Source organism: Astatotilapia calliptera, chromosome 17 (genome assembly GCF_964374335.1).
Source record: "Astatotilapia calliptera chromosome 17, fAstCal68.1, whole genome shotgun sequence".
Taxonomy (NCBI): Eukaryota; Metazoa; Chordata; class Actinopteri; order Cichliformes; family Cichlidae; genus Astatotilapia; species Astatotilapia calliptera.
In genome coordinates this window covers 29,838,505-30,415,220 of record NC_137438.1, presented here as the reverse complement: position 1 = coordinate 30,415,220, position 576,716 = coordinate 29,838,505, and the positions used below count along the sequence as shown (strand labels likewise).

The 576,716-nt window shown below is 40.2% G+C and overlaps 10 protein-coding genes and 5 long non-coding RNA genes across 26 annotated transcripts; 9 read left to right on the top strand and 6 right to left on the bottom strand.

Moving 5' to 3' along the window:
- Positions 1-46,346: 46,346 nt before the first annotated feature.
- cacna1c (calcium channel, voltage-dependent, L type, alpha 1C subunit) lies at positions 46,347-119,688 on the top strand. Its single transcript, XM_080291615.1, has 43 exons — positions 46,347-46,768; positions 52,805-52,892; positions 53,248-53,332; positions 62,225-62,315; positions 65,684-65,710; positions 68,904-69,064; positions 69,209-69,282; positions 69,371-69,522; positions 71,321-71,522; positions 71,722-71,842; positions 72,842-72,956; positions 73,498-73,615; positions 73,710-73,779; positions 73,941-74,073; positions 74,214-74,343; positions 76,401-76,460; positions 76,742-76,848; positions 80,814-80,901; positions 81,008-81,115; positions 81,210-81,262; positions 81,352-81,498; positions 82,032-82,233; positions 82,823-82,981; positions 83,067-83,177; positions 85,548-85,631; positions 95,064-95,192; positions 96,477-96,542; positions 96,922-97,013; positions 99,415-99,577; positions 99,812-99,939; positions 100,234-100,330; positions 100,692-100,794; positions 101,028-101,129; positions 101,330-101,457; positions 101,579-101,713; positions 102,483-102,847; positions 107,254-107,382; positions 107,504-107,631; positions 107,738-107,835; positions 107,962-108,058; positions 108,144-108,252; positions 108,335-108,503; positions 108,659-119,688. The coding sequence occupies exons 3-43, from the start codon at positions 53,308-53,310 to the stop codon at positions 109,160-109,162; spliced, it is 5,280 nt and encodes a 1,759-aa protein (XP_080147741.1). The 5' UTR covers positions 46,347-46,768; positions 52,805-52,892; positions 53,248-53,307; the 3' UTR covers positions 109,163-119,688.
- Positions 107,449-109,852, bottom strand: LOC145421376 (uncharacterized). Its single transcript, XR_013902718.1, has 2 exons — positions 109,713-109,852; positions 107,449-107,850 (listed from the first exon to the last, which is right to left on the bottom strand). It is a non-coding gene; the product is annotated as an uncharacterized LOC145421376 (long non-coding RNA).
- Positions 119,689-120,626: 938 nt separating the features above from the next.
- On the bottom strand, positions 120,627-124,689 carry LOC113009765 (uncharacterized). Of its 4 annotated transcripts, none has more exons than XM_026148281.2 (8): positions 124,351-124,689; positions 123,976-124,190; positions 123,025-123,135; positions 122,766-122,861; positions 122,427-122,537; positions 122,195-122,312; positions 121,909-122,109; positions 120,627-121,822 (listed from the first exon to the last, which is right to left on the bottom strand). In XM_026148281.2, exons 1-8 carry the CDS (start codon positions 124,397-124,399, stop codon positions 120,810-120,812), a joined length of 1,914 nt encoding a protein of 637 aa, XP_026004066.1. In that variant the 5' UTR covers positions 124,400-124,689; the 3' UTR covers positions 120,627-120,809. The 4 variants fall into 4 exon arrangements, with proteins under 4 accessions (XP_026004066.1, XP_026004067.1, XP_026004068.1 ...); XM_026148282.2 differs by having other exon boundaries at positions 122,427-122,534; XM_026148283.2 differs by having other exon boundaries at positions 124,381-124,689.
- A 213-nt stretch (positions 124,690-124,902) lies between these two features.
- On the top strand, positions 124,903-131,411 carry tspan33a (tetraspanin 33a). The gene is made up of 8 exons (XM_026148288.2): positions 124,903-125,171; positions 126,940-126,997; positions 127,230-127,357; positions 127,653-127,727; positions 130,405-130,500; positions 130,590-130,718; positions 130,813-130,971; positions 131,056-131,411. The coding sequence occupies exons 1-8, from the start codon at positions 125,070-125,072 to the stop codon at positions 131,155-131,157; spliced, it is 849 nt and encodes a 282-aa protein (XP_026004073.1). The 5' UTR covers positions 124,903-125,069; the 3' UTR covers positions 131,158-131,411.
- A 4,292-nt stretch (positions 131,412-135,703) lies between these two features.
- smo (smoothened, frizzled class receptor) lies at positions 135,704-146,126 on the top strand. 2 transcript variants are annotated; one of them, XM_026148279.2, is made up of 13 exons: positions 135,704-136,368; positions 136,511-136,794; positions 138,637-138,836; positions 138,973-139,182; positions 139,283-139,455; positions 139,598-139,817; positions 139,930-140,053; positions 140,178-140,270; positions 140,710-140,818; positions 142,438-142,623; positions 143,169-143,317; positions 143,435-143,569; positions 143,699-146,126. In XM_026148279.2, the coding sequence occupies exons 2-13, from the start codon at positions 136,533-136,535 to the stop codon at positions 144,313-144,315; spliced, it is 2,478 nt and encodes an 825-aa protein (XP_026004064.1). In that variant the 5' UTR covers positions 135,704-136,368; positions 136,511-136,532; the 3' UTR covers positions 144,316-146,126. The 2 variants fall into 2 exon arrangements, with proteins under 2 accessions (XP_026004064.1, XP_080147737.1); XM_080291611.1 differs by having other exon boundaries at positions 135,704-136,794.
- Positions 146,127-147,137: 1,011 nt separating this feature from the next.
- cax1 (cation/H+ exchanger protein 1) lies at positions 147,138-158,462 on the top strand. The gene is made up of 20 exons (XM_026148280.2): positions 147,138-147,573; positions 148,336-148,509; positions 148,733-148,863; positions 149,979-150,093; positions 150,211-150,327; positions 150,407-150,468; positions 150,633-150,809; positions 151,006-151,197; positions 151,600-151,699; positions 152,183-152,324; positions 152,859-153,042; positions 153,138-153,237; positions 153,332-153,450; positions 153,631-153,668; positions 153,759-153,886; positions 155,207-155,340; positions 155,514-155,608; positions 155,731-155,809; positions 155,902-156,010; positions 156,159-158,462. Exons 1-20 carry the CDS (start codon positions 147,495-147,497, stop codon positions 156,230-156,232), a joined length of 2,349 nt encoding a protein of 782 aa, XP_026004065.1. The 5' UTR covers positions 147,138-147,494; the 3' UTR covers positions 156,233-158,462.
- On the bottom strand, positions 156,822-165,516 carry klhdc10 (kelch domain containing 10). The gene is made up of 9 exons (XM_026147813.2): positions 165,281-165,516; positions 162,300-162,521; positions 161,990-162,144; positions 161,725-161,873; positions 161,172-161,256; positions 160,688-160,754; positions 160,552-160,599; positions 160,295-160,434; positions 156,822-159,034 (listed from the first exon to the last, which is right to left on the bottom strand). The coding sequence occupies exons 1-9, from the start codon at positions 165,369-165,371 to the stop codon at positions 158,825-158,827; spliced, it is 1,167 nt and encodes a 388-aa protein (XP_026003598.1). The 5' UTR covers positions 165,372-165,516; the 3' UTR covers positions 156,822-158,824.
- Positions 165,517-167,298: 1,782 nt separating this feature from the next.
- Positions 167,299-171,273, top strand: zc3hc1 (zinc finger, C3HC-type containing 1). Of its 2 annotated transcripts, none has more exons than XM_026146327.2 (10): positions 167,299-167,462; positions 167,967-168,069; positions 168,190-168,340; positions 168,487-168,570; positions 168,689-168,816; positions 168,993-169,132; positions 169,247-169,517; positions 169,691-169,888; positions 170,150-170,362; positions 170,468-171,273. In XM_026146327.2, the coding sequence occupies exons 1-10, from the start codon at positions 167,329-167,331 to the stop codon at positions 170,540-170,542; spliced, it is 1,497 nt and encodes a 498-aa protein (XP_026002112.1). In that variant the 5' UTR covers positions 167,299-167,328; the 3' UTR covers positions 170,543-171,273. The 2 variants fall into 2 exon arrangements, with proteins under 2 accessions (XP_026002112.1, XP_026002113.1); XM_026146328.2 differs by lacking the exon at positions 167,299-167,462 and adding an exon at positions 167,493-167,615.
- Positions 171,274-171,972: 699 nt separating this feature from the next.
- ube2h (ubiquitin-conjugating enzyme E2H (UBC8 homolog, yeast)) lies at positions 171,973-196,199 on the top strand. The gene is made up of 7 exons (XM_026146329.2): positions 171,973-172,273; positions 186,974-187,050; positions 188,027-188,101; positions 188,192-188,231; positions 189,470-189,522; positions 191,246-191,374; positions 191,536-196,199. The coding sequence occupies exons 1-7, from the start codon at positions 172,221-172,223 to the stop codon at positions 191,658-191,660; spliced, it is 552 nt and encodes a 183-aa protein (XP_026002114.1). The 5' UTR covers positions 171,973-172,220; the 3' UTR covers positions 191,661-196,199.
- LOC113008601 (uncharacterized) lies at positions 195,810-206,728 on the bottom strand. 2 transcript variants are annotated; one of them, XR_013902988.1, is made up of 4 exons: positions 206,511-206,728; positions 202,314-202,765; positions 199,297-201,248; positions 195,810-197,225 (listed from the first exon to the last, which is right to left on the bottom strand). It is a non-coding gene; the product is annotated as an uncharacterized LOC113008601 (long non-coding RNA). The 2 variants fall into 2 exon arrangements; XR_013902987.1 differs by lacking the exon at positions 195,810-197,225 and having other exon boundaries at positions 197,811-201,248.
- A 3,624-nt stretch (positions 206,729-210,352) lies between these two features.
- Positions 210,353-210,971, top strand: LOC113009570 (uncharacterized). Its single transcript, XR_003270206.2, has 3 exons — positions 210,353-210,479; positions 210,594-210,687; positions 210,804-210,971. It is a non-coding gene; the product is annotated as an uncharacterized LOC113009570 (long non-coding RNA).
- Positions 210,972-214,296: 3,325 nt separating this feature from the next.
- Positions 214,297-231,775, bottom strand: nrf1 (nuclear respiratory factor 1). Of its 5 annotated transcripts, none has more exons than XM_026147338.2 (12): positions 231,642-231,775; positions 229,978-230,089; positions 229,681-229,825; positions 229,024-229,138; positions 228,763-228,889; positions 228,198-228,338; positions 225,294-225,452; positions 224,112-224,327; positions 223,905-224,003; positions 222,499-222,656; positions 220,660-220,781; positions 214,297-215,447 (listed from the first exon to the last, which is right to left on the bottom strand). In XM_026147338.2, exons 2-12 carry the CDS (start codon positions 230,044-230,046, stop codon positions 215,287-215,289), a joined length of 1,512 nt encoding a protein of 503 aa, XP_026003123.1. In that variant the 5' UTR covers positions 230,047-230,089; positions 231,642-231,775; the 3' UTR covers positions 214,297-215,286. The 5 variants fall into 5 exon arrangements, with proteins under 5 accessions (XP_026003123.1, XP_026003126.1, XP_026003125.1 ...); XM_026147341.2 differs by having other exon boundaries at positions 223,920-224,003; XM_026147340.2 differs by having other exon boundaries at positions 229,990-230,089.
- Positions 231,776-232,493: 718 nt separating this feature from the next.
- LOC113008679 (uncharacterized) lies at positions 232,494-245,616 on the top strand. Its single transcript, XR_003270060.2, has 4 exons — positions 232,494-232,617; positions 241,125-241,203; positions 241,389-241,440; positions 245,230-245,616. It is a non-coding gene; the product is annotated as an uncharacterized LOC113008679 (long non-coding RNA).
- An 85,756-nt stretch (positions 245,617-331,372) lies between these two features.
- plxna4 (plexin A4) lies at positions 331,373-569,879 on the bottom strand. Of its 2 annotated transcripts, none has more exons than XM_080291962.1 (32): positions 569,758-569,879; positions 541,225-542,573; positions 527,049-527,231; positions 433,934-434,062; positions 420,193-420,293; positions 402,524-402,647; positions 399,104-399,257; positions 396,764-396,863; positions 396,098-396,212; positions 385,973-386,173; positions 385,029-385,125; positions 382,855-383,042; positions 379,559-379,710; positions 377,330-377,447; positions 376,221-376,357; positions 375,264-375,431; positions 374,859-374,952; positions 372,676-372,909; positions 372,100-372,246; positions 371,337-371,571; positions 370,494-370,636; positions 365,798-366,066; positions 359,738-359,804; positions 357,847-357,993; positions 356,588-356,747; positions 352,122-352,225; positions 348,947-349,046; positions 345,386-345,576; positions 339,497-339,666; positions 334,848-335,060; positions 332,361-332,511; positions 331,373-331,978 (listed from the first exon to the last, which is right to left on the bottom strand). In XM_080291962.1, exons 2-32 carry the CDS (start codon positions 542,467-542,469, stop codon positions 331,883-331,885), a joined length of 5,733 nt encoding a protein of 1,910 aa, XP_080148088.1. In that variant the 5' UTR covers positions 542,470-542,573; positions 569,758-569,879; the 3' UTR covers positions 331,373-331,882. The 2 variants fall into 2 exon arrangements, with proteins under 2 accessions (XP_080148088.1, XP_026002077.1); XM_026146292.2 differs by lacking the exon at positions 569,758-569,879 and adding an exon at positions 567,505-568,152.
- Positions 569,880-569,900: 21 nt separating this feature from the next.
- Positions 569,901-574,927, top strand: LOC145421535 (uncharacterized). Its single transcript, XR_013902922.1, has 2 exons — positions 569,901-570,036; positions 574,888-574,927. It is a non-coding gene; the product is annotated as an uncharacterized LOC145421535 (long non-coding RNA).
- Positions 574,928-576,716: the final 1,789 nt, after the last annotated feature.

The window sequence follows — 576,716 nt, the reverse complement described above, 5'->3', positions numbered from 1 at the left end:
TTTTCCTTTCCTTAAAATGCAACCTTATCCCCTGGCAATAGGATAACTGGAACTCTGTTCAAACTGTTGGTATCCTTTCTCAGAGATCATACGCACATGGACACACACCCACAGGCACACACACACACACACACACACACACACACACACACACACACACACACACACACACACACACACACACACACACACACACACACACACACGCAGAGAGAGAAACTTAAAATAAAGCTGGAGTGGGGCAGCTTAGAAGAGGAAAGAATGAAGCCAGATGTTGAGACAGAAACAGGAAAAGAAAAGGAAAGAGATGGAGCTATAAAGAAAGAGAAAAAGAGAAAGAGAGAGGTATGCATGGTTTTCTATGAAGCTGACCTAGATAGAGAACTAAGAGAACTGGACACACTACGTCTCTGGAGGAAAACCGTCTCAGCTGCAGAGGACTGTGTGTGCGTGTGTGCATGTTTATATATGTTTACAGCAAACTGTGACGTGCCGTTTTGGGCTTTTTATGGTTTTAAAATGTCCCTAAAACCTAACAAAAGTAGTACCTGTGCGAGAGTGTGTATGGGAGGATGGAAGGAAAGACAGAAAGATGAAGTCAATGAGCCAAACAGCCCATGTGGAGAGACAGAAATCCAGTAAGCCTTTTCATCAGTTTAATAGGATGAATGAACATTTACGTTATTATTAAAGGTGGAGGGGTCTTATTATATATGCTGAATTTGCTAATTTTTTGATTTCTGTATCAGCATGTGTATGTGTTACTACTTGTGAAAGCTACCATACTGTCGCTTTGTCTTTTGGATATGAGTGCATATAAGTATGGCAGTTTTTTTTCTACCCATTAAAAGACAGTGGTACGCCACAAGTATTTATACACATCATCTGATTGGTGAATAAAGCCTAACCAGAACCTTAAAAAATGTGTTGCTGTATTAAGTGGGATGGTATAAAATGAAAAAGAAAGGGCAGTGATGGCAAGGTTTCAGCTAGTTAATAAATCCTATCACTCTGAGATTTTAGCAGCTCTGTCTTGAATTGCATCATATTGCCATAGTATATCAGTCATAGCTGAAGATAAATGCTGCATCTGGGGGAAAAATAGCTGTTTAAATTGCAATTGCAGTTCACTGCTTGCTGACGTTTCGCCTTGTTTCAAGCTAAAAAATCTCACAGTTAGGTAGCAGTGTGTCTTGGTGGAACTGAGGTGTAACAAGTGACAACTGTCAGAAAGTATTAGAGTCAAAGAGTCTGACCTTGAATAAACAAAAATACCTCAACATATTTTGCCTGACTGAAATAGTATCAGTCAAAGCTCTTTAAGTGTTCCAGAGACAAATTAGTACAAAAATGATTATTTTCAGTTGTCTTTGGGCTTCAATGGTGTGACCTTTTTTTTAACCACATGTTTATTCATATTTAACATTAGCACACTGACCTCTGACGAGTACACACGTACACCACACTGAGTGTGTGTATAGGATCTGACTGATTCTTTCTCCTCTACCTTCCACTTCCTGCCGTTGTTCTTTCTGGACTGTATTCCTGAGCGGACTAGGGGTTTTTAATGTTTAATATGCTGTGTCCTAGGTGGGAAGGATGGAGGGAAGAAAGGAAAGCAAAAGATACCCAGTGTTTGGCAAATGGTAAATGGCCTGTATTTATATAGCGCTTTACTAGTCCCTAAGGACCCCAAAGCGCTTTACACATCCAGTCATCCACCCATTCACACACTGGTGATGGCAAGCTACATTGTAACCACAGCCACAGCACTGACAGAGGCGAGGGTGCCGGACACTGACACCACCGGGCCCTCTGACCACCACCAGTAGGCAACGGGTGAAGTGTCTTGCCCAAAGACACAACAACCGAGACTGTCCGGGGCTCGAACCGGCAACCTTCCAAACTCCCGACTCTTGAGCCACGATTGCCCTCCATTTGGTTACATCTTTTCATAGCTTACACACATTCCAGTATCCTGAATTTTGTCTGCTCCTTTTTTTCTATTTAATGTGACTTTTATCTAACTCTACGTGGGCCTCTGTTAACTATGCGGGAACTAAGAAAATCCTGGTCCTCCAATCTGCATGAAAAAAGTTTGGTTAAGAGGTGATTCACTTTTAACTTTTTGGCATTTTTTTCTCTACAAAACAGGCAGCTGCGACATGTAATCTTTGTGCTCTACTCGCTGAATTTCCCTTCCTGTTCCCGTTCCTAAATAATTAACCAATCATGAGTCAGTAGAGCGAGTGAACAGGAAGTTTAGCATGGTCAAATATGGCCGCCGGCTCTTGCACGCTCCTCCGTGGGGGACTCTGGATAGAGGGGCTAGAAATGGCTCTCGGCTCCGTGTGTACATGTGAGAGTGTGTAAGTGTACGTGTATGTGTGGGACACGGTGACGCATCATGCAGCAGTAGTCTGAATATTTTAGCAGGAAACATTAGTGACGCTTTCTCCTCTTTCTTTCATCATTCTCTCCGTTTCCTTTTCCATCATTTTTTGTCAGTGTCTTCTTTTCCCATTCGGTGTGATGAAAAAAAAATGAAAACTAAATTATAAATTCATCTAGTCGAAGACTGTTAATAGATTTTCTGTAGCGTACAAACCCAAGGTTTTCTAGTAGCAGGCTTATGCAAATTAAATCAGAAGGTAGACAGCGTGGCAGGACTAGGTGTGCACACACTGAGTTTTATTTTTATTTATTTATTTTTTTGTGGCTTTCTGGTGGGGCTCTAGCTTCCTGCACTGAGGTTTCTTCAGGTGAAGATGTTCTGCAGCACACTTACTATGCAATTGATTGATATCACATGAATCTCTGATGTTGTGTATTTATTTTTTTGTACAATTGCACATGTGAATGTGTGTCTTTTGTGGAATAATACTATCCATGTTGTACATACAGTATGCACATTGTAAACATTTGCTATTTATCTGCAGTATTCAGTATAATAGCCAGCAGCATCTTTACTCACTTTAGCCTCTCATAGACCCCATAAATCATGTTTTATTCTGGCCTCCCGTGTGTGTGTGTGTGTGTGTGTGTGTGTGTGTGTGTGTGTGTGTGTGTGTGAGAGTGTGTGTGAGAGAGAGAGAGAGAGAGGAAGATGTTTAAAAATTCGTTTTGAACCTGATTCATTTGAGTATGTGTGTAAAAATTGCCAGTAGAGACTCTTTAATTCCATTACTTGCCTCTTGAAGAAAAGAAGACAGCTCGAGGCGTAAACCACTCTCACACACTTAATACACACACTGACGTTGGGCTACAGTCTGGACTCACCCTATCTTGGCTGACCATGCTGTATGTTTGGTTTCAGCCATTGTTTCTGATGCAAAGAATGTATGTATAATGCATATAGTATGTATGTGCACTGTGTACTTCATGTCTTATACTTTTCCTTATTTCACTGTAATTCTTAGTTCTTCAGTCAAAAAAAAATCTTGTCCAATCTCAGCACACAATTGACTGGAGAGATAAAGTAAAAAACAGTGCAGCCTTTTTATCCTAAATAAATTATAAATATAGAGGGAAAAAAGCATTATTTGTCCAGTTTTTATTATTATTAGTCCACAGCCCATTCACAGTTTTAATTTCTGAAAAATATAAGACCTGGCAATCCCAACACAGTAAATATAGAGGAATAACACTAACTGACCCCATATAGTGAGGATTATATTTCACAGTTCCCATATGTGATATCTTCTTTTTCCTTTAAAAAGAGACAAGTCTGAGTATAGCTGCTGTTACTGAAAGACCTTGAACTTCCTTGTCTCCCATCACTTTGTAGTGTTTACCCAAGCTAAGGTCTAGTTGTTAGGTAACCCTGTACTTTATATTCCACACTGTCACATTTCAGTCAAGGGTTTGTTTGATTGGTTTTGTGTTTTGTTTTTTTGCTTCCATTTGTAGAGTCTAAAGTAATTTGCTTCCTTGGAAGTAGTGCTACTCAGTCAGTACACTTTGGATTTCTAGTGCTTGGTTCATCTGTCATTGCTGCAATTGATGGAAATTCACTGCCTTTCAGCAATCTCCCCACATTGCCACTAGTCCCTTCCTGTTTGTATATTTAAAGAATTAAGCAGGTGACATTGCTTTATTTTTCTCACTGGAGGAGAAAAATCATAATAAGTCCATCTTAGGTTACAGCTCTGCAGCATCAAATATTCGTCTAGAGGCGCATCACTGGGATTGTGGTTGACACTAGTTTTGATCTTTTCGCAGGATTGGTTGGATAACAATAAAAATCCAGAAAAACCAACAACCTTATCCTCCAGCGTAAACATTACTGACAATCAATCAAAAGTCTCAAAGCATTCATTCAGGAGCAGAGATTGAGTTTGAAGTCATCTGCAAAAGATGCAGCAAGCAAAAATATCAGTGTAGAAGACTGCGACTTTATATCATCATTCATGTGCCAATCTGTTCATCTCTGTGTAAATGACAGTTGTCTTTGAAAAACTCCGGAGATGTCAGACCAGAAAGAGGGAGGAGAACAATTAAATCACATTTGGCATTTTCATATGTTTTCATTATTGTTTTCAGAAAATATCGGCTCACACGCATGTACACACGCTATGTACAACAACATCCCTAAAAATTACAAACTTGTTGCCTTGGAAACACTGAGGTAGGCTTTCTGCCAGCTAGTTAACACAATGGAATTATCAACACGCGTGCGCGTCAGTGTATGTGTGTGTTTGTTGGACACAGCAGTGGAATTGTGGGTATGTTCTCTCCACGTGCAGTGTTGCCTCTCTGTTGTCTCGCTTCCAAGACACTGATAGATTCAAGATGTAATAGAGAAAGAGAGAGACTAAAACGAGAGTACAGCAAGAGAGGAAAAAATTACACAAAGTGGACAAAATGCGATATAAAACGAGGCAGAGGCGTCTCGCTACTGCTTGCCTCACTGAAACCAAGCCCTGACAATTCACGGGAGACTCACAAATCACAAGCGCTGGTTTTTAAAAGGCAAAGTCAACCTTCTCCAAGGAGACTTCTTAAAATGAGCCAGAATGAGCTCAGTGCCATTACATGACTTTATTACACAAGCAACATGTTCTTGTGGTGTGTATTTCTCTGCAAGAGGGTGGTTTAGGAAATACAGCTTTAGATGATTTGAAAATTACATCGTTTGAACAGAAGTAAAAGTTACTGGAATCGTTCTCAGAAGAACTATATTATGTGACATAATTTTAGGTTAGGTTCACTCAGTCACATAGGCCTACGACCTCCTGGTAACCTCCTGTTGCTATGGACAACTGTGTACTGCATGATCAGTTTGCGAGCAGCTGCTGGAGGTTGTTAGCAATAGCTGAGCGAAATCAGCTGCAGAGAGTGTTGAACCAAGAACCTCATTGTGATTGTTTTGGTCGGTAGAAAATTGTCACGGTTGCCCATAGTCTGCATGGAAGATGGCAGCTTCTCTATAAACACCATTTACTCTCTGAGCTGCAGTTAAACCTGAAAAAGTGCTTTAGCGTTGCAAAGAGCATATATGTCAAAAGGCACAGATTTTAATTTGAATACTTATTGTCTCAGATTCTGGTCTGCATCACACGGTTTCATCAATGCTTGTAAGTGTTTGCTGACAAATTCCATGCAAACTACTGGCAACCGTGACAACCTGTCCTGATAGCAATCAAAACAATCATGAGGAGGTTTTCAGTGCAGCATTTTATGCCTCTTTGCGTTTCCCTCATGACAGGTGGTTGCTACATGGTCCCTGACTGGTCTCTAGGCCTGCATGATTGGGACACTCACATCAAATGTCACATTCCAGAATTATTTGGTTTGATGTTCTTCTTTAACCTACAGCTTTCACACATTGATGTCTACAAAATTTTGCAACCTGGACCTGCTGGAAGTAGCTTTTACTCAGGCTTTGGTGAGGTCAGGCTATGATGGTGGTTGGCATGGGCTGCTGTGTTGTCAGGCGTCCAGTTCAGCTGAAAGATGTTGGATTGCTATGTGCAGTCCAATCACATTTTTATGGATCTGTCCTAAGTGGAAGTAAGTTACTGACCATATCAGGAAACACAGCCATAGACCAAGTATGTAGAGTCTTGTCTATTTACTTTCTGCCTGTGTTACTGACACCTTCACCGCTCCCCAGGATGTAACATGTTTGCTAAACAGAGATGAAATCTGACAGTTTATTCTCAAGTACTTCTCTCTAAAGCTGATCTCCAAAACCTGCTAGAAATATGAAAATATATTTTTCAAAAAAAGTGGCGAGATCATGCAGCTAATCCTGCTAAGCTTTGAACAACAGCCCAGAATCTACTTTGTGTCTTTACCCACAGGGGGAAAGAGAAAGTGAGAGAGGGAGCGCATTTGTGTGCGTGTGTGCCACTGGGTGTCCCGCAAGGCTTCGCTATCCATTGTTAGCCCAGGCCGCTTGCCTGAAACAGACCTCGGGACCACTGCTCACGTGTATGTTTGCAATTGTGTGAATCCATGTGTGTAGGCAGGTACCTCACGTAAGGGTCTGTGTACACAGCTTATTGTGTGCCTTTTTTGACAGAGGAGTCTTCAGTTACACTAATCCCAAGTCACTCACACATTTACATGAGCAACAGAAGACTTAATAATCTTTAGTGTGTGTGTGTGTGTGTCATCAATGACTCATCAATGCAGTGGCACAAAGCTCTGTCTTATAAAATAGTAAGACAAAGAGGGAAGGATTGTGTGTAGTGTAGTAATTATATGAACAGTGAGGGGAGTATAGTATGTTGCTCATTTGTTTCTATGTACATTATAAGTGATATGGAAGTAATATGGAATGTATCTGGTGAAGAAATGCTTTCTCTGTTAATCCTCATAAACCAAAACATTTGGGGTTTTTCAACTGAAAATATTGATGTTTCCTTAGGCTTTCAGAAACTGTGATTGGCATTTTTTATTTCTTTTGTACATTCGTACAATTAAGTCAGATTTCCTCAGGAAACACAAGGGTTTTCTGTTTTATGGAGGTAAGCCAAAAGGGTGGCTGCCAGATCTTTTAAGAAGCCAACTAGATTGAGTGCCCAGACCAACAGGGGGAAACCCAGGCTGGGCAACGAATGAACCACACTTCCTGCTGGATCTATAAATGTGGTCGAGTGGCCCTTGAGCAAGACACTTAACCTCTGCTGCTTCAATGAAGCTGCTTTGAGGCCAGTCAGACTGGTGGTTAAAGCGAGCATCCGCCCTAGGGTGACTGTGTTTTGTCACATCATGACTGAGGCAAAGAGATTGCTGTAGAGGGGATTTCCTGGTGCTAACAGCCTGATTTTTTTGGATTTAATGTCAGAGTCACTGTTTTTGGTTTTAAGCAAATCTGCGTGCAGTGAGTTAGCTTCAGGCGAGGGAATCTGTAAAGGTAGTTTGCACAGATAAGTTCATTTTATTGCACATGTCTTGTCACTAATACCCTTTAATAGCCTCTTCATTATTTATTTTACTCGTATTCTTAAGCCCGTATTCATAGATACTCATTCTTAGCCCTCTTCTGTTTTCTCACTTGTTTTATACTATGAGTGATGTTTAAACTGTGTGCATTTGATTGGTAACTTATTCCAAAGGAGTCTTGCACATTTGAGTCGGGTGTGTGCAAGTGCGCATTATGTTGGGTGCTCGTAGGTATGTAGGGGGATTACACAAGGCCCTGTAAAATCCATTTATTGAATGCTTATTAACCTTCTTGCCCTCTACTGTGCTTTTAGTGTATCAGCTTAGACCGTGAAATCTTGTTGCTCATGCTGACACACACACACACACAGACATGATAGAGAGATGGCCACATGATATACAACAGAGCACTGCTGAAGGGCTTGTGTTTGGAACGAGGCAGGGACAAAACAGTTGCTCTCCGTTATTGCATCAGAGGTTTAGCACCACACCCACAACAATCGCCATTCCTGCAATTTACCAAGTATACTCTCCATTCTCCATCTCTCTGCATAACACTTTGGTTTTTTTCCCTTTTTTTGTTTTAAATCTGTGTGTCCCCTGCCTCTGTCCTCTCCTTTACCCTCACGTCTTGTCAGCCATCTTGGCTCCAGGTGGCCAGCAGGGACTGTGCCCCTTGAGTTTCCTGCCAGCTGCAGGGAGATTGATGAATCAGAGGTTCCATGGCGGCTCCAGCGGGGTCTCTGAGGGGGCCGGCATGGCGGACAGGCTCCATCGAACACCAAGCAAGCAGAACTAATGGGCATGCTCTTGAGGAAAAAGAGGGAAGAAAGGAGGGAGAGGTGTGCTCATATTTAGGTGAACAAAGCTGACAGACACACAGATATCAGAAATGGTTTGATTTTGAGAGGCATCCTATTTAAGCATAGATTAACGAATGAACTCCAAAGACAGGAAATGTGGCAAGGTTGTCAGTGTGCTGAGTACAAAGCTGTAGCATGGGATAAAGTACAAGGACAGGTAACAGAACGACAGATGGATGGAAAAAATACTACAGGGAGGAAGGATGAAAACAAGATTTATGAGGAGGTTGTTTGATTAAAGGACAGTTAAAGGAGCACTACTTAAAGAGGAAGAAGAATTCATTATTAAATTCCCTACTTTGAATGCTAATAGCTCAGAGATTACTAAGCAGGATTTTTTCATACTAATGCTAAATTCATATGCAAACATTTAAACTTGCAATCAAATGTTTTTAAAAGAAGTAGTCGTATATCATCCCATCCATCTGGGCTATCATGTTGCTTCCTCTTCTCTTTTGTCTTCAAACATGCATACTGGGTTCTGTAAGAGCATCCCATTTATTTTTATTCCTTTTTCTCTTCCCATACTGTCATTGGCTCGTCCTCATACAATGACAAAGTCTGAAGGACGAATCTCTTTGTGAATCTTTATGATCCGGCCACAAGTTTACACGCTGGGGAGTGTCTGCATGTGTCTGTGGCACACTAATACACAGCAGCCGGGCTGCTCTGTATATCTGTATGTCATTGTGTCCAGATCGGTACAGTGCGTCCTCTCTGGGGAGGCGTTCCTCTGTGTCTGGTCAACCTTATGACATCACCCTCTAGCAGACCATTAGGACACTTTGTCCTACAGATATGCTTCCAATGGAGATGAAGAGGCTCAGGTTTAATGGTGACGCCACAGTGTTAATGCTGTCCCTCAAATCACATCTGCTCTTCCACTTGCTATTTTGAGTGCATTATTCATTCAAAATGACAGGTATGGCTAGTTGGGGTGCACTGAGGTTACCTGAAGGATGCTCTCGTAAGTGTAATAGTTGTGTGGAACACTTTATTCATCTCTCTGTGTTTGCCGTGTCATTCACATTGCATGCGTTGTGATGCATGCTTTTAAATTGTCGTCTTTAGAAAAAGTAATTACGTGTAGTCATTTTGAATATTTTCAAAATGTGAAAGCTAGCAAGACAGTCATGGTCAAATACTGTGTTTGCTATATCCAGTAACTGAACACACTTAAGAGGCATCAACACAGGAATGATTTGCAGTAATGAGGTGACCATAGAAAATCAATGATTGTCAGCAAGGTCCACCAGTAGTAAGTGTAACTGCAGGCGACGTGAAGTGATTGGTGGATGGTGCCTAGATAAACTCATCTCAACTTCAAGATAAGCAACGGAAGCGACTACATATAAGACAAGAAGATAAAAATGATTCAAAGATGACACAATGGTAGATACATTAGAGGGTTACCAAGGCAACCTGAGCTTGTAATGTCCTCTAGTGACAAAGCGGTGCACCACGAGCAAATCGCTTCATGCTCGGATGCCCCTCTACTGTGTTCCATTTAAGAAAATTTAGATTTCACATGCTTTAAGAGACATTTACTCCTTGGATGCTTGGACACTATTTGCGGTTACCTCTTAAGTTACTGCATTTATACAGGAAACGGTTCATTCATTCAGGTGCACCACTGGGGGAGCACAGCAGTTTTTAACTGTGTTCTCTGAGCAGGTATGTCAGCACTGGTTGTGTTAAGTTAGACTGCATTATAAATGTTGAACTGGAAGAACTAACTTGTGTCTGTTTAAATAATAATAAAAGATGCAGCAACAACGATGTTTGAACTGCTTACATAAGGTGGCATGTAGTTGTGGTTTATTGGAAAGCTGTTACACTCCGCAAGTGGGTACATGGTGTGTACCGTGTACAACACGGAAGCTTAGTTATGGAAGGATCCAAAATAAAACATGGAATTAGTTGGGAAGTAGGTTAACTTGGTTATTAGCTAGGTCTACTGGTACACAACAGCATAATGATAATGTGATTAAAGAAGTCATTCGGGTAAGCTAGAACTTGTGTACTTCTAAAGTCTGATCATGATCATGTGATTATGTCCAGCATAGATGTTTTGAAGCCTTTACTTATTTTTAATATGACCAGAATTTTAAAAGGAGGCGATCATCAGGACAATATTAGACATTTGGCTCATTTGCGTACAGACTTAAAAAAAAACTTTCAAATAGACACCATTTTATATATTAGTCCATGCTGTTTGTAGTCATTGCAGTTGTGTCTCCATTTAGTCTTGTGTGCCCCATGTGTTCAGTGTTTAGGCCATAAAGCTTAGTTAGTGAATTCCTGGTTTCTGCCTGAGTTATTTTTGTTATTTTGTTATTTTAGTTTAAACAATAAAACTATTGGATGTGTTCCCCAAAAGTTGATTCTGTTCATCTAGACGTAGCGTTTACAGTCACTCATCCAGGTGACTTCTTCAGTCTCAGCGTACTGCAGGTTTCCCCAATCTTACAATGCTGTGATTGCAGCCATTCCCCAACTCTCTGTGGTACTCATGGCCATTGATCAGAGGTCTTTGATTAATTAGCTTTGATCAGTGGTTGTTGATCAATGGTCATGAGAATTTGCATATTAATGATCAAGGAACTGACCTCCCAACCCATTGTTCCTTCAGTGGTGCTAGTCTCAGTCATTATGCAAATGTACTGTTTATAAGATTGGAGAAACCTGCAGTCAGCTGAGACTGAAGAAGTCACTTGGATGAGTAACGAAACGTCCAGATGAACAGAATCAACTTTTGGGGATTTACTTACCTGGATGATTGAGCATGCGTCAAGATATTGGTTGTATTCATCCCTGATTTCGAGTCCTCCATTTGAGTCCTACTCTGCCTGCCGTACAGCGAACCCTGAAAACTTTAAATTGAGATCACGTACAATCACGTTGCCCCGCCTACCCCCATTACACACTGTACTTGTCAGTGCAAGAGAAAAATCTGGCAGCATTCTTTAGGAATTCTTTGCAAAGACAAAGAATTGTTCATTTGATTCCAAACCAGAATCCCGATCTGACTTGTCTATGGCCGATCTAAACTATAGTGCTGTCATTGATGCTCTTGCTAAATATAATGCTGGCCGAAAAACACTGACATTTTGTACACGACCTGCTTTATCCCCAAGCCAAGTTTTTGTTTTTGCCCATGGAAATGGGAATTTTAACAATGGCAACAGACGCTGGAATAAAGACCGAGCAGCATTCAAGAGTCGGTTGATGAGAGGCTTATGCTAGAAGTCCAGAACAATGACTCATCATCTCTTTGACAAAGTCAGGATCAGTGGCTATGCGAATGCCAACAACACGAAACCTTCTCAAAACTTGTCAAAACATAAGTGCTGGCATGTTCACACATTCAGTATAATATAATGGTCTAGCCATACAATATATACAGCAAAGGAGCAATATTTTTCCCACCATGTTATTTAGTACAATCTACAACAAGCTTAAAAGTTGCTCTTTGGGCCACTCACAGTTTGTGAAGATAAGCATTGAATAGCTCAGCAAATTGCATGAATATGAGAATTGTTTATTTTGGGAAAAGGAGCTGATCCATTCTCAGTTTTTATCATTAAATCATTAGCATTCATGATTCACAGGCAGCAGAGGAATGGCAGAGAAAAGTCGAGCATCAGAAACAAAAGCCTCTTAATGATACAGGGACGGTTTCCTAGAGCTGGTCAACATGCCAGACTCAGCGGGAGTTTACATCACAATGCTGGGGTGGATGGTTAATGAGAGGCCAGCTTTCTCTCACATTCAGTGATAGACACCCGCACACATGGGGTCCAAAACTGAGCCAATATAAATGATTCAATCAAAAACTAATGTTGGTGTGCAAACAGCTTTTAACAGTGAAACACGCATACACAGTAAAAGGCGGGTCTGAATGCATTGCAAAAAGTTGCCACAGAAGTTATAATGAAGACTGCTATACTAAAGAAAGATTAAATAAGGTTTGTGAATTCAAGAGGCAGAAGTTGCATGGCGGTGAAGCGATATGGATAATAGAGAAACACATACTGAATAAAGAGAGGGAGCATGTCCTTGTATCTATCCTATCTGTGTGATATACTGCTGTGGGGCAGAACTCTGTGTTAGTGTGTGTGTGCGTTTGTGTGTGCCTCTGTACCTGTGTGGTTGTACACGTCTGACAGGCTGATATCCAGCATCATTCATGGCTCATCACACACACCCTGTGACTCATACGCTCATGCATACACACACATACATACAGCAGGGAGACAATGTGTTGCTAGTGACAGCAAGGGTAAAATGACAGCATGCAGACTGTAAGAACACAAGATACTAGATTCATTTTATAACCCCATTTTCCCTCCATCTCTCTTTTTTCTCTGCCTCATCCCTCTTTACGTTTCTCTGTACCTCTTCACCCCTAAGCAGTGCATCTGTAAATGGGAGAAATGTACTATGCAGTTTGTTATGGTTATGTTAATTTACAAACTATTCTCCAAGATTGTGCAACATATATTATATGTTAGGCAAATTGCTTTGGTATCTGATAGGGTACAGTTTCATTACCTTGCGCATATGTAATCAAATTAGGAACACTGGGGATAAAATAAGCAATACCAGATCACTAAAGTGATCACTAAAATACTATTGCATCAGTTTAAATTCCAGAAAGAGTAATGGGGTTAAAAAAAGAAAGAAAGAGCGACTGTAATTATCTGTAATTATTATTACAGTTGTTGTTCCTTTCATTTTCACATCACCCCTTTTTAGTGCTTTTGCTCCTTAAACCTGTCTTTTCCCTGTTTTGTAAATTATGCCACCCCAAAATCCAATTAATGCTATTTTCCCCCTCTGGTCTGCAATGTTGTTTATCCATCATTTGTTTTGGTTTGAGTCTGCCTTATCTTGAATACACTGGAGCCTAACTTCGCTTTTTCTACTCTCTACATCGGCCCAGCAAAAAAAGACCATGCTGTCAAACTCTTTAATAAATTGTCAGTATATTATTATTTATTATAAGAATATAAATAATAGATCTTTGTTAGGTTACTATCCATGTTTGAAAATTGCATGTTACATTTCCTTAGTGTTTCGAGCCGTTGCTTTTTAGCTCTGTGTCCAATTTGTTTTAGAGTTTATTGGTCTCTTAAGGGTTTCCTCTTTCTAATCCTCCTTTGACTTTCCCCTTTGTTAAATACAAGTTCATTCTTGTGCCTGTGTTTTTCTGATTAATAGTTGTTTCTCACTTCCTGTTTTATTTTGGTAGTCATTTGTCTTCTTTGTCTTGATTATCTACACATGTGGCTCATTACCCACCTCTTTTCCACTGATAACCCTTATGAGCATCTATCCAGGTCTTTTTCTTCACTCCTTGTTGTGGCTTTTATTCTTCCCTGAGTAGTTCCCCTCACATTTCTACCAGAGAGTGTTACCTAGCACACAGGGCTTTGAGATTTTGTTACCAATTGGACTTTTCTTCAAGCATAATAAACAGCTTGACTTTTGCTGAATCAGTCTGCCTCCATAGCCTGCATTTGGGTCCCTCTTCCTGCACTTTATGACACACGCAGCTAGCTAACATTAAAGTTACATAACCCAATATACAACGATTTACTCCAGCATCGGCATTTATTTTGCTCGTACCAGCTGGTGGTTGCTTAGTAACTTTTACCTTAGAAGTCTATTTTCCAAGGTTGAGAAAGCTGCACTGTGCTGGGTCTGAAAACTGAAGAAAATCAGCACAATATTAAATAAAGTCTTATTTTTTCATGTGATTGCAGTTGTAGCCCTGCAAAAGATACATAATGCTACATATCTGCTCAAACACTCTGAGAATTAAGTGCAGTAATGTTTGTATCTTGTCACTGTCATTCCTGCTTTTTTCTTCTATGAGAGAGGTTAGCAAGTGTAGTTTGGTATTATGAAAGTAGTCAGTACAAGATTTATGGATTGTTTGTTTCTAAAGCAACCAGGTTATGATTTATGGGAGAAAAAAAAGCCATACTGTTGCTGAGTTTTTCAAATGTCTTTTTCTTTTGGCATGTGTTTCCATCATATTTAAGAGAAAGCTGACGTCCCTGAAGCTGATATCTTTAAAACACTGGAAAAAATCATCTAGTTAGAAAAATAGCTCATGCCACAAGACAAAGTTAATTTTTGGGATGAGCTGTGCCTTTAATTATCCCATCATTAATCACAATGTTTCTGTCTGTTTTCACACTCGCAGCTTTGATGATGTGTTTGATTTTGAGTGAGTCTGCACAGTCCACACTGGTTATAACAGAAACGTCGTTTTTCTTACCCCCAGTGAGAAACCCGAGAGTGAAGGACAGATTATGCAAAAACCAGCAGTCCAAGCGCATTTTAAGAAGAGTGTTACTTCTGAGTTACCTTCCTAAGTACTTTGAAGTGAGGGCAAAGTGATGAATATGGTAAAAGAAAGTGAAAGCACAGACACACATGTATACACAGGCATGCAATATCAGCATTAGTGCTGCAGTATTATGCCTTGATGTGCAAACACATGCATACAGAAAGGTTGGACTTCTTCCAAACATCTATTGACATGCACATATATTACAAAATAACTGCACAGGACCGTAGATATGTACACATACAAGCTCACATGCACTCACTCTCTTTCTTTCTTACCCTAGCTGAATCAGTAAAAGCACAGAAAGGATGAATGTTTTATCAAAAACACCCTAGTCAGCACCAAACTCTGCACTTGACCACTACACAGTCAAAAAAAATCATGTCTTTGCTGCATCAAACTGATCACTTCAGGAAGACAGTGTGCTGATTTTTTTTGTTGTTTCAACAAATTTTGATATGGAGGTAAATATGAGGGCTGTGGGTACACAAAATAACCAAAAGTCACAGTCCAGCCTTCTTTTTACTTTCCTGTTATATTCCCATATGTTTATCCTGTATGATTTTGACACTTTACCTCGCTCTAGTTTTTGTTATTCCATTTTACATCTATCAGCTTTCCACAATCTTTCTTGTTTTCACTGTCTCCCATAAGACGCTGAACTAACCAAAGCCAGTTTAACTGTTTTCAGGTAGGCTGAGGCAATTAATTGATGCTCAGTTGGTACTACGTCCATACCATTACACCACCAGCAGAAGGATGAACTGTTGATACAAGGCAGAATGGATTTTCATGTTGTTTATGGCACATTCTAACCCTACCATCCAGATATCACGTGTTCTTTTGTCCAGTTTTGGTCAGCCTATTTCCTGTTTTTAGCTCACAGGAGTAGCACCTGGTGTGGCAGCAGTAGCACTGTAGCAATTTATAAAGCAAAGCAACCTTTATTTGTCACATACACAATCATATAACATGTAGTGAAATGCTTGTGTCCGATGTAGCCGTGCCATTCCAGGGCTTGGTTTTAGCATGGGGGGGTCTAGCCAGGCCTCTTACTGGATACCGGGTGGGAATCAAACTTGCGACTCCCACTTCAAAGGTGTGTAGTCTTACCACAACACCTTCCAGCTGCTATTTAAGTGACTATTGCCTTCATATGAGCTTTAATCAGTCTGACCGTTCTCCTATGACCCTCGCATACGGTACTTTCACCCAAAGAATTGCAACACCCTCTTCTCTGGACCATTCTCTGTAAACCCCAGACATGGTTCTGTGTGGGAAAATCCCAGCATAGACATCCTAACCACACATCAAAATCTTGCTTCTCATTCAAATGCTAAGCTTTCTGGTGTCTAAGGGTTTTTGGACCCTGCAACTATCCTGAGACAGTGAGTTATGTGTGAGATGTGTTTGTCTCTGTCTACGTGTCTCTTTCATGTGGTTAATTATGGCCATGTCTGAAAAGGGCCACAAGCAACATCTACTGCGCTCCCCGCTGAGCTGAAAGGGAAAGTGTAGGTGGACCGTGTGTGCTTTGTTTTCTCTTTGATCTGAGAAATGCATACAATTCAGACAGATGTCTCAAAACACAGCATATTGTTCACCTCCTGATTTGTAAATGCTTTTCGGTAATTTGATTGGTTTCAGGCGGAAAAAGGAAAAGAAATGTGGCACGCTGTTTGCTATAGGCCTGTCGAAATGTAGCCGTAATTCAGGATTTGTCTTTGTAACTGTAACACAGTCTGTACACTCATACAATATCACAGAGAGGTGGAGTATATATTTTTAACAAGGTATGAGATGCTATCACAAACTGTGTTTAGTATGAAGGTAGAACAGGATGATGCTGGGGTGCAGGAAAAAATAAATCAGCATAACCGGTCACAGCAGCATGAATGATCAGAGGAGAGTGAGAGCGCAAGCTTGTCAGATTATATAAACTGAGTCAGCTGATACTGATCAGCTGAGGGTGTGTGCAACTTCAGTGCTCTGCCTAAACCGCTGTGATGCCCTGCAGGTTCACTCATCTCACTTTTTTCGCCATCTCTCCACATTTAGTGATCACATCACTGAACTCTTAAGAAGTGTCTGTCACATCGCATATGAAAAAAAGCCCAAGTTTGATTAAATGTTTGTGTTTATATATTGTAAAGATTTATATGATTTATATTTATATTACTCATGAAAGTGACCTGATACATTTTAAATTTAAGAATGAAATATGAATCATAGTAGCAACATTATGGTGTCTGAGAAAAACGATAAAGAGGCCGCATTTATGAGTAAATCATAGTATGAGTCATCGAACTCTTATGGGATACAACGCTGCTGCTGCCTTGTTTGATTTTGTATGTGCTTCCTATACTGAATTTCTTACTTATGGTGACAAAATACCTTATTTTGAGAAAAACTAAAAAATAGTTAGGGAAATATATTTGAAGTCTCAGGTTTGAAGAAATGAAAAAGTCCAGAAGAAAGTCCTTGTAACTTTTGCCACATAAATAACAGAGTGCAAGCAGCTGATTTAATGATTAGATATCAGAGGGAAAAAAATCTGACTAACCTTTTAGGGTAAATTAAAGGTAAAGATGAATATCAGTGGTCCTAGTTCCACAAATGTAAGCATTAGTTTCTGCTTAAGATCATTGCAACCAAATACATCTGGGTTATGTCTTTTTAAATTGTAAAACAAGTATATTGTTGGAGAAACTGCTTTTTGGGCTCTGGAGACAGGGATGGACAAGGAATTGTGCCTAAATAGTTGTACAATTATTTTAAAAGGAGAGTTTTCACAGGACTCTGTACACCCTTACTGCTTCGATTAGAATTAAAAGGTTAAGTAGCAGCCAGGTGTTGCTAATCAAATGTATTTCAGTAACTGATCACCAGCAATTATGTGCATGTCTATAATGGCAGTTTGGTAGTTTGCTGCTCTGGAGCATTCAGGTATCTGTTAACACAAAGCCACAATCTTCCCTGAAGTGGACGTCCCAGCAAATTCACCACAAAGTCAGACTGCAATGTTCAAAGACACTGCAAAAAACCCCTAGAGCTACATGCCAGACTCTGCAGGTCTGTTAGCATGCTAAATGTTGAAGTTGATATCACGGTAAACAAGTATGGCTTGTGTGGAAAAGTGAAAACCAAATGCAGCATATTAACACAAAACACCTCACACTAACTCACAAGTACAATGGTGGAGGGGTGATGTATGAGGTTTGTCCTACAGCAATGGAACCTAGCTACCTTGCAGTCATTGAGGCAACAAAGATATTCTCTTGATACCAACGTATTCTAGAGTCAAATCTGTCCAAGAGCTAAAGCATATAAGAGGAAAATAATCCCAAACATATCAGAAAACTTGCAACAAAATGACTGAAAAAAAGTGTGGTGGTACTGCAAAGACCCAGTCAAACTGTAAAGAGAGCGGTCAGTGGACTAAAACAACACTGTTAAGAAGAGAGGGCCAATATTCCTCCATAATCAAAATCGTTGGTTCAAGTTACTGTTGGTAAAGGTGGTTCTACGAGCTACTGAATCAAGGCAAACTTGTATATATACCTAGTGTCTCTTTTAATCTCTCACACTCTTACCTGTCCATGCTTGTCTGTCTGTGTTTTGGTCACATTTCCACTCTTCTTCAACTCCAGCTGACTCTCAGACCTGCTGGCTATACCTTCAGCCTTCATTCCCTTTCCTGCCATGATTATAAGTGAATGCCCATATCAGTGGAAATTTCAGAAAAGAGACTATACTCTCTCTTTAAAAAAAAGAAAAAAAAAAGAAAGAAAAAAAGTTGTGTTTCCACGCTCTTTTGTAAAGCCTTACTTTTGCTTCATGGCCTTACACTAACAAATTTTGATAAGTTATGAAATAGATCTGCGGTTATGCGGTCGTATCACTAACTCTACCAGAATTGTCAGTGCTCGTAATCTATTTGAAAAAGAACCAGAAATTATTCATATTTAAATATATATGTATTAATAATTGTTGGTTATTGCGTCTCTAACAATGACAACGAGAACGCAGAGAGAGGCAGTCAGTGTCCAAATTCAGGTGTTTCCCTTGGTTTGGCAAAAAAAAGTGAAGGTTGAATTTCACAGTCAGAAAGGAGAGGTGATAGGAAGACGGGGAGAGGCTGAAAGGAGACAAGGTGAGGACAGGTCCTCTGACGTTTCAACAGTGAAGGAGGAAAGAGAAAAATGGATTTTGTTCTGGTTCATCCTCATAATAACCCCATTAGCCATTTTAATAGTCCTCCACAGCTTTTCCCTCCATCTTTCATGTCCTGCTCTTTCTCTTTTTGACCTGTCGGCTAAAATGTGCTTCGGTCAAATCAAACAAGTTAAATACCCACAAAAGATAAGTTGTTACCCCTTTAATTGCTTTCTTTTTCTGTTTGATTCTTTGCTTTTTGAAGTTTCATTTGGCTTTTTATAGCTTGTGGGTCGCAGTTTCTGCAGTGCTACTATGGTAACAGCAGGGGAGTGGGTGTTAGCAGCTAATCCTGTTTGGGTGTCATGGTGACATTGCTATGGCACCAAGTAAGAGAGCTAAACAAGCTTTCTTCTTTTTAATAATATTTTAATATTTCATCAACACAGATTAGGTTGATCACTTAAAGTCATTGTAGTTCCATTGATTTCGTTTAAAGGACACTGTGTGCGTTTTTAAAAATAAAATGTAATAAATGTAAATTTTGTCCAGATTACATACACAATATATACTTTGAAAATGAAGTGTTAAAAAGCTTTTCTCTTCCATGTTATATTATAATACATCACTTACAAGTATGTGAAAATGAAATAGCAAAAGGTATTTTTTCACTTTCATTGGATTTTTTGTTTTTTTGACCGAACATTTATATATATATAAAAACATATTTTAATTTTCACGTTTAAATTATGATTTTAATATAATCCCCTTACAGTCTCCATTAGAAATTCTTCAGCTTCAGATGAATTGTGGCCTCATAAGTCCCAGAAAAGATTTAAAAAGTTTTCTTTTTTTTCCTGGTGTTTTTTAATCTGTTTATCTATCTTTAGGTAGATATCGTGCTAAACCACAACACTGTCTGTCTTTGCACTGTCTTTGCACTGTACTGTGAAGACTCTACAATATTAGAATGAAAGCACCAGGCAACAGTAGGAAGGAAAAACTCCCTTTTAAAAGGAAGTGTCAAATGGTTAGAAAAAGTTATGGGAAGCAGTTGTATACAAAACACTTGGAGAGTGAAAAAGGTGAGAGGAGAAGAAGTATTCAGTGAATCACAGAAAGTCCCACCGCAGGACCTGGCTCTAACTGTAAGCTTTGAAAAAAGGAAGGTTAAGTCTAATCTTAAAAAGCATCTAGTGTCTGGGGTCCTTTCTATTGTGAGGCGACAAGGAGAGGGACCTCCAATTTTACCTTTAAGCTGCATACACAATGTAAGCGGTTTGTAGTGATGTGGTGATCCAATACCACAGAAAGCGAATGATATTTCACAATTTCAGGTGACTACGAGCGAAATGACTGCTGGCGATGCATTGTGGGCAGGACTAGCGCAAAACTTTCAGGCGAGCGACTGAAGAGACAACAAATGAGAACGATAATGCTAAACAAAACGTTCGAGGGTCACCTAGGCAACTGGAATCTGGAATGTCCGCAAGCAATCAGCTGGCACGCAGCTTTAGAAACTTTAGGAACCACAAGCTAGCCTGTAGCGTGAGTAGCTAATTTACTATTAGGATACAAAGATATTATGAAAGTTTAAAGATATTGCATGAGGGGGACTAATTATTCCAAGTTTTTTTTCTGTGAGAAAAGGATTTTATGAAAATGATTTTTTTGTGTGTGGAAACAATCAGAATTATATTATTTATCCATACTTCCAACTATATTTTTAGAGCATCTTATCTTGCTTGGTTCACCGTGATGACTTAGGCCTATCCCTGTGACCCAGAGACAGACAAAGGCTCGTGCTTACATTCACATCAGTGGCTAAATCTGAATCCCTGAATAGCCTAGTAAGTTTAAAAAGAAGAGCGTCCGCATGTAATCAGTGGAAGGAGTTCACCAAGACAACGCAGAACTTCTTTGGCATTAGCCATGAGACAGTGATGCTAACCGCTGTGCAGCTGAGTTTATTAGTTTACTTCAGTAAAATACAAGTGAAACAGATACCGTTTATGTGAAAGGAAATCCAAATTTGCAATATGAAGATAATTAGAAAAAAAAGCAGGAAGGTGATTAAAAAAATAAAACTTGCAGTGTGTCTGTTCATTCTTTCTATAATCTTTTACCCCTGGATTTAAGTTTTGCTTCTGTAAATTCTCTTCTCTAGTTCAGTCTCACCTTGCTTATCAGCTTTAGCTCCTGAAATATAGTACACATCTCTTTGCACAGCAATCAAGTGTTGCAAACATGGTGATAACTTCCCAGCACCAAATGGCACATGAAAGCATGACCCCATATGACTTGCTTTAAATGGCATGTTTAAGTGCACTTAATGACCCTGTAATGACACCATGTGTAGTTTACTGAGAGGAATTGTTATTGATTCCAGGTGCCATTCGAAATAATTGACATATCTGTTGCAGTGCTTTTATAGCTGTATGAGATTGGTACACCTCAGTGTTATTTATTCTTTTTCACACACACACACACGCACACACACACACACACACACACACACACACACACACACACACACACAGCCAAGCCACACAAGTCAGTGTTTTCCCATTGTATCTCTGTTTCTCTATTTTCACCGTGTTGTGCTCTGGTCTCGCTCCACTGAACATTAACCAGCGGAGGAATGATGGAGCAATTCTAACAAAAATGCAAACAAGCGCACATACATTCCCAGGCAGGGCTGCTCGAGCCCTCTGCGGGGAGATAGAGTGGTGTGCTTGCTTCTGATAGGAGCAAATCAACATGGACAGAACAGTGTTTCCTCTAGGATTTTTTTCTTTTATTCAGCAAGAGGGGAAACAGTTTTGTTGTGGCACAGTGTAGTGCGCTGGCACTCAGTGTGAATATCAATAGGAAATGAAAAAGCAGGAAATAAAGTGGCGTTTAGTGACTATAAAGCAAAATATAAAATGTGTGACTGAATAAACATATAATCTGGAATGCTTCAGACCTGAAACATTTAGAGGGGAGTTATCAATACCTACTTTTTATCTTAAATATTTCCTAAATTTCTGAAGCGATGACAGCAGTCATTTGGCTGTAGCTGGTCATTGCTGCAAAAATCCTTCCTGCTCTGTTTTTGTTTTTTGGTTTTTTTTGGTTTTTTGCCTGTCCCGTTTGGCTCTTTTGCCATCAGAATTGTTGTCTAAAGGCAAAGAAAGATGCCCAACGGATTTACTTTACCAAATTGACCATCCCAGCCTTGCCATAATGGTCCATTTGATTCACCTTTTATTGTTTATTTTATTTTCACTTACTGAACATGGGACAGACTTGACTGGGGGAAAGAAGGGGAGAAAGAAAGAGGGAAAGAGAAACAGCTGAGAAGAGGGATGGGGGAGAAGGGCAAAAACCAAAAACCAACAGAATGAGCAGAAAAAGAAAAAAAAAGAAGAAAAAAAGAAAAAAAAAAGCATATATCAATCACCTGGATCACCTGCTGAGAAAGAAAAAAGAAAACAAGCAGAAGAGAACAAGAGTAATAGAATAAACAACATCACAATGATATATGGGAATATGACAGTAAATACTAAATATTAAACATTATTGTGCAGCACATAAGATCAACAGAACACAGTGTGCTTTGAGGTAGGAGCCAAAAAGGGTGTAGTTTGTGGGTGTGATCACCCGTGTGTACACCTGTGAGCATGGACGCGCTTGTTTTTTGTTTTTTAAAAGGTTCCTTCATGTAATGATCTGCTAGAGGGTGTGGGGGGGGCCACAGCCCCGTCCTCCAGGGCATGAAGCAGGTATGGAGGAGATCAAAACTCCAGACATCCAGAGGCCCCCAGAACACAGGAGACCAAGGAAGACCAACAGAGGGGCAGCCGCGCCACTGTCCCAGAAAGAGCTGAGGAGAGTCCCAGATGAGGGCTCACTCAGCAGCCGCGGAGCAGAAGCCAGGGGGAGTTGCAGTGACGCGCCCGTGAGCTCCGCCGGCAGCCAGCCATGCCTGAGTGACCGAGCCCCAGGCCGAGAGGCCGGGGGCACCCCACCTCCGAAGTGGCCCGAGCAAGCCCCAGGCTCCAGGCCCCGATAAGCGGCCGCCAAGGAGTGAGCCGGTGTGTACCTGGACGCCCATCCCCGGACACAAAGAACCACCAACGCACCGACATCTGAGGGAGTCCGCCACTGGCAGGGGAAGTGGTGGTAGGGGGAGATAGGCCTCCATACCTTGGAGGGCCTAAGATGTCCCCAGAGAGGTGGCGCCTGACACCCAACCTGACATATAGACACAGAAATACAGGCACACACAGATACAAACATCCATTCCCACCCTCATGCTCTCATATACACTTACTCCACACTCAACCAACGTGGAGACAGACATAAAGAGACGCTGTACACACGATCACACTCCCCAAGCGTACTCTAAGCCCCGGGTCTAGGTACCCTTGCCGTTGGAGGGGGGGGAATTGCACCCAGACCCAGGTGGTGTTACCCTTTTCCCCAAGTGTGAGCAACAGATGAATTTGAATCATAGTGACCTTGACCTCAAGGTCAGAGGTAAAGCTTTCTGAAAATCTTGAGCATGCAATAACTTGAGAACAAGTTAATGTAGGGGGCTGGGGGTTATTGCTGGCAGCCACCAATATTTCTTCTTTTATGGTCACTCGTTCATACAGTGAGCTAGAACCCAAAAGGTATTAAAGGCACAGTACTGACTACTACCAATACTGAAAGTAATATATAAAATATGTTAAAATATTCATTATTCGCCTTGCAAATGCATAAGCATCACACTCTGTGTAAACCTGAGGAGTTGGATTTATTTCTGTTTTTAAAAATTCTGTCCGTCATTGAAAGATTAAAAAGTATCACAGCTTCACTGAACAGCATTTTCACGGTTGCCGGCCCATCCTGGATCATATCTGAGGAAAACTTATGTCAGCACATCAGCGGGCACATACTCATGTTATGTTTGATCTCAGTTGGCAAAGAACTAGAAGGCAAAACTCAGTCCTCCATCACATATAGTGCATATCCCACATCATCGCCGTATGTGCGTGTGGTTAATGCCGTCCTATGCTGGCGTCATTGTGAATAATAGTTACAATTGGGTTTGTCATCGCAAATCTTGTGTTATAGTTTTGGATAGTTTGAGTAGTTTTGATATTCTTTTTAAGAATTCTAATCGTTGGTTTTTCAGGGTAGTCTTTTTTTCTGATTACTCGGTTCAGTTGATGCCAGGAGGAGAACGACACCAGCGACGTCCTCTTTCTTTCTTTAAGTGATTTGTCTGTTGCTTCAGCCATTTTCATTCTACATCGTCTTATTGTGAAGACAGGACAACTGATTGAGAATTGAGAAGAATCTAAAAAAAAAGGACAAAACGATGTAAAGGTGGATATGAACAGAAAGCTTTGGGGTGACAAACCAAGCCCATACTGCACATACTGGCGTATTTAAATCCCCCATTTATTCCAGTTGGCAGTCCGAGATGTTTAAGAGTTACTTTGATTTCCTGTGTTCTCAGTTTATTCGTTTTTACTGTAGACTTGACTTTATTGTAGTACTCGTATTCCTGTAGACGTGTGCACAAAACTGGCATGTTCACATAAGACAGAAGTGAAGTGCAACTATAATCGGGCGACATTTGTAAGAGATTGACGAATAATGATGCTATTTTTAATATTCTATATTAAAAATAGCATCATTGCTATGCTGTGGTGAGGTCTTGTCATTCTATACCACCTTTCAGTCTCTCCGCGCTCCTTAGAAGTCACAGCAGCATGATCAGCCCAAGAGGCATATTAGATGACTCACATGCACGCACGCACACACACACACTCATTCTGTATCATGAGTCATAAAGTATAGTAATCTATCTCTTCCTGCCAGTTTAGCAAGCAGCTACTCTGATCTTGATGCACTACAGTGATCCTGCGTCTCACTTCACTTTGTCTTCATTTGTACCTTTGCATGTGTGTCCCCTTGCACGCACAAATCTGTGTGTATTGTGAGCGTATACGTGCGTGGGAGGGTGTGAACGTGAACTCCAAACTCAGGACTGTGACTTTTATGTGTGTGTGTGTCTGTGTGCAGCATCTGTCTCCCTGCGTGGTGAGGCAGGACGCAGGCGAAGTCGTGATAAGTCAGGCACAACACACTCAACGGAATGCAGAAGTGGAGGGGTAGCATGTTTCAATTGATCGGGAGAAAGGAAAGGGAGTGTGTAAGCTGGAAAGGAGGTAGTGGAAAAAACCAGGAAGACTCGCTTCTCCAACCTTTCATCTGGTGTTTTTTTAATTTTCTTCCTATTATGTACAGTATCTTTCTTTTTCTTTCTGCAATCTCCAGCTTTCTTTCTCTCCTTCTCATCTCTCAAGGGTACCAGTTACCTCCTCCCAGACATCAACTAGTGTACACACATTTATCAACACTTTCTAAGTCACACACACACACTGGCTGTCTATATTACATGATTTATGCCCCTGTGTTCTTTTATTTTTAGACCAGTTACTCTGGTTCTTTTTCAGTTCTCTGCTTACGTTGATAGCCTTCTAAACATTTTCTCGTCTCTGGTTTTCTGCTCTTTGGTCTATATTTGAAGATGACTTTAAATGTTTTGTCTCTGTCAAAGGTCAGTTTGACTTTTGCTTGGCTTTATGGCTTTATGGATGTAAGACTACTTGTGTGTTAAGTTATTTCTCAAACTTCTTCCAGATGCATTCTGGGATAGGCTGCCAACATTTTAACTCAAAGGAAGAGAGACAGCTTAAGAGCATAAAGGAATGAATCAATTATTTATTTAGAGGAATAAGAACTTGATGCTACTTGCTGTCTGGTTTCCAAAAGAAATTTCAGCTGGGATGTGGTTTATTGACATATTTAATCTCTCTGTGTGTAGTGTGTAAAAGTGAGATCAGTTTATAAATTAAGAAAGAACTACCTCAGAAAAACAGAAGATATTGTTATACGTTGTGTACGTTCATATTGAGTTTGGTCACAGTTTTAAATTAAGAGGCTTGTATACATGTAATCCCAGTGAGCAAGAAGCTCTAAAAACTCGTAGTTTTTTCTTCTCTTCGATGTCAAAGATCATATTCTTAGCACAGTACAGTTGTCTCCAGAGGTATAACGCATTTAAGGGGAAGTAATTATTACACATAAACTAGTTATGTGAAGAACGTCTATACTTTTGAACAGAAAGAGCAACTGATAAGAAGAAAGGTGGTTTAGAGGGCCAGGAGCCAAAAATAGCTTGTTTCATACCGTTAATAGATTGATGTATAAAGTGGTATGAAGTAAATAAAGATTATTTCAAACTATCAGTACAATTTAGTTCCCCAGTTAATGTAACATGCATGTCTTTGACAGTGAGAGGAATCCAGAGTAAACGCCACATAGAAATGCCTCAGCCAGCTGGTATTCAAACTCTGAAATGACTGCATATACTGACATACCAACAGTATGAAATAAATCTCAGCCCTTCACAATACTCATCACTCTGCATTCTTTCTTCGTATTATGTCATTTCTTCCCCTAAAAGTTGCCTTTAAAAAAAAAGCTACAGCTGAAATGTGCAAACTCCCTGGACCAGCATGAGAGAACACAGCATGTCATCTGTGTTTGTAAAAATTGTTATGGAAAGACAAATGTGAATCATTTTTATCACATTAGACACACAAGTCTCATGATAATCAACCTCCACAGACAGATTGCGTGTCAAGACGTTTGTTGCATGGATACAAATGTCTCAATTTCCTTTCTTTCTTCCCTTCTTGTTTTCATGCTTTTTCTTTTTTTCGTGCTTGCTTTTTTTCTTTCATACTTTCCTCCTGTCTTCTTTTCTCTCTTGCTTTTCTTATTTGGTAGTTACAGTGCTAGTTGCCTAGAAACTGGAGTTTTTTGTCTTTATGTAAACTTTGATATTCTGTATACTGCAGGAAATAAACAATGACAGTCTAGTATTTTTCCAGTCATAGACAAAAGTTCATCAGCCATATTACTGTAAGCTTGGGCCTACCTGCTTGTGTGAGTGACTGTATGTATGTGATCTATCATTGATCTATAACTGTAGATCAGGGGTCATGACCCTTGATAAGTATAGATCCCTTTTCTTGTCATCTCTCTCCAGCTGGATGCATGAAGACAAGATGTAATTCCTGCCAGAGTCCCACAGACTGGAACTGAATTTTATAATTTAGTCTTGATTTAAACATGTTATGCAGCATGTTACCACTGTGTTCAGATCTGTGGCCTCTCAACAACTAAGAGACTGTAGTTATGCAATAATAGACTATTTATAAAGTTGTTACCAGGAAAATCTCTAAAAATAATTGCAATCACCTGTAAGTGGCAGAGATGCCACCGCTTACAGCTTGAATATATCAAAGCAGTGTTGGTTGGTCTTTTTTTCAAATGAAATCATAATATTTGCTAAGCTATGTTTGCTGAACACACGCTGTAGCTGAAGGCTTCTGGATATCATAATTACATATTATGTAGACCTCCTTACATCTTGTTTTGTCCCCTTCCCATGTGTCAACCTTTAATTATGTAGAACATAAGCACTCGTGCTCTTACTGTCATATATATTCAGTAAACCAAACCTAGTGTCTCACTAAAAGCTCAGAATTAGTCAGTTACATTAAAGAGAATGGATTCAAAGCCATATTGAACTTGTAGTATAACCTAGCATAATTTAGACTAAGTTAAAGGTTGAAGGTTGACCTTTATATTACAGAAAACTGCAGAATATGCTGAAATTTTCTTTCTTTTCTTCTGGTGTTTATTTCTGCTTGGAGATCTGTTTTATCAGGCAGTGAGCACAGGAAAAAGTGCCTCACTGTCTACACAATTAAGTTCCAAAAACCCAAGTAGAAATTGGTGTTTTTGATTTCATTAAATTCATATTGTTATAAAGTTAATGATTAATTATGTTAAATAATTGGCATCTAAATGTAACTTAGATTAGGATTTATTTTTTTCATTTTCAAGCAGCCCTTTACAACTGTGACAGATGATGTGATGTGAATAAAGACATGATGGAAAAAGAAAACTTTGCTTACAAAGAATCCGACTTTATTCATATTTTTTAAATTGATATTGAGCAATAGTTTTTTGAAGGTTTTGAAGGTCAGTCATCGACTGTTTTCTCACTTATTTTTAGTCCAGGCCTTGTACCTGACCAATTTCAAAGTAATGTTTTGGTTGAATGTTGGAATGTTGAGGAAACTGAACAATAGGAGGCAAAAAGAAGAAGTTGCAGCCCTGAAAAGCAGATAAACAATATCATGTCCTTAAGAAATGCGAAAAGCATCCCCCCCAAAAAATAAAAATAAAATAAAAAGAATAAAAAATTTAAAAAAAAAAAAAAAAAAAAAAAAAGGAGTCTTGGATTTGTCTACCCAGATGCTGGACCTCAACATTATTGAAGCAGTGTAAATGGTAAATGGCCTGCATTTGTATAGCGCTTTTCTAGTCCCTAAGGACCCCAAAGCGCTTCACACTACATTCAGTCATTCACCCATTCACACACACATTCACACACTGGCGATGGCAAGCTACATTGTAGGATCGTTGTAGGATCATCTTGGCATTCAACATCCAATGATTTTGTGTTACATTATTCTGTAGATCACAAGTGTCAAACTTATGGCTCGTGAGCCCACTTAAGGATCTGTTCTGGCCCACTCATGGTCAACTTTGGACCTTAACTGTACCTTGCACTAACAGTGCATTAAGTCATTAAGAACAGGTCATGGGATGAGAGTGACAGCCTGAATTGTTTATTTCACCTGAGACAGAGGTCTGAAATATAGTCACTTTTTGCCTTTCTACTGGCAAAGACGTGCTCATGGTCATCCATACCGAACTGGCTAAGTTTAATGTTATAGATGAAAGGGCTGTGTAAAGTGACGCTAAAGTTTTATATGAGACTAAGTCCAATCTGCTGGTGGTAAGTAAAAGGTAAAATGTGGCAAGTATAACACATGATGACTGCATCAGAGATGAGCACATGATTTCATACAGGAGCTGTTGCTGGTATACATAAGTGCACAAAGACTTACAATAGGAAGTTTGAATGCTGATAGAAGAGTAGTAATTAGAACTATGTGCTGTGGATATTCTTAGTACTGTACTGATCAGTGTCGTGTGTGTGTGTGTGTGTGTGTGTGTGTGTGTGTGTGTGTGTGTGTGTGTGTGTGTGTGTGTGTGTGTGTGTGTGTGTGTGTGTGTGTGTGTGTGTGTGTGTGTGTGTGTGAGAGAGAGAGAGGAAGAGAAAGTCTGCTGCCGCTGCTGTTGCAGCCCACAGTTTCCATGGTAACGTAGAAACCCATCTTGGTCTCTATGGTAACTTCTTGTTGGCACCCACAGAGATAGAGAGAAAGAAAGAGATGAAGATGTAGAAGAGAGGAATGAGAAACTGAGAGAGGGATAGAGAAAAATAATTGGGAGAGGAGGAGTTGACACTTAGAGAAGAAGACAGAGCCTCAGGTGTGGCCCTAACTTTACTTGGGGTTAAAAGAGCTCGAATTCAAAGCATCATCCTCTTACTTTTTTGTCTGAGCTTCTAATATTGTTATCTGCAGCCTCACATGGGCTTTTGGTTGGCTTCATATAGGAAAGAGGTGGTTGCTAGTTCAGTCTGATGTAGGTGTTGAGCATATGACTTACATATAGAACCCACGTCGTTTAAAGAATTTCCATCTGTTTAGGGTGTTGGGTATTGATATTACTTTACCAAAGTCTTTCAAGAAGCAAGTCTTGCCACTCAGCCGTGCATCTTAACAACTCCTCTGGGCAGTTATTTCAGCAGTTATTTTTAAGAGTATCAACAATAATTCCAAAGGTAGATTGTGGAATCAAATCAGATTAGAAAACATAGGTTTAAACAACTCCCACCCCCTTCACCCCTGCAAACTATATTAATAATTCTAATGTGCAAACTTTTACAACATCGTAACCTAAATCTAAAGCGCTGTAAAAAATAAATGAAATGATTAACTGGTTTTTCCCACCAACTTATTGGGCTAAATTTAACCCCTTACTGTATGTAAAAGTTTTTAAAAGGAAAAAACAAATTAGAGAAAAGTTATAAAGTCATACTGCTTCACCTGATAACATTAATTAACTGGAACTACTGCTCCTGCTAAACTGTAACTTGATTAAGCGCAGCAGCAGTACAACTGCTCAACTTCATTCACACCTGGTTTATAATAATATATACGAGAGGTTTCAATCTGGCTTTCGCTCATGTCACAGTACATCTGCTTTACTTAAAGTTACTAATGATCTTTCAGCCTTTGACACTTTCTCTCACTCCATCCTTCTAAACAGACTTTCCTCTCTTGGCATCTCCGACACACCCCTAACCGGGTTCCAATCATATCTCCTTGACCGTTCCCAGTTTATTCAATTTAAATCATTCTGCTCTCGTCTATTCCCAGTCACTTTTGGTTTACCCCAAGGTTCAGTCTCAGGCCCTCTTCTCTTCATAATATACATCCTCCCTTTTGGTACCATTGTCAATAAATTTGATCTTCACTTTTATTATTTTGCTAATGACACCCAGTTATATCTCTCCTGCAGGCCTGATTCCTCCAGAATGTTTATCTGAATTAAAATCCCGGTTCAGCTCAAATTTTCTTAAGCTCAATCAGCATAAAACTGAAATCCGTATCAGCTCCAAATCCAACCTACTAAAGGCAAATCATTTCACTTTCACTATTGAACCTTTGTGGTTTTCGTTTCACCTCGGGTTAAGAGCCTTGGTGTCATCCTAGACAGCTCACTATCCTATAAATCTCACATCAGTGATCTCACTCATTCTGCCTATTTCCGTCTACACACCATTAACCGATTACATCCTTCTCTTTCCACTCAGTCGGCGTCCGTTCTTGTTCATAGTGTCGTTACCTCCTGCGTTGACTATTGTAATTGACTCTTAGATGGTCTCCTCCAAAAATCCCTCCATACGCTTCAATTGGTTCAAAACTGCCCGCATTATTACCAGAACCCCGTCCTACCAGCACATCATCCCTATCCTTCAGAAACTTCCAAATAGTATACAAGCTTCTTCTCCTCACCTTCAAGGGCCTTAATAACCTTGGTCCACCTTTCCTTTCTTTCCTTTCTTACCTTTTGTCCAGTTATATAACTGCATTTGTGGATGTCAAGTAGACATGCTGAAGATCAAACCAAACACCAGCATGTGGAAGAAAGATGATTTAAGTGGCACCAAATCATTTCACATTCACTAATGACAACTTCGCAGTTTTCGTTTCACCTCAGGTTAAGAGCCTTGGTGTCATCCTAGACAGCTCACTATCCTATGCCAAAAAGGCTAGTCCGAGTGTTTCAAAAACTGCTAATCAACTGGGAGCTTCTTGCACAACCATCTCTAGGGTTTACAAAAATTTGTCTAAATAAGAGGAAATCTCCAGTGAGCATCAGTTCTCTGAGAGAAAATGGGCTGTTGATGCCAGAGGTCAGAGGAGAATGTGAAGATTGCTGCAGACTTATAGAAAGGCAATTAAACCATCTACTGATTGCAACCAAGTCATGCAGAAGAGCATCTCTGAATGCACAACACTTCAAACCTTGAGGCAGATGGGCTACAGCAGCAGAAGACCACACCGGATGCCACACCTGAGGCTTCAGTTCACATAAGTACACAAAAGCTGAAGATTAGAACATTACTGGCTGGTCTAATGTGTCTTGATTTGTGCTGCAACATTCAGATGATCGGGTCAGAATTTGGCAGGGACAAGTGAAGAATAGGATATTTCTTCTGTGGTACTGATTTGTGCTGTTGTAATACTTTCGATATGATACTTTTTTTGTCTTCTTCTTGCACACACATGCCTTAACACACACACACACAGTGCGATATATCTGTGGGTTCCTTCAAAAGCAGCTTAATAGCTAATCCTGTCTTGCAGCATACACACAAACACAGAAGGTCATTGCAAATGGAAACAATGTCTGCGCTATGGTAGAATGTCGATACTATAATCTGATTGGCCTAGTTGATGGATAGGTGGTTTGGTTGACCTATCACAGTTAACTGAATTATTGCCCCCACATGCTTACCTTTCGGTCATTCTGTCTGCTTTCTTTTCTCGCTCTCTCTGTCTCTATAGTCTGCCGCTCTTCCTCGTGTACTCTCATCTTCTCTCGTCTTTTTCCAGTCACTAACCAAATTAGTCTTGCCCCTTTGGATTTTGCCCTTTACAGGACTGGATGAATTGAAGGAAAGGAGGAAGTGTGTGTTTTCTGTGTGTGTGTGTGTGCGTGTGTGTGTGTGTGTGTGTGTATGTGTGTCAGGCTAAGCTGTTCCTACCAGATGTTTTTCTTTGTTTTATGTTTCTGAGCGCCGCACTGTCTGCCTGTCACCAGCAGATACACAGCTCGGGTGTGTGTATCTTTGAGAGAGCGCGAGCGTGATAGAGAGCTTTTGTATATTCGAGAGGGAGGATGTGTGTGTTTGTGAGATTAATTACTTCCGCATACACTGCTAACACTCCACTGTGCGGTGAAGGGTCGACGGTACAAACGGTGAATATTAAACCAAATCAGTTCTGCCGGCTTTGAAATCGAAACGCGCACGCAGAAAAAAAAAAACAGGTGTCGACTGTGAAAATCTCAGTTTTTATCATTAAGCTGGACACTTTTGGGCTGAAAAAGACGCTGAACAGACTTGAATTGAAAGGAGCGAAGGTTAGAAATGTAGAGAGCAGGAGCACAACAAGTTTAAGACAGCTTTCTGAGCAGGTGACTGAGGCGCAGAATCCCTGGGCTAAAAATCGACTCGCCTTTCACGTATTCTGTGTTTCAACCTGTTTAAATCCACAGAATTATAATTCATGTCACTTCTTTGACTGTCAAGTTACTTGAGCATTTCTAAGTGCGGGAAAAATCATGGTTTACAAGTTTAATCGCTTCATTATGAACAAAAAAGAAAGCAAAGGACAAGTTTTTTTGTTTTTTATCAGCCTCTTGCAGTTGTAATGTGTTGGCAGCTGTGATTCATGAGACATTTTTGAGATGGCTCTTATATAGAGCTCTTAAAAAAAAAACAAGTTTAAACACTTGAAAAAAACTACTTGAGAAAAAGTGAGATCAGTGGTTAGAAAAATGCCTGATTCCCATGGTACTGGAAATTGCTGTGTTAAGTGTCACTGCAACTGGCCTAATGGGAGTCTGATGTAGTCTTTTCTTGTTTGTTTAGCTGGATGGCCTTCGGATTTCCATCAGCCTGAACATCTAATCTTAATGCGGCTACTGTATACACAAGTTTTTCCAACATAAACATTAACTTTAGAAACACTTTAGCGATTATAGACTGATCGGACTGATTTGGATTAAACACCATTACAAACATTTAACCTTCATTCAGCAATGATTTGAGAATGTTCACTCTTTGTACTGTCCTTAAAATCACCAACAATCAAATAAATACATTAAAGAATAAGAAATTTTATTCTCAATGAGAAGGTTGGCATTCAGTTTTAAAATGCCATCCCTGTATAAACACCGGTGTTGAACTCCAGGCCTCGAGGGCTGGTGTCCTGCAGGTTTTAGATGTGTCCTTGATCCAACACAGCTGATTTAAATTGCTAAATGACCTCCTCAACATGTCCTGAAGTTCTCCAGAGGCCTGGTAATGAACTAATCATTTGGTTCAGGTGTTTTGACCCAGGGTGAGATCTAAAACCTGCAGGACATCGGCTCTCGAGACCTGGAGTTCGACACCCCTGCTGTATAATCTACAGAAGAATACATTTTTATTTTTTCCAAAACCAATGTCATGTCCATTTTATGACAGAGGTAAACAGATCTTTCTTATCCTTGCTAATCACTTATTCCTTATCAGTTTTAAGTTTTAAAAGATGTTTCCCCTCAGTGCAAATGATTTAGTATTTGAGAGCCTCAAAACAAGCCAGAAACAAAAAGAAATTTAAAAACACAAAGGCCAGCATGTGACTCAGGTGTTGCACAGTCAGTGACGTCAGTGTTGTAGCTGTCAGGAGAAAAATGTCAGCATTGATCAGAGGAAATAACAGGCTTGAAGGAATATAATTCCAGTGGATTGGACAATTTAGAAGCTGTATTGTATTGTATTGTATGTGGTTATGTAAGTCAATGATGGAATCCAACCTAAACTCTTTTGTCAGTCAGCCTGTGAAGATATTTTGGTAAATTTAAACACAGCTTCTTCAGGTTTAGCTGATTCTTCCCAGGGATGAGACTGGAGCCTAGAGAGACCTGCCTGGCCTTCTGTCCCAAACCTCTGGCCCGCTGTGTGTATGTATCCATGGGAAAATAGAGGGAAAAAGAGGAGGAGCAGGGAATAAAATGAATGGATGGATTGATAGATGTTTTTATTACCCACCCCCAAAAGAAAGAAAGAAAGAAACTGGGCAGAAAGCAAGAGGATGTTGAATAATTCTATATATAGGATGTTGTATTTGCACAGCAAGAAATAAATAGATTTCTGCATTGCTTTGATCTCATTTTCCTTAAAAACTTGACAAAACATTTAAAATCAGATATGAAAAGGGATTAGGTGGATGATGAATTGTTTACGACTTTGCAACAGTCAGAAAGTTATATGATCCTGCTCTCTTTCAAGGACATTTCAGGACATTTCCCAGGACCCCGTCAGGCTGGGGTCGGCAATATGACAACAATCCCTGAGGAGCTCTGTAGTAAAAATCCCGTTGTGTGTTTGCGTGTGCATACATGTGCAAATGAAATCATTCCTTCCATCAGACAGTAACGTCGTAGGACAGGAAGAGAGCCAGTTTGATTAAATAATCAAAATGCTTTGATTGTGTACACGATTACAAGTTAGACAAATACATGTTAACATATAAATAATCAAACATGCGCACGCACACACGCATGCATACGCACAAAGCAGAAGCCACATAAACAGCGGCAGAACATCTTGTTCTGGCTGATAAATTTGAAAGAGTAGGCAGCCAGCACTGCGAGTGCTCACAAGTCATATACAATGTCCTTAGAGTTGATGTGGGAAAAATAAAAAAGTTTTATGATTGTGAATGAACGTGTGTATATAATAGTGCTACAGCATGTCAATTTTTTCCAATAAGCCACCTCTCACGATGAAAAGATTTACTGCACATAGTTCAATCCTTTGCGACATGAACTTAGCATTTAATCTGATTTCAGATTTTCATTTATAATTACCTCTGATTTTATCTGTGTCTGTTGCTCGTTTTATGTCATGCTGCAATGATGCCCCTCAGATGAGTAAATGGACTTTTTTATGTTTGTGTCTGCACAGGAGCGTGTGGAGTATCTGTTCCTCATCATTTTCACGGTGGAGGCGTTCCTGAAGGTAATAGCCTACGGCCTGCTCTTCCACCCCAACGCCTACCTGAGGAACGGCTGGAATCTGCTAGACTTCATCATTGTAGTTGTAGGGTAAGCGATCAGAATCACACAGAAAAGAGACAAACTGCGAGGTGTTATTTGATGGTTCTCTGTTACTCCAAGTGAGTCTATGAAGTTTGACAGATGAAGCAGATTTCATAGATTCAGTTGTGTAATTGTGACGCATAGTCTCTTTTCAACAGCTACCTGACACACACAACCTCAGCACATCATTAGCAAATTAATCATAGTACCTTAGTATAATTACTGTCAACCAATGGAAGTACAGCCAAGTCAATTGGCAGCCTCTGTCTAATGTAAGAGGTAGTCATAGTGTTAGCATCTATCAAAATTACAGTAAGATAGCGTTTCACGTGGCCTTCTTTACTTTCAGTTGCAAAGGCAAAGAAGCAGCTATATTTTCTCTTGTAGCTCATCTTTTACTCTAATTCCTGTTTGTAAAACCAGAAGGGCGCTCAGACAGACTCTACAAGGCCAATCCCATATTTTGCGATTTTAATGAAAGTGATCCAGGTCTGCACTAACATTTTATAGATTCTTCTACTGCTCCTCCTTGCTCAACATCTTCACTAGGTTTCGTAAAATTCAGCTCGACTCGTCTCATCGACAGAGAGACAAATATACGGCCTTGGTGAGAAGCTGAAGTCTGTTAATTTATTTACTAATTTAACACGACAGTCATGTGTTTTTTTTTAACATCCAACCATTGAAATAAAAAGTTCAGTTTGTGCCAAAATTATGTTCATTTTTCACAGTCGAATTGTCTGTGTTGATAGCCTGGATCAGTGCAACTGCTGTGATCTTGTCAGCGTTATTGAACACTTTCTCTATTTGTGACAGTAAAATTATTTGATTTGCAATGTCCAACCTGCTGGCACACAAAGTAATTCTGAATTAGGAAGCTGATTGAGGATATGCATGCTCTTTTTTCACAATACCTCGAGTATATTTAGTATTTTGTTGTATTTTAGAAAGATTACTGTAGTAGCCATTTGAGAGGAGTATTGTCCGCTGACAAGGCTTTCTTTAGTTCACAGAAAATCTGTGCTAAAGCTGCAGCAAACTTTGGCCATCAGTGTATTGGTGAAGCTTAAACTGATTAGCTTGTGAGATGCTGATAGCAAAGCTCTGCTCTGTTTTTCTTTATCTGCAACTCAGCAACATAGTCCATCTGCTAAATCCATTTTGCCTAAGTTTGTGTGTGTGTGTGCATGCGTGCCTGCGTGTTTGTGTGTGTGTGTGTGTGCGTGTGTGTGACCCCCTTGCCAGCTGTGCTGTGTGTACATAATTTTGGACTTGACCACTGGACTTGACAGTTACATTTATGCCATAAAGATGGTCTAATTGAGCGTGTGTGCCTGTGTGTGTGTGTGTGTGTGTGTGTGTGTGTGTGTGTGTGTGTGTGTGTGTGTGTGTGTGTGCACGAAAGCACCCTCAGCCTGGAGGAAGCCTTTGTAAATACACCAACACACAGACATGCACATTCAGTGAGTCTTGTTCATTGCAAGTCAAGTGTTCACTCATATTAGCCATCACTAACTGAACACGCTTGGCTTGAGCCTATAACCACACACACACACACACCAACCACACACACACACATACATCCCATCGGCTGAAAACATGGTGCCAGTGCCCATGGCATAAACACAACCTTTGCCACTCTTAAGCTGTTATCTACCCTCACTGTCTGTCTCCCTCTGTTCATGTCTCTTTCTCGATGTGAATTGTGCCTTTTATTGTAATGTAACATGATTTAATTTACAACTATAATGCACTGATGCCTGCAAATATTTTTGTTTCTCTTACAACCTTGCCAAAGGAAGTTCAGAAGGCGAAATACACGTCTGTTTGACTGCATGACTCTATTTGGAGTCATGCAGAATGACACATCAGTCTATTTAATGATTAATGTTATAGGGGACTGGATATGGATGCCTCAAAAGGCTCAGAAAATATGTATACTAGAGGGTTAGGCCCACTGAACATATATATATAAACTTGGCACAAAATGTAAGGAAATTTGTGTTTATTTCTTTGTCGTAACTTTGCTTCTTCTTTGACACATTTGTAAACATATTTAAGAGTTGAGCAGCAGAGATGAGCAGTAGAGTTGAGAATGAGGGTTGCACCCAGAGGGAACACCAAATCTCCTATGCCAATGCCAAACAGCTTATTGACTTTTGATTAGTGTATTTTATTAGCTTGGATGATTAAAGTCTGAATTCTTTCTTCAGTCTCCAAATTCAGATATCCCCCCCCCCCCAAATTCAGATTTAGATCTGAGAATACTGAATAACTTCAAAATTTTTAGTTTTTAACTTGAGGTAGTCAGAATTCAGTGCAAAGGTCATGTATGCTCCTTTTTTGCTGCTATGTAAATCAGTCGTGAAGGTGAACATGATCATAATTCTTTCCTAATATCCCCCAAACAGCTTATGTTGCCTAATCCTAACCACTTCTTTGCTAAAGAGCTAACACATTAGAAAGCACTCCACTAATATGCAAACTCAGTTTTAACTTGACATTTAACTGAATTGGAAACCAAATAAAATCCACTAGAATAGATGTGAAAAGCTAACAAACACAAAATTCTTCTGTTTCACAAGCTGCAGGGAGTGTGTGTGGCTGGGTGTTTGTGTGGCTATGTGCATAAGTGGCTGTTTGTCTCTGTGCCCTTGCGAATCTAACTGCCAGTCTGTCTGTGTGTCTGTGTATAGATGAGAAGTGACAAGAGTTCACTCCCTCTGGATTATTCACCATATGGGTGAAGGAGCTTGTACCTGGTGCTGAGCAACCTCAGAGACACACACACACACACACACACACACACACACACACACACACACACACATAGATACTACGGTCCACACTTGGCTGGCACTTACCTGAGAGGTCATTAGTTAAGGCTCAGTAATTCAACAGGCTGTGTTCATGTGTGCATGCGCAATATGAATATGAATGAGACTCAAGTTCAGCAGTTTTCAAACTTTTTCTGTCACACAGAAAAAAATATGTACCCCATACCCCATCCACATTTTTAATAATCATTAACAATTTAAAAAAAAAGACCCACGTTCAATTTTAGTAACTTAAAGATCAGATTGGAAAATAAATGTTAAGAACCTTGGTCTCTGCATTCATACATACCTTGCTTCTTCATTTTTGACTTCTCTCTTTCACTCTTTGTCATCACTTTTTCCACTTTTGTTTTTCCTCAGATATATTAGGTCCATCTCCTTCCCCATGCAATTTTATGTTTCTTTCATTTTACTTTCCCTCCTTGTATTCAGGGTGTAATCAATACAAAATACAGAGTGAAGGATTCAGGCAAAAAAAAATTATCTATTTCATTTGTTCAGCATTTACAGGGTCAGAAAACTACCACGTGACACTTACTGTACTCCAGGATGTAAAATTTGGGCAGAATTAATACAAGCTGAATGAATATTTTGCTTTACACTGTAACAAAAAGAGGGGAAAAAAACAGGGGAAAAAAGCCTGTGGAAAAACTCACTATACTTCACTCAGATTCGGCACTACAGGCAATACTTTCCATGCTGTCGAGTTAAAGACGACAGTGAATGTGATGTGAATAAACTTTCATGGCCTGACCCGCAAAAAAGAATTTGTTTCCTCTATTGAACTTTTCTTGTTTGGAGAATGTTAGAAATTATTGTGAAGCAAACTTGTGTGTATTTACACAGATATATGTTCAGATTACACAGGAGTACCATACACCTTTGGATACTGAAGATGAATGACAAAACGTGCTGGGAAAGAACTTTTCCTTTCACGCATACAAAACAATTTATAAAACAATTCATTTATATTATAAGCGCAGAGTTTGTGACAGTTTGTTCGAAGAGTTTTATAGACTATGTTTGCTTTTATAAGAGATAATATAATGTATTGTGGTTTGGTATAATATTTCATGAGTCAGTCGTAGCTTTTTGTAAAAAAAAAAAAAGAAAAAGAAAAAAAGTAAATAATTTATACACTAAGAATAAACTGTGGTATCTTAGGCTGGCCAAACTCGAGGAAACCTTCAATATAAAAGCATTAAATTTAGATCAGGGTAATGATCAATATCATTACCATCTCTTATTACCCGATTTGATCCACTTTTTATCTAAATACATACCTTTATATAAATATAAATACTTCTGTTATTACTGAAGCTCACCTGCAGTACCATTACAGCCCACAAGGGGTTTCCTTCCTGCACAATGACTGTGTAAAAGATTTTATACAGTCATTGATCTGCACTGTGGGAATCACTGTTCTAGAGACTTGACTATTAATCAGAGCCTTTGAAGGATAGTAATACTAGATAGCAACTCCACATACCTCGTACACCAAAATGAGCTAAATTAGGCTTATCAGTGGGCTGATATTATCAGTAGATATTAACTGTCGATATCAGCATTTATGACAATTTATGCCAATAAATAAAAAATGTAAAAGGAGATATAGTAGAAACATCCTTCAATATATCACGTGTTTAGAACACCACAAACGCAACAACCAGCTGATCCAAGCAAAGTTGGCCAATCACACAGATAACTACACAAAAATAAAATTAATTCAATTCACTTAGAAAGGAAAGAACAAATAAATACCTGTAGATATATACAGACTATTTAAATCAGCAAATATGTGTCAGTCAATTTTTCTCTGTTCGCAGGATAGCAAACAAACAAACAAAGGTATCTAAAGGTATCTAAAGGTGTAAAGTATGTGTATTTGCAGCATAACACATGATCAGTTCAAAGTTGTGAGTCAGTGCATCAAGGACTGTAGTGCCATCTAAATGTGAAGCAGAGACTCTGCTTTTACTTTATCACACTTTGCTACAAGTGTTATTTACATGCTTCAAGAATCACTATTTAAACATGCTCAAGCTTTTAAAACTATAATAATTAAGTGTAAATATTTTTTTCTCAAGCGACACAAACACCCAAATGTTGACATTTTGACTTCTGTGAGACCTCTCAGCCTTTTTTCTCTTTCTGAATGCGTGCGGTTGGTACTATCTTTAGCTGTGGATCTATACAGCTCACAATGTGGTGCTACACTCCAAGGCTCTAATTACCTTTAAACACCCTACAACAAAAGAACATGCTGGTGGTGCAAAATTGTGAATCTCTGACGTACTGTTCGTGCTCAGTTTCAAAGGAGTGCTTCCCACCAAGAGAGAGGGGGAGAGAGAGGAAAAGAGAGTTAATCAAATTGAGAGGGAGGTAGTGCGAAATAGAGAGGCAGAGAGAGTGTGAGAGGGAGAGAGGGAGATATGTTTTGAGAGGCCTTTTCAAGTGGCCATTTCATCTGTGCTAATTGATAATTCTCCATGACTAACGTGCCACTGACTGGCCTTTGAGCCACGCTAGCTGGAAAATGGTATTGTATGGTGATTTCTAAAGGATCTCGGAGAGCCAGAGACAGGAAGGGGAGAGCGATAAGCTCAGCTGGACGTACATAAATTCAAGCTTGTGAGTCACTTACATCAAAGGGATGTATGTCAATAATTTCATTGGGATATCAGTTAACAAAAGGGGGGAGCGTTAAAAAGAGCATATTTAGCTCTTCATTGAAGATTATACTTCTGCTTTACACTGATAAATATGTATGGAAGCCTGAAGAGTACAGTGTGATTGCTGATCATGTCGTTCAAGACATTTCTGGGCACTGGCCTCTGCTTTCCACCACACCCTGCCTGATGGGATCGGTGTTGTATTTCATCCCAAGTTCTTGCAGACCAATGTGAGAAATTATGACTTCACCGACCTCGGTTTGCACTCATGGGCACTGTTATACGACATTTCGCTTTACATTTACCACAAACTTTTACTGCTCTACAGTAAAACAGTGCTGCCCAACCTTATTGGCTTGTGACCCTTCAAATCCAAAATCAAGGCCATCCTCAGAGTGCACCTGTTTAGCTGTTTTGGCCCTTTTCTGTAATGATGTCCTTTCAGTCCCAAGGTTGGTAATTACTGGTCACTCTGACTAAAAGTCAGTAACCCAAACTATAATAAATCAGTCCCAGGCCTGAATTTCACCAAAGTAAAATGTTCACACATTTTGGTCAAAGTCCATTAATTTAAACTCATGAGCAGTTCTTGCTTAAATCTTTCTTGGCTGGATGTTTCTGTTTTCATGGAGGGTAATAACTAAAAAGGGCAACAGTGTAAAAATACATTTGACATTTTAAAAGAGAGTTTTTCTGCATAGTACCACATAACCTGACTGTGCAGCTCTCTTCACTACAGTCATGCACAGGCATCTGTGGAGCTGACTGTCAAATCATTAAAGCCACATGCCTCACATTTCCTTATCTGCGAAAGACAGAAGGAACAGATGAAACATTTTCGATTGTTTTCTTGGAAGGATAACTTGCTAAGCTGTTTTATTTTTTGCTTTCGAGTTTCTTCAAGAGTCAAATTGTGAAACGACACTGTTGACTTCACCAGGCCTTTACCTTCTAAAAATATGTTCCCAAATTTGGCTGCTGTAAGCACATTTCACTTATATTGCAATGTTTCCACTGGTGATTCATTTAGTATAGAATTAATGAAAAAAGTGTTTAAAAAGTTTTATTTCAACTGAAACCTGATATTGTGCAACACTACTGACAATGTCTAAAGTGGCAAACAAAGATGTAAAACACATGGCCATAATGACACCAACTGTGGTGGGGCCTTTACAGCTGTATCTCTTTTATTGTTTTCTTTCTCTCATAGATTCTCTAGTATGTGGAAATGGGATGTCAATGTGAAACTGATGGTTATTGAAGTCATTACCTTCTGTCTTACAGGTTATTCAGTGCAATCTTGGAGCAGGCCACAAAAGGGGATGGGGCTACTCCTATTGGAGGGAAAGCGGCGGGCTTTGATGTCAAGGCTCTGAGGGCATTCAGAGTACTCAGACCCCTCAGACTGGTCTCTGGAGTACCGAGTAAGTACTGAGAGCTATGGAAGTAAAAAAGAAGAATGAAAGAGAGAAAAGCAGGAGCACAAATGGTGCTCTGGGGATCAGGTGTGAATGGTGATTGGGTGTTGTGGGGGGTGGAATGGACCAGAGATTGAAGCTTGCATTGGTGCTTGACGCCACACATGATGACACACATATACTCACACCCAGTCTTCTTCTTGTCAGAAATGCAGAGGCTTTCAGAACTGGACGATTTATGTGCGTACTTGTCTGTGAAGACACTCTTAATGAAAATAGTGTGTTTCCACCTTTATGTGCATTACACTTGCAGACAAATGCAGAGGATGCAAGTGCACAGCTATCACTTTGTCATTTGGTGTAAAAGTGCTGAGTGCCGTTGTGCGCTGTCCAACATCACTGGGCTGTCATGGCAGTCGTGGCAACTGATCAACAGCGTGTTTGCCAGCTGACTTGCGCACAGATGGTGTTCAGTTGCTTATGTGCTGTGGAATTTATTATCTTTTTATTAAAGGCTGATCATTAAAGGAAGAAAAACATGAGGTTGTACAATCAAGACGTCTTAGCCATGCCAGTTACTCACGACTGAAAAGTGGAAAAACTGCTGTTCCAGCAACTATCTAAGTGTTCCTCACTCCATGACACCACACTAATTTTGCAGTTGCGTTTTAAAAAGTTCAAAAGAGTAACTGATTAAATTAATACGAGTGTAATCTGATAAACTGGTCTCGCCTATATGCGCAAGCCTGTGAGCTTTTTTGTTTTTAATTTAGTTTGTTTTAACAAATTAGTCAGTTAAATAAACCCACAATTTCTCCTACTGCCTTTTGTATTGTTACGTCTCTTCAGCAGCAACATATTTTTGCTCCTCTTGTTTTAAGTTATTAATATGCAGAGCACTGAGCTTTTGTTCATTAAAGCATGTATTAAATTTAACTGGAAAGGTGTTCTGCTCATAGACAAATTTGCATTTAAAAATACCATGTTTTTTTCTTTGCCTACAATTAATAGAAGTCATACTTTTCAGTAGAATATCTGTACAAAAGCAATATTAAAGCTTCAGATGAAATATAACAGCCAGCTTAAGTGCTTGCATGGTGATTCATTATGACAATGCTGGTATATGAGGTGGCAGTAATGATTTTTAATGACAGTAAGTCTCCAATCCTCAGATTTTATAAGAACTGTATGCTTTTTTAAAATGTTCTGTACACTCTCATATGCCTTTTTGGATTCTTAGCAAATGTGTGCCTCCTGCAGGTTTACAGGTAGTGTTGAACTCCATAATCAAAGCCATGGTTCCTCTGCTCCATATCGCCCTGCTGGTCCTCTTCGTCATCATCATCTATGCCATCATCGGTCTGGAGCTCTTCATGGGCAAGATGCACAAGACCTGCGTTCATAACCTAACAGGTACACACAAACACTCACTCGTAGAATACCTATTTATAAGCACTGATGCACAGATATAAATAAAAACATGCACGATCAAACACAGCCAATGGCACACAACACTTCAGTTGCTTAGATACATGATCAAAGCATGTATTGAAGTGTATGTGCAGCCATGCTTCAGTTAGCATTTATTCACATACATACAAAGTGCAAACTTTGGTGTTCAAGGTCTTTGGTTTGACTGAGCTTTGCATAAATTCGAACTCTACAGTAAAACTTTATCAGCAAACAAACCTTAAACAGTTAAATGATCACATCAATTAATTATTCAAACCATCATTTATGTTTCTGAGCAGGAACAATTTCAGCAATAATTGAAACAACAGCTGCCATAAATGATTGAAACAATTTTCAGCAAAGGGCCTCAGGTATAATGGACTGGAGTGTTATTATGATGGTGTTATACATCCCCTGAGAGGCATTAGCTTTCCACAGGGTAAGTGCCAGTGGAATACTCTGCTATCCTATACATCACCCTGAAGAGCTTGTTTTGTATAATTAGTAAAACACTTTTTCCACATTGATTTTTTTTCATGGTGCCTTTGTTTGGTGTTATTTCATGGTGTCCTTTTAGCCTTTCAACCTCTTTTTTTATGTGAATGGATTGAATCTGTAACAGAGCTTCCCGTAGCAAAAAATCAAAATGTTCAGTGAGCACTGCTTGGATGGGCGTAAATCTCTCCTGCTGGGATCTGCAGTTCAAAAGACAAGCAGCTGAGTTCGAAAAGTATGCTCGATAAAAAAAGTGCAAGTCTGTGTAAACAAAAGCATAAGGAGTCATGGTCTCAAGGAGAATTTTGATAACAAGGATCCAGTCGCCACTATATATCATAAATAGTACAGTACATGGATATTCCATTGAAATGAAACATTGACTAGAGTTTTGAAGCTTGGAGCTTCTGCTATTGCTAGTGCTGGCAAATAGGGTGAACTCTGTTGCAAACAGGTGCCATACCAAAAGCTTCTTTGCAATTGCTTTGGTTGCTAGCAGATTGATGCTGTCACCCATAGTTTGCATGGAAGGCTCCAATTTGTCAGCAAACATGCTAACTAACTGGAAAAAGTATGACACAAACTGGAAGCAGAGACAGTTCACCTTCAAAGTAAGTGGTGCTTTGCCACAGAAATCAACATATTTCAGTATATTTCATGTCTTCACAGTTAGTGGCATTCACAAGGCAGTTTGTTTGCAACCTCTTTGCAATTAGCTATTGTAAGCAACTTTTCCCTGGCAATCGCTGATTACAGGGGGTAGCTGACAGGTCTCTAGACATGTATGACTGGAGCTTAGCAACTGATTTCACAGCATAAGCCAGCAACCTCTTGCAACCAGTAAGGAATAATCCTAGCAGCCAGTGGTTAGCAGACAATTGCCAACTGCTTTCTAGGCCTGTGTAAAGTCACTGCATTGCTACATGAGATGCTAACTTTGACGAGTGAAAAACAGGCTTAAAACAAAACACAATCGAAAAAAAGTGAGCAACTTATAGTTTGCAGTATGTTTTAATATGACAAAATCTTAAAAAGTTACAGAGTTATTGGAAGTGAAACTTGCACGTGCTACCAATGCAAAATACACTTAAAACAGTGGGTTATGTGAAAATTTACAGTTGGCATCAAAGCAGACTTAAGCTACAGAGCACAAAATGTTTTTATACCAGCTTCTAAACATGTTTATTTCTGTTATAAATTTGGTTATCGTAACATGTGAATCCTTGACAAGTGACCTCCTTTTGGAGCATGCCTCAAGCAGGCTTTCGAGGATCTGTGGTTTTTGCTACTTTTAAGTTGGCTTCCTGCTGCTTGATTTCTACATTAAAAATCATGATGGGTAAAAGCTAAAAATGGCTTTTTCTATGAAGTTTAACTCACTACATCTGTGGTTTCTAAATAAATTATAGCTGTCTTGTTGAGCTGTTTTTTCCCTCGTACAACAGAAAATGATCTTTGTGTGTAATTCAGTCTAATTTTCCACCTCTGACCCTCCTCAACAGTGCATCATTAAAGCAACAAAAAAGACATTATTTGTAAGATATCTGAAAAATTTAAAAAAATGGCCATTGCCACTTTTTTCTCTTTTGTCACAGGCACTATTGCAGAGGAAAAGCCAGCACCATGTGCACCTGATGGAGCTTATGGTCGACATTGCAAGCAGAATGGAACACAGTGCAGAGTTGGGTGGGAGGGCCCAAACGACGGCATCACAAACTTCGACAACTTTGCCTTTGCCATGTTAACGGTGTTCCAGTGTATAACCATGGAAGGCTGGACGGATGTGCTGTACTGGGTGAGTCGGACACCAAAGCAGTGTTTTTGTGTTTGTGTGGCTTACTGAGTACCAGAGGGATTGGTGCGTGGAGCCTCTTTACTGTATCTGTAACATCAGTGCCAGATGAGTGCTTTTGAGAAAGGAGTATAACACAATAACAAAAACACTTGTTTTAGAAAGGTGGGTACATATACAAAGACTGAACAAATACACACACAGAGTTAGCTTCTATCTCAGGTTAATGCAGACAATACACTGTGTAATTGAAGCTGCAGATTCATTTAGAACGTGTGTAGAATCCCTACGCTTGATTTCAGTGTCAAGTGAGCAAACATGGGGCCACAGACAACTAAATATTTCCGCAGGGACAAGTTTCCCTGCTAATCAAATCAAATAGAGCTTGGTAAATTAGAACAAAAGGGCTTTCAAGATGCTGGACAAACCTTTAGAACAGCTTTAAGTGCTTTGTTGCAATTGCATTTTTGAAAGTTTTATCTTGTAGGGAAGTAAATGCATTAGCTTTCTGGCTTGACATTTTATAAAATGGTTATAAATTAGTTACAAAAAGTAGCAAAATAAATTTCTCTTGTGTTTGAGATCTACATGGCACTGAGAGGTCAAATGGACTGTTGCTTAAGAAAATAACAGCAACTAGAAGAACACTGCAAAAAAACAGAAGCTGAACAACACACCGTGGAAATAAAAAAAAAACACAGCTGAAATTGATTAAAACAAAAAAGAAGTTGACTAAAACACAGTAGAAGCAGAAAAAAACAAGAAAATTCTACAAAACACAACAGAAGTGTTTCTGGGGACACAATACCGTGACGAACCAGCTGCAGAAATGACGGAAACCAACGCATGCCAAGCATTAAGACACGCTTAAAATAACCAGAGGGTTCATCGGTGTTGTGAGGCTTAAAAAGATGGAAGGTAATTTTTGTTTTAATCACATGATTCATATAATAACGTAAATACATTCTTGCTATTAGCTATTTACTGTTAGCTTGGCACTTCCGCAGCTGTTCCGTCACCTTATAGTGTCCCCAAAAGTATTCTGTTTTTTGTTTTCACTTTTGCTTAATTTTTTCTATTTCCATTGTGTTTTATTAAACTTTCACTGTGGTTTATGTGTTTTTTCTGTTTCCTGATGTTTTCTTAAGAGCCACTGTAGGGATATCACGTAAAAATGTGCATCCAGTATGTGCTTGTTGGTTGAGTTACTAGCTCTACATCCGTTCTGCTATTTCTGCTTATCTACTGCAGTTTCCTGTTTATATTTACCCACAGCACGCCTATAACAAATTTGACGTGCTGTAAAATGTTAAATAGTCGAATGATTGAAGCACCAGCCCTTTGACAATATTTTGTTTGTGTTGTAATTTTACATAATTGTCAGCGTCACTTTCACTACAAAATATCAACATGCAACATTTGCTGCTGTCACAGCACATAAACCTGCTGTCAGCCTTCTCCTTTATCATCTCCCCTTTTTATCTCTGTCCCCCAGTCTTTGTGTTAAATTCTTTAATTAAGAGCCTTATCATATTATTATCTGCTAACCTAACCTTTGCATTTACAACCTCAATCTAATCAGTAATCTAATAGTCTAATAATGGGACTTTTGTTTTGAAGTAAAATCCTGGATGCTAAACTGCTTACTTTGTCAGCATCGATTGCTACATATATCCACCCCATTTATTCATCACAACAATTTCCACATTAATCTCTCTTGATACTGTTATATCTTTGTTTCTAGATCCATTCACCAATCTAAGATGAAATTACTTAAGTTACTGTGGAACTGTTTAAAGAGATTTTTTAAATTGCAGCCAGGGTTTGCCATTAAATTACAAAAGTGTTCTTAATTGTGGATCGTGGCCTGCCTGCTCTCCAAGCAAAGGATAAAAGGCTTATAGTCAGTTTTAATCATACAATTATGCCATTCTGCTATCTGCTGCTCTTTTAACATGCACCGCTCCTTTTCTTTTTTCCTGCTTTTATCTCCTTTTAACCTCTCTCTCTCTAACACACTTTCCTGTCCTTGACCTCTACCGCCCTGACTCATCCGTGACTTCATCTTCTCTCTGTCAACCTTCACAAAACCTTTTCTGTCATGTTTCCTGTTCTTTCCCTACTTTTCTCACCCACCTGTTGATTCCACATCTGTGCTACTCCCCCTTTTTCTCCTTCCTCTTCTTTCTCCTTTTCTTTCTTCTTCGCTCCTCTTTGCCTTTTCTCTCTCTCAGATGCAGGATGCCATGGGCTATGAGCTGCCATGGGTCTATTTTGTCTCTCTTGTCATCTTCGGCTCTTTTTTCGTTCTCAATCTCGTTCTGGGAGTGTTGAGCGGGTAAGAGGTTATGCTGTTGTCACTTGTGTATGTGCAGTAGGTGTGCTGTGTGGCTTTATTTACTATTTTAAATGTGATAAATGACGATGTTACAAGACTCCCGTAATGCAATCTAAAGTGCAAGTTTTTTCTTATTATTTCTCTTTTTGTTGTCATTAATGTTTTAACACATACATACACACAGACCCAGTAAAATAATAAATTAGATGCAAATAAGAGCCGTGTGCTGACAGCAGTCTCACCTCATCATTCCACCAGAAAAAGCAGAGCTAGACAACCGTAGTCCTCTGTTGTTGAGGAAAGATAAAATGATGATCACTGAACTGAGTAAAATCATTCGCTCTCTTCCCTTTCTCTTTCACTCAATCAATCCTTTGGCACAGGCCTGAAAGAAATACACAAAAGCACTCAGAAAAAGCTGCGAGTGACCCCACGTCTAGCTGTCGTGTTCATGTCAGTTTGCCCACCTGTCTGTGCTGGACAGGTAGACACATACACACAAATATTTACACATTTCCAAAACGTAACACATTTCAACTTAAAATGAACACTGCTGTGTTCCTACATGTTTTTTAGCTTACATGCACGTTTGTCTCTTGCAAGTTAGCATTTATCTTTCTTTTTTTTTTTTTACATTTGTGCGCGCACACACAGAGTGTTTATATTTGTTTAAAGGCATGTGCTGCGCTGTGTGTTTTGTTTCAACAAATACTGCTCGAGCAGGCTCGCTGGGTGCTGTTTTACCCCACTCTGCCAAGTCACACTGTTTCAGTACAAGCGCCTCCCGGTCTGCAGGGACACACTAGGGTATAAATAATTCACCCCTCAAGTCAGCCATGGAGGTGGAATGCTAAAAAAACTTGCACAACAGGTAAAACACAATAAGGACAGAGTGGAGTCTGGAGGAAATGTGGCATTAAATATGGAAATTATGGAACAGCAGGCTGCACTGAGTAGTGAAAAGCATTTTTTTAAGCATCCGTAAAAAACATTGTTTGCAGATCACACATGATGGTAATAATAATGATGATAATGTTAAAAAATAATTGTCAATAAATCAGCAGAGAATGGTTTTGACTTGATGTCTATTTCCAGTCCATGGGAGTCTTGGTGCACAGTCTCTTCATTTGTCTAACTACACTCTTATTTCTCCAGTGATGAAGGATGAAAAAGAAGAATTACAGTGGAAGTAGAATCACCTATGTGATTATTAAACTTCTGACTTTTTTCTTGCAGGAATACATTAATTCATTTATTTTGTTTGTCCCATGAGACTCGCAGCCTGCTGTAGGTTTCACTGTTTTAAAAGACCCGCTGAATCCACCAAGGCATCTCTTTATCATTTCTCACATTCATATTGCCCAAATACTTTGCCATGTGGCATGCTAAGTGACTAACAAATAATATCAATGCACCATAATCCCAGCAAGGAACAAGCAGAGGTAAACGGTTCCATCTGTTGGGAACTTTCACCAAGGATCTAATTCATTCCCTTATCCCCCCTTCTCCTTTCTCCCATCCCCATCATCCTACCACTCCCTGCCTTTTCCTTCAATCCCCTGTCTTCTTGTCTTACTTTTTCCTCTTTTACCATCCATCTACTTCCCATCTTCCATCCTTCTATCTCCTCCCTTTGCCCCCTATCCTGATGCCTCCTAGGTGAATGATGCTGTAGGTTACACGTGGCCCTGGGTCTATTTTGTCACCTTAATCATCATCGGATCCTTCTTTGTGCTAAACTTGGTTCTGGGGGTATTAAGCGGGTAAGGGCAGGGTCAAAGGTCGTTTGAAACTAATTTTCTTGTCTTTTTGCTGCTCTTGGAGAATTTTGCTTCTGGTCTTTTGCTCAAGGGATCTCTTTACTTCCTTCTCCTTCCTGCCTCTTGCTGCTGCTGGCGTTTATATTTAATGAGTACAAAGCATGTACAAGATTGTGTTTCTATATAGTCCCATTTGGTTGCTTTACAAGACCATGTATCTGAGGCTTTGTGACTCTTCCAACTGAGCATTGCTGACTGCACATAGATTTTTTTTTTTTTTTTATCACTGTAGCTGACTGTAGTGAAATCATACTCGAGCATCTGGCTCGAAGACCACTGAAACCTTCTGGGTATTGTTTCTCTTACTACAAGGCTCCACTGCTGTTTCTGTAAAATAGCACTAGTGCTATTGTGAAGTGAAGTGCTCTGTTTTCAGCACTGATGCAGGGTGGAAAAACTACCATTTCATTTTGGGGTTTTTTTAAGGAATTAATATGTAAACTAAGAACTGTTGTGATTAAAGCTGTTTATAGACCAGCAGTTAATACACAAAAACATGCAAGAAAATGTATCTAAATTCAGCAGTAACAGAAGTATATCAATTGCCACCTAAAAACATCTTAAACTTCTCAGTTCCAAAATCAGCTCTGCCAGGGAACAGGTTTTAGAGTCAGATGTCTCACCCCTGACTGACTGACTGACCTGAATCTGACTTGATACCCTCAGGAGAGGTGGCAGCAGCATTGTAGGGAAAATAATAGAGGTCTATCTGTACCAAACAGCTTGGGGGGTTTGGTAGTCCGACTCTTTGTCTGACTTGTGACTAATGATGCTGTCAGCTCACTACACAGCCTGACCTTTTACCAACTGGTTACTCCATGGTGTGTGTAGGTCTCAGATTGGCATAATAACTAATGGCTAAACAGGAAGAAGGAGAGTGACGGATGTAGAGACATAGGCATAGGGTGTGACTGTGTTTGTCTGGATTTGATGTAATACGTAAACAGAGAGGATGGAGAAAGTGGCTCGACCGAAAGAGAATGAGTAGGTAGAGAAAGGAGAATTAAAAGATGACTGAGGACAGAAAGGTGAGACAGTGGAGAATTGGAAAATGAGCGTGGAGCCTAAGGTTTTAGCACTCAAGGCCACACTCGCACACACACATACAGGATATGCGCACTGAACTGCACAAGCCCAGATCAATAGGATTGGATCTCCTGCTAATGTTCTGACAAGTGGGACAATAGATGTTTGTCCTAATGCTCATTGATCTGCTGTTGTGGGTTTGAGTTCAATCTGAGGTTCCATCATTCCCCTAAATTTCACACAGATATCCTCAAACACTTGAATTCTGCCCAGCCAATAGACATGACCAAAAAAAAGTCAATAACAATACCAAGAGTTTCATCAGTTCTTGATCTCTGGAGAGCAGTGAAACACTAACAGCCTACACAACCTCTCTTAAAACCTTTGTGCTAATTGCTTGAAATCTGATTAGGAGTATTGAGATAACGCTTAAACCTGAGCTTCAAAAAGAGTCCCACTTGTATGTTCAAAACGAACGTAGGGAAGTTTACTTCTATGTAAAATATTCATGACAAGGAGGCATTTGCTGTGTTTATTTTCCAGCAGGCCTTTAAATATGAATTTGTTCACGTTTTAACTGCAAAAATTCCCAAGTCTCCCAAGTCCTGTCAGCCCTCATCTGAATAAATTTCCTTTGTTCAGACTGGATCTTTGGTTCTAACCTGTCTTTGACCTTCCCCGAGTGCACCGTTTAATCAAGTGTTCCTCAGTTCTTTCTTCCCTCCTGTCACCTGGAAGCAATTTCACTGAATTTCATCATAATGATATGATATTTCACACTCGCTGGTCACGTTGGTTTTAATTGTCTTAAATTGTTTTTTCTGCACGTGTTCTTTGTGCACAAAAACTCCAAAATCCAGGTGAGGTGCAAACCTATAACTTTTTTCTGTAATCAATGTCTCTGAGTAGTAACTGAAAGAATGAGTTGGCGGGCAAAAGGTTCGGAGCTCAGTGATGCAGGATGACTTTAGTGCAGAGCCACCTCTCCAACTATTTGACAACAGCTGAGGCTGTGCAGCTGGTGAGGGCGCCCTCTTTGTGCCTCCCTCCGGGGTTGTACCAAGCACATTGCAACCTGGGGTAGACCCAGAAAACACCACAGGAATCCCATTTCCCAGCTGGCCTGGATCCACCTGGGAGTCCAGTACAGATAAATGAAGTCTTGAACTTTAATATTTAGTAAGTTTTTACAATCGGCAGACTTTTCACTGTAGCTTTTTATCATATTAGCTGAGCATGCATCAGCCAGAAATCATCACCTGTTCCCTGCTGAGAAAAGGTGGTACAATTCATCAACAGTGCAACAGCCTAAATGAATAGGGTTCCTGCTGCATCACTTCCTTTCACTCTTTTGTTTGGTTCTTCCTTTTGTCTATGTGAATCACATGGAATCAGTCCTCATCATCTTTCATGGAACCCCAGCTGGCTTGAATGGTATTTCATTATTTGAGTGGTTGATATGTAAATAATTATTAATAAGGTATAAAGATCTATATTCTAGGAAACCAAAAGCTGCATTTGCATACTAACACCGTTTCTCCGTGGCAAAACTTTTCTTTCGTTACTTAACTTTTCTTCTCTCTGGCAGGGTTTTCCCTCTTCTTCTTTCCGAAGTATCCTTTTCTTTTAACTTGATCACTTTTGTCACATGATTTTGCCAAAACCTTAGCCAAGATTTTCAGATTCTCTTTCCTGTCTCTCTCTCTGTTTGCTCTCTCTTTCCCATCAACTCTCTGCCCCGCTCCTTCTCTTCTGCTCCCCTCCTCCCAGAGAGTTTTCCAAGGAGAGAGAGAAGGCCAAGGCGCGCGGTGACTTCCAGAAACTCAGAGAAAAACAGCAACTGGAGGAAGACCTCAAGGTAGTTTGGTGTGTGTGTGCATGTGTGCATGCGGTTGTCCCCATGCCAGAAAAGCTGTTACAGTCTTTACCAAAGACTTAGGTTCATTGTACTGTCAGTGTTCAGTAACCTGTAACCCTTCAGTAACAGTGAGCAGGGAAAGCAGAGCAAACTTTACTTAGAAGTTACCTAAGTTACAAAACAACACAAGCACTCCTCTTACCTCATGGAAAAGTGTAAAAAAAAATAGGGCACACGAAGATTGAGACACATGATACATATTCTAAAACATTTCATTCTTATGATTCCAAACAGATGTGAAGCTTGATCTTTCTGTTTACCCATCAGTATTTCCCTTGTTTGTGTGTGAATACAGGGCTATTTAGACTGGATCACTCAAGCCGAAGACATTGACCCAGAGAATGAAGAGGAGGGCATGGACGATGAGAAACCCAGAAATCGTGAGTGTGCGTTTTTTTGACAGAAGGAAGAATGGTTCTCCGTGAAGATGATGCTGTATGCATGTGTGACTGAATTATTGATTGGTGGTTAGGATTAGCTGTGTCAGGATATGGTAAGACTTTGGCAAAGGCTAGCTGGAATGATTTCCTCCCAGATGCATCACAAGTTTGTCAGGATAGATGTGGATGTGTCTGCACTACATTTATTGCTCTGTCTATAAGTAGTGAGCTTTTCGTAGTTTCCTTCACACTGTTATGGCACAGTCATTAAATGAACAACTGACGTATGGGCAGAGTGACTGACAGACCGAGAAGATATTAATATTATCTGCTTGCTTTGGCTGAGAATCATCCTGAGGATTAAAACCTGTTTAGATATTAGTGGAATGTGTCAGACTGCAGCTAATAGCCTCTGGGCCCACACTGTGACACACAACAAACACACACTACTGCAGCTGTGCAAAATTAACATAGGAACACACACACGCACTGTAGGTACACCCTAAGGAATTTGTTTACTTGTGTTTTGACAGAAATTTACACACACAAATTAACACCTTGTCTCTCTATACAAACACCTCCGGAGAGATGCAGCCACACATGGCTCATGTCTCCTCAGGAATGCACTATATTTCCTTGGGAGGGAAAGTAGACACTGGCCTCTTTAACCTGGAGGTTGGAGCTCAGAAGTTAGACCTTGAAAGAGGGACAATAAGAAAGAGAGGCAGTGATTTGACAAAATGCATGTCTGTTGTATTCCTGGACATGTACCCTTAGTATAAACAGTATGGACTGTGAAGTATTTTATAAAGGCTTGGAGCTAAGCTTGCTCACACTGGTAGTGGATGAATGAATAATGAGGACTAACCACGAAGAGACAGAGCGTGCATTCTGCTTACATTCTGCGCACAGCCACGCTCATCTCTTGAAAATCACTGTGGTTCATTCTGAGAAAACACTGATGACTGCCAAGGGAAAAAAGAAAGAAAGAGAAAATCTAATGATGATCTAATCTTTCAGGGAATATCAAGAAATTAACATGGTCAAATGAGCAATGACCCAATTTACATGAAAATAAGGCACAACACCCCCGTGGCTAATCCGTAACAAATCTGCTTGTTTTCACCTGTTACCACTGTGCTCCCCTGGGCCAATCAGTCTGGCAAACACACATCAGCAGTCTCTTAGATAGTGTTTTGGCCCATTAACAAACAAACAAATACAGTATGTGGCCAATTTTAAAAATGTCACATCAAAATATTATGATATTTTTTTTTGCTCTAAGTTTTGCAAATTCTGCATCAGTGATATATTTTGCAGTGTCTTAACAAGCCAAATATGGCTGTAAACCAGAACCTGTAAGTGTTTGCTATACAGTAAACATACACACATATACATATTTTCCTCAAATAAATCTACCATGCGATCTCTGTGGATCACTTAGTTGCAAGATTAAGCCTGTGACATCTTCTAAACAGTATAAATTAGGCCATTAGATGTAGATGATTCAACAAAATGATTAATATATATGATACAAAGTTCTCTATAAGAAGGATCAATCATCGCTCTCTGTTTGTGAAGGTGAAAAATCAAGTCACTTGCTCTGTCTATTACTCTGCCTCCCCTCTCCCCGATGGATGGATCCTCTTGTGGGAAGATGAACGAGGGCAGTTTGTCCCTGCTGCCCAGGACATTTTGCATCAGCTCATGCATGCACAGCTCACATAAATGTGTGTCCTAAGAAGCGATAGGAGACTCAGAGAGTAGAATAGATGAAAAGGGAAAAGTAGATGTTCAGACAGTGTAAGGACTGCAGAGTGTACACGGACTCCAGACAATATCTAGAAAATCAGGTTAGGGGATTGTCCGAAGTTGCCTTTTATCACATGTGGCACACAGCAGCAGCAGAGGTTTGCTTCACGTGCATTACTGCTGTAGATAGTCCTGAGCAGGGTGTGCAGAAGTCACATGACACCCCATGGACTGCCTATGAATTCCCTCGATATTCACTAGTCTTGCTGTTCTTATTCAGGTTAAATCAGCATCATCGCTGGACAACCCTGCTGTCTCATGATGTTCTAACATGAGGCTCCCAAAGAAGATTAGGCTTGCAGTGCAACAGGGCTGCACTAACATCATATTCAATATTATGAATATGAGAAGTTGATGATGTCAAGTATAATATATGTAAAATATGTGTGTTTTCTGTCATCTCAAGGGCATAGTCTGTATGCATGTCTTCCGTGCTGTTGCTGTCTACCATCTTGTTCTTGCATGCTGTCATCGTGTTTTGTTGTCCTTGCTGTTTGTGTTAGGAGTGTCTCCAGCCCACCTGAGAAGCAAGACCAGTATGCATGTCTGATCCAGTCATTCTCCTGACTGTCAGGATGGTGTTTGTGTATCCTCTGTGGTGTTGACATGTGCTTCCATGTAATTCCGGTTGTGATTAGGCCTGTGTACACCAAAAGTGGTTGTAATTACATTTGGTCTACATGGCTTCTGTTTGGGATGCCTTCTTGATGGTGCAGTGATACAGTATATTGCATCTATCCTGGAAATGCACCGATCCCCTAAAGATTTGTAGAGGATGTGACTGCTCTGTGGCTTCCCGCTGTGTGGAGTAATAAAACAGAAATTTTCAATTTATCTTGCAATGCAGTCTCATCCAGGGATGTCAAATACTGCCGTTTTGTCCGATTCTCCTTGTCTGAGATTGATACGCAAAGATGTGTCCTACAATAAACACAGAGCGATGAAAGTTGTCCACATTAGGACGTTTGAGTTGTTGTGGTGAAATAAATCACAGGTTTGTTAACCAGGAGATCACAGCCTCCTGGTTTTCAGTCTTGTTTTTTCTCCTTTAAACCTGCTTTTGACGTTAGTTTTCACTCGCTGCCTGTTTAGGTTTAACAAAAGATTGGAATTTGCGATTTAATGCTACACCTTGAAAAATGTTGTATTTGCCCAGCGTGTTTAAATGCAGTGATATGAGGTCCTTTGCAAACATTATGTGACAGACCCAGTGCTCCATAGCACAGATACCAAAGGACAGCTGATTATCTGTGAGGTGTGCTGGCACTGGAAAAAAAACCCAGCAGCATTTGATGCTGTGGGAATGATGCTCTAATGTCCATTTTACAGCGGCGCCAGTGTTATAAATGTTGCTTGCTTTTAGCTGCTACTGCAAAAATGGTGTGATAGATCTTACACTGTGACATGGTAAATATGCATTTCACTTGAGGAAGGATTTTTGCTGTAAACCACAACTTAAGAAATCAACTTAAAAACAAACAAAATAGATTAAATCATTATTAATATAATTCATTTGAGCATCCGCAGTAATCTAAATGCTGTGCCACTCTTTTGTGGTAAAGAAAGAGCTGTTGATTTAGATCTGCATTCCTATGAGCTCAGTTTAGTGACTGAAAGAATGAGCTCGCATATACAAGTGGCAGAAATGACCTCTCTGAAAGGTGTCTGGTCTCAGCCTTTGAGACAGGAAGAGGTCCTTTGCCACACTGGCTGCTATACATTGGGCACTTCATATTGAAAGAAGCCATTTGATATGGTGTGATATAGTTCTACTAGGATGATTTCTAGATGAGCAGTTTCAGTTATGTTCAAATGGGAGTAGGCCCAGAGGTAGACCCAGGGCACGCTAGGCATGCTGAGATTATGTCTCTCAGTTGGCTTGGAAACACTTTTGGTGTGTCCCCGGAAGAGGACCTAACTTCTTGGAAGTGGATTTTAAGAGGTCTCTAGAAGACAACCAAACTCTCTGGCTTTCAGTATATTGTGGGGCAGGGGGCCCTCTGATAGTCATCAAGGTGTTGATTTTGCTCTGAAGTTCATGCTGCTTTTGTCTGCTTCCAATATAGACAGTGGTAAAGGTGCTAATACACAGAAGGTATGGTTATCTCTCCAGCTATCCCCTTTGCAACCTGGCCCTTTGGGCAGGAAACAGTTGATTTGGTAACAGGCTTTGTTTAGTTCCAGAGTCAACTATAGCTCAGCGAGACAGTGTATCCTGATTAAAACAAAGACTGGCTGACAAAAACATGCAGGGAATGGCTTTTAGTTAAATACTGCTCACTAGTATCTCTACATTTACTGGTAGGCTTTCCCTTTTGGCCTCACTGGACAGTATAAGAAGAAATTCCCGGGTTTACCACAATAGAGTCTTTGTCTTAAGAGTCTCAACTGCCAAAACTCAAAACTTCCAAACCCTGTAACACTTGTTGGATGAAGGAATCATACCCTTCCCAATCAACCAGAAACTGGAGAATCCGATCCACCACAGCACACCCAAAATGCTACAGACAGCATTGGCCGAATGGTCACCCACCACCCTGCCAGGTCAACGGAGGGCTAGCCAAGAGGTACAGAGAGCTGGAAGATATGGGATTGATTTGGAACACATGGAATGGAGGATAGATTTTTATGGAAGCAGGTAGTCTAAGGCACACAGCAGAAGTGCCAGTCTTGCATGCTTTCATTGCTATCTTGTTCTTACATTCTGTCTTCTTCTTTTGTTGTCCTTCCTGTGTGTGTTAAAATAATTTCTAGCCTACTTGAGAAACAAGACCAGTATGCATGCCTGGTCCAGTCATTCCACTGACTGTTAGGATCATGTATGTGTCTGTTCTTTGACTTGTGCTCCGATGTCTATCCAGTTTAGGATTAGGCATGTATACATTAAAATGTTTTCAGTTGGAATTATTTTTGATCTGCAGGGCTTCTGGTTAGGATGCCTCCTTAATAGTAGAGTGATACAATCCCATCTGTCCTGGAAACACACCAGACTCCTAAAGAGTTTGTGGAGGATGTGACGAAAAAGAAAGATGTTCAGGCTACTACTCTGTGGCATCTCACTATGCGGAGCGAAACAACAGAAATTTTTCAATACACTTAGTTCTCAGTCACCATCTCTTTTTAACCTGCCTTTTTACGTTTGTTTTCATTCGCTACCTGGCTAGATTTGAGAAAAGATTGTGATTTGGGTTCAAATATGTACCTTTACCCAGCATGTGGAGATTAAAAGATTAAGCGGTACAGGAGAGAAACAGACATGAGTGATTTTGTGCCAGTAATGCCAGTAATGTTAGTACTCTGTACCTGCAGTAATGAAATGAGGTGTGACTGCAAAGAGGGAATGCCATTTTTCCAGAAGAATTCATAGTTCTTTGTGCGTATTTTGGTATATATGAGCATACTTGTGTGAACGCTTCATGTTAGTGTTTGTGTGTGTGTGCGTGTATATTGGTCTGTCTTGCTGAGCCGTGCTCTCTATCCCCAGGTAAGAGCCATCATTTTCTGTCCCTGCGTGGAGCCGTGAAGAAAAATGCGGCTTTCCTTCGTAAGGCGTGTGCGTCTGTCTGCATGGTCCAGCACTAGTTAAAGCTTTACTGGATTCTAGACATGCAAGCAGATTGCAACCTCTCTGCTCACCTATACTCCCCACTTTCCGATGCCTCTCTTCCTCCCCCTTTTATCCACTCCCCCTCCAGTGGAGTAAGCATCTTTCTCTGCAGCCTCCAGAGTGGGGATCAGCTGCCTCTCAACACTGTAAAGTAGTTTATTCTCTTCCTTACCCTTTTTCATGCACCAACCACTGAATGATGATTAAATATGAGGGCCATATATATGAATATCCTCCGACAGTGGAGACATGGAATTTCCCCCCTGATAACTACCCCTGCTGCTGGCAAAATTGCATGTCTTTATTACATTAAAATCTTTACAGTGTTTCATGGCCCTTTAAATTACTTGAGTACATCCAAAATGTAAAAAAAAAACAAAACAAAAAAAACCTCAAAGTCCAGGGAATAGGGATACAAGGAGAGAAATAACATTACTGTGCTGAGATGAAACAACTTTTGTAGGAAAGGATCTGCATCTGCCTGACTTGTCTGAAAAAATAACAAGAGGATGTCATCACAGAAAACAACTGGAGTGATGGTTTCGTACCACACGACTCATAAAAAACACTGTTCTTACTATTGTTAGTGATGTCAGAGTCCTCTCCTTGGTTTTTCAGATTCCTTTCCCTAAAGTCCCCCCGCCCCCCTCCTGCATCACTATTAGCCTTGCTAGCTGCAATAATGAAACACAGTGGAGAAACAGCTTTGAAATGAGAAATTTAACATTTTTATAAAATCAAATTACCAAAAGCCTGCATGAAAAGATTTGTGTTGTCATTATTAAGACAATGATACAAAGTAGAATTCAGTGTCTTTTGGGGGGTTTGTGTGACATTTTAAATTAAATATATTTTTCATTTTTGTGACTGGAAATAAAATCTGTTTTGGTTTGCTGACAAAAACACCAAAACAAACACGAGACGCTGTCATAAAAACAAATTGTTGTGGAGGATGCTTTTTTTCAGAAATAGCGCCGTGAGTTCATGTTCAAGCTCACCAACACATGCCAACACTTTCTGTTCTATCACTTTTCTGTCTTCCTGTCTTCCCTCCTCTGCCCCTCCTTTCAATACTATATGTTCCTTTTCCTTCTTCATCTCCTTCCCTGTCTCTGTGTCTCAGGTCTTTGGGGTTTTACTCTAACAATAGGCATTAAACTAGTTCAGCGCTCCATTGAGGGGAAGGCACCAGGCTGCTTTTATATTTGAAAGGCTTTTAGCCTCAGGAGAGACCAGAGGGCCCTGAGTGCTTTTAACTAAGTAGCATAGCAGCAGGTGGCACGTGTCGAGGTGAAGAAACACACAGCGTGTTCATGGCAGAGGTATTCAAGTTGAGACAGACCATCGTGATCTCTACAGCACTAAACTCGTTCATCCCTAACCATGTGTCAAAGTACAGTAACCTAATGCACTGTTCACTCACTGTAGCTTACTTTGACACATCATTGGGCTTACAAGCCATCTCTTAGGATAACCACATAATGCAAACAGATTCCTTTGGCTCAGAAAGATACACTCACTGGCCATTCTGATAGGTACACACATATCTAATCAGCCAATGACAAGACAGCAACTCAATGCTTTTAAGCATGCGGGCATGATCAAGACAACCTGCTAAAGTTCAAACTGAGCATCAGAATGGAAAAAAAATGGGGATTTATGTGACTTTCAACATGCAGTGGTTGTTCTGTGCTGGACAGGTTAGTCTGAGTATTTCAGAAACCTGCTGATTTACTGGTATCTTCCTGCACAACCATCACTAGAGTTTACAGAAAATGGCTAGAAAAAGAGGAGATATCCAGCAGCAGTTCTCTGGGCTGAAATGCATACTTACATACATACTTTGGAGTAATTTTCTAAACATGACTTCATGACCTCGCCTGGTGGATTTCTCAAGTTTCAGTAGCAAATCTGCACAAAAGCCCAACAAAATGCAGGAATACATGTAACTGGACTTTTTGGCCCAGAACCAATGAGTAAATGAAAAAGATAATCCCAGTCAGAATAACATTATTAATATCTTTTTTTTTAAAATTGGTGTTTGTTTGCAGGTTTTTTGAGAGGGTCGTGGTTAAGTGCTGATCATATTATTTGGTTTCATGCTGTAAGATCATTTGCACCAGTAGGTTTTACTGAAGATATCTTATTTTAACAAAAGAGGCATTGATATTCATATGCAGTACCTGGCTCTAGTGCCCAGAGGGTGTTACAATAAGTGTTTGAGGTGACAGTAAGGGGAACGCAGCTCATTCCCGCCAGCAGGCAAAGACTGACAGAAGCAATAAAAACCAATGTATCACTTCATATCAATCTCTCCAGCAGCCATCCCCACATTCTTTTCTCCCCTCTCTCCCGCTAACCATACCTCCCTCAGTGCCTCCATTACTTTCGCCCTCCAATCCTGCCTTTCTATTTTCCTTCATTTTTTCTTCTATTCCATCCTTACCTGCCAATTTATATTACTCCTGCCTAAGGACAAAGTGCCACATTTGCAGTGTACTTGTGATTTATATAAACAAAGAAAAAGCTTTCCACCTGTTTGCAAATCTGCAAAATTATCACTGCGGCGAGGAGTAAAACTGTACTTTTTCTTTTTAATAGTTTGATTGTTTTTAAAGACCAATCCCCTCCCCACACACCATCTGTAGACTACAGATAGACATCTTTTTTCCCCAACTCTTTGGGTCTTGAAATCACAAATAGATTTTTATCAAGTTTTAATCCCCTCAAAGTAAAGCAATCCCCCAGCTTGAAAATGGAAATCCTTCTAAATACCCCCAATGTTGAATACCCAAAAGTTAAAATCGAGCACAGAAATGGTTGACTAATTTCAAAAATTGTGGCGATGTCAATAAGCATGCTAATGCTTCAGCTTAGTTTCATTCACCACAGCAGCAATTGGCAAAATTAGAATTAGTCAACCTTTTCCTCAAGTGTTGTGTCTGTGCTACCTTTTTAGCTTTAGGCATTAAGCTGTGGAATTATATTACTTTGGTTTAGCACCACAAACTAACAAGGTTGCAAGGTTTGTGTCCCAGGATTCCTAACTGGCAACTTAGTGTGTAATTAGTGTGGGCAATCAGTGCAAAATTTGGGAATGGTTTTATTGACTCTAGGGTATGTGTATAGCCGTGTGCCTTAATTAGCAGGATTGAATAATGCTGACTTTTTCATTCCTATACTTCAACAGTGGTTTTAATTAGCTTGTATGCTGGTGCAAGATAACTCCGATAAAAATCAAATGTTTAACACCAACCAAGTGTCCAGTGCTCCTCGCTACCTGAACACTGGTTGCACTTTGTAGCTCTCAAGTGTGTTGTCTTGCACCTGTAAAATTCTACAGTGTTTTCCGTTGCATAATTATGATGTCCGACCCATTTCTCCTTCTGGTTAATTCATCTCTCTTTCTGTTTCTCTCCACATCTGTCAATTTTTTTCCCCTTTCTCTGCTGCTGCTCATCTCTGTCTCTCAGTGAGCATGCCAGCCAGCGAGAATGAATCCGTCAACACAGACAACGCCCCCGGGGGAGACGTAGAGGGTGAGACCTGCTGTACCCGGCTGGCGTAAGTATCTCACCGTCTTTCACAGACACACCTTTTCTCCTCCTTCTTTTCCTCAGCTTTCTCACCCATCTTTTGTCAGGTTTAAGGACAGATTGCATCCTGCAGTATTGTGCATGGAAGAATTGCCTCAGATTGCTTATATACTTTACTGATCTCACAAGTCTGTTAGACTACAGTAGCACAAAGCTGTCAATATATTCCACATGGATAAAGTTCTGTTAGAGTAAAATTGGATCGATCTGAAGGGGAACTAATCAGAGCTGCTCCTGGAAGTGTTTTTTTTTTTTTTTTTTTAACTTGCTAGTTTATTAGTAGTGCTGTGCCAACTGCCCTTTTTTCCACTTTCTTTTGGCAAACTGTTGCTAAGCAAGCAAATTGAGGGAGCAAAAACTAGTTGCTAGATCGCAGTTCCAGTTAAAAAATGATTTTAATCTCGTTTTATGGTTGTTTTCCTCATATCACAATTATAAATGTGCTATTGCTATCAGTTTGCGAACTAGAGGTTTATCATTTGAACACAGTTTTTAAGTTTATCTAGTTGGGTAGTGAGTGCACACAACTGCTACACATGGTACAAGGAAAAAGCCAATCATTGCTTGGGAGCTAATGAATTTTGAAAAGCAAGACATCCTAACTACATCTAATAGTATTCCGTCTTTATTTTTTCTTTCATCTCTCTCTGAGTTTCCGTTCTCTCCCTCTCTACCCACTTTTCTGTGTTAGCTGTTGAAGTGCTTTCTTCCGCCCCTGTGGGAGCTCACAAACAGCTGACTCATTCATTCCCGCTTCGCGCTCTGCTTTCATTTTTTACATTATTCAAACAAATGTGTTGCTTTCTTTCTTAGACACAAGACAGCACAGGGGCCGCGACCCCAGCGGACTTATTTCAGTACACACATGCAAACACACCTGCATAAAAAACTTGCTCACGAGCAGAAATGCATTACACAGAAACTTTAATCTTAAATTTAAACTGATTCACTCTCAACCGCAGGAGCGATAAGGCTAGTTGGCACACGTGGATGGCACACTGTTGTTTATCTGTAGTCTCACTGTCCATCTGTTATTTCATCTTTGTTATGTTGTATGTGTTTATTTGTGATCTGTCAGGCTAAAATAAAAAAAAATAAAAGGGTATGTTATATGTGAGGCTTAAGCTGGAACCAGAAATGAAACATGGAATAATGAAATGCCAAATAAATAAGAAACCAGCAATTTGATACTTACAAATTAATTTTGTAAGTAAACTAATTTTCTATTACATTTCACGACATTACTTTTTTTCTTTTTCACAGTTTCTTTTTCTTTGTTGTCATAAAGTAGTAAAAAGGTTCTGCTCTTTTGTTCAAGAACACAGATGTCTCTTTCCTTTACTAAAATTAGTAATTAGACAATTATTTGATTGGCTATGTTGCCTCACTTTAGTCACCACTAACCTTTGAGGACATGCAGTTCTGGATTACGTTTTTTTTTTTAATTAAATATTATTATTGGCTACGTAACGGTTTTTCCAACTACTCACGTTGCCAGTCAGTGTAATAAAGATGATGTATTGCAATACATCCTCATCCCAGGCATTACAGGCTATGGACATCCATGCCATGAAGCTCCAAGTGTACAGTATCTGTACTGATTTTAATGCCAGAGGAGGTTTGGAATTCTGCAAGTGTTGAGTCAGCAGGGTGTTGGTGACTTTTGCACACTACACACCTCCACACTCGTTCATGGTCTGCCGCTTTATGGCTGCAGTTTCTAAATTCTCCCAGTTTGCAATAACACCACTTTTAGTTCAATGTGAAATATCTAGAAAGAAAGAAATTTTACAAGCTCACTTGTTGCAACAGTGGCTTTCTATTATGGTACCATGGTTGAATTCAGTGATCTCTTTAGAATAACCATTCTTTCACAAATGTTTTAAAGGCAACCTGCATGGCTAGGTGCTTTTAATTCAGAGATTAAGATGTGTGGCCAAATACTTTTGACCACATAGTGTAAGTGGCCGTAGCTAAAGTCATTTATATCTTGCTTGAACTTTCATTTGCTGATTTGGTTTCTTTTTTTAATCTTGGACTATGTTTATATATTTTAAACTATATTTATAGGCTCAGGAGTTCTGCTACTCCAGCAGTTTTAACCAAACCGCATTAGCTGACATGCTGAGGATTAGACGGGTCAGAATATTTAGGAAATAAATGACATAATATTTGCTTTATTATGTTGTTTTCTTGGCGATCAGTAATGCCCTTGGTGTTACCATTCATAACGTTTAATTTAAATTTACATATCCAGAGAATGATATGTAGTGTACCCGTGTCAGGACTAGAAATATAGCCCCTTATTCTTTCTCTGTGAGATTTCAACAAATTTGACATGGAGCATTCCTCCCAGTATTCCGGAGGAAAGACTTCAGAGTATGTCAGTTCTTCTTCACATCGGCATGGAGCTGTTCCTCACAGTACAAGCTACTTTAGCACCCACTGGTCTCGTAATCAAGACGGACACATGAAGACAAGAGATGTGTGTCCTGTCAGCTCCCATATCCAGTCAGTCAGTTTAGTCTTTTGTTCAGTCAGTCAGTGAAAACATTTCATTGCTTCGGTCAGTGAGCTCGTCGGTTTATTTATCTGCTTTTACCAACATCAGAGTAGTCAGTGAAAACAATCCAAGAGAAGTTTTAAAAAATGTGGATATAGTTAAACTAATCGTGGTCATTCAGCATCCCCACAGATTTGTGATCAAATTAAATATTTAAAGTCATAAATTGAGTGATTCTTTTTTTTTTTTTTAGTTTTATTTTTTAGATTAAAATTTTTCCACCATGGGGACTCTTCTCTCAAAATGTCTTCCATAATCTCTTGTCCTCAGTTATCCATGTTGTACTTTTTCCCATTACAGTGGTGAACAATCAACAGACATTTTGTTACAATAATAAATGACGTTTCTTTTTCACACCAGGATTGATTGAAGGAAATTCAAACTCGCAGTTTGCTTTCTTTTGACTGGATGCCACTGTATGTGTGTTTGGGGGTGATTTGTTCAAGAGAAAAGCAGGAAATATAACGGCAAAGTGCATTTTGTTATATTGTACCCAAAATCTGTTCCCAGTGGGTGCATAAAAATGGACAGGCCGTTTTTTTTTTTTGTTAAAAGCAGATATGTTCTTTGATCATCCTGTGGAGAGAATCAGCAGTTTTTGTGCTTGCGTATCGGGGAATGTTTGAGGTTGATCAAGAAACATATGCCAAGACATTTGTGATAATAAGGGAAGCTATTCCCCTTTATCCCTCTCAAATCACCCCTTTCATGTGCACCTGTCTATATGTGTGTTATGTGTGTATGTATAATCCATTCTGTTTTCTGTGTTCCAGAATTAGGATCTCCAAATCCAAGTTCAGGTTAGTACATGTTGTTTACCATAGTCTCTTAATTCACCTGCTCTAATGTCTCTAATGCTGTGCTATTTAATTGGTCGTTGGTGTTTTTGTGTGTGTGTGTGTGTGTGTGTGTGTGTGTGTGTGTGTGTGTGTGTGTGTGTGTGTGTGTGTGTGTGTGTGTGTACAGATGTGCAAAAGGAACACAGGCAAACATAGCCTTGCTCTTTGGAGAAACTGTTGCGAATATGTCGGTTCTTCTCTTGCAGAGTTTGATGAGAAGATCGTTGCCACGGTTATGTTTGTGCAGTAAAATAAATTTATGGTAACAATTATTTAAGCTTAGCATTGTAGTTATCAGACTGCAGAGTAGCAGACAGGGGAAAAATATAGAGTGAATGAGATGAATGAAAATGGAAGATAAACAGACAAAAGTTTTGGTGGTAATGTTTAATCAGAAAAATAGATTATTTCTTGCTTGGTAGTGATGTGAACTGTTGCTTAAATGGGGTATGTCAAATAAAGTTTAAAATAAATATTGTAAACAGCCTCGTTCTGTCCTACCACCACATTTAAAGCAAAAAAGTTGCCAGTAAATATGTTAGATTCGCCACTTATAAGCATTTGTGGAGAATATTTATGGAACATGCTCAAATGATTTTTTTATGTCTCATTACAGAAACAAAACACACATCACAGCTTCCACAAAATCTGCATACTGACTGTTTACTATTTGTTTACTCTTTGACTTCTATGGAAACCTAATATGTCCTTTTATTGTCCCTCTCATGTCTCAGTATCTAGATTAAATGCATACATAATACATTAAGACCACACTGGCTTCATTAAAGGTCAATACAGTGGTCCCTTGTTTATCGCGGGAGTTATGTTCCAAAAATAACCCGCGATAGGTGAAATCCACGAAGTAGCCAACTTTATTTTTTACAATTATATAATTACAATTATATATAGAGATGTTTTGAGGCTGTAAAACCCCTCACTACACACTTTACACACTGTTCTCAGACAGGCATGAACTTTTTCACACTTTTCACTCTTATTTATAGACCCTCAAAGTTCAAACCTTTGTAGAAAAAATATGTCCAGTATTACAAAATGAAACCAAAGGCACCCGCGGTTGCCTTTGACGGTGCAAAGCATTTCGTTGACATTGTTGTGTTTGTTGGGGAGAAAACGTACAAACAATTTGACAAGCTGAACGCATTCTGTACTGTACAGAAGACCCACACAAGATTGATTGACAGTGGTCTACAGCCCATCAGGACGCAGAACACAATGCGCTGTCAAAAAAACAAAAAACAAACAAACCAAAAAAAATAACCCCAAAAACCATGAAAAATTGCACACACAAAAAATCCGTGAATCAGCGATGTCGCGAAAGGTGAACTGCGTTATAGCGAGGGACCACTTTACTCCTCAAATAATACACTTAGACTATTTAATTTAATTGCGAGAACAATAAGTTGTTGTTACAGTGATGGAGAAAAAGCTTTTGATAAGGTAAACTTTGGATTTATTGAATCATTCTATAACTTCTGTATACCACATCATTAGCCACTGGCACTACGAATGGAATAATCTCACAAAATGACACACGAAACAGGGGTACTAGGCAAAGATGCCCATCACCATCAGTCTTTTTTTCTTTTTTAATTGAGCCACTCATAGCGCCTAAAGTATCTGTCAAAATAAAAATATCATCTGAATCCCAACATCTAATAATAACCTCAAGATTAATCTTTATGCAGACGACATTTGACTTTTCATGCAAAATCCATATTCATCACTACTTGAAACAATGAGCATTATCAAGGAATTCTCAAAAATTTCCAACCATTCCATAAAATGGTCCAAATTCTTCCACTGATATCTCCATAGCGGGGATGAGACAACGAACTAACTATCCCTCTGTACACAAAGTATTTGAAAAACACTAATGTTTCTTGAATTGGAGTCACGGACACGATAAAAAACTGTAGCGTAACGATGCATGCCTGCTTGTGTTGTGAGTGTGTCTCATGTAAAATTCAGTGTGAGCATCATGGCAGAAGCCAGTGTGTGCCATAAGTGACTATAAAAAGCACTCACGCACATTTAAACAGAAGACTGATGCAACATATATAGGCAGAGGGAGAAGATTCTCTGGTGGGCTGTGTTGATCTGTTTTAATTAGAGGAGTCACAATTGGATGAAAAATCCTCTTGCATGTTTGCTGCGGTTGACAAATGGGTCAAGTACGCATAATGCAAAGACACCCACATGTGTACAAAATCATGACAAAGTGACTTACAGTGTTTATTTGGAGAAAAAACAATTAATTGCTCGTTCTTTTTTAAAGCAATTCATTCCATAAATATATAATCAGTGTCTAGGCTATTGAAATTATGTGAAAATCTTAAGTGAAATTCATGCGTCACTACTTTTCCACCTGTAGGCCAACAAGACCACAAGCTGCTCTTCGTTAGTGTTTTTGATGTCACTTGACCAGAATAGGACAATTATGAAATTACACTCGACACCTTATCAGTATATGAGCGTCGAAACACCCTTTGAGTGGAGTTTTTCACACAGATGTGACTGTGAAGTTTAACGCTAGCAATTATCAGAAACAATGACTTTAATTTCCAACATGAGAGAGCATTCAAGGTGCAAAAGACCTGACCACAGCATAGAGGAAGATATTAAAATCACTAAATTTAAAAAAAAAAAGGGGGTTGGCATCCTAAAATGAGCTACTTCTCTTTTTAAAGCATTGTTTTCCTTTGTGTTGTGAGACACAATACAACATATTTCACTTTAAATTTGCCCCTTCGATCATTTTTAGAGCGCAAATGTTCTTTTTTTTTTTTCAAACAGTGCATATCTCATGCTCCAGCACAGCTCTTTGTACTGGTTTCTCCTTTCTGTGAAACGCCTTTGAGGATGACTAACCCTCGACCACAGACCGAGGCGTGATGTCATCACTGTTTTGTAGAAAACCTAATTGACTCTTTCTTGTCCTTCTTCCACTTCCTCTATTTGTTTTTCACCATTCGTTTCTTTCTTTTGATTATTTTTCTTGGTTTATCCTATTGCTCGTGGGTCCTTTTCTCTTCCTTCATCTTTCCCTTTTCCCACCATTCTCTGTCCCATCCTCCTACCTCTCTTTTCTCTCCCACCTTTTCCCAACTTATTATCTCTGCTTCTTCCTTCTCAGCCGCTACTCTCGGAGGTGGAACAGGCTGTGTCGAAGGAAATGCCGGGCAGCAGTCAAATCACAAGTTTTCTATTGGCTGGTCATTTTCCTGGTTTTCCTCAACACTCTGACCATTGCCTCTGAACATCACCAGCAGCCTCAGTGGCTAACTGATGTACAAGGTACATTGCTCAACCCACACACATGCACACAAAACAGTAATATGTCTGATCTGGGCTTAATTATTGACCTCTGTGCAATTACTTTCTTTGGCATTATATTTTCATCCCACACTAATTTTACTCCCCCTTTATTTCCCTCCCCAGACATAGCCAATAAGGTTTTGCTAGCACTCTTTACTGGTGAGATGCTGTTGAAGATGTACAGTCTGGGCCTGCAGGTAGGACACTGTATCACTGTTTTGTGTTAACATTGACCACATTCTACCCTTTTTTCTACCTTTAACGTCTGCGTTTTGCTCCTCACAGGCCTACTTTGTTTCACTCTTCAATCGGTTCGACAGCTTCGTAGTATGTGGAGGGATCCTTGAAACCATTCTGGTGGAAACAAAAATCATGTCTCCTCTTGGCATCTCTGTGTTACGTTGTGTACGCTTACTCCGAATCTTCAAAATAACCAGGTTAGTGTAGACCTTAAAGCATATGCATTTGATAAGCAGAAGTTATTCCTTCAGTCCTCCAACAGGCAAGATACTCACCCAGATACCTAATGCTATACTGAACATAAAGTAACATCTTTTTAATAATAATAATATATACTTTATTGATCCCCGTGGGCAAATTCCTCTCTGCATTTAACCCATTCACTCAGTGAAGTAGTGGGCAGCCATGGGCACCCAGGGAGCAGTGTGTAGGTACGGTACCTTGCTCAGGGGTACCTCAGGGTAGCCGTTCAGTGGATTCGAACCCCCAACCTTCCAATCATGGGGCCACCACTCTACCTACTGAGCTAACACTGCCCCGTTTTACAGTGTTTCTATACCAGTGGAGCCTTAATTTTGCATTCAGCAAAGCGGAAACAGAGGATGAAGAACTAACAGGTTACAATAGGTCTGTGATGCAATTACCAAAAACAACAAACAAACTTGGATTTTATTTTGCCACAGTAATCATTTAGTGAGAATTTCCTATTGTGACTAGTTTACATACACTCATTGACCGCTTCATTAGGTACACCTCGTTATAACGGGTTGGATGCAGTTTTCCCTTGAGAACTGCTGTAATTCTTCAAAGCATAGATTCAGCGCTGTGCTGGAAACGTTCCTCAGAGATTTTGGTCCATGTTGACACGATAGCATTTGTCAGCTACACATCCCGTCCACCACATCCCAAACGAGCGCTATTGGATTGAGCTTTAGTGACTTTTGAGGCTAATAGAGTCCAGTTAACGTATTGTCAAGATTAGGAAAGCAGTGGGAAATGATTTGAGCTTTGTGACGTGGCGCCTTATCCTACTAGAAGCAGTCGTCAGAAGACACTGTGGTCATAAAGAGATGGACAGCAACAACAGCCAGGTATTGGACTGGATTCAAGGAAGGATGGAGCTATGCTTTCATGTTGTTTATGCCAAATGCTGACTCGACCATCTGAATGTCGCACCATAAATCAAAGCTCATCAGACCAGGCTGACACCAACAACTATGCCACATTCAAAGTCACTTAAGTCACTGCATTAATCAGTTTAACAGGTGTACCAAATACAGTCCAGTGATTGTATATTGGCTTTTTAGACTTGTCAAGGTTTGGGAAGCATAGGGGTGAGGATCCAAATACAGGATTTCAGAAAGAAACCTTAATAACAAAGCAAAGTTTTCAATAGTAGCTTTCAATATATGTAAACAGGAGTAAAAATTAACAAGGTCTAAGAACAAAAAATCAGCACAACAAAACATGCAAAGGCTACACACAGAGAACACACTGTGACAAAGACTGGACTATTTATACACAAAGGGCTAATTAGGAAATGAATAACAGGAGGGTAAAACACCCACACACAGGTAAAGACAATGGCAGAAAGGCAGATTGGAAGAAAAACATACACAGGACGCACAAAAACACCCACTTGAAAACAGGGAGTAACCAAAACACTCACAGAGATACGACGGTCACATTAACATGAAGACAGAGACAAAGGAACTCTGGAGGGCAAACACATAAAACAGAAACACAGAACAGAGGGAAAAAAACAATAAAGGAAACACTGAAAAGTTCAATCCTACAACTGAAACACTAAATCATGAATCCAGGATGGCAAAACATAAACTTCTTAGCAGGAAACTCCAGCAGCACTGTTAAACTGAAACAGAAACTATCAGACTCCCTTCTAGTCACTTCTAAACTATAAAGAAATCAAAACAGTCAACCTACCAAATATATTATAACAAGACTACCATTTCAACTAAATTTCTCTTCCTTTAGATATTGGAACTCTTTGTCCAACCTGGTGGCATCCCTGCTGAACTCTGTCCGCTCCATCGCTTCCCTGCTGCTCCTGCTGTTCCTCTTCATCATCATCTTCTCCCTGCTGGGCATGCAGCTGTTTGGGGGAAAATTCAACTTTGACGAGACCAGACGAAGCACGTTTGACAACTTCCCCCAGTCTCTGCTCACTGTGTTTCAGGTAATCATGCTCCACTTTTTCTCGTGAAGTGTGTCCGGCCTCCATTGTCACCTTACCTTTGTCCTTGAATGATACAAAAAGTGTAAATTTTATAATGTTGCTTAATTAAATGTAATCTGTCACTATCACGAGGCTGAGGCTTCTTTTAAATGAAAATAAATTTTTATAAGATTTTGTTTACTGTCTTCTGTCTCTACAGATCCTGACCGGAGAGGACTGGAACTCTGTGATGTATGATGGTATCATGGCGTACGGTGGTCCAGCTTTTCCTGGCATGCTAGTTTGCATCTACTTCATCATCCTCTTCATCTGCGGAAACTGTATCCTACCACAACAGGAGGTCCCCATTGTCACAAAGCACTTGCTCATAGGGAATCTTTTGGTTGTTCTAGATTGTTGCAGAGTCTTTCTATTATAATGTCAGGTCCTTTTAGATGTTGGTGCTATGTAAATACAAATACATGGAATAGCTACACCAGTAACCCAGGACATGCGGGCGTGATGCTTATACATGTAGAATTTCAAAATAAAAACATGGTGAATCAGATCCAGTAACTGACAGTCAAATTTGTTTTCTGACAATCTTTAATCCTGTCATCAAATGGATACTGGTGTTGCTGATTGTGATTTGAATCACTGAGTCACATCTGATATCTAACCCCTTGTTAAGATGCAGTTGCAGGGGAAAAGAACACATTTTGCATGCAGATGCTTTCCCTAAAGCTAAAAGATTTTAGTGCGGGCCACTGAGCGTCTGTACTTAAAAGTACAGAGTAGTTAAAAATGTGTTTTTCAGATTAAATTGTTACTATTCATCAGCTTAGCCTGCTGAATCCAAAGCCAGTGCAGGATTAGTCATTTCGCTTTGGAGTCTGCATTCATTGGTTTTGAATGCTGTTTATCTGATCACTTCAACATAACAGTCTATGAACATTAACTGATATTTTTTTTGATTTATTGATTAGCATTCAAATAAAGTGAATAAAGAAAAAAGATTACCACAAAGCAAGAAAGCACAAGACAAGGCTAATCAAAAGGTACTGGCTGAAGCATATGCTTATTACGCCAACCCTTTTAACAAAAGATGTTTTAGCATGCAGCTCCTGTACACAGGGCTCAAAGCAAAGAATAAAACAAAGCAAAAAACAAAACAAAAAACAAAACAAAACTCACTTTTTAACCCAAGCTTCAAGTGGTCATTACAGTAACTGTAGGTTTTGGCTTCCTTTTTTAGCCCCAGGGGTTGCCACCTGTTTATAGCCAGCTTTGTTTGTGATCTGATGGGTCAGCAACATCCTTAACATCACCCCTCTGAACAGATATCCTGCTGAATGTCTTCTTGGCCATTGCTGTAGACAATCTGGCAGACGCCGAGAGCCTGACATCAGCCCAGAAAGAGGAAGAGGAGGAGAAGGAGAGGAAAAAACTGGCCAGGTAAAGCAGAAAACTGAATGGAGGCAGTCAGACAAAAAATTGTAAAGGGATAGAGGGAGATGTTGAGACCCGGCCAATCCAAACAGCACCCAGGGAAAACATTAGCTTGCAGCATCTTGGATAGCCTATTATTTCTCAAGGTGAATAAGGATGCTGACACTAGAAGCTTGAATTAAACCACTAAAATTGCTTTTTCATACATAGAATACAAATATATTATTTGGCTTTTCTCTACAACAGTTTATTATTATTTTTTCAGTATCATTGCAAAGATTAATTCCCAGCAAAGATCAAAGTTGAGTTTAAAGTGCAGCTGAGAAAGAAAGTGTTCTTTAGCACAAATCATAAAAATGTATTCTGCTTAGTTGCAATCTGTATTAATCTATGGAAAAGGTGCAACAGAAAATTGTAATTTTCCTCACAGCTGAGAAAATACCCCCTATAATTACACGTCTTTATGTTGTCCCTCTGATGTTAATTTATGTATGGAGCAGGGAAGATGCTAGAGTTGAGGATCTTCTTGTTCTCTCTCCTTCTCCAGGCTTGGCAGTCCAGAGAAGCGTCATGAAAATGAGAAGCCGCCTCTGGAGGAAGAGAAGAAGGAGAAAATAGAGCTGAAGTCCATTACTTCTGATGGGGAGACCAACACTGCTACAAAGGTACATGGAGACACACAAAGACTCAGTGAGAATATGTGTGTGTGTTCAAAGGAGTGAGAAAAAATGAATGAAATCTCATACTTCTCCTTGTCAGATTAACATGGATGACTGCTGTGGGGATGAGAGCGAAGAGAAGAATCCATATCCCGCCAATGATTATATAGGTAACACACACCACAGCCATAAATATTATGTGTTCCTATAGGTATAAGGTAAGAGGTGGTTTCATTGAGAATTTTGTCTTTGTTATTATAAAAAACTTTGTTATTATAACATTATATTCCTTCTTTATCTTACTCTCCTCTTTCCCGTTCCTCCTAATCAGGAGATGAAGACGATGATGAGCCAGAGATGCCTGTGGGCCCGAGGCCACGGCCCCTCTCTGACATTCAGCTGAAGGAGAAGGCTGTCCCCATGCCTGAGGCCCGAGCTTTCTTTATCTTCAGCCACACCAACAAGTAATCTTCCTCTCCAACTTCATTTTCTCCGCCCAATATTTCAGTCAGCTTCTGCTGCATTCGTTTTGGCATCCTTTTCCTTTAAAGAGACTAGATGAAAACATTTTGCTTTCTTTCTCGCTTGAACTTTGTTTTTTTAGGTTCAGGGTTCTCTGCCATAAGGTCGTCAACCACAACATCTTCACCAACCTCATCCTCTTCTTCATCCTGCTCAGCAGCATCAGTCTAGCGGCAGAAGACCCTGTCAAAAATGACTCCTTCAGAAATAAGGTAGCATATAAGTGATATAACGCCCGTCTACTCGATTCGAGCGCATTCATAGACTGCTTTTATACTTAAGCACTTTTATCTAACATTCACACACACTCTCACACTTCAATTAATGAATCTGGGGCAAATCAGGGTTCAGTATCCACAGCAGTATTTCGGCAGTATATCTAACAACCTTATGATTACTGGACGACCAGCTCTACTGCCTGAGCCACAGCCACCTGTAAGCATAAAAAAACCCATATATAACAGTATAAATAAAGTATATAAAGACATACAATGCCGGATGTACAGTAAGGCACAGTAGCCATAATTAGATGCCCACACGCACACTCATTCTGACCTAAATGGATTATAGCTATAGAGGAACCAAAGTTTATTGTGAGTGGCCCGTTACACTTAATGAGATTTCGTCTCGAGCACTGTAACTGTTACTAACTTCATGTTAAGAAGATATGAAACGCCTCCTAAGCTTTGCGCTCTTTTAAACTGTTTTATTAGCCAAAAAGAAAAATGAGTAGTTATTGTATCATTTTGTACACATACAGTGTGAAAATATATTTATGAGGGTGTTTTTTGTGTTTGTTTTGCTAAATGTCAACATTTAATCAAGAAATGAATGTATTTACTGTTTTAGTGTTTGCACAGTCTGTTTTGACAATGTGTAAGAAGTTGTGTCTTTTAATTCGTATGCAGCAGCGGAGACTTCGTGTTTAGCCTCAAGGCGAGCTGTGAAACCGCAACATTTTCAGTTACTTTGCAGTATACGAAGGATATATCTGCAATTGTACTCGCTGTGTGACATCAGCCCGTTGTTCGTAAATTAATGTGGTGTTTATGACTGTAATGGAGCTGTAGTCTAATGTAAACACCATGTGTGCTGCTGTATCTGTTTTTGTGCACAGTTTCCTGTCTCAGTCAGTGAGACGTATTCCTCAGAGGCCAATAAAGATCTGTTTTATTATATTTTCCCTTGCTTTGGTGTAGGATCCTATTATATATTCTATTAGTCTAAACCAATTAACCTTAGTCTGAAACAGTAATGAAATCAAAAAACCTGTTTTTCAGCTTTTCCAGCATTTCTATTTTAGTTCATTTGGACCTGAACATTATCATTATTTCAGTAAGTTGTGGAGTCATTTATGTTATGCTGCAGCTGACCGTAAGTCCTGCTTTTTCCCAAAAAGAAGCACACATTCATTGCCAAGTTTTACCACACATTTTACCAAGTTTAGGGCTTCAAGAGTGCTTCTGCTAATGGGGCACAAATAGATTGTATATAGGCAGTGGACATCACCAACTGGTTTGTAGACTGATGTTCTGAAGCCTCTAGATGAGCATTTTGACTGTTTCTATCTTGTTTTTTTTAATCTTCTGTATAAAAATTTACTTCTATACAATGGATGAGCACAAGAGTTCGCCATCTTTTCAGGCCCAGTAGCTACTGCCATCGTTTATGTACAGACTATGAACCTAAAAAAAGTGCCTTCTAATGCTGTGTTTGGGTCGTGAGTGGCGCATCGGCTAGTCGTACATCTCTGGATTTTTGTAAATCGGATTGCGCCACAGCCACCGCAGCTGAGTTGAGCGGCCGTGTCGTTTTTTTAGAGGCATTTTAATAATATTCCAGCACAGGAGCTCAGACACATACAGATATACAGTTTGAAAACATCCGGTTTTGATTTCTTCTCCTCCTACATTAGTGCTTGTGTGGTGATACTGTCTGAGTGGCGACACCTATCCTTCAGAAGAATACCGCAGCACCTTCCTGCACTGTAACGGCAGGTGTAAATACGGGTTTCTGTTAAAATCACTTGCAGTGGTCAGCGAAGCGACCATTACAGCGGGTATACTGTGGCCTTAAGAGAGTCATGAGCATTTCTGAATTCATTCAGCTTTGCTTTGTGAAATGTTAAACAATCTTGGTTCATTAAGAACTTTGTCATGGCAAATGAAACAGTGTAACAACTTTGATCTCTGTTCATTCAGAAAGCCTTTGCGTGTCGGGCAGGGGTAGTCCAAGTCCAGTTAAAATACAGTGTTGTATTTATTTTCAGATCCTGGGCTATGCAGATCATGTGTTTACTGGACTCTTCACCATCGAGATCATTCTTAAGGTAGTATTTAATGTTTGTGATGCACACTAAAGCATTCATTCACTGTTCATTCAGTTTCTTTTTTTTTCTTTGCTAAAATTAACATTTGGCTGTCAAATAATATTTAATCATTACAAGCTGGTTCATGTGCTTACCAAAAATTATTTACTGGATTTAGATGTATAGATAGGCAAACTGTAGATGTGGTAATATAGTGTTGTTTCTGGTAAGCTAGCATTAAACCCTTTTAAAATATTGCTGCTCGTGGTAAAAGGTAATAATCAGAACTTTGACCCCTGCAGATGACAGCCTATGGCGCCTTCCTCCACAAAGGTTCTTTCTGTAGAAACTATTTTAACATCCTGGACTTGGTGGTGGTCAGCGTGTCCCTCATCTCCTCTGGAATACAGTGAGTACAGTACGATGTTTTATGGTGCATGTGTTATACCTGATCCAGTCACGTTGTAAGCTTTTGTTCACCGATATTACTAACATTTTCCAAATATCATTAAACACGCATTTGTGTTATTGTCTCGTATATAATCACACAAATTGTGACTACTGCGTGAGACACAAATCAAGTGCCTAAGTCGGAAAAAAAAAACGTTTTTATTAGCAAATTGCTCCGTGCTTTACACTTCTCTGTCTTCTCATAACAAGTTCACACTTCATTACTCCTAATCCGCTGTCTCTTTGTGATGTTTATTAAAATGTTCTCTTCTTCTTGCAGCAAATAACTCATTGAAATGCTGTGATGTTTAATATTCTATACTGCACTTTCTGTCTCTGATGCTTAATAGACTAGACTTCTCGACGTAAGTCCATATTAGTCCGTGTTATAACCCCTTTAACAGACCGTCACCTGAACCGTGTAAAGCTGTCACTTTTTTTGATTTGATATTCCTATAGTCTTGGAGAGTTTAGTCGAAGACTCACCCAAAGCAAGAACAAATAAAACCAAATCTGTCACTGAATGGTTTTGTCGAGTAGGATAACACTGAACTTGTAACGAATGAACACATGCGGTTCTTTTTGAGCCAGATCCACTGCAGAATGCATCTTTTGCAAGCAGCAACATAATTGGTTTCTACCCAGAAAAAGTGTTACATTGAGTAAATTATCCTGGGTCTTCCAATACTCTCGTCGCATTTCATATCCAATTGATGTTAATGAGTTTGTTCTTCTTTTTTTCACTTTTTGTCATGGATTTTGGGGGCAGGTCAAATTCAGTTCTCATATTTCTAGATAAATGCAACTCTCCTGGGTTATAGAAATGACGCCCTAATGCTAGAATCTAGTGGTTTTTGCCTGTTAAAGGTAGCGAGTGAGTGGGATTTTTCTTTATTTATCACAGTTAAAAGAACTGCAATGATGTTATGATCAACTAAACCACTTCTGTGATGTAGTTTTTTTTATTTTTACTCCTACAAAATAAGAACCCATTTTAAGTATAGGCTAAGTTGTAGAGAAGCTGTGAAAAAACGCTCATAAAAAAGCATGTAAAAAAAACTACTGTATACACTACATATGACAGATTGCTTGTTTGTGTTGTCACCCCGAGTAAGCCTCATAATGTGACAGCATGAAATATGGCTTACATCAGCTAAGAAGACAGAACTATAGCAAAACAATACCTGATGACCTCATCTATTTTTGCTCTCTTATCGCTAGTCAGAGTCCTTTTCATCAGGTGGATGGCGTGCTTCATCCTTGTCATCAGACTCCGACAGTTAAAATATTGCCTTTTAACATAATTTGATGTTTCCACGAATAACCTAGCAGTTGGTTTGACTGTGATATGCGATCGATAACATCCTACTCCACACGAGCTACCTTTAAGTGCCTTTAACTTCCACATTTCTCTGTAAAAAGTTGCACAGCGGGTAATTTTTTTCTTTTGTTTCTCACTCTTTGTTTCAAAGTTAGCACAGAGTATTGTTTCCCTCCAAATCACAACTTTACCCATCAAGAAAGTCACTCCTTGAAATCTATTTATGTTGACATTTTGAAAACACCTTCTTTTCCTTGTACTTGTGTCACACAGTGGAAAGCGTTTTTGTATTTTTCCTTCATTTATCTGAAAAACTGGCTTTTTAAATAAAGGGAAGCGACTTTGACCAACTCAGCTCAAGTATAAATAATCACGCTGAGAGAGGCCCGGTTCAGATCAGAGAAGGACTAATGCTAAAGCTCTTTCCAGACAGTTACTGTACAACTCAAAATGTCATGGTATTAATTTTATTCTTTTTTTTCCTTTGTATGTAAATCACTTTCTTTTAAAGCTCTACCTGAAAAAGGTCACACCATTTGACCTTTGGCTTGTAGTGACACTCTTTTACAGCACAGTAGTTTGCTTGTAAATGTCTGCCTGTGTCTTTATGTTGGCCCATCCGTGTTGTTTCATTATGTGTGTTTGTCCATATATTATATGTGTTTCATGTGCATTACTATGTAACGGATACACTGTTACTAATATCTGTTTTTGAGGAGCTACAGTTAGGTCCATAATTTGTCAGACAGTGACATAATTTTGGCACTTTTGCCTCTGTGAACCATTACAATGGATTTTAAATCAAACAATCAAGATGCAATTAAAGTGCAGACTTTCAGCTTTAATTTAAGGGTTTTTACAAAAATTTTGCATGAACGGTTCAGGAATTACAACAATTTTCATATACGCTCTCCTATTTTCAGATGCTCAAAAGCAATTGGACAATTGGTGGACTAACATTGATGGCCTGTTCCTTTCTTATTTCATGACACACCCAAACATAATATCTGAAGTGCAAAAAATGTTGCATTTTTAAATATGAGGCTCAAAGAGATGTCAGTGCAATTGAAGGAGGCCCTCATTAAAAACAAAATAAACTAAGGTAATAAACTTTTTCAAAAATCAGAGAGATAGAAGAAACACTGCGAAGGGCTGAAATACCACAAAAACAACTAAGGAACAGGATGTATGATGATATTTCTTTAAGATTGATCTTTAAAAATATATTTAAAAATGTGCTTTGTCATTTAATTGTCCAATTACTTTTGATTCTCTGAAAATGGTATCAAAAAATGGCTTTAATTACTGAAATGTTATTGCAAACTTTTGTAAAATCACCTTGAATTAAAGCTGAAAGGGGGAAATTTATTCACATCTTAATAGCTTGATTTAAATCCACTATGGTAGTTTAGAAAAAGTTTTAAAAAAAAGTTGTGTCTTTGTCAGACAAATTATGGACGTGACTGTATGCTTTCTGCTTTTGAAAGTGACCCCTTGATAACTGATGCTAGAACTACTCGTAACATTAACAAAGTCTATTTGCTTTAAACTGTCTAAAAAAGTAAGTATGCTAAATAGTTTCTGTTTATAAAATAAATAACATTAACAACATTACAGCAACTAGCTAGGCATAGAGATTTATTTATTTAGTAACATAATACACGTTGGTCTTCTTGGGAAGAATGCTTTCACAGCTATGGGACGTTAGTTAAAATAATAATAACAGTAGTTTGGTGTAGATGATGAAATGCATGATGTTGAGTTCTGGGTTCTTGGGTTTTTGTTCCTGTTTTTCATGCTCACAGTACCCCCATTGTTTCTTTGAGTTCCTTTTTCGTGTCTGTGTTGGTGTCTTTGTTTTGTGTTCCCACTGTTTCTGTCACCTTGTTTAGTGTTTGTCTTCATATCTCGGCGTTTTTTTCGTTTTACTCTTCTACTTGGAAGGTTAGTCTTCTGTATCCAGTTTTACTTTCTATTTTTTTCCCTCATTGTTTTTACCTGTTGCTGACTGGTGCACCTCTCCCCTCTTCCTAGCTGTGTGCCATCATGTAATCAGTTCCCAGTGTATGTATACTCCGACCTTTCTGTTTGTCATGGCGTCTGTTTTCTTACCTTCTTGTGTTCCCATGGTGTTACATGTTTTTTCATCCTCCTTGTGTTCCTGTTTGGTCTGTTTTGTATTTTGTACAATTTTTCAGCAGCCAAATAAACTGCTCACTTTCAGTTACTTCTCCTGCCTTCGACTTCTGCCTCTCGGTGCTCTCCACTCTAAGCCGTGACAAAATTTCAGTTTTACATTTTATGTAAAAACAAATCAAGGCTGTGTTAAATTCCTTTTTGTTTTTTTGTATCTGTTTTTTGTCATCTTTCTTAATTTCTTGTGAACTTTTATTTCAGTTGTCCATTGTATTTTGTCCATTTTTTGTCATTTCATTAGCTTTTCGTTGCATCAGCCTCCACAGTTTGTGTTTAAAAGTAAAGACTCTACTGAAAGCAGTTTATGGTGTGTGTTGTTCCAACATTACAAATATATTTTTTTAAGATGGTAAGATGTGGTCAATCAAATTGGCAGGTCAGTAGTTTAATCAAATGTGTGTCTACAGGTCCAGCGCAATTAATGTTGTAAAAATCCTGAGAGTTCTGCGCGTGCTTAGACCACTGAGGGCCATCAACAGAGCCAAAGGACTAAAGGTTGACATAGTCACGCATAAAAAATACACACAATGAACACTTGTCTGTCCTCTAAAAAAAGGCATAGACTTATCACTCACTCTTATATTTGGTGGGTTTTTTGCAGCATGTAGTGCAGTGCGTGTTTGTGGCCATCAGGACTATTGGCAACATCGTCATCGTCACCACGTTACTCCAGTTCATGTTCGCCTGTATTGGAGTGCAACTCTTTAAGGTAAAAAAAAAAGGGAATATGTTCAGTTAGTTAATGTACTTTTTGAACCCTTTTTTAAAATTCTGACTAAGAAATTGTCTCGTGTTTCAATCAGGGCAAGTTCTTCTACTGTACCGACAACTCTAAGCAGACTCAGGCAGAGTGCAGGTAAGAGATCCCCCCTGCAGACGGCATCTTAATCTTTTTTCTTACAGTCTAACTACATTATGTGTGTGTATGTCTGTTTGCGTCCACAGAGGTTCTTTCATCACATATAAAGACGGGGATGTGGGGAAGCCTGACAAAGCCCCAAGAGTGTGGGAGAACAGTGACTTTAACTTTGATGATGTTCTACAAGGCATGATGGCACTGTTTGCCGTGTCTACCTTCGAGGGATGGCCAGGGTGTGTGTCTATATAACAACACAGTGCAGATGTTTTTTTATGTATATATATTACGATCCCTTTTTTTATGACCTCTGCCAATTTTGTGGTTTAAGTGAGTGTGTGCATGTCATTGTGTCTGAATTCAGATAAAACTTTGTAAGAGTGTAGAGTGGGGTCATTCTTACAATCCACATCCAAGGTCAACTCAGTAATTTATTGGTCCAAAATTGACAATAAGCCTTATAGCTGTGGTAAGTGTGGTTTCTATTGTCAACATAGAGATAGTACCGTATAAAGATTTAAAATATTATGTCACATTTGACCCCTGACCTCTTTTTCAAAATTCTGATTGATCTGAAGTGATAATAATGACATGTAGAGGGTTTTCAGACTGACTAAACTGACTGTTTAAATACATAACAATTTGAATACATGCACAGTGTTCAAATATAATAGTTTTCTTTTGAACTTTGTGAAACTTCTTACTAAACAATGGAATAAATGCAATTTGTTTTTTAAATTCCAGATTTCATTTTCCGTCTCTTTGTCAGGTTACTGTACCGAGCCATTGACTCTCATGCTGAGGATGTGGGGCCCATTTACAACTACCGCGTGGTCATTTCCATCTTCTTTATCATCTACATCATCATCATTGCCTTCTTCATGATGAACATTTTCGTCGGTTTCGTCATCGTCACATTCCAGGAACAAGGGGAGCAAGAATATAAGAACTGCGAGCTGGACAAAAACCAGGTAGTGTTCGTGTATATTTTGTGTAAAGTTACTACTCGATAAAATTATTAGTACTTTTGGAGCTTTTTTGTTTTTGTTTGTATAGTGATAACTTTCTGACTTTAAATCTCGTAGTACAGCAGAGAGATTTTTTTAAAGGTACAGAGGAGTGATTCTACTGTTCTGACAGGAGCGGGAAAGTCATTGTGTCATTTAGGAGCCACAAGGGAGAAGGAATAAGAGCCAGGCAATGGGGGTTTGACACGGATGAATCTGAAGAGGCTGAACATGAGTTTTAGGGGCAGAACCACTTCAGGAGCCCAGCCAGGAGGAGCTGCAGCAGTTCAAAAAAGATGAGACTAAACCTTACAAAAGGAACGAGGCCAAGGGCCTGCGGCTGTGTTCTCTGACATGATCCATGTTTCAGAAAAAGCATGTAAATGCAGACAGAGGATAGAAGAGTAGTCTAGCTTTTTTAGCGTGCCAAAAGACTTTTCTACAGCTTTTCCTCCATGACTGTCTGGGAACAGGGCGACACACAGCTGAATACATCAGCAGACACATGTAAATGGCAAATGCTCACCTTTGTGTTTGTGTGTGTATGCCACAGCGTCAGTGCGTGGAGTACGCTCTAAAGGCTCGTCCGCTGCGTCGCTACATCCCCAAGAACCCTTACCAGTACAAGGTGTGGTATGTGGTCAACTCCACCTACTTTGAGTATTTGATGTTCACACTCATCCTTCTCAACACCATCTGTCTGGCCATGCAGGTGAGTAATGTGTGTGTACATTTAGAAAAAAAACTCCCATAGAACTAAAATTGTGTAATGAGTTTGTGTTTTTTTTTCCCTGCAGCATCATGGACAGACCAAAAATTTCAATGATGCCATGAACATCCTCAACATGCTCTTCACGGGACTTTTCACTGTTGAGATGATCCTTAAACTGATCGCCTTCAAACCCAGGGTATGTTCACTACTCAAACAGCAGGCTAGAATAACAGTGATACCTGTGTAGGACTACAGACTAGAGAAATGTGAAAAAGCACAGACAAAGAGACATTTTATAATGTAATGTTAGATGAAATTAGATAAACTCACAGCTCTATCTATCAGTGCTCATTGCAGCCCGGAAGAAAAAGAGTTTAATAGTTTTTTTTAAAGGCTTTTGAGTCACAGCGTTGCAGAAGACGGATTGTTGTGCTCTAAATTCATAATTCTTTTTCATTTCCTTCCTTACGATACGATGGATTTAAACCTTGATTAGAGGAAAGCGTTTATGTGCTTAATCCCATTGTTCCCTTGTTATCCTGCTGTTGTTGCCGTGCCCAATCTAAGAACTTCCTGGTGCTTCAGCTATTTAAACAGTAACAGATGGGCATGCTCCCTCTTATTACCGCAGGGTTAGTGGAGAATCTTGAACGCAATCAACAGCAATAACATAGTTTCATATTATACTTTACTCCTTTGACTACTGTTGCATTGTACTAATCAAAAGAACAAAGGTTTTCCAGTTATTACAAAAGTTAATTGAGCTCATTAATGAAGACCATCTACTATTTTGCACACAATGTTTTCCAACCACTAATTAAATTACAAGTCTTCTGTTGTTTTGTTTTGTTGTTTCTTCCAATAATCCTCTGCAAAGTTTGTGCTTTTTATTTAAATAGTTGCAAGATGGTTATCTTGTAATGACTTTTGAAATGCTACGGTTAGAACATTTTGTCTGAGTAACATAATGCATGCTCTGCAGTATTTTAGCCAACAGTGGATTTTGGAACAATGAATTTTAGGACTTGGGAATTTACATCGTGCTGTGCTGTGTTATGTATGTGAGGAAGATGAACTGCCAGATCATGAAGGCAGCGTTTCTCTTTTTAAAAAACATCAAAGTATCACCAGTTAAGTTGTGACTCTTTACGTATAAAATACTGACGAACTGATACTTGTTTTGCATCTTTCTTTCTTGTGTTTATTGTGGTGCAGCATGACAGCAGATTCCCAAGCCACAATGAACAGTGCTTAGGACATATGGTGTTGTGTATGCTTTTCCTTGCCTTGATAAACTTTTGCCTTAAACAGCCATCGCACAGGACGGAGGAGCTCACTAATGCTTTTGCTTCTCAGGTCTCACAGACGCAAGGAATTCGCTCCAGTAATGTTTGCCTCATTCTATTTAACCTCAATACTTTTTGATAGGTTGATCAATGGATGGGCAACAGTAACACTAACAAAGACTTTTACATGTTTTTACAGTTTTTCCCACTCTTTTATATTTTTAAGTCTTTAATGAATCACATAATCTAATTATTTATTTAGACAATGCTTATTTTGTCTAATCTCTCTATTTAATCAATTCATAAATGAGTATTTGGGTACTAATGCCAAACCCCCGTTTGACTAATATTTAACTCTCAGTTCTCATTATTATTCCTAAAACTGAAAGCAACTTCATTAAAACCACTGTTGCCAAGGATACCTTCTAATATCTGCACTGTGCAGACGAATTATGGCAGGAGGAGTTTTTTCCCCCCTTTTTTTCATGTTATCTCAGCTGCTGATGACAGATGAAGAAGCTTAAAATAGATCAGCAAGATTGATCTCCATTCCCCGTCAGTGTGTGTAGCCACCAATTTAGCAATTGGTGCAAACAGTTGCGTGATATTTGTCATGCATACCTTACGACTTAATGTTTTTGTTGAAAATATTGTAGCTAGTCGCTAGTTCCATTCCTGTAAAATATGCAAAACTATGACCGAGAACGATAAAAGTCAAAGTGGTCCAGATGTGTTTAAAAAAAAAGAATAATCACAGTGACGTATTAGACGACAGTGTATGCAGACGAAACTCCAAGGTTCATTAGTGTTCAAAGACACAGCTCTTTGTAATTACACTATAAAAATAAATGTGAATAATACCATTCTGGCCTGAAGATATATGGATGTATTTTTGCATAAATACTGCCTTTGTACCAATGCTGATAAAGAATTGCCCACAATAAGTTAAGTAAACAAAGTCGGCTTTCAGTGTAATCACTGCCACAGCTTTGCTGAATAGCCCCGAGATGCATGTGGAAGATGTAAATAACCATTTAACCCACCATCCTTCGCAGAGCAGGAAATTCAGCTGCACTCGATGAACAGATAGCTCAGTGGAAACTTCTTATCCTTTCATGTGTTGGTTCATCAAGTGTAGCTGATTTTCTTTCTGTTTCCTCAATGTACTGTACAACCTCATACCACCTTGATAGGGGCTGCGAAGTGGCAGCAGATGTTGTTTTCCTTCTAACCTACCTTTCTTACCCTCCTCCTCCTCTTGCTCACCTCATCCTGTGTAGGGGTACTTTAGTGATCCCTGGAATGTGTTTGATTTCCTCATCGTAATTGGCAGCATAATAGACGTCATTCTCAGTGAAATCAACGTAAGTACGACGTCCCCCCCCTTCCCACTTCACTCTCCTTGTCTCTCCCTCTCTGTCTCATGTCCTCTCACTCTGTCTTACCTTCTGCTCTCCTTTCCTTTGTGGTTACTCTCTGTCATGCTGTCATTTCTCTTCATCTATCTTCTTTGTCAGCCTCCTCCTTCTCTTCTTCCTCCTCCTTCTCTTCCTTTCATTCTTAAAACCAAGATGGCCGCTGCCACGCACGGGACCCCCACTCCCCCCACCCACAGCCACAGAGGTTCCTGAGCGAGAACAAGCTTCTTCCTGGGTTTCACAAAAAGTCAAGGAAACAGAGGCAGGGTTTAGCTTTGAGCACAAAGGTTTCTGTCTTGCGTCCTCTTTCCTAACTCTTCACAGTATCTAAAATGTTGTTGGGTTTTTTGGTTTCTTTTCTTTTGTTTTTTTTGGCCACACTGTGACACTCAGGTTTGATCCCCCTGACTAACTGAACTAACTCACTGACCAATCACAAACAGCCTTACGCAGCTTTTTCTCATTTTTTTTAGTTGTGATTTTGTTGCATATTGTTCCTTACTGTTCCTGTTCCTGTTGACATTTCCTCTCATAGACAAGCATGACCGATCGCTGCTGCTCTACCTGTGCTGTCTATCTTCTTCAGACTGCCCCCTCTTTTCTTTTTTAGCCTTTTTTAAATTTTGTTGTTTCTTTCCCTTTCTACTCCTACTAAAAACTCCAGTGCTCATGTATGTAATGGTTTTTATCTTATTTTTTCTCCTCTCTCCTTTAATTTCCGTTCTTTCCATTTTTTTAAATGTCTTATGTTTTGTCCTTTTCTTTTGTTGTTTTCCTTTTCTGTCCATCACTACACAGCATTATTTTGTTGATGCATGGAACACATTTGATGCCTTGATAGTTGTGGGTAGCATTGTTGACATAGCGATCACTGAGGTTAACGTAAGTAGTCCAAACTCCCTCCCTCCCTTCCTGCCTGCCTGCTCTGCCATTCCCACACACACAAACAGACCGAGCGCTGATACCCATCTCGCATGCTTTCAAATGATTAGGAAAACTGCAGCTGCACAATATTTTAACCTAAGAGATGGCTGAGTAAGTCTGGCAGATAAAACAGCCATATGGGGCCCAATCAAACTGGAAACTACTGGCTTCTGAAGGGTTTTTGTAGTTTTTGAGCTTTGTTTTGTTCCCATATCTGATTATCTTTGGACGTGGTAAGGTATCGCGTCCTTTAATTTTGTTTTGGTTTTTTTTCTTTTTGTGTAAGAAAATGCCTCCTTCCCAAGCAATCCTAATCACTTTTGTACTATTAGAAGCAGTGTGAAAATGCCAAATTTTCAGTGCGGCTTTTAACATTTGAAGCTGCTTGAGATATGTTTTCACGCCTCGGTCTGCTTAGTATCAGTAGCATCAGAGACTATTGCATTTGTCAATAGAACCGATTGCATTTCCTCAGCACTTGGTTTGATTACACATTGGTTTTATTTGGTCTTTCATCACTGCCTTAGGGGATACATTCCCCTGGCATGATGGACACTGTATAGCATGACAGATACAACAGTGGTATATCCAGGCCTGTTACTGTATCCAATTTATCTTATGCAGAAATTATATTCTGAATAAAGGAACAAATGCAGATTCTCATATTATAACAACAGCGTTTTGAGGGTAAGAAGAAAAGCGCTCTGAGTTTATATATAGCGAGAAAAACTTAAGGTAGCTATGAGAAACATACACGAGTTGCATTTTCTTTTGTCCAACAGTAGCAATGTGGAGACATGGGGAACAATTTGATCCATAAATGGATTTACTCGGGACCCATGAAATTTATGTAAATGTATGTATGAATTCATTTATCATCGACGTGGAGGCCCTATGGTCAGTGGTGGGGCTGAATAAGAATGAATATCCCAAGCACAAGTCAAATGTTGAGTGTCTATTGTATTTACACTTCAGGGACAGTTAGTGTTTAATTCATGTGGTACTGAAAGTGCTCTTTGGCAGGAGTAGAGTTTAAGAACTGCACAGTCCTTTTCATTTATCCTTAGAGGAAAGTGCATTTGTACTAATGATCGGCCTCACCGAAGACCTTAATGTTACTTCGACATTTCTTCTACCTGCCCATCATTAAAGTTGCTTTTATGGTTTCCCTTCGATCTGAAAAGCTTTGCATCTTTTGTAAAACAAAAAACAAAACACGAGAACAAGTGTAATTCTCTATACACTTATGGTTAAAAAAAAATTGAGCCAAAATCCAGAAGCAGTGTGTCAAACATTGAGGACTTTGACTGGGCCATTGCAACACCTTGATTCTTTTCTTTTTTTAGCCTTTATGTTGTAGATTTGCTGCTGTGCCTCGGATCATTAACCTGTTACATGACCCAATTCAGCCAAACCTTAGCTGTCAGACCGATCGCCTCACGTTTGACCCTTGTATGCTTTGGTATTCAAAGGAGTTGATGGTCTATCAAAACAAGCTCAAATCACTGTTGGAGTGGTTGGTATGAGGTGTTTGTGCTGTGATTGGTTTTCTCCAAATGTTGTGCTGTGCATTATGGCCAAACATCTCCACTTTGATTTCCACTCTTGGTCCAAAGGACATTATTCCAGAAGTCTTGTGGTTTGTTCAGATGCAATTTTGCAAACCTAAGCTGTAGTGGCATAGTTACACATTCTTTTTCTACTTGTACTGTCATGAACTTTATCACTTAATAACTAACTGAGGCCTGTAGAGCATGAGATGTAGCTTTTTCCAGGATTTTTTTTTGCAGTGTCCCTTAGCATTGTATGGTTTGACTTAGAGATAAATTTCCTGCACATGGCTTCTGGATTTTGACTTATTTTTTGTTAAATTAATAACACAGTATAATATGTTTAGTTTTGTTGTTTATCTGAGGCTGTATTGAGAGCATTTTAAGACCTCCTAAGGACTAAATCAAGGACATAGCACCTTCAAGAATCAGTACTTTTACCCTAACTTAGAGAAGTAAGTGTTTAATATTAGTATAATGTTGATGGAGTTCTGACTACATGTTTGAGTCAAAGTTGAGGGTTAGCATAACTTGAAAAGGAAAATAAAGACACCAGGAGAGAAGAGCTGGCCCAGTTGTGGTGAAGGGTTAAAAAGAAAGTAGCCACCCATCTCTTTTTTTGATTTCAGTCACAAAACATAGTGGTGCTGGTGTTCTCTACAGTGATCTTGGAAAGAGCTAGGTGTAGCCAGTCTTTTTGGTAAGCATAGATTGGCTGTCCCTCAGCTAGAAAGAACAAGGTCCTTCAAAGTCAGTCATTAGTCTTCTAATCTAACATAATAAAGAGCACTAAAAGACTTTTATTTAGGAGGTCACAATAAATACAGCCTTTTTCTGTTTAAGATTGGGGATCCACATATTACCAGCTTAAAAATTCCAACTGATTTGAAAACATGAAGCAGGAAGAGAGCATGCATAGATGTAGATCAGTACTTTATTTCATATGCAGCTTTTCCTCCTCAGATAGCACCGGTGAGGCATACAAATACAGTACAGTTACTGTATTCCAGGCATGTATGAGCTAAGCGCTTGTATTCATGCCATGAGGAAGGCATTTGTCCCCATGAGAGGCTGACAAAGCTGCTTATCGTTGCTTGGGTATGCTTAGATATGTTCTTTATTTCGTTTTTCTATTTAGTTATTAGAACAATTTGCTGTCAAGGGACTCAATAAAGGATCATAAAGTATCTTCAATAATGTATCTGATCTTGAAGCTCCTGTTTAGAAAGGCACAAATGTCAATTTAAATAAACAGGTTGAATAACCACCTTAAGACTGAGGTGTGTTGGGCCAGAGATATCCACTTTTGTCATCTATACAAGCCGCTGATGTTGCACTTAGCACTTTGGTTTGGAGATTGCCTTTGATTTGAGTGAGTTGGTTAATTGAGAGATTGATTGATTTGGTTAATTGGTTTGCAGTTCCTTCTGAATGATTCATCATATTGTTTTCTAACCTCTAACCTAAAGGCATGCCCCAAGTTTGTTTGTTTTTTTCCTCCTCTTCATTTTCTCCTCTGGTAGTTTTTAATAATTTGGGCGATGCGCTGCCCAAGCTACCTTTTCTGTCTTTATCTCCTGTAGTTTTTTTCTTTTCCGGTGTCTTTTTTTTAAGAAACCCTCCGCACTCTGAGAACTCTTGACCGTTTTTGAACTGGGGCCCTGTCACATAGACATTTAAAATCTTAGCCTGCGACTGCATCAGCCACGAAAGCACAAGTGAATGTATTTAACAGCCGCCATCTCCTTAGTCGCATCTCTCAAATGTACACGAGTGTACAGTGGAGTGCAGTAACAGGCTGGCGTTTAAAACCTTATCACTTTGCCTGTAGTAAATATTTAAAACATCCAATCTAAATGCACCCACTTCGCCGCTCCTTTGGGTGCCTGGTTGACTTAGATTAGCCGCATATCTTCCGGTCATTAAAACCGAATATCCCCTTAATCCTGGATCTCTAATTCTCCCCAGAAACCTGCGGGTGCTTCTTAAACCTTGTATGGTTTCTTTTACGTTTTGGTTTTGGTTTGAGTAGCAGTAGTTTGAACAGATCAGTAGTGGTTTGCTCTGAGCGGTGTCTTGCGGACAATGCCAGTATGGACTGCATCTCTTTCTCTATCTTCGGAATGCCTCTTCTTCTCCTCTCCATCCTCCTCCTCCTTCTCTTTTTCTGAGCCTTTTCAATGCACTGAACTCTTCTTTTATGGATGTTTATCTCTCTCTTTTTCTCTGTCTTTTCTTTGACGTTTGATTGTGGTGCAGCTTGCTCACATAAAATGAAAGCTGGGTAACATGGGTCTCTCGTGTGTTTCATATGCCCTACGAGGTCCACAATTATCCGCTCTATATGTAAACATGTGTTTTAAAATATACATAAATATGACAAATGAAACAAAAATATGTTCGAGCTTCTGTAACGTAAATTAACGGGTAAGAATAATCCCATGACACACATGTTACCCATTAAACTGACTGAACTGATGAAATTTTTTGCTTGAAAAAATTGCCGTGCAATGTGAGTGAACAACTCGGATCCATTTTAAATGTGCTCACATCTGCACTGTAGTTCAGCCTATATATTGTGTATATATTATAATTTGACTGTTTGATTATTTTTTTAGGACTAAATTTGTGTTTTGCTAAAAGTATATTTTATTTGAGGATCTTCCAGGGCCAAAAATTCAGTGTAGTATCAATATTTTACTTTTGATCTGTTTTAAAAGAAGATAAATGAAGGATATTTTAAGTTTAATTGGATTCTGTGTCAAAGCTTTGATTTCAATTTGAAATGAAAGCACATTGCAAACAATGGCCCTTAATCATAATCCTCAGAAAAACACTCAAACATGCCTTTAGTTTGTTACTTAGTCCACACTTAATATAAATCAGGTTATCTTCCTCCCCTATACCCTTCCGTCCTTCCTTCCTGCAGATCCTTCCTTTATCCCTCCCTCCTTCCTACAGACATATAGTCATATTCTCTCTTCAGGCTTGCTATGCCTGATCTCCTTTTTTATGTGAAGAGATTATTACTTTTGTTTTTCTATTATTTACGTTTTCTATTTAGAGAAGTGGTGCATCGTAAAGACTTTTTACTCTGTGTACATCGTTAGTATGTGTGTGTGTTATCATAAAGGCGTGTAGATGGCCCTGTTGAAATCCCATAAAATCCCTCATCCTTCCTTCCTTGTTTTCTTCCTCTTTTAATTTGTTTTCCAACTCTCTAAAATAATTTCCCTGCATGTCTTCCGTCCCTTCTTCTACTCTTCCTTTTCTTTCCCAATTTTCTCCTTAATTTCCTTCCTATTGTGTCTCTTAAACACCCTCTTTCTCTCTTCCTTTAAACTCACCCGCTCAGACCTTTTTGATTTTGAAAACAAGGACAGGAAGTAATGATGCGTTTATTTTGTGAGGGGTATTTCAACACGGCCATTTCTAACGCAGAGTGACGCGCTTCCGAGTCATAGATTGAACTGTTAGTTAATCTATCACTCCCAGCAGTCTGAAATGTTGCAGTGCCGGGGAAAACCAGTGGGTGGCTCCCTACAGCACAAGGTTTGTGTGCTCGTTAGTACATGCAGACACACACAAGCTCTAATTTCCACAGTCTAGCATCGTCTTTGCAGTTAGTGGAACTTACAGAGTTTTATATGTTATCTTACCAGCATCTTAACTGTGGATGCTTCCTTCAAAGTAAAACTTCCAAAAAAAGCTTAATTTCACATGAATTGTGACTATTCTCTGGTGAAAGATGCACCTGATTAATGTAGGTAAATTTGGTTAAATGTAGATTCACTTAAATTATCCCCGATCATATACACATATAAGCTTTCGCACATAGACACACACTCTACGACAACTCTCACCCCCTGTGTTGCAGCTCCTGAGCGTTATTCATTTTTTTTGTCCCTCAAGGACAGAAATTTCCCACCATCTCTCATCACTACATGTTTCAGTCTTCTAGTATCTGATAAGAAGTGATTCAGCCTGATCTGGCCCTCGCAGAGGATAGGTCACTCTCTAGATGCAGTAATATCACACAAATATCTCCCTCTAATATCTGGCTCTGATGAGATTATATTTATTCACCACCATATGAGTCTCGATCAGAGATTGAACTCTGTCGGTTTGTGATTTATTTATTTTTTTCGTTTTCAAAAAAACAAACAAACAAAACACACAGACACACACATAAACACACTTGCACCGTGACACAAACACACACACCAAGGCGCTACTCTGGTGCTGATGTTTGTTGCCTTTCCTTAAAGCCGGCTGACTCCTCCTCGTCCTCGTCCTCTTCGTCCTCCTCTTCCTCCTCTTCCTCCTCTCACCCCCCTGTGGTAAGGCCAATGGTACGCTCCGACGGTAACCTCGCCCGCCGCCCTACCTCCTCCACCATCCCTTCATCCCTCCATCATTCCATCCCTCCCTCTGCTATGCCATCCACGGTATGATCTTCTCGTCCACCCTGTCATCTCCCCCTCTGTCGCTCATGCTGTTAACTTCTGCAGCATGCCGAGATATATATCGCTGTTGTTTGTGCTTTGTTAAATGTATATATATGTGTAGTCCTATATGGTGAAGGACACTGTACGTTATGCAGGCCTAGTATCACTGGAGTCTTGTGACTTTCCTTGGTGGCTGTCATTCTTGCCATGGCGCAAGCTGCCCCCACTTCCTCCCCATGGCTTGCAAGTTGCCCTCCGTATGGAAGTGGTATCTTTCGCGCTTCGTCATCAGTACGAGCCATCATGGTCACGCTGTCTCTCTTTTTCTCACTCTTCTCCACTGATCTATCTGTCTGTATCTGTCTCTTTGTCTGTATCTGTCTGTCTGTTTACGAATCAGTCTTGTGATTTGTCTCTGAATATTTCCAACAATTCCTTATCTTTAGTGTCTGTCTTTGGCTCTCTTTCTCTCTCTGTTACACTTACTGTCACTGTACTTCTTCTGCTCACTCCCCACCCCCACCCCCACTCTTTCAATGGTGCAATGGTGCCCACTGTGGTCCAATTGTGGTATTTACATGCAGTACAGAATTGTGATTTTCCACTCCTCAGAAGGATGTGCCACTTTTAGCATATCTGGCAGTGGAGTTTGGGATAATGCATGTTATCGGTTACTTGTCAACAAGCTTTTATCCCAGAATTACATAAAAATAGAAGTGACTAGTCGTTTTTCCAAACTTTGATTTATTTGCAACACAAAGCAAGTGACTAGTGCAAATAATGAATGCAAATCAGATCAGTAATATGTTGAAAAGTAACGCACCGTGCAACATCTGTTATCCCAAACTGCAGCAGGATGTGTGGAGAATGGCAAGTTCTTTGTGGGAGCACACTGTGTGTTCTTTGTGGGATTAACATAAAGAATTAATGGCTTCTTGGAAAAATACAAGTGGCAAAGCAGATTCAGAGGTCAGAGAGGCTGATGCCGTGTTTCTTTGGGTCACATTTCATTGTTACAGTGACGAAAGATGTAGCACAGCTCTCCTCTGGTTACACGTTGCGTGTAGTCAGGTTTGTTTTGTGCATACTGGCCAGTCAGATAATGGTGAACTGGAGATTTTCTCCTTAATTTTGCATAACTAGTTTTGTCATTAGGATTGCTAATGAGCCGATATCCTTGCTTTCACCCGATTCAGCTGTCATTTGTGGTGTAAATTGTGGATATTTATTCCTTAGCTTGGCCGTTAGCTGCTGTGTTGTGTGCATCGTGCTGTACAAAAACTCTGATGTTGCCTTTGTTTTTCTGCCTTTTTGTCCTGGAGAACGAGCAGGAACAGCATAAATAAATAAATCTGTATTAGAATAGCACTCTGCTAGATGGCTGAATATTTTATCGCAGACTTATTTCCTGTGGATGACAGAAACCTTAGCGAACCTTACCTAATAAAGCAGCAAAAATTCAAATAATTGAATGTGTAAATGTCTGGAGATGCAAAATACTAGAGGCTCTGTAAATAAAAAGAGACCTAGAAGATCACAGTACACAGATGGTGTAGATATGGAGATTTACCACACAGGTAAATAGTGTTTCTACATGGCTGTCACTGCACTGGGCAGTAATAACTTTATCCTCTGGAATATCATCCTTGGATTTTCTTTCTCCAGGTGGCCAGTTTATCTGTGACAAACAATTAGCCTGTCTGCATGATTTATTGAAACAGGAATCAGCCCACAGGCTCGGATTTTTGTATTGTATCTACCGTGAGTTGTTAACAGTGATTTATGAGAGTGCTTACCTCCATCGATGGAAGACTCTCCGTCCCAGTCTCAGATATTAGATTTTTAGTCTATAGCAGTGCAGAATAAATGCAGAAGATTTACTTCAGAGGTCCCAAAAGTGTTTAAAAGCCTGTTTGTCAAATGTCAGCGCATGGCTAGATTTACCTGTAATTGGACGCTTTCTTTGTTGTGATTATGGTGGCGGTGTGGTGAGGTCAAAGAAACAGCGTTAAGGTGTATCAGATGCTTGTAAACATGAATGAAGCGGATTCAATCAGAAATGTCAAGGGATTTTTCCATGAAGTCATACACGTAAGCATGACTGCCCGATTCTCTCCCAGATCTCTTGTGTCAGTTGATTTTGATGGGATTTTGTAGGACGCAAGTTTCCATTTATTAACTCTGTATGTGTGTGTGTGTGTGTGTGTGTGCGTATGTGTGTGCCTTTTATTCATATTAACACTCATATGTGTGGGTGGAAATATGGATACAAATGTTACTTGTATGTCTGTGTGCATATGCATGTTTTCATGATCATTTATGCGCGTGCGTGTGTATATGTGTGTGTGCGTGTGCGTTTGCTTCATTTCCCTATCTATCTGCATGTGTTCCCATGCGTCCTGTGTTTTTTTTTCTAACAAAAAAAAAACACCAAACCCCACCAAAAGGGACTGCAGAACTCTGAAGAGAACGCCAGGATCTCCATCACCTTCTTCCGGCTGTTCCGCGTGATGAGGCTGGTGAAGCTGCTGTCTCGCGGGGAAGGGATTCGGACCCTGCTGTGGACCTTCATCAAATCCTTCCAAGTGAGGGGAGAACCGGACACAACATGCTAGAATAGGGGGGTTGGGTTTACACAGGGAGAAGTGGCTCTCTTTGTCCTTCCTTTCAGAGCTCTATTTGCTTTCACTTAAGTTCTGTTTTTTAAGAGATTTTACAAGACATTTTAATTTTAACCACACATTTAAAGTCTGTAAATTAAATTTAAAAATTATTTTCAGTTCTGAGATGCATGCAGCTATAAATGCCCTTGTTCTTGTGTAAATCCAGCCTGGTAGAGTCTCACAAGCTACCTTTCCTTGCCTCGCCTTGTCCCTCCTCATCCCCACCTCTTACTTGCGTAGAAGGTCAGGTAGATGCTATTTTTAAAAAAAAAAGAGGGATGGTGTGAGGTAATGGAGAGGATGTTTGGGAGTCTAACTACAGAAGCAGATTATGAAGTTTGAAAACAGGAAAAAAAATCCATACCTTAACGAGAAATCTTTTCTTCGTCTTTCCACTTCTCCTCTTTTCTTTCTTCTTCTTCTTCTTCTTCTTCTTCTTCTATTTATTACCGTCAAACACCCTGCGCCCTACTACTAACCCCTGAGAGCTCACCATTCCCCGTAGGCGAGTTAAGCCGTAGACAAGTTTTGTTTAACGAAGCACTCCACCAAAAAAGTGAAATCATTTGATAGAGAGTTGTGGGGACATTAAAATCATCTGTTCTCTCTCTTGCGTTAGCTGAGACGGGCCACTTCATGTTGTACTACTGCTGCCTGTTTGAACCACAGGCTTAAAAATCAGCAGTGGTTGTGAATATCATTTTGAGCTATGCATTAATATTTTGTGCGCTTATAGAATTTATTTAATTTATGAGCAGGCTTTAACTTTTTCATTTATTCATCATGACTTGGCCCTGCCCTTCTATACACAGGAGTAATATTAGCCAGGAGCACAGTCCTGCACTTTTGCTAATGCGTCTTAATATAGAAAAACAATGTTCTGCCCTTGTTTGGTGCATGTGCTGTATGTTGGGACTGATCTCCTGGCTAAGTCCAGAGAACAGATTGTATTTTGCTGAGGTTTTTCACTCTGAAGTCAGATGATTTGTCCTGGATTGTTTTTGGTGTTGTGCCACACAAGACTGCAGATCCATTCACTTTCACAAGTTTGAAAAAAGAAAAAAGAAAAAAGAAAAGAAAAAAATAGATTGTGACTTTGAAGATTAATTGGACGAGTGAGATTTGAATGAAAATGAATGGACTCCAGCTCTGGTGTAGGATAAGCCTGCAGAAAACTTGCCACTGATGCATCTCTCCTCTCTTCAGGCTCTGCCCTACGTAGCTCTGCTTATAGTGATGCTGTTCTTCATATACGCCGTCATTGGCATGCAGGTAAGCTGTCAGGTTGTTATCCCCTTGTTTCCCTCCCACTGTTATCTTCTCTCACCTTCTCTCCTTTAGCAAGCCTCCGTCCTGTGTCTGTCCCCCTGGAGTCTTGTCACTCAGAGTTCCTGTTTGGTCAAGTTGTTATTTTGCTCTCCCATTATCTTCCTCTCTCTGTTGCTCTTTAGTTACTGTTTGTCTTTGTCTCTCTGCTTCCTCTCTGTTTCACCTGGAAGCTGTTGTATTGTTTGTTTCACTGACGATGAGTAGGAGACACTTTGGTTTGATTTGCTGGGGGATGTCTGGCCACTAAATGTGACCGACTTTCACTTGTCAATGCTGACATCATATGCTGTGTGCTGTGACTACACCCTCCCCTCCTATACAGATGTTTGGTAAGATAGCTCTGCGGGACCACATGCAAATCAACAGGAACAACAATTTCCAGACATTCCCTCAGGCGGTGCTGCTGCTCTTCAGGTAAGGGTGATTAATTTGGGCATTTGCTCTTTTTTACTCCCTCATCGTCTTTGTTATTCCACTTTTCTCCTAATCTGTATACTTTGTTTGTGTAACTGCTCTGGCATTAAAAACTGCCAAATCAAACATGCTAGTCTATATGGGAGCAGCCAAAAACAGCTTGATGTTGATTTACGACAAACGCCCTGAAGGTTTTCTTCCTCTTTTCTGCTTGGTTGTGATGATGGTAAGATTCCATGAAGGGGGACAAAAACCACAGAACCTGAAAGGATGGAATCACACATAATTTACTAGCATTACACCAAGTTTATTCTCCTCAAGTTCAAAAAATGTCTATCCTTTCTTATTCTGGATACACCCCTACATGGAATATATAATAGCACTGAGTCTCCATTAAGAATGACAGTATACTTGGACACTTGATAAGCAGAGGAACTCAAAACTGAATGGATAAAAATCATATATATATATACAGTGGGGCAAAAAAGTATTTAGTCAGCCACCGATTGTGCAAGTTCCCCCACTTAAAATGATGACAGAGGTCAGTAATTTGCACCAGAGGTACACGTCAACTGTGAGAGACAGAATGTGAAAAAAAAATCCATGAATTCACATGGTAGGATTTGTAAAGAATTTATTCGTAAATCAGGGTGGAAAATAAGTATTTGGTCACCTCAAACAAGGAAAATCTCTGGCTCTCACAGACCTGTAACGTCTTCTGTAAGAAGCTTTTCTGTCCCCCACTCGTTACCTGTATGAATGGCACCTGTTTGAACTCATCATCTGTATAAAAGACACCTGTCCACAGCCTCAAACAGTCAGACTCCAAACTCCGCCATGGCCAAGACCAAAGAGCTTTCGAAGGACACCAGGAAAAGTATTGTAGACCTGCACCAGACTGGGAAGAGTGAATCTACAATAAGCAAGCAGCTTGGTGTGAAAAAATCAACCGTGGGAGCAATCATCAGAAAATGGAAGACATACAAGACCACTGATAATCTCCCTCGATCTGGGGCTCCACGCAAGATCTCATCCCGTGGGGTCAAAATGATCATGAGAACGGTGGGCAAAGATCCCAGAACCACACGGGGGGACCTGGTGAATGACCTGCAGAGAGCTGGGACCAAAGTAACAAAGGTCACCATCAGTAACACACTACAACGGCAGGGAATCAAATCCCGCAGTGCCAGACGTGTTCCGCTGCTGAAGCCAGTGCATGTCCAGGCCCGTCTGAAGTTTGCCAGAGAGCACATGGATGATACAGCAGAGGATTGGGAGAATGTCATGTGGTCAGATGAAACCAAAGTAGAACTTTTTGGTATAAACTCAACTCGTCGTGTTCGGAGGAAGAAGAATACTGAGTTGCATCCCAAGAACACCATACCTACTGTGAAGCATGGGGGTGGAAACATCATGCTATGGGGCTGTTTTTCTGCCAAGGGGACAGGACGACTGATCCGTGTTAAGGACAGAATGAATGGGGCCATGTATCGTGAGATTTTGAGCCAAAACCTCCTTCAATCAGTGAGAACTTTGAAGATGAAACGAGACTGGGTCTTCCAACATGACAATGATCCAAAACACACCACCCGGGCAACAAAGGAGTGGCTCCGTAAGAAGCATTTGAAAGTCCTGGAGTGGCCTAGCCAGTCTCCAGACCTCAACCCCATAGAAAATCTGTGGCGGGAGTTGAAAGTCCGTGTTGCTCGGCGACAGCCCCAAAACATCACTGCTCTTGAGAAGATCTGCATGGAGGAATGGGCCAAAATACCAGCTACTGTGTGTGCAAACCTGGTAAAGACCTATAGTAAACGTTTGACCTCTGTTATTGCCAACAAAGGTTATGTTACAAAGTATTGAGTTGTATTTTTGTTATTGACCAAATACTTATTTTCCACCCTGATTTACCAATAAATTCTTTACAAATCCTACCATGTGGATTCATGGATTTCTTTTTCACATTCTGTCTCTCACAGTTGAAGTGTACCTCTGGTGCAAATTACTGACCTCTGTCATCATTTTAAGTGGGGGAACTTGCACAATCGGTGGCTGACTAAATACTTTTTTGCCCCACTGTATATATATCTATCTATATATATATATATATATATATATATATATATATTATACATAGTCATATTTTATATGCTCAGATGTAATAAGAACAAAGTCTAACATCTGCGTCTCTCTCTTTTTGTCTTTGTAATAATGTGCATGTGTGTGCTTCACTCCATGCTTTTATGCGCGAATGCATACATGCGCACATGCATGCATTTCAATATGTGTGTATGTGTGCCTCTTTGTTTCTGTTGTGTGTCTTTCTCACAACCGCATGCACGCCGGCATTTGCGTCGGCGTCCATGCATATTTGGTTGGTTGTGTGCATGCGTCTGTCTATCAGATGTGCAACAGGTGAGGCGTGGCAGGAGATCATGCTGGCGTGTTCACCCAAACAGCCGTGTGAGAAAGGATCAACCAATGAAAGCAGCTCGTCCAACGAGGACTGTGGCAGCCAGTTTGCCATCATTTATTTTGTCAGCTTCTACATGCTCTGTGCCTTCCTGGTGAGTACAGGCACACATCTAATTTTAATTAGTAAAAGGAGAGTATTTCATGTGACCGTCATAACCACAAATAGCAAATTAACATATTTCAAAATGTGCCAGAAAGATGACTTTGAAATTGTGTGTTACATTTAATAGAATGTAGAGAAATGTAGTACATGTTGATTGAACTGGCAGGTCTATAATTGTTTAGAGTGGTACGATAGAAACTTATGGATTTCTGATTTTCCCCAGATCATCAATTTGTTTGTGGCCGTCATCATGGACAACTTTGACTACCTGACGCGTGACTGGTCGATCCTGGGGCCACATCATCTTGACGAGTTCAAGAGGATCTGGGCTGAATATGACCCAGAAGCTAAGTAAGTTTACAAAGCTATATTTGCCACTTTTCATCTGTTTCAAACATATATTCATGCATTTATTTTGGCTGTGTATTTTTACTGCTTATAGTTTAGTAGACAGGGAAGCTTTCTGCTCAAAACTGCTCAATTTATTTCTTTAATTAAATCCTTAGTTATGTTCAAGTAGTTGAAATAATCTGTCCGTGCATCCTGTTTCTACTGCAAAAACACTCCCTGGAGTACTCTCTATCCGTGGTTGAGAATCACTAGTGTAGAGCGTCTCTAAAATTCAACATCTATGCTGGTTTTTAGGGGGAGAATAAAACATCTTGATGTGGTGACTCTGCTCAGAAGAATCCAGCCTCCCCTCGGGTTTGGAAAGCTCTGTCCACACAGGGTGGCTTGCAAGGTAAACACACTTGCATGGCCACACAAATTCCTAAACAAGGCTGCAGAGTTATCAAAAATATACATAACAGCTCAAGTACCATCACTGCATGAGTTAAAAAAAATCCTCATGTTGTGTTGTATTAGAGTGGTGACATATGCACAGCTAATAACGCCTTGCACAATGACTCAAAACACATACTGACAACAAATCGTACCTGGGAAAATATCTCAAAAAAATCTCTCTAACGAAAGATTAGCGTCCTTAGAGTTGAACTGCTGTCTGCGTATTTTTAACAAACTGTCAGCTGCCAGTATCTGTTGGCAGCTGTTAGGGCAATTCACTGTGTTAAAAAGGTGCGTGTGTTTTTCATCTCACGTAGCGTCTGGTGTCGATGAACATGCCTCTGAACAGCGACGGAACAGTGATGTTCAACGCCACACTGTTTGCCCTGGTCAGAACCGCACTCAGGATAAAGACAGAAGGTAAAAAACACGTATGGGGGCAATCACTAGCACACAACTGTAAAGGTCACACATGTACGCACCAGTGGGCACATCATCATACTTGATAGCACAATGTGAAATTGCGTGTTTTCTTATTTTGCCCCACTTTTTTTAAAACCTATTTTATAGAGGGGTTGTAATGTAATTTCCAACTATGGAAATTCTAGTTTGAATCTACAATGTGTACTTCATACTGTGCTTTGTGTGTGCAGGGAACTTGGAGCAGGCCAATGAGGAACTGAGGGCAATAGTGAAGAAGATATGGAAGAGAACCAGTATGAAGCTCTTGGATCAAGTAGTGCCCCCTGCTGGTGGTATGTACACCCTGCAGCACAGTTTCTTATGCACAAATATTTAAGAAGTGAATGTTTCCAATAGACATTACTGTCACCTTACTGTGGTCAAAACCTTGGTTGCATCACTTGCAGTGGAGTTTCTGAAAAATCTTGCAGCATGTTAATTTTAAGCATTAATCTTTTTTAATAATGATGTTGTTGTTTTTTTGTTTCTGCAGATGACGAGGTAACAGTCGGGAAATTCTACGCCACCTTCCTCATCCAGGAATATTTCCGCAAGTTTAAGAAAAGGAAAGAACAAGGGCTGGTGGCCAAGGTGCCCCCCAAAACCGCACTCTCTCTGCAGGTATACAGACAAGTTTTGTCCACAGTAGAGCTAAACATTACAGAGGTAGATTTCTGACATTCGAAATTTGCTCCTGGGTTACAACATGATATGTAAGCAACACTGCTGTGTCTGTGTGTAGGCGGGCCTGCGGACATTGCACGACATCGGTCCGGAGATTAGGAGAGCCATCTCCGGAGACCTAAATGTGGAGGAGGAGCTGGATAAAGGTGTAAAGGAGCCTGTGTCAGCGGCGTCTGAGGACGATATCTTCAGGGTAAAGGTTGGATACACACACCTTCACTCACTCTCCAGAGAGAGAGAAAAAGAAAGAGAGAGAGAGATGATCAACGCCAGCTTGAAGCCGTATTGCATCATGCACATAAACATGCATTCTTGCATGTGCTTAGTCAAGAAGACATAATAAAAAAAGCCTCATGTTCCACCACATAGCTTGGCTACAAAATGCTACACTCACTGAACTATATTTATGGATTTTGGGGGGATGTGTGGGGTCCAATGAAAATAAGTTTTTAATAAACACAGCAGTATTTTACACACTATAATCACTAAACAAATATTCAGCGCTGCAACTGTAAGGATTACATACTTACACATACACACAGCTCCTTCTACAGTAAGAGGGTGAGTTATGCTATCGACCTTTCATTTTCGCCACCATTATAACATTCATATGCTGTTTTGTTTAGTTTTTTTTGCTGCTGTATTTGCATTGTGTACCAAAAATAGACAGCCAAATGTCTGTGCCTAGCTAAAATGAAGGTTAATAGAAAATAAAACTCCAGTGTCCAGTTTATTTAATTTTATCAGTCTGCTTTCATTTACTAAAAATGTTCTGAAGTTTTTTGCCTTTTGATAAAAGCTTTTTGCTTTGCATTCCCATCATTGCTGCAAGCAGTGTTTTGAATTATGGATGTTGGGGTGTGGTGCTGTACATTATTAAGATATTCTTTAACTTGACCTTTCCATTTCTCTTCTCAACTTTTTGTGTTCCTCCATCTCAACCGTCTCCGCCCACACCACAGCGCACAGGAGGGTTGTTTGGCAACCATGTCAACTACTACAACCAGAGCGATGGCCGTGGGTCCTTCCCGCAGTCTTTCACTACCCAGCGTCCCTTGCACATCAGCCAAAAAGGGTCACCTTGTGAAGGCGAGAGCCCGTCTCATGAGAAGCTCATGGATTCAACTACTTTCACCCCTTCCTCTTACTCCTCATCAGACTCTAACGCCAACATCAACAATGCCAACAACACTGGCATGGCCGGGGTGGCAACCCAGGGCATCAGTCGATTCCCGAGCCCATCTATAAGCACTGTGGATGGGCACACGGGGCAGCCACTCACCCCCATTCTGCTGCCAAGATCTGCATGGTGCTTTCCTCCAAAGAGGTGAGTGCAGGCTCAACAGCAGCTTCCATTTACACCTTGTTTTGAACTTTTCTGCTTCTTTCCTACTTTATGTGCTCCTTGATTGTGTTGTGAATAATTTGCTTTCCTCTTCCATAGCCCAGGCATTAGTACAAATATTTAACTGCCTTGTTTTAACATAATTAACAAAAAAGATGTCCATATAGACATAAATAATTCAGCTGTTTATTTCTTTTTACTACTTGCTTTCTTTCCCTGTCTTTTGTTTCTGGTGGCGAGCAGGACGTGTTTTTATGACAGCCTCATGCGGTATGTTGCCAGGGGACAGAGAGAGAGAGAAAGAGAGAGAGTGTGTGTGTGTGTCTGTAATCTCATAATGGCATATAAAATAACATAGCTGTCAGGGTGCTATAGTAACACTTGTTGCTATGCACACAGTGCTTTATTTTGCAATAGCAAAAAGCAGGCTACATGCTGTTACTATAAAAAATCAGCTACCAAAGCTGTAGATAGACTGTTTGGTTCAATGGGGCCAAACGTTTCCTATCAAGGCTTCTCTGAATGCTGGTTTTTTTTTGGGGGGGGGGGGGGTGTAATATGACAGATCTGGGTTAGACACTGTATAGAAACATACAAACATCTGAAAGCTTATACTTATTTGCTAATTTTAATGCAAATGTGGAAATGTGTGCTCTACGCTCACTGCCACTTTAATAGGTACACTTTGCTAGTACCAGGTTGGACCCAGTTTTGTTTTCAAACTGCCTTTTGACACGATGGCGTCACGCAGCTGTTGTAGATTTCTTGGCTGCACATCCATGATGTGAATCTTGCCTTTCATCACATCCTAAAGGTGCTCTACTGGACTGAGACCCTTTCTTGGATGTCTGCTGCTGTGATGGTTGGACTGAGATCTGGTGGCTTTGGAGGCCATTTGTGTGCATAGAACTCACTGTCAAGAAATTAGTTTGGGATTATATGAGTTTCATGACATGATGGACTGATTCTTATATAGCTGTATTTGAGTACTCAGTGTTTCATGCAACATTCTTCATTTACCAGTTCAGGCTCATTCATTAAAGACTTTTTTCTACACCAAAGTGCTTTTTGTTTAAGATTTACAGACATTATTACTCCAATGGATGCATCAGGAGCACATTGGGGTTCATTATCTTGCCCTTAGAATACTTGTATGAGATCTAGACTAGAGCAGCCAGTGATCAAACAACCAAACCTTCCTATTAGTAGATGACCTGCTCAACTGAGGTACAGCCACCCCAAATAATGTGCAGCCATCAGAAGGTGGGCACACTGTGGACATAAAGGGATGGACATAGTTAGCAGCAATACTCAGGCTGGCCGTAGTGTTAAAACGATGATCAGTTGGTGCAAAGCATCACTATCCACCTGTACTATTGATGCAGGTTGAATCCATCCTGTCATTTTTTTTAGGACAAATTCCGAGTCCACTATCTGATTGTCACAGCAGTATTTTTCAAAGATCATTTTTCATCATGAGCTTGAGCTTGTGTAAAATGTCGCCTTATTTTCCTGTTTTTAGCTAACAGGAATGGCACTTTCTTTAGTCTTTTGCTGCTGTAGCACAAGGTTCAGTGTTGTTGCATTTAGAGATGCTGTACTGCTGCCTTCCTATCAGCTCAAAGCAGTCTGGCAATAACACTCTGATAGATATCTGCATTAATGAGCTCATAAACAGGTTTACCTGTCAAAGTGGCCGGTGACTGTATATTCATGAAATTTGGTTTATATGTTTTGAAAGTTGTGCTTTAATTGCTCCATGTCAAGTTAAAATATATTACCAAACTTTGCATTTATTTTGATTTTAGTGGCTTAATTTCTTTCGACTAGCATCCCTCTCTGAACGACTTCACATATTAAGTCACTGTATTTGTAAGGCTTTAAAAACAGCAGTCAGTTAATATGTATATCATTGCCTTGATTTATTTTGCCCACTTGTTGGGATGTTGAGCCAGCTTTACACTTTAGTTACGATAACTGATTGTGTGTGCTGGCATGTATGTCCGCAGTTTTTCCCATTCATTAGGCCTACTTGGACAGTAATGAATCTAAAATAATACACTTGAGTACAAGCAAAGCAAAGTATAAGCTTTCTGATGGACTGGATTTAATCAGTTCAGTAACAGGTTAAGATCCACCAAGGCTTAGCCAAAATCATCAAGTTAGGTCGTTGTTCTAACCCAGAGTTTGCCGTGGAACCGTTAGCTGATTAAAGGGACATCTGGCATTTTTAGTTTTTTTTTGTTTGATTGTTTTTTTCCCACATGATTTGTTTTTCTTCACCACACTGTTGTTTGGGGAGGTTTATGTGCTGCTTAACAAAAATTAAATTAAAAATTCTGGGACTTGAAACTGAAACTTGGCATCATATTACGCCTCTTAATTCGAAACTCTGGGAAACTGAAGTGCTGTTGCTTGGAAGTAAAAACACATCTGGTGAAGAAGAAGAGAATAAAAATTAAATGCCAGAATGTCTCCTTAAAGCTTGAGTATTGGGTATGAAATACAGTTGTGGTTAAAAGTTTACATACACTCATTGTAGGCATGAATGTTGTGGTCATTTGGAGCATTTAGTGATTTCTTTGAACTGTGTTTTTTTTTCCCATGAGGAATGGTTTTACTGCATACATTTTTATTAATTTAAAAAAAACTGAATTGCATGCACAAGTTTAAATTTATTTTGAATTGTCTCTAATCCACACAGGGTCAAAACTACACATACATGCTCAAGCATATAGATGCACCCCCTCTAATATTTGGTTAAATATCCTGTGGAAAGTTCCACCTGAACCAGATGATTTGGTAGCCCTCAACAAGCTTCCAGGATCATTCTGGCTGGATATTTGACTACTCTTAGCAGAATTGACAGAGTTCGTTTAAATTGGTTGGTTGAAGTTGAGTCTTTGGGAAGGCAGAAGCTTAATGGCAGCCTGCTTTATCCATTCTAAAACCTGCTGTCATCTGTTTTTGGGGTCATTTTTTGGATCATAGCTTCATCTTTACTTCACTTCACTGATGTCAAATGTCTCAGTCTTTGTTCCGTCTGAACATAAAACATTTCTCCAGAAGTCATTTGGCTTGTCCATGTGGGACTCAATATATACATGCGTTAACTTAAATATTTTAATAGGTGGTTCTGAAGGTTCTACGATCTCTTTTAACTTTGATGTTTCACTACTTTGCCAAAGAAACTACTGGAAGACGAGTGTTAGTATCCACAATGAAGCATTTTAAATCCCAGTGGGCTGAGAAAATGCCAACCAAGAAATGAGCCTCTGCTCCAGAACCGACACCTTTAAGCTCGACTGATATTTGCAGCTGCCCACATGGGTGAGCCAAATGGCTGGTCTAGGTGGAACTTGCCAAGGGAATTTTAATGGAAAATTGGTGGGGTGTATCTATATATTTGAGCCCATGGGTATACTTTTGAACCTGTGTGGATTAGAAAAAATCCAGAATAAATATAGATCTTGTTTTTAAACTTATTAAAGATGTATGCTGTACAATTATTCCACCCTGGAAAAAGAACATCCCCAAATTACCATGGCATTCATGCCCATGATGAATGTAAATAAACTTCTCACCGCAACTGTGGATGTGACTGGGAAGAAGACATCTTTGAGACGCAAAGAGAATTATAACCTCCTCGCACCAGACAAGCACAAGTATATTATAAATTGGATTTGAATCTTAGTCTCCTGAGGGAAAGTCTCGTACCTAACCCATCGTACCACAGATTCTGACTCGCTACATGGTCTTGCTAGCTCTTTACGCTACTTTTACAATTCACTCGGTCTGGTCTGAACATATTTGTGATTAGCCTGTCAGAGCCCAGAGAAGGTGCATGAGTCTAGTTTCCTATCAGACAACTATATGAAAGGTTTCCTTCTGTCCAGTGACGCTAAAAACGCCAGCTCCAGCTTTTTTCTCTGATAAGCAGTGATTCGCAGAAAGCAATAGCCTCAGATTCTGGGACTTTACTGACCTTCAAATGATGATAGCAGCATAAAAAGTACTGTATTAAAATAGAGCTCCCTGAGAGCAACATTCCTTCAGAATATAGTCTCTTCTGTGTTTTTTAAAGATGTCTGAACTTCAGTCTTGCTATCAATTGCTATAATCCAGGTGTTGCCTTTTATTGCTATTCACCATTTTGCTTCAAGAAAATAGCTGCAATATCCACCCGCTTCTTTTCAGACTCTCCTCCTCCTTTGCCTTCCTACATGCAGTAGCTAAGCATCCATGGGTTTCTCCTTTCAGTTTTATTGCAAATAATTTTTAGTGTATTTACATGTACTTGTCTGTCTTCCTGTTTTTCCGTGTGTCGTGCGTCTTTATGTTCATTCTGTGTTTTTTGTTTGTTCGGCCGTTTGCTTGTTTGTCTGTAGCTCAGACTCGTGTGACAGTCATCTGCCAATCATCCGAAGAGGGGAGGGGTCAACAGAGGAGACATACGACGAGAGCTATGTTGAAGACAGGGTGTACCATGAGGATGACCACTCGCTCTCGTCTGACATGTAGCGTTTAAACACATATGCACTCAAAAACAGCAACGAAAAAAAAGCACATTTATTCCCCAAGCCTTTAATATTTCACAACTTTTTTTCTTTATTTTATGCACTTGTGTGCTCTTGTTAGGCTGGTGTATCACGATGAGACTTGTAAGCAGTTGACTCCCATGGAGGAAGCGGAGGAAGTCGACGACAGAAGAGGAGGAGGAGGGTGGCAGTCTCCCAGGAGGGTCTTCCTCTGTCCCACTTCTCTGGGTGAGAAGACCCACTTTTTAAAAAAATCTTGCGTATAAATTGCGCCTGCTGTCATTTACGCATCTTTACGTGCTGTGTTTTTGCATATTTGTGGCATTGATGTCAGGGCGGAGATCGTCCTTCCATCTGGAGTGTCTCCGGAGACAGTCGAGGCCAGACGTCTCTCAGAAGACGGCTGTACCTTTACATCTTGTACATCATCAGGTAGCCTCAGGACGCCTACATAATAGAGGCAAACACACAGAGTTACAGATGCACATAACAAGATGTGCAAAGAAATCATAATCCTCCCGGCAGCTCCTCTCTAACTCTCTCCCTCTCCTCCTCCAGGCTCTGGCTGTAGCAGGGTTGAGTCCTCTGTTAAGACGGAGCCACTCACCGACCCTCTTCAGTCGGCTGTGCTCCACACCTCCAGCAAGTCCCACAGGTTAACCAAGAATTTTGAAGCACTTTCTGTCCTTGTCATATTAAATCAGTGAGAGAGTTCTAACTAATGTTTATACTTTCCTTAGCTCAATGCAGTGATGCCTCCTACCAGCGAGTTCCCTCTCTGAGGCTAGAGGGCTCCAACTCCCATGAAAAGCTCAATACCAGCTTGCCCTCTGTCAATTGTGGCCCATGGTAAGAAAATAAAGCTGCTCCAAAAACAGTTTAAGCACAAGTAACGTTTTTAAGGTTTAAAACAAATCACTTCCCCTCCTAGGTACAATGACAGTAATGGGAATAGCCCGGTGCCCAGTCCTAGCCCCACCCCTAGCATGCCAGCGTCCAGTCAAAGGGCACCGAGGCCGGTGTCGCTCACTGTGCCGTCGCTGTTGGGGAAAGACTCCAGCTCGCTGTGTCACGGCAGCGCAGGCAGTCTAGTGGAGGCAGTGAGTATGAGTTATATGTAGCTGTATCTGTGTATAGGATCATGAAGGATATTCTCTACCTGTTATTTAGCATATATTCAACACCACACTGTAACACGTGACACATTAAACCTTTCTCCTCTCTGTCCATCCCTCTTAATCTTTTCCCTGTCAAGGTCCTAATATCAGAGGGCTTGGGTCATTTTGCTCAGGACCCCTCGTTCATTGAGGCGACCAAAGCGGAGCTGGCTGATGCCTGCGACATGACCATCGAGGAGATGGAGCACGCCGCCAACAACATTCTCAACGGCACCTCGCCCACAAACGCCACATCCAGCACCTCCTCCACCTCTCAGCACAGCCCTAACGGCAACGTCCTCCCCTTCCACACAACAGCAGCAGCAGCATCAACGCACAGGGACCGAGTGGTCGGCTTGAGTCCTAGTGAAGGTGGGGGAGAAGCTACAGGAAGCAGAGGCTCCATACACGGTCCCTCCTCTATAGAGGAGCGGCAGGAGCTGCTAGCCAGAGAGAGAGAACCAGAAGAGGAGGAGGAAGAAGAGGAGGCAGGAGGGAGGGAAGAGGGGCACTACAGAGGCTCGCTTGTGATCGGAGGAGCACGACAGAGGAACAGCGGGCTGTTGGAGGACGAGGATATGGAGTGTGTGACAAGCTTATAGGAGTCAAGTTAATGGGTTCGATCGACGAACTGGCCCCTCTGACATCATCAGAGACTGATGCTTGTCAGGTGCTGCTTACAGCACCGCGGCTGGCTCTGTCTGTCCCCACCCTTCACATACACACACACACATACAAACACACTCTGTCGCTCTGGAGAGTGGCGGCCAGTGATGCAACCTTAAACACTTGGTTATGACTCTGTTAGTCTATGAGTTAGTATATGGATGGATGTTTGCTGTAAAAGCGATATACTCTACGAGCGTGTGCTTACGCACGTTTGTCAGTGTGATCTAGGATTTTTTTTCTATCTGTGCGCGCATGTGCGTGTGTTCTCCACACGTGTCTGAGTGTGTCTCTAAAGTGCCTCACAGTTTTATCATGTCCTCAGAGTGTTAAGCGCAGAAAAGTAGACACAAGCAAAAAAGAAAAGAGACAAAGGGAAGTATGACTGAATGAAGGTAGACAAGAAACAACACAGCCAGGAAGTCCTTTCTATGGTTCTCCTGCAGACAACATAGTGTGTTTAATGTTTTCATTTCCTACGCCTACTTTGTGTTGTTGTTGTTTGTCTGGCCGCCATGACACCAGGTAGGGGACAGCAGACCAGCTTTTGAAAGGGGTCAGTTTGGATTACAGTCTGACCACACCCACTTGAGGTCAAAGGTCAACTCCTCCTCTTTGGTTCACTGATGATGAAGCGCTGTATTGAGTAAAACAGGGATGAAAAAAAGCCCTGTTTGAAATCTCATTTCTCCTCCTCTTCCAAAGCTAAGGAACCATGGAGCACAGCCCTGCCAGCCTGGAGGTGGGATTGAGGTGACACACCACCTCCAGCCAATGGGGGGGAAGGATTTGAGGGATGGTCCAACAGCCCCAATAAGGCTGCAATAGGGATGGGGGGCCCAGGCAGAGGAAGACACTCTCTGGCCAACAGGAAGCTAGCCAGCTCTTTTTATTTTTATTCCACCGCTGGTCAGGAAAACTCCAGCGAGAGACAAACTTGAATCGTCTGTCAACGTGATCTGGCTCCGCCTCCTCCACCGGGTTTCCTCGTTTGGCCACACCCACTCGCTGCCCCGAACAGGAGCACTGGGTGGCTAAGCAGAGACAGCGAGCCCCCCCTTTCTGCCTCATACCTCGCCGTTCCTCACTCCTTCCTCCCTCCTCTTTGGTTACTTCACCATCCCTCTCCCTCCATCGCTGAGTCTTTTTGCTTTGTCAGCCCTCGGGGAGGCGTGCGTTTGTCGAACGGGGCAACAAAGATGGCGGGGTGCGCGGGAGAACGGGAGTGAGCGATTGAAATGAAAAACAGACTCTGACGTCAATCAAAGACACTTCCTTCTCCAGGACCCTCCTCTTCCTCTCAGCGTGGAATCCTACTGGATTTGCTGCCACACACGATTTCTACAGACCACGCCCACTATGTATTTAACAGTTCAATATTGTGCAAAACTGGCTAGCCATGACTATTTTTGTTTTATATTCATGATGTTATTGGTTTAATTTATCCTTGATTTGTTTGCACAATCGGGGTGCTGGTCTTATAAATGTATTTTTGCTCGGTTTATTTTAGGAGAATTTTAAGAGGTTTTAAGTAACGAAGCAGGGCGTAGTGTTTGTGTGCGAGTGCATAACTATATTTGTGCGTGCGGATGTGTGTCTGCGTTTTAGTACAGGATGTATGAATGCGTGAGATAGAGTGTGTATCTTTAAAAAAAATTGGGGAGGGGGGGGTCTTTCTCTCTATCAGTATGCACCTTTTACAGATTGTATCTATTTATTTATTTATTTTTTTCCCAGAAGAGAAAAAATGTGTGCGTGTGTGTGTGTTTGAGTGATTTACTTGTGTATTCTAAAAGCTGATTTTAAGCCTAGACAGTAAATTAAGGTAGCATTACAAGTATGGTCTTGTTTGTTTGTATGTACGTGAGGGTGTGTGTGGGTATGTGCGTGTATGTGTGATAATGGGCCTCTTTAACACAGGGTTACCATGGACAGGCATGCTTCCAAAGCTTTGTGATTTCATTAGCAAGATTTTTACTTTTTAGCCAAGCTGCAGACTCAGAAGCTGCTCTGTCTTCAACAACTAGTTTTTGCATAACTTTTCTTTATTTCCCCACTCAGAGGTACTTAACTGTAAGGTCTCCAGCAAGGTCAGAGTGAATTATAGATCTTTCAGGCATTGCAGTTTTTCCAGACGGTAAGAAGCCTTTTGGCAAGTTGCTGTTTTTCTTAATCATGGCGGTTGTTGCTCTGAATTTTAGAAGTCCCCTTATTCATAGCGGCACAGTGACAACTCGTAAAGGAACTCAGAGTGGGGGTGGTACCCCGCGTATCACACATTACACGACCATTTGAGTTTAAACTCCAAATTAACTTTTAGGGCTGGTGTACAGATGCTGCAAGACTTCTGAATCACACATCTTTATATGAGGCTCGTATCATAAAATGTATTTTTTTATCAGGGATGGTTTCAGAGATAAAACCGACTTCCTGTTTGTGATATTTATGATTTACTGGTAAAGACAGTTTTGCTGAAAAAATTAGCATACAAGCAGGAAATTTTACTGATAATTATAAGACGATGATAATTGTTTGGTTAATGTGATAAATTATTAGATAGAAATCACAAAGCTTACATTTTGGATGGAAATTGTATCCTAAGCTACTTTTTTTCTTTATAAGTAGCCTGAAATTTTTTGATGGATCGTTCTCTTTTTTAACTCAACCCTTGGGTATAGTTTGAATACACTGAAAGTACGACCACTGCAAGGTATTTCATTCAAGCCTCAGCATTTTACACAGGGCACAGGTCTCACTTCGGTACTGTACCGTCTCCAAAAGCATTCCTGACATCAAAATCACCTCATTGGTACCAACTGCCACATGTATTATTATTATCATTATTATTATTTCTACAATTTAATAGTATTTAAAAGTGAAATCGATAAATATGCAGAATGTGTGCAGGTAAGAAATAAAAGGGGAACAGATTCATGAAATTCAGTCTTAAAAATTTCAGAATCAGAGAAACTTTATTAATCCAAGAGGGAAATTGAGTCCCAGAAGGACGAAGATGAAGCTTATTATCAGTTTTATTTTCCAAAAACTAAGCATCTTCCACCTACACTGTAAGACCTTTAAATACAGGTTGTCAATGGCCTAGCAGATGGATTCTCAAATAGGGAGAAATCTAATTGGTGTTAACAGCACTTTCAAAATGCAAAGTACACCAGGAGAATACCAAAAGTCACCAAACAGTGCATCTTCATGTTTTAGTTATGACATTAATGAGTCATTTTAAACCTAAATCACAAGTTTCTCTAGTTAATCCCAAGAAAAATTCGAATACACTGCAAAAGCTTTTGCCATTTCAAGTCATCAGCGATGTTGAACGACCACCTAGAGACACTCGTATGTCTTAACTTATGGCCATTCGTTTCTCTTTAATTTACCATTAAGGACTTACTGTCGAGCTCTAATTCCTTCATGTTAAGCAGAGCAGCTTTGTGGCAGGGAAGGGAGGTATGCATGGACACACTGCCATACACTGCGTCCTGTGCCAGTACCAGACTTCTGACATTATTATGCAAACTAAATGTGAATGTTGAGTATGTTCTAGTGGCAGTGATGATGTTGTTTTGTGGTTATGACACTGCAAACTCTGAAAAAGTCTGTTTTGTCAAAAGGAATTAACCCTCCTAACTTATGCCCCCCAAAAAATCATTTGCCTTCATAAAAATACTGTCAACATTTCTTTGAATTATTGTAAAAGCACCTCTTAAAAAATAATAATTTGCTGGCATAAGCTGACAGGACCGTTTGGTGGCTAGTTTTGCTATAAGCTGCAGATCTGGGTAAAGTCAAGAATGTTAATACCTGAAAAGTAGCACCAATCTTTGTTCAGTTGATCAAGCTGAAGTTTAGTTAGCCCTGAGTTTAAAAGTCAATGGTTCTAGCTGTTCTGCTGCAGTGGAGCCATCAGCTTTTTACTATGACTATTTTATCAGCTAGTATATCAACAGCCATGAATGTGGAAACCAGTAATGAGTGACAGTATTGGATAGGAACATTTCCACAAGATTGCATAACATATTATAAACAGTCCAGGACCATCTCCAGCTGATAAATAATGAATTAATGTACATTCACTTTACTTTTGTGTTCCTTATAAATTTTAGCCTATACATAAATACACAAAGCAACCCTGCAAATCAGAAGTACCACCCAGGCTTGGTGAGTGTGATTTCAGAATTAAGAGAGCTGTGGTGCCCCCGTGTGGAGTGGAGCAGCATTGCCATTTTTATGTCCCACATAGAATAGCACGAGATGTTGTGTTGCAGCGTAACGGTATGAGTGGGTGTAATCCTGCAACCCACAAGATATGCAAAAACAATGCAATAACTATGACTGTATACAAGGATCCTGAAGTAAATATGTTTGTGAAAGTGAAGAAAAAAAACAACAACACAGTATCATGAAGCTGTATTATTTTCTGTTTGTTATGTTTTTAAGTCACCTTGGTGGTTTCCATGCCAGAAAACCTAACATACTTGAAATCAGGTACATTGCAGTGAGGTATAGTGCAGATGTATTTATTTTTCATTCTCGTCGCAGGGTGTAGGTCGAGCATGTTCTTTTTTGTTGTTGTTTTTTTTTGACGCAGTGACCTGAAGGTCAGTGTTTTCCTCGTGAATTAACAAGCAGTCAGTGGAGACGCAACAAAAGCGACTGACCACATTTCCCCAGGTTCCCACTTTCTGACTGTATCTTTTTATGTTGCTTATTTCCCCTTTTTGTTTTTTTTAAGAATTAAGCTTGTTGGGTGTAAACATTGCATGAGGTTCACGTGTTGACATTTGAGCGTTCCGGGTTTTGCAGTTGTTTTGTTTGATTCAGGTTAAATATGACTATTTAGTGTACATAAAATGATTAAAAGCAGTATTTCTTCTTCAGAACTGACTGGACAGCAGTTGAAGAGTCCACGGAAGGGGATTTTGCATATCTTGTGTCTTATGTGCTTTTAGTTTATTTTCCTGATGCATAACCCTGAGGAGGACAGTGAGATGAAATTTAAGAACAGATAAATGATCAAGTTTAATATTTTTCCTCTTGCATTCAGTAAATAAGGCTTTGTGTTGCCATATTACTTTTAAATTGATTACTGGGACAGACTTTGATTTAAATCCAGGTTGAGGACAGATAGGCAGGAGTTACACAGCATATATTCAAATGTTTCTACTCTATAGGATGATATTCTAACATTTTTACTATTCAGTGCCAGTCACAAATAATTTACTAGGCTTTTATCATGCTGCAGGTCATATAAACACTCATCATTATGAGTAAAATTGCATTCTATATTGGTCAAATGTTTGTGTTTCAGCTCAAATGGAAAATAATCTTATACAAAACCTGCAAACAAATCTACTATAAAGACTGGTGTGTAGCTGTGCTGTAAACAGTCAGTGTGTAATATGATATTGGTACCAACCTGCAGTGAGGGCCCCTTTGAACAGAGCTGACTGATTATCAGGAAAAGCTCAGGTATAATCATTTGCTTTGATAGGGACCTAATATGCTTTTTCATATTTCTGTCAGCTATATACTGTTACGATATCCTCATATTTAAAGCTTCAAATAGCGTATGTACGAGTATTCCGTGTGAGCCAAAAGCTCAAACTTCTGACTGATCTAAATATTTTTTTTCAGATGTTGGCTCTACATAAATATACATATGCATAAATTATCCCAAAATGGTCATTTCGGGCACATATCTTTGACTATGAGCACAAAAGCTCTGCCCGCCTGTGCTTCGAACCTTAGAAATTTGCCTTAAAGGAAGTTGAAACATCTAAAGTTGCTTGTTTCAACTCATTTCACTTGTATTTATATAGTGCTTAATCACAGCAGCAGCCACATCAAAGAGTTGTATCTTCTAAAATGAAAGGTAAATGACCCCTGAGCAAGCACTTGGCGATAGTAGGAAGGAAAAACTCCCTTTTAACACGAAGAAACCTCAGATAATAAATGAACAGAGAGGCTGCACTAAAGCGCAGTGTAAAGTAAATAAGATTATTTTAAAACGTAAATCATGCTAAACTACTCTGGTAACATCTGAGAATAAGAAAAACAATATTAAGCAAGCATAATGGATCCCCTTTAGTCACGGCTCATTTCAGTTTGTGGTAAACGTGCACCAAACGTGCGTCTGTGAAGCTCTTATCATTTATTAGCCACATCTTCCACCTTGAATCCACTACGTGTGAGGGGGTCTTTCTGTATACTTGTGCTCTCTTTTCCCACATAGACAGATGACAGCGGGTTTAACAGGCTGATAAGCTGTAGCCGTCCTGGATCTCCACCTGCAGCCAGTTAAACTGTAAACAAAGCCCCTCTGCCACAAAAGGGTGCAGTTCAAATGGAAGTAATTTCCTCAAGTGAAAGCAGAGCTGGAGTGGGGAACGGCTTAGTCCCTGACAGATGGGTGACAATCTATTCAGCGGTCGACGACAATGGGAAGACGTGGGCGTTTGGCCTGAGAATGTTGAACGCAGAGATTATTTCATCATGTTTGGATTTCTGGAGGGTGATCTGACATGGTGGATTATACAATACATTTAAGTAATGTTTTATGTGCATAGGGATATAAAATATTGGTCCTATATAAATGACGATATCTTTTGTCTCACCACTAGCCAATGATTGTATATTTTTATATACCATATATAGCAAAATATTTATGAACGTATGATATTTAATCGCCAGAATGTTAGATTAAGGAACAGGAAGGACACTTCTATGTAGGCTTGCTGACTAGAAGTCAGTATGAATTCCCACTTTAATGTATTTTTTAAGCAAAAGGAAGCAGCAGGAAATAAGGAAGCACCGAAGAAGAAAACTGAATGTTTAAGCTATGGACGTTTATGGATGTTTCATAGTAAATCGTGGGGCTTTTCAACTTATTGCCCACATTCTGAGCTGTTGAGGAAGATTCGGAAAGGTTGCTTCACAATCAGCTACACCACAGGAAAGCAATCCATCGCCCCTGCTTGTGACTCCAAAATTAAAAGGCTCAAGACCCCAACTTTAAGCAGCAGACAGATCCAAATCCTGACATGCTTTTGCTCGTGTTTGTTTTTGTGTTTTGGCCAGAGGTCTGAAACGTCCTACCAGCAACCTGTACGTGCAGGTCAGAGTCTGGTTATTACTCCTACTGTAGCACTGAGAGACGTGTCTCTCTTCAAGTAGTCCTACATCAGCAAAACATATACACACTGTACATTTTTAACAGACCTAACCAAAAATGGCACCTACCAAGGACTAGATATCTTTATGGGGGGGAGGGTTTGAGCCGTTTAAATCGTGTAGCCTCTTTTCTTTTTCTTCTTTTACTTCCAAAAAAAGATATTGGAGGACTTGATCTACATGTGTGTGTAGAGTCATTTATTCATCTGCGTTGTGTGCAGAGTAGGAAGTCAAGTATTTTTGCACCTGATGAACTAATTCGATAAGATCTTTTGTCTGCATTTACAGTAAAAGCTCCAGACTCCAGTGCAGCAATTTGACCGTTTATTTCAAAGAAAGCAAAATGAATTCAGGTTGGTTTTGCCATATTTATTCACCAACAATGTTATCTGCTGGATTTAGCCTGGAAATGCAAACATGGTCACTGCTTCATAAAATCTTGACACTGGGAAGCCACAAAAGGATGACAAGACTGATTTTTATCGTTACGGAGAAAAGCTGCTGTACATTGAGAAATTTTTAATCTGTTCAGTATTTTAAAAAAAATGAAAATAAACTAACAAAAAAATAGCATTTTACACACTTTTTAGAAGTATTAGAGTTGTGTGTTTATCCTTAACTTTGCCAGTTCGGAGAGTGTGAGGCTGGAGCGCAGAAGTCTTGTAATCTTTCCCCGTGTCGGTCACTCAGATCTCCTCACGTGGATCTACCATTGTTGCAGCAGATGCATATTATATTTTCTTGTAAATCAAAGCGTTTGTTGATCACTGTTTGATGCCGACAAAGATATTTTAAGATGACTATTTTGAATATAAATTGTATTTTATTTTCCAGGTACAATTAGAATAGCCAGCTGTCGTAGGAGTAGAATTAAAATCATCAAGAGAATCACCTCAGATGTTATTTTGACTTCGATGCTAATGAACGCTTTGGGAAAGAGGGCAGAAACGGAAAGCGGGAACATATTGTTACATGCAACTTTGTACTGCATGTCTTCTATTTTAGATATTAAATAATAGGAATATTATAGCTATATTATATGATATTAAATGACTGTTAGGGGCAGGTTGTTGCAGCTTGTGGGACGGATGAAAGAATCTGGTTTTATTTAAAGAAACATCCTTATCAAGTTTCAGGTGCAATGCTGTGAGTTTATTTATTTAAAAAAGAGAGAGAGAGAGACTGATTTTGTGTGAAGATTTACGTTCATCTGTTTGTTGCTCGTGCAAAGACGCGATCTTATGAAGAAACATCACAGGTCGGTAAGGAAATGCAGTGGGGCACAGGTGCATTTCATTCAGTCCTTGATGGACTAAATGCGATCAAGGACACGCAGCCTGTTTAAAACTACAAATTTGGGTTACATGATCATTACACGTATTTAATCTGTTGGGATCAATGAAATCAAAACATCTTCAAAGTAGAAGTGATTGATTTAGCTTTAAATAAGTGATCACTGCTGAATTTCATAGCCAGCTCTTTGCATGTTAAGCAGCACTCGCACATAGCAGCACCCAAACAGCTGATTTTAATCATTTTTTCCCCTCATAGCACGACGTTAAGTCATCAGATATTGGTGGCGACGTTTTTCCAGGGCTGCTAAGCTCTTAGCTGAACCTGATAGATGAAATTTGCTTGCCCAGTGGGTTTAGGAATAATGTATAGACTAGAATTCACTCATTGTATAGCGGCACCTACAACAGCACCTTTTATGTGAATATTTAGTATGACTGTTTTGTCAGGACCTCAAAGACCTTGTGTGTTATCCCGCATTCATTCCAAATCACAGAGAGCCCTGCCTGGCACTCAGTTTTGACACTAAGATTGAGTCTTTCCGTAGCAGCAAACGCGACTCTCTTTGGGATATTACTTCAGAGGTGTGGCAGCAGCTTTACAATGCAGACTTGACTGTCAGCGGTTCTGGTTTTGGAACAGCTTTCACCTCATTAAAACCACGAATGTCTCCGCCTGTATCTGCTTCTCCACTCTTCATTTTACAAACAAGAGCTATTTAACATTGCATCGCAGATGAGAATTATTTCTCCAATCACCCCGTGAATGTAGGATACAGTTATATGCTCTTACTCACACCTGAGGAGTCACTTTATATTTGTAGATTTTCCTTCTACGTAGCCATTAATGGAAGAGAGATGTTCTGACCAGCACAGACATAAAAGGCCTCAGTTGAGTTAGAAACATAGAGGTCTTGTATCTGTTTGTGCGTGTGCAGATGCAGCTTTAAATAGATGAGTGGGCCCATTTGAGAGCATCATGAGTGTTTTCTTCCATTACTGATGATGCAGGAGCATCTCTTTAAGCAAAGAAGGCACTTCCCTGCTTTTGGCCAGCTTGATTTAGTGGCAAGAGAATCGCAGCTCTACGTACAGCACAGTCTTTATCTTCTTTCTGTTCCTCATTTATATATCAGGGCTATGCTGCTCTGTATGATCTTACGTGTACGTCACTACTCATGCAAAGTGTTAAAGGGCCATTAACAGGACTGAGCTGTTTTTCTTCTTCTTCTCTGTCAGAGAGATGTCTGTTGTCAATCCTTGAGTTTATTTTTTTGGAGAGAGGTGATCACACAAAGACCAATTCCTTGTAATATTAGTAGTGACGCTACTGTTAAATGTAGTATTTAATAACAGCACTATTTACGATCAGAAAAATGAACTAGAGTGTGTTATTGTGCTTGGTAGCTTTGGAGACAGATGGCCATTTTTTTTCTTTTCTTTTCTTTTTTTTGTAACTGAATTCTTTAACGTAAGCCACTCCCCCTCGACTGTGCGAGGAATTTCATTTGTTCTGAGGTTGCTAAGTGACATGATCTCACGATTGACACAACCTTTTTATTTTTTCTTCCTCTCGTTCTGCTTTTTTTTCTAAAAGAGAGATCTTGATTTTTTTTCTCCTTCATTTCATTTTAGATTTTAGAAAGGGAAAGAATACAAATGAAATAAATCAGAATATTAATTCAATCACTTTTTCTACTCCTATTTTCAATAAAAAGTGAAAGAAAAAACCAAACAAAAAGTTGATTTGTAAATAAGTAATGTACAGTTTGTATCTGTAACTTGTCAGTCTGTCATTGGTGACAGAGTCTGTCTTGCTTATAACGCACGCTACAAGTAAATAAAAAAGGAAAAAGTATATTTAGACTGTATGGTCCCTTGAAAGCAAGTTTTAAATTAATATCTGATGTATATTCCTGTAACATTGCATTTTTATCTGAGGAATGATGTTATTAAAAAATTGCAAATAAATTGCATTTCCTACAGTGGTGTGTGTTTTTCACAGGTCTCTATCCTCACATGTTCCTCAATAGACTAACTCTGACATGACCTAAGTGCCGTGAATGCAATACGGTAAAACTATCAAAGGTCCTGAAAAGCTATTGTATGGACCAGCTATTTCACAAAGAACAAGAGGGTCTCATACAAAACAAAACACTACTGAGTTCCTTCTAAGAACTGTGTGGGCTTTTGCTCTCTAAACATGTCCAACTTTGGAAGAAAATGTGTTCACTCTAAGTTTCCAGATGCCTATGTTTGTAAAGGACTCTGTGGATCAGTCCTGGCTCCTTCCAAAGTTTGAATGCAGAAGGTGTCATTGAGGGAGAGGTGGTGTGCCTGATTTGCAGAAACTTTAAGGTGAATGCTGGGAGGACATTTCCTGGCTTCTTCATTGTAACAAATAAATGTTAATCACTTCACCTGGCAGCAGTGAGGTGATCCCGCACAGTAAGACAATGCCAAAGAAACAACTGAAACTTGAAATGACACTCAGGCGCTAACGGATGTGTAGATTGCACTGGTTTTCTCTGACGTTTCGGGTTGTGTCCTACAGAGTTTTTGTTCCCCTGCTGAAAAAAAACACCTTCCACAAGTCAGAATTTAAAGTTGTTGAAACTTTGTTCAAGTGAATACATCTAAATTTTGAGAAAACCCCCAAATTTTAAGATAATTACATTTTTGACAAGAATGCCAAAAAAAATTCAGTGGCACAAGAACATTCATAGGATTCAGCTCAAAGGGAAGGCTGCAGGTTTCTTAAACAGGGATGAAGTTAGAATAGTTTTACAGAGAGCTGAAAAGTGAAAGTGTTGCATATTTAACCAGCACTCCACCCAGAAAGCTTCATCATCAGATTTTCTACACTACAATGTGAGCGAGTGTAATGGTGTGTGAAACTAAAATGAAATTGACATCGCTGATGGTAAGTATATGCTCAAGTGCACTTTAATGCCTGCCGAATACACTGAAGAAAACAAAGCTTATACTTCCAGCGATTGCATGGTTAATGCTTCCCACACTTATTTCTTCGTACAGAAGGTAGTTCATTCTGGAATTCCAGTTTGAAATATACTTGTTTGACTGACAATAAAATAAGAACTGCAAACTACATGTGGGGTTTATGAGTGGCAAGGTGTCTTTTCAGATTCCCCTGCTGCGAGAATTCTCTCTCGCAGTTTGGACACTTGAATGGTTTCACCCCATTGTGGCTGAGTGTGTGTCTCTTTAGGCAGTTTAACGTAAGGAAACGCTTGGGGCATTCAGAGCACAGGTATGGGCGCTCCCCTGTATGAGAGCGCATGTGGACATTTAGGTGACTTTTGCTGGAGAAACCCTTCCCGCACTGGACGCAGGTGTAGGGCGTCTCCCCCGTGTGAGACCGAGTGTGCAGCAGCAGCTCGCCCGAAGACAAGAAGGATTTCCCGCAAGTGGTGCAGAGGTAGTTTTTCTCCCCTCTGTGCATCTGCATGTGTCTCGTGATGCCAGCTTTGCTGAACCATTTCCCGCAGATGTTGCACAAGTTGGTGGGACCGTTGTGCAGGCGTTCATGCTGCTTGAGTGCATACCTGCACAGGAATCCCTTGTTGCACTGGTTACAGATGAATATTCGTCCTCTCTTATGAAGCCTCTGGTGCTGATAAAAGCCTGATGGGCTGGTGAATCCTTTCTCGCACTGGCTGCAGCGGTAGGGGAAGCTGTGGAGCTTCATGTGAGCCTTCAATTGATTTGGATGTTCAAAGAACTTTTCACACATCGGACATTTGGTTTCTTTCTCTGTGAAGTTTTTGTTCACAGGTCGCGTGCTCAGAAATCTTCTGTCTTCCTGCTTGGGCTCTTTCCATCTACGCTTTTCCTTATTTTCTACATTGTCATTTTTCTGCTTGCATTCCCAGTTTTTAGCCACACTTTTTGGTTCGGTTTTCCTCCGTTTGTCTGAGTCACCTTTTACTTGATTTTTCACAGCATTCTGACGTATCTTCTTCCTGACTTTTTTCCCAGAAAAGTTTGTGTGAATAGAAGCGGTTATCTGGTGCTCACTCTGGATGTGCTCCTGGACTTTTCTCTTTATGCGATGTGTGAATGAGCACTGAGGGCAGATGAATAAACAAGAGAAAGGACCTGAAAACAGTACAAAGCACAGCAAGTCAGAGAGATAAGACTAACTGATTCAAGAGTAATATTGGTCTCCTACTTTTTTTTCTGACCTGGTTTCTTTTTTGGCAGCCAATCATTTGCCGTGACATCAAAGCTTTGACTTGATTCTTCTTCTAAGCCCTCCAGTGATGGTGTTTGTTCTTCACTGTCATGATCTTCCTGACTATAAGCCTCAGTGAACCCCTCTGCGACAATTTGAGAAGGGAGGGCTAGTGTGGACAAAATGACATCGTCCTCACTGCTTGACCGTGCTGTCAGAGAAGAAAGCCCGATAATATTACACATTACTCACTCATTTATAATACTTCATTAAAAAAAAAGAAAAAAGGTTCCCACCTGAACTTAGAGTCCCCGTCTGTCTGTGATGATGCAGCAGGGTCTTCAAACTGAAGGGTTCAGACAGATGGAGTCCAATTTCTTCTGATACAGGTGTTTCATTGAGCCAAGCTGCTGTCTGAGATGGAAAGAAAAGACCACAGAAATGCAGGTTGTAAGAGAACAAAAAATCTTAGAGGTTACAAATTTTGATCTCGTGCTGCAAATTACTTTTGTAGTACTGCTGGAGTACCTGCTGCAGGTCTGGTACTGGCAGCAGCTCTTCAAGTCTGGACAGAAAGATGGACACAAGCTGCTGGATCCTTTGGTTATAGATGGAGCCGTAGTTGGCAGGAAAAACCTCCTAAAGAAATCATATCTGAACTATAGGTTCATCTACTTGATGAGAAGCATAGATTATAGGTTATACATTTAATACAACATGTAAATTATGGTACTGTGTGCAGAAAACGAAAAAAACAGATTGTGGCTACCTTGTGACTGATAAGTTAGAACCATATGAGCCACTGATTGTAGCTAAATCAGAGGCTTCAAAACTTATGACTTGTGAATTTTTCAGAAACCAACTTACCTGAAAAAAGAACTCCTTCTCAAAAGGAACATTCAAAATGTTCTGAACCAGGCTAGCAAAGTTGCTGTATGATGTCTTCAATATATCAGAACTGGCCTGTCAAAAAGAAGACACACAATACAGGAAAAAGGTTTTTTTCTGTATTTTTAATCTATTTTTTCCTAAAGCTCATTGTTTGTCTAATTTTTTGTTTGCTTGCTTTTTTGTCTTTTTAAATTTGGTGATGAAACAGCTCTGAATTGTCTTTAAAAACACCCACCATCTCCTGATTAGAGCTCAGCTCAACACTGCAGGTGTGGACTTTATCTAGTTGACTCTGGATCATCTGCAGGTTGGATACACCATCACCTCGACACAGCTCAAGAACCAGCTGCAAAAAAAAAAGATCACGACATACTGTGGAAAAAAAACGACTGCCACTATGAGCAGAAGCACAATATTTAGGCATGTAATAACAAGCAACACAAAACACTTCAACTTCGAAAGCAACAAAAATGTAATGAATGAAATGATGAATAACAGAACTCGTGCCTTACATTAAGTGCTATGAAAAAGTATTTGCCACCCTCCTGAGATCAGATTTTTGTCTGGTTCTCACACTTACATCAAACAAGTTGCAATATTAGACGAAAATAAGCTGAATAAATAACCTAAAAAAAAAAAAACTTTCAGGGCATGACCCGATAGCTGGACATTCTCCTTTAGGATTTTCTAGAATAGAGCAGAATTCGTGGTTCCACCAATTATAGCAAGTCATCCTGTCCTGAAACAACAAAGTAGCTTCAGACTGTCACACTACCACTTCCATGTTTTACTGTTGGTATGATGTTTTTTTAAAGAAATGCTGTGTTACTTTTATCCCAGATGTAACAAGACTGTTTTGCAACCACCTGGATGAGTTGTCGATGTACTCTTGGAGCACTTTTGGTAGGTTGGCCACACCTGGGAACGTTCACTAATGTTCCAAGTAGTTCAATTAACTACCAAAGCCTTTTAAATGTGGTGAAAATGTAAATTGTGGTTAACAACAATATTCAAAACCTACCATATATATTATTACTTAGACATGCACTAGCACATTAAGGTGAAGGCAGGAAAAAGACCCTCTGAGGGGCCACATAGATAAGTACTACATTAGTATAGGTTATTAATTCCTCATCTCAGCTTCACTGACATTAAAATGTATTTACAGTTGGGACTAATCCCTTACCCTTGCTCTCAGGCCCAGGATGAGCTGAGCCTTCTGGGTGGGACTGAGCAGCTCTGGGACCATCTCTGTTGCCAAACTGATGAAGTCCGCCAGCTTGTCATACTGCATCACTTTGAGCTGCTGCGCTACCTGCCACACGAAGGCAGACATGAGTCTCACTGGAGGGACAAGGAGACGCAGAGAGGCTGGAGGAAGAACACGGTCTGCCGAAGACACTGGAAACAAAGGTTTTGGAGTGAAAGCACCACATAATTTAACTAGAAACTGCAATTAACAGGTTACAGCTATACGAATAGAGAGAATTAGCAACGTTAGCTTAACAGCCTAATTGTTTTAAGAAGGCTTCTCTGAGCTAAAGAAAATAAATAAACCTACTAGCAAACAAACGCGCAACATCGCACAAACCTTCGCTTTTCCACGCCATTTTCGTATTTTATATATTTCTATAAAATTGACTGATTATTACTTCTGCAGACATCCTAATAAACACGGAAATAACCTCTAGGTAAAGCGGATGTTATGACGATATCGTGCCTTCAAAATAAAAGCAGACAGCGAGAGGACAGTTTGAGCTCAAATGTGGTTCACGTTTACTTTTTTCTAATAGACTAGAAAAGAAAAGAAAAATCATATTTTTTTCCATGTGCTATTTTTTGCCCTTTTTTGTCTCTAGTGTTGCATTCATACATGTTTACTTACAATTGGGCTTTTATTTTTGTACTTATTGATAATGTAACCGTTGTTTCCAATTAATAAAATCCCAACTCAGTCTTTTAAATCAGTGCTTGGACCCTGTTAATATCAGGGAACATTTAGTGCAAAAACAAAAACAAAACAAAACAAAAACACACACAACAAAAAAAAAACACAGTGGAGAAAAAATGGGAACACCCAGTTTTTACACACCCTGCTACTATCAACCAGGGTCGGCGGGCAGCTGGGAACTCGTTACCTTACTGTTATGTGTCAGCATGTCAGCAAATCAGTCGTCGTCATCATGCTGAGAGGTGTTCGGTTTAACTTTAGGAAACACCTTTTCCCAGCTTTTGGCTCTTTTTGCGCGCAAACTTGAATAAAGACGCTCACCTGTCGCCATGGCACGAACAAGCAGAGGCGCACCTAGATCTGACGAGGAGTTTACGTTTGTCAGCCCAGCTGTGAAGTACCTGCTGTTCATATTTAATTTTATATTTTGGGTAAGTAATCGCGCGCTATTATAAAAGCATTGACTGACTGATCTCTGCGTGTGGTGACCTTCATTTTAGGAACTCTGTGTGCTGGTTAATCATTTGTCTTTGGAGCTTCCAGGGGACGTTTGACTAACAAATAGTTCAAAGACGTTTATGCTGTGATTTCAGTTATGCCAACCATGTAAGGCATCACTTCCTTGTCAGCGGAACACTTTGCTGCTTTGTTTCACTTAGTTGTTCTTTAACTTTGGTGTTCAGAGTGAAACTGAGGGAAAGAGTAGAAGGGAGAAGGAAGTATGGGTCTCACTCACAAAGGCATACACACAAACAAATACACCAGGTGTTCTCAGCTCAGTGTTTAAACATTGACTAAGTTTTATTCTCACTTTGAAAATCAGGATTGGATTTGGTCACCTCAGTCAGTGCTGTGGTTTGTTTCAGCCACCAGAAAATGTGAACACAAAGGAGTTTTCCCAGTTTCACTGATTTCCTTTTTTGTTACATACTCAATGCCAAGCAAACTTTCAGGGTCAATGTGCTCATGGGGCCACACATTTGTTTAATGTCCCCACCTCACATCTGTTTCCTGACAGAGGTTGTCCCCTGTGCCAGGTTGTGCAGGTGGTGATACATCTCTATTTCAACAAATGACTGAATAACATCATTCAAATTAAAATTCCGCAAATTATGTAAAACTGCGAAGCTCAGAAGGTTGGTTGTAAACAAAACGTTCCCATCAGTGGGTTGCGGTGTCAGGTGACCGTGGGCCAGAACTTAAGGAGATTTCTTACAGCATTTTTAGAGTTGATCTCTTGTTGCAGATTTAACCAGCTGAGGTTTAGATCCATGTGAGGAGACTAACCCTTTTTCAGGAAAATTAGAATGCTTAAACCAAGATCTGACATGAAGTTTTAGTGTTTTTCTTATGTCCTTGCTCAGTGTTTGTAGTGTTTCCTTTGCACATTCTATTATATTTGTAATTGTTTCATTTTTTGCATGGTTTTTTGTTTTTTTTTGTGTATAAGTGTGTCAGCAGTATTGAGGCAGTGCTCGTGTACAAACAGGATAAGTCTGTAAAAACTTGTATGGAATGTGTTGTCATTTCTGCTCCCTCCAGCTACAGTGAGTCTCGTAGTGCGCGCCACTTCTTTTCATGGCAATTACTGACTCGTATGCAGACATGAATTACCTTCCTAATATCACCCCTGTGGGTTTTTTTCCCTTTTTTTCCCTTTGACTGTGAAACTAAACCCTTCCAAAAAGACAAACCTGACCTCTCTCTCCCACCACATTAAGGCGCAGTGTCTGCAGTAACTCGATCTATGTCATTCAGGCTGGGAAGAGTATTTACTATTATTCTATTGAGACTGAGAAAGCAGTGCAGAGTGAAAGAGCCTTTATTTTTTTTAATGAAGTCTGCAGGTTGCTGTAGGTTAATATAGTCAGATTAAAGCAGAGAGACTGGAAGAATCTCCTAGTTTTAACAACCAATTGTTGGTGATGCAGTTTAACACTGATTCAGAGTGAATGTTTCTGGAAAATCATCAGTGCAGCCTTATCGGTGACTCATGTGTAGCCACTGCACATTTTTCTTATTATTGTAATTGAGTGTTCTGGAAAGATGATGATGCACCCTGTACAAGCAGAAACATAAGAGAAATATTTCTTCATATTCCCCTCGAGTGCATATTACACTTCACTTCTAATTTTTTTTTAATTGCCCCAAGGATAAAGAAATCTTGGGTAATCTTTTTTTCTATGTGTTTGTTCTCAGATAATTTCTCTGGTGTTGGTGTTAATCGGAGTGTATGCCCGCATTGTGAAGCACGCAGGTAAAACAATTCTCTATTTATGAAGCATACAGTCTTTTTTAATAACACAGTGGGAGTCCCATCACATATAGGTAGAGTGCTTTTGTTTCTGTAAGGCTTTGTTAGTCCACTTTTTCACTAAAAACATACTTGAAAATGCAGTTTTTGAATTATATTTCCAGAAATGTTTCCCAGCCTGCCCTCTCTGTCTGTGTTATCCTTTGAGTGTCTTCTCTCTCCCCTTCTGCTTTAGAAACAGCGCTCGCATGTCTCGCTGTGGACCCCGCTGTAATGCTGTTGATTGTGGGGGTCCTCATGTTCATCATCACCTTCTGCGGTTGTGTGGGGTCCCTCCGAGAAAACCTCTGCCTCTTGCAAACTGTGAGGAAGAAGAATTTAATGGATTTTAAAGTTTTTATTATATCTTTAAGGGTCCAAATGCACAATCTTTTAAGATCATTGGTTATATTTGTGCTATCTATGCCAAGCAAACAGGTTACACTAGGAAACCATTAAAATATTTTGCTTCTAGAGTTCACTAGTTGTTCTCTGCTTTCTTGCTTAATCTGCACATTTTTTTTACAAGTGAGGCGCTCATAAGCAACAGCTTCATGGAGACACAGGAGGAGGTTTAAATTACAATGTGGTAACGACTGCTCTTTTTCCCTCCTCCCAGTTCTGTATCTGTCTGATCGTGATCTTCATCCTGCAGCTGACTGCTGGTGTCCTGGGCTTCATCTTTTCAGATAAGGTAATCGAACAATATGGACTGTTCTATCAATCAGAATAATGTAAACACAAATGTATTTCAGTTCTCTGTATTCTCAACTCTTTCAAAACTTAAATAGGTTTCTTTTGTTGCTCATTCTATAATAAATAACTTTGGGTGTAATAGTCTTTTGGGGGGCTCTTTATCATTTGATGATTTTTATACAGTTTTGTTTTATGTTTATACAGAATATCAGCACTAGTCATATGAGAGGTTATACAGTAGCTTCACATTAATATAAAACCTTGAAAAGCACGCTCCAAACTGGTGCTTAAGACTACTTCTTTTGCCTATTAATGATGTTGCACATGATATTAATTTTCTTTTAATTAAAAAAAAACCCAACAAACAAACAACGACAACAAATAAAAGTCATTTTAGCTCATCACTAGTTGGTTGCTGTGCAACATGATTATATAATATATTGTATCGTGTATAACTAAGCTTTTGTGGATATAAATTTGACGTGATTGTCGTGAAATAAAAATAGATTGCTTTAAAAACAGGCCATTATTTCCCATTGCTAGGAAGATGCTTAGTTACCTAAATGAAGTTTTTGGATAGAAAGGAGATGTTATTGTTGTAAGATTTAAATGTTGTTTTCAATTTTATCTCACAACTTAGACATTCACATTATTCACACTCTCATAACACGTACATATAGGATCTTGGGGGTGGGCACGCTACACGGACTCCAAATTGCCATCAGGGTGTACACCTCACCCCTGGCATCGTTGCTCACCTCTCAATTTTAAATACACGTAGACATTGAGGGCTATCAGGAGGGGCTGTGCGCTTACCTGCTGCTCTCTGGCAGGTAGCTCCATGTCCTCCTGGGTTTTAAATGCACCTTAGAACACACATGCATCAACACTACATATGAGCGGGCAGAGGGAGGTTTGGAGTCTTCTCACACCCCCGTTCTCTGTGGCCTGCTGGAGCGGGGGGGCTGGGAGGAGGAGTTGGCCGTCCGACTGGGGTCTGGAATGTGGGGCCTCCCTGCTGCTGCGGAGTCGGGGTGGTCTGCATCTCCCCACCGCAGGGAAAAGGGTAACACCACCTGGGTCTGGGTGCAGTTTCCAGCTCAAGGGGTACCTAGACCTGGGGCTTAGAGTACGCTTGGGGAGTGTGATTGTGTGTACAGTGTCTCTTTGTGTTTGTCTCCACGTTGGGTGAGTGTTGAGTAATTGCATATGAGAGCATGAGGGTGGGAATGGATGTTTGTATCTGTGTGTGCCTGTTTGTCTGTGTCCATATGTCAGGTTGGGTATCAGACGCCACCTCTCTGGGGACATCCCAGGTCCTCCAAGGTATGGAGGCCTATCTCCCCCCACCACCACTTCCCCTGCCAGTGGCAGACACCCTCAGACATCGGTGCGTTGGTGGGTCTTTGTGTCCGGGGATGGGAGTCCAGGTACACACCGGCTCACTCCTTGGTGGCTGCTTATCGGGCCCTGGAGCGTGGGGCTCGCTCGGGCCACTTCGGGGGTGGGGTGCCCTCGGCCTCTCGGCCTGGGGCTCGGTCACTCAGGCACGGCTGGCTGCCGGCGGAGCTCCCGGGCACGTCACTGCAACCCCCCCTGGCTTATGCTCTACGGCTGCTGAGTGACCCCTCATCTGGGACTCTCCTCAGCTCTTTCTGGGACAGTGGCGCTGCTGCCCCTCTGTTGGTCTTCCTTGGTCTCTTGTGTTCTGGGGGCCTCTGGATGTCTGGAGTTTTGATCTCCTCCATACCTGCTTCATGCCCTGGAGGACGGGGCTGTGGCTCCCCACACCCTCTAAGAGATCATTACATGTAGGAACCTTTTAAAAACAAACGCGTTCATGCTCACAGGTGTACACACGGGTGCTCACACACACAAACTACACTCTTTTTGGCTCCTACCTTAAAGCACACTGTGCGCTGTCGATCTTACGTGCTGCACAATAATGTTTAATATTTAGTATTTACTGTTATATTCCCATATATCATCATGATGTTGTTTATCCCTTGTTAAATGCTTGTTTTCTTTTTTCTTTCTCAACGAGTGATCCAGGTGATTGATTTATGTATTTTTGTCTGCTTATTTTGTTGGGTTTTGTTTTTTGCCCTTTATCCCCGTCCCTCTTCTCCGCTGTTTTTTTTCCCCTCTTTCTTTCTCCCTTTTCTTTTCCTCATTCAAGTCTGTCCCGTATCTAGAAAGTGAAAATAAAAAATAAAATAAACAATAAAAGGTGAATCAAATAGACCATTACGGCAAGGCTGGGACAGTCCATTCGGTAAAGTAAATCCATTGGGCATCTTTCTTCGCCTTTAGACAATAATTCTGATGGCAAAAGAGCCAAACGGGACAGGCAAAAAAAAAAAAAAAAGATTTAAATATAGGATGATTTTAAAAAGGTTTAGGTTGCTAGGCAACATGATGACGTTACAAAATCTGACGGAGATGAAACTCTTCAAGGCCCTAACATGTACATGTGTGCCACGTTTGGTTGCTCCAAACTCCTGATCTTGTCAGAGTTGGCAGCCAACGAAGCAAACAACACACACAGGGAGAGAGGTTGTGTATTATAAGATGAGAGCGCCCTCTGCTGCACTTTGTCCATATTATTCTAGATTTATTTGATTGTTTTATTTACTTTTTTTATCCATAAAATACTTTTTCATTTTTCTTTCAAGGCAAGAGGTAAAGTGACCGAGGTGATCAACAATGCCATTGTCCACTACAGAGATGATATTGATCTGCAAAACCTTATTGATTTTGGTCAGGAAGAGGTAAGGATTTAGCCTGAAGGTGGAATTGTTGGGGTGATGGCAGCCTTTTAGGTGGCTACTCCATCTTCTGATCTCTTCTGTCTCATCAGTTTGACTGCTGTGGTGCTTTGAGGTACTTGGACTGGTCACAGAACATGTATTTCAACTGCAGCAAGGACAACCCCAGCCGAGAACGCTGCTCTGTCCCCTTTTCCTGCTGTATATTAAGAAATGACACGGTGAACTTGCTTTTAAGAATATGCTGATACTGATCTTTGTGGTTCATTTTTGTTGTTTTTCATGTGTTTTAACTGTGTGCTCGTTTGCGGGCAGGTAATCAACACCATGTGCGGTCACAACATTCAGGAATTGGATTACATCGAGGCTGGAAACCGCATTCACACCAATGGCTGCATAGACAAAATAGTTGATTGGATCCACAGCAACCTGTTCTTACTAGGAGGCATTGCGCTGGGACTGGCTATACCACAGGTAGAGGATTACATACCAACACTCACACAGCTTCTAATAGAAGAGACACATGTTCAACCTTCTGTCATGTTTTCTGGTTTGCAGCTGGCTGGAATGCTTTTGTCTCAGATTCTGATGAACCAGATCAAAGACCAGATCGAGCTGCAGAACTACAACCAGAAACACAGCTCTGACCCGTGGAGCTGATCCAGGAGACACCAAAGTCTGATGAGGAGAACAGGAAGCATGTAGACACCAGCATAATCGGGGTTGATTGGTAGAACTAAACCAATAGAGTCCTTTGAGCCTGTTATGATTCTTGGACAAAGGACACACGGACAGACCAAATGCTGACTTTTGAAAGGGTTACTTTAAAAGCAAACTTTATACCCAAGCAAGGGCAGAAGGTATATTTGGTGCTCAGGATGTTACGTTTTAGTGAGGAGATGCAGTCGAAAATAATCAGAATCAGAATCAGAATCAGAATACTTTATTGATCCCTGGGGGAAATTATTTTTTGTTACAGTGCTCCATTTTAAACCAACATTAAGACAAGACAGACAATACGCTAACTAAGAATAGTACAATATATACATATATATACATACATACATACATACATACATACATACATACATACATACATACATAAGTCACTTATAAATAAATATTTGGAAAAGAAACATGTGTATCTACAAGAATTAAAAAAAATTTATTTTGTGTTATTTTATTACAAAAGTTTTTTTTTAAAAACTTTTTTAAAAAGCAAAAAGCATAATTTTATCATCAGTGAGGTGGCTCTGATTTTTTCAATGTGCTGAAAATTACTGTAAATCACATATTGTTTAATGTCATCCTTTAGAACTGTGTCTGTCACTCAAGTTCAGCATACTTAAAATATGTCTTGAGACAAGGCCAAGCCAATGCATACAGACCATTTTGTGAATAGTTTCTTCCTCTTTCGCAAGCTTGTATTACCTCAATGCTCCAGAACCTCCCCCACCCCATGAACATGTTACAAAGTTAAAGCAATAACATACAGTATGATAAACAGGTTTCGTTCGACAACAACCGCAAGCAAATGTTTACACTGCTGCTCTGACCTTTCACAATCATGCTGCCATGTTGGCCTGCTCAATTGTTCTGCCAAGACCTCACACTGCACATGATGTCATCGCCTCCTTTCATTTTGGCCAGCTGACTGCCTGCATGGCTGTGGAGACGCGGGATTTTCTTGTAGGGTGTATATTGAAATACGTTGCCATTGCAAATAAATGTTTGCCAAACCACACAGTTCATATTCTTGTGTTTGGACTGAACTAGTTTAAATTCTGAATCCTTCTTGCTCTCACTTTATTTTAAAACTAAAATATAGAAGAATTCTTTTAAAAAGAGGAAAACAAATGTCTGGAGTGCTGTTGAATCACCCTCTTGAAGTAGTTATTCGTACAAGCCAGTTTGTACTTTGTGACCCGTCACTGTGCAGACTGACCTCCCCTGACTGAGGGGGGAAAATATTTATTCACTCTGAAAGCAAAGCAAAGTCTGGTTCTATTGAAATGTTTTGTCAGGATTAGCTTCAGCCTAGTCATAAATGTTTACTGCTTCTTGAAGCTGTAAATTTACAGTACTGTGCAAAAATCTTGAGCTACCCTTTTTTTTTTCTTTTTGGTATATTGCTTGGAAAATTGGAAAGGTGTAGCAGTGACTTATCGACACACATGGAAATACAGTATATAAGGCAATTCTAATGAGCTTGCGAGTCAGTATTTGGTATCACTGACTTCATTCTTCAACACAACCTCTATTAAACAAGCTTTCCTATAATTTCTCGAAGTATTCTTCAGGAATAATTCTCCAGGCTTCTTGAAGGGCATTCAAGTCAAGGCAATGGTTGTCTGTCCCTGTGTGTTGGCCTTGCGACAGACTGGCGACATGTCCAGGGTGTACCCCGCCTCTCACCCTATGACAGCTGGGATAGGCTCCTGTGAACCTGAAAAAGGATAAGCGGAAGCGAATGGATGGATGGAATTTTGAGGTGCAGATTCTGGGGGTAGGCAACTCCAGGCCTCGAGTGCCGGTATCCTGCAGGTTTTAGATCTCACCCTGGGTCAACACACCTGAATCAAATGATAAGTTCATTACCAGGCCTCTGGAGAACTTCAAGACATGTTGAGGAGGTAATTTAGCCATTTAAATCAGCTGTGTTGGATCAAGGACATCTAAAACCTGCAGGACACCGGCACTCGAGGCCTGGAGTTGCCTACCCCTGGTCTAGTCCATGAGTCAAAGTGTTCTAGTTGATATTGCATGCACAACTGGAATCTGAGGTTACATTTCCAGGTACATAATTCCATCAATGTTGACACAATCTCCAACACCACTGGCTGAAATGCAGTCCAAACCATGACACAGCCTCCACTGTGTTTTACAGATCCCAGTAGACTACTGGACCTCTCTCCTGACCTCCATACATATTGATAATGATTTGAACCAAAAATTTCAAATTTTGATTTAACCCTCCCAAGGACCTGTTTCCTCTGATTTTTCAGTCTGATGTTTAATTTGGCAGACCTCAGCCTTTCTTTACTTCTTTTTTTCTATTTCCTCTGTTCCTTAAGGACATGGCTTTCAGGTACTGTTCATCTGTTCTAGATATTTTTTAGCCCACCTGTTCAGTTTTCTCAAAATGTTTCAGTTTTCAGCTAATTGCTCTTTGGGAATCACCTTGTTGGGGCAGAAATACTATTTTATCCCTGTAAACTGTGTTATTGTTGCCATTTTTATAGATATAGATTCTGACAGGCTACTATGAATAAAGTGTCTAAAGATCCTATTTGAATTTTGGTCTTTACCAAGTTGTCTGTTAAATGTAAACACATTTTGAGTTAGGGGAGTTTAGGGGGTTAAATCAGTGGTAAGTGGTTTAACAAACAACAAGTCCTCTGAAAATGGTAAGGTACAAGGAGCGAACTCCTTGGAAGCAAAGAAAATGAAAATGGGGAGTGGCTCGAGACTTTTACACAGTACTGTACATATTCATTAAAAAGAAATGACACAAATCCTGTTCCCTAACTGGAAGAGTTAACTGGCACAATTTTTACTTCTTACCCAGGGAGCTTTGCGTGGCCAGAAGTCTAATGTAACTGTGAAGAAGCAAACACCAACATGACCTCTTATCTCCACCCCATTTCTCTCCCTGGCAAATGAAAACCTCTGAGGAGATCTCAACTTCAAACCTGATGCCTGTGATGTTTAGGAGCGCACACAGTCCTATGTTTGTAGCAGCCTTTTTTTTTTCTCCCAATTTAAACATGACATGTCTTTGTGAGTTTAACTCCCCTCTTAGATTCTCACTTCATTAGCACTTTTCAGAGACCTGAAATTATGTAATTATGCAGAATAAACTGATGACAAAGTGACAGTTCAAACCGCAGTATATCGCTCCGTAGGTGTCCCTTATTCTAGTCAGTGAATCAGTGTGTACATGAGAGTTGGAGTGAGTGTGTGTTGGCCTGGGCTCCAGTGCTCTGTGTGTGGTCCCCGCTCCTCTGACTCAATGAGGCAGCCGTGTTACTGTAGGTTTTAAAGAGGCCCAGACGTGCATTACACACACACACACACACACACACACACACACACACACACACACACACACACACACACACACACACACACACACACATATTCAGGACAGAGCAGAGCTAACCCAGATTCACTGCGAACACAAAGCATCAGCAGTCATCCAAATACCACAAGTGCACTCTCCAATTAGAGCAATATCAACAACATGGTGGAGTTTTGACATTTTAGGTATGTGCTTTTTCTGGTATCCCGCCATAGTCAAAAGAAAAGAACGATAAGTGGATGAGCCTAAAATAATTTGACTGTGTGAGTTCTGTCCGTGTGTTTGTGTTTTTATTAACAGTATAGCCACCTTAACCAGAAAAGAGGAAATTCAGACCATTATGAGTGTCCCAAAGGAAACTAATTTTGAGTTGTGCCCCTCCCTCTCTCTCCCATACACAGATATTCCGATGTCATAATCGCTAAGCCTTCATGTAAACAAATAATAATCCCACACGATTAATAATAAAGGTTGTGGCTGGTGAGCACCGTAAGACATTTTATTTTCACTTGAAAGTCTTATGTAATGCCTGCACATGTACATTCCAGTGCAAGGAGTGTTTACTCTGCATAACTGTGACCAAAAAACAAATGTCATCAGCACAGATCAGCCTGCACGTACACTTTCTGTACATCCAACGTTCTCCATGTGTGACCTGCAGGTAAGTGGCTGCTCTAGAAAGCATTTTAAGCACCCACTGTTCTTCATTTCATCCACAGTTCATGTTATAATATAAAAACAAACGGTTGTATTACCAATATACATACTTTGAAGAGATGCATTACAAATGCTGGACATGCTGATGTTCTACACTTACACTCTGTGATCAGAACTTTGAGAAACCCTGATTTCTATTCCACTGTTAACACTGTTGTTGCAAAATGCATAGAAATACCATACCCATACATATTTCTTATTATTTCTATTTGTGTATCCTATTAGCTTGTGATTTCGTACCTATTCAAAGATAATGAAAAAGCTCATAACAGAATTATGCAGGGGCTGTTGTATATGCAATGTAATTAAAATTGCTCTGAAAATGTCTGAGGGTCACCTGGGATCCTACATGGGGATGAAAGAATGCAAATATTTCATCTTTACTCCCTTCACATTGTCAATAAGAATAAATTACAAAACCCTTCTCACATGAGAGTTAACCTGTCAGACCGGAGAGTCGGTGCTGTTTTGGGGTGGTGGTCCTCGAGATGAGAAACTCTGAGAAGGTCTGCCATAAGGCACATTCTTCTACTTGCAGAGGGGGATGGGAAGGGAGGTTTTGTTGCCCTGGCTTTCCCCCACCATGTGCATACCAGAGATACAAAAAAAAAACCCCCAACAACCAGCAGACAGTGAGTGCAGCTCACAGGGACTTAACAAAAACCTCTCATCAGACACTTCACCCGGAGAGAAACACTTCTTCAAACTCATACAGAGATATAGGATAATTTATCACCTTATTTTTCTGCCACTATAAAAAAAGAGGGGGGTTTTGGAGAAGGGGTGGCGCATGTGAGCTGGAGATCCTATTACAGAGATCCAGACTTTTTCATGGCAAGTTTTTTTGGAAGTTGGGGGAGGGAAGAAGAATCTGCAACTTTCCTATCCAGCTTAAACGACACAAATGGATACTTTATTACCGCTCTAAGATCACCATCCGCGTTTTCAACACATGAGGACATTTTGCGCGGCGGTTAGATTTTGGATAATGAAGGAATTCGGGAAAAGCCAAAAGGGATCGGATGAGAAGTGCAGAATGAAACAGTTTGGAAGGACTTCGGGAAAACTTTAAAGTTAGTTTTTTTAATTTACCATGCCGCTTTTGGAAACCTATCCTAAATCTAAAGAACAGAGCAACCCATCTTGGTCTTTCTGCACATTAGTTTGCTGAAGCACAAGAAAACAAAGTGATTTTTTTCTCCCTTTTTTGCGCAGTTGAATCCCCCCCCCTTCCAAGATGTCTTCCAAGAGTTGGAGCTCCATTGTTGGATTTTACGGGATGCTTTGCATCTGGGCTGCCTGGCTTTCTGGCTGCGGGGCAGTGCTCTCTCCAAACGGGACGATATTTGAGGATACCTGCAAGAAAACCACAACTTGCGAGGTGCTTAAATATAACACGTGTTTGGGATCGCCTTTACCATACAGTCACACTTCTCTGATCCTGGCGGAGGACTCCAGCACCCAAGAAGAGGCTTTTGAGAAGTTGACCATGTGGTCCGGTATGATTTGAAAATCATAATTCATATTTGCTACTTTAGTACGTTTGTCTTTTATGTCAGAGAAGTCAGTTTCTTGATACCGCATGTAAATAATTAAGAAAATGCTTTTTTCTTTTTCTTTTTTTTGTAGTAACAATTAACTCATTTAGCTTTTTAATAAGCCGAAACTCTGAAAATTGGCCGTTTTTCAGTCAATATACCGTATTTATCAGTATTTACTTTGTATTGTTCTATTGAGATAAGATGTTAAATGCATGATAACGGCCTGCTGTGACAATTCACAAGTACTCAGGAGGTTTAAGTAATGGAAAAGATCCTCGAGAGGAAAAGAGGGGTTAAAATCCATTAAAGGTAACAAAGGACAATCATTCAAAGATGTTAAGAGCGGAAACAAATGAAGACCGGCTGATAAAAGGGTTTTTAGATATTCCGCAAGAAGACTTTGACCTTCATAAACTCTCACTAATGACCTGTCAGTACCAGGCCAGCCTCACAGATCTTAAAGAGTATCATTTGTCTCGATTTTTACTAATTTAGAAAATCATTCTTGTAAACAATAATAAAAAAAATTGCAAGTATTATAAGGTGAAGTCTGTAACCATGCCCGTACATAAGTGTTACACGGATGGAAAAATAAACTTTTTTAATTTGTAAATTTTTAATCCCAAGTTTTTATCATCTAGACTATAAACTGACCTATAATTGACGTCACGAAATCTCACTTTGTCAGACTGCCAAACCTCAAATCTACAATAATCAGAAACAATTTTAGCCATAAGACCTGTAAGACCTCTATGACTTGATGCAACATAATTATAACAATTATGTATACTGTATACAGTATACACAGGGTGTTCAGTTACTGTTAATATGTTCCATTAATAATTCTATTTTGAAAACTGTGAAAGGGGCTATTTTGATATGAAGCATATATCTCTTATAAAACACATTTAAAACATATACATTTTATATGGGAGGGAATGTGGTAGTTTTCATTTTCAGTCACACAAAATGATTTTTATGTCATTTTTTTGTCCATATGTGTTTTATTTATTTTATATATTCATTTATTTATGTCTGAGCAACAGTCAAGAAAAGTATGCAGTTAACTACCTGCTGGAATTTGAACTGAATTGAATTGAGCCGTTATTTGTCACTTGCAGTTGCCTGCCAGCGAAACTGGCACTGCATCATTTGTGCAACTTAAGGAACTTGTGAATTGGCCATAAACACACAGTAAAAGACTGTCTGAAACGCAATAAATACAAAAAAAATCTTATGTTTAATGTTCTGTTCAATGAAAAATGAAAAGAGCTCAACAGTAGCAACAATCTTACTACAAAATGAGAAAACACCACCAACTTAATGCTGCTTCCTTAGCACCTTATCCCTTCACATATCTGGAGAATAAATGTAATATGGACGCCTCAATATTTGTTTATTCATCATATGTTGTCATTGCAATATTGAACAAAACATTGAACATTGTAGATTTTTCTCATATTGTACAGGCCCACCTTCTCTGTTTTCCACTGACTGAGTTGTGGATTACTCGATTAATTGCTATTGTACAAATAGAACATGCAAATTAAAAGAATCAGATTCAGTCAGTCATATTCAAAGTGAATAATTTCTTTTTCCCTTTTTGCATAACTTCTCTTAATATGTACATCTCCACCTCCGGCTCTTGGAAATTGATAGGAAGTGTATAACGATCATCACTGTCATCATCACTGGTCTCATAAATCTAACTACTCATGGGATCATTGTCATTCTTGTGGTGAATCTATCATCTCTAAGTTAAATGCCACAGGAAGTTTCAGTTTTGTTTTTGTGTCCTAGGTTTGCGGAATGCCCCTCGCTGTTGGTCGGTCATCCAGCCTCTGCTCTGCGCCGTCTACATGCCCAAATGCGAAAACGGCCGAGTTGAACTGCCCAGCCAGAGCCTCTGTCTGACTACACGTAGTCCATGTAGCATCGTGGATCGGGAGCGAGGCTGGCCCAGCTTTCTCAAATGTGACAAATTCCCTGTGGGCTGTTCGGTATGTTCAATTGTCATGTAATGTCATGTGAGACTTTTTTTAAAAGTCCGGGCTCAGAGGTCAGGGTCCAGTAAACAGCAATGATTTCAAACTGTTAGGCAGCTGTAAGACTACCCATTATATCCTCTGTTTGCAGAATGAGGTGCAAAAGCTGAAGTTCAACACATCGGGCCAGTGTGAAGCTCCTCTGGTGAAGACGGACATTCAGTCGAGCTGGTACAAGGACGTGGAGGGCTGTGGTATCCAGTGTGACAATCCTCTGTTCACTGAAGAGGAGCACAATGACATGCACGCCTACATCGCTTACTTTGGAACCATCACCCTCCTCTGCACTTTCTTTACCCTGGTGAGACAAACTATAACGGTATTCATTTTTGGGGGGGATTGGGTCACATTTAACTTAAGCCACATTCTCGCTTTGTTAATTATTTCTCTTTATTTTTCAGGCCACATTTCTTGCAGACTGGAAAAACTCCAACCGCTACCCAGCTGTCATTCTCTTCTACATCAACGCCTGTTTCTTTGTGGGCAGCATCGGCTGGCTGGCCCAATTTCTGGATGGCGCACGTGAAGAGATTGTATGCAAGAGCGACAACACGATGCGACTCGGGGAGCCCTCGTGAGTGCAAAACCTCGATCTCAGCGTTAAATATGATACGATTTCATGTGATTTTTTCCCCCTCCGCATGCCCCCCCCCCAAAAAAAGAAAAGAAAAAGAAAAAAAAAAATCACAGAAATTCTCTAATCTTGCTCTTTTCAGGTCTTCGGAAACGCTGTCATGTGTCACCATCTTCATCATCGTCTACTACTCCCTGATGTCAGGTGTGATTTGGTTTGTCATGCTGACATATGCCTGGCACACATCCTTCAAAGCTCTGGGCACTACTCACCAGCCACTGTCTGGTAGAACCTCTTACTTCCACATGGTCACCTGGTCCATCCCCTTTGTCCTCACTGTGGCCATCCTAGCAATCGCTGAGGTGTGTATGAGGCTTTTCACTAAAATTCCTCATTCTTTGAGATTTTAAAATGTTTTACAACTGAGGTTGGTCAGTTTTATGATTCCTTTTGTCTATGCCTGGTTGTCTAAAGGTTGACGGAGACTCTGTGAGCGGGATCTGTTTTGTGGGCTACAAGAACTACAGGTATCGCGCTGGCTTTGTGCTTGCACCCATTGGAGTGGTGCTTGTTGTTGGTGGCTACTTCCTCATTCGCGGTGAGTTCCGAAGAACTGGTTTGTCATGTTTTGAGCTCAAAGAGCTAAAAAGAGACACAAACTGTCATAAAAGTTACTCTTTAATCTTTGCAAAGACTTAATTAAAACATTTCTCTGTTTCTAGGTGTTATGACATTATTTTCCATCAAAAGTAATCACCCCGGTCTCTTGAGTGAGAAAGCAGCGAGCAAAATCAATGAGACTATGCTGCGACTTGGTAAGTTCTCTACTCTCGCCTGATCAATATCAGAGAGAAACCATCCTGAGAGTTGAAACCTGGGCTTAACTGCTTGTTCATCATAGAAATCAGGCATTTTAATAATGCAGGGGCGTAATTTCCTGGGGGGTTATGACCCGCCCCCCAAGTAATCAGACCCAACCAATATACCCCCCCCAATAAAATTATGAATTATCTTGCACAAATAGGCTGTTGATTTTCTTTACTTCTTTACTTTTCTGTACTATTTCAGTTATTACCAGAAAAATAGTTGCATGTTTAATCATCTGCCATTTGACCCCCCCTCCTCATGTTCAGCACAAAGTTACGCCGATGTAATAATGCATTAAGGTTTCTTATTCTGTATGATGTATACAAGGAGCAAAGCGACTAATACCTTACATATAATTTGTTGTCCTTGTGTTTCTTTACGATACAGGAATATTTGGATTCCTTGCCTTTGGTTTTGTCTTTATAACCTTTGGCTGCCACTTTTATGACTTCTTCAACCAAGCTGAGTGGGAAAGAAGCTTCAGGGATTATGTGCTGTAAGTTGTGTTTTCTTTTAGACGGAAAACATATAATTTTATGTGTTTTTACTCCTCACACTAACAAAGTCACCACTGCTATTGCACAGCATATTACCCTTTCCACCTTAAAGGGACCACAATGCCAGGCCCAGGATGCATATCTCCTAAAAAATAAATAAATAAATACCTGAATTTTTCCAAATATGTCACATTAATTTAAAGTAAACCTATTATGCTAATTTCTATCTCCATATATTTATAATTGGAATCTATTAGAGTACCTTTGGATAAATTGTCACTATAGCCTGACCGATTTTTAAGACCAATATTTGGTGATTTAAACATTCCATATATTGGCTGATTTTTTTTTTCTTTCAAACACAAAACACATAAATAGTTTCCCCCAATATTTGTTATTTGTTGTTATTTATGAGTCCTAACATAATATGATAATGCAGTTTAAAAGTACTCTTCCTTTATCGTTACCAGTCGTTGATTACTTGTTTACACCCTGCCTGAGTCTACTTGGATCAGCTGGTTATTGTGCTGTGTTCTTCCCGAAAATGTGTTGTCAATAGGGAGGTTGCAGAGTTCCCTCTGGTGGACAAACTAAGCAACACTTGTTACATGCTTAAAGGCGGTTTCTTCCATATGTTTTATACCACAAAAAATGTATCGGCCATTAAAAATCCCAGTCCCAATATATTGGCAAATAGCTAATATTGGTCCACTAATATTGGCTCCACTCACAGTATTTAACGTTTGCAGACCCTCATGGAGACCTGCTCCTCTCCCTTTAAGGCAACTTTCTTTTCATTGGCTACCCCTTGTAAACAGATGGTTGAATGGAAGGTGATCGGGGTGACCATATTAAGGATACCCCTTCTCAGTGACATCATACACTGAGCAGTCTGAGGCCTGAGATTTTGGCTCTCCTTTTAGGATTTAACCAGCTGATCTCTTGCTGATTAGGCCAATGTGCAGCTACCTGTGAGAACTAATTAACCAAAGCATGTTAATATCATGCATTAGTTCATTTCTGTTGCATTGACATTTAGTTGTTGTTTAAAAATTTTAGAAAAGGTAAAATAACATTAGTTTTTATGCTATTAATCTTTTATTTATACACTCATTATGCACCAAAGTTTTGATTAGGTGGAACTAAAATGGTCAGTGGTAGCGATCAGTATGGAGTCATTCGAATCCTTGTCTGGACTGAAGGAAGTTTTACCTTACAGTTTTGCAGCAGTTCAAGTCCTAAGGTGTTAAAGTTTACACCTGCTTGCTTCAAAAGCTGCTTTATACCTCAGCACTTCTCAGTTTCACCCTCCGCATCCAGTCACACACAGATATCCACAACCTGATGCACACTCCAAACCGCCATCTAACCACTCAGCATGAAGCAGTGAATGCAGCCCTCTTTCCCCACCGTGTTGACACTGGCTGGACTGGAATGAATTTTGCCTCAAAAATGTAAACCACTCTCTCCCCACCCTAACATGTAAAAGACCTTCTTATTAACCAGATCCAGCATTTGAATGCACCTCAGTCATATGACTAGCTAGAAGGTGTGGGAGGCACACACTGTGGGCACTGTTGGAGACACAGACTAATCGTCTCTGTCGTATTTTCAACAGGTGTGAGGCCAACGTGACAATCGCCTCTCAGACAAACAAGCCCATCCCAGAATGCACCATTAAGAACCGCCCCAGTCTGATGGTGGAGAAAATTAACCTGTTTTCCATGTTTGGGACGGGTATCGCCATGAGCACCTGGGTCTGGACCAAAGCCACCATCCTCATCTGGAAACGCACCTGGTGCAAGTGAGCAAGTTAACACAAACTTCTGCAAACACGTATCTGGTGTTATGGCTATAGCAGTGAAGAGATACTGTAGGTTAGGATGATTATTTGCCCTTTTTTAATGTTCTTTTAAAAAAAATTAGCAACAGTCTGTTTTTAAAATCATTGTTACACGCCTGTCCATATTAATATGTACAGTGATAGCGGTGTGTTAAATGCCTGCTCTTTGTCCAAAATAACTGAAAAGTTTGGATTGTATCCCCATCACTTCAAAGTATGAAGACACGCACATGCATTTAGTCCTGTTGTGTACCCCCAGTGCATGCATTTCAGTTTGCACTGTTGACTTTTTGGGGGGTTTGCATTTTCAGTCGAGGCCAAGGCTTTCTTACTCTGTATTTTTCCATGACAGAGCTTGATTGATGATTTTAGCATTTTATCTAAGGTCAAATGGCAGCTGTTGGATTGCAAAACATTAGGTCTCAATCTCTTGCTATCAGTGGATCAGGACTGAATTTTTGTTGTCAGAAAAATTAATGTAGCCATCCGTCATTCTACTTTGCCAGGATCATCGGCCGTAGCGATAATGAACCGAAGAGGATAAAGAAAAGCAAGATGATCGCCAAGGCATTCGCGATGAGGAAGGAGCTCCACAAAGATCCAGAGAAAGAGCTGTCCTTCAGCATGCACACCGTGTCCCACGAAGGACCAGTGGGTGAGTATATCATTGAGCTAATTCAGATAAATACATCTGAGTGCAGAGATGTCATTGTATTGACCAGTAAATGGGGTTAGGGTTAGTTAGGGTTAATTTTTTTCTTCTTTTTCATAGCCGGAATCAATTTTGACCTAAACGAGCCATCAAATGACATGTCATCAGCTTGGGCACAGCATGTGACAAAGATGGTGGCCAGGCGAGGTGCCATCCTCCCACAGGACATTTCTGTTACTCCCACTGGTACACCAGGTGAGCTCCGGAGACCATGATTCTGGCTTTACACCAACTCCCTTGAATATAAATTTCAGATCAGATGTTCTAGACCTTGGGTTTAAAAAAAAAAAATCGTAATCTTTACTTTCTATTATTTTGTCACAGTGCCCCCTCCAGAGGAGAGGAACCGCCTGTGGATGGTGGAGGCCGAAATTTCACCAGAAATGATAAAGAGGAAAAAGAAGAAGAAGAAGAGGAAGAAGGAGGTGCGTCCGGTTGAGGAGATGGTGGACCACCAGGTTTATCGCCAGCGTGAGTTTGGTCGCAGCTCAGTGCCCCGTCTGCCCAAACTGCCTCCTCATCCAAGCCTGGTTGCCAATCTGCAGGAACAGCAGAGACAACAACAGAAGATTGAGGAGGAAGTTCTGCCTGGGTCTTACCCAGACTTCCAACCTTCGCGCCGTCTGTCATGCGAGGAGAAGTGTCCCTACCTGCAGTACCAGACCAGCCAGAATGGCTATGGCCACAGCATGCTGTCTGACCCCCTGACCTTCAGAGATCGTCCAGAGGATCTGGGTCTTGGTCCGCGTTACCCTCCCTCCAATTGGCAGCCTAGTGCGTCTTCACGCTACCCTGGAAATATGGATATCACTGATGGAATATCAGAAAGAATGGCCCACGTGGCTCGGGTACCAGCAGGCCGGAGGGCTGGTTACGGACCCATCCACTCCAGGACCAATTTAATGGAGGCGGAGCTTATGGACGCTGACTCTGACTTCTAAAATCATAGCTGAAATAGACTGTTTTAAGGTGTACGTACATAGCAAGGTAAAAAAAAAAAGTGCTGGATACTTTCGCAAATTCTTACTAAAGTGCAGCAAAATCCCAATGCCTGGACGTTAAGATGGAACAAAGCTGGTCATTTTTTTTTTCTTAAAAAAACGCAAAGGGATAAAATAGAATAAAAAGTGTTGTGTATAAGAAATTATTTTTATATTTTATTTGTGTCCAGTAACATTTTAAAAGCAACTCCAGGATGATAAGTCAAATAAGGCAGCTAAAACCGTACATGGCTTGAAACAATACAGAAACCCAGATGTCTTTATCCTGAAGCACCGACTCATTCGTCCGCCTGCATCAGCTCCAACCTGCTGGTTACAACTTCAAGCTCTGTGTGTTACGGTGGGACCCGACGCTCCGATCGGTGCCAGTCAAGGATGAATTAACCAGGTTTACTTTTCCTGGGATTATCAATGAATGACTTCTTTAAAAAGATTTCACCAATTCTAGAAGACTATTTTAAAATGCCTTTTTATTGTTGTTGCTATATTTAATATTTTTTATTGACGTCTTATGTCACGAGTATTTCATCACTCCTAGGGCAGCAGAAGCTGCATAATGCTGTTTATCGCAAGTCTTCTCTTGTATTATATTTTAATGTTTTGCTCTATCTTCAAGCTACTATATATCTATTAATTGTTTGTTCTTATGTACAGTTGGGGTACTAACCATTACCCACACGCCCCCTTACCCTATAAATACTAATAATTGCTAAATGCTAAATGTTCGCACTTCCTGAAGAATTTCTAATACACACTGGGACTAAAATGAAATTAGATCCACATACGATAACTCATAGCTTCTTTTACACTTCATTTTTGATGCCTTAAATAGTAAAGCCTTTTTTTTCTTTTATTAAATAAGCTACTGTAACTGTGTAGTTATATGTACACACTCTGTTGCCTGGTGCAATAATTCTACACTTTCTGCTTTGATTGGAGGAAAACTTACTTTACAGTTTTGCTGCATTGGACTGAAATGAATGGCTCTCTTTTACTTGTACATTTCAACTTTTCTTCTACATTTTTTTGCAGCTGTATTTCTACTTTTTCTTATTCTGTTGTAAATATTAAGTCAAAACTGCATCCTCCTCAGTTCAGTTAAAAAAATTTGATAATGCTCCACAAGGAGCTTATTCAGATCTGAAAATAAAAAGTGCAGAATTTTCCATCTCTCTCTCTCTTTCTGTGTGTACTGTATTAGCTGCTCATAGATTTCTCAATCTGTTATATTTCCAATGTACAAATCACTCGATTCTTCTGCTTGCATGATGTTGAACAAAAGGGAAGAGTCAACTGCTCTATAAAAGAAAAAAAAATCTGCCGCTGTACTCGTGCTGTAACCAAATGATCACCTACTATCGTCACGTGTGTTTACACTTACTGTGGATAAATGATGCTGAAGTAAACTGTGTTAAATCGCTACTTAGTCAACACAGATAAATTTTGTTACATAGAAGTGTATGAGAATTATTTATGTTATTAGTAGTTGCCACACTGCCACACTATGAATTCAATAACAAAAAAAAAGCTGATGTCCACCTAAAAAGTTTGTGTTAAAAAAAAAATAGAAATGAGGATTACTTTTGAAAAGTAATAATTTCTGTTTTTTGTAAGCTGTCTGAAGATTAACTGTGGCGCTTTGTGTGTTTAGTCTCCAAACTGAGTATAAGAATACTGTCACTTTTACTGTGCAGCTGTATTTTCTTTTGTTTTGTTTTTATATGTAAATAAAATTTTAGTGAAAAGTGAAACAGATATGTGCATTTTTTTTCTTCGTGTTTTGCCTTTTGTAACAGTTGTAATCTCCGCTACGACTCGAGGACAGGAACTTTTATGACATCCCATTCCAAATCGTTCCACGTTTGCAGCTACAATAATTTTTACTCTTCCAGGTTTTCTACAAATTTTTGGGCAGTGTGTAGGTGTAAAATTTTAGCCCATTCTCTGTTCTACTTCATTCCAAAGTGGTTGCAAGGAAGGAGGTCAAGTTCTTCTACAACAAACTCATCCAACCATGCCTTTATGGACTGAGGAACAGTCATGCTGGGACAGAAGAGGACCCAAATGTCCCCACAATGTATGAAGTACAGAACTGTCTAAAATGTCCTGTTAAGAAAAGAATTAGGATTTAACTTTAGTCATATTAAAGTCGCCAGGCCAACCCCTGGAAAAACTGCGCCACAGTGTGGCCCAGTACTTTTGACCGCAGCGTGTACTTGCAGCATGCAGCTTGCACTAATGATGTGCAATACTGCAAATTTTGGTATCAGTCTGAAACCAAATAAATACAGGGCCTGCATTCCCTATACCAATACCGATCCTGATACTTTTAACCCCTAAAGGCAGCTTATGGAGGGTAGGACAGTCTTTCATGATTTATGAGATGAAATGATGAAGACTCTTAAATCACTGTGATATTTTCTTTCCACAATAATTAGCTAAGACAACAAAACCAAAACACACCTTTCAGGTTTAAATATATTTTGAAACTGTGTTTTTTTTTGAAGAGCTGGAATGGAAATGTGCCTTTTGGGTCAGCTTCTGTTCTTGAAATTTACCGCAGGCTATGAATAAAATGGACATAACAATCAACGTAAACACTAGTAGGAATCAAAGTAACTTACAAAAATGGCATAAGAAATAACTTAAATTTTATACATAAAATTAAAAAGCGAGGTAAGTGATAAAAAAGTAATTAAATATATAACTTATATTATATATTATTATTATATGACCATATATGATATATTATATAGATCCAATGGGGGCACTAACATAAGTACAGTTTTGGTTTTATGAGATTTGGAGAAGAAAAAAACCCATAATAATATCCGTATAAAAATAATATTAAGAAAAGTGAAGTTGAAAAAATAAAATAAAGTTAGGCGCTCTGTCTGTATTTATATATCAGAAAATATAATACTCTTGCTGTTTCCCGTCCGCTTCCCCCACCGCCCACTTCACCTCGTCCTAATGGTTGACTGCTAATGCCAATAGCAGCTCGGACTGCACAGAATAAAGAGGGAGGGAAGTCAAGTCCAGAGGATTACAGGATAGGAGCAACGCTCGGAGAATAAAGTGTCATACCAAAAAACCCCAAAAAACAACAACAACCCAAAATGTCCCACAAAAACTGTTTACTTTTACCGGGTGATGTGGAAAACTTACCAAGAATATCCGAGGCTGATTCATCGTCAGGTGAGACCAAACTATTCAGCGTGTGCTCCTCCACACCTGCGCAGATCCTTTCATGTAGACTTTTAAAAAATGACGTTTTGAGTATTTTGTCAAGTTTGCGTTCCACGTGCTCTTTAAAGTCGCTTTCGGTTAAAAACAAAAGTTAAAACTAATTTCAATTTGTATTTTTGTGGTCATAATTCTATTGAAAACGACGTTGTTGCTGTTGTTAAACCTTAATGTTTAAACAGATAGCGTTGTGGAGGATAGCCTGATGGTCACAGTTGTATTGTATGTATGTATGTAGGTCATATGGTGCTTCCTTGGGATGGTGTTTAGTAACGTTCCTAGAGGCAACAACTGCTCACTTTAACTCCGTTTAACCTATTTTTTTCTGTTTTGATTTAATGAAAAAATCACATACTTGCTGCTGTTTTCTTCTTGCAGTAATTTCTTTTCATTTTAATCTTTGCCTTCCACTGGCTGCCAACCATTAAATCAACTGCTTTTCATGAACCATAACCAGTATGCATTCCTTTTTTAATTTGAAAGCCCAGCAGGATTCTTAGCGCTGCATTGCAATGCACTGATAATCAGTCTTGACTGATTGCTGTTGAGAGCATGGGTTTTGTATGGACTCTGTATGACTCTCAGGAGGTTTGTGTTTGTCACACACATTTTCATGGAAGCATGTCGGTCAGCTAACACACTATGAATGGAACTGATACGCTGTTCTCTTCTGAAAACCATACTTCACGCTCTTTATAATGTTTCCATATTTAGAGACCTGTGTCCATCAAGAACAGCATCGATATCCACGGCAACTCTCCCTAACTGATAGGCTCTGTGTTGGGGCCCATCATCTCGAGACAGGCCCTGCAGATACACCCTCCCCAGATGCTTCTGGACACCACTTCTGCCACTACACCCCAAAATGTTTTTTTGGTGTCCATAGAGGTGAATATGACATTAGCTGAAACTAGAATAAAGTAGCAGATACCTGACTGGATTTAATAACTCTAGTTGGCTGGTTCTGGATGATCAAGACTACCTTTCCCAACATGGCTAAAGCATTATAAGATTCTGTGTATATGGACATGTGAAATGTTAAAATATAGAGAGGTTTAAATTAGAACAGGGTAGAAAAGTTGTTTTGGTTTTGTTTTTTTAATCTGCACAGGGGGGCATGTCACCTCAGCCCGGTCTTCTCCACCACGCAATGGAGAAGATGGATGGCATGAATGCACCACAAGGACTACAATCAGAGTTGACAATGAAGTGGAGGCACACAGGGAGGCCAACAACTACAAGGTAGGAAACCACTCAATCAGGGCAGTGGTTACGTGCTAAACAATTACTACATACTACGGCATCTAATTTCTCACTTTTTATTCATAAAGGAAAGAAAAGGGACTTGAAGCATTTTAAAATACACATGTGAAAAGGATGCAGCTTTCGCAGTAAATTTAATATGAGTCTAGGGCAAGAATTTAGAAATGTAATCACACAGAATCTTTCATTTCTAGTAACCATAAACTTTAGTGGTTCTGTGATAGCCGTTTGAGGTATCAGAAGTGACGCAGAAAAACATGGGGTTGTGTTTTGGGGCTTTTTCTTCTCCTGTAGTCTGTTATCCATGCAGGCTTAAGGGGGTTTTACTCACTCGGATGGAAAACGCTGCTAAACCGCCTGAAACAGCTCTTCTGTTGTCCTGGCATTTCTTCTGTTACTGTGTTGCACAAAAAAACGTACTCCACTTAATACAGATGTTAACAGCAATTTACGGTCTGCTAGTTTTTCCTTACAGAAGATGCTTTTACTTTATGATTGAGGATTAGTGGGCTAATATATGTTCAGTGTTAGCATGATGTGCCTGACATTAGTGGTTGCTTATTACGATAAAGCTGTAAACATTTATGTACTTTTTTCAGTTTCACTTCTTTGTCTTTTCTTTCTTCTTCTGCTTCTTGCTTCTTGTAGCCACCTCTGTCACACCAACCCTCTACATGTCTTTCACCAAATTCATGAGCTTTGTATGTGGTCATCCTCTTTTTTATTTATTTTTTATTTTTTATTTTTTCTCCCCCCTGCATGGCAGCTCCATATTTAATATACTTTGTCCACTTCCCGGCACATGTGCAGATTGCCTCTAACGTTGTCACCAAACCAATCAACCTGAGCTGTCCCTCTGATATGCTCATTTCTAGTCCCGTCGAAACTGGTCCCTCACATTATTTCTAAACTGTGGTAAAGCTGTGTTTAAAAATGGCTACATGTAAAACAAAAACTCGGAATATCTCCAGAATGACACTAAAGCTTTTTCTTTTTGAGTCCACACCCCTGATTATGAACCTGTGAGTGTAATACACGCACTCAAAGCTGCAGGTGTTTTTCTTTTTAACAATAATACCCCTTTATTTCTTCAGTTTGGTTTCAGAAAATGGAAGGCCAGTGTAACGGAGAAGCCCATTGAAGACCAATCGGAGATCATGAAAGAGCTGCACTCTGACCTTAGCATTGTTAAGGCTCAAGAACGCCTGGGTTCCTTTTGCCTTTTTTTCATATTAGAACTCTGTTTAACTCCAGCACGCTCATACATGCAAATTCGTGTTTCTTACGCTAAAGAACTAACCTGCGTTTGTGATTTCTGTCTCTCAGGTTCAGTGGTAACCTTTGGGAATGTGTGCTATGTATTTTTATTTGGTTGGTGGATAGCGTTAATCTACATCCTCATTTCTGCTGTCATGTTTCTGACAGTGGCAGCTTCTGCTTATGGTATGTAGTCTTTAAAAAACTGCAGCACTCTTGTTTTCTGTAAATCTGGAAAATAATGCTAATGAGTTTCTTCTTTTAGGAAAAGTTTGTGTCACATTGGCATGGTACTTTATTTGGCCATTTGGGAAGTGTATTGAGAAGGTAATGAAGCCTTTTAATGTAATTTGTGTACTAAATTTGATACTGTGTAGACGCTAGAGTTGCTATTTTAAGTTTAAAAATCAGGATTTTTAATAGGATAAATAGGTTTTAATGACAGCATTCAGTTAAAATCCTCTAATAAGAATTTATTAATTTTTTTTCAGGTTGATAATGTACTTGATAGATTCTCTGTGAACCCTCCAAACTGTGAGGTTATTCCTCATGAGATGGACAGTGAGGACCTTGTCGTGAACAAAGACTCTGCATCCTTAGTGTCTTCACCCCCACCTATCCAGATCCCTGTCCCAGAACTGCCACCAAAGAATACTTCAAAGCACTGGGTAAGAAAATCATACTGACCTCAGTTATGTGGTGCTGTGCACAGTTCTGAAATATTTATATAGAAGTTTACATTTAATTCAACCTCAGGGAAAAAGAACAAAGAAATAATTAGAATTTTAAAAAGTTGCCACGGCTTTCACGTGCATGACGAGTGTATGTAAGCTTCTGACCATGAGTCCTAATCTGCCTCCACAGTGTCGTGTCAGCACTTGCATTTGGTTGTTACTTGGTTACCCTGTCCTGGCTGTCATGCACTGCCTCGCCTGTGTGCTGTCCTGGTTGCTGGTCTTCACCATCCCAGTAGCAAAAATCAACGCTCGTATACTAACCGGCGTCCTTCTCATGGCACCAGAGGACCTTCACATCCACACACTGGAAAAGGACAAGGTTATTTACTGAAACAGATTGATGTTGTAGATATCAAGGCAGAGGATGCGTGAAGGATTTCCCCCTCCATTACCGCAATGGTTATGCTTTTCAAAATACCAACCGCAGTGTTGTTACTTTTTACAGCCGCCTTATTAGCCATGATCCTTTGTACTTCCCACAAGCTTTAAATGTGGTAGCGTGTGTTTAATGCTGTCTGTGACACTTTGTTCCTTTTTTAAAAGAGCAATTGAACCATATCACAAAAAAAAGTTTTCAGTTTTCACATGGCCTCAAAGTGAAAGTATGATCAAAACAGTTCAGCAAAACTGAACTGTGTATAACTTGTTAATGTTGGAGCTAATCAATTTTAATGCATGTTTACTGAATCTTTTTTTTTAAATTCTACGATCTCCCTTGCAGACACAGGCATGTGGAACCAGAGTCCTCTTATGCTGTTATCAAGCTTTCAATATGCATTACTACAAATACACAGTCCACGGTATCAACATTTTCGCCCTCAGTATCCTTTTTAAGTTGTTAGACATAAAGTAAGGGGCTCAGTTACAGTTTTTAATCCTCAGCCTGAAAGGCCTGGGGGATGATCGCTGAGCGGTCTGGTGACACTCAACTTTGTGAACACGATAACCCAAGGATTGTAGAATTGATACCACAGATGTATCGGCTAAAAATGTAGGAAACGTTTTGGTGACCGTGACCACAAGGTCAAGGCCAGAGGTCAACTTTACTAAAAGTCTTGTGAAGGAAAAATAATTTTTTAAACTATGTTGTAATTGTATTTACTCAGAAAGATATGATATAGGCCTTTCGTCTTCATAGCTTAGCTATAATGATAATAACCCTTCTGCTGTCTGATTTCTGTAACTGTATAAATTTTCAGGCCAGGGCAGACGTGCAGAAAAGATGTTCTACTATAGCCACTAGTATTTTTACTGCTGGTCTGTCCACTGTCTGTCTGTTGTCCTTAAACCTATGCCCACTGCAGACCTGCTTCCGTTGGTATTTATCACTTTGATCATTGGTTACGCTGACAAAGAAAACAATTACTTCAGAGCCGAGACAAAGTTTGCTACAGCCATGATTTCCATTATTCCCCTGTCTTATTATATTGGCATGGGAATAGCCAGGTAAAATTCTTTCATTTTATTTTTGAAGTGATGAAAAATTATAGTGGGTGAAATTCAAACTTCACTCCTTTTTTATTTAATTGTTTTTAGCCTTTGGTAACTATCTAGCCCCAGCTCCTTTCATCTGTTTTCCCTACCAACAAGTAGGCAGCGAAGCAAGTCTTGGACTGCAGCTCTTCATGATAGTCCTGCTCACAACCAGAACCTGCAACAGGTGGAGGATTTTTAAACTCAGAGGCTGCACAGCAGTCCAAGATTATCGCAATTGAGGTCTGTCCACAGGACAAGAAACACTCTGATTGACAACTGAGTGACACTGACAACTACAACAATAGCAAATTTGCCTGCTTGCATGGGTAAAACACCAGATGGCACTAGCTGGGGCTCGCTGGTTAGCGGCCTCTGAATTTATGAATTAATGTGTTAGTATGTAGCAAGTTAATCCCACTGAACGTTTTCAGAAACTCTTAACTACATATAACATTTCAGTTCTTTTTGTTTATTTTGCTTTGTATCTGTGTATACTTCCTGCAGCATTTCTGCACAGTGTAACTTCGCAGTGGGAGCGGTGGTGAACGCAACTTTTGGCTCCATCACAGAGTTGACATTCTACATCACGGCATTGCTTCAGGGACATCATGCTGCCACCAAATGTTATGAAGAGGTTGTCAAAGCTGCGTTAACTGGCACCCTTCTTGGATGTATACTGTTCATACCAGTAAGAGCAGATGAATTGTGCCCATTGGTTATATTCGCAATTAGATGTCTTAAGCAGATGGCTGTACTCATTGCATAAAAATTCTAACTGCACAGGGTATATGTATGATCATTGGGGGTATTAAACACCAGGAGCAACGATTTAACAGCCGTTCAGCTGGAGTGAGCTCAGCTTTGCTCTTCATATCCATTGGAGGTAAGGATGGCAGATGTGCATAAAACAAACTGAGAAACAAAATTCTTCCAAAACCTGAGTCCAAACCCCTTCCATGCTGCAATATTGTCCCTAGGTGTGTTTGCACCTACCCTGTTTTCAAAGACCTTTGGTAATCTGATGTGTGAAAGTTGCAGCGATGTTCCCGGCAATGCCACTGTGTCCTTCGTCTGTAAAAACTGTCACTATGACACGGTGGGTGGCTGCTTCTTCTTTTTGTATAGAGTTATAGGGTATTTTGTTATAGATCAGCTCAGTAAGTACACTTAAAAATGTCCAAAGGAAAGACTCAACTTTTAGGTTTTTCCAGGGCGACATGTTGCATCTTATTTTATTGTTGATTTTTCATTCTTATCTTGTTTGTGTTCACAACAGAGTCAAAGTGAGCCCCATTTAATTCTGTCCGATATTGAGTAAGTCTTGATGCTTGATTGCACAGCACTTCTCCAACACGATCAGCTTGATATTGTTTTGAGTGATAATTTTTTTTTCTTTTTTTGCAGGCCTCTTATGTACACAATTTCTGTCCTTCTGCCTGCTGCATACCTAATTGGCCTCATCTTCACACTGAAGACCCATTCCCACATCTATGATATCCATATCAGCGATGGTCACGGGGGCCATGCACACGGTCAGTACACACAAGAGGGTACCAGCACCTCCAACCCCACTGGTGAAATCACCACCGGCCATCTACTTGTCACCAAACCATGTATTAATGCCAGTATTATTGCCCATGGGCCACGTTGCAACAGGTGTGTTGTGCATGCAGTTTAATCTTTTGGGGAATAGGAAAGTGAAATGATTGCAAAATGCTTATTGCTCATTGCATTCCTTATTACCAAGCATGTGCAGTGTTGCAATAAGGCAGTTTTGCATGTAAAAACCTGTGAAGATTAAGGGAATTGCATTAAATTGTTTTCTAGGGGAAAAAGAAATGCAAACCAGCTGTGTTATGGAAAATCTTAAATAAAACTGCAACCAGTTCTGCAACCAGCAAGACTGGTGAGCATTTTGGAGAAGGAGTTAATAAACACATTGCAGACAAAGAACTCTTACATGTTGGCCCATCTCACTATACCTTCAGCCCCATCCTTAAAATCTTCTCCCTCACAGAGAGAATTATGATCTTGTTTTCTGCTTGGCCGTCACCTAAGGATTTACATCCCTGATAAGGAGTCGTCGTCTCACTATCTGTTTAACATCTCCCATGAACTAACAATGGCCTCACTGTGTCAAGTGTGTGTGTCGAGCATAAGGCCCATTTGTAGTGCACATGCATACTACTAAGTGACAGTGAGAAAGTGATATTACTATTACTAATGTGGTATGATTCAAATATATAATTAATACATCAGAAAAGAAATCTGTCATGACAGCTGCAATTTAAAAAAAGCCTTTCTTTGAACGTTTATGCATTAAAATAAAAAATCATGAAATATAACTGTCATTGTGTGTGTGCCCAACAAGATCTTGGCACCTCAAGCCATTAAACATTAACTCATTATTCTTTATTTGACTCTCATGGCAGACCAGTAATCAGAATTAGCAAATTAGAAGTTTGTATTTTTGTTTGTTTTAGCAAAGTCTGGATGCTAATTTAAAATGTAGCACAAGCTAAAGGTGATAAGCAAGCTGGCTTTTAGAGGGGAACAAGATTGCAGATCATACCTCATAAAATGCATATTTGGATGTCCTTATGGACTGACTGTGTGGAATGATCTGTGGGTAGATCTGGAAATGTTATTTGGTTGAAAGAGCCTTTCCTCTAGAGAGCAGATTACAATCTAATATTTGCAATGATAATGATTTTGGGTTTTCTTTGTTTTGTTTTTTTTGGGGTTTTTTTTTTTTTTTAAAGTTAATGAAATAAAGGGCACTAACGGTTTAAGGTCATAAGTACTTATTGTTAAACCTGTCAATGAGCTCATGGTATGGATGTTACAAGCAGGTCACCATGTTGTCCACTGGTCCCGGTGGAGGGCTCTTGGAGTGCTGATTGTTGCCACAGTGCTGATGGCTTGCTGTGCTGACCTCTGCACTGAAAACATTAAGCCCTTTCTGACCCATTCCTCCATCTCCCAGGTATTTCAATACATTATTATGCTTTTTTTTTTTAATAAGGAAAATGTAAAGGAAAAACTCTAAACTTTATTGAACAAGACACCTGTAGCATGTAGAATGAAGTGGAAACCTTGTATTAAAGCTGACCAAATATTATAATACTGAAGTTAACTGCTTATCTGCTTATGCTGCAGTACTTCATTGGGGTCACGGTGTTGGCCATGGTGCCAGAGCTTCCTGAGATTGTCAATGGGATTCTTTTTGCACTGCAAAACAATATCAGTCTCAGGTTTGATAACATCGTCCCGTTATATTATCACGTGTGTTATAACCCACCTGGATGGGCTCAATTTTAATCTGGAGTACTGGAAATGCACAAAATATTAAACCTTCCTTGTCCCCTCTTTGCAGCCTTGAAGTGGGAAGTTGCATTGCTGTGCAGGTCTGCATGATCCAGATTCCACTGCTCATCCTCTTCAATGCATTCTATGTAAGTTAAATTGATTATTATTTTGTTTGTGATAATTCCAGTTATGACATTTCAAGCTATATATATATTATTTTTTTCCTCTTTCCTCCCAGGATGTTGGCTTTATGCTTGTGTTCAGCGATATTCATCTTTGGGCTAGCATCTTTAGTGTAATTGTGGTCAATTACATCTTCATGGATGGGAAATGTGACTACTTTCAAGGTAAGCAATATCAGGATATAATACCAGAAATGTAAGTATTAATTTTGCACAAATCAGATGTTATCAAGGACTTTCTCATATGTGCATTTGTCAAAGTTTTTCCTATGTCAAATATCTTGCTTATATCCACTCGTTGTCTTGTCTGCAGGCACGGCTCTAGTGGTGGTCTACCTCATCCTTTTGGCCCTTTACTTCTTTGCTCCTTCTCCACACTCGTGTTAATGTGCCAAATAGTAATTTTGAAAATTAAACACATTAAAAGATTTCTTAATCTTTGGTGGTTTGGGGTCAGACGCACAAAATGTGGGATCAGAAATGTCATGTTGAAGATTAAAGTGAATATTTGGATTTTTTTTATATTTATATATATGTATACACATAAAATAGTGTCTTCCAATTCTGTCTGTAATTTAAAAATGTTTTTGCTGTTGAATAGAAATGTCAATTTGTGGTATTTTTCTTGTTAATCGTTGTAATATCTTGTTGATATTTGATATAATAAACATGTTCATTAAAAAAAAAAAAACTCTCTGTATTTTTGCATTTTGACTATTAATCTCTCAGCTTTTTCATTTTGATATTTTGCCTTTGAGGTTATGTTATTCACTAGCATTTGGGCAAATTCAGCTTCACAAACACAACAAATACAGGGATGTATGACTTTGATCTATTGTGGACTTTGAATAAAAGCACTTTGAATAAAAGAATAAAAGTGGCAGCAACGATCCATGCAAGAGTCTTACACTGGACAATTCTAGTGTGCGTCATGCTAAGCATTAGTACAGGAAAGAAAACTGGGGGGGGACAGAGAGCTCTTTACAGAACGCCTTTATTTAGAGACCTCTTAACACGACACTCATACAAGCCCAGTGTACAACATTTTCGGGGTCACCTGTAAAACTGTGTCCCAAAGTAACGATTTGATGTTATTAAAAAAAAGGGGGGGGGGGAAGCAGGTAATGACATCATGCATCAGTAATTTGGAACAGCAAAGGGGGAAAAGCAGAAGAAAAAGGAACAAGGTAAAAATAATGCAGGCAGACTCATGCATATGTGACCAAACCATCTGGCAACATCCCATCATATGTATATTAAAAAATACATATGGGATCTTGTCATAATCACATTTTGAAGGTGAATATTATTTGGCATCTGTAAACATGAACATATTTTATTTAAACACTTGGTTTTTAAGATTACAGGATATAAAATTACAATCTTGGCCAGCAACATGTCACAATATGCAATTATGGGACTTTTAATTTACTTGTAAGTCTAAGAATTTTGTCTAAACATGCAAATATCTGCCTCTATTTGTCAAACCTCAATATCAGTTTGGGAGAAAGGCACTGCAGTATAAACAGATGTTCGTGTAAGCCTGCTACTGAAGCAACTCCCTGTGCATCATGTGTCTTAAACAAAGAGGGAGTAAAATTTTAAACAGAATCAAGTCTTTATTCAAATATAATCATCTTAAATATATCTATATATAGATATATATATATTTTTTTTTTTTTTAAGCACCAAATTCACAGTGATGTGTAGCATGGTTTGGTTTACAAATGAAACCTGCAAGCAAACACAATGAAAAGGGAAAGAAAATAATAAATTATCTTGAACATACCCACCTCGCTTCAATTTCATCTCCAGACTAGGCTGCAATATGATGTATAATGAACAATACAGGAACTACAGAGGTCCAGACACAGGCAAAACCAGCATTTAAAACTTCCTTACATGCCAATGAACAGCACAGTGTTTCTGCATGTTTTAGGCAATTCACCACAAATAACATAAGACTCTTTTCACGGCATGCACTAATTTCATTTTTTAGGATTTGAATGCTTTTATATCCCAGGCAGATGGCATGTCTTTTTGTTTTTTAAGATATAAAAATAATTTGGAGAAACTGGAAATTTAAGATTACTTACAGTCAAAGTTATGCAATGATCCACTTTGACATTAAAAGCTCAGAGAAAGGTTATTGTAATTGGCTGATCAATGAACCTTAGAGAGTAAAGTGAAATAAAAAGGCCAGTGAGGAAGTCACAAAAACATTCACAATAATCTAAAACTCTACAACAGGTCAGTAGAAATGAAAATTATATATTAGATAGGGAATTGTATTAAATTGGCTAAAATGTGCAAAAAACACCGCCATGGTTCAAACCACCATCTGCCACTGTTTCAGACTGATGTCAATACTATCGTCGCCTCTGCATGAAGAATTTTTTTTTTTTTTTAAAGATGACAAAAACAAAAAACCAAATGTCCACAAATGTGTAAGACAAAAATGTGCAAACTGCAACATCAGTTCACGAAGCTACCCCACCCTCCCCCATAAAAAGTGATTTCATTTTAATATACATGCATTCGTCATTCACACTGAACTTTTAAAATTACCAGATAATGCCGATTTGGACAAAAAACAAACAAACAAACAAACAAACAATGGGAGAAAACAGTGTTTGACTTCATGCCGGGGCAAAATAAACCATTTCCAGCTGTTTGATGAAAACCATGACTGTATTAGTTTGACACAAGTGCAGGGACCAGTGGGGGGGGACAGGGTCTTGAGTAAAATCCATAAAACATTCCACATATACTCTGTTCTTCATCACTTTAACTATAAAAAAAAGGAAGAAAAACAAAAGAAAAAGGCATCCCATTGTTTTTGGTTTTAAGGCGAGGCTACGTCAGGCGGGAGGGCAGGGCGGGGCTTGGGTCACCCTAAGACTTCCTGTGAATTCAATTTTGTACTGAGCCGCTCTCCTCGCTGTCCCTTCCATTTTACGTGTTCTTGCTCCGCTAAGTCTATTTCAAACGTTCAGTGAGTTCCTGTGTGAGGCCCAGGTTGAGCAGCTGCATGGTGGGGAGTGAAGAAAGGTGGGGAAAGGCCTTGAGGAGCTTCTCCCAGCATAGCTCCAACAGGCTGGGCACAGTCAGCCAGATCTTGAACAGAGAGCCAGTTCTCTTGTTCTCATGGATGTTCACCACACCACCATGGATGTACATGCAGCCAGCCTGGGTACAAAACAAAAGAGATGGGGAAAAGGTACATTTTACAGTGTATACAGCTTAACAAGGTTCAGGCTTCTAAACTTCTTCAATGTCATCATTGATTATCCAACTGGTAACAAACAAAATCTTTTCATTAGGTTCTCCTTGCACCTTCTGGATCACCAACAGTTTTTTATTTTTATTTTAAGAGGACGGTTCCATATAATAACTATAACATCAAAAACAAAATTAGATGTCCACAAATATAGACAAAAAACAGCCATCATCAGGGGCTTAGAGCCAATCACTGGTCTCATCCACACATTGAAACTATCTATCACACCTCACCACATGTCTTGCAGCACCCTCTCATATTTCTGCCACTCCTGGGTTCATGCAGTAATACTGATCCTCTCTTGGCACCATAACTTAATGTTTTATCTAGATCCATAAAGTGCAAGTCCTCCTCCTTAATACTTCTGCATCAACACTCTCAAAGCAAACATTGCATCTGTAGAGCTCTTTATTGGTGTGAAGCCATTCTGCAGCTCACTGATCGTTACCTATTTTCTTAACCTAGCCTCCACAACTCGTTCTCATAGCTTCACGGCATCACTCGTAAACTCCTTCCCTCTGTAGTTACTACAGCTCCACAATTGATCAATAATGTGCATCAATGTCAAAATTGTCAAGGAGCCTCAAGTTCTGAAATGTGAAGCCTAAAACCTCATATTTACTAACAGTCAGGATAGGGATGATTGTATAAGACTCATATTTTCCCCTCTTTTTTTTAAAGAAGAAAATGACCCTGCTTTTTATTGGATTTACAACATTTTCAACATTTCTGTAAATATTTTCCTCATAGTATAAATATTTACATAATGAAATAACCAGTTTCATTATTTATTTATACCAGAATGATATTCACTTTGTAAATTATATATATTTTGTAAAACGGTTTGATAAACCATGCTGCACTTTAGGGCATCACTCCTCTGTGAGGGACAGATTGCTGTAAGCACTGTCCTCACAGTTTGTCATATTTGGATTTACAAACAGATGCATCAGCTAGAGGCTTTACAGAGAGAATCTGCAAACCAGAAGGTGACGTCACCATGGCTTTGTCCATCTTTTTATATAGTATATGCTAGGAACCCACGACAGCTTATCTAACATGTAATTTCACCTTCTGTGTATACATTTATATTCTGAGTTTGGTGAGTACTAAGGTAATTTTGCTACTTTGAAATTTAGACTGATCCAAAGAAATGGTATTGTACTAACTGGGGTAACAGCAGCACAGTGAAAGTAGGCTGGCTCGGGCATCACTGCTGGTAGTTTGCTCCACTGGAAAGTCTGAAGGTTGATTTTCCACAGATCAGCTAATATCAATTCCCCATTGTAGCCTCCACAGATAAATACATCTACAATAGAAAAAGCAGATAAAAACATTAGAATGAGAGGATGTAGTATGAAATTACAGTGCTTAATAAGTGATACTGGCTATACAGAAATATGTTCTTTGGTATAGCAGGCCTCACCGTTGCGTATCTGCACGCAGCTATGGCACCTTCGAGGAGCAGGATAGCCTGTCAAAAGCACAGATATTTTAGCAAAGTGCACTACTGTTAAGGATAGCACAGGCTTACAGTTAATCATGATGTGAAGTATACAAACCTATCTTTTCATGAGGTTTAGTTGTAATCTCCTCCCAGGAATTGGTTTCCAGATTATAAGCATGTATCTTAAATAAATTAAAAAAATTAAAAAAAACATTTTAAAAAGTGACATGTGTGAAAAATGACAGACTTGGACAATTATCAAGATGGAAGACACTTCTACTGATAAATTCAAAATATTTCCAAATCATCTGATCAGCTTTTGCGTAGAAGTACAGATATATAAACAATGACTAATGCTAGCATTTTTATATGCTTTTTTAGTAGTAGTGTACAGATTTTTTTATTTTTTTTGTAAAACCAGAGTTTTGTTTCTTCTCTTTTTACCATTGGCACACTAAACAAATCCTAGGGAGTTCAAAAAAAGACTAGACTTTAGACTAAGACTATGAATACACCAGGGACATGGATTTTCCTTAGCTGGAACCTTAGCTGGTGACAAGTTACTTGAGGGTATATAAAATCTTTCAGTGGTACAGTACCTTATCTAAAGGATATGATGTCCAGGAAGTTCCTCCTCCCAGAATATAGATCCTCTGTCCATCATGTGCTATTTCATGCCTATATCTGTGAAACACACCATGACAAGGAATTTTAACATTTTAATACTAGTAGAGATGGAAAGAGATATGTTATCAGAAAACTTCACTCGCGATACAATATTATTGTAATTTTTAAGATTCTGCAATAATAATTCCGGCGACCTTCCAGTTACAGATGCACTTCCCAACCCCCTGAGCCACGGTCGCCCAATTATTATTAATAATTCTTTTTTGCTTGCAAAATGATTTTCAAGCATACCAACAATGTCACTATAACCTGCCATAAATGTTAACATAAGACGGAATCAGTCGGCAATTGAATGGGGTCAAAGTGGCAATTATATCCAATCTGTTTCTGATAATACAGCAGTGAACTGCAGAGAAATTTATTGTATTCTATAAAATATTGATATTTGGTTTCCCTGTATTGATACAATATTGCCAAACAAAATATCCCCCCCACCCCTAATGCTAAACTCCTCTATCATCATACCGCTCCTCGGGCAGGTCATCGGGAGGGTTGTTGGGCTTAAGGTGGATCCACTCTCTTGTGGTCAGGTCCAGCCTGTGTAGGTCTGTGCTGTAGATATAACCTGTTGTCCCTCCAAACACGTACAGGAAGCCGTTTATAATAACCATTGCCTGGAGGCAGAAAGTATGAAATGGCAGATAAAACACTGAAACAAAAATTTTACGTACAAATTTTTCTAATTTGAATGTGGTCGTCAGAAAGGAGGACGACTGATTTCTGTGGCTACCTGTCCATAGATTCTGTTGGGCTTCTTCCCTCGACAGTTGAGCAGCGACCATCGTTTGTACTTCACGTTACAAACGTGAACGTCGTTGCCATTATTTTCACCAAAGGGGATTCCGGTGCCCCCAAACACCAGGAGGTTGTTACCGTGCAAAACAGCTGCAGAAAAACAGCAACACCAAATTTGATTTTCATATGTGTTTTGTTTTTTTTTTGTTTGTTTGTTTGGTTTTTTTGGGGGTGGGGGTATGAAATACCAACAATGTGTAAACACTAGTAAAATGTTCAGAAGTACTAAATACACAATGCTTCACCTGACATTGATGCCAGCTCTGTGGGCATGTAGCCCTCTGTTCGGATCTGCTGCCAGCAGCCTGTTGCAAAATGATACCTCCATAGCTCCCTGAAAAGTGGATAGTCTTCATTTTCTGAGCCTCCTGACTCATCGTAGTCAGGGTTGTACCCACCAAACACATACAGGTTAGTGTTGTCAGCGACGCAGCGGTGCCCACTGCGGGCAGGTGGTGTGCGATGCCCTGGAAACAGAAAAAAACAAAAACAATCAAAGCCTAAAAATGACAATGAGGAGTACCATCCATCATACCAAAAAGCTACTACTTGAGCTAAATGCTGCTCTTAATTTTATGCATGATTTGGACTTTGACACTGCTTTACCAGATAAAACAAACTTTTTTTTTTAAAACTGACAGGAAAAAAAAGGTATATAAAAAACATTATCCAAAAGTAATACAAGTACTTGTAATAACAGTGAAATGCCGTGGTCATATCACCCAGCAATCAAATCAATTAAAGCGTTAGAGTATAATCTGCATATGCATCTAAAAAGTCAAACGTTTTTTAGAACTTAAGACTAGTTATAGCTCCAACCTGACTAATGCTCCACCGGTTATATACATAACATGTCAACTTTCATATTCATAACTATGAGAAATTCTGCATTACAAGAGTCGTTGTATGACATTTACTGGAACTTGGGAAGAAACGTAAAGGCGTTAGACCAAGAACGCTATATAAGCTCAAGATTATGATCTATGTTAACTGATAAGAATGTGCTTAAGGTTCAGTATAATCAGCATTCATTACTAATTTCCTTGGCTGTATTGCAGTCTTTAGGATTACCATGAATAATTTTTACAACAGGTCAGCTGGGATACATGATGGATGGAGCGAATTTTAATGCAGTTGCATAAATCCTTAACAGAGAGGAGGAAAGGAGTTACACAGAAGATTTAAAAAAAATCCTATTTTCTTATATTTAATTTTTTAAATGCTATTGGATAGATATACTAATTGAGGCAAATTACTGTGAAGCCGCAGTTACAGGGTAATTTACTAACAATGTGCTGTAATTTATATATAAAGATGCAGCCAGTTCACCTCAGTAAAAAGAAAAAACAACTTTTTGTAGAAATAATGCAAATTAGTGGCTTAAAAATCCAGAGGAAGGCAAAGCGCTGCATGCCTGCTAACTAAAATAATCCAGTTTAAGCTCAGGTTTCATATAATTTTTTTTCCTCTGAAAACAGCAAGGCAATCATGATAAATGAGACGAGGCTGAATAAAAGTGAATATGCTTTTTATATAAGAAATAACTCTTCTATCAGAAGAGTTATTTCTCAGCACTGTGCAAAGGGGTCTAATGATTAGGACTCAGGTGCAGCGCAAGATTGATCCAGAGGAGAACTGCATTATTAAAAACTGTCCCGCCCTATAAACCTGAAATCTGTGTGGAACAGCTGACCTGTACCATGCGCAAAAGACCACAAAACATCATTTACAGTCAGATGATGAGCCATCTCAGTTGCTATGTTACTATCCCATGTGCGTGAATGCGCACTTCGCCTTTTAGTTTTAATAGCACATTGCAACATTTAAGCATTAATTTAACTCCCCAAACCTTTTATTAGTTACAGATTCAACAAATGGGGTTTGCCTCTAAACACGCATGCAATTTTTTTTCCAAACACAACTTTTTTTTTTCCAGCACTAAAGTTTGTGCAATTTGCAGTAAATTGTGTTCCGAAGACTTTGTAATTTACACTGGTGTGACTCATTTAAATATTCTCCTCCTGAAAGTGAAAATACAAATACATTTGGCATAATACCAGCCTCAAAAAACCCCTCCTGTTCACATACTGACACTTAGTCTCTTTCGTAATTCCAGCAGCTTTTTAATGTCAAAAGAAGGCTTTGTGCTGCTGTAGACGTTAGTACACCTGGCCCTAGATTTTTCTTCTTTTTAAGCCTACAGTGAGTTTTTCCACAGACTGTTCTCTTTTATAAGACCTCCATAAAACAAAAGGGTCAGAACATGTTGTGGTGAAGGAGGATGTGCGTTTTGTAGTCCATCTTCTACCCATTGTAGTTTCATCAATACTCAGGCACACTATGGCACCTATTTGCTCCTACTTTCTTGTAAAACTTCATATGAGCAATAAAACTACAATATAAGTATTTTATCAGTCATCAAGATAATATTTCTCTGTAGATCTATGTCAGCATCCGTTAGAGTGACCAGTTTTGGTCTTTGCACTGCAGAATTTCCCTTTCCTGACCAGCTTGTATCTGTAAAACACAAAAGTATACAGGATCTCAACTTAGGATCTACCACAGGCATAAGAGGAAATAACTAGCAACCAAAGAGCAGTCTATTCTTTGAAAATTTTATACACACAATAGATCAGCTCAGATATGTTTGGGTTTTAGTTTTTTGACCAGTAGAGGTTATACTGAAGTTATCCTCGCTATACGTTGCTGGAAAATATAGATGTAACACATCTCTCCATGACTGAGAACATACCTAATAAGAGCTTGAAACTTGTTAGTGGACATGGCTCTGTGATCCGCTTAAACCATCAAATATTTTATCAACCCTCAGCATAAACCACAGATACAGACAAAGCTTAAACCTTCAAATTGTTATAAATAAAACCTTAAATCCATGAAATCCACTCCAGCCGATATTAGAACATTTACTGTAGCACACTGCAGCCGATAAAGCTCTATGCAAAAGTATTATGTGCCATTTTCTCCTGTTAGCTTAGATAGGATCGCACCCAACACATCAAAAGATAATCAAACAGAATTGCGGGATGTTGCTAGCCTGAATGTAATGCTTTAAAATATCACGAGTAAAGTCAAAGTTTAAAATTCCTGACTCAAAGTAACAAGCAGCTGATGTAAATGACACAGACTCAATTTGACTGTACAAACATGATAACGTCCAGGTAAAGCGTAACGTCGTTAGCATATCTTGCTAATGTTTTTGACCGACCTGCTAACGTCACACCGTGCGGCGGCCGGCCTGTCAATTTCTGGAATTTATTCAGCTGGTCTGGACTGTGAGCACATTCGGCGTCCGACATCGTCTCCCCCTTTACAATCCAGTCACGGAGAATGGCACGTCAAATAAAAACAACATCTCATAAGAGCCGTAGAATCATTTTACGTTTCAGTCAGTTTGGAAGACATCCACAAACGTTACCTCCCCCCGCTGTGGATTGGACTTGGCCAATCACTGGACTCGTTATTAGGACGTTGCGTCATTAGATGTGGGCGGGGCGGCGCTTGCCGGTATGTATCCACAACACAACAGTTTTACTTCGAGTGTGGATGGCCCAAAATGCGTTCCCAGGCTATATATATATATATATATATATATATATATATATATATATGCACATATTAAAAATACAAATAATGAAAAAAAAATGTTGTTATTGCTTGCACTGTACAGACCTAGTCAAGGTTACCAATTACCTTCTTTTAACAACTGAGAGTGGAGACAGATTATCATTTAGAACATGAAGTGGCATTCTTATGTTTGGGGGGAGAAACAAACAAACCATTAAAAAAAACTGTCACCATGGGCAGCTATTCATTATCTAGAGATCACATCACCTGTGGTGCACCATAAGGTTCAGTTTTAGGTCTTACTTTGTTTTCTATTCATGTGCTTTCAGTTGGAGAAAATACAGTTAGTGAATCAGGAAGTGCAGAGGATGAGTAGTAAGAATTGGGGGCAGCTATTAAAGACATACCTGGAGATGTTTAAGACAGAGGGCTTTTGACCAGATTGTTTAACACAGTCTTGGAGAACATGCCTAAGGAATGGAGAATAAGTCGAGTGGTAATGATTTTCAAGAACAAAGGTGATGTGCAGAGCTGTAGTAAAAACAGAGTTTAGAAAGTTGATGACCCAGACCATAAAGACAGAGTGAGAGATGTGGAAACTAGATTAGGAGGAGAGTTGAAAATCAGTGAGCAGGTGATGTAGGCGATGGCATGTATGTAAAATTTAATTTAATACTTTTAGTCAATAATTTCAATCACTAATATCTTTAGTATTTTCTTCCCTAATGTTAAAAATATGGTCAGATAAGCAAGATGGGACAAAAATGTTTCTGCTTTTATCCAAAAGTCCTCGATGAAAATATATTGGGACAATGCTGGGCCCTCAGAACGCATCATTCTTACTCAAATGCCTCCAGATCATAAAGTAGAACTGTGCTGGCTTGAACAGAGACACATTTTCCTACTATCTGGTGATGCAATATTCTAAAAATTGAGCTAATAACAGTATCTAGTGGGATGTGTTGCAAAACAAATCTCCACCAAATAAGAATTTCTTCAAAGCGACTTTGTTTTTGTCTATATAGCATACCTTATAGTTGAAAATATTCATGTTTTCATTACATTTGTGTTAGAGCTATTACTTATTTGAAATTTAATTTATGTAGCTCTTTATTCTACAACAAACTACACAGCATCATATGGTGTCTTAAGAAGCCTCCACTTCAAACTACAGCAGAAGATATTAATGGATTACTAATCTTACAGTGTAATATTGCCCAAAAAAATAAATTCAGAAGGGGGAATTTTGTATGCATATTTATTGCAGTTTATTGCATCTGTATAACAACATTTAACAAAAGATCCATAATAAAATACAAATTTAAAAAGTAAAATTTTAACCCTAACCCTAAACAAATTTTAAAAAATTTAAGAAATTAAATTAAATTTAAAAAGTAAAATTAAATTTAAATTAAATTTAAAAAGTAAAAATAATAATGTTAAAAACACACAAAAAAGTACATTTTAAATCCCAAATTTTTTTATATTAAATACCAAATAAATAATTCTTTACATTTAAACATTAATAACAGTCAATCTATGAATTTAGCCTTACGGAATTACGCTTCTGAAATTTAAGCTATGTTCACGGTGAAGAAGTGATGTTGTTGCAGCGCTGTGGTCTTGCAGCATCACGAAGCGGAACTGTCGGTTTCAGGGTGTATTTTCCGTGGGACCGCAGAGCCGATCATGGCGACTCTCGGCGGCAGTCGTGGGGATCGTCTCGGCAATTCTAATCACAACAAGTCTGCTATTGTTTCCCCGGAAAAAGTTCGTGAAATTCTCAATGAGGGGGTGTCGTCAACAAGCGTGGGTTCCAACAGGTGCGATTCTTTTTTTTAATCAGAGAGCGCTCATGGTTCAATTTAAAAAGACGGAGAACAAGTTGGCGCTAGCTAGTTTGCCTAGCCACTTAGCTAGCTGTACTTTTAGCTTCATTCAGTCAGCATAACGAGAAGACGGATGAGATTCCGCAGGTTTGGATGCATCTAAGCTAGGAACTGGCACGCCTTTGTGCTTTCATTGTTGTATTCATCGGGCAAGTTTGTTATGGTAGCATCTGAATTGTCGCCACTGTGTACAGTTAGAGATAAGAGGGGGTGGGGACCTTAAGTTTGGTAGTAACTCCTTACTTTGCAAGTTTGCGGTTTTGCTTCCATCATTAGGTTAAACGAATCGATTCTATTCAGTAGTGTGCGATTATAAAATGAAAATAGGAAACATATAACGTGAAGTACGCATAGCTTTAACCAGTTATATTTGTTTTATCAATCATGTAAATAAAACTGCATACTGAAGATGTGTTTTCCCCTTTTTGATGATTTCAGTGTACAAGGGGATTTGAATGTGCTGGAAGTGAAAAGCAACTCTCAAGCACCTTGCGAAGCAACGAACAAAGAAGCCTTTTTCTCAAGAGTGGAATCCTATTCAATATCCTTTTTTCCCTCATTTTGAATCAGTATGAGCCATCTTAGTTCTTGTTTTTATGTTATGTTGTTATTATTATATGTCCTTGCTGTATGTAAGTTGAAGTTTCCCTTAGCGCCGCACTGTTTGAAATGGGCAGGCAAACCACGCATACTTTCCCCTTTGATGTGTGCCAGATATGGCTGGATCAGTGTTGGCTGTGATATGCTCAAGTGCTGCAGCTGCCAGGCTTTCCTATGTGCATCCTTGCAGCCAACTTTAGACTTTGAAAAATGTGAGTGAAACTTAAAGCAACTGCACAATAACAACACTAGAGGACAAACAGGTTGTTTTGGGGTTTTTTGGCAAGGTTAGGTTGATATTGTTGGGCTGCCAAAATTTTTTTTTTTTAAATTGAAGCACATCTCCTCTTTTAAACAGATGAAAGCCGCATTGCAGAGATATCAAGGCAGCTTCAGACACAGCATGAAAAGTTTTGTCCTTGGCCTGACTTTCCATGTCCAGGTGGGAGCAAGCATTTTGCATAAAACGTATATATCAGCAAAAGTAATTTGCCTTGAATAAACTTTGATTTTCTCTTTTGTCCATGTAATGATCATGGTAAATGTTGCTTTTATTTCAGAGCGTTTCTGGCTTGTTCCAGCCTGTGAACCATCGACACTTCTTGCTGCCTTTTTGGAGCGCTTCCAGAGCGCCTGTCTCCTTGCACAGCAGCTGCCAGCAATGAAACCGGAGCAGCTGAAGTCTATGGTGAAGCTGCAGAAGGGCTTCAGCCTTTTTAGGATACTGACTTCAGTGCTGTTTAAAGCATTATACATATTATTTACATTAGAGAATACACTTAAAAGAATGCATTATCGAGATTATAGAAACAGTTGTCTGAGTCACTCCTTCACCTATACTTATTGGCCACTCTTTCCTTGCAGTCTTTGACAGAGGACGTTATCAGCAGTATGCTGCAGGTGATTGAGGAAGAACAAAAAAGAATGGGAGAGACTCCTTGCTCTGAGCCTTTAGCTATCCAGATGGCAGCATGTATTGTTTCTCTCTGCGGTTGGGCAGCAAGGTGAGATGTAACTCGAAACTCCTTTCATAGAAATCAGTGTTGTCATATGCTGACATTAAAAGTTGCGTGAAAATTTAGAAACATGGGACAAAAAAGTGTTTTTCTCCATCTTAGTCCTGCTCTGCACGCCATGAGCCTGCCGATCCTCACCTGCTCCTACTGTATGCGCAAGGTGGGCTTGTGGAATTTCCATCAGATGGAGGGAATGGGAGGTGAAGCAGACAATTCAACAAATACACTGGGCACCCCTGTTCGGGCAACCAGTCCTGCTTCAGCAACCCCAAATGATGGTCAGGGAGAGCATTCGACTTCCACCTCACCGAGCCCTGCTACAACTCCTTGTCGCATGAAGCTGCGGAGCCAGGACTCCACCCGCTCTGACCAGGTAAGGAGGAGGACCAGGCGTATTTCCCGAGCTGTGCCATTAGCTGGAAAAACACTGAACCACGCTGTGCACAAGCTATGATGCACGCTTATTAATCCGTTCAATTAGAACAAGTGAATGTAAACTTCAGAATATACTAAGCTGCTTCTATGCTGTCTTGGTGTATGTTACAGGGAGAGGGTACCTCCTCCCCAGTGGCCTTGCGTGCCCGGAGCAGAGACTCACCTAGCCCCAGCGAAGAACTGCCAAGCCCTTTGACGAGGGGCAAGAGGCCCGCAACTCGCAGTAGAGGACAGGGAGATGGCTCAGGGACTGACGGCACTACTAGCCTGCCTCCAAAGCGCCTGTGCCTCTCATCAGCTGGTGGTCTAGTAAGAACTAACATTACTGAGGTTTTTTGTTTGTTTTTGTTGTGGTTTTTTTTTTTTAAATGATGGCATCAGACTTTATCTGAGGGAATCCGTACAGTCCTGCCTGGTTATTCAGCCAGTGTTTCAAGAGTAATTTGAGTATTTTGTTTGGTTTACATTTCAGTTAGAAATTTTGTTAAATTAAAACATGAAAGACAAACATTCCCTTTTTTAAGGCAGAGGTGTATAATACAAATGTTGACTTACTATCTCTTATTTCAGGATGGGCCCTTGCCCAAGAATGTATTTGACCCCTTAGCTCAGCACAGGGAATGGTGTCCCTGGATCTCCGTAGGAAAGGAGAATGTGGATCCTGGGGCTATCCCTTTTTCAGAAAAAGGTTCAGGACTTTATCAGCAGGGCTGGAAAGCTGCTCTGGACCTCCTCATGCCCATGAAGAAGAACTCCAGTATAGACGAAGGCAGTCCAGCACAGGCAAGACAAAAAGTTCAAATATTTATATTTCATAAAAAAGAGTCATCGGACATGAATATGATAGATTTACAGATTTTTGCTTTGTTTGTTTGTTTTTTCTTCCAGGGCCCCCGTGACAAATCTAAAAGGGTGTTTGCTATATTCCGACAGTGGCAGGTTTCCTCTTCGCCATCTCAGTAGACTCTTTGCAAACAAAAACAGCATTGCAACACTGAAGTGATGAACTGACCTCCACTCTTGTTTGTGGTACAGAATCCATATTATGAATGACAGGAGTGTCAAGTGTTATTAAATGTAAGCCATCAATTGAGGTCTTGTTTCTGTTCAGTGTTTGTCAAGGACAAATAAGGTTCATTGTGTCATTAGACAAATGAATGTGTTCCCAGTAAACAGTAAAAAATGTGAATGAATGAATGCTGTGGCTTTTTAAAAAACATTTCAGTTCGGCTACAAAAGATTTGGGATGTGTACCGCCATCCACATGACCACAAAGTCTGCTTTGGTAGTCCTTGATGACAACGTGATGGTCTGGATTTTTGTGGAATATAGAAGATCATGAGAAAGGGCCACATGGCTCTACACTGGAAAGATGATGTTTACCTTTATCGTATTTTGAGTTCTTTGCAAGAGCAGTAAACATTAACCTCAGATTAGCAAAAAAAAAAAAGACTGTGAGGAAGTACTTATGTGTGTATTGTTTTGCTTAAACACCAGATGGATACAATAGCTGTCCTCGAAGAGAGCAGAATCTTTTTGGAGTAGTGATGTTTTGTTTTTTCTCATCCGTGCTACCCGGTTTGAAATTCTTGATTTTCTGTGATATTTCGTTACCGATGCAGTTCTCACTATCTTGCATGTACCTTTGTCTTTGTAGACGCTCCTAAAAGGGTTTAATAAATTGCTCTTCTGAATGTTTGTTTTACTTTGCATGTCGTTCTTCTGAGATTTGTAAGATAAGGCCAGTCAAAAAATTTATGAAATTATATTGTAAATCCAAGAAAAATGCACACAGTACAAATGTGTCAGATGGCTCTGCTTCACAAAGATTTTTTTTGGAATGTGTTTTTTTAAGTTTATTTTAATTTTATTTGCTGAAGTGTGTTTATGTGCATGAGTGTATTTATGTATAGCTAGATGGATAGGTATTGTGGTCTTGTAGAAGTGGTATTTTTAGCCATGACCATTTTATTTATTCTTTCCCTAGATTAAGTCTTGTTTGTATTCTATAAATAAGATATGAGGTATATTTCAGCTTCGCATAACTCTGGGGGAACTTAGTCAGTTAACAGAAATGAATCACAAGACTGATGCCCCCCTCCCCCCCAAAAACATTCACTGTTCTTGAAATGGACTGTCGGTCTTGCCAGACATTTTGGGGTGCAAGTCCTGACAGCCAACATGTGGGGGTGACAATCTGGAGGAGCTGAGCCACTGCTCGCAATTATGATATCCTGAACATCTTGAAATATTTTTTCCAATATATCAGTTTTTAACTGTAAAAACAGGCATGTACGTGTTTCCAAATGAAACTTAAATATTAAAAACATATTTTGGATAAAACTACAAACATGGCCATTTATGGTGACGTTTGGGTCGCACATGATATGACGTCATTCGCGGAGGGATCCCTGTGTCGGAACCATGGTCATATCGTTGAGAGGCAGTGAACGGCAGAGGTCTAGAGACAGCTCAGCTACTCATTAGGGCAGAGATACGTTGAAGTGGGAAGACGTCTCGCTGCGAGCATTTCTGGAGGCAAATGTTAACTTTCGGATAGTACCGTTTGCTAGACTATCTAGCGTTCCGGGTGGCTAGCTTTCAGCTTTCTCACGGGTGTTCTGCGGTGGAAGAAGCAAAAATGTCGTCTCCAAGTCCGGGTAAAAGGCGAATGGATACCGATGTGGTGAAACTGTATCCTTTCTGAACATAAACAACAGTCTCTCAATCGCTATCTGGTCAGCTATGTGCTGAACAGTTTGTCAACGTTATATGAGTGAACTCTATTGGTGCTGCTTGTTTTTCTTGAAACCCCCCTCAAGCAGAAAATGCTTTCACAGTGAATGACTGGTGTTTTGTGTAAACAACATTTTGCTAGCAAAGCCAAGTGTTAGCTAATTCTGTCCTGCGAACCTTCAGTCGCTTATCGGGACAGCTGTATTAGCTAATCAGATCGGTCACAGGTCCTTCCGGCATTTTTTTTCCATCGCAATATTATTTCTTTGTAACTAACATTAGCTGTCTAGAGCTTGCTCTCCAGCTCTGAAAATTACTGCAATGTCCGCACAGACGCCGACGTTTTTCTCCTTATACAGAAATGTTTTGCTACACCACCAACAGATGTAGCAGAGGTAGACTACCTAAAACACCTTGTGGCAATTTGGTTTCTTTGTTCACTCCTCTGTTTTATGACGGGAATCAAACTCAAACTGCCCCTTTCACACGCTTACACAGAACCTTGTTTACATAACGTAAGCCCAACTGAAAACGCTGCTGCTTTTGTTCTAGTCGCAAGACGTTGGCGTTATTGCTGCGTGTATAGCGATCTGGGTTTACCTAGCTTTGCTTTGTAACCCCACTAAGGGTTTGGTATGTGTGTTATTGGATCTACCACTTGACAAGAAGACCTGCAACGAGCGTTGTTGAACTGGCGTGCTAGTCAGTTGGTTAATTTCAGCATCAAAATGGCCACCTGATCAGTGTCTCTCACTGTACTTCAGTGTCAACAGGCAAATGCATGCAGTACTAACTTGTCTCATTTTCGATGGGTGTTAACGTGTAGTTTTGGACATACTGGATCTGGAACTGAGTGTGGCAGCTGTTACGTGGTACAGCAGGTGTCATGTCCCCTACAGTCATTTTCACTGTGGAATGTTTGAACTTTTTGGCAGCATCTAGTGTGTTCTGCTTTTCAAGTCGTCGTCACCATGTTTACTCTTGCACCGCTGCTTTATTTGTTTAGCTTCACTCAGGGATGACAGAAGCAGTTATAAAAGTGAATCATAACGTCAGATTTCCAGTCCATGCAATGTTCCAGAAGGAACAGTATGAACAAGTAGTTTTGTTTTTGTCCCAGAACAGTGGAAGCCAGCTTAATGATTGGGTAGCCTGTTACTAGCCGGAAACCACATGAGGGAGGGACTTAGAACAGCTGATGGGATCGCAGTAAAAGCTTTGCAAATATGGGGTTAGAAGTGGGCTGGTCAGAATTAAACCAAAAACAAGTAGAAGTTACCCCAACAGCTTCAAACTAATAGTTTTAAAATTAAAATATTGACAGTGTGTTGTTTGTTTTGTTTTTGTTTTCAAGCTTGGGCTTAATTTAATTATTTCTGACCAATAATATATAACTCTTTGAATATAGCATTATATTTTTCTTTTTTTCTTTTTTACTGCAGTAAGAGATTGGTGATGAGTATGTAAAGTTTATTCTTCCCCCGCTCGACACCATTTATGTGTAAGGTGTAGCAACTGTGACAGGGTGCTGAAACGGACAGAACAAGAGTTGTAAAGGTTGTAGTGTGGACACCCACACACAAAGCATTGGAGTGTAGTAAAACCCCTCTCCTTCTTGAGCTACTTCACTGACAGGCAAGAGCAGGTTTGCTAAATACCGCCTGCTCAGTTTTGTACAGTGGCCTGAGTGTTTAAACATACCATCCAAGACTAGTGGTCAGCAAGTGTTAAGAATGACAGCTATGTGTGTTTTAAATGTAGATCTTAAAGAGTTGGATTTGATCTTGAGCGGGCAGGTCTCCAGATTCTAGTAGGCCCTTCTTCTAAACTATCAATAAGAACCTGTTTCTGTGCTTGCTATCAATGCATCTCCCCCTAGTGTAACCAAAACCTGAAACTCACACTGGCTTTTAGACAGACGCAGGTTCTGAGAGGCCTTGTGCATTAATTTGCTTTGGCCACCGGAGAGCTGTGAATCTAGAACGGAGGCCGTGCGGGAATTCGTGAAAATGAATGTCAGAATGACCTTAACATGTAGCACCACTCAGTTAAGCTTTGTCCCAAGCCAGCCAATACTCTGCAGCCTGCTTTTATATGCTAGTACTCACTACTCTTTGTACAATTCTGTGAAATATTGATAGAGAAGACATTAAGCGTTAGTGTACAGTGACTTTCCACTGTAATACGTCTTCCTGCTAGTTCGTTCCCTCCTATACAATATGAGACAATATTTATTGACCGCTTCTTGACGGACTGGATTTCTTAAACATTAAATTAACATTAATTTCCTATCATCTGCATAACCTCTTGACATTTGGTATTCTGTCTTGGTCTCGGTTGGGCTGATTTTGATGTCGAACACAATGTTCTTGAAGGAGCTTAGCACAGTGTGTCACTTCTAAGAGCTTTACATTCAGCCTGTTGTGTGGGATTGACTGCACATATTGTGTAGGAAGTTGTGCTGTTATTTGCATATAATTTTTTATTGGTCTTGTTGTTTTACAAAGACTTTCAGGTGGAAAGCTCCTGGAATTTGAGAACAGGTGAATTACATAGCACTAAGCCTATTGTGCGTGCTAAAACAGGTCATTTTAACAAGGCTCTTATTATTGACTTCTCTCGCTTTTGCTTGGCATATAATTGACCAACAATAAGACTTGGACATCTTTATGTGTGACAATTCTAATTTATCTAATGTAATTGTTACAAAATTGGTCTTTCAGTTAACACACTGCAAAATTGTTTATTTAATTAAAAATGGGAAAACCAACAGAGAAGAGTTTTAAAATGTCTCTTCTCTAGGTGCTAAAAATGTAATTAATATGAGATGTAAAGACTTGAGGTGTATATTCTGCTGTAAATAAAATTTCGCTCTATCAGAGGGGATGTTTGGACATCTGATGTCCTCAAAATGACATCCCAGCTGTACTTTTCAACCTTTGAGTTCCTGCTGAAAGGGCTCTCTGGAGCATGGCCACCAGCAATTTTTATTCAAGTCTGCTAAGAGTTGCGCAGAGGGGTGTCAGAGGCTTTAATCTGCTCCAGTATTCATCATAATACCTCATGTCAACATTAGCATATACCTCCTTTTATATTGATAAAGGTGTTGCACATCACACCTCTCAACTTGCAGTTTTCAAGGAGAGTTCACATTTTTAGACTTTTTTAAATTATTTTTTAAAAGTAACATTTTACGCAGCAGTCAACCTTTCGCAATCTGATTTATTCACTTGTCCAGATTCATGGGACATTTTTGATTGTCCTCTCCAAAGCATCCCTCCTCCCTTGCTAAGTGTAATACCAATCCTGAGCTTTATCTCCTCTCTGCTTAGTTTTTTTTGGCCCATTGTGCCCATGTAGAATGACATCCGGACAGCATCAGCGGTAGGTTCTTTTGTGTTTCCCATTTAGAGAAGCCCCTGTGACCCACCCCTCCCTCTCTACCTCCTGCTGCTGCGTCAGGCCATGTCGCACAGTCACGGGCAGCTAAACTGCGCTCAGTGCTATTATTGCTGGACTGAACTAACTAGATGCAGTTTATTGTAGGGAAGGAGCCAGCAGTTGTATGCTCTTTCCTGACTGATTAAATGGAAGGCACAATGAACCCATGAGCAAAATGTGGAATGCCCTGGTCTGATGAGGAAGTTGCATAAGCTACCAGCATGCTTTGTTACTGGGCTGGAATAACTACACAGTAGTTGACACAAAGAAGTTCATAGAAAACTTGCTAACTTCAATTTTATTTTCATTGTGGTTGCAAGATAATGTGACGTGCTGTAGGTATAAAAAGTGTAAAGCACAGTTGTCCTTTGCCTCAGTTACTCACCATACTATTACTCCCACAGGCAAAATATCTGAAAGCATACAAAAAAATCGAATTGAATTTAAAATTCGGTTAAATATAAGTCTTGTCAAGATTTTGTGGGTGTTGAACCGCATGCATGATGCTGTCAGTTGACACAGTTTTTATTATCTTTATTTACATTTGGTGCATAACTTTGCTTGTGTCACTGCAGGCGTGTTTAAAACATATCATCCAACCGAGCTCCTGCTTTTTATCGTTTTTAGGACTTTGTGAATGAATGCAAGGTAACAAAGTCAATTGTGTATGAGGCCCCTACTATTCAGGAGGTGCCACACTGATTGACAGTCCTGTTTTGGGGGTCCAGGAGCAAGGCATCGCTGACAGTAGGGTGTTTGAGGCCCTCACTGTTAATCCCATAGTGCATACAGCGAAGCTTCCTGCACGCATGGCTGCGTTCCCTTGGAAAAACAGATGGACTGAAGTTCCTCTCTTTGTTTCGCATGATTTTTTTTTTTTTTTTTTTTTCCCCTCCCCTAGCATTTGGGAGTTCAGCCTGGCTCTGTCACTCACATGCAGAGGTGCTTTAGTGTGGAAAATCAAAGGAGTGACAATGGGGTAACTAAGTTTGGTCATGTAGGCCAGAGCCGCTGGATCTGCCTATTTAAATGTTGCAGTAAAACCACTGCAGCTTTTATTTGCTTGAAATTAACCTGCATATAAAGTAAAAGGCCCTTATCAAAAAAATGCAACCTATACTTACACACCCTATACTTGCCTCACTGTGCTAATCTGCTGCTGTTCATTTCTCATCTGTGTCAAGTTGATAAAATTAACCCCGCGTGTTTCTCTAATTAAAGCGAATTTCACCATAGCCATTTCCTGAAAATGTCTCTTGAGTTTTTTTGTGTTTTTCTCTGTACAATAAGCAGCACATCTTGTTTATTAGATTTTCTCATTAGACTGCTGCTTCAGATCCAGGCCATTGTTTTTCTTGCACTGGCTCAGTTTTGTGTTAATGATCAACTCATTTGTATGTGCATGCACGTAGCTCAAATGCACGTGCGCACACACAGACTCTGTCACTACTGCTGTAAATAGACTGTTGATTTAGTGAAGGGCTGAGAGGAGGAGCAGCTGAAGGATTCACATTTGATTGCAGTGGGTGGGCTCTCATCTCTCACCAGTGAAGACAAAGAACTTAGTCTGCTCAATTCTGAGCTCCTCCGGCTCTCACACTGGGAGGTAGCCATTGGTATATTGAGACTTGCATCTGATGAAAACTAAATCTGCATTGCAAAGTGAATAATACATTTGGCTAACTCTTGCATGTTGAGCTGGCTATTTACGGTTTATTACTAAATGAGTAAGGGTAAAAAAAAAAAAGAGCTTTTCAATTTTGCTGCAAGTGCAAGTTGTTGTCTTGTGCAGATGGCTTTTACATCTGGTGAAATTTGAAATCTGTATTATGTTTAAAAGGTTTGCCCAAGGTTTATTATTCTCAGGAGCAATGATTGTGCATATTTGAGAAAGCAGTCCTATTAAATGTGTAAAATTATAGACTGTGGATCTTTGAAGCAGAAATAAAACAGACATATTTATTTTTAATTTATTTCCCATCCACCTTCCAGTGAGTGCGCCGCTTAACAGTACCAGACATTTACAATCGGATTTCAGTTGAGTCAGGCCTTTGGGGGCATATGTCCATTGATATGTAAAGCCTGCTGCAAGATTTTCTTTTGCACAGGCCCCACACACCGGTCCTCCATCAGCATTCAGACTCTTTATGTCTCAGAAGGAGCCGGAGCTGATTCTAAAACAGACAGCTTAAGCCCAGCTTTGCTGAATAACACCACACTTGAGATTTAAACAACAAAAAAAAAGCAAAGGATAGCCATTTCCATTCAGCATTTCCAACATGCTCATTTTGTGGTGGGTGTAAAAGAATGCTTCTTTGTTTTTCTAAAGCACAACTAGACCTGCGCCTGTCCAAGGTACAACCTGTTACCATTGAGCAGATGTACCTTTTGCATTGTTTAGCCTTTTAAATGTGAATTAACCATTTCCCCCTGTCTTTTAATTATTTTTTTTGTAGCTGTGTTATCTATAAAATTTTACAGTGTAAAATAGATCACCATATGGCCATGAGTTAAATGGTTGTCTTTTTTCATGAGTTAAATGGTTGTCTTTTTTCATGAGTTAAATGGTTGTCTTTTTTCAGTTAGTAACACAGACGGAATATTTAGTCTGATTATATCATGTAAAAAATTAACTTTTGAATATAAAATATTAAATTCAGAAGCATGTAGATGTTTGCTGCCACCCAAAGGTGCTGTACTTGCAAGAAGCACATATTAGCATGTGAAAATAACTATAGAGTAGTAAAGTATAGTGTGCAGCTTAAGAAATAGTGACATATTTTATCCATAGCAGGAATGCAGTTCACTAAACGTTTTGACATCTGGTATTAGTAACAACCATCTTCATTTACCATAATTATCAATCATCGTCTTTGCTCCCAAAGAGCCAGCTTATTTTGATTGTTATTTAAGCAGAGAGATAGGTAAGCTAACATAGCTTTTTTTTTTTTTTTTTCAAGTGCTCTGGTGGAGTGAGTCATAATGCTGTTGTGGTATATTCTGGCTTTCTGCATTTGTCTAGAAAGGGGGTTAAAAATGCCCAATAATAAAGTGGAGAAACTATGCAAAAAAAAAAATAAAAATGGCACTGAGACAAGGTGAGGGACACAGAGATTCCTTCTATTCTTAGTGAGATGTTGGAAAGACATGAAATAAGCAGAAGGCTAACCTATCTGCTTCCACATTACTGATGTAGTTTGAAACAAATTATCAGTAACATTGTAGCACCAGAGGTTTTTACCTACAGCATTCACAGTTTCAGGAACAATTTGAATCAAAATGAATTTGGTGTAAATCAAATTCTCATATTAGTAAAATCCTTTGTTTACTCTTTAATTTATGTTGCTGTTGTTCTGATTCACTGTGTACTTCAGTTCCCCGTTGTGTACCTTGCAATCTTTGTAACGTGGTGAGCAGAGTCTGCCTCAGTGCACAAGTGTGGAAGCATATTTGCTGGCATTTCTGGTGTATATCACTACAGGATTGTTTAAGTAGTGGATGATGATGATGATGATGATGATGATGATGATAATAATAATAATTTGATTTGATTTGACTTTTTTTGTTTGGCTTGTTTTACTTTGCAGACACTCTGAAGAACTCTTACTTAAAGTCCTCTGCATTGGATTAGATTTAACGGAGAGTTCATGTCATTTTATGAGCCAGTAAAGCAACTGGCAAGTTTACATATTATATAGATTAATTATTTACATCTTGTTAGATATAAACAGAACCACTGTCGTATCACTCTTGTAAATACAAGGGTGGGTTTGAGCCATCTGTAGACTAGTTGAATTGCAGCTGCAGGCTTGATTCTGTTCTCATTTTCATTCCTCTTTAGCTGACCATGTATTCACAGGATTATCTGTCTACAGAGTCGATGAGCTGGGGTTTAGTTTTTTTTTTTTTTGGTTTTTTTTTGTTGTTTGTATTTTAATTTTAGTTTTGTTTTTTCAGGCTGCAAATCCCCATTAACACCAAGCTACATTTGTTTTTTTTGTTTTTGTGTTTTTTTTTGTTTTTTTAATTTCTTTTCTTAATTAGCAATATCGGAAAATGCCCTACTTGGGGAAAGTGTTTACTTCAGGGTAAGAGGGAGACTGTAGGTCAGTGAGGTTTTGTGATGATGACTGCAAGGGGAGAACAGTGTTTGTTTGGTGTGGAGTTGATTAAATCACTCTCTCTCAGAAACACCCTGCCTATCACTCGCTCTGCCTGCAGTGGCAGGATGGTTGCTGTGCTACAGTAGCTGCCTCTGTTTTCAGGCAGAGTGTAGTGGAGGTCACACAGTAATCTTGCTCGGCTCGGCGCGGTGCAGTAATACATACAATGTTGAATGCACAAACACATCCAGATTTAAACACAGGATTGGACTTTAGCAGGAACAATCCACATGTACAGATAAAGTTGTATGCTGGCAGAGATTTTCAAAGAAGTAAACACTCATGGTCTCACGTGCTCACATGCATAATTCATGTCTCTCAATCCATTTTTAAACAGGAGGAACAGTCTTGTTGGTCACATTGACTTTGTTGTCTGTTTCTGTGTTTTTGTCTGTTTTTCTGCAAATTGCAGCTTGTATTCATAGAAATAATAGTTTTCTACATCAATGGTTAATGGGTGTGAATGTGTGTTTCTTTTGGTCGTTTATATTTGTCTCTCGGTGTAGGAAGCCTACCTATTGCATACACCCTGAGGGCAGCTGCTATATTTCCTGCCTTTCATCTCCAAGGCCTTTGATTGTATATTTTTTGCTACAGTCTGTGTGTGAGGGAGTGAAAGTAAAATAGAGATGACTTTCTTAGAGTTCCTCATCTCCAAACACAGAAATATAAATATGGTACTCTCTTTCTAAGTTGTAAGTTTTTCATTGAAAAGGGAATTTGTAGCTTGATATCTTTCACTTTACTACTTTACATCTTGCCTCTGAACCTTTCGCTTCAACAATTTTCTATAATTTTTACCACATTCCGAAGTCAGATTCTTACCTAATGATAAGGAGGAATTTTAGGACAATCATTCATTTCTTCTAGTGCTGTGTCATATCCTTTGTGGTAATACCAGTCTAAATTTTGAAGTTATATAAAGGTGTAATATCGCTATAGCATTGCCATGTTAGGTTTCCTTGTATGCACAACAGCTGGATGAGCCTGGACATGTCTGAGAGCAAGGGCTACAGTGGTGTGAAAAGGTGTTTGCCCCTTCCTGATTTTCTGTTTTAACTGTTTGTCACATTTAAACGTTTCAGAGCATCAAACACATTCAAATAATAGACAAAGATAACACAAGATGGCACAAAATGCAATTTCTTAGTATTAAGGGGGGGTGAAAGCCCTACATGGCCCTGTGTGGAAAAAATGACCCCTAAATCTAATGACTGGTTGGGCCACTATAGCTGCTATCTTTTTCAGCGCTATGAAGGAATTTTATCCTACTTGTCTGTGCAGAATTGTTGTAATTCAGCCACATTGTAGGGTTTTCGAGCCCGAACTGCCTTTTTAAGGTCATGCCACGGCATCTCAATCGGCTTCAAGTCAAAACGTTGTCTGGGCCACTCCAAAATTTGTTTTTTGTTTTTCTTAAGCTATTCAGAGGTGGAATTGCTGGTGTGTTTTGGATCATTTTCCTGCTGCAGAACCCAAAGTCCACTTCAGCTTGAGGTCAGAAACAGATAGTCGGACATTTTCCTTCAAGATGTTTTGGTATACAGCAGAATTCAGGTTCCATTTACCACAGCAGGTCTTCCGGGTCCTGAGGCGGCAAAACATCACACCAGACCATCACACTACCACCACTGTATTTTGCTGTTGGTATGATGATGATGATGATTTTCTGAAATGCTGTGTTACTTTTATGCCAGATGTAAGGGGACATGCACCTTCCAAAAAGTTCAACTTTTGTCTCGTCAGTCGAGAGACTATTTTCTCAAAAGTCTTGAGGATCATCAAGACGTTGTCTGGCAAAACTGAGATGAGCCTTTATGTTCTTTTTGGTCAGTGCTTTTTGTCTTGGACCTCTGCCATGCAGCCATTTTTGCCCAGTCTCTTTCTTATGGTGGAGTCCTGAACACTGATCTTAACTGAAGCAAGAGAAGCCCGCGGTTCTTTGGATGTTGTTCTGGGGTCTTTTGTGACCTCCTGAATGAGATGTTGACTCCAGGGAAGCTTCACCACTGTTCCAAGTCTTCTGCATTTGTGTATAAAGCAGTGGTGGGCAACTCCAGGTCTCGAGGCAGGTTTTAGATCTCACCCTGGGTCAACACATTTGAATCAAATGGTTAGTTCATTACCAGGCCTCTGGAAAACGTCAAGACATGTTGAGGAGGTAATTTAATCATTTGAATCAGTTATGTTGGATCAAGGACGCATCTAATACTGACCCTCGAGGCCTAGAGTTGCCCACCCCTGGTATAATGGCTCTCACCGTGGTTCACTGGAGTCCCAAAGCCTTAGATATGGCTTTGTAACCCTTTCCAGACTGATAGGTGTCAGTGACCTTGTTTCTCAGGTGCTTCTTTAGATCATTGCATGATGTGTTGCTTTTCACCTTTATCAATGAAACCATAATTTAAAAACTGCATTTTGTATTTACTGTTTAGCTTTGTCTAATGTTAAAATTAGTTTGATGATCTGAAACATGTAAGTGTGACAAATATGCAAAACACTAAGAAATCAGGAAGGAGGCAAACACTTTTTCACACCACTGTATGTGTTAGCCTCCATCAAAGATTTAACATCTAAAAGAGACCACCTTCAACATCCTCCAACAAAGCACAGCGCTTTACTAAATATGCAAGAAAACTGCGTCTGCTACATGTTTCTGCTCTTGAGACAAAAACACACACCAGGCTACAAAGGTAGAGATACGTGCACCTGTTCATCTGTGGCGCAATAATAAAATGACTCAACAGAGCATTGCTAGCAGCTACAATGGCTAGCTGTCCATATGACAGGCAGAACAAATGGTGGATGGAAATCATTAGTGTGATTGCATGGTGGAAAATTAGGACTTAAAGCAACATCCCAGGTACAAAATATTTTTCAGTCTTATGGGGGAGGGGGATTGTTCTAGAAAATGTTATTATAGATTGATTAACACCCAAGTCTTTAGACTTGCTGCTGCTTTAGTCTTTCGATCTCCAATAGCAGGTTTTATATGCCATTCGTTTACAGGTAAGGGCACATCTAAACTTCCAAACTCTCCGACTCTCGTTTGTGCTTGTGGTCGAGTTGTTGTTGCAGAGGATCGCATACTTTTTCTAGCCTGGCATGTTGATGACGTGGAAGGTAAAACAGTGTGCATGTTATTAGCTTAGTCAGATTGCATGTGATTTATAATTCTGACTTGGATGAAGCTCAAGTCACAGTTTATGTAATTAAGGCTGAAATCTTGGTAGTTTCAGGCAAAACTGTAAATAACTGACCTGTGCAGTCAGTTTGATCGTTTGATTTGATTGCACGTCATTGTCCTTTGATGCAATACATGAATTGGATCAGATGAATGGAATTGGCTTTTCCTCGACCCCTGCTGTTCAAAAACGGCAAGAGACAGGAACATGCTTTGAAAATAGCCAGTGCCTCCCATCACTAGATCAACAACTGCTGTCTCCAAGAGCGAAATGTTTGAGCATATTTGACGCCACATTGTTTGACAGTATGCTGTTTATGATTCTCCGTCGTGTTTGTTTTCTGTACTTGGAACGAGGCTGGTTGCGAGGGGATATTTTGATCCTGGGTCAGGCAGGGATAGAGGCCTGAATGGACCAGAAAGAAAACAAGACATGTCTAGACCACAACTGTAAATGCTATTTACTGCATATTTTTACATCTAGGTATTTAAAATGTGTTTTATAGGCTACAGAAGAAATATCAGGACAACATTGACCTTAGTCCTGGAGTAACAAGGTAATTGTTAGTCTGAGAGGAGCTCTTTTGTACCTTTTTTTTTTAATTTTTTTTTTATTTTATTACTTTTTTCATGTCTAACACTGTGTTATTAAAGAGTGAGCTGGCATGTTGAAGTCAGTATATCCTTATAATAAAGTCTGGTAGTGAAGGAATTTAGGTTACAGTTCAAGGCTTTCTGTTATCTGTGTGGATTTATGTATGTTCTCCTAGCTTGATTGGGCTCCGTGTGTTGGATTATATTTATTGACTTACCTGTTTATGTGATTTTAACTATATAAATCCAAGGTCAAGGGTTGGACAGGCGATCTTTGCGTGGGGGTGAGATAAGTAATGATATAACTCTGTAGTTAATTGTCCTTTTTCCATTAATTCTGTTTGGGTATTTGGGATTACCCATGCTGGGTGACAAATTATTTAGTTATATTTTAGTTCCCCTTTTATCAGCTTATTTATTTTAGCACTTCATATTATAACCTTTTAAGATGAGGTGCAACATTTAAGTGTGTTGCACTTTTACACTGCATGCTTATACCTTTAGAGCCTTTTGTGATCCAAGTGTGTTTTACCATGTTTTCAAGATGTTAAAGATACAAAGTATCTCATGTTACAACTAAATGCACCCAAATCAGTCACATGTTCTTAAAGGGATACACATGTAAATGTTGCAGAGGTTCTATTTTCTCAGTGTTTCTGTGCTTGTTGACATTGTTTATTCGACTTATTTGCCAAATCTGAACACAGTCGACTTCAACAAACCAAAAACAAATCTAGAGTTGAGCTCAGTTAAGCTAGTAAGTTGGTTGGCTGTGTTTTTCACATTCCATCTCAATCCATCAAACAGTTGGGGAATTTACAACTTCCCTCTGTTCTTACAGACATGCCAAATTCCTTTTCTGTAGTGTGAGAACATTGTCAACAGAGACCTATAGTTATTTATTGGGTAGAAAAGGCTATTGGGTTAGACCAGACAGATGGAAAGAATCACATCGAAGTGATATTAGTTTTGAGCTTGTGTCTGAGAGAGATTCTTCTTTGAAATTCTTCTTTCCTTCATCTTTAGGTTAACTGAATCAATCAGTGGGTCAAGTGTACTCTACACGTTAGCCTTTTTAGCCTAAATTAAAAAGCTGGAATTCATATTGCATTCATGTGAACCATATTTTTTTTCTTTTAATTTTCGAATAGAAAGTATAACCGCAGTGATTGAAATTCAAATCGAGCTTGGTCTGGGTGAAGCTGCTGCTGACAGATGCTGAAACTGGGTGAATCTGTGGCTACATGTGACTGCTGTTTCCTTATTAGATGAAAACTGATAGATTTTAGTTGGATGAAAGCAAGTTACATGTCAGTGGTGTCTGTTAGCATTATCTTACTCTATGAGATATTAAACGTACTCAACAGTTTAATATTTATAGGCCATCAGGACCCTTACATTTGCATTTCTATTTTGTAATTTAGGTAAGTGTGACATCATATAGCAGGGTCGATTTTTCGCTGCCTTCCTAGTTAGACTGGCCAGTTTCAGTCAGTGTGCAGTGTAGTTACTGTTGTTTTAGCCCCATAATTCGCTTATCACCCACCACACCTCACGGTTTCTGTTTCATACCACAACACACACAGTCTATATCGTCCTGTTCCTTGTCACTGCTGCCTTGTCTTATATAGCTTTTAGATGTGTAAATGCCCTTTTTAGATAAAGAGCAGAACTAGAATAAAATGAGGAATTATGCGAGTGTGAGCACTGAAATATGATGCAGGAGTTGTTTCTTTAGGCACTGGGCTTGTTTATGTTTTCCTAGTGACCTTTAGATGAGTATTTAGTTCGCCTTGGATTTTGCATCGGAGACCCTCATAATGCTTACTTGACTCCAGTGCGAGTCAGAACAGAGAGGTTCCTCTTCTGTCTGAAATAGACACATTTCCTTGTTGAAGCCAGGGATTCAATCTGCTCCTAGCAGTCTCTACCAGAACTTAAAATAACCTTCAGTTTGATTTAACCCTTTGGGGTCAGTGATGCTGCTAATTAGATCCACACTAAATCAGGATCAACAAGACAGCTGCTTCTGTTCGCTGTGGAAAACGGTGATTCATGTTTTTATTATGATCTCCTTTGGTCACATTTAGGCAAAGTGATTTCTTTTTGGTTTTGTAAAAACAGCGGTGATTCAGAATGCTTAGTGTGATAATGACTATTTCTTCTTTTCTTTTTTTTCTTTTTTTTTAAACTTTATTTATGTTATAATTATAGCTATGACTGGAGTAGCAAATGAAAACACAGGCTGTTTTTCTTTACTAACACCTTTCTTTTAAAAAACAAAAACAAACAAACCTGGCTCATGGTAAAAACAGGAAATCATTGTTTTTGCAAATATTTGTAAATGAAACTTCAGACAACACATCAAATGTATACATATTGTTTTAGTTTGATCCCAGAAACAAGTTTAGGCTGAAAACATTGAGCTGGGATGCTAAAAATACATCTTATCTCAAACATCTCATAGCTAATTGGGCTCATTAGTGACATGACTTGGTATAAAAAGCATCCCATGGAGGTTTTCACCACTGTATGAAAGACTCCCTGGGAGCATTAGTGCAGCTCACATGGGTAGCTTTCACATCTATGAAGGCACCAATAATGCTCAACAATATATATAGTTTTTTCAGCTATATATGATACTATAGAAACCTCCTTTTCTGATATTACCAGTACAGTATTAACTGTATATTTTGGACTCTTAGGCTGTCGGCTCCATTAGTTACAACTATGAGAAGTGACTAAAATTAGCATTTCAGTTTGTAGACATGCGTACAGTGAGTACTGTTTTGTCAGAAGTATGTGTGGTAATATCAAGTTCTAGAAAGCCAAGGTGCTCATGGAGAGTGACACATGGAAAAGAGACTTGGAATAGTTAGCAGATGAAGGATGGGTGAACACTTCAGTCAGCATCCTGATGTTAATTCAGTGTCCCGAGGGGCATGGCATTGAGCTATTAGTTGCAATAGATAACGCCTCTCCAGGATTATGGATTAAAACAATTAAGTTATTATCATTTGTCAAAAGCTGTCATTCCTCTGTTTAGTCTTCATAATTCACAGTGATACAGACAATCATGTCAGGTAGGAGAGAGGAAACCGGGCAGGTTATTCTTGTGCATTTGTCTACCATGCAGGAAAATATGTGATGATACAGGAAGCAACCACAGCTCACTGACTGTTTCTACAGAAGCCAAACGATAGAATCAGTCCTGCAGTTCTTTGTTTGTTTATGTGTATGCTTTTCGTGAAGCAATCCTCCTTAACTGTCCTACAGCATCGAGAGCAAGCATGAAGTCACCATCCTCAGTGGACTCAATGAATTTGTAGTGAAGTTTTTTGGACCACAAGGAAGTAAGATTTTCTTCTTTCAGTTTTTTTGTTTTGTTTTTTTCTCATTCCACAGACATTTTGAATATTGCTGCTGAGACCTTATTCAGTAACATGTTCTAAAATAATTAAGGGGTTATCCAGGGTACCTTTTTTTTTCCTTGAATGCAGTGCTATTAAGCAAGCATTTTAATGTATTTTAAACCAGCTATTAACATGAATGCCATCGCCATAAAAACAAATGAGATGTTAAGATTGATTTACAGAGCATGAAGTGACAGTAAATGTGGTTGTGAGAGCAGCCGCTGCAGGAGTGTCAGTCTCTTTGTTTAGAACATAAAGTGCTTTTTCACAGCAGGCAAGAAACGCAAAACTAGAGCTGAGGCCACGAAGTGTAAAACGGAAAGGAGCTAGGCTTGAACAGGCTTGAGGGGAATTTGGATGAGGAGTGTGGCCTCATCAGCAGGAAATACTTCTTTCATATGCTACTTGTAACATCTGTCACACTAAAACCACTGTCACTTACGCATCAGCAAAGAGGGGAAGTGTGTGTTTGACCCTGTTTATGTTGCCTCGAAACAATGCCAAATAAAGGGGAACTGTTGTCCCCATTGCTGATCAACCGTCATGTGCGTTATCTGTCATGTATGTGCTACTCAGTTTCAGCACAGCACACGAGGGTCCTGTTACACACAGCTATTCTGGGCAAGCACCAAACACCCCCGCAAAATCCGAGTCGCTTCCTCTTTGATGTCAGCGTATTATTTGAAGTGATTTGGAAGTAAAGATTTCTCCTGGGCTGAAGTGCATTACTGCATAAAATGACAGATACGTGATGAGGGAAGCTCATGTGTAGCAGAGAAAATTGATTATAACACTGTTTTTAAATCCATTTAAATACACGAAGGGTGGAAGATGATGTTGAGGCGAATAAAAGTCTGTCGTCTGCACTCAGCTTTGTTCTTTTGTTATGTATTCTGTGTCCCCTCCTTATGTACAGCACCGTATGAGGGAGGCGTGTGGAAAGTGCGAGTAGATCTTCCTGATAAATACCCATTCAAATCACCATCAATAGGTACGAACTCTAACTCTACTTTACATCCAGACTTATTCATCTTAATTTTAGTTTTTAGCACTGTCCTAACTTATTCCATGTCTTTTTCAGGATTCATGAACAAGATTTTTCATCCCAACATTGATGAAGCGTAAGTTGCTGCACCATTTCAGACTATTAATGCAAGTATTGAAGCTCAAGCATTCATATTTGTATGTTGTCAAGTCTTGTTTTGAAAATGTTCATGTTAAAATGTGAAAAGGATTAACCTAACTCAGTTATAGGAGTGCCATTGGCCATCACATTCATTTTATGCTTGCTTAATGTTCACAGATGACAAAATTAACAGCTGAAAATGTTTGAGTTGTATTGAAAGGGCAGCAGGTAGAGTAGCTCATCTACCAATCGGAAGGTCGGTAGTTCAATCCCCGGCTCCTCTAGTGTGCATGTCGAAGTATCGTTTAGCAAGACACTGTACAACTGTGAGTTGCCCCAAGGTGCATCTATAAGAGTGCGAGTGTGTGAACATTAGGTTCAAAGCGCTTGTACAAAGATGAACAGTGGATTGGACTAGCTTTGAGTGGTCAAATAAAGAAGAAACGCACCATATAAGTACCAGTAATACTGTTTCACTGTGATTTCCAGTAATCTTTGGGCACCAGAAAATGATGGCAAAAAACAAACCAAAAAGAGAAGCAGAAAAATATTGGCCAAACTTGACCAAAAAATTCAGAATTGCTGTGTTTTTCTTTTGTTTTTCTTATGTTTGTAAGTACGTTTGTACCTGCTCGGTCAAGCTCTTTGCTTTTCTGAGTCCGTAAATCCACTGAACAGTCCATAAAGGTGAGCAGGAAAAACTTGTGCCTCCTCCCCATATGTGACAGTGTAGCGTTTCAAATACCAAAAATAGCAGGGCATCTAGGCTGTTCTCACCAGCAAATGATGGCAAGTTTAATAGAAACATTTTTATTAGCCAGTGGGTAAGGTCTGTAATAAGTGTATTTATATAACTGTTGATCTGTGGCTAGGAATATGTCAACAATAACAATCTAAAGCTTAAATTACTGAAACTTGACATTAACTTACACAGCAACTTGGTTTTAGTTATATATTTAGTAGGGACAGGCCGTTCTAGTCACATGATATTTCACAACTTTCAGAATTGACAGGAAATATACAGCTGAATGGCCACAGTTTGCTCAAAAGCTGCTGGGAAGTACACCTGTTGCATCTAATTTTGCATTTCTCTTAACAAACGTGAAGACATTTTCAAAACAGGATGGCTCTTTTGTAGAAAAAAGAAAAACTCTGCGTAGCAACATACACAGATTCGTCCTTGCCTGCCTTTGGCCTTTTAACCTGTAACTCTCTTTTCCCTCTGTTTCCCAGATCAGGAACGGTGTGCTTAGATGTCATCAACCAGACATGGACAGCCCTTTATGGTGAGTGACTACACTCTGTGTCTGTATTGAGTTCCCTCTCTGAGGGTCGTGTGATTATGTGTGAAGAACTTGACAAAGTGCCATCCGCACAAAATAAATACTGGCAGCTCCTCTTTAGCAAATGGTGTACTGTTGCTCTTTAATCTACTTACTGTGGGGAAAAGTGAACACTAACAAGGTAATACTCTCAACCAGCAAGGTCAGAAAACAGTCACCTTCGACAGGAGTGAGTTATTATCTGTCAGCTGTGGAAGACATGCCCACATATACTTGATGGGAGCAATTATACTCAGTTACTTTCCCTCACTGTTGCTGGTCTCCCTGCTTCCCTGGCTTCCCCGTGCCCTTCTCTCAGTAAAATTCCCCATTAATTTCCCATAATATCCACTTCACAGGGTTAAAATAGCTGTTGAGTAGTATAAATGACTTTACTGTAATATACCTAGCAGATGTTCCAGCATCCCTTGGTATTTATTTTAGCTCATGTTCCTACTCGGGAGAATACTAAATGCTATTTACAGAACCAATAAAAATGAACTGAGAATTCATTCTGTCTTAATTATTTTCCAGCGAATGTTGTATTTGTGTGGATTACTGTAGGTTTTGTTGTGTCGGATGTTTAAAAAAAAAAACCAATAACAACAAAACAAACCACACAGAAATAAGCCAAATGACAGGAATAGGCCAGTCAGCCAAGCATTGTGTAATGAGCCTATACAAAGGAAGAGGGAGCAAAAGCATTAGATTTAATCTTGTAAACACCAAAAACCATGGAAAAGAACTGGGGGAGTGTTTGCTTTCCTTACATAAATGGACCCAACAGTGACACCTAGGAGATGAAAGTGTCATCTCAGGTTTTGGACTCTCCCTCAGCTCTGAGAGAACTAGCTGAGAACTAGTGAAAAGCGGTGTTTGTTTTTTTTGTTTCTTCCTGTGTGAGTTTATCAAGCTCAGAATTTTGAGTTAATGCCCAACTGACCCCTTTTAAATTAAGCTAAACTAAGCTATGATATGGTAACTCAACAAGAGCACCCAGATTTTTATTGGGCACATAACGGAATGACATTTCTTTACCAGGTTTATTCAGATTAGAGGTTACATTTACGAGTTGCCCGAAAATAACAGCCATTAAATGAACAGCAGTTCATATTGGAAAGCTTTATAAGGTTACATGCTTTGGGGGCAAACCCTAAAACTGTCAACCTGGAGTTGGGGCAGTCCACTTTCCAAGGCAATGGTAGAGTATCCAGTGGGGAGACATGCACAATGAGAGTATTGGAGTTCTTAATAGCCAGTCAACAGCCAAACTGTGAAACACATAAACCTCTGGATTGTTGAATTAATGCATGCGCACATTAGAGCATCAGACCAGGCATCTCGAATCATTATTACAGTAAAAATGTAGGTAAGTGTACTTCTGTGTTTCTTGGTTTACCATATCTAATGTGAATTAGCTTTTTTGTTTTTTCCGAGGGCTTTGTTGGGATAAACCAGATTATGTTGGCAGTGTGGATTAATGAAGCTGCAGTGTTATGTAACTTTAAACATGAAGGATAGATCTGTAACTTGGAAAGGAAAACAAAATTCTAATAATTATTTGTAAAAAAATAAATTCTAAAGCGCCTTTTCTTTTCTTTTTCTTTTTTTTTTTTTTTAAATCAAGTTTTCCTGGTGACTCTACAACTTCAGTTCTAACCAGTAGGTTTCCTTTTGTGTTTTTCAGATTTGACCAACATCTTTGAGTCGTTCCTGCCCCAGCTGCTGGCCTACCCAAACCCCATCGATCCCCTGAACGGAGATGCAGCTGCTATGTACCTTCATCGGCCAGAGGAGTACAAGCAGAAAATCAAAGGTTCAACCTAATGAAAATATGTTACCTGCAGCAATCCATGTTTTTTGTATCCAGCAGAATATAAATTTGTAGAAGTATTTTCCTTTCAGGAGGTATTTTCCTTTTTATTGCAGACCAGCCAGCTCACCTTTTTAAATCTGTTTTCTCTATTTCTTCCGCAGAGTACATTCAGAAATATGCAACAGAGGAGGCTCTGAAGGAGCAGGAAGAGGGGGCAGGCGACTCTTCATCTGAAAGCTCCATGTCTGACTTCTCAGAAGACGAGGCCCAGGACATGGAGTTGTAGTAATAGGAGGGTTCCCCCATCCTGCCCCCCCTAACCCCCACAGAGACTATATTTGATTTCCTAACCATGAGAAAGCAGACTTATAATATTCATATTTAAACAAGTTGATTTTTTATTATTATTATTATTATTATTACTACTAAACAAGGATTTTTATGGATATATAGCCTTTGGTGTGTTTGACCTCCCCTCCCATTCTGTAGCTGTTTCTCCTCACACGCATCCACGTTCTCTGCCTGTCAGTCTGCTCATTTGTGTGGTGCGTCATCTAAGAAGCTTCCATGTGAACATCTGATTTCTCTACACAAATCCACTTCATAAAACTTCCCTTTTGACCTCAGCGACATATAATTTCCTTTCTTTTCCCATAATACCAGTTGACTCTGACCATTTTTGTTAGTTGGTCCCCATCAGATCAGGTTAGGTCTTACTTGCCCTCTCTGGTGTACGTCACCACATATTTGGGGGGGTTTGTTTTGTTTTTTTAAATGCACACACTGACACACAAGTGTCCGAGCACATTTTATATGAAGTGCAGTGCCAATAGACGCTAACAAATCAACCTGGAATACCTCTTAAGCATATCTCTTAAAACATATGAACAATATGAAATCGTTTTGGGGTTTTTTATCATTCAGTTCAGATTCTACATGGACTGTTACATTACTCTTGCATTGCTCTTTGTTACTCTGTTGACCTGCAGCTGCCTGTATATGTTTGCTGACCTGTTTTAGCTGCTCTCCCTTTAAGTCAGCCTCCTTATGATTGGCTGCCCATGATAAACAGCAGGCGGAGCTTCTTGTGCTTCTAGCCAGAGCCGTGTACATCATGCAGAGCCAAGAGTAGGAAACCAAAAACGTATCAAAGCGAGCATTTAGAGCAGCCTTTTCATGTAATGTCCTCACTATGTGAAACTACTTGTTTAATTTGAGAATCCAACATAATGCATTATAAGCAACAATACTAAAGATCTGTTTTGTACAATGTATGCTAGCTGCACAAACTGCACATGTAAGGTCAGTGCACACAGGCAGTGAAGACAGAAGGTAGCTCTAATATAGGTTTTCTTTTGTGGGCATTCTGGTCAGACTCTCTTGGTATTTTGGGAACTAAAAATAGACCAGAGCTACACTTTAACCATCTGACCGTGCATGTGCATTTTATACTCCACATCAGGAGTCACCTCAAACACACAAGCACCAGACTGTCATTGTGAAGGGAGGTCTCTGTATTACAATCAGCTGTATATGTGTTTTTGAAACACATTTCTAGTAGTGTTATTGGTCCTAAGGAACTTTTCTGACTATATAAATATTTTTTAAAAGGAACAGCACTAAAGTCTGTTTTAATCTCAGTAAAAAAGCAACAAAAATGGTCATATGGTTACTGAGTGGATCTGAGTGAAATTTAAAAGTAATTTGTCCCCCTCCCTGTTGAGGTTAGTGTTGTATCAGTCTTCCTCACATTCCACTGTTACTCTGGATTTGCTCCGATGCATGCTCTCCATGTTGGTCTGACTGGTACGTAACCCCGGTGGTGTCGAGTGGACTGTCTGCTTACAAGGATCTCTTTTTGGATTACGAAATACGAGCCCTGTACATGATAACTAAACTGTACAGATCTGAGTTCCTAACTTTAAAATCAAACAAAGGAACACACCTTGTGTTATTCACTGTGGCGGGTGAAGATGTCCATCTATGATGCGTGAAAAGGAATTGCAGTCACATTTTTGAGTTTTGACACTTCTGTGTTTTTTTTTGTTTGTTTTATTCCTTTCTCTACTTTAATTTTTCCCCCAGTTGGGGGGTGGTCAGCGCGCTTGGTTTGTTTTTTAATCTTTTTTTTTTTTTTTTTGTACAGCGTATACCTTGTACAGTAAAAAGACACCTCTCTGTAGCCTCATGAAAATTCAGTGTTAACCCAAAAACACTGACTTAGTGTTGCTCACGGAGGCTAACGCGGCAGACGGACTACCTAGAAAACCTTGAAATGTATTCACTTCGTAGATTGCAGTAAGAATCACTGGTCGCTTTGTGGCGGATTGTGGATCCCAAGTGAAAGATTGAAGGCAGAATTCCACTTGGGAGGTCACCTCATCACCTCTGATTTCGACTCCCTCTTCTGTGCCTCGTCATAAAAAGGAAGTCCACAAAAACCACGTCTTCAAAAAGCCATGAAGGTCATTCATTTAAAAATTAGAAAGGCACATCGCTTTAACCTACAGTCTTCTCCCGTTTCTGCGGTTTGATCCTGTACAATTTGTGATTCGACGTCTAAATTTTCAGTCTGTTGACAATTAAGGGAATTACCCAGGGCTGCGAATGGCATTAGGGTTTATTTGTGGTAATGTAGGATTGTTAGACTTGTATGGCTCAGGTTTGAAATTTAGTTGGGCTGTATCTTGGATAGTGAATAACATTTTCACCCAGGTGATACTGAAAGGATGGAAATCATGCTAATGTTTGTTGAGCAGTGTTTTTGACATGTCACGATAGTTAGTTTTACCGACTTCGACTAAACATTTGCTACATGGCTGTATTACAGAGAGCGTTACATAGTTTGGTATACTTACCTGATAAAGCATCGATGCGTCATCTGATTCTTAGTCTGTTTTGTGGTTATATGTGAGATGCCCCATAAACATGCCTGCTTGTCATCGTCTTTCAGATTCAGAGTTGTACAGGGGTGTGTGTGTGAGTGTGAGAGAGATTTCAATCTAGGATGACCTGTAGTGAGCCTGATAGATCTAACTGTACTGAAATCTAAAGTGTGGTTCAGCCCTTTTCAAGACGTTGGGTTTTCTCTATAAGCATGATCTATAACATAGTTCTGTGCTCTTTCGAATGCAGACGTCTCCATGGTTTGTTTTTAATTCATCTGATCAGTTTGACCGCTTTGAACCCGGGATTGTTATTTCTTTAATCCGCCCTGAGGATGTTTTGAATGTCAGCTTGGGTTAGCTCTCGGCAGAGTTAACCTTTGCTATAGTTGACACATTCAAGGCAGTTGAAAGCAAAGTGAATGTTATACATTATTTTGTGGTGAGGTTTGTGATGCACATCAAAAGCTAAACCTTACCCGTGTGTGTGTGTGTGTGTGTGTGTGTGTGTGTGTGTGTGTGTTTGTATGTTTCCCCCCCCATGCAGCAAAATAAAGAAAAAAGAAAAATTGTGTATTCGCACAGAGAGGGACCCACGTTTTTTGTTTGTTTTTTAGGGTTTTAAACTTGGTCCCTGTTGGTTGAGCTGTGGTTCAGCTACACTGATAAGAATTTCATGTTAAGGTTTTTTGGGGGGGTTTTGTAACAAGCAACTCATAAATCTTGTTTTACTTGACATCTGTGCAGTATTGTACTAATAATGTACTAGATCCAAGGTGACAATTGTAATAAAAATGGCACATTATGTTGCAGCAGTGCTACAGGGAGTTAACAGCTAATTTTTATCTTCTTTTGTTTTGCCCACCCCCCCCCCTCCAAAAATCTTAAGATTGGTTGTCAGGATTATTTGCAATAAATTGATGATATACTCAGCTGTGGCCTGGTGTTCCTCTGGTAAACAATCTTCTCAATGGCCAATCTTATTTTACTGATAGCTGCCTTTTTTAAAATTCGAGTTATCTTTAACTTAAGAACTAAAGAAGACATCCTAAAGCCAGTGAATGATTACACTTCCCACTGCAACTTGAATTCTAGAGTATTTCTCTAAAGATTGAAGCATTTTTATGTTCTTTTATTTCATATCCTTTTGGCTTGTTTCCCCATTCACTTCTTTCAGACAACAAGCTTGCAGGTTTAAACAGAGACTCCGCACATCTATATCATTGATGCTAGGATTCACAGAGCCTCACAATTGTGACTGTAAACCTGCACAGGAAGTCCAGAGCTGGGCTACAGTCTTGCAACTATAGCCACACTCCTCTCCCAGAACCTGCTGCATACAATAAGGATGAAGGATTTGAGTGAAGTGACTGGTCTATTCATCTGTAGACGAGACTCCCAAGGCCCTTTCTCTGTTTTATCAGCACAGCTGCAAAGAGCAGGAACCCTCATCCTGTAAAGTCACCTCCCCCATGTGTTGACTCCTCGAGCAGTTGCATGCTTCTGGTGTGGAGTCGAGGCTCACCTCCCATCCTGTCTTGTGCTTGTGTGGATTTGTTCCCTGCGCTGGCCGACTGCTGCCGTCAGGGGATTTAGCAGGCACACGCAGCATGGAAAACAGCAGTTTTGATTTAATAGAAACTATGTATTTGGTACCTAGTGTGTGATACTCAAGGGTTTAAAAGTCAAAAGGGTTTTGGATTTTTTTTGGTTTGTTTCAGTAAATCCATTCTTTGTTTTATTTTTTTTTTCCACCTTCTCTGCCCTCATGTTTTATTTTGTTTTGTTTTTTTTTCTTTTTTTCTTTTCATTGTGAAGTGGGCATGCTTGTCAAAAATGACAGATGCTCTCTATTAATAGGCTTATAACCTCATAAATAGTTGTGTATAAAATAAACTGTTATAACTTCTTTTTTAATAAAACATTCAATGTGTATAGATGGTCTTTGTCTGAGGGTGATTATTGTGCGATTTTTATCTGCACATTTTCCTGAGAGAAATTGTGCACTTTAAACTCCAGATACATACTTACTGGTCACTTTGTTAGATAAACCTGTTCAGCTGCTCATCAATACAAGTACTTTATCAGCCAATCTAATGGTAGCAATTCATTACAATTACTCTGTGTGCACAATTATTAGGCAAGCTGGATTTTTGAGGATTAATTTCACAACTACAGTGCACTCGGTCAATCCAAATGTTAATGAACCTAAACCTGAATGTTTAAGAAAGTAAAAGTGAGGTTTTGTCTTTAAGAGAATGAGAATATAAGCACAATTATTTGGCAACTATTAGTGTGCAGAATTATCATGCAACTAAATGAAAAATGAGCATTTTCCCATCTCACTAGTTTATTTTCATCTGTTAAAGTGAGAAGAATAAAACCACTCAAAATTTACATATAAACATTTCTAACATGTCAAAAAAATAAAATCAGTGACCAATATAGCCACCCTTCTTTTCAATAACTGTCACATGTTTTTTGCTCTGTTGACAATCAACTGTTTGTGCTGCAGCAACCACAGCCTCCCAGACACTGTTCAGAGAGGTGTACTGTTTCCCTACACTATAAATCTCCCATTTAAGCAGGGCCCACAGGTTCTGAATAGGGTTTAGGTCAGGTGAGGAAGGGGACCATGCCATTATTTTTTTCATCCTTAAGGCCTTTACTGACTAGCCATGCAGTGGAGTACTTTGATGCATGCGGTGGAGCATTGTCCTGCATAAAAATCATGGTCTTCTTGAAAGATGCAGACCTTTTCCTGTGCCACTGCTTGAAGAAAGTCTCTTCTAAAAACTGGCCGTAGGTTTTGGAGTTGATTTTGAGGCCATCATTAACCCGAAGAGGTCCAACAAGCACATCTTTAATAATACCAACCCATACCAGTACCCCACCTCCACCTTGCTGGCGTCTGAGTCGAAGTGCAGCTCTGTGTCCGTTACTGATCCAGCCATGGGCCCATCCATCTGGGTGCAAAACAGCAAAACGTTTGATGGTTCTGTGGTCAGTCACACCCCCAATATCTTGGTAATTTCAAGAGTTCTGCATCCCTCTGAAAGAACTTCTACAATTTTTGACTTTTCAGAGTCCTTCAAATCTCTTTTTTGGCCCATTTTGCCTGAGGAAGAGAAGCTGCCTAAAAATTATGCGCACCTTTATATTGAGTGTTGATCTCTTTAGGCCACACCCTCACTCATTACGCAAATACACATCACCTGATATGCTTAAATCCAATAGGCACTCAAGTTTATTCAGCTCGAAGTTGGAAAATATGCATAAAAATTATAATACGGCCAAAATACTCACTTCCCTAATAATTGTGCACACAGTGTAAGCATGTAGACATGGTCAAGAAAACCTGCTGAAGTTAAAACTAAGCATCAGAATGAGGAAGAAAAGGGATGTAAGTGACTTTGGACATGGAATGATTGTTGATGCCAGTGTGGTGTGATGAGTGTATTATATGTATGAGCTTTTCAAACAGTAAAGGTGCAAAAAATAATTGGAATATGGTGCTTTTTAAAAAGAAAAATCATTTTGTTGATCCTAAATTTGTATCAACAATTATTTTTTATTATGGATTAACACACAGAATGGTTCAAAATAAAGATTTCATTGATTAATTTCTGTTGCAACATTCAGAGGGTAGGGTCAGGCTACTGCGTGAACAACAGGACAGTGTGGATCCATCCTTCCTGGTTCAGACTGTTGGTGGTGTAATGATTGGACCCTTCTGTACCAGCTGAGCATGGTTCCAGTGCCACAGTCTACCTGACTATTGTTGCTGGTCATGTCAGGTCATCGATGTATGCCCAAACTGTTCCATGGTGCTTCCAGCAGCCGTGTCACAAACATGCCACTGAGTTCACTGTACTAAATTCACCTCCACAATCAACATATGTCACTCCACTAGAGCACCTTTGGGATGTGGTGGAGTTGTGGTTTGGATCATGGATGTGCAACTGACAAATCAGCAACAACAGTGTGCTGTTAAGCTCAAGCAGGTGACCCAGACGCTGTGAGGATAATGAGGCAGCCAGGCTCCTCTGTGGGCCACTTGCTGCATGTCTTACCCCTGTTTTCCTTTTGTATCCTATACAAATACTACCAGAAGACAATCTGAAGAACCACAAAAAGAATACTTTGTCTCCATCTGGCCCATTGTGTCCATCTGGGGTTAGACACCATAATATGTAAGCCTCAAAACAGTATTCTTTTCATCTTATGGCACAGATGTGTCTGGATACTTCAAATAATCATTGAGGCTGGTTATAAACGTCATCAGTATTACATCTATCGTGCACAGGAGAATGAGATTCAAGTTTTCGGTTTTCTTTCTTTCCGTCTAAGACTCTCACTTCAGGTTTTCCTCTCAAGGTCCACTTGACACGATAAGAAACGGCAACTAAGTGGCAAAGTCCTGGATATAAAGCAATGCATCTGACTTAAAGGTGCCTTCAGCTCTGGACAAATTGCCCAACCTTGTGATTAGGAGGGGCAGCCAATCAGAGGAAAGTTGACTTAAAGGAAGAGATGAGAGGCTGAGCTAAGGACCACTATAAGATAAAGAGGGCTCAATTTAAAGTGTGAACCATGCTAATTCGCTTTAGTAGAGGCTAAGCTGGAATAGAATATAACATAGTATAACAGGTCCACTTTAACTATCAACTTATTCCACTAGGTGTCAGTGTCGAACTGCACTCCTGTGTCTGATATCCCCCATCATGTTTGTACTTAAAGTCTGGCATAGTCTCTGTGAGTACTGTGAAACTTGAGACTCATATTACTACCCCAGTCTTGCCGAATGACCTCAGACACACAGCACCTGATCTACGGAGCATATTTACCTTTAAGAATGCTATTCATGGGTAAAGAATCAACCTCTTTCAAATTTAGGAAGATGTGGAGAGGTTTGGCTTCGGTGTGTAAATCAGTATTAAATACTTCATTGATCTGTCTAAGAGCTGTTAAGATTGTGAGAGCTATAGGGATTGGGGTTTTATTTTGAAGGGAGATATTGAGCTGTGTGCGATCAACCTTGCTATGACGGCAGTCTCAAAGTTCAGTGCAGTGTCCGCCAACAGGCCAGATGAGGGCGCCGCCTCCTGCTCCATCCTTTGTCCTCAGTCGCAACCCGCTCTGTATAATCACAGCAGGAGAAAATAAATGCTGTGACATAAGGCTGTTTAATCCTCTCTCCTCTGAAAAATGTATTCTGTCACGCAGCAATCTGCTCTCCCTTCCTGTCTGTTCTTATTGCAGTAGCAGTGCAGAGCCACATAATTACTCTCTTATAGTTCTGTGTTCATTTTTCTTTTTGTAAATTTGCTGTATTGTGTATCTATTTCCTTTCTTTAGGTTATGTAGAAAAAAATATAAATTACAAACAGCCTTCCAGTACATCCTGCATACACTTCTATTTTTCCTGTATTGTATATTCAGTGCCAGGCCACAAGCCACAGCGTGTCGGAGCCCTAGAGGGTCTTCATCTTGGCCTGGAATGTCAGTCAGGTGATCAACAGGTCGTGGTTTGTGTGCCAGCACAGCCAGAAAACATGAAAAAGATTCTGCCACACAAAGATTGATGTAATAAGGGAAGACCTGGTGAGCAGCCAGATCCTCCACATCCTGAATGTCATCAAGGAGTTCTGCAGCAAATTAGTAGGCTACTGCACTTCAGCTACATGACAGATTTAAAGATTTTAAAAGAAAAGAAAAGAAAAGAAAGAAAAGAAAGGGCAACAGCAGCTGACCTGACTCGTAATCCCTAGTTTGAGTAAATCTTGAAAAACAAAAGCTTCTAAAACTGACTTGTGTCTCTCATTTTGCCATCTTTGCATGTTAGAAACCTTATCTTTTAAACACACACACACAGTCTGTAAAACATGCAAATCCGAAGTCTAAACTAAAAGGTGACATTTGTCAAGGTTATGAGTAATAGTGATGAGTAATGTCACCTTTATGTATAAAATTGGCAGGGTGAAAATCTGACATCTTGTAGCAGCATATTTGCATGTCTTGTAATTAGGATGTGTTAGTTTAAATCTGAATTTGGGCATTCCAAGCAACAGCAGCTTTGATGACAAATGATGACAGGCCCACACACTATATGCTTTATTTTATGCAATATGGCTAAGGAGTATTGTTCAACCTCTTTCTAAAGCCCGACACCCTGTTCCTGCATCAGAAAAGGAGGATGCAGGGAGGGAGAAGAGGGCGAGGCTATGTCTCCACACAGCCCTGACCTCCAGAAGTCCAGCAACCTGAGATCCTCAATGAAATATTTAAAGCTTCTGTTTTATCCGCAGTGCGTTGGTCAAGACAAACTGCGGGCCTGCATGACGTAATGCCAAAGCCATTCACCAGCTGTCTGATTGGTCCACGCTGAGCAGGGTGGTCAGGTGTCCTGTGCCTCTGTGGCCTTTTAAGGCATTATGATGCCCCGAGGCTTCACATTAGACTCATGACTATCTGCTCCAAGTTATGATCAATCACGGTTGGCTACAGCACTTTCCACAGCAAGGCTTTTAGCAGTGATCCTGCCTTGTGTGCACATTCTCTAACAAAGGCAATTTCAGCCAATCTATGTGTATAAAAGAGACAGTGTATGCTTTTTTGTGACTTTAGGCCTCCAGCTTTATGGTTTAATAAGTTACAAGAGCAGAAATTAGATTTTTTTTTTTATGTGCTGTAACCTGAATAAATTTGTATTAGGTTTAATGTATGATTTTTTTTTTAAAGCATATACATAATAATAAATTGAGCCAGAGTGCAAGGTTTCTCGTGTTGGTGTTAGGTGGCAGGCAGTGCTCTCTCATGTTACAAGCTCTGTTTCACTGGCACGGCAGGGGGTGGACGAGGTGGCAGTGATGCCGGTGCAACAGCAGCAAGCGGTACAATGATGCTGCTGGGTCTTTACTAATAGATGAGCCGCTGATTAACACGCCTCCCCAACCAAGACCACCACCGAGCTGCTTGTTCTGCAGAGCCTAAAGCAGGAGAAGACAGCAGGGAAACAGTGCTAGTGATGACAGGTGGTGCAGGAGTCATACAAATCACCTTGCAGAAGTTGGTTTGTTGGGGGGGGGGGCAAATACATGATGATATATATAGATGATATAACAGTAGATTCTACTTTCTACAAATAATAATAATAATGATAATAATGATTAAAAAAAATAGCAGGACTTAAAATCTAAGCCAGTTTATTTATTTATTTTTGCAATTTGCTTTTGTGTTTGTTTGTTTGTTTGTTTGTTTGTTTAAGCAAAACTGGACATTCCTGCGAAAATATACATTTTGTTCGGGTTATTAACATTTTCCCGATGTTGCATGCTTTGATCCCCCATCTGAACAATTAGGTTGAAAATTCATATTTTCTCAAAAAGAATGAACAAATCATTGTCATAATCCTCATGATTTAATATAATTGAAATGCAATTATATCACTAAGATGTAATTATTGTATCCAATATACCCAGCAAATAAAGATAAAAAACAATAATTGCAATGACTGTATATGATATAAAAGATCAATCAGCATTTTCTCCTGTGACATATATATATATATATGTATATATATATATATATATATATGGATGGAGGGCCATAGGATGAAATAATAATAGGGCAAGATTTAGTCTGTTGTTCGAAAAGAATAACTGAATAGATTAAAATCAGGATATTATCTATCTCTCTCTCTCTCTCTCTCCACACACACACACACACACACACATATATATATATATATATATATATATATATATATATGTGTGTGTGTGTGTGTGTGTGTGTGTGTGTGTGTGTGTGTGTGTGTGTGTGTGTGTGTGGAGAGAGAGAGAGAGAGAGAGAGATAATATCCTGATTTTAATCTATTCAGTTATTCTTTTCGAACAACAGACTAAATCTTGCCCTATTATTATTTCATCCTATGGCCCTCCATCCGATCCCTCCGCTGGCACCTGTCTCATCTGGCTTCAGCACGACAGCACAGAACCAAATGAGTATTTTAAATATTCATCGAGTGCTGCTCGTCTCCTGTATACACTACCGACCTCTCACACAGATGATCCGGGGCTCCAATTTCAGAATTTCCAGGTGGAAACCACTTCAAGCCAGTGAGGGGCTCCGTGCTCATGCTCTCCATCAATTGAGCACCAACGACGAGTCGCCGAGGATTAATTTCACTGTCGCTACTCACTCTGAAATGAGTGTAACCAGACCCAGTTCCATCACCTCTAAATATTAGACGAGTTTTGTCTGCTTCGTTATCTGCCTCATTATCAACAGCAGGTAAATGGACTCTGTATGGCCATCAGAGAGGACGATGGGTAGTACTGGCCCTTATATATTAGGCATCCAAGAGTGAACTAAGGACACTCCGGTGATGTGCAGCTCTGCGTAAAACCTGGAGGAGGATGAGGACGACATCAGAGGCCCACTAAAGGCCCAGCGCTGCGTCAAGACACCAGGCCCACATCAGGTTCGCCAGGTTGTATGGTTTTCACTGGAAGGAATAATAAATAGAAACTTATAAATCAACTATAATGTAGGTGACTATAAAAAGAAAAGAAAAAAGTAGAACCTGTTATGTCCTACAGTGGTGTTACAGCAAAGGCATTTTTCTTGCTATCCTCGGACAGGAAATGTTACGCAATCTGCACAGAGTAACCGGCAGTGCAGGCTTTAAATGCAGTGTTTGATAATCATTAGCCATCTGGACGTAGTCATTTGATCTTACAGCATCTCGACCCAAGAACTGCAGCCTCAGCCGACTAAAACTAATCCCGTGATGGTGGTAGTGTGTGGGAGGGGGTGCTGGTGGAGCTGGGATAGATGTCCCAAAAAGTCTATCTGATGCACGGTTGCTTTATGTTCTGAAAATGCATCACAGGCCATGCCAGTCAGCACCTAATCTTACGTTTGGTACATCAGTTACTTTCTTTATTGTGCTCACTTTTTAACAGAATGTGAAACACTGAAATAGGAAGCGGATGCACTGCTTTATGCCTTTATTTTATCCCTCTTCCTCTCATTGGGAGAGTAATGTGGTCTGCATGTGCTGCAAAGATGCGAAACGATGGTGCACCAGTGATCTATATAGCAACCCAGGCCTGCAGGCCATCAGCCAGGCACCAGGCCGGTGAGGAACCGTGTAGTTGATTTTTAAAAAAAGCATTTACAGAGGAATATCCTACTTTTCGAATATAGCCTACAATAAATATTGAATTTTAAATTCACATTAGAATGTATAAAGGACGAAAGAACTGATTAAAATCAATTTAGCCCACGTGTTTGCATTAAGATTGCAGAAAAATGCTAAGATGCAGAAGAAATAGTCAGGTTCTGTAAATGTTAATTCTTATCATGTGGTCAGAAAGGCCCAATTTAAATTTGCAATTTTCCTCTCATTCCTATTTTTTTTTAACTGTCTAAACATATTTTAATGTCTTAAAATCCACGCGGGCTGTAGGACAAAATAGAATAATCTCCATGTTCCAGCTGGAGAAGAATCCGACGCAACCTTTTCTCGGGTTAGCCCAGTCAGAAGAGGGGGTTGGTCCAAATTATTTGTCAGGAAATCGTTTAATCCGGAGACAAAACCAATCCTCATCCACCCAGAGTGCTGCAGTCCCGGGGTTAAAAACAGCGCCCTGTTTGAGGTCTCTTCAGAGAGATCCACTCTTAAAAAGACTGTAGAGGCCCTCAAACGCAGCAGAGCAAAGAGAGGCTCGTGAAGGTTGGATTATTTGATTCGTGGGAAGAGATGCTTGAAAAATGTGTTTTTATTTGCTACCGGGCAATTCCTTGCATGTGTCCTCACAACTCTAACCTAGAGAAGGGAGACTGGATAGAAGCTGGGTTTGATCCTAGACAAAAAAAGGAAGAAAAAAGACCACTGTTATGAATGCAGGTAGGCCAAACAGAGGTGCGTTTTGTACCATTTTCGGTTCCTTGCGCATACCATTTAAAGGGTAGGGGCCTGTCTCATATTTCACACACAGAAATAGCTCTAAATTTGTTAGTAAAAGTAGGATTCAAGTAAAGATTTGAAACAAAAGGACGTTTCAGAAAATTTAAATATTAAAACTTTGGCGAATTTCAGTGGCTGTAGTTTCACTCTTGTCGAGTGTTGTTGCCGCTTTGTGTGTCTGCGCCTTTAAAAAGGTGCACGGGGCACCTATCTTTCTGTAAGTGTGCAGCCGGAACGCGCAGGTAAATGGGAGGAGGTTTCAGTGTGGGGAGGGGGAACCGGTAGGAGAGAGAGAGAGAGGGGGATAGAGAGGAGAAGAGAGGAGCGCAGGGCTGAAATTGACATTTGATACTCAGGAAGTTCAGGAGTCTGCTTGGATTTCTTTTGTTTCATTGTAATTCTGCAGTCCTGCTGCGGGCAACACAGACGGGAGGTTTGTGTCACTTCCACACAATGTTAATAGCGGAAAATCCTTAAATGATAATGATAGGTTAAGGACTAAAATGTGAGTTGGGTCCGACTTCTGAGCGGTTCGTGACGCACGACGATTGACTGAGAGGAAGGTACGAACAATATTTCGGTTTTTTGTTGTTGTTGTTTTTTAACGCACAGGTTAGTTGTTTAAATAAAGCAGCCGAATACACAGGCTAGCTTAAAGAGAGGGTTCACATCAAATGAGAAAAGATGGGCGAGGAGGCCGTGTTACCTACCAAAATACTTGGCTAATATTGCAATTTGTTTTACTTTGTTTTTTTTTTTAAAAAGATGAATGGTTAATGACCTACTAACAGATCAGTCGTTTTATAAATCTGGCTATTCGAATACTTCAACTTAAAAACTTCAACTGCTATTAATTCAATTTAATGTAAGGTACTACTTTTGTTTAACCTCTTCTGGCGTGAGGGTTAAAAAAATCCGCACAAATAGTCCGTTAAACGTGGTCGAAATTAATATGAAATAGACTAAATAGCAGAAATGCGAAATATATATATATATATATATATATATATATATATATATATATATATATATATATATATATATATATATATATATATATATAAAATATTATTTAAATAAATGTTCAATTTAATGCAGTTGTGATAATTAAATAGGCTCTTTTTTATTTTCGGTGATGCTCGAGCTTTGTGGTATGTAATCACGTTGCACCTGCTTCTATTTCCGTCCAATACCAAGAGAATACAGTGAAGACCTCAACCTAATCCTGCGGATTAATACTGAATTGGGTATGTTGAAATTTTTTTCTCCTTTTCTTTTCTTTTCTTTTCTTTTCTTTTCTTTTCTTTCCCATTTTTTAAAATCCCTGTACACTGAGGGTAATTAGGATTGTATACAGGGTGTGTGGTGTTATGAAACAGGACAGTATTCCTAATCAGGCCAAAAAAAAGGGGGGGTTGGGGGTTGGGAGGGGTCCCTAAATATAAACGTAAAAAAAATATAAGTACTTAGATGTGACTTGAAGTAGATTTTTGTGTGTTTCAGGTCATAAGACTGAATTTAGATCTTGCTGCAGGACTTAGAGGAGTGATAAATCCTCCTGAAATAACCGTGAAGTTGAGGACTTGTAGACTCCCTATTCAGACAAATGCGATTAACAAGGGGCTTTGGAGCAGCTTTGAGGTTAAATTAACGATGACAGAAAGAAAAGGAAGTCCGGACTTTGCAGTGTTAACATTTCAAAAATATACAGCGTGTCTAATCACGATGAAAGGGAATTATGAGTGCTTCCTAAACATCCCTTTGGACGTGTTACATCATTTCAGGTAATATTCTCATGTAATCTTGGATTTTTAATAAGTTGGCCTATGTTTGAATTCATGAAATGTAACTATAGCGCCATGTTTAGGTTTAAATTAAGCTGTCAAAGACGACATCAGGAAATTGTCTGTGAGAAAAGCTACATAATTATTGCAAATGTACAAACCTCACATATGTTTTTTTCCCTTTGACAGTTGGTCTTCATTACACATCAAAACAAGATGGCTTTTTAAATTGTTTTTTATTTCCCAGATAAACCTACATTTATCGCTAACAAGAGCAGGTTTCCATGTCTTAAATTATTGAACAAATTGAATAAATTATTGAACAAAATTATATAAGTAATGTTTTCTCTGATTTCATTTTCATTCAGAAATACTGTCCTTGTTTTTCTCTGTTCTACTTCCATGAGTAAGAGGCTCTCATTTAAAAACACCTTACTAAAATCTCATGAAGCTCCTTTCTTAACTAATTAAGGTATGGAAAAACACGGGCAAACCTTTAAAGGACACAGGTTCTTCTTCTTCTTCTTTTTTCCGGACTTGGCTTTTTAGTGGTATTGATTTCTCCAGGAAATGGCAATGGGAGTCTAGCTCAGGGAGCCATTTGGGCGTCTGAAGAATCACTTAGTACATGGTTTGATCGCTGGAATCAATGGGAGCTCCGCGCACTGCAGGGCCCAGGGTGAGGGAAGCTAATGGCTGAACCAAGGGTGGGGCGTCTGGGCCCTGCCAGGACAGCGCTGAGGACAGCTAGCTTCTCTCTGATTCGGATTATCTGTGGCGCAAAGATTCTTTTGACAACATATCCAAGGTCAGGAGATGGTTTGAAGGTTATGATTCAGCTGCAGTATCGTGATTTAAACCCTTTTATTTATTATTTCGATGTGAAAGAAAAGAGAAATAGGCTCAGTTGTTTGTGTATATTTTTGTAAGGGAAGCCTTGCATATTTATTTGACAGACATTTTGAATTAGTTGAGTTGCTTCATTGCTGATATCTTAGTCTGACTACAGTCTGACTGGGATTTGTTGTTTTTAAAGCTCAGACTCAAATCACAGATACACCACACGATATGTGAATTTATCCTTATTTTCATTTCACTGACACAAAACCTGCAAGCCAGCTTTTACCTGTACTCATACTAGTTACATGTAAACTCTTGAAATAACAACAACATCAACAATGATGAAAACTTTTATTTTATCACAGATTTTAAAGATTAACCCTTGTGTGGTGTTCGTATTTTTGTTACTCAGCCAGTGTTCATGGGTCTGGTGGACCCGCTAGAGTTTTGGCTTTCCAAATTAACACTATCAAACAATTTTATGTTAAATTACTCAACAGATGTTTACTTCATCCCAATTACAAGACATATGAACAGCAAACATGGTTAATTTTTTCCCTTTACCTTTGTTAGATCACATTTATGAATTAATGTGCTTCTCGTTTTTCTTTTATATAAAATGTTATAAATAAATCAGTTATAATCAAGTGGAGTGAGTGGAAAGACACAACACATTTACACGTGAAAAAATAATTAATTGTTACATTTTTCTTTTGAAAAAAACTGAACACTGGTCTCACAGACCCGAACACCATACAAGGGTTAAAATGAATGGGTCGTTATAACATAACTGATGCACCTCAACACAAATACAGCAAGTAAATGAAGAGGTTTGTTAAAGGTGTCACACTTTGAGCAGGTTGATTGTGTAGGGGGAGGGCAGGAGCCAGGATGTAAAGGGATTACTGATCAATCCACGTAAGGGTCATTTATGTGCCAAACCTACGTTTAAGACATCGGTGGGTTTGATAACTGATCAGTGAAGTGCATACATGTTTCCTTGTTTGGTCTTAGCAAAAAAGCAGTGGCTAATGTATTTTGTCAGTGTTATCCAGTTCTGTGTGAATAAAAAACAGCGCCTGTTCCTGAAAAATCTTGGACTTTCACTCCCAAATATTAATTGCTTGACTGTTTAGTAAAAAAATTAAAGAGAGCAAAATCCATCAAGCGTTTTGTTTGGCTTGATTGTGTGTGGGTAAGATGTTGAGATTCAGGGTTAGTATTGCACGAAACCTTGTAAAATGTCCTCTAGATATGTTATAAGCAACAACATAAAATCCGACTTACCAAAAAAACATTAATAGTTGCTTTATAACTGCATAACATGCTTATTTATATGTAATTATCAGGTGCGTATGCTGTCAGGGTTAGCTCTCTGTTCCTAGAAATCTAAAAGCGGGAGTACAGGTGATTAGACGGGAACAGGTAGAAGAGGGTGTTTGCTCACTCGTAGGATTGACTGGACTTATATTTAGTTGCTCACATTGAGGCACAGTGGCTTTGACCTGTTACTCAGTGTGTGGATCAGTCCACTGCAGTGCAGTCAGTCTTGAGCTAAGCTGCGTCACTGCAACACTACGGACATATTGAAGGCTGTGGCTGTTCTAAAATAATTTCTTCACTTGCTCTCATTTCTCTTTCTCTTCTCTCGCACTCTCTCTCCAGGCTGTTGCATCTGCTCTGCTCTTGTGGGTTGGTGGTCTAGTTTGCATAGTTTTGATGACTGTCCCTTGGTGTTGGGGTGACAATGACTCCTGTTCTGTGTATGGCACTGGTAGAATTCACTGTGAGAGCTCACTATCAGTGAATTACCATAGGGCCATAAACAGAGCAGAGAAAGAACCACTTGATGACGATGCCCGTCTATCGCGGCTTACTTTCTGTGGCTCCTCTCTCTTGTGCTTGTGGGTGGGGTGAATGTGATGTAATGACTCTGGTGCGGTTGCATGAGCTGTGCTGCGCTCATCTTGCTTCAGCATCTTTCTGTCCTTAGGTGTCTCTATAACAACAACTGCTTGCATTTGGATGCCCCAGCCACTCCTCTTCTTTGCCCATTTTGGCACTAGCACATTTTTGCTTCTGTATATATACTTTGAGCAATTATGTGTAGTGCCAATATAGGACAAGACAGACTTCCATCGCTTTTGCACAATTGTGGATTGATACATTTGGTATTTATTATTTAAAATGTGCTGATGATTGAACTCTGAATTCTCCTTGCTGTACCTTTGGTTTCATGTATTTTGGCGGATATGGAGCTGACACTTCTGTTCTAGTCTGTCTTAAACCACGACCCCGGAGGATGATATCAGCAGAGCAGGGCTATGAAATAGCCAGCTTATTCTTCACATCGTTTCATTGTTATTTTTGGTTTAAAAATAACACTTCTTTCTATGCTTTTCAGCTTCAGTTAAATGCCATCTCGTCTTAGTGGCTTCAACCATGTTTATGGCTCATTTGTAAGAAGAGGCCCTACAGCTATCAGGTGGTGTTTGGCAATGGTAGAACTCACACTGGTGAGGTAGATGGATCCGGTGGTTCTAGACTTGCCAACTACTGCCTGAGAGCATCCACCAGCTGAGAACAATACGGAGACAAAAAATAGCCCCAAGCAGAGAAGCATCTGAAGCTCATTTAAGTCAATGAGTGAGTGGCTGACGGTGGTGAAGGGTGGGGTGAGACTCTGTTCCTCCCCTGCACACCCTGGCCTCAAAGCTCCAGTGACTTGGTATAAACTTTTTTACGAGCAATTTTAAAGAACAATCAGGATCTAGATAAAACTCCCGAAGTGTTTGGCTTCTTTAATTCAGAAAAGATGACGTGCAGGAGGCAGGACAAGTAGAAATCAATTTTTAGCTTTGGGAGACGGTTTCACCTCTAAAAACAAGAAGGAAAAAAATCAATGTAAGTGTTTTCTTGAAACAAGATATTTGAATGCAATCAATGAAAAAGTCTAGCACTGCATCCTAAAGTATTACCTTGTTCTCCACTTTGCAAGATCGGGCTGACAGTTTTACCGCATAATTGTTCAAACATGTAGTGGCGGATTGAGTACTTGGACAACAAAACATATATTCAGCTTACTATTTCATTTGGACAAGTTTAGATCAGAGGAAAAAGAAGAAGCAGAGATTTTCAGAATCAATTTTTTTTTCTGATGTAGGCTAAACTAACTAATTTGGGGCGTGGGGACAGGAGAATAAACAATAATGATGACAAACATGATTTTTAATGGAGAAACTGATACTTCGCAGTTTGTTCCATGAAGATAATGTAATTAAAATAATGGTTCATCAGTCAGTCTTTGACAAGTGGACAAATGAGTGCAGCTCTGCAGTGCTCCACTTTATGTCTACAGGTTCAGCTCCTCCGCCTTCAGCCAGCCATCAGGGGGTTCCTCTCTTAGCTCCATGGCATAATTGGCAAACCGTGCGGTGTCATCTTACCCTTCTCTTTTCAGTGCAGCCTTTTCCCCTCCTCCCTCCCTTCCCCAAATGGAAAGGGTGGAGAGTAAGGCAGTCTTTCAAATGTTAGTTTGGTTTGCTGTAACAGCCCATTGACAGTTTGGCGCAAAAAACAAGCTCCATACTGAGCTTCATATATCTGGGTCAGGGTCTGCTAATGTAGGTGACAGGGGGATCTGGGGATTAAAACCTCTTTATCTGCCTTTGCTTAAATCCTGCTTTATAGCCTACACTTCAGCTTTAGCTAATATGATTTGTATTGTTTGCCTGCAGGCTAGCTATATTTGATCTACGTGGATGTCATCAGTGGACCTTTGCAGAGGCTCTTTTGCTTTTTGTGCTGATTGGCCATTAAAACAGAGAATGGGTAAGTGCTTAGATTGTGGCGATACACATATTACTTGACATAAAGGATCTCAGCTCTGGCTGATATTTTCTGGGCAACTGATTCAGGTTAACTGCACTTTTTGTCTCGTGTTACAGATATATCACGCACGTATAACGCCTAACCGTCTGGGCATGAATCTAAGGATTTGACATGTTCTTAATTGTGTGTGCACACCTGCTGACTCATCACTGAAATGCGTCGTTGTTTATCTAGCATTCATATTTGCTTGTGTGTAATGCAAATAAATACTTTTAAAAGACCGATCCATTGTGTCAGACTCCGTCTAACGATCTTCTTTGCAGCAAAGTGCATTGAGGGATAACCCTTGTCAATTCAAGGCCTTCTCCAGATGGACCGAGCAGCTCAGGTTACACCGCATTTTTCAGTGCCCCCTCTATCCCACAGCCCCCCTGGCCCCTTTCTCTATTTCTCTCTCTCTTTTTCTGTTACACACACACACACACACACACACACACACACACACACACACACACACACACACACACACACACACACACACACACACACACACACACACACACAGTTTCCTGGGTGGGTAGAGTTGAGCTGAGACAGTGCTTCGCCTGTGTTCTAATGCAGGCTACTGAGCATTAGTGAAATGAGATTATCATCGTTCTTACGCAGTGTCTGGGTTGAAGGTGGACAGAGGTGTGAGCCGGGAAGGTGAGGAGGCCATTATTAGACTACATTATGGGGGAAGACGCTTCATCAGCAACATGTCGGCAAGACGCCTAGATCTAAATTGAAATTGATTTAGAGTGAATTGATTACATTTCCACAGATTAGAAAAGTTTCCATTTTACACTAGAGGGGCATGCATAGCTCAAAAGCAGGGTTCCCTGCCCTAAGGAGCACCTCAAAGGCAGGTTACTGAGTTCATCGACTTGATGAGAGATGCATTCTCAAGTTGTGGTCCAGCCCTATGGGCGAGCGGTAAGAGATTATGTCTTGTTAGAGCAAGCGGGGGCTTGGACTGCAAGTAGTTTGCCCATATGTGTGTGTGCATGCATACACGGGCATAGGGCCTGGGATGCACGTATTAAGAAACGATTAGTAGAGATTAAAGCTCTGCCCCAGAGTCTGCTTGCACGACTCCAGGCAACAAGAATGACCAACCCCTCCCTTCACACCCTGCAGTGCCCCCTGTGGAGCTGGGCCACTGAAGCTCGTGCTGCAGCCTAGTCTGCCGGCGGGGGAGAATCAATATCGCTGCCTCTTCTCTTTTGAGAGCTTTTCCACCACTAAACATATCATATCAGCTATATAAATCCAATCCATTATTATTATTATCACCTCCAGGATGGAGCGCAGGCACTCACACTGAAACCTAGTTGCCTAGATTTTGGTTTGATTTTATGTCAGATGATCTATCTGAAGTTTGAAAGTGTGCACTGCTGTGTGGTGCACCATGATGTCTGCAGTACCTCCGTGCAGCAGTCGAACTTCTCATATGAAGCAATTGGTACAAATGCAGGTGATGTAACCACCTAACAGGTGTTCATTCATCCAGAAGAATGAGGTCTACAGTTATTTAGGTTATTTAGGATGTTTATTCTCATGGCACAGTCATGTACAAACCTTCATCAGGGAGTTAAACACATTTCACATAGGAAGGATAGGAGCCTTCAAAAAAAGGACCAGATGACACAAAGCCACCAACTTTTACTACATTTAAATCAGAATTACCAAAACATAAAACCAGGTTTACAAAAACAAGTCAAATCAAAGTGGTAATTTAAGTCAAACTACTTAGTAATTTATGAATCTGAAAAGCTTGTTTTTGAATAAGATACCTATGTTACCTCTTCATGTGGAAAAAGGGATTCAGTTATTTAACAGGCATGTAATGTAAATGGGTTAATGTTATGGAAATGTAGTGTCTAACTAATATTGCCTGTATATGGCATATTTGAGTTCTGCTAAACTATTCTGCAAGCGTCTTTTTCTTCTACTAATGTAAGAGACTTTACAGCCGAGGCATTCTAGCCAACAAAATGAGGTTTTACAGTATTTAAAATTATTCATAGTAAACTCCTTTTGAGAGGAGAGGTCAAATAAATAAAGCAACATTTTGCTGGAAGTTAAAAACATATATTATTATCAGATATTTGAGCTCTTATTTTGAAATGAAACTCTCAAAAACTCCATTATCAACTTTAAATAGAATAAAGAATACATTTTTAGGTGAAGCGCCAGCATTATATGATGCAGTGGGTAAAATTGGTGACAGCTATCCCGAGGCTTTTATCTTGTGCTATTTTGTTACTACTTTGATCACAAATTTAAAAAGATGAAACGCACTTTATGGATGGATACTGCAGAGTGATCAAGAAATAAAGAAGGGAGAGACTTAGCGAGAAAGAAAGCGTGCTAATAAAACCTCTAATCTGCAGTGACAGTTTGCATACATGTCACGCAGTGTATGACTGCACCATTATATAGAGACTTACATGGAAAATTACCATTTCTCTTGCCCACACAGATGCACACAATACACTTGACCTTATTAAGGGGTCCAATCGAAAAATCCCAGAAGGGAGTATATAGTTTAAAAAAAGAAGAAGAAAAATAAGGTCTTTTTCATCTGTGAATGCAACCTGGTTCGGCTTTAATCTGGAGGAAGAGCGGGATATACACTGACGCCTGATAGATTAAGGCCCGAACGCTTCTCTCTCTGTTCTGCTCTGCAACAGAAGGGCCCTGCTCACAAATCCCAGGCTTTAAAAGCAGAGGTTTCGGGCAGCTTATGATGTAATCAAGGCCCATGTCTGTCACGGGAAAGGTGGGGGGTGCTATAGAGGAGAGTGTGGAGGTTATTGGGCTTTCTGGCAAGTGCACCATTACGGGTAAAAGGTGGAGAAATGTGGTATTTCTCAGATAAAGGTAGAAGGAATGAGGCTGTAAGGTCATCGTAAATCTTTAAAAGTCTGCCCTAAACAAATTATATGCTGAATATGATCATTTTCAAATCCATGTTTTTTTTCCCGTGTGATTCACAGAAATATTTTGGTGTTTTAGTGTCTCTATTTTAAGGCCACCTTCCCTTTAAGCCAACTCTTTTCTGATTCTGTCTCTGGCATACAGATAACTTGGAAAGCAAGTGGGTGGAGCTATGTCTGAGATTGCCATATTAGGGATATGATCTCTCACTGATATACAAAGACAAAAGTGAGCATCGTAACACTGAAAAGCACATTTAACTTTGGCTTTACATGTATTATTAGTCATTTTTTATGGCTATCTTCAGAATTTGAAGTATAAACTATACTGAATCAAATGAATGACTTGTTATCAGACCTTTACCAAAGTTGATGGCATGCTGAAGAGGCGATACAATCATTTGATTCAGCTGTGTTGGAGCAAGGATGCATCTAAAAGCTGCAGGACAGCAGCTGTCGAGGACTGGAGTTGGACACTCCTGCTGTAGGATATCACAAAACCAACCTGCAGATGCCAAAAAGGTTTTATAGAGCTGACTTTTCACATGTATGTTTGATGTTAATATGACAAAATCCACTAATTGTTAGGCTTTTGGATCAAGAGTATAATAATACCCGAGAAACTGGATGAATGGTGAACAGCAGCCATTTTATTGGACTTCATTTTTTCCCAAATACACAATTTTGGTGAAAGTCACACCAACTGTTACACCTTCATCAAACAGAGTTGATTCTCGGCAAGCATGGTTTTTTCGTGTGGCAAATCCTTTCGTGGATCACAAATAGTGCAGCTTCTGTCCAAGTATGACCAGCTTCCTGTGGCATACAAAGTGATGGAGACCACCGAGTCCTGCGTGACATACAAAGGAGTTCATGTTGCAAATAACACGGTTGCCTCCTCGAATCCATGCACTAGGAAAAAAATGAAAAAAAAATTTGGTGGACAAAAAGACTGCGTCAGTAAGTCCTCTCCGCCATCCAACAGTTAAAAAAAAGAAAGTTATCCTGAGTCTTTGCAAAATTTTGGCATGTACTTGGATTACAGTAGAACAAAAAAAGGGGAAAAAAACCCAACAGGGCAAGACTTTCTGGGAGTGTCTGCATCTCAGATGCTGTGTTGTACAGTGAGAGAATTAGTGAGTTGAGGTGGGAACAGCAATTGTGAATATGGCGAAACACAGGAGTGACTTTCCGACTATGGCACTGAATTCGTCATCCTAATAACAGAAACAGTTGAGCATGGACAATATAGTGAAAAATCCCAAACAAAGACAAGAGACACACTCAGTGAAACAGGGGTGGCTTTCCTCCCGAGCTTTTTGGTTCATCTTTGTTTTAAGCAAAGGTTAATTGTAAAGAAATAAATACTAAATACTCAACTTCACAGAGCTAAAAAAAAACCCCAAAAAACAACCAAAAAAACAACGCTAAATGGGAAAAATACACCAACAAACGCAATCTCTTTACATAGTAAACACAATGCATTGATAACACACTTCCCCTGTAGATGCACATTTAAAAATATATTTGACATTGTACACAGCATGATGTCTCGGAAAACAGAACAGATAAACAAATCTCCTAGGTGGCCAATCAGTGCTTTCTGCTCCTTCCAAGGTCACTGCTCCAGGGTTACGACCTCCACTGCCTGGCCGTCCAGTGTGACAGTGTTATCTATGCGTGTGGCGACAGGCGCCATTGCAACCTGGACGGGCCGGTTACCCTGGGCAAGGCTGGTGACTACCGTCTGGTACATGCTGACTGGAATCTGGACCAAACCTAAAGGAAAGAAGAGGACAAGTTGGACTTAAACATGCAGCACCAGCATCACTAATACATTTTTTATTAGTTTAAACTGCGTACTTAGGTCACAGGTATGTTAATATTACAGGGAAATCATTCACAGGTGGACACAGGTACCTTTTTAAAATAAACCTATTAGACATTTGAAGATCTTATACTCCTCACTGGTTACCCAATTCTATTCTACTGTCCTCAGAAATCTTGTTTTTGTTTATGGTGGCTCATTTAGATGCTGGCTAATTTAGAGCGGGTTGTCTAGTATTCATTAGGTTGGTGACTCAATACCCAGCTCCTGCACCTGTATGCAGAAGTATCCATGGGCAAGATGTTGAACCCAAAGTACCCTCCATGCATTTCCATCTAGGTTTGCAGACATGAATTAGTGTTAAAAATGTGTTTGTGAATGCAGATTGCATTGTTAGATTGCTGTGAAGTTGGGGATTTTCACATGGGAGTCTCTAAGGGACTGACTCCGTTTTTGAGATGGCCCAAAGTGGTCCTTTTTCTGGATCCACAGTTTATTTGGTTTTGTTTTTCAACCCCACAGGTTGTCAGCTCTTCTGCTAAGAAATTCTGCTTTTACATTCTCTTGCTAGAGGAAATCCTGTTGACGGATTTTATGTTTTACACGGGCCTTTGGGAACCCATCAACTCCAGGTAGTTGTTGGTGACAGGAGGCAGACATGTTACAGAGAAGGCATTTCTGAACAATGACCCAATTGAACGTCCTCGGCTTACTTCCCCCATTCCCAGCTCCGTTTGTGCGTCTCTGCCTGCAGGGATTACTGCTGCAGTCACGTGGTGCTCTGCCCCACCCTGCAAGCTGTCACAGTGTCACAGGCAGGCAAGAAGGTCAGCATAGGGGATGGCAGTGGCTCATACCCACTCCCATTACTGCAAGCTTAGATGCTGGATGTTACAGGCAACCAGTCCACATTACAAATGAATCACTTAAAACACATAACCCAGATGAAACAAGGGTGGATATAATTGTAACTGAGAATAAATAACATTTTGAACAAAATAAGAAAACAATTCATTCAATAATAAAAATGGAACTCTGCTGCCAGGTAAGGTCGTAATTGTTGGTCCTCTTTGTGGCCTCTTGCTCACCCCTCTTGACACTTATTTGTGACAGTGTTAAGCTGTTCTAACAGTTATTATGAAGGAAACCTTATAGGGAGCGTGGCTTTGGCCTGGCACAGCAACATAGACCTGGGATGAAGTGCAATCTGTAATTGAAGTGCCACTCGAACATTGTTACTTAGAGATGAAGGGTCATGCCTTGTATAGCCGTGTTTATATATGTGTCTTTGTCAGTGTAAGGCAGGGGTCAGCAACCTTTAACACCCAAAGAGCCATTTGGACCCAGTTTCCACGCAGAAGAAAACACTGGAGCCACAAATACTTCTTGACTTCTAAAATGAAGATAACACTGTATATATTGTTTTTTACCTTTATGCTTTGTGTGAACAACTAAGGTGTGTTGCTTATGAAATCCATGAAGTGCTACAGAGAAAATTACATTTTATTTATGTAATTAACACATTTTGAACACTTAAAGAAATATAACAAAAGGAAAGACACTCAGCTGAACTAAAATGATCCAAGTAGCAAACAAAAACTGTTGTGAGCCGCCACCCTCATATCGCCTTTGGGCTTTTGGAGCCTTGACCTGACTTTTAAAAAAATTATTGGAAAAAAGCACTATGCTGCTAAAAGATGAAAAATTCTGCCTAAATATGTATTTTACCAGGTTAATGTGTGTGGCGGGGCGTGGACTGCAGCGCCGCTGCAGGGGAGGCGGATGCACGTGAGCGGCACCCACAATCACGTCTCGCCGCCTTAATGTCTGCGCTATCTATGCTGTTGTTGGTATATGTCGGGCTGTGAGCTGAAAAGCTACAGCCGGCTGTATGCGTACAGCAACCGTGTGTGAAAAGTGGTCAATAAAGAGATGCTGAAAAGCATGTTCATGGAAACATCGTCGGGTCTGCCTTGATATGTTTACAATGGGATTTATGCTCCTGAACCTCTGCGCACAGCGTCTGCAAATCGGGGCTGTACTTTCATCTTTACGCAGGACTGTAAGCTGCCATCTGTGAGGCGTGAGCGGTGTTTGTTTATAACATAGTTCATGGTGGAGAACAGCTGCTGACAATGTGGATCCGAAGATCCATAACTAGCCTACCTTGGGTTGAAAGTCTCGATATATGCACGGCGTTTCGGCGAGTACACCGGCTTCCGCTATTGCCACACTTATTTTGAGCGATGAACAAAATAATAAAATATAATTTTATTTTTATATTTCAATATCACAATAATCTTCCAATTTGGAACTACAAGTTAAAAAAAATAACTAACATAAATAAAATACACTTCAGCTAAATACTTCTAATTTATTTCCCCAAACCACGTGGAGCCGCACTATAAGGACTAAAGAGCCGCAGGTTGCCGACCCCTGGTGTAGGGTTACTACACAAGTCAATCAGCAGTGTAACCTGGCTGGTGCACTTCAAACACCAGTCTTCTCTGCTGTGTAGCACTACAGTGATTAGCGAAGGTCAATAGTTGCGAGAAGGGCTGGATTTGGCAGCTCCGTTAGATGTTTGAGTGAGCTATCACAGCCAAATGGCTCTTCGTGGTTTAGGAAGCAACATGCCAAATAAATAAATAAACAAAGCCTGCAGATGTTAGATTTGAATAAGGTGAATCCCCATTATAGGATATGAATGCAGACGTAGCACCTATTTTTGCATTTGCTCAATGTTTTAACAGGAAACTTTCATGATGATGTTATTTGGTTTTCTAAAATAGTTTGGCAACATGAGGTAATGGATACAATTGTTTTGTAGTCAACAGCCTGGCAATTGTTATAGCCTTTTAACCATTAAACACACCATGTCTCCCAGCTTTGCCTGCTACAGAACCAAACTGATTCCATTGGTTTCTAAAACTCCCACTAACACAAGTCTGATTCGTACTGTGATTTAAACAGAAATTCCATGGGCACACACACACATATATGTATATATATCTATATCTATATAAATATAGCAACAGAGCTTGGGGGTGTCTGCTGACAGCTGGTCAAGTGATTAGACTATGGACTGATAATGGAGTGGATCAAAGCTCTTAAGGAGGGCACAAGAGGGACCTCTTCATGCCCCTGGACTAGTGTACATTGTGTGTTGGTGCATGTTTGTGTGTGTGTAATATGTGTATTGTACTGATCAGATGACATAATAAGTAAAAGATTGACAGCTTGCAGGCTACAAAAGGTTTCCCAATTCAATATCCCGATTCGTTTAAATTAACCAGTGAATCAAATTGTTCAACAATAATAAATACTCAGGATGCAGCTTTGGCAAAATGTTATTGCTTATGAAACATTAGCCCCATGTTTAGCCTTGAGGCTACTGACGGAACATATCCACAAAATTGTTGTCAGTGCTATTGAGCAAAGAGGGAAGGCTGTCACTGCAAACTAGCCTAGTCCCAGCAGACACACGGCAATAGCAGCGTTTGCACTATGCATTTACGGAGGGTGAACCTCTAATAACGTGTCATTAAAAGAAGGGACAAGATGAACACATAAATACACACCATCTGTCACATCAGCACAGAGCAGATTACAATGTGGGGGCTCAGAGGCCTCGCAGTTGTTCTACGGTGGGAAGCTTACACTTAGTGAGGCTAATTAGAAAGGCCATTGGCTGGGGAGCGCACACAAACACCAATGGGTAAAATGTAATTGCACACATTTACTGATTAATTTTTTTTATTCTATTGTAAAGTACACATAGAAAACACATTTTAGAAAAATATTCCTCATTCCTTACCGTTTGTCCATGAAAGTCTACCAAGAGAATTTTTTTAACGTCAAAACTTGCCATTTCATTAGGCACACCTGTTCCAATTCAATTTAGATTCGATTCAATTTTATCTTATTAATTTTAATATAGTGCCAAATCACAACAACAGTCACCTCAAGGTGCTGTTCCACTGGTCAAAAATACTAATATCTAATCAGCCAATTATATGGTAAATGGACTGATTCTTATATAGCGCTTTTCTACTCTCCCAGAGTACTTAAAGCGCTGTATACAACATGCCTCATTCACCCATTCACACCCACTCATACAAGCACTTCTAAACTAAAGTGCAAATTAATCAACATTCACACTCATTCACACTCCGATGAACGCATCAGAGGGCAGCTTGGGGTTAGTATCTTGCCCAAGGATATTTGGCATGCAGACTGGGGAAGCCAAGGATCGAACCTTCCGATCAGTACCTGATCCGCTCTACCACCTGAGCCACAGCCACCCGTGGCAAGCAACTCAATGTAATCAGGCATGTAAACATGGTCAAGATTACTTGCTAAAGTTGAAATTTAGCATAAGAATGAAAAAGAAAGTGACTTTGAGTGTCGTAAGGCTGTGGGTGTCATATATGCTGCTGATCTACTGGGATTTTCCCACACAACCATCTCTATAACGAGCAAGCAGCAGTTCTGAGTAAAATACTTTTTTGATGCCAGAGGTCAGAAGAGAAAGCCAGATTACTTCAAGGTGACAGGAAAGCAGCAGTAAGTCAAATAACCACTCGCTGCAACCAAGGTATGCAGAAGAGCATCTTTGATTGCACAACATGTGGGCTACAGCAGCAGACGATCACATTGGGTGCCACTTATGCCGGCTAACAACAGAATATCAGACTATCTTCTGATAAATGAAAGAATCTCTGTATGTGTGCGTCTGTTTTGCACTTTTCGTGACAACCATTAATCAGACCTACTTTAAACTTGATGGTTGGACTGCAGGGCACCTGAGGAAATATATTGGCAAGGCTGGAGTCATTCCAGAGAGCGGTAATCTAATCTTTGGGGTCCTCGTAAATAATATAGATAAATTGATTTATGTGGTCGCCAATATAGATAACATAGTTTATATATAAACTACCACTGTTTGATTGTTTGATAATGTTACTAATGTACCTGTGATTGCAGGCAATGCAGTAGTGAGGTAATAACTATGACTTTTCAGACCTTCATTGTCTGTACAGTTTAATGCTGCATACCAAAAAAACACTTGACTTTTTTTTATAATTATGTAATTGCTGTAATTTGAGGTGTATTTTATTTTATGTTGCTTCAGTGTTTGCTGTATTTCTGATAATTGGGTACCTGTGGCATCTTGAACCCCTGCCAGCGCCCCAACAGCAGCTGCCGTCTCTGCCAGGACAATTTGACCTCCGCCTTGTAGTGTGGCTTCTGCCAGCGTCGCTACAGCGTGAGCTGCTGCCTCACTGTAACACACAAATCACAAGTGCACTATATGTAAAAAAAACCCCATATTTCTGTACATGCAATTTCAAATTAAAACACACACAAACAAGAAATTAGGCTTGAAGATGCAATCTCCTGGTACAAAGCCCAAAAGCTCTCTCACGCAGAGTCTGCTCAGAGAGCCAAGGGTTATTAGAGAGATGTGGGGTGAAGACGCAGGAATACATGAGCTATAAGAGGCTTTTCTAGTCTGGACTTACAGAGAATCGGTCACATCACTCCAAAGGACAGGTGCTATGGGTCTAATAAAGCAATTTTATATACTGGATCTATGCAGCAGAATTACTACTAGCTTATTAGCACACCAGTTTCGCAGCTTTATGATAATCAGGCTTGAGGCAGAAATGTAGAGAGACAGAAAGAAAGGAAGAGGAAATGCGAGAGCTGAGACAACAGATTCTTGATGATGCAATCAAGTGTACCAGAAACGACACCGTTTTTTTGTGCGTTGTTTCATTGTTTAATATGTGAATTTAGATTGGATGTTTAAGCTTGCTGGGGTTTTTGACTATGGCTAATAAATCTTGCATCTCAGGTAATATTTAATTGCACAGAAGGAAAACAGTGAGGATAAGAGGCTCTGCACCTCATCTGTAGCTGGAAAACAGACACAAAATGTTCCAGAGACGGCAGAGTGGAGAGCCCAGAGTAGCTCAGCTCAGGTAAACAGCAGGAAGGGAGGGGAAATGAGAAGGAGGGGGTCTCAGGTGGGTGCAGGTAACAAGCCCCAGTGGGACATACCCATACACATCTGAAATGATTGCCAGGACAGGACTGCAGTGAAAAAAATTCTAACATGGCAGTATCTAGGTGACTGACTTCAGAAACAAACTGCTGAAAAAAATGTTATTCAGGAAGTGGGTAGCCAAGGGTTAGCTTCTTTTAACTGCGACCGAAGCCTACAACAAACTATTAACCTGCTTCTGTTGTTATCCTACAGGAACTTTAATTTGTGACTATAATAGGACTGAAAACATTTTTTTCTTTTTCTAACACAGCAGCCTAAATGAAGTAGAGATGTAATGCTGTGTATTTATACTCACAACATCTCAAATGCAGCTATTTTAATCTGCTCTTACCTGCATATCAGCAGGTAAGAGCTGTTAGAACGTGAAATATGTGCCTAACAACTGGTTTAATGGTTCTACACCGTGCATGCTGCTGGTATAAAAGGGTACAAGCTAATTATTTAGATGCTGAAACAGGACAAAAAGTATCTCCAGGGAATCCAGTAACCTGCTCTGACACATTTGTCCCATTTTCATCCAGCTGCTTATAGCTGCCTGTGCATTTATGACATTTTTTATACTTGTTAGTGTTTTTTTTCTCTCAGTGAAATTAAAACTTGACATGATAATAACATTTTTTTTGTTTAAAAGGTTCTGGTATTTTCTGGTGACAGCACCAAAACTTTCTTCTCTGTTAACACATTTGTAGGCTTAGGCTTAACAACATAGGGATGTTAGCTACTATTACAACAGACTATTTTGTAATTTTTTTTTAACCTTTTTAAAAGTTGTCTTGAGCAAAGTTTCTCCAGATCTAAGTTTTCATTTTTTAGTCCTGTCCTTGTACCTGGACCGTTTACACTGCGTGCACCCCTTTATAATAGGTTAGAGACCTATTATAATATCTCAGGAAATCACATAACATAATATTCAGCTCTGTCAGAATCACCTGTTCAGTGCCATTGTAACAGTGGCTCCGGGCTGAATCTCTTGGCTAGCAGCGACAGCAGCTTCAGCTAGGGATGCCACTGCCTGCGTGGCCTCTGAAGCTTGAGTCGTTTGGATTGTCATCTCCCCGCCCTGCAGGGTGGCCCAGCTTGGTTCCACCTGGAGGAAAAACAAAGTATATACTTAAGTTTACATACACTTATCAGAAGCATGAATGTCATGGTAATTTTAGGCTTCTTCTTCGAGCTGTTCTTTTACTAGGATTAAACGATTATATAGCAAACATAATTTACATTTTCTCTGTTCCACACAGGGTCAAAATTATACACACAGGCCAAAATATGAACATACGCTCACAACACACTAACAGGATTTGTTGAAGGTTCAACAATGTGTTTTAACTTGACGAGGCCAATTAATTCTTGCTAGTGTTCATTATTTAACTACAGCTGGTAGAAATGACCAATACTCCAAGTAACTCAGTGAAAATCTTAAAAAGGAAAATTGTAGATTTCCACAAATTGGGAAGATCTCTTGGAGCCATTTCTAAATAACTAAAGATTTCATCAGTTCAAATAGTTTTATGCGAGAACAAGTTTTTCCGATTTTCACCCCTTTGCCAACTTGGAAGAACACCCAAACTGTCCCCCCTGATGAGAGGCAATTGTTTGGGATATTCAGAAAGAACCCAGGAACCACCAACGCTCAAGCCTGCCATGAGCTGGAAACTGCTGGAACACCAGCGTCACTGTCAAGCATGATGGTGGTAGCATCATGCGCTAGTGCTATTTGGTAATCAGTGGTACTTGTACATTACACAATGTGGATCGAATAAATAAGACTACCTCCAAGTTCTTTAAATCAGAACAGTTCAAACTTCGACACAGGTTTTCTAACAGGGAAATGATACATCAAAACTAATTTTAGAGTGCAGAAAACAGGCTGACGACATAAAGCTTTTGTAATGGCCCAACCTCAACCCTACTGAAAGCTTTTGGACCACTAACCAATTTAAATGAACAAGAAGAGTGTTAAATATCCAGCCACGTCTAATGCCAGAAGCTTGCAATGGTAAGCAAAATGGTCTGGTCAAGGTGCAATATGCTAAGCTACCAAATATTAGTTGGATATATGTAATATATATGAGCCTGCATGTATACATTTGGCCCTGTGTGGATTTACACTTCTGACCATAAGTGTAGATGAACATTAGCAACGAGGTAATGAGACTGAGCAAATATTGCCGGTATTAGATTGATGGACTTGTGGCTTTAGTTTTGATTTTGTGGTATTAAATAGAGTGCATTTTTAAGAGGCTATGTGTGCAGTAAATAACTTAATGTGTTTCAGTATGGTTTTTGATAAAAGAACGATTTCTAGTCACGTTTGAACGCATGTGGGTGTTACCTCTCCCTCAGTTACCGTTGAGTAGTTAACTTGTGCAACTGTCACACCAGGCAGCTCCGACGCATCCGCAAGAGTGGCAACTGTGTGTCCTGTACCGACCTGAAAACAATACATTTCCACCAAGTGCATTAGGCTCTGTAAAAAACAACAAGAAGGGCAAAAACTCCCACTCAGGAGTATAAAAGCCATGCAGTGAATAAAACGCACCTGGATAAGCGAGACTGTTCCATCTGGATTGTTGATGGTCTGTACCACGGTTTGTGAGGGCACAAGGTGAGCGATACTTTGTGCAGTGGTCAGGTGGTGCTGGGTGGTGGTTGCCGTGGTTACCTGCTGGTCTTCAAAAGCATATAATAGATCCTCACGGCCATGCTGCTTATAGCAGTTCTTCACTATGGTTCGCAACGCCTGCGTCCAAGAGACCTGAGGAAGTACAGACACAATTTAATGTCAGCAAAAATTCTTAAGACTGATGACTCTAAGGCATGGTACATCTCTTAATATAATCAGATGATAAATATGAATTATGTACAATGGGATTAAATTAAACCGTAATAATGAATAGACATGCGCCTGTTTCCTTTGCTCTAAAGCTATCTCAGAAGATACACAGAAAACACAAAATAAATGACAGAAAAGGTGTTAACAGCTGTGCTGGTTCTACTAAAAGTGCATAGACTTGGCTTACCAGCACCTCTAAAGCCTGTTCTTCTCATGCTATATTAAGAGGAAAAAATAATGAGCTTCAAAGGTGTGCATTAGCTGTAGCTTCATATTTAAAGTGTTGATTCATGAGTTGTAGCAATTTTCCTTGAGGTCTGCAAAACAATTTACTACTATATTCTGCTGTATGTATGCTAATAAAACAAGCTTACTGTATCTTTTACTCCTTCATATGGTATCTTTGCGTCTTTCTCTGGTATGTTACATCATATGACACCAATCTATCTTAAAGCGACTTGTGTCACTAAGGAAGCAATGATCCAAATCCTAAAGTTGTCTAGGATGGCTTAGTAGTTAGAACTACTGTTCTAAGTTAACCAAATATGGGCATTTCCCAAAATGCCATCAACTATGTCTTTAAGGACTGTTATCACTGTCACTGAATTACACGTGGCAGGTGACTCTTGCAAAGGCAAGAGCTCTGGATCTTTAGACACCACCAAACAGAACTAGCTAATGTAACAGAACAGGATTAAAACACTGTGTAAAAAGAATCTTTCTCATGGGTGGACAATACAACATCTGTTTAGTTTGTTGTCACTTTCGGATCTATAAAAATCTTTTGTTGTTGAGTGATCTGTACTCACAAGCTACATTCATTTTGTGCACTTACAACCTTGTACTCTTTCCCAGCAAAATATCACGTTATACTAGTGTTTGTCTTACTCTCTGTTTCTGCTCCTCTGTGCGCACATCACTGCGAACGTTGGCCCAGGGGATGTCGTCGGGCCACCACACTGGCTTGCAGCTCTCTTTACCCCAGCCAGGCTTCCCTCTGCCTGTTGAGTACTTCAACATCTCTGGGATAAATGCTCGCAGCTGTGCCTAAAGGAAAATAAAAGAGGAAAAAAAATGCATGGAAAAAACAGATTATATAGACAGAAATATAATGTGCAAAGCTGCAGGGCATACACGCCCTTGAGCAGGCTGCGAGAGGCGTGCATTAGGTACCTGCAGCATGTGCTGAGGTGGTCAAGGCCTGAAAATAGAAACAGACCTTCTAAAAGGAGAACAATGGGGTCAGGTTTACTAACAGACCAATCTATGGTTATGGCTCCAGCCTGACGTATCAGACAGACACTGCGAGCACATCAGAGGTGATCCAACAGACAGCCTGTTCCAACAAAGGCTCCAGGACACTGAGCAGAGGTATTAACAAGGACGAGACAATCAGTATTGTTAAAAATTAAAATTGACTGTCAAACAAGGGCACTGCATTAACTCTGTGCTAATAGGTGCACTGTACAGACTTATTTCTTTATTGTCAACAGACTCTATCAAGACGGTATCAAGATGGGGTGGCTGTAGCTCAGGAGGTAGAGCAGGTCACCTACTGATCGGAAGGTTAGTGGTTCAATCCCTGGCTCCTCCAGTTTGTATGCCAAGGATCCTTGGGCAAGATACTAACCCCAAGTTGCTCTCCGATGCATCCATCAGAGTGTGAATGTTTGTTAGGAAGCACTAAAAGCTTAGAAGAAACGTGAATGTGGCATGTTGTATAGATGTAAGAATCAGTCCATTTATCAAGTGCTTGTCCACCGTTTTGGAATATCTTACAATGAAGTAAAAAGTGCTGATTTTGCAGGTGACCAGCTGGTGAAAATGTTGTTGCGCTAAAAGCTAAAAATCCGAGCTTTATGGTGCATCTAGTTTCTAAACTTGAATAACAGCTGCCTGACAAGGTGAAAAAGCGAGCGGATGACGTTCTTAATCTCATCTGATTTGCTTGTTATCGATCGTCTGTATGCATACTTCATGTGCAGTAGTGAGTGGCACGCATACGCACTGCCCATCATGTCGACAGAGCCCGAGCAGGCGCGCGCTTACACTCACTGACATGCCGAGGTGGGGGTTTAGTGCCAGTGTCCTCGGCGTCCCGGTAATATGCAAGCATCACCGGGGGATTATATTGCACAATGAGGCACTGCAGCGTCCGCCTGCCTTGACATCACAAGCTAAATTTGGTTCCGGGAGAAATAAATCCCTCCCTCCTCCCCGTTAGGCCCCCCTTTTCTAACTCACAGTCACACAGCTCCTCAGTGCATCACGCAAACAGATATGAGAAAATGGATCTTGATAGAAAATGGAGTGTCGGTGCTTCGCGCCAGCTTTCGAACAACAAACCCTCCACGTAATGGAGCTCCACCAGAGCCAACACTAGCTCAGCAACCTGCATTAACCTGCGAAAAAGCCTTGTAGGAAAATTATTCTCCCATTTACACCTGCGATGATGGCGACGTATGTGGATGTATCTGTGCAAGGCCAGATGGCCAAATTACAGTGGCTAGCGAGTTAAGTGGCATGTTGCCCTCGCACCCACCACCCCACCCCAATCCTAATCCTCCAAGCAGTGGTCCAATCAGACTTCAGGAAGGCTGTTATGTTGCTGGGTTCCTGAACCTAACAAGGCAAGGGGGTAATTATGAGCTCAAGCTAGTCGTGGGATCACCTGCTACAGATGCTCCATATATCTGACAGACTAGGGCCTCTGCTTAACCTCATTTGGGATTTCTTCAGCTGTATAAAATTCTACTGCAGATATCCTTTTAGAAGACATGTTTCTGATACGAACTGGGTGTCTCTACTAAATTAGCTTCCTCTCATCTCATTCCTTGGCCAAGGTTTACTAGCTTTTCCCAGAAGGACTAAACAACTTCCTGTTTCCAACGCGCAGCACACACATATCTGTAAAAACACCCACCCCACACCTTTCCACCCGGCTTGTCGAAATTGAGTGAGGCAACAGGTTACTCGCGATAATCTCATCCTACTACTTCCAGAAAAACAAGCTCCAACTAACACCTGGCCTCCAAGGATTCATCCGGCACTGGGATTGGCTAACGCGCGCCGAGGGTTGTGGATCGTCTCTGAGGGTCACTGTCATGCTGCCTACTGTGATCTAGAGAATGCGTCAGCAGCACTGGGACGGCAGAGTAAACAAGCCATGCTCCCCTGGGCTGAAAAGAAAATTCAGGCCTGCCAGTGGTACTAACGCTACGATGAACGGCCTACAATGGCTGCTCTGCTTATCAAAGAGAAGGATTAGCTTTTTCTCAGATTAGAGTTTATTTTAATGGTGATGCTGCTCTTCAGGATGAGAATAAATGCATGACTGCTGAATAGATTAATCAAAAACATCAAAAATGAGCTAGTGGACAACACACCTACAAATAAGCATTTGACCTTGCTACATGTAGTTAGCTAAGCTCTTCCTCTCACTAGTTAGAAGACATAGTTTAAACTTCCTGGTTTGTTAGCGGCTGGTGCCCTCTGCTGGGAGTAGTGTGTGTGTGTATTAGTGAATTTGTACAAAGGAAAAAGCGAGTAAACTTTAGCACTTCTAGAGAATAGAGAGAAGGCCTTATTTAGATTTCTGCGGGGAAACTTTGTAGAGCCTACAGCATACATGTAAGTGGCTGAGGTTGTTGCTGGCAATTCCTATATTGATTTTATTGTCCTTTAAATTGACATGATGATTGTTATTCTCTCACTGATAAATTCGAGTTTGCAGTTAAGACGTAGCTACGGCGTAGATTCCCCACTAAAGAATAAATCCGCAGTAAGCCTTACCTGGGTCATCTTATCCACAGAGACGGGGATGCCATCAATTGTGAGCGGGGGCAGCTCTGAGGCGAGTTCTCCACCTGCAGGGGCATGTTCAGCCAGGGCGTTCTCCAGGTCCTCCAACAACATGCTCTTATACTTTCTTACCTAGTATCCATGAAAGATACATCACAGTGTGTCAGCCTGAGCTTTTAAGAGTGATAGCAGGTTTAAATAAATCACTGAAGAAAACATTTGCTAGTAGATACCTGGTCAAAGATAAGTAACTACATGCCTTTTTTTTGGTTATGTTATTAAGACAAAATCAATATGGTCTTTAATAAATTATTATTAGCTATAAAATTATGAGTATTTTTAATACACAAATAGTTTTTAGGAAGAAAGATGTAAAGCAGATTCAGTTTATCTAACATGCAGTGTATACTTATGACAAGGGAAACACTGCATACGTGTGAATGACTGAGAGGGCTTCACTGAAATAAATGAAGGAGAACACTGAGGTTTGGTGTGATGGTAAGTTTCACTGTGTTACAAACTAATGCTTTCTACCTGCTCTATTTATAAGACTTACCACATTCTCCAGAGGAGCAGCACCAAACACCTTGAACACAGGGTTGGGTTTGGAGGGGGAGATGCACAACACTATGGCTTGTTGGCCCACTCTAGTGGTGTACTCATCCAATGTGGCTCGCAGTTTCCTGTTAACAAACACCATCCTTTACTTCTGTGTTCAGATTAAAAGCTACAAAGCACAACAACAATTCTACCCTAGGAGCTGAGCGAGGGATATTTTGGTCACCGTAGCTGCTGTCAGAAAAGCTATTAGATCCACCTGAGCAGACGAGTCTGCTGTCTCTTACGGATGGAAGGGTTGGATTCAAAGATATGAGGCCTTTTTCTTTTCTTCCCAGTTGCTACAGCAGCAGCAGCTGCCATACCCACTGGCCCTGAAAGAAAGAGGAGGAGGAGAGATTTTACCAAAGGTAAAAAGAGACAAAGTATTTTCCTTCTCTGATTTGAGCTTTTAAAGCCCATGTGGTTGTTACTGTTTATTGTTCTCTTTTTTTAAATATAAAATATGTTTTTAAAAAGACATGAAATAGCATTTCACCGATTTAATTTCAAATCATGTCAACTTTCAGGGATAAAGATGGAAAAAAAAACAAACATGGCAGAGGCTTGACAAAGGCAACGCTGCCTACACAACTAATCCACTGGCGCCACCTGTTGCTCAATTGAAAGCATTTTGCTTAAATTATGGCATTATGGGATTTACCAGGCTTGTATAATTAATCATAGCTGCTAAGAAGAATAAAAAAATAAACAAAAAATGGTCTGTTGTAAGGAGTTGACCGTCTAATTTGCCACAAACTTTGCAACCTTAATAACAATTATCAACATAAGTCTACAGGTCGTGAAGCACTTCTGCTTGTAACTTTGATCAGACCCAACTAACACACTCTGGAAACAGCACAGAGTTTAGACTCACCTGCAGCAGCCAGGTGAGCTGTGACCTCATCAGTGCCAGCCGAGTTGAGGATGTCTGTGTCATCATATGGATCGTCATCTGGCGAGGAGGTCGAGTCTTCCTCAGCGCTCATCATGGATGTGTCAGTCAAGGTGGTCACATGTACCTATACACGAATCAATGAATGAATGAACCTGGGACTTGCACTTTAGTGGGGTGTTGAGATTTCTGATCTGGGTCGGTAATTTAACAAGATGAGTGATTAATATCAGTAAATTTGTTTCTAATTTACACCATTTATTATGTTTGTAAATGCACCTGCTGACTGACAGCGCTAGCCTCAATGGTGGTCATGTGCTCTGTCTGGTGAACGGAGTGCTCATCCATTATCAGCCAGCTGGTCTACACAGCTAGGTCCACAGTACAGTTACTGAGGAAAGAAAGAGGGAAGTGATCAAAGCACATCAAATTTAACGAATACTGATATGTTATCTTAACAAGACAATATGCTGGTATTTATTTATACACTTAAATGAATTCATATGGAACAAGAATTTGGAAGTGTTACGATATTTCAGACAAAACTGTGACCATGCACAGCTGCCACTGTCATTTATTTTTACAGGGAGAGCTGTCTGATGAAGATAGATGCTATGGTGTCTTTGTGTTTGTGCTTAGTGCACCACTGCCGCTCTGCCTCCAGAGGATGTCATACTGCATTAATAGGGAATTTCATTTGGAAGAGTATTGTCTGAAAAGAACGTTTCATTTTTTTCACTCATGTCTGACTGTACCACTTTCACTCTGCCCATAGAGGGCACTTATGTTAGGTGTTACAGGTGATGAATTTGGAAGATGTGCATTCCACCCAGTAATAGATAGCTTAGCACAACTTAGATACAAATCACAATTTAATGTCCAACTAAAGGGTCTTTAAAATTGTTTTGACAGTATGGGAAACTCCATATTAATTTGGAAAACTGGATATGTGAATATGTGGAGTTACACTGTAGTGTGGCTGAGGAAAAATAAACATATATTGCACACTAACACACACACAAATGCTTATGTTCACTCCAAATCAATCAACTTACAGGGTTAAAAGGTTTATGAATAAATGAAAGGAGACCGTTTCATGTAGATAATCTGCTTCGTTGATACAGTGCAAAGATGATTTATAGAATAGTTTTATAATCATGTATCTGCACGCACTGTTTTAACTTTTACAGTGGCCTACAAGAACGTCAATACTGGCCCCCCACCAAAATAAAAAATAAATAAATACATAAATAAATGCAACTGAAATTCAGGTCATTCATTTCAGTCTAATATATTTATTGCCAGCTGCAGTACATGAAGTCTAGACACTGAGGAGACCAGTGATGCACGAAACGCACAACTCCACAAGAATGTGTATGTGTAACCAATTTAGTGACCTGCAACCAGCTTAATTTTGCACAGGACCGGATAAAGAATTGATCGTGCCAGACAGTAATGTACAGTTAGCCGGATCTGCCGGTCTACTGTCAACGACTGCTTCACTGAGCTAAGCTAGCAATGCCCTACATTCAGCTAATTAGCTGCCTAGCTAACCATTTGGCGGTATAAAGCCGGTCGTCTAAAATAACACGAATTCTGCCAACAATTTTCCACGTTCAGACACTAAACAGAACGATTACAGGGCGCAATGAAAGCCATCGTAATGTAGCAGCTAGCACGAAACCCGCGCAAAAAAAATCACACAAAAACATAACGCCATAACAGGCCCGGGCCTGTGGGCTCATCCTCAGCTATTCTTCTCTCTCCGAGGTTGAAGTCGATACGCGCCTAGATCACGATTCCCCCCAAAAACAGATTTAAAATACAATCCGACTCCAGTCAACATCTAAACAATCTGCATCGTTCACCCCAACGCTGCCGGGTTCGATGATGCGGCTGCGCCGGGGCTGAAATAGATGGAGATTGCGCGGTAGGGCACTAACCTCAGAGCGGCTGCGCTACTTCGGGCCTGCGCCGTACAGCGGGGATGGAGCCGAGCTTTAATGGAGGACAGAGGGGAGCCAGCACCAAACACAACTAACAGACCGCACACAACAGTGAGCTGCACTAGTGATGCTTTCAAGTGCCTGCCGCGCAACCGTAAGAGTAATACACAAGAACTGAAACTACAATAACAAACGTGCACATAAATACTTTGTAGACATTGTTTTCTTTAAACTGATTCTAGTTAACAACTCATTGACGATGTGTCAACCTGACATAAATATTAAACATACCTTCACTTTTTATTATGTCAGTTTTTAAATTCTCGATTTTTTAAATGAACCCCTACAAAACTGTTGAAAATAAATACGTAGTATATTCAGAGCCTTTATTATGTTTTTTGGAGAGGGAAAAGTAATTAAAAATGAATGAGGGTATGGAAATATGAAACATAAAGTTTATCTTAGTAAATAAAAGATCAAACTAAGTAGTTTTTGCTGATTTTCCACGTTTAGAAAACCTGGACGTCACTAAATGTCCAGTTTAATATAACACAGACCCTTTTTCATTGCAATGAAGCCCATAGCTTACGATTCTGCACTGAAAACTAACTTTTCCTGTACTCATTGAACGCCACATAAGACCTGTCGAACCACGCCCCTTTCTATTCAACGGCGGCAGGCGCCAGAAGATGGTCGTTATTCAAAAGTGGTCTAATCCGGTTTGGCAACAAACAAACACGAAACCACAAAAAAATAAAGTATCTTTATTTTATGTTAATAAAAGCTACTCCCCTACTCAGACCCCATCATTACCAAGTAAAAAAAAAACAAAAAAACAACCCACCCAAACAAACAGAAAACCCCCCAACAACAATAGGCTAGACCAAACCAAGATTTCCAATGCAACTCCTGTGGTCCTGTGACATAGAGATGCCAGGCTGCTTTCTGTAATGAACATAGATTCTTCGAAGAGGTTAGTTGACTAAGCTGTTACTTGTTCATTTTCTCGTGTTTATTTCTTTCCCTAATAATACACAACTAATTTGCACAACTTTAATTATGAGACTCATGCAAAGTTTTACGCGGAAACATAGCAAGATCGGGCAGTAGCTGAAGGATAGCATTTGAACCGGTTAACACAGATTACAGAAAATCATCAACCCAGATCAGTGATAAAATCGAAGAAAATTTGAATTCAGATTACACTGTCAAGAGTTTTGCTATGCCGATTTTAAAATAGTGAAATATTTTCATAGTATCAGTTAAGTCATGTCTATCAGATTACCGCCTTGCTTAATAGTTAGCAATTTTTAAAAATAGATAATTACGTTTAATATAGTATTATATGTATAATAAAATGGAAGATATGCATCATAATATTGTAAAACGGCAACAACAAAAACTTGAAACATGAACCTATAAGATGCACGCTACAGGGTAAACATGCAGCTTTTTGTATTTTATTTGTTAGAAATTTTTTATTAATTTGAATTAAAGCATTTTTGTGCAACTCAAAAATAAAGTTAAAAATTAATTAGGTTTCTTTGTTGTTTTTAATACCAACCATTCAGTGCTTCTAAGCTTTCTGCAGCGTTCTCTGTATCAGTGGCAGATATTAAAGTGAAGTTTAGGGTACTGCAACCCTGAACACAGTTGGTATCTTAAACACCTGGTGGGAGAGTGAGCTACACGCATAAAGAGGCAAGTTTCTCGTGCACTTATATTTAATTTCATACGTCCTCATGGGGGCAGTGTTGCATTACAAATCAGTCATGGAGCTGAGCTCTTCAAGTTTGTTGTAACAGGAGATGGCAGTAGGGCATCATTGATACGGCCCTCTGCAGGTGCCCTGGCATGTATTCAAGATGATGGATGTTTTACATTAGTGTGTGATGACAGCAGCTTATGTTTGTGTCTCACTAAATGTCAGCAAGTATCATATTAAAAAATCTGGCAGGAGAGCTGCAGAGTGTGATCCTGCGTTTTACAGCTTCCATACTGTGTAGCTGACCTTCAATCCTCGCTGTCTCACTGTCATCCCTCTCTGTCTTACTTTGCTTTCTACAGACAGACATGTGTTTTCATTGTTTCCTAAAGCTTCACAATGGATCTTTATATAGAAAGAAAAAGTGTGTGTGTTTTCTTTGCTGTTCCACACAACATGCGTTGAAATTTTAAGAAGAATTTGTTGGATTTTCTTTGTGAAAAAGTCAACCTTTAGCTATATTGTTTGCCTGGACTTTTATTCAGTTTTCTGACTCAGGAGGTCATTTAAACATATTTTTTTGTGGTAACTAACTTGCACTCTGGTGCATAGATCATTTTAGCAGAGTCATAACTGCTCACAAATAATTTTTATGCCATTCACAGAAGTTGTTTCTCAAGGGCACTGCAGTGTGAAGCAATATCCTTGAAATAGGTGATGATGTCACATAGATGGACTGAAAAGCTGGAGAATGTAGAAGAAGCAAGGTGCTATTATTTGGCCCTATTCTACTTTCTCTATCATGGGCTATGGTTGGGTATAGATAAGGTTTACAGCCTGGGGGTCTGGAATCAATAATGGATGTAATTGGTGAGCTGGAAGTGAAGATAATTGAAGGTAATTGTGTGGACCGTCACCAGCTTTGTCGAGAGGTCAAGTTATCGAAGACGAGAAGATGGCGGGGATGGTAAATCACTCTCTCTCCCCTAGACCTCCTACTGTATACCTATTGTTTATAGCATTAGTTAGTAATAACACCTTTGCATTTTATTGACTTTCTTTTTCAAAGCTGAAACAATAGTTCCAAGAATGTGTTCGTCTTCACGTAAGTTGTTATATTTGCTCAGAAAAAGCTATATGACCTTGTAGTAAACTAGATCTTTTGCATCTTTGGGCCTTTTGGTGTAAAGGTACAATTTACAGATGTTAGATTTTAAGGTTGTGCTGTTTGTAGTGGATGCTTTACAAGCACGTTGTTACCATTCATACTCTCAACTCTGTATAATGCCAAACAGATCAGATATTTCCTTGTATCAGCAGCCTCACCCTTCTGCTGTTCAAACTTTCTGTTCTTGAGGGGGACCCAATTAGAAGAAAGTTGGCTTGAAGTTACAGTAACCTGTTTCAGACACTGCATAGCCTGAGGGGCTGCATCAACGCCTAGTATAAGATGATTTTCATTTCTACTTGACTGGATTACTGCAACATCCTTTTTGCAGGGCTTCCTAAAACAACGTTCAGTAAGCTGTAGCTTAGTCAGAAGTCTGCTGCAAGGGCATTAATGGAAACCAATAACAGATACTGGCTTCCAGAATCCTACAGAATTGATTTAAAAATATTTTATTTATATAAACAAATGTTAAATGGTCTGACAGTTAATCACTTTACATCCGAGTTTGCCTTCTTAGATCTTCCACTGCCAAACTGTTAGCTACGCAGTACTCCTCGCAGAAAAAAATTGGGGATGCAGCTTTTGCACATTATACCCACAAACTCTGAAACAGCCTCTCCCTCAAAATATTAGAGAAGTAGACTCTAAGGCCAATTTCAAGAAACTGTTATAAACACGCTTTAAATCTGGTATTCAACTAGTATTTCCACTTAATAATAATACCACTGTCAGTTCTGGTGAGACTCGATTCAGTAGTCTGGGAGATACGGTGCAAAGTTCTTCTACTTCTAAGTTTGCTTCTTCATTATATTTTTCCTTGTTTTTTTTGTGGGACTTTATGTATTATTTATTTTTATGTATGAGCTGTTTATAAACTTGTGGGTGTGCATATATGCATTTTTAATGGGTTGTTCATTTGTTAAATATCTCTTTTAATATATTTATCAACCTCCTTAACCCCCAGAAAAGCCCTTTGAACCCATACATGTTATATTGGGCTATACAAATAATTGAAGTGGATTCACGTTTATTTTGAACTGTGACTCATAAAAAGGCACGGTACTAGAGTGCAAAGATAAAGAATGGAAATTCTGGAAAACGGCATAATAGATATCAGTCTTTTTAATTTTTATCTGGAAGAAAATTGTGCAGCCACTTCATTTAGTCACTTGATATGTGCATGTTGTTTTCAGTTTTTTGTCAGTACAACCAGTGCAGTTGTAATGCTGGCCCATAAAGCAGTGAACTGATGCACTATTTTGGCAGCCTTCATTAAGAATATGGTGTAAATGTTTAATTTCAAAATGTCTGCTAGTCAATATAATTCAAGAATCACAGTGCAAAAACTTATGGCAAGTGCATATGTAGATGCTCAGAGTAACTGGTATGCTCTGAGTCTCTTTGGCATTGTGTATTGGACTAAAGCAACTCATAGAATATTAATTAAATTCTTTCATAGATTCTTTTCTCCCAGTGAACTTTCCAGGGGCAGAGAAGTGTTTTAAAGGTGAAATGTGTCCTATGGTCAGCAGGGGGCACTGCAGTACTGTGCATTAACTTAAATCTCAACCTCTGCAAAAACTTCACTGGTGCTCTGCAGAGTCATGGCCACTGAATGATATGACACTTTCATTCATATTTCACTCTAAGAACATTCAGCGATTACTCCCATCTTATAGCTTGGAGTAAAAGGATTCCAAGATCTGCACTCTCTTATCTTTCTGTAGATTATATCTGCTTTAACACCGTAGCATTTTACAGTCCAATTGGTGTTCTGTTTCAGATAATGCATTTTTGTTTTAAGTTGTCATTAGTGATAGATAAATGAAGGAATGTATCTATCATAACCTTGAACACTCAGAATACACTATGGTTGTGTACTCAATGTAAAAAATAACATTATTGTAGTTCTGCTCTTCTTTGACAATGCAATGTTCAGTATAGACTTCCTGTTAATTTTTTTTCTTAGTTTAAAAAAAACAAACCAATATTTTTATGTAAATAAGATTTACATTTTCATTGTAGGTTATAGTCCCTTAACGTACTTAAAGAACATGTTGAATGTGTACTGTAGATACAATTTAACAGCTTTACAGTATTTGTAAGCATCACTTGTGCATCTGTAAAAGTTAAAATTCTGAAAAAGGTGTCTTGTACCAACTCTGGATGTACTTACTTTAATATATTATAACTAGTTTAGTCAGAATGGCAGAAATAAGCCTCTTCCCAAGGGTGGCTTGGCTCTCCCTTGGAGAAAGGGTGAAGAGTTCAGTCATTCAGGAGGGACTCGGACTAGAGCTGCTACTCTCCCAACTCAAAAGGAGCCAGTTCAGATTTTTTTGGGCATCTGACTAGGATGCCTTCTGGACACCACCTAGTGAAGGTATTCTGGGCATGTCCTACCGGGAAGAGGCTGCAGGGCAGACCCAGGACACGCTACAGAGATGATGTCTCTCGGCTGGCTTGGGATCGTCTTTGTGTGCCCCTAGATGAACTGGAGGAGGTGGCCAGTGTTACGTCCCCTGGCTAGTCTAGGGGGTGAAGGGATGAACATAAAGGTGGATGGTGAAGGAGGAGCCAAGATGGTAACTTTAAAAGGTTTATTTAATGCTGGTGATGAGATTTGGGTTCAGACTGAGGTATAACTTCAGGGAGAGCCAAGGCCAACATAACAAACAAAACATCCCTGATGTAAAAATAAAAGAAACTTACCTAACTCCAAAGAAAACAAAATATACAACCTATAACCATAACCTACCTAACAACACATAAACTGGAGAAAATGGGATGTCAAAACAAAAGGCAGCTCTCCCCTACAAGCAGTCTGAACATGAAAACAAAAATGCACATACAAGTCACAAAGGCATGCACAGGTATGGCAATCAAAATGACCAGAGGGCACAGAAACACAGCTCCACAGGCCTTAAGTAGTGCTCCACTGATTAACAATTATCTGGACTCTGAGCGGCATCCAATCAGGACGGAGGAGGTGGAGCCTAGACAAAACAAAGAGTTAGTAGGGAGAAGAGACATCCTCCTGGGGGGATGTAACACCAGGAAGAGAGGGAGTGCTGGGTTTTTCTGTTTAGACCCGGATAAGTGGTAGAAGATGAATTGATTGGTAGCTTAGTTAGTTTAATGTTAGCATATTAAGCAGCATAATTGCAGAAATCTCAGGCCTTTTTAAAAAATGTTTTTTTTTCTTAGAACTGTCTTAAAGCCTACAAAGAATATGTAAACATTTCAAAGTGAACACAAGAAATCCAACAGGAGCAGTGGTTGTGTTGACAAACAAAAATGTGAAAAATTTTAGGTGCATTATACGGCATCAGTCATTTGCTTTGATGTTGCAGCCAAAGGTTTCCAGGTGATCACAGAACTTCACAGTCCTCCTGTCATTGGTTGGCTCAGAGGTACAGTAGCTGCTCTAGGATTCCTTCTTGTAGTTCCGACTTCCTGGGGGAGCCGCTGAAGGATGTTGTCAGTGATGAATACTCTTTGTAATCTAACGGGATATTGGAGTGGAAGTGCTCAACATTCAGCTGGAGGGAAAGGGGAATAGAGGGAGAACATTTACACAATCTTATATACATGGAAACCATGAAGGGACTTGGTATTGATTATATGTTTTGACACTGTTTTTCTGTTTTTGCTTTCTACATGTTTCAGTCTTACTTTAATCGTCTGCTCTTCCTCTTTCCTCCACCCTCCCTTCACTGTTTCTTGTACTATGTATTTTGATTACAAGAATTAGTTTCAAAACAGAGTTGGTGCAAGTATTTGAAAAAGAGCAATTACTACTTTATATAACTTTGGAAGACATCAGGTGTGTTTTCACTACAAATAATCAAGTCAAGACTTTGCCTTTATTCTTCAGGCACAGCTTGTTGTTAGACGAAACTAGAGTATGGAGAAGATCATCATCAAGGCAAGAAAAACATAACAGGAAAAAACAAGCAGCAAATGTAAAGGCAAGAGGCTGAACTATCAGTAGACTGTCTCTCAAGTGTCTATTTCCTTCTCCCTTCACAATGTGTTCCCATGCTTAATTGGAAATGTAGTGTAGGTAATGAACCCATTTATAGACTCATTACAATATTCTGCGCTAGCAAAAGGTATTGTGCTGAGACACAGGACAAGAGCTGTGGAGAGGAGAGATTAGAATGGAAAGAAGTGAATACATGAAGGACATTCATAGATGGGAAAATATGAGACTAAATATTTTGACATTTAAAAAAAAAAAAGGGTATCTCACAGGTGTACTTTTGTGTCTTTGTGCGTCCTGATTGTTGTGATCAAGATAATTGGGAACCTGTCACCTTGTGTTGTACAGTGAATGCTTGCTGAGAAACATGGAGATATAGCCATGTTGCCCCATGTCATACAAACTCCGTTTTTTTTGGATTGCAAGATTCAACACCACGACAAAAATCATAACTTTTAGAGCAGGTCAGCCTTATAGCAGTAACTGGTAGCGATCAGAAAAGGTGAAATCGATGAGAAAAAGAGAAGAAATATGCACGATAAGATGCAAGGGTTTATCTCCACTCCTCACTCTGTGCTATACTTGGCTTAGTTTGCTCTTGCTGGGAGTTACAAGGTCAGATTATCAACACTGTCATCTTTTATCAGAATCAGAATCAGAATCAGAATACTTTATTGATCCCTGGGGGAAATTATTTTTTGTTATCATCAGTATTCCAGCACCTATGCTGGTTGGATCCTGACTAGCCAAAAAAACATGTCTAGGAGAAAGTAATGGGGACAGAAGGGTACACGTATAATAAAAAAAAATGTCTGAGCATTCATTCATAGCTTATTTTAGTAAATACTATCTCACAATCTTTGCGATACCTCTCATCACATTTGCATCATCACAAGAGTATACTAAACTTTACTGTTATGTTTCATCCCAGCCAGCTAAATTTTCACATAAGTGCTCACTAAACCTCAGCGTAGTTAAAATTCTGTTTGCACAATGTTTGAGAAAATTCTATTAGTTACAAGCTGTGTACTAGAACCACGACCTTAACTCGTGATGATGAAGATGAAATACAAAGCAGAGTAATGGATTCACCTGCCATTTCCTGTTTTAAATCAAATAACCCATGGTTAAATGCTTGGGAGAAGTGCATATTTTGATGCCAGCGACTCACTCTGTCATACTTAAATGGCACAATGTTTTCTCTTTGACTTAATGAGCTTCATTAAGGTCTGACTCACTAGTCTTCTGAATTTTTGTTTTTTTTTCTTCCCCCCTCTTATGCTAATTCAGTAACAGGAATTGCTGTTTTCATGCTGGGTAAAGTGCTACAGTGCACATCACTTCTTTGCTGATCTCTTACTTGACCTGTTGTCTACATAGTGCGTCTTGTCCATGTGCAGTGTTATGAGTACACCCATTATTCAGTAGCTTGTAGAACCACCTTTAGCAACAATAACTCAACGTAATGGTTTTCCATATAACTTTATCAGTCTCACACATCATTGTGGAGAAATTTTGGCTTATGCACAGCTCTCTTAATGTCCCACCACTGCATTTAATCAGGTCGAGGTCTGGACTTTGACTTGGCCATTGCAAGTGGGATCATTGGGATCATTCTGCTGTTGCAGTATAGTTGTCCATTAACCCCCTTAACTGTGTGATTGTACAGATTTTTTTTTAAATAGTAACGTGTGTGTGTGTGTGTGTGTGTGTGTGTGTGTGTGTGTGTGTGTGCGCGTGCGTGTGCGCGCGCGTGCTTAAAAACACCCAATCCACATGCATTATATTTATCTACCAATGAAACACTAAGAGGAATGGGCTGGGGTATTGTCATGTGATTATAAGGCCAACTGGACAGTTACCAGTGTCAAACCTAGGTATGTTTGGTACTTTTCAAACACTTTAGTTCTTTCATAGTGTATGTTTGTAACACTGGATGAGAAAAACTCAAATCATCATCCTGAATTTGCACTCTATCAAACATATCTAGATTTGACATTGGCAACCCCCCATTTTGGCCTTATATCACATAACCATATGGCCAACCCATCCTTGTTGGTGCTTCATTGGTGGATAAATGTACTGCATGCAGACAATTGAATGGTTTTAAAGAAAAAAAGTTGTGCAATTTTCTTTTTTTCCGTGCAATTAGTGGATTAGTGGATAGGTATACTCGGTGTCTTCTATTTATAGTGCCATCTACAATATAGTTCTTGATGAGCCTGATGAATGCCACAGGCCGAAATGCAATGCTTAATAATAAAGCAACCCTCCAAAAAAGTCATATTAGTTTGATTTTTTTTGTTGTACTGTCATGAACTTTAACATTTAACATGTTAAATGAGGCCCATAGAGTCTGAGATGTAGCTTTGCTATATCTGGGCGATACTGAGGCATTTTGTTAACACACACTTGAATGCTGGCAAAACTTGTTCTTTTATAAAGGACATCAGGACATCAGATTAGCAGCAACTAGCTGCTACCTACCCCCTTATTTCTATGGAAGCAGTGAGGGTGTATTTAGTTTTTCATACAACTGCACAGATTCCTGTGAAACTTTCTTTTCATGACTATATATCCAAATCTATTTGTATTTATTTATTTATTTTTACATTCAAGCCTTCACACCGCAACCACTGAAACATCAAGAATCCGAGATGCTGATTCATTTAAAGCTGGAGGACAAACAGCTGACGAGGTATGAAAAGTAACTCTGTTTTTAAAGGCCAGCCACTTTGACTGTTTGTATATGTGTGTGTACTTGTGCTGTCCTTGCTCTAATTGACCAGCTGTGGCTACGTGTTCGGCCTCCTTAAAACCCCCATTGATCCCACAGCCATTTCACAACAGGCCTTATTGCTTTGCTTGTGCCCTCTGTTTCAGGCGTCTGCAACACCCCTGAAAAGGAGTAGAGGAAATAGTGGGGACTGAGCAAGTGAGTGTGCAAGAACTGTGGTGTTTGAAGTGGAGGGGTAGTAATGAAACTGTACATTAGGATGGATATTCTAGAAGATCGGTGTGTTTTGCCACTTTATGGTTTCCAAATCCTATTCATTGAGTCAATGAAAACTACGATACGGCATGCAGGAGTCGATAAATTGATATCTGCAAAAATGAGTTAGTAAAGATTTCTGATGACATAGGCAGTGTGCAGCGAAACATCCCACATTTGCAGTTATTAAAATATAAATCTTTTCTTGAATGTCAAATTCAGTGACAGTAATTTAGTCTAAGTAGAGTACATTAACGTATTCTCATTCAAAATATATAATTGCAGGGCTAAATGGGTGTTAAGTATTCTTAAATGCATGCCGTGTAACCTCAAGGTCTGGGTCTGGCTTGGCCAAGAACCATTCGTCACCCCTTTGCTTTCTTCTCCCGTGTGCCTTATAAAAGCAAAAACCTTTAAAAACAAATAGAATTGTAATTGCTTTTAGCTGTGGGCTAAGGTCAAGGAATGTGCTACTCTCAAACTTGGCTGGCTTTGATTGCAAGCTTAAGCACATTTTCAAGGAGAGAAACTTGGAAAAGTCTTGGTTAACAGAATTCCATCTGTTTTATAGTCGATACAACAATGGAGATCTGCCAAACACCGCACACCTCACTCTGTAATGTTATACAAACTTTGACCTTTCTCCCTCCAGGACTGTTCTCGGGGGTTGTGGGCCAGGGTCAAGGCCATTAAAGCTGGCTTAATAAGCTGCTGAGGCCTCCATCTGCCCAGCCCCCTCCTACTGGTCCATGTGAGGCCTGAAGGTTCAGAGTCAGCAAAGCTGGAATCTGGTCCTGTCAGCAACCTTCAGAGATGGTTTGAACAGTGTGTCTTGATGGTAGTCTGTCTTTATTTTCGGCATGAATGATACTTGCTGATACATGCTGATCCCTCTTAATGTGCAGTCATACTCATGAAGCAAGATTTTTTGGCATACTTGCATGAATCCACAGATTTTTAATATTCTTTGAATATTAGCACATTTGGCACTTTCTTACTGGCGTTTTCGAAGCAACTGCCACTGATAAGTGTAGACAGCACAGGAAGCTGAAGGAAATGGCACATGCATCAGACTGATACTAAAAAGAGAATAATAATTGCTGAAGAACTGCTAAAAAATGTTGCACACTGCCTACAAGCATATCAGCGCTTGCATGGACCCATAATTTGATATGGTATATTACCATTACTATGGAGTTTTATCTGCTCTGATAATGGTTGATTTCACACTGAACAGAGAGTATTTTGCAAATTGTTCTTATCAATTTCATCACTTTTTGGGGATCCAGACATGTAAAATTGATATTTTACCATCCTGTGTCCGTAAAAGAGTTGTTTTTTTTTGTTTTTTTTGTCCTGATGAATGTTTAACATTTGAGTTTTTGAATCTGCTTTTCAAACCGCTGGCCTATTTGCGGGATTATACATACCAGCCACCAAGATCAAATACAGTTCTTTTAACTGTGTCATCATTATTTTAGTTTTACTTTTGTCTTGTGGCTTTAGGATTGTTTATGTCCCTATATTTTCTAGTCAGAAGAGCATGAAAATAATAGAGCAGTGCAATCGCTGTGGTATAGTTTTAGGTGCAGACTTGTTTCTTTTGACTAGGTTTGGTTTGGTTGTGTGTGTGCGTGTGTATGTGAGAATGTGGCACATCAATGGTCCAATCAATGACCACATCACCACCACGAGTCTTTTTGTACTTGTTTTATGGTAAACTTTGTGTTAGTTTCCATAAATGTTTGTTATACGTAAAGGGGTGTGCAACCAACGCAAACATACTTGCTTGCAGTCTTCCAATGAAGCAAAGAGCATATAGCTGATAGATGATGCTTTGCATAGGTCAGATGCTAACTGTTTGAAAAGTGGACCAGAACAGAGGAGGGAGTGAGAGTAACGTTCATAACAAAAATGACGAAAAATGAAAAATATTCTAGAATATTCTATTATATTGTTCTAATAGAAGGATAAAATTTATTAATCCCAGAGGGAAATGAAGTGGTCATAGCAATTTCAAAGCAATCATATAAAGTGAATTGTAGAAATAGAGATATAGGTAGGTAAATACAGAGATATAAATATAATACAAATATGAAAGGACACAAGTATTACCCTAATGTTCCTTGGATATTAAAAGATGTTATAAGTGCACAGGTGTGCAAGTGTACATTGTGGCGTACAGAAGTGACAGAGTCCTCTTCAGTAATGTGGGTCTCACCCAGGTGGATGAGTTAAATAGTCTGATAGCAGCAGTAGGAAACGACCTCCTGTCTTGTTCCCTCAGGCAGTGAGATCGAGGGAATCTGTTTCTGAAAATGGTCTTCAGATTGTCCAGTATCTTATGGAGGGTCGGAAATCGTCTTCGATTGGCAGTTTTCCACAATTCCATGATATAAACAGAACCAGAAACTCAGATGGCGGCTGCAGTACAAAGACACTTTTCATTGTTTTTAACATTTGGTTTTTTTCGTTCTTCTTCTTTCTTCTCTGCAGCTGACAAGGACCAACAACATCAAAAGCAAGATTAGCCCACAGACAGGTTGTTGGTGACACTTTCCCCTTGTGACAGTAAACAGCTGCAACATATAGACAGTAGCCTAATTAAAAGCGGGTCTTTACTCTCCTCTGTCACTATGTACTTACTTAAGATGGAGTTATTGTGAATTCAGTCTTTTTTAAATGCTGTGAGGGAACAACATTAAATTTGAAAAAAAAAAAAAAAAACCCAAAAAAACCCCAACATCTATTTTGAGTCAAAGATGAACTGATTTAATTTTGGTAGTCAAAGGTCAAGGTTACCGTGACCTCTCAAAATTAATTGTTTTCCCCATAACTCAAGAATTCATACATTCGGTTTTGACCGAATTTCACACCACTGTGTAATAGGATAACGTGATGAACTGGTAACATTTTATAAGCAAAAGGTCATTGGCCTACATTGCTTTGATATGATTGTGTTCTGCAAAAATACCTGTCTAGTTATAATTCAACACCATGAGTCACAGAACTGAAGGTGAGATGGTGACTATATTTCAGTTTTGATGCTCATTTAGTGACACTACTTTGGGTGCACTCCTATTTAATGTCTTCACTGCATACGTTATTCTGAAGAGTCAATGTAATGAGAACATACCACATATAGTGCTTTATAGACATACTGCTTTGTTAGCACCATCTGTTTAAAGAGGTGCTGTGTGTCACTCGTTTTCTGAAAGTACTTGATAGAAAATTAGGAATGTAAATGACAAAAAACTCTAATACACAGATCCCCTTCGTACATGTTTAGTACTGCAGTTTGTTCTACAGTGTCTTACTCTTGTGAGTCAATGCATTTTTAATGTGGACTTATTTTCAACTGAATAATTTAGTGCTTGGTCAGCAACAGGGGTGATCCAGAATCCATCTGATGGGGTAGAAAGAGCATGAGGGGAAAATCCAGATGCAGAAGTTTGAATGGGCCTGAAAATGCATACTGGAGCACAGCGTACATGGGTCATTATGTTCAGAGACGAGTCCAGATTAGGGCAAAAATGTGGAGAAGATGCAGGGATTGCTATACTAACTGTTTTCTTTACCATAGGGTAAAGATTTTGATAGGGGCATTGTGATGGTGTGGGGGGTCATCTCTTACACTGGAAAAACAAGGGTTTTCAACATTGGAAGTACTCTCAATGCAAAGAGAGATCCACATGATATTCTTTAACTGGTAGCAATCTAATATCTCCACAGTCCGGGACCGAACTTCATCCTCCAAGATGACAACGCTCTCCTCCACAGAGTGGGCTTTATCAGAGGCTACCTTGAGAATTTGTGAGTCAAGAGGATGGAAAGGCCTCTCTACAGTCATGACCTCAACCTCATTGAACAATTGTGGGATCAGCTTAGGCGTGCTGTTCATGCCAGACTGACCAACATGACCACATTGGCTGACTTGCACCAAATGCTGGTTGAAGAATGGGATGCCTTCCCACAGCAATGTGTAACCAAGCTGGTGACCAGCATGAGAAGGAGGTGCCAGGCTGTGTATTGTTCGTTCACTACCGAGGCCCCAGTGAATAAACTGGTTTCTTCAGATTTAAACCATTAATATCAATAAATGAAAAAGAATCAATTGCAGAATAAGCTGTTTGGCATTGGGAGAGAAGATTTGTCAGGTTTTTCATGGGTGCGATGAGGAAATAAGCAGGCTTTTTCAACAGTACAAGATTTATTGTTACAACAAGGAATGATCAACCAAACACAAATTTTCAAAGTTTTTAATAATATTATTTGTTATGAAGAACCATGTCATACTCATATAACACTGAGAGAGAAAGAAAATATAGTGGACCTCTATGACACAGGTAAACAAGTTATATCAGGGTTTGGATTTGCATACTTGTCAAAATCATCATTTTTAGATTAGGTTTGTTAACTGTGAGCTAAATGGGGGGGAATCAATAAAGTTTTCTCATTTCTCTTTCCTAGCTCCCTTCATATCATACAGACAAGAGTGTGTTCGTTTGTTTTATTGCATTAGAGCATTATGTAAATATTAGGGGTGCAACGATACACAAAATTCACGGTTCGGTTCGGTTCGATACTTTGGTGTCACGGTTCGATATTTTTTCGATACAAAAAAAATGTTCATGCCTTTTTAATTTGTCATTTATTAAAATTATAAATGTATATTTTAACTCAAAAGTACAGTTTTTAAATTTAACCCTAACCCTTGTGCGTGTTTTTTATTTTGACAGCGAATGCGCACCTGCGGACCACTTATGTGCAGCCCTGGTTATTTAGCTCGTCATATTGCAGCCACAGAAATTATTTTGTCCATGAAACCATAAAGCTGCACTTTCTTTTTGCCTTATAGTCTGATTTGTCATAACTTCTCAGTTTTGTGGTAAGCTTTTCTTTGGCTGTCACTTCTTCACCCTGACCTGTCTTATTTGGCTCAGCAGAACTAAAATATATATCTGTCTGTGAAGGTTCTCAGTCATCCAGGTCATCGTAGTCAAATATATATCCTGCTGCTTTTACACACGCACTCACATAAGCTCAGCGATTCTCTGCGCGATCAACCTCTCAGATGTTTAAGCTTGCTGCGGGAGATTTCACTTGTCATGTTTGCATAGTAAGCTAACAATTAATAAGACTATGTCAGAGGAATTGGTGCACAAATTATCATCACTCACAGATCAGTGCTGTCATTGCAAAGTGAAAGCAAAAAAACAAGCGCAAATTCAAACGCGATTTCAATATGTCACATATTGACAGTGGCTCACCGATGCCAATGACATAATTACCCAGCTACATTTCTGAAAGAATGCAAAAGCATTGACATATATTTTTCCTTCCTACAATAGCCCGACGGGCAGGGCAGAGATAGATTTTGGTAGCCCGACTGAAAAGATCGCTAGCCCCGGGACGTCGGGCTAGCGATATTGCAAGCCCTGTATCTGATTGAGGAATCACTCATCTTTGGAAAAAGAGAGTTTATTACAGAGAAATGTCTCTTTCCAAAATAAAAGCTATACTATCCGCTTCTTCTGGGCTATATTCTCAGCAGCATATTAAACATATAAGGAGAATCATGTGCTAACAGCTGTCTAAATGACTCGGCTAAAGTTAGTAGCATGCTTGCTTGTTTTTTTTCTGCTTCCACTTGTCTTTGCACTAGGATGATGTCGGCGTAAATGTGCAGTCATATTCGTTGTGTTCCCACTAGTGCTTTCAGGTTAATCTCGTTGAAATGACCTTAACGCCACAACACGGCAAATCTCCGTTAACGAGCTACCGCCGATCGCCCTGTGCATGGGGCTAGACGGCCAACACGTTAACGAGCTAACTGCGCTAACACACTAGCTCCCACCCATGTAATTGAGCATTGCATGGCACATCCAACATACTGTTTTACTTTAGTGCATGACTCGCTTACCTTCAGGGTCATACGTCACATGAAAACCAAAATAATTCCAAACGCCAGATCTGAATGAGGGTGCGGGAGGTCCATGTTGTAAGGAGAGCTTAACTTCTGTCTCGCTAGCTTGCCCTGCGCTCTTCCTTCTGATGATGCTGTCTGTGTTGAGCGCTCAGTGAATCTGCGTTCGACTACTCCGCCTAGGCTGCACTGTCGAGCCTAGGCGGAGTAGTCGAACGCAGATTCACTGAGCGCTCAACACAGACAGCATCGTCAGAAGGAAAGTTGATAAAATAAATTAAAAATTTTGTATTGTTCGATACATATGCGTACCGAACCGAAAGCACTGTATCGAACGGTTCAATATCGATACGAATATCGTTGCACCCCTAGTAAATATGTATATTGCCATTCTCTTGAGGGAGACTGCACTGATGGGGCTGAATAGAGCATCCGGAGAGGGCAATTTAACAGGCAGCGATGAATTCCCTGTAACATATGTCATCTTGTCACACACACAAGTTGACGTCAACATCATGATGCAGAAGAGCGGGCAGGCCCATCTGCGGCAGGGGTAGACCCGGGCATCCGGAGCGCTTCGTCTCTTTCATTTACCACGGCTGGGCGCTGAGTACGAACGCAGGGTTTGTGAATGGCCTGTTGTTAATGAGGCCTCATTCGGTGCAAGGAGACACCCAGGGCTACCGCTTAGTGGCATGCCCTCGGCCGACATGAATAAAAAAAGCAGAGTGGGATCATTAGGCCCCCGGATGCCCGAGGGGTCCGGCACTTTAATCACGTTTGCGTAATGAATGCAGCTGCTTTGAATCACTGCTTATTCATAATGTCCACAGATGCGGTTGTAATGCAGTGTTAATGTTACTGCTGATCTGCCAGAAGTCGTGGGTCTGTGTGTTCACAGACAGGGGCCACTCTGTTGGTTGGATAGTGTAACAATGGTATGACAAGCCTAGGGTCACGTTAGATTGATCAACACCCAGAGATTTCTTCCTTTGCCCTCATGAGTATGGACAATGCAAATTCAAATGTTGGCATATGGCTTAGGGTCACAGAATGAGGGTTACTTCACATATTATGCAATAAGATGGCTTCTACATTTGCGTTTTCTTGTATTTTCAATGGGCATAATCTGAGAAGAATCCCTTTCTCCACAGTTTTCACATAGTTTCCAAGTCTCTGACTTTCTGCTGAGAGTGCAAAGTCTGTTTGAAGTGGTCCTGCAATTTGAAAGTATGATGAATTGTGCCAGACTCCAACAGTTAATGATCAAACAGTTTGTTTTTCCATTCACTAAAGAAATGAATGGCACATCACTTTTCTTCCTTTGTACCAAACTATAGCTTGAGAAAATTGCTAAAATTTCTATCCTTAGGTGGAGAAATGATAACATGGTTTGTTTGCTTTTATGGAACCTCACAAAACCTTTGTGATCACATCCTAATGAGTGACCTTTTCTCATTTGTCCTCTTCAGAGACTCATTTATGCCAGCACCAAGCTTTTCCCTCAGCTGTGGTCGCAAACAGCGTGTCACTCTCATCTTTTTGATGTTCTCTCAACGCCTTTATGCTATTCAAAGAGACACTGAGTGTTTCTATATGTTAACTTGTCTCAAAAGTAAATTCATATGGATAATCTTGTCAGTTGGCCAGTCCTGGATCACGTGCACTTCAAGGCATCTGTCTCTTTGACTCTACTTTTCTTTCTCTTTACGGTTATCATTGAAATTAAATTGTGCCTAAGGGATTTGGAGTAATTGTGTACAGCCCCTTAACAATGTACATTAGTTTTTGGAGTATAATGTTGATCACTGTCTCCTTTGAGACCATTGCATGCCTGCTTTCTGTCCATGCCAAGGCATCTGCCTTCTCACTATTGAAAGTTAGAATTAATCCTCAGAAGGAGCTCCCATCCTAAATGGGTAAATTAATTCTGTTTGGTTTAAGTCCTCAAGTACATCTGGACTGTCTAAAGGGACGAGAGCAATGGCTGCTGTCTCAAATCCCATCTTTTGTGAAGCCCAGGTCTGTTCATGCAGACACACTACGCAAGCATAATGCCTGCTGCAATTTTATCTCGATTTCTGTGTATTTGCATATGCATAGGCTGAATCATTGTTGTCATTTTAATGAAGAGGGAAAACTCCCTCACAGGCAAATACAGCTAAAAGAGACCATTTTAATGGCAGACATGCCTTCATGATCAGCTTTAATAGGCAGCTTTAAAGGGGAGCTGCATTGAAGTGGAGGACATTAAGGAAAAGCTTAAAGTAGCTCATAAACTGCTTGAATCCTTGAACGTTCACTGTCATTATCCAAGAGGATGGACAAAAAGCATTCAATTTCGAGTATCTTTTCCCATCATTGTCTCCTGTCACCCTTACCCGATTTGTGATTTCTGAAGGAAGCATCTGAGTGATGCTGATGTATGAACAGATCTAAGTACTTTTTTGTCTTTCTTTACTTTAAAGGATGGTGCTTTGCACAGACGTGCCTTTTGTGGTCTACCTATTTGAAGTTGTACCTGAAGAGTGATATGAATGTGTGTAAAAGTGCAAATCATAAACGTAAGGTGCACAATGATCTCTTTGTGGAGTTCTATAATAGCAGTGCAACTTTGCTGTCTAAACAGCTATCATACTAAATATGTCCTAATACTGTTACATGCCAAGGTCTGTGAAATAATAAGTAGGACAAATGAGAAGAGTGCAAATCCTTATGGATAAAGAGAGGATACTAAAACCACTAAGGTAAGTGTAGTTGTGGTCAAAAACTGGGGTCAGGGGGGATTTGATATTCTGAGATGGAACAGAGCCATCACCAGGGTGTCAAAACATGTGCAACAGTGTAACATGTTAGGATTACATTTTAGACTTTCACAACATTAGCACGTATCTGCTGCTGTCTCAGCATCAGACACTACAGGTAACCTTAACTGTAAAGTTAACTTTGGGAATGTTTTGACAGCTTGCAAAAGGCCAATAGAATGCTATCGAGTAGTTCTGATGATGTTTTGTTTCATTGGGGTCATTCTTTTCAGCTCATTGGCACTGTGCTGAACTTCTATTTTATATATATATATATATATATATATATAAAAAATAAACTGCTTGTGGAAAGATGCTAATATCTATACTGATATGGACCGTGTAATGTGTTAGGAACAAAAAGATGACAGAATGTATGATAAAATAAAAATTATCAACCTACAGGGGCTGAAAATGGAAAAAATGATGCATCAGGCATCATAGTTAATTTTTGACAAAATTTCATTACAGAAACTTAAATTGCTACTCAGTGGTTTGTATGGCTCCCACGTGCTTGTATGCATGCCTGACAACACTGTGGCATGCTCCTAATGAGACGGTGTTCTAGGGATTCTCCTCCCAGATCTGGACCGGGACATCACTAAGCTACTAGACAGTCTACGGTGCAACATAATGGGGTTGGATGGACCAAAATGTTAGGATGTTTCTATTGGATTTAGGTCAGGCAAACATAGGGACTAGTTAAGGGTATTAATTGCTTCACCCTCTAGGAACTGCCTGCATACTCTTGCCAGATGAGGCCGGGTATTGTTGTGCAATAGGACAAACTTAAGACCCACTGCGACAGTGTAGGGTCTGACTATGGGTAAGGATTTGATCCTACTAAGTAATGGCAGTCAGGTTACTGTTGCCTAGCCTGTAGAGGCCTGTGTTTCACTCCATGGATATCCTAGTGGTTGATGTCCTGGTTGGTTCTGGTCATCTATGGGAAATGCAGATTAAGTTTCGTGGTGCCAAGCAGTGGGCAAGGGCCAACTATAGCACGTTGGGCTATTAGACCACCTTCATGAAGTCTGTATCTGATTTGTCTGAGACACTGACACTAATACTGCTGAAGGTAATTTTGTAGGTTTCTAGCAGTGCTTGTGCTTATCCTGATCCTCCTTGTACAAAGGAGCAAATACAACTCCTGATGGGTTATGGGTTAAGGACCTTATATGATCTGGTTGAGCTCTCCTACCTGCCTGTCTCCTGGATTCTCATCCAGTTCTTGAGACTGTGCTGGAAGAAACAGCAAGACTTCTGGCAATGGCACATAATGATGCACCATTCTGGGTTGACACATCATCAGTTCAGGTATCCTCTCATGCTAAAAAAAAGAGCAAAAAAAATAAATAAATAAAAAATAAAAAAAGAGCAAAAAAAATGTAGCTGAAACTGATTACCCCCCCCCCCCCCCCCGCTACTTAACTGACCAAATCAATATCCCATAAGTTTAACTGACTGATTATAAAATGTTTCTTTAATAGTTGTGCAGTGTAACTGACACTAAAATTAGTCTACTTAAGGTTATCATAAGGTAATACTTATGATAACCTAAGTACATGTATCCTACCTATATATGTTTACCTACTGAAAACATTTTAGCCATTGCAACATTGTTTGTTTGTTTTTTCGCAATTGCAAACTGTTTCAAACAAAAAAGTTAAAGCATACTTCAAAATAAAACAAGGATACTATGTTGGATTATGTCAATTAGAGATGGCACAATACCACTTTTTAATGTCCCATACCGATCCCGATATCATAAATTTGGATATCTGCCGATACCGATATGAATCTGATATTTTGTAATCAATAAAACTGTTTTTTATAAATATCTTGCTGCATTTTGTAAAAGTTCACAATTAAGTTTTAAAAAACAAGAGACTGAAACTATTCTGTCATACCTGCAAAAATACACTGCACCCAAAACATTTTATAGTTCAGCAACACTGATCAATCTAATAAATTTAAACCTACACCATCCCCCCTATTCTGGTATTTTTCTGGTATTTTAAAGAGTACTTAGGTTGCTTAATATTTCCACTATCTAATAGGGTTGCCAACTCCCAGCAAAAATATTAGGGAACCAACCCCCGCCCTCCACCTCATGATGCTTAATTGATGTAATCAACTTAAATTTAATGCAAGTGTAAGACAAATGCACAGAAATCAATTATTTTTCTACAGTAATTAAATGGATTCAACATCTTTCTTCAACAGACTTGCAGACTGCACAGATTGTACCTTCCCAAAGGAAAAAGTACTATAGCTTAATAAGGTGTATATATGACTTATTACTTACTATATACAATGATGGATTTCTATACATTTAATCAGATGACCACTTTTTGTTGTAAGATTCAGATAATTATTTATTCAAAGTTTTTAAATGACATAACAAAGAAAAGTATTTCTCTGTGCCCCCCTCTCCCTGTTAATGCCCTACCTGGCCCCCCTGGCAAAACTTTGCTAGACCCGCCCCTGCACAGTTACCAGCCATCAGCTACGTAAAAAAGGATCCTGGAGTTATTTATCTCTCAGAAACAGTTCATAACTTCTCTTCAACTTACCTGTTCAGCTCTGATGATTCAGTAAGGACATCTCCTGGTTTCATCTTCATGTTTCACTCTCACTACATATCTAAACGGATATCATGACCAGCAGCTTTTACAGCCGTGGCTCCAGCAAACCTCAGCTGATACTAGAAAGTAATATTAAATACATTCTAACAACAGCTTATCACGCTTAAATGTGCTGCTGTTGTTTATCCGCTGGTCTCCTCTTTCTAGCGCAAAGTGGGCGATAAACAAACAAGAAAGACGGGACTTGCGGCAGAAAAGCCGATCAGCTGATCATTGATCAGTTTCATGTTTGAAGTGGTGGTGATGATTGTGATCTTATTGGTTATAGCCATGATGTAAGAGGTCCCATTGAATGACTCCCACTATTATGCTAGCATGTGTAATATGGTCAGTGCTATGAACTACTGCTTTATTCACATATTTCATGCTTTTAATGACCATGGTTCATAATGGCCATGTTGTCATAATACTACTTTCATTAGGCGGTGAGTAAGATTAGATTGCCCTGTATATGAGTATGTATGAGCCTCCTTGACTTTCCAATTCTTATTAGTTTGTGCTGAAGTATAATTTTCTTTCTGTACTTCACATGTTACTATAATCTCTGAATGTTGATCTACTCACTTATGTTCTGGTTTATTTCTATCTATTTGGCCCAACATCTGCCCCAGTTTTGGTGTGGATGTGCATGTGTTTTTCTATTTCCTTTAGTGAGGCCAACAAGCAATGTTTCGAAGACTGATGATGCTGAGGTGAATTAGACATTTGTGTCACTGGGGTTTGCGTTTTGTTTTTTGTTCTGGAAATATTCCTTACTGCTTTATTACTTCTTTATAACTATGACTTTTAACATTTTTATCCCTATTTCTTATTATATGGCTCTCACTATTATTTATTTAAGTACTAAGGGTGAATTTTCCGTGGGTCGACTAGATATTAAAGTTACGTAGGAAGTAGGTTCACTTTTTATTTTTTTGCGTCTTTGGAGAATGCTATATAATTTTCTTCAGTAAAATGATTATTCTTTGCTTGTGCCTGGCGGTAACTAGTTTATACTTTAGTATTGGAGCATCTATAAAAAATATAAAGGGAAAACAATAACAGGGAGACACACAGGCTGAGGAAATACAATACACTTTTGGCCTCGGGAATCAGCAGAATGAGCAGACTGCGCATAACCAAGTGTTTACAAATCTGTACAAATGGGAAAGTTTCTTGTTTGCAGCAGTTTCGCATATTCAACTATTTAACATGTTGTTATTAGGTAGGTCCGTGATTTGGGTTTGTTTTCTGTTCAGATTTTCCACACCATTGGGAAAATCTGTTTTCTCAGATTAAAACATTAGTGCACAATGCTGTTGGCTATTACAGAGAAGTGATGGTTTGAAGATGAAAATGTTTCAAGTATGATCTTAACATTGCCTTTGACATTTCAGCCAGACTCAATAATTCATTGCACACATCAGCTTTGTGGATTTACAAGCCTATCAGTTGTTTTTGGTTTGCTTAATTAGAACGGGAAGGAAGACATTTTAATCATCAGTATGCAGCCACATGTTTGTTAAATGGTCTCTCTAACCATGTGATGCAGTGCCGTTATTTGATTATGCTTTTCAAAACATTGTCTGAAAAGAAGAACAATATCTGGGTAGTGTTTTATGTTTGGCCTCTGTGTCATAAGCATAACATATCTTATAAGTTTAGTCAAATGAATTTCACTATCGTTTATGTAATATATGAAGTCGCCACATAGTAAATGCCAGTAGCTTGGTGGCTATAGCTAGGCTCCCCTATAAATTGAAATGGAGCTTGGCTTACTGCTGAATTGTTTACCTGTACAAACATGCAAAAGTATCTATTTTAGCATGTGTACTTTTATTTAGGTTTTAATATGCAGCATTTCAAAAATCATTGTTATAATGTGATTTATTTGTGCATTCATTAGCGATCTTAGATCCTGTATTTTTGTTACATGTCTAGGCAGGCCACATCAGACTTGGTGTTAAAATTGTTGCTGTTGTAATTGCTACCTGAATAAGGTCAGGTTCAACAATATTTAGCATGTACAGGTGTAAGATGATTAGGCGTACAGTTGAAGCTGTTTTAATGTCATTATCAGTGGAAGTTGTTGTCAGGTATACTATCTATATATATCGAAAGAGGAACAGCAAGTGCAAATGAAAGGATAAGCAGAAAGGGGAATTTACATATTATTAATCCATTTTCTCTAAAAATAGACCTTACCATCTGTTGTCCCCTTGGAATGAATCCTCATGCACAGAACTTTGTGGATAAATATTATCAGTCGGGAGAAAGGGCTTTGTTCACTTTCTAATCCAACTGTTGTTAACTGGTAATGAAGCCAAAATGAAAGACTTGACCTCTGTTTAAACCCACGTGTTATTACAGTACGTGCACGCATAGAGTGTGCATAGAATGGAACGAGACATGAGAAAATGAATGAATGATGGCGAGGTATAGAAGAGGTTGGGATACGGAGAACTGTAGAGAAGGTGCAACTTTCAACTTGGCCCTCATCCAGCCTGCATATCAGCTGTCTGTTGAGCTTTTTCAAAGGCAATTTATTTTTAGATATTTCAAAAACTCATTTGAAGGCAATTTTCACTCCATGGCTGCAGCCCTCGCCGTTAGCCTCTTCCCTCTACGCCAGTCGCATCCCCCTCTCATGTGGCACCCGATGTGTCGCAGAGCCCGTTTCTTGGCATCAGCACAGTTTTGATTTAATTCTGAGGGCCATCTGTAATCCCCTGCAGGACACAGAGGCTCGTAGCCCCACACAACCACACCGCTATATCTCTCTCTTTATCTGCCTTTCTTTTCAGTTTCTCTCCCAGGACCTTACCTTTTCTTTCTTCTTCACTATCAGCAGCCCTCCCCATCCACCCACCTACCCCCAGGCTCATTCACCCCTCCGTGGGACTGTCAGTACATCTCATACATGCAGGGATAATGGGATTTCAGAGAACCAAAGACTTACCTCATAAATTCACAGAGACCGATATGAAGCTGAGGGGGACAACTACTGATGTTCAGTTTGTATTTAATAGGTTATGTTTGGTAGTTGTTATCAGTGCATAATACACATGCATATCATCACTTGCTGTATCACTGAACATATTGAAGGCACTGTTTCCTATATATTGCCCAGTTCACTTAGTTAATATAAAGAGTTTGAATTTGAATAAAAATTTTGACAGCCTGAGATGTTCTCATGCATTTCCAACTTTTAAAAATAAAGTCCTGACAATAAAGTGTATATTAACAGAAAAGTAAGCGCTTTATCTTTTCCTTTTTGGGTTGGTCTCATCGTACTAAATCATTTTAAAAAGGACAGCACCTGAAACACTTTACTTGCCCCCATCCCCACAAAAAAGAAAATCTGGACCCATTTCCTCTAGACCATTTGAAGCCCTTGCACCTCCTTGTTCCTGAACTGATCACACAATTTAAGTCTTGGCAGTTCAGTGCTTTGAGTGGATGACTGGACTGGGCCAAGAGCATCTCTTCCTGCTCGCTTTACCTCCCGGCAGTGACAGCAGATCGTGTTATTGACGAAGCAAAGATGATGTGGTATTGCTAGAGCAACGTGTATCACATTCACATGTTGGTTGACAACCTGCGTGTCATCTCTCTGCCCTCTAGCTCCATCACACCTAGAGAAATGGTTGAAATGGAAGATGTTGCAGCGTGAAACATAAATGTCAATGTTCTTAACTCTTGCAGAAGTTTAGAAAGCACATATTTGCTACCAAAAAGTTCGACTAGCTTGGTAGAAATATCTTTCCCGGACATTGCTCTTCCCAGGCTGATTGGAACTTACTTTGAGAGTCTGGCTGTCAGGGTAAAGCAGTTTGGCGGTCAGTTGACTCTGTAAGCTCTGGTCAGAGATAAGCACCTGGCTGGAGAGCTTTTCCATTTCCTCCCAAAGCGCCCAATCAAGTAGTGGCTGCAACTCAGCACTAAAGAGACCTAAATACTCCTCGTTCTTCCTGTCTCCCTCTCCCCTGTGGTCCCACCGACTCGCTCTCTTTCTGTGTTTCCTTTTCTTTTACTCTCTTCAAACTCTTACTTACTGTCCCTCTCTCGCGCAAAAAGCTCCTGTGAGACAAAAACCACCCAGCGCCTTTTATAGGCTTCATTGTCACTATCAAATATTTTATCGTTTTACCAATATTTATCTTTGCAGTACCTGTCAGGGGACACACAATATTGAGTTTATGATGAGGTTGTCCAGTTTAATTCCACTTGTGGACACTGGAAAAGCTTTGGCTGACTGAAGTGGCAGGGGTTGTGACACCTCTGCGTGTGTTAATTGAAATGATGAAGGAACCACCATGCCTGTAGTCTTTAGCACCCTTATTCAGGCAGAAAAATCAGACCTATCTTTTTTTTTTTTTTATGTTATTATGGTTTTGTATCTGGATTGATAGGTTTTAAAGTAAGATAGACTTGGAGGAGGATGTTTATTGGTTGAATAAAGATGAATTTGCCACATGAATTTGCCAGCAATGCCCCAGGAGAATAAAAATTACTGATTTTAACTTTTCCAGATAAAAAGCAGATATCTTAGAGGAGGATTCTGAGGCTTTAAGATCATTGAGATATGGATTATGCAGTAGCAGCTCCAGCTCAATATCAGTCTGAGGGCCTGTGTTTGTAAATTGAGTGTGAAATGCCATCTGATTTGTTTTTAAGATAAGTTTGGCCTTTACAGGTAATTGCACTGAATGAACTGGCGAATGGGAACGTGTTCTTCAGAAATTTGCCCTATATAGCCTGTGTTTTCATTTTTAATTATTTATCTTCCTGCTGATTTGATAAATTTCCTTTTTTCCATGGCTTGTCAATGGGAAAAGTCCCATTTAGGCTTACAGTGTGAGGGTAAGACGTTATGTACTTAGTGTAACATTCACCACCCAATTACAACCGCTTAACTTGCTTTCAAAAATAAGATTAAATTTACACGACATCTTTGAGCTAATTCTGCTGTTGTCAGTCAGATTGTTGCCCTTTTTTTAACACCCTTGCTTTGTCTTTGTCATCTGAGTGGCTCTGGTTTTTCTTTCCTTTTTTTTCCCTACCAACAGCACGTGATGTCTTTTAAAAGTGCTGAGTCAGTGGATGCTATGATAGGCCGGCTGATGCTTTGTCTTGCTTGTAACCTTTGCTGTTCCTCTGATGTCCATAACAAATTGCCCCAGGGTATCAGCGTGATCATGCAGTGGCAACACAGCGGAGGAATAACAATAAGCCTAACCATGCTGCAGTTGTGTGTCTGTGTGTGTGCACGCGTGTGTGGTGTTACTGCAGCAAGACAGTTTTTAATTACACTCTTGAGTATCTTTATTTTCTTGCAAACTGACATTGTGCTGCCCATTTCCGTTCAGTCTCCTGGAAGCCAATAAACTGATTAAAAATGCCTTCCTCGTGTGTGAACAATGCTGGGTGGAAAAGCGAAAGATTACTAGAAACAGGCTTACCTTTTTTCAGGCTTTGGGCCCAATTTTAATTTATAGATATGTGGAAATTCTTAATTTCATGTCTGCTCACCTGGTAATGTCCCTTCGTATGCAGGAACCACTGGCTTTAGTTAGGGTCTACATATTTGAGTCACGTGAGTGCTGCAGAGGTTGTAAAGTTCTCTGTTCAGTACACGCTCAAAGTCCTTGATGAACAAGCAGATGATTTCAGCAATGAGCTGCAGGGGGAGGACTTTGCATGGATAGTTCCACATGTGCACAGTGTTTGTACACTTGCTGCTCGGTCTCCTGAAGACAGTATATCTAATTTCAGAAATCATTAAGTTCTTTAAAATGTTAAAGTATTTTTCAAGAAGTGTATATCTATATATCTTCCTTTTTTGACAACCAATTTGTGGCTACTGAGTCTGTACTTGGTTATCCTCAGTCTCTGCTTTTGTTCTTCTTTTATCTCTGACAGCAGAAAGATTTTCAGCTAATTTATAATCTCTTTTTAAAGCCAGATAACTTTCTAATCTACTTTTGTTTTTATTTTCTTATTCCTAGTGTTCCAGATAGGTTTCTTTGTGCTTTCTTATACTTTTAGTCTGAAAACAATGGTGCAGAATTATTTCACAAAAACCAAGAACTACACTGGTCAGAATTATTAGTGTCCCTGCTAATAGTCAGTTGTGTATCCTTGTTGCTGGTATCAACCCGTAGTCATTTATTGTAGTTTATAACATCCTCACACACATCTCCTGAGTAATCCCAGCTCCTTCTGTTTTGGCAAATCTCTCAAGCTCCTCCATATTTGATGGTCTTTTGATGATCTTCTGGAATGGAACTTGGTCTGCAGTTTACTCCACAGATTTTTAAGTCTAGGCTTTGTTATTAACATACTTCAGTCTGCACTGAAGGTGTCTCTTCTGCAGAAGTGGGTTTTTTCTTGGTCTGTAACCTCACAGTCCATTCCTGTGTGGCTTTCTAATGATTCTCATCTTTGAGACTACAATTCCCAACTTGGCTAAGTCATTCACAAGTGTCTTGGCAGTTGTTCTGAGGTCTTTAGGTTGAATTCTTGCAGGTATTTAGTTGCAAACAAAATGCATTAAAATGCATTAATTTATACTTCAGTATGTGATTTCTTTTTTTTCTTTTTTTCTTTTTTTTACACAGTAGGCAGCACTGTTGCCTTAAAGCAAGGAAGTCCTGGATTTAAATCCATCGGCTGCTTCTGTGTGGAGTTTACATGTTCTTCTCATGTCTGTGTGGGTTCTCCCCAGGTACTCCAGCTTCCTCCCACAGTCCAAAATTATGCATGGGGTTAGGTTAATTGGTGATTCTAAATTGGTCATAGGTGTAAATGTGAGTGTGAATGGTTGTCTGTCTCTCAGTGTTAGCCCAGCAAGACATTGGCGACCTGTCTAGGGTGTGCCTTTTGCCCTGTGATACGTGGGATGGACTCCGGCCTCTCACTGACCCTAGTTTGGATAAACCCTCCCTCAAGATGTTAGGCAGGCATGCTCTGTGGAGGTTTTTAAAACCAAGCTGAAGACACATTTGTTCACCCTATCTTACATGTCTTAATTCTATGGCTTTTAGTTTTTAAATTTTTACTGTTTTTAACTTGTATTGTCTTTTACCTGTATTGCTATGTATCGCTTTTATTTTTTAAAATCTTTTTAGTTTCAAATAGTTGTACAGCACTTTGTTTGAAAGCGCTTTATAAATAAAGTTGTTATTATTATTATTATTATTATTATTAAATGGGAGAAAATGGATGGCTGAAACTCTACAATATAACATACCTATAAACGTTAGCATATGCTACTTCCGGTGCGGAAACTCCTGTGGGGAGCTTTAGACACTAGTTATTTTTCCCAAAGTCTTTGAACTCTTTTGCTTCTTAACTCTGCAAGGCTTGTTATGTATTGTGGGGCTCTCTTTGGATTTCTTGATAATACTTCTCACTCCAGCTCTTGACTTTTGGAAAAGCTGTGATAATGTTTTCTTTTGTTTTTGCTTTCTCCAGTGATGACTCAAACCCTTTGTGAAGTTTTTGGCGTGGTTTGTGCTATGGCTCAATAAAAGGTCAGTTTTCTAATGCTAAAAATACCTGGCGTTTTTTTTTTTTTTTTTTTTTCCCTGAAATAATTCTGTTATTGTGTTCTAAAAAAAAATCTATGTTATCTAAAGTAAAGCAGCACGTTTAGGAATGCTGAATGTTGAAAATCCCTTGCTCTGTTTGGGGAAAGAAAATCTATTTTATTTTGACAAGAACTTTAAATTTTGCGAGGGGCGCTAATAATTTTGTCCTCATGTACAATTCTGATGTATCCAAGCATCCATCCACAACAGAAACTAGCTTACACATAAAGTAGTGAAGAACTAAAATGCTGCTAGTCCTTCTATCTGGACCTGATAGGCTTTTTCATAATCAGGGTCATTCCCACGGGACCTATGAGGCCCCATCACACTCTGAGCTCAGCATGATAGATGAGGGCTCTAACCGTTGAGCCAAGCTAGCGCTAACACCCTCTGTCGCTACCTCCAAAAATCTGAGCCACACATACACCATGATGCTGTCGCAGCATTGCACTGGCACACACTCTCATAAAGTTCCAAGGGCATCGATTCAACTCTGCTTCATTAATATGTATTGGAAATTATTTCCCACTTTAAGGCAAGTCCTGTTCCCCTGAAGGTTAGGTCCACCGGGAGTGTGTGCTTGTACATGTGTGTAAAGTTTGAGCTGTGCCACATAAAGTAGATTTGTAGTAATCAATGTGCCATGAGTAGGTTTTTTTTTTTTTACTCAGTGATGGTATGTTTTCAGGTTGTTTCCCATTGTTAACAAGTCAAGAAGTTTGACCAATCTTGTGAAATTACCAATCTTTATAAACATGTGTAGAGAGCAGAAATGGGAATGTATTTGCCAAAAAAGCAGTCTTAGCTTGTGATAATAAGTGGCAGACAACAGAAAGTCGTGGCCATGATATTTGGCGATACCTGTGAGCACTCTAGGTAATGATTTCTCATGATGTTGAGTATTGAGTCGTTCCTGGTAGTGTGTGTGGCGCATTTAATAAAACTCCAGCTGCTTTATGCTATCCAGCTCACTTGTTCACAACGCAGTGTGCAAAGAGACTTTCCAGTATTTTGTTTTTGTTTTTTTGGTCTCAAAACAGCTTTTATTTGACAGTTTGGTGTACCTGGAGCAAAACACGAAAGATTGGAAACAGATTTAGTTTTATGTAGCCAATATTGAAGCATCAAATAGCTCTTGGATTGGGCCCAGTTTCAATCCTGTAGATTGGCTTGGAACACTAATAGAACTCCTGTAGGACTACAAATGTTTTTGTGGGGAAAAAGAAAACTTAAGCTAATTACTTCTGTGTTTAAATGCTATAATGCCAGTGAAAGAGAAGTGCAGCAGTAGGTTCATTAATTTTGTCAAACTTCTGTTTTATAATAATTGTTTTATTCTTTTTCTCATAAAATCCAAAAACCTCCATGGAGGTGATTTTTAGTAAAACTTGTTTACTGTGACATATTGTATGTCTTTTAACGTCAATTATTTTGCCTCTAATTTTACTTCTATGAAGTAGACCCAGGGCACTCTAGCACTTTTAATTCATTCTCTGATTAGCGCCAATCAGCATGTGTGTGTTTTTGGGGTGTGCGTTCTGCCATTGTTTCTTAATGGGGCATAATATTGGCAGACATGGCACAAAGCTGCCCTCATTGGGGAGCTTGTGACACCTGCGGCTGATTTGATTAAAGTCAGCAGATCTCGTTCTAAGGCTGCTCATTACACCAACCAACAAGGGACCCAGTGACAAAACCACTTGGCATATATTTTAGCTAGGTAGTGGGAGATTTAGGTAAAAATTAATGAGAGATGGAGGGGACAAGGGACCACAGGAAAGACGGAGAGGGACGAAAACTTTCTATTGAAAAGATTCTATAAGCAGATTGACCTCATGTGTGGGACTTGGTAACTATTAATACAATTTTTCATCTTTACATATAGCTTCCCCTAAAGGTATTATAGACCTCTTGTTGATGAAATGTCAAGTGTAATTTTAATGTGGCTCATGTTTAAAATATGGGCTTTAGGTAGATTAATAGTGACCCTCCCCCAAATCATAGTTTTCACTCCCTGGAGCAAATGAAAACACACCAACTTGCATTAGCATTATAAATATACTGCCGGATGTCTAATATTAATCCACAGAAAATATCATTTAATTTTTCAAAAGAGCAGGAAATGCTGGCCTCTTTTTAAATTGAAAATATCATGATGAAAATTTTTTACTGCAAAAGGCATCACACACATTTATACAGCTTCTGTAATACATAAAGAAGATGATTCTCCGTCTGCATCCTTTAGAAATAAGAGATTTAAATGGAGGTGTCAGCGCGGCGAAGATGGATAGGTCTCAGTTAATGTGTTTTTTCTCACTTGGTAGGAATTAACTCCTCTTCTCAACTCTGGCTCACCAGGGATCGGCAGAGTAATGAACCCTAAAAGGAAAGCACTGATCATGTTTATCTTTTTTTTTTTTTTCCCTCCCAGTGCCTCTGCTGCCACAAACCTAAATTCCTTGACTCAACCCTAGACTTATTGAGGGAGTCAAAGCTCAAAGCCAATTTCACAAACATTTTCTCCATCTCCTATTTACTCATAGATGTGTGCATTGAAGGGAAAAAGAGAGCTTTATTGTATATGAGTTAAGATTTGTGTATAGCCTCCGCATGATTGTTCACCTGCTGAGGAGGGGAGTAGATATTATATGTGCAGCTGGGGAGATTTAATCTTCTTATATAAAGCAGAGGACAAAATGATTTGTTTTGCTAGTAGTTTTGTTATACGTTTCTCAAGCTGACCAGTGTGTAGAGCTGGTGACAACTGGTGTAGCAGCTAATTGTAAGTGACTCTCATTTTTGGTTCATTGGATGCTAGAGTGAGGAAAGTTCTCGCTTGGTGGTTTCACTGCTGTTCAGATGCTAATTGGAGCTATCCACACCTCTGTGCTCTTCCATGTCCCTTCACACTGATGATGCTTTTTCAACAATTTCCAGCTCAGGCAAACACAGACTTCACAAGCTGTGAACAGACATTAACTACTGGGACTTAAAGTCTTTGTGGGCATTTTTTTTAAAAATGCAGTGACTGTAAATTATATTCATGAATGAATGAATATAAATATAAATATAAATATAAATAAATAAATATATATATATAAATATATATATATATATATATATAAATAAAAAATTTAAAAAAAAAAAATTTTGGCCAGCACGGTGGTTAGCACTGTTGCCGCACAGCAAGAAGGTCCTGAGTTCAATTCCACCATCAGGCCGAGGTCTTTCTGTGTGGAGTTTGCATCTTCTCCCCGTGTTTGCGTGGGTTCTACTCCGGCTTCCTCCCACCGTCCAAAGACATGCAGTTTGTGGGGATAGGTTAATTGGATAATCCAAATTGCCACTAGGTGTGAGTGTGAATGGTTGTCTGTCCTTGTGTGTTAGCCCTGCGACAGACTGGCGACCTGTCCAGGGTGTACCCTGCCTCTCGCCCTATGACAGCTGGGATAGGCTCCAGCACCCCCCGCGACCCTGAAAAGGATAAGCGGAAGCGAATGGATGGATATATATATTTATGCTATTTATGATCTGTAGTTATAATCAACTTTAGGAAAGCAGTTAGCAAGCCTTCTCTCTTTCTTATAATATGGAGCCTAACGGATCCATCACCAAAGTATGCATCCCCTGCACAAACAGAATAAAATTCCTTTTTCGCCTTTTCTTCACCCCTTATAAGCAGATTGTATTTCATGCACAGACATGCAAATGACTATGGAGAGTTTTTGTTTATCCTTCTCAAAGATGTCACTGGTAGCCCTACTACAAGCGAGGTATCTTATGTCGCAAATTGCATCCTCAGAGGGATTCCATGACACTCTGCCTGGTTACCCTCCAGTTTGTTGAAACTGCACAGCTGTCAGGGCAGATGCAACACTGCATGGACACCTGCACATTTGCATGCAGACTAAAATAGAAACTGTGCATGTGTGGAGAGTGCAGCTGTCTTTGTGTGTCCAAAATACCTACCTAACTTCATTAGTTAATTACAGTAAGCTACTGGTAGCTAAATTTGCTAGCATGATATTGTTTATTTTATTTTACTTTTTTATATTGTATCTGCTATAATATAACAACAGCTGTATAAAAATTAATCTCTAAGGTTGAATTCTTGCAGGTATTTAGTTGCAAACAAAATGCATAAAAATGCATTAATTTATACTTCAGTATGTGATTTCTTTTTTTTCTTTTTTTTTACACAGTAGGCAGCACTGTTGCCTTAAAGCAAGGAAGTCCTGGATTTAAATCCATCGGCTGCTTCTGTGTGGAGTTTACATGTTCTTCTCATGTCTGTGTGGGTTCTCCCCAGGTACTCCAGCTTCCTCCCACAGTCCAAAATTATGCATGGGGTTAGGTTAATTGGTGATTCTAAATTGGTCATAGGTGTAAATGTGAGTGTGAATGGTTGTCTGTCTCTCAGTGTTAGCCCAGCAAGACATTGGCGACCTGTCTAGGGTGTGCCTTTTGCCCTGTGATACGTGGGATGGACTCCGGCCTCTCACTGACCCTAGTTTGGATAAACCCTCCCTCAAGATGTTAGGCACGCATGCTCTGTGGAGGTTTTTAAAACCAAGCTGAAGACACATTTGTTCACCCTATCTTACATGTCTTAATTCTATGGCTTTTAGTTTTTAAATTTTTACTGTTTTTAACTTGTATTGTCTTTTACCTGTATTGCTATGTATCACTTTTATTTTTTAAAATCTTTTTAGTTTCAAATAGTTGTACAGCACTTTGTTTGAAAGCGCTTTATAAATAAAGTTGTTGTTATTATTATTATTATTATTATTATTATTATTATTATTAAATGGGAGAAAATGGATGGCTGAAACTCTACAATATAACATACCTATAAACGTTAGCATATGCTACTTCCGGTGCCGAAACTCCTGTGGGGAGCTTTGTTTCCGGTGTCCTATTCGCGCCTGGTTTACGGTCCAAAACAAGTTAAGCAAATGAATGAATCAAGCGGCGATTTACATTTCTATAGATGTCTTGGGCATTTACCCAATATATCTGTAAATGATGTTCATCAACTTGTCGATATTTTTCCCCCGCGCCTCAGAGCAAAAGAGAAAAAGGATTCAAATGTTATATCCTCAGTATCTGTAAACAGCGGTCCCTCGTTTATCGCGGGTGTTATATTCTAAAAACAACCAGCGATAGGTGAAATCAAGTAGCCAATTTTATTTTTTGACGGTGCAAAACGTTTCGACAACATACAGTACTGCACTTCAGAGTCACACTGCTAGCGATCGATGCAGCGATTCTGTACTGTAGGAGCCTCTCTCTGTACAGGAGAGACGTCACGGAGGAGATCGTCTGCAGCGATCTTGCACTAAAAATCTGCGAAACAGCGAGGTGTAAGGTGAACCGCGTTATAGCGAGGGACCACTGTAATTTTGAAGGTAAGTCACAACATATCCTTCGTAAATACTAATGTATAGAAACCGTTACCAGCAATCATTCATTTTTTGTGTGGCTTTTTTCACGGTTTGTTAACATGCTGTGTAGGTGTGTACTTGACTAGCTGATATCGACATAACGGGGAAAAATCTGGTTTGACTATTCTTCACCTGTAGTTTGAATGCTGAACATTTGCCTGTTTAAATCATAAGACCAGTCACTACAGAGATATGCTTCTGAATGTGGACGATGTGTTTTCTGCATGCAGTAATGCAGTTCTGCTTGTGTTGAGTGATGTAAACAACTGATCGATCCAAACTCTTTAAACGTCAAAATTGATCATTAGATTTTTCGTGACACAACAGTGGTGAGTGTTTCCACCTTCTGCTCTTTGTAACTTAACGCGATCTTTCCGTTTTCGAGTTTTGGACATGATTTTGGAGTATATCTTCGCAGTAGCGATTGACCGCAAAGTAAAGCTACCGGAAATGTACAACCCCACATCTGGTCTCAAACCAGGAAGTTAGCATTTTCTCGTGCACAGGATCTATTTACCCTAAAAGGATGCTACTAATTTAACATTTGTATAATCACTAAATCATGGATTCTTGTAGCTCGTATCTAAAGCTGCTCTCGACAATACAAACACTGGAATTGTCCACAACAGTTAAAGTCAAATGGAAATTAACAGTCACAGTAAATTCAGGACTTGTGATTAAATACTAATGCAGAACTAGTTATAATCCATGCCTTGCCTCTTTGGATAACTACATTATTTCATTGCTGAAACAAGATGAATTTGCATAGCTATCCATGTTGGAGTTTGAAGGACTATCTTAACAGCTGAGGGAAACAACTCATTTATGATCATTCTTAACTTCTTGATTTGATATTCTTTGACCTCCACTTTAAGCTGTGCTAAGCTTTAAATCAAAAAGTCAGGTTAAATGACTTCTAGTTTAATCACTTTCAGTTTAAATTGTTAGATTTTTTTCCCTGTATTACCATAAATGGCTTAATACACAAACGGCACATTTTCTGGATGAATAAAGAGGCCACGAGACCTGCCCTCTGAAAACTGGTGAAGGCTCTCTGTTATAGTTGTCACAGTCCCACAAGGCAGTGCCTGACTGAGCTTTTGTCCTGTTTGTCCTGCCTGGACATGGTCCTCTGCTTCTATGCCTTTTTTTTTCCTCTTAAGTTGACATCCGTGACAATTACTTTAGGCCTGAGGGACAGGATGCAAAAGGACATGCAAGGGCACAAATGAAGTTCTGAATGCATAAGGGCACATTGTGCATGCATACTGTAATGGTACACACAGTGAATCCAAACGTCCCTGACAAAGACCTCCTTTTTTACAATTCTTTGTTTTACTGAAGTTATAAAGTTTGAAACATTATTTTAATATTTCATGTAATCACAGGTGTGGTCTGTTTTGATCTGGCATTGAACTGTAAGGAATTTTTGAGTGTGTTCTGAAAAAATGGCGCATTGACACTGCTTACAAGTGCTTTGTATAGAACATACAATGTTGTAACTTTGTATGTGTGAAGACACATCCAGTGCATATTGACGTTAATTAAAGCGAGTCTTGCTAACAAGTCAACTGTTCAGCATTATCTAGCCATCAATTAAATTTGTGTAATGTGCCCAATGAATAAATTTTTCCTCTAACAAGATAACCATCTATCAGTCTTTGTCATCTATTGAAAGGTGGTTAATGAATGGCCACTACAGATAACCATAAATAATGCAACATGCCTTATCAAGGGGTTTGACTCAGCCTACCTGCTATTTAACGCTGACTGATTTATTCCAAATTCTGCACATTTATCTGAAGAAACTCATTCCAGCACTCTACCCAGATCTCTTCCAATAAAGTCTTGTTTTCATACAATTTGAATACACCAATACATTAAAAGTTCTTCCATAAAACCTTAATATTATGCCATAATGGCCTTTATCTTATACCACAAAAAGTACTAAACTATCCCGAGCTATCACTTTCTTTTGCTTTCATTCACTGCAAGCATTGTGTCTGTTTTCCCTGTTCCACGAAAACAGTCCTAAAAAGTGAAACGTTCATCCGAAAAAGCGCTTATTGTTCTTTCATTGCACTCCTGTGGTCTGTGGATGTGCCAGAGTTAATTCCACCGGATGATAGCCAGACTCTGAGCTTCAATTTGATTATAATCCACCTCCCTCATCGAAGATCAGCCCTACTGATTGCTGTGTGCTGTGTTTGACAAGATTAAGCCCCTTTTCTCCCTTTTGTTATACATGAAGATTGTGTTAGATATGGTGATTCTAGTGAAGCTTTATTTGAACTGATGCATTAGAAGTCACCTAAATGTGGACAAATGGCCATGCCAGGCCTAATACAGTAGGAGAATGAATTATTGGATCCCCTGCTGATGTTCTAAGTTTGCTCATTTATAAAGAACTGAACTGTTTCACATTTTATGGCAGTTTAATTTTAATTGAAAGAGAAAGAATATCAACAAAAAATCCAGAAGAAAAGTTATATAAAAGGCATGCATTGATTTGTGCTGATTTGCATGCCATTTAGTGAAATAAGTATTTGATCTCCAAGCAAAATGTAACTTAAGACTTGGTCGAGAAACTTTTGTTTGTAAGAACAGCTATAAGACATTACTTGTAGTTGGTCACCAGGTTTCCACACATCTCAGGAGGGATGTTTTGTCGCACTGCTCTTTATAGGAGCTCTCTAAATCTTTTAATTTTCTTTGCTGGTGGCTGAACTTGAAGCTTTAGCTCCCTTCAAACTTGTTCCACAGGATTGAGGTCTATAGACTGGCCAAGCCACTCCATTTCTTCTTTAGGCACTCTTTTGTTGGCTTGGTGTTACGTTGTGCGTCATTGTCATTCTAGAAGACTCGTCCACAACGAGGGCTGCCACAAACGATTATTTTGATAGTCGACTAGTCACCGATTAATTTTGCGATTAGTCGACTAATCAGATCATCATCCATCGAACGTAAAACGTACAGCTTATTGCACCAGCAGCATCTGCTCTTATATAACTATCATTAGCTTACAACTTTAAGTGTTTAAGGTATGTGCTAACTAAAAATAAAGACAAGATGATAGTTTATTAAATTTTAATGAAGTTTACAGATTGTTTCGGTGAAGTTTAATAAACTCCTTGCTATCTAAAATATAACGGGACATCGGAGTATATTCTTGAGCATCTCACACTTCTGATAATCAGTTGTCTGCTTGACGTTTATTCAGCTGTGTAAAAACTATAACTTTAATCTCAGCCAAACCGATTTACTCAGGAACAAATAAAATACTAAGAAAAGCCAAGCAATAACATTTTTAAGTTATCTAAGTGAGTAGTGAAAGACGGTGGTGGGTTTGAAAACGATTTGTCGGGAGTCCGGTGTTCTCACAGGCTCTAGTGAGCCTTGCCCCCGGCTAGCTATCGAGCTAGTGGGTAACAACCATCTCCGAAAACGTTGGAGCGCTTTTGAAAGTATGTGGTGTCTTGATAAACTGAGCAGATATTTGAGGTTTACACAGCTACATTCTCGCCTGAAAATATGTTAAACGTTTATTTTGTGACCCAGAAAGAATAATAAGAGTGATATTAAAACTAACTACCTGCCTCCCATTGTTGGAAACTGAGCTGGGCTGCACTATGAATTCTGGGACACAGCTTCTTCTTCGGGGTTTAACGGCAGCTGGCATCCTTGTACATGCAGTGCTGCCATCTTCTGTTTCAGTCCGTTATTACACTCTTAAATCCTACTACTCATTCCTGCGTCTTTTGGGATCTTGCAAAGCTTCAAACGACGCGTCGACTATTAAATCAGTCGTCGACGATTTTGATAGTCGACATAATCGTGACTAGTCGACTAATCGTGGCAGCCCTATCCACAACCCATCTTCAGTGTTCTGGCTGAGGGAAGCAGGTTCCCATCCAAGATTTTTTTTATATGGCCCATCAATGTGGTAAAGGTATCCTGTATCCTCAGCAGAAAAACACCCCCAAAGCTTAATGTTTCCACCTCTGCACTTGACTATGGGGATTGTGTTCTTTGGCTCATCCTCAGCATTTCTCTTCCTCGAAACACAGTGAGTTGATTTGATGCCATAGAGCTAAGTTTTGGTTTCGTTTGACCACACACTTGCTCCCAGGCCTGCTCTGAACCTGATGTTCATTGGCAAACAAGCCTGTACATGTACCTTCAGCATGGTGGCCTTGGAGATGCTGTAAGAGTTCACTCCATTACAGTGTAATGTGTTTTCAATAGTTTTCTTCTTGTAAAGGAGAATGTGGTTCCCACGGCTTTCAAATCATTAACAAGCTCCTCCCATGTAGTTTTGTGGCAATTTTTCAAATAATCATCCTCACCCCATGAGGCAAGCTCTTGCATGGCGCTGCAGACCTAGGGTGATTGATCATTTTATATTTATTTTATTTCCGAATAATTGCACTAACCTTCTCATTAAAGCTTGCTTGATTGTCTTGTAGCCCGTAAGAGACCTGTGCAGGTCTACAGTCTTGTCCCTGATGTCCTTTGACAGCTCTTTGGTATTGCCTATAGTGGTGGAGAGGTTGGAATGGAAGAAAACAGTTATGTGGACATGTGTGCTTTATACACATAATAAGTTTAGATCGGGAGATTCTGTAATCGAATGATTGATGGTAATCTATGTGCCACATGGACACACTGCCTGTCTGTTTGAGCCAGAGGTTTGCCTGGATTGTAGGGGATCAAATACTTAGTTGACTCAATGGCATGAAAGCTACTTTATAATTTTTTGTTATGTGTTTTTTTTTGTTGTTTTTTTCTGGAATTTTTTGGTTCATATTTTAAAAATGAGAGATAATAGTTCCTTTTTAAGCGAGCCAATTTACAAATTCAGCAGGGGATCAAATAATAATTTCCCTCCACTGTATTTCATACATTATTACTGTATTCAAAGCAGTGACTGTTGTCTCCAAGGGAAAACTGGTGTGTCTTGTTTACAATGCTCTGCTTTTGGGGAAGTTGTAGGTGACCTATAGTAACCTAAATTCACCTGAAACAAAAACAACTGCGTTAGCTCCTGCTGACTCCATATGTTTACCATTAAATGAAGTTGTACTACTTAATTAAAGTCCCATAACAGCTGCCACATGAGACAATGCCAAGTCATTAAGGCATTTTACTCCTAAATCCAATTAAACTAAAACCGGTGATTCAGCTTATTCAGCTTGGACATCCAGTTTCACTCATTTAAACCCAATCACTATATACACCACACCAATCAAAAGGGCTTCCAGACTCTCATAACTCCTTAATGGTTACAGATTTTAATAAGTGGTGCAGCTATAAAGCAAAGTATAACTCTATAACTACACGATTTCTCTCTTGTTTGATTACATATTTTCATGTTTAAGAAGTAATAGCCAGCCCTGCTGTGATGGTCTGTGTGATAAATGGCTGAGTGAAGCAGAAAGGAGTCGCCCTTTTTACAACGAACAGGAACCGTTTGCCGCAAGCAGGTCCGTGAATTGCCATTAGTGTATATATAGAGTCCGTACTGTCAATTTGATGATGACATTGTAAAGGAGGATGTTGGTTTTATACATTAAAAATAATGCCATGGAAGTTTTGTTTTTTTTTTGTTTTTTTTTAATGTGGGTTTCCTTTGAGCTGATAGCATTGAGGCAATCAGCAAATCAGAAAGTAATATCATCCCAACAGACATTTTTTCTCATCCATGTCATGCATTTATGTGTAAGGTTGTCAGTAAATTTGCAGTTGTGGGGAGTGAACATACGTGCATTTTATTTATTTATTTATTTTTTGAATTGGCACCTTATTTCAAATGTAGTGTTTTCAAATGAAGCTCACTAAATATCAAAGAACATGCATACTTTTTCCAGTCTTTGCTAGGTGTGATTTCTAGTTAGAAAGCACATTATTAATATTAATGTGGGATAATCTTCCTCCTCTGACTTCTTCATTTCTGAAAGTTGTTTTAAAGGATAAGGATTGCTCAGCAAACTATCACGATGATGCCGATGGCAGCAGGTGAAACTTATTCCTTTGTTATTCTACTCCAGTGCAAAAAATAAAATGGAGTGAAAGTTAACTTCTAAACCGTTCAAGTCACCAAGTCAAGACATTTTTTTTAACTGACATTAAAATATATTTTTCTTGGCTCTATGGTGTTTCAAATGTGATTGTTACGGTTCACCCCTTCATTTCCATTCCTTTATTCTAATCGTGTGAAACATCATATTGGATTCTTTTTTTCCACAACAGGAATTTTATATCTGCTATATTTTCTGTGTGTTTTTCAAATGACTCAGGCCACACCGGGGGATTGAAGGCAAATGAAAGCAAACATAGATAAGTGTCTTCTGTCAAAACCTTGCCACACATCTCTGTGTGCTTCACACACCAGATAGCCGTTCAGCAGTATATACATTATTATCTCTCCGTTACTGAATTTTAAAATCTAAAGCAACATAAAATGAAATGGAATAAAATGTGAATCAAATTTGAGTCATTTACAAAACCGTACATGAAATTAAAAAAAAAAAAAAAAAGTTTGTTCCAGTAATAAATTTAGGTGAACTTTGTAATAATGAACTTGAACAGAAACTAAAGCTTTTATGGATTTACTGCATATTTGTTGCCACAGGCTATGACCGTAGTTGCCTGGTGACTTTCTCTTCATACCACTCCCCTCGTCTCTCTGACCCAAAAGCCCCAGCAGTCACAGAAAAGGATTGGCTGAGATTACTGCGCTCCACTGCATCAAAAACGACCTGCCCAGGGGCAAATTTGATTGGTTAAAACGTAGCATCCGTAGCTGTTTTCCATGTGGAAGAATGGAAGCTCAGAGCAATGCACCAGCGGAGCAGGTTCATAATACATATTTATACCTGCAGTCTGTGGACCATTTATACCTTTACACTTTTCATTTATGTGTTGCTTCTTATCTATTCACCCCTGGCTGTGTTCCTCATTTATGTGGGGAGATTTGCCTTTTGTGTATTTCTACTATTATCTTATTTATTTATTTATTTATTTATTGTGCTGCTCACTTTTTAGATCAAAACCTCGGGGGATTTAATGATACAAGCAGGTGGCAGAAATAAGAAAGTGGTGGCCTTTAAAAAGGAAACTTTGGAAAGACTTTCGTTTCTTCAATTAAACTCTATTTATTATAGTGTTTACAAAGATAGCCATATAGCTTTCACTCACTCCCAGAGTAACTCTAGAATTACATCATATTTTATTCATTACTTATGCATTTCCCCCTTTAACATGTAGTGTTATTAATAGGAAGTGCAAAGGATTCAGACTAGCCCATAAAAATCAAAAACTGCACCTACACATCGCCCCTTTAAATCATCTTCTTATGCACCTTTGATAGGTTTCACAGGTATCACAGATTTTTAGTCTGCTTCCTGAAGGTTATCATTGTGACCACTTTCAGTTTTGTCATGTACCTCACATTTGAGACTTCAAATATCAGCTTGTGTTTTAAATGACACCAATTTCATGTGGATGATTGTTGAAGAGTGCAGTTTCCAAGGCCGAAGGGGGCGTGTCAGTTTAAGAAGGCATTGCGCAATACATTCTCCAGGATTAACTTGTCAAATCCGAAGGTTTAACTGTCCGAAATGTCTGAAAAGTTTCTGGAAGAGAACATTCAGCACAAATGACATGAACTATGTGCCAGCCGACTGCACATAGAAAATGCAGGAGTCTTTTACAGATGCAAATACAATCTTTACTCCCCACCCACCCTGCAGGGCACATTTGTCTCCTTAAGATTTTGTCCACTTTCCTCCAAAATTAATATCAAATTGAATGATCATCATTTTGACCCACAAGACAGAATGCAAGGTGAGACAGAAAAACTTCCAGGAACCAATTGATAACTATTAGTGACAGTGAAAGCAGCCCAAAGGTGCAAGAAAAGATCATCTTAAAGGTGAGACCAACCATATTTAAATCATGCATAATATTTGATATTTATGTATTGCCAGAGCTTTCACACGTCATACAAGAACGACTACATGGTAGGACTCTGCCCTATGGACTAATTTGTAGCTTGACGGTGGGGTAAAGGTGAAATGGATCACTAAAAAAGGTTCATAATCTCTTTTTTAATGAATGATACACTGATGTCACTCTGCAGTTTTGTGATGTTTCTTTAATTTCTTTGCTAATTGGCACGGGTTAAGGCAGGATCAGTTATGAACTGTGAAATCATTGATCAAACTGTATCTACTATAGTGCAATAATACATGTTTTGTTTTTGTTTTTTCTTTTTTGCGGAGCTCCTTGAAGGAACATGCAATAATTTGCAGTGCCATAGGTTTTTGACTGACATCAAATTCTGCAATTGTGAACAGGGCTGTAATGGCAATGGAAATCTTTGCAGATACAATTGCTGGCTGCCATTATACACCAGGGCCTCTTGTGCTTTTGTGGAGAAGACATAAAATTGCTGTGCTATTATCTCACAGTTTCCCCTCCTCCTCTCATCATCTCTTCTTGAATAAAGTTGCCCTAAGAGCGAGATAAGCAGGGAGTGGATATACTGAGTTGTTGTTTTGTTTTTTTCTTTTTAAAATGCTCAGACAAACCTGAGCTTGCTGTCAGGAATAGTGATGAATAGAGTTGGTGTACATGATGGGTTTGACTGTCTTTTCTAGCTGCAGAAAAGGGGATGCTAAAGAAAAGTATTTAAGGTAGGTTTTTGAGTAAATGATTCAGTGGTGTGTAAAGGGATTTCCTATTTTCTACATCGCCCCCGCACTGCCAACCCCTCCTACCATCTCTATAGTCACTTAGTTTCATGCTTGACCCTCAGCCTATCCAAATGCTCTCCTGCTTCTCCTCTCACCATTCGTAGTCAGTTTCCCTCCCACATGCCGCTATTTTCTTCACGCATTACTCCATCCCATCATCATTTGTCTGTCTGCTATTGTAACTCATCAACTCTCCTGCTGTTTTTCTGCTATTTTCTTTTTCCTCCCTTCAGTCACTCCTTCTCGCCACCCCTTCCTCTTCGTTTTTTTTTCTTCTTCTTTTTTTTTTCTAAGACTTTCTGCCCACTACCTAAGGGAGGGGGAACGGTCTGATGAACATGGATAGCCCGGAACAAATCAGTCTATCGATCTGTCGTTGTATCCCTCGCTCTGCCCCTCTGATCGTCAGCAGAAAGCAAAGTGTTTATTAAGCGAAACCTTCCCAATCTCCCTCTTCTCCCCCACCAAAACGATCGCTGTTCCACCATCCCCCTCACTTGGTAATGGGGAAGCTGTTCCTGGGACCTGTCCACCCAGTTGGGACTTGTTGTTTCTCCCAATTACATTTGTTTAAATGTTCTACCTGCCAGGATTTCTAACTTTTTATTTCCTCACCCTCCCTCCTTCCGCTGTCTAATACAGCCAATTTAAAGTTGGCCTGCACTATACTCAAAGAGAGAGAACAGAGCTAGCTCTTATTTATGATGATGCATTGCAGCAAAGGAAAGCCACAAGGAGGAGAGTGACGTGGAGTGAAGTGGAGTGTTTATCAGTCATCTGCAGTCTATAGGGCTTAAATTGGGCCTGAATTTTGTACAGAACGATTGCATTATGGGTTCTTTTGAAAGGGCTGAATTTGATTGAAATGGAAAGCAGTGCCTTCTTGCTCTGAAAATACATCAGTGCTGATTAGATTATGAAGAACTGCAGGGGTGGAAGGGAGGGTGTTCGGAGTGGTGGCAGATATGAGGGTGAAATGTAAGCAAAACATACTGTGCCTAACAGACAAGTGGGAAAAGGAGGAGGAGAAATCTTTAATGCTAGTTCCTTCAACCAAAACCGACAGACTGCAAACACAAGAATTTCCTGGATCTCATGATCTTTCTTTTTGGCTGAAGTAACCTCATATCAATACGGTATTAGCCGGAGTTAGAGGTTCTCTTGCAGAGCAGACCGCCTTTACTTTGACTGACAGACAGAATGGATCCATGCCATTCCCAGCCGCAGAGCTCCCAGGTCTCGCATAATCAATCAGCCATTAATGGAGTAAGTGGCTGTGGAAGGATATTAAATGTTAATTGCTGTAAGGTATTGATAACCCCAATTGATCTCCTAGATAATTGCAATCAGCGAAAACAAAGATACATTATATGAGACTAAGCCGACTTCAACTGAAGCCAGTGCTAAACAATGATGAATGGATATATGGATGAGATGTTCTTTGGTTCTTTTGTTCATCTCTTGGGTGTCTATCCATTTCTGAATATTTTAATAATGCAACCCTTGGTTAATTCTCACTGGTCAATGCTTACAAACATGACTATCTTTTAAATTTAGGCAAGTAGGTTTCTTAAATAATGATCACCCATTCAATTCTTATTTGATATGAGTAACATTAAGTTGCCTTTGCCTTTCATAGCAGAACAAAGAGATGCTGCAGCTGTATTCGTCAAGTCTGATAGTCAATAGAAGCTGCAGAATAAACCAAACTAAATCCTATTAAGCATGGTAAATTAAAGAAAAATCTTACATTGCCCGCTCATTTCCGGTTTCATTTTCTTTCTTGAAATCCGCAAGACTAGCTTTAATGGTTCACAGTTAAAAATTCTCTTTTTTAAAAAATCTTAAAATAGGCCTATTGCAGACGTTTGTTCTTTTTCTGGTGGAAAAAAGCATTTAACTCATCTTAAATCCAACTTTATTCAGATTGGCTCGCGACAAAAGATTTAAATGGCAGATTGGTGTTCACTTCTATGGTCACAGTCAGAAAGTATGCTGTGAATCCATTGTAAAGGGCAGCAATATAAAAATATAAAAAACATATTTTTCCAGCAAAGTCTAGGTAGGATACATTTTAACTGGTTGCCATAACAGTCTAACAAATATACAGTTCCATGTAGTTTCGTTCAAGATGAAAAATTACTGGCTTGACAATAAATCTTTAGGATGTGAAGAAGCTTTCACTTATCAAACTTTGTCTGTGTGTAGTGCTTTCTTCTTTTCCTCTTTATTGCCTCCTTCAAAGTCTATATTCTGAGTATGCTGTCTGCAGTCTTTACAGGGAAATGTCTGTAAATGACTTGTTGGAAATGTAAGACAGCAGCAAAAGTCAGTTCATTATAGATTAACCCCTCACTGAAGGTTGATTACAGAGCAAAGCAAATCTACAGCCTCCAGTTCGAAGAGAAAAGTCAAGACTTTTTCGGTTCAGTGTACATGCACTCATGCACACACAGTGTGTGTGTATATGTTAATGTTTTCACATGAGCAATTCATATGCTTGTGTGTATGTGTTTGATGATTTAGGGTGGGGTGTGTAGATAGTTGCAGCAACTCCCACGCCACCTGAGAGGAATTGGCAGACCCTGGTGAGGCGTCGTTTCAGAATGCCCGTTGAATAATGCATGGCCTCAGAGCATTTGGACCCTCTAATACCACATCACTGTGAGACACTCCTCCTAAGATCAATAACACTTAGAAGCTGCTTTATAATGAAGGAGACACTAAAATTCCATCATCAGGTAATTAGTTGAACTCTGCCTCCCATTCCTCACCCCACCTCTCCAATTTTTTCTTTGGCCATGGTGCAACACGAGGCACATCACTTGTTAAAGAGCGAGTATGAGTGAGAATGTGGAGGCTGTGGATTCCCCTTTGATGGAGTGTTTCTTGAGGTTTGATGAGGAAATTTGTCAAGGCAATTTGCAATGTTTCAACGCCAGAATTTTAGGGTTAAAATTGGAAAGTTCCTCTCTGGGATTTTACGTGAGTGCTCGCTCTCTGATTGTTTGCAATATTATTTGCTCTCTTCACTCTTATAACAAGGCATAGGGCATATTACATTCAGTTTTTAACACCAGTATAGATGCAAGTAAGTCAATTTTAAGGGTGAATCCAGCCATTAGAGGCTGGGATTGAAGTATGTTTTTTTTTCAGTCACATACAGTCCATTTTGTATAGAAGCCGCGTTCTGTGAGAATGCTTTTATAATGACTGAAGGAGCTTTGCAGACAGGAGCACTCTCTGCTCTACTCCTTTGGGAGGTCAAGGGTCAGGAAGCAGTAATGCAGTGTAAATGTACTGGCATGGGATTTAGAGTTCATTAGAGGTCCATTATAGCCTTTGAATGACATCACTCACTTTTGGAGTAGGAAGGAAGAAGTACCTGCAGGTGTGCAATTTATCATAAAAGGCCTGTGGCTTAGTGATGTTTTTTTCCTGTATGATCTAAGGTGATCTAAAGTGATGGTTAAAACTGTCTTCTACTCTTACATGTGCAGTGAGAAGCTTTGAATACATTCTGTAGGGAAGCAGTAAATCACCTCAGCTCATAAATGTTGTTCATCTGTATATAGTTACAAAAAGTAAAACTTAAGGGCAAATCCTTTATACTGTAGGGTCACTTTCTTGATCTAGAAGAGGCTATAAATCCTCTTTTTGCCCCTTCTACCCCCCTTTATTCATATTCACTAAAAGCATCTGCAAAATCCAGTGCTGTCGTTTGCAAGAAACCAAATTTATTCAGTGAGAGCAAGGGGGGAGATTACCATTGGGCAGCTTACATGCTTAATTTGGACCAGGTCCAACTTCTCATTATTAATCTTTCTCAGTGTTTATTGCGAGAGGTAGGGGAAGAGGTGGAGGTAAAGAGGGAGCAGTCATGGAGTCATCCATGGCTGTATGGTTCTACAGGGGATGTCTTCTCTTCACTCTCTGAGTTCCTGAGGTCAAGCTTAGCTCCAGCGCTCTTTGGCAGTCTAGAATAATAGAATAATGGCATAATTAACTGGCAAGAAGATTTTACCCTGGGGACGTGCTCTGCTGCTCCATTAGAAGAAGCTGGAGTCTTGGTCCTGGCTGTAATTAGGTCTCCATGGGTTCTAATTGTCCTGCAGTTTTACAGTTTAAATGGTATGACTTTGGTAGATTGGGATCTACAATAAGGGAAGCTAAAAAAAGAAAAGAAATGTGTGTACACAAGGACAGAGTAAGTTTGTTATCAGTGAGAAGTTTATTGAGCCAAATATATTTTTAGCAGATGAATAAAAACTCAATCTTCGAGAATAGCCGTCACATTCTTAGTCCATGGTGTAATTTTGTAACATTGGCTGTACTGTCTTTGCAGATTGGAAGGTTGGAGGGTGTAGTAAGACACACGTAGCTCAGTCATAAGATACAATACAGATCATTAGGGGTATAGTAGTTGTGAAGCTGAGGCAGCAGAAACAAATAACAGTGTTTCCAGTTGTAGCTTCAGCAATGTGTGCTAACTCAGTAAGCTGTGTTGGAGCAGTCAGATACATTGCAGTATACATTCCTCATGTTTGCAATGATTGCCAGATTTCTGATGTTGCTTCAGAGGTGGGAAATAGGTAAAATATTACCTTTGTGTTAAATTTACAGAGTTATATCCTTATAATATTATAATCCACTGTGCAATGATCCTTTCACACTATGTGCTCTTTAGTAAAAAAAACCAAAACGTTTTTGCGCATTAAATTGGTTGAAATCTTGCAAGTGCTCAGCAGCTTGACAGTAGACTGTTACTTTTCCATCACCCCGCACAACATTTTGATATCTTATCTGGTTCTTGCAGCATCACGTTCTTAACACAGAAGAATGTGTGTCTTTAATAGTCTATTGACTTTCTGAAGCTTTAACAATGCACTGGCCAGCAAGTTCTAGTTCTTCCACCCTGAACACACAGCTCTAACTGATCCTCCATTGAAAGATATAGCAGTAGATATTGGTTTTTCTACACAGCCACTTGTACTGCACTGGATAGAGAAGAGAGCTCTTCTTCATTCCTGTTTCTGATTTATTTGAATTTTCATCACCTCAATTGATCGAGACCCTTTACTCAAGGGACAAGATACAGACTAAATGACTATTGACTGCCAACTGTTTGAAAAATGCATTTGTCAGACCACCAGTGCTATTGATGAGGGTGTATTAAAAAATGTATCTGGAGAATCAATGCAGAGGAAGGAGAAAGTCCATAGCAGTAGACTACCAGCGAGTGTTTTGCTCTCTAATTTGTGCTTTCTTTCTATCTGAAGCTCTGACAAAATTCCTCTTTTTCTTTATGCCTTTTCTTTGTCTCTTAGTGCTTATGTGCTAACTGCTGCTGGTGCAATGCAGTAAACTAGGGGAGCTAGAGACGCAGGGTGTGTGTGTGTGTGCGTGCCTGTGGAGTTGTAGCAGAGGCATCGACAAGCATCTGTGGGTTTACTGTCTCCGTAAATCCCACTTACCCACTGCACGCATGCAACCGCTCCACATCAAGAGATACTGACCTTTTCTTACAAGTTCTTTTTTTAAAATCTCAGTGCAAAACGCCAAGATGAATCACTTTGGAATTTAAATGGCACATGAATTCTTTTGGGTCAGTAATGAGGTTTAGGATATCGGAGAAATTACAGAATAACTTAAATTAAAGAGTGAAACCAATTTTCAAAGAATATCTTATATTTGTGTTGTTTTTTTGATGGGCTTTCTGTGTTATTGTCATCACATGAAACCATGACAATAATGAACACACTATGCTCTCCAGACAAAACTGGAAGAATCAGATCACTGTCTGGTGTTACCTTTCTCACATGTTGCACACAACGGGACACATAGTTGTGGTCATATGTTTACATTCACTCATCATAGATATAATAATTTGGGGCTCTTAAGGATTTGTTTGTTTTGTTTTTTTGTTGTTTTGTTTTCAGGGTGGAATGGTTGTACAGCATACATCTTTTTAAAAAGCCCCCACAAAGTTTGTTTGCACAGACCCAGCTTTTAGCCACAAATTTTCAAAAAGGTTTAAGGTCAGTACTTGAGGAAGAACATTTCAGAAGCTTAGTGTTAGCCTGCTTTATCCATGCCAAAACCAGCAGGACAATGATGCCTTGGCATCATTGTCCTGCTGGAACACTGATTTGTATCCAAATTTTAACCATCTAGCTGTTGATCTGAGTTGAAGAAGTTGGAGATAGTCCTCTTCCCTCATTATTCCATTCATTTTGTGTATACCAGTATGTGTTGATACAGATTTGAAAGCCTCATCTTTACTCCTTCAAACATATCTCTTGTCATTGTGACAATTGTCTTTGTTTTTGTCTCATGTGAAACATGAAACTTTTTCTTCAGAAGGCTTGACCTTGATTTGTCCATGTGGGTACCTGCAAATTTTAGTCAATTTTAAGCTTTCTTGGTCAGCACGCTCTCATTCCAGGTTATACAAAACTCTCCACTGTGGACAGTGATGCTGGTGTTCCAGTAATTTCTAATTTATGGCAGGCTTGAGCCTTTGTGACTCTACGATTTTCTGGATGAACCCCAATCAGTTTCCTCTCATCTGAGGATGACAATTTGGTGGTCTTCTTACAGACCTTTATAAAGTGGTGACACATCAGAAGAACTTGTATTTGCAATTGTTTGACCTGATGACCTCGGGACCTGCAGTTGTTTAAAAATGTCTTTAAGAGACCTTCCCAACTTGTCCAAATTACTATGGCATTCACCCATGATGAATGTACATGTATGTAAACTGTTCAACTTAAAAGGTTTACCTTAACTTTAACTGTACTAACAAAAAAGGGTTACTAACAGCTTTAAAGACTAGCTAACATCATTTCTTGGGAATGAAATGTAAGTTTTAACATACATGCTAAGAAATATCTAGAAATTTCAGCACAGCACTGCACGTGTAAGGACCGCTTACAGCCTGATTACTAGTTTGAGTCAGAAATCCTTTTCCGCTGCATGACCAGACGCTCAAATCTTCATATGAAAACTGAGATTGCAATTAGGGTATTCTTCACACCCCTTGCATTGTCTTCATTTATTCAATATTTGAATTTGCAAATTGTGTTTGAATTGCAGACTAATCAGAATTGCAGTCATTCATGCAGAAATGTTAGCTGTCTTGGAGCTAGCTGTACATTTTGACGATTGTGTTTGCTGTAGTATTTTAATGTCCTCATTTCATGACTGGCTAGACTTTATGGAGGAGATGATGAAAGGTGCAACAGTCCTCACCATCTCGTATATCATGTCCTCTTTACACACACACTAGCTTGGATTATCTCTCCTTCTCTGTCTCTCTCTATTTTATCTGTCCCCATAAGCTGACGTACCTTCCAACTAATGCTCTGTCAAGATCATTAGGTAGTGATGGACAGCTTTTGATGTATGTCATCATTCACTGGTAGAATGTGTGTATGTTTATGGACTGAAGCAGGAAGGTTCAATCAAATTGGAGGACCTGTGTAAAGGTGTGCAGAGTGACCTTTGAGGTTTGAAAGAACAAAACACAGGAGGATGGAATGATGATGGGCTGAGATGAGAGGAAAAGAGTTGGGATGGCCTTGATTTAGTTTCGCCCTTATTGCCCTGAAAAAAAATAATGGAAAAGAAATGGTGCTGGGAATATGTTTGAAGTGCTTTGAAGTAATATTGATAGTGTTGTTTATAAGTTAAAAGCCCAGCAGATGAAACAACCAGCTGTGTTGCTCCAAATGAAGCAGGTAGACCTATTTATGTCTGATTTTGGCAGTAGTGATATGTGCCTGTTTAATTATTTTTGTATTTCAAGAGGTCAATTTTCTGAAGCTCTCTGATTTAAAACCAATATATTTTCAGTGCAGACTAAACCAAAATGTGTGATTGATCAGGGTACAGTCTTAACTCTTTCTCTTATAGCAGTGTAATGTTGAAGGGGTTCAAGTGTCTGAGTCGAGAGGACTTTGGAGATTTTAATTAGGGGATAAGGGGGGGGGGGGGGGGGGGGCATGAACCCAAGCTTGCTTATCTCAAGTTGGGTAGGTAAATGGCTGAAGGTTCAAAGGTCCAGATATATTGCTTCCTCTGGGAGGAATGCGTGATTACGCAGGCACGTACGTGTGCGTGCTTTATGTTCACGGACACCTACTTGTGTGTGTACGGTTTCTGACTCCCAGGCAGATAACAAAACTTGTATGTGTGATGAATGACACTGTAAACATTGAACCAGGCCAAAACTGTCCCCTGAGGACCGTCCACGTTTGAATGAGATCAGCAGAAAAAGTCCTTATCAAGCCTGTTAAAGGCCTTTCCTTTGCGTTAAGACGGAATGTGCTTTGCATCCTAATGTCATAATCTATTCTTCAATAAGCCTGAACGCAGCAGTTAACACACCCTCTGATAGTATCACACTGTGTCCTCACTGCAGCACAGGTGAGTCCTGCCTGCTACTGATAAATGATTCAAAAAAGCAATAGAGATGGCTAAAATATAGCTGACATGACACCGCCTTCTGATGTTATCAGAGGAAACTGCCACAGCCTCCATAGATACTGAATCTCATTAGAGACACTGAAGTGTTAATTTTAAGGGAGAGTATTTTCCATCTCTTCATAATTCAGAGAGACTGTTGACGTTTGAAGGGCCCTGTCATGAGGTGCCATGTGTTCCCTTGTGGATGGTGCCATCTGGCATGGTTACAGTGGGCTGCCGAGGCCACAGTGAGGGCTTTAACAGCTGATGTTTAACTGGCACCAACTTGAACCCTAAACTAGGCCGAGTGTGTGTGGGCAGCAGCACTCCCACACCTACAGTCTGCTAAGTTGTACTGCCTCTTGATGACAGATGTGGCAGTGCGAGTGCCAGAATCTGCTAGAAAATAGATGACTACAGGCATGTTTCATGTTGGGACACTGTAGGTGCCAACATGAAATCTCAAGACTGCTGTAAAAATAAATAATAAAAATATAACATTTAATTGGAAGTGCTCATCAACCTGTCCTCTGTTTCGAGTGACAGAGGCTTTTAGAAAAAAGGTGGAACCACAAAGAAGAGTACAATGTAAACCTCTCAGAGAATGAATAATGGATTATGGAGCGAAAGAAAAAGATAATATGGGTGGAAATAAAGAGAAATGGGAAACTGATGATTGACAGTGACAGGTAAGATAAGAGAGGGTGATCAAAATTCACCAGCTCACATCTGCATACATGCAACAGGCACATTATGCAGAAACCCATCAAGGCTAGGCTGTTGATAGCTTACGGGTCCTGCAGTGTTTTTATCTGCACAATAGAGCCTCAAGAAGTGCGCTGTCCATTTTATCTTGGAATTGGGAATTATCTTTTTACATTTTGTGAGCTCATCCAAACTTATCCATCTTTCAAAAATGCTGTTGTCAGTACAAATACCCAAGTCTGATTCTTCTCTCACACACTCTATAAACGAGATGCCTCTCCCTTGCTTTTTATATTTCTAAAAACATTTAGAGTGGTGACTTACTGTGTGATTGATGCCACCTTCAAGATAATAAGCAGTGCTAGAGCATTAAGCTCAAATCGCTCTGAAAATTACTGTTTCTCAAATTGTGCCTGTGAATCCGATTGCCATCTCAACCTTGTTACTGAACTTAGAAGTGAAACGGGGAAAAAAGTGAAAACATTATGAATTCTTGCACGGATATACTGCTTGACATGTGCGTTCTTCATACTGAGGTCAGATGTTAAGGTCAGAACAACAGTACTGAACTTTTGGCTTGTTTGTTGTTGTTTTTTTTTTATTCAGTAAGGTTCAAAATGAAAATTCACATCCTCTGCAATAACACGGCTTTTTTTTTTTTTGTACTCTCTTCTTATGGTGAGGTCAGTTCTTTCTGGAGAAGAAAAAATGACCCAGCAAACGTTTTGACCTTAAATAGCCATCGACTGGCATTTATTTTCTTGACGTCTCGCTATGGTTGAAAAACAGTTGCAAAAGGAAAGCAATGCCAACTTTGAGACATACAGTACTCTGCAAAGATCCTGAGCCACTAATTTCTCTGTATTTTAGTAGGAAAATGTAAAACGGGTCAGTATTTTGTAGAACTACGTTTATTCTTCAACACAGCCTGGACTCTTAGGCAGCATTCTTGTAATTTCTTTAACTAGTTTTCTGGGAATAGTTCTCCAGGTTTCTTGAAGGAAATTCAACTCTGTTCTTTGAATGATTCTGCCTTTTGTTCTGTTTTATGTCAAAATGATCCCACTGTCAGACACGTGGAGTGGAGAGTGAGTATGGACCCAAATTCAGACAGCGGAAACAGAACTGAACTTAAACTAAGAGTGAGCCTTTATTAATGGTTGACATAATCCAAAGGAAAAGGCAAAAGGGAAACGAAGAAGACTAACCTAACCACACCTAAACTGGGAAAAATAACTAAAACCTCAATACATGCCTCTGAAAGCAGGATGACATGGCAACCTAAAACATTAAACATGAAACTCGAACATGGACATTAAAACATGGACCAGGCCACAGACACAGACCATCCGTCGAGAAACAAAGGAAAACACACACAATATATACGCAGTGAGTAACGAGGAAATTTGCAATAGGAGGGGTACACAGCTAAACCTAATCTGACATGACGAGACAAAGGGGAAGCAAAACTGAATATACTGAACACTGCACAAGGACTATCAAAATAAAACGGGAAGCATGAGCCCCGGGACGTCGGGCTAGCGATTTTGCAACCCCTGGAGTTTAACACTATGACAAATCAAAACAGAGACAAGACTAGACACTGACGAAGGGAGAACATAATCACTACAAACTGAAGGAAAACAAAAGCACACTCTAAGCATGTCAAAAGAATAACTAAAAACCTAAGGGCTAGAAATGATCAAAAGGGAACATAGTACCAGGATTCCAAACATACATCACCCAAAGAGAATAACTCAACTGAGCATACTATTACACCCCAAAACAGCCCAGTCCAATGACACCCACACTGCGTTAATAATGTTGAGTTCTTTCTAGGGAGGCTGATCCTTGATTGGTAGTGCTCCACTGTGTGTTTTTCTATTCAGGTATGCTTTTAGAGACTTGGCAGTGTCTTTGAGATCATTGTCATGCTGACAAATGAAGCTGTTGCCAATCAGATGATTTCCAGATGGAATTGCAAAGTCAATCAAAATCTGATGGTACTTTTCTGCATTAATAATTCTAGGAATTTTGGCAAGATCTCCAATACTTCTAGTGAAATGTAGCCCCCCAAACCATGACAGAGCCTCTGCGGTGTTTTACAGATGGATCCATTACCACTCAAAGGACACACTCACTGTTGTACTGTACCAATCTCCTGACTTCCTCCTGCACACAGGGCTGTTCGATATAACGATATATATATCGGATGACGATATAAAAACGTCTATTGTTTCATGTTACCAACGTATTGATGGTCACTGTAGAATTTATTTCTTAAAGTTCTCCCTTATATTTAAAATAACCATACTACAGACGGACAAGCGACTGCTTTTATGCGTTGTTGTTAGCAACAACGATTGCGTGGCTCCACCGTCCACTTGTTTATATTCCACATAAGCCTTTCACAATAAAGCTGAAGATCCTGTTGAGATTTTTCAAAGTAAAATGAATCACGCGAAATAGTATGCAGAGTGTTTACGATGAGAAGCAAAAAAGAACCGTCAGGTGCTAAAAAATAAACCTTAGAACAGGCTTTTCCCAGCAGCACACTGTGTAATAAATACTGACAAAGAAAATGTGGCCATTTCAACTTATGAATAAAAATGTATAGCTTCATGCATCGGTCAAAACACTCGACTCCAGGTACACGACGCCCAGTTGAAAACAGTAGATGGATGAGCGAAAGTGCTAGATGCATCGCTCCGGATTTCTTTCTGTTTCTTAAGGACATGACTTTAATTTGGTATAGATACTTTTGTGGGCTTGACGCTTCTTCTTTTCTCCTCCACTTGTCCATTATCATCAAATTCTTTTTAATTCTCATCATAATTAGGACTGAGACCTGAGGAACATCATCTTGTTCTGACATGTTTCTGAACAATGAATGCAAGTAAAGATCCTTGAATTCTTTAAACTGCACACAATGTTTTGGAATCACCTTGTTAGTATAAAAATACTATTTTATATGTGTCGGTATACTGTGTTAGCTTTTACATCTTTTGTAGATTTGACTAAAGAAATCATGTATTTTAGTGACAGGCTGCTTGTAAAAGTACCTAAAGATACAATTTAAAATTGGTTCATTGCTAAGTCTGTTACTTGTCAAGTCAAAACTGGTTCATACCGTCTGCTAGATGCCTTTTTTATGCTTGAATAATTCATAGGTCATTGTTAAGTGGCTAAAAAAAATCTTCAGAAATTGGTCAGGTACAAGGTCTGGAATGAAAATGAGATAATGAAAAAGCAGCTCAAAGAAAGACTTTTAAATGACCTTCAGAATACTTGGGTAACTATTGCTCAAGAGCACTTTAAAAATGACAAAGTCTGGCTCCTTGGGAAGAAAATATAAAGAAATGAGGGGTTGCGCAAGATTTTTGCACAGTAATTAAAACGTGCTGTTAGCCCAATGACTTTCCGTGACTTTCCAACAAAAAAAAAATCGATAATAGTTTCATATTACCCATAAATCAATCTGAACAAAATGAAACTGTCGATCAAGAGAGGAGGAAGAACGTCAAAAAAAGGTACCATAGAACAACTTAATTTACATGTAGATGAGACTAAATGGCTCACAAGTTTTATTTTATTTTTTTAAAAAGGCTGAAAATAGTAATAAAAATCTGCGTATGTGAAGAAGACATTTCGTGGCTTTGTCTGCTCAAAGACTTTAATTTATTTACTGAAATAATCTGAAACGTTCTGTTTTACATGTGAACACATTTATAAAAATGTTTTTCCAGTGTTTCCCTGGAAAACCATACATGCATTTTTTGTCAATCTGAGTAAGCTATTTTTAAAATTGTTAATTCCAATATTGGTATGTATTTAAATGCCTTGCTCAACTGTACGTTAATATAGTTTGAGTGCTAATCATTCTCACTCTGATCACATTTACTCCATATCAAACACTTCTAACTTTACTAGTTAAGAGGGCGACTTCATCACAGCGTCATGTTTCCATTCAGTCTCACTAACATTGATTAACGTAATCAGAGATGCTGCATCTTGCACATAAATGAGTTTGAGATTGACGCTTCAGTTTATTAGCCACAAACTGTCTGCACTGGTGAAGTGTAATTAATGCTCTCACGCTGACAGCCAGTGCCATGCAAGCCACAATGTTGTTGTTCTCAACACAGCATTCATTTTTAAACTCATTGTGAGTTTTAATATTGGCTTAAAGATTTTAGCAATGCAGCAAAACACTAACATTTAGGCTTTAAAATGCAGAGTCCGAACCAGTGACTGACATCAGATTCTTTATCATATAAAATTACCTAAAGAGATGTTTTTGAAACAACATATGAACCTTTCCACTAAAAAGGCCCAGACATTTGGAGCTAGGACAAACATGGCTCACATTTGACACAGTCAGTTTTACTTGACTTTACTGCACCTACATTTTGATAATGGAATAAGCTGAAATAAGATTAGATATTCCTCATGTAAACATTGAGCCCCAAGTTGATGATTTTAAAATTATATTCAGTAATCATTTGGCGATTGATTCAAATTTGCAAGCTTTAAAATAAGAATTTATCCCAAGACATATATTATGACATTAGGGCCCAGACCCCCCTGCTGTTAGGCAGATATCCGCAAATATAAAGAAACCACAATTACACAAAGTGTAGTAGAGAGTTTTCAACTATTTGTATTCATTGCATGGTTATATCATCATGCTGGTGCTCAGACATTAAGTTTTTTTTCACCATACCTGTGTTTACATTTCCTTCTTGCTTTGTGCTTAGACTGATCTGCAGGTAGCACCTGTTGCTGCTTTGTTAATCATCGTTTTGCACAGATTGTCTCTGGCCCTGTTCCAAAACCCAATATAGCTGTTTGCATAAGGTATAATGACTGAACACTGTGCTTGATTGAAACACGCAGTCAACAACTTAGTAGCATAGCACTTACCACAAAAAACTCCTCATCTCTGAACGAATGAGATCTGAACTAGCATTTTATATTCAATTACCTCTATCTTAAGTGGTTGTTATGTCGTTCAGCACCTGAGAATATCCTACCTTTAGAATTTCTTTTAGGTGTTTAGCCTTGACTCAACATTAGATTCTAAGTGGGGTTGTGATTGATTAGCGCTCGCTCCTCTCTCAGTAGAACAAAGACTGAAACCACCAAACCTCAAACTGTTCCGTGGGTGCTGCAGATGGCAGCCCACTGCTCCAAGTCAAATTCATCTATTTTGCAAGATAAGTGATTCTTTTTTTTCACCATCTTCTATAAATGTGAGCAGTTGACTCGGGTATTGACGAAGAAGAGTCAAAAAGTTTGAAACTCTGCTATTAACTTTTATAAAAGGTTAATAGCAGGTTTTACTTGCCTTTATAGATACCAAACTCCATCTACCTGTAATCTCTAGGTCAATGGTCAAATGTTTAGTTAATTAATGATCGTATCTAATCAAATTCCATGTTAGTAGAACAAGCATTACATCAATAGCCTTTAAATATTAATGGTTTTTGGCAGCAGGAGGAAAAGATTTGTGGACTTGCTCAAAATCATGCGTGACTACTGCCCTAATTAATATTTATTCTTAATCCGAGTCAACTCCAAATTATTTGACGCTTCCTATTTTAAATTGAAAAAGGGGTTCAGTACACTGCAGTGATATATCATGATCCCGCCTGCCTTTGCAGTCAGGCAGGTAAGATTTTCTTTGGTTGACTGCAGCCCTTCTTATAAAAACCTCATGCATTTTGCAGAAGTGATCACATTACATGAAGGGCTCTTGCATAACTACACTGTTCAAGTGAAATAGATTTACAGTAATGTGTGGTGTCTTTATTAGGGGAGCCTCAAATAATGACCTGAGGTTAGACGTGCTCAGAAGTTGATTTCACAGGTAGCTGTTCAGTTGCGTCATAGCGCTTCAAGCTGTGGATTTATCGAGGCGACGGAGCCAAATCTATTTATCCCTCTGCTTGAAAAAATATCCTATCTTTCGATTCTAAAAAGCTTCGATCTTTCCAACATTGTGAAGAAGTCTGTCGACTCGCTTTTTTTATTTTTTATTTTTTTGTGAGATGTGATAAATTACTGATGGTCTGTTTCAAGATTTATGACCTGCTGTCTTGCCTGTGTGGCATTATGAAGTTGGGACGAGTGACACATTCTAATATTCTACACTTAATGGTGAATAATGTCACACACAACTCTCACAGAGCCCATAGGTATCAAAGCAGAGGAATATTCAGTATGCTCAAACTCAATTTGAAACCCACCGGTGGGAAAATGGCATTTCTAATGGAGGACGGTGACCATCTGATTTGAGGTTGAGAGTGGGCTGATCAGAGGTATTTTTCTGTGGCATTGCTGGCGCTATCAATTTGAAATGGTGATTTGGATGGCAACGCGGTGGCCTCGACAGGTAATCTGGTACAAGCATTAGTGCCTGTTAAGTGGCTGGGTTTAAGTGTCACACCTTGTCCATCAGTCTTTATTTGGCCAAACACGGACTTTCCTTTTGCCCTCAGATCCTTCTTCAGCGCAGGTAACCACACGGTGATAGGCTGGCAGAGGTGCTGACACCCCAAATCGACAACAGAGTAATGTAGTGTAAATGAATGAACTGACCCGCCACGTCAACTGCCATCAACCCCCAACCCTTTGTAAAGCCATCCCCCCTTTAATCCCTTCATCTAACCACTCAACCTCCACGATAAGGGGCTGCAACCCTGGAAGAGCACCTAATAGCAAAGGTTGATTAATGCTAACAGGCACGTGCTCATGAAAAGGGTAGAAATAACGAAGGACTTTAATATCCTCATCAGATAGGAGCAGATTAATTTCTGCTTAGATGTGATGATATTTCCTTGCAGAAACACTTAAAGCTAATTTCTAGTAAATGGATGATGCGTATATCAGCACAGTTAAATATCTGACAGAAACTGGAGCGCATTTTCCTATACTCTGTAGAGCACCAATAAATAACAGTGATATTCAACCACAGACATATCCACTGTCTTGTAATTTCTTATGCTCAACAAGAGTGTGCTAAAATTTAAGTCAAAGCTTTGAAATTAATCGGGTTTAAATTACAGATGCCTTATTAGCCCCAATCAAATCATATTTTAAAGCACTCACAGGATTTTGTAAGAATATCAAATATCACATTGTATAAAAATGAAAGCACAAGGAACTGTTCCATCATGGTATTGGATCATGGCGCAAATGAGAATAAAAATCCATCATGTTAAATGTGTTAAAACTTTTAAAATTCACAGTACAGGAAGGAAACCCACTGACTCTATGCTGCTTTTTGTCTAAATCACAATGGAAAGCAGTCAAAATTCAAGCTGTGAGAGATATAATCTGTTAGCAGCCAGAAGTATACGTTTTCTATTAAATCTGTACAACCAGGAAAACTCAAGCAGTGTGTGGATGGTTGACGGGTTTGCTGGCAAAAAAGATTTGGACGTCTGAGTGTTTGTCACTGGCAGAGCCTCCAGATTTTTGGAGTTCTGCTTCTGTTACTGTTGTTATGAACAGTAATTTTTATTCACTTTATTATTTGAAGATTCTTGGTTGCAAATAATTGATAAGGTTTTATCATAAAGTTTCAGGAATCTGCCAAATCTGACTAGGTTCCTCTTCAAGATCTTCTTCTCATGCACTTCTGGACCTCTCTGCTGTTTTTAGATTGCTAACTGGATGATCACTTGCACCTTGGACCTCAAACTCGAACAACTTATGGTGCTGAGGATCATTAGTAGGGCTGCCACGATTAGTCAACTAGTCACGATTACGTCGACTATCAAAATCGTCGACGACAAATTTAATAGTCGACGCGTCGTTTAAAGCCTTGTAAGATCCTGAAAGACGCAGAAATAAGTAGTAGGATTTAAGAGTGTTATAACGAACTGAAACAGAAGATGGCAGCACTGCATTGACAAAGATGCCAGCTGCCGTTAAACCCAGAAGAGGAAGAAGCAACTGCGGTATCGTAGCTGTGTCCAAATTCAGGCCACATCCTTTGGAGGCCGCATTTGAAGGCTGATCATGTTACAGCGACGTGACGAAGGCTTTCCAAATTCGAAGACTTCTGCAAATGCAGCCGACAAATGCGTCCTACTTTTCCTCAGATTTTAAGGATGGGTCGGGCTTAAACTTTGTGGCCCAACCTATCTCAGAATTCATAGCGCGGCTCAGCCAATTCCAGTTTCTGGAATTGGCTGAGCCGCTTACTCTTTCTGGATGACAAAATAAACTTTTAACATATTTTCAGGCGAGAATGTAGCTGTGTAAACTTTAAATATCTGCTCGGTTTATCAAGACATCACATATTTGCAAAAGTGCTCCGATGTTTTTGGAGATGTCTGTTACCCACCAGCTCGATAGCTAGCCGGGGGGTTCAATGGTCACTCGAGCCGGCGAGAACTGCGGACTCCCGGCAAATCGTTTTCAAACCCCACGTGGACTTTCGCTACTCAGGTTAAACATGATATATAAGTCACTTAGATAACTTAAAACTGTTATTGTTTGGCTTTTTTTTTTTTTTTTTGTGTGTGTGGGTTTTATTTGTTCCTGAGTGAATCTGTTTGGCTGAGATTAAAGTTACAGTTTTCACACAGCTGAATAAACGTCAAACAGAAAACTGATTAAACGGCAGTGTGAGATGGTCGAGAATTTCCACCAGTGTCCTGTTATATTTTAGATAGCAAGGAGCAGACTGCTGAGTTTATTAAACTCCACTGAAACAATCTGCAAATTTCATTAAAAGTTGAATAAACTGTCATCTTGTCTTTATTTTTAGTTTGCACATACCTTAAACACTTAAAGTTGTAAGCTGATGATAGTCATATAAGTCCAGGTGCATGCTGATGCAATAAGCTGTACGTTTTACGTCCAGTGAATGCATGATCTGATTAGTTGACTAATCGCAAAAATAATCGGTGACTAGTCTACTCAAAATAATCGTTTGTGGCAGCCCTACTGGTTAGAGCGTCACAACATAGCTGGGCTATAACAGAGTGCATGTTAGAGAAGTTAAAGAGATGTTAAAGAGAAGAAACCACATTTAAGTTGAGAGATTAGAAACTAAATTTGAAGAAGAGTTTCATTAGTTGAGGAATTGGATGTCTGATCATATAAGTACATTTTTTGTTCTGTTTGCTTAAACATCAGCAAACTGTTCTTTAGTGCTCTTATGGTGTAATTTTACCTTTAGAAGTGGGTATTTGTTTCTTATTGATGCCCTTTGCAGTGGTATTTCAAATGCCAGTGAGCATCTTATTAAAACACAGTACATTAGTGTATAAAAAGGGAAGAGGTATGAATACTCTTTAAATCTCCTGCATACATTTCTTGCTTGCATTCTCACTTGCAAATGTATGTGTGTTGATGAGCAGGATAAAAGGCTGGGATGATGGATCTACTCAGACTGTAACCAAGTTAAATGAGAGACAAATGCTAAAAGGTGCACAAGCATTGTTCGTGGAGGATAAGGGATGTGATGGCAATCACACCCTTGACGAAACGATTATCCTTCCTCTCAGTCTGCTGCCACAGCTGACACTGAGGCCAAGATGGGAGCATGCGCTCCACTGATCAACTCTCTCATCGCCTCCATATTTCTCCTTCTCCCCTCATTTTTTTTGTCCTCTCTGCACCTAGCTATCACTGTAATTAGTGCTTCTGTCATTGGCTCTGACATGGGTTTGCACGTTAATGTGTGGTTGTTACAAAGCGAGAAGCTCAAAGTATGTTTGTGTGTTTGCATCACGGTGCGTACTTGTGTGATGGGGGATAAAGCGGAGTAGCAATAGGTCGACTCCCAGAGCGATCGATTCTCAATCGCCGTAGAAGCACTTTCCTCCTTTTTTTTTTTCTTTTTCTTCTTCGTCTTTTTTTTCTCTTTCCCAATTCAACACATGATTAAAGCCGGCGGGGCAATTACCATTCATCTGGAAGGAGACAGGAAGAACAGGCCCTCAAAGAAATGTGAGAATCAATCCATTATGTGCAGCTCTTTTCCTCCCTCTTCTCCCTCTCTTCTTCTTACTCCCTTCCAGCTCTGTGGCTAATCTTCCCCTGCCGCCTCCTTTCTCTTCCTCTCATTCTCTTTTTCTGTCTGTCCATATTCCTCACCTACTCACTGCTCTTTTTGTTTCTGCATTGTAGACTAACTTACAGCGGGGAAAATAAGTATTTGACACATCAGCATTTTTATCAGTAAGGGGATTTCCAAGTGGACTATTGACACAACATTTCCACCAGATGTTGCCATCAAGCCAAATATTGAAGTCATACAATCAAATCAGAACATATAAGTATACAAGTTAAACCATAATAAATAAAGTGAAATGACACAGGGAATAAGTATTGAACACACTTTATTCAATACTTTGTAGAAAAGCCTTTGTTGGTGATTACAGCTTCTAGACGCCTCTTGTATGGATAGACCAGTCGTCTGCATTGCTCAGGAGTGATTCTGGCCCATTCTTCCACACAAACGGTCTTTAAATCTTGAAGGTTCCTTGGGCCTCTTTTATGAACTTTAATCTTCAGTTCTCTCCATAGATTTTCTATGGGATTTAGGTCAGGTGATTGACTGGGCCATTCAAGCAACTTGATTTTCTTTCTTTGAAACCACTTCATTGTTTCCTTGGCCTTGTGTTTGGGATCATTGTCTTGCTGAAATGTCCACCCTCTTTTCATTTTTAGCTTCCTGGTAGATGGCAGCAGATTTTTATCCAGAATGTCCCGGTACATCTCTCCATTCATCCTGCCTTCAATAATATGAAGTCTGCCAGTACCCCTTGCTGAAAAGCAGCCCCAAACCATGATGCTTCCACCCCCAAACTTGACTGTTGGTATGGTGTTCTTGGGGTGGTGAGCAGTGCCATTTCTTCTCCAAACATGGTGTGTAGAATGACTGCCAAAAAGTTCAATTTTGCTTTCATCTGACCATACTATAGTCGTCCAATAATCCACAGGCTTCTCCAAATGCTGTTGCGCAAATTTTAACCGAGCCTTGACATGCTTTTTGTTCAGCAATGGAGTCTTGCGTGGTGAGCGTGCATGGATGCCATGGCGGTTCAGTGCATTGCTTATAGTTTTCTTTGAAACAACAGTACCTGCTGATGCAAGGTCTTCCTGAAGTTCTGTCCGAGTGGTTCTTGGCTCTTGGAGAACCCTCCTGATTATTCTTTGGACTCCTCGGACAGGGATCTTGCGTGGAGCACCTGATCGTGGCAGGTTTATGGTGAACTGATGCACTTTCCATTTCCGGATAATGGCCCCCACAGTGCTCACAGGAACATTCAGCATTCTGGAAATGCACCTATAACCATTCCCATCAAAATGCTTTTCAACGATAAGATTACGAAGATCTTGAGAGAGTTCTTTGCTTTTACCCATCATGAAGTCTTTCCTGTGTGCCTTCTGGGTAATGAGGAGCCTTTATAGGCCATCAATTAGGACTAAAGCAGCTGATATCAATTAGTACTGATAGGGGACAGGATTTCTCTATCAATACTGACAGATTTCAGGTGATCTCCTGGCTTTCTATGTCATTTTGCCCCTTGTTATCTCCATGTATTCAATACTTATTCCCTGTGTCATTTCACTTTATTTATTGTGGTTTAACTTGTATACTTATATGTTCTGATTTGTTTGTATGACGTCAATATTTGGCTTGATGGCAACATCTGGTGGAAATGTTGTGTCAATGGTCCACTTGGAAATCCCCTTACTGATAAAAATGCTGATGTGTCAAATACTTATTTTCCCCGCTGTATATCTTTCTGTCACCCATTCCATCCATCATTACCATTGCTTTGTCTCTGTTCTCATTATCCTTGGTCACCATTTTTGCTTCCTTTAGCCACATTCAGACATTTTTCCACTTCTCCTGTAGTACTACTCCCTGCAGTATCAGGAATACGTCCTCTTGCTTACTGTTTTTCACAAAGAGAACACTACAGCAATTCTGTGATTTGATGTCTCTCCAGATTAATATTTCTCCTCTAAAATAACATCTTTAAAACTTTCCAAAAAAGGCAATATTGTTTCTATTTGAGTAAGACTTGTTATCTTGTAATTTGGACATTTTGACTTTACTGTGTAAAATGGCTTGATGTGACTATGTTTTGATTTGGTGATACAGAAATAAAATCAAACTTAAGGTCACCCCCAGATGGCTTGAGGGTCTAGGTTTTCATATTAGGGACATCAGATATCATGTTCTCTTCAACTTACGCAAAAATTTAAAAGGATATTTAGTTCACTTCATGTTCTTCAAATGCACACCATATGAAAGGTTTTTAAGACCCAATAAAACATAAAAAAGATCATGCAGACAAATTCTTAAATTCAGTCTATAAACTCTTTTCACTTAATGAAAATTAAGTTAATTTAAAATTTAAATCGCTTGTATAGTCGAGGGTTGTGCAACCCCAACTTTTTGTTTCACAGGCCTGGAGAAACCTTTGGAAAAGTTTAAAAACAAGTTATATGACACCTGTCCCCTTCAAAATGTACTTCTGCAAGCTGTCTGTAGCCTCCTCTCAGCAGCTGTTTACTTTTGCATGAGCAGTGTTTTTAACAATATATGGATAACATTGGAAATCTTGATGAAATTCCCGCTGGTGGCAAAATAACGAACCCTGTTCTTTACCTATACCACAAAAAACAAACCTAAGATTCAGAGAAAGTATGATCTTTAGGGGTGTAATGTTCTCAGACTGAGATATTGCACTTCCCATCACGCTGTTCTCCCAGTTAGTAGTAGTTGGTGGTAATGCAGAAACATTGTAGTAATGCACAACCAAAGGAAAAGAAACATAATAACAAACATGCCGGATTGGCTGCTGGAAATGAAAGTTACAGTAACCACAAAATGATTTTTTTTTTTTTAAAGAAATTGTGAGGATTTTAAAAACCTTTTACAGAGCCTATGATACGTAGGCGTTTCTACAGTCTCTGTAAAAGGTTAAATAGTCTCTATAAAAACATTGGTAAGGTACTTGCTGCTTGTGAGAAAAGTGGATAAGGTACAGTAAGTTCACAAGCTGCTTAGTTCCTGTGTAACACATCATTTCTGTATATCCAAATATCATCCATTTGTAGACGTTTAATTTAATCTTTAACAGAAGAGAGACATTTAAATGAATTGCATACACATAAAGTAGCATACACATTCAAAAAGGGTGACTGTATACATCCACTGAGTGAGAGCAAACTTGTGTGCAACAGCCTGTAAAATCAGCTCATTTATGATCCATTTTGCTCATCTCATTCCTCATGAGAAGTGATAAGCAGCATGTGTGTGTACATTTCCACCTTTGATGGAAAGGTGGCAGCTGGCCACAATCCACGGCCTGAGAACTTGGCTTTTTACACCAAAATCACACAGCCGAGTCCTCGTTCATCAAAACTGAGAGGTGTAGACTCTCTTCCCTGACGCAGCAGGAAAGCGTGACTGATTGAAGTTGATTTCCCCTTGCAGAGCTTTGCATTGCAGCCGAGTAGAGAAACACGCAAAGACGGTCGAGTAGGCAGGCGTGGACGGGCTTGTTAAGTAGCAACCAGGCCCCCACAAAGACTGTTGAATTGCGATTACACTTGTGTGGAGACAAGTGAGTGGTCAACTGTGGTGTGTGTGTGCGTGTGTGTGTGAGAGAGCAGAAGTAGTGGAAACATGGGCATCAGATATCAGATCATGGCCTTTTTAAGATAATAATCTGTACTTGATACAGACCAGCTGCTGTGACATGGAACTGTGAAAGTTCCATGTCACCAAAACAGAAATGGGGATCTTATTTGTACAAAATTTTAACACAACAATGACCAAACTGCTGCAATGGGTTGGTTTGGAAAATTTCTAAATCTCTGCAGGAACATCCCCAAAATAAGTACATGTATTGCTAGAAGGATAGCCAGCACTGCTTGAAGCGAGAAACACTGAAGCACGTTCTGAGCAGCTGCTCAAAGGCACTGGGAGAGGGATGGTATTGACAGAGGCACGATCAGGTGTTGAAGAGATCTTGCCCCATCAAACTGACACCTTCATCAGTGCTGCAGACAAGACCCACTGCAAAACCATCTGCAGGCATTCCACCCTTATACCATCAGCATCAAATGAAGTTCTCCAAACACATTGTGGTAGTCCAAGTGTAAGAGCAGGCAGTTCCTTGTGAAGATTGCTTGTAAGACACCTTAGAAAGAAGTTCAAAACTGCGTGGGATTAAGACCCCGTCATTTGGCAGGTTATTTGGCATTGAAGGAGTGAAGATAAAGAAGAGCATTTGCCTCAAGAAAGGCTCATCTCAGTTGATATCTTAGAAACAGGAAAAATGGCCAAGCGAAAGGATATGAGTAAATTTGACGAAGATCAGATTGTCATGGCTAGTTTTACAGATGTTCTGGGTCAGATCATCTGTAAAACTGCTCTGCAGTGGTCAGTGTCTATCAAAAGTGATCCAGTAAAGGTAACAGTGTTGAACCAACAACAGGGTCATGGGTTGCTGTGGCTCACTGATACATGTAGAGAGCAAAGGCTGGCCCATATGGTCCGATCCAACAGACAAACAACTGTAGCTCAAATTGCCAAAAATGTTGATGCTGATTCGGATAGAAAGGTGTCAGAATACACTGTCATTATTGGTTGTGTATGGGGCTGCTGACAAGTCGGGGTGCCCATGCTGACCCCTGTCCACCACTGAAAGCACTGACAATGGGCACATGAGCGTCAGAACTGGATGAATTGGTTCAGGAATGGTTTAAGGAGCACAATAAAGAGTTTGAGGTGCTGAATTGGCCTCTAAATTCTCCAAATCTCAAACCAGTCTGTGCGGTGTGCGGGGCAAACAAATCCAATCCATGGTTGGCACACCTTGCAACTTATGCGACTTAAAGGATCCATTGCTAACATCATGGTGCCAGATACCACAGCACACCTTCAAGGGTCATGTGGAGTCCATGCCTCAATGAGTCCGGGCTATTTTATTTAATTTTTTTCATCAAAAGGTGAACCGACACGATATTAAGCAGCTGGTCATAATGTTATGCCTGATCAGTGTATAATTTACTTGACTGCAGCTGTTCCAGCTTCTATAATGAGTAAATTCAATGAGCATAAAAAAAACATACTTTTCCTATACTCATTAGGATAGGAAGAGGGACTACAGCAATACTTCTAGACTGTCAGTAGTTAGTAAAGATACGTTTTTGTCTGCTAATCATGTTTAAGTTTCCAAAAATATTGGATTGTTTGAATTTCTTGTAGCTGATGATTATCCTAAATATACGCTTAACTAAGTGAATGTAAAATGTTACCATCTGTTTCACTTCTTTTACTAGCATAGGACACTTGCTTTGTTTTTTTTAAATTGTATTTCTATTTCTGTCTCACACGTTCATTTAGTGAATTTCTTCATTTTAGCTGCCATAATTAAAATGTTACCTTTAAGAATGATTCATAAAGAGAATAAAGACAATTTACTCAGTGCAGCTGTTTAACTGAATTTTGCTACAAGCATGCAAATCGGAGCGAGACATGAAACAAAACAATGTTTGGATTTCGTCCCTCTTATCTATGATGGCCATTAACATTTTCACTTTTTCCCCTGTCTCTTTAATTTCCTTTAAAATGCTGTTCCACATCGCTTTGTAAGCCTAATGGTTGCCCCAAATGATTCCTTTTGTCCATCAACAGAATTGCAAACAAACACACATCACCATAAAACACTACATTGCCTCCATGTCCTGAAGGGGATAGAGCAATGAAATTGATTGATTATCAGCGAACAGGATCAGAGCAAAGATGTTCTCTGGAAATTAATGAGGCCATTGTATTAACACATTTTCTTTTCATTAGAGTTCACACTAACCTCTATTCTAATAAAGTGCCAAGAATAAAGAGTGCTTTTAAGGTGGCAGACCTTCGTTGGTGGTTAATCATATAAATGACACATTACCAATTAAGCCCCACCAGCGCTGGGCGTTTAGGCTTTTAAGTGGGCCCAGATTACCCTAAACCACTCCACTAAGAACTTTTAATTACCATCCCTACCAGGAGAAGGCCCAAGTCAATGAACACATCAATGTGTGGATAAACTCATAACTTGTGTCTAATTGCCATGATTGACTTTTAGGGTTTTTTTTTCTTTTCTTTTTTTTGTATTTCTTGTCAAAATGTGCTGAAATTGTGTTTATGGAACAGAATATCAAGTTGTAGACAACAAAATCTGCACTAAAGAGTCAACAGTAGAAAAAACCAAGTCAGAAGTAAGGTCAGGAGAACATTTTATACTTCTCACTGAGCTTAGATCTGCATTAACATCTGGCATGGGAAGTTTTAGATGAACTTAAATGTAAGCAATTAGAGAAGGTGTTTCATAAAAAGCTCATTGGGCTTGTACAGCAAGCGATGCTAATCGCTTTTTGTGTATATCTCATTAGGCTAGATGGAACTAAAGCAAACCACCATCCAGAAACAATTAAATTATATGCATGCAAAGTGAAATCAATTGTCAATTATGTTATCGTGTCATTTCATCCAATGAGGTGTGGATTTTTTTTTCCCATTGTGCTCATCTGTCAGTGCGTCTGCAAGTCCTGCCATAGCTCTGGTGATTATTTGACATGAGACAAAGTTTCCTTTCGTATGGAGCCCAAGTTATGTTGTTAATTAAAAAGAAGAGAAAGATCCTGACAAGGAAGTTAAATTAATTACATGTTGATGTTCTTGGAAAGTAACAGAATGTGGTAAATTTCTCTTGAGACTGAAGATATGGCCAGCTAACTGAGAAATTTAATTCAGCTTTAGGAGCTGCTATAAAACCACATGATGCATTTTCATGAAATAGTCAGGGGGACAGGAATAATAGTCAGGAGAATTATAATTCAGTGAACAAACTGCTAAAATAATAAAATAGTTTTCTATGTAAAATGCTTTTGTTGGGTAAAATCAAAGAAAAGTGTCTGGATTTCCCCTGGACACACATGCTGATTGGGAACTTATTTAATTGGTTTTCAGGACCTGATAAAGCAGAGCTGGCATAAGAAATTACATATTGGGGGATTTTTTTCCATAGCTGAAACATAATTTTTTTACTATTTTCTGTATTAAAGATAGCATAGCCATAGTGACTGGAAATAAAGTCCAACTAAGACACATTTACTACTGTAAAGTGCCCAAGGTCAGGTTTCTTTACTATAGCTTTATCTGTATTCAGCGACTGATCAGCAACTATAAGCTTTAATGGCTACTAATGGATACAGATTAAATAGAATGGGGCATGTTATAAAAAATACAGGAATTTTATATAATCATACAGACACTTATTACAAGATTATGATTAAAAAAAAAATCTTTTTTAAATGCACAATGTATAAATCCCCTCCATCACCATGATGTGCTGTTATGTCATGGTGATGGAAGCATTGTAGTAGTGACAACAAGAGTATTCTTGCAATAAATACAAAAATCGGGCTTTAAATCAAAAGGCCACTTTAGTAAGCGAGTAGAAGAAACATAAGCCGCAGAATTGACTGCACTTTTCCCTCTTCTGAGAAATGCAAACTTCAATCCACACCTGTACCTCGAGTTGAGGATAGCATCCTTAGTTCTACAAATTTGGCAAACAAAGCTTGTTTACAAGACGGCATCTCATGAGGTGTTTGTTTTTCAAAGGCTGTCAAAGTTCCCTTTTTTGCCTGTTGCAGTGAACCATGTAATGCTATTAGTCAGCTTTTGCATTTCAACACTGTGAGAGAGCATCAGAATTCTTCACGACGCTTTTCTTTCTCTCTGAGCTCATCTTAAAGCGGCTCTGGCAGCAGCTTAATTTTCACTATCTGCAGAGCCATGGCCCCTTCATGTTTGTTATTAACTGATACACAGCTCCATCCCAAATATGTTATTTATTTATTTATTTTTGAAGAATTTGAGCAAAGTATCTGAGGGCGATGGCAATGTTGAGCTATTTCACAGCCCATTTCCTAATTGCCATCTTCACCTCAATCAGCTGTGTTTTCCACCACTCGGCTTACTGTTCCTGCTTCTGACACTAACAACAAATGCTCTGCTCACCGTGCCTCTGCCCTGTAATACACACACTCCTACAGACAGTAACACGTTGTCATAAACACACGCACGCACAGACGCACCTTACGTTAACACACAAAGACCAGCTGCCTGTCAGATTGGAACAGCTGGAATAAACACGTAAAAACCAGCGTGCTAAGAGGTTGCAATCAAATTCTGAGCACCACCAACACAATTGGGGAAAGGATGTGATGAACAGATGGAATGTCAGGCAGCTGACTGAATGCTGCTCAGTGTAGGAGCCAGACTTCGGGCTCCCCAGTTTTATATTATAGGATTAGTCACGATGGAAATTACCATGAATGTTAAGTAGCTGGCAGTGGTGGAACGATAATTCATATCCTGAAGTAAAAGTACCATAACCACAATGGAGAAATATTATTATAGTACTATTGCATGTAAAAGCCTTCAATTCAAGCTTTCACTTAATATACTGTTCTTTTTCTTGTATTTTCTTGTATGTATTGGTCATTCCATCTCTGCTGTGATTTGTTAGGTCATATATCAAATCATGCTGTATATAAGTGTATATTTAAAATGGTCTGTCAACCCACTTCCAGCATGTTTTTCTTCTCACTTTGAAAGCTGAGACCGTGTTTGAGCACATACATCTAGAAAGCTATTAAAGATAAAAAGCTATACTTTTCACTGGCAAGAAAAATTATTCAAGATCTCCAATTTGGGATATATACAAAAAAAAGTCTGACTGTTGGCTAGTTAACATTTTTTTTGTGTCAAATTTTAAGTTTTAAATTTGATCGGACACTAATAAAAACTTAGCAGTGTGGCATTTTCTGAATGATAAATATAGTTGTACTTAGACATAGGAACAAATATTGGTGGATAAAATGTTATAATTAGAAGAAAATTGTTGATTTTCCAAATGGTGCTGTAATTATAATTGAGAATGTTTATTTTAACATCCCTACCCCTAACAATGGTCAAAAGCCTTTTTTGTTATGAATGAAAGTTGAATTGGTTTCATGTTACTAAAAAAAAAGAAACGACAGGATAACAGTATACTTTGAGCCAATATTCCCAGTGTCCTCAGTCTCCAGACTTACATTTGAGATCAGATGTGTGCTTCATCATGTACAGATGGGTTTGAAAAGTTTCCATTTCCACTTCAGAATGAGGGATTTTGTTTTAGTAGTTTTACAGTTTATTTTTGAAACTTCCACAATGGCATGAGGGGCAGATGGTGTCAGAAGGCAACAGATTCTGTTTACAGAAGCCAGGTGGACAACAACACAAATGAAATTAGGATTTTAGCGAAGGGAACTTTAAATATAGGAACTAAAAATGACAGACTGATAGACTAAGTGACTGCTTACACTGTGTTATCAATAATATAGCTATGCCAAGATACTGTGGTATAAAAAAAATGAAGCAAGAGACAGAAAACACCAGTGGGCAATTTCAAAAATCTACAATTACCTTAACCCCACTAACTGCATGTCTTTGGACTGTGGAAGGAAGCTGACATACCTGGAGATAATCAACAAAGTCCCCACCCAGAAGGTGGATCCAAACCCAAGACCTTCTTGCTGTGAGGCAACAGTGCCAACCAGCACTACCATGCGTTGTATTTATTATAACTTTATATCAGCATAAAATAAATGTAGGTATGTACAACTAAGTTGCACTTTAGTATGGGATTTTATTATCTTCCAGTGGATAACTGTAATTGGTGTTAAAAGCTATGACCATAGAATCACACACAGCGACATACAAACAGCTGTATGTGCAGTCACACACCATTCGCCAAGTCACAAATTGCACGATTGAATGGACACTACCCTGTAATTACAGACTTTGACAATATGGCTGCTGCCCTCCATTCTTCAGACTCTCTCTCACACTCCCTCAATTTGTCCCGAAAGCCACTGACCTGTTGGCTTCTCTATAATGACCACTGAAACGGGTCATTCAGTCTTACTGACACAGCCTGAACATTATGGTATGTCAGTATTAGGGATCACAGCTCCAACAGTAATGACTGCTGTTGTGGATCACAGTCTCGGTTAATGACCTCTGCTACGGGTTGAGGGAAATGTCCGCCCTGGTGCCTGTCTCACTCTGCCCATCCGTCTGTCAGCAGACCTCTGGAGGTCACAAGTTATTTTGGGAGACATACTGTCAAAAGAATTTTTGAATACATGCATTCATCTATCCATACATGAAAGAAAACAGACACACACCACCCCAGTTGGTAGCCCCATGTCCATTAGAGTGACATGGATGTTGACCCACTCCTCCCCGCTTTATCTAGCAATCCCACTACTGGGAGTCTGGCCCCTGGACACGATGACATGGCAGGTGACAGATGGAGGGAACACATGGAGAATCATGGTCTGCCTTCCTGGACAACATGCCGGCTCTGAAAAAGGATGTACTATGTAAAGTCTTGTAATTTTAGGCTGTAAAACATAGGTTTCAGAATTTGATGCACTATGATGCAACAGATTTATGACAATACAATGCCGACTACGAGGATGAGCAAACAGTATATTTTACAGCTATGCAGTCACATGATAGATTTGTAGTTTTACTGAAATAAGTAGTCACACCACGAGCAAAATTAATTGCTACCCTGCCATCTGCTTGGTTTCTGAATAGTGCCAAAGGCTTAGGGTTTAAAGGAGAATTTATTTCACTGTGGCACATTTCCCATTTATGTGTCTTTAGAGGCTCTAAGTGTCATGCTAACTTTAAATTCGTCACCTCCATTGTAGCTATTTGGGACGCAAGGAGTCGCTCTGATCTGATCAGATGTGCCGGCCGACCTAATCACAGGCATATTCTTCTGCGCCCGCTTTTTGTGCCGAAAGCTTTCATTTTGGCAGGTGTTTGCACTGGACTGGGAGTCGCAAACCAGTTTGTCCCTGCTAGTTTTGGTGTTGCAAGAAAAGGGTATTTACCCCCATATGGTCTGAGCAGTCCAACTTGCTTTTCACTTGGGTGTTGGTGCTGTTTGTTGTCTCTCTCTCTTTTTTTTTACTCACCCCAACTGGTTGTGGCAGATGGCTGTCCTCCCCGAGCCTGGTTCTGCCAGAGGTGGGTTTCTTCTAAAAGCAAGTTTCTTCACTCCACTGATGCCAAGTACTTTCTCATAGGGAAATACTGGTCGTTGGGTTTCTGTCTATAAAATAGTTGGGTCTTACAGCATAAAATGCCATCAGATGATTGTTATTGCAATTTGATGCAAGATAAATAAAAGTTAATTAAACATGTATAATTTCTCTTGGGCTAATTTGGAACAAAAAAAATTAATCAGTAAATACAGCAGAACTGTAATATTCATCTAAGCTGCAAATTCATTAGTTGTAGTTCAATAGCTGGGATCACTGTCATGGATGGATACATGGATATTTTCCACATCTGGTATAAACAGATTTCCAACTGCATGAATAAAGAAAAATCTCCTCCTCAACTGACAGCAGTAGCATTGAGCAAAGAAACAAACACCAGAGTTTTGTTTACAGGATAGGCCTGTCTGTCATTTGACTGTCTGTGGTTCTTTCAGTATGACCATCTATCAAAGAACATGGACATTTACAATGTTATCATAATGGACAGGTGAATCCGCCATTGTATTTTGCTGCGAGTTTTCCTCAGAAGTTTATTTTGGAAGGATTTTGGTGGTCAGCGTAGTTGGAAATATATGTTTTTGTTTTTGCTACGTTTCCATTGCTATGAATACAAAACACACTGGCACATCGCTCTATTCTGTTTTCCTGAAATGAGTGCTCTCCTTCCTCGAGGGGTTTGAATTAGGAATATTCTTTGTTACCCAGAAACAAGGGTACCACTTAAAGGTAGCATCTCTGAAAATGCTTGCATAGGTCCAGTGGGAGCAGAATTTAGATGAGCCTGGAGAGTGAGCATAATCTCCTCAATTTCATTGTTTTTTGCAATTTGTACATTATTTCCATGAAACACATACATCTCGAGCCCGTGCTCAGAGATTGAATGTGCCGAATGTAATTCTGTCTGTGCTCCTCTGGGCGTTGTATAGGTGTTAGTGTCTTGACTGACTTTAGCTCGGATGCCTGAGGCCCTGATGGGATCTGTACCACCCATGTACCTCATAATCGCTGTGGAACAACATGGTTCTGCAGCACAGAGTCTCTACCTGGCCATAGGAAAGGTTGTATCCGTTTCTTCTGCATTTGCATGCATTTGTCTGGCTGTCTGCCTGAGTTTTTGTCTGTTTCTCTCTGTCTGCTCGTATGATTGACTTCTGTCTCTCTCTCCCCTCCATTTCCCTACTCTCTCTCACTTCTGTAAGAAGATTGGATCGTTCAGTGTTTACATAAAGTCTATCACCATGGCAACAAAAGCAGCTTGTAAGCATCTCCACTCCCAATTATCTCCTTTCCTCAGGCATCTCGGACTCTCTGCGCTTTCAGCTGTCCCCAAACATTCTTATTCAGTTTTTACACTTGCAAATACTTCCAACCAAACACACATTTCACATAAAGTATGTGGTGACAGGAATGTGCAATAACGGATAAATTATTTATGCCAAGTGAGTGAAGTTTTGATTTTATCTTGTTATTTTTTTGCCAAACATAGGAAACACTTTGTTGTATTTACACTTAATATATTAAATTAGTATATGACATAAGAACTATTATTGAATGAGCCGCATCGTATGAGATTCGCACCCATAAAAACAAAACAAAAAAACCCCATACCTGATTAATATTTAGCCTTGAGTGTGGTTTCTGTGGAGGCCATTGCAATGCTTCCAGTGCAGCTGATAATTTTAGCTCTCTCTGTCTGAGCATTTATGCATCTGCTGGACCTCCTCCAGTGTTTTCAAATTTTGGCCCTTCAGTTTTTTCGTTTTGGGGAAGAGGAGAAAGTCACAGGTTGGCAAAGTTACCAAATAACTTGGTGGTGAGCAACAGTTACACTGGCGTGGCATATCTTTCTGAGAACTGAAGAAAAAAAGAATCTTCCTATTGAACTTTATTGCGATTTCCTGCCTCTTTGAAGCTAAAAGAGCACACACGAACACATGAGATATCAGTGAAAAGCTCAGAGATGTCCTCTATTTAGTACATTAGGACTTAGTAGGGTAGCTCAATAAGTCAAAAGATATAGACTATAAACAAATGTCCAATACAGAGGACATAAATGAATGGGCTGGTTCTCAGGATGATATGAAACTCCTGCTTTTCAGTGTGCTTTGCTGGCACACAAAGTTAGCAAAGTTAAAGTGAGTTGAGTCAAGCATTTGAATCATCACTTTATAGCAGAACTGATCCATAGGGACAAATTCAGGGTGCAAAACTGTGAATGTCACCTGGTGCACAAATAAACAGCCTTTGTTGGGGAAAATGAGCCAAAATTAAATGAGGTATGGCTTATTTTATTAAAATGGCGGAGTCATGTAACAAAGCAGTTGTATGTGACAAAGCAGTGGTAAGGAAATTAACTGTGAAATAAAAAAAGGAAAAGAATAAAAGATGATAAAAACAAAGTTACAACATAGCAGAAAAACTGCATTAAAATCAGCCTACGCATCGAGCTTTTTAAAATATCAGGGGGAATGTGTGTATTTTTATTTTATGAGGCTGACATTTTGCTAGTGAATGAACAGGTGGTTACTGGGGTCAATGCTCTCAGGCGGAACAAGCCAGGTGGCTAGTCCTTTGTAAGATGGAGCACTTCTCTCTTGACTGTGACGTTGGTCCCCATGGGTCATTGAGTCCGGATTTGTATTAGTATTTAAGACTGCTGCCACACAGATTTTACAGACACTTATTGGCGCATGCAAACGCTGCAGATGTGGGATGACTTTTTATCTTTGCTACTGGCAGTTTGCCTACCCAAGTCTTTGCCTTAGGTAGAGTGCTAGAGCCTTAGCAGATGTTGTTTAGAGCAGAGTTTCAAAGAAGAGAGCATTATAAGGAAACTTAGTGACACTTCTGGTGAAAGTCATAACACCATTATATTATTTTTGCTTTCTTTTGATTCCAGGTAATGTAAAATATCCAAGCCACCCAAAAGCAATGCTTTTTATTCCTCTTTCCAGGGATTACATGAGCTCAATTACTCTAGATAGATAATCTAAGAGGTTTTATCTGGTGTGTAACTGAAGTTTTGTGTCTCCTTTTATGGAGTGTAATTTTTTCTGTTGTTGTGGAGGTGAATGTGAAGTAGCAAGGTTGGGAGGGAGAAGAGGCATTAAGGTGAAGGATAGCAGTGAGGCTCACCAGGCAATTATAAAAAGATTAGGAGGAGATTTGAGATGTGAAAGATATTGTACTCAGATGCTCATGCACATAGACAGACCAATCTTGCCCTCTCCCACTCACTCTCCTACACACAAACACAAAGCCCTGTAATTTAGTTGGCATATAGAGAGAGAGAGCCGGCTGGTTCTCTTTTCAGACATGTCGAGACATAGAAGCCAGCCAAATGGTCACAAATATAGATGATCGGGCTGATAAATGAAGAAATATGTCCTTTCCTACTGTGCAGTTTCTATCACAAGTATGTGTGGTATAGCTAATATTTGATGTTGTCCACCATTAGCCTCAAACTGGACTGTTCTGAAGGTGCTACAATTGGAAGATTGCATAGAAACTGACTGAAAATAGAACATGCACACTTAAAGATGCCAGTCATGTCTGCGTGTGCAGTTAAAGGAAGTTAAGTCTTCATAGGTGATATAGTTAAAAATATTTCCATGCATAAGCTGTGTAATTGTAGTTTTTCCTCTAAGTTTTAGGACCAAAACTTAAGACTTTTGCTTTAAAATGTCATGTAGGATTTTGGCATATAAACTATGTGGGTTTACTAATATAAGCATACTTTATTAGGACTACTTTTATGTAAACTACTGAGTTCATGAGATAAATATTTCATGCTGTCTGTAAAGTAGAATAACTCTTACAAAAATATAAAAGAAACACAGGCTTAGATGGCTTTTGTATATATGCAAAATCAGAAGAAACCAAATTGTTTGATCTTGTCCATTTGTCTGTGTCCATCCCTTAACCTGACATTGCTGGAACGCCGTGAAGTATGCACACACTGCCAACATTTGTGCTGATAAATGGCTATATTGTGCCATACATGCAAATGCACCACCCTGTAGTCAGTTAAAGGGTGACTGACACAGATGAAGGTTTGATCTTTGTGTCCATATACAACTCCCAGCTGACCAACCTTTAATCTCACCCACTTAATTATGCATGATCCCTCCATGTGGGGCTTTAATGGCCTTTTTTCCTCTTTGTCTAACTATCATGTAAAAACTTTGATATTTGCCCCTATGCGACAAATTAGAAGGTGCATCTTAAGTTATCATATGGAAACAAGTAAATAAAAAAACTATTCCTTGTTTTTTTTCTGACTTGTAAGTATTCTTGAGCAATATACTTTCACATTATAAATAATTTCAATTTATAATAATTTTATTTTTTACTGCATATAGCACTGGCTGTGCCAGTGACTGAAAACAGGCTGACTCAGTACACTGACACTGCAGATGACACTAGATATCATTTTAAAAAATGTTTAAAAGCTCAGTCATATAAAAGTTCAGTGAACTTTTATATTTTTTGCATATTATATCGACTCAAGTTTTCGATACTTGCTTTCATTCTCATATTGCTTCATGACTTCGAGATATTATATTTGTTGCTGATACCGTGTTGAGCATTTAACTTGCTTATTTAAATAACCTTCACTTGCAGAAATATAGACACAGAAGTGGTTTAAATGTGAAATTTCAGGGTTTTTCTAACTATCATTATTTTAAAGGCATGTCAAAACATTTCTTGTGCATTAACTGGCTTATAATGATACAAATTCAAAAGCCCTTTCCTGAATGACCTTCCTTTATTATCCAAAAACACATTTTCTATGTCTCTCTTTTTGTCGCTCTCAAACTCTCTAATGTCCCTGATGACCTGAGAACATAGTGTTGTCCAACGGCATTTCTCTGGATCAGTTATGAACATATGGATATCCCAGGAAGGACAGATGTATAGCCATTCAGTTATTGTAAACACGCCAATAATATCAATGATGGGAGGCTAAACAGCAGGGGGTGTTTGGATCTCTAAACATGTCAATATGTTTGTTTAAGAGACTGAACTGGGCAGCATTCAGGCCTTTGTTCCTCGACAAATCCATTTAAATGCATAGATGAAATCAATCTAAAAGAGTGCTTAGGTAATTTGAGTATAAAGTGAGTGGTGTGTCCTTGTTTTTTTGTTGTTGTTTTTTTTTTTCTTTCCCCAGTTTTCACTCTGACCTCACACAGATCCCCACTAGAATTATAATGGCAAAAGTGGGATGGAAACTGTGCTACTGTATAGGGGACAAATCCCTTTGCTCTTGGGAAACAAGGTCATCCACTAACCTTCTGTCTCCAGCTGCAGAGCAAATGCTCAAAGGGAAAGGCCGCCATTACCGGCTCCCCAAAGAGGGTATCAAGTCAATTCCCAGTGGGCACCCATGTAAACACATACAAACGCTTCCCACAGACAGATGAGTTTGAGCTTTCCGTCTCTGACACACACACACACAGTTTCAGTCATGTCCACACTCCCCTCAATCCCTCTGACCTCACCTCAATTAGCGAGAGACATCTTTGTTTGGTTTGCCGTGCCTAATTAGCATGGTTCACCACAGAGCAAGTGCTTGGTGAAATTCATTTATCAAAGGCGGCTAGGACAATGCTTCATGTCACTCCATTAGGATTACAATCTCTCTCATCATCTCTCCAGCTCATTGCATGAAGCCATTTGACAGTTCTGAGTGGGGGTGGCGGGGTGGATGGAGGGAAGGGGCAGATCAGCGTTATGGAGCGAAGGATGGAAGGTAACAGCATGTAAAACAGAATGCAAGTGAGAGAATACATGCGGATATTGAGCGAAGCAGACAAATCATGTTAGCAGGAGACACGAGGAAGAGAGCAAAAAGAGCAGAAAAAAAATGAGTGGCACTTCAGAAAGTGGCAGATGGAGCAAGAGAGAGTTGAATAGATTTTATGAAAGACAAATAAGGAAGACCGAAAGAAAGAGGTGGGGGGTGGGGACTCGAGGGTATTCATACGCAGGCCAATTTGAATCAGTGTAGACAGATATGTGTATGTGTATAGACAATTCTGGCAGTCTGAATCTCAGTCTGTCACACCTTCCCGATGAGAGTGCCGCGTAATGGATCCTCGCATGTACACACTGCCTATAGAGGCCACTGCAGGCTTCAGCGTGCATCTGATATTCAAAGCATCTTCTGTTCTCAACGCATACACAATAACACACGCCCTCGTGCACATTTTCTCACAGCCTCTAAGCCATAAATGTCAATATAAAAAGAAATGCTGGCACATCTCCCTCTCTCTCTGTCGCCGTCTGTCTCTGTTTTGCTCCTTCCTTTTGGTAAAAAGAAATTGTTTATCTAAATTGCTAGAGGATATTGTGAATCATTTTTCAAAACGTTATCATTTGTTATTTTTCACATGGTGTGCAAATTGATGCAAGGGTAAGGGAGGGGGCGCTGGGGAGGAATGGAGAGAGACAACCATCAGACCATCAATCATAGCAAAGTAGCCCACACTGACAAGTAGAAGGTCTCTGGCATTTTTGACTGATTTGATTGATGTGTTTTTGAAGTGCGGGGGGAGAAGGTGTCAAACTTCCTTTCTGGCATGGAGTGGATAGATCATGCATCACTCTGTGGCACTCAGCTGGGATTGGCAGTATACTTTTAAATACTCTGTGTGGATCTACTTTATTAGGTGTTTCCCATTTTAAGAGACGCTGCACATTCTGACTTCCATCTGTTTACTGATGGAAGTCAGTAAACAGACTGAAAATTGTTCTAAACCAGTGGAGAGTAATGCTCATTATGGCATTCAGTGATGGGGATTTATCATGCTGCATGAGGGATCTGAGATCCTGTATCTGATTAGGATACTAAATAGTTTAGTTTACTTTAAATGTATCTTCTTAAAGTGATTCAAATTTAAATGTGGGTTGGCTCTTGCATTTAGTCTGCTCTTGTGGCAGAAAAGGAAAAAAGACCTGTTGAACTATTGTAACTGTATAGTGGGAGATTCCCCAGTTGACATATAATGTGAGGTGTTCTTTAAGTAATACATTGCAGTGACCTGTAGTACAGAGGCTCTGCTGTGGCATAGATGTGACATTCGAAGGCTTTCAGCTGCTATACAGCATTACTATGTACACTACTTTAGTCTGTGTTTGAAAGCTTTTGAGTTTTCCCTTGAAGGTCGTATGAAAGTTCAAATTCTATTATTTTTAGCCTTTTTACTAGGCTCACGTCTTAGAATGGAACATTTCTTTCTCTTTAAATGGCATTGGTGCTTTTCCTGTGTGTGTGTATGTATCACAGAGTTGAGATGGAAAATATGATGAAACATGATAACGCTGAGGAATTATTGCACCTTCACCACAAATCTGTAGTTCATAATAATCACTTGTTTAGTTGTAAAAAGTGTTGGGGTCATTACTGAAAAAAAGATTTATTCCACATTAGTAATGCTGTATGCAGCTTAATTAGAGAGAAAGTAATTTGTTACACTCCTCGTTACATTACTTACTATTATTAATCCCTAAAATTTTCCCTAAAATGTCATAATTACTAGTTAACAATATCACTGTCCCACACACAAAAACAAAGCCCCATCCTTAAAGACACATACATAATCTTTGTTTGCAAAGATCAACACAAGCCCTAAGAGATGTTTGTCATGGTACTTTTATGTTTCAGTGCTTGCTTTAATATTCTTTCATGATTCTTATTCCTGGTTTTGGTTATCTTTCATATATGATCTTAATTCTTCCTTCCTGTGTATTTTTCTTAGCCTGTGTTTAGTCTCTGTCCCCATGTTTTCTCTGTGCCTGTCCTGGTCCCACGCCTCATGTCTCGTCACCCTTCGCTCTGTGTTCCCTCTGTTTCCGAGTCAGTCACGTCTCAGTGTGAAGCCCGTGTGTCTGAGTAGGTGTCTTTGCGTATGTGTTGTTTCCTGTTTTACTTTGATAGTCTCCTGTGCTACGTCAGTGTGTCTAGTTTTGCTTCCACTTGTCTCGTTATGTCTAATTAATCCCAGCTGTGTTTCCCTCCTTTTTCCCCATTCCCTCATTACTCCCTTGTATATTTAAGCCCTGTTTTTCCTCTGCCCATTGTTGCGTTGTACCTTCTTAGTCCTGTGTTTTCCACCGTGTTCCAAGTAATTCTAATTCTCAGTTCCTGGTTTAGTTTCTGGTTTTCATGTTCGAGGTTTTGGTTTGTTTTTTGGAAAGTTTATTTTTGTATGGAAAGTCTTCTGCCGCATTAAGTTTCATTCTGTTTCTGAGTCCTGCATTTGGGTCCAATCTCCTGCCTGCCACACAGCAAACATGCCAGTGTTAAAGCGATTGCCACCGTGATTGTTACTGTAGAAATATGGTGGAATTGGAAGCTACAATCCTGACTGCTCATCACTGCCTTTGTTACCTGCTGAAGTTTTGGCTCTGGATGCTGGGCTGTGGTCTGCATACACTCAGACCTTTGACATCACTCTGGGTTCTGGACTCAGTTTACATTTCAGCATCGTTCTTTCATGCAATAAAAATAAAAGTAATGTCCATACCACCATTCCTCAAAATTGTCTATCACTCCACCATCTTCTTCCTCTGGCACATGAACTGAAATCAGCTGATTGCCATGCAAGAGCACTAGAAGAAACAAGAATGTTTGATTTTTTTTTTTTTTAAATTTATTTATTTATTTTTTCCCATCTGCTCAGCATGCAGATATCTGAAAAACCTTTGTGATGCGAGTAACAACATAAGTGTATCTGTAATGTAATTGCTGGATTTAATGCCATAATGTGCTCCATTACTGAATTACTGAAATTACAGTATCCCGTTTCTTTGGAACACATTACATGTATGACCAACACTGGTCACACAACTGTTTTGTTTATGTATCAGTAACCTCACAAAAAATTGATAGTGGTCCAAAAGTTAAACCATCTCATAGCTTAGTCATACGGGCCTAAAGACTAGTTAGCATTCATGTGGCAGCCACTGGTCACGTTTTCCCCGGTTGTTTAGTGGTAGTTGCTGGATGTTACTGTGAAATTGATTAACCTTAAAATTGACCCCCTGGAAACCTCTGGCCAGGGAAGAGTGCGTTCCATGACAGGCTGTTGCTAGTTGCTTGTGTGAAACTGGTGGAAAAGGGGTATACAGTATAGTTTTACACACAAAAAAAAAACTTCACATGATTGCTTTGCTCGCTAGCAAGCTGCCTTTAGTTTGTGTGAGAGAAAGCTACTCACCAAGTTGTAGTGAAACTGGGAAAAGTGCAGCGTAAACCGGAAAGTGAGACCCACCTGTCTTCGAAGTTACAGTTGTGCCTTTTGAAACTTTGAAGGTGAATGTTCTCTGGTATCAGATTACGTTACATTTATTTCCAAGTAGTTAGCTCAGTGGAGAGTTAGCAGGTGTTTACAGAAAAGTCCATGTCTTTCATGCATTCTTCTTCTCTGATCAATACAACCGCAAGGAGGTTTTTAGTGAAGAACCCTCTTTAGCTCATCAGCTAGCAAGCTCCGGTAAACACTTGCAACCAGTTGGGGAGTACCCATTTTTTTACTAGACCGTCTCAGGCATGTGTGACTAAAAGCGGTGGGGAAAAAAAGTTGAGGTGGTAGTTCACTGGATTAGTGAATAATGATGAAAACTGACTCCATCAATGCTTTTACATGTTTTTTTCCCCAAATAAGCATTGATTTGGTGATTGGAGGGCAATGTTAAAATTAAACAGGTTAAAAATGAAAGGCCTTTTGCATTTATCTGCTTTGCCAGCTTTTGAGTAAATTAGATTTTAAAATGTTTAACAATTATCTGCCAACTGTGTTCAAGACGAGTTTAATTAGGAGTTACTGTTTTATTTTACAAGGCTTTACTTATTTCGATCTTCAAACTGGTAACTGGCTTCTTTTCATCAGTATATATGAGTCAAATCAAGCATTCTTAATAATGTGCAGTGTGTCCAATTAGTTAAAGAATGGTGTGTTTTAAGGTTTTTCCTTTCTTTATTCAAATCAGGCAACAAAGTATATATTTCATTTACATTGACATAGTTTTCCTTTTTTCTTTTTTCCCCTTGTCCCTTCCCCTCCCCTCTTTTTTTCCCTTCCCTTCCTTCCTCTCCCCATCCTTTTTATATAAAATATAATTATCATTATATAAACAATCATATCTATGTCTATACATACACATTTATTATCCTAAACAAGTATATTCAAAGGAGGGAGAGAGGAAAAGAAAAACAAAAAAAAAACAAACGAACCCCCCCCAAGAAAAAAACAACAACACCTGCGTAGGCCCATATATATAATCTTGGGGCAGATATGAGAGGAGGCCAAACCTCTCGGTTTTACTTATTAAAGTAATCTATAAAGGGTTGCCAAATTAGGTAAAACTGTTTAACATTATCTCTTAATGAAAATTTAATTTTCTCCAACTGTAAATGATACGTTGTGTCTCTTAATAAAGCAGAATGAGTTGGGGGGGCTTTATTTTTCCAATTTAGAAGTATAAGGCGTCTTGCAAGCAATGTTATAAAGCTCAGAGCACGAATTTGTTTATTATTTAAGTTTTTAACTGTAGCTACACCAAATAGTGCCATTACTGGGTCTGGGGGGAGCTGTTTTTAAAAATATCAGACAAAGTTTTAAATATTTTAGACCAGTAGGTAGCGATATTAGGACATGTCCAAAACATATGTGACAATGAGGCAGAATTCTGGCCACATCGATCACATCTTGAATCGGCCCCTGGAAACATCCTTGAAACCTTCAATTTAGACAGATGGAGCCTATGCAAGACCTTAAATTGTAGCAGTCCATGCCTGCAGCAGACAGAAGTGGAGTGAACCAGTTCTTGTGCCTTAGTCCATTGATCTTTAGTGATGTTAGTAGCCAGTTCTTCACTCCAAGCATTTCTCAAGTGGTCCAATGTAGTTGTACTGTCTATTTGCAAAAGTTGGTTGTAGATCCTAGAAATAGCTCCTTTCTTTAGCGGGTTCATTAAGAATAGATCATCTGAAACTAGCTTTTGTGGTTCATTGGGAAAGGATGGAAACGTTTCTTTAATAAAATGACGTATTTGTAAATACTTGAAAAAATCTCTGTTTTCTATGGAAAATTTTTGTTGAAGTTGTTGAAACGAAGGAAAAAGATTATCAATAAACAGATCCTTGATTGTGTGTATCCCTTTGGAAGTCCATAGCTGGAATGTTGATCCTGAGAGCAATGTGTATGCTTGATTATGAATTAATGGTGTAAAGATTGAACATTGACGCCAATGAAAATGCTTTCTAATTTGAGACCAAATTTTTAGTGAGTCAGACACTACCGGATTTTTACATTTATGCTTACCCAGATCTGAGTTTGAATGAACCAAAGATTTAAGAGTATTGGAGAAAAAAGTCATACTTCATACATACTCATACAGCATTGATTTGGTGATTGGAGGGCAATGTTAAAATTAAACAGGTTAAAAATGAAAGGCCTTTTGCATTTATCTGCTTTGGCAGCCTTTGAGTAAATTAGATTTTAAAATGTTTAACAATTATCTGCCAACTGTGTTCAAGACGAGTTTAATTAGGAGTTACTGTTTTATTTTACAAGGCTTTACTTATTTCGATCTTCAAACTGGTAACTGGCTTCATTTCATCAGTATATATGAGTCAAATCAAGCATTCTTAATAATGTGCAGTGTGTCCAATTAGTTAAAGAATGGTATGTTTTAAGGTTTAACAGAGTTTGAAGTTATAATGCTGGACTTTATATAGTGTTAAAAACCATATCAGCATACCAGAGATTTAGCTTCCTTTTCCTTTGTACATCCCAAGACGTTCTGAAAACGAGAAGCTTTTTTTTTTTTTTTTTTTTTTTTTACTATTTCACACCATTCTTTCTCTGAGCATAAAGGGTGGCAAGGCAAGGTGACATTTGAAAAGTGCATTTCCCTCTCCACTTTGTCTCCACTCTGTCAGTACGTTCTTTTTCCTTAAAGACAACCCCCTCCATCTCACACTGTCTCTACACACACCCACACGCACACACTCTTCAGTGCCCAGTGACAATGATGTCCCTGGTTACCAACAGGGCTGTTTGTGTTTGCTAGACTAGAATGTGACCTCTGGGCACCTAAATGACACTCTTGCTGGCTGCGGTGTGACCCAAGGGCCCATTACGAGTCATACCCGACACTAGATCTGTCACATATACTCCTGTGACGAGCTGTTGGACATTTAACTGTCAACTCCCGATGGCAGGTTGTCAACACCTGTGTCAGGTTGATCGATTAGCAGATTGAGTCCTAAAACCTCATCCTTCCACCAGCGCCTCCCTTTTTAGGCTGATTAAAATATGGGAACAATCAATTATATTTTGTTTCGTACAGGCAGCGCATGTGGTTAACTCCCTGGTGACAGAGTTTCTGCACGTTTAGAAGTTAATTGCTCAGCTCATTAGCTGCAAGTGTGTTTCAGGTTCATAACGGTGGGGGATTCAGTATTGTCGTTATGTGATGAGATGTTTTAGAGTGGTGATCTTTCAACCCGAGGCGTAAAGTGGTCTGAGAGCTTTGGAAAAACAAACAAACACACATACAAAAAACCAAAACAACCACCAAAATCGTATGATCTGTTAATTCCCGCATCCATTTTTAATGGCCTTTGAAGAGAACACTTGTTTTTCCTCACCAGCGCCATTTTGGCAGCAAGGTAAACAGATGGATACTGACAGTGAGCGAGCGTCTCACAACAAGTGTCTCGCTCTGCCGTATCTCCTGTTTGACAGAGTACAGCAAGCATCCTTCCATTTTTTTCCTATGTGTATCTAGTAAAATTAGTAGCAACATTTATATTGCAAAGAAATGGGAGGAAACACTCGTATCAGTTTGACAGATTTTCTGCATTTACAAATAATGAGGTTGTGCCTTGTGGTTTTTTTCAGTCCGTAGTTCATCGTTTTTGTTATATCTGACTTATATAAAAGGGACTTGGTTTCATTCCTATATGTTTAATAACTTTAAAAGATCATACCACCAGCTTCCTGCTTTTTTTTCACTCTACCCTGTCACTGTTCCCTTCCTATTTTTCATTAAAAATGTGCTCTGTTGTCCCACTTTTAAAATTCAGAGTGACTCTTATCACGTATGCGACATTTGATTCTAAATACAGCCAGACATAACGGATAGCCGCTTTTCATTCTGCCAAACGCTAGTGTGAGGATTACTACTGTAGCAGAGCTGGTGTGACTTTAAACGCACATATGAACATCTAATTCATTAATCAGCTTCTGCTGACGGCTTGTGATCAGCAGAGAGATTCAAGCTTTCAAGGACTTGTTGAAGGTTGCTGTGTGCAGATCTGTGATTGCTGTGTAAATTGATTATAGCTGTGCCTCCCTCCAAGGATGCTGCCAGTCAGCTCCAAGCAAGACTTCAGAGCCAAAGTGTGTGTTTGAATGGTGATTGGATATTAAACATTACATCAGCATAAGCAAGCATACAAACACAGTTTACATACATGTGCTGTATTCTGCACGCGTTTACAAAATGGCTAGCAATGTTCACAAAAAGCTTTTTAAGAACCCCAATTATGTTGTTGGTTCAAATATACTTGCAACTTGTTTAATGCAAGTTGAAGTGCAATTCCCCCTTAAGAGGTCCCCATCTGCAGTTGTCATTTCGGTTTTGGTTAGTTATTCGGTGCTATAAACACATGTTGTGGCTTCATTATTGACAATTGTAGAGTCCGAAATCCATCTTGCTATCATGTTTTTGTTATTTCAGATGTGAAATAGAAATGGACACATCTTGATTTATTGGATGATGATAATATGTCAAGACTTCGATGCTTTAATAATTCGTTGGGGCTGAAAAATCAACAAACTGCAGGAATACAGCAGGCACGTCTGTGCCGCGATCTCTAGGGATTCCATCAAGCATGCGGCACCGTCCCAGAAACGGATTTTTGCATAACTTGAAATGGCTCTGCAGGTGTCATCTGAAGCTGTGTGAAAGATGTAACAAAAGTCTGTTGGAAACATGATTTTTAAGACATGTGCCAGATTTGATTGTTATGTTAATTTTCTCTTTCCTGATCAGCACACTGTATTTATTCTCTTCCTTAACAAATTAGCTGCCTGTGCTTTATACCTGTTATTGGATGTGAGTCCTTTTGCCCCCAAACCCTGACACTTATACCCTGACATTTATAGACCACCGCAAGTGTCCTGCTGGCAGCCTGCAGCCCACTCTAGCCAGGTGCTAGACGGTGTCCTGTCAGCTGCAGGCTACATTTTGAAAAGGAACAGATATGAAAAGGATATTGAAAAGGTGAGGGATGTAACGGGCACATGGATTGTGGGAGTAGAAAATGAGAGGCAGTTTGAAAGAGAGGGGTATTTAGAGGAACAACAAGAGCAACGGGTACAGAGGGATGATGAGAAAGCAAGCAGAGCCAGGTGAAGTTGTGTTCAGTCTTCTGAGGAGGGATGTTTTGTCAGCTCATACAGACTGAGGGTTATCTGTCTCCCCCAGCTGTGCCACACAGCTGTCACACACTGCTATGCTCCACTCTGTCCTGGCATCCTGGCACACAGCTCCTTCTGCCCACTATTATCTGGCTCTGTGTGTGTGTGTACTCCATATTTGTCAGCTTTTCTGTATGCAGATTATTAGCAAAGAAATGAGCAAGTTCAGGTTCTTTATGCAGCAAGTGAGTGTCTTCTTGCCCTCTCTCACATCTCTAGGAAAGTCACGCTGAATATCACTCTAGCTAGTCACCAACCTAGAGCATCTATCCATGTTCCTCTGTCTTTTAATTAATCAAGTCGCTCTCTCCATGATGAAAGTTTTCTTTTCAAGGCAGTCTTGGAATCAATTTGCAGTTATTTCCCAATGGAAGCCATGTGCCTTCTCCACAAAAGAGACCAATCTGCAGTCTCCCCACCACTGCTCTCACCACCCCAACCCCGCCGGGTAAGAGCCTCAATTACCCAGAGTCTATCACTGCAAACAGCCACTTTGCAGCCAACCACCTGTGACTCGGACTGTGGGAAGCTTTGGCTACAGCCTGGCTGTGTGGGGGTAGAACAGCCAAAGTCATGGGCTGGGCAGCCAACCATTGATTAAGGGAATCAGTATTGATTAAGGGAGCAGGGGACATCTGGAATGAACCAATTTATGTCCCCACATCAATTATTCAAATGGCTGCCACTGAATTGGATTAGAGGTAGATCTTCCTGCCATCGTTTGTACCCCTCTACAATCTGTACCCTCTCAGCAAGCTGTCGTCACAAGTCTCTCGACAAGTTAGGTTCTTGAATTGCAAAGTTTTTAGTTCACCACCAGTTGTTTATGCACTTTTAGTGCATAAACAACTGGTGCAAGTCACTGGGCTCTGCTCAGATTTGCTCTGCTAAATAAAGCATATTGGGCCAGCACTGGGACACCCCTTTTTTCCCTCATCACCCTCGATCACTGGCTGATGCCTATAGCCTATTGCTGGCCCACACTGTGTTGTTAGATTTGTTTCTCAGTTTGCCCTTCTGTCGCTGTGTTGACATCTTGAAGGCTTGAACGCAGCACCGAATGGTACAGCTCGCTAAAATCTGGGCCAGAGGGTTATTCATATTCATAATGTTGGTGCTGGAGAAGCTGTGAAAACGTGTGTGGCTTTGTTCACATATGGGTTTTTTTTTTTTTTATTGGGTGAGGGTGGGGGGTATTTGTGTTAATCCCTGTGTGAGTCTGTCTAGTGGGATTTTGCTTTGTGTATCATACAGCAGTCAGATCACAGAGGCCAGGGCCAGCGCTGAATCCAGCTGATGGGCTCCTGTCCATTGTAGACAGGCTAACATGGCGGGGATATGTGACATGACGGGCCAGGGACAAAAGCCCACAGGTGGCTGACTATGATACAGGGCTGCCCTTTGTGTGCTGGCTCACCAGATCGGCTCACAAAAACAGATGTATTTTTTTCCTGATATTATCATCGCCAATGTTTGAGTCTGTATTAAAGAGCAGCAAATCGTCATTTTCTCTCAATTTCTTCATATTTCTACTCTTTTATCTTACACATAATCAATATAACATTACTCATGATCATCCTTTTGTGCACTCACTAAATTAGAAATTGTATTTATGTATTTATTTTTACCTCTGGATAAGCTGTAAAGGCTTTAATGTCCATATGGGTAACTTTTGTTTTGAGCAATTTCATTTTGACAGTTCAAACAATTAGCATATCACCATTTCTCTTAGCAGTGGTGTTGCTGACATAATAGACGACAACAAATGGCTTCTGTATTGCATGTTTCATTAATTTTGATTTAAATTACACTAATTTACAACAACAGATGCTTCAAGGTGCTTTAGACTGTAAGGGTAAAGATCCTACGATATCGCAGACAACAGCTCAACAGTCAGATGATCCTTTATGGGCAAACATTTGGCGATGGTGGGAAGGAAGAACTCGCTTTTAACAGAAAGAAGCCTGTTAGAGCCAGCTTCAGGGAACTGCAGCCATCTGCAATAACTGGTTGGGGGGAAGAATGGAGGAAGGGCATATGAAAAAAACATAGGAGTGGAAAAGAAATACTCATTATATAATGTGAAGCCTATAGCAGCATAACTTCTGTAAGGAATGGTTCAGGGTCCCCTGAGCTTTATCTAAAAAGACAGTTTTAAGGCTAATCTTAGAAATAGAGAGGGTGTCTGACTCCAGAATCCAAACTGGGAGCTGGTGCCACAGAGGAGATAAGTGAAGGCTCGGCCTCCCATTACTTTTGGAAACTGTAGAAAGTCTGTGCTTAAAAGTCTCTAAGATATGATGGGGCCTGATCATTCAAAACTTTATTTTAGGATTGTAAATAGAGTTCTGGATTTATCAAGAGCCAGCAACAAATAGAGCTAATATAAGAGAAATATTATCTCCATCTCTCTGGTCCCTGTTAGTACTACAAGTTTAAGGCTTTCAGAGAGCGTTTAGAAAACCTGATACTAAGAAATTCCAGCCTACAAGTCACAAATGCATTAACTAGTTTTTCAGCATAATTCAAAGGTGGGAAGTTTCTAATTTTAGCAGTCATGCATTTTTTTTTATGTTAGTGTTGTTCCACTGATTTTTATTAAAAAAAATCTTTAACAGTATGGTTTATTTTTGGGTCATTACTATGTCTCAGTCTCAGCTGCATAACTGTGTATGGCTAGAAAGCTTGAATAACAGTTAATATACTTATAATAAGGTGCAGATTTTCACCAATACCTAGTTGGTTAATGGCATGCATATTTGTAGCACACCGGTACCTATTAAAGCCTTAGTTTCCATGGACACTCTCTTTTTTTTTCTTTTTTTTTTTGTAAATAACTAAATTACAGCAAGTTTAGTCAATTTGTTCCTGGCTTGAAGAAAAGCTTAAAAAGATCTCTCAAGTGACCCTAAGAAGAGAGAGTTCAGTTGTAGTCACCTAACGCTTATTTTAAAAAAAGAGAATGATTAAAAAAAATACCCATTTTTTCCCCTTTAAGTTGTAACTCATTACAGGCTCTGTTCATTGCAGTGTGTTTGTGCTATGATGGATTTCCTAAGTATAAAAAGGAAGGAAACGAATAACTGTGCAGTTTAATAAGTCTCAGAGTAGTTATGAGCCATGCCTCGCATTAAACTGGGGGATACTAAACATTGTCTTTTTAACTAATTGAGTTATTTGGTCATTAAAATTTATGGTTTTGTATTTTATTACGTAAGAATGGCGCATATTTATCAGGGTCTTGTTTTGTGGTACCTGCTCATGTTAAGAGGATACTAGTTTTATAATGACAAAAGATACTACTGATCTGAACAATAGTTATTGTTGAATACAGTATATGTACCTTTAATATAAAGTTGTTTTGTTGCATATTGCTTTAAAGTAATGGCTTAGGAATGTTTTTTGAAATTCCAGTTTAAAACCATTCCAAGAGCACAAAACCGTACCGATCTGCTGCACAGCTGTAATCCATTATCAAGAGGAAGAACGTGCCAGGCATGAAAGCAGACAATAGAATCAAAATAAATTCAATGAACATCTGAACCAGATAATCAATTTATTGTATTGTACAGGCTCACGCAGCTTTGGTAATTCGCTGGAGTCCGAGGAGCAAATGGGCTCCTTAAAAGGAATTCCATGGATCTTATTGATTAGGAGCTGAAATGCGGGGAGGGGGATTTAGAAGAGAGATTGTGTGTGCGTTATAGGTGTAATAATGTTTACCATAACAGGCTGTTTTTCTTGACTCTGCAACTGTACAGCTTATTTATGCAGTGGAAGTAGTCAGCAATGCTGGAATGAAGGTTTCAGAGATGGAGTTTGGTATCATCAGAATAATTTTTAGCATTTGCACCGGTTATCCTGGAGTTAGAAGGTGATGCATTACACAGGACTCGAGTTCTGTCTGGTAGAACTATCGCACACTTACACTTTTACTGGTTCGACTCAGCAGACTCACAGTGTACACCTCAGCTTGAAGGTCACTTAAAGTCTTAGCTCTAAACCCTTTGACAGATTTGTATCTTTATTCTCCATCTGTACTATGAGGGGTTTTTCTGGATGTATCCATGTCCGTCTCATTTCTCTCCCACTCTATCCCTCCTGTTACCAGCAACACAAATGTTTACCAAGACAGAACAGATGGAGGAGAATAGACTAATATCGGAAATTACTTCCATCTGCTTGTGTGCAGTTGTCAATATCTGAGTCCACTGCTGAAATTAGACCCGTCAACCAGTGTCCAGACTGTTCTGCTATCATCAAGTCATCCATCCTGCCAGTCTGGTAGTCAGAAAAGCAGCCAGTGATAGCAGCCACACGAAAAATTCAATTCCAAAACTTGAAATCACAAGCAAGAGCCAGATGTTTTAGTAAAAGTCTTGGCAAGGATGAATGCTTGCCAAACTGAAATACTTTCTACTTTAGCTCAATATATTCGTGAAGCTGTCCTTCTATGGACACAATGCAGCAACTTAACCTGCTGTAATTCAGTGAAGGTGAGGAGATACTCTGAGGGAATGTACTGAGAGCTGCTGATTCTGATACAGTGTGAATAATCATCGTTCTACGTTGAATAAAAAAACTACAAAGTTAGTAGAAATGAGCCCAGTTGAACATTTTTTTTGCTTTAGTTTTGAGCTGAAAGTGGTCATATATTAAAAATGTACAAATTATTATAATTAAATAATAATTAAAGGGCCTATATGGATAATATCTTTGGTAATATTCTGTGATGGATTTCATTGTTTTGTGATTCAACTTGTGGTGGTGATTTTTTTTAATTCTAAATATTAACCCATGCAGTTACATGCTTTCATGCACATTTGTGAAGCTCAAATGTGGATGAGAGACCGTATTTATGCAGAGAGTTGGAAATTCACTAGCAAGGACACAAATGTAAATGACTAATGACCATCCATCCATCCATCCATTCGCTTCCGCTTCTCCTTTTCAGGGTCGCGGGGGGCGCTGGAGCCTATCCCAGCTGTCATAGGGCGAGAGGCGGGGTACAGCTAATGACCAATAATAACAAAGCAACAAGTTAGGCCAGAGGCTGTGGTTTGAGGAAGGCCTCATCGAGGATCAGCTCCCAGCTCCACCGAAGATGCGTATGACAGAGGTTGACAACAGATGATTTAAAAAAAAATAAAAATAAAGAAAAAAAGAATCGAGCTGTTTTCACCTTCTAATACTTGACACTTCTGGCTCCTCCCCCTTTAGTCAGGTGGGTGGTATTAGCCAAACCAAACCATTAAACACAACTTAGGTATATGTGCAAGTAATGAGCATGCCACCATGCCATAAAGTGCACAAGCTTGGATTTGAAAACTTCCTCGTATCTTTCTGTAACATTAGTTTCGTTCAAGTCTTTCTTTGTGAGGGAACTTTGACCTAGAAGCTGATGGTGAGATTAGTCATTTGAATTGCTTTGTTGACGGTAAATATAGTTTCTCTTCTTGAAGATCAGTCTTTTTAGCTAAGGTGACCAAGGAATGATTATGGGTTCAAGTCCCTAAAGCAGCAGGTCCAGCGTTATTGATTGTCCTGCCCTGTAACCCTGCATGCCCTGCAACATGCCGAATGTCTCAACAGCACCAAACCGCTCACTACTTCTTCTTTTCCATCCCTCGACCTCCATGTGGATGGACCTTCAGGTTTTTTGTTTTTTTCCCCTCCATAGCCACATCACATCAGTGCTTGGGGATGTGATGGCAGGGTGGGGATTTGAGGTGAAAGAGCTGTGGTGATCATGGGAGTGTGGAAAACCATCCTCGGTGCAAAGCAATCATAGCCGGCCCTCGATCATCCTGCCCCTCTGATACCTCTATCCAACCTTTCTCAACCCATCACCTCACAGAGTTGCCTCTCTCCTCTTCCATTATTCCCAGCTCACTAGTCAGAAAATTAGGGTAACACTTGGCAGCCCCCCCACCTCTCCCTACTGCTATTTCTCCCTCCACCTTCCCTCTTTCTATTTCTCACCCATTACTCCCAGTTCACTGGTTGGTATATGGAGGGTGACACTAGGCCAATTCAATCTCTCGTCCTCGTCAGGTACTAAGCCTGCTGGAGTGCTGCAGCCTCTCACATCCATATATACCCGTCCAGCAGGTTGTCACCCTGTTTTCTGCATTTCACACTTTCGCTGCCCTCCTGTGCTGCACAGAACTTTCTATTTCCTCATTTGTCACTCCTGTTTTCCATTTACTCATTTTTTTTTTTAAACCTTACCTCTGACTTTTTCAGCCCCGGGTGTTTCAGGGAAGGTGTTTTAAAGATGGCCTTGTTGTAATGAAGTAGTGTTGTGCTTTATTGTGCAGCTGCACCGGTTGGAAAAGTTGATGTTACAAAGAGTTTCCTGTGAGGTTGTGTGTTTTGTGAGATAACGAAGCCGGTGAGCCAAATTAAACTTAATACATTAAAGTGTGCATTTTGGCTGCCTTTGATGTACGACATTGAATAATGCAGGTTGCAGAGTAAAATAAACCAGTTATGTCTTTACTGCAGCTAAGCTCTGCAGAGTGACATGCGCTTAGAGGCAGGGATTTCCCTCCTTGATTTCCTGAATGGCTTCAGGTCTGCTTGACTGGCTTCAACTGGAAGAAGCTTACAGGTTCAGCTAATCTTTTACCAGTGCGACTGTTTACTTAATATTTTTGACCTGGTTATTTGGTTACATCATGTCAGGAAACGCCTCTCATTAAAGACGATCGGCTTTTGTAACTTGTCTCTTGACAGTATAAACGGGAGCTGTGGAGGTAGCCCATGAAGCTTATTTTATTTCAACACAGATTAGGAGCTAAGCAGCATTTGCATAAGTTGGCAAAGTTAATAGGCTGACTTGCAGCCAAATACAATGAGAGGTCCAGGTCCAGTAAGCCAGAGTTGCACATTAGTTGGAAAATTCACTATTAGCCAGTTTCCACATTAAAAAAAAAAAAAATCCAGCTTGGAATGCGGAATTAGAAAACTAACAAATTTGGCAAGATGCAGATGTAGGATTTTCTTTTTTAACTTTAAGGTGATGACATGTTTTTTCTCTCTCTTCCGTTTGATGTCTGAACTGTTCAGCTGGTTGAGGCCTGAATCTTTTGAGGCAATTTCACTAGGCTCATTAAAAACTTTCATCATTTCTCCTTCTGTTTTGAGACCTTTTCTGGTCCCACATAGATCTTTAGTTCCAATAAGATGCAGGAAATATCCCCTTCTTGGTCTCTAGAACCTTAAGACAACAAAATACATTTGCTCTGTTTTGTTGTGTACTTCCTTCTCGAATAATCTTTTTTATTCTATCACCATTTTCTGTTCTCATTCATACAGTTTTTATGCCCTGTCACTTTTATAGTACAAGTAATTTTTCAGTTAATAGGATACTGTTTGTGTTCTCATGTTTTATTTTTATACATTACGGGTCTGGGGTATATCTCACTGTATTTGTGTATTGTATAAACCGAATCTTAGGATGTTGCTTCAAAAATGTGATGTAATATCTCAAGAACCAATCCTCTACATTCTAAATTGTAACAATGAATGATGTAAAAACAGTGGCTTAGGACTATAATTTTTAAGGATGCCATTTGCATACCTACTTGCTTAAATACCTGACTCCATCCAGTGCTACTATCTGCTGCTCACGACGGATCAACCAGCTTTTTGTACCTCAGCTTTCATCCTCAATTCTCAGTTGGCAGGGATGTTTCTTTATGCTTTGCTAGCCGGTGTCAGCCTCTATGATGACGTTAATGGCTTTAGCTGAATTGGATGTCATTGCTGTGTGATAGTCTTCAGATACATTATGATTGCTGGATGCAAATTTACATATTTATTTAGAGGTTTACCCTTGAAGCCACTTGCATTCAGATCCAGATCCACGGTTTCCTTTATCTTCCCCAATGGTACTGTGGGCAGGATTGATTGAATGAATGAATCCATATTTTGACTAATTTGGACACTTAAAGTCTAAAATTATGTGGACAACCTTTTTTAAAGATTTAAAGATGATGGTGTTTCTTATCATCGGAGAGATCTTGCAGCTACAGTACAGTTCTATCCCTTGTGTATCCTGGCATGTATAAAGTCAACAGCAAGGGAGTAATGAGAAATCCCAGAGTACAATTGACTCTTTGTCATGCATTATTGTGTGGCTTTTCTTTGCTGCTTTGTCTGGCACCCCACAGTGGGGGATTTGCGATGGCCTCTACGTCCCTGAACATACCCTGTAGCGACTGTCACGGGAATTGAAAAGGAAATTAGTGCCATCCAGCTCATAAAGACACAGTGTAGTCTTTATAAGCTGATTGTTATGGAATTGTGTTACTTTGCTTGCACTGTAGGTAGGTTTTTCTCACAAACTGGCACAATAAGGAACAACGAGACTCGTGAAATGCTTGGTTTCATAATAAAGTTTATTCTATATTACAAATAGTATTTTGTTCTTGACTGCAAAATAGGAATGCATTATATTTACATACACAGGTATACAATTAATTATAACAAAGTTAGAGAAGCTCGCCTTATATCCCCCAGGTTTCGTTTTCATCTCTCAATAAGATACTCTTTATCTTTCAAATATGATCTAGTAAAAGTCTTTTCTAGCATGTTTGTGTAACATCTGCTATAACACTGAGCTAGGAGGACATTTTTAGTTCCTACAAAACGTTTGAAGGTGGAAACTTTATCTGTGCTCTTGGCAACGCTAGGTGGCTACTACCAGACGACCTTTGTTGCCCGGGAAGTGACAGGGTGAGGGGGGGAGAAATGAAAGACAGGATGAGACACCGGGGGAGCAGACTTGCAATCACAGCCAAGGGCTCTCACCTTATTTAGTAACACACAGCTGGGAACAGAAACCTGGATGTCCCTAAAATTAATCCTAAATTGAAATAATAGAAGTTCTGTATGCTGCATGAGATGTGATCAAAAAGTTCTGTGAATTTGGAAATGAAGATGAACAACCATATATGATTAACACTAGCTGATAACCCTGAAGGTGAAATCCCAAAAGTCCAATTTGCACATTCAGAGTGTGTATATAGTAGAGCCCAAACTTGCATGGAACAAATGTTCCAGTAGGTTCTGTATCCTAAATATAAACTCAGGGTTCAGACTTTCCTTGTCTGAAGTGTGGTGTGTGCCACGCAGTGCACTCGAAACGCAGGGGTTCTGTGGCCACACAAAGTCTGTTCGCTCAACATTTGCCAGACTTGCCTTACTGTGACTTCCTCCAGATCTGCTAATTGAAACTCAACTTGAAAGGTTGGTTTTGAGATGCAGTGGAGGACATCCAGTGTACACTGCAGAGATAAACATGCACAAAGACATAATTCCCAAAACCTTTTGATCACCTCTCAAAAAGCTGCAGAAAGTTGTTAACACACAATGACCCCTCTAAAAAAAGGAGTCACTTGCTAAACTCAGTCTAAAACACAAGTCTAATAAAGCTAATGCGCCTCTCCTGCTATGGATGATAAATTAGAGGTATAGGCCTACTTAATTTGTTCTTGGTGTTCATTTTCACATCTTGCGCTGGCAAATTGAGGCAATCCTTCGTTGCTTTTTAGGACGTGAACCTGCATCTAATCACACCCGTCTGTTTTCATAACTGCACATATTCTGTTCTTTAAAAAAAAAATGGGCAGGCTTCATCACTGTAAAGGAGGGATTTTTTGTTCTGGGAAGTTGAGCATTTATCACGATGAAATACTCTAACGCAGTTTTCAATAGGAAAAAATAAAACCAATAAAAAGAAATGTTCTGCCTGACCAGATTTAAACTGCAGAGGCGGCACAGCTGTCACACACAAAGAGTGCTGGTCTATAATGGAGGACACAGTAAATGGGACAAGAAAATCCAAAATGGGGTACATGCTGTCTTTAAATGACATCCAGAAAATGAGCAGTTGTGTTGGAAATGACTTCAAAAGCCCCTAGCAGTTGTAGATGTCTCTAAATATCTTTTTGCAAGGCAATTCAATTTCATACCATCCAAACAGGTCAACATGCAAAGGTATACAGTAACTCCTTTATTTAGCATCTATCACGTCACAAAAATCATAGGGACGAGACTGTGTCATAGGGGGACTGGTCTGGATAAAGGTTCCACCTTAAACGAAAGTTATAGTTTTTATAACATGAACAATCCACTTTTTCCATCTTGATTCTTCCAAGCAAAAGAAAGATAAAAGAACACATCCACATCATCATTGCAAGGCTTAATTTTCTTATTTTTCACTTTTTTTTTTTTTTAAATAAGTTTCTTAAATTGTTTACGTTTTACATGCGCTTAAAAAGCCAATAAAGGACCCAAGGTGGACCTAGGGCGGTCTTCACACATTCACATCACCACATGGGGCACGTTGTCAAGGCAAAAGAAAGGGCAGAGGTCAAAATGTACGGAGGGCGCCTCCATCTTTCCATCGCTCTCTCCCATAGTGGGGATTCACATCCAACAAGTCTTATCTATGTCCATCATTTTCTGTTTATCTTGCCGTGATGCTCACGTCTTGCTCTGCTTTATCAGATCTTTTTTTTTTTAAATTTCTTTTCTTTTTTCCTCTTTTTTTTTTTTGAGGTTTGGAGAAGGCCGCCCCCTGCCGCCACTGAGGACAACTACACTAATACAGACAAGAGCGCCTCAAACAGTTACACACTCAGGAGTTGGGGTTTTTGCCGTATGCAACTAGCTACCATCTCCAATGCTTGTGCAAAACAGAAAAACTGGTAAGTCAGGAGCTGGACGAAAAAGGGGGTGAACGGTGTGCCGAGAGCCAGAGAGACCCGGGATGATGAAAAGAGAAAGGAGGATCGGATCACCTCGCCCACAGAGCCTCTCACCTCGACACACTGAGGTCAGAAAAATCACACATGTTGCTTAAAGTTCAAGTCACAATATTTTTTTTTTTTTGTCTTAGAAGTGGTTGTCTTATACATAGTCCTTTGTTTGTCAGTTCCTCAGTGGCACTTTATAAATACATTTTTGACCATTTTTGAAAATTTCAAGCTCCTTTGGTTTTTGGCTGACCAACTAAGTCCGTGTCATTTGATTTCTTCACACAAAAGTCTTAAACTTGGGACATTCCGGGAAAGAAGTGCTACTCTCACAACAGAGCCTCTTTAGGTAGCACACGCTGTATTGAATCGTTCTTGTTTTTCTTGATCAAGCAGTTTCTTACCCAGTGCATTTCAGTCAGCTCTTCCCTTTACGTCCTCCATTGTTGGCGTAGAAATCTGGGCAGTCAGGATGTTGGGTAGCTGCTGAGTGTGTGTGTGCGTTTTGTGTGCATGTGTGTGCTTTGATAGACCGTCGCAGCGGCGACACAAGGTTGGAAGTGGCAAGAGCCAGGCAAAGACTGCTACTGGTGTTTGGAGTAGCAGTCAAAACACTGTCTTCCAGAGTTGGTTGTGTGCTTTTTCTTTTTTTACAAAGGATCCAACTTGGGCGGGGGCTCCAGGGTTTCATCTAATAGCTTAATTTTGCAGTAGCTATATAAGCCAAATGGAAGCAGAAATCATGAGCACTTTCTTAAATGTATGCTGGGCCAGGTAAAAATGTGTGCATGTCGCAAAGGGCTATAGGCTGGGGATGCTCTGGTTTGTAAAGTTCATCATGGTTCAGTAAAGGAAAAGTTCAGAGAAGCGATAATCCTTCCCTTCCCCCATCAGTCTTTTTCTTAAATACAACTCCAGCTACATTAAAGAACACAAGAACATTCTAGGCTTGCCTGGATTTGCCCCAGATTTCACGGATATGTATGCTTTGCTTGAAGGTACAGTGTAAACTTGGCAAACCATCCTTGCATGAATTTTCTTCAGAGGTGTTCATTTGGCTTGCAGTCATCAGTGTTGATGCTTCCTCTTGATTCTGTATATTTAATATAGAACTACAATAAACTGAACTCTAGAGATGGTTTTATTTTAACTATCCTATTCTGAAAAGTTCTCAACAAAATGGACACCCAACATTGTGGTTTTTAAAGAATTACCTATCGGTGTAAATTCTTGAAGGCAACATAAAAATGTTTTTCCCCTCTTTCCTTCCAACAGGGGGGATCGACACATTGCCAATATGGCCAGCTTTCAAGCAATCACCCCTTGAAGCTTCTCTGTGGTGAAGCTGAGGGATCCCCCACATTGCACTGTGGGAAACGCCAACCTCAGCTCCGGGCCACCCCTCGCATAACTTCAGGTAAACTAGTCTATGCAGCAGAGTGAATGGGAAGAAAAAAACAACAACAACAAAAAACAAAAACAGGAAGCAGAAAAAAAGTTAGAGGAAGAATTCATCTCTGAAAGGCTGAGGGAGGAAGTCACATGATGAAAAAAGATGGGGACAGGTCTTCGCTCAGGCACGGCTCGGTTTCTGACGGGGTCTCTTCCCAGTGCACCCTGGGAAGTGCGGTTCTCAGCTCTCCAGACTCATGAAGGCCACCACCTGCTCCAGCTTAAAGGCCAGCCTCTGTTTCCTGGCTGCATCGTCCTGCTCCAGTGCGCACACAATCTGCCGGCGTGACCGTGAAAAAGACACACAACGCTATTACTAAAAGCACTCAACATAACAGGACTTTAAAAATCCAGCAAATTACTATTTGTGTTACTATAGAAATTGATTGTAGCTATTGATATACTGGCTTGGATTTGGGGAGTGCTTGAGCTTGACTGTCCCACTGTACCCAGCTGGCCTACACTCACTGTTCTTGGCTTCAGGTAGTCCCTTTTACTTCCCACATTTTAATACACTATCTGTTCTTTCATTGACTTTTCATGAGTTTTGGGGGTTAAATGCCTGGGCGTGGTACGATTTGCCTCTTATAAGTACCCCCTTAGTTAGCGACAGCACTGATGTGTTGCCCAAAGGTGTAATAGGTCCCAGCATTACGTACCTCCTCAGTGTATTTCCCCACATAGGAGTAGATCTCGCTGAGAGAGCTCATGGTGTTGAACTCATTCATGTGCATCCGCGACTGCTCTGCCAGGTAGGCATTCATGTCTTGGTCACTGATCGCTGGCATCTTGTTAATGTCTGAGTAGTATCTGTGAAGAGAGGGCAGGAGGAACAATACAAAGCATTAAGGTGTGTTTACAGCAGCAAAAAAAAAAAAAAGATGCTAAAAGGAAAAGTGCTAAATGATTTTGAAAGCAGAATATGCCCAGTTATGTATTTTTACACAGATGTTTACTTCGGAGTTCATTGTTTATGAATGCCTGACTAATGCGTGGAGCATAGAGACGAAAAGCACGTTTCATAGTAAAGTGACCTAAATGGAACCTGTAGATGCAGAGAGGCCTCATGTTTTAAAATGGAACACTGCAGCAGCATACAGTATACTCACACACGCCGCACTGAGCTAAAGGCAATCAGTCACTGTCAGCAGCAGCTGTGTTGCCCATATCAACTGTGTTGATTAAAGCTGCTTATTTACATATTAAATTCCTGGAGCTACAGCCACTTGGGGACAGGCCCGTTGTATGGATGGATAATTCTGGGAGTGCGTGTGATGATATTTGCCAGGAAACAAGCTGTCAGAGCTAACAGAGCAAAGGAGAAGGCAGGTGGGTGTTACTCACAGAGGTCATAGCTGTATTGACACTGCACAGTACTGAAAGCTAGAGCTCTGACCTGGGCCCTGTTAGTGTCATGAACATGAGAATGGACTCAACAAGTTTCTTTGTTGAAATGTGAAATAACCTGTCACAATATGAAATTGTGAAAGCCTCAAACTGAACTGATGTGTGACAATTATGCGGATTAAAGACTGCTGCAGTGTTTGCATTTTTGCTGTTGCAAAATATCTTTTGCAGCGATCACTTTCATTACTAGTGTTGTCGTGTTAGGTGGAAATGTGAGTATATCTCTAATGAGATCAACCCCATTTTGGAATTCTTCTTCACCACCAACTTTTTAAATTTAATTCATTGAAATCTTTAAATACCGGTAATTAGTTGGTCAATTATTTGCAGAAGTGAAATAAAAATACTGCTTTACCAATTTAACATCCAGTTTGTTGCAAGTGCCGATGTCTCTACAGTAACGTTTACTACTGAAGTTTAAAAGCCGTTAAAGGAAAAACCACCACACGTATTCCATACTTTTAAAGGTATAGATTTATATGCAAGCAGTCTTGTATACAAATAATGTAATGACAGGTGTGATGGATTTGTCATTGTCTGGAGACCTTCAACTCCCACATCAAATTCAGAGCAGGTGGCAGGAGCTCACGGGTCTGCTTCACTTCACAACACCTTTTTAATAACATCAACATATTGTAGCAAGTAAAAAGCTTTGGGATATCGTGGCTCTGCCCAGCTGCATAGCATGGAAGTGCTGAATGCAGTTGTTGTCTTATGTAATTTATTAGTGGCTGAAGTGGTGTTTCAAGCAAAGTCTCAGCAGGGTAGTACTGAGCGAGACACACTGATTTCAAGGGATGGAGATATCCACTGGCCTGCTAACCAGCTAAAGCAGCGTCCTCTCTTTCTAACCAAGATAGAGGAGGAGGGAGACAGAGAACAGTAGGATATCTCGTCTGAACCTCTACAGTGATCAGTTTCTTTCTGACCTGTAAATCCCTTGCTGTGGCACTTTGGACAGTAAAGTGAAACGGCATAAGATCCACTTTTGACCATTAGTGTGGCTCTTTAAAAAAGATTAAGACAGTTTCACTTTGCAGTAATCACTGATTTGAAAGAATCATTTGTAAAAGTACAAAATACACTGACGCCATTCTGTGATACCAGGCATTCCCTGTTTATATGCAGTTATTAAAAAACAAAACATGCAACCAGCATTTTCCCCTCACAGTAGCAGCTGCTCTATTCTGTCCACGCATATCTTTTTTATGCATCGCTTATAGGAGACCAGAGAGAGCCACACAATCCCGAGCCTGAATCCCCTCATTTGGTTCCACCCATTCAAGCACTGCACATATATTCTCATCCTGAGGCTTGCTTTGCAACAACGCTACAGCCACATAAATACTCGGAACCACTTCACAGTACCCCATCTTTTATTCAGGACCTCTTTGCCTCCCCTGCTGACAAATAAATTTAATAAAACTTCCATTTTAACAAATTACCGGCTTCTGCTGCCTGCAACTCTCAAAAATGCTTCCCTTGATTTTTTTTTTCTCTCCCCTCTACTCACACACACTGGCTCCTATGTCCTGTAGATCTTATGCCCTGGGCACTCCCATCTATTCCCACTGCATTGTAATTTGGATTGGGTTTCACAGCTCATAGATCACATTGCTACAGTCGCATTGTGTGTGCTGGAATGAAACACGCTTAATGCAGGTTTTCTGATGGTTCTTTCTCTCTTCATCTATCCAGTAATTGGTGTGTATGCACATGCGCTTTTCTTGACAGCTTACCTCTCCACCCAGCTCTTGTAGCTGGGGATGTCCTTGGCATAAAGCAGCTTGTTGGAGGGTGAGTCTTTCCCAAGGCGGTGCTCTGAGGTGGAGCAGGAGTCCATGAAAGTCTGGGCCACCACAGACAGACAGGCGTCTGTGATGCTGCTCTTATGGATGTCAAACACAAACTGGGGGTTTTTAATCACATTCACCCAGAAACGCAGAGGTAGGCTGTCAGAGAGGGAAAAGAGAACAAAAAGTAGTTTAGTATCAAACTCAAACTCATGCAGCTTTTGCACTTTAACTTTTCATTCCCTGATAAATAATTGTTTGTTGCTGTTTTCTTTAAATTCCTTTTAATTTTCCCAATCTTGATATTTCCAATTCTGGACACAACAATATGAAATTCTTTAATATAATTCCTTTCACCTGTAAAAAAAATAAATAAAGGTAGTCTCTTAATAAAATCTAAAACTGAGTCATGCTAACTAATGTAGTCTGTTAGGCTTCCTGTGGGGGGGAAAAAAAAAAAAAAGAGTTTTGCAGTGATTGTTCAGTTCTGTCTCGGTGACAGAATGCTTGAATAGCCATTCAAATGGGCGAACAAAGAGTGTGAAGTAAAACAACAGCCTATGTCCGGTTGAGCTGCTCTGAGATTAAGTCCCTAAATGCCGTTTTCAAATTTGCTACAGCCAGCTAGTCAATAGGCATGAACATATTATTCGCCAGAAGGGACGAGGATTCATTCACTTTGCAAAGCTAGTACACAGGCCCTGCTGTTGCTGATGTGCTCTATTTGATGTGTGTGCTCAATTCAATAAAGCCTTTATCTTTAAAACCAGGTGGTGGCTGGCTCTCATTTTTTTTCCTCGCAGTGTCCAGGGGTCCTCGCTGGGGGCCGCGCAGTGACACAGTTCATATTGCCTTGTTTGTGCAAGTGGGTCCTATTTTGTGCCTGTCAGGAATAATAAAAATACACAAGTCTGTTTATTTGCAGGGCTTGTTTCTGCCAAAATGAATAGATATAGGGCCAGCTTTATCTGTGTATTGCTGTGAAAGGGGCTCAGGTGGTATTAAGAAAAAGCTGAGTGTTACTTGGATCTCTGTATCTTTACTTTTCTCTGGGCTCTGCGCTTTTAGCTGATGTGACAAAAATCAATAGACACTGCTGCAGTCTACGCTACACAGAAGTTTCTGCGTGTAGGAGAAAAAGAGTATAAAATGTAAAAAAAAACCAAAAACAAAACCTGAAACACATTCATTTAAAGTACCGCCAATGTTCCTCAACAATCCACTGAGCATTTATTCTAGTACAACCACCCACAAAGATATTCAGCTGTAATGTAACAAAAGAGGATTTAAACTCAGAATGAGGAAAGACTCAGCATTATGACTTCAAAATTAATCTAAGCAAAAAATCTAGTGGGATTAGGTGCAGGGATCAAAGGAATATTAACACGGCTGCTGTGCTGTCTTGATTGTTGACAAGCTGGCGTTTCAATGGGGCAATGGATTCTAAGATGATGAGATTTTGCACAATTTTGTGTGTGCAAAATTACCACCATAATAAGTATGCCTTATCCATTGAAAATAGGCAAATCTGAGTTTACTCCTGCTGAGTAGCTTTAGGAATCTGAATGATGGTCATGATCGGTCCTTTTGGTTAGGGATTAGGTTAAATATCAGCTGCCAAGATCAAGGGCATCTCATATCCTAAAGATTTTATGCTGGCAGAGTAAGAAAAGGGCCCACTGATTCATCACTTGAAAGTGCAGTCATTTCAAACTGATAAAAGGGTGTGATATAGTTTAAAAAACAAAACTGTATAATTAAGCAAGCAAAATAAGCAACAGTTTAGACAGCATCTTTACCAAAACTGGGCAGATGTAAATAGGAGAATTATTTCTGTTCTAAAGGCAAAATGTGACCAGAACAAATGTGATTCTAACTAGTTGCTTTTCTCTTATTTTTTGAATGCATCCACACTTTAACACTGGTACCTAACAACACCTGCAAACAGCTAAGTCCCCCTTGTGGTCCCTGAAAACCACCTCATGCAGCCCTTTGCATCTGCAATTTTAGGATGGTTCTGCCCATTTTGTGGAATGGGCCTAATGAATTAGCTTACCATTGGCAGGAAAAGAATCACAGATGTTGTGATGTACAACATCTCACTGGTGCCATTATGGCATAGACATGCAGTGAGCTAAATTTGGAATTAACAGCTTTATAAAGGTGACCTGACTGAGTTTGGTTCCAGTCAGGGCCTAAGTAAGCAAAATTGTGCTATTTTATTCCTGTGATTGGCACCTTATACTTAGGTCTGCCACAGTGGTAGTAGTAAGCAATCTGAGTAGGATTCCGTTGCAGTATGATGGCAGAAAAGAGGGGTGTATGTGGCAGTTTTGCACAATAATTAAAATTCTGTCTGTTCCATCCCAAAATGCAGCGCATACAGACGGACACACGCGGACCAAATACAGAGGAGTGAGGATGAGAGCGGACACTAACACACTGCCACTAATCCAAAAGATACCATCTGGAGATGCTCTGGGAGCCAGTGACTCATGTACGCACATACTGACTGTACACACATACAAAACATGTTACAACTCTGTCACACAATACATACAAAACTAACAGTTTAACTAAATTTAACTTTGCACCATGAAAATACAGTTTATTTCAAAAAGAAGTAAAACTGCTGAAAAAGAAGTTTAAACTGTTAAACTGTCCACACCTAGTACATTTGCCTTAATCATCTGTCGTGATTCTGCAAGGTGTGCCACCAACCACGTCATAGGCATAGGCAAAGTTACTATGCATCTCTGTTGACAGTCAAGCACAAGAATATGCTTGAAGAACTAATATCTACATATCTAAAGGCTATTTCAGCCGTTAAGATGTGCAGGACAAATGATAATTAGGTTTTATAGTGTTTACAACATGCCTTTTGCAGTTTGGTTTGATCTGAATATATCTTGGTGGTCATTTACACTCATATTTAGCACTGTGCACTTTGCACACTGCTCAATGCACATTTTAAAATGTAGTGTAGCAGCATCATAGAGGTATAGAAAGGCATAGTATTTTTTTTTTCTTTTTGATAGTCTTGCTTTGATATAAAGGACTTGGACTATAAAAGTTCAGCGATACATTAAGGTCACTTTCAGGTCTTTAGGGTGTATGGAAACGTGGTCAGCATTAATCATGCCAAAGCAACTGTCTGCTTTTATTTTAGAAAAATTATGAAAATTTTCTCACTGAATGGGGGAAAATAGTGGTTCACAATCTGATTTCAGTATAGATTTCGCAAACTTCTAAACATTCGTCTAATAAAAAAAACAAAACGGTTGACTGGTAAGCTATAGCAACAAATACACTGCCATGATATGACAATGGTATAAGGCTGAAGGATCTAACATAAGTTAGGTTATATCAGGGGACACAGAAGGAAGGGAACCCTCAAGGTGGGGGTAGTAGTAGAATATAGGGGCTCCTGCTGCAGTTGAAGTTAATGGCGTGTACAATAACTGTGGAACTGACAGGTTTAATGGGATGGGGGCTCAGCTTGGAAGGGACACTGACATTATTATTTTCTACCATGAGACAAAACGAAGGCTTCTGTTGAAGCCAAGATTGCAGTCTTTTAAGATGAGGTCATGAGGTTATGCATATGCACGCGCGGGGAGGTGCTTAAGGGCACAATCATACGCACGTTCCACACTGAGAAGGTATTTGTGGTGGCATCAGCACAAACTGTGCTCAGTCTCAGTGGCTTTTTCTCAGGCTGTGCTATGATAAATTGTGCTTTATTTATAGCCCTACAGTGAAAGTCTAATGGGGAGAAGCACGTCGACTTCTCAGAACACTTAACACACACTGTGACTGGCCCGGTAACACAGAGAAAAACCCTAAAATTAGGCTCATAAGATAAAGTAAATAATATTTTCCTTCAGCCTCTCCCTACCCATTCCTTTATGTCTATTCGTCCCTCGATACACATAAATTTTTCCTCCAATATCTGTGGTTCTCCTGGGCCTTGGGTTGAGTGATGCATGCTGGGATCTTGGCAGAGGCTATGAGGCTAATGAGATATTAGTGTGCATTTAACTCCCACTGTGTTCACTTCCTTTTCTTCACCTTTTCATTCCTCTGCTCACCCCATTCCAGGGCACTGTCAGTTATTTAACCCCAGCCAACCTTTTAAGGTGGACTCACAGGTCAATATGGCATAAATTAATCAGCAGATATTAATTTAGAGGTGTACTTCTGCACCCGGGAGTGAACATCTGTCACTTTAGAGAATTCCACAGTGACAGGAATTTTTTTTTTTGGCCCAGTTATCCATGATAATAGATGGAGAGTCTTGGCAGCCAATTGGATTAGCCCCTTGTGGTTGGCTTTAATGAAGATTACACACCCCTGTGGTTAATGGATATTAGGAAAGGAAGAGGCGTATTGTGAAACTTGGCTCTGACAGGGCAATACCCAGGCAATGCCAGAGTGCCTGTAGTACTTTTAAAAATCAAAATGCCCATCAATGATCCAAATAACTGTTTAAGGAGTCTTAAACATTCCCATTCTGTGCGCTTGACACCAATTACTTGGTGTGTATGCATATTTCCATATCAGCACCCACAGCATATTAAGATTCAGATACTCACCAGTTGCTCTTCCATGTGTGTCGGACATGCGGGTCATGGATGTTGTGTTTGTCGGCCTGCTCATCCAGGAAGTCAAACATATATTTGATGGCCAGTGGCAGAGCGCTGCCTCGATGGGCTGTGCTAAAGATGGTCTCAAACAGGTCATCCACAAACTTCTGTAGCGTACCCTACAGAGCAAGGAGAGGAGAGTTACAAAGATTCAGTCATTCTCTCATTTTTCAAAACTTCACTAACAGTAGCAGAAATGCCATTAATATGTATATTTGTTTCTGTGTCAGTTTGAGTTATGCAGTGCACGACACTTTCTCTCCCAGCGCCGATGTTTATGTGTCTGACTCATATCTCACAGACCCTGCCCTTAAATCTGCTTGCAGCTTTGATGGGGGAAATTGTTATTTCACAGCTGACTTTTAATAATATCTAGGAACAGGAGGCGCATCTCCTAAGCCTCTTTGTGCTGCCGGATTAGCTCCCACACTGCACCATTGACCCTAATTTGATTTAATGTTGGTGACTTTAAGAAGGAGGAGGAGAAGAGAGACAGAGAGTGAGAGAATCTAATCCTCTTGTAAAGAATGAGCTGATGGGATGCACGGGAAAAAGGCGAGAGCCAGAGATGGAAATGAAACCACACAAGTTTCCTATCAGAAGAAGAGGCCATTGAGTGTGGCAGATGAGGTGTGTACAGGCATTGGCAAATAAAAATCCAATTTGGGTGGAGCGGGTGACCAAATCACAGAGTCAGGAGAGATAGAAGGGGAGAATGGGAGGAGGGAATCCTGTTAGTTCGACAATCATGGCTATAATTCTAATGTGGCCCACATTCCCGGCAGCTTACCATTTTTCTATGCAGACGGTATCACATCTCTATATCAAGCCCACGTGCCTTCCTAGTTGCTAAGGGAAGGCCTATCGGGTACATGTGTGCAGAGACAGTGAAATCTGTGTATGTGCCTACTAGTGCTTAGGCTGTGACATTTTACGTCATCCTCGATCTCAAGGGGTGCACCACTATCAACACTGTCATCATCACAGGGTTCTCTTGGTCCCTGGTGGAGCTGAAACTGCCAACATAACCCCCCCACGACCATCTACCCTGTCATTAGACTGCACTCTAAACACAATGTGTCATCTGGATGTTTTGATGCCATCTGCCTCCGCATTGAAATGCAAGGAAAGCGACGTTGGGGATAGCAATGAAACAGGGAGGCTGAGACAGGCGCGCACACACACACTCTCAAGTGTACAAGTGGAGGGAAAATGCAATCCTTCCCTGCACCAGTCCACACACGTGAACACGTCCTGTACCCACACTCAAGAGTGTCACTGATGGAGCTAATATGAGAGATGTGAGTGGCGTTGCCAAGGAGAGGTATTTATTGGTAAGGTGAAAGCCAAACACAGTCAATTACACTGCCTGTCTGCCCAATCATTTCTCAGCAAGAGAGATGGCCAGCCAAGATAAACTGGTTATTTCTCAAAAACAATCCATCTGGAAAGACGATGCGCTGTCCGTAGTCAGAAGCCACCTTCCTGCACTCAGGAACGAGATAATGGCAGGAAAATGGAGCGACTCACAGAGGCTGAGAGGCGACGTGTGCATGTGTGAAGGTGTGTGGAGAAATATACAGTATGTGTCATGACGATAGCTGCTTTGTTTTTCCTGCCTCATCCCATTCTGGGATCTGTAGTTTGTTTATTAATTTCTTTCATATGCCCTGCACTTCACAGTCACTATTGCGCCTCTCTTTCCCTGTTAACTGATCACCGGACTTGTTGGTTTTCCGGTGTGTAGAATCTCACCACTAAATGTCAGCAGATTGCAGATTTTTAGTCACCCGTTTTCATACACCTCCCAGTTCTACTGCATAATCCTGCGGTGCTACGGTGGCCGCTGTAGGACTAACAACTCTGGTCACTGTTTAACTGTAGTGAGTGTATGCTGTCAGCAAGTGTTTCCCTCTCCTGATGTGTATATCTATTAACTCTGTGTAAGGAGTTGATGAGTCAGCCAGTGTTAGTCAAACTTTCTTCAAAGTGGCGCTAACATTGTTGAACTTGGGCACTTTGGTCTCATACGATGTGGGAATCTACTTAATTGGTTTATCAGAACAATGGTGTTATTTTTAGGACATAAGCATGGCCTTAAAGGTGGCATTACGTTAGCTTTTAATCAGCTGTTCATCTTCAACAAACCAGCGTCTGCTTGTATGTATTCTTAATGAATTCATTCATGAAGTTTGTGAAAATACGTTTTGGAAGATGCAAGTACACACTCGTGAACAAGACCCCGAGATACTTAAAGTCCTCCACTTGGGGCAGGAACTTGTCTCTCGCCCGGAGTGGGCACTCCACCCGTTTCCAGCTGAGGGCCATGGCCTCAGATTTGCAGGTGCTGATTCTCATTCCCACCGCTTCACACTCGGCTGCGAACCGTTCCAGAGCGAGCTGGAGGCCATCACCCGATGAAGCCAACTACATCATCCAGAGAAGGGAGCGGGAGATTGACAGACGGTGCAGTCGCTGCTGTAGCTGCAGTGATGCGGACGCTGTACCGGTGGTGAAAAGAGAGCTGAGTATAAAAGCAAAGCGCTCCATTTACAGGTCGATCTGCATCCCTACCCTCACCTATGGTCACGAGCTGTGGGTAGTGACTGAAAGAATGAGATCGCAGATACAGAAGCGGCGGAAATCAGCTTCCTCTGAAGGCTGGCTGGCCTCTCCCTTAGAGATAGGGTGAGAAGTTTAGGTATCCAGGAGGGGCTCAAGTAGAGCCGCTGCTCCTCCACATCGAAAGGAGCCAGTTGAGGTGGTTCAGGCATCTGACAAGGATGCCTCCTGGGCGCCTCCTGGGCGAGGTGTTACGGGCATGTCCCACCGGGAGGAGGCCCAGATCAGACCCAGGACACCCCGGAGAGATTATATCTCTCAGCTGGCCCAGGAACTCCTTGGTGTTCCCCCAGACAAGCTGGAGGAGGTGGCTGGGGAGAGGGAGGTCTGGGCTTCTCTGCTTAGGCTGCTGCCCCTGCGACACGGCCGCGGATAAGTAGAAGAAGATGGATGGATGGAAGGTAATTACCCACTAATCAATGTATAAGTATGAGCAAAATATTATTTTTTTTAGTATTTAGTATTAAATGACCTCAAAAAACAACTGACTGCAACTTTAAGTGTACTGACTTTAAGTATGTGGTATCACTAGTTCAAGATTCTTTATTCGTCACATGCATAGTTATGCAGGTATAACACACATTGAAATGTAACCTGACACGCTCCTCAACTTGTGCAAAAAAGGGGGGGAGAGAGGAAGAACATTATGTGAATGTGCAGTAGTAGCATTGTATGCTAGTGAATGTACAGAATGTACATTAAGTGTAGTATTCCAAGTCAAGGTAGAGACAAACGAAATATGGTAAATAATCACATACTAACCTTTGTCTTTGTCAATTCAATTGTATTTATATAGGGCGAAATAGTTCCCCCAAGGTGCTTTATATTGCAAGATAAAGACAGTCCAATAACAATGACTGAATAAATCTATTAGACAGTCACGGTGATATATCTACTCAAAAAGGCAGACATCAGTGTTTCAAGTTGTATGGTATTATGTAAATGTGCGAGATTCTACTATAAGACCTTTGGATGGGCCTATGAGTTGCCATGCTAAACTTGGGAATAAGTCTTCCTCCAGATCATGGCAAGCTGTCCAGGTGCAGAGGAAGCGAAGAAACCCCAAAAACCCCACCAAAATTATGATGATTACTATGCTCAGTACTGGGATGATGTCAAGCTGATATGTAATTTTGTTTTCTGCAGTGTTTGTAGTGCCCTACATTGATCCTGCACAATTCAGCCATAGCTCCTAAACACCTTCCAGTGTAGCACGGTAGAGCATTAAGGTACTCTTTGGTAATCTTTTCAGCAGAGCGACCGTGGTATGTGTACGTTAAACTTCTGTTTAACAGCTACAATAAATCCTTTAAGCTTATAGCTGTTACTCTGGGTTTCTCGTCTATTACTCCACTGTGAATTCATCTTAGCTGGGTGCCCACTTGCAGGCTAAATCGCCTCAAATTATAGCCAATTTGTCTAACTGTGGACAGATAAGTATCTTAACTCCCTGAGATAACTTGTTTAATCTGCCCAGCTAAATGCAAATCAACAATTCCTGATAATAAAAAATGAGATTCTGTTTTGCAGATCTATAGTGTGATTGGTAGATGGGATGATAACGTGTACTGTTTTAATGTTAAGCATAAACTTTTTCCACCCTACATTGCAAATATCTTAATGATGTGTTCGGTATCAATATGAACAACAGAACGAGCAGCGTATCATTAGTTTAAATCATTTGTGTTTAGATTTTGAGCTTAGATCGAGATAAATAAATATAACTGGAAAGGGTTTCTTATTGCTGTAAATGCTTTTGTGGTTGTAGAGGCTGTTGTTCACCGGAAAGCAAACACGCTTTCATAAAGACAAAAACAGCAGCGGCAAAAAAAGAGGATTTGTTTGCCTATTATCTAGATGTACTATTTCAAAGACAAGTTGGAATTGGCACAACCAAATTAGTTCCATGTTCCTGCTCATTAGCCAACATGTTCCATAAAGGATGATCATCCTGCTTCTTCCCTCTGTGCCTGTTTAATGGATGTGCTACCGGTGTGTTTGAGACACTCCACTTTAGACTCCTGACACTTTTCATTTATATTGCATATATTGAACTCGGTTTATGTTCTCTGTGTTAACAGCTAAACAAAGACATTCAGAAGATGAAAAGTGGAAGTGCTGGTGAATTTAAAAAAAAAAACACATCCTAAACATTTTCAGCTCACAGCCTCCCACTTTCTTTTACCCTCCCCATATGGCTGTGTGAGTCTGATAGAAAGGGTGTATTGGTGTTGGGGGGAAGAGGGACAAGGTGCTTTAAGAGTGGATTGTTCATTTGCATTCAGCTGTTGGATCAAAGTCACATTTTCCTCCAAACCAAATTAACTGTATTTTTTTTTTTCCTTCTTAGGGGCCATTGTCGCAAGACGCATTCAAAGAGACCAATTTTATAGTCATTTCTATATTTGCCTGATAATTTTTTTTTTTTTATAACAGAAAAACCTTCACTGGTTTCATCGGTCTTTTCTTCTTTACCCTTTTTGATATGCTGCTGCATCAATGCAACAGTAATGAAAAAAGAAAAACAAACAGAAATATCCATTTTCTCGTTCTCACCTGAGGGGATAGAGGAATACATTTGAATAATCTTTTCCACTGAGATGACTCATCCAAAGTAAACATGAATATTTAAATACAGCGAGGGATTTTATTCGTTATTATAACACGGGGTAAAAGATGGAGTGACCTTTTAGCCTTTCACCTGCTGAACTGCTTCGGTTAAAGATGCTACTGCTGAGTTGGATAACTTTATTTTGTCTAGTTTGATCATATAAATTGTGCGCGTAGTATTGGCTAAATTGAGCAAGTTGCTAGATAAAGGAGACCTATTATGCTTTTCTGATTTTTCTCTTCAAATTAAACATAGGGAAAGTTTATTTGAGTTAATGAGAGAGGATATCCCTAATGTGGTCATTACAGAAACGCAGCTCTGTCTGTGAGCACTGTACCCCACCCACCAGCTGTTCAGTCTTTGTTTGTGAGGGGCAGCTAATCAGAATAAAGATAACTTAAAAGGAAGTTAAAACATCTTTTTTTAAAAAACAGTGGATAAAAGGATGGGCTGCACCAAAGCCCAATATAATATAAATAATGATTATTTGGCCAGTGATTCATGCAAAGCTACTCTAGTAGAGACTAAGAACAAAAATATGGACCTAGAGGTTAGCACAGTAGGTCCTCACAGATTAGTGTCTCTCCTAAACATAGATTGCTAACCTTGGTGGCCAGAAGTCTTGTCAGGTAGATCTCAGAGACCATCTTGCTCCCGCGGTCGCCCTCTTTCTGGTCTCCGTGCTCGTGGTTCTTAACCAAGTGCCAAACCTTCACCCCACTCTCCAGGTCGGGGGTGATCATAGGAGTACGGGTACGAAGGCTGTCGGGGCTTCCAGTGTACTTGATCATGTTTTCTGTGAGAAACAACATGCTTCAGTTTATGAAATGCTGCTAATTTATGCAAAACACAGAGTCAGATAAGTGTTAATTTTCTTTTATAAAAATCATTAAAAACGTTTTGTTTTGTTGTTCAGATAGTCACAGAAGACAGATTAAAGCTAAATCAAACTAGTGAAAAGGAAAAAAGAAAGAATCAGTCACAGGCAGCACAAACACAATAAAAAAAAGGAAAATGCAACCAAAAAGGCAAAGAAAACTATAACCTGCATGTCAGCAACAGAATGTAGTTTCTTGGTCTGAGGTTTCCAATTTACAGGTGTGTGAGATTGGATATGAAACTTTCAGAAAGTCTGCATGGTTAATTTTTCATGGCTTCTTCTCCAAGTGACAAGACATAGCATTGCCGCCTGACACAAAATCGAACAGGTGTCAGACGAGATGAAATATGTATGGCCCACCCAATGGCCGGAGCGGCGATGACATTTCCAAACACATGGCTCAATGAATGTTTACACAGTGTGAAAAAAAAAATTGATCAGTGGGTGCGGTTTGGAGAGGAGTGTAAAAAGAAAAAAAAAAAGAGTGATTTTCACCGTGACAGAAATCAATCTGTCCAGAGAGAGAAGCAGGAGGAGTGTATGGAGAAGAGAGTCTGCGGGAAAATAAGGGACAGCTGGAGACAACAGATACAAAGTGTGTGTGTTTTTATGTGTCTGTGTATTGACTACTCATATTTGATCGCAGTATGATCAACTAAAAAAATTCAAACGCCTGCGTCTCCTATAGGGCACTTCACTGAGCGTTATTTGACTGTAGCTTTGTTACAAGGTTAACAAACCACATACACTATATGCAGGACAAGCGCGACACAAAATGTGGTGCTTTGAATTGTTAGCTTTGCCCTTGTGGTATGGCAGAACAGTGTGCTCATTTTGTGGTAATTATTTATTCAAGAAGTTGGAGAGCTGAGGGTGATGCGTAGTGAGTGATACACAGGAGAGAGAGTTTCTCTTTCTTTTTTTTTTATTCTATTCTGATCCAGTTCCGCGCGCGCTGTTATATTTCCCGTGTTTCCCTTCTTTTCCTTCTTGTGGTTTTTTGATGGGAACATTACATCAAAGATCAAACACAAAGGTTTCTCCTTTCATTCTCCAACTCAACATGTTATAGAGAATGTTTGTCTGAATCTTTGAACTTTTTTCCACAACTTTCTCACCAGCCCCACTCCTCTTCCTCCTCCTGCTGCTGCTCTTCAGCAGCTCTATTAAATTCACCCTTGTCTATTTCTTCACTATTTGGCTATTGTACTCAGGGAGAGTTCAAAGTCACTCTCAAGTACCACACTAGTTGTGAAGTGCATCACACTTGCATTTGAAGTCAGTCCCTTTAAAAATAAATACATATAACTAAATAAATAAATAAATAAATTAAAATAAATAAATAAAATATATATATATATATATATATATATATATATATATATATATATATAAATAAATAAATAAAAACACCCAGCACGCCCCTGCGGGCGGTTTATCCTTCAAGCTCGGGTCCTCTACCAGAGGCCTGGGAGCTTGAGGGTCCTGCGCAGTATCTTAGCTGTTCCCAGGACTGCGCTCTTCTGGACAGAGATCTCCGATGTTGTTCCCGGGATCTGCTGGAGCCACTCGCCTAGCTTGGGAGTCACCGCACCTAGTGCTCCGATTACCACGGGGACCACCGTTACCTTCACCCTCCACATCCTCTCGAGCTCTTCTCTGAGCCCTTGGTATTTCTCCAGCTTCTCGTGTTCCTTCTTCCTGATATTGCTGTCATTCGGAACCGCTACATCGATCACTACGGCCGTCTTCTTCTGTTTGTCTACCACCACTATGTCCGGTTGGTTACCCACCACCATTTTGTCCGTCTGTATCTGGAAGTCCCACAGGATCTTAGCTCGGTCATTCTCCACCACCCTTGGGGGCATCTCCCATTTTGACCTCGGGACTTCCAGGTTATACTCGGCACAGATGTTCCTGTACACTATGCCGGCCACTTGGTTATGGCGTTCCATGTATGCCTTGCCTGCTAGCATCTTGCACCCTGCTGTTATGTGCTGGATTGTCTCTGGGGCATCTTTACACAGCCTGCACCTGGGGTCTTGCCTGGTGTGATAGACCCCAGCCTCTATGGATCTTGTGCTCAGAGCTTGTTCTTGTGCTGCCATGATTAGTGCCTCTGTGCTGTCTTTCAGTCCAGCTTTGTCCAGCCACTGGTAGGATTTCTGGATATCAGCCACCTCCTCTATCTGCCGGTGGTACATACCGTGCAGGGGCCTGTCCTTCCATGATGGTTCCTCGTCTCCCTCCTCTTTCTTGGGTTTTTGCTGCCTGAGGTATTCACTGAGCACTCGGTCAGTTGGGGCCATCTTCCCAATGTATTCTTGGATGTTCGTTGTCTCATCCTGGACTGTGGTGCTGACACTCACCAGTCCCCGGCCCCCTTCCTTCCGCTTAGCGTACAGCCTCAGGGTGCTGGACTTGGGGTGAAACCCTCCATGCATGGTAAGGAGCTTTCTTGTCTTTATGTCAGTGGCTTCTATCTCATATATATATATATATATATATATATATATATATATATATATATATATATATATATATATATATATATATATATATATATATATAGTGGGGTGTGTATGGAGGGGGGGTATTCCTGGCATCCTCCTTCTCCTTCTCTCCCTCTTCTGTTGCACCACTCACCTTGCCCTATCTGGTCTAATTTAGAGCTGGAGAGATGAGGTGAGACCATATGGAGATGAGACAATGCTAATAACGTGGGACCACATTTGAAGTGTCTGAAGTGTTTGTGACCAGTGAGGCTTAGCCCTTTGATCATCAACAAACTTGATGGTTTTTCAGGTTCAAGGAGACGTGTAGAAGGCACACAGGAAAAAACACATGGAAGGATAAGAGGAGCCACTTTGGATTCTCAAGAGGCCGGAACAACTGAGGAAAGAGTGCGTTTTTGTCTCTTCATATTTTAGAAATCTTGTATTTCTGGTCCACCACTGCTGACATGCAGGGTCCTCAAGTGATACCATCCACTGCTGCAGGGTCAGTGAGTTACTCTAACAACACCGGATTATTAAACAAAATGGACAAATGCAATATTTTTATTCCTTGAGTGGATTGTTTTATTTCAAATAAATTTATACGTATAGTTTTGCTAATAATTTTCATTTTCATTACCAAGCATCAATTCCTAAGATATTTCTTTTACTGAGTTATGAATACATTAAAAAAAAACAAAATACATATAGTTTCTAAAGCAAACTCGGTCCAGCTAAGAAAGTGGCTCTCTGATAACTGAAACTTATGGTACAGAAAGAGGCCGGCTTACCATATTTACTTGCAGAAGTTCGGGACACGGTGGAGTTATTTACAGAGTTGTAGGCTGTAACTTGCTTGGGAACCAAGGCCATTACTGCATTATCAGGTACCTGAAACACAAATATAATGTAAATCTCTCTTCAAAACAATAGCAATTTTCTGTGGTATTTCTTTCCCCATTTGTACACATTTCTGACACAGCCACTAAGAATAGGAAAAAAAAACATATCACTGCGTAGGTGTCACTTTCTGTATTTCCTTCCATCTATTCTTGTTTCGGGTGAATAAACAGAGAATATCTTATTACCCTTATGTGTTTTGCTTTGCCCACACATACATATGATGACTGACAGTGGGAGGGAGAGTTTTGCAGAGCATTGTGCAGGCCTGTGTGAGAGAGGATGTCACAAAGTCTCTATTCAATAATACCTTTCCTCTAGGGTGGCGTGTTTGTGTGTGTGTGTTTGAGAGCATGTGTATGAAGATGTGAAGTGTGTGGAAATGAATGAATGAATCAGTCAATTGCATGCTCCTCCTTCCCCAGTCTGCCAAATAGGATTCAATTAATGAAACTGGAATGCAGCCTCTCCCACCAGTACACACACACACACACGCACATAATGCCTCTATTCTACATAAAATGACTACCCAGGCTGCAGGCTAAGCCCGGGTTAATTGAAGTGATCTTTATCACCGTGTGGGTGGATGCAACCGAGGGGGTGGGGACTTCAGCCCATGTGTATGTGTGTGAGGTCCGGGGCGTTATTAAGATTGCATTGTTATTTCACCCTTTCACTCAATCTGCTCCTTATGCATAATATGTTTATATCATTGTCTGTATGAGGCCCACAGGGCAGATCTCCTCCCTGATCACTGCTCTTATATGTCGAACCCATATGAAATAAGCAGAGCGCAGTGGAACATAATAGAATGTGAAAAAGAAGGAGTGGCATTTGGGGAAATAACATTTGGAGAATAAAGGCAGAAAACAGAGCACACTTTCCTGAAAGAGAGGAGGCGGAGAGAAATGTCTCATTATGGGCCTGAAAGATCAGATATGGAAAATGCCATTTCTTCTTTTCTTTTGCTTGTAGCTACCATGTGACGTTTTCCCGAATGAGAAGTTTCCACTTAGTTTGCGATGCAAACTGTGACAGTACAACCAAGTGCGGGGGGGAGTTTGGCTAGTGGCAGATCAAAGCTGATTAGTGTAATAAAGAACAGCACATGATTCTATTCAGTGTGTCTGGTTGGCCATATTAGCTTCAGATTGGACAAACAATACTGATGGAAAATGTCTGAAGGAAATGGCAAAATATAGCTGCACATCTGGGTTCTTTAAGATGGCATCAATCAATAGAGGGCATCAATGGATTTGATCTCACTCACAACGATCTACGGATTTCAAATCAGATCATTTCAAAGAAATGAAGTCAGTAACAGAAGATTAGAAATGCTAAATATGGGACTGCAGATGCCCTTGACTGAAGCTTGAATGTGTTTGTGATGTCCCCTCCCTTTCTAGCTCTGTTTAGCCTCCTGACAATTTCACAGACGATGCCATGTTTTTTTTTTCTCCCTCTCTCGGTCTGTCAAGGATAAGGTGCCCTTATTCCCCAGCCTGAAAAAATGAATTAACTTCTGTCTTCATTATCTTATCTCCGATTTGAATCAGCTCCCTAATCCATTCCACCCACGCTTCATACTCACAGCCTGTTGACACTCGCTGCTGCTGACATTTAATTTAGGCACCACGTAAACTGCACTTGGAGGGCACAGTCGCTACTTGCTCAACTGCTTGAATTATTAACACCTTATTGACAATACAGGCCTGTTTCCCCATCCAAACTCCTTCCATGTGACTGGATGTGCAGTTATGAGTCATGTGGCACAAAACACCTGCCGATTCGTGTCAAAGTCTCTGTGTAAATGCACCGATGTATTTAATGAGTGACACATCTTTGTATTTTGTGCATTTGTCTTCGTTTGACGGTCTCTGACCAGTGATGTGTGTCCACGCCAACATTAATCAAAGTCAAAAACAAGATGATCCCCGGAGGCAGCACACCTGAAGCCCACTCCACACAGGGGATTACTCCTAAGTGTCACTGTGCTGTTGGCAAGTTCCTTGCCTCACCTTGTGAGCCAGGCAGATAACATGTGGTGTATAAGGGGATGTCCTTATCTGTCAAGTACTTGATAGATAACTGCAATAAGTGAACTCTGAATTATCTAGTCAGCTTAAGGAAAAGGAGAAGATGAGTTGCAAAAGCAGCCACAGATAGTGAGATGATGTGTAGTAAAGAAAGGGAGACAGATTGTATGCAATACTAAATGCCAGGTGCTTGTGCCCACTATCAAATTTTCTTCTAAAAAAATGTGAAGTGATACATTTGAGGTTTGCTGCTGAAATGCAACAAAAACTTTTCTAACTTTCTTTAAAGTTTTTGCAATTTCAAAACTTTGTGACTTAGCCCATAAAAATATGAAATAAATAAATAATAAAACTACCCGATTTTAATTTTGACCTCAAAAAAAGGATAGCTCAGGATAGGATACAGGAGCATGCTTGATATTGTTTGGCATTCACATGTGCAGCATGGGTTTGTCCATGAGGAGGAAGTGTTTGAGAGAAAGGACTGACGTCTTTAGGTGCTACAGCATCAGAACCAGCATACTCATCACATTATGCTCCTTGTAATTTTGTGCTCTTGCTCAAAATGGTATTTAAGTTAAGAACTGCTGTCTTTACACGCTGTGGAGACGCAGCACGTAGAACAAACCCACAAGTACATGTGGGTAAGAAGGCGATCTAAAAACAGCAACTACATTAAAAGCAGTGCTTTGCTGCCCCAAGAGGCTATCTATAAACAAAGATCTGCCATTTTTTATTTAATTACAGCATTTCTTTTTTTAATGGGTGTAGTCGTGGAACTTTAATTACACCTTGTAATGTGAATTTCTGTACTGTATTAACTGCAAGCCCGAAATTATAAGGTTCAAAGTTTCAGCTGACACCATTCTCTGTGCAATGTGGTGTAAAACTTTGATTTTCACGTGTACATGGGCGTCCACACCATCGACAAACACAAAGCAAACGTTCGTAACTATTAAATCACTGGAACACAATAATGAGTTTAATACAGGATCCAGCTGCATTTTTCTGTATACCGCTAAAAGCGTACCTGATAATGGGACAGCATGTTCAGTCTCTTCCAGTCACCTTCGATCTTTGTGGTGATGTCCTCATCCTGCAGGATCATGCGCTGTCCTCGACCCTGACGCCACTCTGCAATTGAGATGGAATTTAAAAATATATATATTTCAAATAATCTTCTTATAGAAATCCATCAGACCAGGTGCCGAAATAATCCTTTAGGAGACACAAATGCAAAACATAAAATAGAGATGTAATGATTACACAGATACTTGATATCTCTGAGAAGTTAGAAGACCTCACCTTGCAGCATGTATAGTCATCCCGTTCTCAGTTTATTCTCTCGCTCTCTGGAGTTTATCTTTATACCCCTTTCTACTTCTACTCGTCTCCCCACATAAGAGCACTATATCCCAAATTACACAACAGCCAGACCGACTGTCCTTGAGGAGTCCACAGAGGGAAAACAGACGATGCCAAACAGAAAAGTCTGAGTGTTATGCTTTCAGGCCTCCCCCAAAATAGTGATACCTTAATCAAATTCAGGGATCCAGTCAAACGAAACATACATAATCCATCCCACACACAGCCCGTTCAACTGATTATATTTACTCTTTAAAAATCTCACCATATAATTTAGGAAACAACCATTCTTTCATTTAATAAACATATTTTTAGTCAAATATTATTATTTGTAAGGAAAAAAAATAGTTTTGTGTTATAAGGTTGAAAAGTTCTGATGGCTCTAGTTTTCTTGGCTTCTTTTTATAGCTTGTGCCTAATTCTGTTAGTCAGATATATTCGGATTCTACACTGGCTGTTTCTCTGTGTAGCAATCAGAGTCTCCCTATGGGCTAAAAAGTTAGTTTCTAACTCTGGCTTAAGTTTGCAATTCTTAGATGAAGAACAAGCACACACCAGAGGTAAAAAAAAAAGCACAACTTTTTTCTAATAAGAGTGTCAAACATTATTTTATCATCACCTTGATCTCTTTTTTCTTTGCTTTCCACAGAACAATCAATTAACATTGTCTAATAAGACTGAATAAAGTCAAAAGGACATAAAAAGGTCTTTGGGTGGGGGTAAAAGGTTAGCAAATAGGTAGAACTAAAACAGAAAATGCTTCTGTGCTAGACGACTACAAAATGCGAGTTAAATTAATCACCCTCCTCCTCTTTGCTCTTTTCTCCATTTGTTTTGCTGGTGTACTCGATGGCTGTGAATATAGGGTTTGTGCACTTCTATTTCTACCCACAGAACTAGCCTTCACGTTTCAGCCTCTGAAGGTACTATTGGTTCCTGTGCTTCCTTCATCAAACTTTCATCTTCATCCCGCTGCCAAGCTGCTCTTAATGTTGTTCAGAATCCCCACCGAGGCGGACCACAACACAATTCAGCGAGACAACAAAATTGCCAAAAAATTGTGCAACTTCAATACCCAGAGTCTGCTGACCATCTAATTTCCATGCTTTTCAAAACAAGCAACTTCCAGTCCGTGTTTTTCAATGACTAGGAAGGCTTTTACATGACCTTACATCCAAATTACATCTGCATTACATATACAACAGGCCTTGTAAATCTGCGCAACCTCACTACAAAGCAAAACAAAAGCTTTGATAGAAACATCTCACGATACCCCAGCAACATTATAATGAGTGAAAAAGGAAAGCCATCTTGAAAACAAACAGGCAGATGATTTCTCTATTCTTTTTGCAGACATCATGGGCTTTATGAATATGTTATTGTGCCTGCACTACTTGCTGAGCTTCCCACTTCTGTCGGCCACTGTCATCTCCTATTCTGATCACAAACAGAGAAACAAAGCGGCAATCACCGCGATGCTTGGTGAGGCCTGTCTTTGGAGGATTGACCAGAATTGTGTTAGCAACTGAAAAATCTGCTGGAAATACAGATTCTCCTGTTGTTTGTCTATACAGTTCATCTTCCCATAAAGATGCAAATAAGCGCCTGTCTCCAGGCAGGGCTCAACAGACGAACGGGGAACAAAAAGAACGAGAGGAAGGAACAAATAAAAGCATAAACCTGGTGTGAAAACTGCAACAAACTGAGATCACACGTATTCCCAAATCCAGTGGTATCTAATCAGGATGTGTGTGTGTACACTTAGTCTTCAGGGGAATGAATAACAGCTGAAGGTAAAGTGAAAGGCTGAAGGTGACTGTGGTACTTGACAAAGAGGCAAGACACAGGTTTGCTACTGCCAGCATTTGCACAAAGACACCAACACACACAGGGCTTACTTCTTTGTTCCTAGGTCCTATCTTCATTTGTACTCTACAGAGGACTGCAGCAGAGGGCAGTGGAATTAAAAACAATACCCCAGGATAACAACGCTTCTGGCAAGTTTATCTCAAGACAGGCCTGCAAAAATCCTATTATCCTTATCAACAACTGTGTGTCAGAAGTTACAAAAGCCACTGGTGTTACCTGTACATGTAGTTAGAAAATAAAGTGAAATAGAAGATGTGTTTCCACTGAAGAGTTATCATCAGTGTTAATTGTGCAATACCAGGAAAAAAACAAATCACAGACGTGAACGGATATGTCAAACCTGTTTTAAGTCTACTAATGGACTTGTGATTAAGAGAGAAACTTCTTTTAATCTGTGCAGCAAGTGTTAGAAATACATTTTAATAAAGTTTCTTTCTAACATTATTTGAAATGTCTACTCATAACAGAGTTGTTACACTCCTCATTAGACGGATACAAGCACTAACCACACGGTGTGAATGCTTAACCAAGATGTAGGAGTGTTTAGTATTGAAGGTAAAATTGCTACATGCTTACACAACACAGTTTCAGTTAGGGAGACGCTGCCTTGACCATGTGTGGGGGTATAACATAGTGTTTCTATACTGTTGATAGCGTAACTAGATACAAACTTTGAGGTACCGGTTAGAACTGACACAAGTGTAGAGTAGGTAGGTATTTTCTCACACAGGACAAGACCCCAGATTGAGGACGAAGACCAATGCCAAGAGGAAGGACCACGAGGAGAACGAATCAGGGAGCGCTAAACCACGGCCTCTTCCCAGCGATAGCCAATCACAGATATATGCGTGTCTGATATATGCTTTGAATTATAAATATTTTTCCACTTTTCTGTGTGCAGACTGCCTGATATAGAGAAGTCCACAGCTGTGCAACTCAAATCTTTAACCTTTTGATAATAAAATAGTGTGAACTACTAGATTGTCGCCTGAACTTCACTCAGAAAAAAAGAACACCACACAAGTGGGGTGCAAAATGTTTAGACAGCACTGAAAAAATAACCAAATTGCTCTATACACGCGTTCTCTTCTGCTTACATTTATTCATTCTCTCCCTTATGCTTGCAATCACACACACACACACCCACACACTCGCACTGAGCGAGTGACCAGAGAACTCCAATTGCCAATTCCCTCTTGTAATAAAACAATAATAGAACAACACGTCCTGCCCAAATGGGGCCATAAAACAATTTCATCCAGGAGTGTTGTCAAAAGGCTAAACTAATCTTTTTACTTAGCTGTCTCAGACAGATTCCCTGTGGTATATTCCTAGCCCATCTGAGAGCTGAGGTTGGTTATAAATATGCTATTACCAAAAAACAACAGGGGTTTGAAAAAATCCATCTGGCAAAATTAAACCATAAAAAGCAACAGTCCACAGTGAAAAGACAGCCTGTAGGTATTTGGCAGGACAACAATAACGGATAACAATATTATGCTCACATGTAGTAGGGGTGTGCATGTGTACCCTACACCAATAAAGGTGTACAAGAACCCCTGAGCACTACAGTAGGATGTCTTGCCAAGAAGGTACATAATTGCACCTCTTTCCCCTAACAGTGGCCCATTAAAGTAATTACTTGCTTTAGGAAGGAAGGAAAGAAACACACAGAGAACGAAGGGAAGAAATAAAAAGGAAAGGAATGGCCCGCTGAGCGTCGCAATTGATTAGCTGATCAATCATCTGACTCAGACGCTAGTTGACATCTGAGTCGATCGATGGGAAGTTTTGGGAGGAGAGAGACCAATCTCAAGACATCTGAGCCATCACAGCCAGGAAGTCAAGTCTCCCGAGGTAAAAAAAAACAAAACACAAAACAACTTCTCTATATCTAAGAGGACTTTACTTTTTAAGAAGGCCTGGGTAGAGTGGAGAAGATAAAAAATAAAATAAAATAAAAAATCGATGTCTGTCTCAGCTCAGCCAGCTTCCTCCAGGCACACGAATAGATCATTTCTATATTTCATATTTTTTTTGTCTTTTTGTGTTTTATTCTTGTTTGTATTTTCTTCTGGACCATTGAGTCCACAATAAAGGCTGTCTGATCTGAAACACTGAATCTTAAGAACTGTTTTGATAAGCTGAACAGTATCTACAGGAATGTGAAGGAGCTCCCAATCATAGAATTATTTCAGATTTCTATTTCATTATTCTATTTTTTTCCCACACTGTTCACATAAACAAGGCAAAGATTCATACCCAGGTCCATATCAGACGCTTTCAGGCGGTGTGAATGCGGGACGTTCTTGTAGATGGCATCCAGTATCTTCTCCTTCACTTGGCTTATGGTGTCACAGTTTAGCACCTTAACCTGGATCTCTGGACTCTTCTCATTTTCTGGATGTATGCAGTTTACCACCTGAAACACGCACAAAACCATCACTGTGGTGAGTCTAATAAGGACTTGCGGGTTAAACGGTATCATAAGGTTTTATTTTACAGATGCAAAATGGATCTTTCGGAATATATACTAAAAACAAGTTGATTTAGAGCAAGGTAAAAAAAAAGTAAGGTTGTTGACAACTTTGCAGGAAATAGGTTAGTGTGTTTTATGTTAATAATGATGATTGGTACTCAATGGAAATGCAATAATTCTGTGCCTGCCAAGGGGTCCGTGAGAGAACTGCAGGAAAAGAAAATATTCACTATGGAAACTGCTCTTTTCTCAGAGCTTGAGACGAGAGTAATTTGCTACCTGAACTGATGAGCACTAAAGTAGCTAATTATAACAATATTATCATATTCATCAGCTCTTACAGTACTGCCTTTGGGTGTTGGTGGCAATACCTGAATTACAAGATGAGCACAAATACACGTTAAAGGGGTGAGAGAATAAACGTCTCATCTTTTATAAAAGCATCATTCCAAACACGTATGCCCACGTTGTACATAAAATGAAAAATTCCCTTTAAAAGGGTTAACTATCGGCAGTTTCTAGACATTTTTCTACTGCAAGAACTGGGGTGGGTAGAAAACTATTGGTGTTGGAAAAGACAATGTGAAATATGTATGCAAATCTGTACTCCCAGAATGCTGAGTACAAACTGGTCTGACACTAGAAGAGAAAACCGAACAATGTCTAAGTTTCCCCTCCAGAAACAACAACGGTCACAGTGGAGCCAGGATAACAGACAGATCTGGGCAGTAAAATAGAGGTTCCATGAGGAGCGAGCTTCATCGTCTGTGCGCTTGTGCAGACACATACACAAACATAGTCTATTTCCTTCCTCCTCATCCCAAAGCCCTGCTCTTTTGCTTGACAGCTCGGGTCTCAACAGGAAGTGAGGTCGCCCCTCCCGTGCCCCCTTCATGTCAAGCGTAACAACGACAACTTTGTGTCCCATTGCAAATCTCATGACCAACCACCCATAACCAACCTTTTACTCTCGCCTTGTCCCCGAAAGCATATTAAGTGTCCCCAGTGAGCCCTTGGACCCGTGGGCAGGTGAACCCCTTACCAGCGTCTTGTAGTCAATCTGTTGTCTGATGAGCTTGTCTTCACTGAGCGAGTAGCGTGCCTCTCCTGTGATGGAGTCAATGGGGCCTTTTTCCATCTGCTGCTTGATGGCACAGAAGAGGGAGAAAAGAGGCTCGCCTGCACACTCCTGTGAAGAGATTTGACGAAAGGGGGACGTTTGGAAAAGAATGAAGACATTTTAAAGCCTTTTTTCTGCGCTCAGCTCACTGACAGCGAAGCGTATTTTTGTCTCAGAAGATAAAATTTTGTGGCGGGTTTTTATAACCGCTTTACTTCCAAGTGTTGCTGAGTAAGACTTATAAACGTCATGTTCCCGATAATATTGCACCTGTTTCACCTAAATTAAAGAAAATTGTACCACCTATCAATATAGAGCCATTGCCGAAGTTAGGGGAAGGTTTGATGGATAAACAATTTTTAAAAAAAAAAAAGTGAAAACCCTCCCCAAGACACTCCTGTTTATCAAAAAGAAGAGACTGGCCATTTATCATTGTTTATATTTATCTCCTCCAGCTGCAGAAAAGTGATGACTACGGAGATGGCGGAGAGAAACAGGATGATTGTGACATTTTCTAGACTCAAAGGTGGAGAGAAGTTGTGGTTTTGCTTTTAGTGAATAGTGGTGTCCTGTGAAGTAAAAAGTACACCTCAGTGCTGCATCAACATGTCAGTATGCTTTCTAGCTAAAAAAGGACAACAAATCCTCCAAGTGTTAGATGAATCTTCGGTGGCTGTGGCAGAGAGGCTGTCTTTTGAATATTATGAAAACATTTTCCAAATGGAAGCCCAGACGACACACAAAATATGCCGTGTGTACGCTGTATTTTATGCACACTCATAGGCTATTTGTGCTATTCCTGTACCCAGCTGTACTAAAGGTAAACATCTGATTTAACAGACTCAAAAAAGTACATGCAGAGTTACAGGACATCAGACATGATTCTATCCATACGCATTCTATCTGGTTTCCATACGCTGGAAACCAGAACAACCAGTAACAATAATTCAGCTGTTAAATATTGTTAAAATTAGGAACACTGGCCAACTGTCCTATTATAGTTCCTTACTATCCGAACTATTAAGAGGTCCCTGAAAAGCCATCAGTGGATCCAAAACACCAGTATTAACAGGGGCTATCTAAAGAAATCACATTTGTCCCATATTAGCTTCTCCTCACGGGCTTCATGAAAAAAAAACAAACAACCTCAAATTAAATGTACCATCATTACCATCATAATTTATAGTATCATATTATCCCAATACAGCACTTTATGTCAGAGTGCAGGCTTACTTGTGGTTCCCAGAGTTTTGGAAAAGTGCAATGATAGGCAAAGCCTTCAGCTATCGGCTCCTCTCTTGTGGAACCATTTTAGATCCAGTAGGCAGAAAACCGTTTTATTTTTAAGATTAGACTATAACTCTTCTTCTTTAAAGCTTATATTTAGTTAGGTGACCCCGAACTACCCTTTTGTTATGCTGCACAAGGCTCTGGCTGCTGGGGGACCTGATGCACTGAGCACCATGCCTCAGCACCACAGTTTTTATGCTTTGTCCTATCTGTCTTCCTTTCCCCTTTCTTCTCAGCTCAGCTTTTTGTGGCATATTGCTGAAGTGCCTTGCCTTTTTGGCACGCTAGGCTAACTGGTGATTCAAAAGTGGCTGCAGGTGTGGATTTGAGTGTGAATGGTTGTTTGTGTCTTTGTGCTAGCCCTGTGTAGGACTTGTGACCTGTCCAGTGTGTCTCTTACCCCGTGTCAGCTGCGATGGGCTCCAAGCCCCCCTGCAAACCTCAACTGAATGAATGGTTAAGCCAATGGATGGATGAATGGATGGAGAGCAGGAAGCATAATCACAGAAAACTAAAGAGTTACCTTCAGAAACTTGTAGAGGAGGAATGTAAACCAGTTGGTCAGCATTTTCTCCGCAACAGACTCGGTCCTGGAAACAGACAGCGACAAAGCACATCATGAACATATGATCCCTGTGCTCTTATTACATCATTAATATTCAACACCATTGTCAAATATTAAGTTGAAAATGATGGCCACTGCCATTGAATACGCCTGGGCTATGCAAACATAATTGCAAAGCCATGTATTGGGAAAGCCTTTGCACGTGCTATATGATGGCCTTTCAGACAATCTTTCGGCTTGCCTTTATGCTCAGGCACGCCAAGGGCAGCTTGTCTACAGTGGCAGGGATTTTAATATGAGGCAAAGCAATTAAAAGCCTTTATTTGATCCCAGTGGATTGATGTCGTTAGGGGCTGGAGCGGCTCTGTAATAACACTGGCCTCATTATCAAGCGCTCCCTTGCCTATTCACTGGACTAACACTCGATCTGTGCACAATAGAAAGTGAATGAATACATCTCCCTCCCTTTCTCTGCCTGGCATCCATGCTCCACTGGTGTGGCAAAATGGTGTGCATCTCTTTTTGTGTGTATGTGCTGACCTGGGCTAGCAGAGTGAGTGATCCCATGTGAATGGCTAATATGCATACATAATAACAACAGTGGTGGCAAAGAGAAAAGGAGGATAGGCAACGATCGAATGTCTTTTGACAGCAACCTTCTTGGCCAGCAGCAGGGGTGTGTGTGGGCAATCTGTCAGAACACCTCAGATACACACCCACACACCCCTGCCTCCATCCTCAATGAGCAACTACCATAGGCATCAATATTTCAGGATTAGTGTCCATTGTGCCCGCTTGTGTGCGTGTAGATTTTGTCCCTAGTGTTTCGACTGCCACCTGCAGCCCTCCCACCCCTCACCATTCAGACAGCCTCTTAAAGGGACTTCAAACTGAGCTGTGAGGAGGGGGGGCTTCATGTCTGCTGTGCCAGTGGGCTGGTCTGGTACCCCCCTCTCAACACTGGCACAGCACCTGGGGGGGATTAACTTCCTGCCTCTCACTGTGCCCGCACTTTTATTTTGCCGCCCTTCTTCCGTCCACAGATCCAAGGGTCAACAAGGTCACGTTTCATCTTTTCTTTCATGTGTCCTTGCTCTCTCTCTTCCTCCCGCTGGCTGCAATATTCTGGATCCTGTAATCATACACGCTTCCAAATCCTCTCCATTTCCACAAATGTAGCCTATCTATCAAAGGGATGAAAGGAGCATGGAGAAAGGAGGAGGTGCACTGGCAAGGAAGGAGTGAGGCAGTACTGAACAAGGCAAATGAAGAAAAGAACTAAAATAAATAGCTTGCCTTTCCCTCTTTAAAAAAAAAAAAAAATGAATTCCTCAACTTGCTTTTTCTTACTCCAATCTCCAATGAAAGCTGTGTTTGTGTGTTTGTGTGTGCCTGGACAATTGCAAGGCTGTTTTAAGGCTAGTGTGCAAAAAGCACAAATTAATCCCACTGCGCATGTATTCAGAAATTATCATGTGTGCTGACTAGTGTTTATTGTATGTGTCTGTGCATGCGTCTGGCAGTGGGTGGTAACCCTGCAGTGCTAAGAAGTCTTGGCACAGCCGCACTGTTTCGCTTATGCTCATTCTCACTCATAGCGCACTCTTTGGGGAACGAGGATAAAAATGGCACTGTGACGGAGATGTTTGAACATCTAACATTAGCGTTAGGTTTTATAACTTTCGAACAATGTTCTCCAAACCTTTACTCGGCTCAGATTCAAAACACAGCACAACCTATGTTTGGGTTAATGCAATGAAATGTGCCGTGGCGTGTTGGCATGGTCGAGCTTGTCTGCTTGGCAGACAGACAGTGGGACAGTGAGCATTGAGAATGAGCTAGAGCTGTGGGGACCTGGCAATATTTCGTTCCCATTGATTACCGAGGTAGGAAGATGGGACTCCATGCCTCATCGAGTATTTAACCTTTTCGTTGGCCACACCTGCAAGTTACGTGCATTTTAATGTCCATATGACACAGTTAGTGTGACTCATTAATCAATATCCAGCCAATTAAGTTATAAAGAACCTTTCGTGTCACCTTTAATCAAATCAAATCACTTTTTTTCATTTACTGATAAACTGTTTGTTCACACTTTAGAATACAACGCAGCTCCTCCAGAATAATAGAGTTACAACAATATTAACAAGTCCTTACTCTGTCTAACAAACAATTTCTCACATTTTAAAAGCTGGAACCAGAAAGTATTTCACAGTTTTAAATGAAATCAATTTAATAATGAGTTGTTAAAAGTCCAAAATATATCGTGACAATCAACAAAGTATTATTTCATGACACCTATCCGTTTGTCTGCCTGTCTATCAAATTCAGCTTGAGGTGTCTCTCTTGCATTAAGGGGAAGTAGTAACTGCAGTTTCTTTGATTTTAGCCACATGCTAAAGCAGCACAGCTTGAAATGAGAAACCATTTCTATTTGTCACTATGGCTCTGGGTGGGTGAGGAAGATTGGTCATCATAAGTGTCAAACTGTCTTGCAGTGATGGCTTGCTACTGACTCGGACTTGTTGATGCATGTGCGCCGACATTTATTGCATTTATTGCTCACACCCAAACAGAGAGAGCGCTTATCCTTATACAAGGGGCCCTTCAGACCTGTGCGATGACAGGATGTCTGTGCATGAAGCCAAAGCAATATTGTGATTAACACATGAACATATTGGGTTTTCATCTTTTGACCAAAAATCAAAACTGCTATTTTGACGCGTCGACTGTCGCCAAACAAAACTTAAGGCTGCAAGAAAGGCAGTTTAACTCTGCATGATGAGGGATGCTGGTGTGGGGAGGCTTGGAGAGATGGAGGAATGAAGCAAAGAGAGGAGTTGAAGGAGGAGAATGCAGCAAGGAATGCGACAGATGGTTGTGGAAGGCTCTCGTTAGTTAGCTTGCCTGGTGGTTGTGCTTCAGCACAGGTTGAGATGGGACAGATGGAAGGATGTGTGTTCGTGTGTGGAAAGAGAGAGAGAGAGAGAGGGAAAAAGGCACACACACACACACACACACAGATTTCTTGGAAGAGGAGGCAGTGGGTATCCGTGCTCAGATGCTGTGCCAGAGACACCCTGCTCACGCACTTTAAGCATTGATTTAGCAATCAAGAAAACAGGGGAGGGGAGGGGGGAGAAGGGGAGGAAGAGCTGGGAATATAGATTGAGGGAGTGAGTATAGGAGAGCAAGTGAGTGATAAAGATAGTGACGATGTTACACAAGGGACACAAGCTTCAAGCTTCAGAACTGAAGACAAACATGAGAGAGAGAGCAGCGAAGAGTGAGACGACGGAGTCAGGTAGTGAGGGAGGAGAATACTGAAAATGAACAAACAAGGAAAGAAAAAGAAAAGAGACAGAACAAATTAAAGAGGGACTGGGGGGTGGAGTGCTACTTCCTCCATCTTCACAGCCCCCTGCCTATATATCTGGGCTATTTTCAGTTGCTATCCAGCGACGCACCAGTCAGCCCACACTACAGGGTGGCAGAGCTTGCTCAAACTGCCTTATCACATCTGAAATGCATGCTGGGTTGTTGGAGAGCTAATAAGCGCAACGGTGGAGGAAGAATGAGATAAGGACAGTCTGATCAGTGCCAATCACAATCGTGTGTATGACAAATAGGGATTCAAACTGGGTGTGGATGTGTTGTAAACATGTGCTCTTTCCTCACTGCTGGCTGAATGCAATGACATTGTCGCCGGGGTTTCCATCTGCCCTGTCACCAAGGGTGAAGAGAAGGAAGTGTCAAAATAAAGTATCTTATATTCGGTGTCTACAGTTGTTGGTCATGCACAGGTCGCTGTAGAACTTTCTGTGACTATTTCCTTGTGAAGTTAATCCTAAATTCACTTTTGAATCAAATTCTCGTATGAGATTAATAATTATCTGCATGGAGAGCACACACAAGGCTCTGGTGACGCATAAACTGAGTGATCAAAGAGCTGCTCTCACGACTCGCCTGCGTGCCTTAAAGTCATCAGCTTTCCTCAGGTGGTGACACAGCTTTAAGTATCTGCATTGTCCTTGACCGCCTCTCCCTGTCTCTGCTGTATGCGCCATCTCTTATGCTGTATCTACTGCCGGGATCAGCAGTTACTCCATTGTTTAGTGGCTGCACCATATTCGGTGAGCTCTGGCTGCAGTTAATCAGCTTCCAGCCCAGACGGCAATAATTTCTCTCTGCATCACCAAGCAGAGCCTAAACAGGCGTTCATGAGGTGAATGTGCCCACTGTCTTCTGGATGGTACGGTGAACAGCATTAATTTCAGTCCCGTCTGCATATCCTTGCTGTGTTCATGCATTTGTCTTCGTTGGCCGAGAGTGAGTGAGGGTGTTTTTAGGCAGAAGGAGAATAAGAATTAGAATCGAAATGAGATGGACAACTTCATTTATGATATGCTTGTCAAATTATCTGGGGATGCCAAGACTTGAGTGACAACCTGCAAGTAAAAACAACATAACATGTGTGTGTAGTGTAAGTATCAGTGAGCATGCACGCGCTACACACGTACAGCTGTGAGGAAGCCGGTTCACTCAAGAAACCATAATCATCACATTTACCAAACACTGTAGGCAGGAAGCATAATCACATACAGTGCTGTGTTCAAGTGCATGCCATTAAGGCTTTGACTGCAAATCCAACGGAGGATTGTGATTGTGCCAGAGTGCAAGCTTTTCACAGTCTCACTTTCTCCCGTTTTCATAAATGAGTTTTTTTTTTTCCTCTTGAGCTATTTGAAATTGGATTCAGTGCTAATTAATTATAATTATTTTGCTAATGATGTGCACGGTAATACACTCTGGTGTTTCTGAGACAGAGCCAGCAATTCAAGGTCACAGGAGTTAATCCAAACATGTCAGGGGACACATCCAGTGCTTCACAGTAAAGAGGAACCTGTATAAAACGTCCATTTCTATTCCAAACCAACAAGAATACCAAGCTAGGTTCAGAAAAGCAGATGTTGTGTTAGATAACGCATTTTATGTGTACCTATAGACTGATCTGCTGTAACTTTATGACCAGTGACAGGTGAAGTGAATAACCCTGATTCTATCAAAAGTGAACCAAGGAAAGAAAAGTTGTGAACTAGGAACAGGGTCCAATAGATGAGCTACTGTTGCTCAAATTGCTGAAAAAGTTAATTATGGTTCTGATAAAAAAGCGCTAGAACACATAGTGCATCACCGTTTGTTGTCATTCCTGCAGACCAGTCAGGGTGGTCATACTAACCCCTGTCCACCAAGTATGGGCACTTAAGCATCAGAACTGGACCACAGAGCAATGGAAGAAGGTGGCTCAGTCTGATAAATCATGCCTTCTTTTATATGCGTGTGTTCCATGTGCTTTGCTTACTTGCAAACACTTGGCACCAGGAAGCACTATGAGAAGCGAGGCACTGTGATGCTTTGGGCAACCCTAACCCTAGCACCAGGTGGGTACCTACTGGTGCCCTGTTATTTCTTCAACCCTTGGGCCCTGTCATCCATGTGGATGTTACTTTTGACACATATTACCTACCTAAGCATTTTTGCAGAACATGTACACCTTCAGCAGGATTTAAACCCTGCCAAAAAGAAAAATGGTTCACAAAAATTTGAGAAGCACGACAATGAGTCTGAGGTGTTCACTTGACCTCTAAATTCTTCAGATCTCATTCCAATCAAGCATCTGTGGAATGTGCTGGACAATTAAGTCTGATAAATGGAGGCCCCCCCCTGCAACCTATACAACTAAAAGGATGCATTGCTAACATCCTGGTGCCAGATACCACAGCACACATAGTGGAGTTCATGCTTCGATGGTTCAGGGCTGTTTTGGCAGCATAAGGGGAACCAACACAATACGGTCAAGCATAGTACCATTAACTTACTATCAAAAAGGTAGGATATGTCTTGGTTAGAATATACAGCAAGGAAGACTAAATTGTCCTTCACCAACTATGTAACTTCAACTTCACTGATATCACAGTCTAACAAGTGCTCTACTTGGTTTTCATGCCTGCTCATTACCTGCGGAGGAGCAGTTTGGGGTGGTTTTTGCTCTCGAGGTTGCGGTCTATGAGGTCGGACAGCAGGTGCTTAAGGACATCAGTGGCATACTCCAACTTGCTCTGCAGCACTGTCATGATGAGTGAGGCCACATTGCCGCGGTCCCTCATTGAGAAACCACGCTGGGCCTCCAGAGTGCGAATAAAACACAGCAAGAAGATCTTGTTGTTAATGAGCTGACCAAAGAGCTTCAGCCCTTTCTCCACCTGCTCCTGGCGGTAGCCTGGCACCTGCACGGAAACAGAAGAAATGTTCACTTACTTAAAGAATACAGACTTTGAGTGGTACATTCAAGGCCATGACATACAGACTCAATTAGTCACTGGGTAATTCAAATGCACTGCTATTTATTACAATGTGTTAAGTCTTCTTTTTAAAAATGACACTTTTAGGTAATGTTTATACAGATAGCATGTTGGACTAATCACAAAACAGTCAATAGGATTGAGAAAGTGACTCTATTGTGAACAAATTTTCCACCTTGTCACCCTCAAAGCATCACATTTCCTCCACCTTGCTGAATAAAATGCCAAAAACCTCTTAAGCAACTTTTCTCCTGCTCTACATTGTTCTGTTATTTCAATCGTTCTACAAATGTGTTTCTTTTTTACCCAAACACAAAGTTAAAATTGGCATGTCCATAGTCCATAGTGTTGGTGTTTTGTCCATCTTAATCCTTTCCTCTTATTAGTCTTATTAGTCTCCTCTTATTAGATGTGTTTCATCTATTCCCATCTTTGCCCTAAAAGAGTGTCCTGAGGAAAACTCTTTGCTGCAGTTGTTGGGAACACTTGTTGAGAACTGAATTCTCGCTCCAACCCTCTGAACCAGAAAAACCTTCGTGATCAGTTGTGGTCAACTTCCCTCAGTACACAATGGAGGACATAGTGCTGAATGGAAGCATGGAAGAAAAAAGTTATGCATCAGGATAAACAGGTTTTCTTTGATCATGACCATGCTACAGACGTGATTCAGAATGGGATGGAAAACACCGGAATTAAGAAAGCTTGATATGACAGAGGAATTCAGGGAATAGCAATACTCGTGAGACTTTGAGAGAGTTACTCGTCAAGGTTGCTGTCTATCGCCTCTTCTCTTTCGTTTATATACTAAACCCTTGGCACAGCCCATATGACAAAGTGAGCACATGAGAGGAATAAATATTAAAGGGAAAGACCATGTCATCAGCTTTTTTGCAGATGATGTCATACGATATCTTGTGGGGCGATAGTGGCTCAAGAGTTGGGCGTTCGTCTTGTAATCGGAAGGTTGCCGGTTCGAACCCCGGCTCCGACAGTCTCGGTCGTTGTGTCCTTGGGCAAGACACTTCACCCGTTGACTACTGGTGCTGGTCAGAGGGCCCGGTGGCGCCAGTGTCTGGCAGCCTCGCCTCTGTCAGTGCGCCCCAGGGCGGCTGTGGCTACACTGTAGCTTGCCATCACCAGTGTGTGAATGGGTGGATGTGTAAAGTGTAAAGCGCTTTGGGGTCCTTAGGACCAAGTAAAGCGCTATACAAATACAGACCATTTACCATATATCCACAAAATTCAAACTATCATTTTTTTGTTTAATGTAATTAATACCTTCGCTGAGCATTCAGGGTACAAAATTAATATATGAAAGAACATGAACTTTGTAATAGGCAATATTCTGGGCTATCAAGTATCGCAGGGGTGGGGGAACTCCAGGTGCCAAGGGCTGGTGTCCTGCAAGTTTTAGATATCACTTTTGGTCAACACACCTGAATCAAATGATTAGTTAATTTCCAGACCTCTGGAGAACTTCAAGACATGTTGAGGAGATACTTTAGCCACTTAAATCAAGGACACGTCTAAAACCTGCAGGACACCGGCCCTGGAGGCCTGGAGTTCCAAACCCCTGAAGTATTGCATAATTTTAAAACTATGTATCTTGGGAACATTATTAAATGCATTGCGTGGAATGACCTGTACTTGATAAAAAACTTTATTGAGAGCCGCAAAGAAAGCTTTAACAAGAAAATATTCTAAATAGGTTTCGTAATGTTCAGATTGAAAGAATTTTTTTTGATAAGTGGAGAACACACAAGGCCTTATAATGTCCATACATTATAAGGCACCAAGGAAAAGGTATGAAAAACATTTATAGGCTATGCGTTTTCGTACTTAAATGTATATGTAAGCATGTATATGCAGGACATTTGCAACTGGCACCCACATTTTCTTTCTCTTTTCAGTTTAGTTTTTCTCTGTTCCCTGGAATTTAGTTGATGTCAATATCAAAATTGTGAACAAAACTTTCAGTAAGAAAAAAAAAAAAAAAAAAGTGTCAAAATATTTATTCATTTAGAACACTTTCTTTGCAATTGCACGTACTATGAGTGTTTATGTTAATCAGAAGCACCGAGACTTGTAATAACAAAAACTATAAATTAAAAATTAAACTATAAATTAATAAATACACTATTTCCCTACATAAAAGTGCAGTTTAAAAGTAATAGGTTCATCCCATTGAATAAAAGATGGAAAAAGGGGGAGGAAAAGAATAAGGGAAAAGGATGAATCTGGGGAAATGAGAAGTTTAACATTTTACACTCTTTGTTGCACTTCATCTAAAGATTGAGAATAAAGGCAAGTAAACACTGAGCCTCTTTAGGGAATGTTTATTATTTTGATGCTGCTATATAAGCTGAAAGGGAGTGCAATGATGTGAATTTCCCTTGTCTGAGCCCAGATCATCCCTGCACCGTTTAAACAAGTAACTTGCTACACATTCCTCTCTTCTCCATTTTTTTTCCACACAAATAGCACCTAAGGAGATTATGTCTTTTTATCTGTCAAGAGCACTCGCGGTAAGACGGCATCTCTTTGCACCCAATGCAGCTGTCAACCAGCATATGTTCTGTCTTTCCACCTTTCATGGAAGTAGCTGTAATCTGCTGGGAATTATTGTTATATTGCAAGCCTAATTTCACACTGCTTGCCAAGATGTGTAGTGTGTCGGTGTATGCATGTGTTGAGCGTGAGATCGTTTTCTTTGTGTACAGGCTGCATACTGCATGACATGCAAGGAACACCGCGTGTGCTATACCTGTATGTGCTGGCTTTTGATTGACTAATTTTTCTACTTGCATTTCTAGCACCTGGCATGTCTTCAAATATTTTAATACTGACAAAACTGCTTAAGTAAACCTAGACCAGCTTTCCAGCACCTGTGCTACTTCCGTCCACAGTAGACAGTCAAAAACTTGATACGGCGATATCTGATACATCAATAACAATTAAGTAGTCATCAGCAGCCTGAGACGAGCTTGCTGCTTTTTTCAGTAGGCTCCTTTTCCACATTATGCTCCTTATACAGTTCAATATTTATGCCAATTAAAATATAATTAATATTGCTTATTACTGGGAAATTCTCATCAAGGATACAGAGGCTAACCCTGAGGGCAGTGAAATAGGGGTCCAACATTCTCTTAATGGAACAAGACGACCTAGTCAATTACGGCTGTCTATCAATGTCACCAACTAAGGATAAATGACTTGATTTTTTTTCTTTTGCTTTTCTGCCTGTGATTGACTTTTAATTTGCTTTAAGGTGGGGAGAGAAAACGGCACAGCTTCTCGTATCATTAAGAATTATTAATGAGACCACACTCCTGAATTGAGGGCTGCCTTGTTTGTTTTTGAAAAAGCGTGTTGTTGTCGGCCGTCAAAGGGGTTTTGTTTACCAGACAGCGACACAAACAACATCGGCGTCTATTTCACCCACTGTGCCCTACCACATTGTTAATTTGCTTGCTCATTTTGCTCTAATTTCAAATAAGGCTAATTGTTTTGCATCAGTTATTTGACGGATAAACAGTTAGACACGTACAGTTACACACTTGATTGATGAGAATATAGGTACAAGTTCTTATATTTACAGCTGTCTTCTTTCACGAATGTATTGAAAACTACAGCTTTCTATTTAATTGAAATGCTCTAAATATTTGACCTGGGCATGCTAGTGGAAAACTTCACTTTACGGCCTCCATTTCTGATTTGTGTTGCACTTCTCACAGAGTCACTGCTGCTTAGTGAGTACTTTGCAAGGGTTTGCAGATAAGTTCCAAACAAACTATGGGAGACCATGGCAATCTGCTAGTGACCAAAGCAATCTCAATCTTGTTTTTGGAACAACACTCAACCTCCTACGACAACTCGCTAACAAGTAAAAGGGAACACCTTTTTTACCTAGTGTGTGATTGGTCTTTAGGTCTGAATGACTGGTGCTTAGTAAACAACTTTACAGCGACTGCCAGGAACAATTCACAACTGGTTGAGGAGTATTAATTTTTCTTTAGCGACAAGTACTTGGTGGTCACCAACCGGCCTGGATGACTCGGGGCCTTATATAGAGTCTGTGTGTCAACAATTTATCACAAACAGAGAATCCTAATAGAAAGTCAATTTGAAAGAGTAGGAATGTTTTCATAGACTAAAAGTGCCTATTTATTTTATTTAAAAAGAAAGAAAGAAAGAAAGAAAGAAAGAAAGAAAGAAAGAAAGAAAGAAAGAAAGAAAGAAAGAAAGAAAGAAAGAAAGAAAGAAAGAAAGAAAGAAAGAAAGAAAGAAAGAAAGAAAGAAAGAAAGAATAAATAGTTGCATTTTCCTTTGTAATAAAAATTGGTGAATCATACCTCCAGATCTCTCAGGACAGGATGCTCCTCAATGCCTGGGAAGAGGACTCTCATGGTATAGGTCCTGTAGTCCAAGAAGGGGATACCTGCACCATCTAGATCACTGGTCAATTCATGGATGTCTGTCTGCAGCTCTGCAAATGCTAATAAACCAAACAGAAAATTGTTTATTAGTATATATACATATAAGTCTTACATAACTCTTAGCTAGGCTATAACCTATTATTATATAGATTTTACCATATAAAATAATATCTAAAATAGTATCTAACATGGTCTGCCAGCAAAACATGTTATTTCTTAGATGTTTTGCCTCTACCCTGCCTTCAGTTTATCTATCTTTATCTTCCTGTTTATCTGCATGAGCTTACCTTTTGTTTCTTAGTTGCTTCCTGTATAATTTTGAAGGGCATTTCCTTGTGGCTCACTACATTTTTACTTTTTGATTTTGTTTTATTTCTGTCCTCATTATTACCTGATGAAAGGTACCTCTTTCCTATTTTGTTTTTAAATTCCTCTAGCACAAAGACAGCAATCTAAAAGTTAAAGTGGATAGATATTGGAGGTACCATAGAAAACTAGGTACTATTTAAAAGAACAAAAAAACTTTACAACCTACCTAATCACAAACAAGTTCTTGTCACAATGATGATGTGGTAAATGGACTTGTTCCTATATAATGCTTTCTCATAACCTATTGATTAAATAGGAAATTTCTAGTATTGCTAACAAAGATTTAATTAAACCGTGTAAATAGATTTAATGAACCAAAATTCTTTAGATGTTCTTGGAAACAAATGTGTAAAATGAATATACTGATCTGCACTAGCATGAACCTCTTACCCTCTTTGCACTCTAGAGCCACACGTGACTCCAGGTTGTCCATCTGCATCTGCAGCCTTTTCAAGGTGAGGTCACTCTCACGAGACTTGCGTTTATAGGCAATGAGCACTGCCACGATGACAAGGATGAGCAGGGCACCGGCTGCAGCAATGCCAATGATTGCAGTGCTGCTGAGGGGGCTGTCGGACGTGATGTGGACCGAACCTGGTGAATTCTCGATGCCGCCCACACGTGCCTTATGACAGTAACAGACAAAAGGGGAGATTATAGCTATTACATTGATGTGGTTAAGTCAACGTCCAAGCTCAGACACACAGACAGACATATTGATTTGTGTACACACTTCTGTTTGTTTGGGCAGCAACTAAGTCTTTCACAGTGTTGTGTCCATTTTTTTTCTATGATGCTGGGTTCAGGTGGTAAGATCAGGAAATGCCTTGTTCAAAGTGGTCTCTCTTAAAACCACAAATGGAATCTTCATTGAGTTTTCTGGGGCTCTAATGCTTCTTATTGAAGGCTTATTTGTTTGTGTTTTGTCTGCTTGTGGGCACTAACCGCACAGCTGATTGGATTAGAGCCATAATCTGAATGGGAGTGGACAAGTGGAAGGATAGAAAGCAACGCAAGGAATGTCTGTTGGTCTGTCTGTCAAACTCTCAATCGATTTTTAGGTCTGTCAGCCTTCTCCAACACTGCCTGCCTCTCCGTCGTTTGTCTGTCTTGCTCTATGTCTTGACGTTGCGACATGTGCTGTGTCACTCACCAGGATCTTATGTCGACCAATCAGGTTAGGGGACTCGCAGAGGAGCTGGTTCTCTGACACTGTTAAAATGCAGGGCTTCTCTCCAATCAGAACTGTGTAGTTCAGCTTTCCATTTCCGCTATTGGTCGCTGGAAGGAAATTCCGCCCCTTCAAAAGAATAATGATTGATGTTATTGCTGTCAGCGTCAAAGTGGAAGGGTTAGAGAAATAAGAGTCAAATGATATATGTTTATCTATATATTCGTACTGCAAAGCTGGGCAAAGATATGTTATGTGCAATGCTCTACAATTTATTTTACTTGGGTATGCAAATGATCAGTTTAAGCTGAGCTTTCTATACCTATAATATTTAACCTGAGACATGGTACTGATCTCGGGTTAGTTTTCACAGACTAACCCAAGATACAGATATCATTTCTAAGCTGTGTACTATATGAATTTTAAGATATGCACAATCATTACTGGCAAAATATCTTAATTTAAAGTCTTTACATTCAGACAAAAGGCAATAAAAGATAATAAAATATTATAACAATGAAAACTGAGTGTATATGCGGGTGAGTGATATCTTCCTACTTTCAGTATAATGGGCGATCCAGGTTTAAGCTCCAGGACTCCGGATGGACTAATCGGTTCAAATTCCGGATTGGGGAAGTAGATGAAGTTGGTGTTATTAAGTGTGATCTGCAAGTCATCCAATTTAAAGCCGAACTCTTCAGGTCTTTCAGGTACTTCTTGGTGTCTGGCTAGGCTGATGGGCAGCTCTGGAGCCTGGCACACCATAGTTGTAGGACCTAGTATGTCGCAGAACTAATTCACAAAGAAAAGCACATAAGTGAATTTATCGCCTGCAAATTACTGCATTTATACAAAAATATAGATTATTTATTAACAAATTTCTCGTGGTTGGATCTCAGCATGCATCATACCCAAACTGCCTGACTGTGTTCCCAGTTAGCTCACTCACTTTATTGGCAGTGCTAATGTGCCAACCCATACAGTCAAAAGTCATTAGTGTCAGCCTTTTATGTCACACTTGTGCATTTCACTAAACCCACTGGAGACACAATAGAAACTGGAAGCTCCTCCATTTCCAAGTGCAAAGAAGAACCTGTTGTATTTTCCTCAAAGGAAGCCACTAAATGAGGTGCAGTTAGAAAGCTTGTGCAGTCTCACCGCAATCACGCTTTGATGTGTGAAGATTCAGGAGTGATAACTAAGTCTTACCATCCCTTCTTTACCCTCCACAAAGAACCCTCCCCAGCCTATCATCACTTCTTTATTCCATCCTGTTATTCCTCTCTGTGATCTTTTCTTCTCTCTTTGACAAATTCTTATTCCCTCAGTCATCTTTCTCGATCCTGCTTTTTTGCTCAATTACAGCGCCTCACATCTTTTTGTGTCCCACTCCTGTTTTTTCCCCTCATTCTCGTCTTTGCTGAGGTTTCTCATTTGACATGTGATGTTATTTAAATTGCTCATTTGGTGTCAAAACCAGTTTTAAAAACAAAGACAGACTGACGCGCAATTGTCAAACGACACACACCTTTCAACATCCCCTTAACGTTTTCATTCCTCTCCGTCTGTCAGGGCACAGGTCGCCTCCGCAGACGTTTCTGTTTCATTCTCAGACATTTCACATTTTCACACTAACCTCTGCCATGCAGTCATTCAAACTATTGCCTGTCACCCTAATTGGCTCCTTGAATATCAAATTGACAAATCCTGCAAGGACATCTTTGACAAGGATCATGCACTGGTACAAGAAGGTAATAGAGGAAAAGAAAGAAAGAAAGAAAAAGTAACAAAAACTCTTTTTGCGGACAAATGCTTTGGATGTCCATTTTTAACTCCTTTTCATTTAGATCTGAGCTGTGTCAGATTGAGACTATATCGTGACACGCTGAGACACTTGAGATACAATGCCTAAAAGAGGCACATCTGAGCACAGATGTTAAACGTGGTGTCGGGCTATGCTTAAATGGACCAAGAAAGATAGCATTACCACCTTTTGTTACTTCCTTTTATTTCAAAGAGATCGCAGAGCCCCAAGCATGGCATTACCTATCCTCGCCTGGGTAAAGAGGCTAATCACTGTGGTTTCTAATTCAATATCAAAGTTCCTATTTGTTACACAGTGGCGATGAATTACATTATTCCCTATTCAGTTGCAACCTGTTGATTTTGCACTGCAGTGCCACTGAATTTTCTTCCTAGCCCTACAAATAAAGAATTTAGTAATGCTCTGGACTAAATGAAACTTTATGGCTGACTATATAGCTCGCCGTGTTCATTTAAATTAGCCACTTTCTTTTGTTCCTGGGCCACATTAGTAAAAGTAAAATAAAATTGCATGGAAATAGGTCAACAAGTATTGATTTTTTTGTGGTTTTGCCTCTGTGTACCAACACAGCGGATATTTAAATCAAACAATCCAGAATTGACTAAAGTACAGACTTTCACATTTGACTCAAGGGCTGTAACAACACTTTACCACTAACTCTTTAGGAATTACATGTGCACCTATCTTTAGACTACAAAGGAAGTGGACAAAGTGGTGTGGGCTGTCATTTCATTATTCCATGACAAATTAAGCAGATTTCAAGAGATCAAAGACATAGCAACAAGTTGCAAAATTATGGACCTAACTGTGAACAATGGAATGCATTGCAACACAAAAATGTATACCTGAAGATGCTCCACTCAGGCTCTATCGAGGTGATTGTTTGATCACCCACGCTGCATCTACATTCACTTACATTGAGTGTCTCATGGCCATTGTATTTGGCTCTGATGAGTGGTGTCTGAATGATGTCCAGATTAGTTCCTGTCACCGTGATCGGAGTATATCCACTGAAAGAGAAAAAGAAGGGGAAAAAGAAAAGACGGTTTAAAAAAAAAAAAAAAGACAGCTCAGATTGCTTTGACAAATGGTGATTTGAATTATTTATTCATTGCTTAGTTTATGCACCCAATGCAAAATTTGTACGCTGTAAATTTTGTATTATGTTGCAGTAGACTATTAAACCTTTTCATTTCCTCCTGACAAGGATCTGACAATAACCTGTGCTGCTGAGATATTTCCATCCACAGGACGCAAAATATTCTGTTGATATCTCTCTGCAGTGAGCAACGAGTCAAAGTAAACAGACAAAAATGTATACCTGAAGATGCTCCACTCAGGCTCTATCTTGGTGATGGTGGGATCTTCCACATATTCAAACTGGAGGTCTTTCTGAAGGTGGGCCCTATCTATGCTCACAGACACAGACACATTTCCAATGCCATGTAGGGAAGCATGGGTTCGGCAAGTAAGCCATAGGCCACCCCTCCTAAAACAATGACAGGATGAAACATTAGTTACATGTACTGATATGTTAGTGGTACAGTTCAACAGACAAAAGGAGGAATCAGTACAGTGGTATTTAAATGTAAAGAAACCCAAAAGCCATCTCTCTAGTCAATATCCTTTTTTAAGCAGACTACTAAATTATTCCAACACTAAAAACGATGTAATAGTTAAGACATTTGAACGGTTGGTTAAATAGACATTGATCCATAATGTATTGACTGAACTGAGACCTGAGCATTTATCAATGCCAAATGGTACATTGCAACGATGCTGTATTTGCCCAATCATTTATGGTGCAATATTTATCATCACTGAGTAGAAATTTGAATCTCAAAATTGGAAAACCTCTAAGTCAGCGCTATTTCTGCTCTCAAGGTATTTAATATATTTCTGCAGCTGTGTAGATGGCTAAACGTAGACCTTCAGCCTGCTACTGTGACAGGGTTGAGCACAAAGGCAATTTGAAGTACTTAGCATTAATTTTCATTTGTCTTTATGCAGTTGTTTTAATTGAATTTAACATTTGTGCGGGGTCCAGCTGCAAAACTTTCTTTTTCAGCAATGGGTGTACTCAAACCCTTGATTAATCATAATGTAGCAAAGTTCCTCCTTGGGCATTGTGATATTTCATTTTATGTGTAAAAGTAAGATATTGTTGTGATGTCAGAAAGGTTTTGTACCTGTAGTGTGAAAGAGTAGCTTTACCTGACCGTTTAATTGACTGTTAAAGTGTGACTGACGGGGTCAGCGCTGGCTTGTTCCAACTAACCTCTGATAAGTGCACGGCTGGTCCTTGAACATGACTGACACATTGCTCCCAGCATCAAAGTGGCTGCCAGTAATGTTGACGACAGTTCCCCCAGAGACTGGCCCACGGCTTGGCGTAAGACTGATAATCCTTGGAATCTGGTAAAAACAATAAAAAAATAAATGTTATTGTAACAGCCTGTTGGTAAGAAAGTCACTTATAGCTGATTCATAAGCAGTCTGACAAACAAAGAAATATATTCCCCTGAAAATGGCCAGAAAGTCTCGCTCAAATTAGAAAGAAAGTAGGGATAGTTCAAGACTTTTCCACAGTGCTGTACTTTAACCTGCACCCACTGATTCCACTTAACGTGTTCTCTGATGAAAAACTTTTGTAAATTAAAGTAACAGTAGCAGCAGATGCAGTTCAGGGGAAGTGGGGCATAAAGTAAATCCTCCTCCAGTCCATTTCGTGTTCTTATAATCTCATCCTTAGCCTGCTGTGTAGTGGGACATCTAGACCTAACATCCTATAATCCTGTGCAGGGAGCCCATTGAGAAATAAACCCAGCCAGCACCCATTAATGGATAGCAGTAAAAATGATAACACAGCATAAAATACGTACATAACATTAACAACTGCTAATTTATTTCAGAAAGCGAAAGTGTGAGAATAATTATACGCAGAGTGAATGTTAAAAAAGGTGTAATGTGTGTTTTCATGTGTTAATGTTCAATTTTTATTTGTTATTCACTTCGGGGGTTTTTTTTATCAACGTTCGTGTTTTTTCTTCATTTTCTTCTCATTAGTAACTGTCAGTCATGTCTCACGACTGATACATGCATGACAGAAAAGCTGAGAAGCAGACTCTCAGTGAGAACCACACCATGTTGGAACACAGCCAAAAAAGCAACATGTACATACATGTTCTCACCTACTTAACACAGTAGGTGAGAAGACTGATCAGCTACAAGCAAGGTGCTAACATGCCGAGGGTGACACATGCAGTATAGTTGCCCTTCTGCTAATAGAAGCACACGTTTCAATTTTTAACCATGAAATTGCTAGTTTTTTAAAGTCTGCAAAACTCCACATACAATTACACAAAAACAACAGAAGTTAACACTCACCACAAAGTAGTAGTACTTGGAGGATTTTGCCATAAATTCAGATGTGCACTGCCCGACACAGACCTGCACGTTCCCAGTATACTGGCTCATCTCAGCTCTACCCATCTCGCACACAATCCTGGAAACAAACATTGGCACAATTGTAGAATATGTAACAAAGCATGTGTAATTGCACAGTTACTTGTACTATACCAGTTGGCGTCGCTGGGAAATGCAAAGCAGGTTATTTAATAGATTTATAGCTAGACCTGTCTTAAAGCTTGATAAAATAATGCATTATTTGCCAACAGCTTCACCTCCCCCGCGCTGCCAACTTGTAGGAGAGAAAGCAAAAAGTCTCCATCCTTTTACATATGACCTCAAATGCAGCTACCTCTTCTGCTGGGTCAGCATTTGCTTAGAAAGTGCTGGCACACAACTTTCTTTCTCAGCAGAAGAAGCACGGGGTCTGTTGATAAGCCAACTTTAAACTAGTTTTAATAATTTTACAGACCGCACCTGAAAGGAGCCAAAGCGCTGGATTAAACTCGTATGTCAACTAAATGTAACCTCCTGAATTAAAAAAAAAAAAAAAAAAAAAAGATTATTGGAGTTGTGTGTGCTACTGAGGGAGGAACTGTGCTCTGTCACCCACAGCATTGCTTCTACTGTATAAGTGCACTGCTCTGACTTTAAATTAGTTTACATTCATATACATTCTGCTAGTCAGAAGATTATGCCAACTTTGAGATCATATCTCTTATGCAACCACCAAGACCACGCTACATTGAATTGTTAAGGATGTGTCAAGTTGCTAACACACTGAACTAAGTGCTGTTTGTGTGCTTAGGGAAGTGTTTTGCCCTTCAGGACATGAAGTGTTCAGCTGTGGTCAAAGTTCTTTCAGTTTAAATCCCATAACAGCAAAGGTCTGTGCCTGTGCTCACACAGAATCTATATAATATGCTTCAATATTTAGTACGTAGTATCAACAGACTCCTGCTGTAGGTTGGGCTTGAAAATGCAGAGCAGGATTTTTCCATTTGAATTAACATTCGTTACATTCAAGCCTTTGCCAAGGGAGTTCACACAGTGCTGACTGAGAACATCTGTGCCACATCAGTCCCTCTGTATTCTGCAACATGACAGAGTTTTAAATACAATGTCTCTAGCGACATTCCTGTAGTAGTGGTAAAGACAGTGCAATTAAATCCCACTCAGGAAAATGAATTAATGCCTCTCCACTAAGTTCTAACTTTGTTCTGCAAGTTCTTAATTCAATCTGCTGGAAAAAAACGTATCATCCTGATATCTTTTATGCCAGTATGTCCAGCACGCATTTTGTCACTGATAAGAGTCAAATGTACAAAGGCTGGTTTTAGACTATTCCATAATGTCGAGGTTTACGCACTCACCTAATAAATAAAGGGTTTCCCATTCGAGCCTGGGAATAGACACAAATCCCTCGGAGGATTGTGCCAGGAAGGGCATCTGGTATAAATATCTGTGCCAAATCAAATATGTGCATCCAGCCACGGTGCCATCCCCTTGTAAATAAGGGAGCAGCTGAAAGAAGCTTGGTTGTAGGCTACAAATGCCTTAGCTAACAACAGTAGCTAAAGCATTGCGTGACATTTCCATAAACTGAGTGTCAGTTTAATTGAAATTGAATTAAATTGAACTTTTCAGACCTATCTTGAGTATTGTGGGGTCCCTCCAGTGGATACAGTTTTCATAGTGTGAAGAGCTGTAACCTATCTCTGTGTTACTTCAACCTCTATTGATTGGTGTGCCAGAACTGAGACAAACGATCACACTCAATGGAATAGTCTATGGAAATTAGGGGGAACCTTTTGTATTAGAACCTCAAGAACATTGGATACATTTTTGATCTATTTCATTCATTCAGAGAAGGATTACAGCCTAAAATAGGGAAGCTAGCAATGGTGAGGACAAACATGGACACCATTAGAGGGGTTTTTCCTCATCGTAAGCAACCGGCATTAGTGTTTGTGTGATTACACTCATTGCCACAAGGTCAAAGGTTTGGCATTGCAGCTCTGAATGAATGTTTTTAAGCTGATAATGACCATTTCATGATATGTTATTTAATGCTTAGTCATGTCACCTTTTTTAATTGCTCATTATGTGAAAGCTCTTTGGGGTCCTTAAGGACTAGAAAAGGGCTATACAAATGCAGGCCATTTACCTTATTTTTTTACCATTTACTGTGATCAACATGTGACTTACTGTTCAGCAGGGATGTAGCCCTCACGTATTGGAGTGCAATCCACTTCAGCCACCTTCACATTACCCTGAATCTCCCTAAAGTCCAGTCCCAGGTTCTCACCATGGATAGTCACAAGTGTGCCACCTTCCCTGGGGCCTCGCAGAGGGGTGATCTGTTGGAAATGATGATTATGAACATTATTTAGTTTCGTTTTTTTTACGCAACACAATTATTTTCCTGACAACGTAAAAATAGAAAGTGGTGGAAAGCTAATTCTCCAAGGTAATGGGTATGATAACAGCAATGAGACAATATATATAATTTAGTTAGTTTTGTTAAGTAGTAAGTTAATCCATAATTCATTGATAGTTTAATGAATTAACATAATAAATCTCTCACATGTTTCCATTAGCTTTCCATTAACTGGACAACCCTGTCCATTCTTTATCCAAATCTGTGTAATTAGGTTTAGAGGTCATTATTTTAAAAGAAAACTGTATTTGAGGCTTATCTCAAATGAACAAATAGGCATGCAAAACAATGTGAAATCTGAATGAACCAGAATATGGCACAAAAATATTCATGTTATAAATTTGTGGTTGTACAAAAAAATAATATCACAAGGGTGTTTCAAATGGTAGTCAACTCTTTAGTTTATGGCTGGTTTTCACAAGGTCCTTGGGGATAAGCGCTCAAGTTCACACATTAGGTAGCAGTCTGTAGCTTGGGGAACGGGACCGATGCAGTGATTGGTAAAGGGTCAAGACTCGGGGTCAACAACTGTCATTTCTCTATCTGGTGTACACTGAAATCTACTGTGAAGTATTTCATAAGATTAACTTATATCATGGCATCGGGTGACACCTTTGCAGTAATCACAATGTCCTTTGATTTATCAGTAACATCTCTCATTGTTGATGATGTGGTTCCAACATCCATCAACACTTTACTCACACAATTACTTTTTGGCCAGTCAGTGTACGTGTGAGTACACATCATCAGGCCCGTCCAGATGGATGGATGTGAGAGATGGACACAGAATAGTCTGTGTCTATCTGTCTCTGCCAAATAAAAGTCCTCTAGGCTTCATGCTGCAGGCAGGAGCCCAGCTTTAATGGTGACTGTCATTTCTCTGTGCAGTGTAAAAGTTGGCAGCGTGAACCCCTGCGGTGTTCACAGGTAGAGTGCTGTGTGAGTGTGTTTGCCTTTATCTCATAGCTTAAAGCGTGACTTTCCGTATGTCACTACCGCAAGCACGTCAAAAGCATTTAATTTGACTATTTGAGTACTGAACTCACCAGTCAAATAACTCAGGCAAACTCAAGCCAGGTCATGCACAACACAAGTCCTGCGACTGTCATATGGGAGATATCGTTATCGTATGCTTCGGCGTCGCTGATTAATAAAGTTCCCTGCTGATATCTTAATGAAAAAACAGAGCCTTCTGGGAACAGGGCTACAATACATGCAATTAAAAAGATTGCACACAATGCCTCGTGGCTCTCAATTTATTAACAAATATGGAGCAGGAGAAGGACTTTGAGGGAAGCTGGGAAGGAAGAAGCAAAAGAAACCAAGAGAGAGAGAGAGAAGGGAGAGCAAAGAGGAGAGACGCAATGAGGCGTTGATTAGATTTGTGACTTTGACAAGATAATTGACGGTTGGGTAGAGGCAAACACTTAATCACTTCTCCCTCTCTCTCTCTCTCCTTTTCACTTTTCATCTTTCTATGTGAGTCTCACCCTCTCATTGTTGATGGGAGATGTCATTATAATGAAGCGTATTAGAATGCATTAGGGCCTGGGTTGTCTTGGGAAAGTCCTCACTCCTCACCCACTGACAGTTTTTATGGGGGACGTGAGAAGGCTGCAATATGTCCCCGCTGCAGCCTCGGGGATGTAAGGAGAAATACAGGCCCATCTCCAAGAATAAATCCACTGCTCCGGGAGAAGACAAACATTAGAGAAGTGGAATGACAGAGTGCAAATGACTGATCCAGACTCTTTAAATAAGTGTAAGGGTGGGGGTGGGGGGGACAAAATGTTACCATCATGACATCACTCTTCTTAAGAGTTGATTTTGAACGAATAAAAATAATGACAGTACTCTGGGTCATCTGTGAGGGTCGAGTAATTACAATAAGCCCCTTTATTTTTCTTCTTATGACTCCCCCATGTTTGTTTCCCTCTATCTGTCTTGCTCCTTTATTTAGAAGCAATTCGGGGGAAATTAGACAATTCTGTCGTAACCCATCAGGTTAACATCTCATGAGCGAGAAGCCAGATTCCTTGTGATCAGGCAGTTACTTGAATGCCGCTACATCCAGGATGATAGAGGGTCAGATTCCATTTCCGCACCCCTCTTCCCACTCTCTGTCCGTATCAATCTCCAGGACAACAAAAGGGATTCCCCTCGTTGTCGTTTTTATCTGTTCTATGTTTCATCCACAGTCAGTCATCATCTGCCCTCAACTCTCCTCCCAGGAAAAGGATGCAAAGTGGACCTTTATATCCATCACTGGAAAAGTGGACCCGGGTAAAAGGGGGGACTCTTTTCAGTCATTCAGCCTCATGTGACTCTTTTCTGGCTCAGCCTAGCCATCCATCACTGCCTCTCCCCCTTCCCCCAAATCCACCCTCCTCTTCCTTCATCTGGCAGCTTTCCATCCATCTTTCCTTTATGTCCTATTATCCTTCATCTTGCTGACCCTTATCACTGCTGCTTTCACCCTTTTTATGTGTCTTGCACAGGTCAAGTCTATTTACCCCACATGGCGCTGAGTTAAGCAGGGATTCACCTGAACATCTGTGCAGCTGATTGATAACTAACAAGAGTGAGGATGATTTGTCTCTCTAGATCTGTATATGTGTTTGTACATTGACATTTCGAGTTAACGTTGGCAAAAAATAACTACTGTCCCCCTACGGTTTGAAGAAAAGACATCTAAAATGCTAAATTACACGACTGCTGTAATTGTAGTTCTCGTATGCCATTATCATTGAAACTTATTTTTTTTCCTGTGATGTGTTGCTGCACTACAAAAAGGTGTAAAACATATCCTTCTTCACAAATGGTGTCAGACTGAATAGCTGATAATGACTCACAGCCTCTGCCATTATGTTGAGATGATCGACTGCCACACCGTCAGTGAGGTGATGAGTATGACTATGTTCCCACGAGCGCACTATAATTAAGGTGTGTATGTATGGCCTTTCAGGCAAAAGGTTTTTACAATAATAGCTGGATTGATTGGTCCGTATATGTGCTAACGTGTAAACTGTGTGAACACATGTGGACGCTGATGCATACGTCTCACCTTGGTGATCCGTGGGTGGGTGCACTTGCTGTTGATGCCGTTGTGCTCTAGCCACGTGTTCTCATTGGCGCAGTGTTGCTTGAGGGTGCAGCGGTTCTCTCCTTTGCACCAGACGCACCCAAACAAAGGGTCCGCTTTCAGACACAGACCACAGCTTCCACGTTGGGCGTCGCATTTGTATAGATGGACTGCGCAGGCGGGAGGAGATAAGACAAAGATAGACGGGAGAAAGAAGGGAGAAAAGTGAACAAGCTTTTTACAAATGATGACTCCAAATGCAGCTAAAAATTATTCTGGGCAAAAATCAAATAAAGTAACAAAAGACTTCAAAACACAAAAGAAACTGTTTTATAGTTTACCCAAATCACTCAACATCTACATAAAGCTGTTTGAACAATGCAAAAAAATAATAAATAAACTGAATATTATGATAGACATTTGTTGACATCTTTGTCTCATTATCGCTCCATCATCATCTCTACACACTCCCTAGGCATCCCACCCTGCCTCTGAGTTTCCTACACTACTGCCGCCTGCCACTCCTCACCCACCGCACATTTAACATATCATCTCCATGGCAACAGAGCAACCATTTTCTTTTTAATTGCCATTAATTTTGTATGTGATCTGCCCATCAAAAAATAACTAAATTTTTTAAAAAGCCCTATAGGCCTCTTCCTCCACAAGCAAACAAAGGAAGGAAGAGAGTAGTGGAGGAGTCTCTAGTTCAAGGTTCTCTAACTTCTGTTGCTTCTTTGATTCTGCAGTTATGCTTAAGGATATGTTTTGTAGAGCACATTTGACTCAGACACTCATGCACACAACCAGAAACACACACAAACACTCTACAAACTTTGCCTTACAGCACAGTGTCATTTTGGCATATAATACACATTTTAACAACATGCTTCTTATGCCTGACTCCACTGCCTTTGGTTAAAATAAGCTGTTTTCCTGTCAGAGTAGTATAACCCCCAGCATGAATCACTTAAAGTGGTGGATTGTCAGTGGCCAAACTGAATCAAGCTCAGCAGCTGAATCCTGAATTCTTAAAAACCCAGTGCTGATATACCATGAAAGGATGAAAGGTTGGACATAAAAAAAACTAAGAAAGGTTGAAATAATAATAATAATAATAATAGAGAAATGTAATGTACTCCCCTGTTCTCTACATATAGAGAAAGAAATAATAAATGTAATTTCTTTACTAGGGCTTAGTAGTTAGTGTTATATCAGACAGGCCCTAAAAGCAAGTTCAGTTACAGTCATAGTAAAACAGCTGAGCTCAGTGCTTCACACCAGCTGATGGCTTCACCTGATACCAATTTAAACATCTAGTTGGTGATTTTTAAGCTGCTTTAACCCACCCACAGTTACTGACCATCTGCAAGCCACTTTGCAACATGCCTTATAGCATCTCTCATGCTGTTTCTAACTTAATGCCACATTTTTTGTCATTGATGTTTTCTCATTTGTTTTGTATATGATGCAAAGGTTTTTTTGCATTTGCTCTTCCAATTTCTGGGACAGAGAACAGAGCCATACCACAAAATAAGAATGACTACAGATAGAAATACTCTCTTTTATGCCTATAGTGGTCCTGGCTGAAGTGAAATTTATGTCAGTGCGCTTTACTGAATGAATAAAATAAAGGAGAGAGGCAGTGGAGACGGAGACTGAAAGATTGCCAAACTCATAGAGAGGTGTCAAAATAATAGAAACAGCAGAATTGGGGGACATTATGTTTGAACGGTAGTGAGAAAACTAAATTTAGAGAGTTTGAAAAAAGACAAAAAGACAACAGTGATGTGCTGGACAGGCAGACGGGGAGACAAAACGAAAGCGTATGAGAGGATGTGGTAAAGTTAACCACTACATGGCAACATCAGGGAATGGATGCTGCACCTCAGCACACCACCCGCCTGTTGCCATGGAGATGGGCTCCAAGGGCAACAATGGGGAAGCAGCAGCTTTGGAGTGTGTCTATGTGTGCATGCACATGTGTGTTTAAGTGAGTTTGTAAGAGACTGTGAACTCAATATGTTCTTCTATGATACTACGAGAAATATGGAAAGAGCTGATATGCGTGTGCGTGTGTCCGTGTGTGGATGTGCATGTATGTACATGTGTGTGCCTGTGCCTACACAGATGCTCATGCATCTGTGCATGCTTACCTTTGTTGTGGGCGGGGTTGTCGATGCTGAAATCTCCGTTCCAGATGACGGTCAGCTCCACGGGAAGACTGCTCATCTCCATCCCATCATAGAAATACTATCACCATAGCAACCAGAGAGGGAAGGAAGAGACATGGGAAAAGCAAATGAGAGATACAAAGTCTTAACTGTTTCTCTCTAAGTTTGAAAAAGCCTGTGGTATCAAAATACTTTTTTGAAAATGCAAAAATCCATCCTCAACAAGTTGCTGTACACATGTGCACACGCGCGCACAGTGAAAATACACACACAAACTCAAACACACATGCTTTAAACTCACAAACGCACACTATACACACCAGCGAGCATTGAGAGATTATTTTTCATTTGGTTCTGTAACACTAGCAGAATGGAGGGTTGGTGCAGGAATCATCATTTTCTGCTAAATTACAGTTTCCCTCCTTCACAGCTCAATCAAAGTACAATATTTGGAATGTGCAGTGATTATGCGCACAAATCCCACAGTCATCTTTACTGACATACACACTTCGAGTGATGAAGATAGACAGGAAGATGGGATGTTATTGTATCAACAGACAATTAGCATCAAGACCAGCATAAAGCCTTTTTCATGCTCATCCTTCGTTCCTGTCAATGCATTATTCAGTCAGTGAATGGAGAATCATTGCAGCTAGAGACAAAGTTAGGCACTTATCTCATCTACCACCTGTCTAGCTGGAAGACCAAAAATCCCTCAGCTGGAATCAGTGTGTGCATGTGGCTGTATGTGAAGGAGAGAGATTGCAAAAACATCTTTTATGGGTAATCTAACTTTTATAGAAAAAGTTTGCAGACATGAGCCATCTGTACAAAGATAGGTGTAGGTGGGTGGTGGTCAAGGATAATATGTCACACAAGCTGCGACACTGAAAACACACAGACACCCACAGATAGACTCTTCTCACCGATGTGTTTTGACACTGCACCGAGGAGCTGTTGAAGCGCAGGGCAGGAACCCGGTGCTCGTTTCCTTGGATGGTGAGCAAACACTCGTAACCCCTCTGTCCAGACTGTGGCTGAGGAAGGTTTTTAGCCCGTAGGGTGATGGGCTTCACCACATTGACAGGCACCAGTATCCTTTCTGCAGGCAGCAACTGGGGACACCCCTGGAGGCAAAGCAGCAGAGAAACAAGAAAGGTGGTCAGTGGGTCTAATGCCAAATTGCAAATAAAACCTCATTACTCAAAGAGATCCAACAGTGTCGCTGTTGAGCTTTTGCTTAAGTAAGCCTTTTGTATATTTTGATTCAAATGCATTCTCCACTTCACTGTTGTTAGAAGTGCAGTTGATTTCTGCAGTGTAAGCACTGTCTTAAAGTGACTTGCACTTCATTTAATCCACAGACCATATGAAAGATGAATGAAAGCTTTTTAAAAACATGGATTCACAAGTAAGAGAAACACGCCTGCTAATTAATAACCAGTAAAATCCTAAAATATCTGTCAGCAAAACTGAAAGAGAAGGATATCTCTTTTGTCAAATTATCCCATTAAACATTCTTCAAAAAGGAACCGAGACCACAAACACAGTGCACAGGTCCATCAACTTCAATTAGCAAACACCAACAAGTTATAGCTGGCTGTGTTGAGACACCTGCCAATCAAAATCCCTCAACTCCCATATCTGGATGAAAAGTGCAAATGCATAGGCTAGCTACCCACAGAGACCAAAATAGTTTTTTGGTCTCTGTTTTAATGTAACTTTTGTAAAGGTTTTGGAGTGAAAGTCGGTTTTTTTTTTTTGTCCTTTTGGTTCTCTTGATATTCCCAGTAAGATGTGTCACTCTTTCCCATCATTGGGGTCAAATGCAGCACTGATCTCCTGCGAGGCTAGCCCAGTCTTGCTTATAGGACTGTTTTTTGCAAAAAAAAGTTCATACCTATGCTGTTTTTCATGATGTGAATAAAAAGAAAACAATTTAAATCGGTTTAATTTTTTTATTAGGCAGTAAGGAAAGTTGCTGCTTGCATCAGGGCATTTCCTAAAATCTGACTAACACACAATGAGCTGCAAATTCACAGAGACATTCACACTTATCATTTATCTCACTAGATAGCATACCACCTAACAGTACTTCACAAACATTAGTTTAATTTAATGACACTTCAGTATATTTTCAGTGTTTAGTGCTTTTATTTGTTCGATTTTCTGTTGAGTAGAGGTCAGCTGTGTTTCCTACAGGCCCTTGGCCTGCTCACATTCAACGAGTGAAGGTCAATAGGTACTCTAATGTCATTACCCACAGGAGAGGAGCATTAATGATATAACAAAAAAGGTACTTATTCTGATAGACTATGAGCTCTGAGTTTGAATTTGTGCATTTCCTTTTCAAAATCTAGGGTCTGCTGTGGAAAATTTGTGATTTTTTTCTGTGATACTTGTGCCCATGTTAGGTGAAAAAAAATAACAGAGAAAGGGGAAGACCAAGACAGAGGTAAAAGTCACTTAGCAATTGGAGGTCTAAAATTAACAGCCAATCCATTCAGGTGTGACTAGCGGGTTAAATATAGAGCACCTATGACTCGCCTGAAGGATGAAGAGGAGAAAAAGAGAACAGGTGAGGAGAGGGGAAGGGGTGGACAGAAAAGGAAAGGCAAAGACCACAGAGGATAACTGAAACAAAAAGCATTATCAGGAGAACAGGAAAGTGACTGACAACCAGAAGTTAAAGGTAAAATGGGTGGTAAAGCAGGGTAAAAAGAGAAAATGAAGAACAGCGCTTCCCTAAGTACTATTTTCTCTGAAGGGTAGTTGAAATAGAGAGAAAGAGATGGCAAAATTGGTCAAATGAAGAAGAAGAACAACAAAAGAACACAGCAATGGGGGGAAAAAAACACCGTTAAGTGTATGTGACAGGACGGGCTTTAGCATGTCAAAGAAGGAGAAGAAAAGACGGTAAAAAGAGGGAGAGCAGATAAGGTGAGCCCCCACGCGGATGGAGCTGGGGGAGTGAAGCATAGCGCACGTTGAACCGGGTGATAACACTTGTTTGAAGTTCATTAAAAGCCACTTGATTGGGTTAGGCTAAGTGACTGACTGACTGGATAGCTGTGTGGTGAGAGAGGGGAACGCTCTGTGACACTATTCACAAAGTCATTATAGATAAATGACACACAGGGTGAGGGAGTTCAGCAGTGAAGGAGAGGAAGGAAGTTGCGGTGCATGCGTGTTTGCTCTTCCAAATCTCATTTTCCTAAGAACGAAGGGTCATATTTGGTGAATGAAAATGAGTGGGAGAGCAAAGAGAGATGCAATCCATTTTTAATCATGTCTCTTCCAGTTAATACACTTGAACAATGGGGGACAATGAATTTGATCTGGTTTGTGGAAATGAAGGCATGGAAAGCACCCGAGTATGACTTAACACAGGGACTTATGCTGAATTTTCAAGACACAGATGAACACTGATAGCCGCATATGATGACGAGGAGACAGGATTTCACACACGCAAACATCACAGGAAATAGATGCATGCATGCAAGCGCAGTTAAATTGCACCGTGGTGTTTGAGATGAGCAAAATTCCCCTTCTTTTGCACATGCGTGTAGACTAAGGTTAACAGAAGTTTTACTGTATGTACAAAAACAAAATCACATTACAGTATAAAATGAATGTCATCAACTAAAAATGTTATGGACTGAACTAGTTTTCCACTTTAGTAGAATGGTTAAATTGCATTTTGATCAAAAATATGCATTGCTGCTGAAAAGACTGAAAAACTTTAATGTCTTTGCCAGACATTAAAACATTGTTGAAATCTGGATAAAACATTAAAGGTGAAAATCTATCCTTTCAGATTGATGAAAAGATTAGAAGAAAATGTCTCTTTACATTAAAAGTTGGTTGAAAAGGACTTGCTTCTGCAAAATCATTACATAATCAGCAGATTCAAACCTGTACTGTGAGCCTTGGTCTAGAGGCTCATGCATACAAGCTCACCGCACTGCACTATATGATGAAAAGTTGACCAACCACTCTTTCACACAGGTATCCAGGCCACTAAAGGTTCTTATCCATATCAGATATTATGATATCATAATTGCCTTAAAGTCAATGAGCCAAAATAACCGAGTATAGGACATATAAGTGTATTTATACACATATAACACTTGAAGAAGCACTTTATTTTCATTTTGTGAAAACAAAATCAAATTAATTTCCTCAAAAGTTGAATATTATGATACAGATGATACACCATGATGTCATTACACTGTCTGGCAACCAGCTAACACAGCCTAATATGAAATTTATAGTAGTATAGCAGAATAGGACCCGAGCATAGCAGAAAACTCATAAAAAATTGACTAATTGCTATATTTCATTACATTTTCTCAATGCGATGAAGTATAGTACATCTGTTTGCCAACAGCACAGACTGGAGGTTGTGTGACTCTCAAACAAATGTAGATTTTTTTCCTTTTTTTAAAGTGACATAATGGAAATGGTGGAAAAAGAAGAAAATAGTCTCTGTGGAGGTTGAAATCTTTCGAAGTTGACTTTCCACATTACAATACAGGGAGTGCAGAATTATTAGGCAAATGAGTATTTTGTCCACTTCATCCTCTTCATGCATGTTGTCTTACTCCAAGCTGTATAGGCTCGAAAGCCTACTACCAATTAAGCATATTAGGTGATGTGCATCTCTGTAATGAGAAGGGGTGTGGTCTAATGACATCAACAGCCTATATCAGGTGTGCATAATTATTAGGCAACGTCCTTTCCTTTGGCAAAATGGGTCAAAAGAAGGACTTGACAGGCTCAGAAAAGTCAAAAATAGTGAGATATCTTGCAGAGGGATGCAGCAGTCTCAAAATTGCAAAGCTTCTGAAGCGTGATCATCGAACAATCAAGCGTTTCATTCAAAATAGTCAACAGGGTCGCAAGAAGCGTGTGGAAAAACCAAGGCGCAAAATAACTGCCCATGAACTGAGAAAAGTCAAGCGTGCAGCTGCCAAGATGCCACTTGCCACCAGTTTGGCCATATTTCAGAGCTGCAACATCACTGGAGTGCCCAAAAGCACAAGGTGTGCAATACTCAGAGACATGGCCAAGGTAAGAAAGGCTGAAAGACGACCACCACTGAGCAAGACACACAAGCTGAAACGTCAAGACTGGGCCAAGAAATATCTCAAGACTGATTTTTCTAAGGTTTTATGGACTGATGAAATGAGAGTGAGTCTTGATGGGCCAGATGGATGGGCCCGTGGCTGGATTGGTAAAGGGCAGAGAGCTCCAGTCCGACTCAGACGCCAGCAAGGTGGAGGTGGAGTACTGGTTTGGGCTGGTATCATCAAAGATGAGCTTGTGGGGCCTTTTCGGGTTGAGGATGGAGTCAAGCTCAACTCCCAGTCCTACTGCCAGTTCCTGGAAGACACCTTCTTCAAGCAGTGGTACAGGAAGAAGTCTGCATCCTTCAAGAAAAACATGATTTTCATGCAGGACAATGCTCCATCACACGCGTCCAAGTACTCCACATTGCTGCACGCAATGTTGATGGTGAACAGATCAAAACACTGACAGAATCCATGGATGGCAGGCTTTTGAGTGTCCTTGCAAAGAAAGGTGGCTTTTTTTGTCGCTGATTTGTTATTGTTTTGTTTTTGAATGTCAGAAACGTATATTTGTGAATGTGGAGATGTTATATTGGTTTCACTGGTAAAAATAAATAATTGAAATGGGTATATATTTGTTTTTTGTTAAGTTGCCTAATAATTATGCACAGTAATAGTCACCTGCACACACAGATATCCCCCTAAAATAGCTAAAACTAAAAACAAACTAAAAACTACCACCACAAACATTCAGCTTTGATATTAATGAGTTTTTTGGGTTCATTGAGAACATGGTTGTTGTTCAATAATAAAATTATTCCTCAAAAATACAACTTGCCTAATAATTCTGCACTCCCTGTATAACCTCACAACCAAGCCCTGTATTCTTTGAGAGATTTGTGAGGTATCATTCATCGTGTATGTTGAAGTCAAAAAAACCTCCCTAACCACCTTTAAATAAACATCATATTTTGTGACAGAAGAGATAAACATGAAAAAGGAGAAATACATAAATCTCGCTTAAATACCGATTATAAATGCACCATGCGGAAGTGAAATTACAACCGAGGCAGTGTGTATAATGGTGGTAGTCTGTGTTTTTTGCTACTTAGCTCAAATTTTTCATATTTGTATGTACACATACACACTCAGACACACTTGTATAACAGTACGATCACTGCCAGCTCTTCCTGAGGCCAAGTGGGCTTTTATTGGTTTGGACAAACACATGCATATCCCCTAGCTGGCTAGAGATGCTCATGCTGCTGGCAGTGATGCTTGCTGTTGCTGTTGAGATTTATGTCAGTGTTAGGTAGGTTTAATGTCTGTGTATTTATTGTTTCCTTGTCTAGCTCAATGACTGAGGTGCACCAAATAGCAGGGGAGGAAATGCAGATTCACAGACAAATACATTCATACATATAAACACATACAAATCATAAATGGCAGACAATGACAGAAAACTTTGCACTCTTTCAAAGCCGTACCTATAAGTGGGGTTCGAATTACAGGTTCCATGAAAGAAGAAAGGAAATCAGTAGTTATTTTACTCAGATTCCCACTGCAATCCAATAAATCAGGGGTTAAATTAATTTGTGGCGCTCGCATAATTTACAAATTACACTAACTAAATGCAAAGGAAGCTTTTCCAGTGGCTCAGAATAATTATTTCCAGTTTTCTAGTTCCCCGTGAAAACTACTGACAGCATGTTAAATGGATTATTTAGAACAACAGGAAAACAATTTCTGGAAAGAGATGTTGCTGTTGTTTTTCCTAAATTTAATTACGTGAACATATTGTGTATTTGTGGGGATCTTAAAATCCAGGACATATTTCACTGAAAATATCTGCATGTGTAGAGACAAGTAGAAGTTTTTGGAGGGCTTTTTTTTTTCTTTTTTTTTAAAAGGGGGAATATTAAAGTGGGAGAGATGGGAACTACAAACTACACTTTGATGTGGATTGAACTAGCTGCTTAACTGTATGTGTTTTACTTTATGTGTCTGTCGGTGCGCGTGTGGTGCCGGGAGCTTCACTAACACTCTTCCAGTCATGTAATCAAACACTTGCAGTAAATCACTAAGGAGAGTATCTGTCAATAGCATGACTCATCATAACAACATAATAAGCTAAGACGTTTGAAAAAAGTCGGCGCCTCTCCCCACAAATATGTAATAACTCTTCATTCTTCCCGTCTCCATCGCCGCCTCGATGTTTTCTTTAACCTCACCTCTGATTCTCAGTAATGCTTTTTCCCTCCTTCATTTCTATCTCTCTAAACGCATCCTGTGCTGTTTGATCTATCTCACTGACCCTTCTCATTTCTCTTATCAACTCTCTCGCTGATTGCCCTCCCTCTTTTCTGACTCCTTTTCTTCTTTGGGACCTACTTAGATCTGATAATTAGAGCCTCGTGGGAGGTGTGGATGGGTGGAGATAGGGAAAGTGACAGAGAGTAGGAAGCAGAATGGGAGCTGTGAATGTAAAAGCCCTTGGCATAGTTTGAAGCTAAGGAGGGAGGGAGACTGAGAGAGAGACAGAAAGAGAGAGAGACAGACATAATTATAGAAGTGCAAGGTGTGAAGATGAAGAGGATCTTAAGTTTTTATACATGCGCACACACACTTAGTGGTTACCAAGAGCTCCCCTTAACAAGCCTCTGTTTTATCATATCCAACAGAGCCTCGGGCAAAGACACTCTCCACGTTCTCTGCTCTTCACTCGTTTCTCATCCCTGTTTTTATCCCACCATCCATTCCTTCATTGCCTTAAAGTTTTCCCAAATAACTGGTTCCTTTTTTCCCCTACTATATCTGTTATTTTTTCCTCCTCTCTGCATTTGCATCCATTTGTTTTTAAGAACTGTTAGGATTTATTAAAATGTGTTTTTTCATCACTTTCCAGGTTATGAAAACATTCAACTCAATAAACCAAATGTTCATATTTCAGAATACAGAAGCAGCACTGAAGCACATCCCACAGAGGAATAAAAAACAAGTAATCAGGGCTTCATCCAAACCACTTTGTTTCATCATTAACAACAAAAAACTAAAGTTAGTTAAGTTATAATGTTGATTGTAAAAAACAACAATGAAAATAAGGTAAAGTACGTACATGTACAACTATGGTAGGAAGACTAACTTCATCTGTCAGCCCAGATCTTAAAACACATTGTTGGTAATCATTTCTCTGTTTGCCATTTCCGAATAAATTTCCCTAACTTCAGGGGTTTGTTTAAAGCCTCTATGACTGCTTCTGTTTCTTGTTATTGTGCCTTTTTTATTCCCGTATTTTTCAGATCTTACCTCTTTAAACTTTCACTTTCAGCGCCTTTCTGTAATTTTCTTTTCAACTTTGTTTCATTTGCTTTCATTCTCGATTTTCGCATATCCATTTTTCCTCTTTTCTCTGCAAATGCTCAAACTGGTCCTCAACAGTCAGTGCGTGTGCATGGCATTGATTTGTCCATGAATTGAACCAAAGCACCTCGCGCTACCATTTCTGTCTAATATTGGCAACTAATAGCTATTACAATTGGCATTTAGGTTCTTTAATAACATTATCCTGATCACTTGATCAATAATTTCCTAGTAAATAAAGTCTACGGCATTGATCATGCAGTCAAGAAGCAAATAATCAAACAACAACAAAGGACAAGGATGCTTTATGTGCCAGGAGATAGTGATACATCTTTGGTAACATTAATATTTGTGTGTTTTTTGCATCTTCCTACCAACTGAATATATTAGGGTAAGGCTTGACAGAGACTCGGGATATGAACATGCTGTGTTATAGACGGAGGAAGAAGAGGGGGAAATATCCCCCTGTGGTTTTCATCAGACAAAGAGAACAGGAAGTGTCCCCAGTTTCATCAGTGTCTTTAGGTGAGACCATGTGTGAATTAGGGAGGAGAGATGAAACAGAGCTAAATATGTAGGAAAACAAATATTGTTCACTGGGTAAACACAACCTATTCACATCAATGCTGCAGAGGTTGGAAATGACTGTTGGCTCTTTCTACAGTGAAACTGAATGAAGCTGCAAGCACGTCCTTTGTCACTGAGACTCATCAGAATGATGGCTAAGTCCTTGACATGTGTGGAGGGTAAACAGGGACACGCCCTTAGTTAATGTGCCAACAGGCAAATGTCTGATCCGTGTGCCCATATCATTGCTGGCATGAATAAAAAGGCATTCACCGTACACCCAGGCTGGGCTTTAACGCTGTCCTCCGATGCATACTAACAACAAGCTCAACCAGTAGGGAGATTTGCCTGGCTCGATCATTAGCATAGAGTTAGGGGATTATTCAGATCACTTCCTGAAATCCCCTAATTGTAATAGTACACAAAAATTCATGTGCTGCAGTAAGAGGCCATCCCGTTTCAGAGCAAAGTTGACTTGATGCCTTTTGTGAAATCTGAAAAATCTTCTATGGCTGTATGTGAGTGTGCATGCTATCAAGCTTGTAGAACTGTGTGTCTGTTAATTCAAAAAGCCCACCAAAAGGCCAGCAGAAAAAAAACATGACCCTGGATTTGAGGGGTTAATTAAAAGCAAATTAAAAGTCATTAAGCCTGCAAAACACCTGTCTTTTTTGAAACAACATGTCAAAAAAAAGGATGTCATTAATGTGCTAATACCAAAATCCGCCTTGCTTTATTTATGGTTTTCTTTTAGTCAGCAACACAATAGGAGAGGATTCACGCGTTATTATCCAGAGTCAATATTGACCACCGGCGCCTGAGCTAATTGGAAAAGTAAACCTGCAAAGACTCACGCTTGGGCCTAACTAAGCAGAAGGTTCAAAAGGATAATGGAAACGGCGGAAAAAGAAAATAATATCGTCTGAGCAGGTTGAATGGCTCGGGGGAAACACGGGTGGAATAACACAATCGAGAGCAGACTGCTCATCAAAGGAGACAATCTGGCTAAGCTTGTCCCTGCCCGTCGTGCGGCGTCTGCCAACCTAGACATGAGCACTAGTGATCTTCATCATAGCTCACCTCAGGCTAAGATTAACAGGCCACTCACTCCCTGTAAAACCCTCCCCCTGAAAGCCACTGCGAATTGTCAGCAAACAGACAGGCCAAAGACAGCCACACACTGTATATACACATAAAAATACAGAGAAATGCAGATACCCGTGGAATAATGTACCCACAGGCCCAAATCACGGGGACATCCCCTAAATTTCCTTTACCTCGCCGCTTTGCCCTAAAGGCTACTACTGCTGCAGCCACTCTAAATCAGCATGAAGCCTCTCTCTCACAGGATGGGGAGTGGCTGCTTTGGGGGCATTCACTGAATGTACCCCATCCAGTGAGTGGCTTGTCCTCTGCAGCAGAGCAGCCTAATTACAGTGGGTTCTGTTTCGAAGGGAATAGAACTGGCTGCCAATACTATTGATAATTCACACAGACTAAGCTGTCACAGGGAATAGGGTTGGGCAAGTGGAAATGACTCAGTTTTATTAGCTTCCACTGCCCTTTGATGTGCAGTCAAGAGTGAGACATGCCAAGAGGCTCATGCCAGATGGAAGCACTACAGCTGAAAGGTGTCTCAGTCCTTTTAACATAACTCTTTTTGCATGTAAAACCTCCACCGATGGCTATTAGTCTCACATAGCCAAACATTTCCCCTCAATTTATTTCACCATGTTTTATAACTTAGCTGGCTCAATACCCAGAGGCTGGACTGAAGCTGGGCAGCAGTAAAATCTGAGGATTTGTGGACAATGTCTTAACGGGATGTAATTTGACAGTCTTTAGATCTATAGACAGAAGTGATGCTAGAAAACATGGTCCCCCTTGAGAGCTGCTTAAACAACAATTCTGACAGCACATCTTTACAATCCCGCCTAGCACCGGCATCGTCTACCTTCTGGGTGCTACAATGTGTTTCAATACCTGTACAGGTTGAAAATAAAAACAAAAACCAATGCAAACTTTTAATCTCATGCTCGGTTTGGGACTCACCTCAGGCCTCTTCACTCGACCCTCCTGGAAGGAACATGTGCGAGGGTCATGGGTACAGTCATGTCTGTATTTACACCAGTGGCACTGGTAGGGACTACTCACACATGACAGACACCTACAAGGAGAGCATAGTTTTGAATTAGGACTAAGCAGCACCAAATGCACTGAAGTACAAAAGCTCAATGTAACAACTTCTGTGCACAAATGGATTCTGCACATAGTTTGTGGCAGCTTTTCAACAATATAGAGGAATTAGATTTGCAACAAAGTATCTGTTTTAAATGTACTGGACCTCACAGAGCACTCAAAGCACTTTAGACAACATATCTCATTCACGTTGTCTACGTATATACACTTTCTACCAAACATTCCCACTACAATGAATGCATTGGGAGTAACCTGTGGTTATTGCCCAAAGATATTTTGGCACCCAGACTGGGGCAGCCAAGGATTGAACCATGAACCTTTCAGTAAGAAGACGACTTGCTCTACTTCCTGAGCCAGAGCCACCCCAAAGGCCAAGGAAGCAAGACACAAACTAATTGCAAGTGCTGCATGCCTCGACTCTTTAGTTCGGCCCCCCAGATATTAATACAACATAACTTTGGCATTGTTTTATACACTCACTGAAGTGCAATTAGAAACTAATAGTAGACATAAACTTACGATTTGTGCACACTGCAATTGTAGAAAACAAAACTTGTATTTGCAAATGCCAGGCCGGTCTCTTTGGACTTGAGATAGAGCTGCACGATCTGGTGGTCACCTAGAGAAAACAGATTAAAGTCAAAATTAACGGTTTGATACACAGAGGTAGGAAGAAAGCTTTTGTACTCTGCTAACAAAACAAAGAAACACAAGACAAGGACAACAACAATGAGAACTAACAGAAGGAGGAATTGCCTTTGTTTCAGAACACGTTACTTGAAGCCGTTATTGACAGCTTCATTCAACTCTTCAAACAAGTAGGAGAAACAAAACAGTATTATAATGGTAATGTTAGAGTGTCACCGTTACTCTTTCAGCACAGGCAGGGGGTCGACACCACTTGTATGATAATCATTTCATTCGCTTATTCAAATATCATTTTACGACGTCGAGTTAGATGTCGTTTTAAAGAAAAAGAAAACGACTGCACTGCTAGGAGCTACAGGTGATCAGCTTGTTGCAATGGTAAAGGCAGTATGTCTTAGCAAAGAAAGAGAGTAGAAGAAGAGGGTTTTATTGGGTTAACTCTGCCTATTCCTGGCGTCTTACAAGAAACAAAAGTTGGCGCATATCCCTCGGGATGGACAATATTCCCCTGGAAAAGTCTTTGAGAGAGTCTTTGACAAGGTAAAGGAAGAAGAAGATGAAACGGAAAGTACGTGTGTGTTTGTGTGTGTCTGTTCGAGTGTGCGTGTCCATGAGCTTGCGCCTCATCTGTATTTGGTGTGTCCTTTTGTCTGGCACTAATGAAGGAGTTCATGTTTAATTCAACAGCCCATCCACACATCTAAATGCGCTCTCTCTCTTTCTAGACTACCTATGTGTCTCTCTCTCATCCTCGCTCTCTCTCTCTACCCAGGTCTCCTCACTTCCTTCCACGTTGCAACTCCTTCGTCTCCCTCGTGTCTGTCCCCCATCTCTCCAACAAAGGAGGAATCATTCATCAATCACAGTAAAGCACCACTGACAACGGATCTGTCCTAATTAGGCCACCTAAATGTTACCTTGAAGCCTGCTAACACTATCTCTCCCCGCCTCTCGTCACTTCATCCATCGCTCTCCCTTTTCCCTCTTTCAACTGAGCTTAGACTAATGAGTACTAGTAAAAATTGAAGATAAAAGACACGAACACTTGGAATGGTTTCCTCTCCCTAAAACAGGAAAACCATATGTTTGTGAGAGTGGAGGGTAACAAGCAGTTGGTAGGGAGAAATGTTGTATGGATCATTTGTGGATGACTCAGAGTACATATTTGCACATCAATGTTTGCATGACTGCAGCATTACCAGCTTTACATGTGACATAGCAAACATTGAACAAACGTTTTTTTTTTCTTCTTCAAATTCCCCAAAGCACCCCCAGGCTCCCTTTCAGCTATACATGTACATGTGTGCTGTCTGTCTGTGGATAACTTTATTGAAATGATTTCATATGTCTGTTAGGCACATATATGTGTGATTCTTCTGTTCTTCTGTTCTTGGAGCAATCGAGGAATAAAGAAAAACGCGAATGTGTATCTTTGCATTTGAATCCATTATATAAACAATGTAGAGACTACTTTTTTTGCACGACGCGCAAACAGTTGAAAAGATCTTCTTTAGAGCCTTTCCATCATAAATGGTAGCATTACAGCCGAATCCTAATATTTTTTGTTCTCTATTTCTTCTTTTAGAAAGAAAAATCAAGGGATGGCAATTTCATTATCTCAACACGAGGACACATAAGTGTTGGTGAAGGATCAACTGCCTGCAGACAGACCTTCCCAGATGGGAGTTTTCTCAATTAGAACAAGCTTGGCCACCCAAGAGAGAGAAGGACAGGGTTATCAAAAGAAAAACTCCATGTAAATGAAAACGATCAGTAAGGCAGTGGTACACAGGGAAACTGTCCACAGAGATTATATTATCTCTAGGCTACACGTTAGCTGAAATGCTGTAGTAAAACCACGCTGTGAAGTGTGATTTTCTGCTTTTTACACCGAGGTTAACTAGGGTCCCGTAACTCCCTCTAGAGCGTATTCATGTTAAGGTAGGCGAGAAGAAAAATCCCACATTCAGACAAATAACTAATGTTCATTCAATTACTAAACATATCCTAAGGCAGTGCTTCAAGGCCTGCTGAGTTACTGATGGCAATGAGAAAACAAAAATTCACAGAACACTCATTGCCCTAGGACAAGCATGCTTCTGACAGAAGGGAGAATATCCAGATGTGCATGTACCTGAGAGTCAATCAAGTCCTAATCTAATACGTGATGACTCCAGTCTTCTTCTTCTTCTTCTTTTTTTTTTTTTTTACCTTTGTCAACGATTATTCGTGGCATTTCCTTTTCAGCGGGCGAGGAGCACTTTATCCGATTTCCCTCCACCAAGCCATTCATCTCAGCCAGGTTCTCAAATGTACAGTTGACACCTGCAGAGAGTTCTGGAACATTATGGGCTTCCAACACCAACTGCAGAAAGGGAAAGAAAAGTGATACAAGCCGTCAGATATGATAAAAGAGATTAAGGCCAGCTAAAGCTAACACATACATGACAGCACGAAAGCCAGTTTAAAACATACATGATGACTCATATCCAGGTGCATTTTATAGCTGCCCTGCGGTCTAAGATAAACAAGTGAGACAAGATAAACAAGCCCTAAATGTAATTTTATGTCTGACACACATCTGTGAGAACTTCACATTTTCAGATAAGACTGCTGAGCAGGGAACTCATGCAAGGTCACTGCAGAGTAAAGATCAATCAGCACAGTGGTCAGTGGCCAGAGGGGACACTGGGAGGGTTCTTGAACCAGGTGTCAGTTGCATATCCTGGCTGAATGTCCACACAACATGGACACCCTCTAATGCATTAAGACATAAAACTGAAATTAGTTCCATCTTAACAGGCTGTATCCAACTGCCAAGAGCACTGATACCTTTCTAGTCACCTTTCATTATGCCTTGTGGCATTGTATGAGCTACATTGATTTTTCAGTTCCACATTAAATTCCTGGCTGTCTGGCTCTTTGAGAACAAAAGGTGTTGTGATATAAAATGTTTTGGAAAAGGTGAATAAAATGATAAAAACAGAAAACTCAAATCCAAAGTAAAACTCAAAGTGCAGGATGAACTATTAGTGAGAAGATGAAATAGTGAGAGTGCTGGCACGCAGGGTGCTGGACAGCAAGTGAAAAGAAGACTTTTGAAATAAAGAATGCAAATTCCTCCTCTTCATTTGAAAATGCTATGCAAGCTCTTTCAGCTTCTCGGGAAAAAAAGGCTTCAGGTGAACTAGTAACAGTGGGAGACAGAAAAATTACTCCGTGGATAAAAGGAAGAGAAAAAAAAACAGACTTGGGGAGCAGATGGAGAGGGGTCAAGACTGAAATATACATACTGACGGAAAACTGTGTCTGCAAGGGGGCTTTGGTCTAGGCATTGATTTGAAGCGTAGCCTATAGTAGTAGTAGTGTTGAAAGCTGCCTCAGCGCCAAAGAAGGGCTGACCTGAGCTGTTTTTATATTGCTATTTAATGGGTACTGGTGTGAATAGATACACAACATCCAGCATAAAGGTGGACACTGCATGACTTTTCTCTCTCTCACCTCCTTTATTTCTCGTCTTCTTTATTTATTTTTCCTTTTAAGAAGGAAAGGCGGACAGATGTAGAGTTCCCTCAATTACATTTAGAGCCGAGCCGCAGCAGTGATGCATGAGTATGGAAATAACATACTCATCTTTAATAGGAACAGCCGACAAATGCGCGCGCACAAATGACCTCCGGTAGTTTATAAAACACCATGCCTGACGCTGAGAATATGTGTTGGTGTTCATCTTAGATGGGTGAAAAATATCCTCGCTGCAGAGAGGATTTATTCAAACGCAGTCAACGCTACAGAGAAGACTGACTTAAACTTTATGTCTTCTTATGTTTATTATTAAGCAAGCTTTAAAGCAGACATGATTGTTTTATTTATGACCTTTTATGTCCAGAAGAGTGACATAAAAGTAAGATCTAAACTTAAGAGTACATTATTCCTGCATTACATCTGGCATATAAAAAAAAAAAAAATCTATGGAAATATCAACCTTATAAGCAACAATTAGCTCTTAAAAGCCCAGATGCAATAGAGCAATTTCATTTTATAATAACTTCCACTCGCATTTCCTCTTGACTTGCTAACGTCTGCACCCATAGCATAGCAAAGCAATGTAGGGAGAAAATTAAGAAAATGAAAGAGAATTACGACATGTAAAAAGACTACATCCTCTGTGTGTGTGAAAAACTGCATAACACAGCTGTTCCATCTGTCCCTCTAGAAGCATAATAGTATTATAACGAGCACAACCCCTTCTTCCTCCAGTGTTGGCTGTGATCAGCCAGATATATTTATGATGACTTTTGAGGCAGATCCTAAAACTATTTGCTCATAAAGTTATTTTCTGGAACTTCTGGAGCTTAGAAAATAATGGCTTCGTCTAGAGTAGGTCCAACTTCAGCGGTGATGTGTACCCGTTTCTGTCAAGAATTTCTAAGCCTTATCTTTCTCAACAAATATTTAAGAACAAAAAGGTCAAACAAAAGCCTTTGTCTGTTAGGCAGAAGCCCCTGGATGGGATATGTCTGGCAAAAGGTTAAACACTTGAAAGGCTTGAGCAACAACGCGCACGCACACACACACACACTCATAAATATCATTTTTGTGTTGCAGAGGAATTCTTCTTCTTCTTAAAAAAAAAAAATGCAATCCGCACGTGACCCTTGATGCAATGGAGATCTTTCATGCTGATTGCACTTTATGAGTTAAAATTGCACCACCGTGTTAACCTCTGATGCTGGGTACAGTAAGGTAAGTGGAATATTTATACTATATAACACACAGTGTTACTGCAGTACTTTCTAGTAACGTCAAAGATGCTGACATTTAAAACATTAGCCTCAAGAAAAAAAAAGATTTTGTGTCGTGGTGAAAGCTGACACGGGGATACACCGAGATAGTTCGAGCGCTTGTGTTTCTCCAGTTTCTGCAGAGACATATTTTTGTTGCAATGGATCACAGCCTCTTTGCACACCAATCAATACACTTAAACAATAAAAACAATTCAGACCCTTTAAATCTGGCAGCTGTTTGAGAATGAAACATCCAGGGGGAAAAGTGGTGCATTTGGCTGCCAACAATCACAATAAACACAGCCGAGCTAAACTATACTCTGTCAATGATTGTTGACATTTGTTGGGAGACCATTTCGTTGGACGGGATTGTAAGTTGTGAGGTCGGGATTTGAGGAATGCCTGCTGGCAGTCAGTAAAATCATATAAAGCAGGATTACAGAGTTAAAACAAGCTACTAATCAGTATTTAGAGCGTAATTCCACCATATTACAAATTATGCTTGAGAGTGTGATTTTGTCAATCTGCCAGACAAGATATTCTCACCAGAAACTTATTCAATTATCCTCACTTTCTATTGCAATGTGGCTCCAGTAAAGCAAATGCACGTTTGGCTGCTAAAAATATTCCATATGCAGTCAGAGAAAGATATATTTAATTACTTCAATTTAAAATGTGACTAAATTTAATCTTCCAGGTGACACAAAGAGGAAACTGATGCCTGATAGTATAGGACATGTAACACACACAGGGAAAAAACACAAGGTTTGCGCATCTAAAGCCCCAAACAAGCCTTTGTTTCCATTTCAGGGTATCTGATTCAGTGAGTTTGTTTTCCACTCACCGTGACACTAAACTGGGACACGGAGATGTTGTTTGGATGGACACTGAGACGCACACACTGCTTGATGTCGGATGCAAAGCGCCGGGGCTCTGATGAGCGCTCACATTTCTCCTTTCTGGCACACCTGGAAAAAGAACAACAACAGGGAGTGTTATTCGTGGAGACAAATACACACATGCTTATTGGCATATGCATGCCTGCAGTAACCTGACCAGGGCTTACCCCTTTCCACCTGTTGGCATCTGGGAAAAAGAGAATGTCCCTCCCCCTCCCCGACAGTTGGTGCTATACACATTTATCATATTTCCTCTCTGGCAGCGTACCAGCCTCAGTGTTCAGTGAATGGAAGGCTGGTCACCACAGGGCTGGGAGCAGTTACATTTAAAACAATGGTTGCTCTATATGTGGAAGTGGAGACGGCCCATTGGGAAAGAGGTAGTAGTCCTCTTCTTTGCAAAGTCATCTTAATGACTGGCATTCATGGGCAGTGCCAAATGCAGGTGGATATGTGGATGTTGTTTGGGACGTGGGATAGATTACTTCTGTCTAATCCAGTAGAATACAGCGTTTTGGGGAGCTGGAGTACTGGACCATTTGTGGTGTAAGAGGAGTTTACTGACTCATGTTCCAAAAACAATCCCTTGATAGACTACAAGGTCATTTCCCATAGCTGGGCGATCTAAATGAGCTCGTAATTAAAGGAGTATGAGAAGCGCAACTGGTTCTCACCAAAACTGCTGCAATGGAAAGTTTTCACATTAAAAATTCCAGTAGAAGTGGCTGGGAAACACAATTATTTAAACTGTTGTTAAATATATGCTTAGCGAGAAATTCTAAAAAACAGCCCCAGACTGTAATATCACCTCAACCTTCTTCTCTACACAAACACCCACATGCTCTTGTTCTAATCGAATCCCCTCATAAACTTATTCAAGTTTAATCCCCTATTGATTCAGACAAAAACTTTCTGTGCAATTAACAACCTGGAAAATCCAGAGAGCGCCCTAAAACTCCTTTAGAGGAATAAAAGGCTGAAAAGAAAGAAAGAGGCCTTAATGAACGAATGAAAGAAAGACTTTCGAGGTGGTTGACGTCTGAGATACAGTAATACCTTATGCAGAAAGAGGCTTTTTTCTCCTGAATTGGACAGACAGAAGGAGGGTGGGTTTTGACCTGACATGAGCATTGTAAAGTTAAGCGGCCTAACGTGCTGGAAAGAAGACAGACAAAGAAAATGAAAAGAAATAATCTGTTCGAGAAAGGCACAGAACAGGAGGAGGGGTAAAGAGCGCTGCCGAGAGAGAAACAGAGAGAGAGAGAGTGTGGAAAAGAAAGCACAAGAGAAGCACGACTTAAAGGAATGCAACCATTGTTGGCTTTCTGTGAAGCTTTCCCTTCTAAGCTGCTTTGAGTAGGGGTTTAATCGCTTCAGGTTCCTTTGTGCTTTTCAATCACTGATGTCTGTGCCTCCTCTTCTAGCACTGATTTAATAAGGCCGCATCATATAAGTAACCCCCCAGGCAAACAACCCACATAACCCCCCCCTGCCAAAAAAAGCACACTTTCACCGACAAACACTGATCAACCATGACATTAAAAGTGCTGATAGGTGCGGTGCGTGACATGGATCATCTCATTAGCATGCAAAGTTCTGTAGGAAAACCTTGGGTTCTGGCATTATGCGGATCTTACTTTGTACTCTGACAGATACCACCCACGTAAACATTGCTGCAGACCAAGCAACACAATATTGGAAAGGCAGTTTTAGCTTTGCAGCAACATTCAAAATTAGATATAGTGTTACATGCGTACCATTGGCTTCTGTTTTGATTCATATTTTAAGCAGCATTCCAACTTTTTTGGAAATAAGGTTCTAAATACTTGCTTTGTATGTGCTTTTGTGCCCATAATGATGTTTGTCTTTGTGTGCGTTCCTTAACAGTGTCACGGTACATTGTGTTTTGGTAGAAAAACATGCATTTCATGCCAAAATCGCTGGCTGTATTGCATTATTAACATTAACTGGCACAATCTCTTTAAGTGAATCATCACTATGCATGATTGCCTCATTACTAAATTCAATTCAGGCCTAATACATTTAGAAAATGTTCAACAGATAGAACAATTCCTTAAAATTTCAAAGAAGGAATTAGATGTCCTCTCACAAATGACACATCCTTGAAGATGAACTGACCGACCTACATCTGGAGTTGTTGATCTTCCTTCCCCCCCCTCTTCTTTTCTATAATATAGTAACTCCAATCTCTACAGCACAGTTACAGTGAAAACATTGCAGAAAAAGTTACCAGACTTTTCAAAATGACCAATAAAACAAACCCTAGTAGCATTTTGATTTATGAGGGATAAGCTCAGGGTTGATAAATATCTGCTGTCCCTTGCTGAACCTTATTATGACCCAGATTTATGACATCATCTTTATGAGACTCTTGCTGCTGTAAATGACAGTGGTGGAGAGGATGATGACGATGTAGGAACACAACAGTAAAGAGAATGAAACAGAGTAAACAGGACAAGATGCGAGGATGTGTAAATGCTGAGTTTGCAGTGAATAACATTTTCAAATTTTACAGTTTTCTTTTTATGTGTTCGTTGAATTGTTTATTTTTGTCCAATATTCACATCTACCAAGATTTGCAGCTGATGTTTTATCATCCGCAGGACTTATAACGCATCTTAATGCAGTTATAAGACGTAATGATGCAGTATGAGTGGATGGTTGCAACAACAAGACCTGGCATAGCTGGACTGGGACTTGTTAATACAGGATTATGAGACAAGGTATGATCCTCTACTTTAAAAAGTGGACAGGGGGCAATTTGTTTTGGTTGTTATGTGCAGTGAAGATGGATTAAAAAAAAAAAATATCCTGACTCACTGAATTTAATCTGCTATAGATTAATTTCACACCTATAGAGAAATATAGAATACATATAAGTATTTGTACTCTGTAAGACCACATTATTCCAGTAAATCAAATCTGTTGTCATGTGTAAAGTATGATGCCAGTGATTAAAAACATGAATACAATTAATTCATTTTTTAATTACATTTATTTTCAGGATTATGTGTTTTGTGACAGTCCTAAGAAGAGTGCAGAGGTGTTGAAATACCGCAGCTCAAACATCACCGCCTGACCGACACAGCATCAACACCTTATCTCTCACTACAAAACACACAAAGATGGTTATTATTATCCATCATTTTGTGATGATCAGTTTCATTCATGGTGACTGCTGTTATTCTAATAGTTTGATAGCAATTAAATGCCTGCCTTCGTTATTTAACAGCTGGGGTTAAGGTAATAGCTCACTGAAACATAACTAAGAATATTTACAGGAGGTTTGTAACATTTCATTTGCATGTGATTACCAGCTTTTATTAATAAACTGAAAAAATAAAAAGACAGAAGGAATGGAGAATTCTATTTTTTCCAGGACTTTGAAGGGAAAAGTCACTTTCACCTTGGTCAAAGTGAACATTTTGCTTTTGCCTTCAGCCCTGTAAAGTTTTCCTTCAATGAATAGCATCTGCATGAGATGCTATTCGTTTGATGTAAACAGATGCTTAAAATTGAGAACACTTTTGTTTTTTATATATCACAACAATCCTGCTATATTTACTTTTTACTTTGATTTTTCTGGTTATTCATAAGTAGCCCTATCTATAATGTGTGAGTAAACTGAAATAGCTTCTGTTAATGTTGAAAATATTTTTCATGGTCACGATTAAATTGGTTTTGGGTAGATCATCAGACATGTATCCAAGCTATTCAACATCCCTCAACTTGTTTACTGATCTTCTGTTAAGCTGTTTATGGAAAGTGTGGGTCTATAAATGTTGCCAAAGACAATGTTATAAGATTGTTTGTTGTAAAGCTACTATTTAAACAAACTGTACGCACTAAATCACAAGATGAACTAGAAAGAAAAGGTCTCTTTTTGCAAGAGTGTTTCTAATTTCTAGAACAGTTTCACTTTGGCTTTCTCTGGCCTTGCAGAAACTGTATATTGCATCTGCACTTCAGAGTCTTAAGGTCACAGAATTGCTGAGCAGGTTTAAACAAAAACAAAGGGGTCAAATAATTTCTGTTTGAGTTCAACAATGCAGAGAAAGTGACTCAAGAGAAGAGGGAAGCTACCGATTTTTTAATCTACCTTCCTAATAATGGGCAATAGAGCTGATGTCTCATTTTTTTGTGTTCATCGAGATCACTGGCATGGTGGAGGGATACACCAACAAAACACAGGCTCGCTCTAGAATCAGCATTTTCTTAAAGCACAATGCAATGTCACCCACCAATCACGCAAACATTCAGATCAAATGGTTCATCTTCCACCAGCACACAGTCACAATTCATGCATACCAATGCTCTGTTTAGTTTGATTAAATAAAACCTCCTTTTATTTTATTCACTCCCAGCAGAGAATCCTACTGAGATGCTAGTGGGTAACCAGTTAACAGATGCATATGAATATTTTCATTTACCAAATGGTCTTACATCCTGATTGAATCTCTAGCCAAAGCATAGGATAGCTACACACATTGGCTATGTCCATGCCGGCAGAGGGGAGAATTTATCTGGCCATTTGGCGACTTGGGTTTTTACTGAAAGGATGTTTAAGATAATGCCTTACATGGTTTAACTGATGTAAGTGATGGGCATTATCAGAGGAAAGCACTGGATAATTGTTTTCAATTACGTTCCACGCGGATCCTGAAAGGAAAGAAAGATTGCATCATTTGTAACAATATGCAACAATCTCACCCTTTTGTAAACATCAAAGAATAGAACATTTAGAGGACCCCCGAGATCAAAGCGATTTAGATTTCAAATAGCAGTCATAAAAAGCTTGACTCGGGCTATCTGTTCCCTTTTTTTTTTCCCAGAGAATTAGACGTACAACATCTATTCATTTGGATAGTAAACACTGCTGTTGTGAAGAGCTGTTTGACTGACTGGCAATGACACGTTATGAAAGAACAAGCTGAAAGGATTAGATGGGCCCTGAATGAAAACTAATCTGCACTCTTGTTTCTCCCAGCCTTTGATAAGGTGACACAATTATAGAGAGAGACTGGGCAAAGGGCACAGAAGGAATTTTTTTTTTTAGCTTTGGCAACTGTTGGTGAGGCTGTCACAGCTATTAAAAGCAAGACAACCTTATGAACAATACATTTCACCACAAAATATTTATCATAGCTACAGTATTGTATGCAACATATGCGTACAAGCCAGAAAAATAGATACATAGTCAACACTAGGAGATGAATTAAAATGACATGCATATGATTTTACCATGTACCATTTAGCTTAAAAAGGTGACATGATTGATGTCATGTCATCGCAAAAACACAATGGGTAGGTAATATCAACTGTGTACAATACTCCTTTGTACTTTAAAGCATTAAATAAGGCACATTGTAATGCCACTTTATTATGAATTAAAATACTTAAATTTGATAGGATTTGTTATATATTACCCACAGTTTTTTGTTATATTAACTGTTGTTTGTGGTGATTCAATGCCCTACAAATAGGCACTCTGTAGTCCAACTAAAAACCAATTACTGTGCTAACCATGCATCATCAGACACCATATAGAAGTCTATACATACTAATAGCCTCGGCCTATATAAAGTACCTTAGAGCAGGGGCTATGTCACAGTGATTCAGTCAAATGACACTTCAACTTTTAAGGTGGCTACATCTCACACTTGCACATGTGACCAAACACACGAACGCAGCTGAACACACACGAACACACACAAGAGTAAGCGTACCTCCTCCTGCTATCATTAAGAGTGGTGGTCCTCAGAGCAGAAATCCGCATGAAGGGGCTGGCGGGAGAGTTATTACCTGGCCCACTGGCCATGACCCTGTTACTCCGGTTTGTGTGAACCGGTTTGTGTGCACACATGTGTGCACACACACACACACACACACACACACACACACACACACACACACAACTGTCTTTTATAAGGCCATACTTGAAGACACAGAAATTGCAGAATCTCTGCCCCAGGTCTAGAAATCTCTGAGCTATCCCCTTTGCATACCACTGGTGCAAGAACACCAACTGAGTAGAAAATTATACAGTAAGACTGCTCCTTTGCACAGGTTTTAAGCTGTATGAGACTTTTTTTAAAAGAACCTATTAAAGTATATATAAACTGCATACCGTAAATATGTAAACAGTTAGAAATGCTTTAATATGTGATCACCAAAGACTATCTGATGACAAAATATTTTTGCTAAACATCGTGATACCAAAGTGCTCACAAAGCTTACAATTTGGATATAAAGTCGCTGCAATATTAAATTCTATAATAGCGTCAAATGTAATTCGTGATGGATGACCGGAAAACAAAAGTGAGGAAAGGAGAGGCTGACGTCACCAATATTCTAAATGGGTGTCATTAGCTCAAACTCCTCCAACAACCTATAAATCTTAAAACACAAAAAAACCCCAAAAAAGATGCTAGCACTAGGCGGTGATTAGATTTGGCAGCATCAGCCCTGGCCTCCGGGCATCAACGAGCAGCTGTTTCTCTGCCATGACTTTTAGTGCTATGCAAATTTAGCAGTAGTCAAAAGACACGGCAACAACGTCTTACTCTCTCACTTCCACACACTAACAAACAAACAGTCCCCTGGTAGAAACAGGCGGTGGTGACATGCTGTGACAGGTTTATTAGGCTGTCGTTTTAATCGTGTTTGATGTGACTCCTGGTCCAGATAATGCCATTAGACCATACCAGGTATGCTGGTTAGCTGAGTGCATGTGAGAAAGGCAGAAACCAAGTAATTAATTAGTAATGTTATACTTTTTTAAACCTATATTTTTTTTACTTTGTCACTGGAAGTCTTATGATTATCATCTTTAAGCACCCATAGTGAGCAAAGACAATGCGATACTTTAGATGGAATAAAGTACGCGATGGATTTAAAAGGGAACAGTTTTGAAATGGCTCACATATCACTGTCCTGTTACTACATCAACACAGTTTGACCTGGCATTCATAAGATAGAAGCCCAGACAAAGAAACGCATTAGTTTACTATTGCTGTGCATCTACAGTATTTCCAGAGGTTCCATGTTTTAGATTCCATGTTGATGTCTTCATACTTCCCTTTAAGGGGGACAGCATGGTTGTTTTCAATGGAGTTTCAACAGTGCACTCAGCTTTCATCTTTATCTACAGTACATTGTATTATTTCCCTTCATGTGTGCAACTATAGATAGGGGCATATGATACTGTTGATTCAGGCAGTCGATATACAGCCTGGGGTGTTAAGGTGTGTTTATTCACGGTCACAAAGCTGTTTCGAACTGGGGACATTGACAAAACAACTAGATGGGTTCATTTTAAATATGTCATACATCTCAGAAAGCACAGCTTTTGAAATGGTCTTGCCTATTGCATATTCTCAACACAATCTCATACTTTACTGTGAACATTTCCTTTTTGCCTAGTCTGAATTTGAACTAACAAGGAGCTAGTCCATGCCGCATATTAATAGCTGGCTTTGTTCACTGTGAGAAGCACGCTCATCATCTGAGGTATGCATGAACAAAAGAGCACAAAATATGGCTCAACTACTGAGTAAAAAAATAAATCATACCCCACAATCCCAAATTTGGATAGCAAATACACCAATTTTTTTGCATATAGTCATCTAAAATCAGCTAATTACACCTAATATATCAAGACTAAATATAGATCAAGCGATTCAGCCTTTCAATGTATGATTTGAAATGAACACACTGGTGACACTAATGCTGAAACATCAGTAGGGATTACCGTTGGATTATATAACAAGGTTATTATGTTGTGACTTAGCTCTTGTTGCCATAGAAACAGCTATGTGACGGGACATGTGAAGTGATTTACCTGAGTACGATTCCCCAGAGGTGATCTCTCATATGGTCTGTGTGTGTGTGTGTGTGAGTGTGTGTGCTTGTGAGTGTGTGTGTTTACCCTCACATCCTCATCAAGATTACCTGCTTACAGAGTTTCGTTTACTTAACCAGAAGATTCCTAATCCCTCCTCATTTTCGCTGTGAATTTATAATCAACCTCTTTCTCCCTTCCTCAGTTTACCTCATCACTTGGAATACATCACCATATATCTTTACTTCCTTTGACTCTTGCCATGTCTCTCATTCAATCCTCTCAGTCTTATGTCAGTTCCTGTGTCTGGTTCATGCTCTGCCAGACAAAGGCAAGACACCTTCACCACTATGTGGGTGTGTTTATGTCCATTTCCCAGTGTCTGTGCTTCCCTGTGTGTGGCAGAGTGACAAAAGGTGACAGTGAGCAATGGTCCTGACTTAAAAGTGGGTGTGCTTGCTTGCGGATGTGTGTTGGGGTTAGGTAGATTGGTTTGTGTGTGTGTGTGTGTGTGTGTGTGTGTGTGTGTGTGTGTCTTCACACAATGATGGTGACAGTTGAGAGGGAACTGGGATGTGCAGAATTCCGTTCCGTCCTGATGCCCCTGTCACTTCTTGGCCTTGTTCCCTTCCCCTCAACTTCCCTTCGCACCCACCAAGAGGTGAGGGGTGAAATCAGTCACCCATACACAGGGGTGGCCATCCTCCCCTGGCCACAGACATCAGAGCAATGCCACAGATCCAAGAATCTCAAGATCAAAGAAACAACTGCATACATACTCTGAGAGTTGGTCAAGTCATCTTTAGGACTTTAACAAACTGAGTACAACTTCTTAAACACTGATCTTAGCAGTGCATTAAGAAGTGATTGAAACAAATTTCAAATAGCTGGCGTCTTTATATCTATATGATGCAAGAATAAGACTTTCTAGCCATTTCCCTTCACTGGAGGTCTATCAATGACTGGATATGCTCATACAGTAACTTTTCAGAAGATGAATTTTATAAAGACTCCATTTTCTCTCAGTTAGCTTCTAGCTGTACAAAATATATTTACAAGCACATTCACAAAATAGATACACCTCATAGGCATAATCAAAAAGTTCTGTGAATTCTGAGATGACTGAAACGGGACTTCTAAAAAAGCAGAAGTGCAGGCACATGGAGAACAGCACAACTTTATGCACCTCATATATTGTGCTACTTCCTCTTGGGATAAACTGGTGCCAAATATTGAATACTGTTCTTAAAGCATGCAGGCATTCTACACGCTTTCATCCAATAATTTCCAGACAGCGGGGGGAACACAAATCATTAGATGTGAGACATTATATGAATTACATAATAGTGTTAACGCACAGTCACAGACACTGACACCACAGTGCTATAATCAAATAATTCTTGACTGTCATCTTTTCTTGTATGCCTTTCCATCTCCAATTACACAGATACCAGGAGACACATTGGATAATTGTTTTAGAGTATATTGAGTATTCCTGAATATTTGTATCATGGTGCCATCATTATCATGGGACACATTATATTACGTTGAGACTTGCTTTGTGATTTCAACCCTAAAAGAGACTAGACTGCATAACACCACTGCTGTTGTAAAAAAAAGAATAAAGGGATGTATTGGAATTAATAGAATTTCAGCCTACTTGATCTTGGGAACACTGCAACTAAAGGTGCTTAAAGGTGTTAGGCCAACTGCTAAATTTGATGCCTTTTAATATTGCAAAAACTTTGTTTTTGTGTTGACAGTCACTGTCCCTGCTAACAATATATTTCAAAGCACTTAGAGCTGTCCTCCAGGGGCAGGTTAGTGGTCGTTGCAACCAAACACAATGAGTCTATGGCGGCATGCTAATTGTGGCACTGCAGTTTAATTAGCATTAGTGTGGCATACCACAGTAATGAGCATACTGAGGTAATGGATGGCTGTGAACACAGCGACAGGTAGCGGTGGTGTAGAATTAATGTGTGGGTGAGAGAGGGGAGAAAGACAGAGAGAAAAAAAACGTTCAACGGATCTGCCAATTAGCTTTTCCCTCCGAAAAGGTTATTCGTTTGACAGCACCAAAGATGTCTTGGGAATACAAAGGATTGAAGGGGCAAGAAGCTTGCAGCATGACTTGCAAGTTTTATCAGCCATTTTGTGTTTACTAATGACTTCCTGAACTTTTTGTATCAGCCTAATAAGCTTGTACATATGTTGTCAAAGGAGCTTGCAAAGAAAACACATGTACATATCTTAGACAACTGTTTATGGAGACGTGATTGTGGGACACTGGCATACAACTGCATAGAAGCATTTAGATTTATGTTATCCTTCATTTACTATGAAACATAGTGGTACTCCAAAGACAATATAAGTTGTGGGCTTGTAAAACTTTACAAGTTTCAAGCAAATTGACACTTTTAGTAGCAGTATCATCTGGGTCCACTGATTCATTAGGGTGCTCCAGTATAATCACAGTTTACCTGTAGAGATTTACTACTGGTTGTACTGACAGATCTTATCTGATAAGCTAGAACATGACATCTGGCTATTGCCAGAAGCATGACATTACTACTCCCATTCCCATTAGTGTGCAAAAATCCCAAGCCATCTCTGATTTTCTTTATGTTTTGCTCACAAAATTAGAAACAGATGCAGTGATTTATTTAAAAATATTTGTAAACTAGAAACTAGTGTTTCAAATATCCATCCATCCGCTTCCACTTATCCTTTTCAGGGTCGTGGGGGGTGCTGGAGCCTATCCCAGCTGTCATAGGGCGAGAGGCGGGGTACACCCTTGACAGGTCACCAGTCTGTCGGAGGGGTAACACACAGAGACAGACAACCATTCGCGCTCACATTCACACCTATGGGTAATTTGGATTAATCAATTAACCTATCCCCACAAGCTGTTGGGGGGATAGTGTTTCAAATATATAAATGTAAACAATTTTTTAGTTAACAATATTCAGTATGATGACTTTTGTTTCTCAATACAGCCTGAACTCTTTTAGACAAGCAAGTAATCTTCAGAAATAGTTCTCCAGGATTCTCGAAGGACATTCAACCTTTTTTTTTTTTTTAGATGTTAGCTGCCTTTTATTCTGTTCTCTGTCAAGATGATCCCACACTGCTTCAATAATTTTGTGGTCTGGGCCCTGTCCATTGTCACACTGAAAAATTATGCCATTGCCAATCAGATACTTTTTCGATGGTGTTACATGGCAGAGCAAAATCTGAAGTTACTTTTTTGCGTTAATAATTCCACCAGTTTTGACAAGAGCTCCAGGACCACTGGTTCAAATGCAGCTCCCGAACCATGACAGTCTTTAGCCTCCACAGATGGCTGTAGAAACTCACTGTACCTCTCTCTTGACCTGCGTACATATTGACGATGGTTGAACTAAAAATTTCTAATTTGTTGTCACTGATTTTTCATCCAATTCTTATTTAATTTGACATACCTCATCCTGTTCTCCCGGTTACCCTTCTTTATAATGGGCTTCTTGACAGCCACACTTCCACTGAGACCATTTTCAATGAGGCTTCAGTGAAAAGTAGATGGGTCAGTTGAAAGGAGTTGCATCTCCTAGGACCTGTGTCAGGTCTTTGTTGCATTTTTTCCTCATTTCTTAAGGAAATTACTTTAAAACTGCTGTAGATAGTTTTTTAGACCTGGCACTTCTAGTTTTTGTTTAAAAACGCTTTGGGAATACCTTCTTAGTGCAATAATGTTTTTATACCTGTCATATAATGTTATCTATGGTCATTTAATAACTAAATTAGTATCAAACAACTAATTCAGAAAGACCGGTGCATAGAAGGAGAAACATTTTTCTTAAAAATATCTAAAAATATATATACATTTAACTAAGCAACTGAGAACAAATTATGTTTTTGTGACAGGCTGGTATCAACAATGTGTTAAATACAATTTAAAATAGCTTTGCAAAGTTGTTTGTTATGTGTGGAAATAACAATGATTCATCTCTTGAATTAAGCAACTTTTTTATGCTTGAATGATTCATACGTGAGTGTTAAGTGGCTTTAAAAAAAAAACCAAAACCAAAATCCCCTTCAAATAGTCAGGCACAAGGACTGGATTGAAAATGGATGGAAAAAGCAGCCAGACACCAACTTCAAAAGACTTTGAGAAAGGCTGAAGAACAACACCACTTTAAAACTGACAAGGAAGTCTTGCTCCATTGAAACAAAATATAAAGAAGTGAAGGGTTGTTCAAGATTTTTTCATCGTACTGTGTAGTGCACTCACACCTGACACAGATCAAAGGGGCAAAAATATGCAAAAAATAAAAATGTAAAATAGAGCAAAACACATTTAAAATTATGATAAATAAATAAAAAATGCACACTGTAAATGGACTAGTGGAAGTAACGGTAACACATACGAACGTGCCCAGGAAGAATATAGTGTATGATAACTCTGCTGGAGATGGAGTGTAATTTGAATGGTGATATTGGAAAGAGGTAAGAGTAGGAGGAGAATAAGAAAATGAAAAAGTGAGAAAAGTGACAAGGAGAGAGTGATTTCAGTGCTCTGGGAATATTACCAATATCACAGCCAAAAGCAGAGATTGAGATATGTCAAACCAATTATTAATGTGAAGATATCTCAACATTAGCACGACTTGTTTCGAATTGACACTGATATCACAGAGGAATGTGTGATATTCTCAAAATCCATGCCAAATATGATGACATTCATTTTGACAATGGTACTTCTCCAAATATGGTTTCCAATCTGTCTGGCTGTCATGCACGATAGGCGTGTTGACAGCGTAGTTAACCACTTACAAAACTGACAGCTGACAGACTGGCATTACAGGGGGTAACATAACCACAACGTGGCTGTAACATTTTGTTATATTGGCTCCCTGCAGAAGTGCTTCTGCTTTACTTGGAAGGGTTGGTGTGTGGATGGAAGTAACAGAAAGCTTAATAAGCCCTATCAGACTAGCATGTACCAAAAAAACAGTGTAAACACGGTTGAATATAACAAGTATTGACTAATTTGTCAAATTCTGAGATTTAAAGATAAATCTTTTTAAAAGTGACTTGTTTTGAAAGTGAAATGTTTTCACTCTGCAGCGTAGAATAAATCATGTAATGCATGCATGTAGGAATGCATTTATGGTTGCTTCTGCCCATATGGATACAGGAAGCCTATAATATGCTCACTCTTCTGTAGGAGGCTTTCCCCTGATTGACAGTGTGTGGTATTCAATGTCAATGGTAAAAGAGTAGGGGGGAAAAAAGAAAAAGATGAAAAGGAGGAGCTGCTTCGATTCAAAACTTTCCTTTCACCTGCTGAGTTTGACAGGCATTAGCATACGTTTTGCATCTTGGCAGAAGATGGCATGAGACGGCCGAGTCTGTTTAGCTGACAGGTGAGGCTCAAGGTTTAGTGAGCCCTCCCCGCGGGGAGGGGCGAGGGAGGGGGGTGTCTGATGTAAATTTTGATGGATCTAAACATATATAGTGGGGTTTAAGGGATTTTGCAAATAGTAGGATAAATGGAAGCATATGTCTTCACGCAGCCGTGTGCATTCAAAGTCAAACATGTGAGTAATTATTGAAGATATTTGTCTTTCTAAACAAATGGTCAGTGTATGTCAAGGACATGACTGCTATCAGAGAAGCAGACACACACACACACACACACACACACACACACACACACACACACACACACACACACACACACACACACACACACACACACACACACACAGAGCCAGGTGCACCATCCACTCCTGTTGATTTCCTCTCCTGTAATATTGATTGCCTTTCTCCTCTTCCCCTGGTGTTCTCTCTAACAGCTCCTCTCACCGATCTATAGAGTAAATAAAGGCAAAGCTGATAGAGAAGGAGTGTGTGTATGTGTGTGTGTGTAAGAGAGAGAGAGAGCGAGAGAGAGAGAGAGTGTGGGTGTGTGTGTGAGGGAGTGAGAGAGAGCAAGAGAGCTTGCAATTCTGCTTTTGCTCGGACCAGTGAGGTGATTTCAAGGTTGATTGGAAAAACAAACTATCTGGAAGAACACTTTTGAAGAGGAACCGCTTGCTATCCTTCCACTGAACACCCCTCTTTCCAGCACAAAGTGAGTGTGGGTGGGAGACCGTGTATGAGTCTGAGCTCTTCCTGGTTCGGCCCTTTTGCTATACGTTTGCTATATGTTATTAGGCCTTTGCTATGTGTGTTCAAGTCTCTGGTCTGTTGTCAGTGTACTAGGCCAGGTGCCTGCTTTCATCCTTTGTAAAAATATCTTCAGGCTTGGCCAGACCAGGAAAAAGCATTTCACAGGATAGCGATGCATTGAGTGTGAAGGCAGACAAACACACAAGCTCTATATTCCTATATTTATGTTTTTCCCTGCAGACTTTTCCTGAGGCTTTACATCATTAAACTGTTGTCATTCACTTACGGAGCTTACTGGTTTTCACTTCATGTCATAATGCTAGGTTAATCACTTCTATGATTGAGCAGGACTTGTGACCAGTCACAGAGGGAAATGGAGGATTTTGTGCTTGTCGTTAAATCATTACTTTAGTAAATGTGCCGCGTACAAGCAGATAGGCGAAGGTTGCAAGCTATACAGGCTTGTTTTGGTTTTATTTAACAGCTTTCACAATTAGAAAATGTGTTTGAAAATGTGCAAGCTTTACTGTTCAGTTTTGAGCTGTTGTATACTTCGTAAACAACGTATCAGTCCTTTTCGACTAAACTACTTCTTTGAGCAACAGTACTTTATGTTCAGAATCCACTGATCGACTCTTGCATGCAGCTATCCATCAATAATTGTTCCTTTTTTGTGTTACAACAGAAATATGGTTCAGCCAAGACAAAGCGGAGGTGGGTGAAGACGAAAAGAAAAACGTTAAACATTTCTGTCTTCCGAATATCAAACAGTTCAGCTTTCAATTGCTGAGATGCCTGAAGAAAAGTGCTTTGGATCAACCATGTGTGCATTTTTGTGTATGAGTGTACCAGACCTACACAACAAGGACAGGCTAACAGTCATGCTACCTTGCAAAATAAACCTTAGTTCTCCCACTTTCTTTATCCTTCAGCCTGTTTAACTTGTAAAGCTTCCTTTTTTGTTTTGGATAATTGAAAAGCGGCCATACAAAACAACTATTCAAAATATAGAAAACTGGAAAAAAGGACATTTTAAAAATACTCTCGAGAAAGTATTACATTTTACTGAGAACTACAGCTAAATGTGAAGATTGGCCATGTGTCTGTGTAAACACTTTTTCTTTTTGGAGGTCTGCTGGGATGTTATCTATCAAGCTGTGAATCAAGCCTGTTAATGGCTTTGCACTACTACTGACCTTACATTAAATAAAGTGGGTAGGAAGGAGTGGAAACATACATACACAAATATTAACAGACTGCATACATGCTTCAGGACCTTCAAAGCATAATTTTCAAGCCCATGTCATCTCAGTGGATTTTTATGTTTCCAGACACATAATTATTTTCCAATTATCCTCTAGAGACCATTAAAAGTAACATGTTTATGTGGACTACAGAGTATTATGGTGTGTAATGCATTTGTATCTACACACGCATATTTGCATGAGCGACGGCACAATCCATGCACAGCAGTCAGTAATTAGTTGTCTGTGGTGAATTAGTAAATATACTCAACAGCTACATCCATCCTCCACTGTTTTAACATGAAGTTTACAAGTCTGTTATTAAACTTTGTTTTGCAATTTTCTCAAACATAATCAAGAAAAAATTCAATGGTTAGGAAAAAAACACAGCAATAATGTAAAGAATATGAAGTTATCCTTGGTGCTGAGGCCTAAATTTGGTAAATTAGGGAGCTATACAATAAATAAATTAACGGGCTAATAAAACAACAGCAGTGGTTGTGGCAGGAGTATAAAGTCCTGTCTACCCTGTGGTCGAGGTGGAACTCGGGGGGGTTTCAATTACACCAGGACCAAGTTAAGAATTCACATGCTGGGTAAGGGGGATGGACTTTGAGAAAGGTGAACCTGTGGTCGATCAGTCCCAATGGGTTGTGCATTTTACATTTTGTGGCTGTGTGCTACCGGGCTGTCTGAATGACAGAATGTGTGAGTGCTGATAGGTCCGCACAGGCTCACACACCAAACACAAACTCGCATGCACACAGCACACCTGTAATCTCTTTTTCCTGCCCTTGTGATGGTCAAACGTCTAGACACCTGAGATCGACTCAAGAGGCACTTTGGTTATTTTCTCGCTCTCTTTGGGTTCTATTCTTGTTTTCGGTGACTTGACACTAACTCTCAAGCAACAAGGGCTTGTGTGTGAGCATTCGTGGCTTATATGTGTGTGTTAAGACAGAGGTGAGCTGAAAGGGCTAAGTGTGACAGACCAATCTGTAACCACCCATTTCCTCTGACTGTTAGGATACGAAAAGTCTTAATGGGTTTGTAAGCACACATAAATCCATACTTAAACAGTACATATTACCACACATAGTGAATTGGTGATCGTTATAGAAATTAAATGTATGGTTGGAATTACTATATGTGTGTGACCTTGCTTATAACTTCTAATATGTGGCGCTCAAATGAGTGTTCACAGGCTGCATCCTATGTGCATCCTCTATTTTTATTTCTTATGTTCTGTTGCACAAACAGATACTTTTTTCGCCCGCCTTTCAGACACACTCACTCCCTGATCATTGAATATGTCATGATATCCTTGATACCTTGAGTGTTTCTTAGAATTTGCCAGTATCTATTCTTTACTATTCTGTTCCCTTAGCTCTCTCTTTATGACCTTGCCATTCATCTGTTATTCCCTTCATCTGTCCATCTTCACTTCTCTGCAGCTTTCAGTATGTTCCTCTCACACTCACCCTGCTACCCTGCCCTCACTGTGTCCTCTCAGTGCCAGCAGGGATGAAGGTGCTAAATGTACTCAGTCTCACTGATACACACACCTACGCACATTTACACACACTCTACCCCAGGGCTAGAACCAACACAAGAAACCAATTTTCAATTTACAGTGGAGTGGGAAATCTCCCTGCCCACAGCAAGCACTATCTCCCTCCCATCTTGAGGGACAAGGGTTTGACAGCAGCTGGGGTGTTTGCGAATTTGTGCTTATCTATGTGTGCATGCTTGTGCATTTCAAGGAAACAATGAGGGAGACGGTCTTAAAAGCAGGAGCAATAAGAAAAGAGAAGACGAAGGGGAACAGGGTGCAAGAAAAAGTAAATCATTTGTTTTTAATGAACTAATCTTGGAGATGTCATTCAACAGTTTTCTACAATAAAAGAAGCTATCACTTGCTTAGCGTCAACTGGGCTTGGTGCCCACTGGCAGTGCCCACCAGTATCTATGCTCTCACCAGGTTCTAGTTTCAGGGGTAGTAAACAATGCCAGTGGTTAGGTTTGGTAATGGATCTAAAGGGTGGAGTGGGGGGTTGTTGGCAAAAAGCTGATTCCCCAGGAAAGCAATCTGAGACTTGGCCTGCGCTGGCTTCAGGTGTCCCTAAAAGCTAAAAGACTGCAAAGGATGGAATGCTGGGCATGGACCCAGGCGCCACATAGAGGTAGGGGAGTCTAACAACCCAAAACACCCTCAAAATGTCTGGTATGTTGGAGGCATAACAAATGAAAGAGAAGCAACTGAGCAAATACAGTATTTGTATGCATCAGGGGTAAGCAGGAAAGAGAGAACTGCATGTGTGTTTAGGTCTGAGAGAGTTCTAACAGGACTTACATGTTGTGCAGAACACACCAGCCACAGTGGGGATCTCCGGATCCAAGACATTCGCTGCAGGTTGTGTACTGACCACACGCCTCCACTGGGATCCTCGACAGCTGCAATGAGATACAAATATCATTAACATACAGCAGAAAGCTGTGTGGCTGCATGAATAATGCGAGGATGAGCAGAAATACCAAAAGGAGAACATTACCACAAGACACAGAGAGGGCCTGAAACTAGTGAAAGTGATATATAATATTCTGAAACAAAACAGAAACATTGTGTTCAGGTTTTGGCAGAGAGACATAATGATACATTTTCAAGACATCAAATAAGAAAGTGCAGTGAGCAGGAATCTTTGGATAATGGTGTCATAGACAGCTTCTTCAGATCAGCAATACTGCTGTTGCAATTAGCAGTATCTGTCTGCTGTATGGTCGAGGTAAGTGTAGGTGCAGAGGTGACGGTGATAGTAACGCCTTTTACTGAAAACATAATATATAATATATTGTTACAGAGTTATTGTTTCCATCTAGGATGACTCAGATCAACACAAAATGATCATTAAAACAATTATGCTAGTTGTAAATTGTCTCTATTAAACACAATTACATCATGAAGATGTGGAAGATTCAATTAAAGCCTTCCTTTTATCTTGATTTACGCAACAGCCCGAAAAACAAATCCATCTAAAGCACTAGTTTTACCCACTATACTGTATAGACACATAAATTCTTTTAGTTTCATGACCGATTTCTATTAAAATGTTATTTTTCGACAGCTCCCCCGTTGCTCCAATCGACCTCGTTCCATATGGGAAACTTGGCCACTTGGGACAGCCGTCCATCCATTATGATGTATAGCCTTGCCAATTCAAAGTGGCATTGACTGGCACTGATTGGCATGGGCCATGAGTGACCGAGCACAAGGGGCAAAGCTGAGGTAGATCTCGGGCTGTCCCCCTCCTCTTGTCTCCATGGTAACTGCATGGTGCAATAATAGGTGTTGCTGGCACTTTTGATAAATGAGCCGTCATTGGTAGATGACCGCTGTCACTCAGGCTGCTCTGTGATGACAGCCAAGAAAGAGAGACAACATCGTCGGTGTTGGACCGATGTGGGTAAAAAGGGTGCACGTGTGCCTGCATACTTCTGGAATTACTAAAAAACAGTGGAAAAAAATTGTTAGAAGAAAGGTACAAATAGTTTGTTTTTGCTTTTAACATCCAAGTTGAGTTTCTTCAACTTTTTCTCACATGAAACTTTAAAAAATTGTTTCTTTTATTTTAAAACCCACTTAACATAAAGGAACTAGAAGGCTACACTATCATTGTGTGTCACCCAGCGATAGTATACATCCGTGGTATGATTTAAACCACTGGACCTAGTTTCAAGAAAGTCTCAAAATTTGGCAGTCACTTTGGTGACACCCCCAAGCAATTATTGTACTATTTAAATGAAAAGGGAGACAGTTAAAACAGATGCAATGTCCAATGAGATATAAAAATGCATGCTGTCATATCTGTTATATTCATTAACCGACTCCTCAAACTAAACCACAAATGTCATGCTAATTCATGCTATGAATATGATTAGACAAGAAAAATAATATTCTATCCTACATGTTTGCTATTTTTAACAAGTACAGGTATGGCTGCCATCACACAATTGAATCTATGGGCTGCATGTGTCATGTGCAACACGACTGACTCATATGGTGCCCTGTTCAGCTTTTAATTGGCTCTTCAGGGGCAGGGCCAGGACACCTTTACCATTACAGGATTCTCCAGTGCATATTTATTAAGGATTCTTTGAGTGATTCACTGAAGATGTATCATGGAGAGGACAAAAGTAAGTCTTACATCAAAATACTCAATAGACTTATTATACCTTTGCTGAATACTCAAACCCATTATCCTGGATACCTGAGAGACATTACATTTATAGCAAAAAGAATTACAAAAATATAGATAGAGAAGTTTGAGTAAGAGGTCAGCTCAAGCGCAACTTGCTAAAGAAAACATGGATTTAATGCCCTGTTCGCAAATACTAATGCAGTCATGGTGAGTACTGATGTAATTTAGGTCTTAAATCAACCACCTACAATATGAACTGAGGATCAAACTGTTTTGCATACTGCTCTCTCTCTCTGTGTACCTCTGGATATATGAGATGTAATTATACATGTCGTTGCAGCACATTTTACTGACTAAATTCCATATTTGAGGGTATGAAAAGGACCATAATTAAACCATGCAATGTAGGGCATGACAGAATGTAACAAGAGATCAGAAATGCCTGTGCCTAGTGGTATCTCTAAAGCACAGCCTGCCACTGACGGCGGTTCTCTCTGTTGGACTATCACACAGCACATCTCTGCCTGACAGCCTCTCTCAAATAATAATAATAAAAAAAAAACCCCACACAAGTCAAGTCAGTTTTGCTCACGCTGATGGTGGAAGTCATATTTCAAGACATATGCACACTGATGCACAAGAACCACAGACATCCACATACAGTACTACTGGAGTCATGCAGTGACACATGACGGAGAAACTCTAAAAAACATACTAGTGCATTGTTCCTTCTCTTTCTCGCGACATTTATGCATCTTTGCAAGTACTATAAATAGCGTACTCGCTTGCAAACACACACACACACACACACACACACACACATACACACACATTCTAAAACAGATTCACACACAGCTGAATAAATTCAGAGGAGGCGTATTTCCTTGTCAAAGTCAAGAGGAATCCAGCTTGCTATTACAGATTAGAGACAAAGCACTTCTGTGTGCTAAGCTTGTGTCTGCTCTGGGGGAAAAAAAATAGCTAGTATTTTTTGCCCTCCCTACTGTGTAGAGGCGTATTTGCATTAGGTAGATAAAGAGAATGAGTTTGAGATGGAATCGGGGAGATAGTGGAGAAATGGTGTGTGCACATGATCAAACTCAACACTGATCGTCATTGCACGGTGCATCTTGCGAGATAGATTTCCTGCTTTCCTGTCACTCTCCACCGGGCCTGCACCTCCTCCTGCAATCCAGCACTGCCTCGCCCCACTGCCAGCTAAAATAAGCTCTAAGTCACTAAAGAGAAAGGCCATTGTGATAGCCTATAGTGGGATTTCAGCTCCAAAAAGCCTTATCGTAAGAGTATATGAAAGCACGATTTCTCTTTGCCGGTGCATGTGCGTATTTATGTCATCTACGTGGCGGTGACACGCCATCAAGTGGTTTGTCACCTTGTGATCTGCCATAGAAACTAAGCACCCAGACAGAACTGTAGCAAAAGATGCCACTGTATCTTTACAATTTAACACTTCATCAGTGGCAGATATGCTGATACACACATCGCCCACAACTATACATCTACACAAAAAAAACCTCACATGGAATTAAACTTCGATTATAATGGAATGAACCTCCTGATGCCTATCAACGCCTCAGATGCCTGCATCTGGGGAGATGGTTTTATTGAACAGATAAAACATACACACAAACAAAGGCAAACACACACCACCATTCAGAGCATGGCAAAAATGATGGGTGCCGATGTGGCTCCTCTGTTCCAGAGCACACATCCTGATATCATTCATTCTCCCTCTGTTTCTATCTGTCTGTCTCTGTCACTCAGATGCTCTGAGGTGTGTAAGATCATACATTCATCATCTCTCCAGAGCTTCGCTCCTCTATCGGACACACACACACACTTTAGCGAGCAATACTTTTGTCTCCTCTTTTATCAAAAAATTGAGGGATTTGGTGGCTAAACGACCCAATGCACCCCTTGTCCCTCTCATCTCGATATCACATTCATTTCATGCTATCTTCTTCGTGGGCTTTGCCAGTGAGACGACCATTACGGCTCGCAGTCTCTCCACTATGACCGTGCTATCATATCAGCAGGGATAAATACAAAGGATGGGGTGCATGGCATTTATAATTCCCTCCGTGTTTCAGGTGAGTAAATGACAGCCATTACACCCTGCACTCTCCCTCCTTTCACAATAGGGAGAGATGGAGGCTGCTGAACATAATCGTGCTTTTTAAAAAAGGCAGAGATCACAGAAGTACTTGATACCCTAATGTGTGGGGAGGAAGATGAAGACGCACTTGATCATTTACTGTGGCGGCACAATGGCATCAAATTATATATACAGTTTATATGTGTAAGATGGGTATCAAGGGAATTGGGGTGTCAGGGTGGGGGCCTTTGCATCTTCAAATTTTTACTTTAAAACCTTAATCATTCCACTAAGGAAAGACTGTCTTTGTTTTTCTTTGCTCCCTCTTTTACTCTGACTCCCCTTCTTCTTACACAATGCCAGGGGCATCCAAGTCAACCTGCAATGGGGAAAGTGATCATTTATTAAATCGGCAGAGACTTTTATTATCAACTAATTCTTCAGCCTAATCTCTATTCCTCTCTTTATCCCACTCTTTTCCTGCCCGCTCCACTTGTAATTAAACAGGGATTCCACCTGCAGCTAAACTAAACCACTCCAAATGAACAGAGAGAGGGAAATTAAAGTGATAGCCCAATCCTGCTTCACAGCCTGTAGGGCACACTGAACTTCTCTTATCTTTTCTCTTCTTCCTCCCGGCTAGCTTCGTCTTTTTCTCCTTCCCTGGTGTGAGTTTGTTCATTAGTTCAGCACAGTGTTGGCAATCCTTTTGGCTGGGAAGTGAAATTAACAAGAAATAATGTGCTAAATGTAAGTAATGTGGTGCTTTTTGGTTATTTTCAAACCAACACATTGCAGTGCATTTGAGAACGATGTATTGCTTCTTACAGCAGAAGAAAGCAAAGCAGTGCCAGTGTGCATGCCACCATCTGTATTGTTTTAAAGTTTACAACTCAAGCTTTTTCAACTCCCCTCAAATACACCCACACCCACCCAGGGTAAAGCTACTGATCATTTATTCCAAGTGGTCAAGCAGCATTTTGTTTCTTGTTTACTTCGCCTTATAAATCCTGAATGTTCTTGTCTTCTAACGCAGAATGTGAGTTGATGCTTCATTTGCTTCAGTGTGACTTCCTTTTTTTGTCTTTCTGTATCGCACCTCCAGCTGGATGAAGGTGCGTTAAAGTCAAATGAAGTTAAAGTCAAATGAAGCGAGGGACACGTCAACGATCCACTGCCTCGTCACAGCCGACGTCCCACTCAATCCGTCAGCCACCAAACAATGGTATTATATCACAAACTCAGCTAACAGAGCGGGCCAGTGGCTGCAGGTTCAATATTGGTTTCATTTGACGTTCCAGAGGTTAAATGACAAAGCCATCTATTGCACTGTCAGGATTGTCAGCTTAAGACAAATGACTCTGTTACAATCAATCATTTTTATTTATCCTATCACTCCAAAGACAGTGAGCCCTCCGTTCAAAGAGAGGAAAAAAGCAGGTGAACAAGCTTGAAACAGTTTAGTTTATGCTTACTTAAATTTGGAACCAAGGTTTAAGGGCAAAAAGCAAAATCATATCAGCCACCTCATCCGAGGAAGGTCCCGGGTTCGTATCAAGGCTAGGGCCTTTCTCCTTGTGTCTACTTGGGTTCTCTCCAGGTATTCTGCTTCCTCCCACAGGCCAAAAATATGCATGTTAAGTTAATTAGCAATTCTAAATTTACAGTGAGCATGAATGCTTGTCTGTCTCTCTATTAGCCATGCACCAGATTGGCAAACTGTCCAGGGTGTACCCTGCCTCTCGCCTTATGACAGCTTCAACACCCCCACAAGCCCAAATTGGATAAGGCGAAAAAAGATGGATGCTAATGTTGTCCTATTACTGTACATAGTTACTGCAAGAACCAAGACATGTTGGTCAGTAAACACAAAAAAAGTACTTGCACAGAGTCTAAATCTGCACAGAATGCGTCATTGGGCCCTTGGATAAAATAAGGCCTGTATCATGAAGAAGGAGTGCACTGTTTGGACTATTTCCAGTAGCCAAGACGCTCAGAGATGATGGTGACTCACTTGAATGACAATTTTTAAAAAAAATCGAATTTCTGTCTTCTTTTATTTAGTGATGTCCTTGCAGAAATTAGTTGAACAAGACTGTGAAAACAGACTGAGAAACATACTGCAACAGGGAAAAAGTTAACAAGTGAGACAACGGGAGAAAGAAGAACGGGGTAACATTAAAAATGGGACTTTGTATCAGGGAAGAGTTCGCTTCAACCTTGTCTGCCCCACTTTATTGACATTTTTCAGAAGCTTGTCAGGCAGCAGTGATCGCGACATATCAGCTCTCTTCACTTGCCTTGTTAGACCACAATGTGCCTGTAGCTAAACTGGGACACAACATAATATGCACATCTAAACACCCTCGTAACTTCCATCTGCACACTAGAGAGGTGAGAGAAGCCAAATTCCAAGAGATGTGGTAGAAAGTTTCCTGCTGACAAAAATTAAAGGACGCTTGTACTAAACGTCTTGGATGAGATGCAAAGGCGCAATACTTCTACAAATTGGCTTGTCGGATTTCCCTTGGGGGGGATGGGGGTAAAAAAAAAAAATCCATTTGACTTTGAACGATCTCACCCACTATGGTACACATTTTCAATAATTCACACTTACAGATCTACATTTGCTACGGTGAACATAAATAATTTAGCACAATGAGCGTGGAAGTCACAGTACTTTCCAGCAACGGTTTATATGCTGAATGAGAAGCTTTAGTATAGGTGGGGAAAAGAAATACCCAAGCACGAGGGCAATTTAGGAACATGGCAGAAAACAATCTAACCACTGGCTCACAGCTCAGTGGCTGGCAGGATAAGTTAATGCATTTGCTGTGTTTGCTGTAGGGTAATGGTATAGCTATGGGAACACTAAAAGATGAATTGAAAGAAAAAGACACAGCAAACAACCTCTGGAACAGCTCTCGAATGCCCTCAAACACATGTCAAGGCTTGGCACAGTCAGCTGCTGACTAATGTGCTTTGCCATTAAAATCATATTAATAGAAATTACATTCTCCTGATTGGATCCAAGTTGTTTTTACTCCAACTGACATAAAACCCTACTTAGAGCAGTGGTTCTCAGCATTTTTTCTGGCATGAACCACTTCAAAAGCTGAAAAAGATTCCCGCACCACACGCCACAATTTTTCAGTCATTAAAAAAAGATCCGACTTAGCTTCAGCTTTGCCTTCTTTATTTTCCTATTCAAAACACATTCGTTTGATTTAATTTAATTTTTCCCGAGTCAAACAAAGATCACAGTTTCAGGGCCACAGACTTAGCCGTAGTGTTTGTGGACATGTACCATATTCTTGTTATAATTCAAAGTTATGATTCTGTGCATTTCACCAAAGCCATTAATGGAAAGCTTGCAAGATTAATGCAACGAGATCCCTCTCTTTGATTGGATGACCTTTATTTATTAAATATGGAAAAGAAAGAATGTATGCGTTAAAATAAGCTTTTTATATCAGAACTAGTCACAATTCATCACTTCAGAGGGGCAACGAATATATTTATAGCTTTTACTAAAAATGTTGCTGTGTGGTGTGCACTTCAACTCCCTTTCACTAATGGTGAAATGATCCCGGAGATCCAGTGACACCTCCTCATTCATTCTACCCAGGTGTAGTTGACAGATGAACCAGTGTTAACAGAATAGCAACATAATAACGGACTACGCTACCTGCTCATATTAACAGTGGGATTGACCTGCCCTTGTCACTCAAACTGCAACCTTAGCATCCATAATGACACCCAGTTCTATAATCTAACTGTCCCCTTTATACCAGAACACCTATTTAGCCCACTAATAGGATGACTTGTGCATGCGCGTGTGCACATGTGTGCGTATGTGTGAGTGAAAAGAAGATCCAATTAAAGGACAGCCAATCACTGAATTAATGAGGGGAAGGCAGGGATGACAGATTACTTTACTAGTATGGAATTGGGGGGGGGGGGGGGGGGGGGGGGGGAATGGGGGCGGTGGGAGATTGGGGGATGGTGCTTGGTTTAAATGACAATGGGGAGTCAGATACAGTTAGAAATGGGATACAGATGGAACGGAAGGGGGGACAAGAGAAAACACAAAAGACTGAGCCCTCATGTACTTTCATTTGAGAAAATATCAGGGGCAACAAGAGGCAAATTCTGTAACCCTGAAATAAAACAAGACTAACAAACATCACACAGTCACAAGATGGAGCAAAGAGGCAGGAAAAGGCAGCAAAATGAATAAATAAAACACGCAAGGACACGAAAGAAATACAATGTCGACATCATTTTGAGAACACACAATACAGCGTGAGAATGTGTGTTTGTCTAAGTGTTTGGCCAGCTTCCTTCTCTAATGAGTGTATAATTTGACACAGACAAGCAGGGTATAGTGTGACTCTCAGCACGATAGTCAAACCCTGAAGGCTGATTTATACTTCTCTGCCAAGATGTTCCAGTAGTTCTGCCCCATTGTAACTTATTTATAATTGATTACAGTTAATTGCCAACTGATTTAGGCAAGACAAAAAGACTATAAATACAGCGTGACACACTTAAAAAGTAATCATTACTTTAAATGCACTTTTAAATTAAACTGTAATTCTGCACAGAGACTTTATAGCTACTGTTAATTTTCTGCTGTCATCCTTGGCTGGGTTTTTCTTTTTCTTTGCAATGAGAGTGACAATATTCACCTTTACACTGAAGATGGCTCTGCTAGTTAAATAGCAGATACCAATACACACGTTCTGTCAAGGATAAAGAAAAAAAACACTGGGCTGCAGAATCATTATAAGGCCCAACTATTCATGTTTGCTTTCTTTCATTCCCGGTGTGATTTCAGAGTGATGATTGCTGGGGGAACAAAGAGTGGATCTCTCTAGCATTAATAGACAGACGAAGCTTCCAGAGCCTTTTCCCATCTTTGTATAAGTTGTCTTCATTGTAAATTGTGTGAAAGAGAAATATGAGCAACAAAGTAGTTCAGCTTTATTCAGGTCAACTTTACTTCCAGCAGAATCTCAAACCTCAAAGCCTCTGCTTGAATCCATTTCTACTCTATCTTCTTCTAGGAGAGGTCTCGTCCCTCATAATGATACGCTTAATGTTACGATTATGTGACTTGTGTGTTATCAGAATCAGAATGGGTTTTATTGCCAAATGTTGAGCGGGTTTACAACATTAGGAAATTGCTGCGGTGCTTCAGTGCAAACATACTGTTATAAATTACTCTTAAATAGACATGAAAAATAAAAATAAGAATAAGAATTAAAAGTGCTAAGTAGATAGATAGATATATACATGATATATACATGAGTGCAGGTGGTGATCAGTGCCAAACATGGAATGATGCAGTGAACACAGCGTAGGGTCATGTGTTAGTGGTGGGAACAGTCATACGGTTATTGTTCATGTGTTCAACAGCAGAGGGGAAGAAACTGTTCTTATGGCGAGAGGTTCTGGTGCGAATGGACCGGAGCCTCCTGCCTGAGGGGAGCAGGTCAAACAGACTGTGTCCAGGGTGAGAAGGGTCAGCTGAGATCCGAGCTGCACGCCCCAGTGTCCTGGAGGTGTACAGGTCCTGCAGAGATGGGAGTCTGCAGCCAACCACCTTCTCAGCAAAGCGCACAACACGCTTATGTTATCTCCTTTACAGTGATGACATCTCAACCAAACTGAGCAACTATATAAGATGTGCTAGATAATCCTCTCCACTTCCAACAACCCAAATGAGAGAAAGGTTTAAACATTGGGGTTTGATCCTGCCAGTTCTGGAGACTCAATCCCAAAACAGAGCAACCAATTATTGCAGCATGTCATGCCCAAATACCATACTAACACACTTTGTATTTTGTGTGCCAAATGTAGTACAATAAGAATCATTCTTATTAACTTCTTCTTTACTTTTGACAAAAGAAGTGAGCTTTAAATTAATTTTTAATGCTCTTTCTCTGCGTCTTCTCCTCCAGTATAAGTATTTGACCTTCACTGTTCGGTGCCGAGTTCACACAGCAGCCAGAATCCAGAGGTATCCCCCCTCTTGGTCGGGCATCGCCAATAAGAAGGGGAGTAATTCAAGGCTATGCACAGTATGGGTCCAGCTACATCGACCAGCTTTGTTCTGGCCTCCTGTTGTGGGCACCCTTGGTCTTCTCCTTCTATCCCTTTTTGTATTTCTCCTTCTTTTCAAATATCATACTCTCCGTCTTTGAGTATCTGTGTCCCAGGCCCCAGAAACAGCAGGTGGCCTGTTGCTATTGACCAACTCGAGCTGTTTTAATAGCGTTTGACACTCCTGGGAATTGGCAAATGTGTATGTGTACGCTGGATGTCATTTTAAACTGCCCCAGTGATCCAGCAAATAGCGTGGTAGCCAGCACTGCGGTGTGCTAGGGTGACCACAACATGCCCTTTGAACTTGGCACTAACTGTTAAGGCTGACAGCCAAGAAATTTAAGGCAATCTGCGAATAAAAATCAGGCGCCAATTCTTTTACGTTGAAGCAGCAGATCTGCATTAAGGCCAAAAGCAAAGTAATGTCATGTATGTTAATGGCAAATCTTATGCGGGTAATTTATTTGTTGATTAAATGTGTGATAAATAAAAACAAACATGTATTATGTCAGATTATATCTTTGTTTGAGTTTGTAGACGACTTATGAAAAGCTGTTTTGGCCTGAAGCAATGGCGTGACAGGAAACAGTTCAACTAGACATTGCAGGAAAATCTTCAAGAACTAACTTGCTGAGAAAAAAAAAAGACATGCTGTGCAAAACTATAATTTCAAAATACTGTTGCGACATGTTCTCGACATTTCACATGCAAGAATTTAGGTTCATCTCCTTCACTAATTGAAGGCACTTGGAAACAGCGCTGATTCACAGAAAAATCAGGACAGTGATGGCAAAGTTGCATATTTTAGCTGTCTAATCGACATTGAGAATTACAAATAGCTAGTTTATACTGCTTACTTAGGACACACTGAGGTATTACATTGAAATAGAACATCAATAATGGACTTAAAATAGCGCAAACCTATGAAGGTGTTGCTCAAACATAAAGCAAATAAATGAAACAAAGTTACTCTTAGTTGTATGTCTCATCCTTTTCTATAAACACTTCAGGACTAAAGAAGAATGTGTGTTTGTGCACTGGATTTATCTGTGTATTTATCTGCATATTCCATGTGGGGTGTTCATTAACTGCTTTCTCTATTTGTATGTATGGTAATTCCCAAATGTTCCTCCCAAACAGTTATTGTAGGTTAGCGCCGCAACTGGGCTAATAGACTAATTATTACCAAGGCCTTATGCAGACACACACACGCAAACACAGACATAAAGCACACACGCACAACGACTACAGGACAAAAAATACTCCACTCCATGCTTCTTTTTTTCAATATAAGCTAATTGGCATGCAAATTAAAAAAATACTAAATTTGTAACACGATGTTGTGCAATAAAAGCGAGACATAAAGAAATCTAACGAGGGTTAGTGAGGGTAAAAAAAATGGAAGTCAAATATTTTTAATAATTCATTTGTTAATCTGTACTATTTTTTATAAAGCCAATTACATGGACTACAATCTAAGAGAAAGGGAAATAAAACACAAATTCTCACACTGCTGGTTAACAGATTTGCACAAAAGAGTAGTAATTGGATGCCGTGACAAATAACATCCTAAATGTCCTTATTTTGCTCACTTGTGTTCCTTTGCTTTCCCGCTCGCTCTACAGATGGGCTGACGAGGAGAGGCAATGAGAGCACCATCTGAAAGGGCACCTTCAACTCACTGATATTTTAAAAGGTTATCACGATAATCTGGCCACTTAAAATGTGCACACATTTACACACGCATTCACACACACACACACACATACACACAAACAAATTGCAATGCACTACATTAGTAAATAGTGACACTTCCACGGTGCCAGAGAGGTCTATAATCCTCTGGAAGCTACAAACAATGTGCAGGGGTAACAACTGATGCCAACAAAACAGCAGTGGCCTTCTGTGATTGTGGGTGGCAGGAGATAAAGCGGCGAGAGAGCGAGCGTGAGAGAGGGAATGATATGCACATTATCCGTACTTCAGAGCTCCTGCAAAATTATTTCTAACAGTCGCATTAATAATGAACAGCAAACAGAGACAGCGATTCACTGGTGGCTTGATTTGGCCTTTATGATTTAATTGCTAACAGTGCCTCGTGGAAAGTGTTGCAGCGGTTAAATGTAACTAAATAAATGCTGCAATTAGATGCAGTTCTGAGGTGCTGATGCGCTACATCGGCAAAAGCACTGAGTCACCTGCAGATTGCCCTTACAGGAGCTGCTTGGCCATGGAAACCCATGATGTGAAGCTCCCAGCTCATAACTTTTGTGGTGATGTTAACACCAGATGAGGTGTGGAACTCTGCGCCTCAGCACTCTGTAATCCTGCTCCCATAACGTTATGTCGTCTGTCAATTCGAATTGCTGTGGGTCCAAAAATATATCCACTTTCCAAAAAACTGACTTGTTACAATTGTGGGATCCTATTACAGGAGCACAAATTCTCCCCAAATGACCCATTCTTCATGATTTTAAAGGCAGAATGCATTGCTGGGTGCGTGATTTTATTCACCTGTGGCAATGGGACTAAAATTAAAGCTGAGTTCAAAGACTAAGAGGTGTGGCCCATTACCTTTATTGTTGGTGCATTGTTAGGCCAAAGTTTAAAAAAAAAGTATGATCTTGTTGAGATATATAAGGAGCTTTTTACTATTCTATATAATATTTCTCTTCTGCATTGTCCCGTTTCTTTCCTCTCACCCCAACAGTTGGGGTGAGAGCCCTGAGCCTGGTTCTCCCAGAAGTTCCTTCGTTTTAAAAGGGAGTTTTTCCATCCCACATCCCAAGTGTTTGCTCATTGTGGCTCAACTGATTGTTGGCAATTTTAATGTATTATTGTAGGGTCTTTACCTTCAAATATGAATCATTGTGCAATGAGGTGACTGGTGTTCTTGATTTAGCACTATATAATTAAAATGGAATTTGAAATGAATCTACAGTATCTGTAAGTATCCATCAGTATGTCAACAGATTTTTCAGTTATTTTAATGCTGTATTGATAATTAAGCTACTATTGGTAGCTTCAGTTAAGCAAAATGTGTGCTTATTTCTTTGACTGTAAATGAATTTGTCGTTTTATGATTGTGACCTTGCTTTGGTCATCATGCTTTTGTACATGTAAATTACGATACAAGTCCATGCCTGTGTTTTGTGGTGAATATAAAGAGAACGTGAACATCTAACATAGTCAGCCAGTCAGGGAGGTGTCCATTTACGTGACTTTTCGTGGTGCTATTTTGGCAAGGTTTTGCCTCTGATAGGTGTTCGCCGACTCTGTGTCTGTGTCCATTACATAGAGTGCTGCTATTTCACTCCACATTCCATGTCATCAAAGGTACCAAGAGAGATGTGTGAATCTGCCTGCTCAGACATACACACACCAGCACACACCAAAGTGGACTAAGACCACTCTTCTCTCTCGCCATAATTCAACACATTTATTCACTCCAGCTCTACCCTCACAGCCTGTTTCTATAAAAAGACATGGTCACAACATCCAATGGTCCATCTAATCCTCTTCCCTCCTCTAGTCAGGCTGTAATGAAATCCTCTATTGCCATACCAAAGGTTATTCTACCCTGTGACATAAGAAAATGATAAATGCCAGTGGTTATGATACTGAGTCAGCAGGGAGGAGTTTTGATGTATGTGTTTGTTTGTGTGTCTGACCTGGGTCTCAGACATGACATAGAGGTAGTGATGGTCAGAAGAGAAGGCCATGTCTCTGAGGATGGGTCCATTCTCCACAGCCTGCACAGTCTCATACTGAAGGGCACGGGAGGAGCCATCTACACGAATCTAAAAACGAGAAGAGAAGCACATTAAAAGATTAACATACTGCATTTATTATACATTTTCAATCACTCTTTCACAACCATTGCGCTCATGGGTACTGCAATCATGACATTAAAACTTCACATGAATCAACTGCTAAGTCCAATTACATAAATGTGTAACTGAGTAAATGGCTAAAGACATAACATCGAAATAAAGAACAGCTGAGGTGCAAATAAGAAACACAGGAGAGAAAACGGTTGCCTTCCAGGAAGGACTTGGCAGTGGAACAAAGGTGGTATCTAGGACAACAAAGTGTGCAAATACAAATGAAGGAATCGTTTAAAAGGTAATTTTGGATGTTTTTATTAGCTAAACTGCCCAGGATATACTGACTTGGGATTTTTGCCTTGCATCAAGGCTGTCGGTGCTGTTGCTGAGAAGGACATCTTTCTCTATCACAGTTTAAGCCATTCAAAAGTGATTATGGTAATAAGGCATCTGGGCAAGAGGTGTGGTCTATGGGCCCCTAGGTGAGTTTATTCAGCAGAAAGTGCATGGAATTGAGCCCACGCACACTTGCTGATGTGATGGAAGTGGTCTGGGTTGTGCCAGAACATCTGCTTACATTGTGTTTCTCTCTCTCTCTCTCTCTTACTCTTACACACACACACACACACACACACACACACACACACACACACACACACACACACACACACACACACACACACACACACAATCAGATTGATTGTGTGTGCTGCAAATGATCCTTTCCAAATCTTGTCCTCTGGCTCCATTTTTCCAGTAACACAAAGTCCTGACTCTACCTAACTAAGCAACTTTCAGCACCCAATAGAATAGACAAACACACACAGACACACACGCACAGCCCTTTCTGGGGTTTTTTGACAGGTGTGAACTAAGTCTTGTTAAAGTTGTGATGACTCTTGGTAGTTCTTTGTGCTCTTCAGCACTTACGGGTTCACAGGTAACAGGCATAAACAGGAGATAATTGGATAGGAAGCAGATGGTCGACTAGACAGATGAGTCATTTTTTGATTAATTATAATAACCCTAGGACATCATACTCTGTGTTCTGTCTGAATATCATAACCTGATACACCTCAAGTTAAAGTCTCTTTCAGGTCAAGTAGCCTGACTGAACCGTTCAATAAAAGGTGGTTATCTTTGTTAAAGGCTGGATAAAAAGGACTAGTGGGCATTTACGTTTTTTAAACTTCATCTTAAGATGGATTTTGAGGAAATTACTCTAAGTTTTTCTCTCTCTCATGCCTTTGAATTTCCATCACTAAACTTTTAAGGTAATGTTAAGAAACTCAATCAGGATGTTCTTTATAGTAAGTGACAATGTTAGTTGGTTCTACTTTTCCTTTACTCTCTACATAACAAAAACCAAAGAATCTGCAGCTCTTTATAGTTCAAAGCAACTTTCTTTTTGTCTTTGCTTTGACAGTCAACTATTGTAGAGCAAAGAAAGAAACCTACTATAAGTATACTGGCTGCAGCTTAAGTGCTGCCCTGTCCTGCTGTTTCTACTGATATCCCATTTCACAACATCGCATTTCTTTAAACAGACACCTTGTTTAACCCCGACTTCACCCCACTCTCCCTCCTTTTTTGTTTCTCATTCATTCTCCTTCCTCTCTCTTTTTTTTCAGCCTCCTGCTTGGCTCGTGTAGTGACCTCGATCTCAAAGAACCTTGAGTTCTTTTTTTCCACTGGGAGCCATTGTATGCAGGGTCAGTTGCAAAGAAAGGAACAGAAGGCAAATAGGAGAGAAAGAAAGAAGAGAAGGAGGCAAGAAGAAAGAAACTTTCTTGTAAGCCAGAGCTCAATTCAGCAGGTGGGGTTATCTAATCTGCCCAATTGGGGATGTTAATTTTAGGTGCTAAGCATATACGCACAGCATTCATCATTTGTGCATGTGCATGCATGGAAACATGTATCAGTTTACCTCAACAGCATGTGATAAAGGTCTCAAGTCATTTGCTGTGTAGAGTTAAAGGGCTGACAGTCTATAGCGGTCACTGGATGTAGAGTTTTATTGTGTTGGGAGAGATCCACAGTCACCAAGGAGCGAAGAGGCTTCAAGGGGAAGTTCCTGTATATTATCCCTCAATCTGACCACCAACAAAACAAACGAGCCACCAGGGAGCATGGAGCACGTCTGCAAGAATGCAACGCTAGCTGGTTTAGTCACACTGGGACCAGAGGGGAACGCACAAGGGAGAAAGACTGATTTAAATCAAGGACCAGTGGTCTTGTTTGTACAATAATTGGCACATACAGAGGGGTTTGTAGCTTTTAAAACAGAGTTGTCTTCATCTTCTTTTATATCAATCTCTGCTCTTAGAAGAATTTATATAAAATATCCACTTAGTGCATGAAAAGTCCTTTATAATTAGACAAAAAAAGACTCAACAAACAAAACAGCATACTACTATACCACTTTTATTTTCTTGATTAAATGCTAAAATTAATGACATGGTTTGTTATGAACCTACTAATCCTACATTCATTATCAGAGACAGTAATTATGAATATATCTTAAAGTATTTTTTTTTCATCAGCCTCAAATCATTAAGGCAGCCACACTGGTGCTAGCCAATATTATCAGATTCCTTTTCAACAGTAATAAAGTGGATTAGCTGTTCTATGCTAAATGGATTACAATGCTAATCTCTGCTATCACATTAGCACTACACAATAGACATTCACTGCCAGACAGACTTCATTTTGCCTCAGAGTAGTGGGAAGGTGAGGGATGCACTAGGCCCACATATAGATGAACATGAACATGCAAGTGATTGTGTGTGTAGAAACATTAGCAGTTCACTGTCTCTCCCTTTCACACTCCTATACGCACACATACAGGCTTCCTGGCTGGAGATGCTTGTAGGAGATACTCTGGGAAGAGCCGGGAAATTTACTGGCACTTTTGACTCAGGGCGCACACACAGAGCATACAATATTTTTTTATATTCCCGACTGTGCCAGGAGGACCATGCAACTGATTCACACCATCACAGTTCACATATAGGAAAATCCTCCACAGAGTGACTACTTTGTCCAGATATAGCATCCACCTAGTGGCTGTGACAGACAACTACAACAGCTGCTATTATGAGCAGTCGGCTCTGCAGTGACAATGTTGTAGAGACACAAATAGGATCTTGTCTCAGTGATCATACTGTCTCAAGAATACATTTAGTGCATATAAAATATTTTTATATAGGCCTTTAAAGCTATTGGGCCCGACTATTACAGTCTTATTTGCAATCCACCAAAAAAGCATAAGCAGAATGTGAGTGCAGTGCTGATCAAAAAGAATGCATCTAACGGCTATAGATAATTTAATAAAACAGTCAGAGTGCAGAGAAAAACAAGCGGAACATCATATGCAGATGGTACTTCCTGCCTTGACTGTGTCCATGAAAAATCATATGCCTAAAGTCACCATTTCCCTCTCTCCATGGGGCTAACAGCTAGCAGAAGGTGTGATACAGACGGGGAAGCCGTTCCGGTGTGAAAACCACAGGATTACCCTTGCTCAGTTTGCTCATATTGGCACTCTATGCTACAAAAGCACATGGAAGGTATGGTATTTCCTCTAACTGCATGCTTGCGGGCTGGTAAAAGCATAATGCTAAGAATAATTCATGTGATGTTCAAAAATAAACCCTGTGTGTTAAGTGTAGGGTTATTTTGTATAAGAAAAAAAGGGAAAAGCTGTAGAAATGTATCAGAGGACAGTAAAGAAAAAATACACTAAATAATATTATTGCAATATGAGGGACACAGACTGCTTGTAGTGTCATGGCTGAATCAACAGACACCTTCCATATCCGCAGTCAATAATGCTGTTGCCCCTCTGGAACCCTCTTCCACTAAAAATTGCCCTTTCAAATTCAGTACCTCTGGTTACACATCTTAGAACATCTATTGATTTGGGATAATCTCTGTGAACTTGGGCTGCGATTGTGTAGAAACCACTTTACATCAAACGATGAGAAGGCTGGTCCGCATGTTAAGACTAGACTAGTTAATCATCAAGAGAAATAAAAATACTGCTGTGATTAAATGGAGACGCTACGGGTACGACCACAATATCTAGATAACAACACATTACCTAGAGCAAACTGAAGGTAGCACATCATTAGCTTTCCCTGCTTGGAGGGTCACAGTTGGAAGCTGGAGCATATCCCAGTTGACACTGAGCGAGAGGCGGGGAACACACTTGTTGCCAATCAATCACAGGGCTAACACAGAGACACAGTCAACAATTAGCGCTCACACCCACACCTGCAGTGTATGACCAATTTGCACTAGCCAGTTAACACGACATATGCTTACTGGCCACTTTATTGGGTACTGAGTTGTATCCCCTTGTGCCTCCAGAACTGCTTAAAATCTTTATGGTATAGATTTAACAAGGTGCTGAAACATTCCTCTGAGATTATGATCCAAATTGGCATTAAAGCATCACACAGTTGCTGCAGTTCTGTCATTTGCACTTAAGTGATATGAATCCCACTCCATCACATCCCAAAGGGGCTCTATTGGGAAAAGATCTGAAGACTGCAGAGGCCTTTTAATTACAGTGAACTCATTTTCATGTTCAAGAAATCACTTTGAGTTGATTTGAGCTTTGTGACACGATGTGTTAAAACTGGGGTCATAAAGGGATGGACATGGTCGGCAACAATACTCAGGTAGGCTGTGATGTTTAAACGATGCTCAATCATCACTGATAATAAGGGCTCCAAAGTGTGTCAGAAAAATACCACCCACACCAGTACTCCACCAACAGCAGCCTGAATTACTGACACAAAGCAGATTGAATCCACGTATTCATCTTGTTTATCCCAAACCTTGATGCTACCATCCAAGATGGCAGAAGTGGTTATGCAGTCCACTTCCATGTGCCTCGAAGTTCAGTGTCTTGTGGATTTGGAAAAGCTCTTCTGCATACCTCGATGAAAAGTTGAATGTTTTGCACTAAACAAAGTGAGTGTACATGGACTTTGGGAGGAAACTATTAAAATTGAGCTTCTGAAACAAACAAAAAACTTCAGGAGGGAAACTTTTTGAATATGAGTAAGGAGAGTGAGCGAGATTGAAAAACTTGTGTCCTTTCCTACTATGGCATGGATTTTGGGGTGGCAAAAGGAAGGCTTGTCACACAGAGTTGCAGTCTGTTTTGCATGGCACACTAACAGGCCATGGCTGGAACACACACCATGACCAACATGCTGCTAGGGGAAGCCAGAATAAGCTGCTGACTAAAGTATCACTACGGTCTGACACGTGTCATGCAACCACAGTGAGGTGAGTGGGCTGGAGCGGAAAGTCATCCAAAGTCATACAGCATGCTGGCAAAACTAAATTTCCACAATATTTGTGACAGAAATTTCCCTAATCCTGTGAAACATGCATATGGGCAAACTCAGTGGTCTGCCAGCATCTCTGCAGCTGAAAGGGTCATGAACCCTTGTGTTTTGGATATGCTAAAATAATGCTAGTTTTCATTGTTTATGCTTCGTTTTAGTCGATAGACATAAATATATACTTAAAACAGAGGTAGTTAAATAAATTGATTAAGGATGAATATTTAACAAATGTGGCTACAGGAAAGTAGTGGGAAACTCCTAAGATAAAGGGAAAATAGCTTCATTGGATACCAAGAAAGGAAAAGGTACAGATAGCCACATGAAGGAATATCCTTCAAAATAAAACAGGAAGTAACAGAATCTAACTAAGCTAAATGGAAAAATAGAATAAAGTCAATAAGAATTCAGATTTATACACCTATTAGTGTCACTTCACTGAAATATGAAGCAATTTAATTTAATTAAGAGACCTTGTACTATTTTCACAAGGTACATTTAAAGATTTACCCTATAAGAGACTTTCTCTGTCACTTTACTTATTCTTTCGGTTTTACAAACTAAGTATTTTCAAAGCTATGACAAAATACAAGCAGCACCATCAAGTTGTCTGCAGGTCATGTATATAGGAGCTTCAGCTTTTTCCAGTTTTAGATATCAGTCATAAACATTCTGGACAGAGCACAATACGGCCAAATGCCAAAAGACACCTCAGCCTGACTTGCCACACTCAGGCTCAGGTTTTCACCCTTGTTTTAAAGCAGACAGCAGAGTGTTAGGTATTCATCCAGGCAACGCAGGACATATATTAAGAGCCTAGAGAGAGACACAGGCAGACAGACAGAGACAAGGGAGAGCAACATTCACGGTGAAAGAGACAGGAAAAAAAAGAAGAAGCAACGTATCGTCACTACATAATGGCAATGTGTCTCTCCACGCGTTCTATTCATACCGACAGCAACACAATGGTGGCTGTCTGATTGCCCAAATCTGTCCAGCTCGCTAAAGCATATGGCAGACTGAGAGAAAAGAGGACTTGGGGGGGGGGGGGGGGGGGGGGTGAGCAGAAAGAATAACAGAAGGAAAGGGGGCTAGAGGCAGACTGGCTCCATCTCTCAGTGTCAATCAATGCCAGAAAAAACTCTGCACTTCCACATTCAGTGCCTCGATATTTAGCTTGAGGCGAGATGGACCGGTGCAACACTAGTGGGAGAGTGTAGATAATTTGACATTAATCTCAGGGTATTAACAAGGATGTCGCACCCAAATGTGGGATGCCAGGCTGGTCGTGCAGCATTGTTAGAATACAGAAATCTCATATGATCCGCTAGCTATTGCCAGCAAGAGTTATTAGGGACAATCAAAGACAGACACGTGGTTTTATCCTGAGAAGATGATGTCTGGCCAGGACGCTCTAAATCTGTTCCATTTCAACAAGTATTGTAGGTGACACATAAATTACTAATGCTATGGTTTTTCTTTCTACATCTACATTGTCTTTTGGCAGCGTATTTTATATTTTATGACAAGCTACAATAGAGTCATCTTGTACTTATTCAAATGGTACAACACTGACTCAGTGGTTTACAGCTTTCCTTTATGGAAGTAAAATATTCATTCGGTTTATTAAAGACAGATTTAAAATCTTTTCCCCCCTCTCAACTCAGCGCCTCTGTATTGGAGGATGAGTTGGCAAAAAAAAAAACCCCACTGACTGGAACTGAACTCATTCTATGCTTTAATTCACTATTCTCTGTTTTATGTTTGCAATTAGGCATATCTGCTACACAGCAGGATTTTAATTAATGTCTTTCCCCGATGCCTTCTCTGTGAGAGAAGGTGCTTTGTGGGTGCAAATCAAGGAAATGTCATTGTTAGCGGGGAAGCAACTACAAAGATTTGCATGGCCATTGTCAAAAATGTGGAGAAATACGACTTCTACAATGGCGCCCCCGTTGAGTTTAAACTTCTTTGGGTTAATTTTCTGTAGATGATTTATTTTGGCTTGGCAGTTTAGGAATAGGAGGCATGGCACGATTAAAAACTAAAAACCCCAAAACAATTGCTGGTCTTTTTTTGATAGCTCCAGTTCTGTTCAGATTAAGCTGGTCGTCAGGGTGTACCCTGCCTGTTGCCCCATCATGACCCTGAAGCAGAAGAAGATGAATGGATTAACTACCTTTTAGATTTAACTGACTGACTTGTCCTGCACACAATCCAAATACAGCACAGACCATTTCCTTGCTGGTTAGAAAACTAAAACACAGGTAGCAGATGACATAGATGTGGCAATATAAAGTAATAAATAGGGGAAGTTAAACACAGAATCAGACATAGCATATGTGCACTTAATGCGACTCCAGTAAATATTTTAACTACCTCCCTCCTGAGATCTGACACAAAATCAGGCCGAGCTGCAGGGGGACCCCTGGTTCGGTGACTGACCGCTGTAGCATTTAAGGTGTGGTACCTGTTAGCCTGCAGGCCCATGTGGCCTACTAATCTAACCTTATCCACCTGCTGAGAGATAGAGAAGGCAAGAAGAGAAGCGGAGGACAAGAATGTTATTGTGGGAGATGATCGTGTTGGAAAGGGGACAAGTGTCCGGAGGCTTCCTAACTTTCCCCCCTGCTCTCCTCTCGTCCCTCAATCGCCTCCGTGGCTTCAAAGGATGAGTGACAGGTTTCCTCACTATCATTGCCTTCAATTTTGAGCTGCCTTAGAGCACTGTGACCAGGCAGGGGGCTCACAGCTCAGCTTTTGTTACTCATTTCCCAGCTCTGCTATTTCTCCGCTCTTTTTCCATCTCTCTCTCTCTCTGCTGTTCTGTCTCCATCTTTAAGTCATGAGGTTGTCTAAAATACCTGCAGGCTTTTGGCCAGTTCAATCTAGAGAACATTTGTGACCTCTTGACTTCTGATGTCTCACTCAGTTTCTCTCATTTACTTTTTCTCTGCCCATTCTGAAATTTCTGAAAGGTCTCTTCTGTCACAGCTGGGACTCTGTACTTTACATGTTATCTTCCATTCACTGTCTGCAATTGCCTTACATGTCTTTAGATTAAAGATCATTCACACATGTAGATGTCTTGAAGACTTTTTTTTTTTTGCTTCATTACTCAATACAAAGTCTCTTGGAATACGGTTAGTGTTCATTGTTGCTGAAGTCTGTGTGGAAGTGGGCAGGAGGGATCCAGTGGGCAAAAATACTTTGCTCTTTCTCTGCAGTTGGCATCAGCTGCTCCATCTCATATGCTTATGTCGAGCTTTATGTCTTTGTCGACTACTGTTTTACTTCTGGCAATTTCCCTTGCATTATGGATCACCCAGTCTGTCTTATTTGGAGTCATATCAGGAAATTAGATGTGAAAGGTGGACCTGACCTACCTCATTAGTGCAAACAAATTACTAGCCAAGGAAAGCCCATATGCATATTTGTCATTCAAAGCTATCATTTCGCCTAAAGTTCTATGTTACTTCATTTAGTCTGCAGTGATAAGAGCTGCTGTTCCTGAAACCTATGCTGCAGCGACTGGCAAAGGCAACAGCATAATATGAGGGCATATCACCACCCGTGTCTCTATTAGCGGTGGAACCTGGTGGCAGTGCCACTGAGTAGAGTGAACCCCATTATATTTTGAGACCAGAGGCCATAGTGTGAGAGCTAAAAGGCTTTGGGACCCATTAATGAAGTCAACATGCCCCCTGGAGAAGTGAGGGCACCATATCAGCCTATTGTATCAAACCAAGCCTTTCAGCTGACACAGCATTGCAGAAAACCAGAGCTACAGATGCAGCTCATCGGGATGGATGTAGCTCACAGTCGATTGAAGAGTGTACTGTATACGAAGACAAGTATTATACTCTGAGGGCTATGGTTTATGTGTGACATAAACGGAAATGCTGTATATGGGCATTTGTCCGCACTCTGAGAATTGCAGGGCCCAGGACACTGGACATGTGACAAAGCAAAAGATGGTTAGCTTGATGTTAGAGAAGCAGAGGAAACATGAAAAAGCAGCAAATGCTCAAAAGGAAAACAATGGGAATAAACATCTACCTGTTTCCTGTTTTCTCTCTTTCCATTTCCCTTAATACACTGGATCTATTTTTATTGTTATCATCCTATTTAATATATTTCTAATAAAGCTTATAGTTAGGGCTGGATCAGATGAGCCTGGACCATTATAACTGTCTTTATACACCGTTGCTGTATTTAAACATTAGCACTCTGTCCCTCTCCTATAACTTGCTTCTTGTCCTGTCCTCTTTCTTCTGTCTTCTCTTTACCCTCAGCTCCAACTGGTATTGGCAGGTGGCTGGCCCCCTGGAAACTGGTTCTGCCAGAGTTCCTGTTAAAAGGTAGTTTTTCCTTCCCGCTGTTGCCAAGTACTTGCTCATAGGGGATCGTGCGATTGTTTGCACTGACTGTACAATATAGCACTGCATGTTGAATAAGCCAGCACAGATCTGAATTATTCCATCTCCAAAGGGGAAGAGAAACATGTGGCATCTGATCCGATACAGGTAGGGCACTAACTCAGCAGGTGCCTATGATGGTCTCTGAAACCCAGCCATGCATCAACAAAGGCAAGGAAGATCAAGACTGCTGGGAATTTTTTCAAAAATCACACAACTCTGCAAAATAGTTTGGGGCAATAAAAATAAAGTGATGATATTCCCAAAAGTAAATGATTAACACACGCAGAAGCAGTTAATAACTAAATTAAATCTACATTTGGTTTAACCACTCTTCGCCTGTGAAGTAGAGGTAATGCTCCTTGTTACATTTAAGCACAGATTTGCAAATTACTTGCAGTAATGATGTTGAACTTTTCTACTGTGAATTTGAACCGTCTCAGTTGATATTTCTCTTCATGTAATTCCAAAGTCACCAGTGCTAAAAACAGGGCTTTACAAGGACCATCCTGCTGCTCTGATGGTGCTGAAGCACACATAAGAGTTTTAACATCTTAAGTGCAAAAAAGTTTTATTTAATTACAACAACTGTTTTTCCTTTTTTTGTATTTATCAGAACTTTTGTTTATTTTTTTTTTTTTTAAATATCAACTGGGAACTTTTAACTGAATTTTTTATCAGTTATCTAAATCCTGCTTCCCTCGCTGTCAATCACCAAATTATCTAACCACTGAGGATAACGAGCGGAGGATCTGTTTGTTGGTAAACCTTTGATCAGTCTTACACATAACAGGTGTATATTTCTCTTTGGGATGAACATGAGGTTGGGAGATAAAGGTCCAATGACAGACTTTGATCAGCATTCAAAGGATCACTCGCAAACACCCCCCTCTGTGACCTTTATGCATCTCTTAGCAAGGGGTAACAGGGGTAGAGTGTAGCCTTTTCTTAACAGAAACATACTCTGCTTCTATAAATGTCAATCAGTAGCATATCCAACAACGGTGCTAGAGAAGGGTCAAGTCCACAAAAAGATGTCTGGGTCTGATAATGGCCTAATGACAGGCTCTGATCAACTTTAGCCAAGGTGAAAGCACGACTTTGAGAAGTCTTTTTCCATTCTTTACCAAAAAAAAAATCTTTGTTTTAGTGGTTTTCTATCTCTTTTTTTACCTGCTTATCAGTCTGCCCTCTTTTCTCTGGTCAATACTTATTTTCGGCTTGTTTACCAGGACAAATAGAGCAGTTCATTGACTTCAAGGGTGTGATTGGTGTCCTGGGAGATAAACACAAACATATAAATACACACAAACTTATACTAATACAAGTGCAAAAGAACCCCCCAAAAAATAACAAGAAAAAGCTCAACAATGCTGGACTTTTAACCACTAATGTGGCAAATAAAGAGTCGACAAAAAGGCAGTGTGTATCTGTGTGTGTGTCTATATGTGTGTGTGTGTGTATGTGTGAGTGCGCACAGGTGTGTGAATAATAGATGGGGAGCTGAGAGCCAGACGCTGTCTGAGAGCAGACTTCATCCTGGATCCTGTTACCACACACTGCCATCAGAATAACTCTAGAGACACAGGCATTCTCTTACACACACACAAACACACACACATGCCTAAAGTTCAAGCACAAAATATGTGCACAGTTTTGTGCCCACACAATCCACACCAGAATCCAAAAAGGTCATCTTAACACTACCTCTTTCTTGAGTCTCTGGTCAGGTATAATCACAGAACTGGGTAATGTGACCTTGGAATAGAAAGTTTTCTTAAAAACCCACAACTGTGAGGAAGGAAACTGTTTTTAACATTTTCCTGAAAATATGGTATTCTTGTTTGGTAACATTTTAGCAGAATCACACATATGCACAGATTCAATTTATTGATACCTGACTTCAGCCGAAGACCACTCATATTCATGAATTCATAAATTATCGATGCTCTTACCTTTCAGACCTGGGCAGATCTGTGTGTCTATGCATGTACGCACCAACATGTGCTCTGGAAACATTCATTGTCTACCATTCAGTTCAATGTTGTGGTGATTTATGAGCTTCCTACCAAAGTTTCTGAGTAAATAGGAAAGCACCTCAAATACAATTCCTCAGAGATAAGCAGGTGCAAGTCTCTGTGTTCCGCCCTTACAAGTGTGATTGTGTGTATGTGTGCATATATTTGTGCATTCCCTTGTTTTTCATCCCCAAGGGCACTTCCTTTTTCCTTTCTCATCTCTCCTCCTTGCCTTTATTCCTTTATTAAACAGACTGGCACACTCCCTCTATTATACCTGTTTTCCCACTGAAGTGAAAAATTGCATTGCTGGTCTAGCAGAGAGAGAGGGAGACAGAGAGGCAGACAGTGAGAAAATGAAAAACAAGGAGGAGGATGGGGAGCGCGAGGAATAACACTGCACTAAACCCTTGAGGCATGTGTTGATTCACCAACTGCTATAATAATGGAAACGTTGGAGGAAAGAGAATGAAAAAGAGCAAGGAGACTAAAGGCCAATGTCCACTGAAAATGGCTTGGATGCAGTCCATGACGCCTGTTTATGTGTCTGGGAAAAAAATACATAACTGTTGTTTTAACAGCTTTCTAGTCAGTCAGCCGCACAGGGCCTGCAAAAGCAAAGCCTCATGATACAGTTTTTACAAGCGCAGTTAATGTGCATTTCACATACTGCAGGAATCTGCATGCATCACTGGATCAAAACGATTATCAGTGTGTCGTGACAGATGCCAAATAATCAAAACTGTGTGCTCGTTTTGCTTAAACTGTAGTTAGTCTTTTGGAACTAATAATGCCTAGTTAAAGAATGCTAAAAGATTCATTTTTAGAAGAAATAACAAGGATTTTTTTCCCTAAAAGTATACTTTATGTATAATGAGTTAAGTGCAATAACAAAAGAAAAACAGCTTACGTAAAATTAGCCCGAGCATGTGTTTTCTTAACTTGGTAACCATGCATACAAATGTAATACTTAAAGTCCTGCACACAGGTGATTGAAATGTGTGACCATGGACTCCCTCTTTTGTAATTATTTGAGAGCAATGTTTCTTCTTCCTGTGTTTGCTTGGCAATGCAAATACTCTGCAAGCAAGAATTTGGCTTTGCTATGAAAGCCCTCCTGCTTCATAACAAAAAAATGCCCATTAAAAGAGAAATACGAGGAGACAGACCAGATATACTGCACGTATCCCACAGAAACAGGTCAGTTGCTTAAGGTCACTTTTATTTTATTTTCTCCTGTCCATGTCTTATTCTCACTCCAAACATCCACCGGAGGCGAGCACATTAATCACAGCACATAACGCAATTTCATTTCTATGTCTCACCGTATGGGGTACAATACCTCACCCTGAATTATGTCTGACATACTAGAAATATACCATTAGGCTGAGACCCTACTTTAACTTTAATACAGTAACAGGGTTGCTGGAGGGCTTGGCACAAAAAAATAAAAAATAAAAACAACAACAAAAAAAACATAATGTATTGCTTTGTGTGACACTTATTACTTGGTGGTATGGCAATTGCTTTCCGTTGTGATGTAAGCTAAATAATGCATTCTGTCTATTCCTGACCTGGTCGTGCATTGCTTGCTGAAAGCATATCCCCTCTCTTATAATGAAGACATCCCAACTACTGTACAGTATATTCCACCTCTTACACTGCCGCTGCAGGAGGGTTTTTCTAAAATTAGCACTGATTTATCAGGGGAGCACATTAGAGTTTCACGCCCATGCATTATGTGATAGTATAAAAGCAGTGTATTGTGCATGATAATAGAGGCTTCACAGTGGGAGTCAAATAACTTCACCCAATAAATAAATGAGCGTGTTGTTTCAGGATGGCTGGTTATCTAATCACAAAGACAAGGGAATAGATAAAAAAAAAGAAGCATGCAATCATGTTCAAATGAAACTATACTTTAGCAAATGTGTTACACATAAGCATGTGTGTATGTGTGAGCCTGTGGGTGATTACACAGGCAAAACAGGAAAAAAAAACAAACCCCACACACACATACTGCTGTAGAGTGACACATTTAATCCTGTATCACTAACCTGTTGCCTGAATTGTTTCCTCTTATTGACTGGTCATACAAGCATGTCTACTCCATGCCTGGGCTAAAGACTTAGCCTTTGGATTTTTACAGTGCCCTGTAGTTAGAGCAGTAAAAGCAACCAGGACACTGACCTGATTTCTAAGGTTCAGACGTATAACTTTTACCAACTCACCTGCCTGCTTATGCACTCTTTAAAACACGCATAAACTTCCATTTCAACATCATAAAAGCCAAACTAATGGCTATAATCACCCAACAGATAATGTTTATAGGTTTAGAATTTAATTATGGGATTGACTGGAATTTATAGAGTGCTCTTCTAGTCATACAGACCACTCAATATGCTTTAGACTTCAAGTCACATTAAACCATACATTCATGTAGTATTTTACCTCTCTCACATGCGAAGAATAACCAGTTAACCTGACATATGTGAGAGGAAGCCATGTAAGCCCAGGGAAAATATGTATATCCATATATCCATACACCCTTATCCACAGTATTTTTGCTGTGCTAACCACTATATGCACTCTGCATTTAGTTGAACTGAATTTTACTTTATTTATAAGGTGCCAAATAGCCAACACTCTTGCACCATCTGCCACAACTAGTTGTAATAGAAATAATAGCATAACTACTTTCAAAAGATCAGTTAAGACTTTAAAAGTATATCTTTAAGAGATGATAAAGTTAATACAAAGTGACACTCAGTGCTTTTGAAACTTTGCCTGCAGCCTAAAACATATGTTTGGTATACTCTTCTGTATTTTTACTATTCAAACAGTTTATTTAAGGCATTGGGATAATTCGTCTTGGTTGCTATGAAAGTTCAGCTAATACTCAAAGTCATTCTCAGGCTTACTTCTCCCATTCCTCCTCTTTCTCCCTCTCCTGTCTCCACCGCCTCCCAGCCTTGTTATCCACATCCCTTTTTTCCCCCGTCTACCTATTCTGCCCCTTTTACGATGTGGTATATCAAGGTATGACAAGAAAACAGACAAACCATGTGCCACTGGCAGAGCAGAGCAGCAAGCCTGAATGACAGAGAATAAGAGACAAAGAGAAGAGATTGAGAGGAACCGAGACACATCACCTGCAGAATGTTAGATAAAGATGGGTATAAGCTGCACTAAAACTTGAAGACAGATAAAAGTTAATTCTTTTTCGGGGAGAGACAGAGTGAGAGAGGAATCTAAGAGGATATTTGGTGAATAGGGCCTGTCAGCTTGCATTGCGCAGAAATCCTCTTATACCTCAAAATTTCAATTAGGTGGGGAAGCGTTTCGGTGCAGTGCGCTTCTCTCATTCTGCACAGGAAGTACAAGGTGCATGAGGAGGGATTTGTCACAGCAGCGACAGGCCTTCTCCACCTACATTATGATTCAAAGACACACACACACACACACTCTCGCTCTCTCTCTCAAAGAGTGTGCCCCCCCCCAAATGCCAAAGCTATTTCGAGTGACAACAGTGGTACACTTGATGCTACTTCAATGTTCAGTGAGCAGTGTTGCAATTGAGTTTGTTCCACTGAAGAGGATCTGAAATTTAAACTCCACAGGTTTGTGTTGTGCTTCTGTCATCTGTATGACAGCTACAATTACACTATGTGTCAACCCTCTCTAAATGACACTGACTTAGAGTAATTACAATGCCAAATGTAACAGCCCATTTTCATGGTCTGCTTTTATTTAATTCACACCTGAGTGTTTTGCTTTCCTTCTGCATTGTCTGTCGCCAGCTCCCTTAAAGCCTCACAGGTGTCCCCTTAAAAATCACCCCAAGTAGTATCAACTAGAACTGATGTGCATGTAGATTATGCAAGGCAAAAAAGACTGTGTTACATCACTTATCTGAAGTCCTTTTCCTGAAATTTCTGACCATTTGATAAATAAAACCCCACTTAAAAAAAAAAAATCATGTTTTTTTTTTGTTTTTAATCCATTACTAATCTTGGTAATTTTCCATTGGAGAAACAGCAAAAAATCCTTTGATGCCAAAATGTTTTGTATGCAGGTTTAAAAAAACAAAAACAACCTTGAACTTCTTTAACTGAATATGTAAGATCATTTTTGCAAAATGTTGCACCATCACAAGATTTTTTAAAAATTATTTCTATTAACAAAACAGCATGAAGTTCAAAGAGGACTTGGATCCAAGTGTGCTGCATAATCAAAAGGAAACTTTTGTCCTTCTGGGTGTGATAAAACTTTATTCACCCGAGCAACTGCCTTCAAACATGGGTGACAAAAAAGCTTCAGCAAAGCCTGACAGGTCAAGAAATATGAGAAGCCGGAAGATGTGCAATTACCAAGTTTTTAAGAGGCAGTATACTTAAGAGTAAAGCAGAATATATTTTCTTGGCTGCAAGGCAATAGAAAAAAACCCCTACTCATAACCACTGTCGTGATATTTCTATTCCCTTTTCTAACATTTTCCTTCTCCTTTTGGTCCCATTTCCAGGCAGGTTTACTGCAGCTATCCACTATGTCCTTCATCTTCTCACTATCCTAACTCCCTCCCCTCCAAGCAATTTACTCATTTTGCTATCTAACCCTTCAGCATTCTTCACAAACTATCCATCTTGTTAACTCTCAGTCCCACACTTCCACAAACCTTCTCTCCCCAAATCTTTTTGCCCTTTCTTTCTCTGTCTATCTAGCCCTTCTGGTCCTTTCTTTCCCTAAACTCTATCCTGTCGTTCTGTTCTCTCACCTTTCCTCCCGCTTTACTCTATTCCCAGCCTCCCAGCTGGCTTTCATCTTCCCCAGGTTAGATTACTGTAAGGCACTGCCTGTCTGCCAGCATTCCTGAAAGCTTTTCATCTCTGCTCTGATTCATCTGGGGAGACAGACAGAGAGAACGAAGAAGAGAGTGAGGAAAATAGAGAAAAGGGAGAACTGAAGAGGATGCTAGGAGAGGAGAGACAGAGGAACAGCGATGAAGGAAGAGCGTAAGCCAAAGAGAGAGATAGAAAGCTGTGTTGCGTTGCGGCTATGGATTTCAGAGCCTTCAGTGGTTAACCTGCACTGCACACTGCACCGTGGGCTGATGGGAAATTTCCCTGCTGGTCTCTTGGCTGTCTGTGAAACGCCCACTCAGAGCAGAAAGCCCACCTCTCTGGGGACACACAAATCTGCTCACCCATATATGTACACGCAGTGGCTGAAGCAACATGCAAAGGAATCCTTTTACACATACGCAAACTGCATACAAAAAAAAAGACATTATCATCTGAGCAAACACTACAAGAAAATTTAAATAACAAGAGTTTAAACAGAGAGAATCGTGCATAAAAATTAAATAGGAGAACCAAAAAAAAGATCACAATAAGGACCAGTTACTGTTTACTCCTGCTGAAAAGCTCACTTATGAAACATACGCCCTTCCCAGCAAGCAGATCAACAAATCTACAATCTACCGAATGAACTTGTTATGTTTTTTGCATTTTATTTGAATGTTGAACAGCTCTAGCAGCATGATAATATACCTGGAGATGTGTTTATGGTGTAACTGAGTCAGACAGGCACCACTCATCTCTACATAGCACTCTGAAATTTACTCAGCCTTGAGAGCAGGAATGCATGAGATGCAAATGCAACAGAAAATGTGCCCAAGTGAGCCTGTGTATGTGTGTGTGTGTGTGTTCTGCCCACATACATGCGCTGACAGCTTACAAACAGCAGTACAGGTTTAATTACAGAGGGCCCTCCAGCTGTTTATTGCTCTGCCTCAGTGTGCTTGTGCATTCCCTGTATGTGTTTCTGTGCAAGTGTGTCAGCATGTGTTGCTGTGGAAATGGGGAGACTGTGTCAGTGGTTGAGTATCCAGCTGTAACTACACTGGAATATATTTACATTCATGTCCAACAACTTCGAGGCTTGGTCGCAGGGAGAAGAGCATTTATTCTGATGTGTGGATATCTGTTTAACTATGTAAAAGTGGGTCCTGTGTGTGTTTTTCTGTGTAAATAATAGCACATATGAAGTACCTGCCATCTTTTAACTTATTAAATCATCTACAGTTATAATTTACTACAAATAAGCACCAAGTATTCAGTATTTTGCGCTAAAACAATCTAAAACATCTATTGATTTTTTTTCCCCTTTTGGTGCAACCAATTTATCATGAAGTGCCAACTGAAATCCACAACTTGTTTGTTTTATCTGGCCATCACTACAAAACTAAATAAACTAAATATGAACACACACACACACACGCACACACACGCACACACACGCACACACACACACGCACACACACACACACACACACACACACACACACAGAGCAAATAGCTGGAGACAGTTTTATACTGATGTTAATGACAGTGGAGGTTCAGAACTCTGCAGTTATTGAATCACTTTTATGCACTTTGCATGTCAGCACTTGGCGACCCTACTCTGCAACTTTACATGGTCCATCACTTCCTGTCTGAGTTATTGCGGATCCTAAAAGCTTCCACTTTGCAGTCCCGCCACTTATAGATGATATTGGAATATCTAGGAGGGAAGAAATCATGTTTCAGTACTATGCTTTAAGTTAATGAGCTCTTTAGAACAACCCTTTTTTCCCCAATGTTTGTAAATAGCAGGCTAATTGGCTAGGTTCTTGATTTTATAAGCCTGTGGCAATGGGAATCAAAACGCTGGAATTCAAATATTAAGAGTGGCGGCACAATACATGTGCATCTCAAACTAAAGCTTTTAACTCAAAGCTGTGACGCTTACTGCCCTCTATTGTCTGTAGTGTACTCAGTACACACCCTTAGTGTGCAGATTCAGAGATGACCTGAGACAGATGAGGGATGATTTAATAGATAATTAATACATGAAGTGATCAGCAATTAAGAAAACAGTGTTTTTTTACATCATTTGAAAAAGAATGCAAATTCACAAGATATATGATCAGCATCTCTCTCATATTGCATATTATTGTTGGTGGAGCTAAACATTAAATAAGGAAAATTATGGATACATCCATGTGTTTTCTCTTGGATTTAAATAAATAAATAAATTATTATTCAGTGTTGGAAGGAATTTCAATTTCAAGTCTTCAAACTAACTTGCATTCTCCTTCAGACACGCAGTCACAATGTCACATCCAAGTCTCTTTGTAGCAGGACCATCGTCTATGATGGGCCTGTATGATGATACAGTGCTATAAACTATTAGGGGGATCCCTGCATGTGATATTTATGGGCCTGCCAGTCTTCTGGCTCTACTCATAACTCCCACACCCTTTAATCTTACTGCTGTCATCTACTGTCACTGCCTTATGTCTGTGGCCTTGGCTAACTGCCAGCTGACACATGGCACTATGTGTTTGTGTGTGTGTGTGAATGTGGACCTGTTAAAAACACCATAGAGCAGTACAGTATTTATGTCTTTCAAGTGTAGAGCAAAAGTGACATGTAAAAAAAAACAAACCCAAAGTGCAGTGATACTAGTTACAATAAAGACGCCTCCAATAAATAAACAAAGGAAATAAATCAAAATCATAGTGTGGGCACCAACTGCTATTCAAGTATATAAGCGAAACGCATTGCATTGAAACAGTAAAATTAGCAATTTCATTAAGAAAGAAAAAAAAACATGAGTCCACAAAATGTATATTTTCACATATTGAATAATTAACACATACAGTCATGACAGCTCTTAAATACAACTACAAAGTGTGATGCTTATTGCCCTGAATTATCTCCAGTTTTCACAGTCCACACCCTTTGTGATTCAGAGATGACCGGAGGCAGAGGAGTAGTCTCAGTGAATTAATGAATAAAGTGAGCAGCAGTCATAAAAGCGGACCTTTAGAGCATTTGAAAAGGGAAGGGAGAACTCTGTCTGCACACACAGACAATATAGACATACATAAACACAAATACAGCACAGGCAAGAGCTGAGCCTTACTCTGTTGTAATGAGCATTTATCAGAAAAGCCTTTCCATAAGCTCATTGTCCCTTAAAACTTGATGGGAAATTTATGTGATCATCCAAGTAAGTAATTAATCAAATGAAGTTAAAAAAGTTAAAGAGCAGACATGGCAAATTCTCAGTAAAACAAATATATAACAATGTGAAAAATGAATACACTTCATTAATATTATTTATTAATACTACTAAAACTACTACTACATGCTGATACTACAGCATTGTTTGGCTTCTTCATGGTGTTGGCAAAATGATATATGAAACTGCATTGAGAAATGTGCAAAAATAGCAGCAGCAGATGTTGTTTATATGCTAAAATGGGTCATTTTAGCCCATTGCTAGGCTGTTGCTAGGCAACTTCATAATATTAGATATAGATAAGAACTTTCAGGGGCCTAAGATATAGCTGTGTGCCAAGTTAGGTTGCTCAAGCCCTAATGGTCTAGGAAGAAAAAGAACTGATTATGATGATGGGTGTGAGTGACCAAAATATACTTCTTCCATTTTTATTTACATGGTAAATAAAACAGCTATGATTTTTGGTTCATAATTAGATGGCTGCTTATGCAGAAATCCAAAACTCAGTCCACTTCATAGCACATTAACATAATCCAAACACTTCGTTGCCAGAGTCTCCTCAGAAAAAGCAGCTAAAGGGCTGCACCTTCCTCCATAGCAGGTTAATTGCACAGTGTGGAGGAGAGTGCTGCCTCAGTGGTTTAACTTTAGACACAGACAGATGGCTCCGCTCACCCTTTTCCTCCTTCACTCTTCCCCCTCTCTCTCCCTCTCTAAGATGGGAGCGGACCGTCATTATCTGTCGGGAAGTCTTCAGGTGGACCGGCTGAGTAAGCACATTGACTAACCTCATCCATTTTTCCTACACACTTTTCCCATTTTCTAGACGTGTAGAGTTACTGGAACTAACACTGCCTAAACGGTATAGGCAGCACTTCCAAACAAACAGTGTATTTAATCAGTCGCATTAGAAGTTGCTGACACTGTGTTGTTTAAACTAGAATCGATAAATGCAATTAATGACACAAAATAAAGTACAATGCAATTTTTTTTGTTAGCTATCATTGTGTGATAAAAGTAAATGTGGTTCTTGTTGTCGCTACTCAGCTATGGTAGCCTGCGTAACATCAGTCTTTGGACAAATTCACAGCTGTGCAACTGAAAAACACAGCACACATATTGTTCAAATGGCCATACTTAAAAGAAAATTGATCTCATATTTAACAGCATGACACACAATTTGATGTTTACAAATCTACAATCATCCTCCATTAAAGGGCTGTATTGTTGCTTTGCTGGCAGACCCAAGCAATTTCAAGACCCCCTCCCCACAAACATACACAGTCCAAATCCCTTTCCTTCACTCCTAGGTGTTAAACTGTCCCATGTAAGCCCTATCATTTCCATCTCCCAGGGGTTATATATTTTAGCAAGCCCAGTCATAGCCCCTTAGCTTCTCATGATCTTTAAACGTATGTGTCTGTGTGTGTGTGTAAGGGTCTTAGGCCAGGAGATGAGGGCTCCAGGAGGGGACTGGTAGAAGGATTAGCTTTTCTGTTCTCCTCCAGCTCTTTACCATTTTAATGAGGCAGGGCCAGAGGGTCTTTCTTCTGCCCTAGCCAACTGTGTCATAGTCTGGGCCTGGGGACAGAATACGGCTGCAGTGGTTCAGGGATGGTTCTGATACAGCATTGCCATTGTAAGGGGTAAATGGAGTGATGAGAGGAAAACCAGAAGGGGTGGAGGAAAGAGAAACAGACAGATATGGAAATGTGTGAGGGCACGTGCACACAAACCTCTGTGTGTTTTCTGGAATAAAAGAGTAATTTAGGCCTTTCTATGGGAATACCTCCAAAGCTCCAGTGGTATGCACCCCGATAACACAGAGAGGGCCCATGTGGATTAACACTCAATTGAAAGGACTGTAATAACCTGCTGATATGAATATTATTACTTCTACTAGGGAAATACCTGACAATTTTCCTTTCAAAACTTCACAAGCAGATAAGAGTTAACTAAGGGAGGAAAAATTGAGTGCTAATACTTCAGTTTGAGTTTGCAACTTCATGTTCACAAAAGGCAACACACATAAGGCTAAGTCAGTAAAATACAACTGTGACTGTACTGTGGTGAGATCAAGCTAAAATAAATTATACAAACACTTCTTTTTAAGTCTTTAAAATGTAGCCCCGGTCAATGCATTATGTAGCAGGCATATTTAACCAAAAAACAAAAAAGCTACTGACACAAAAAGACAAGATTTATGGCACCACAATCCATAGGACGTGTGTATATGTCTGTCAGCACTACTCGACTGGCTCTGAACTGCACTTCCAAATCCACATGGCGTTATGCAAGGTCCACTGGATGCTTTAAAGTAAGACAAAGCTACTGTCATTGGAAGAAGCCATAGGGCTGCCATGGGGCTTGACAGGAATAGACAGTGGGAAAAGCAAAAGGTCTCAAGGCTGTAGTGGTGTGTGTTAAGATCAAAGGTGTGTTAGAGTGTGTGTCCCTAACGTGTATGTGCTTGTCTGTGCTTTTATTCAATGAGACCTCAAAAGAATCTAGACTGAAAAAAAATATATAACAGAATCTGCAAATCCCCATGGCAAAACAAAAAACGGTCCCCTGGTAGGGTGTCTCTGTGAGTCTTCTCTCGTGGACAAAAGACCTGACAGTCATCACAGGGGGTCAGAAGGATGGTCAAAACTCAAAGATGGATACAATGGCTCTTTGGCTTTCCATGCAGGCGCAAGCACACACACACATACATACACTTTGAAAGAATGCATGCCTAATCAACCTTGTTGAAAAACACAAATAACCTTGAACTGATGATCTGTGTGTGTCGCTGATAAAGGGTTCCATTAAAATAAGGGAACTCGACTAGCCAAAGAATGCTACTGATGTGAATGCTTACAGCAATGGCTTTTGAATTTGTTAGAACTGAGAAGCCCATGAAGAGGAGTCATTGATTCAGACTAAAGTCCACTTCATGGTGGTTTTGGTATTGAGAGGGTGAGACTGAGAACCATTTCACAGCCACTTGGCCTTAGGGCAAAAATGCCCTAGGAGCATGCTAGGATCATTGCTGTGACCTAAAGGTCATGGGGTGGAATGCAATCATTACTGTCACTAGAGCTCAACTTTGGCTTTGTTTATCTGTCTTTATCTTTCTCACGCATGCACTCACAGCAATCAAGTCTTTCTCTAGTCATCAAATAGATACAGCAACCCACTTTTCTATCCTTCGTGACATCAACTGCATGCCATCGACTTTCATGTCACATTTCCATAAAGTTCTTTTAAAATGTCCTTCCCAAACTCTCAGCTTTTACACTACAATTTATTTCCCGCTGTCCACCATCATCTCCCACTATCCCCTCAGACCTATACCTGCAGTCTGCTTCCTTGTTTCAACAAGGCTGCTTCCTCAGACCATATAGTTCCAAGGCAGGCTAAATCATAGTCTGCCACAGGCACTAAATAAGAATAAACGCCTCTGTTTTACCTGTACAGCTTCCCCGAGGGGACACTCAGACTGGAAGGCAGCAAGTATTCTTGCCTTTCTCTCTGTATTTCACCGATCTAGATTCACATTCTCTACATCGCGTGTAACTGAAAAACACAAGAGGCAAAGGCCTTTACTTTCTCCACCAAAGAAATAGGATGAATGCCTTATAGTGTCAGGAAGCGAAAGGGAGGTGTGGGGGAGGATGCAGAGAAAGTGCAATGCAGTGGAATGGGAGAAGTGATTTAATTGAACAATAAGGCAGTCACCAAGGCTAGCATATACCTGGCTTTGGAATCTGTAGGCACACAATAGAGGACTGTTTATTAGAAGGTAGAGGGCAGCGAGTAGGAAAAAAAGTGTGGGAGGGAAAAAATAATATGAATACATAAGCCTGAAAAGAGAATCTAATAAATTTTAATATATTATTATTATCTAATCAGTCATTTTTTTCTAAAGACACTTTGTCCAGAGTCCAGTGGAAAAACTATGTCTGATATGTTGATTATCTTCATGCATGTAGTAAAACAGCTTCGGAACAACACGGCACTCGTGGTATCTGGCAGAGCAAACTTTAGCGTTTAGCATCACATCTTAGTCCTGCAAGTTGCAAAAAGGAGGAACTGTAGATCAGACTTGTTTCAGAGCAACTCCAAGTGTCCAAATCTCAGTGATTCAGCGATGATCAGGATGGTGACCAAGCCAGGCCAATTTTAGAATTGCTCTGTCTCAGTAATTAACCAGAACAATTTGGCTTCTGTCAAAATTCCTTAGGTTATTATGTGCCCCACTTCCAGCACCCAATGTGGCTACTACTAAATCTGTCTGTCCACATACCGTATAATATATTCCAGCCCTCAACACAGACCATTTTCACAGATAATAATTAGCAGTGATTCATTATTTTATAAGGATTAACTGTGTAAGGATTAACAGCAGCCTGTAAGTTGCTTGCAAGCCACATATACTACAGCTAAAATGTTCCACGAGCATGATGTCGCTCCTGAAGATTTATAGATCCAACTTGATGTCCGGTGTGTCAGTTCCAGTTGAGCTGGATAAATTGAAAAGATGTGCAGGCAAACACATAAAAAATTACTCCTGTTAAAGTGTTTCATTTCAAGCAGCAGGTGTGCGTTAATTACTACACAAACTGAACCCAACTTATGGTTCTTTGTCGTTATTGCAGTCACACACAGACTCGTACCCCTGCTCAAATATCAGATCAACCTTATTTCTACTTGAATCTACAAGATGTGCAGTGGCACATGATGTACAAGCCGAAAATCCCTGCACAACTTTCACCCAATGCCCAGATAATTAGGGAACTCACAAATGACCAACATGTTTGTCTTAAGCATGTGCCCTAAGGCTCCGATGTGCATGTGCGTACACATGCCAGTGTGACTAATTATTATTTTTTTCTTTGTATATTAGTGTGTGTCACTGCTCCTGCTGACTGCTCTGCATTTTCATCTCTCCTTCTCACATTGTGCACACAGATGAAAGTGGGACTTGTGTGTAATTAATTGGATGTGTTTGTAATTAGGGGGCGAGAGAGGGAGAGATGCAAGCAAGCCTCCTTTTGTTTTGTCTGTTGCGCCTAACAACAGCACAGGAAAATAAAAACTGATTACACAGAACACTAATTACCATGGAATTATCCCCATCACTTCACAGGGTTAATTCTTATTCTACGTGCGCATGTGTGTTTGGGTGTACATTCGCGCACGCAAATGTGTCTGGCTTCTTTCTACATGGTCATGGACATATTCTTTGGTATGTAGAGAAGCATAAGTGGGGGAATATTTACTTAACATGAAAAACAACTAGCTTGTTTGTTGACAAAAGACAGCAAATTATTGCTTTCAGACAAAGCTCATTTGTGCGTGCTCAGATTTGCATGAACTAAAACATGAAGTCATTAAATATACCTTCAACTTTGTTTGATATTACTCCAGTCACACAGGCCTGGAGACTGGTTGGCAACCACCAGTTGCAAGAGAACTGTATTATCTGACCAGTTAGCATGTAGCTACTGAAAGCTGGTGGCAGTGACTGTAAAAAAGACTTCTCAAACACACTTTCCATTTGCATTTTAAATAAGTTTCTCTAGAATTCTGCAGTGAATTCAAAGAATGTGGATTCACAAACAAGGCCAAGCAGCTTTTATAAATTGTTAAAGAAAACAAACAAACATGAAACTGCTCTAATCTATCTTCAGTTGGTTTCAAGACTCAAGCTCTGCAGTTGTTGGTGCCGCTGATAAGCTTATCGTCTGCAGCTTTTATAGAAACAAACACAGACGTACAACTGATACCAAGAGACTAAATAAAAAGCATCCGAAGCTCAGAGAGTGAGCTTCTACTGGCATGGGCCTGCAAGGAGATCTACTACACAAATGCACATGCACACATATAAACTCGCGCTGACACACTCCGTGTCACTGTTGAAATATCAAGTCTGAAAAGTGTGCACATTCAAATTACAGCACAGAAAAGAGACCTGCTGAAGTCTTCACGGTAAGATTATTTCAAGATTATAGCTTGTGACACACACTGCATATTATTGAAATGTGAATATGACAGACGGCACAGGCAATGGCAGCAACATTTCTGATCTTGAAACAGTTAAAAGGTGCATTTTCTCTCACACTCACAGTCGTAATTCTTTTGATATATGCACGCCAAACTAAAGTGCGAAGCTTCAAAAAACTGTTGGGATCAAATGCAGCGACAAAAAGACAACAAACCAAACCATACCGATAGATGAAAGTGTGAGAACATGTGAATTAAAAGAAAAAAACCCAAAACATGTATATTAAATCTAATTTGGAGGTGAGGTGGACCTAAGTGGGAGCACCCTCTTCCCTGTAGATTGCAGAAATGGAAGCGTGGATCCCTCTGGACCTGTCTCTCTCCTCCTTCTCTCTCTCTCTCTCTCCCTCTCTTACTGCATCCCTTTGTTGCATTGCTCGACTCGCCCTGTGTTACCATGGCAACAAGGACTTGTGCGACATGGTGAGGACTATGGAGGGAGAAAAAGCGAGGAATAGCAGGAAGGGAAGAGTCTACCTGCAATCCAAAACCTGCAGCAGGAACTCAGAGGGAATCGAAGAGGGGAGGAGAAGAAGAGACAAGAGTTCATCCCCAACTTACGTTCTCACACAAATATTTGTCCTACAGCACGACTCCTCTTTCCTGTCCCTTTATCGCCCTTCTCCTCTGCTCTATCCCGCTTTTCTCAACTCTCTCGCTCTGCGCCTCCAACCATCTCTTCCTCTTTCGTCCCCTTCTCTCCTATTCTGTTAAGCATCCTTTCTTTCCTCCTTTTCTACTGCACCCTCGGAAATAAATTAGCAATGACAGTGGTTTGGGTGAAGGAGAATTGTAATTATAAAAATGTCACTCCTGGTTATTCTTAGGGAATGAGGAGCCGTTACTGTCTGATGCATCTGCACTTTGCTGCACATAGAAGAATGAACTAATTATGCTTCATTCTATTTACAGGGTCATGTGAGTCATAAATAGAGATTATAGCAGATTTCTCTTTACGCATAGGCAACTGTCACATCATGTGAGAGAATGTGACTGCTGGACCTCCCGTGTCTCAGTTTATTCCCTCTAAGGACTTTAATTATATCTTCAGATGTTCATAAGATGTGCATGTGGACTTGGCTGCACTGTAAACTAATGGTGTGTCCCTTGAATGTTAACGATTGACTGCAGGTGTGAGTAAAATTAGCTGGATGTCTACCATCATAGTGGGAAGTGGGCAGATCGTTTTCTTGAACATTGCAACAAAAGGTCTCGCGAGAATGTGTTATTTATATTCAGCTGCATAGATAATTAATTGGATCATAGGAAAAAGGTGTTCTTTCAATTCTTAGCTGTACTATAGAGATTTATTAACATATTTTTAATCTTTTCATAACCAAACATATTATTATTATACTTTCTACCACACTGTTATGATACTATATGATGCTTATGAGGCTTTAGATGCAGTGTAGAGTAACACACTCTATATCTTTGACTGTAGGAGTCACAACTAAAGGCAGAGCTGTCGGACTGATGTAACAATCTGACCTGAGCAGGGCCACTGTGCCAAGCCTCCCATCAGACAGATAAACATCTTCATAAAAGGATTTATATTGGCTGTCAGAGTATATAGATGATATCAGGAATATATAGATGAAACATCCATGCGCAGTCACACCTACATGCATGGACACAGATAGAGAGAAAGACACATCACTCAGATGGGTCCCACCGCATTCATCTTCGCTATTTGCGCTACCAAATGATTGTGAGCTGTGTGATCTCACTAGCTGATTCTGGTTCATATTTAAGGTATTGGATAACAAGAGGAAATCACACAGAAACCAGATGTAATCAGATTCCGGTTTTGCACCGGCACACAACTGGATCATGTCTTGACACATAACACAGGCAGCCTGCTTATCCCATCATTACTGCGGCTCACATTCCCTTTGAAAGACAACATAACCCAATTACCAGCATCCTGTTTTTGACAAAGGCAATACACGAGTGTGTTATTGCATTGGGATGGATCTTACTGAAGGTCACACATTTATATCCTGCCCTACAACATATCTTGCCTCTTTATCCCTATGGCTTTAAAGTCATGTTGACTGTCTGATACCATGTTTAATAAAAATCTGCCATCAATCACAGGATTTTAGCCCAGTACATCCAGAGCTGGGCAACCAGCATAGCGCACATATGGAAAATGAGTCACTAGACACCTTGCCATTATCACACACCCTGTCTGCAGTAGCATTTGCCAATTTGATACAATTAAACTGTCATATAACATGGTGGTAACACCAGCGCTGTCATCCATTTCCCCAAAGTGAGCCAAAGACATTGTATATCTTTTGGCTGGTGACAATTACAAGAAAAAGCACATTATAAATTGTAATATATCACATTTTATTGAAGGCTGTAAAAGATTAGTTAGCATAATTAAAACTTAGTTTATGTTTGACATTGTGGCTCCTGGCTGTGGCTGGCACATATGCATGATAGGTAGACTGGAGGTAGCTGTCTGGGCAGGACAATATTTATGGTCATGAATGTGGGGACAGAAGCTTAAGAGGGATTGATACAGAATCTACTTCTTTTTTAAAGAAAAGTTGCACAAAAGCTTGAACCTGATTACCTAAAGCCAATGAAAAACTTTGCTGTCACAGCTTGTATACACCCTGACCAACATGTCTTGTATAAACATGGTTAAGATGATAAACATTTAGAAAAAGAACTACTCAGTGTGAGACTTGCACTTAGGGCTGTGGGTAAACCTATTTATTGTGGACCAGTCTGCAAGTCTCCACTAGTAATAGCAAGTTGTAATAGTTTTTCTGCCCTGTTGCAATACAGAGCAAGTTGATGTGTTACAACTCACTTCTATGCTGGTTGTGAACCACTTTAACACCCTTTCCCACCATCTTTACATTAAATATGAAATTATTTTCATCCTTTAGCCTCCATGCAGTGTATAATTCAGAGTGTCTCTAATCAAAAACTGTCTCTCCTCACCCCATCACTCTCTCGCAAAATTTAAACAGCCTCTATTTTAAAACTCTGACACTGAATTCAACAAGGTTCATAATTGCTTAGCATTAATTACAGTAGCTGTGGATTGTCAACTTAATCAGTGACAGCATTTACCTTCAATTAGCTTTCACTACAGTCTTCTTTAGACCCAAAAAGACTTTTTGAAAAAAAAAAAAATCATCACCGCAGTTTAAGTTTCAAGGAAAAACGGTAAACACAGTAGGGGAAGATACGGAAACACAAACATATCAAGTCTGCACAAGAAGAAAAAAAACCATTTAAAACCACTGAGATTCTGGCAGTCTCTTTCAGTGTTGAGTTACACACATAAGAAAATGAAATAATTAGCCAGCTAATTGGAATAGATGCGCTGGAGAAGCTTTTTATGACTGCTGTTGCCTTTTTGTAAACATAATAAAGTAAGCTGGGATGGAAGGATGGAGGCAACGGTGGAAGGATGGAGGGGTGATATGATGCAAGACCCATTCATTAACAGAATCCATTAGTGCATGAAAATAAAGCAGCGGAAGTAAAACAAACAGGAAAGACTAATTATGATGTGCTGAGTTGATACAACACGTGGGTTTTGCATGTCTGTCAAGTGTTTATTTGTAGATTAATATGCATGTGAGCCCACTGCCATGCGTGTTTCAGAGGCTTACAAAAGTCGTAAACACAGCACTGGTAAGTGTTATCGGGCCTCTCGCAAGGTTGCTATTTGCTACTTTAATTAACACACAGCCAGAGGGAGGCTTCACTGATACAACTGCAATGCACAAACTCTCTATCAATGTCCCTACATTGCTGCTTCAGGCCCGTACTATTTATTGTTAATACTGACAGGCACCGGCAATAAATCAAAGTGAAGGAAAAATTCAGCCTCTCTCGCGCTTCACATGGAGCAAGCTGATGAGAGAATTTGTAAAAACAAGTTCAACACGAATACATAGTTTATGAAGAGAGAAAGTCAGCGTGTAATCCTGTCAACGCGGCAAGGATACGTTTAAAAACCTTTAACGCTTTGTCAAAGTCAATTTGCTATTTTGACACAAACAGAAAGCTACAATATGAAGTGCGTACGCAACTGCATATATGGTTGTAGAGTTTGTAACGTGTAACTGTAAGATTCCTGCTTGATTATAATGAAGTAGCTCGCCGTGTGTATGTGAAAATGGGTTCTCACTGACAACTGATACATGTTCTTGAACGTACTGTGTAAGGTAAATGTCGGGTACCGGGTCGTGTGACCTAGTGTTTGAATTTTTATGTATCTTTTGTAGTCATTTGTGTTCTAGTTTAGCTCATCTAGTTAATTTCTAGGTTAAAGTTTAGTCCTAGTTTCTTAGTCCCTTTTGTCATCTCTCCCTGGTCCGTGCGTCGACCTGATGTTTCATGTCTGTGTGGCTCTTGTCAAGTTCGTGTCATGTCTATGTCTCTTTGTTTCCTGTTTTATTTTGAAAGAGTCTGGTGTTCTTTGTTCATTGTATTTAGTTTTTTTCTCCCCTGTGCTGACTCTAGTCAGCTGTGTCCTCATGTGTTTTCACTTCCCCCTAATCATCCCTGTGTGTATTTAGTCTCTGTGTTTCATTCAGTCTGGGTCGTGTTGTCTGTGTAACCTTCCCTGTTATGTCTCGTCATAGTTGTCACAGTTCTCATAGTCACAGTCATAGAATTAGTCTTCAAGGTGTCATAGCTTATCACGGTTTCATAGTCTCGTATAGAGGTCTGTATCATAGGTTTTTCATAGTCCGTTTTCCAGTTTAGTTGTCTTGCCTGCACTCGTCTTAGCTTTTGTTTTGCCTTCTGTTATCGGCCATAATAAAGGCTCGCTTTTTGTTAAAGTCACATCACGTCTCCTCGCCTGTGCCTGCTCTTGGGTCGTGCTCTAACTAATACACCGATGCACCCCGCTGTGACAGTAAAGGAGACAGGACCTGTTAATATACACTTAAAAAAGTTTTTAAATGCATTTTTATATAGTTTTACAGTGACAGACAAAGACTTACATCTGATCATATTCATTTCAGTATGGTCCAATGAATCTTTACCTTGTGACAGAGTAAGAACACTATGAAGTATATCTTCAGTAAAGCCCAATCCCAAAAATTTAAATAGGAGCAGATAAGAGGAACATTAATAGAGTTCAACAACCCCTTTTTTGTCGTCTTAATACTCATCTGATGACACTGAAACAAATAATTATCAGTTGCCAATGTAATATATAGGCTTCACACACAAAGGCATGCAGTGCAGCGAACTAGAGACACTATGCAGAATGCAAACATCTGTAGAGATATAGATCAATAGCATTAAAAGTGATGCTTTACAGAACTGAATCCCTCCTCATCTCCCTTTAAAGTATGCATCTGAACCGGTGGTGCCTTTCTACTTATTCTCCATCAAAAGCTCTTTGCCCTCATGGTCACGCGCTTGTGTTCCCCGGCATTGGGCGAGAAAACCAACAGCAGCAGAACATAAAGAGAGAAAGAAAGCATGAAAAAAAATTAAAAACAATACAGTAGTGTGTTCCGTCATGAAAAATGTCAGAATAATGGAGGGAAAAAACAGGACAAAGAGAAGGGTTGAGGACAATGAATTATACAATTTACTTACAAAAAAATACTGTACTTAACACTAATGAACCAAATAATTAGCCTTCTGGAAAGCCTTGTCAAAAACATTTACAGGCATGCAACTAAAGCACGAAGAGTCCGATTAGGGGAGAGAAGCAGGCAATGAGAAAGATCAAAACAAATGACAACCTTGATGAAAAGTTGAAGTAAGCTCCAAAGGTAAGAAAAGAAATGTAATTAAAGTGAAGGCAGAACATAGGCATCCGCATATAAGCGGAAAAAAAAAAGTGAACAAAAGAGAAACTGGGGTAGATATGCAGATTGAATGTGGCTAAGCATGACTGCAATGCATCTATGATTCTCTGAACCAGTTCATAAATAGAAAAAAGGAAGGAACAAAGCAAGGAGCGAGCAAGTCGAAGGAAAATTCTAGTGTTGAGTCCCAATGTGTCTGACAGTGCAATGGATGATTTATGGCGAGCATTGTCTGGCGATGTAATTGGCCGCCATGTTGGTTTGCTTTGCGAGAATGAGAGCATGAGAAAAGTGGAAATATCTAAGGACTTGTGCGGACTGCATCCCAACAGCAGCAATCAAAGTGAAAGGTGAAGGGTTAGAGACAATGAAACAGAACGAGGGATAAAGGAAGCGCAGAGGAAGATAGAAACACTCAGTAACAAAGGCTTTGTACAATGAGAATAAAAACTACAGTAAAAGTACACTCACCTGCTATATTCTTACACACAGCTGTTCAAAAGCTCCTTGATACAAATATGTAATCAGCCAATACCACAGCAGCAATTCAATGCATTTAGGCCATATGGTATGATATGCTGAAGTTCAAAACTGAACATCAAAATGGGAAAGAAAGGCAATTTAAGTGACTTTGAATGTGGCATGGTTGTTGGGCTGGTCCGAGTATTTCAGAAGCTGCTAATATACTGGGATATCCCCACAAAACCATCGCGCAGGTTTACAGAGAATGGTCCAAATAGAGAAAATATCTACTGAGCAGCAGTCTCGGGCTGAAAGCCTTGCTGATGCCAGAGGTCAGAAGAAAATGGCCAGACCGCATCAAGCTAAAAGGAAGGTAACGGTAACCAGTCGTATCAGTAAGTATACAGAAGAGTACCTTTGAATGCAAAACACATTAAAATTTAAAGCCGTTTGGCTATAGCCAAATTAAGGCAGGTCTGAAAGCAAATGTCTGTCTGGTGTCTGGTGAGCGTATATTATACAGATATATGTATATTTAATTATATTTTAAATGGGCACTGGTGAGAGAGCACAAATGTTGGCTAATCATTGTGTACTGAATAAACAGGTGAGTAACATTTAATCAATATTCGAAAAGCGTCCAGTGATGTAGCCATAGCTCCGTCTCAACTTGACAGTAAACGTGTGCTTCACGATGAGATCACCGCCACCAAGTCAAAATGAGGTCATACTGATTTCAGTGATTTAAGATTGACTGCACATTGGTGCAGCTCCAACCCTCAAGGGACTGTCATATTTCCATAAAAACAACAAATTTATCTTTTTACTACATTACTGCCTTAGATCAATCTTGGCTTGAGAACAAAGAGACATGTTTCAGTGCTGACAGTGGAGTGTAATCAAGTGCTTCACCCATTTAAAGTGACTTTAGCCTCATGTAAGTTAACAGTGCAGAACAAGAGAAACACTACTGCGCATGTCAAATAGGCCCCGTAAGAAGAAAGAGATCAGAAAGTCTATATCAAATAAAAAGAGGAAAATGATTGTTCATTGGTGTAAAATGAATGTCAATATATGTCATCAAAACAAAAAGTTAAATCATCCACTTTTTATATATATAGCATTTGATGCAGTTTTGTAAAACAACTCTTCATTTCCAAATAAATTACTAAGGCTATTCAATCATGTACTTGTTCAAGTGGGCAGTCATGTTTGAAGTCAGTGCGGGGATATTATGCTGCTCTGATGTGTGAATAGCATTAGTTAAAAAGTGCTATTTGGTTTGGTGTTTAACTGATATAGTCTTTGAAAACGACATCAAAGGCTCCTTTGTGTTTTTATCTTTCCATCCTGAAACTGGTTTGATGGACACACACTTCACACACCTATCCACACACACACAAACACAAAAAGAGAACGAAGAGAAAGACCACACTACTGTCATCCGAAGAGCCAAACAAGATAAACTACTATCTCTAATGTTCTCCCTGTGATGCACCTCTATCACTGCTTGCTCACTTGTTCCCTCCTATTTTGTCTCCACTTTTCCCGGCAGTTCTGACACTCAGCACAGAGAAGTTGTTCTCACCATTTTCTCTGTGTTTGGACGAAGCCAGTAACTTCTCTCTTTAATGAGCATGTCGTGTTCCCCTCCTCTGCTCATTCCCTAAACGCACCCTCTCAAACACTGGCAGCTTGAAGGGTAAGGAATTGTGTGTGCACGTGTGTGTGCATTAAGCGTGTTTATGTGGAAGCATTAGAAACAGGAAGTAAAGATAGAGATACTGTTGTTGTGTGACTAGACCGGGCCAGTAGCTTGTTTCTGATGAGTCATGTTCCCTTGCTTTCTCGATTCTCTTACCACAGCCCTCAAACGGGGATAGTTTTCTGAGGGGTGGAGAGAGAACATGGTAGGATAAGTCAGGGTTGAAAGCAATGAAATAAGAGAAGGTTAAAATTCAAACTAGAAAAGCAAAGGAAAAAGGACAGAAGACAGACAGGCACCCAAACAAGTTCAAACAAGCTGTAAACTAAAGCTGTGAAGAGTCTGGCACAACAGTATCAGACACGCACTTTAGCATAAATGGTAGCATGCAGGCACACATCCTCTAACAGCCCGGGGCAACGATGTCAATCCGCAAAACCCTTCTCACCAAACTATAATCCCCAGATTGCCAAACCCTCCCCCGATGTTGCATCACTGCTTTGGTCTGTTGGATGACATCACAGACTTTCCTTGAGGTATAGATCAGTGAGCATTGTATACCAGACATCACATATACCACTAAAGCTCCTTAAAGCCCCCAAAAAGGTAGCGAGAAATGGCTGATTTGCATAATGGCTGTGCTGTTAGGAGGTAAAGCAAATCAGCCTGTCACCATTTGGTAACCTTTACTATTTCACAGGCAAAAGAAATATGATATGCGAGCTCCCACCAGGAGAATAAAAGCATAATTTTACCACAAGGTCAGAATATCAACCAATTATACTTAATACATTTTTATGTCGCAAAAGCTATAGCTTTAGTGCACAGGTAGACTAGTATATAGAAGAAAGAATACTGAAATAAAGATAAAGCCTATTATACACAGGCGAGTGTTAAGCACAGAACACACACACACAAATGACAAAAGCCCAGGTTCCAACTTCTGTCTTGGCTGTGAAAAGAACAAAAAAAAAAAAACTGCTTAAAACTTTTTGCCGGAACCAGGTGTGGATGAATATTCATGAATGGAGTGAGTATCAGGTTGTCGTTCCAACTACTACAGTGTGATTGAGTGAGACAGTGCTTTTGTGTATGTTGTGATGGTAGGGGGGCAGCGAGATTGCTTCTCTATGCCTTTGTGTAGGTGGAAAACTGGCCATTTCTCAGAGAGGGACAACTAAATAAAGACGGAGGGTGAAAACAAAAGCAGACCAACTGCAGCTCTGAATATTCATGAGAGGTCGAGTGACTCAGAGCAATTCAAATAACAAGGAACAGGAGGGAGGGTATCGTCCCACTAATTCCTGTTCGGTTAAGTTTTATTTTGGAACAATACTGTGCAACATGTTCAGTTTTGGATTATATAGCTGAGTGCTTTGAAGCGGAGTCTTTAAAAGAGGTGTCTCTGGCAGCTGCTGCGCATTTTGATCGTCAAACTTTAATCAGGGTGGAAAAGTTTAGTGGGCTAAAAAAGACATTAAATAACTTTAACGTGCAAACAAAGCTCTGAGTCGTTCCTGTAGAACAGTTTCAGATAATGTGAAAAAAAACGAGCGAGAATCGGGCAAGGGTAACGTCCAAATTCTCACATATAGCACACACAGCTGGAAATAGTCTCTCTCACACTCACACACACACATGGCCATGCACATACACACAAATCTTCAAAGTCTTCTCCTGAAGAAGGTGCTTTATCAAAACACGGTCCCTGAAAATGTTATGGACACATTGCCAAAGGGTGAACACACATACACACTTGCACACATAAATGCAGACATGCAGTCTATCACGCTAAAATGCTATCAAACCAAAGTAAAAAGTTGGGTAGCACTTCTCAGATTGTAGCACATTACCATGGGAACACGGTTTAACAGCTGGTTTGCATGCTAGAGGTACGCTGGTATTCACCCTACATAATTTAAGCCCCATTTAGATGTGCTGTGTCCAGTCAGTGATCTAGTGGGAGCAATGGCAGCAATACCTATTTTAAAAGCAGGAGGGGGGAAATGGACAGAGAAGCGCCTTTATATATGATGTCCAAAATTTATGGTGGATAAGTAAATTGGGGGAGTACTGAAAGGGGTCCAAATCTGTGCTGAGAGGCTTGAAGAGGTGAAGATGACTGCTGATAATAAGCAAAAAGAAGTCTTGAGGAAGGGAAAGGGAGCGGTGGAGAATATGAGTATCCAATACAAAGGGAGGTGAAGAGAAAATCTGAACTGAAGCGGAAACTGAGAAAACAAAATCACTGTTTCATCTGCAGAGAGAAAATGATACATTATTTATGTACTCCTCTGTTTCCCCTACAATCAGCTAGGATTGTACACTTATACCAGTGAGTGGGGAGAATGTGAGAAGAGGGATAGAACGTCTGACACAGGAGTATAGAGACTGAGAGAAAATATGAAAAATGAGAAGAAAAGTGACTGCTGAGTGCATGATATGATTAGCATTTTAATGTGTTCCAGACGTAGCTGTGAGACCAGCAGCTCACTATGATTCCACTGAGAATGATAACACTAATAATAATGGCTTTGTATTTAAGACTGCTACATGCACGACGGAGGGAAAGCACTCTAGTGCTATCTGTCACTTATTTGTCTTCACTTCAGTACATTCTCTTCAGATAAAAAGGTCACCACGGTTGCCATAGGTGATCAGTAATCGAATAACTTGATTTATTATTTGCACTGAGAAGTGACTGATGTTATAGTTGCCGTTAATCAATCAGAATCAAAATCAGGACTTCTGACTTGCAGACAAAGTTACCTCAAGAAGTGAGTGTGTGCATCTAAGCGGACGACCTTGCCACGTCAAATGTTGTCACTCAGGATAATATGACAGAAGGCGGAGAGACAAACAGTGAGTCAGCAAACACCCTCAATGAATTACAATCAGTCCAGATGGGCTGCTGCTGTGTCATGAGAAATATCCAGCAAGTACAGACAACATGGAAAAGCTGTGTACTGTGCAATACACGCAGCACAGTGCGACTATATATTGCACTACATCTGCATTAATTGAAATTATTGTTATCTTACAACATGGTAAATATTTTTAAATTTATATACATTTACATTTGCTTAGATTTAAATTAAGTTTAAGGGAGAAAAACTGGCACAGCTGTAGCTACTTGTATCCAGTTTGCTTGAGAATAACTTAGAGCAACAATTATAACTCCAAATTTCACGGATGTTTCTGTTCCCATTTTCATCTCTACCTCTAATCACCCGTCTTCCTTTTCACTCTACTCCTGCAGCTGTCCAGACTGCTGTTCCACTGAATCTCCTCCAAGCAAGGAGTGATCACACCAGCCCATGACACCATGCTGAGACATGTGGCATTTCCACTGCTACACATCTCATCTGCCTAAATTAGCATGGATTACACTATCACATGAGCAATTAAATTGCATGGGAGGATGACAGGGCGTTCAGGTGGAGCGGGTGGAGGCAGGTGCAGCCAGGTGGGTCTCGGATAGCTTTTTAGGGAGGGGCGTGCAGAGTTGAGAGTGTTAGTCAGACTTAAAGGGAAGTCAAATTGTAAGGATGGTGGATTTAAAAAAAAAAACACAAAAAAAAACAAACCTCTGTAAACTGTGTGAAAGGAACTACAACCAAAAAAAAAAATTAAATCACAGGTTGTCCTGCTTACACACTTTCTCTCTCTTGACACCATCTCAGCCCTCTGACATCACCTGATGGATTAAGTGCTTTTCATCTTGTGGCAGGGTTTTCCATCCAGAGACAGCAATTGAAAATCTAGGTAAGAAGTCCTGTTAAGAGCTTAACAGCTTCCTTTGTGACGAGGAAGGAAAAGCTCTGGTTAAAAGGTCAATGGGCTTCCACTTAAAGTCTTTATGATAACAGCAATGACAGCATACGCTGGCATAATAATTGCTGTGGCGATGCATTTTGGCTTGGAAGCATCCTCAAAAGCTGTGCTGCCGAAGTTAAAATCACACCAGAATGACAGACTGAAGAATTACCTTTTGCACTATGTCCAACATTGTGTGGAATAATATTGGTGATACACACACTATGCCTTAAAAGATTGAGACAATGCAACCTCCTGATATTTCCTTATTGTGTAGATTTGTTTTTATTGTGTATCATGTGTTGAATCTTTGGATCTTTGAATTCTCTTCAGGACAAGATATTTGAATTGAACAAAGAATATTCAACTGGACCAGTGTGCTTGAGGTCAACTAAATATCAAAGCAAAGTCTGGGAAAAAATGAAACAAAACAAAGCTAGTATAATAATTGCAATAATTCAGTCTTTAAAAAAGAAAAAAATGGGGCCATATGTGAAAAGAGATTAATCTATTCAATTTCTAAAAGGATTTTAGCAATTTAGGAAATGTTTAGGAATTTAGGGAATATGTCTTAGAAATTTTTGCTAAGCAAGTACATTGCAGTTGTACGTTAAGCAGACTGTAATCATTAATAATAAAAAATATAATTTTAAAATCAGATGTATGGCTAATGAAACAGGAGAAAAGTTATTATTGAGAATCACACAATGACCTTGGACAAGAAAAAGAAGAGATTTCTGCCTGGTGTTAGCAAGACGAAGGATGAAAGGCTGTACTTCGTCAGAAAGTGCTACGGATAATATCAGAAAAATGTAAGGGATGTGTGTCTGTAGTGAACGTTCCTGTACTCTGTGGCTTCAGAAACCGACCTGAGTTTTAAAAGAACGGTGGGAAAAGAACTGATGGATGTACAACTATGTCTGGTTGCATTACTTTGTGAATGACCTCTGGCTCCACAGAAGAAATCTTTTGAAAGAAGAGAAATAAAAACATCCAGCTAGACTTTTGTAAAATGAACGAATGCTGCCAAATACAAACATCTCCGGGAGAAAGTTGTTTAAACAGATGGACAAGTTTAGAGAAGTTTAGATTATTTCGCAAGTCACATGAAGGTTTCACTGACACAGACATGCTCCCCGCTGTGAAACTTGGCAGATTTGGGAAGCAGGAGAAATGGAGACAAAAACAGGAGATGTGAACAAATAGTGGGAAAGGCTATTAATCATTCCCACTGTAAAGATGGGTTACCATTGGCAACATCTATTGTGGGGCAGGAAGTAAGGGTGATCAATATTGTCGTATTAATGAAAGAATCTCACGACTGTTTGTGCATATTTCATCCATCTTGGACATACAAGTGCTACGTTTCTGTATTTTATGTGCTTGCTTGTTGTTTAGATGGAGCACACTTCATCATTATTTGACACATTATTTGGTCACCATCTGGGAAGAATCACCAAAAGCCAACAAATGTGTTGGAGAAGTAACAAAACAAACATTAGCGCTAAAAAGTGGAGTTTCTCATTATGAGAAAGGCTATGAGACTGACAAGTAGTAGATTTTGTAATTTCACTGGACAGCTTTAGACAGCACACATGTGAGTATGAGATAATAGAAGGAGGTGGAGTTTAGCACTGATGTGCATGGATGTTTTGTTCTCTTCACAGCTCTTGAAGCAGTATATACCATTCTGTCCAAGCAAACACTGACAAACTTACACCGACACACAGCCAGTAATCTGGTGTCTGACACAACCAAACAAACTACGCATGTAGATTTTATGAAAGCAACGTCTCTCTAAACATAAAAGATTAAACAGTTCCATGTGCACATGCACACACAAATGCACAGTGCTGCTACCACTCAAAGCTCTACAGTCATTACAGCATCCTCTGTGGACCTAATGTGTGGCTGTACTGTAAACACCGCTGACAGTGCAGTGCAATATCTGCCTCCAGCCATATTATTATCAAGGTCTCTGTATGTGTGTGTGGATAAGGGAAACACGGGATGACAGAGTGCCATCATTGAAGACAAGTCCCAAAGGATCAATACTAGCATCACCGCTGACCAAACACACAGGTTTTTACTGATGATTTAGCAACATTCACCTGTGTCCAGGTCTGTGAGTACACACAGCTTTTACTGGGTTAATAAAAACAAAGTAAATGTCAAAGAGCAGAACTTTCTGAAAAACAGAAGAAGGGAGAGACAAGAAAAACATAAACATATCAGAGGGAGGACAGAAGCTCCTAACACACACCAGATGCTAAACTAGCGGCATGGTGTCTGCTGTGCCAGCTGCAAATTGATTAAGAGAGCCTCTGGCCAAAGGGCAATGGCTCAAACAGGATGGCCACGCAGGTCACAGACAAAACCCCCACAAAACCCTTGGAAAATCACATGGCTACGTTTTTATTTTTTCTTCAGTGCTTATTCAGTAGTAAGAGGCAAAAGGTAATGCTGATGCAACAAGAACATTGTCAATTAATCCCTACATTGGGACTGGAAACTGTCTGGATATAGTCCGGATGTGTATGACAGTTTGAGTCCATATAACTGCAAGAGTGTACAATACAAGTAAAAAAAACTAAGGCTAAAAAATCAGTTACTAAATTAAATAATTTCCACATGAACACGATAAGGATAAAGCTATAAATCTGATTTTTATAAGGGTATTTGTTTAAAAGTGACCATTTACTAGTGGACTCACATCCTTTCATTAATTATTCATAAATTAATGACTTAACTCTTCAAGACAGGTCTGACACATTTGCCTTGCATAAAACATGGTAACTGCTCAGAAATTACACCACTGTATAAATGACTGTCTATACAATGTGTGTCTTCAATGCGTTTACATACCTGAAATTGGTAGAGGGCCATTTCAAAAGGCGAACGGGGTCGAGGCATCAGGGAAATATAAAAGAAAGAGAGAAAAGTGGGGAAAAAATGTGTTAATATAAGTGTATTTTTAAGGCTGGGATAAAATAAGAACTCAGAGAATGAAATGCTCAATTTACACAACATAATAACCATACATGTCAAACTAATTCAACAACATGCCACAGGGGGTTGTCTGTATGAAATGAAATATACCCGGAATCTAATTTTCTTCTCTTTGTGTTAACTCTCAATCCCTGTTAGCGGTGACAGCACCCACATCCTGTGCCCATGTTGTGCCAGTGAAGCGGGCTGGCACAAGGCTGACTGGCGCTCTGCGGTGCTGTGAAAATGCAGCAGCACAGTAGCAGCCTTAGGTTAGAAAGATGTGATTCATTAATCAACACTCCCCGCAGGGAATAACGCTGCCTGCTGGCAAAGCCTTTCTTTCCATTCTCCTTCACTCCCTCCTGACTAGCCACTGGACAAACAACACAATAGTATGTTGTACACATACACCGTATGTACAGGCACACCGGTGTGCATCTCACTCGTAATTAAGCCACCTACACACACACACACACACACACACACACACACACACACACACACACACACACACACCAATATAAATATTCATACTTGTTTTGCAGGAGCTTTGTCTCCTGAGGCTTATCTGTGGTAGAATGGCTTGGTTTGGGGAGTGACAAGACTAGGAGGATAATTAGTTGAAGGCAGAGTGGGAATTTTTATCTAAAAGCTCCAGATTTTCTTCACTGTGTTGGTCTCTTTGGTCACCCCTTTACATTCACCTCTCATTTTCATTTATGTAGCCACAGTAGTTTTATTAATCACTGTCAACCATAATAGGGCCTGAAGCAGTAAGTAATTGGTGGATGCGGCATTATGCTGAACATTATAGAGGCACCCCGTTTTGTTCTGTAAAGGTAAGAGGACCTTAAGGGGATGTATATTTTTGCCTATGATAAGACTTGAGGACTTTAACTCAAACCCTCTTTTAGATAGTGATAAATGAAAACAATTTCTTCCTGTTCACCTCACTTTGGAGCCTTTGAGAAAACTAATTTAAGTGCCATGTTAGCTAAACCACTCTGTTGATGCTGTGTTTCCTATCAATACACAGAGGATGAGTGTAGCTCTAAAAACTCGCATGCCATTAAATGCCCCGAGGTTCCCAGCCTCTTGTTAAGTGCCGGTTTAGCATCAGGAGCCACCGTGCAGTCTGCCCCATGGAGCCCTCAGATAGACATTTTAAGAAGACAGCATGGCTGGGATTAGAGATAAAAAGCCATAACTGTGCAGCCTAAACACAGTGTGATGCAGTATGTTTCTCACATCGACCTACAGTAAACAGTCTTAATGCATAAGCTTTAGCATGGAATAGAGCTGAAAAATGGCAATAGTTTCCTCTGCAGGTTAAAAAAAATGAGTCACTGGGGAAACAACTTCTGAGAGTTTTAGATATTGAGATGGAAAAACAGAACATAAGAGCGACTCACTGACAGCGTTCACGTACAGCTTCTGAAAGAGCTGGAAGACTGTCATCTGCACACAGCAGCTGCAACTCCAAGTGCCTTTGGCATGGCGTTTAAAGAATAGGAAAGCTGAACAGAGGTGCAATGTAAATAACGGTCACCCCTGTCCAAACAGCCTTTGTCTCTGGCTGACAAGAAGCAGTACCTTTTCCATGTTTATAGCTCAGTTTGTGTGCTGAATGCAATTTGTGGGGCTGCTGCCTTACATTTAAATCCTACTAGGCTTAAGAAAACTGTCTTGTCTTTTAGATTCTACAGCTTCACTGCTTAGACGAGTATGCCACCTAATACCAGTGTTGCTAATACTATACTCTGAAATTAATTTTTTTGTGTGATAATAACAGATTAACCCAATAATCTAAATGCAAACTCACATTTCTCTAAAACATCGAAAAGCTAGAAACAATATCCATTAACCAGCCATGAGCCATTCAGTTTTGCCCGACTGCACTGGCTATTAATTGAGGTAAAGAAGCGGTGTTCACAAAAACAGGAATCTTATTGATCGTCCAGGAGGCTGACCAAATAAAAGGGGCAGACTAATTCGGCTAAAACAATACATAAATTGCCTGTCCTGTCAGGCACCAATGGGTGTGACTAGATGTCAACTGATGAGACAGACCGGCCACTTACTTCGGATTAGATCTGCTTTAAGAGAAAAGAAAATCTATATTGAATCCCCTAAGGAACCAAAGCCACTGCAAGTCATAAGTGAAAAGAAACTGGACGCACCAAGGCACATCACTCCACCTCTCTCTATCATTACCATACCACGGTGGGTCAAGACCCTGTTCGCAGTGAGAGCAGGGTTTTTCTGCTGCGAGCCACTTCTATCATCATCATATTTCAAATTCACCTTACCAAAACATATGCGGCCACCCTGAGAACACTCTCTATTTTACAAATTAGCATTTAAATACTGCAAACAAGTTAGGAGGCGGACAGTGGAGTAAGGGAGAAAAGAAGCGAAGAAACACAACAGTGCATGAGAAAAATATGGAAATTTTGATTAAGGTTCAACAGATGGGCGTCGTTTAGAAGAGCCGCAGCTGACATATCTGGGTACCGAGACTGGTTCTTCTGCAATAATGCTGCAAGTAAACACTTTGAGGACGGGAGGATTGCGGTGGGTGTGTTTGTGCATGCGTCTCTGAAAGCGTCCATGTGTGCACACATGCTCCTGTACTTCAAATACTTCAGGGAGCAACAGAGGGGGCTTAAGCACTTCTTGTCTTTGTCTGCACACTGCCTTCACACACTTGACTGTGGCTCAAGCTAATTACCTGCAGAATTCCCAGCATTATTTCACACAACTAAGACTGCTCTTAATATGGCTGTAATTACCTGTCGATAGGATATAATTGACAGTAACAGCAACAGTCCTGTTCCTTAGGAGAGCAGAGGCATGTGGGAAATTTGCGGTCAAAACATCAACAGTTTTTCTCCCTGTGTGACAACAAAAGATCTAACCTACTATTACATTTTTAACCTATCACCATATATGAAATACATAAATTGTCTATTTATGCAGTCCTGTTTTGTTCTTTCCTTTTAAATATTGTCTAAACCTTTCATTTTTCACACTCTCTCTCTTCAGACTATATTTCTCCGCCATTGTTGTTCTCTTTCATAGTCCCTCATCTCCCTTTCTTTCTGTCTCCTCTGCTGTTGACAGCTCCCACAGCTCCTCTTTGCAATGCAGCAAGCGCTCTCCTTCCCCTGCTCCTTGCGTTTTTTTGCCCTGTCTCACAATCTGTTAGCTGCACACTCTCACCTCCTCGCTCCATTATTTATTGATCACTAAACAAGGGGCAGAAGGAGGGGTTGTGTGAGGGCCTGAGAGGAGGTTGAGCTGTATTTCCATAAATGATATTTAAGGCCTCTGAATCGCAGTCCCCTGAAAGACATACTGTAGGGTCATGGGATGTGAATAAAGGACAACCTGGTGTTGATGAAATATAGGCATGTTATAAATATGACAATAAGGGGACAGTGAGGCGATGGTAGGTACAGTATAAGTGGCTTTATGGTGAATCTTAAGGAATTTAGTAGTTAAATTCAACAGTTAAAAATCGTTCAAATCGGTGAAATGGAACACAGCCGCTCACACTGCCCTTCATTTCTTCAGCCTATCGCAGTCAGACCAGTTTAGGGACACTCAAACCTCCCTTTCTTCTTTGAATAAAAGGACAAATGGTGCACCTGGCAGCCTGGCTGGGGAGCGCTAAAATCGAAGCGACATTGTATGTCATTAAATTCCTCCACACCACTGCAGATTGTGCTGATTCAAAGGCACTGCCAGTAATAGGAATGATGTGTGCGAGTGTGTTCTGAGAGCCCTGTAAAAGGTCAGAGATGGTACTGGAGTCTCTTGTCAGCATTTACGGTGAGTGGTGTGGCAGCGGAGAGAAAAGGTTGGTAGTATCTTTTCATTTTGGTTTCCCTGGGAAATAGCTGTGGAAATGAGGTTGTGTTTCACGGCTGTCTTCACAGCACTCCACACTGGCGAAGAGGTGAGAGAAAGACAGGAAGTAGGTGGAAGTAGAGGAAATGCAAGGGGATGCTGAGAACTGCTGAAAAGACTGGTGATGACCCATGGAACTGGCTCAAGGTGAGCATTGTGTGTTGTCTTGCCAAGGCCGAGGAACTACCTCAGCAACCGCAGCTGCAACGTAACACAGATGCCAGGAAGCACTCAGATATGCTTAATTGGGGGATACAGAGGTTTTGGATCATGCACAAGCAGCAACAAAGGTTGATTATTACACTGGAACACTACTGAGCAGTCGGCTAGAAGATACACCTCTCTGGTTATGAATACAGGGAGGAAAGGAATTAAACACACATGACCTAACAAGGCGTTGGGATGAGGTGGGTTAATAGACCTGCATGTAGGATAAACATAACAGGCATATTAGCAGGGCAGTTGGGAAAACACTGGACACAGGGAGAATAGCAAAAAGGAACTACTTCAGGGAATGAGCCGGCTCACTTACTCACTCTCGGTATCTGTTAGGTCTTCTCTAGTTACGGTATTAATGATATATTGGCCATAATTTAGCAAAGCTGCATGTTAATCATTCATCACAGTAACTATTCAGTGTGTAGGAGGCTGTTAAATGGCTACGCAACCTGTGTGAGACAGAGAGCAGAGGGTTCCCTTGGGCCTTAGTGGAAAGAAGAAGAGCAATTGATCATCCTCTGAACATTCATCATACTAGCCTAGTTTCTAATAAAAAGTCCAAAGGGTTGGGGAGGGGAGGTCTGTTCATATGCATGTGTGTTGACATGTAAGAGAGAATATAAAGGGGGGAAAAAGGTTTCTTATCCCACTTGCAATTCAGCTGTAAGAATATTTCTCCCACATACATGTGGCCACAAAGTGATCACGACCCTCAGGTTAACAGGAAGCAAAAACTCAGACAACAGATACATGATGCCAGAAAAACATTATTGTCTACAGAGCATACATAAAAGAACATTACTGTGCATATAATCTGTGACTTGACCTCAACGGATTGGAGCAAGGGAAGCAAGATTGCATGATTTAGTGCCATTATGTTTGGTTTGCGACAAAATTACCACATATACATAAGCATGGCATAACTGAAAACAACGAAGACGTGAATATTAGCATGTAATAACAGTTAAAAGCTTAAAAGGAACTTCTGATACATTTTATTTCAAGTATTTAAGTAAACCATACCCTCCTCTTTGTGCAAAGAAAAACTATTTCTAAGAGCCATCTTTAAAACCTACATTAGACAAGGATACATTTTTGAAGGACGAGCATTTCCCATGAGCTTTTCATCCTACCGTACAACATGATGCTGATGCTAAATAGTTTAAAGCGTGAAACGGCTCCCTTTTGTACGTTTAAGGCTGTCTGAATTTGCAGAAAGTCGAACAGCATCCCAGCGGTGCAAGCATGTGCATGCCTGAGCAAGGGTGTGTGTGTGTGTGTATGTGTGTGTGTTGTGGAGAGCTGGTGCTGACAGAGAGAAGACGGGGAACATGACGGCATTAACAGTAAGCAGGCACGCTGTCACCTGAAGACAAGGACATGAAGGGAGGGGAAAGAAAGAAAACAGGGATTACAGAAAAATAAGAGAATGGCAGAAGAGAGAGGACTAAAGAGTGGAAATAATGCAAATGGGCCAACACAAATGCGACAGAAAAGCAAAAGTGAGCACAGGAGGGAAGAAAAAATACGGAGATGGAGAAATTCTAGGGGGAAAGAGGAGGGATAAAAAAAAAAAACAACAGGCCATCTGGTGGGTGCAGTAGAGATCATTTGTGTGTGTGTGTGTGTGTGTTCATGTATATTGAGTGAATGGGCTCTGAGTTTGATAGATGTATGTTTAAAACAAGCATAGTCTCCCACTCACATATCCTCTGCTGGGAAAGAGAGGATGCCATTACCATAGAGCAGGCGGTGGACATGGCCTCTTCTCTAACCTTGCAAAGAGGAGTATGGTGGTGTATTTGGGGATCCAAACACACACACACACACACACACACACACACACACACGCACGCACGCACGCACGCACGCACTGTTCAAACATGTACACACTTCTGATGTTCCCTTGGGAAGCCACCTCAAACAAATGGTTGACCCATGCGTGCATGTTTGTGTGCGAGCACGCATGTGTGTTTTTCAGGCATTTGTCGTCACAATGTCTAGGTAATAAACAATAACAGCTGTAGCCAGTCCTAATTAAATACCTGTGCATCTGCTCCTGGATCTGTCTCGCTTCTTGTGTCTGTTGTATTTGGTAGGTGGCAGACAGAGTTTCTTTGTGTCTCGATGCATCATTCTGTTATTGGCAAAGTTTTACTTCTTTGCAAACACTCTTAGTGGGTTAAAAAAAAAAAGAAAAACTCTCTTCAATTGCTAATAATTAATCGGGATCAACGCTACCTGATGGAACCACTTTTAATGGTGCATCATAAAAGATATGACCCACGCTGGATTTGACCTCGTTTTTCAACCAAAAAGGGAGCCATGACTGTCATCATTACCATTCATACCAGAATGTGAAAGAGAAAAAGAATGACATATGAAGACAGAAAAACGCGGGAGAGGAGAAGAAGGCAGAAAGTCAGTCAGTTAATCACTTTTGGACGTAGATTTAAAAAAAGTGCGATGAAAGGAAAGCGGATGCTTCTGTTGTGATGACGATGAGGAAGATGAAAGATGGAGCAGACAGAGACAGAGCTCTTTGTGCATCATCAATAGCAGCCAATGTCCAGTTTCTAACCACGAGAGCCTGTCTGTCCCTATTCAACTTACCACCTTCCCTCGGGCTACCTCTCGCTCTAAATTGAGGTCAGATGTCAGCAGTGTGTGGGTGTGTGTTATGCACGCACCAGAAGGGACATCCAAACTATAAGCTTGGGTCACCGTATCCTACACCAACATGAACAAATAGCACATGAGAAGAGATACATCATATTCCCCTGCTCATCACACCCAAGGAGGAGGACAGACAGCCACGTTTGACTCTCTTAAACATTGACCGCCACTGCTGTCATCCAAAGTTTCACAGTTAACTGCTGTCTATAACAACACGTTATCTATATAGCTTTTATCTCACATAGTAATGTAGTAAATCAAACATGTTTAACCTGTGTGTCAATCTCATCTCCTAATGCTTTGTGTTTTTGTTTGTTTTATTTATTTTTTTAAATACATGGTATTCCTGCATTTTTTCGCTTGTTTCCTGCGAGCCTGTCCAAACCTGTCCAGCCTAATGGAGACATCAGAAAGTGTAGCAGCTAATATACATGGAGTCATACTTGTTAATGGTATACACAGGACCTGTACAATCACTCAATTACTCCGCTGACACACTCCATTGTCTGGACAATGGGTAGAGCCAAGTCATGCATGCATAAAGCAAAGGTTCTGGGTCTGTGTGTGTGTCAGTCTTAGCCCCAGGGATGATACTCGGGGCAATTATTCTCTCCTCTGCATTGTGTTTAACCCTTGACCTCTCGGAGTGATACAGTGCCACAGAGCTGAATGTGTCTAGACCACTTACTGATCACTAAGGGCAAAAGAAGAAGTCAGCCTCCGGACATGATTGACTGAGATTTATGAATGGAAGAGGAACAGAAAGGATGTTTAGAGCATTTGGAGAAGGGACTCTGCAGGAAATTGCTGCAATTCTGATGAGCACCAGTCTGGATATTATTTATATTTGCAAACAGGTAACTTGGACAAACATTCTGTTTATGAAATCTAAGACAGGAACCTCTAAATTAAGTTGTGCTTATCACCATTAAGCCACTTCAGTGAAACAGCATTATTCGTGTTGCTCAGTTAAATAAAAAGGATGAAAACCTAGATGATCAAATAATGGCTGGCTTTAAATACTAGCTGAAAATCTGATTTAAAAAAAAAAAAAAAAAAGGTTACAAGACATGTGCTGTTTGCTTGGTGTGTGTGTGCTGTGAGCCCGCACCGCACAAAATGGAATGAAAAATGACACGGGACCTGCTAAAATGTGATACCCGATCTCCCTGCTGTGTTTAGATTATCTCTATTGTATCAACACATGCTTGAGTGTGTGTATGCGTGCCGTGCACCAGGGGATTTTTGGTGCTTTTAGTAATCAATAGTGTCATTCGCTTAAACATATGGTAGGTTACTTATTAGCTGGGATCATCAGTCAAAGCCCACTTGACTCCAAGAGTCCCTGTAAATCATAAAACCGGAGAGCTGTCCTGCAGACCTCTTGCGTGTGCACATTTTTTAATGTGTAAATGCAGAAGTGAATGCGCTCAGGAGACATAAGTTATCTATTGGTGTTTCACGTAATTCTTGCCAGAGAAGATAAAGAGCATTTACGGATCAAAGGAAGGACAAAAAAGCTGCAAACACAACAGCTGCAATTAAAGGACAAGCACTTTGCCACATGAAGCCCCCCCTTCATAGGGTTTTGAGAGCTTGTAGTGGGAGGAGATGGGAATAAGGGAGTATGAAATATGATGGGTACTAGTGCTACAGTTTGCCTTAGGGATGCTTTCTATGGCTCTTATTCCATCTTCTACTTCACTATGGAATGTTGTGTATTGTAGACCAGTCAATACACTACCCCCCTCCCTCGAGGTGAGACCTCCTAAAACATGCATGAGTTTATGAGCTGGGAATGCGCCACCAAAGGCCTTTAGGGCATTTTGAGGTGGTAGAATATCTAAAAGCTAAGTGAGACCATCTTTTCAGGATTAGGTCTAAGGCCTCTCCACCTCCACTCTAATGCTCTTTTACTGTTTCTGCCCTCATCGGATTTTCCTTCTGCTTTAGCTCTCTTTTTTTTTTTTGCTTCTTCCCAGTCAGACATATGGCTCTGTACATATCAATCAGTCCTAAAGCCTTAACCCTTGGGGCAGGTATATCCACAGCTCGTTCGGTGTAATAAGAGAAATTCCCATGGCTATTTTACAAAGCTTAAATTTTAGTCACTCCATCCGGAGCAGTAAAGAGTTTATTTTAAAGAAAACGGTTGGGTGCCCTTTATCTCCAAATTTTTAGAGTCCTTTAAGACTTTTAAATTTCAAATATTTTGTAATATTTTAGAAAAAAATGAGAGAAATAAGAGGTAGGTGAAAGGAGAAGGAGGGCGATATGGGTTGATAAATGTTTGATGAGGCCAAATGGCCTTTTGTGTGACACAGCTGCAGAGGACCAGGTGGGTTTTTAGAGTAAGGGAACATTTGGCGGCTGTGGAAAAAAAAAAAAAATAGGGGGAAGCAAATAGGACACATAATAGAACATAACCACTGAGGGAAAGCTTGCCACAGAGTGTGTTTTTCACAAAGTTATGATAAAATTATTCTGTTCTGTGTCTAAAATTACTTAAAGGAATACTTTAGTTACTTCCTACGATGTACCCATTTCCTTTCTACGCGCTTAAAAAAAGAAACTTGAGGATCAATGCCTTGTCATGGCTAATGTGCACCATCTGCAATCCTTCATATTCAAAACTGGGTCTCGGTATCAGAGCATAGCTGACACAAATCACCACTCAACAGCAAATGTGGAGCAAAGAATGGAAGTAGGGATGGATAGACTGATGGATTGAGAGAGGGAGGACAGCCACAGCTGATGGAAGAGAGGACATCCTGCTTACCAGCACATTAATCATTCACACACAGAAGCGGGACCAGAGGCCGACACGATGATGCGAAAACCAAAACGATCAGAACACTTTACATGCAGCTCCTGATCAGAAACACCGTCACAGAAGGGCAAGGGGAGGGTTCTCCATTTATTTATTCAAAATCAACACTGCTTATCATTTTCCATCCATGGCTTTACATCTTCCTTCCTCTCAGCTACACACTCTCCTTTACCTTTATGATTTTTGTATTTAGTTGCTCCTTCCTCACTGATAACAACCCCCGCCAGGTGTGGAGAGGCATCCAAGCCCTCGCCAACTACAGATTGGTGAGGGCTTACTAGCCACAATCAGTCCGACTCGACCCGTACCTCTGCCCCCCCACTGTCACTCAGCCCCGGATCCCCACAGGGCTACATTCTCAGACCCCTACTGTACGCCCTGTACACCTATGACTGCACACCAACCCACCCAACCAACGTCATCATCAAATATGAAGGTGACACCACCGTGGTTGGGCTCATCTGTGATGAAGATGAGACAGCGTGCAGGGCACATGTAGAGAACTTGTCCCGCTGGTACTTAGAAAATAACCTGAAGCTGAGCATCCTAAAAAAAATGAAGTCATAATGGAACTCCCCACCACCACACACCTCACCAATCTGAGCCATAGTCTGAGTAACCCTCATCACTCACACCACTCATACCCAGACTCTACTCAGACCAAGTCTTTTCTTTGCACTACTTCTAAGCACTTTGCAACTTGTTCTGTAATGTGTACCTTTCTCTAATTTGTCTATAAATTTCTCTTGTTTTGTATATATCCCGCTTTATTGCATATTTTTCTCCTTTTTGCTATTTATTCCTGCTGTGTACTATTTACATTTAATTCTGGCACAGTTGGTGTGCAGCACCCACCATTTCTTTGTACACGTACAATGACATTAAAGGGTTATTCCTTTCTATTCTATCCTCTCCAGCTCTGCATTCCTTTATCCACCTCACCCTCCTCCTCCTCCATCAGACACAATGATGGTTAGTGAATATTACACTCATCCATTCTTCTTTTAAGTGCCACCATTATGGTTACCAGATGCACTTATGGCTTTTTACGCCCATTGATTGGCACAATCAATAAGTCATCTTAGGGAAAGTTTGGAGACACTATATTAGGGCTGCCAGACGCTCTTAAAGCTTTAAGCAGTAATTTGTATGGAGATGGGAGCTACTTCATTATGTTAATGGTGAACAGCAGATGGGTTGGGGTTGGATCTAAACGCCTTTTGCCTGCTTCCGGTATTTTAGGATTTTTTTTAATTCCCACAGACTTACTTACTCTGTTTCAAGTGTTTTTTTTTTTCTTTTGAGGTCATCTTAATGATGCCAATGTCCAATAATTATGTGTTTCACAGCCATTATCAACTGTATTGTAATATAATAAAAACTGACTGTTTACAGTGGTCAAAACATTAGATTCTCTAATTACATTCATGAATTCAAATTAGATTCTCCACATTTCTGTTTATGGATTTTATTTTCTATAAGTGGATTAGCCAGTAAAGCACCCTCAACACAACTCCCCATCCCACCGGCACACTACATGGACTTGAAATGATTTCAGAAATTACTGTGGAAGAAATAGCCACAAGCCTTTACTCATTCAAAGTTTTAGCGTGAACTTTTTATAAGGAAGAAAAATGCTTTGGTGCACAAATATATTCAAGAACACACTGTTATTACAGATTGACTGCTCCTGGCATAATTAGTCAACATTCACTGATATGGACCTAAACAACCTCTCCCCACTTAGAACTAAAACTCATTTAAATTTGCATCACAATCCCTTAATGGCTTTTGAGTCAGAATTGCCAAATCATAAGTAGAATATAATATGCCACCGTGCTTTAAAAGAACTGTTGACACAAGCACCATCATGACAATAGCCGTCGTCACCATTATGGATGGATGGATGAATGAATGAATGAAACCATACAAAATCATTTTCCAAAATCAGAGCCTTCCACTGCTGTCGAGCACTTGGACTACGTTGTACCACAGATAAGCTCCAATTGCTTTGCTATCTTCCTACTGGTCACCAAGCTAATCTGACATCTTAGGCTTGCAATCAGGCTGAAGCAGGTGACACATGACTGAACGGCTGAACAATGGGATGGAGGCTGGTTCTCAGATAAGAGAATTAATATTGATTGCACATGCATGTCAGACAGATCGTGTCCATTAGGAGTTTCACAGCTCCGTTCAGTCTCGCTGGTAACATGCCGAGGGTCTGGGCTGAATGGCGGGAAGGAAGGAAGTTTTTGTTTTTTGTTTTGTTTTTATTCAATCAGTTTAAAATTGAAACGTTTTTAGGCCGATAACTAAGAAGTGATTTCAAGACAATGAATTTTCAGAGTTTAATTTGTTCCTATGATGAATTTGTCTAATTTTATGTGTTTTGTTTTTTTGTTACTGCCAATTTGTTTTCTGCGTGTGCCCGCTATGTAAACTAAAAGTTGATTAGCAAAATTATTTTGTTACTGGCTGACTCATTTGTTCCAATGCAAGGAGCGGTTATTAAAAAACAAAACAAAAAAACCAACATTTTCCCAGCAGACAGGTTTTCACAGTCTAAATAAGGTTGGTGATATTTTTCCACAACCTCATTCTCACAGATAAAGCATAAATAAAAGCACTTTCACTCATTCTGGGTAGTGTAAGTAACACCCAAATATAGATCAGTGCATAAGAGTGCGCATGTTTATAACCATGTGTGAGTGAGAGACAGAGCGCTAAGAGCTATAACTGTGGGAGTGTTTTACAAGCTCAAAGCCCTGTGCCTGCTCCTCTAATTCAGCACACACATTGCACTTTCAGCAGATCAATGATCCCCTTGTGTCTTACACACGATCTCTCTCTACTCTCATCCACCCATATATACCCTCTAAGGTACACAAACCCATGCGCGCACACCGATACATACGTTCAGTCCTGCTCCTTTCAGCCTCCCCTCACTCCTGCTCTGTTTCTCGTGTACTAGTATATGTGCTCTCATACACCCTCTCTCTTTTTCTTTCCATCTCTCCATCTCTCTGAAGCCCTGAGCAATTACTCACCGAGACTCTAGAGAAGACTATAAGTGAGAGGGGCGGGAGCGACTCAGGAGTTAGAAGGACAGAGGGATGGAAAGAGTAGAGACAGAACGAGGGTGAATGGAAACTGCTTGTAACTGACAGCACAGAAGGACTTCAGAAAACAGCTGCTCTTCAAAGACCAAAGTCAAAGTGTCACATACGAGTGTGCCTGTGTCCCATCTGCAGAAACATGAACGTTTCCCTGCATGCGTGTGCTCATGTGTGAGGTTGAGTCTGCAGAGTGGCGTAAATAGGAGTGTGTTTCTGAGGGAGGTCGGTCACAGCAGTGTGGCACAGCATCATTTATTCATTGGGGAGGGTAATGTGTGTGTGACATCTGGGATGCACTTGCTCTATACACAACACACACACATATACAGGGCACTTCTGGAAAGCAAATCAAGTCTTTTGGACCAGCTGTAGCTCTCTTGCTGCAAAACACACACACACACACAAAACAACAACAAAAAAAAAAAAACAGTTGAAATATCCACACAATACAGTCATAACAATGACTGTGTGTGTGTGTGTGTGTGTGTGTGTGTGTGTGTGTGTGTGTGTGTGTGTGTGTGTGTGTATATAGAGTCCACGGCCTTCACTAAGCTCTCAGGTTGATCCATTTAAAACACAATAGAGGATTACATTCTCATCTGGCCACTGGCTTCAGTCTGCACTGAAAAAAAACCCACTACAACTCCAATTCTAACTTGGCACACAGTGTGTCTGTGTATACAGAAGTGTGTGTGTGTGTGTTTTCATATTTTACGCAAGCACCGCGGGTTACAGTATACAACTGTCTATCATGCTTGTCTATCAAATATGGATGTGTGCGCTTGTGTAAGCAGGAGGCTCAGGCCTGTCATCTCAAGGGCAGGTTGGGAGGGGGGTAAGACGACCCCTCTCCAGTGTGGAGTGGTTGTGAATTGGTTTTGGCTCTGGGCTAAATCTCCTCACAAACACCTCTTCGTTTTCTCCACAAGACCTGAAAAAAAAGACTCCTTTCATTCAAGCTGCAAACAACACATTCAATTCATCGTGGTTTGAGCCAGTCCTTGGCCAAAATGCAGGTGTGAATACACACACACACACGCACAGACAATGTTTCTCTCCCACTATCTCATTTCTGCAACCACCAAATTATTTTCAAAACAATAATGAACCCCTCATGCAATTACCACCTCCCCCATCTATTAAAGCACTCCACTCATTCTTCCACAACCAAGCAACTTAGCCATAAACCTCTGTGCTCTCTCGCTCTCTCTCTCTCACACACACACACACACACACACACACACACACACACACACACACACACACACACACACACACACACACACACACACTAACCATTCCTACATACCCAAACCCCCCACAAAGTCGACGACAGTTGCAGTCTGTCTATCCGGCAGCATTCAGGCCCCTGATTAAACCAGTGCTTATTGGTAATTAAACACTGTGCTTTGTGGCAGTATCCAGAAAGCTGTAAAGCACTCCACCTCCCCAACACATAGGCACCCACCCCACCTCCACTGGCAGAGTGCCGTCCCCTCCTCTCCTCTTTTTCTGCCTTTCAGGGGGCCGCAGGTGGCACAATTGGCAGTAATGTGTTCTAATTGTTGGCAGCGCTGTCTGGGTAAAGATACGTAGTAGGGAGCAGGAGCTTGGCTGGGATACAGCAGGAAACAGAAGAGGAGGGAGCTGATGGGGTGTAAGGCAGAGCTAAAGGGGAGATAAAAAAAAATGGAAGGACAGTTTGGAAGAAATAAGTGAGGATATATGGAGAAAGAAGTGGCAAACACAAGAAGTAACAAGCCAAGGCTAGAATCTAGAATTTGGGGGAAGGAAATTTAAGAACAGGACATGAATAATGCAACACGAAACAGAAAAGCAGAAGTGCAAAGTAGCAGCAAAGAGTAGATATCAACTAGTAGAATCCGTGGTTCGCATTGTGTCCAAATGTTTCCTTCGCCCTTGTTTTTCAGGTATCTCGGAGAGAGGCTCCCTAGGGTTGAGGCTTAGCTAGAACTGCAGTACAGACAGACACAGCATGAGCTGCTGTAGAGAGCAGTTAGAAACAGGCCTAAGTTGCTGAGCTCAAGATCACATAAGCCCCTGAGGTTATCCAATACAGAAATGCTGAGAAGCGAGTGGAGTAAGGTGAGTGTAGACTTAAGTTCGGTGAGTTTATACTGTTTTATAAAGAATCTTTGCACATATTTTGCACAAACACTGCAATGATGAAAAAGTGAGGTGCCAGAATCAATATACTATTGATTAACACATAAAACAACATTTTTTTAATCATCTGTGATGTAAAAGATGTAAAAAAAAAAAAAAAAAAAAAAAAAAAGCTTAGAAGGTTTCATTTTAAGATGATACTAAGAAAATATATCAGTATGACAGCGGTATAAAATGAAATGAGTCATATACCAAGAAGAATCCACTGGATATGTGTGTGAAAGGCAGTGGATAGTGACTCAGCTTGTCTCCTATGGTGCGACAGCACCTGTTCTCTATTACTTGTTGACAGGTGTTGCCATTCCTGCTGAATACTGCTACCATGGCCAAAGACAGATGGAAATGAAAGCCAGAAACTGCCTTTTGAGCAATAAGTGAAATGCAATAGCCATGGAAAAACACTCAATCTGAAATCTTTAATTGCAGTTAAACAACAACATTAACAAAAAAAAAAAACCTTAAACATTTCTGTGAAACATGTCTTTTCTTGGTCTCTGACCTGATTCTTTCCTAATTATTCACTCTATATCTTTGACATCACTAGTCACATATGACGCCACAGCAAAAGAGAGAGAGTGATGTTACTTTTGATGATGATGCCAGCAGCATCAGGGCCGACAGGATCTGCCAGCTGACTGCGATTGATTGCCTAGCAACAGTGAAAAAGCCCCCAAAATGAGACCATCCCTCATTAAAATGGCCTTGAATTCACAAGTATTTGTGTTATGTCAAACAGCAGATACAATAGAGCAGCAAAGAAATGCATTGCAAATGTTGTTTGCTAGTTTTAAAGTAAATCAAGCACAATGTATGACGCTCAGTCCTCTTTGAGAATGTTCAAATATATGTAATGATATGCTGTATTGGTTCCAATAACATAAACATGCTACACTAGTAGCCTCCATCAAGCGGAGATACAGATCTACCCACACATATACAATGCACAAGTCTTATCTCTGTAGACAGTTTGCCAAGTGAGAGGTGAAACTCCACATGAGTTGACCACATGTTGACAATCACACACTCAATCGTGCTTATTTCTCTTGCAAAGTCACTTTATGTTGTATTGCATATGTGCACAGATGCAGACCTGTGTGCACATTCAAATATATGCTATCACAGTTTTATCTCTCCCTCTCAGCGGTGGCTTCACAAGCAGTTGGGTCATCTCCATGCAGGTGGAAAGTTTGAGAGAAAACAAAACCACTGGAATGAAAACTGCACCGAGCTTGTGAGAAAAACAGTCGCACACTGTAAGGCGCTGCAGCAGCATCACCATGGCAACGGTGAAGAGAGCATGAAGTGTTGGGAGTCAGAATCTCAAGGTTACTCAATCTATTCATGTTTTAATAATACCACTCCCTTATGAAAGGAATATTACATCCCTTGTAAGTATGATGAAAATACATATCAGATCTTTCCAGCCAGTGTACTTCTCAAGTGAACACAAAGAACTTGCCATCAGGGTTAAGACAAGGAAATGAACTGCATATCTTTTGATTAACCAAACCCAAGTTCATTATTTCAGAGTATTACATGGGAATACCATTTTTGACTTTGTCTAAGACTAGTCAAAACCGCTAGTGTGTTTTCTCCTTGGAGCTGGGAAGAGACTAAGAGCAAGGATGGAGCCTTGGAAACCAATAAAAAGCCAGCATGGGTTACAAACAAGAACAGGGAAGTGGGGAAGACAAATTCATCACAGCATTAGCAGCTTCCCATGGTCCAAGTGTTAAGCATCTGTTTCCCAGGTGTTTGTGTGAGAGGTGAAGAAGCAGGTGAGCGGCTGGCACTGCACTGATGTCTGTGGAAGTAGGGGTCAAGGAAGCCTGCTGGGATTTGAGTTTACCTCCTGATCCGTCTTTGGGCACATGTGGCCAGCTTAAGCCATAAGCAGTGGTGCTGAAGAATAGCATGGAGCATGGAGTTAATGAGAGAAAAGCAGGTGTATGCTCCATCTCTGGAGAGTTTCTGTGTGCAATTACATGTGCCTTTGATACAGTTAATTACATATAAAATCTTCTATACAGTGACATAATGCTATAACAAATAATTCATATTTTCACATATGTAAAATCAAACACTACAGACAGAGACAGTTTCTGCTGTAAGTGACAACACTGAAAGAAATACAGTACATGATTTTATATGCTAACAGTTCATTGTTTAAAACACCTCTGTAACACAATGTCATACAGAGGTGTTTTAGATAGAAAGTGCTGATATTAATCTATTAAAAGTTCAGTAAAGATATAATATGTTGCTAACCCACATGTACAATAGTGTCCATCTTAACAAAGTCGCTATCCGATACACAAGGGTAGAAATCAGATCTTCCCCAAATTCCTTTTGTGGCATGACACAATGACCACAAACATAAATCCAAGCCTGTAATAACATGTCATCATTAACAAGATGTTACGCAATAAATGTTATGGCTGTCATAGAGCCCTTTTTGAAAGTCCATCTGGGACTACAAAAGCCACCCAAACAGCCTTGAGGCTTATAATCACTTCAAATATTGACTGTCTGCAGATTTTTTCTGTTTACTTTTATTTGTGTTTACTTTATTTAGGAATATTAATAAATACAAACTATTCAAAGGTTCTGTTTCTACAAGCATCCTCACTGTACTGTTACACAGCACTCTGTAGGCAGCATTAAAACATACGCATCCATCACATGCACTTGTAAACAAGCACTATAAAAAAATCATGTACAAAAGTTCAAAGGAAATACGACATATCCACCTGCACTTGAAAAATTGATCTGCCGATGAAAAATGAAATCTGTGCTGAAGAATTTGTTAAAAATCTTACAACACAATGATTTTTATTGTCGTTCACCACAATAAAAATCGTTGTGTATAAAGTCTAAAATATAAATATAAAGTGTAAAATAGCCATTACAACTGTTTACAGGACTGACCCAGTGATATGCAGTTACTATTCTTATGTTTACTCCTTTCCCTGACTGCTTTAGTTGTTTTTGCCAGCCCATCTTTCCCTCTGGAAGAAACCAAACTATCACGACTCGCGCGTTTATATCTGCACTCTGTGGTCTTCTGTATGCTTTACAGTGCACTCTACAACAGCCACTACCTCTGCAGTATCAGCATCCACTGAACCTTGACAGGACCAGTGCAGTGCCGGTGGAGCACTTTCTTCAATAAATTCATGTTATTAAAGAGATTATAGAAACCCACGAGGAATAAAACAAGCGCCAGCAGTAGCTGCTGTAACAAATTCGAACCTTTTCGCCAAATAATTGTGGCAAATTCAATTATGTTTTCAGAACTGCGGGGACTGTAAGCATTTCATTTATTTAAAGAAAATAAATGAACGAGACTTGCAGCTGGGTCCGTACAACGGCACAGGAAGAATTTGCACACTTCTCTTGAATGTCTCTATGATATGCATAGGTGGAATGCATAAAAATGAGCCCAGTTCCATGACTGCTGTCCGTGGTACTGTTGATACCAATCTGAGGGGCTTCTCTGGTCACTGTCCATGGTGCTAAGCTAACACTAAAGGGAAATTTGTGGAACTTCTGCAGTTGCCAAGAGTACTATCATGAAGCAATTATTCACACGTGACCTAGATATACTCTATATGCTTAGCCTGCAGGTTGTTGCAGTGCAGAGCATTTAACCATTTTAGCTACAGGGTTAAAGAACATTCTGTCTTCACAAACTTTGTATAACTAGAGCTAGGAAGCACACTCTATAGGGGCGTTTCAACTTTTAGACTCCTTCTTTTCTTACAGCAAAAGCCTCGCCTCTTCACTAAACTGATTTAGTACTGCATAAATTCAGACAGAAATTTACTCTGTTACAAAGTCAAATTAATATAAAAAAAAAAAACCCCACTCGGCTCTGAACCTGCAAACACACAAACAAAAATGTTTTTAGTCGTGAAATCTTTAAAGATATTTTTGGCTTAATTAAGCAAATGTTGGCGATGGAACATCAGAGCGTGAACCACTAAGACGGGCAATTTCACTGCTCTCTCCTCTCTTGTATAAACTATTAATTGATCTCTAGGGATGTTGGCTCTTTAAACTCTTCAGAAATAGCAAAGACTATATCACAACCTTTAACAGAGAGCGGGAAAGTCCCCCATGGGTAAAATAGCTGCTAGTGCGGACTGGGTCTGAAAAATCTTAACTTTGTCTTAGAGGCTGTCTGGAGTACCTAATGAAGTCATTATCACATTTGTGGATCCAACTAAGTTGTCAAAAGACGCAAAGTTTAGATCAGTGCACTATATTAGAATGTTTTAAGTAATATCGAATCGTCCTCTTCCGATTATACGATGTCCAAAAGAAACTGAGATAAGTTAAAGCCCTGCTGTCGTAAATTCAAAATGGTAAATGGTAAATGGCCTGTATTTATATAGCGCTTTACTAGTCCCTAAGGACCCCAAAGCGCTTTACATATCCAGTCATCCACCCATTCACACACACATTCACACACTGGTGATGGCAAGCTACATTGTAGCCACAGCCACCCTGGGGCGAGGCTGCTGGACACTGGCGCCACCGGGCCCTCTGACCACCACCAGTAGGCAACGGGTGAAGTGTCTTGCCCAAGGACACAACGACGAGACTGTCCAAGCCGGGGCTCGAACCGGCAACCTTCCGATTACAAGGCGAACTCCCAACTCTTGAGCCACGATCGCCCCAAAATGTAGTTCCAGCAACAAACCAACCACCATAACAACTTTGAGTAATTTGGCTGAGGATTCCAGCCATTTAAAATTCAGATGTCTCTCCACTTATGAATGATACATTAGGACTGGGAGGTTATCATCAGTGCAGAGCGGGACCTTGTGTGTCCATGAATGTGTGTGTTTCATTATTAATGAAGGTACAGTATACCATCTTTTAAATGTAGTCATGTTTAACTACTGTATATAAGAGACGGAAGGGGAAAGCAACATTTTAAGAGTAAAAGAGTGAAAACAACTCCCAGCAGAGCAAATATCTGATCTGTTTATGTGAGCTAATAATAAAGTTGAAAGGTTCTAGCAGGGGTTTTTTTTATGTTATTAGGTTGAAGTGCTCACTGACATCATAAGAAGCAGATGTCTTCCATATCATTGTTCCCGGAGCTCTACATATCAGCTAGCCACCATCATTTCTCTGTTGCAAGTAAGAAAATCAACACACCACAAACAAGTAAATCTACAATAGACAGTGGTAAAAACCATGGTTTGTGGATTTTGCAACAAGTTACATACATACACGCAAACACAAACACATATTCAAATTCTACCCCGCTATCACTTCCCAAAGCTCCGATTTCAAGCACAGAACCAGACAAAGACAAATCAGTTCTAATAACAGGAGAGACTGGTGAAAGGTGCCATGATGTAACAAAGTGTAAACAAACACAATGGAACAAATCACTGTTTGTCTCGACACGACGGAAAGGAGACGGCACTTGAGACCACAGGAGACCAGGTAGCTTTCCATCAGACAATAAGGGAACGGCGAGTTCAGAGTGGAGAAAGGGCTTGGTCACACTTGCAATCTGCTTACTTATTTTTTGCTTTGCTGTGCTAGAAATAAAGCCCCAGAAAGCTAGTGCAAATGAAAAGAATGGTCATGTGTGCACCATTTGGAAAGCAGAAACAACAGTTTTGTCTTTGTACTGTTACTTTTGAGCAAGTGCACATGTACAGTTACATTTTAAAGTATTGATAAGGTCAGATGATTCACACATGTGTTTAAAGTTCAGCAGTTTTGTTCAGATGGTCAGCTGTGTCTCAGAAGCCAGAGTGGGCTGTTCACTAATGGCAGGAGATAGTGTCCAAAGTGTCCTTGGACAAAATACTGAACCACAAACTACCCTGATGCATCAGTATGTGTGTCATAAACAGTTGTATCCACACACTAAAGCAGTGTGTGAATGGATGAATATAGTTTGAAGTGAAAAGTTCTTTGACTGATAAATAAGACTAGAAAACAGCTGAATAGCTAGTCTATTTAGAAAAATAGGGACAAGTATATTTCACCAATATACAAAAGCCATGACTGTATACACGTGATTATCAGTTGTGGAACAGTGGATACTCAAAAGGTGCTGCACCTAAACAGTACATGATCAGGCAAGCCTATGATTCATCTTCTTCTACCATGGGAGATATACTGACACAGCACAGTGATAAACAACGGAAGAGGAATCCCCACAGGTCACAAAGGGGAATCTTCCCCGAGTGTTTGAAAGTATACATGTGCAAGCTCGTGCACATATGTGTTACTATCTACTTATCATCATGAACATCCATCACAACAAGCCACTGAATAATTCAAAACTACAAAATAAAGGAACATCCTCGTGCATGCTGAAGAATAAATGGCTTCATAAATGATGAATGAGAGGATGACGAACCAAAAAGGTCTTCTATACTGCAAGCGACTCTTATTCATTTTCATATGTGACACTGTGTTCACACCCATGTGTTTGCCTGCACATTGAGAAAGTGCAAACACTCACATAAGGGCATATTATAAAGCGCTTTTTCTTTCTGCTTCCCCTAGGGGTGAGTTACGGCACAAAGCAGCTGGGAGTTGGGCCAAACAATTTTCTTTAATACAACAACAACACTGGTCTTGATACTTAAACGCAGAGCGGCACTGCTTATTTAGAAAATATTCATAGATGTGGAGGAGCGCTGTATGGCAGAATCAGAAAGACAACAGTGGAAAAGAATAAGAAGCAAGGAAGAGAAGACTGGAAATGAGAAGACAAAAGCAATAACGGGGAAAGAAAAAACACTGGTGCTTATTGAAAGTGCCAAAGCGTGTGCACGCACACACACACCGCAAGGATGGAAATGCAGCATATGTCCTCAGTAGTGCCAGCTGGAGACATCTGGTGGCAAAACTCCACAGGTCAAACCAAGTGACATGCTCCCTGAAGCACTGCAGGGAAACACACATGCGTCTCTGTGCCAAATGATTAAAACTGTCACTATGATTAGTATATACCATTCATCTTGGAACACACATGTAAACACACACAACAGATAATAATGATATTCATATACAAAGACAAACTGTTATCAAAGAACCCTAATTTCACGTGAATCTATAAAGAGTGATGATGATGTAACTGTTGATGTATTCAACAAAAGACAAATCAGGACATACCAGAGGGGAAAGAAGGGAGGATGGAGGAAGAGAGATGAACTATGACTAATTTTATACAGTTATAAGGTTTTGTAAGCCTGTAATCCACAGAAAGCTACTTTAAAGGCTTACTGAAAGTAGAAAAAAACCTGAAGAGTAAACTGTGGTGCAAACAGACGCATGAATCACCGGGACACTGTTTGATTATTAGTGTAAACAATACAATAATTGTTTAACCGTTAAAAATATGCTCATAGAAAATCCAGATGCTGCATCGCTCACATGGGCGGTAATGTTTAGTCTGTTAAAAATCTATTTAATTTACAATTTAACACACTTAAAGTAATGTGCGCTTCAAATAAAACACAGAAGACCCAGTTAGAGTGCTAAAGCATGTAATCTAAGGACCATACCTAAAGGTCAAGTGTCTTATGTTGAAGAGTTGCAATAATGGCAGAAGAGCATGCCTGTCATGCTAAATCTGGCTTCCCTGCTTAATAAATACACAAATCAGAAGACATAACGGAAACCTACTGCAGGCCATTTGGGGACACAGTGCTCAGCAGTTGCGCAATACATGGAGGAAATCAGCCAAAAACATGAACACACATGTTTTTGCAATAAAAGTTGCCCAGCTTCCAAAGAAATCTGGCTTCAATCACTCACTTTCCAACAAATGGCTCTGACTTTAGTCCTACACTTTTTCCTAACAGCACATTTACAAAACCACAGCTGTCTTTATGAAGCAAAACCACTCCACCCATATCCCAGTTTCCTCGGTGCTGTTCCTTTTCAGGATTCAAGTACCTTATTATAACAAGGAAACCCAACAAAGCTCTAAGATATTGCACTCTTCAGCTTGGCTGCGCTGCTGAGGAGCAGTGCAGTAAAACAGTGCTCATCAAGCTGTATGGAGTTTAATGTTGAATTAGCATTGGCTCACAGCTTCCAGTGCAAACAGACAAACAGAAAAAGAGATATGATTGTTAAACTGGTTGTCCAGCATTGCTCATTAGACTGAAGAGAGAAATACTGGCACAGCCCAATCAAGCTGTGTGTGTGTGTGTGTGTGTGTGTGTGTGTGTGTGTGTGTGTGTGTGTGTGTGTGTGTGTGTGTGTACTAGCAGTTACAGTTGTATTTGTGTGTTCCACAGAAGTCTGTGTGCTCATTAGACTGCCTGTAGAGAGAACAAGAGCCAGAGGCCAGAATCAGACACTCAGACAGACACACACACACACACACACACACACACACACACACACACACACACACACACACACAGACGGACTGCTGTTCAGGCTGCAATTAGACCAAAACACAAAAAAGTGACAGAGTTAAACTACACTCAACTACGTGATCAAGAATACAAATTAGACAGAGGACAGCAGGCGACTGAAGGCAGCATTCAACATAGAATTTGAAACACAATTAAATACATGAAAAGCTAAGCAAAAAAAAAAAAGAGGACTGAAAATTGATTAGTGCATAAAAATCCACAGGCATGCAGAAAGACACAAAAGCTCCAAGGCAAGGCCATCTAAACCCTCTGTCAACTGCAAATCTTCCCAGACATTTACACCACACGCTCAGCTTATCATTCACCACCGCTGACCCCCGTCCTTTGGCTGACAGCCTGCAAAACACACAGCCAAACAAACACAGCAGAGAAAAGGGCAATGTCCATCTCTTGTCCAGGCCATCATGAACTAAAGCATCCAGTAGCCATGTCTGATTTCTCATTAGTGCTCACAACAGAATGTCTGCTTGAGATAACCATTTTCCAAGCAAACACAAACTCAACTTCAGCAAGATGTTTTTTTTCAGTGATTTATTTACACCTTCTTGCACATTTCCTGTTCTACGCTATTTGAAATCTTCACAAAGCATTTGAAACATGCAATTCCAGCAGAAAAGTTGTAAAACACCTAAGTCACAAAACTGCTTTGGGTCATCCTCAGGCGAAGGCAGCCACAGTTCAGCGTTACTCTTCTGAAAGTTTGGAGTTGAAATCTTGCACAGACTTTCCAATTAGTCATATTATAATGTCATTGACTTTCAAGGAATAAATGATGCATCCATGGGAAAAATCGAGTAAATACAGTTTTAATTACAATGTGTAAGTTCATTATTTTGTTTTATTTCTGAGCTCAATCATCTCAGACAAAACAAATATATTCAGGAAGAATTGAAATAACATGCTGCGATGAATTTTCAATTATTGGTCCTAAATCTTCCTCAAACAAAGCCCTTTTTTTCTTTCCAGGTTACTGGTGTTTACCTTCCACGGTGAGGGCGAAACGCAACATTTTTTCCTGCGAATGGTGTGAAATGTTGTGCATCCTGCCATAAAACATAATGGGAGCAACCATATAAAGCACCTGCTTCGTGCACTTAAAAAGTTAAAGGCCAATATATCAGAATACAGGGGGAAAAAAATAATCTTTAGGCTAAATGATTCCGTGTATTTGAATGACTTTGAGAAATTTGTGAAAATTTATTTGCCTCCTTTGAAACACTTAACCCATCTGTGACTATTGATCCAATAATTATGATAAGCTTTAATCGTTTTCAGACAGCTAAAGAGTGAATAATCCAGTTTATTGGTTTAAGTATTGTACTTAAAATGTATGATGATTAAAATAACCTTTAATTATATATCCAACAGTATGAGTACAGTGGGGGACATGTTAATGATATGGTGAACAGACGGCACTATTGTCATTCCTGTCACTGAAAGAGAAAGAGACAGAGGGAAGTAGAAAGGGGGAGAAAGGGGTGTGTGTGTATGCCCATGCATGTGTGCACCCACACCCATGTGGGTTAGAGCCAGTAAGCACATTTGCTGAACCCATCATTAAGTTCTCTTCCCTTGTGGTTGATGTCAGTGACTAGACAGGGAGACAAAGCCTGGGTCCTTCCTTCACATGCTACCCAGGGGAGAGGTTAGAGGCCTGGGGGAGAGAGCTGGGGTGAGACAGCGCTTCCTGGGTGACAGACACGGAGCAGGAAGGGAGGGAGGCCAACAGAGGGACGTAAGAAGGCATGGTTTGATATATGGAGACAGATGAAACTACCACATTTTCCTTCTTATTAAGGAGCAAGAAAGGAAAAATGGTTGAACCCTTGGCAAGCTGGCGTTAGGGGGCATAATTAGTGAGGTAGACACACGTGTCCCTCATTGAGGAGGGTCCCCTGGGAAAGAAACAGCTCAATCAGCAGCCAGCTGCAGGTAGAGGGGTCGTGTGTTCTCGCATGTGTGTGAGCCGAGTGCAGGTGCCCGGGTACAGCTGCACTTTCATCCTTTGCACTCTGACTCATTAATTCTTATGCTACATTAAAGGGTGTAGTAATACACAAACAGACACACACACCTCCACTGAACACCAGCTGACCTAAAAGTGTCACTTGCTGTCTGAACATCATACAGAGCAAAGACACATCTGAAAGAAAATCTGTATGTACAGAGTCACCTCACTTTTTGCATGCACTGGCTTGTAAATGTGCTAGGAGTACATCTAGGAATTAAGTTCACTTGTGGAAAACTGAAAAATGGATTGAACTTTAGAAAAGACAGCCACATGACGTGTATCAGGGGTGGGCCATTCACCATTTTGTCATTGTCAAGAAATGGATTTGGCAATACTTTTTTTTTTTTATATGACATACACACACATGCATTTCTCATGTGGAATATACACATGGGAGATATACTTCTAATCCCAAATGAACTTTGTCACTTCCACAGGGCCCCAGTACTTTGTTTAATTGGACTGGGCCACTAAACACTGTAAGCAAAGTGGCAATTTCCTATTAGCATATCCTATCCTAAGACATACCATGAAAAAAAAAAGTTCTTTCCATTTGAAAAGAAATGGATGGTGTGTCAGAACTAAATTTATAAATGGGTTGAAGGGAAAACCAAGCAAAGTCATAAAGGAAGCCAAGGAGAGCCAAGGAAGATCACTACAGTAAAACTATGTTAAGATAGTGCAAGATTATTAAATATTTCTTTGAGTTTTGAGTCTTCACAGGAGCACAGTACCCTCAATATTTCTTGAAGTAGAAAAAAAATGCTCCAGGAATTTTCTTTTAGTTGGTCACCCATCCAAACGCAGTAACAGAGAAAGAAGGACCTTGAAACCCAGCAGTCACTCTAACAGAGCTTTAGAAGTCCTCTGAAAAGATCTGAACCATCTCAGGTGCACTTCATCAGACAAGCATTTTTATTTATTTATTTAATTATTTATTTTGTTAGTATGATAGACAGACGTAAGCCACTCCGGGAAAAGGCACACGAAAACTCACTTGGAGTTTGCTAAACCACTTTTTAAAGGAAAGCAAGAAGAAAGAGATTCTTTGGTGCTAATGATTCACTGAGAAATATGTTCAGCACTGTCACCATTTGGTTAACATCAGGCACAGGTCATTATCTGGCTCATGACATCCTTATACTGAAACACTATCAAAGTAGCATCATGTTATCAGGGTCCTTCCTAGCAACAATCACAGGGAAACTACTCTTACAAGAAAACCTAGTGAACAAAGTTTGAAACCATCGGGCTACAACGACACTGAATTAACCCCAGAACAAGACCTTAGCAATCCATGAGCAACACATCAAAGATGCTACACAGAACATCTACCTCAAACCAAACCGACAATGTAATGATTTGCAAGGAAAGAAGAAAGGAATAAACTATATGTGCTTGTCTATTAGAAGATTTCTTTAAAAAATAAACACGATGCAGAGTCTGAAGTCAGTGAATATAAATAATATTTTGCATTAGGAGTTTGCATTTCCTTGCAAGTTCTTTGGTGGTAAATAAACATATTTCCAAGGTACAGTTGCATTACCTGCTAAAGGCCTTTACAAATGTAAAAGTGTTTGAATGTGTATATAAATGCGCTGGGAGTTTTTAATAAGAAGCCTCAAGGATTTTCTCTGGCAAGGACAACAGACAATCCACCTTAGAGAGGAAAAAAAGAAGAAAAGCAAGACTGTGGAAAGAGAACTGGGGGAAGGGGAAATGTGAAGCCAAACAACAGCTGTTGGGATTACTGTTTAATAAAAGCTGTCATATGCATGCACTTCCTCATGCCCCCTACAGAGCAAACCAAAAGACAATGTTGTGTGGAGCCCAATAACCTCACAGTCAACATCACAGTCAACCCACCGCCCTTTGGGACCCTTACACCACAATGCCAGGCCCCCGGATCTCTCACCAGGCCTGCCATGCCTCCAGGCACACCTTATGTGATTCACTTATTTTCCATTTCTGCATATGTTTATAAGTGCATGGGTACACGGGCAGAATTGCGCTGTTTTCAGCTGTGTATAAATAAGTGTGCATATGTGCTTGTGTGCGTGTGTTTCTCTGGAGAAGGAGGTGGGGGTTGGTGAGGGGAGGGGTGGCTTATCATCAGATAAGCTACCTCATTTGGGCCGCTTCAGGAGGAGTGAAAGGAGCTGTGGGGAGGCTTTCATCTCTGAGACAGGAAAAAAAAGAGGCAGAATCAAGATGGAGTGAGTGTGAAAGAAGATGAGAAGGTGGGTGAGAGGGTGAGGAAAGTGGGGGTGAAAGGAGGAAGAGAGTGAGATAAAGAATGAAAGATAATCCAAGAGGATGTTTACTTTGGTCCTGCTGGCAGAGGACAAAAGAGGCCACTAATACGTACTGCCCCCTATAGGGCCACAGGATATTGAGTGGTGAAAGGAAAAAGTTTATAGAAGAAAACACACTTCGGGGTTACACTGCAACCATCCCATCCCTCTCTCTCACAGACGAATCGCTTAATTAAACATGAGCTATGTAAGTGCCGTCTGTCTGCCTCTGTTGGTCTGGGTATATGAGTGTGTGTGTCTACTATGCATTCATCTCGTCTTCATAGATAGCACAAGGAGGCCATTTGCAAGTCAAATTCAACATTTAATGACACGGGAAATCATCTGAATTTATTGAAAGCCAGCATGGAGAGAAAAGGAGCTTGTTCAAGTTTCAGATCAAAAATGCATAAAATTGCCTGCAAATAGAGCTTTGAGTGTTTCTGATTTTGAATGATGGGATGTGTCAAGGTGAATGTGTGCTGGACTGATAGCTTGGGCCGCTCGGGTAAAATATCAACCTCTTTATTTGATACAGATTACAGATTTGTTTATATGAATTCGTCAAGTTATGTGCATGTATCTAGTGTCCTAAAGCCGCGCATTTGTAGGCATGCCTATGTGTCTCTTGTGCATACTGTTGTGTCTGTCGTCTGGTTATACAGGATCAGATCAAAGGGAGTTTATTTAATTTGGCTTGTAGGTGCTCAGAAAACCATGACCATCAAAAATTATCTAGGATAAGCTATCCACCATGCAAACAGAGAACACACATTATCCTAAAGATGTGTATGAATAATAAAAATTAAACCCTTCAAAATTCCTGCGAGTAATATAAGAAATTTGCATTCAGTCTCACTAGGTAACAAAGAGCAGAGTCAAGCTCTATCCTCAAAGAGGTAAAGCTCCAATTAATAAGTAATACAGGGCAGCGGCAACCATAGTTGTTAAAAAGCTCTCCCATGGCAACTCCTGTCAAAGCATGCAGTTGCCATGCACGCACCGTCCATGAAAACTGTGTTTAAATTAGAGACAGACAGAAAGTGATATTTTGGGTGGGGATGGAAAACACAAGAAGAAGGTTATAGATTTGTGATGGTCTGCATGCATCGCGCTAATTGGAAATGAATAGGAGCTCGTTGTTCAAGGAGTGTTAATCAACGTCTAATCAAGTCTCAGCACAGAAAGGTAAAGCCATGGAGGACACCCTCTCCTTAAAAATAACTAAATACTTTAAACAAGAATCCTTATGTGCGTGAGTGTTTGCATGATAACCTTTTGCATTAGTACAAAGGGAGGGCTAATTGCAAATGATTTCACTAGTGAGTAATTGGACAGTACTTCTCTTCTATGGACACAAATATATACATCCAAGCCCACATTAATTTGTTGATGGCCTTTACTTAATCTAGAGATGCTCTCACCAGTGAGCCCAATTAGTAAGAGGCAAATATTGGAAACCTACTGTCTGATTGAGGTGGACAAAGTACAAAAAAAACCCCAATAATTAAACCACGCAAAAGAATAAAAATGATAATATTTTTTTTAAAAACATCAACAAGACATTAAGGCTGCTGTTTTTTTAAACACAGACATAGTTGTTTTTTTCTGTTATGTTTGGCTTATTAGGTTATTTAATGGCATTATTTCCCAACCATGTGTTTAATCATTATTTGCGTAATGCTTGCCATTTGTTGCACTTAAACTAAAACACACACACAAACGCACACACACACACACAGACAGACACACACACACAATCAGCCATTAAAAAGACCAAACTGATGCTAAGTAGGAGTGCAGAAGGCCAGGCAGTGACAGAACATTTCGTGCTTACAGATACCAAAGCAAGAGAGCGGGGCAAAGATGGTTTCAGAGTTGTTGATCTCATCAAGATTAATAGAGCTAGACGGGAAAGCGTCTACAGAGAAAGACTAAGAGAAACACAAAGGTATAGCTTTAATGGGATCAATAGATTGGGCATCAGTGCAAGGTCAGTGGCTGTGTCCATGGTGACCCATCTCTCTCTGGCTAAATGACTCACACCAGGTAGATGTAGATTCCTATCTCGCTCGCTCATTCACACATCCTTTATTGGCTCCTTTCTCTTCACCCACTTCCACTCAGTTCGTCTGGCCTTTTCTGGGTGTTTTGTTCATTAACGCCACGTAATTCACCTTGATTCCCTTTTTTAGTTGAATTTTCCCTCCGCTCTCTTCCTCTGTCCCACTGACTCATCTCCTCTCCTTACACACATTTTTATTCCTGCAATCTCCCACCTCCATAGCGACAAGACACACCAGACTGAGTATTTTGTACCTCACTGCTTAAAACAGCGCAAATGTCATCCCACAGTTTGGCAGGATTTTAAATGAAGTATTGCACTGGCTCATGGCAACAAATCAGACGCATTTAACTATTATTTGTTGAGATGTCACACGATGGGAAACTATGATGTGGGAGGAAACTTCACTATTGCAGATGCTGTGGATTGTGAGCACAATTACTGCTTATGCTGTATTTCTCCTTTACGCTGATGTTATTTGTAAATGAAGCTAAAGCTCTGTGCACCTGAATCTCTTGCCTACAGCTGGCTCTATGCCTCACTTTCCCCGTTCTACAGTATTTTGTAATTTGTCATTTCAGTTGACATAAGAGTGTAGCCCTGTGTCCTGTTGACTGAATTATTCACCGTGGCACAGCAGGGCACACCTCATACTGTTACCTAACCTTGGCAGAGACACTGTCACAGCAGTGGGAGAGAACATGTGTGCGGGTGGACTGGAACGGGAGGGACGCCGAGTTGCACACAGAAGGAAAGACTGAGAGTATATAGAGATGAATGACTTGTAGAGGAAAAGCAAATGAGTGAAAACATGAAAGAGAAAACGGAAAAAACATTCTGATGAAAGATAAAGAACTGGACACAAAAAGTATGAGAAACAAGGGAAGCGCACTCCTTGATGGCAAATAAATTTTAAAAAAGCTGGAAATATAAAGTAGACGCTTGAATAGAGAGCAGGCAAAAAAAGAATTGGGAATTGTGATGATATGAGAGCAGGTCTAAAGTCTAGAAAATTATGTCACAACTGCTATAAAAGGGAGAACAGGGAGAGAGCGAGGAGTAGAAGTCCCTCTGCCTTCATCTCCAATAATAGTCTCTCACTTGCGTATTGCACTCTCTGTACTGAAACTGCCAGTTTCCTTTCCCAAAACAAAGCCCCAAAAATATCACTGCCAGCACATGGCACGTGCATTCACAAAGCTGCGTGCATGCATGCGTTTGTGTGTGTGTGTGTGTGTGTGTGTGTGTTCCAGCTCCCATAGCTGTGGGGAGTGAGGAGCATAAATAATTGAAGATGAGGGAGAATCCTGCCATCCCAAAAGCGAAATACCAACTGCTAGACTCGTTTTATTTTATTTATTAAAAAAAAAAGAAGAAGAAGAAGAAGTGGGGGGGGGGGGGGGGGGGGGGCAGGCAAAGTTGGGGAGAGGATGTGAATAACGGGGGGATAAAAGAAGATGTCAGACCAGAAGGACACAAGCTTAGTCTAGTGAAGCCTTAGTCGCCCCATTAAACAGCTGCACTTCTACTGCTCTGTCTTGTTTGACATTCTCACTGAACACACAATGATGTTCACGACAAAGCCGGGTCACAGGTCAGGGGTCAGAGTTCTGAAGGTTAAGGTGAGGGTTGAGGTCAGAGCCATTTTCAAAAAAAAGAAAGAAAAAAAGCTCAACAATACACTGATGCTATATGACCTTGGCTGGATAAACACATGCTCACCATAATTGATCCTAACGCAAAGGGGAAGCCAAAGCCCATGAATAAAGATAATGTTATTATTGAAGAGTAGATTCATTGGTCCTTGCTTTATTTATGTTTCCTGTCATAATCTGTTACTAGTGCTGAGCAAATTGCAGAGTAAACGATGACTGAATGGTTCAAAACCACAAATAACTTAATGCTATCACGTTTTAAATAAAGTGCTTAAGTGCTTAATGCTATCGTAAAGTGCTTAAGTAAGAGGACAAACAAAAGACTCAGGAAATCAAATTATCCAAGAGAAGCCATTACCGATTGGGTAAAGTTGGCACACGAGACTTTTTTGAAATGACAGTCCCGTTTACTCCAGGTGGAAGATCACAGTTGCCCTGCTATTTTATATCCACAATCAAACTGTAGGACCTCTGAATAGAGATCTACCAACCGTGCTCAGCACATATGGGCGCATTTTTCGCTCTCTCTTTCCCCCTGCCTTGGCTTTGGTGGTGGTCAGCTTCAAACTCATTAGTCGGTTTGATAGATAAGAGGCTTGCAGCTGGAAAGCCACAGCACCAGTGGGTTTTGTGGGTTGTAAAAGCAATCTAATCAGGTTGTGCCAATAGGAATCTAAGGAGTTTAGGGAGGGAAAGACTCACTAATTTGTGGATTTAAATTGGATTGAGATTTCGCTAAAAACCAGATCTAATGTGGCAAATGGCTGTAATCTGAGGAGGGGCTGCACACGACAGAATCAAGCATAAAACAGACACAACCATGAGTGACAGATGATAAAATTCCCAGAAAATACATAAAGCTCACCCTTGTGAACCATTATTTGCTGGGTTCTTCCTTCTGCTCTGCATTCCTCCGACTCATTTCCCCCTTGTGATTTCTGTCACTGCATTCATATTATGTTATACATTTGTCTTTTTTGTGTTTCTCCTTCCCTCTTCCCTTGCCCTGCCATCATGCTCTCATCTTATTTTCTATGCTCATCAACGCGATTTCTTCTTCCAACCCCCTTTTTCCTCATAGTAATCCTCTCCCCCTGTCCCTCCCTCTACTCTTGCTGTCAGATCTCTCTATCCACTCAAGGCAAATTACACTTTTCAGATTACACCCCAATTAAAGGCCCCATTGGTACCCAGTTTGCATGCTGCAGCTCATCTCTGGAAACAGAAAAATGAACCGTCTCTGTCTGCATATGCAACCATGTGCACGGCAAAAAGGGCTTTTTAAAATACTACCGTCTGAATAAAGCATATGTGCGTGTTTGCGTATGTCTAATCGCAGACGGCAGCCCCCTGCTAAATCCCTATTAATGATCCTATTTACACTTGTTGCCAGATTGATCAAAGTTTAGCAGTTGTGTGATCCACTGCCTTTTCATCTCAGCTGGTTTTGGAGGGGGAGAAGCAGTTGCCTGCTACGTGTGTGTAAAGTCTGCGGGTGTATGGAGGGAGGTTGTTAGTTGGCACAGTATGAGGCGGTTGGCACAAACAAGGGCAAGACGCCATGATATAAAGGCCGGGAGCTGGGCGGCATTTATGCCATGTCAGTGTAGTGTGTGTTGCTGGCTGTGATCTGAGGGTTAAAGGAAAAGCAGCCGTTGAAGTGAGCAGCTGGTTTTTAGAAGTATTTCTCCCATTGTAATATTTAATTAGCTCACATAAATATGATAATTTCCTCTGGATAAATGTGCTGCATGCAATTGTTATGACCTCAGTTATCATTTCATTTCAAAAGCCTCAAGAATGAGCAGTATTTCTGAAAGCAGGCGACTTGAGCTGCTTTGCTATGAAGAAAAAGCTAGTCAGAGCTGACAAACTCCCCCAAAACTGACTAAAAGTCAAAACATTAATTGATGTGAACTAATAAATGCAATATCAGATTTCTTTAACGCAAAAGTGTTAGCATATGTATTGAAGGCAAGTGAGGGAGGGATGGATGGATGCATTAAATTGGCACTAATCTCTACCTCGCCTTTTATAACTCAGAAAATATGCAGATTTAGTTCTAAGAAGTTAGCCCTCTGATTTTTTTGCCCCACATCCAAGCTCCAATTGTTACTTATTTGTGCAAAATTACCATCAATTGTACTTGAACACCAGACACTCTAGCCTAAAGTGTCATTTAAACATAATTACACTGAAGCATGGTGAATAATTACCAAACAAAAGCTAAGTTATGGTTCACCCTCTCTGTCAGTGAGCACACTCCCAGCTTCCTGTTTTCTCTCCATAATCTCCTATTGATAGTAACGCCAGATTCCTATTGCCCGGCTGGCACAGACTGACCAATGCAGCTAGATCCTTGACGAGGGATTAACACGTGTAACTGTGCTGTTCTGAATGAGAAAGTCAAACTACCTCCCTGTCGGTCTTCCACTCAGCGGGGTTTCTCCTTTTTCTCAGTCTCTATGTCCCTACTTGTCTCCTCTTGCATTGTCCCCTCAGGTGTTAACTGTGTTAATTGTTGCAAAGGGGAGACTGTGAATTTGCTGTAAAATTTTGTGTCCCTCATTTATTTGCCACCAGACCTTTTGCACAAAGAAGAGGCTTGGAAGGAATTATAGTTGGATAGCAGAGACAAATACAGATAAATCAGAGACGGGAGGGGAGGCAGAGAGAAAGCAAAAAAAGGGATTTTAGTTGAAGGAAAAAAGGAGAAGATGAAAGGATGAGGGATGGCAGAAAAGGGAAAAGGATTGCTGGGGTGTTTTATAGACACACTCCTCTTAGCCTCCAGGATCATTAATCATTCGGACAGAAGCCCTAACAGCATATACATACACACTTACGGACAAAAACACATTTCCACTCACACAAGTTCTCTTCCATTGTCTTTATGGGCGTTCGGTTTCGGTAAAAGCACTTCCCATACTACATTTCAGTCATCGCGCCCATAAGCAAGTATTAGCTTGTTAAAACAAACCCATAAACGCAACCATGCCTATGCTTTTTAGCAAAACAATCTAAGCTTTATGGCTTACCACTTTCACCACAACTAGTTTCTACTTTTTATTACTTTGTATTGTGAAAACAATCCCTAACCTTAACTAACACTCTTCAGTAATGGATATTGATCTTTTTTTTTCATTAGTGAAGCTATCAGTCCAGAAACTGTGGTGTTTTATGGAAAATGTATATTAAACCATTAAAATAAACAGTATTTTAGAAACACAATGTGATATTAATGTGAAGCCACCAAAACCACTGCAGTTTATGTCAGAACTTCAAGTCATGCAACTAATTAAATATATAAATATATAAAACTATGGAGCCCAGTAGAAAAATCTTACATAGTCTGTCTTCCAGATGGAGAAGAAGATGTTTTTATATGTCTGCAAGGAAATTACCCCTTCACTCCATCAGTGCCTATTCATAGTCCTATTGGCATGCAAATTTGCCACTGACTGGTATCAATCATCTCCTTTTCCTGTCCAACAGTGAGCCCACACTGCTGGAGTTGACATTGAGTTGAGTGCCCACCTCAATGATATAATGGCAGTGTGTGTATGTGTATTTATTGCATTGGTGTGCACATAGCCCTGTAGAGTGTGTTAGATTAGATTGAGTAATATTTTAAATAAATGGGCTGAGAAGGTCAAGGAGTCGCCTATGAAGCACGTGAGGATGAGTGAAACAATCAACTGACGGAGAGGGGAATAGGAAATATATGTGTGTGTGTGTGTGTGTGTGTGTGTGTGTGTGTGTGTGTGTGTGTGTGTGTGTGTGTGTGTGTGTGTGTGTGTGTGTGTGTGTATTATGTCTGTGTGTGGAGTGAGCAGGTTTAAGCATATGGCAGAAATGCTACATTTAAAATGAGGACCCAAGTGCAGACAAGGAGGCAAGCAAGGAGACGTGAACAGGAGCCGTTGAACGGAAAGGTTGAGAAAACGCAAGAAGAAAGTTATAGATTTTCTTTTTTTCTGTTCTAAATGGAAACCGTGGTGCGTGAAAAACCCTGTTATCTTACCCAAGGGTTGGATCTGTGGCAGGTCATTCATTGTCTGTAATGCCTTTTATACTAGTGGGTTTGCATACACCTCGCTGCTGATGCATTTAAACAGAACTAGAGTAAGCACACTCCACAACCTGTTGCTTATGTTGCACATCATTTAAAGGAAACACATCATTTCCTTTACTTGGAAACTACATCGAAATGTTGTGCACCATTTACAGGTTTGAATGTGCCCACAGACTTTAAATAAACACTACTATCTGAACAGAAGGAAGACTATTGAGGAAGGAGCAAACCATCACAAAAGGAAAGAGAAAAGAAATAAGGCAGGAAATGAAAACAACAGAGATGGAAAAGTTAATGGAAGCTTTTAGAAAAAAGGGTATATTGCACTGCAGTGAAATCTGCACACTTGTGACATGAATATGCATAATTTGACGCCAAATCGTGTGCAAAGCAGAATTTCAAATTGTCCAGTTAACTTCCCCGTTGAGCTCCACCAAATCCCATAATAGTAGATAAATAGTTGCCTAGCAACAGACCCTAGCAACAGCTGCAGTCTAGATATGCTATCACTGTGCGGGAAACTTGAGGGGAGACATACCTTTACTTTCAGAAAGCAGCCGTTTATTAACACAGAGCTCAGGGAAAACATCAAACTGTACTGAAATGGATCTGCCATATCAGTTGTAGTGTAGACACAGATCCTTTCCCTACTGTTTGCTACCACAGTGAATCACTTTTGATGAGTTAGTGTTCGGGGCTGGCTCACATTTCTGTTGACACACAAACGTGCACGCGCACACATACGAGGGAAAATATCCAACTGAGACGGTATAAAAGGTTATTACAGTCTGTTGGCATGAAGCGGGACAATTTCATAGCTCTGAGTCTTAAACTACAGCAAGTTGAGCAACAAAGAGGAGAATAGCTTTATGGGTACGGTATACATTTATATCTGTGTATTCTGTATATTGTGTTGGCCTGCTAACAATACTCACATCCATTTGTCTCTTTAAAGCGTTAGTAGCAGGTATTGATTGTGCCATTTCTCAAAGTTTTTGACAAGCAGTTTTTACTGAATTGAACTGCATTAACATAGGCTGCATAGATGGCCTTGAGCACAAGCACATCTCCTCAATTATCTGAGAATACTGTTTAGCACGCTCCAGCCGGAAGACAAAATGCCTTTTTCTCTCAGCTGATGAGTAATTTCACTCCCCATCCATAAATCAATTATGCATAATCCCCTGATACAGAGAATTAGTGGCCATTTAACATGAGGAAGTTAAGTGTTTGAGTGTGCCGGGAGTGAGCACAACAAAACATGCGACTGTTTAGAGGAGCAGAGTGATGATTTGCTGAGACATGAAAAGATGCAGTGATGTAAATATGCTTTATTTCATCAGGACAGTGGATGGGATTTAAAGGGCTATATAACACTACGTAAGTGTTGCTTGCCATGGTCTTGCATTGTGGCTAACACTCCTAAAAGAGCACAACTGCTGCGCTATAGCGTTAACAAATCTTATCATGTTGATTACACCCACTTGACAGCAATACCCAATATAGAGATGCTAATATATTGTTACATATACACACCTTAGATGTGATTTTCCATAAAACACCGTTTTTATTACAGACTTGAAGTTTTAGAAAACATATGAACGGCATGTGAAGAGAAGATCAGAAGATATATAACAATTATGGGACCAAAAAAAGAAAACCCACTGTGTATTTATAGTTATTCCTCTCCAGAAAGGGGAGATAAAGAGCATTTAGCTTCAACAATCAATAAAGAGAAAGAAAACACAAGTGATGAAGGAGGAAGAATGTAAAATCTATCATTTAATATATTCATAAGCAAAAAGGAAAAAAACATTTTTATGGCTCAGAGCTCTGTGGGGCATTCTTCAGGGACAAATGAAGCCTAAATAATATTCTCCTAAGAGATAAGAATGCACCCTTCATTCCTCCTCCTCATTTGCTCGTTTTGTTCGTTTTGCATATTATCCAAAATGCACTTCCCCCACCCAACAGCCCACCACTCCACCCACAAAACAAAAAAAAACTACACTGCTCCCAAATTGGCATCAAGAGCTCATTATTCAACTACTGATAGACACGCTGGCTCCACGTGCGAATCAGAATTGAGTGGCTCGTCCAGCAGCTGCTAACCTGCCTGACGATCTTGAGAAAGATTGGCGCGTGGAGTTAGAAATCAGCACCGAGGAGCAATGTTAAAAACATAAGGAGCGCAGCCTGGACAAGGAGAACATTCGATGACGGGGAGACTGACAAACAGAAAAAGCCAGTCCTGTGGGAAAACGTGTAAGCCTGAAAATTAAAAAAGTAAAAAAGTCATAATGAGGAGAGAGCTCCTACATTCTCTGGCATCCCTCGCTACCTCCCTTGTTGTCCTGTTTCTGCACCCGTCTGGTTGAAGCAAGCTGATGTTTCCATTTCGGAACGTGTCTCCCTTCGCTTGTCTTCGTCAGCCAAGTCTTTAGCCCACGCTGTGTGAAAGAGGGTGCCTGCCAACACGTTCTAACACACACAGTTACATCTGTAGCGTGCTAAGCCGGTAGGGAATTAGAGCATAAACTGTAGGGCATTGTATCACAACACAAGGTATTTGTGAGAATAAATACAGCTAAAACAACATCCACCTTTAAAAGCATATTTAAAATGTGATAATGATGCAACAGGATGCAAGAATGAAGCATGCCGTGTTGTCTTTTAATGCACATTTGATGGTTGCATTTTTGGATATTCCATTAAAAATACCTAAAGTAAGGACAGACTGGGTTTGAACTCCAGCAGTCACATAAGCTCCTGCTAAGAATGCACACACACCCTGTAGATGTTTCTTTTTTTTTTTTTACTTTTCAGAGACTCACTGACTTGGAGCTCACAGTTAAGCTGCTACTGCGGATGAGAGCCAACAATGATGGTGGTGGCAGAAGGAGAGGAGGACAGTGGTTTGGTTGGTTTGCCAGTTGTAGGAGCAGGCAGCTGAGACTAAACGGCAATAATGGCCTAACGAGAACAAATCTGGAGAGCCAAACCAGACAGATAGCCACAGCCTTGTGCCTTACTGGCTCTCTCATTTCTTTGTTAGTCAAATACAGTCACAGATTTTTTTCAAAAAGCAAACAAAAAAAACAACAATTAAAAAAAGAGTTAAAATGTTGGGTGTGAATTTGAAATCAGACTAAAAGACGTGTCAGTTTTTCTCCCCATGTTTTATTACATATCCAGTAAATACAATCTCCAGCTTTCTCTCTCTTTGTGTGTGCACCTTTTCTGTTGTTGTCATCCCCTCCCTACATCCTCTCCCTGTATCCAAACTCCTTGTCTAATTGATATTCTGCACATTTGGTGACTAAGGTTTTTCTCCTTCCCTTCTGCACTAAGGGTTTAACTTTAATGAAAGGGGAGAGGTTGATTACATATGGGGAGCAAAAACTAGGCCTCCATCTCCAGGGAGGAGCGTAGTAGATGAAATGCTGCGTTGAGTTTTATTTCACAATGAAAACAGAGAAAAAAAAAAGGAAACTGGGGCTGGGGGGGTGCGCGCATCAATATGTCCTTGGAAGTCAAACTTCCCATTGTGCTCAAGTGTCAGGAATCAAGGACATGGAAAAAGGGATAAAAATATATATATAGTGTTGGTGCTGGCATTTAAGGGATTTAGGCAGGTGCTACTGATACAAGGACACACTAAAACATGCACACTCACACCTCTCAGCACGTGCAGCACCAGCTTGGGAGGTTTCAGCACCACTGTGATGAATAACCTATATCTTTGACTATAACAATAAGAAGTTATTGGACAAAGGTGTTGCTGGCTGCTGTCAGACAATTTCCACACATAGGAACACGTGGTACTCCCAGTGCTTTTTACCTGTTTGCTTACAGGTTGATGACAGGCGTATATATTATTTTACTTGTCGATATTAAAACTTGTTACACTAGCTCAGCTGGAAACCATAAGGTTGAGACCAATTGCAAAGCTCTTCTAGTGCTGGCACAGAATTATATATTTGACTGTTCGTGGAGGAAACATTTGACACGATATTATGATTTATTTTCTTTTTTATTACACTCAATTTCTTTCAGTTGTATGTACTAAAATGGAAATGGAAATTATTATCTGTGCATGTGTGTAAAGTATGGATTGTTAAAGCTGCTCATGAGTGTTTGAAAGCTGGGCAGAGGAAACGAGAGAGAAGAAAGAACGCCATTCATTATGGGGCTAGGCAGCAAAAACAAATGAAATATTAGAGGTGTGCATTCAGGATGTTATCACTTTGTGCATGCTTTTTTCTTGCTGTGAAGTTGCATTTTAAATGGTTACAATTTTTTTCCATCAATCAAAAATAAAACCAACTAATGCCTCATGTTTCTGACCCTTTGCTTTGGTACTCCAAATTATCAACCCTTTTTGTTTTAATTGTATCTAGAACCTGATTTCTGTGACAAAATATATTCACTGAGTGCATTTTCTTAAAAGGCACACAGCTTCCGCAAGTCACACTGGATATCTGGGCAAAAACAAGTCATGGAGTTAGAAGAACCCCACCAAACCACCAATTAAACCACCAAACTCTTTGTAGAATTGCTCTTTTTCTAAACCCAGCAAGGGTGAGTGTGTGAAGGTGAAGGAGGTCACTTAGAATTCAACACTCATGCTAACAGTGTCCTCTGCAGAGATGAGATAAACTGCCAGGAGGACAACCATCTCAGCAGCACTTCATCAATTAGGCCCTTATCCTAGAGTACACAGACAAAAGCCACTTTTATGCAAAAGACATCTGACTTGAAGACACCAAGAAACTTTATCTGTGACATTGACCTAGTTAATAAGATCTCTTTAGTGAAGCATTAGTTATTTTAGCATCATGCTACAGGGGTCCTTCTCTGAGCTGAGAGAACAATAAATCCAGCTACAACGGAGCTGGAGTACCTTAAGGCAACTCTCTCACTGTCCTTGAATAGCCCAGCCCGAGACCAGACCTAAACCTCATAATCACTAACATCTGTGGAGTAAAGCTGAAGATTACAGTGCACTTTCCATCCAGTGTGAATGATCTGCTAAAGCGAATGGGATAACCTGCCCAAATCCACCTGTGTAAAGTCTGTGCTGTAGACAAGAATACTTTAATCTTCATTTACTATGAAATCTGTCTTCTGCGAGGTGGTCTGAATACTTACTTAATGAAACTTCAGTTTGGTCCCTTTTAATGTACAAAGATTTGTTTTTATTAAGTCTTGAAATGCACACTCATTGGCAAAATGGCAAATTTATGAACTTGAATTTAACTCCACAACAAAATTGCGCAAAAAAGTGAAGGCATCAGAATATGGAACATATTGCATGCATCCAGACACAAGCGATACTTAAAAACCTTCATTTTCAACAAATTCTGCCTCATTCCTTAAAAACTAGGAGTGTCTCTAACTGCATAGAGGCAATTAAAATTCTATGTGTGCAGCTGGGGGGAAAAGCGCCCACAAGCTTTTGGGAAGGCTGGTGTAACTGAGATAAAAATCCACTTATTAAGCTCTGTGTTGGGGATGGGAAAAGAAAGGGTGTGGAGAGTAGGTGAGACAAAAGGAAAAGACTGGGGATAGGTGGGCAAGATGTTGTCTCTCTTTACGTGCTGCTTCCATCTTTTTCATCTTTCTCCCAGCATTCCTCTCAGTCTCACACCCTTTCTCCATCTCATTTATTTATTTACTCTCTCAATCTTACTTTCCATTTCTCCTGGCATTGTGTGTATATAGTAGTTTCCCTACCTGAGATGCACTTCGGTGTCTTGATTTCAGACAGACAAACAGACCCAGGGACCCTTTTAAAGATGTTTACACTTGCATCTATCTAATGGGCAAGTCAGTGTAATCTAAATTGCAACTCGCATACACCACCGCACCTACATTAGAGGGTGTATGTGTGTCTTTGTGTGTATGTGAGATGAGTAGGAGGAGAAGCTAAGCAATATAAGAATGTGCAAATAAACCAAAACAAACAGGTGCTGCTCAAGGAAGGTGATGTTTGCAAGAGACTTAATACGTGTGGTGGCTAACGGAAGCTTCTAAACACATAAACACAATATACCGGCAGGCACGCGGTAAGACAATGTCTCACTGATGTATGTCTCTCACTCACGTGCATTTTTCCACCTCAGTTTACCTGTAATCTCATCGGGTTTAAATACACCCACATACATGCAAACAAACAGCCCACTCAACAGTACACTATTGCATCTGCAGTCTCAGGAGTCCCCTTGCACTTGAGCTAAAGCTATGAGATGCAGCCTAGCCTAGCCCTTCCTGCCTGACTGCCTGCTAGCATTTACTGCAGGGAGGGAAGAGAATGACCCAGTTGTGAGGCAAACTATTCACTGCAGAGAGAGAGACAGAGAGAGACAGAGAGAGAGAAAGAAGAGGTAGAGGAAAGGAAAAGGTGCGCAGGGGTGCTGACTACCCCAAAAGACCTACGGTGAGCAATGATTGGCTACAGGCGTGCGAGGAAGGAAGCAGTGATAGAAGGAGGAGAGACAGTGGGCTCACCTGCAGTGATGTGTCCTCTATAGCTACACAAACCTGAGCCATACATCACAGAAATTTGAAGAGAAAGCAATATTGGTGAAAAAAATTGAGGTTTAGAAGCGGGGTTATTTAGCTTCCAAGTACCCAAAGGATATGCATAACTGGAGATATAAGGATGCTACATGTCACAAACTACCACTAATATTAAAAAAAAAAAAAAAGATGGGGAAAGACAGATCATCTACTAATAATGTTAAGATAAATTAATTACATGCAAAATGATGCAAGTCTGTGTAACGTGAAATTAAAAAGACATACTCAACATGAGGAACGTTTGATTGGATTTTAATGAAATGAACTAATCCTCATTCATCAGGAACTTCAGTTACGACTGGTTTTGACAGAAAAACTTAATATTAAATGTGGAGTTTGGGGCAGTTTTTTTTCTGCCTCTATTCTTTGTGTGGTTTTAATGCTATTCTTGGGTACAAGAACATAAATTTGCAGTATGGGAGGTGCTGATGGGAAATTACACTCTGGCCCTGCCAGGATTACTGCTAGCTATCTATCTACTGGAATGTACAGGAACACACTGTGTGATTAGTTGCTAGACATTGTATTGATTTTCTACTTCTGGAGCACAAATTAACTACGGCCATTCAATGATTTGACACGCAGGCTAATACTTATGCATAAAGCAAAACCTGAATGAGAAATTATACGCTTAAATTTTATATGAGTGGAGCAACTGTAAACTTTCTTTTCCCGTGCTATAGCTGGTGATTCCTTATCTTTTCACCCACTGCTGACATGAGTAGAAGTTTGTGCCTGCGTAGGTGTGTTTGTATGTGTATTAGAGGCAGCTATGCTTGGAGTGTTTCTCTGTGGTTACCTACTTAATGATCAATCAGTGGAAGAGAGAGGTGCACAGAGAGAGAGCTTGGGCATAATTATCTACCCCTGTGGTAGCTTGACACGGGCTTGTTATATGGCCGAAGAATGTTAACAGAGCTGCTAATTAACTGTCTGAGCACATATACGCTCTCAGAGAGAGGTCGATCGAAATGCTTATCTTCTACCATCTGGATGTCTGTGAATAAAATTAATACAATTCAATTATTTTAATTATGCTTAGGATGTTTGTATATTAGAATCCAGATGTTTTCTCATAATATTTTAGTTGCTTTTTTGCTTTCTTACAACTTTTTGTTTCCCTGTATATTATGCATATAAGTACTTGCATGTGTTTGTGTGACATGGAAATCTGTCTAGAGGATCTTTTTGGATTCAACATCAAAAACAAGCAAAAAATGTCCCTTGGTTCCCTTGGATTTCCTTCAGTATGTCACAAATCACACCTTCAACTTGAATTTTATTTCAGGGGAGAGGACGAAGAACCAGGTAGGGTCTGTGGTGAATGATATGAGGGGTTTGGAGTTTGTGTGGCCAAAATAATAATGCACTAGCATGCTGTTAGCGCAATCAGGATGTTTCTGCTGAATGTTCTCCCTCGGGTATCTCAGGAGGTTACAGCAGAACTTCATGTTGATGGTCTGGCCTTGGTGGATACTCATATGAATGATGGAAAAAATGTTAAGTATAACCCTGGTAGTGCAGCTGAACTGATATACCACTTTTGGGCTTAAACACTGTTCACACTTCCGGGTTAAACTGTTTTTTTAAACTGCTCAGTTCTCATCATCACCATGATTTTTGGCATGAACCTCTGGTCAGATTCTCAAAGTTGATCTTTTCAGGTTTGAGATCACGTTGGAATTGCAGATGTTTTAAAGCAATCCAAAAAGAAAAAGAAAAAAAAACAGCTGAAATGGCCTTGAAGGGAAAATTGGATTTAAATCTGGTATGCTTTTCAATTTGTATCAGTATTATATGTCTCATAGCTTTTTGATTTCACCTTATTTTAAAGCTGTCGTGCACGAAGAACAGTTGCATGTATTTGTATTAAGTGACAACATTAAGTGCAGTTAAAATTTTAAAGTTACTAGAAATGGAGGCTTTTTTAAACATAACTCTGGATGAGTCAAATGATAAACATAACTCGTTGTATATTGTTTACAGTTTTTTGTCTTGATCTGTTGATGTCAAAATGATAACACGGCTTATTTCATGTGACGCATTTGTAAGTAAACTGGTTACTAACCAAACGTCAGTGTTAGTGACGGCGCTTAACTGAATAAAAAAAACAGAAAAAAGGTTTGACTAAGTTTAGAATGCTTCATAATAGAAGCCCCATGACTGCCTGGCAAAGCTATCCGAGTGAGCAGCTTGTAAACACACACAAGCTGCCAGCTTTTCTCACTGGACAGTCACACAACATGTTAATTAGAATAGAGGGTGGAGGAAAAGGGAGAGGAAGGAAGCACAGAATGACAGACATATAAAAGCACAGGAAGGGGGAGAAGAATGAAAGGAAAAAAACTCTTTTCTGCAGGTGTTTTTGTCTGTTGTGATTCACCTGCCATCTTCCTTCTGTTTGAAGTTTCTTAAAGCCATCTTAACACAGCTGAAATGCCAGCTGACGGTGTAGCACACTATCTGAGATACTAACAAGCTCCTTGTATATTTACTAAAAAGGGATCCAAATTAGGCATCCACCACATTCACAAAGTGAAGCCCCACTTTTCAAGTAGCTCACTGATAGCTGTAATGTTCAGAAGGCATTTGCTTGCATTAGATGCAGTGCTAGCCAAAATTCATGTCATGTCCACACATCATAAATTCAACAGTCAAAAGAGAAATACGGTTGCAGCGTTTTACTCCACGCCAGGGAAAATGTATTCAAACGCACGCAAAATAAGACAAGAAAATAATTTAAACTGACAAAATAAAAGGTCTTTCCCAAGGTCTAAAAATTCTGACATTTTAGTACTAGATTAACAGCCCTGTTAGGAAATTAATAAACATCAGGCATGAATTATACATGGGATCAAAGCATAGACTCCAGATTCCTTGGCAGCCCTTTGATCTGTTTATGTCCCCAGACCCTTACTTGTCCTTCTAAATAGGTAACCTCATCTTAACCCTGAGCCAACAACATGTCAGGGTCAGATAAAGTTCAAACTGTCAAGAAACACAGAGATCAGACTGAAGTTCGCCACTCTCTAACTTCTCTGCTGGCTCAAGCCATTCAAATGCACATACACACTGTGGAGAATAGCCACTCAAATCACTCATAGCTCAATATGCTGCCACATACTCACAAGAGTGAAATGAACATCAAACTCCATTTCACCACTCTCACCCTCTCACTTTACCCTTTCTCAATATTCTCTCCATCTCTGTAGCTTTCATCTTTTATTCTTGCCTGCCAATTTTGCCCTCTACACTCTTTCAGTCTCTCAGTGCAGAGCTCTGCTTTCTGCTGCTGTTCACCCACTCTTCCTCCTTCTCGTTTCAGTGAAGATCTGTGTAAATAATAAAAAAAAAAACATCTGAGCAACCCTTGTATCTGCATATTAATTCAATTTCAGCTGAAGGTTGGAAAGCATTAAGTATACCTATAATATAACATCGAACTATACACTGAGATACTTAAATGACTAAGAGTTGTTATAGCAAATCATTGAGTTACTGCAATATAAACAACAGTCTGCAACACCACATGGGCCATTCATAGCTGGGGGCTCACCTTTGTGATACCTCCAGCTGGAGCTTAAAACCACCGAGTGCGCGCGTGTGTGTGTGCAAACATGGTGGTGTCAACCTGCAGTGAAGCAGCTGGTTACCAAGGTTTGGTTTTGTGTGTGTACATGCATGTGTGCTCAGCCCGGCTCAGCTCCTGACAGCTCATCAATTATAAAGAAACCTTGGAAAGAAGGGATAAGGCCATGCTACAGCAATGGCATCTATAAATACACCCCCTGAATGACACAAGTAACGTGAACAGCTATTTTTACATACGATCACACACACCCACACACAAAGGCTAGCAGCCAAGTACACTGAATGCACAAGCAATGTCATCCACTAAAGCAGGGCACTTTGTGTATCTGTTGAGTCAGGCCACTGCTGACTCTGCTTACCCGAGCACCATGAGATACTGTGTCTAAATCAAAGGAGAAATTGCTTTCCTAACTAAACGCCTAACCCATTTCCACACATCAGCTCTGGATGATGTGGGGAGAATCGGGTCCAAGCATTGTCTGAAGTTGCACTTTCTCACACGAAGCACATAACAGGAGAAGCTCTGCGTCAGATGCACTCATATTATTGGTAAGGCTAGAGGTGACAGCTCAGTATAAGGAGGCAGATAGATAAAACCCCAGCTCCCTCACTGTGAATTCTCCAGACAACTACCTGCACTATTCATACACTGGCTCAGTCAGACATTACAACACAGGTATTGTACAAGCTGGCAGGCCAAGCTACAGTCAGTGTCTGATCTGACTGATTCAGAAATTTTATTGCTGGATAAGTTCGAGCTTTGCCATTCTGTGCTGGATTATTTTTCACTCTGTTTTGCTCTGCATCCAGCCTCTTTCTACTCTCTCACTCACACAGTATATCTCTGTCCGGAGCTCTTTATGCGTCTCTTATTATGGTTTCATTTAACTTAGCATAATTCCATGTTTCATTCTACCCACCATCCAATGATGGAGAACTTTAGTGTGTCCAAGGAGTCTACAAAATCTGAAATAAAACAAATGAAGTTGGAGTTGGCTGAAGAAGCTGATACCACGACATGAATCATATTCATGCAACTTTATATTTACTCAACATTTCTCTCTCTGGTTTATCTCACATAACCACTGCCTTAAACCATACTTAATTTCCCTGCTCTTCTACTTTTCCTACCCCCATTTTCCCTCCTCTGTTCAACACAACCTCATATCATCCCCAAGCTAAAGCTAAGGCTTCCTTAGTGAATACAACACGGATTCTGCCTTCTGCCCATTCAGACGGCCTGGCTACTGAATGAGGGTTTTTGTCGTGGCACACGAGGCAATCACTGTCTTCTGATCCTCTTCCCAGGCCACTAATGGACTTTACTTCTCATTAGCTCCCATGATTTTCTGCACACAATTGACCAATATATATAGAGAGACTCATATACAAATATGAAATGCACACACAGGCTATTAACCAACCCCATAACTGTAGAGAAGGAATGGGAATTGGGGTAGAGGCCTAAGTAAACCTTGTCCACCAAGCACTTAGCAGAAGACGATCCATAGAAAAACAACTGGCTGGGAAGAATGGTGCACTAAAAGACTCAAGAAACGAAGCATTAGGTGAAGGAGGGTGCAAGATGTTGGAGGACGTTCCCTTAGACTTTCCCTTAGCAGAGTAACAGCAGGCGCTAATACAGCGAGACAAAGACACTAGCTCTCTTAGAATATGTGTTAAATCAGCCTCATAGCCATGAGCTGGACAGCAGTGTCATCAGATACCAGCCTGCTGTCATCAGATCAGGTTATCCTATCGTTCACGCCGTTTATTGTATCAGCATAATATTTACACTGTGTGTGCTACACCGTCAGCTTCCCTGGGAATTAAACACTGAATGGATCACAACACACTCGGATACGTGCATGTGTGTTTTGCCTCCACTCTATACGTTTAATTCCGCACGTTTGGAGCAGCCAGTGCTACCATGGCAACTCACGTCTGGGCTTTTGCAAGCTAGTGTGGGAGCAGCAACACACACACACACAAAACCCAGGCAACTAGCAAGACTGCTGTGGAATACTTAAAAGTAGGAGAGCATTGACATTCTGGGAATACTTGCTGAGCACTGCAGCGGTTTAGACCACTGCCCAGGAATGAATGGGCGACTGGGTGGGGTTTGTAATGGCTACTGGCCAAGGTGATAATAGCTGTGTCTGTGTGCGAGTGTTCGCGCCTGTGTTCAAGAGTATTGTGTTTATAGCATACCCCGTCCTGAAGCATATTTCATCATTAACTTTAAGCAGTTAATCCTCTGCTCCACTGACCACAGCTCAGCTCAGCCCATTTCAATAATCTGCATCTGGGGCTAACCAACCTATCATACACACACACGCACAGACAAACGCATACACACTTGCAAAACAATGACACAATCAACCCGTAAAACATATGGGACTGGTCCAGCACAATAAATATCTCAAGAAAAATCTCTCACACCTGCACACATCTATCTTCACACAATCTATTGTGCTGACAGAAAAGCCAGCTAGAAAACAAAAGTTCATTTATTAGACGAGGATACCGTAGACAGATAGCAAAGGGGAGGGGAAAATCCCATTGCTGGAGAGATGGGTAATGAGACAGTCAAGGCGCAGTAGGCTGTATTGCACTTGAACAGAAATTGACAGGGGTTGAGTCAAAAGTGAGAGTTTGACCTTTCCCTTTCCAGCAACAAACATTAACCATTCGGTGTTGAAATTGACCTGTTTTTTGCTCATGCAATCTCCCCTGACAACTTTAAATGACAGATCTCCCAGTTTCTATGCAACTCCTCTCCTGCAAGAAGCTATAGCTTTGTAAACTATCATTTATTCTCCACCGCGTAACCCTCTCTTTTCATTTCCTTGTTCCCTTATCAACAAAATTCTTCTTGGATCTTCTTCTTTGTTTTCTCTGTGTCTTCCCACCTCCTCTTTTCTTCCATTTTTCTCCATCTGACTGGGACAGATTGAAATGTAGAGGCAGGAAAAAGAGTGCTAGCTGCCTTTTTCCCCAAATTCTGTGAAAGGCTTTGATTGAACCATGCGTGCATCCAGTATCTAGGACAGAGAGCTTTTCCAACCTTCGCATGTACTGCCTCACTCATTTTTCTGTTCCTTTCCATGTCAAGTTCAAGGTTAGCTGCTCATTGTATTGAGTGCCAATGCTCCCCCATTGGGACGGACAGAGGGGAGATGCATTAGCACCTCGGCAGGTGGCCTTCAATCTCATCTCTCGACTCTCTTTTCCCTCCACACGTTCTTCTTGTCCCCTAGTCCACCTCTCGAACCATGGCCCCATGGGGATACCTGGCCAGCCTTTGTCCAGTAGTGTGTAGATGGACTGCTAGGTGTGGGTGCAAGTGGTCACTGATGCATGTGTGCATGCTTATCCCGATTCAAACAATAATGTGCAACGTGTGAGTATCACCGATGTGAACCTCTTATGTGTAGTACGACCAGATGACCATGAACTAAACCAAAGCCTGCAGGGGGTTAAGGTTTTCCCCTTGACCTGCTGGTGTCTACTGGCCTGCAGTAAATGGGTTTAAACCTTACCCCAACCACAGCCTTTTATCTCCATCATATCCCCATCTCCTCCTCAAGCCACAGGCCAATGAGCACACAAACTGACCGACAGACTGGCTGAAGGAAGCCATATGGTCCATTCACTTCCACTAGCAGGAGGTAGCCATCAAAGAGCTTTCACAGCAATTCAATTCAAAACATACAGAGGGAGTGAGAGAGATGAAGGGAAAAGGAAGAGGGAACTTATTAAGAGAAGGGCAAATAGAGGTGGCAATAGGGAGTGAAAGCAAAGAAACAAGGAGAAAGCAGTTGCAAGTTTGCTGAAGAGTGCAGAGGAAATGCAGCTCTATAATAATAAAAAAAAAAAAACATGGAAAAGGTTTCCAAGTTTTACGTTTTGTTTGAGACAGTAAAAGCCAAGCATGGCTGTAGTTGTGGGCGTATACAAAACCCCACTGTTTAATAGTACTGCTTTCTATATGATAACATGATGGTGTTATCAAAGTCCACTCACTCTAGACTCTGTCAAAACAGACTTTAGGCCATACAGCCACTTAGCATTAATGGGCATCTAAGGCAAGTGCTGATTTGTGTGAATGTGCTTTAATGTGTGTGCCCTTTACAAGCATAGAACCTGTATATGTTAGGAATATGAGTGCGAAGTGAGAAATTCAAGCTCGCCCTTACATCTCAAAAGAACTGCCACAGAGAAGAAAAAGAGTAAAACTGAATACTGGAAAACCTTACTCTCCAGACTCTGGTCACCTGCAACTGATCTCCATTTTAGTTTGAAGTTAAGGTAGAGTTCGGTTAGTTGTGCATTGTCTTAGTTCAGGATGAGTTTAAGGGCTTGATGATAAATTAAGCTAATGAAAATCTAATCAGCACAGCCATGGCATATCTACGTCTGTACTCTGATCCGCAAGCCTCACATTATGCTAGCAAAAATTTATTCTAACCTCTATTACATTAAAGTATTTCACAGGCAAATTGAATTTAATTCACTCAGCGCCCTGCCCAGCTCAACGTCATGATGCCATAAACGTGAGCCTGTAAACACTAACATTTATCTCACCGAAACGCCACTCCATTAAACCCGATCCACTCTCTTTTACCGTAAATGCTTATATTTACTCTGGGTGATGTGTTAGTCACAAGATCATAAATAACAGTGAAAAAAAACTGAGACTGAAAGACAGTCTGTGAGTGAATCCCAGAAGAAGGAGGAGGGGGCTGAGGGGTGGAACAAGTGAGGTGGGGGAGTGTGTATAAATCAACATCCATTAGCCGAGGGGTTATAAAGTCACTGATGAAGGAGGTGGACTGAAGTTCAGACTTTTTATTGTCTTGTTGTTGTCTTTTATTGCCTGTGATGTCATCTAATGGTATACAGTTAATGACATGGGAGGGGAAGTATATACATGGGAGGGGAGGATGTGGCTGTAATAGCCCAATGTGTGTACAAGTGTGTTGACACAGAGTATTGATCACCTTTGTGTGTTAGATTTTGGAGGGGTTTTTTTTCTTTTTGCCTGAATATAATGAATCTGAACAATCCTGCAGACTGGATTCACACAAGAATTTAGTGGAAGCAATATAATATAAACATTATAGAAGAAATAGCATTCAATTTGCCTGTGTGTATCAGCAGAAGACCTTTCAGCACTGGGTCCACATTCTGATCCCAGTAGTATCTTTGTTTCCTCTGTTTTTCATCCTTCTACTGTCATCACACAAACGCTCTTCCTCCTTTTATGACTTTCATTTCTGGAATATAGCTCATCTCTGTTCAGCCCCTGCTGCTCAACCCTACCTCGCTTCCCTCACTCATCTCTCCTGTGCTCCTCTCCTTCCCCAGGCCTTTAAGACTCACTGGCCTAACCGCCCTCTAGAATTAGTCTCAGTCATGGCCTTATAATACATATGTGCGTGTGTAAATGTGTGTGAATGTGTGGGGAAGTACAGTGAAAGTACAGGTTGCTACCAAGTTCTATCACACCTAGCAGCAGTGCATCATCCCATTAACTCTGAAAAGGGCTACCACATGCAGGAGGGCACAGGGGCATGAAGGGAGTCTAAGGTGGTAACCACAACACTCCAAAGCCCAGCTTATCCAGTGCTGTTTAACTCTGAGGAGACAAATCTTGTTGAGTTAGAGGCTCTTCTGTCACACAGAGTGTGACATGTTCTTCTAAGACAAACAGTTATGTTCACAAAGACACTCACAAATGCCCTAGTTAAAATAATTCTAGAAATTTTTAGAGAATATTTTTGTAACCTAGGATCATTACTACAACATTCAGTTACTACACACACAGATGTGAGAAACCCTAAATTATAAAGGATGGGAGTGACTCATAGTTCCTTTCATCACCAGGCTATGAATTTGCCTAAATTTCTTAATAAATGATGTATTAAATTTTATTCTGATGACTTAATTTGCCTCGAGGAAGAGCTAAGAAACTTCATCCAATCAATTCTGCAACATGCTGATCTGGGCTGTCTAGCAACTTCTGCAACATGCTGATGTGTGCTACAATCGGCCCCCAGGGCTCTGGATTTTATACAAGTCCAAAGTGAGGGAAAAGTACAGCGGATACCACTGATACAGGCGAATACGAGTGTATGTGTGATATATGGTGCAGTGGATGAGGAGGATGTTGAGAGATACCAGATAGGCTTTACTGTAGGAATAAACCCCCAAAGGGGCACGCCTGATCCCCTTTCCTCAAAACACACACACACACACACACCACACTCGCACACACACACACACACACACACACACACACACACACACACACACACACACCACACTCGCTTTCTCTCTACCCTGAAGTACACACACTTCCTCCATCCGCTCTCCCACTGTTTTATGTACACACCTACACACAAACACACACGTCTCTTCTACTGCGAATACAGCCGAGTCAGCTGATTTGCCTGAAAGTCAATCTGCCTTCTTACTACTATCCTTCCTCCAATCCAGTAGTCCCCAATTCCCAGCCCTTACTCTACGTTCTAACTGAGAGAAAGCAAATCTCTCCCTCTATCAATTCAACCATCTGTGCTATCTTTCAACCTATATTTGTCTCCCTTACCTTCTTGACTTGACCGCTTTTTGTTCCCACGAAGACCAGTGAGTGGTTCTTGTAGACGTAGGCAATGACTGAGGACATTTTGTCAACGGCGTCAGAAAAGAGAGGCTTGCCTCTCACCATCTCAGAGACGCCCAATGGAGCATTCATGTCCAGGCCACAAAAGTCGTCGTCAATGGTCAAGAGCTGCAAGGAAAACAACAATTAGCACAATCAGATTTTGAGGTGCTCATTTGGCAAATTCCTATGAATTCATATCTTAATTTCTCGTGAGAACAAAAATACAACATCTGACTGTAAAGGGTATTTCTATAAGGGAAGATGAGCAGGGTGGAGAAACATTTTGGATGTGAAAGATAATCTCTGACCATTGGCTGGCCACAAGATACAGCAAATGTGGGGGGAAAAAAGAAGAGACTGCAGTCAGCCTCAAGTTCTGTAAAAATGCCAGAGGCTGCTCTGTCAGGCACAATTCCCTACCGTCCACCCAATGCAACAGCAACTGTAGAAATGCCTGTGCGGCAAGATATCCAATGTGAAGTGATTCAACGTGAACTGAGTTTAAAAAAAAGAAAAAAAAGGAAAAGCAGTGCAGCATTATCACAGGGCTGTGAGGCAAAACACTGCAATGCATTTAAATATATATAGAAACTGATTTAGAGCAGGGAGAACTACAACTCTAGACGAGGTTGTTCTGTTACGCTTTCAGTGTAGACATGCCGCTGTGATTTTGTAATTACATGTAGATAGGTGTGCTTCATGTCCTATGCCTCTCTACACTTTATGTTTGCATGTGTTTAATCCTGTCAGCTGGTATATTTTCTGCAGTCACAGTGGGCAGAATGACTTATAGGTTTTGATAAGAGAACAATGGCGTGGTGGATTGGTCATTATTCGGAGCGCATGGGTTGAAACGCTTTTTTTCCAGTTTAGGACTGAAGCAGCCGCTGCTTGATTAATCGCTTCGTAATGTCGTGGTTTGCTGCAGGGTGAAATGCAAATGCACGTGGTACCGCTTTCCTTAAAAAGAAAAGAAATTATCAAAACCATCAGTAAATTTCATTGTTCATGATAGCCACACTTTACTGTATTGACTGTATCCTGAAAGGTCAGCCATTAATTGTGCAAATGGATTCACTTCTTTGACACCAGTGTCCTCACCAGAGTCGACAAAAAAGTAGAGCAATGCCTTATAGTCAATCCACACTAGCTGTGCACTGGTAATTGTACTGCTGGAAAAGTTATTTGGTAATAAATCCAAAGGTGAAGCACCAGATTCAGCTACATTTTGCTGGACGGTTCTTTGAATGTCAAAAGGAAGCTTGTTAAATGCAATATAAATGTACACTATTAGTCCAGCATTAATAATTGGCAAAATGAGGTTGACAGCATAAAGTTAACATTACCCGAAATTATTCATTTAAAATCAAAAAGTTTTCATAGTAAAATAGCAAAAGGATTATCCTGGCATGCAACGGAAATCCAACTGAATTTTCAAATCTAGAAGTGTGAACTGTCAGGTGAAGGTCCCTTTGATGGGCAGAGTCATCCTTTGAACCATTTTTCCATTTTTCTTACTGGAAGTGCACCCTGTGGGCTTTCGAGAAATCCTGCAACTACTGGGTGTCTCCAAACAAGCTGTCACTAAAGGCCACCATCATCATCAGAAGCCTCACACCAAGCCAGAGTGGAAGTGTGGGATCTGCTTTCATTAGACAAATGGAACATGGTTGCTCTAGGCCGCAAGCCTCGGGCTATAAAGTGGGATTGTATAGAGCGGTAGGAACGATCGATAGAGATGACCTGAATTTAGGTCAAGATCATGCCATATGGTTAAAGGGTTGAGATAAGGATAAAAAGGGACAGGAAGAGTGACAGAAAGAAAAGGGGATAAATGATAGATACCAATAAGACAGAGATGCCAAAGAATCTAAACAAAGATGAATATCGGAGCACAGTGAAAACATACAAGTAGAAGACTTTCTCCCTTTTATTTTCCTCTTTTCTCGCCTTTCCTGACATGACCTTTTCAGAATGAGAGGCTGCCAAGAATGCACTCCCTGTCCTCTAAGTCATGTGGTAGCACTATGCTAGACTAATGGTGCTCCAATGAAAACCAGGGTCATTCCTTAAAGGGTCAACTGCCACCCTTCAAACCCCTCCTATTTTTCTTCAGTAATGTGTAATGCAGCTTCCTTGCATCAATTTGTACTACTATTACTCCTCATCTATGTGACAGGAAGAAAACACCCTCTAAATGCTGCATCATGCTTGGGTTCAAAGGTTAACAGAGTCTATTAGAAGCAATATGGACTGTGCTTTGTAGAATTTCAGGCTTCAGTGATTAGAAACTTCCTTGGACAATGACTAAAGTGCAGCCACTCCTGCAAAGATTAATCATGTTTCATCAGTGCAAAAACATCATTCACATCTGTGCATCTGTGGGTGATGCATGTGGAAGAAGAGGATGTGTTTACGTGTAAAAAAAAAAAAAAAAAGAGCATCTGTTTTATCATTTCTTCCCTCTAACGCACAATTTTTCCTGGTTGCCAATCACCACCATCTCCATCCTCCACTTTGCAATCTAATGAAATACATTTTGTCTGTCAGTGCTTTCAGGAAGAAGATGCATTTTTATTACACAACCACCAAAAGTGGCAATTCTTACTGGCAAATAAATAACAATATATAGCTCATGAGACTGTCTGCCAGTGCCATCACTGCTTCTAACATGTTTTATTCCTCTTCTTTTTGTCAGCACATCTAATTTCTTCCCCTCGCATATTTATTAATTCTCAATGGACCTTCTTTTATAATGTGTTTCATCAAAGACAAGCGATCACCTTCGGTTCACTCAGTATGAGCTCACTCTTTATCCCAATATCTCTTCTTTTCTGCTAACAAATGAGTGACCCAAAACATTGAAGTTTCAGTCCCTCCAAACATCTCAGTCCACAGGAATAGGTGGTCTTGGATTTAAATCAAATAGATGCACAGGTAAATATAGTTGAATATGTCTGAAAATGTGGTACCTGTTTGAATAATAGCAGGCTACTGTAGCTACTCAAAAGCCTCTAAAGTAAACAAACTAATTTCTTGCTCAAGCCTGGCAGGTAAGTCAGCCAGCATCCCACAGCGTAGCAACAGAGGAGAAAGATAGAGAGTTCCTCCCTAAAGACAGAGGGACAAGAGAGCAGAGTCTCTGTATTTGGACAGAGGCCAGGCACTGAGGCAGAATCAGGTCACTCTCAGCCATATCCATCTCTCTGCTTCTGTCCGCCTGCCAGCACCAGTACAAAGAGAGCTCTCTTCTGGATTGTGCAGAGGAATCAGTAGATACAGAGTGGAGAAAGAGAGAGGGGGCAGTGAGCGCACGCGGAAGCGAGAGAGTTGCTCAATGCGATTAGTGGGGGACTGAAAGAGATCCGCTCTCCAACGCTCTCTGATGTATGGCCTAATCTGGGCTTGCGCTGTTGTGAGGGCCCATTCCATCGGCTGCAAGTTCCCAAAGTTAATGGCACACGTTAAACCACAGAGACGTTTACTTCATGTCACTTGTCACTACTCAACCACTAAAGGCTCCAAAGAAACAATTTCTTGCAAATTTAGCTTTTCTTTTTCATTGCGGTTATTATCCTGCTTCTGGCACTTTCAATTACTTCACCGATCAATCTATTTTTATCCCTGAACATTTGTTGACTATGATTAGCTTATTTTACTGTAAACCTCCTGATTATAACATGGCGACCATTCTCTCACAAAACAGCCAATGAAAATAAAGTATCATAGGAGTTGCTCTTTGCATAATTAGCCACTTGGATATCTGGTATTTTCCTTTTGCCCTACTGTGCTAAATGACTAACCTGCCAGGATGATTGGTGGCATTAGGGAATTATGTCATGACTAAGTGGGTTTGCAACGTTTGGGTTTTTTGTTTTGTTTTTTGCAAGATAAAATGTCAACATTTGATTTTTCTATAATGAAACATTTTTTCCTGTATAGATCCTGCAGCAACAGGAGTTTTAGAGTAAAACACAGAACACTCACAGCTTACACTTCAATTTCAATTCCTTATGAAAACTTGCAGTTCACAATTGGAAACAATCTAAAACTTAGTTTTAAGTTTTTAACGATTTTTTTTGTTTTGACTGGGTCATTAGTAACCATTTATCTCATTTAAAAACAGACTTGTTCAGATCTCTGTTTATGTTTTGCAGTAGGAGCATTAACTGTAACTCACAGTAGTTCAGGAAGATGATGGTACTTGTATCTTAGGCAAAATAGCCATCATTCAATATTACTCTCATCCTGTTAAAGAAAAAACATCTTTATGACTAGAGTAGCCTAATGTGCACTATTCCCATTCCTAAGTCCAGATTCAAAAAGGGAGAGGCATTGGCAAGGGGCAAGCTAATGTCCAAAAGAAAAATATAATTTTCTACCAGAACCAAAACCACCAGGTAAAGTATATCTATATACACAGAAATCGAGTCTGTTAGCTCAGATGAGCCTACACTGTTTGTGTGACTAAGAGTGAGTGTGTTTCACACTGTGCTGAGACACAGTCTATCCAGTTACTGACCATTGCACTTGTGACCATGACATACACACACCACCACCACCATAAAGTAAAGGTGCATGTAATAAGTGCATAATGCAATCTGATGAAACTTTGCTATATTATATTGTGTGTGTCTATCTATCTATCTCTATCTATCAGATATATATATATATATATATATATATATATATATATATATATATAGTGCCAGCATTATGTACCCTCCTAAGGGTTCCTTGTTCATTCTTTAGTCCAAATATTGCATTTCTTTCCACAGATGATTTTTCTATTTCCCTCTCCACAAATCTGTCAGTTTTGGAAACTGTCCAACCTTATGCAAGCTTTTTTGTTTTCTGATATTTGTTTCAGGCATAATAAGTGAAATAGGAACTCAGCACCAAAGGGGAGAATTGAATTGCACAGCAAACAAGAGTTCAACACGTGGAAGTAAAAAGTAGTGACCCAGAAACCTAATAATATGCATTAGCAGAGACAGGAAAATATATGGATAGAACAATTCAAAGGAAAGCAGGAATATAAACTCAAAAACTGAATTCATCTTCTTAAAAATAAATGTGCAGTGTAGTCAGAGTGAATCTTTCTGATGGCTGAGGTTCATTGCTTTTTGCTGCTTTGTTAAGGCATCTACAGGGCATTCCAAAGGAGACTGCTTTTTTTTCAGTTCTCTGACTGAATCGTGATCAAAATTCAGTCTGAATGTACAGGTGTCGACATGGACTACAAGAGCTGTCACAATTAGGCTTATCTTCCTCTTTGTATAGGACCCTGGGGACTTTCTTGACAACCAGTAACAATGATTAGGACTGAAGATGAATAAATATGTACAGTGCATGAGTGAATACACCCCTGTGTAATATTACTTATATGTCAAATGATTCCAAATTGTATTGCCTTACAGTGATTGCATTTGATGTTAGAGAATGAACAGTAGGAACAAATTAAAGTATATTAAAATATATTCTTCAGTTTTTTAGATTTTTTTCCCATCTTTGCTTTGGGTTGGTTTGCTCTACCGTTCCCTTCAAAATACTCCAAAATTGTTCTATTTAATTCAGGTCATGCAGCACAGAGCACGTGGACGAGTCATATTTCCCTTTGGTCTCCTTTAGAATCTCGTGTGATTTTGGCAGTGGGCTTTAGATCATTATTATGCTGCAATATTTCTTTTCTGCAAAGCTTCTAGAGCAGCAGTGTCATCTTGTCAGCCAGTGTTTTGGTATATCCATGGGCATGGTGTCATCAGCACCTTAAAGCTCACGTATCACTATGTCATCACACAGTGCTCCCCTGCCAGTTAGCCCAGGGGCAGATTCAGGTCCAACATGTGGGTCAAACAAAAGCTATCTAGGTCTTATATGATCAAACAATGGGTCCTGTAGTCTTCTTGCTTTCTTTCACATTCTTAAGCAAACTTTAATCTCGCAGTTTTGTGTCTCGAGAAAAAGTTTTACTTTCACATAGAAGCTGACATTAGGTAATGTTCTTCAGACTGCATGAGCTGTCGAAGGGAATCCAATTTCAGCTGATACCTCCTGTGCCAGGTGTGAAGTACTTGACCACCAGTTTTTGAGAGACTTTGCAGGTATTGCACAGAGCAGCTCTGTTTACAGGTACTACAGCTGTAATCTATACCTCCTGATTATAGACATCTCCACTGATTTTGAGTTAATCACTAATCTCACAACCTATCCTTTCCATCAAAATCATCATCATCGTGAGATTTTTGCATTTATTTTTCATGTGGAATCATGATGTAATCAATATACAGAATGATTGTAATGTTTACAGATGACAGTTTTCCAAAAATAAGTTGTTTTAGTGTCAATATTTATGAGAAGTAAGTCCATCTATGCCTCCTTTTCTATGGGTGTATTTTTGCTAGAGTTAATTTTAACACATGAAGTTAGCCTGACTATTCTTTTACCATAGAACCTGTGTATCTTAATAGACCTGCAATAGATATGCTTGCCTTGGGTTAGTAAACATTATACTACTAGTTAAGCAAATCTGAGCAAACTTCACTTTAGCATGGATGAATAAAGAGTTGCCAATCAAAGCACAGGTTACTTTTTAAGTGATCAAGAAAAACAGGGGTATTTGTTTTTTTACTGCACACAGAGAGCTTTTTTGTTTTTGTTTTTGTTTTTTTAAATATCTTAAGTCTTTCTTAAGTTGTTTTTTTTATTGCTAAATAAATGCTCTATTTTCCAACTTTAAAACTGAGCATTTTGCCACTTAAATGTAATGGATATGGTTTTACTCATGTTTGTTGTTTATGCTGACATGACATCAGTCTTTACAGATCCTTGCAGTTACAGAATCTTGAATGCAAAATGATGGGAGAGAATAAATATACATTAATATTAAAACATACGCTGTTGCAAATGCGTACATTACGCGGAACACATGCTTGCTGGGGTCTGCCTGAAACAAAGTTGATTTATTTGTGTGTTCTGCTGGCAGGTTTCAATAGGAGGAGGCAGGCTTTGATAAACCGGTGATATTTTGTAAATTCATGTTTGTGGATGCTTGCACCTGCCAACTGTTAGCTGAGCAGTTACAACAGATAATAAATATTGGTTAGGGAAAACAATCAAATGAGAAGCTAACGAAACAGCGTGACAATTTTTGGAATGAAACCGAGACATCGCTAAAGCAGAGCCAGAAGTGAGAAAAGGTGGGAGAATATTGGAGCTGAAATAAGGTGCAGAAGTGGGGGAGAGAAAAAATAAATAAATAAATCACTGAATATCATAAGATAGGTGCTTCAGATAACTCCCTAATCCGTGTTTTCCTTTTCACTATGCACTGGCGGAAAATCATTTTGTTTCTGGAATGATTAATGGGGAGATTATTTTCACTCAAAACTGATTTTGAAAAATGCTGCATGTATTACCAGCAGCAGACAGCTCATGAGGTACGAGCTACAGCCACTAGTCACAGCTGCTGCAAATAAGTGCAACAGCTACATTTGCTGATTTCACTTGTGGATATGTTAAACTTGTGCTGAACGCTCCCAATAAAAGGCATTAGACAGTTATGTTAGAGACAATTGTATGCAAGAGAGCGCTGGGTTCCCTCTCCCATTGATTGCTGCCCTGGTGAGGGTTTTAATCAAAGTCAGTCCCTCTATTTGACAAAGTCTCACTATTTAGTGGAGCTCTGAAAGTGTCACATGACCAACATTACATAACCTTCTGTTTCCACTGTGGTGGCCTCAATTATAGCATAGCTGTTTGTTGTTTAATAGAGTTAATATCTAAAGCTCCTTTATCTTGACAGGAGAGCAGGCTGCTTATAAAGAAAGCTGTCTATTGAAGGATAAGCATTTCCATCAGTGATACATATTTTTATGTATCTAGTCTCATATTTTATCTTAGCAAATATTAGTGCTGAGTGCTGATATTTGGGAATATAAATAAAAATATTGGGAGGAAAAGGAGCATAGAGAATAGTTTTAAAACACTAGCCAATGAAAACAGCGGGTATAAGAAATGAAAGGTCCCGATTCAGTCAGCATTTTCAGGTCGAGGCCATCCAGCATGGTGTATGGTGGAAGAAGCAAGAGACACTTGTTTAATCACAGAATAATGATATTGTGATGGATTCTGACCTTTAGCAAGTCGTATCATGTATGGAGATTTAATTAGCGAGACAGCCAGCAAGCAGGATAGCGGATATGTGGATGGAGTGGGGTGAAGTGGGGAGTGGGGAAGGAGGAGGGGGAGCAGTCTGGAGGTCCTTAATGAATCCACTAGCCCTTCCCTTCCTGAGGATGTGGCCTAGACTGACTCATCAACAGCAGCAGCAGCAGCCAATAACTGATTAAGCTCCGCAATCAGACAGAGGAGGGATGAAGATGACCAGCACGGGAGACAACATCATTCAGAGGTTGGTCAAACACAGAATAAAACCGAAGCGAGAAAAGTCGATAACCTGAAAAGTGAGCATGGGGGGAAGACGGAGACTGCAATATTGCAAGAGTTCCTTTCAAGTGAAGGATGAAACAGGGGAGCGATGAGCACACGTGATGGGGGACTGTGAGGGAGATCAAGAAAAAGACTAAAGGAAACAGCGGCGGCCGAGTAGAATAATCTAATTAATTGGAGTGAATTCAGAATGTGAAGTCGATAGCACATGACAAATGTGAAAGAATAGCCCGTGGCATGTTAGTTAATGACATGTAATTAATGATCATTAGCAAAAGGGATAAGGGGACGACCGTGGCCTGCCAGCAAGTTAGAGACGACCTTGCGCTTTTCTCATCCGTGTTTGGATGGTATTCCTCTCTGCGCTTGTGGAAAGCACTGTAAGGGGAAATAAAGAAGATAGGGGTAGAGACTCCAAGACACTGAGACAAAACAAGCATGGTAAGTATTGGGGGACAGGCAAAAGGAGAGTGGCATGTGAAGCGAGCAATAAGTCAAGGATGAGTGAGAACAGAGCAGAGAGCGAATTTACTGCAATCCCGCTGTTTTGTTGTTCTGTTTTTTTCTGCTGACACAGTGATGGAAACAGGAAGCTTTTTTCTTTTTTTTATAGGTCGCATGCCATTTCACTATGATCTATGGATGCAGACCCTTTGCAGACTTATACTGTTGAGCATGCATTATGTGGCTCAGCCAAGCATGGCCATTTGGGGTAGAGAGGAATCACCCCCCACCCCAGCCACACACACAGTTTCTAAAGCTCTCTCACCCTCTCTGTAGATTCCTTTCTTCTCCTCCGTGTCTCCCTCTTTGCATCTTTCCCATTACAACATAAAGCCTCTTAAAAATGGCATAGGGAATCAAAGGTCTGAGGAAGGAGTAAGCATTTTATATAGCCCTAGTCTCACCTTGCATCCTGTTAATGTGCCTTGGCACATTATTCACATTTAATATGTTGCTACAAACCAATGAAGAAAATATAGAAATCTCATTTCTGCATTGGTGAATAAAATGTAAACTAAAAACTGCAACATCCATAATAGGAAAAATAAGTTTTGCGATTAATTTAATAGCAAAACTTAAGTAAAATATCTTTAAGTAAAATCAAAGTGGTTGATCAAATTTCTATTGTTTTTATAGATTCTAAATGACTATGCTTAAAAGGAAAATGTATGTAATCGAAACTTATTTAACATTTGTGATTACAATGTGATGCTACTATCTGATTAGTGCCACTAGTATCGAGTGGACATTGTGGCTATGCCTGTGATGCATCTTTTCTGGCATAGAGAGTGGTTAGGTTTATCCACATTGGCTGAGAGCGCATTTCATCCATATCAAAAGTGTGTGCGTGCGCGCCAATGTGTTCACATTGGTCCATACAGCCAGACTACTCTAATGAGCCTCGGGGCTGCTCATCCTCTCCCTAATTGGAGGAAAAACATATCATATTGGAAATACGACAGCGTTTGAAAGGGAAAAAAAGTATACGAAAAGCAAGAAGCAGAGAACATAACGTGTGAGAAAGAGGAAAATGGTGAATGATGAAGAGGGCAAGATAAAGGGGTATCCACAAGGCTCCTTCTCATCCAAGTTCCCTCTAACAGTAATGACCAACATTGTGACATGCAGGCCACCACAGGGGGAAAAAAATTACTAAAATTGAAGGAAGAAGTGACATTTTCGCTCCCATTGGCTTGATTGAAATGATCCACTGTTTTAAAGGACCAGAATTATTGGGGGGGGGGTCCCTCCACCTCAAAAGCTGCTGCTTTTTCCTGTTGCAAGAGGACACTGACCAGGGCGAATTATACTAAACAATATCCCCATGTAAAAAGCCAAAAGATCGGAAAATATTTCTAACAACAAAATAGTGGAAATGACTTCCTGTAGGTCAATGAAAACTCCAAGATTTCAAGAAACTGTTTACATGATGTGGCCCCTGAATGTTTTAAAAATCGTTCATAGAGCCCTTTAAAAGGGTTTTATGAATGAGCAGTATCTACAAAGACACCCGGACAACCGTCCACGTAAAACTCACCAATTATTTCATTAGTTACACACCTTGCAAGTACCAGATGGCATTCAGAACTGCCTTAATTCTTTATTAAATAGATGCTGGAAACCTTCCTCGGGGATTTTGGTCATCAGATGTAAACATCGCGCAGTTGTTCTCCATTTGTCAGGTGCACATCTCTAATCTCTAATCCAAATCTTTTATTCTGCAACAGCTCAAAGGTGCTCTACTTGATTGAGATCTAGTGATTGTGGAGGCAATTTGAGTACAGTGAAATAACCAAACCAATTTGAGATGATTTGATGTGGCATGTTATCCTGATGGAAGCAGAAGATGGCTACACTAGGGTCGTAAAGGTCAGCACGAAAAATGGTTTCCACAAATTGAACCAAACCTATTCTTTCATGTTTATCATGGCAAATTTTGGCCCTGCTATTCACATGTTGTAGCAGAACTCAAGACTCATCAGACCAGGCAATGGTTTCCAGCTGAAAGAACCTATTTGATATGCTTCAACAGTTAACACATTGTGCAATCAGAGATGTTCATACCGTGGTTGCATTTCAGTTACTGTTGCTTTCCTGAGGGCTCAAAACAGTCAGCCATTCTCATCTGACCTCTGACATCAACAAGGCATGTTTTTTTTTTTTTAAACACAGAGAAGTGTCACTCACTGGATATTTTCCCTTTTCCACAGTAAAAGTCAAGCAAATCATTTTTCTTCCCCGTTCTGAAGCTCAATTCGAACTTCTATAAGCCATCCCGACCATGCCTACATGACTAAATGTGATGAGATGCTGCCATGTGATTGGCTCATAAGATATTTGTATTCACAGTCAGTTGACTGGGTGTACTTAAAGTGGACGGTCACAATCTGAATTCTATAGTTGGTCCAAAAATGATTAGTAATTTATCTATTAAATCAATTAAATTTTATCCAGGAGGGAAAAAAAGAAAAAGTGTGAAATTATCCAAGCCAAGTAAACCAAAAGGATAACATAAATATTTGTGTGTGCAGTATACTATGAGCCTGAGTCACTATTGTACACCCAAGGACTGCACCAATGAACAAAAAATTTTCAACTATGTATCTGAAGATATCCGATTTCCCTCGCTGTCATGCATCATTTAACACAGAAAGGACCTAATCTGGAATTAATAAGCAAAAATTCATGAAAATGAGCCACGGGATATTACAAAGAATATCATCAATCACAGGCAAAGGTGAAAGTTAAGTTTGTTTACAAGTCTTTAGTTTTAGATTTTAACACATAATCTTTATAACTCTGTGACTCATTTGCATATTGTGTGTATACACATTTTAGTAGGATTATTTAAGTCTTTCACTTCAGCTCTAGTCCAGCTCATTTAGATTTTTCTAAATCTATCAGCAAGCATATCACATAAGAATGTAAGCATTGCCATTACTTTATTAGAAAATCTTTCTGCCGTTAAAAGCCTCCATTTCCATCTCTCCAGTAGCCGTACTCACAAGTGTGGCTGCACATGTGTGTGTATGTGTGTGTGTGTCACAGCTCATCTATCTCCTGCAGAGTCCACCGTCACTTGTTCAGCAGGGTCTAATTTATGCGCTGGCGGTGGCGCATGCTGAAATGGCATCATTTCTCAGCGCTAACCCCTGTGTGCTCCCTCACACTTCCTTTCCCTGCTGACAGCTCCACCCTAGGCATGATTTATCAGGCCCTCAAGCAGCAGACAAAGGTGCCCTGGCACGTGTGCTGTGCCACAGAGGGATTAATAGATAAACACTGTGATTCCAGAGCCAAACACAAGAGAGGGTCAACTTCATAATGTCTCACAGTGCCCAACTGAGGTCAGAACTATATGTTGTGGACAGCAAGAGGAAGTTTATGTTCCTTAGATCAGCGGTCTCCAACCTTTTTTGCGCCACGGACCGGTTTATGCTCGACAATATTTTCACGGACCGGCCTTTAAGGTGTCGCGGATAAATACAACAAAATAAAACTAGTACCGGTACCGAAAAAAAGAAGATTTATTCATAACACACATGAAAAGACCCAGGAAAACAGAGTTAACGATAAAAATGATAACAAAATAACGCTGAAAAACGATAAAAACCCTGAAAATCATACATTTCACACCTGAGCCTCAACTCTCGCGGCCCGGTACCAAACGACTCACGGACCGGTACCGGTCCAAGGCCCGGGGGTTGGGGACCGCTGTAATAATCCTCTAGCATGCTGTTAGCGCAATCAGGATGTTTCTGCTGAATGTTCTCCCTCGGGTATCTCAGGAGGTTACAGCAGAACTTCATGTTGATGGTCTGGCCTTGGTGGATACTCATATGAATGATGGAAAACATGTTAAGTATAACCCTGGTAGTGCAGCTGACCTAATACACTACTTTTGGGCTTAAACACTGTTCACACTTCCGGGTTAAACTGGTTTTTTAAACTGCTCAGTTCTCATCATCACCATGATTTTTGGCATGAACCTCTGGTCAGATTCTCAAAGTTAATCTTTTCAGGTTTGAGATCACATTGGAATTGCAGATGTTTTAAAGCAATCCAAAAAGAAAAAGAAAAAAAAACAGCTGAAATGGCCTTGAAGGGAAAATTGGCAAGATTTAAATCTGGGATGCTTTTCAATTTGTATCAGTATTATATGTCTCATAGCTTTTTGATTTCTTATTTTAAAGCTGTCATGCACAAAGACCAGTTGCATGTATTTGTATTAAGTGACAACATTAAGTGCAGTTAAAAGTTACTAGAAATGGAGTAACTTTTAACTGCACCGGTACCGGTCCGAGGCCCGGGGGTTGGGGACCGCTGCCTTAGGTGAAATCGAGTTAAGAAATAGTTATGTAAAAAAGATAAAAAGTGAGCACGTTTTATTTAGCAATGCTTGCCATGTAGCAAAAGATTACAGAATCACTCTTGTGAAGGTAATTTTCTGTTTCTTCAGGTTCGCTGCTGTTATTAACAGAGCAATATGAGATCAAGAAAAACACATGAAACAGCGTTGGCTGCTTGTGAAGGTGGTCTAAACATGTAACAGCCAATTTAACCTTGTTTTTTATGTGCACAAAGTGAGAAATCAAATGAACTGAATCACTGAATTTATAATGCTGTTATGGAGAATGGAATTATGGTAATTTGGCTGAGCATTCAGCTGCATTGTTTAAAGGGCGAGCGGATTAAAAGAGGCAGTGGATGGTTAACATCTCATCGTAATGGGATGGAGCGTGAACCCACCCAAGAACACCAGTTTTTGTGAAGCCCTCCCACAGTGCACCCAATCTCATTATACTAACACAGGATAAAAACTTCAAAATTCACTTTCCTTAAAGGTAAGGCTGTAAGGCTCTTCGACAGGAAAGTAATGAAAACGAGAAATGATCAGTGGTTTGCTTTACTTCAAACACTTTTATGTCTTTTTACTAAGACTGAAATGTGTGAAAGCTAATGTCCTGGACTAGATTTTAGCACCGGATACCATAGAACAAAATGCAGCATATAAAGCAGTTTGTACTTGTGTGGGTACAGTATGGGTGGAATAATTAGAATCTACTGTTACAGCCTTGTTTTCTCTATCAGCATCTCACTGCCCTTGTACTGTCATTAAATTGGTGCACCGACAAAAGTCAGTGTGTGCTAAAGTGATGCCTACCGCACTGCTGCAGGGAATATCTTTGACTTTCAGCCAAGCAAGGTCCAGGGTGCCCTCTCCCTTGTAGCAGGACTGTAGCCTTTCCTTGATTTTCTCATTGATCTTGCGCAGAGAGAAAACACACAATGCAGAATCCTGGGAGGCCTGGCGTGGACGTCTCTTCTGGCCCTTTGAGAATATGGCGAACAAGACATCATCATCTGGTGCCACATCTAGCGAGCGTGCCAGGATAGCACCAGCTTTTGACAGGTAGGCTGCCTCAAGTAATCGGTACTCCACGTTGTCGCTAATGCATCCAATAGGCACCTCCACATAGGAGTTGAATGCAGTGTCTGCCTTGCAGAGGCGGACTATCTTAGAAGTGTAGACCTGTTCTCGACCAGCAGAGGACGATCCAGTGGTCGGCCCACCTCCCATTTCAGGCTGCAGTGTCAGAAAGTAAACAAAGTTCCCACTGGCAAAGCCATAAATATAGTATATGTCAAAGTCTGGAATGACAGTGAAGGTATCTGAAGGGATTTTAATCATAGAGGCCACAAACTCATCGTGGAAGACATATGCAAACATGCCGTCCTCCTCTGAGTTTCTGGCCAACTTACGGCTAGAGATGGTAGGGAAGTATTCTGGCTTGCCATCCACTGCTGTGGCTACAAACAGCATGTCTGGAGAGGCGTTGCCATAAGAAACAATGACACCAAACACAGAACCACTCTCATTAACACCAGAGAGGTAGTGTTCCTTCTTGTGGAAGGGCTCTCCTAGTTTAAATAGGTCATCCAGACGAAGGATTTTACAAATGCCCTGGTAGAGACTGCCACAAGCCAGCAGCCGGTTCTCCCGATAGTCCATCAAAAGCATCTTGTTGACATTGTTAGTGAGTGTCAGTGGCTCACTGCAGGGTTGGACAATTCGTGGTGGATAGCACTTGCGATTGTCTTCATCTGGGCCAGTCTCATGGGATTTTTGGACCTCTAAGTTTGGGGACAGTTTGTATATGCGATTGACAGCTCCCAAATAAACATTGCCATTACGATAGTCCACAGCCAGGTGATTAAATGTCCACTCAGGATTCTCTGCATGAAATGATGCATACTCCTCCTCCTGAAGTAACGCTGTGATCACTTGGGAGCCAGCAGTATGAGTCTGTGGAGCTTGCACCACTGTTTGTGATGTCACAGGAAGCACCAGACTAGATAGGAAGCAGCATAGTAAGAAATAGGTCCGTATCCTAGTGAAGGACGTCATGGCTGCACTGAGGGTGGGACTGGTGAGGAGAGGGACAGAGGCACAATCCAGTACCGTTGGCCTATCAGGATGAAGCCTCTCTTCAGATGGGAGACATCTTGTACCTAAAGAGAAAAGAGACAAAAACCTAATGAAACACGGCAACTGTCACATTGTGTTGATAGTTATTATGTTCTAATTTTATCTGGCACAGATAGGCCAGAACATCTTAATGAGTAAAACAGGTGAAGAGGCCATACATCTGAGACTCCAGAGCAATTTATAAGAAATGGGCTGAACAGAAAAAAAGAAATGAGGCTGAGGTACTGCACCATTCTAAAAAGCTGGCATGTAGACACCGCTCGGGCGAACAGGATCATTTGGGGGGGGCGCAGAGAAGAGAAGTAAAGCATCGTCTCAGAGGAGGTGATCACAATGGCTCTGCACCATCTCTCTGCATGCAACCCTGCCCCTTTCCACCCCTCCTTGCTTTTCTGCTCCACTCACCATGCACCTAATTGATTCTCCCCTTGGAGTAGCAATTTGCATGCTTTGGCGATTTCTCTCTTTTCTCCCAATAGGGCAGCTCACCTGCTGACACTGCTAGCAGAGAGTAAAGGACCATCTCTCCCTCTTTAAAGCACCTACATACACACACGTGCTTTCACACACAAAAGGCCGAAAAAGGTACAATTAGGGGAAAAATGCAAGCGGTTGCAGAAATAAGCTTCCCTGTGGTCCTCAGGTCATTTGCACACTCAGCATTGCACATGCAGCCATAACAAACACACACACACACTACATGAAATCAAACGACAATGAAACGGATGCACGATGGAGTAGGTAGAGCTTTTATAGCTGTAGTGTCAAAGCACTCAGCACACATTAAGACACACACCTGCACAGATTATCAAAAAGAAAATACAGCACTTCCTGGAAACATGGGGGTCCCCTATGTAAGTTCTGTACACCCAATGCCAGTGGTAAGCTGGGTATTATGACTAGTGATAAATACAATAACAACGTCATGTAGCTAAAATTACCACGTATTAAACTCCACAATATTGGCTTCATAGCATAGTGGTTTGATCCCATGAGGAGACACAATCTCTGGGGTTGTGTCAGTAAAGACATTCAGTGTCGAAATCTGCTAAATAAAACATGCTGAGCTACCTGCTGAGGCACCCCCTGTGAATAAGGGGACAGCCAAAAGTAGCTTAAATAAACTCCACGTTATTGAATCAAATCTGCCAGGATTGTTTAAAAATATAGGGTTGTATTTTTCTAGCATATACCAAGAGCACTAAAGAGATGAGTATGATAAAGCAACACCTAAAAAAGCAGCACAAGAAACGTCATCTTCTCTTATCATATTCAATTTATAGCAATCTGTGCACTGCTGTGTGAGCGTGTCGTGTGAAGACACGAAAAACTCTTGACGTGTCACTCATAGTGAAGTTGAAGTAAAATGCGAGGGCTTGTCTGTCACACTTCATGCACATCTTTTGACGGAAGAAAGGCAGGTTTGCAGAGCAACAGCACAGTTCTGCTCATTGCAAAGTTTTTAAAATAAAGATAAAAGTTTCAATATCATCTGCACTTGTTCTAACTACTAACAACACATTTTCCACATTGCTATTGTAAATTTGCAGACTTTAAAAATCCGAATTCTTTTGGAAGCCTTAACCTTCAAGATCATTATGGACACTTGAATGCATAAACGATAGTGTTACCCAACATTATCTTGCCATGGAACTTATTTTACGTCTATACTCAAGCAATCATAAGTCACGGCGGTGTAAAATGCAACCTCACTGCAATCTCACCAATCTCCCCTCTATCTCCTGGCAGGCAGAGGGAGAAGAGCAGAACCTCTCAGCTCATGATAAGAGGACCAGAGAGGGTGATGAAAATGATAAAAACTGATATAGAGAGGTGGCATGGCTTCAGATGAGTGTGCAAAGAGCAATCATTACCATAGGTATGACAAAGACATAAGATGGGACAGAGAAATAAGCGGCCAAGACAGGAACATGGATAAAAAGCATGCAGTAGATTGGAATTCAGAGACAGACATAACAGACGTAGAGTGACCAACACTGCACAAAACACTATAAACAATGTAAAAATTAAATTAAAAATTTTTTTTAACAAAAACACACACATAAGGCAGTTTGAACAAAATAAAAAAATAATTGGAGGATTTCTTTATTCATTTATATTTTTCTGCAAGACAACTGTGCTAAAACGGTTCCACTAAAAAGTTCTGACATTTCCAGGTCTTTACAATCTATAATCTATAGTTATATGTTATATATAAATAGACAGAATCGAAGGTGGCAAGTTGAAAGGAGACTAAATGGGAAGTGAAAGAGCGTGAAACATAGTGGAAAAATAAGGGGTAGATGCTTTTATATCACCTTCAAATCCATCATGAATAAAAAATACGGCATTCAATCACAAATGACATCCCCCCCCCCAAAAAAAAAGAAACAGTGAAAAAAGACTCCATAGTTTCCATTTAAAAATAAATTGAGAGCTTTACAAATAACAAACAAAAAATGGGGGGGAATCTTCATCAGCAGTACCCCGATATAACAGTGTATACCTCACAAATCTATTGCTGAAATGCAATTACACTCACTGACGGGTGGGGCAACCTTGTTTAGATGCCGTTTGTGAATGCCTGCTGATGATCAAGGTCCATTAATTAAAGCCTGCTTTAGTTCTGAGTGTGCGCACTCACACACAACATAGTTTATCTTGCTCTAGTTATGTGCCATTATTGTCCAACTTTTCCCTTACTGCCTCAGTATGCATGCTCATTTTAAACCTAGGTACAACAGGTGGTTAAAAGAATGAGAAGTAATTTACTCCATGACACCAATAACTTCTCAACTGTTATGCTTGCATTGCTAATTCAAATGTGTTACATCTACAGATAAGCAAGCAAATAAAGCAGATAGGATGAGAAAAGGTAAAGGAGACTTGAAGTTATGTGACCTAATTGTGTGTCTTGGCTGCTCTGGGCTATCTGCCATGTAGAATTACACTACAAATATGAGTAAAGTAGCACACACACTGTTGCACACAATCATGTGTTTGCAGCTCCGTAGACATCAAAACCTGTTAAAGAATTCATGATCAACACTCTTTCTCCAGAACACACTTCCAGTATCGCTAAAGCTGTGGGCAAAAAACAACACTGCATGTGTGCGCCTGTGTTTGTGTGCATTATCTCCAGCTCTGTAACTCAAAAACAGAGTTTGAGCTCAGCATTTAGAAAAAACAATTGGTATGTTTCCATTGTCTCACTTTGCTTTGCCTTTAAAAGCTGTCAGGAGCCAGTCAGAGAAGAAATCACATGATTACTATAAAACAACAACGTAAAAGGCAAGACATACTGAAACTGTCATTTACATTACATTCATGCATTTTCACAACCTAATTGTGGTATCTTGCTTTCAGGGAAACTGTTGAATGAGAAGAGGAGATGAAAGAGGATTGAGAAATCAGAGAAGCAGTGAGGAGATATGTGTGCATCCTTGTCATGGCTACACATCACAAATATGCAGGCAAACAAAAAAACAAAACAAAAAAAAAGAGTTTTTACCTGCCTTTCATGCACACAGTGTGGCAGTCTGAAATTTTTCTCAAACAACCCACAGACAGGAAGTAGCGTTGCACCAGTGTTTTGACCAAGCATCAGCATCTACCCTGCACATATGCCCTGCTGGTATGAAGTTTTGTTTCACGTCAACTTGCAAAACCCAAATGTTCCAAGATAGTATGATAAGTAAGAAATAGTATGATAACTTAACACACTATCTTTGAACATCTGGGTTTTGCAAGTTGATGTAAAACAAAATTTATCCACCTTTTTTCCACTTATGCCCTTCAGGCCAACTTTGACACCTATAACTAGTTTAGAACCACCAGTTACCTCTCAACATACTTTTGGACTAAAGGAGGAAGCTGGAGCACTGAGAGAGAACCTATGCAAGAGTGGGGAGGCCCCAGCTTGGATCAGAAACCAGGACCTTTCTGCTGTGACGAAACAGTGACCACTACACCATCATGCTGCCCAATTAGTTAACATATAAGTAAAAGTGTCACTTTTACTCATGAAATAGATAACAAAAAATAAATAAATAAAAAATAAAAGTAACAAAAACACATCTTATCATTGGATGATGTAAAGCTAATTTCAGGGACAACAATGTTAAGCGAAACCATCATGGATATGACAGGAGCCACTTTGCTTTGCCGACAACTGTGTAACGGAGAGGCCTGGCTAGAGATGACAATTTACGGAGACAACAAAAAGCAAGCCTCAACAGAATAATCTTCTACTATTTATAGCGTGACAGGGGGCATTTATGTTGAAGAAATGACTTGGAAATGAAGAAACTGTCAAAGCCTTTGGTAAACAGCTTAACTTCTCAAAGAGTAAAAATGCTCAAAAATAATAACTGACAGAAAAACACTAAATCAAATGGGATTAGGAGATTATGAGTGAGTAACATGGGGAGTAATTATAGATAATTCATTATATTCTAGAGAAAACAATGTTTCCAGATTGTTCGGATAATTTTTCACAGGATCAAAGGGGGAGGGGGATGGATGAATGACAATACATACATTTATCAAAGGAACGGGCAGTGATGACAATGATTAAAGACAAGTAGTTTGTTCACTTGCCTAAAATGTAGAGATGATGGGATAATTTCAGAATGGACAGATGATTTTAAGTCACTATTGCTAAAAATGGAAATAATCATCATCCTTTTGTGGCTTTGGCTTAAGTGGTAGCGGTGTTAGCCATTGCTCAGTCCACTTGTGTCCCCTTTTTTCATGTAATATTGGTGTGTATTGTTGATTTATATCAGCTGGCAAGGCTGGGCATAGCAAGGATGGTGTTACAGGCTAAGGCCCCTACAAGCACAGCATCAGGCTATACATCCACTCTTGCCTGTCCACTCAATCTGACTGCACAGATCTATGGGAGGCTGTTAGTGCTAATGGTCAAGGTGGTTTGGATTGGGTGTGAGATGTGATGTACTGTACTGTAGTAGCGCAGTGAAAAAGGGCACTACTACAGAAGTAGTGGTTGCGCACAGCTGCACTTGTAGCATTGTTAATAGCAAAGTGTATGCATTTGTGTATGTATGAGAACCAGTGTGGGACTGGAACTTTGAGAGCACACAGATGAGAAAGACAGGAAGAACAGAAAGAGACAGTGACACAGAGGCAACTAGAAAACTAGCAGACAGAGATGTGTGTCCCAGATCAGTGGATGTACTGACTGGAGTAGAACTCTCCCCATATTAAACATGCCCCCCTCCCCCCTCGAAAACTCAACCCACCCCTCTCCCATGCTGAGCCCTTGTACTGATCAGAGGAATGAGCGTCACTCTGCATTGCAGCCACACACTGGGACTGGAGGAAAACATAGCGTTGCTACACTCACCCAGCAGAACCCACAAATGCACAAACACACACTCGCGCACACCCCCACTCCAATCAACTCACAAACCTCCGGACCACAACACAGCACGACATACGCTCTGACTTTACACTTCTGCATAAAAAAAATCATACCAACACTGCAAATGGAGAGTAGCATTGCTGGCAAATACCCAGCTACACACGTTCAAACTGAAAAACAACTGTGTGCAAGGTCTGTTGATATGTTGATGTATATGCATGCTTTTGCACTTCACATTTTCATTTCTACAATGTTAGAAATAGTATTAAGAAAATGAGTTTACAGCTTGACCATCTTATGACACAGTTTATAACACTCGCGCTTTATTGCCAGTTCTGACAATTCCTCAATTTGATTAAAGAGTTTGTTTAAGGTATGACAGTCTGAATTTGTGTTTTGAAACTGTTATTTTCCTGTTATTTTTAAGGTGGTCTTGAGCAATAGTTCTCCAGCAATATAGCCTCAAAATTGCATCAAAATATTTCAAGGGGATTTTTGATAATGATATTTCTCATTCACTGCAATCACTGATAAAAATAAATAAATACTTTCATCAGTGATTGCTACGGAGCCCTGCAAGGGACATGGGAGAAAAAAAAATTACGATGAACTTTTGCGAGATCTCGCAAAACTAACTCGGGTCGCAAAACTTTTGCGAGATGAATTCCAACAATGGCGGCAGCTACTTAGTTGTAATATTACGCTTTCTGGGTCACTTTTAAGATATTTTGAGGCGTGAATGTAGTTGTGTAAACATCAAATATCTGCTTGGTTTACAAGACATCACATATTTGCAAAAGTGCTCCGACGTTTTCGGAGATCTGACACCCACCATCTCGAAGCTAACGGAAGGTCAAGACCTACTACAGCCGGGAGGAACACCGCTCTCCTGGCACATCGTGCCTCGACCTCCGGGTCGGCTTCGAGACCAGCAGGTCTTGGAAAAGTTTTGCGAGATCCTGAGTTTGTTTTGCGAGATCTCACAAAAGTCCATCTTAATTTTTTTTTCTCCCATGTCCCTTGCGGGGCTCCGTAGATTGCAGCTGGCAGGCAGCAGCCTTTATTAGTGCAAATAAGGTGTGAATCTATTGCCACAAGGTGCCAGGAGGAGCAGCAGCGTTATAGTGCAGTTGTAGTAACACAGCAGTATATACAGTAACACATTATAACATAAATGAAAGCACAAAGGCAGCCTAGGTAGTGTTTTCAATGGAAATTAAGGTAAAACTTAGCAATGTGTGTAACTAGTTGAGTAGATATTTTAAAAATGCTGCCCCTGCTAGAAGGTGCCAGAAATAGTAGTCCGTTAAAGGTGTTATTCCTATTTTATTAATGTACATCAACAACTACCAGTTTAGCAATGTTACGATGCCACCTCTTGCTCTCTCAGTGAATGAAGGTTGTAAATGAGGAGAGGAGAAAGTAAACAGATAGCAGTTATGCTAACCAACGCGTTTCTGCAGTAATTTCATGTAAAAAAAAAAAAGTTTTAAAATGACAGCTGCATGTAAATTTTGTCAAAATAAATTGCACTGCATTATAACGAAGCAAACAAGGCAACACGTAACCATGTTCTGCAGAGGGATGTGAATGCTAGCAAGGGAGAAAACAAGGCTAGTGCTGCTAAGGTTAGCAAAAGTTTGGATGCTATTGAAATAACTCCTTTTTGTGCTACTGTTGCTGTCAGATATGCCTGGGCTTATCTTATCGTTGCTGTGTTTGCTAGGAAATATAAAGACATGGCATCTGTATATCATTGATATCATGATATGACATTTGTTGGCACATTTTATTAAATCCCTACGCCTATTTCTTAGCAAAATGGAAAGGTTCAAGATGTTTGCACTGATGTGTACATGAACACTAATGTGTACAGAACACAGACAGACCTGTATGTATGGCCATGTCTTCAATGGACTTTAGTTCCCCAGCTACAATTACTTGTTTTAGATCCAGGAGGCAAACCTCCTTCTGCACTTTAACATATAATAACATGTTGCTTGTAAAAGAAACACAAGCTAACAATTGCTCCAATTCAAAAACAGTAATTAAAAACTATTACTTTGGGAGGCAGTTACAAACCTGTTCAGAGCCATGAACAAATCAGCGTTGCTAAATTTCATTATTGTTATTAAGCACAGCAAGAGAAAATTAAGAATAATTATGTAGCTCTCACTTACACACACACAAACACACACAAAGGAATAGACAAAAATTTAAGCAATGATTAAAGAGGGCTCAAGTCCAACATTTCTATCAAGCTAAGCTAACCCCTGCTGATACAAAAAAAAAAAAAAGAAAACAGATGGAATACCCATTTCTCTCAAAGTAGCAGTGGAAAGGGAAAACAAGGAGGACACAGAGGAAAGAGAGAGAAAGCAGGGTGTCCTTGGTGTTTACATCAAGACATGGATTAGCAGCATGGATTACTGTCACCAGATACCCTGTCAAGATCAGGGTTAGGAGGTCTAATCCACCACAGAGCTGTTGATATTACAAAGAAAGCCTTGGGATTGTACTGTCAACTGGGTACATATCACATGAATGGAAGATAACTGACTGAGAGATTCAGACTTTATAACCACAGATGTAGCAATCAGCAGTGTTTACAAGCATCAAGGCGCTGTAAACAATGCATTTTTTAATTATTAAAAGCAATAACTGAGTTTTTAAAACAGCAGAAATGACCCCCCTACTCATTTTGTTTAAAGTAGATTTCTTATTCTCATTTTCAGCTCCATGTTTTAATTCTTGGACTGAGTGATTCAGAGACTTCTCATTGCCTTGATGCATATCCACAGTTAAACCAATGACTTTCACTCACACACCACATAAAACACTCTTTATATACTGCATGTCGTTGTTAGCAGGTATACATGCGAGAAATGCACTAAAATACCAAATCACTAGTCACTGTGTTACCCGGAATACCAGCACAGAAAACTTGGCAAGTAATTCTGCTAGCATAATAAATTTCAAACTATTTTAACACCTCTAAAAACAGCCTTCAAGAGCTTAGCAACACTGTAAATATGCCCACTCGCTTCACTGAAACTGCAGTCAGAAGCCATTTGGTCCAGTTATCAATACATGGCAAACATCTCTGTGACATAATGTTACCCAGTAGCTTCCGGTTGTCATTCTCAAACACTGCCGTCATGAATGGAACACACTTGTCTTTTGCCTTTTGCCTTGCACTAAATCCAGCTTTACAATGGGCTATGTTAGCTAAAGAGTCCTCGTTGCGTTTGCATGAATAAAGAAATGTTTAGGCTTTTGGCTTTTACCAAAAAAAAAAAAAGGTGGTATTGGTGATTATTTTTTTTGGGGGGGGGGGGGGGGGGGTCTTTTAAATTCTTCTATAGAACACAACCAACTTACTTTTACTTCACTATTAAATAGATAGGGGTACCATAATATGAGCACAGCTTCATATGGTCATATAAAGAAACCTCGTCCTTAAAGTGAAGCAGACAGATTATATATTACTAATAGGGAAGACTGGGGGTAACTGTAACATTTTCCCTTTATAACTCAGAGTACTTGAAATACACTAGTCATCTTTTGATGAAAGGAACATATGTATGTGCGAATAGTACAAATAGAAGTAAGTAAAGTAAATAAGGGCAATTATAACACTGAATAAATATATCTTATTAATCATTTACATCTCAAACAAAAAAAACTGCAACGTAATCACATTACTGTAGAAGTATCTAATAATGTAACTTAAAAATGTTTAGGCTGTATTCTCTCATTTAGCTGTCAGGTGTTGTAGCTCAAATATTTGACGATAAAATCTAGAGAGAGAATCCTAATGAGCATGTGCAGGATAAGCATTTTTACTGTAGGTCGTTTCTGCTGCATTACAGTTGCCCCATTACAACTGGCCCAGTCTCCCCCACAGAAGTAACATGTATATGTTTTGCTATACTGATCCATTTTAAGTGTGAGGTACTCGAGTTGTGTCACAAACTTTCTGCTTTCTCAGACTGAGTGTCTCTACTTTCTTTTCATGCTCCTAGAGTGAGTAAGAGCATTTCAAAGAAGGGGTCTAGGCAAAGATCCAACTGAAGAACCCCTCTGGATTTTAGAGAAATAGCTGACATCTGCCCATCCCCACTCCTTGCTCAATCTCTTTCATTTTTTGCCACTCGTTCTCTTTTCCTCTTTCACATCTGAGACTTACAAATCCTCCTTAGTGGGATGGCGTTCAATCGTGCTCATTTTTCTAAACACACGCTCTGAGTCGGCCCCTCAAGAATGTTTTCTGTGCAGAAAATAATCTGTGCATTGTGTCTTCAGTTACAATATCATTCATGGCTTTAGTATAACACTCAAAACAGTCCTTGGATCCAAAATAAGGTCACTCAGAAAACATACTCACATACACACTGATAAACTCTGCACTCACACACATTCTTGGCTCGGGCTGGGCCATTGTGCAGTGGGTGCTGATGCGTGCTGTGATTGGGAGAGTGTGTTATCGGTCCAGATCAAGAGGCTCTAATGTCATTAGGACTGTTGAAGAGCCCACTGGCCTGTCATCAGCACATTGCTCGTTAGACTGTGTATGACTTCCTGAATAGGAGGGGCTTTTGGGTTTCACATAGAGCAGCGACCACAAAAGGGTGAACTTAATGAATCTCTAATCAATTATAGTCCCCACAATGATTAAGAACCCATTAAGGATTGTAATCAGACGATCCCTGTTAAGAAACCCATGATGAAAGAGCGTCATCGCTATTTGTTAATTAACTGCAAAACACAGAATAACAAAACAGCAGTTGAAATAGATTTAAATGATAAATAAAAGGTTGAGTTGAAGATGACTGTGGCAAACTTTCAAGTATGATTATGCGAAGAGTAAAACAGGGCTTTAATGTTTCCCTTTAATCTATATTTAAAAGGAAGCATGCATGCAGGAGTTGATGATTTTGCATTAAGATATAGGCATGTTGTGACACATCAACTTACTCTGAATCAAAAGGAGATATTTTGCTGTAATTACAATTAATGCAGCCAGGAATCCTCCTTCTTAAAGGGTGTTGCTAGGCACTGTCTGACAGCCGCTTTCATAGAATAAATTCAAAGGCTCTAGCCTTTTTTTCCACCATTTCTCTCTCTTTCCCCCCCAATTCCCTTATTCCCTACTCTAACGCGCAGACAGGAATGCAGGGCCGTGTATCTGCTCTCACTTCCATCAGCTGCCGAATGGCACCACCTTAAGTCCTCCTCTTTCTCCATCCATCCGTTTTTCCTTACCTGTACCTCTTCTCCTCCCAGCTCCTCCCTCAGCTCTTCGGTTATTTCACGAGCCAAATTTCCCCCCCGCCCCCCCCCTCTCCTGCTCTCTTTATCTGTCTTTTGCCTCCCTCACCCTCTCTCTCCAGCTCATCCCTGGTATCCCTTTCTCCTCTCAACACAGTAATTAATTATGAGTCGTAGTTTGCTCGAAGCTGAAATGACTGTGGATATTTTTGCTGCGGTATGAGAAACACTGAAACAAGACACTTCAATGTAGCGTGCTCTGTGTGTTTTGGTTAAAGCGAGTGAAATGGGTTTGCTGCTACCTTTAAGCCAGGATCTGTGCTGTGCTGCTGCTCATCAGTAACTTTGCAAGTGCTCTATCTCAAGCTCTTTCAACTGAAGCTCCTCACCGTCACACCAGCATGACCAAAATTACCGTCCAACCTTAGCTTTTCATAGATAACACATAATGAATGTCGATTGCCGAGGAGAAATAATTGCATTTTAGAAATGTCAGAGATGCTTGATGTGATTAAGAAATAGTTTGTTACTTAGTTCATCAAATAGAAAGCAGGGGCAAGTTATTATAACTGTTTATCTTATGTAATAATGTCAGCCGATGTAATTTTAAGATGTTTGTTGCAAAATATTAATGAAGTTGTCGGCACGGCATTAACAGCTGCACGAACACAGGCACCTCTGAGGTTTTAATAATCGCTAATCAAGTCTCACTGAGTTGTGATAAGACTTCACTTCCAACAGGGGTGGCATCCTTAAAGGTCTTTCACATTAGCACCCCTTCTCTTTATCCCACCTGTGTCACTGAGCAATATCCGAGCGTGCCAGTGCCACTTATGCAGGTAATAAATCAGGAATTATAACACTTCATTTTGCAGATGGCAGACTATAGACCTCCAGTCATTATAAACAGTATACTCTAGCTACAGACGATGATGTTTAGGGTTATACTTGCATCAAATTTACAGGAATTTATGAGGTTTATGTAAAAAAAAAAGAAAGAAAGAAAGAAAAAATGTTCATTTACAGAATGCATATACACAAAACATGCATGTTACATGTAGTAAGCAAAGCACATCAATCTGACACTTTGGTAGTAGTCAAATGCATATGAAAGCAGCACAGCTTCAGTCTGGTTTCAAACACTGTTTCTTCCTGGCAAGATGTTCCAGTAACAAAGACCACAAGAGTCTGAACAGTACCAGGGTCATGAAAATAGGACACACCAATTAAATAATTAATTATACCTTTACTTTCCTGTTATTACATGCCAAAATGCTTGCTGTGAAAAAGCCTGATCATGCAACATGCAGGCACACTTTGAGTACTCACTCACAATAGATCAGACCTTAAGAAGAGACTGATCTATAGAGAGACTACTGATGCCTTGAGGGAAAGCACATGTAAATTGTCACCATAATATTTAAATACATTAACAAGGATAGAAATCTAACACTGCTGGTAGAACAAAGCCAATCACAGAAGTGTCAAATAGTCACAACAGCACCAGTGCACACAGCTACACACCAGATACTACCCTATAGTACTTTAAGGACAGTAGAGTCAGTCAGACTTAAAATGAAAGTATCTGCTCATATGTAAGTCAAGTTCTGTAATTCACATCAAATAGGGGCCGCTATCACTGACATCCCATATGCTTTATCATGCACTCAGACACCGAGACACTGCTGGCATCCATCAGGACGGTGTTTATTTTCAGGTGCTTACAGCTCTTGTGGCACCAAAGAAGAAAAAAAATGAAGAGACTATTACGCCATGACAAAATAACTTCTTAAGTCGCCTGTTGACTAAATCGGGTTTCCTAGCTGAGTCTCCGTGCAGGATCAGACCTGGCCCAGTTCAGATGTTTACTCATGACAGTTTCTTTCATTCTTTACATTCATACCTCTGTCTCGTTCTCCGTCTAAATCCTGTGTGACCCGCATGCAGCCTCTTCTTTCCTTTTCTTCCTGTCTCTCTGTTCCGGAGCTAAAACAGACTTGACCTCTGAGATTAACTTCTTAGACATGAAAGCTTGATAATTTAGAAGGCTTTGTGGTGATTACACTAAAATGGGAAAAAAAAAATCCAGATTTCTTTTTCTTCTCTGATCTCTCCATCTGTTTCTGCACTATTTCTTCAAAAACTGATCTTTCAGATGTGCATGTGTATAAGGTGCATGTGTGCTCTGTTAAGCTTGGTATAAAGGACAAGGAATGAACTATTGGACAAAACAAAATTATTAATCCATCCTATTGTAACCCACTCCATCTCGCTGTCTCTCTGCCTCACACACATATACACATCGCTGTAGCACCATGCACATCTGTGAGCCTCATCACTTCCGTGGATGATTTGGTTTGCTTAAAGCTCATGGATTACGGCTCTCCCTCGTAATCCATGGAAGAAAAGTCTTAAAGATCTCAGCTTCTGGTTTACTACGCACAGCTGGAACAAGGTCAGTTGACTGGCCTGTATTGAACTTGTTATTCTCTTTGTTTCTCTTGATTTATCTCCCAAAAAATTTATCCAGGCCCTGCTGATCTACTAAGCCAAGAGAAAAATCACTGTTATTATGATTAAACGATTACATAAAGTATCATTCTGAAATTATGCTCAAGTTAACCAATAAACATTATTTTTAATTTATACTTGGTGGTCTTTAATAAATAATTCGAACACCCACAATATGAGAGCGGCACAAGCTACCGCCTTACAAATGATCACCGAGTTGAATCAGCGTATTAAAGCACTAGAATCACAAGCTATGCATTATTGCTAGCTTCAACTAATGTGGCAACAGTCTGTTATTCAGAATACGGTTACTTTTATGTTAGAGAAGAGTCAAGGTGGAGTCAAAGCAGTGTGTGGAATTGCTGCGGTAAACAAACAAAGACATTTGGCTCAAAACTTCTGTGAAGAGATTGTCTTGTTGAGTCTCCTGCAGCTGAGTCGGCGTCACCTTTTCTGCCTCACAAGCTCCCTTTCCTCTCTGTGAACCCTGTCCTCGTATTCCCTCTGCTGCTGGACGAGGACAGCCTCACTTTCATCAAAGTCTCTCCCCATGCCAGCCAAAAGCCTGCGTTGGTCCTTGAATGTCTGCTGATGCCTGGGCTTCTTCAGGAGGACTTTAATCCTGTGCTTGCATATCCTACTAAGACTGCTGCTGCGACTTGATTTAGATCCCATCAGATTAGTGGAAAACGGTGCATGTCGGGAAGACACTTTGACTGCCTCAGTGGAAAACTAAATACTACATTCCATTTTAATGTTTTGGGGTTTTTTTTGTGAATCACAGCAAATAGATGTATCTATTAACAGCTCTAAATTCTGATAGAGACACTGATGTACTGTCATACAAAGGAACTTGTCATTGTCACATATCTCTGATTGTGTCTCACTCTTGACTTCACGGGTGCTTCAGTTAGAAAGAAAAATATAGCCCAGTCCCCACTCTTCTTCTAGAAACAGCACACGTCATACTTTGTCAGCCTGTTCACATGTCTATCCACTGTAAATTACCTAAGTATAGACCTTGTGGAATGGATGGAGAATATTGGGCATGCTAGCGAAGACAGAATGTCTACATCTGCAGAGACTTGCAGCCCAACCGTAATGGTCTGGGAAAACTGAAATATTAGCAGTTTGACAGCATGTGTCAGAAGTGCCCTTCTAGCTGCTGAGATATTCCATTTTTAAACACATTCAGCCAATGGTGCTGTACAACTAGTACTACCACAGACCGAGAGGTAGAAGAAGAAACGGTTGATAAATGAGCAGAAGTATAGAAGTGGATGTGTCACTTCCCTAAAATGTCAAAGAGAAAATGAGAAAATCATTATGATAAGGAATTGTGGTGATTAAATAACGTGATATTTTAGCCGCTCTGCAAACTAAACATGTTCACTCTTAATTCAGATTATTTCAAAACATGTAACTACTGTGGGCGCATGCATCACACGTGCACATCTGTGATTTCATGTCATTCTTTGACTGTTTTATGAAGAAAGCATGCAGTTTTTACACTACTAAGACTGAGAATGGCATGGTTTAATTGGTAGTAATTGCCAGTAATTGTCAGTAATTGCCAGTAATTGCAAGTAATTGTCAATAATGACAGTGCAGGGTCTCCTTTGGGCTTGTTATTAACATGTTGACAATGTTAATATCTAATTAATGAGTCCAATGATGCATCATGGGAGTCATTCATGCAAAAGAGTTTATGCACCCTGTGTAGATAAGCAGTTGTTGTTGAGGGTAATGCAAACACTAACACACAGCTTATATGAGCACCTAGCTAATAAATTTCTCCTGCTATGCTGTAGCTCGTTGAACTATGAGAGCTCAAATAAGGATAATTCAAAGAGTATAAACTAGAAGGACGGTGGAGCTAAAACCCTAGACACTAAGAATGATCTGAAAACTAGATGCAATGCTCATTAAAAGGGTTAATTTGGACATTTTAAAGTAATATTTCAAAGTATTTCATACAGTATGCAAAATAGACATAACTATGGGTGATTTCGAATTTGTTTTTGCACCATTACAAAATAAAATGTCAACCAAAATCTAATGTTTCAACGTGACTGAGGCATATAAACAGTTAAACGTGCAAAGGTGTGTGTGAATATGAAGAATGTGCAACATACACAAAATCCCTCCTGCTGCAGGATCCCTAGGGCATTTTGCAGTATCATCTTCCCACTACAGTAACATGACTTAACATGTCTTAAAACTTGTTTAGCGAAAAATGGTCAAAACTTAGAAAGATAACAGCTTTCTTCTACGTCTTGTGTCATTATTTGTTGGGTTAGATTGTGTAGTGACCCAGGACTCCACACACACAAAGAGAATCATTGCTGCCAAGAAGTTTTAAAAAGGTGGCCCCACATCAATAGTCTTGTTACACAGGACTTGTGTTGTCAACTTTTAACCATCCACTGGGATCAGGTTTCACAAAGCAGGAATACTCACTTTCCAGGACCGGGCTTATTGGCTGCCGAGATAGACGCCAAAGGAAGCACAGCTCTTAAGCACAGAGGCAGAGCTACCCTACAGATGCAGGACTATTTACAAATCCGCCAGCTGACATAAATTAAAATATGTCTGTGCAGAACTGCTGGACCCTAGTATAACTAATTTGTCTGCTGATTTTAGTCTCAGCATATATGTTGTCAATATTCAGTGATATGAAAACTTTTTACAGATAAAATGCAGAAAAAGCAGCCACAGTTTGCCCAGTGGAGCTGCTCCAGCTCATTGGTTAACTACTCTTGGTACAAGAGTGCAAAGTGTGCATCAGAACTGACAGACGGTGGTGTTCAGCCGGGTGGCGTGTACATTGCAATGAATTTACATTAAAAAAGAAAATCTTCAGCTGAGATATGTGTGAGCGCCATCACAACAACTAAGATGTGGGTAAACTGAGTTTAGGCAGGTTTACACTTCATTACATGCCTTTCCACAACCACTCCCTTCCCTCTGCATGGTTCCCCTTAAACTTTCCTTCTCCCTTTAACTCCATCTTTCAAAGCCTACGGCATAAACACATCAGACAAGCTTTCTAGCCAGTCATCGTTCACAGTGGCAAGTGAGAGGATGCAAATTATTATCCAGCGTGTTACCCCTCTCTCTTCCTCCCTCTCATCCTCCCTTGCTTTCGTCTTTCCCCTGCTTGTCATGGCCATTTTTATACTTTGATTTTCTGAAAGCTTTACCTCATCTCATTGCTTTTTCCCAGAGACATGAAGAAAACCCTCTCACACACGCCGACTTACACATGGACAGAGACACACCACATAACTATCTGGTTGCCAGATTTGCCGGTGGGCCCAGAACAACCCAATCAAAGCTCAGCTGGAAGGACTGCCATGACAATGCATAACGGATGGACAAAAAAAGAAGGGGGAGGGAGAGATGAAAACCTTGTGCTTTCTCCAGTTACGTTTGTAGACTCGCAAAGAGAGGGGACAGCCTTTTTTTTTTGAGCCAACAGAGGGAAAAAGTGAGAGGGAGAATAGCTTGATGCAATACAACAAAGTGGCTAACCTTTCCTCTGCTAGTCTGTCAACTGGGGATTTGGAGCATTATGTCTACAGGAACTCCCAGTGCTCTGTGTGGGAGGTGGCAAAAAGGAGATGTGTGCTCAGTACTGAAAGGCTCTATATGCTCCAAATCAGCCACAGAATTAAAACCAGACAGGTGAAGTAAAGAACATTGATTATCTTGTTACAGTGGCACCTACCAAACTGTGGGATATATTAGGCAGCAAGTGAATAGTCAACTCTTGAAGTCAATGTGTTAGAAGGAGGAAAAATAGGTAAGTATGAGGATCTGAGCAACTCTGAGGGGCAAAGTGATGATGATTTGCTGCCTCAGCCACAGCATCTCTAAAACAGCAGGTTTCGTTTGCTGCAGTGGTTAGTACCTAGCAAAAATAGCTGAACCAAAAACAACTGGTTATAATGTAAATATAGCTCATTTACGCATGTATGGATAGGAGGCTTGTCCTCGTCATCATGCACATGCTGACTCCTGTTCACCACCTACAAATTCTACAATGGCCATGTCAGCAAAAGAACTGAACCATGGATCAAAACACATTTTTTATGTCATGTGGAAAGCCACAGGTGGGTGTATCATTTCCTTGGAAAAAAATAGCAGCAGGATACAATATGAAAAGAAAGGAAAGCCAGCAGAGATCGTATCACGCCCTGGGCAAAGGTTTAGCTGAGAAACCTTAGGCCTTGGCCATCATGTGGAGTTTGACATGTACCACTGACCTAAACATTGTTGCACACCATGTACATTGCTTTTTGTTAAAGGTATTCCCTGATGGCAAAGGTATACCCGGCAATATCCACCATCTCAGTCAGCAGGTTTTTTCCAGCTGAGTTTCCCTACTCTCTTAGCACTACCTTGAAGCTTACCAAAAGTTCTTTCCAGTGTGTCAATCATTTTTCTAACTAATCAATAAAAGATAGCTGCGGCCCTTTGGTCCATTCTGCTCAAGATGGAAGGATGGGAAAAAAATACCTAAGGGTATGACAAGTGCCAGACTACAAACACTCCAGCAGCCACTAACAAGACTCAGCCAATCCAATCAATATCTACAGTGACACAGTCATCACTGGTTAGAATATCAACAAGCATCAATGATCTTCCGATTAATATATTAAGAGATGATGTTCCATCTCCTTTTGGTGTCATATGAAAGGTAAGAAGCTCAGAGAATCAACAATCCGTGTTGCCTTAATGCCGCTTACTATTTTTCAAGGTAAGCATATGAGTAATTACAATTGCTGTGAAGGGGTTCTCAATTGACAAATCATGTTGCCATAGGAACAGTTGTGTGGGTAGCAGGTAAGGACGGTGTGAGTGACTATAGGGGAAAGATTTAACAGGACCTCATTTGACTGAGCTCCAGCATGCAGAAAGATTTCATTAAATCAGTTAATGATCATCAGTCCCACCAACATCACAGGGAAAGCGTGACAACGAGGAAAGTAAACCAAACAGATAATTAGCAGATAAATAGCTGAGGTGAGGTGCATGTCCTATCATCGCTTTTCGGAAAAGTTTAATCAAAGCAATCAATACGATCACACCGAAAGTCAGAGACTTAAAAGAATGACAAAGGAAAAAGGGTTTTATTCCAGGAGAGCAACAAATTGTTCACCACAGCAGTTGGCGAGAATTGGGCCTTGGCTAAGAGTCAATCACTGCATTTGCACAGACACGAGCCATTCCAAATCCCATCAGCAGAAGAAAATAAAATATACTCAAGGAAGGCAAAATCCCAAACTCAAAAGGGAGTAGCACACAGAGAGAAGAATAACACAAAACCCAATGTAAGCCTTGTTAAGTCTCTCCTTAATATCCCCAACATTATGCTGCTAGACTATGATATATCCTGGGGGGGGAGGGGGAGACAGAATAAGGTGGGTGATGTAGGGGAGGGTATTACAGTAAAGTAGATCCTCCCTTCAGCCTTCTGGCTATAGAACAGCAGGGGTCCTTTCTGAACCCACTGTTTCACAATTACTGTGGTGACGCTGAATACTGATGCCCCCTGACACCGCCAACACTCACAGCAGACAGGAAATGAGAGAGAGAGGGTACAAGAAAGAGCAGAACAGAGAGTGTGTGGGGGCGACAAGAATGGCGAGACATATTAACTTTAAATACTCCGGTCATCTCAACAAATATATAGTAATACTGCTTTCTGTGTACTTTACTGCAGCATTGCCGCAGAGTCTTTTTTGGATTCCAAAAAGAAAAATATTGCTGAATTTCCAGCACTGAAAGACATTCTGGTCCAAAGACATTGCCACTTGCCTTGGCGCGGTAGGCTGCTCGCAGGCTTGGCAGACTCAAGTAGCTTAGAGCAATACAGACTGATTTGACAGGCACACAAGAGGCGGTGCAAATTCAAACAAGAGAACCAATCAAGGACAATGCTCAAAATTTGATCGCATACTGGCAAATGAGTGCTGCCTGTCTAGATGTGGATTTGCCTTTATGAAATTGTACCCTGGATTGTGTTGCACTTAAATTTTCCTCGAAAGCTTTGTTGACCCATGTTGTCCAGAAATATTCCAAAGGAAGGCATTACTGCAAAAAAGTACCAGAGCGACTATTTAGTCAAAAGATACGCCTTTGTGGAAAAGAGCATATTCAAAAGTGGATTTCTAATCACTACCATTTTTATAAAATTCCATTCTAAGAAATGTAGCTGATTACAATTGCCTGTTTTGTCTAGTTTATTTACATAATTCTGTTCCATAAGTTATGTACTCCAAGATTTACCAGACATGCATTTACCAAAAAGCTGGAAGAAATATTTGTCTACTTCTCATTACTTACTAAAAAAAAGCTAACACTTTAACTGCTCACATCCCAAAAGAAACCGCTGACCTCTTTTAGTACCTAGCGCTGTAAGCAGGGATTCTCTTTTCAAGCTGAAATGTTAACTTTTCTAAAGAACAGCACTTATTGAGGTCAATCCAGAGCTATGATAGCAATAAAGTCAAAGCGGAGTAGGGACGAGAGTGTCAAGCACAAACATGCTACCAATAACCTTTGCTACAACAAACTGACAGCCCTGCTGTTGCTCGAGAGGATGATCCATGGACTCACAAACAACATACTTGTATTTTGGCTTATAAAAAACATACTATAAAAGCATAGTTTCTTATTGCATGCTCACTTAAAACAAAACTTGTTATTCGAAGAACTGAATAATGAGATAAATTTTCATATGATGACTGGTTGCATGAAAAATATTGAGAAGATTTTGTCAAAAATGGATTCATAGAACATGCGTACATGCTTGCACGCCCATTCTTCCAACAGGCATGATTAAAACACCATTAGGCGCCTAATCCTTGCGTGGACTTGAGGCCTCGGTGAAGGAGTAAATGAGAGATAGCTAAGGGGAAAAAAAATGCCCTAAGACCGTCTGCAATTTTCTCATCATTTCATGCATCTGAAACAAAACTAATTTACTGCTTGTCATGCTCGGCTTGGCACACACAGGCATAAGAGCCAATATGCCACAGCGTGTCATCTGCTGCTGCATCAAAGAGAGCTGTTTATACATCAGACTCACGGCTCCATATGAATCATAGAAACCTGGGAGAAACGCTTAATATGGTCTTATCAAAAGGAGCAGTCTGGCAAACCCACTGATACGTCGGTGACTTTCCACATCTCCCCGATTCTCATCTAAAACAACATCCCATGTCTCCTTCTCGGTTTATATCCTTCTTCATAGGTCATTCCAATGACACAACAGTCTGGATTTTTTTTCTGCCCATCCCCACACACAAATACACAAAGATAAAGTTATGTGCTTGGCAGCTTAGAGTGTGGCAGAAAGATATGGGAGGAGAGTGCTAGAGGCAGAAACCATAGGAGAGAGAGGAGAATTGAGTAATAAGATGAAAGAAAGCATGATAGAAGCCTGGAAGGAGAAAATAAAAAGTGGTGCGACTGTGATACAGTAGCGTGTACATGGATTGGGGTCCATTATAAAGGCATGCAACGGCTTAATAGGACTCTGTGGCCAAGATGCTGACTACGGTATGTGTCTACATACACACATGCACTCACATGTTCTTCTTCCGCATATAACGGCTAAACTATTCAGAGAGAACAAAGATTCTCATTAAACTGGACGCGGTGACATGTATTGATTTCTCCCCACAGAATTCACGACGCCTATTGTTTGGAGATCCTCACTTGATATCTCTGCTGTTATTGCTGTGCAAACATCAATATGCACCTCTTCAGTGTATTAAAAAAAAAAGGGGGGTTAATTACATACTTGTAAGCAATTATTCCCTTAATGTAGCATAGAATCTACCCACCCGCTCTAAATTGGAATTTAGATTAAAGCCATCAGGCCGTCAGTCAGAGATGGCATCTTCAGTGTCAACTAAAACCCAATCACACATTGCATACCAGATTTTAAGCTTACTCCAAGGTCATGTCCATACAGACAAGATAACAAAGATGGGTTTTATGCATCAATGGAATGATAATTCAAAGTGTAACACCATGTATTGCACTCACCCTGAACAAAGAAAAAGGTTATCACGCTCCAGTAAGCCAAGAGAATCTAACTTTGATCAAGTAAGAAGGGATTAATAGACACCGAAAAATATTTCTTCCAATTTTATACTATCCCTGCCTCTCTTGTTAAAGAAACATGTCTCCGACTGTCCTAAAATATGGGAGACAGATTATAGTGGGGAGAACAGTTGGTGACATGGAAATACAATTTGCAATCTCCTCGGTGGTGTTTGGTGGCATGAGAGAGGAGGGAGTCTAATTGGACACAAGCCTGTGTCTGGTAGTCCTGTCGCAGCCCACAGGGTTGTAAGTGTGTATGAGTGAGTGAGTGCGACGGAAAGAGAGAGAGAGACATGGAGTGAGAAAGAGAGCAACAGAAAAAGAACAAGAACAAACAGAGAGCTCCATTCAGGTCCAATCCACAGACACATCATTCAGTCTGACATGACGATACGTCTCTGTGACCCGAGTATTCATATAGGACCTCGCCAGCCAGTCACAGATGCATCATTCACACCCACACAGAGACACACAAGCACACTTCCGCTGGGTCTACACTGCTACCAGGCATTTATATCGCTACAGCAAATCTTACTAAGAGTTCCCACTCATATTCATTCACAATTCCCCCCCCTTGACACGAACACATTGCAAAGATTTTCTATGGAGCCTATTCTTGCAAGCGGACCGCTACCAAACTGCTATGAGCGTCTTTTACTGCCAAGGTTGGAGTGAGAGTTTATCCATTAGCAAGCCATAATATTGACAAGGCTGTGCTCTCCGGGTCCAAACCCCAGCCCTCTAGCCGTAACACTGGCCGACAGACCGGGGGTTGTATGTCAATATGAGGCGCTTACAGGCAGATAAAGGATGCTGCTTCAATTCCTATAGGCAGGCCTTGATGGACAACACGTCGAGAGAAAGGGAAACAGACGGGAAGGGAAGGAATGAGAATGAGTACTGCCAAGTGCTCTGAGAGCTAAGAATTTAGGACTGAGCTGGAATTTGGCCGAAGGGCAAGGAGGCTGAACACAGATGACTCGCAAATTGCTCAGGGATCAATTTTTTTTTTGCCTTAAGACCTTGACAGCAGCTGAGCGCACAGACAATTTGAGTAAAAAATGGGAACATTCAGAAACAAGATAGATGTGCATATTCTGAATGCATGTTTTGGGGAAACAAAACACAGAAGGCTGTCTTCCAGCCTAAATCGCAAAGCGCAGAAGAATAAGCTGAATGCATTTTTCCTGTATGCATGTTGCTGTTCACCACCTCACCACCACAGATAGTTAAAACACCAGTTAGTGGACGACTAATCAGTAAAGAGACATATTTTTGTATTCATTTGCTTTAATTAGTAGTTAAAGAACCGGGTGAACTCTGATGCCAATGTTGCCCTCTTTGCCAAATGTATGAATTTCAGTCACTTCACTACCTTCCAAACCCACAGCACAGCTAAGCAAATGTCATAAAACATTGTGTATAACAACTATTTCACAGTCACTTATTCAACTTGCAATAACACATAATTCACTGTAGGAACTGAGACAAAATCAAAATTAATGCCAGCGTCAGCCATGTACATGGGCTCAATCAATCCACTTAATCCTATGAGCCACACTGCCCCTCATGGACTGTAAAGCACATAGCCTCGTCCCTTCAGCCATCCTCTTGCACTGAACAAGCATGAGACTTTTGGTGAGCTCATCAAAAACACAACTAGAAGTACAATTTTGCGAGATAGTTGTGTAAAAATGCTGCCGCACTCCTTTACATTAGGGTAACATCAAGTAGGGACTTGAAGGGCAACACTGAATTGATGCAGTGAGTGTGGAGAGCAGGTGGATAGAGGGAGGGGAAAACCAGTAGAGGAGCTCAGAGTGCTCACTGTGGATGCTGTACTACAAATCTGCATTTTTGGTTGGCTGCAGAAGCTGCTTTCCGTGCACGAGGTGCAATGGAGGGTGGGAGGAAGGAAAGGGAGGAAGGAGAAAGCAGTGGAGCAGGAGATGGATGGAGGAGACTGAAGAGCTGCACAGTTTGCTTAAATCTCTAGAAATCGCTTCAAGTGACCCACAACAAGGCTGAGCCAAAGGGGATGATTTACCTTGTGTACAACCAAAATCTAGACTAAGTCCAATGTGCTGACAGCAAAGTGCCACAAGCTGCTGTTATCAGAACTACATGCACTATTTCAAGACGCTGAATATCTTTAAGTGATGAGAGAAAATTTTCTCATCACTCTATCACTGACTTTGTTGCATGTGATCTACGAAAAGTGAAAGCATGAGAAAAATCTATTCTTGTGGATTATTGTTGGAATCTTCTCTCGGCAGGTCAATCAGCACTCCAGACAGCCACAGCTGGGTTTATAAGCTACTCAACATAAAAAGGCTTGAATATCATTTAAGCGAGTAAAAGTGCCTGTGGCAAAGACAACAATGTCATAAATGCGCCTTTAGTGTCTTCTTTTGTTACGACATCAAAGCAATTGAAATGATCCCTTAATCCTTTTTTAAGTTTAGCCCTAAATCATACCCGTGGTGTGCTCCGACATGAAAATGAAAGTGCTAACATAAAATCCAAGCCTTAAGATAAAGTTACATTAAACTGAGTAGCCTGCTACCCGAGAGACCAAATGCCATGTAGTCAGGTTTTTCGTCTAAACCTAACGTGAAGTACATCCCGCAGTGCTCTATCCACATCGGTCAAGTTCAAAAGCCTTCAGGCTTCCACGACGGAACCTACGATCGTGGGTCCGCACGGGGAGAAATGTCCCAGTGTTCAGTTTGAGGCACATTAACGTGGGTTTTCCTGCAGGTTGAGATAGCTGACAAACCGTAGATAAGAAAAAAAAACAAAAACGTCAGGAAAGCGCAATTAAACGAACAAAATAACTAAACATTGTGATATGCACATGCTGGATTGTGCCACAGTGAAACTGTTTAGAAAAGTTCTTTAGCAGCGTGCCTGAACAGGGTCAGGCTGCATACACTCAGCCCTGCGTGGAAACCTAAAATAATAGGAAATATTCCAATACTGAACGGTTTAAATAACTTTTTGAAAGAACTTTGACAGAAATTTTTGAGAAAGGTGTTAACTTTTTGTTAAGGCCACAGAAATGAATAAATACCATATGTAATAAAACATCGGGTAGTTTTCCATTTCCATCTTTGTATTTCGTAAAGCTCAGCCACCTCCAATATCTTAATTTTGGTCCAGGAGTCTGAGCGCCACTACATACCAGTCCTACACATTGCTTCATCCTCCGAAGACACTGCGTAAAACCGACGCGGAATCCCCTACAAATAATATCGTTTTGAACCGTCATAGCTACCGCTGCAAGAGGAACGAGCACAATTTGGGTACGCACCTCTCCGTCGCTCACATGGGATGAAGGGTACGAATAGCCAATGAAAACGGAGGAAACTCGGTCAACTTGAGGTCCCAAGTTAAAACAAATTGCAGAATTTGTTGGGGGGTTTTATCCTACAATTCTTCCTCGGGGATATAATGAGACGATCCAAATGGATTTTAAAAACAAAATCCGACCGATTATCGGAGTGCGCAGAGCGGGCATGGCGCAGCTAGAACAGGTGCAACACGCCTCTTGTCACCTGGCTGGTGCAGTGGGGAACCTCAAACCCGGCTATGATGCCCACCACAGCCTGCAAATATAAGTCCCGGTTGTGGGAACTAACGCAGTGACAAGCCTCGTTCCTTACCTGTAATCTATGCAGATATCATTCACAGCCGCAGCCGCATCGACACTGCGGATAAGAGGCACGTCCAGAGCAATCCCAACTCCTTCTACTCTTCCCCCCTTCCCCTCACAAAAAAATGAAATGCTTAGAGTAATGTTATATCCTGATCAGACGGCTTGTCCACTTTAAATCCCCGGTAAAGGTGTAGTTAGAAGCGATTCCTGCACGGGAGAAAGAAACAGCAGCGGACTTCCAGCAGCATCCCCGATCAGCAGGACTCTACTAAGCCTCTCAGAGTGTTCTGAGACCCGGGAGCCGCACCTCCCATCTCCCGGCGAGGACGCACTTGGTATGCCGTTGGAAAAGCCGCTGCGCCGTATGGGATACCGCAGGAGGCTGTGCTTGTGTGCGCGTATGTGTGCGTGTATGTGCGTGCAGAGAACGTGTGTGTATAGATGTGACTCAGTGCGGTGCTCCTGCTCAACTGAGGTGCTAAGGGTGCTGCAGCGGAGTGCGAGAGAGAGAGAGAGAGCTGGAGGGAGAGAGAGAAAGAAGGAGAGAGAGAGAGAGAGAGAGAGAGAGAGAAGTAGGCTGCTGCCTCGGAGTTTGCAGCTTCACAGCGAATCTCCAAGCCGGGAGGGACTTAGTGCACGGAGCTTCGTCCGCTGTAAAAGACGACTGTTTTCACCAAGGTTCATGACTTGCCGGCAGTAACCTCTTAGATTGGAGGCGAAGTGGAGAGTGTTTTCTTTACATTTTAAGACCTTGGCAACTATGTCTATAATAATAACACCGAGTGCGTAAAGCCTACAAATAAAAGCACACATCATCACGATTATCAATATGAGACTATAGGAAGTGTGACAACTCCCCATATGGGGTCCTGTGTAGTTGCTTTGTAGGCGTCAGCATCTCTAAACAAGAAAAAAAAAGTACATTTCCTAGCTTAAGAGATAAGCAATTCGAAAGGTATATTTTCCACCTAATAAAATAAAATAAATGTGGTATGATGTGGGATTAAATGGAGCCCGTGCCTTGTTAAAATAGAGGTTTATACAGTTAGGTATGGGTCCCGTAGCCAGCAGACGGTTTATGTAATGCATTCATCCCGTTGAGAATGGGATTTGGCAATGCCAAAGGGGAATTTAACACAAATACGCTACAATACCGGGGTGAAATGATCAGATCATCGGATTTGAATACCTAATCGCAGGATCATTTAAAGATAAAGATTGGGCACCACAGCAGCATAATTACGAATCCTGCATAGATGTGGGGGATTAGAACCTGCATTGCATTTTTTTTTCATTGATGATCTTTAAACGTGCCTCAGGAGCCCCCCCCCCCCATCCCTACGTTTTGATCCATTAATATTCGAAAAGCCTAATTATGTAATCAGGAATAAGCAGCGTGGGTGCTGGAATAATGCATTTTTTCCATAAAATAGCTGCCTTATATTCATATAGAGAATTCACAAGAAATCCATCATCATCATCGACTGAATTTTGCACACTAGGAACCTGCCCAGGCTTCTTTCGATTAATATTTCCAGTTCAAAGATAACTTTTAAAATGTTCCTCGGTGGTCTTAAATATTAGAATTTGATTTGATCTGGCAAAAATCATAATGAAGACGAGCGCTAGCTATTCAAAGAACTTGTGGGGAGTAAAAATTCGTTTCTATGGCATGCATCCTTGTTTAATGTCTAATCCTGTGGTATGCGTTTAGGGGTCGTATAGAGCGGTTTGGCGCTTGCTGCAGCATCCTCTCCCTCTTTTCCTCATCTCCCTCCCTCCGTGCTCTCGCTTCCAAGAGAGGTCCCTCGCTTTGAAACACTGCATCAGAGCCCCACCTACAGGCCAGAGAAACTTTACAGCCACTGACGGTGACAAACACAAATGAAGGCTGTAAGTGCTTCGGCGACTCTGCAACGGTGTGTGGCCATTTGTGACTGTTGTTTGCGGTAGCGTTTTTAATCTTTAAAAAAAAAAAAGTTGTACCAGAACATTAACGTGGCACGAATGTAACACAAACATCCCAGAAAACTACATTATAATGATCTACTACCTACGAACGTCATTTATTCCTGCCTGTAAATTAAGCGAGCGGAAACAGAAACACGGCACATCTACTGTAGAGAGTCAACGCAGAATTACAGCATTACGGTGGCAGTATTACAACACTAAACATGTTAGTCTGAGCAGATAGAGCAATTTAAACAGTCGTGCAGGATTAGTAATAACTGCTTCATATGGTCTTGGTCTTTACTCTCACCCAAACTTCTGCCTTACTGCGGGGAAAAGAAAAATGTGCATATTGGGACATTCTTTGCTCTATGTGTAGCTGCTTCTCCTGCTGGTGCCGCTGGTGGGGGAGGGGTGACTGATGGCAATCAGCAATACTGGCAACACCTGGGCCCGGTGTGCCACCCCTCCTGGAGCTTGTGTTGGTGGGGCGCTCTTCCCCATTAACAGACAGCCCATATTCACTGGTGATTTTCGACCAGAGCCACATCCTTCATGAGGAAACTGAAAGCATAATGCCAGAGTAAAGGTTTGAAAGTTAAAAACGGTTTATCTGATTTTAAATGCTCTCACCGTAATCAGTTGGATTTGTGTATTGACAGAAACACTGCCCCAATCTTTATGGCATACAAGGTAGACACACACAGCTGAGCCAATTAATAGTTTTAAACTGCCAATGACAGGTGTAGTTGGTAAATTCGGTGGTGCAGGTAAGTGGATGAGTAGAAACTTGTATGCAATCTTGTATGGAGCAATAACCAAACCAAATAACTGGTAGAAAATTAAAGGCTTCAGTACTGCACCAGATGGGAATACAAGGTTTAACACATTCAATGCAATTAACCCTGACATCCATTCGTTTCAAAGTCTTTTTGACTTTTTCCAAGAGTTTGAATACACTTATCAGAATCTGTGGCCAGATGCACCATAGTTTTGTGCTTTGTACGTCCTAAATTTGCTATTTAACAGGTTAAAATTTCTTGAAAAGTTAAAAATCAATACAAAAAAAGGGGGGGGGGGGGGGGATGGTTTATTAAAAAAAAAAAGAAGTGATTTTTAGATTCAAGAATTCAGCGATACCTCGGAGGAAAAGTTACCCCTTGTAAATCATTTTAAGCAATAAAACCAATGTCTTTGTTTTGCTGGGTGGTGATGGTTTACAAAAAATCTCTTTGGAAAAGCAGCAGATTTGAAAATGTGTTCATTTGTAATACTCCGGTCTTCATGTCAGATTTTGAGGTCATTTAGAGGATGAAAAGCATAGATACTGACATACCTATTGGCCACATTTAATTATTCAGTGCCAGCAGAGCTAAATCAACAGTCTGTGGAGCTCAATAATCAGATAACTTTCAAAGCACAGCAAATCAATAGTGCTGCAATCTACAGTGACAATAGTCATTCTGTGAAAGGGTCAGGATCGTGTGACCTTCTGAAATTAATGTAAAGGGCAATGGTCTGTGTTCAGATCAAACATGCTGGGATCAAATGATAATAGGGTTGTAATTATTATTATTTTTTTATCATAGGAGTGCAATCATTTCTGTGTTCTGCATGTTCATATACATATTGATTAAACCCAAGGACATATTTGTCTTGACATCTTAAATATACAGGGTGTTTTTACATAAATGACAGACATGCGTAAAGTAAAATACTTTAATATCTACAGTTTTCCGTGAAAGCAAACTGGTGCTGGTGATTCTTATGCATCTGTTTATGAGACTTTAGCTAGCTCAGAGCTAAATAACAAAATAAGTTTACATTTATTGGTTGCCTCGAGATTATTATCCAAACAATATTTGTTTGCTTTGAGCAATGTTGCTTTATCGTTTTTGCTCTTCGTTTAAAGCCAGTTAGAAATTCAAGGTTGAATAAGCAAGCTTAGTACAGTAGTTGCTGAGAAAAGGACAACAACTTCAAAGACCGTGAGTAGTTGCTTTGGAGCTATGAAAGATAATTAACGGTCTTTCCCAGCAATTTAAGTTAACCATTTGCTAAGTTTTTATTTTTTCCAAGCAGTATATTTGCTTTTCAGCTTAAAAAAATGAGATTAAACACTGGTTCATATACACTCACCAGCCACTTCATTAGTTACACCTTTGTAGTACTGGGTTGGATCCAGAACTGCCTTAACTCTTCATGGCATGAATACAACAAGGTGCTGGAAACATTCCTCTGAGATTTTGGTCCATATTGGCATAATCGCATGACACAGTTGCTGCAGATTTGTCAGCTGCACATCCAAGATGTGAGTCCCCTGTTCCACCACATCCCAAAGGTGCTCTATTGGACCGAGATCTGGTGACTGTGGAGGGCATTTGCATACAGGAAGGTCATGTCATGTTCAAGAAACAAGTTTGAGCTTTGTGACATGGTGTCTTATCCTGCTGGAAACAGTCATGAGAAGATGTCACATAAAAGGGGTGTATAATATTCATGTAGATTGTGGTGGGTCTAAGTGTGCCAAGAAAATATCCCACAGACTATTAGAGCAGCAGCAACCTGAACAGCTGATTCAAAAGAAGACTGACTCTACCATCTGATTGCTACAGAACAGGCAACATTTTTCCATTTTTTTACTGTAGTCTTGGTTTCCTGTTCCTAGTCGACAGGAGTAGTACTCGGTGTGGTCTTCTGCTGATGTAGCGAAACTGCTTCTAGTTTTGACATTGTGTACATTCATAGATGCTCTTCTGCAAAACTTAGCTGTAAAAAGTTTGTTACTGTTTCCTTCCTATCAGCTCAAAGCAGTCCAGCCATTCTTCTCTGACCTTTGGCATCAACAAGATCCTTTCGGTCAGAGAACTGCTGCTCACCGGGTATTTTCAGACTATTCTCTCTAAATATGGTTGTGTGGGAAAATCCCAGCAGGTCAGCAGTTTCTGAAACACTCAGAATTTATGTTAATGTGCACTGGAACAGGTGTACTTAACAATGAGGCCAATGAGTGTAGTTACTTCTGATATTTTTCAACTAAATGTATACCAGGTTCTAGTTCTAACAGTGCAGTAAACCTATATGCAGTGTTTAATCAATGTATAAGATAAATCTAAGATCCTGGTATCTTCTAAACCAGAACCGGGATTTTCAGAATCAGAATCAGAATACTTTATTGATCCCTAGGGGAAATTATTTTTCGTTACAGTGCTCCATTATAAACAAAGATTAACAAAGACAGACAATACACTAATTAAGAATAGCACAATATATACAGGCATATATATATATATATACATAAAAGTCACTTATTAATAAATAGCTGAAAAAGAACACGTGCAAGAAGGGTGTAGCTGTAGCAGTAACCAGTGTGTTAAGTGGATGAGTTGTACAGGGAGATGGCCACAGGCAGGAATGATTTCCTGTGTCGTTCAGTGGTGCTTTTCGGTAATCTCAGTCTCTCACTGAACGTGCTCCTGTGACTGACCAGCATGTCATGGAGTGGGTGGGAGGTGTTATCCAACATTGTCTTTGTCTTGGACAGCATCCGCCTCTCCGACACCACCTTGAGTCCAGCTCCATCCCCACAACATTACTGGCCTTACGAATCAGTTTATCGAGTCTGTTGGCATCTGCGACCCTCAGCCTGCTCCCCCAGCATGCAACAGCATAGAGGATTGCACTGGCTACAACGGACTCATAGAAAATCCTGAGCATTTTCTGGCAGATGTTGAAGGACCTCAGTCGCCTCAAAAAATAGAGACGACTCTGGCCCTTCCTGTAAAGTGCTGTGGTGTTTTTAGCCCAGTCTAGTTTATTGTCAATGTGTACTCCAAGGTATTTATAGTCCTCCACAATGTCAACACTGACCCCCTGGATTGAAACAGGGGTCAAGTGTTTCCTGGTCTTCCTGAAGTCCACTATCAATTCCTTGGTCTTTGCCACGTTGAGCTGCAGATGATTCTGCTCAGAAAACTGAATTAGAATATATGGCTATATGGGAAAGGTTAGTGCTTGGTAGTATTAAACCATGAATTTGAATATTGGTATATCAAAAGTTTATGAAATGTGTTACTGCAGTTTAAAAGCCTTTATCCACGAGGGCAAAGGAGAAAGAGAGGATCCTATCTCTGTATTTGGCTCTTTATTAAAATGCACTGACCAATCTGAATTCCCCATTTGTCTTGCAAATGAGATGATGACTTATGGAGGCAACATGAATGGCTTTGATGAAGCCTCCTTTTTAATGCAGTCAAGTTGGTTGGAGGGAGGTGCGTGCACGCGTGTGTGTGCGTGTCTGTGTGGATCCCATTGCCAGCTGGCACAGCGTTATTTCAGCAGCTCTCCTCATCTTGCTGAAAACGATGTTTGTGTGTGTGTCTAAGCATAGGCCAGTAATGTGTCCCAGTGTCCCTTGAATTAACTCAGTGAACCCCTTTAAACACAGCTGTACTAGGTTTATCTTAAGCCTTTGGGGATACAGGGATCACCCCTCAGTGGTATACTGTTCCCAGGGGTCTTCCCCCTTTCCCCTTTAAAAAACCCATACGCATCCGCACACATCCGTATGAACTGTATCACCAACAGAATAGACATTCATCACTCTTCTGCTGCAGCATATCCCTGAATACTTCAGCCTGCTAAATCACACATATTCTAAAGTGTGTATATATGTGCTTTATGGTCAATTTACAAGTCATTTCTATTCCAGAGATGATGTTATTTATGAGCTGCCAGTGGCATTGCCAGATTTACTGTGTCCGTCTTCATAAAAGTGTCTGCCCATTCCCTTCACTTTCTCAAAGCCCCTTTTTTTCATCCTGGTTTAAATCACACTGAAACAGTGGCTGTGTCAGCCTCATCCACGATATCTCAATTTTGTAGGAAATCTATTAGTGCGTCTCTGACCTAATGAAGTTTTATGTGTCTTATGGACGCAATGAATGACACTGATACCCCGCTGATTTGGATTGTAAATAGGTTTTCAATTTTCTGTCTGTATCAAGAGTTACTGGATAGTAAATTATATTGAAGCTGACATTTCTGTGTGTGTGAGTGCATGTGCGTGAGCCAGTGCGTGGGTGTGGACGGACGCGCGTGTTGAATATGTCACTCAGTCATATAATTAGTTAGTTTGCATATTGATGACTTTCTGCTTTTGGTGTAAATGTGTGCGCTAGTTTGTTTCAGTTTTTATTCCATCATGTCGTTTGTGTGTGTATGTGTGTGTTTATTCATCCATGTACCTTCAGCCTCCCCATCAAGCTAGCAGCTGCCTGTCTGTCTGTCCATATAGCTGTGTGCATATGTGTGTGTGTCTGTGCACACTCCAGGGCCAGGTGAATCAATGTTATGCCAGCGATTTCTCCGGAGAGTCAAGCTCATGTCCATGGAGATCCAGACAAAGCCACCCTGACCGTGCTTCTTTTTGTCCCCCCAGAATTAAACTCTTCCACTGGGATGTGCACTGCAGATGGCCAGGCGGATGGAAACCAGGGACACATTATATGCATGCAGTGATAAAATAAAGTGTGGCTCATGTTGACCTCGCGGTTTTTCTGTTAACATCATTCTTTAGTATGCCTTTATATACATACCAGTTTTACGACTGCAACTATACCTAATTGTAACTTGTACAAGTATTACAAAGAGTATAAAACTGAGACCTTTGACATAAAAAAATAATAGAACACGATCTGAGATTTTCCTGATTTGTCCATTACACACGTGATTGTTTGGTTATTGCATTGCTCGTAAGATCTAACATCTTTTTTCCTTCCTTTTTTGTATCATCTCAATTTCTTTCTTTCATACCTAACTTACAAAAAATGCACGCAAAAGGAGGTTAATTGAAAACCTGTTTGAATAATGTTACTCAAACTGTCATTGGTGGAAAATCAATTATCCATTTTTTCATGAATGTTTGTTCTGCAGCTGTGAGAGGAAGTGACTGATCTTTAAATCCAAGTTTGTAGTCCAAGTACAATTACTGTAAATTTAAGCAGTCTTATTTTTTTATTGCTCAAAATACATACTTAAGAGGCGCATGGTCAAGGAAGTTCCTGTGTGGTCAGTTTTGGATGGGCATTTAAATTATTTGGTTGAGCAACAAAAAATGTATTTAGAAATAGTTAGAGATTGCATTATGGCTACATTTGTTCTCGATCAGTCAATACTACAGTCTATAAAACAGAATGCAAACAGATAATATAAAGTTTTCAGTTCAAATATCTTTTTGCTTCCCCGCAGATTCTGCATATTCATATGCAGATGTCTGAGATTTACGATTCAAAAACCTTAGAAGTTACAAACAGCTTGCGAAACACAGAAACCCACCAGCAAAACTACTGTATAAAAGTTTTATAAGAACTATGGAACAGAATGAGCTATAAACAGTTTTAGCTAAATGGATAGAGCAGCTAGCTAAAACTTTTGTACAATTTATTTAAACAGCTGCTCCAGTTCAGCTGAAGATATGCATATTAGGGTAAATGGATGTCAGGCAGATAAAGTGCTTAAAGTATATAGAATTAAGTGCTATATGAATGTATGGCTAAATGTAGCTTTTACTCTAATGTGCTTTGAGTGGTCAGTAAGACAAGAAAAGCACTATAGAAATGTAAATCCACTACTGTTTCCATTCTCATTCCCATTTGGCCAAAATGCAAAGTACACCTGTCCACGTACCTCTTTGTGTGGTGTTTTGGAGACAAATTTAACATTGTATTGTCAAGAAGGGGCGTTTTGCATCTCTTCCATCCCCTTCAGAAACTGTCTCTCCTGCAGATTCAATATGTTCAAACAGCCAAACAACCCCCCCCCCCCCCATTGGTGCCAAACAAGCCGCTATTGGTTTGTTGTGTCATGACCTTAAGTCCTTTTTCAGCCAATAAAATGATAACAGTGTTTGTGTCTTTTTCACGAGGAAAGTGAAGCTAAAAAAGAACCCAGAGTCTACTCAGTTTGAGTGAGAACTTGTTTTTAAAGGATCTTTCCTTTGGTTTTTGTTGCGCACAAACTCACACAAACACAGCAGCAGTTCTGGGAATCCATTGCTGTGGTCTGTGGCTATAATCTATCGGCAGTGCCTTTCACCAGCTTGACCAGAAGCTTTCAGTGCAGTATCAGCTGGCACCATTCCACATTGCACACCATTACTATTACTCCTTCCAGTTTCTCTTTTAAATGCACTCATTTTTATTTTTCTAGGCCCACATCTCCACATATTATTTTCTTGAGATGTTTGAATTTCTAAGGATGTTTTCATGC

Bases quoted from the DNA above. Each gene is read 5' to 3' on its own strand.
- cacna1c (XM_080291615.1), top strand. From the start codon at position 53,308: ATGGACGATGAGAAACCCAGAAATC. The intron at 81,116-81,209 runs GTAAAAAAAAAA...TGTTTCAATCAG, and splicing joins TTGGAGTGCAACTCTTTAAG to GGCAAGTTCTTCTACTGTAC. The intron at 100,331-100,691 runs GTAAACACACTT...CATCTCACGTAG, and splicing joins CACACAGGGTGGCTTGCAAG to CGTCTGGTGTCGATGAACAT.
- LOC113009765 (XM_026148281.2), bottom strand. From the start codon at position 124,399: ATGGCGTGGAAAAGCGAAGGTTTGTGCGATGTTGCGCGTTTGTTTGCT. The intron at 123,136-123,975 runs GTAAGGGATTAG...TTTTTTTTGCAG, and splicing joins TCCTGGGCCTGAGAGCAAGG to CTGGTTCTTGAGCTGTGTCG. The intron at 122,110-122,194 runs GTGGGAACCTTT...CTTCTCTGACAG, and splicing joins GACGGGGACTCTAAGTTCAG to CACGGTCAAGCAGTGAGGAC.
- tspan33a (XM_026148288.2), top strand. From the start codon at position 125,070: ATGGCACGAACAAGCAGAGGCGCACCTAGATCTGACGAGGAGTTTACG. The intron at 125,172-126,939 runs GTAAGTAATCGC...GTTTGTTCTCAG, and splicing joins TATTTAATTTTATATTTTGG to ATAATTTCTCTGGTGTTGGT. The intron at 130,972-131,055 runs GTAGAGGATTAC...TCTGGTTTGCAG, and splicing joins TGGGACTGGCTATACCACAG to CTGGCTGGAATGCTTTTGTC.
- smo (XM_026148279.2), top strand. From the start codon at position 136,533: ATGTCTTCCAAGAGTTGGAGCTCCATTGTTGGATTTTACGGGATGCTT. The intron at 138,837-138,972 runs GTATGTTCAATT...CTCTGTTTGCAG, and splicing joins AATTCCCTGTGGGCTGTTCG to AATGAGGTGCAAAAGCTGAA. The intron at 142,624-143,168 runs GTGAGCAAGTTA...CTACTTTGCCAG, and splicing joins TGGAAACGCACCTGGTGCAA to GATCATCGGCCGTAGCGATA.
- cax1 (XM_026148280.2), top strand. From the start codon at position 147,495: ATGTCCCACAAAAACTGTTTACTTTTACCGGGTGATGTGGAAAACTTA. The intron at 153,043-153,137 runs GTAAGAGCAGAT...CTAACTGCACAG, and splicing joins GATGTATACTGTTCATACCA to GGTATATGTATGATCATTGG. The intron at 153,238-153,331 runs GTAAGGATGGCA...TATTGTCCCTAG, and splicing joins GCTCTTCATATCCATTGGAG to GTGTGTTTGCACCTACCCTG.
- klhdc10 (XM_026147813.2), bottom strand. From the start codon at position 165,371: ATGTCGGACGCCGAATGTGCTCACAGTCCAGACCAGCTGAATAAATTC. The intron at 161,257-161,724 runs GTATGATGATAG...TGTGTTTCACAG, and splicing joins GATGACCTGCCCGAGGAGCG to ATATAGGCATGAAATAGCAC. The intron at 160,435-160,551 runs GTGAGGCCTGCT...TTTCTATTGTAG, and splicing joins CTGCGTGCAGATACGCAACG to ATGTATTTATCTGTGGAGGC.
- zc3hc1 (XM_026146327.2), top strand. From the start codon at position 167,329: ATGGCGACTCTCGGCGGCAGTCGTGGGGATCGTCTCGGCAATTCTAAT. The intron at 167,463-167,966 runs GTGCGATTCTTT...TGATGATTTCAG, and splicing joins ACAAGCGTGGGTTCCAACAG to TGTACAAGGGGATTTGAATG. The intron at 169,518-169,690 runs GTAAGGAGGAGG...TGTATGTTACAG, and splicing joins ACTCCACCCGCTCTGACCAG to GGAGAGGGTACCTCCTCCCC.
- ube2h (XM_026146329.2), top strand. From the start codon at position 172,221: ATGTCGTCTCCAAGTCCGGGTAAAAGGCGAATGGATACCGATGTGGTG. The intron at 188,232-189,469 runs GTAAGTTGCTGC...TCTGTTTCCCAG, and splicing joins CATCCCAACATTGATGAAGC to ATCAGGAACGGTGTGCTTAG. The intron at 189,523-191,245 runs GTGAGTGACTAC...TGTGTTTTTCAG, and splicing joins GACATGGACAGCCCTTTATG to ATTTGACCAACATCTTTGAG.
- nrf1 (XM_026147338.2), bottom strand. From the start codon at position 230,046: ATGGATGAGCACTCCGTTCACCAGACAGAGCACATGACCACCATTGAG. The intron at 229,826-229,977 runs GTGCATTTACAA...ATTCGTGTATAG, and splicing joins CTAGCGCTGTCAGTCAGCAG to GTACATGTGACCACCTTGAC. The intron at 229,139-229,680 runs GTGAGTCTAAAC...TCTTTCTTTCAG, and splicing joins AGCTCACCTGGCTGCTGCAG to GGCCAGTGGGTATGGCAGCT.
- plxna4 (XM_080291962.1), bottom strand. From the start codon at position 542,469: ATGACGTCCTTCACTAGGATACGGACCTATTTCTTACTATGCTGCTTC. The intron at 434,063-527,048 runs GTAAGGGAGACA...TCTCGTTTTTAG, and splicing joins AAAGCGGTCAAGTCAAGAAG to ATTCGTGTAGATGGCTCCTC. The intron at 377,448-379,558 runs GTAAGTCACATG...GTTTGTTTCCAG, and splicing joins GGCTACATCCCTGCTGAACA to GATTGTGTGCGAGATGGGTA.